Source organism: Nematostella vectensis, chromosome 2 (genome assembly GCF_932526225.1).
Source record: "Nematostella vectensis chromosome 2, jaNemVect1.1, whole genome shotgun sequence".
NCBI lineage: Eukaryota > Metazoa > Cnidaria > Anthozoa > Actiniaria > Edwardsiidae > Nematostella > Nematostella vectensis.
The window spans coordinates 17786628-18295689 of NC_064035.1; the positions used below are offsets into that span (position 1 = coordinate 17786628).

At 41.7% G+C, this 509062-nt stretch overlaps 36 protein-coding genes, 4 long non-coding RNA genes and 1 other non-coding gene across 65 annotated transcripts; 24 read left to right on the plus strand and 17 right to left on the minus strand.

Moving 5' to 3' along the window:
• The first annotated feature begins 4270 nt into the window (after positions 1-4270).
• Positions 4271-9752, plus strand: LOC5514985. Its single transcript, XM_048723365.1, has 9 exons — positions 4271-4904; positions 5063-5116; positions 5686-5980; positions 6143-6383; positions 6618-6810; positions 6956-7314; positions 7542-8517; positions 8697-9162; positions 9211-9752. Exons 1-9 carry the CDS (start codon positions 4446-4448, stop codon positions 9750-9752), a joined length of 3585 nt encoding a protein of 1194 aa, XP_048579322.1. The 5' UTR covers positions 4271-4445.
• Positions 9753-10176: 424 nt separating this feature from the next.
• On the plus strand, positions 10177-25449 carry LOC5508786 (gamma-butyrobetaine dioxygenase). 5 transcript variants are annotated; one of them, XM_048723333.1, is made up of 15 exons: positions 10196-10212; positions 14768-14851; positions 15511-15638; positions 19456-19583; positions 20354-20496; positions 20854-20912; positions 21357-21429; positions 21877-21921; positions 22381-22505; positions 22851-22991; positions 23521-23581; positions 23675-23728; positions 24032-24100; positions 24745-24849; positions 25125-25449. In XM_048723333.1, the coding sequence occupies exons 2-15, from the start codon at positions 14795-14797 to the stop codon at positions 25230-25232; spliced, it is 1296 nt and encodes a 431-aa protein (XP_048579290.1). In that variant the 5' UTR covers positions 10196-10212; positions 14768-14794; the 3' UTR covers positions 25233-25449. The 5 variants fall into 5 exon arrangements, with proteins under 5 accessions (XP_048579292.1, XP_048579290.1, XP_032233485.2 ...); XM_032377594.2 differs by lacking the exon at positions 10196-10212 and adding an exon at positions 13765-13782; XM_048723332.1 differs by lacking the exon at positions 10196-10212 and having other exon boundaries at positions 14126-14851.
• On the plus strand, positions 12326-13822 carry LOC125560926. The gene has a single exon (XM_048723366.1). The coding sequence runs from the start codon at positions 12326-12328 to the stop codon at positions 13820-13822; it is 1497 nt and encodes a 498-aa protein (XP_048579323.1).
• Positions 16390-18728, minus strand: LOC116615711. Its single transcript, XR_004295083.2, has 2 exons — positions 17858-18728; positions 16390-17049 (listed from the first exon to the last, which is right to left on the minus strand). It is a non-coding gene; the product is annotated as an uncharacterized LOC116615711 (long non-coding RNA).
• LOC5508771 (polypeptide N-acetylgalactosaminyltransferase 1) lies at positions 24992-32312 on the minus strand. Its single transcript, XM_032377592.2, has 9 exons — positions 31656-32312; positions 30450-30622; positions 29972-30136; positions 29511-29721; positions 28545-28662; positions 28063-28392; positions 27124-27222; positions 26571-26717; positions 24992-26010 (listed from the first exon to the last, which is right to left on the minus strand). The coding sequence occupies exons 1-9, from the start codon at positions 32048-32050 to the stop codon at positions 25849-25851; spliced, it is 1800 nt and encodes a 599-aa protein (XP_032233483.2). The 5' UTR covers positions 32051-32312; the 3' UTR covers positions 24992-25848.
• Positions 32313-33164: 852 nt separating this feature from the next.
• On the minus strand, positions 33165-41028 carry LOC5508759 (corepressor interacting with RBPJ 1). 3 transcript variants are annotated; one of them, XM_048723328.1, is made up of 11 exons: positions 40842-41028; positions 40501-40595; positions 40239-40315; positions 39916-39982; positions 39211-39262; positions 38628-38687; positions 35708-35762; positions 35302-35405; positions 34667-34755; positions 34054-34402; positions 33165-34011 (listed from the first exon to the last, which is right to left on the minus strand). In XM_048723328.1, exons 1-11 carry the CDS (start codon positions 40905-40907, stop codon positions 33919-33921), a joined length of 1107 nt encoding a protein of 368 aa, XP_048579285.1. In that variant the 5' UTR covers positions 40908-41028; the 3' UTR covers positions 33165-33918. The 3 variants fall into 3 exon arrangements, with proteins under 3 accessions (XP_048579285.1, XP_032233462.2, XP_048579286.1); XM_032377571.2 differs by having other exon boundaries at positions 33165-34402; XM_048723329.1 differs by lacking the exon at positions 33165-34011 and having other exon boundaries at positions 34236-34402; positions 34653-34755.
• Positions 41029-41043: 15 nt separating this feature from the next.
• Positions 41044-49268, plus strand: LOC5508758 (3-oxoacyl-[acyl-carrier-protein] synthase, mitochondrial). Its single transcript, XM_032377569.2, has 14 exons — positions 41044-41262; positions 42474-42563; positions 43040-43066; positions 43744-43808; positions 43928-44035; positions 44230-44301; positions 44408-44494; positions 44576-44727; positions 44850-44964; positions 45164-45230; positions 45488-45625; positions 45805-45888; positions 46094-46164; positions 49038-49268. The coding sequence occupies exons 1-14, from the start codon at positions 41136-41138 to the stop codon at positions 49227-49229; spliced, it is 1395 nt and encodes a 464-aa protein (XP_032233460.2). The 5' UTR covers positions 41044-41135; the 3' UTR covers positions 49230-49268.
• Positions 49269-49395: 127 nt separating this feature from the next.
• LOC5508774 (serine-rich adhesin for platelets) lies at positions 49396-76592 on the plus strand. Its single transcript, XM_048723367.1, has 15 exons — positions 49396-49797; positions 52043-59347; positions 59515-59631; positions 59909-60028; positions 60530-60646; positions 60983-61104; positions 62252-62319; positions 63811-63971; positions 70509-70631; positions 71156-71284; positions 71939-72011; positions 72200-72288; positions 75164-75260; positions 75580-75844; positions 76505-76592. The coding sequence occupies exons 1-15, from the start codon at positions 49767-49769 to the stop codon at positions 76520-76522; spliced, it is 8835 nt and encodes a 2944-aa protein (XP_048579324.1). The 5' UTR covers positions 49396-49766; the 3' UTR covers positions 76523-76592.
• Positions 76593-76617: 25 nt separating this feature from the next.
• LOC116615704 (leucine-rich repeat extensin-like protein 3) lies at positions 76618-79677 on the minus strand. 2 transcript variants are annotated; one of them, XM_032377572.2, is made up of 4 exons: positions 79365-79664; positions 78972-79038; positions 77775-77840; positions 76618-77394 (listed from the first exon to the last, which is right to left on the minus strand). In XM_032377572.2, the coding sequence occupies exons 2-4, from the start codon at positions 79033-79035 to the stop codon at positions 76931-76933; spliced, it is 594 nt and encodes a 197-aa protein (XP_032233463.1). In that variant the 5' UTR covers positions 79036-79038; positions 79365-79664; the 3' UTR covers positions 76618-76930. The 2 variants fall into 2 exon arrangements, with proteins under 2 accessions (XP_032233463.1, XP_032233464.1); XM_032377573.2 differs by lacking the exon at positions 77775-77840 and having other exon boundaries at positions 79365-79677.
• Positions 79678-79747: 70 nt separating this feature from the next.
• On the plus strand, positions 79748-81631 carry LOC5508757 (cuticle collagen 34). Of its 2 annotated transcripts, none has more exons than XM_032377575.2 (3): positions 79748-79893; positions 80794-80857; positions 81086-81631. In XM_032377575.2, exons 2-3 carry the CDS (start codon positions 80794-80796, stop codon positions 81496-81498), a joined length of 477 nt encoding a protein of 158 aa, XP_032233466.1. In that variant the 5' UTR covers positions 79748-79893; the 3' UTR covers positions 81499-81631. The 2 variants fall into 2 exon arrangements, with proteins under 2 accessions (XP_032233466.1, XP_001629350.1); XM_001629300.3 differs by having other exon boundaries at positions 79749-79893; positions 81083-81631.
• Positions 81632-82411: 780 nt separating this feature from the next.
• Positions 82412-86903, plus strand: LOC5508772 (glutamine-rich protein 2). The gene is made up of 5 exons (XM_001629299.3): positions 82412-84120; positions 84436-84629; positions 85258-85428; positions 85673-86091; positions 86218-86903. Exons 1-5 carry the CDS (start codon positions 82473-82475, stop codon positions 86585-86587), a joined length of 2802 nt encoding a protein of 933 aa, XP_001629349.2. The 5' UTR covers positions 82412-82472; the 3' UTR covers positions 86588-86903.
• Positions 86696-88018, minus strand: LOC5508760 (nicotinate-nucleotide pyrophosphorylase [carboxylating]). The gene has a single exon (XM_001629275.3). It carries the CDS (start codon positions 87863-87865, stop codon positions 86945-86947), a length of 921 nt encoding a protein of 306 aa, XP_001629325.3. The 5' UTR covers positions 87866-88018; the 3' UTR covers positions 86696-86944.
• A 95-nt stretch (positions 88019-88113) lies between these two features.
• LOC5508761 (kinesin-related protein 4) lies at positions 88114-101920 on the plus strand. The gene is made up of 14 exons (XM_048723623.1): positions 88114-88298; positions 89746-89916; positions 90136-90199; positions 90852-90928; positions 91016-91120; positions 92020-92218; positions 93014-93183; positions 93805-93956; positions 94175-94584; positions 94978-95680; positions 96637-97048; positions 97913-98075; positions 99352-99476; positions 101354-101920. The coding sequence occupies exons 1-14, from the start codon at positions 88146-88148 to the stop codon at positions 101513-101515; spliced, it is 3066 nt and encodes a 1021-aa protein (XP_048579580.1). The 5' UTR covers positions 88114-88145; the 3' UTR covers positions 101516-101920.
• Positions 101921-101954: 34 nt separating this feature from the next.
• Positions 101955-119310, minus strand: LOC5508767 (NACHT domain- and WD repeat-containing protein 1). The gene is made up of 24 exons (XM_048723368.1): positions 119032-119310; positions 118168-118464; positions 117983-118089; positions 117814-117899; positions 117069-117185; positions 116711-116823; positions 116236-116453; positions 115564-115815; positions 114648-114787; positions 113553-113764; positions 113130-113232; positions 112550-112762; positions 108570-108900; positions 107739-108041; positions 107210-107414; positions 106754-106919; positions 106703-106712; positions 106258-106530; positions 105881-106062; positions 104063-105497; positions 103566-103691; positions 102878-103032; positions 102200-102347; positions 101955-102077 (listed from the first exon to the last, which is right to left on the minus strand). Exons 1-24 carry the CDS (start codon positions 119169-119171, stop codon positions 101983-101985), a joined length of 5427 nt encoding a protein of 1808 aa, XP_048579325.1. The 5' UTR covers positions 119172-119310; the 3' UTR covers positions 101955-101982.
• A 1192-nt stretch (positions 119311-120502) lies between these two features.
• On the minus strand, positions 120503-123140 carry LOC5508769 (fibroblast growth factor 2). The gene is made up of 4 exons (XM_001629273.3): positions 122888-123140; positions 122028-122274; positions 121409-121512; positions 120503-121145 (listed from the first exon to the last, which is right to left on the minus strand). Exons 1-4 carry the CDS (start codon positions 122906-122908, stop codon positions 120951-120953), a joined length of 567 nt encoding a protein of 188 aa, XP_001629323.1. The 5' UTR covers positions 122909-123140; the 3' UTR covers positions 120503-120950.
• Positions 123141-123864: 724 nt separating this feature from the next.
• LOC5508762 (serine/threonine-protein kinase tousled-like 2) lies at positions 123865-164120 on the plus strand. Of its 2 annotated transcripts, XM_048723914.1 has the most exons (28): positions 123865-124106; positions 124671-124766; positions 126364-126473; positions 127695-127760; positions 128512-128587; positions 128983-129050; positions 129363-129425; positions 130769-130885; positions 148521-148547; positions 148874-148948; positions 149403-149441; positions 149662-149733; positions 151153-151289; positions 151493-151581; positions 152230-152287; positions 152858-152924; positions 153012-153109; positions 153205-153286; positions 153368-153459; positions 154362-154407; positions 159746-159789; positions 160060-160141; positions 160819-160839; positions 161016-161082; positions 161836-162026; positions 162431-162484; positions 162586-162693; positions 163433-164120. In XM_048723914.1, the coding sequence occupies exons 2-28, from the start codon at positions 124763-124765 to the stop codon at positions 163553-163555; spliced, it is 2076 nt and encodes a 691-aa protein (XP_048579871.1). In that variant the 5' UTR covers positions 123865-124106; positions 124671-124762; the 3' UTR covers positions 163556-164120. The 2 variants fall into 2 exon arrangements, with proteins under 2 accessions (XP_048579871.1, XP_032233489.2); XM_032377598.2 differs by lacking the exons at positions 123865-124106; positions 124671-124766 and adding an exon at positions 126003-126217.
• Positions 124521-125947, minus strand: LOC116615715. Its single transcript, XR_004295086.2, has 2 exons — positions 125834-125947; positions 124521-125446 (listed from the first exon to the last, which is right to left on the minus strand). It is a non-coding gene; the product is annotated as an uncharacterized LOC116615715 (long non-coding RNA).
• Positions 164121-168087: 3967 nt separating the features above from the next.
• LOC116615717 lies at positions 168088-196611 on the plus strand. 4 transcript variants are annotated; one of them, XM_048724157.1, is made up of 28 exons: positions 168088-168600; positions 171000-171061; positions 172869-172935; positions 173200-173399; positions 175009-175135; positions 175404-175550; positions 175892-176007; positions 177855-177929; positions 178459-178522; positions 180157-180189; positions 181121-181256; positions 183841-183928; positions 185518-185574; positions 186067-186124; positions 186358-186483; positions 186652-186889; positions 187277-187527; positions 187641-187825; positions 189357-189521; positions 190065-190208; positions 190646-190868; positions 192087-192223; positions 192795-192997; positions 193524-193564; positions 194633-194729; positions 195291-195445; positions 195635-195774; positions 196077-196611. In XM_048724157.1, the coding sequence occupies exons 3-28, from the start codon at positions 172902-172904 to the stop codon at positions 196293-196295; spliced, it is 3459 nt and encodes a 1152-aa protein (XP_048580114.1). In that variant the 5' UTR covers positions 168088-168600; positions 171000-171061; positions 172869-172901; the 3' UTR covers positions 196296-196611. The 4 variants fall into 4 exon arrangements, with proteins under 4 accessions (XP_048580114.1, XP_048580113.1, XP_048580115.1 ...); XM_048724156.1 differs by lacking the exon at positions 168088-168600 and having other exon boundaries at positions 170923-171061; XM_048724158.1 differs by lacking the exons at positions 168088-168600; positions 190065-190208 and having other exon boundaries at positions 170923-171061.
• On the minus strand, positions 182849-183841 carry LOC125561065. Its single transcript, XR_007307078.1, has 2 exons — positions 183444-183841; positions 182849-183324 (listed from the first exon to the last, which is right to left on the minus strand). It is a non-coding gene; the product is annotated as an uncharacterized LOC125561065 (long non-coding RNA).
• Positions 196612-197593: 982 nt separating the features above from the next.
• LOC116615720 (BMP and activin membrane-bound inhibitor homolog) lies at positions 197594-204560 on the plus strand. The gene is made up of 4 exons (XM_048723215.1): positions 197594-198739; positions 198895-199018; positions 203564-203803; positions 203903-204560. Exons 2-4 carry the CDS (start codon positions 198955-198957, stop codon positions 204160-204162), a joined length of 564 nt encoding a protein of 187 aa, XP_048579172.1. The 5' UTR covers positions 197594-198739; positions 198895-198954; the 3' UTR covers positions 204163-204560.
• Positions 204561-205450: 890 nt separating this feature from the next.
• LOC116615713 (tyrosine-protein phosphatase non-receptor type 23) lies at positions 205451-231141 on the minus strand. Of its 3 annotated transcripts, none has more exons than XM_048723211.1 (40): positions 230996-231141; positions 230819-230893; positions 229442-229569; positions 227155-227231; positions 226775-226824; positions 226067-226126; positions 225295-225345; positions 224607-224678; positions 223522-223602; positions 223368-223445; positions 223234-223287; positions 222826-222873; positions 222672-222728; positions 222228-222286; positions 221980-222059; positions 220752-220866; positions 220210-220415; positions 219359-219450; positions 218889-218975; positions 218664-218781; positions 218099-218142; positions 217948-218007; positions 217544-217600; positions 217377-217462; positions 216160-216225; positions 216003-216071; positions 215701-215828; positions 213829-215589; positions 211748-213588; positions 211561-211657; positions 211273-211340; positions 211057-211194; positions 210707-210838; positions 210181-210233; positions 209974-210081; positions 209671-209747; positions 209381-209442; positions 208993-209053; positions 208446-208752; positions 205451-207570 (listed from the first exon to the last, which is right to left on the minus strand). In XM_048723211.1, the coding sequence occupies exons 1-40, from the start codon at positions 231077-231079 to the stop codon at positions 205944-205946; spliced, it is 8514 nt and encodes a 2837-aa protein (XP_048579168.1). In that variant the 5' UTR covers positions 231080-231141; the 3' UTR covers positions 205451-205943. The 3 variants fall into 3 exon arrangements, with proteins under 3 accessions (XP_048579168.1, XP_048579167.1, XP_048579166.1); XM_048723210.1 differs by having other exon boundaries at positions 205451-206434; positions 206624-207570; positions 211748-215589; XM_048723209.1 differs by having other exon boundaries at positions 211748-215589.
• A 6-nt stretch (positions 231142-231147) lies between these two features.
• LOC5508756 (2-oxoglutarate and iron-dependent oxygenase JMJD4) lies at positions 231148-238161 on the plus strand. Of its 4 annotated transcripts, XR_007306937.1 has the most exons (10): positions 231159-231548; positions 232487-232544; positions 232626-232757; positions 233234-233260; positions 233375-233587; positions 234361-234388; positions 234692-234778; positions 235183-235239; positions 235764-236554; positions 237501-238161. XR_007306937.1 is itself a non-coding variant. In XM_048723212.1 (9 exons), exons 1-9 carry the CDS (start codon positions 231245-231247, stop codon positions 236154-236156), a joined length of 1299 nt encoding a protein of 432 aa, XP_048579169.1. In that variant the 5' UTR covers positions 231159-231244; the 3' UTR covers positions 236157-238161. The 4 variants fall into 4 exon arrangements, 3 of the variants coding, with proteins under 3 accessions (XP_048579170.1, XP_048579169.1, XP_048579171.1); XM_048723212.1 differs by having other exon boundaries at positions 235764-238161; XM_048723214.1 differs by having other exon boundaries at positions 231419-231548; positions 232456-232544; positions 235764-238161.
• A 3394-nt stretch (positions 238162-241555) lies between these two features.
• On the plus strand, positions 241556-244636 carry LOC5508770 (heat shock cognate 71 kDa protein). Its single transcript, XM_001629293.3, has 5 exons — positions 241556-241869; positions 242038-242111; positions 242220-242294; positions 242364-242493; positions 242883-244636. Exons 1-5 carry the CDS (start codon positions 241665-241667, stop codon positions 244364-244366), a joined length of 1968 nt encoding a protein of 655 aa, XP_001629343.2. The 5' UTR covers positions 241556-241664; the 3' UTR covers positions 244367-244636.
• An 845-nt stretch (positions 244637-245481) lies between these two features.
• On the plus strand, positions 245482-267379 carry LOC5508768 (F-box only protein 11). Of its 2 annotated transcripts, XM_032377567.2 has the most exons (24): positions 245484-245667; positions 245788-245881; positions 246072-246178; positions 246940-247072; positions 249032-249227; positions 249661-249885; positions 250006-250111; positions 255192-255298; positions 255373-255510; positions 255778-255909; positions 256317-256402; positions 256483-256514; positions 256589-256642; positions 256716-256810; positions 256889-256964; positions 257055-257101; positions 258112-258197; positions 258340-258416; positions 258553-258696; positions 259120-259254; positions 259339-259422; positions 260595-260703; positions 265299-265397; positions 265782-266070. In XM_032377567.2, exons 1-24 carry the CDS (start codon positions 245499-245501, stop codon positions 265915-265917), a joined length of 2667 nt encoding a protein of 888 aa, XP_032233458.2. In that variant the 5' UTR covers positions 245484-245498; the 3' UTR covers positions 265918-266070. The 2 variants fall into 2 exon arrangements, with proteins under 2 accessions (XP_048580327.1, XP_032233458.2); XM_048724370.1 differs by lacking the exons at positions 265299-265397; positions 265782-266070 and adding an exon at positions 267101-267379 and having other exon boundaries at positions 245482-245667.
• A 2557-nt stretch (positions 267380-269936) lies between these two features.
• LOC125560927 (synaptotagmin-5-like) lies at positions 269937-276934 on the plus strand. Its single transcript, XM_048723369.1, has 12 exons — positions 269937-269991; positions 270308-270542; positions 271335-271466; positions 273344-273450; positions 273525-273599; positions 273693-273746; positions 273920-274041; positions 275008-275111; positions 275453-275616; positions 275982-276088; positions 276486-276569; positions 276848-276934. The coding sequence occupies exons 1-12, from the start codon at positions 269937-269939 to the stop codon at positions 276932-276934; spliced, it is 1326 nt and encodes a 441-aa protein (XP_048579326.1).
• Positions 276935-277151: 217 nt separating this feature from the next.
• On the plus strand, positions 277152-285212 carry LOC5508764 (uncharacterized protein C962.01). The gene is made up of 12 exons (XM_048724371.1): positions 277152-277171; positions 277930-278056; positions 278432-278481; positions 279233-279281; positions 279792-279854; positions 280105-280244; positions 281543-281626; positions 282212-282295; positions 282930-282981; positions 283049-283111; positions 283623-283995; positions 284214-285212. Exons 4-12 carry the CDS (start codon positions 279260-279262, stop codon positions 284614-284616), a joined length of 1284 nt encoding a protein of 427 aa, XP_048580328.1. The 5' UTR covers positions 277152-277171; positions 277930-278056; positions 278432-278481; positions 279233-279259; the 3' UTR covers positions 284617-285212.
• A 535-nt stretch (positions 285213-285747) lies between these two features.
• On the minus strand, positions 285748-286850 carry LOC5508773 (myosin-2 essential light chain). Its single transcript, XM_001629272.3, has one exon. The coding sequence runs from the start codon at positions 286756-286758 to the stop codon at positions 286306-286308; it is 453 nt and encodes a 150-aa protein (XP_001629322.1). The 5' UTR covers positions 286759-286850; the 3' UTR covers positions 285748-286305.
• LOC5508775 (tricalbin-1) lies at positions 286839-304314 on the plus strand. The gene is made up of 29 exons (XM_048724369.1): positions 286839-287873; positions 288403-288488; positions 288584-288729; positions 289331-289425; positions 289973-290101; positions 290263-290369; positions 290958-291044; positions 291482-291535; positions 291811-291935; positions 292536-292639; positions 292935-293083; positions 293447-293553; positions 293672-293755; positions 294242-294334; positions 294920-295061; positions 295350-295405; positions 295472-295547; positions 297246-297308; positions 297535-297674; positions 298065-298148; positions 298222-298305; positions 299264-299384; positions 299463-299537; positions 300019-300055; positions 300387-300495; positions 300873-300984; positions 301467-301511; positions 301752-301790; positions 303484-304314. Exons 1-29 carry the CDS (start codon positions 287575-287577, stop codon positions 303609-303611), a joined length of 2976 nt encoding a protein of 991 aa, XP_048580326.1. The 5' UTR covers positions 286839-287574; the 3' UTR covers positions 303612-304314.
• A 146-nt stretch (positions 304315-304460) lies between these two features.
• Positions 304461-308981, plus strand: LOC116616085. The gene is made up of 2 exons (XM_032377916.2): positions 304461-307629; positions 308176-308981. Exons 1-2 carry the CDS (start codon positions 306688-306690, stop codon positions 308431-308433), a joined length of 1200 nt encoding a protein of 399 aa, XP_032233807.1. The 5' UTR covers positions 304461-306687; the 3' UTR covers positions 308434-308981.
• Positions 308982-310160: 1179 nt separating this feature from the next.
• LOC5509055 (threonine synthase-like 2) lies at positions 310161-314686 on the plus strand. Its single transcript, XM_001629549.3, has 6 exons — positions 310161-310486; positions 311297-311869; positions 312304-312452; positions 312724-312852; positions 313108-313241; positions 314001-314686. The coding sequence occupies exons 1-6, from the start codon at positions 310264-310266 to the stop codon at positions 314206-314208; spliced, it is 1416 nt and encodes a 471-aa protein (XP_001629599.2). The 5' UTR covers positions 310161-310263; the 3' UTR covers positions 314209-314686.
• Positions 314687-319777: 5091 nt separating this feature from the next.
• LOC5509057 lies at positions 319778-339487 on the plus strand. Of its 3 annotated transcripts, none has more exons than XM_048723520.1 (24): positions 319778-320046; positions 320220-320352; positions 320974-321183; positions 321749-322006; positions 322256-322486; positions 322591-322719; positions 323148-323407; positions 323677-323764; positions 324292-324582; positions 324746-325003; positions 325248-325563; positions 325676-325839; positions 330723-330772; positions 331098-331217; positions 331396-331586; positions 331812-331848; positions 332040-332195; positions 332699-332766; positions 333427-333538; positions 333709-333756; positions 333846-333938; positions 334201-334314; positions 334488-334573; positions 335228-339487. In XM_048723520.1, the coding sequence occupies exons 2-24, from the start codon at positions 320283-320285 to the stop codon at positions 335448-335450; spliced, it is 3573 nt and encodes a 1190-aa protein (XP_048579477.1). In that variant the 5' UTR covers positions 319778-320046; positions 320220-320282; the 3' UTR covers positions 335451-339487. The 3 variants fall into 3 exon arrangements, with proteins under 3 accessions (XP_048579477.1, XP_032233800.2, XP_001629600.3); XM_032377909.2 differs by having other exon boundaries at positions 319779-320046; positions 325652-325839; positions 331110-331217; XM_001629550.3 differs by having other exon boundaries at positions 319780-320046; positions 325652-325839.
• Positions 339138-346725, minus strand: LOC5509056 (myotubularin-related protein 10-A). The gene is made up of 4 exons (XM_032377910.2): positions 346418-346725; positions 344205-345049; positions 342575-342808; positions 339138-341278 (listed from the first exon to the last, which is right to left on the minus strand). Exons 2-4 carry the CDS (start codon positions 345035-345037, stop codon positions 340273-340275), a joined length of 2073 nt encoding a protein of 690 aa, XP_032233801.2. The 5' UTR covers positions 345038-345049; positions 346418-346725; the 3' UTR covers positions 339138-340272.
• A 241-nt stretch (positions 346726-346966) lies between these two features.
• Positions 346967-357781, plus strand: LOC5509066 (protein PALS2). 2 transcript variants are annotated; one of them, XM_001629551.3, is made up of 15 exons: positions 346967-347121; positions 349130-349398; positions 350702-350845; positions 350929-351004; positions 351463-351545; positions 352026-352094; positions 352388-352519; positions 353046-353107; positions 354008-354051; positions 354563-354616; positions 354907-354987; positions 355418-355498; positions 356043-356245; positions 356487-356615; positions 356757-357781. In XM_001629551.3, the coding sequence occupies exons 1-15, from the start codon at positions 347079-347081 to the stop codon at positions 356931-356933; spliced, it is 1647 nt and encodes a 548-aa protein (XP_001629601.2). In that variant the 5' UTR covers positions 346967-347078; the 3' UTR covers positions 356934-357781. The 2 variants fall into 2 exon arrangements, with proteins under 2 accessions (XP_001629601.2, XP_032233802.1); XM_032377911.2 differs by having other exon boundaries at positions 346973-347121; positions 349127-349398.
• Positions 357782-357784: 3 nt separating this feature from the next.
• LOC116616082 lies at positions 357785-434474 on the minus strand. 2 transcript variants are annotated; one of them, XM_048723516.1, is made up of 43 exons: positions 434106-434462; positions 433694-433748; positions 432963-433181; positions 431947-432180; positions 429768-430067; positions 429371-429412; positions 428859-429011; positions 423826-424137; positions 420956-421188; positions 420517-420691; positions 420131-420199; positions 419700-419953; positions 418226-418346; positions 417257-417499; positions 415662-415847; positions 406671-406775; positions 395762-396141; positions 395196-395469; positions 390618-390736; positions 389865-390060; positions 388372-388680; positions 386953-387252; positions 386133-386414; positions 384587-384886; positions 383624-383905; positions 382204-382497; positions 380238-380537; positions 379716-379997; positions 379231-379506; positions 377791-378099; positions 376044-376349; positions 375436-375765; positions 373648-373904; positions 373443-373509; positions 372477-372782; positions 370403-370705; positions 369717-370171; positions 369513-369607; positions 368808-368964; positions 365417-365483; positions 364928-365205; positions 359819-359987; positions 357785-359240 (listed from the first exon to the last, which is right to left on the minus strand). In XM_048723516.1, the coding sequence occupies exons 1-43, from the start codon at positions 434139-434141 to the stop codon at positions 358933-358935; spliced, it is 9738 nt and encodes a 3245-aa protein (XP_048579473.1). In that variant the 5' UTR covers positions 434142-434462; the 3' UTR covers positions 357785-358932. The 2 variants fall into 2 exon arrangements, with proteins under 2 accessions (XP_048579473.1, XP_048579474.1); XM_048723517.1 differs by having other exon boundaries at positions 359086-359240; positions 359805-359987; positions 434106-434474.
• Positions 391693-393394, minus strand: LOC125560956. Its single transcript, XR_007306969.1, has 2 exons — positions 392385-393394; positions 391693-392199 (listed from the first exon to the last, which is right to left on the minus strand). It is a non-coding gene; the product is annotated as an uncharacterized LOC125560956 (long non-coding RNA).
• Positions 434475-439201: 4727 nt separating the features above from the next.
• On the plus strand, positions 439202-441821 carry LOC5509065. Its single transcript, XR_004295186.2, has 2 exons — positions 439202-439536; positions 440539-441821. It is a non-coding gene; the product is annotated as an uncharacterized LOC5509065 (transcript).
• Positions 441822-443801: 1980 nt separating this feature from the next.
• LOC116616094 (YLP motif-containing protein 1-like) lies at positions 443802-454175 on the minus strand. Of its 2 annotated transcripts, none has more exons than XM_048723519.1 (16): positions 451345-454175; positions 450953-451160; positions 450763-450844; positions 450081-450693; positions 449510-449784; positions 449139-449201; positions 447828-447947; positions 447447-447572; positions 447110-447160; positions 446941-447024; positions 446556-446639; positions 446333-446425; positions 445686-445752; positions 445277-445401; positions 444679-444828; positions 443802-444079 (listed from the first exon to the last, which is right to left on the minus strand). In XM_048723519.1, the coding sequence occupies exons 1-15, from the start codon at positions 453911-453913 to the stop codon at positions 444709-444711; spliced, it is 4680 nt and encodes a 1559-aa protein (XP_048579476.1). In that variant the 5' UTR covers positions 453914-454175; the 3' UTR covers positions 443802-444079; positions 444679-444708. The 2 variants fall into 2 exon arrangements, with proteins under 2 accessions (XP_048579476.1, XP_032233841.2); XM_032377950.2 differs by having other exon boundaries at positions 444670-444828.
• A 48-nt stretch (positions 454176-454223) lies between these two features.
• On the plus strand, positions 454224-461401 carry LOC5509051 (ATP-binding cassette sub-family F member 2). The gene is made up of 11 exons (XM_032377948.2): positions 454224-454651; positions 454988-455186; positions 456491-456745; positions 457420-457522; positions 457677-457772; positions 458063-458182; positions 458275-458364; positions 458586-458759; positions 459043-459171; positions 459341-459544; positions 460697-461401. The coding sequence occupies exons 1-11, from the start codon at positions 454375-454377 to the stop codon at positions 460805-460807; spliced, it is 1758 nt and encodes a 585-aa protein (XP_032233839.1). The 5' UTR covers positions 454224-454374; the 3' UTR covers positions 460808-461401.
• A 363-nt stretch (positions 461402-461764) lies between these two features.
• On the minus strand, positions 461765-463994 carry LOC116616096. The gene is made up of 2 exons (XM_048723522.1): positions 463348-463994; positions 461765-462216 (listed from the first exon to the last, which is right to left on the minus strand). Exons 1-2 carry the CDS (start codon positions 463627-463629, stop codon positions 461836-461838), a joined length of 663 nt encoding a protein of 220 aa, XP_048579479.1. The 5' UTR covers positions 463630-463994; the 3' UTR covers positions 461765-461835.
• Positions 463995-464113: 119 nt separating this feature from the next.
• Positions 464114-472193, plus strand: LOC116616095 (THUMP domain-containing protein 1). 2 transcript variants are annotated; one of them, XM_032377953.2, is made up of 6 exons: positions 464114-464225; positions 464303-464407; positions 465328-465575; positions 466205-466325; positions 466771-466920; positions 470486-472193. In XM_032377953.2, the coding sequence occupies exons 1-6, from the start codon at positions 464163-464165 to the stop codon at positions 470726-470728; spliced, it is 930 nt and encodes a 309-aa protein (XP_032233844.2). In that variant the 5' UTR covers positions 464114-464162; the 3' UTR covers positions 470729-472193. The 2 variants fall into 2 exon arrangements, with proteins under 2 accessions (XP_032233844.2, XP_032233846.2); XM_032377955.2 differs by having other exon boundaries at positions 464119-464221; positions 464298-464407.
• On the minus strand, positions 471012-476360 carry LOC5509062 (cyclin-dependent kinase 6). Its single transcript, XM_032377951.2, has 7 exons — positions 476220-476360; positions 475719-476055; positions 473775-473913; positions 473475-473642; positions 472967-473127; positions 472707-472842; positions 471012-472294 (listed from the first exon to the last, which is right to left on the minus strand). The coding sequence occupies exons 2-7, from the start codon at positions 475925-475927 to the stop codon at positions 472148-472150; spliced, it is 960 nt and encodes a 319-aa protein (XP_032233842.1). The 5' UTR covers positions 475928-476055; positions 476220-476360; the 3' UTR covers positions 471012-472147.
• Between the last annotated feature and the right edge of the window lie 32702 nt (positions 476361-509062).

Consider the following 509062-nt stretch of genomic DNA (forward strand, 5'->3'; position numbering starts at 1 on the left):
CCCGAAAGAACAAAAAGGTTTTTTTATGCCTTTGCAGTATCTACACAGGACTTTTATTGTCGGATGTCGTTTTGTCTACGAATAGCACGTCTATTGAGAACCGAAAGTAGATTTTCGGCCGTTGTGGGGGGGGGGGGGGGGGTGCCCCCTGCTACCCCCCCCCCCCCCCCGGGTATGGGCCTGATATCAGCTTTGTTAAGTGACATAGATTATAAGAATAAAATTTGCATACTAAATAATAAAAAGACTCGGTTTACTGAACAAAAAAATTCTACCCCACGGACCGGTTTAACAGTCTTATCGTAAGCCAAAGTAATATATAAGTTTGTTCGCGATCTCATCTTTTTACGGAAGAGGGTATTAGAAACGGAAAAAAACCGCGTTACCATTTAGTTTCTTGCGTGACTAAGCATGCATGGAATGTTATAAGCTGGTGGTTTTCCCTATTCAGCCGCTAAACACGAGTGAGCACACTTAGAATAATTTCCGGCGAAAGCAACCAAACAACGTGGGTTTGAATTTCGTGTCTCGTTTGGCGAAGGGCAACCCGACCAAGTTTCTACTTTATATAAATAGATAAGTAACTAAAGAACAATTAGCGATACATGATCTCTTATTTGCTGGCTTATGACATAGTGCACAAAAAATATTTTTATACGCGAGCACAAACTTACGCAACCATAGGACATGTTTAGCACTTTCGAACATTACTTTATTCTGCCGAGACCTCCTGACATACTGACGTTAGGCACATATTGAAGTATTACTTTGCAAATGCCTCACACAAACTTCTTAATAATATTCTATCGTTTCCTGGATATTCGAGCTTAAAGTCGTAAGTTAACAGGTGCTCGGAGCTACTGAATACAGCTTGGGTCAAATATTCATTTGTTGTATCTAGGTATTGCGTTCTTTTGTCTCCAAAATTTCCTGACTTCGAGGGGAATGATTGTAGAGGCGTCAGGGAAAGTTTTATTTCGTTACTTGACTTATGACATAGTTGCCCAAAAATTCGAAAGTTTAGAAAATCGCCAGAAACGTACCAAGAAACATAGCTTCGTAAAAACGGTAGAATGCATCACTTTAATGCTATTTCTACAAATTCTAATTACTAGCACATTATTGTAAGACTCTTTCTTGAAGCAGCAACAAAATTTTTTGCTTTTCAAAGTGCCCTGCCAAACGTCTAGGTACTAATATTCTGAAGAGTTATTTGTCTCAAATTTCCCGCCGTTGTTATTAGGTGAAAGCGTCGGCCCGTTGCCTAGCAAAACAACACCTCATTAAATGCATGGCCCGGGTGTGAAAACTCATTAATTCACACTCAGTCCGTAGATTGTATGTCACTAAACAAAGCTGATATCAGGCCCACCCACACCCAGGGGCAACAAAGGCCGAAAGCGGAGGGTACAAAATGCAGGTTGCAGGTAAGATGCAGGTTGCAGGTCAGATGCAGGTCGGGTGATTTTGCGTTTTTTTTTTTTTTGTTTGGCCTTAAAACTTAGAACTTAATTTTATTGACAACATTCTACAAAAAACGCTTTACTCGTCCCCTCTCAGATCAGCCGAGTTCCGAGCTACGAACAAGCAACCATTGCCTGGGCCACCTGTGCTCCTTCCCAGCGCGGTCAAGCGTAACTAATCGTACAACGGCGTCGGTCAAGGATGCTTGTGGCTACGGTCTCGTTTTAAAATACGGCTAGCGGCCAGGGAAAATAGTTTAGCTCGGATGTTTTGCCACATATCGAATGTAAGTGTACCATGGCATAGGTCTGCGAGATAAAAATATTTTGTTTGTTGTTTTTTCCTCCCGAATTTCGACGGTATTTGAGTGCTAATTAATAACAGAGATAAGTTAAAGCGCAAAGCAATGGTGAGTAAATTACGTAATGACTGGGATGATTTTAAGGCATCCCGAAATAAAGTAAACATTGCCTTGCGCCAAGCCAAATCCAACTATTATCGTAATAAGATTGCAAATCAAAAGAATAATCCCAAAGAGGCTTGGAAAACGATAAATAGTCTACTTGGTCGCACCAAAGAAAATACAACTGTAAATGAACTTAAATTTGACGACCAAAGCCTTTTTTCACAAGAACATATTGCCGAAGCATTTAATGATTATTTTTCTAATGTTGGTCCAAAATTGGCAAGTTCAATGGCAAACCCTAGTAAATCATTTGAGCATTTTATTAAGCCATGTAGTGCTCAAATGTCACGTTTTAAGTTAGTATCCAATACAAAAGTACTAAAGCTTTTGGGTTGCCTTTCTAATGCCAAAGCGACTGGTATTGACAAAATCTCTGGAAAAATACTCAAGTGTGCAGCCCATGCCATTTCTCCATCTCTCACTTACATTTTTAACAACTCTATAATTTCCAACTGTTTTCCAGATGAGTGGAAAATGGCTAGGGTTTTGCCCCTCTTTAAAAAAGGCTCTAAGACTATTCCCGACAACTATAGACCAATAAGTATATTACCAGTGATTAGCAAACTAATGGAAAAAATAATGTATGAACAGTTATACGATCATTTTACAGCAAACCAAATTTTATCCGAACAACAATTTGGCTTTCGAAGACTACACTCTACTGTTTCTGCTCTCCTTGATAGCACTAATAGCTGGTATATTAACATGGACAGACAAAAGTTTAATTTAGTTGTATTTTTGGATCTAAAAAAGGCATTTGATACCGTTAATCATGACATTTTGCTTCGAAAACTAGAATTGAATGGTATCACTGGAAATGCCCTTTTATTAATTCAATCTTATTTGTCCAACCGTAAACAGAAATGCCAGCTAAACAGTACAGTGTCCTCTGAAAGTAAAATCACATGTGGCATTCCTCAGGGTTCAATTCTTGGCCCACTTTTCTTCCTCTTATATATTAATGATCTACCAGAGTGTCTATTGCACACTACTCCTAGATTATTTGCTGACGATACAAACTTGACAGCGTCTGGTAGTACAGTAGGGGAAGTTGAGTTGGCCATGAATTCGGACCTTGAGCAAGTGAAAGAATGGCTCTTGGCTAATAAATTAAGTCTCAATGTAGCAAAAACAGAATTCTTATTAATAGGATCCCACCACAAGCTAAGAACCCTTCCTTGCAAACCTTCTATTTCTATTGATAACAAGGAACTAAAACAAGTTCAGCAAAGTAGGGTTCTTGGTGTGGAAATTGACGAACACCTAAATTGGGATCAGCACATTGATTCTCTTGCTAAAAAAAGTCAGTTCTGGTATAGGAGCCATGAAACGAATTTCTGAATTTGCTAATCAAAATACATTAGTCTCTATTTATAATGCAATCATCCAACCACACCTTAACTACTGTAGCGAGGTGTGGGATACTCTTGGGCAATGTAACACAATCCGTCTTCAAAAATTGCAAAATAGGGCGGCAAGGGTGATCACAAACAGGTCAAATGACACCCCTGCCACAGAGGCTCTAGCTGAATTGGGCTGGCAAAATTTAGAGACCCAGCGAGCAAAGACAAAAGCCAAACAAATGTTTAAAGTTTTGCATGATATGGCTCCAAACTGTCTCACGGACCTTTTCAGCTTAAAGAAAAATATTACAAATTACAATCTCAGAGGCTCCTCCACCTCGCTACAGCTGCCACTCCCAAAAACTGAATTTATGAAAAAAAGTTTCAGCTATGATGGAGCTAAATTATGGAATTCCCTCCCAGAGGCTAGTCGAGATTGTACAAGTTTATCATCATTTGTCAGAGAATTAGAGGCTCACACTTTTATCTAAACAAATAATTAGTTTAGCGTATTTATAGTATTATATATCCACATAGATCAAGTTTTTTTTTCTTTCGTTATTTATTTAAATACTTTTACTTATAGTTATATTTCTAATTATTATAGATATATATATATATATTTTTTTTTCCACACGCCCCTTGTGGAAATCAGCTGTTGTTGACGGGGCAAGCGTGTCTTAAATAAAGTCTATCTATCTATCTATCTACCGAAAATGGCGCCACCAACCTTGTTTCTTTCCTTAGTAGGGGGAGAGAAGTCATAAATTCCGTTAAGAAAACCCCCCCAAATCGTGTATTACACGTGAATTTGACAACCACAAGGCATGTTTTAAGTTCTAAGGCAATTTTATTGACAACATTTCACACAAAAAAACGCTTTACTCGTCCCCTCTCAGAACAGCCGAATTCCGAGCTACGAACTACACCGCTGCAGAACGTAGTGCGCACGCGCAGCCTCTTATTTCCGGCGGGGAAATTGCCGGGCGCCCGCCCCTATTAAAATTGTTTAGCAAAACAAAACAAACCAGTTTCCGGCCGCGAAATTTAAAAAAAATAAGAAGTACACAAAAAAAATAACCCTGAAAAATTTACATCACCAAGATATTGAAATTTTCTATCTCTGAAATTTTGCACCACCTACTTTACGGCCTGCACCAAAGGCGAAAATAATGGATAAGCATCGGATGTCGTACCGGCAGACCTTCGTGGTCGCCATTATAGTTGTTTTAGTTGTAGCCTCGCTGGGTTTTGTTCATGCAAACGACGATGCACAACACTGTATGATGAGTTGCAAAACTAGAAACGGAAAAGGATGCATTGGTCGACTTTACCAGCTTTCCGAGGAGCTTAGTCGTGTCGCTAAGTTGCCGGTAGGTTCGCATGTTTGCCGGCGACATTGGGATATGTTACGAAGAAGCAACTTGCGCTGCTCATGTCCCATGCACGATAAACAACAGCCCTCACGTCTGAACAAGCAACCTATTCCAAGTCGTTTTTATCCGGTATTTGACGAGATTGGGCTAACAGTGGCAGAATACCAGCCTGGTACTCGGTGGTGTTACCGGTGCAAGTTGCTCGCCTATAAGAAATTTGAAAGCCGTCCTCAAACAAGTAGAAAACCAGTCGAGGTAAGTGTATATTTTTATTCGGGAAAACAACCACTCCTCTGCAGTGCCTCTTCGCTGTAAATTGCTATGTATTTCTTCCTGTATTTTCAATCTGTTTAACAAAATATAAAAACGAGTACATAGAAAAGGCTTGAACATTCTTTCGTTCTTTTTATTAGGAAAAAGCAAATAGTAGTACATCCGCCATCAGCACAGAACAACAACTACAAAAGGTTTGTTTATTTGTACATTCTGAAGAAACACACAAATTATCTATAAAATTCAGCCTTTTTTTTGTTTTTGTGGGAAAAAATACTTTATCAATTATTGAGAAGTAGTAGTGCAAACAATATTTTTGCATTTGTTGAAAAAGAAATATTTTTTTTTTACAATTTGTAAAAATTCTGACAAATAAGCTTTTTGACAAGTTTTTTTCCACCAAGCCAATTCATATAAAATTATTAATTTTCTATGAGAGAATGAAAGGAACTCCTTAATTTAGAATAGGTGGAATAGAATAAGACAAGAAACATTTTATTATTGAGGAGCTAGGGTGGGCTGGGATATTTAAGGCAATTTTTCAGAAATATCTTTGGACCCTCCCCTAATATCTAATAGAAAACCTTTGACTCCCCCTTAACAATAATTTAGAAAACAGGTATGACCCCTCCCCATTTGACCCACCCACAACAGAAAACCTGCACCCCAAAAGATGATACATTTTGCTAATTATTGTTATTTATTTTAGATAGTTTGTTTATTCTTATTTTGTTTTCCATTTTGACTGTTTTGTAAATTTCAGATATTTCAGTTTACGGGATCCCCTATTCTACACCTCAATGAAAGTATGCAAGATATATCTATGTCAGCACCTACCATATCCCAACTGGATCAAACAAAGCAACAATTTGGAAGGCTGTTTTCAAGACTTGAAGCTCTAGCAGACATATGTGACATTCATCTCCTGGAAACATGGAAAGAGCTGCAAACTCCCCTAGGTACCATCAAAATTGCCCCAAATGGCAACGTGTTAATGGATAGTCAAGTATGGGACCAAATAAAGACAACAATCAAAGAATTGGATGAATTGGATGAAGGTACAGCTGTATGATCGAATATATCTGCATGCTCTAATATTTATAATAGCTTTATCGATCAGCACCGATGTGGCTGATCAGTGTTCAACCCCAGTGATGGATCAAGCCCAACTAAAACTGCAAATAATTTTTTCAATAATTTATTGTCATTGCTATCAACAGGTAATTCACTGGGCCAACTAGTGCAACAATTTCAGATGGCTCTATACCATCATGCCCTCAGTAGTGAAGCTCCATTATATGAGCCAGCAGCAATGAAAGCGTTCACACAAAAACACTCTCCAGGTCAGTTTGAAATGCTTTTAAGTTCAATAACAAGGGAGGACTCCAGACTCTCAGATGAACATCAAGCTGTACAGGAGCAAAGAACTGTTGTTCTCCTTCACACACTGGCATATTTCAGGTACCCTAAATGCTCCATTAAGACCCACCTCCCTAACCTCCAATTACTTTCCTTTCTAAAAACCCTCTAGAGGCTAAATTTTGTAATAAGCTCCCCCTTTCTATCTGCTCCAATTTCATAATTGGGCCTAGGTATGTTCAATATCATGCTTTATACTATAATTCAATGTATACAAGCTGCACCAGAACACTAGTGTTTTGTTCTTTTTTAAATGACAGAAATTTATTTTACCAGGTCTCAGAAAACTTCCACCCTACAAAAGGATGAAGGGCTATTCCTACAACATCATGGTGCTTCTAGGACAGCAATCAATTCAGGAAGGATACTTGGTTTCAGTACAAGTCCTAGAAATATTGATTCTCACAAGAAAGCACTAATAACAAAATATCCAGACATACTGATGAGAAAGGTTATCCTGGCAACAGAGGTGAGATTAGTGTGGTACAAATTTTTATTTTAGTAAATAGTGAATAAGAGAATAATAAAAACAATACTTGAGAATAAGCAAGAACCATTTCAATTTAAACAAGCCAGTGGGATAACTGATGCTTAACTTTCTTTAAAATTTTCAGAAAGGATTCCTAATTGTACAACTGTTGGATGACTTCCATAATATTTTGACTGTTAGACTACCAACAAATCTGAAGCTATCATTAGCTACGCACATGGCTAGTGGCCTACTGGACATCTATCCTTCAATTCCTGCTGTTCCTATTCCTACAAGAGATACAAGACACAGCCGAGTGATTGTGAAGATAGGGAATGAAAATAAAATTTGCAGAGGAGGAATTGTTCTAGACTACATAAAAGAGTTGTTTCAAAGACCAGTGTTATCAAAAATGTACTTGGAAACAAATCACCAATGCATTTCACCAAAATACATCCAACAACAACTAAAGGAATTGAGGTATTCTATGGATTTTAATGTAGTTATCTAAAGGTCAGCAATCCATATAAGAAAAATACTGTTTTCTCTTTTTAAAAAATGTTTTAATATTGACACTTCCTAAATATTTTTCCAGGCACAATACTTTATTCCCCTATATGGACCTACCACCCAATAAATATGTACCTCTTACATTAGTAGAGTAAAATAAAAACAAAAACAAATATGGAACATTAAATATGCCAAATTATCATTTTTTTCTTTTTTTGTAGGGTCTTTTCTGGGTTGTCGCACGATGAGCTCTGTACCCTTGAGTCTACTAATTTAATAGATGAGTTTGAGCAATCTTTGAAAAGTATGGAGGACTATAAATCAGCCATTGATCACATATTCCTGTGCTGTCCACAACTGGAACATTACTTGAAAAAATTTGTAGTACCAGCACCCGGGGACTGGCCAACTTGGTTTTATCAAAAGAAACTCATTGCTCAAGAAGTCAATGCAGATGCCAGTTTCCTATCAGTCATCCCAGAGCAGGGCCCATTTCATGTTTTCCTGAATCTACAAGATGTTGTAAAAATTTATGACTTCTTATTTAAAAAAGTGTACAAAGAGACATTTGGATCTGACTTACCCAACAAGCCAAAGCCTTTTCGCGTCAGCCTGGTAATAACTGCTGTTTTTCTGGCGTGGGGCAAATTACGTGATAAAGTTCTCCTAAAATTCAAGCTCTGCAAAGACATAGAGTATGCTTCCATTCTGTTTCTTTTAGATGAGGTGGTTCCCATATCATTCTTCCACTATCCTGTTACATTCAGGTCTGGAGACATGGAATCATATATAACAATGATGTTAAAGTTATCTCTACTGTTTATAATCTGGAAAAGGCATCATTATGACAGATCAACACTCTTGATGCTTAGTGACTTTTCTTTTCACAAACAACATTTTTCACAGTACCATGAACTTAAAAAGAAATGGATGGCTCTAATAACAGAAAAGAAAGTTGAAATCTGGCATAGTGTGCTACGCAGCTTCATTTCAAGTTATGACAGTGCTAGTCAAATTAGGGACAAAGCCCTGTCATTTGCTGCATCAAAGACAGAACAGCTCTTTCATAACTATTTAACAACACCATACAGTAGAGGTTATTCTGAAAAAGACCTAAGTTTGGTGACTGGTACAGCTGCTGATGCATTACTGAAAATCATCAAGCAAGTTGGTCAAAATCTGGGAAAAGCAAAGCAGGTATAGTAGACATCCATCCATCCATAAGTAATTTTTTATTACCTTGGTGCAGTGCAGTGCCTGAACAATGTTTTTTTATGCAGGGAAGTAATAATAATGATTAGTCGAGCACTTGATCATAGCCTCAACTTATTTTCTTTTTCATGACTAACAATTGTGTCTATTTTTTTACATTTAAGGTTCCACAAGAAACAAATGCAAGAGGGCAGCCTAAAGGAGACATGAAATTTTTTCTTCCTACCTTTGACACCGCCATTACTTCAAAAGCAATGCCCCTTGGCTACTCATTTGTAAAAGAAGACCCTTCCACAATGCCTGATCCTAAATTAATCTGTGACTACAAAAACTGCACGCAATTATCAACAACCAATGTCAATCGCCTTAACTGTTTTCACACATTTCACAATTTTTGTTTAGAAAAGGCTGGATACCAGTGTCCAATCTGTTCCCCTCACCTTGCTGAAAAAATTGCAGAAATCTGTTCAGCATTTAATGAAAGCTTGTTGAAACCAACAGCAAAATCTACTAGAACCCCACAAAGCAATCAAGAACCTGGTAGTAATGATGAGAATGACAGCATTAATGTCAAAAGAAATTGTGACCCTGAATACTATGACTCTGCACAATGGGAATCCCACATTGACAGCGAGTTAAATTCATTTGTTGTTGCACAGCCACAACTGTGACACAATGTTCCTAATCACCAGGCTGCACCTTCACAGGCAATTGACATCCAAGTTACAACTCATCCAGTTGGTTCATCTACATTTTGGTTCTTTCCTCCTTACATATCTCAGTCAACTCTACTTGGAAGAAATGGATCTAATGCATGTACTTTTATCTCACAAATTTTGGCCCATTCATATATCACTTCTGCAAACCGAACCAGTATACAGCTCAGCCGTGGTCCTCCCACAAACCCTCATTGGCTTTCAATGATGTTATCTGCAACTGTTCGTGGCAACAGCATATATGACACTGTGACAAATGGTTGCGGGTCTCCATTCTTTAGTGTTGTTGAGGCAAAACCACATCTAGATTCAGTCATTGGGACTGTTTCTCTTGAAGACACTCTCGATCTGTCAATTACATCAGCTAATCCACAGGTTCCTCAAAGTTCACTTGCATTTTATCTGCAAAGGCTTGATCGCGAACAGAACTTAGCAGCAATAGTCATAGCTAATGGAATGACAATATCTCTCGTCGGACACGATTCAAAGATCTGTTCTAGATAGCCATCTACACTATGCACACGGCCATAACTTTGGAGCGATGATCGGAATGAGTCCCAAGGCTGACTTGGAAGAATTCCTCAGGAATATAAAGAAACTAATCTCGCCAAAATTTGATATTTGCACCCTGACATTTGTCTCGTTTTCACGGCAGCAGTAGAACTTTTGAGTTTAGAGTGCCAGCAAATCCCACAAACGCCGTCAAAGTTGAGGATTTTACCCTCGATCCAGCAAAAAATCTTCCTGGAACCTTAACACGAGTACATTTTCTTGGTGTATGTGTAAATTTTTGCTCCTGTTAAATCCATTTTGAGCCAAACGTTTGTGTTTATTATAACAGCTTTGGGAAACTCGTGTTTCGTTCGCCATTTTGAATGACTCTTGTCTCGCGCATGCGCAGTCGTTCTGCCGCGGTGTCAACACTGACTGTTAGCGCGAGGTGGAGAGTTGTGGAGCCTTCAAGGTATTTCGCCAGACATCAAACCATTACAACATTCATTCTCATTTACTGACTATATAGAAGCAATAGCAATATTAGTTTATTTTAAGGCAGAAATTCGCGTATTTAAAATTGAAATTTTTTGGATTTCTTGAATGCAGCGTTGCATCATTGAAGTCGCATGAGTATCACAAATATCACAGGCGAAGGGTCATAAGGTAATACAAGAGGGTTTTCTTTTGCCATAAGGTTTCTCCTGTAGCCTTTCTTGACTAAACTGGTTGCACTTCGTGAGTCTTTCCCGCCATTTCTATATTTTTACTGTTGTGACTGTCACACTGTTTTGTCCGCCGTTTTGTCCTACGACAAAAACTGACTTCCCACGTTGTCTCCTGTTTTTCCGGCTTAGTTTTCTTTTGTTTGAAACTGTACTTTGTGTTTTCACCATAAGCTTAAGTGATATTTTGGATAATTCTTCACTTACAAACAATAATTTATTCAGCTCCGAAATCAGTCGCCTGTAAATTCTGCGAAGGATTTGCATATTTCTCTGAGCCCTGATTGCGATGATAGATAGATAATGTGTTTATTAACCCTATTGCAGCGAAAGCTGAATTACAGGGCAGCCAGTATATATATAATACATCCTTACATTTACATAACTTGTTGATAACGATAAGTACAGAAATTGTTGAGTCTATTCGTACGGCCGCAGATGGGGACAACAGACGCCGTACCGGACCGTAAACCATACCCATGGTGCGTTGCTACAGGAATAGGAATTAAGCGTTTAAGGGGGCCTCCGCGTTTGGCCTTTGCCACGAGAGCGATGCATGCCGTTTCTCTACGCTGGCATAGTGTTTCCAATCTAGCGTGTGATAATGCCTCATGGTAAGAGAGGTTTGGAAACACTATGCGCAGCACTTTTTTTTGGACCGATTCCACTAACTCTACCAAGTACTCTGGCAATGCCGACCAGACAGGCGAGGCATATTCAAGCACAGGTCTCATTGTGCTACAGTATACTTGAATAAGGTCGTTTGATGATAGACCGCTTTTCTTGAGCGCACGGATTGCATACAAACGCTTGGTGGCCTTCTTCACGATAGCATCACAGTGAGCGCTGTTGTTGTGTCAGTCTCACGGTAGGCCAGTCACAGTTGGGCTGATGACAAAGAGTTAGTGATTGCGGTCGGATTGCGTTGTTGTGTAATACTGCTTGGAGTTTTTCTACCAGTGGGTTCTAAGTGCATTGTTGATTGAGCGCGTTGGTACAGTTTACGGGCGACTCGAGTCCAACTTGTTTTTGCCACCCTGCATTTTCATTGTAGTCTTTTAACTATTTTATTCTACTTAATTTTACCTTGATTATTGATTATTAATAATTAATTGATCTAGTTAAATAAAAGAAAGGGAAACTAATCAAATAATTATATACAATCAAACAATTATTTAACCGGAATAACCGGAAAATAATCTACAATACTATTTCTGTAATTCTTTTTCAAAAAAATATATATATATAATAATTATATCTGGCATAATGGCAGGCCACCTCATGGCCCCCTTGATAGTACTCCTATTTGCTCTACATCTCCAGAATTTCTTATTACGGTGGCAGAGCCCACTAATTGAGTCTAAGGCCGGACCCTTCATTTCACCAGCACTTTTTGAAATGAGCCTGGACAAAGTTAAAATTTTCATGAACAATATTCATCCCAATCGTGGAAAATTGATCGCTCCAAGGAGTAACCCAAGCTCACTCGCCTTTCGCCTACTCATTCTTAGTGGGGACATCCCTCTCAATCCCGGTCCCACCTACCGGTATCCCTGTGGAGCATGCTCAAAACCAGTTAAATGCAACCAGAAGGGTATTCAGTGCGACTACTGCGATGCATGGTATCACACAATATGCTGCTCAATAAGCAATGAAAGTTACAATACACTTGCTAACAGTTCTTGTTCTTGGATCTACTGTGCCTGTGATGTGGCCAATTTCTCAAAGTCATCAAGTGGTCCTGACATTCCTGATGACAATTATTATTTATCTTTATCAACATCAGTACAATCATCCGGCTCAGAATCACCCTAGCCACTAACATCCTCCCCCAGGCAAAGATCTCCTGCATCAAATAAAATGAAAGACCCCCACAAATTGAGAGTGTTAACACTGAATGCTTGTAGCTTAAAGGGTAAAGATAAACACCTTGAATTTCAAAGCCTGATTGACAACTACAAACCTGATATTGTTAATGTAAATGAGACCCACATTAATGACACTGTCTTTTCGGCTGAAATTCTGGAGAAAGGTTACACCGTTTTTCATAAGGATAGAAACGAATTTGGTGGAGGGGTACTGTCTGCTTTCTCCAACCATCTTGTGGTGACTCACGAGGAGCAAATGGATGGTAATTATGAAGGCATCTGGTCAAAGATAAATATTGCAGGAAGCAAATCACTTTTTGTTGGCTCAGTCTATAGGACCCCAGACTCAAATGTTGACCCCCTTGTAGCTCTCGATGGTGCATTATGCAAGCTGGTTAAAAATCCAATTCCAAACATCCTCATTACCGGTGACCTGAACCTGCCTAGTATATCATGGGAAGATGATAACTACGCTGTAAGACCTAATCCTACTTATGGGCTTGAAGTAAACCACAAGTTTTTGGACATTGTGAACGACCACTCACTGACTCAACATGTTATGGAGCCAACTAGAGGGGAGAACACCCTCGATCTTGTTCTCACCACTTGCCCAGAGATGGTATTAGACCTAGTGGTTGAGCCCGGCATGAGTGATCATGATCTGGTGTTATTTGATCTAAACTTGAAGCCCTCCTTCAACAAGAAAAAGCCTCGTAAAGTCTTTGTATTTAAGAAAGGTAATATGGGTGCAGTGAAAACTGACCTTAAAAAACATCTTGATAATTACTTCAACAATGAGGCCTATCATAAATTGATCAATAAAAACTATGATTTCTTTAAAACCACAATCACTGAGATCATGAAAAAACATATCCCACAAAAAAACATCAGTGGTAGATGGAACTTGCCATGGATCACTAGTTCCATTAAAAGGTTAATCCGAAAAAAGCAACGTCTATATAACCATGCCAAACACTGTAACAACCATGCTGCCTGGAAAAAATTTAAAGACTTGCGTAAACTCGTAAAGAAAAATCTCGCTAAGGCACACAGCGAGTATGTGTCCCAGCTCTTAACAGTCCCAGAGGGTAGTGAAACAGCGAACCATACCATAACCAAACGGTTCTGGACATACATCAAGTCCAAAAAGACCCATGATGTTGGTGTTGCTCCCCTACGCGATGATAAGGGTGAATTAGTCAGTGACAGTCTTGGTAAGGCACGTGCTCTGAGTTCACAGTTCCAGTCCGTTTTTACTCATGAAAATAATAGTTCTATACCTACACTTGGACCAAGTCCTTATCCGACTATACCGTCTACTTTAATGTCTATAGACGGTGTTATCAAACTACTTCAAAATGTTAACCCGAAGAAAGCTAATGGCCCTGATTTAATCCCCTGTAACGCACGGCTGCGTTGCTGTATTCAAGGCTGTCACATAAATATCCGGTTCGCTTCGCAAAAATTAAATATAAAATCGAAATATTGAACATCTGAATTGTGAAAAATCGTTTCTTAAGGAACAGTAAAAAATATAAACACAGCAATAAATTTCCAAGGCCCAATAGTCAACTTCTCGGTGACCCAGGGCGTATTGAGAGTTAACAAGCTTAACGCCAGACGCCCTGGGTCCCCGAGGATAAAACAGCCAAACAAAACAAGATGATGGACAAAACTTTGGGGGAGGGGGGGGGGGTGGCGAATGCAATTGAACACGTTATTTCTTACTTTTTTGTCTTTGTTCTTATTCTTGCCTTTTCGAAATAATCTATTTAATTATTCATTTATTTACTTATCCACAATTTTTAACCTAAATTTACATAATTATACTCATATTACCTATTATAATAATTTATTATTCATTTTGTTTATGATATTTTATTTATTTGTCTGTTAATTTATATTACTTTTGTTTTTTATCTATTTTGTTTGTCTGTTTGTTTATCTATTTATAAAAACTTTGGCCCCCATATGATCTCACTTCCCATCCAGGAGCGTTGCGTGACCGACACAAAGAACGGCTGTGTAGGAGACTAGAAAAGCTTGCCTGTTCTAAATAATTATGGAAGATTATTAAAGCCAGAAACTTGTTATTTAGGCTCAAAATCATAAAAATGGGAGACAGCCGTGCAGCTATTTTTTTTTTCTCCTTTACCGTTACTTAAGCTTAAGTATTTTTATTGTTAAGCGTTACTTAAGCTTGAAGCATGAAGGTGGGTGTGATCAATTATTTTGATATCTTGTTTGTGTCAATGTTTAGTTCTTTTTCACTCAGGTTTTGTATTTTGCCCATGCCGCTTGCTAAATTTCACTGCTTTCGTGTTTTTACAGAACCCGGGTGGTATTTTTAAACCACCAGATTAAACCTTTTATCAGTCAAAGTTTATGTTTTGTTATTTTTTATCAATCATACAGTACTTTACTTCTTCTACAGGTTATCTTGTGAGAGGTGATTATCAAAATGTTTACCAAGCACTTGTCATTTTTATCCAGAGCTGTAAAACCAGCTTTTGATAAGGTAATTTGTTTGTTCTTTTGAGAAAGTTTGTTACAGGTTTGGAAAGAAAAGCATATGATACAGTAAGCAGACGCATCCACAGGGAGGGTGCGCAGGGTACATGCACACCCTCCTTGGCGGCCAAAAAATGGGTCATTGGCTTTAAGGAATCTTCAAACACTATGCTTTTTCCATCTATGATCAATCACCCCCCTCAGCCAATCCTGGATACGCACCTGGTAAATGATAGATTATTGGTTGTTGAAAAATTGGAGAAGGTTAAATTATTTAATTATTACATTAAATTTAGATATAAAGACTTCTCCTGTAAAATGTAAAACAAAGGGAAGAATATGGTGTATGAGGGACCGACCGACCATGATATCTGACAGGTTGGAAACAAGATTTTATAAAATTAGGAAGCAGACAAAAACGTGTTACCTCAAATGTTCAGTTGGTTGGTTCCTTTAGGAGCACATATCTGTTCACAGATCCGTAGCGGGCCATGTAAGATTGGGGGGGAGGGGGGGGGGGGGGACAATACAGAAACATTAAGAAAATATTGGGGGCACAACCACAACCCTACTGGTTATTCCCTTATAATTTTTGAAAATATTGGAGGGGCACGCATGCCCCCAGTCTAGTGCCCACAATTTCACTCCCCAAAAATGCTTTTTCAGGCTATAAAAGCTGGTTATGTCCGAAGTTTGAGTAAGCTAGCTGCCAAGCCCCCAAGCATCAGTTCTGTGACACCACTTAAGGCTGGTAGAGGAGTGGAAGTTGTCTGGGATGATGGGGAGAGAAGCATGTATGTAGCCTATTAACATATCTGTATATTCTCTCTCTGACATAAAAATCCTAAGGTATGACTAATTAAAGCAATGGTTCTCTGAGAATCATTAGACAAAAGCTGCCTCAGCTGCGGGAACAGTAATGATCGCCATGTTTACAACACCATATTTCTTCAGTAAAAACTCTCAGAGATATTCGTGTATGCTTTACGATAAAAACGTTTTGCCTCATTGTGATAAAATGTGGATCCTTTTCTCTGATATCTGAAGAAATACTGTTCATAAAAACATGGAATGAGCCCTGCCATATACAGTACAGCAAAATAACTGTGTTGTGGTCATATCACTTGGTCAATGGCAAGCCCAAGTTCTTGGTTTATCGTTGCTGGCTGCTTAAGGTAATAAGGTAATTCCCTTGAAAAAGTTCTACAACCCAGAATTTTTTAAAACTTGGCATAAACAATATTGAAGTTAAGGGCTTTCAAAAAATGAAATAAAAAAATGGGGGTACAGACCTCATTTTCACAACAGAGGGGCATAGAGATGACGCGTTTTTACTGAAAAATATATTTGTAGCATGAAAAAATGAAGCAAGCGACAACCCGTGCGAAATGGACTAGCAAAATCTACCTAGGAATATGCTATGATTTCATTCCTTGGAATTCCTCAGAAGAAAATTGCTTGTAAAGGCTAAGAATTCCTAGGATTTTCCTAGGATTGCAATATAGAAAATGAGAAAATGATAAACACTGAATCACATACAATGAAAACATTAAAGATTCTTTTTATTCAAAGTTTAGGTGCATCACAAACATACAGTAGCACATACACAGCCTGTGATTATTGTCTATTTGTGCAAAATCCTGGACTTTAAAAATCAGTCCCATGTATGCCAGCATAACTAATATATTAAGTATATGGAGTCCCGTTAAGAAGAGTTCTACTGTTTAAAAGGACTAAATTTCCGATTCAAGCAGTGCCAGTGCCTCGGTTACAGTACCAGCTACAGTAGAATAAGTAAAATATCTTTAGCATTATCAGATAAGAAGCTAGAAGCCTTTATTCTCGATAGGCAACATTTAAATTCGAACCTAGCACGATAGCTTGAAAAGATGAACTAGTTTCTGCATATGCAGGGTTTTACTGTGATCAGAATATAAAAAATATCTGGACAAACTTTAGGTGCAAGATTAGATTTTACTAAGCAAAATTAGGCAAGTGTGTGCTTTTAGCAACAGTTTATAAAGATATAGGCGCTTCATCATAATGTACTTCAAGAACTTAAGTATGTCAGTGAATCAATTTACAAAGTTTTAAGCTTAAAATTCGATTCTAGCGATTTACCTATTGATACATTCCTTGTACCTCAAATTTCTTTATTTCCTGGCTTTGCAACTCGAGCACATTTAGCTTTCTCTATCATATAGCCTGCAAACATAATAAAAGAAACACATTAGAAGGTGGTGAAGTCCGCTCACGAACGATGATTATAAATAGATAGATAGATAGAAACTTTATTAAAGTGTCATAAACAACCTCTAGCCGGGGATAAGACCCCTACTAATTGGGGGACACAAAAAAAAAGATAAAATTATAAAAATTATACTGATTATTAAAAATTTAAAATTGTAGATTCTTACTGATAAAGCTAAATAAATATATATATATATATATATAAATACATGTAAATTGATTGTAATCTATATGAAATTATGAAAAAAAAAAAAAAAATTTGACTAGATTTAAAAATTATCATGCGGAACATAGGGCACAGCCCTTGCAATTTTCTATAAATTCGAAATCCTTTTTTCTCATAGTCACTTTAAAACTTTTTAAACTGTCAATTGATCTTTCTGCCCTAGGTAGGCTATTCCATAGTTTAGCCCCCATATATCTTAGGGAATGTTTCCCGTAAGTGACTGTGTTAAATCTTGGAATAACAAAATCGGACAATCTTAAATTATAGTTCGTGTTTTTTTTAGAAAACAAATCACTAATCCCAGATGGACAAAGGCCATTTTTAACTTTGTACATTAAGATGCAAATGTCTTGCAGTCTACGATTACGTAGAGTAGATAAATTAGCCTTTATTAATAGTTCGTGGTAAGTGCAATTCCAGTCTTTAAAAACAGCTCTTAAGGCACGTTCCTGTAAACGCTCAAGCTTCCTACAGTTGGTCGCAAAAATCACATGAATTATTGATCGTATCACATTATAAAGCTCAGTGCACACTAACCTTTAACTTCAATCAATATTCTGCACATCAAATCCTTGAAATAGGTAGATTACGCGTAGAAGAGACGGGCATAAACGGCTATCTGTTTGGAGACTATTATAATGGCGTTCGTTTGACCGTTATGGCTTTGCGCCTTGGGCCCAAACTCCTCTCGGCCACTAAAGCAAAGGAGGCCCGGCACATTTTGGTTTTACGGCGGGCCCTGCTGAGCCGCCTTCTATCGTATCTGCAAAGCTGGACTTCTTTTTTTTATTATCTCAAGTAGCATTAAAACTTCTAAAAATTCTTATCAATTATCACCCTCTTCAAATCCTTCTTTTCAATGCAGTACTAATTCTGAAAAAAGCACACCACATTATATATCACGTTTCTTATTGTTGTAGTATAGCTCACAATAGATGGTGTGGTAGTATGGTGAGGCCTGTTCTGGTGATGAAAATGTTCTATTATTATTTCGTAAGAAATAGTTACTAAATTACAGAATGCTTCAAATCTTCTTCTTTAGGATTCCTAAGATTTCCAATCCAAATTCTTCCGATTTTCTGGTTTCGCTTATGCTAGGAAATCCTTGGAATTTTTAGGGCTTTTACATACCTGTCAACTCTCCCGCATAAGGCGGGAGTCTCAAGATTTTAGACCCCTTCTCCCGCTCTCCCGCGTTGAGCACCAAATCTCCTGCCTTTAGCAATTTTTATCGCTTCCGAAAAATTATTCTATAGAAAATTGTCATTTTGCCTATTTTCTATTATTGAAAATATTTGAAACAATAATTCCTTCGCGTAGCACAGTTAATATAACACCCTCGTGAGATCAAGTGGATTTGTTCGTGAGAACTTTCTATAATGACTTGCTATAACACCTGCAAGGCTAAACCCACCCCTTTCCCCCCCAAAAAATATACCCCACCCCTCCCCCCCAGAATATTCTCAAGCCTTGAGATTTTCAGAGGTTGACAGGTATGCTTTTAGGAAGTTTGATTATTCTGTTCACACCTTTAGAGATCGAACTTAGGAAATCTAAGGCAATTCCTAGGAAAAAATAGGAATTCCTAAAAACCTTAGGAATCTATCTTGCATGGGAATGTAAATAAAAGGGAACACCATTTATGTAAGGTCAAACGTCGAACATATTTCAGTAGAAAAAAGAGAACGTAAATAGGTGAATGGTAATAAGCTTGATGAACACCACCACATTTTTATAAACGGGGAACCTCACTCCCATACTGTTAATCAAACTTTAATCACATATAAAACAATTATCACTTAAAAAGTGGTAATTACAAAATATGATTTTTTTCACACCAATTTTGCACTATACTCAATCAACTGATTTTGTTTCACATGTATTTCACACTATGCAATCAAGTGGTTTGAGTTTTACACCAATTTCACACTGGTGTGAAATAGTTGGGAAAAAATTTCACACTAACAAAAATTTCACACCTTTTTTTCACACACAACTTCACACCATCTCTCCTTTCATACAAACTTCACACTATTTTTCACATCCTATCACCCAGTAGTGCAGTGGATTTTGGTCTGATGGGTAAGACTTGACCCGTTTATTGTTTTGAATTGTTAAGTTTCTTGTCTTCTTAGATTCCACAGTAGCTGGCTACGAATGAACTGCTCCTGTGGTAAATGCATGCAGGCCGCCAGTGGACAAAGGACCATCTCACTAAAATACATCCCAGAGCATATTTTACTGGAAGCATTGGACATTTCTGGTAATGTATTTCTCAGCATACCAAAATCACAACAACAACAACAACAATTTTTGTCATCAGGTGGCAAAGAGGATAGGTATCATATGGAAAAGGATATAAATAGTATTTACCATACAGAGACATGCTTCCTAAAAGGGTATGGTTTTTACCTTCTCTGTCCTAAACAGGTACATGCCATTTTATTATCATATTTTATTGTATCGTATTGTATCATAAGACAAGGTAGGACATATGTAGTTTTTGTCTAAGGGACACTTTTACAGTAAAGAGTGTTTTAGTGTTAATTTGGCAATCCCAAAACAGTCAAAATCTAGCAGAAAATTAAAACTATCCAAGTTTATTAAATTACCTTCGATCTTTCAGATGAATACAATGCTGTGGTTTGAACAACTCACAACAAGCGAAAAGGATCGGAAATAGTACATTTTTGGAACAGGCTGTACTTTTACTTAAACCTTGAAATTTCATAAATAAACTCACTAGATCCTTTGCATAAAATCCCTTTTATAGATAATTGGCTCATTTCTATTTATTGTACAAAGTAGTCAGGAAGATTTTACAATGTTTTTTTTCACCCTTTTTATATTTTATTAAACTTTCTTGGGAGAAGGGTGTCGGCCACACAGGTGTTTGGTCTGCAGGGGATGAATACTTCCCCCTCCCCTCCCCCCTCGGGGTATCAAAGAGTCTTTGTCAACTGCCAGTTTTGTTATCGTAGCATTCTTACCATAATAGTCGATTAAACATCATAATAAATTCTATTGTTTCAGCTGATTCCAAGGAGATTTCTATTAGATGGAAGGATGAGAACCACAACAGCACATTCCCATTACGATGGCTTAAAGAGCACTCGTACTCCGACAAAGATATTGCTATGCAAGGACTAGAAAGGAAACCCTTGCCATACCAAGGGGTCAGTAGCTGTTATCTTGTGTCTGTGTAATACATAAAAAAACTTTTAAGTGAATCAAGAGTGAGAGTTTGCTCTTACACCTCTGCTTACATATTTAACATGTATTAGTGACAAACTCATGAGAGATGGATGGATGGGGGGGAGTACTCGTGATGGCTGGCATCAATCTTGGCATACATGCATTCCTTGCCCTTTTGGAAAAGATAATAGATTAAAAACCGTTTATATTTCACATTGTATCTGCACACATCCTACCCAGTGAAACCTCTCTAGGGAACGGTTAAACAATATCGGTTGATATTTCAGTGAACTTGTTGTAAATGATCTTTTAACTCATGATACCTGAATTTGTTTTAGGAGGGATCTCCTAGCATGGAGTACAGAGAAATGTCAGATTCTGATGAAGGCTTGCTGAAGTAAGACATCTTCTTTTTCCAGTGTCTGTTTTAACTTTGGGGCTCTCCATAAAAGTAGATGCGGGTGATCGTCCTATCCTTTAGGGTATTAAATTCTTCTAATTATACTTCTATTCCTTACAGGATGTTCAAAACCCTTAGTTATCCTAATTACAACTGATCATGAAAGTACTCAGAAAAAGATGTGATTGATGGTGGCGTCATATTTGTTTTTAGTGCTTAGAGTTAAAAATTGCTTGGGCCACACCTAAGTGTGCTATTTTTAGTGGTAAGAATTGCTGTTGACCACACCTAAAGTTTACCCTTGGGATTCAAATTTATTTGAGTAGCTATGACGGCACCTCCATCCCTCCCCCTGTGCTGTACTAATAGAGGCTTTTAATAATGCTCACTGGTCTTAACTTATTCTACTATCCTATTAATTGAATTCCTTGTTTGTGCCAGATATTTGAGGCATTTAAATGAGTATGGCATTTCAGTGCTGACAGGTGTACCTAAAAATGTCCATGTTACACAGGCAAGTTTACCAGAGCCAGCATTGTAGGGAAAAGCAGGAGCCTCTGGATCCAGCAATGTTGTGTTGTCAGGCCCGTAGCCAGTTGTTGTGTGTGTGTGTATGGGGGGGGGGGGGGGAGCTTGCAGTTGTACTCAATTTTCCTTCATTAAAGCGGACCTTCCAGTGGAGTGGGGGGTTCTCCCACTGGCTACAGGCCTGGTTCTATTTTTTTTACAACACATGCAAGCTGTATAAATTATGCATTAGATATTAAGTGTTACCCCAAATAAAAGTCTATCTATCTAAAAGTCTATCTATGATGCTTTGAATTGGATTTTTTAGAAATAATATGTTTCTTAGCTGTGATCTCTCAGATAATTTTTTTTCAACAATGCTGCTGTTTTTTTTTTTTTTTTTTTTTTGCACAGTGCTTTAACTCACTCTTAATCAAAGTTGTTCTCTGTTTAGGTGGCGAGAAAATTTGGACCTGTATTAGAAACCATCTATGGAAGGGTAAAGTATAGAATATCAAACTTGAAGTTTTTTTTATATTTCGATAAGATTGTCCCAAATTGTGATTGAACCTTACCTTTTTTTAAAAATAACCCAGGTCACCTAAGCCTGATTCTGATCAATAATGGGCAAATGATGGTCCATTTAAATCTTGAACATTTGATGCAAAGTATATGTTTTTGATAATTAACAGTTTTGTGGACACAATAAGTTTGTGAAGGGATCAAGGTTTTTGGTCCCTTTTTATAATAACAATAGGACAACATAAAACAAGCAAGTATTTGGAAGAAACAGACCCACCTAATGGCTACTTGTGAAGTTAGACATATATATGAGCCCATAACACAATGCATTGAAATATGTAGGGCTTTTTGTTAAACACCCCTAGAAAAGAAAATTGTGACTATACAGTTCCTTGCTCCTAGGCGAACTTAAACTTCTACCCTGTTTCTATTTAAGGATTTTCAAGTTATCAGCCAGCCAAATCCAATCAACATTGCCTATTCAGACGTGAATCTCCCTTTCCATGTTGATCTGGCATACTATCAATCTCCTCCCGGCCTGCAGCTTTTACATTGTGTCAGGTCTGTCTTTTCAGTATCTGTTATTTTTATGTTATGCAGTGGTGTGGCAAGGTGGAGGGGGCCCCAAAGGCCCTTTCAAGCCATTTTCTCCTGTGTTTTAGATAATGCCTCATACATTTACTGTATTTTTGGCTCCTAGAAGGTAGACGGGCCCTGGGCCACCCTGTGGGTACGCCCCTGTCATGGGCCATGTCGCTAGTACATTATGTTAGTTTATTTCAAGTGACCATCATGGTCTCTTGTTTGTGTACATTATGTTAGTTTATAATGACAAACAGTCGGGATAGGAGTTCTAGAATATGGTAATTGATGTGATAGATTAAATTGTGTGTTGTTTTGCAAAAGGTTTGACAAGCAAGTAGTTGGCGGTGAAAGCATATTTTTGGATCTGTTTGCTGTGGCTGAAGAATTCAGGAAAACAAACCCCCAGGAGTTCAATACATTCTTAAGAGTTCCTGCTACTTTTCAAAAGATACATTTTGAGCGGTATGTATTTGGTCAACGCCCAACATCAGTTTATGTACTTTCCTCACTTTACGATGTGATTCTAAATTTTGCAAATTAAAGACAGTGGCGCGTAATAAGATTTTTTTACACGCTTTTAATTAACATAGTTTACGAAATAGATCACGCTTGTAAAGACAAAATATCACTGCTTTTGTTTTTCGAAATTGAGCCCCCGAAACTCAGGGTCGGAAATAGGATAGGTGTATCTCAAAATCGCAAAACGATCAGTCGCAAAAATTGATGGCCATCGTTATCATAGCAGTTCTTAAACATATAAAAATGCTGGGGAAAATAAATCGAAGAAAAAAAAATTTAAGGGAAAAAAACTAACGTGAACATTCTGGTAAGAAAAACGTTAAAAGAAAAAAAAACATATTTATAGCGAAAAAGTGGAGATTGATGCGGTCTGATAAACAAAGCTGCATTCCCATAACATACTGTGTAAGCAATCTTCTTGTGAACAGCATTTGTCATTGCTATATCACTGTGCGTTTTCCTATTATTCAAGGGAGTATCCGGTTTACATGAAGTACCAGCGGCCACATATCGTCCTCAACCATCGCGATGAAGTAAGAACGAATGTATACTTTCCAAAGGCCAACAAAATGTACTGTAAGCGTGCTCTTATACTAATACGTTTTTTCTACCATTCTCTTCTTTAGATTGTAGCAGTGACATGGTCTCCTGCATTTGAAGGCCCGCTGTTTGCTCGCGAGGTATATTTACTAAATATAGACCCTCGAGGCCGAAGGCCGAACCCCGAAAGGTCTGTTTATGGTCTATTTATGGTCTATTCATAAATCATAGTCCACGAGGCCGTTTTAGAATTCACCAACTAGATGGTCAAACTAATAATAGCGACGATTGAAAATAGTATGTATATCGGCGGTTGTTTCGACTTTTCTGTTACCTAAAAGTATCTGAAGATTAGGCAGGTTTTAGGGTAATTGTTGTCTTTGTATCGGCCTCATGTGTTTCCTAAGTTTCTTTTATGTAAAAGTTGATCTTTGATTTTGCAGGAGGATGTTGAGCCTTACTATGAAGCGTACAGGAAATTTGACAAGGCCGTGAACAAGTCTCCGCTCAAGGTATTGACAAGGGCATCGACCAGGGTATTGACAATGGCATCGACCAGGGTATTGACAAGGGCATCGACCAGGGTATTGACAGGGCATCAACCAGGGTATTGACAAGGGCATCGACCATGGTATTGACAATGGCATCGACCAGGGTACTGACAATGGCATCGACCAGGGTACTGACAATAGCATCGACCAGGGTGGTGACAAGGGCATCGACCAGGGTGGTGACAAGGGCATCGACCAGGGTGGTGACAAGGGCATCGACCAGGGTGGTGACAAGGGCATCGACCAGGGTGGTGACAAGGGCATCGACCAGGGTGGTGACAAGGGCATCGACCAGGGTGGTGACAAGGGCATCGACCAGGGTGGTGACAAGGGCATCGACCAGGGTGGTGACAAGGGCATCGACCAGGGTGGTGACAAGGGCATCGACCAGGGTGGTGACAAGGGCATCGACCAGGGTGGTGACAAGGGCATCGACCAGGGTAGTGACAAGGGCATCGACCAGGGTAGTGACAAGGGCATCGACCAGGGTAGTGACAGCTTTAGATCAGGTTGACATCTGCTTGTAAACTAATGGTGTGTATAACTGGTACCGGCAGGTTATTTTAGGGTTTTCCTGATATTTCGTTCCCATTTCTTTCTTTTAGCTTAAGTTAAAACTCAACGAGGGTGATCTGGTGACGTTTAATAATATCCGTATGCTGCACGGCAGAAAGGCTTTTCAGCTAAATGATGGAGTTCGACAACTTGATGTATGTATTTTTAAGTAAAACCTTATGGAAAAACCAAAAGCTACCCGTTTTGTTTGAATAATTAGAAAACAAGTCCAGTGACCATCTATTTAACTTCCTTTCCAAATATTAGTACGACATTTATATTGAAAACAAAGTAATCTGAGGTGTTGAGAATTCCATCTTTTAATACTATGGAGCATGTACAATACATTTGATGAAATCTCCCGGTCATTGGAGCTCGATACTTCTCCCAGAAGATCAAAATCTTACATTTAGTTTGATTTCTTTCACAGGGCTGCTACGTAAATATTGACGAGTTCCGCAACAAACTTGATGTACTGTCACAAACCGTTGGGGATGGAAGACTCTCCAAACGTGTTGGCAACGGCTGCTTCTTTTAGAACATGAAATAATAACATTTTATCATATGTACGTTTATCGTATGTGTGTATGTTTAGAACATAAAATAATAATATTTTATCATATGTAGATATATGATAATTTATAATAATAACTAATTCTGGCATACCTAATATATTTTTTGTATGTAGGTAAGTTGGTTTTGACAAGGGGACATTCGTTTCCTAATAAAATAGTGTATGTCAGTCAGACAGAGAAGTTCTTCGTTTTGTGTTGTTTCCTTTCATGCATGTGAACGGTGATGGTGATAAATTTTATCGATTATCATTTGAATAACGCCGTAGCTCTGTTCACAATAGCCATGGCGTAGAGAAAGCTCTGTTCACAATAGCCATGGCGTAGAGAAAGCTCTGTTCACAATAGCCATGGCGTAGAAAAAGCTCTGTTCACAATAGCCATGGCGTAGAGAAAGCTCTGTTCACAATAACCATGGCGTAGAGAAAGCTCTGTTCACAATAGCCATGGCTTAGATAAAGCTCTGTTCACAATAGCCATGGCGTAAAGAAATCTCTGTTCACAATAGCCATGGCGTAGAGAAAGTGCTTTTCCGGAAAAAAAGATGCGCTCATTACTATTTTTTTCGAAGTTTTGAAGTTTCTATGCTTGGTAGTCAGCCGTACTTGGCGCAGATGACTTGGATTGATATCGCGAGAACTTCCATCTCTGTGTAGAGCTTCCATCGCACGGGTTGACTATAATAAACTGTCCATCTTGGGAGATATCTAGACAGTTTTCGGTCCAAACATGTACTATGGTACCCTGGAAACAATCGGTCATATAAGTGTGAGTCTCCCTGTGTTTATATTCCTTGCGTCTGTTGTGTTCCTATGTATATGGATGTGGCCCAGGGGTTTTCACGTCATCTGTATGTCGCATTCCCTTGTACATGTGGTCTCACCCTTCTCTTGTATTTCCATGTAGAAGTGCTCTTACCCTGTAGTTGTTGTTTCCATGTTAACGTGTATCTTGTTGTGTTTCAACTTGAACGTAGTGTTACCCTATACTTGTATTTCCATGTGAGTGTGGTTTTTCTCTCTACTTGTGTATTCCCATGTGAACGTGGTTTTACCCTTTATTTGTCTAATTGATGGTTTTACCCTCTGTGCTTGTGTTTCCACTTGGGTGTTAGATTTGGGTGTTAGATTGTGTGTGGCCTTACCCTTTGTCTGTTTCCTTATGGTGTGGTCCTACCCTTTGTCTGTTTCCTTATAGAGGGTTGTCTTACCCCTTTTTACTTGTGGGCGTGGTCTTACCCTTTGTCTGTTTTCTTATAGGCGTGGTCTTACCCTTTGTCTGTTTTCTTATGGGTGTGGTCTTACCATTCGCTTGTTGTGTTTCCACTCTTGGTTTCCCTTCAGCCCGTGGCAAGTTATCATCTCAACGTAACTTCCAGGGTCGCCATTTGGGGAATCCAAGCATTTGTCGTCATTAAACAGAATCTCGTTGCTTTTTGTCAAAGTGAAGAACTACGGGGAAATATTACTAGCATCACTCTTTAAAAGAGTTCCATCAACAAAGGAACAGTTGTTTACAATTATTTCAAAATATTATTTTCACGGTTATTGGAGTGCCGCGGAAGTAGGACTAGCGTTTGTGAGGAGGTTAGTAAGTGGTGACCACGTGGTATTATCGCGTGACTTAGGTGACAATTATCACATGGCTTGTGTGACCTGGTTTCCCTCCCATTCCGTAACACGTGTGGTACTAGCGCCTGACTGGTGTGATATTATCACGTGACATGTGTGGTCTTATCACGTGATATGTGTGATCTTATCACGTGGCTTGTGTGGTCTTATCACGTTACATGTGTGGTATCACGTGGATTGTGGTCTTATCACGTGACATGTGTGATATTATCACTTGGCTCGTCACCTGGTTGCCTCCCATGCCATGACACGTGTACAGGCCCACACGCTTGATGTTCTTCTCGCCCAGCGTGTCCAGACACAGACTTGATTCTTTGTTGCGGATCTGGTGAGAATAAAGGTAGGATTTTGGGGGCAATTTCTACGGCTGGTTGTTGTTAGATGTACTCTTTCTGACCTTTTCTAGCGGTCACCCCTACCTTTGTAACTTGCAGAATCAGACCAGAATTAGGGACAAGGTCAAAACAATTCTCCAAACTAGGGATCCGACTTTTAAAAAAAAGGTTGATGGGTGGCGGGCGGTACCCCCCCCCCCCCACACACACACACACAACACGCACACACCACCACCACCAAGTAATGGTAGGAACACCTCCCCCCCCCCCCCCCCACATGGTGACGAGGAACCATCCAATCTAGCGACCCGACTTTTTAAATAGGTTGCTAGTGGCGGGTGATATCCCCCACCCCCCAACTACAGTGGTGGCGGGTTGTATACCCCCCCCCCCCCCTCCCACACACACACAGTTGTATCAACATACACTGGGTACACTGTCTACTAATAGTGAGGGGTTTCTTAAATCGCCTACGATAAGTGGGCGATGTTCGAAAATCCTTTTCCAGTTCCAGTGGGCGAGTAAAGGCCTCCGTTTTGATCATGTCTGAGTAGATATCATTTTAATACTTACAAGGACACAATTTATCATTTCTTGGTAGATGTCGTTTAGTGGACCCTTGCCTGGTGTGATTGGGACCTCATTTAAATTCATGTCTGGGTAGATATTGACATTATTCAAATACCACTTACCTCGTCCTGGGAGGGTGGGTAAGGGTCAACATTGGTCATGCCGGGGTAGATGATATCCAAATACCACTTACCTCGCCCTGGGCAGGTGGGTTGGGTCATCAATTGTCATGTCAGGGAAGATATTCAAATACCACTTACCTCGCCCTGGGCGGGTGGGTTGGGGTCAACATTCGTCATGTCAGGGTAGATGTTATCCAAATACCACTTGAAGCTCTTGCAGCCCAATCTCTTCCTTAGTGCGACTCTATCGCTGATGTCGCCGATGTCGACGTTTCGTTCCTCCTCGGTCTTCTTTCTGTAGTAGTGGTCCTTGTATTCATCCATCCAGACCTCGGCCAACCGGTTGAAGTTGCGGGCCAGGGTAGTGGTCGTACCTTTAGGAAACTTGTACGGCGACGTATATTTCCTGAACACGTGGCCTACCCTAGAGCAAGGGACTATCTCAAGCTGCCCGCCACACATCCAAATCTGCATCGGAACATGTCGATAAATCTATGGCCAAAAAATATCCCTGACCCAAAAAAATTTACCCACAAAATGTCCCCCGCCACCTCCCTTCCACAACACTCAAGGAGTAAGCCCCCCTCCCCCCCCCGCTTTCTGGCGAGGAATCTACTTACCCTAAAGGACATTTCCAGGTTCTCTCCTCCCCAGATCTCCATCTTACTGTCATACGAGCCAAGATCGTAAAAGTATTTCTTGTGGATGGCAAATAGTCCACCTGCCATCGTGGGGCTCCTGTGGATGAATGATGAAAAAGAAGTGTACTTTTACGAATAATTTTACGTAGAGTCCATTCTGGGCCTTGTTCCGGTTCGTGCGTGGCATAAATATTCTACGGTGCCAGAGCTGGAGTAGGCCTTGAAATATTTGGGGAGGGGGGGGGGGGGTCACGATACAGAAACAATAAAATATTTGGGGAGGGGGGGGGGGGTCACGATACAGAAACAATAAAATATTTGGGGACACAGCCACGCCCCTACTGGTCATTTCCTGTATAAATATTTTATAATATTGTCCTGGATGTTCTAGAAATCACATGGCATTGCTACGTCCACTACTATGATAGACGTGTTTGAAGTTCAAATACAGTAATAACAATTTTAACTTTTACCTTATTACACTTAATTTTCGCGTCACTTCAATTTCGCGATTTTGAAAGATTCGCGAAAATAAAGTGACGCGAAAATATATTTAGTCATAGTAATGTACATATTGTAAAGGGTTGAGTTGGACTTTTGATTTTTTTGAAACTAAATTTAGCCCTCGCATTTTTTTTTTGTGTTACATATTTTTTCAGTTTCGATGATTACTGCACATTTTAATTCCACTTCTTTTGCTTGATTTTGTTATCCCAAAATCGCGAAAATAAAGTGATCTGGTTTTGACGAAAATAGGAAAATCGCCAGAATAAGGTGTCGCGCAAAATATCGTTATCTCAAAATCGCGAAATTTTGAAAATTCATTGTAATAATGTAGTATTTAGTTTCTATATTTCAGTAAATGTGTTAGGTATTCGTTAATTTACTGGCCGTGCCAAAAAAAAGGAGAAAATGTTTCGGATTTAACAAGTTTATCATATTCACCTTATGTAATCAGTTTCGTCTTTTCGTCGTTTTTTCTCTGCCTCGGGGATCGCTTTCCAGGTGAAAAAAAGATCCCAGGTGAAACCGCCACGCTCGTGTATCACGTCCGAGGCCTGGTAACGAAAATCGTCAGCATTGATGACCTCTATGACGGGGCAAACGACATTTCTGCGATCCTCGGCAATACGAACAAGAAGAGGCTCCAGCCAACCTGAAACGCGATCACGTCACGTACTGTTGACTTGCAATGTTACACGCGCACTTCACAGCACGTTAGTCAGTTAATTGGGTGGAACAACGCACTTATCACGACACGATATTTGGTAAAACGCGTAATGATACACTCACATTACAAAACAGCAAATCAAACAGTAAGACACATAAAATCACGCAACATACCATGCACATAACAAACCCCAGTGTTATTTCTTCGGTACTTCTCACCGTAATGTATCAATTACCTGGTGTCGCCTCGCAGTGAGAATCCAAAAATGTCAGCACCTCGCCACGTGCCTCCTCTGCCCCTCGCAGCCGAGCAGGGACTAGACCCTGACGGCTAGGCATACGAATAAGCTTGACCTTGTTCAGCATGCTGATGTGGTCAATGAGAGGTTGTTTTAAATCATCTGTTACAATGAGAAAATAAAGATGTTTACCGCATGAATATACTCGAGGCATCTAAGTTAAGTTAAGTTACAGTCACTAACGCAGTCCTGTAGATCATGTAATCGATGACTAGCTTTCTTATCTCACGTGATCCGCTATTCTACCCTGACGGTGATCAATCACGTGCTTGTGACATGTTGGTGGTGAGCAATTCACGTGCTCGAACCATCTTAGCGGTGGCCAGTCACGTGCTCCTACCACCCTGGCACTAAGCAAGTCACGTGCTCCCAGCATCCCGGGACCAATCTAGCTGTATTTACGTGATGGCCGTACCGTATTCGCTGTAATCGTCTACTAGTATGATGTCGGCGATAAGGCGGGGCGGAGACTCGTTGAGCACGCTGTGAACGGTGCGTAGCAGCACGGAGAGAGCCTCGTTATGGAAGCAGATAATCACGCTAGTGGTTGGTAAGGCCCTTGGGTAGAGCTTGTGCTTGCGTTTACACCTAAATATAACGGAAAAAGTATTTGCTAGCGTTAGTACCTAAATATCATGGCACAAGTATTTGCTTGCGTTTGCACCTTAATATCACGGAAAAAGTATTTGCTAGCGTTTGTACCTAAATATCATGGAAAAAGTATTTGCTAGCGTTAGTACTAAATATCATGGTAAAAGTATTTGCTCGCGTTTGTACCTAAATATCATGGTACAAGTATTTGCTTGCGTTTGCACCTAAATATCACGGAAAAAGTATTTGCTATCGTTTGTACCTAAATATCATGGAAAAAGTATTTGCTAGCGTTAGTACTAAATATCATGGTAAAAGCATTTGCTCGCGTTTGTACCTAAATATCATGGTAAAAGTATTTGCTAGCGTTTGCACCTAAATATCATAGTAAAAGTATTTGCTAGCGTTAGTACTAAATATCATAGTAAAAGTATTTGCTAGCGTTAGTACTAAATATCATGGTAAAAGCATTTGCTCGCGTTTGTACCTAAATATCATGGTAAAAGTATTTGCTAGCGTTTGCACCTAAATATCATGCTAAAAGTATTTGCTAGCGTTTGCACCTAAATATCATAGTAAAAGTATTTGCTAGCGTTAGTACTAAATATCATAGTAAAAGTATTTGCTAGCGTTAGTACTAAATATCATGGTAAAAGCATTTGCTCGCGTTTGTACCTAAATATCATGGTAAAAGTATTTGCTAGCGTTTGCACCTAAATATCATAGTAAAAGTATTTGCTAGCGTTAGTACCAAATATCAAGTATTTGTTTGCGCTTGCAATCCAATGAAAGAATGTTTTTGCCTTGGTGGTGTCGCCTTGCTGGGATCATCACGAGGCAAAAGAGTAAAAAAAAAAGGAACTACTATCGAATTACGTTATAGCACCAATCTAACATGGTACAATCTGCCAACATTCTAACAGTGCGGGCCATCAGTTTCTATTTCGGCGATTTTAGAATTTTCGGAATGTTTTAATTTCCGCGAAAATGTCAATATACGCACACGTTAACGCTCGTTAACGATACTCACTTGGGTCCCCGTACATCCTTGAGTCGGCGATCAAGAGAGATGCGGTCACTGAGCATGACATTGAAAGAGTGGTTATCAAACGCATGGGCAGCATGCTCCTTGAAGCGTGTAGGAAGGGTCGCTGCTTCGCCCAAGTCACCTAGTCCCGGGATGACAACGTCGTGGAAGGGATACGCAGGGTCACGCTGTACTCGCTTGGCTACCTCTGGTGGGCGTTGAGCCAAGTACTGGACATCTATTGTACTAGGAATGATGGTCTCTTTAGAGAAAAAGTTGTACTGGTGATTTAGGAAGGTCAAGAAAAATAGAAAGTCCACAGATAGCCAGAATATCGAGGTGAGCAAAAACACTTTGACCAGCAAGTTTTGCTGGCGGATGTATCGCGAGTACGACATCGGGCCGTATTTCAATCCAGGGAGATAGCGTATTCCAGTTCAAACATGGCGACTATTTCCTCGGGCCACTCTCCATTAAAGGATGCACAGATACTCAGAATTTCCCTTTTCATGTACAAATCTCCGACATTTCGTCAATTTAGGATATTTTAACACTATCCTCTGAAAATGTTAATAGCATCAAAGACTGGATTTCTAATAAATATTCGATTTGCCCAAGACCAGAACGGCGAAACGTGACCACTAACAATAGACGGGTACCAGTACGGCCGAAAGGATTCATGGGAAATAAATTGATCGATACAATAAACCGTTCGGTGGTCTAGTATATGCAAACAACTTGTTCTTTTTGCGTCTTTAAGACCTCCATCTTCTATGCTTTTTTCACGTGTACTAGAATTTAAGCTAATAATTAAAGTAATTCATGTGGAGGTCAAATTATGTTGGTACAAATCACTGTTTAGTGGCGAATACATGTGGATGGGTTGGGTTGATATCTCCCCTTTTTGAGTAAATAAGGTAAAAGTCATGTCTCTTTGTTTATATAAAATAACGAGAAAGTATCAAATTGATGTTAGGACGCTCTAATCCATCATGTTTATAAAAGTCTGGATCCGATTCTGGATATCTGGAAATCTGATTTATGTCACTGTCTAAAATTCTGGATCCTTGACGCCCCCCCCCCCCCCCCCCCCCCATCCTGTTGCAAATACAGATAGCTCAAGGATTAGCTAAGAAAGACGGGCACGACACCTCAGTGGTGCGAACTTCGCTTTGTCAAATCATAGGCCCGGTTTTAAATCCAAGGTCAGGTCAGGCTTTTCAGGGGACGCTGGCCACTCATGAATTTAAAACGCCTGGAGCAGTCCGTGTCTATACTGACATCAGTAACTGTTGATCAGGTCTCGCGATGTTGATTTGCGCTATACTAAGGTCCCTTTCAAATAAAGGTTGGGTGTTGGGTGTCTTTACACCTAGTCTTGATGCGCTCACATGGGCGAAGGAGAAGTAGGGAAACCTCACCCCTCCCCCCCCCCCCCACCACAACCCCCCCCCCCCCCCCTAGGGACACCCTACATCGCATGTGAACAAAACCGTGTAGAAGAACACAGGAAAAGGTGACTTATTTTATTTTTAAGAAAACACCTAAAGTAATAACTATTTTCGAGATGTCCTTTTTCTGTGAAATGCCGTAGTCATGATTTTCACGTGAATTCGTAGTTGTTTGTGTTGCAACAGAGTTTATAGTCGTGAGAGTTCTGGTTGGTCTAGCTTGCGTTTTTGGCGATGGCATCGTTGAAGTGACTGGGTCTGGCTACCTTGCTCACGTCAGTGGCGTTAACGTCATTATACAGTTTATGTAAAGGTTGGTTCTCACTTGGAAGCAAGAGCAACACAAGTGAGTCGGTCAAACACAAGCGCAAGAAAATCAAGCAGTTGCGTTCTCTTGCGTTTGCTATTGCGTACCAGTGAGAATCGGAAAATAACGTGTAGTGTTTTTGGTCCTGCGCAGTAATTACATTGCGCAGTGTCTTATGCTTATATATCTATAAAAATTTCTTGATACACTTGGTTGTATCAGCACATGAAGGCAGCATTGCCGAAACGTCGAAAAAATACAATCCAGTGATTCAAGAAATTCTGATTGGTCCAGCTCTTGTCAGTAGCAATGACGTCATTGGCAGGACTGGTTCTGATTGGTCCAGCTCTTGTCAGTAGCAATGACGTCATTGGCGGGACTGGTTCTGATTGGTCCAGCTCTTGTCAGTAGCAATGACGTCCTTGGCGGGACTGGTTCTGATTGGTCCAGCTCTCGTCAGTGGCGATGACGTCATTGGCGGGACTGGTTCTGATTGGTTTAGCTCTCGTCAGTGGCGATGACGTCGCTCATCTCCACTTCCCTCCCCACTCTCACTATCAGAGTGCCTTTTATATCTTTTCTTTGACTGCCTCCTGCCCGCCTTGTTATGATCTCTCGAGTCTTCCCTGTGTCTTTTGCCCGCCTTGTTATGATCTCTCGAGTCTTCCCTGTGTCTTTTCGCCTCAGAGTGGTCTAATTTAGACTTTCCGTGGGAAGAATGTTCTTTCGTTCCTTTGCGGCCGGATTCCGTTTTATGCTTATGCATATCGTCATCAGAAAGGCATGAATCGCTAGACGCAGGAATCCGTTCTTTTTTTTCTTTTCTGTGTTTTCTCCGCCTTTTGTGGTCTCTCTTACGCTGTCTCTCGTCGTCTGAGACGTCGTCACTCGAATCCGAAGCTCGTTCCCGTTGTTTTTTCTTTTTCTTTTCCTTCTTTAGCAGCCTTGTCTCCTCCCCGTCTTGTTCTTGTTTTTCCAGTTTATCGAGCTTCCTGAAAACAGTGAAAATACCTGCGACATCACGCAAGAGGGCAAAAGAAGCACGAGAACAACAGAACCATTAGAAAAATACTGGATCTTTCGTATCTGACAATCAATTTGAACCCCGCTAAAATTCAATCCAGACCACTATACATTAAAGACATCAGATTACAGAAGTAAAAAAAGGGTGTCACGCTATCGTTTTGCACCTCCCTGTGACAAAGGCAGTCAACATGTGGCAAATGATACACTGACACGTACAAGACAATACTCGCCTGAGAAGTTTTCTTTTCTGTTTGTCCGTGAGGGAGGCTAGAAACTCGGCCTCTGGGTCCTCCTCCTCGTTATCAGATGCGAGGATTTGCTGGCAACACAAAGATAACCGGTCAGTTTAGCGGCGAACCCAGGGGGCCGATCCACCCCCATCCCCCCTCTCCCCATCCACCCCCCCACTAGCCCCCCCACTAGCCCCCACCCCCCTTCCCTCACTTGCCCCCACCCCCTTTCCCCCATTTGCCCCCACCCACCCCCCACTTGCCCCCACCCACCCCCCACTAGCCCCCACCCCCCCTCCCCCACTAGCCCCCACCCCCTCTTCCCCCACTTAATTTACCTTCAGCCATATGTTTTGTATGTTGGTGCCCCCCTTTTTTGTTCGGTGCACCCCCACCCCTCCCCCTTCGGGAAGTCCTGGATCCACCCCTGCAGTTTACTAACAGAAGAACAAAAAGGCGAAAGCCTCCGGAACGGGGATTTTACAGGGGCTTTTTGGTGCTCCATATCTTCCCGAGACACTATTCCAGGATCGAAAACCCCCCAAAAAAACAATGCAATGAAAGATTTAATAAAAATAGAACAAAATGTTCTTCTAGCTACGACCCTGGGATGATTTCTGCGAAGCATAGCCTACTTGGTTAGGGTCCTTTGGGTTGAATGTTCGGCCAAGAACAGACTGCTTTAGGGCCAGTCCATCGCTTCGCATATCTTCCATCAGTTGAGCCGGATCCGCCACATCTACAAATACCCATGATAAGACATTAGAGGGGAGTAATAACAATAAGATACATAACAAAATAACAACAAGACATTAGAGGGGTGTGATAACAATAAGATATTAGATGGAAAAATGCCATTTAGATGGGTAAATGCTGTTCAGATAATTAGATGCCCTTTAGATGGGTAAAGGCCGTTTAGATGAGTAATAGATGGGTAAATGTTGTTTAAGATAGGTTAATGTCATTTAGAGTGGTTAATGCTGTTCAGATAATTAGATGGTAAACGGCAAATTGGTAAATGCTTTTTAGACATCCACCTACCTGCAAATGTTGTTGGGTCATAGTTTGCTACAGACACCTTGTTCAGCATTGGACACTAAAAAATGAAATGAGACGAAAGTTTTCAGCTTTTCTTTGAGGTTCATGGCCAACTGCAATCTCAAATACATGTGATAGCCTTCTATTGCAGAAAATTCATTCAAAAGCTACTATGGTATTGGGTTCAGAGAAACTGTGGTGTACATGTGGTCCCAACGGCTTTTTTGAATAAAATTTCTATCCTGCTTCCTGACAAATTCTGATTTACAGAATTCTCATAACGAGTAAAAAATGTTTCATAAATATTCCTTGCATTGCATATGGTAGTTAAATACAACATGGGCTTATATGTTGTGTTCAGCAGTGATTGTTAAATTGTTGAAGTGACTGTTTGTTAGGCTATGAAAAAATAAGAACCAATTACAAACCTTAACAGCCTTAGTGGGTACCCCAATTTACAGTATAACAACCTTTTTAGCCTTGAAAATTCTAGGTCCTTCTAGGTTTGCTGGTGTGTACTGTATTTTACATCAAACAAACAAGTTATTTTACCTCAACAGGAAACAAAATATTAAGGCAGCTTTCTGTAAAATCACAGGTTGCCCTGTTATTTAGCGCAAAAGCTTATAGGGCCTCTCACCTCTACTGAAACGGGTTCAATTCCTAAGAGTATTTTTTTGTTGATCAGTCCTGAATTTGTGAACTTAATGTTTGTCTCTTAGTTCCAGGATGGACCTAGAGTAAATGTGAAGCACCTGGAACATGGTTGATACTGTTTAGGTGCCATATAAATATGAATTTGTGGCTTTCAATGCTGCTCTATGCAGTGCACATTCTCAAGATGTTTATGTTTTGTCAGCTTGACCACATAAAAGTAAACCCAAGATGGCACTACAGTTTTGGTGGATCAGTGGTATACTGTACCTCAGTACAGTTTTGGTGGATCAGTGGTATACTGTACCTCAGTACAGTTTTGGTGGATCAGTGGTATACTGTACCTCAGTACAGTTTTGGTGGATCAGTGGTATACTGCACCTCAGTACAGTTTTGGTGAATCAGTGGTATACTGTACCTCAGTACAGTTTTGGTGGATCAGTGGTATACTGTACCTCAGTACAGTTTTGGTGGATCAGTGGTATACTGTACCTCAGTACAGTTTTGGTGGATCAGTGATATACTGTACCTCAGTACAGTTTTGGTGGATCAGTGATATACTGTACCTCAGTACAGTTTTGGTGGATCAGTGGTATACTGTACCTCAGTACAGTTTTGGTGGATCAGTGATATACTGTACCTCAGTACAGTTTTGGTGGATCAGTGGTATACTGTACCTCAGTACAGTTTTGGTGGATCAGTGATATACTGTACCTCAGTACAGTTTTGGTGGATCAGTGATATACTGTACCTCAGTACAGTTTTGGTGGATCAGTGATATACTGTACCTCAGTACAGTTTTGGTGGATCAGTGATATACTGTACCTCAGTACAGTTTTGGTGGATCAGTGGTATACTGTACCTCAGTACAGTTTTGGTGGATCAGTGGTATACTGTACCTCAGTACAGTTTTGGTGGATCAGTGATATACTGTACCTCAGTACAGTTTTGGTGGATCAGTGATATACTGTACCTCAGTACAGTTTTGGTGGATCAGTGATATACTGTACCTCAGTACAGTTTTGGTGGATCAGTGGTATACTGTACCTCAGTACAGTTTTGGTGGATCAGTGGTATACTGTACCTCAGTACAGTTTTAGTGGATCAGTGGTATACTGTACCTAAGTACAGTTTTGGTGGATCAGTGGTATACTGTACCTCAGTACAGTTTTGGTGGATCAGTGGTATACTGTACCTCAGTACAGTTTAGGTGGATCAGTGGTATACTGTACCTCAGTACAGTTTTGGTGGATCAGTGGTATACTGTACCTCAGTACAGTTTTGGTGGATCAGTAGTATACTGTACCTCAGTACAGTTTTGGTGGATCAGTGGTGTACTGTACCTCAGTACAGTTTTGGTGGATCAGTGATATACTGTACCTCAGTACAGTTTTGGTGGATCAGTGATATACTGTACCTCAGTACAGTTTTGGTGGATCAGTGGTATACTGTACCTCAGTACAGTTTTGGTGGATCAGTGGTAAACTGTACCTCAGTACAGTTTTGGTGGATCAGTGATATACTGTACCTCAGTACAGTTTTGGTGGATCAGTACAGTTTTGGTGGATCAGTGGTATACTGTTCCTCAGTACAGTTTTGGTGGATCAGTGGTATACTGTTCCTCAGTACAGTTTTGGTGGATCAGTGATATACTGTTCCTCAGTACAGTTTTGGTGGATCAGTACAGTTTTGGTGGATCAGTGGTATACTGTACCTCAGTACAGTTTTTATGGATCAGTGGTGTACTGTTCCTCAATACAGTTTTGGTGGATCAGTGGTATACTGTACCTCAGTACAGTTTTGGTGGATCAGTGGTATACTGTACCTCAGTACAGTTTTGGTGGATCAGTGGTATACTGTACCTCAGTACAGTTTTGGTGGATCAGTGGTATACTGTACCTCAGTACAGTTTTGGTGGATCAGTGGTATACTGTACCTCAGTACAGTTTTGGTGGATCAGTGGTATACTGTACCTAAGTACAGTTTTGGTGGATCAGTGATATACTGTACCTCAGTACAGTTTTGGTGGATCAGTGGTATACTGTACCTCAGTACAGTTTTGGTGGATCAGTGATATACTGTACCTCAGTACAGTTTTGGTGGATCAGTGATATACTGTACCTCAGTACAGTTTTGGTGGATCAGTGATATATTGTACCTCAGTACAGTTTTGGTGGATCAGTGGTATACTGTACCTCAGTACAGTTTTGGTGGATCAGTGGTATACTGTACCTCAGTACAGTTTTGGTGGATCAGTGGTATACTGTACCTCTCTATCAGTGTTGACATGTCCCCATTTCCCACAACGTATACACTTGACATTACGGACCTTCAAACAAAGATAAAGCAAAGATATTTAAAAAGATAAAAAAAAAACTATGAACATACAGCTCTAAACACAAGGCCTAGCCAAAGCAGACCTCAATATTTTAGGAGAGGTATAATACACATTAAAAATACTAGAGGGGAAGGGACATAATAGACATTAAAAATACTAGAGGGGAAGGGAAAGTACCTACTGGTCATTTTCTTATAGGGAAGAGGGCAACACCTAAAAAGGCACTTACAAGCCATACCCAGGATTTTTCTCCGGGGGGAAGGAGGGGGAGGGGGAGTTTTCTGATAAAAATCAGGCCACCCCAAAAAAAATGGGATTTTTATGCCATTGCAGTATCTCCACGGGAGACCCTGGGTACGGGCCTGCACCAATACATGTATTGAGGTTATAGTATTAAGTATGTAATCACGATGGATACTGGTTTCACCAAAAAAGCACAATAAAGACAATTAACAATGGTGAACAACTTTTTTAAGCATTGTAATAGAAGTAGGCACAAAAGTGCTTCACTTACAGGAATTCCAAAAGGCTGGTCTCTTATAGCTAGGTTAAGGTCCTTCGCATACCTGTAAGTACCAGGTAAACATTATGTGATTAATCATTTTAGTTTTCAGATGAGATAAAGGTTGTCCACCTTAAAAGACATTTCCATTAGAAAAGTCAGTATACCCATTTCTTGTATATTCTATCGTAGTCAGCATTCCATCATAACAATATGTAACACACCCTTTCTAATATTAGAAACATGCTTTTTAGGTGGACTTCATTTTTAGGATCATCTGTATTATACACGTTGAGAGAAATCTCCAGACATAAAATTATAGAGATTCAAATAATTCAAATTGTTGTGATGACAAAGATCTTGAACTCTGTGTATGTTTTTTGGCAATTAAACATATACTGTACATATACTGTACATATACTGTACATATACTGTACATATACTGTACATATACTGTACATATACTGTACATATACTGTACATATACTGTACATATACTGTACAATCGTCACAACAACAACTTCTTCTCTTATCAATTTCTTGCTGTGTTTTATACATTTGCTTAGATTAGGATGACATAGTACATTTTAGGGGTAAACATTGTGGCAGCCATCAGGGACTAGCCACCAGCAGCTGGATTCTTGAGTACACTTATTACAGTAAGTAAAACTCCATACAGTAACTAATTTAATATCGATTATCATTTGTGTCCCTCACGCTTCTCTTGGAGCTCCCTTCTGCCATTCAAATCTTGGTTCCTCTTCTTTCTCCTTTGGCAGTTTATCTGGAATAAAATCAACCCCCGAAACATCAATAAACCAACTCCTCGCTTGATTTGGCTATTTGCCTAAATCTCTGTAATGATGATTAAAATAAATCAATATAAGATTGAAATGGTATATTTTCCGCCCCTGTGAAACAGAGTATTTCACTGATGTTTCCAAAAGAGCTTTGATAGTTCATTAGCACAGATTTTCTTCCCCAAAGATTACTGCCATTATAATTGTAATTATTTGTTTGCTCTAATTATTCGTTGTTACCTTTCTCGTAGCCTGGTGGGGCCTCATACATAAAGCCAAGACCAGCTTTTAACTTCTCATCCTTGGTAATCATTGTTCTAAGAAAATATTCAAAATAATGTAATAAGTCAGTGCACTGTTTAAATTTTACAACAAATGAAGTTACTGGAAATCACTAAATAATTTCCTATACAATGAATTCTTTTCAAATGACTTTTTTTCTAAATTCTTTACCAACAATATTTAATGATGTTCATTGACTGCTCCGATAGACAAATCGTACCTGTTTTGATATCTCTCCTGTTCCTTTTTGTACTGATAGGCCATATCCTGCTCTTTAGTTTTCTCAGAGAGAGCTTTTTGCTCTGCCATCCAAACCTGCAGAAAAAAACATTCACACTCAAAATTGCTGCCACAGAACTCTGTCTAAAAAACCTCTCATTTAAGCAGACATCTATAATTACGGTCTCCATTTATGTATCAGGTTTTAACTTTAACAAAATGGCTCTATATTATGGCAATGATCTTTGGGGTAGAAAATCTATGCTAAGGAACTATCTTAGTTCAAAGAAATTTTCTTTATGACACTAATCTTATAATTTACAAAGTTCTTTCACGTCTTACCTTTTTTATGTTCCATTTAGAACCAGGATGAAAATCCTTCTTGTTCATAAACTTTGCGAACGCCATTTTAGATGTCCTGTAGGTTTTTTATTGCGTTTTACCCTGTCCAAACTCTGCCACAACGCAACACAACCCCAAAACACAAGTCCAAAACAGTACTCGCTATGTAACCTGGCATTCTCTTCTCTAGACGACTTGGGCTACCTGTGGAGGCGCGTAATTTCGAACCGCCATATTGTTTTGGGCTTGTGTAAGAAATGCTGAAAACCTTCATCTTCTTTCTCTCTTTTTTTCATGGCTCTAGCTATAAAGCAATGCAGTAGATTACCAAGCAATACATGGAATCTCACTGTATTTATTTGTCGCCGTGTTTCCACGCGCGATTCACCGTGTCGCCGCCGAGTGGTTGTTACAGGTGTAGGTAAGAGCAGGGAAGTATAGAGTAAGTCAGGCCCGTACCCGGGGGGGGGGGGGGGGGGGGGGGAAGGGAGGGGGGGGTGCGAACAGCCGAAGGTCCCCTTTCGGTTCTCAATAGACGTGCTATTTGTAGACAAAACTATAAAGGATGAGCTATATTACTCTGGTATGTAGTCAAATCCGAATATAAAAGTCCCGTGGAGATACTGCAAAGGCATAAAAGTATCATTTTTTGTTGTTTTTTAACGGGTGGTCATATTTTTATGATGATGATGATGATGTTTTATTGGTACCATATAACTTTACATAACGTTTCATAGGTTGTTTCAACCAATAAATTTCTATATTTCCTATCAGAGAACTTCAGGGCCCAATGGGACTTTACCTTAACGAGCTAGTAGACACAATGAAAATGCAAATTAGTTTGGATGCGGTTCTGAATTATGTAAAAGGCCAACCAAAGGGTGACCAATTATTTACTTAAGCTTAATAAAATCGAACATTCATTTTCCAGTCTATAATTAATAGATAACATTTGATAACTCAATGAATGAGGTGTGTGCTGCAGAGAACTTCAGAAGCAGTAGAAACAGAATTTGTTAGGCCAAATTCTGAAGATACAGTAAACCATGAAATTCTCTCTAATTTGGTTAAAATGTGCCTCGTTTTGCCACACACTCTCTTGTCAGTTTTTGTTACATAATCTTAGCTTCTACCTCGAGGCGTTTGCGAAAAGTCTTCCACACAGCCTAAAATTTACATGGGTCTTCCCTCATTAGATACCCATTAACTGTGAAATTTATAGATATAGATTTATAGATTTCAAAAATTGATCATTGCTTTCATCGATTGGTTACCTCAGTCTCAAAAGCGATTGTCCAGGGAAGCACCAACTTGCTTGGTGTTTTGTAGTTTGATCCTAAATAGAGATGATTGTTAACTGGAGTGGTTAGTTTTTTGCTTGTGCTGCGATCCTACCCTAGGGGACGGATTTAGGGTTAATTACCCTCCCCCCTCCCCATTTTTGGCCAATTTCATATTTTGTATGTTTCTCCACTGTACTAAAATATCTGCCCTGAACAGGTTAACATGAAATGATGTTATAGGAAGGCCATGTGTGTTTGTTTTTACTGCAATCCTCCAACTTGTGGCTGGTTCATCATGGATTTAATTAGTGTATTTAATTAGTTTATGAACACTCATTAATTGTTTCAGGTCTTGTTACACCTCTTGGGTCTGGCACAGAGTATGTTTGGCGGAGGCTGATAAATGGGGCATGTGGACTTGCTTGCATTTCTGATAAAGGTAGTCAACAAAACATGGAAAATATGGCATGGCATGCAAGTCATTAAACTAGGCCCTTACCAAGGGGGGGTACGGGGGGTGCGAACAATGGGCGAAGGTCCACTTTCGGTTCCCAATGGACATGCTATTGGTAGACAAAACTATAAAGCATAAGCTAGATCACTCTGTTACGTAGCCAAATCCGACAATAAACGTCCCGTGGAGATACTGTAAAGGCAAAAAAAAAATTCCCTTTTTGTTCTTTCAGGGATGGTCAGATTTTTATCAGAGAACCCATTCCCTCCCCCCTCCCCCCAGAAAAATTAGGTCCACTTTTTCAGATTCCACACCCCCCAAGAAAAGTCCAAGGTACAGGCCTGTAAACACATCCTTTTATGTATCCATGTTTTTTATCCAGATATTCTTGATGATCTGTCTAATACTAGTCCTTGGAAATAGAAGATTAACATCATAATGTTTGATTTTTTTTATTATAGATTACAATGGAATCCCTTCAAGAATAGGTAAAAAAGCTTATTTACAAACTACTTTTTTTTTATTCCATCATGCATTCTGCACCATACCTGTCAACTCTCCCGCATTAGCAGTCTCAAGATTTTGGACCCCTTCTCCCACACTCCCATGTGGAGCAACAAATTTCTCGCTTTTTTTTTTAGAAAAATCCTTCTATTGAAAAACAACATTTTGCCTATTTTCTATCAGTTAAAAATAATAATTTCTTGTGTAGCGCCATTGTGCACGAGAGCTGTCTGACTGGCAAATGTTTGCTGGGTGCTGATTGACTTAATAATAGCATAAAAGCCATTTAGCTGCTTTAGCTTTTGAGCCCCTTGTAAGGGTATTCCCACCTCTCCCCCCAAAATAAATATACCCCCCATTCTCAAGCCTTGAGATTTTCTGGTGTTGAAAGGTACAGTGTGCTGCACTGAAGACATAAACAGTGCAAGCTTTATTGGAAAGGTTCATAAACACCAGCAGGTCACAAAAATATCCACAAATCTTTGCATTGTTTTACATAAGCTCCAGGGAATTTTTGCTGGTTTGCACATGAAATTTACCTCAGACCAACTGTTATACTGTATAAGGTGTTTATAGTCCATCTATTCAGTGGGCATGTGGAATTAAAAACTAGACTATCGTTTTAAACTATAATTTTTTGTCATTTTGTTTTCTTTCCTAGCTGGATTTGTACCAGCAGGAACTGGAGAAGGAGAATTTGATCAAACTAGCTGGCACAAATCTGTGGTATTGTAATTGTTTGGTGTTTGACTTTCAGACACTGCATTTATATTTCTCAGATGACCCTATAAAACATGTTTTGCGAATGTTAAGAACAATTTTAAGAACAATCTTTTATTCCTTAGGACAAGAGGAGTACATCTGATGAAGCATACTTCGCAGTTGCAGCTGCACAAGAGGCTTTTGATAGTTGTGGGTGGACTCCAGCAACACAGGAGGAAAAAGAGAAAACAGTAAGTTTAGTCTGATATAAGGTAAATCAACACTGAATATAAATGTACATATTTTTTTGCTTATTCCATTCCCCATTCACATGTGCAGTGTGTATTGTATTATAGTGTATTGTATTATAGTGTATTGTATTATAACTCACTAGCTGAGGTACTGTATTATATTATCAACACTACGTACCACTCGTCTGTTGCAGGGTGTGTCAATTGGTACTGGAATAGGAGACACTAAGGGTCTTCCTGAAATGGGGGCAATACTGAAAAATCAGGTTAAAGTTGTTCTGTATTATTGTTGAATAAGTTCCTTTAGTGTATTTTTTAAGTTTTGCCTGATTTTCTGTTACTCAAATTCTTGTTTCCCATTTTGTTGACTAGGGTTACAAGAAAGTTGGCCCGTTTTTTGTGACTAGAAGTCTTCTGAGCATGTCTTCTGGGATAGTTAGCATGTATTTCAATTTGCAAGTAAGTTTTCTAGGAGACCGAGAGACAAGAGTCCAGAGTAGTGAAAGATTAATAAAATGCTACTGTATACTATGCTTTTAGGGACCAAACCATGCTGTAGCCACGGCTTGTGCGGCAGGAGCCCATGCTATTGGAGATGCATATCGTATGATTGCTCATGGTGATGCCAATGTCATGCTTGCTGGAGGAACAGAATCTGCTATCACCCCACTGTGTATGGCAAGCCTTTGCAAGTGAGTTCACTGCTCCAATGAGAGAGGATGGAGAGAAGAACTTATATCAATTTTGGCCAGACAAAATGTGCTTTGTTGGTCTGCTTATGCACATATGAGAATTATGGAATGTAATTGTTCAGGGCCCGAGCACTGACCACCAAGTACAATGACTCCCCGCATGAGGCCTCCCGTCCATTTGACAGGGATCGCTCTGGTTTTGTCATTGCTGAAGGAGCAGGCATACTTGTTCTTGAGGTTAGTGTGTTTGTGTGGGATATGCAACCTCACATTGAATGTGAAGTGAACCTCACATTGAATGAAAAACATGTACTGCAAATAGGCTTGCAGGTTCTGCTACTCTTAAAACATGAACACAATATTTATGTAGTTTTATTCAAGCAAGTACATACACAAAGATATGTTAAACCTTTAATCTCTTTTCTTTTATTACTAGGAGCATCAGCACGCAGTTAGTCGAGGTGCACATATCTACGCTGAGATGCTGGGTTATGGGCTTTCAGGTAGGAGTGTTAGTGGGCACAATATATAGTGATTCTCTACGTATCTGAGAGTGTTTATTCATCCAATTACTCCTGAATTCGGTAGCAATACAATATTCATGCTCCTTAAGAACTAATGTTTGTACAAACAGCGTTTCATGAAACAATTGTATGAAGGACAATCATTAGCTCTAATCGGGACTCTCTTGGGAAAACGGAGTCCAACATGGGATTTATCTGAGGTAAACTCTCCCTTACTTATCAACTCCATTTCATAGGAGATGCTCACCATATAACAGCACCTAGTCAGGACGGTCGTGGTGCTTACCTTGCTATGAGCAATGCCCTTAGAGATGCTGGACTTAGCCCATCTGACATACATTACATCAATGCACATGCTACCTCAACCCCACTAGGTATGTCTTCTACCCGATCAATGCTAGGTATGTCTTTTACCAGCATCACTAGGTAAGTCTTCTACCTCAACACTACTAGGTATGTCTCCTACATCAACATCGCTAGGTGCAAATAATGGGCATGTCTCTATACCAAAACCGCACCATTTTTAAAAATATATGTTGTTACATGTCGTCAGGTGATGCTGTGGAAAACAGAGCTATTGTCCGGTTGTTTGCCAATGATAACAGACAACATGAGTTAAAAATTTCGTCAACAAAAGGTACGAGAAAAAGTAACACAGAACAAGAAAAAATAGAAATAGAGAAAAACTATGGACTTATATTATTGTTGCCTCTTAGTAGAGCTGTCTGTGTCCATTTATGGGAGTGATGTCTGGGAGTGGAGCTGTCAATGTCCATTAGTAGAGTGTTGTCTCTGTCGTGTTGAGTATTTAATCATTCGTCACGCTCTGGTTTGCCATCCAGGAGCTGTTGGGCACTTGCTGGGGGCTGCTGGCGCCGTGGAAGCCATATTTACTATCTTAGCCCTAAAAAAGGTAACAACAACGCAACTTTAGGGATTAGTATAAGTTAATCATATGGTTCGAGTACAATTTGGGAATAATTTGCACGAGTAAGTTTTTTTAAAAGCCCAAATTGCATCTCAAATTTAACAAGAAATCGCATGATTACAGTTTTATAATGTACATGGAAAAGTTTATAATAACAGACCCATTATCTGTGCCAAAATATGTTCGTGATTTGGAGGAAATATGCCAGATAGAGTGCGTTAATCGTCTGGCTTTTTGAGTTTTCCATTGTTCATTTTTCATAGAAACGATTCAGATTTCATTGAAACAGACACATTTGTGTCTAAAAAAATGTTCGTAGTTTTGAGGAAAACGGTTGAAATATACCAGACAGAGTCCATTTCAGAGTGCGTTTTACGTCTGGCTATTTAAGTTTTCCATTGTTCAATTCTTTGTAAACCAATCAGCGTCCACACTGAATTTTCTATTATAAGAACCTTTTTTATAAGAACGTCCAAGAACGTACCAAGAACATGTAGAGTCTCAAGTCTCAGATAGTAGAAAAATATTATTTTATTTAGTTTGCGTTCTAGAATGCAGGAATTACCTGTTTTCTGCATTGAATTACCTGTAAACTGCAATGCTCTCAGTCAATCAGAATCGAGTAATAATTTTCCCATGTTTTTTTTTTTTTTCCCATGTATGTGATTTTATGTCGTTTCTTTTATCTGCGTTTTACAGCGCTGGAACCAAAAGTTTAGAGAGGCAGTTCTAATGCATTCCGAATACCTGGCAACTCTACCGGTTTTCGCGGGAGACTCCCGGTTTTTAGCCTTCATCCCTCGGCAAAAAAGTCGAAACTTCCTCAACATTTACTGTAATCTCCCGGGAAAAATTCAGCGAGAATTTCTTACATAGTTCTTGCATTTGAAGCACAATCTCCCGGGTTTTGAGCTTTCAAGGTTGGCAAGTATGCGATTCTCATACTTTCAAGGCCCTCCATCAATGACCGACGAGTATCGGTTCACTAGTGAGAGACTCTTCCAGGATTTTGCTTGAACAAGATGCGAAGTATCAATAAACGAAGGAGTGTTCAAGCGATTTCCATTTTGTGATGCTTTTATTTCATACAACGCCCCCCCCCCCCCCCCCCCCCCTTATAGAAGACTCATTTTCAGGGCGATTTTCGTAGTTTATTAAAAATCTCGAAATCTGCGTTATTATTATTTTTTCTAAATTCAGAGTAACACCTACCGACCTACCGATACCCCAGCTTGAAGCACACGAATTGTTGGCTTAAGACTAACCTGTCAAACTTAACGATTGACGAATCTTTATTTTACGCCAAAAATGTCCTTACAATCTTAGAAAAATAAATGCTACAAAGATTCCCGAATTTACGCACCCTAAGGCAACTTGTGTGAGAGGGGCAAGAGGACCAGTTTTGAACAACAATAAATTCCAGATAGTCAATTAGAGAGTATTTTTAAAGATAATTTGAAAACAGAAGAATTTATTCTTTTTCAACATTTGAGCGCAAGCCGCGCATATTCTAAACTTTTACCCGGCGCTATGGCTAAAATGGGCCTAACCAAAAGTACTTGCTTAATGTAGTTGCATGTCGAACCTGCGTTTATGAGAAATTAGAATCAAAAGTTGAGCATCTGAAAGCGCTTCAAACGAAGCCCACACCAGCTGCCTTGTTTGTTTCACATGTGACAAAGTCGCTCGAGCGGAACTGAGATCCCACATACAAATACAAAAACGAAAAGCGTTTAAATTGAACCAGTACGGTGACATCATCTTTTTTTCCTCTCTCTTCTTTACTATTATATTATTTGTATTTCAAAACAATGTACAGTAATAATGCACTCGTTTTCCAAATAAAACATGTTTATGTCTGTGTCTATAATAGCCTGCGTAGCAAGCGTTTAGCTAAGAATGGACGAGCGCAAAAAATAGAAGTGGGAGGGTTTTGTTCTTTATTTCCGTTGAAACTCTATAAAAACGCTTGCTATGCAGGCTACTCTAATGAAGGAAGATAGAGTACCACTTCGTGCTTGGATGAGCTACCTAAGAGAAAAAGTTCTGCTAAATGGCTTAATAAACCTCCCCACCCTCCCCTACCCCGCTTAAAATCCTGTCTACGGGCTTGTCGTGCATGAGATTTTTCTTCCCGGATCCGGATTAAGATAGCTCTGCATCAAGTTTGCTGAGACAGACAGAAACTTACATTGAAATGATTCTGTCTCGCTAGTGTCACGCACGTGACTAGGTTATCCAATGTTTGCTTTTTTTTCGGAGAAAAAACTGCTGTTGGTGTGGTTAAAATTTTGCTTGTACGGAATTTATCCACAAGAATCGTTTAATATTCTACTCTTCACGGCGATTGCCGGAGGACCTCTAAACCATGCAATTGGTTAGAATTGTCCATACTTTAGGTTCCAAAGCTAACTCAGGAATAAATGCCCTTTTTATATAATCAAATGTCAAGATAGCCCTATTTATCCCTGGGTTAGCGCTAACCTACTTTCTAGGAACCGGCCTCAAAGATCGTGCAAATAACAATCTTATAGCTGGACCTTTTTCAAAAATTGTTGGATGAGGTTTTATATTTGAGATTTTATTTATCGATTCTGATTGGCTAGGAGAGCGTATTTTGAAAAACACGCAATCTGAGGGTCTTCACTAATCAGCTAGCTAAGCTGGGTATCCAGAGTTCGAGTTTACCGAGTAAAAATTACTGAAAATTGGCGTATCAAACAAAGTTTCAATATGTGGGGTTTGCTGTATTTTGAAAATGTATTTTTCAGGAGGAAGTAAGGATCCTTTCTGAAATCACACATTCATATAAATTGTCAATATCATTCTCTTTTTTTTTTTGTTTATTGTGTACATAGGGCCTATGTCCACCAACACTGAATCTACAAAACTTTGATCCCGAAGAGGATTTCCAACGCTTCAACTATGTTGCTAACAACGCTCAACCACTGACTACGGATCCAAGTACCACACGACTTGTTGCTCTGACGAACTCTTTCGGCTTTGGCGGCACTAATGCTTGTTTGTGCATAGGCCAATATGTGGAATGAACAATTACCGAAAACCTATTAAATTGTGGATTTTGATAATGATCTGTTATGCTGTGTTAATTATTTCTTCGGACCGGTGCAAAGTTCTCTTTTCTTTATCTTTTTTTCAGTTAATTAGCCAATCAGGGGTTACCAGCTGTGAGTTTGCGTCTAAAATTCGACAACAAAGCGAAGTTCTCGTTATACTTAAGCTCCAAGGAACGAACCAAATAAAAGAAGATAGCATGAAAAAATATCTGGAGCGTGAAGAAAATTATGTTATTTTAGTGCTAAGAACACATTTTTTTTATTAGGGTAATCAGTCACGCTTGCTTGCTAGAGATGCTATTGATGAAATTCCTAACTAACATTCCCTCGTGGACCTCGTTCTTGGAAAGAAAATATTCAAATTCCCTCTGCACGGCACATGACGAAATACAACTTCAAACCTGAAAAGTATGGTCTGAGTCGCGTTAACTGGCCAAGGACCGGAAGGAAGAAAGGCCTAAGTGTGTTCTACTATCTGTGGCCTTAAATCAGAGCAGTGGATATTCCAAGATGGGATTTATTTTCCTATCACAGGAACACCGTGAGTAGTTGGATGAGTATTTTCAATTGTATTTATTTTCGCGCGCAAACTCTACATGTGTCAACTGCTAAAAAAATACATTTGCTAATGTGTCCTTTGCTCGATATAATTCATGTAGAAACGTTCTGAATTTATTCAATATGTTTATAATACTAAGAGACCACATTCGTTGCATATATGATTGGTTCAAGGATCATACAATACATCTTATAGAATTAAAGTTTTGAAAACGTTTTATTTTGAATATTTTAAGAACTTCAGTTGCTATAGGTCTAGACTTAAAGGTTTTACAGACTTTGCTAACCACTGTTATATTATTTATAATTATATTATGATTATATACAGTCAAGAATTGGTAATTAGGAACAGTACCTTTGTCGTACTTTGAGTTTGTAGAATACGTCCTCGCCTTCTCTCCCTCGCTCGATTTGGTTCTTTTTTAAATTGCTTATGATAAGGTTTGTCCGTGTGTCCTTTATAAGCGGGTTTGTCCGTGTGTCCTTTATAAGCAGGTGTGTATGTATGTACGACATGACGGAAAAACCTGGAAAATGCGCAATTCTAGATAGAGAAAGAAGACACCATTTTACACTGGCCATCGTTTCCTTGTATTACGGACTGATTTTCAAAACACAATTAGTGTAAGGCCGCAACTCACCTGCTCACATACCCAGATTTTGGCTTTTTAAGATAATCATCCTTACGCTATGAATAAGCTCAGGGACGAAAAGCTCAAATTTCAATGACACTTTACAAAAAGTCGCATCCATCTAAAAAAGCCGCACTTGATATTTTGTTTGCTATTAATCACTATTACTCAAGTACTAAGGGAAATTTCCCCCCTTAAAATATTTGAAATGGGCTTATTTGAAGCGTCATGTAATGTTTTTCCGTTATGTCCGTATGTCCTGATTACGCAGGCTTGTCCGTGTGTTCTTTTTAAGTGGTTTTAGTCCTTGTGTTCTTTATAAGCGGGTTTGTGATTTATTTCACTGACTGCAACTTGATTCAGTTAATTGTTGGAAGATTTGTCCCTCTAAAATATTTACTTTTAGGGTTATACTATTGCAACAAAACGACTATGACCCACTCTGACCACTTGGCTGGGGGAGGTTCGGGTTTTTACTTGTTTGCTGTTACAAGATTTAGAAGATCTGTATAAGATGTGTTTCTCTGTCTGTTTCTAATTCTGGGTGTCTCTGTGTTTCTCATTCTATGTGTTCACATATGTTTGTTCTTCATTTTACAAGTGTGTTCTACAAGTGTCTCGTCTGCCTCTATGTTCACATATGTGGTTATCATTCTATGTGTTCACATATGTGTTTCACAAGTGTGTTGGGGCTTCGGTACGCACCCCTTTTTATATTTTACTAAGACGGCATGTCCTTTAGGATAACCGACCCTGACATCCCGAAGGGCTTTTAGCACTGTTTGGATAAGGGTTTAACCAATGGGTGTAAGAGGGACGGCCTTCCTGCGTCGGTGTGCCAGTCTGTTACCCTTGGACTGCCGTGACTTACGTAATGTTTACAATGTTGCTACTGACTACGGATGTCACACACTAACTTGTTACACTGCTAGTGCGCATGGCAAGATACACACGTGATTAATATGATTGACAGAATTCCAATCATTTTTGCAGTTAAAGTGTTAAAATGTACTAAAACCTAATTCTACCGACGGCTAGGTCTGAAGTTTACTTAGTGTAAGCCTTGTTTGAACTCAGACCTAACTTTCCTTCCTTCGTTAAGAAGTACGAAACGAGAATTGGTGGCCAAATCCCGATTGTCAAATACCACTCGAAAAGGGACGCGGCACGCCTATATGTTCCCCGAGCAAAAGGTCAATTGCTAGAAATAGGAAATGCTTTTAGTTGTCATGTGGACTTCAATATGTTGAGAGCCGATCAGTATATAATTTCTAGCTGCTAAGTATGTCTTAACTACATTAGTGACTTATTCCTGCGTAACACTATACATTCAAAAGGAAAATCGATTTTCTGAATGAAAAATAACATTACAAATCATTATCAAATTATGCAAAGACCCCCATCTATTTAGCATGAAAAGGTATGTATCTTATATGGTCGCAAAGCATCAAAGCTTTAGTGTTTTGTTGTTAAGTTGTTTTAATTTCCTATACACAGCATTTACAACTTACTGTAATAAAAGTAGGCTATTTCTAAACTACTAAAATAATGAATAAAAACAAAATTCATAACATCGTTGGTTCTACTTCTCTACAGGGCCATTTCTTTGGTCTGTCTACATGCTCTTAACAGTTCTCATCATTGCCGCAAATAGTACTGCTACGACACTCGCTGAAGCAGTCGCTATATCGTCTCCTGTGTTACCCACAACAACTAGTGTACTGACGTCATCTATGGAATCCTCTATGGCAACAACCAGTACAACTTCGACACCATCATTGGAATCGTCTATGACAACAAATAGTACGACTTCGACACTCGCTGAAGCAGTCGCTATATCGTCTCCTGTGTTACCCACAACAACTAGTGTACTGACGTCATCTATGGAATCCCCCTTTATGGCAATGACCAGTACAACTTTCACACCATCACTGGAATCGTCTATGACAACAAATAGTACGACTTCGACACTCGCTGAAGCAGTCGCTATATCGTCTCTTGTGTTACCCACAACAACTAGTGTACTGACGTCATCTATGGAATCCTCCTCTATGGCAACAACCAGTACAACTTCGACACCATCATTAGAATCGTCTATGACAACAAATAGTACGACTTCGACACTCGCTGAAGCAGTCGCTTTATCATCTTCTGTGTTACCCACAACAACTAGTGTACTGACGTCATCTATGGAATCCTCCTCTATGGCAACAACCAGTACAAGTTCGACACCATCATTGGAATCGTCTATGACATCAAATAATACGACTTCGACACTTGCTGAAGCAGTCGCTACATCGTCTCCTGTGTTACCCAAAACAACTAGTGTACTGACGTCCTCTATGGAACCATCCTCTATGGCAACGACCAGTACAACTTCGACGCCATCATTGGAATCGTCTATGACAACAAATAGTACGACTTCGACACTTTCTGAAGCAGTCGCTACATCGTCTCCTGTGTTACGCACAACAACTAGTGTACTGACGTCCTCTATGGAATCCTCCTCTATGGCAACGACCAGTACAACTTGGACGCCATCATTGGAATCGTCTATGACAACAAATAGTACGACTTCGACACTCGCTGAAGCAGCCGCTATATCGTCTCTTGTGTTATCCACAACAACTAGTGTACTGACGTCCTCTATGGAATCCCCCTTTATGGCAATGACCAGTACAACTTTCACACCATCACTGGAATCGTCTATGACAACAAATAGTACGACTTCGACACTCGCTGAAGCAGTCGCTATATCGTCTCTTGTGTTACCCACAACAACTAGTGTACTGACGTCATCTATGGAATCCTCCTCTATGGCAACAACCAGTACAACTTCGGCAGTTTCATTGGAATCGTCTATGACAACAAATAGTACGACTTCGACACTCGCTAAAGCAGTCGCTATATCGTCTTCTGTGTCACCCACAACAACTAGTGTACTGACGTCATCTATGGAATCCTCCTCTATGGCAACGACCAGTACAACTTTGACACCATCATTGGAATCGTCTATGACAATAAATAGTACGACTTCGACACTCGCTAAAGCAGTCGCTATATCGTCTCCTGTGTTACCCACAACAACTAGTGTACTGTCGTCATCTATGGAATCCTCCTCTATGGCAACAACCAGTACAAGTTCGACACCATCATTGGAATCGTCTATGACAACAAATAGTACGACTTCGACACTCGCTGAAGCAGTCGCTATATCGTCTCCTGTGTTACCCACAACAACTAGTGTACTGTCGTCATCTATGGAATCCTCCTCTATGGCAACGACAAGTACAACTTCGACACCATCATTAGAATCGTCTATGACAACAAATAGTACTACTTCGACACCCTCTGAAGCAGTCCCTATATCTTCTGATTCACCCACAACAACTAGTGTCCTGACGTCATCTATGGAATCCTCTTCTATGGCAACAACCAGTACAACTTCGACACCATCATTGGAATCGTCTATGACAACAAATAGTACGACTTCGACACTCGCTGAAGCAGTCGCTATATCGTCTCCTGTGTTACCCACAACAACTAGTGTACTGACGTCATCTATGGAATCCTCCTCTATGGCAACGACCAGTACAACTTTGACACCATCATTGGAATCGTCTATGACAATAAATAGTACGACTTCGACACTCGCTAAAGCAGTCGCTATATCGTCTCCTGTGTTACCCACAACAACTAGTGTACTGACTTCATCTATGGAATCCTCCTCTATGGCAACGACCAGTACAAGTTCGACACCATCATTGGAATCGTCTATGACAACAAATAGTACGACTTCGACACTTGCAGAAGTAGTCGCTATATCGTCTCTTGTGTTACCCACAACAACTAGTGTACTGACGTCATCTATGGAATCCTCCTCTATGGCAACAACCAGTACAACTACGACACCATCATTGGAATCGTCTATGACAACAAATAGTACAACTTCGACACTCGCTGAAGCAGTCGCTATATCGTCTCCTGTGTTACCCACAACAACTAGTGTACTGACGTCCTCTATGGAATCCTCCTCTATGGCAACAACCAGTACAACTACGACACCATCATTGAAATCGTCTATGACAACAAATAGTACAACTTCGACACTCGCTGAAGCAGTCGCTATATCGTCTCCTGTGTTACCCACAACAACTAGTGTACTGACGTCATCTATGGAATCCTCCTCTATGGCAACAACCAGTACAAGTTCGACACCATCATTGGAATCGTCTATGACAACAAATAGTACGACTTCGACCCTCGCTGAAGCAGTCGCTATATCGTCTCCTGTGTTACCCACAACAACTAGTGTACTGACGTCATCTATGGAATCGTCCTCTATGGCAACAACCAGTACAACTTCGGCACCTTCATTGGAATCGTCTATGACAACAAATAGTACGACTTCGACACTTACTGAAGCAGTCGCTATATCGTCTCTTGTGTTACCCACAACAACAAGTGTTCTGACGTCATCTATGGAATCCTCCTCTATGGCAACAACCAGTACAAGTTCGACACCATCATTGGAATCGTCTATGACAACAAATAGTACGACTTCGACACTCGCTGAAGCAGTCGCTATATCGTCTCCTGTGTTACCCACAACAACTAGTGTACTGACGTCATCTATGGAATCCTCCTCTATGGCAACAACCAGTACAAGTTCGACACCATCATTGGAATCGTCTATGACAACAAATAGTACGACTTCGACACTTGCTGAAGCAGTCGCTATATCGTCTCCTGTGTTACCCACAACAACTAGTGTACTGACGTCATCTATGGAATTCTCCTCTATGGCAGCAACCAGTACAACTTCGACACCATCATTGGAATCGTCTATGACAACAAATAGTACGACTTCGACACTTGCTGAAGCAGTCGCTATATCGTCTCTTGTGTTACCCACAACAACTAGTGTACTGACGTCATCTATGGAATCCTCCTCTATGGCAACAACCAGTACAAGTTCGACACCATCATTGGAATCGTCTATGACAACAAATAGTACTACTTCGACACCCGCTGAAGCAGTCCCTATATCATCTTCTGTGTCATCCACAACAACAAGTGTTCTGACGTCATCTATGGAATCCTTCTCTATGGCAACAACCAGTACAACTACGACACCATTATTTAAATCGTCTATGACAACAAATAGTACGACTTCGACACTTGCTGAAGTAGTCGCTATATCGTCTCCTGTGTTACCCGCAACAACTAGTGTACTGACGTCATCTAAGGAACCCTTCTCTATGAAAACAACCAGTACAACTTCGAAACCATCATTGGAATCGTCTATGACAACAAATAAAACGACTTCGACACTCGCTGAAGCAGTCATTATATCGTCTCCTGTGTTACCCACAACAACTAGTGTACTGACGTCATCTATGGAATCCTCTATAGCAACAACCAGTACAAGTTCGACACCATCATTGGAATCGTCTATGACAACAAATAGTACGACTTCGACCCTCGCTGAAGCAGTCGCTATATCGTCTTCTGTGTTACCCACAACAACTAGTGTACTGACGTCCTCTATGGAATCCTCCTCTATGGCAACAACCAGTACAACTACGACACCATCATTGAAATCTTCTATGACAACAAATAGTACAACTTCGAGACTCGCTGAAGCAGTCGCTATATCGTCTCTTGTGTTACCCACAACAACTAGTGTACTGACGTCGTCTATGGAATCCTCCTCTATGGCAACAACCAGTACAACTTCGGCACCATCATTAGAATCGTCTATGACAACAAATAGTACTACTTCGACACTCGCTAAAGCAGTCGCTATATCGTCTTCTGTGTCACCCACAACAACTAGTGTCCTGACGTCAACAATGAACTTCTCCAAGGCAACAAACAGGTCAACATCGACTTCTTTTGATGCAGTGGCTGTGACGTCTTCTGTGTCACCCACAGCAATAAGTGTCCTGACATCAACAATGAACTCCTCCATCGCAACAAACAGGTCAACATCGACATCCATTGATGCAGTGGCTGTGACGTCTTCTGTGTCACCCACAGCAACAAGTGTCCTGACGTCATCAATGAACTCCTCCATAGCAACAAACAGGTCAACATCGACTTCCATTGATGCAGTGGCTGTGACGTCTTCTGTGTCACCCACCCCAACAAGTGTCCTGACGTCATCAATGAACTCCTCCATAGCAACAAACAGGTCAACATCGACTTCCATTGATGCAGTGGCTGTGACGTCTTTTGTGTCACCCACAAGAACAAGTGTCCTGACGTCAACAATGAACTCCTCCATTGCAACAAACGGGTCAACAACAACATCCATTGATGCAGTGGCTGTGACGTCTTCAGTGTCACCCACCCCAACAAGTGTCCTGACGTCATCAGTGAACTTCTCCATAGCAACAAACAGGTCAGCATCGACATCCATTGATGCCATGGCTGTGACGTCTTCTGTGTCACCAACCCCAACAAGTGTCCTGACGTCATCAGTGAACTCCTCCATAGCAACAAACAGGTCAACAACAACATCCATTGATGCAGTGGCTGTGAGGTCTTCAGTGTCACCCACCCCAACAAGTGTCCTGACGTCATCAGTGAACTTCTCCATAGCAACAAACAGGTCAGCATCGACATCCATTGATGCCATGGCTCTGACGTCTTCAGTGTCACCCACCCCAACAAGTGTCCTGACGTCATCAGTGAACTTTTCCATAGCAACAAACAGGTCAGCATCGACATCCATTGATGCCATGGCTGTGACGTCTTCAGTGTCACCCACAGCAACAAGTGTCCTGACGTCAACAATGAACTTCTCCATAGCAACAAACAGGTCAATATCGACATCCATTGATGCAGTGGCTGTGACGTCTTCTGTGTCACCCACAGCAACAAGTGTCCTGACGTCATCAATGAACTCCTCCATAGCAACAAACAGGTCAACATCGACTTCCATTGATGCAGTGGCTGTGACGTCTTTTGTGTCACCCACAAGAACAAGTGTCCTGACGTCAACAATGAACTCCTCCATTGCAACAAACGGGTCAACATCGACATACATTGATGCAGTGGCTGTGACGTCTTCTGTGTCACCCACAAGAACAAGTGTCCTGACGTCAACAATGGACTCCTCCATTGCAACAAACGGGTCAACAACAACATCCATTGATGCAGTGGCTGTGACGTCTTCTGTGTCACCCACCCCAACAAGTGTCCTGACGTCATCAGTGAACTCCTCCATAGCAACAAACAGGTCAGCATCGACATCCATTGATGCAGTGGCTGTGACGTCTTCTGTGTCACCCACAAGAACAAGTGTCCTGACGTCAACAATGGACTCCTCCATTGAAACAAACAGGTCAACAACAACATCCATTGATGCAGTGGCTGTGACGTCTTCTGTGTCACCCACCCCAACAAGTGTCCTGACGTCATCAGTGAACTCCTCCATAGCAACAAACAGGTCAGCATCGACATCCATTGATGCAGTGGCTGTGACGTCTTCTGTGTCACCCACAGCAATAAGTGTTCTGACATCAACAATGAACTCCTCCATAGCAACAAACAGGTCAACATCGACATCCATTGATGCAGTGGCTGTGACGTCTTCAGTTTCACTCACAGTAACAAGTGTCGTGATGTCATCAATGAACTCCTCCATAGCAACAAACAGGTCAACATCGACATACATTGATGCAGTGGCTGTTACGTCTTCAGTTTCACTCACAGTAACAAGTGTCCTGATGTCATCAATGAACTCCTCCATAGCAACAAACAGGTCAGCATCGACATCCATTGAAGCAGTGGCTGTGACGTCTTCTGTGTCACCCACCCCAACAAGTGTCCTGACGTCATCAATAAACTCCTCCATAGCAACAAACAGGTCAACATCAACATCCATTGATGCAGTGGCTGTGACGTCTTCTGTGTCACCCACCCCAACAAGTGTCCTGACGTCATCAGTGAACTCCTCCATCGCAACAAACAGGTCAACATCGGCATCCATTGATGCAGTGGCTGTGACGTCTTCTGTGTCACCCACAGCAATAAGTGTTCTGACATCAACAATGAACTCCTCCATAGCAACAAACAGGTCAACATCGACATCCATTGATGCAGTGGCTGTGACGTCTTCTGTGTCACCCTCAACAACAAGTTTCCAGACGTCATCAATGAACTCCTCCATAGCAACAAACAGGTCAACAACAACATCTATTGGTGCAGTGGCTGTGACGTCTTCAGTTTCACCCACAGCAACAAGTGTCCAGACGTCATCAAGGAACGTCTCCATGGCAACAAACAGGTCAACATCGACATACATTGATGCAGTGGCTGTTACGTCTTCAGTTTCACTCACAGTAACAAGTGTCCTGATGTCATCAATGAACTCCTCCATAGCAACAAACAGGTCAACATCGACATCCATTGAAGCAGTGGCTGTGACGTCTTCTGTGTCACCCACAAGAACAAGTGTCCTGATGTCATCAATGAACTCCTCCATAGCAACAAACAGGTCAACATCGACATCCATTGAAGCAGTGGCTGTGACGTCTTCTGTGTCACCCTCAACAACAAGTGTCCTGACGTCATCAATAAACTCCTCCATAGCAACAAACAGGTCAACACCAACATCCATTGATGCAGTGGCTGTGACACCTTATGTGTCAACAACTTTATCTGTCAAGGCAGTCACTGTGACGTCTTCGCTGTCACTCACAGCAACTGGTGCCCAAACGTCTTTATTGCATTCCTCCACGGCAACTCCCAGAACAACTTCAACATCCATTGATAAATTCGCTTCTGTTCCATTAACATCAACCATGTCAACCACTCAAGTGTATTTGATTGACACCAGTGAATTATCGTCGCTAGGGCTGGCTGTTGTGTCTTCCTCAATCGCTTCTTACAGTAAGTGCTCTTTTTATACATGTAACCGTAAGCTGTCCTTTAGTGTGGATAAGGTTTTCGTCTGTTGTTTTGTTTGTAGCTATTGTAATCGAGTTCCTCTCGACTTGTTACATGCTACTGCGAGTTAAGTGGATGTGACTTGCTTTGGTTCTTGGTTTGTGTTGTAGGAAATGATTGCCTCGCAGTGAACAATTGCAGTACTCATGCGTCGTGTACAGATCTCCCTGTTGGATACCGCTGCTCGTGTTATCGAGGATTCACCGGCGATGGCGTCAATTGCACGGGTGAGGCGTCACTTTTATGGCGCCAACCATAGATACACGCAGAACCAACAAAGTGCCTCTAAATCTAAAGCTCCAGATATGTTCCAGAGAACTCGTTCCATTCACATCTATTTGTAATTTATACTACTTTTACTAAGATAAAACCAACTTGTTACCCCGATGGCATTACTTCTGATCTCTGTAAAGAAGCAAAAAGTAGCAACTTTATTTTGTTTTCCAAATCACTATGGGGTCATTCTGTTCGAATCTTTGATACTAAAACAAGACTGTACTGCAGATATCGACGAGTGTTTAAGCCCCAGTCCATGTCACGTTCATGCCACGTGCAACAACACACAGGGATCCTATAACTGCCACTGCTCTTCCGGTTTCACCGGAAACGGTCACGAGTGCCAAGGTACGTAGTTAATTTACAAGTCGCTGCCTAAAAAAGCTTGCGAGGGAGGCTAGCATTGGTATAAACGAATGAGGTAATTTGACGATTCTCCCAAGGAGGAGAAGGGAGAAAGCTAGAATTCTGAAGCTTACTTTCACATTAAATATTTCTCTAGTCAATTTTTAGCGTAATGTATACCCCCGGGGGGGGGGAGGGGCGTTTTTTCCCATGTCGAGATACTCGTCCTATTTTTTAGGGGTCAAAATTGGGCCTTAGGTAATATTTAGGGGGTATCCGAGAAATTGAAATAGGCTTTTCTCTTAGAAATGGTATTTTTTAATGGGGTAGCAATTTTTGGTGTGCAGGTTTTTTAGGGGTATTTTTCAAATTTCCCGACGAGCATTCCTATCACTTTTACACGGAAGAACCCCCCCCCCCTTCTCCCGGGTAATTTACCACGTGTCATGTATGTAACATATTCTCTTTTATGTGTTTTTCTTATGTTTTGTTGTAACTATTCAGATATAGACGAGTGTTCAGGAAGCGTGTGCCTGGCTGATCAAGTGTGTAATAACATCATTGGCTCCTACACGTGCGCGTGCCCTGCTGGTTTTTTCGAGAATAATGGCACTTGTACAGGTACGGAAGTAGTCCGGGTCACTCAGTTGGCGGGCGAGGCTTAATCTGAAGAAAGGGTTTCAATGATTTCAATAATTCACAACCAGCACATTTTAATGGTATAGCTAATAACATTGACAATGCATGTCTTCCGTCTTTTCATTTCTCTGCTCTATTTGTGGCAAACTTGAGGCCAAAGGGCCCCCTCCCCCCCCCCCCCCCCCCTTATGGTCGGAGAATCTTGTGGTAGGGCATATTTGTTCTTGCTGAACGGGAATTACTCATTAGCTCACCTTTAAAAATGGTTGTAATAGCCGTAAATCATGGTCATTTGTTAGTTGTTTCTTTTTTTATTAGAAATTGTTGCGTTTACGGCGTCGTTCAAGATTAAAGCTGGAAATGAATCTGTGTTTACCGATGATCTAAAGGACCCGAAGTCTCAAACCTACAAGACGCTAGAGGCTAAAGTCGTCTCTACGGTAAGGCGCAGATATCCTCTAAACCTTATTTTACGTTTGTTTTCGATCAAACCACGAACAGTCTGGCACTTCAATATTTCAATCATTATCGCTAAACTCACTTTCCATGAGGGAACTGGCTAGCATTGTTTTCATTGGACTTAATTCTCGCATTTAAAAATTGCGTAGTCTGTAGACATACAGACATAAATGTGTGCTAAGCAAAGAAATATTTCATATTTCTTAGCTGTATCGACGCAGTCTTGTTGTCTAAAAGTACACTCTAATCTATGCCTTATTGGACATAAGTCCAATGCAGTGATGCAGATTCGTATGCTTGCTGTTTAAGATTACTCTCTATACAAGGCCTGGTAGGGTATTCGCGGGACACGGGATTTGGCCTTACTTCGGTGCAGGATGCGGACGCAAAATAGTGTTGCGGGATGCGGGATTTGCCGGGCCCTCGAGAAGCGGGATGTTATAAAATCAACCGGGCGGGAATTAATTTCTCTGACAGGGAATCGAAAGCCTATGCTACTAAAAAGTTCAATTTGTAACGACTCTCTGTTGTGAGGCCTGGTTTAGGCAGGGGCTGACTGGAAATCATCAAAATAACGTGGTGTTCGTGTAAAAGTGCTTATGGCTTGCTGTCACAAGAGCCAATGGCAAGAACTGAATCAGGTTTAGGACCCAAATCCCGCGGGATTCGGGAATTTAAGGGGAAAAGGTGCGGGAAGGGATTGGGCGTAATCAAGCGCCCCCTTCCTGTCTATAGAATGTTAACCCCGCGCGACAATTCTACAAAATATGCATGGCTGTATGAAAAGAATTTTCCAGGGCTGCATAGCTCAGGATATAATGGCAGGTGTAATCAGGACTTAAAACATAAATCTCGGTCTTATTCTTGCATGTGCGGTACGCTTGGTTTGTGCAACATCAGAGAGCGCCTATTGGTTAAGGCCTTTGAGGCTCGCCGAGTTTAGTAACCAGTTCCCTCATATAACTATGGTGTTACGGATATGAACTGATGCATTTTATGGTGTGTGCGAGAGTTGACAAGTTACTCAAAATAGCAAGGGCTTTTTTGTTAGCCGCCTTACATTTGCTGGCATTTGATTTCCTCATTCTAAGAGCAGGAATATCTAATACATTGCTATGTACCCTTCAGTACGATGACATCTACAAGAATTCATCTCTGAGATATAGCTACACTGGTTGTGAAGTTCTGCGGTTTCGGTAAGTGAAAGTTGTGGGTGTGACCAAGGAAAGTGATAGGATGTAATCCTAATTTTTGTGGACAAATACGACAATATATTTTTGTTTTTGTTTTCAAGAACTGAAAATAAATAAGATTTCTTATAAGTACAACTTTTATCCAATATTTAGATACATATTTGTCCAGGAAGGTCTGACACCACATCTCTAATTCTCCACCCCTTTCCCAGGCCAGACAGTGTTGTACTGTCTGATACCACATCTCTAATTCTCTACCCTTTCCCACCAGAAAGTGTTGTACTGTTTAACACCACATCTCTAATTCTCCACCCCTTTCCCAGGCCAGACAGTGTTGTACTGTCTGATACCACATCTCTAATTCTCTACCCTTTCCCACCAGAAAGTGTTGTACTGTTTAACACCACATCCTTAATTCTCCACCCTTTTCCCAGGCCAGACAGTGTTGTACTGTCTGATACCACATCTCTAATTCTCCAGCCCTTTCCAACCAGAAAGTGTTGTACTGTTTAACACCACATCCTTAATTCTCCACCCTTTTCCCAGGCCAGACAGTGTTGTACTGTTTAACACCACATCTCTAATCCTCTACCCTTTCCCAGGCCAAACAGTGCTGTACCATCTGATACCACATCTCTAATTCTCCACCCCTTTCCCAGGCCAGACAGTGCTGTACCATCTGATACCACATCCTTAATTCTCCACCCTTTTCCCAGGCCAGACAGTGTTGTACTGTTTAACACCACATCTCTAATTCTCCACCCCTTTCCCAGGCCAAACAGTGCTGTACCATCTGATACCACATCTCTAATTCTCCACCCCTTTTCCCAAGCCAGACAGTGTTGTACCATCTGACACCACATCTCTAATTCTCCACCCCTTTTCCCTGGCAAGACAGTGTTGTACCATCTGATACCACATCTCTAATCCTCTACCCTTTCCCAGGCCAAACAGTGTTGTACTGTCTGATACCACATCTCTAATTCTCCACCCCTTTCCCAGGCCAGGCAGTGTTGTATCATCTGATATACCACATCTCTAATTCTCCACCCCTTTCCCAGGCCAGGCAGTGTTGTATCATCTGATATACCACATCTCTAATTCTCCACCCCTTTCCCAGGCCAGGCAGTGTTGTATCATCTGATATACCACATCTCTAATTCTCCACTCCTTTCTCGGGCCAGGCAGTGTTTTATTTGATACCAAATCTCTTATTCTCCACCCCTTTCCCAGGCCAGACAGTGTTGTACCATCTGACACCACATCTCTTATTCTCCACCCTTTTCCCAAGCCAGACAGTGTTGTACCATCTGACACCACATCTCTTATTCTCCACCCCTTTCCCAGGACAGGCAGTGTTGTACCATCTGACACCACATCTCTAATTCTCCACCCCTTTCCCAGGCCAGACAGTGTTGTACTGTCTGACACAACATCTCCCTATTTTTCCTCCAAAACCAGACATTTTTGTGTTTCCCGATTTGTTTTTCCCAGGCCAGGCAGTGTGGTTGTCGATGCTATAGTGTACTTCGATAAAGTCGCGAACGTCTCCTTAGAACAAGTAAATCAAGCGGTGAACGAAAGCATCAATACTCAGAATATGACTTCGACCCTCGGGATCTTCATTATCGACTCAAGTTCAGTGAGTGTTACCGGTAAGCTCACTGGACGTACTTCTTTTTTTTGTACCTCGTAGTTTCAGTATTGAGCCCTATGCAAACTGCGCCACCAATAAACTTCTCTCTTTGTGCTGTTTGCAAGAGAATGGACGATGCAAAGGGGTTTTAGTCTCCACTTGAGGCAGCCAGCCTGCAAATTACTTCACAAGTTTACGATATTGTATGTACGAGTGATACTTTACTTCATACACAGGCTGACATTTTTAACGTGTACCCTTGTTCATTGTTTAGCGGGTACAGTTTTAGGTTTGGGGACGTTTTAGAAAGGAGACTAACTAAGCTGCTCGTCAAAGGAATTGCAAACTACAAGATGTACATGGTAGAAGGCTTGAACTGATCCCTATTCGTATGCTCTGCCCTTTTGCGGCTTGCCTTTTTGCCGACCATCATATTGGAGATTTAATTTTTAATCAAAGGAAGAGTAAAACAATTTTTTTTTTAGGAAATTTGGACAATTTAGACACGTCCCTTGGCTAGTGAATATGATTACTTGTTTTTGGCACGCAACTCATCACTTTTTTATGGATCGGGGGCTGACGTTTGCACGCGCTCATGGATAATACGATGGTTGAACTTAGCCTTAGTCACCTCCTAACAATAGCAATTCCAAACTGGTCTCCGTTCCGTACTCTCAGTTGATTCTCACTTCCTCGAGGGTCATGAGGTCCTAGTGAGAGCCTTTAGTACGTCAGAATCTTTCTTTCCTATGCTAAGATTTGCGATAGCAAACCACAGGCTTACCATCCTAATGTTGTTATTCGCACGCCGGGGTAGTTAACATAACGGATCTCAGGAAAGCCTATGTTATCGACTGTTTTTACTCAAAGTCAACGTAATAAGTGTTTATTTGACCTTTATTCTATGACAAAAAGATTCCGTTCTGTGAACTATCGCGGCGTGCGAATAACAACATTAGGATGGTAAGCCTGTGGTATGCAGTAATATCTAATGTAACATGACCAATTGTCTAAGATGGTAACAATTTCTTTGGGTTGTCCCAGACGGTAACAATCTCTTTGGGTTGTCCCAGACGGTAACAATCTCTTATGATTGTCCCAGACGGTAACAATCTCTTATGATTGTCCCAGACGGTAACAATCTCTTATGATTGTCCCAGAAGGTAACAATCTCTTATGATTGTCCCAGAAGGTAACAATCTCTTATGATTGTCCCAGACGGTAACAATCTCTTATGATTGTCCCAGACGGTAACAATCTCTTATAATTGTCCCAGACGGTAACAATCTCTTATAATTGTCCCAGACGGTAACAATCCCTTATGATTGTCTCAGACGGTAACAATCTCTTATGATTGTCCCAGACGGTAACAATCTCTTATGATTGTCCCAGACGGTAACAATCTCTTATGATTGTCCCAGACGGTAACAATCTCTTATGATTGTCCCAGAAGGTAACAATCTGTTATGATTGTCCCAGACGGTAACAATCTCTTATGATTGTCCCAGACGGTAACAATCTCTTATGATTGTCCCAGACGGTAACAATCTCTTATGATTGTCCCAGACGGTAACAATCTCTTATGATTGTCCCAGACGGTAACAATATCTTATGATTGTCCCAGACGGTAACAATATCTTATGATTGTCCCAGACGGTAACAATCTCTTGTGATTGTCCCAGACGGTAACAATCTCCAATGATTGTCCCAGACGGTAACAATCTATTATGATTGTCCCAGACGGTAACAATCTATTATGATTGTCCCAGACGGTAACAATCTATTATGATTGTCCCAGACGGTAACAATCTCTTATGATTGTCCCAGACGGTAACAATCTCTTTGGATTGTCCCAGACGGTAACAATCTCTTATAATTGTCCCAGACGGTAACAATCCCTTATGATTGTCTCAGACGGTAACAATCTCTTATGATTGTCCCAGACGGTAACAATCTCTTATGATTGTCCCAGACGGTAACAATCTCTTATGATTGTCCCAGACGGTAACAATCTCTTATGATTGTCCCAGAAGGTAACAATCTGTTATGATTGTCCCAGACGGTAACAATCTCTTATGATTGTCCCAGACGGTAACAATCTCTTATGATTGTCCCAGACGGTAACAATCTCTTATGATTGTCCCAGACGGTAACAATCTCTTATGATTGTCCCAGACGGTAACAATATCTTATGATTGTCCCAGACGGTAACAATATCTTATGATTGTCCCAGACGGTAACAATCTCTTGTGATTGTCCCAGACGGTAACAATCTCCAATGATTGTCCCAGACGGTAACAATCTATTATGATTGTCCCAGACGGTAACAATCTATTATGATTGTCCCAGACGGTAACAATCTCTTATGATTGTCCCAGAGGGTAACAATCTCTTATGATTGTCCCAGACGGTAACAATCTCTTTGGATTGTCCCAGACGGTAACAATCTCTTTGGATTGTCCCAGACGGTAACAATCTCTTATGATTGTTCCAGACGGTAACAATATCTTATGATTGTCCCAGACGGTAACAATATCTTATGATTGTCCCAGAAGGTAACAATCTCTTATGATTGTCCCAGACGGTAACAATCTCTTATGATTGTCCCAGACGGTAACAATATCTTATGATTGTCTAAGACGGTAACAATCTCTTATGATTGTCTAAGACGGTAACAATCTCTTTGGGTTATCCCAGACGGTAACAATCTCTTATGATTGTCCCAGACGGTAACAATCTCTTATGATTGTCCCAGACGGTAACAATCTCTTATGATTGTCTCAGACGGTAACAATCTCTTATGATTGTCCCAGACGGTAACAATCTCTTATGATTGTCCCAGACGGTAACAATCTCTTATGATTGTCCCAGACGGTAACAATATCTTATGATTGTTTAAGACGGTAACAATCTCTTTGGGTTATCCCAGACGGTAACAATCTCTTATGATTGTCCAAGACGGTAACAATCTCTTATGATTGTCTAAGACGGTAACAATCTCTTATGATTGTCCCAGACGGTAACAATCTCTTATGATTGTCCCAGACGGAAACAATCTCTTATGATTGTCCCAGACGGTAACAATCTCTTATGATTGTCCCAGACGGTAACAATCTCTTATGATTGTCCCAGACGGTAACAATCTCTTATGATTGTCCCAGACGGTAACAATCTCTTATGATTGTCCCAGACGGTAACAATATCTTTGGGTTGTCCCAGACGGTAACAATCTCTTATGATTGTCCCAGACGGTAACAATCTCTTATGATTGTCCCAGACGGTAACAATATCTTTGGGTTGTCCCAGACGGTAACAATCTCTTATGATTGTCCCAGACGGTAACAATCTCTTATGATTGTCCCAGACGGTAACAATCTCTTATGATTGTCCCAGACGGTAACAATATCTTATGATTGTCTAAGACGGTAACAATCTCTTTGGGTTATCCCAGACGGTAACAATCTCTTATGATTGTCCAAGACGGTAACAATCTCTTATGATTGTCCAAGACGGTAACAATCTCTTATGATTGTCTAAGACGGTAACAATCTCTTATGATTGTCCCCGACGGTAACAATCTCTTATGATTGTCCCAGATGGTAACAATCTCTTATGATTGTCCCCGACGGTAACAATCTCTTATGATTGTCCCAGACGGTAACAATCTCTTATGATTGTCCCAGACGGTAACAATATCTTATGATTGTCCCAGACGGTAACAATCTTTTGTGATTGTCCCAGACGGTAACAATCTCTAATGATTGTCCCAGACGGTAACAATCTATTACGATTGTCCCAGACGGTAACAATCTATTATGATTGTCCCAGACGGTAACAATCTATTATGATTGTCCCAGAGGGTAACAATCTCTTATGATTGTCCCAGACGGTAACAATCTCTTTGGATTGTCCCAGACGGTAACAATCTCTTTGGATTGTCCCAGACGGTAACAATCTCTTATGATTGTTCCAGACGGTAACAATATCTTATGATTGTCCCAGAAGGTAACAATATCTTATGATTGTCCCAGAAGGTAACAATCTCTTATGATTGTCCCAGACGGTAACAATCTCTTATGATTGTCCCAGACGGTAACAATATCTTATGATTGTTCCAGACGGTAACAATCTCTTATGATTGTCCCAGAAGGTAACAATATCTTTGGGTTATCCCAGACGGTAACAATCTCTTATGATTGTCCCAGACGGTAACAATCTCTTATGATTGTCCCAGACGGTAACAATCTCTTATGATTGTCTCAGACGGTAACAATCTCTTATGATTGTCTCAGACGGTAACAATCTCTTATGATTGTCCCAGACGGTAACAATCTCTTATGATTGTCCCAGACGGTAACAATCTCTTATGATTGTCCCAGACGGTAACAATATCTTATGATTGTCTAAGACGGTAACAATCTCTTTGGGTTATCCCAGACGGTAACAATCTCTTATGATTGTCCAAGACGGTAACAATCTCTTATGATTGTCTAAGACGGTAACAATCTCTTATGATTGTCCCAGACGGTAACAATCTCTTATGATTGTCCCAGACGGTAACAATCTCTTATGATTGTCCCAGACGGTAACAATATCTTTGGGTTGTCCCAGACGGTAACAATCTCTTATGATTGTCCCAGACGGTAACAATCTCTTATGATTGTCCCAGACGGTAACAATATCTTTGGGTTGTCCCAGACGGTAACAATCTCTTATGATTGTCCCAGACGGTAACAATCTCTTTGGGTTGTCCCAGACGGTAACAATCTCTTATGATTGTCTCAGACAGTAATAATCTCTTATGATTGTCTCAGACGGTAACAGTCTCTTGTGATTGTCTCAGACGGTAACAATCTCTTTGGATTGTCCCAGACGGTAACAATATCTTATGATTGTCTAAGACGGTAACAATCTCTTATGATTGTCCCAGACGGTAACAATCTCTTATGATTGTCTCAGACGGTAACAATCTCTTATGATTGTCTCAGACGGTAACAATCTCTTATGATTGTCCCAGACGGTAACAATATCTTATGATTGTCCCAGACGGTAACAATCTCTTATGATTGTCTCAGACAGTAACAATCTCTTATGATTGTCCCAGAAGGTAACAATCTCTTTGGGTTGTCCCAGACGGTAACAATCTCTTATGATTGTCTAAGACGGTAACAATCTCTTATGATTGTCCCAGAAGGTAACAATCTCTTTGGGTTGTCCCAGACGGTAACAATCTCTTATGATTGTCCCAGACGGTAACAATCTCTTATGATTGTCCCAGACGGTAACAATATCTTATGATTGTCTAAGACGGTAACAATCTCTTTGGGTTATCCCAGACGGTAACAATCTCTTATGATTGTCCAAGACGGTAACAATCTCTTATGATTGTCCCAGACGGTAACAATCTCTTATGATTGTCCAAGACGGTAACAATCTCTTATGATTGTCTAAGACGGTAACAATCTCTTATGATTGTCCCCGACGGTAACAATCTCTTATGATTGTCCCAGACGGTAACAATCTCTTATGATTGTCCCCGACGGTAACAATCTCTTATGATTGTCCCAGACGGTAACAATCTCTTATGATTGTCCCAGACGGTAACAATCTCTTATGATTGTCCCAGACGGTAACAATCTCTTTGGGTTGTCCCAGACGGTAACAATCTCTTATGATTGTCCCAGACGGTAACAATCTCTTTGGGTTGTCCCAGACGGTAACAATCTCTTATGATTGTCCCAGACGGTAACAATCTCTTATGATTGTCTCAGACAGTAACAATCTCTTATGATTGTCCCAGAAGGTAACAATCTCTTTGGGTTGTCCCAGACGGTAACAATCTCTTATGATTGTCCCAGACGGTAACAATCTCTTATGATTGTCCCAGAAGGTAACAATCTCTTTGGGTTGTCCCAGACGGTAACAATCTCTTATGATTGTCCAAGACGGTAACAATCTCTTATGATTGTCCCAGACGGCAACAATCTCTTATGATTGTCCCAGACAGTAATAATCTCTTTGGGTTGTCCCAGACGGTAACAATCTCTTATGATTGTCCCAGACGGTAACAATCTCTTATGATTGTCTCAGACGGTAACAATCTCTTATGATTGTCCCAGACGGTAACAATATCTTATGATTGTCTCAGACGGTAACAATCTCTTATGATTGTCCCAGACGGTAACAATATCTTATGACTGTCTCAGACGGTAACAATCTCTTATGATTGTCCCAGACGGTAACAATATCTTATGATTGTCTCAGACGGTAACAATCTCTTATGATTGTCCTAGACGGTAACAATCTCTTATGATTGTCCCAGACGGTAACAATCTCTTATGATTGTCCCAGACGGTAACAATCTCTTATGATTGTCCCAGACGGTAACAATCTCTTATGATTGTCCAAGACGGTAACAATCTCTTATGATTGTCTCAGACGGTAACAATCTCTTATGATTGTCCAAGACGGTAACAATCTCTTATGATTGTCCAGGACGGTAACAATCTCTTTGGGTTGTCTCAGACGGTAACAATCTCTTTGGATTACGTTTCAGATCGTAACGAGTGCGAGGACGGAGCTCACGATTGCCATAGCAACGCCACATGTAACAATACTGTTGGCTCCTTCAAGTGTTACTGCAAGAGCGGTTTCCATGGCAATGGAAAGCAATGCAATGGTTAGTTTGACGCAATAAAGCGGGTGGTACACGGCGATCCCTCTCCATCAAAATGCAGAAAGCAGCCAAGTTCCCTCTGTGCCTAAATCCTCACGTGTCCTAGGCCAGTATTTCCACCTTTATCGTCACAAATAAGCACCATTCCTTGACTAAAATATTGATGTTTCTAATGTTCACCTTAGATACATACTTCATTTTTTATCATGACAAGTGCTCTTTCCGATTTGCCTTGTTGACTTAAATATGCGATTCATAAGGATCATTACTTCCCCCTTCCCCACATTGATTACTCCCAAGATGAGGGTTGTGACATACAAATAATCGGCCCGGCTAGGAAAACGTTCTGATGTTTTAACCCAACTTGTATTTGCATCTTTAATGAAAAAATGAACTTAACGCTGGAACGATTTAACCTAGCCCCTTAGTATTTAATGGCCATTAAAGCTTGCTCGGCCACGCCTTTTCTGGCGTTCTCAAAACAATGGTTATGCTGCGCGGTAAAGTGCTATGTTCTGTTTTCCTAGTAACTGATCATTGCGCCGCGGGAGTCCATAACTGTCACGTGAACGCAACGTGCGCATCAGCCAATGGGACATTTACATGCACGTGCAATGCAACATCGGGTTACTATGGCAACGGAACACACTGCTTTGGTAGGTACAAATGACAATGTGTATTAGGAACATTCTGTGGTGTTTCGCGCAGCTATCATTCGCACATATTTTAACTTCTACCTGTAAAGCAACTTTCACAGACCATTCGCACTACCTGTAAAGCAGCTTTACACATATCATTCGCACATATTTTATCTTCTACCTGTAGATCAGCTTTACAAAGATCATTCGCACATATATTATCTCTAAACTGTAAAGCAGCTTTACACAGATCATTCGCACATATTTTATCTTCTACCTGTAAAGCAGCTTTACACAGATCATTCGCACATATATTATCTTCTACCTGTAGATCAGCTTTACAAAGATCATTCGCACATATATTATCTCTAAACTGTAAAGCAGCTTTACACAGATCATTCGCACATATTTTATCTTCTACCTGTAAAGCAGCTTTACACAGATCATTCGCACATATTTTATCTTCTACCTGTAAAGCAGCTTTACACAGATCATTCGCACATATATTATCTCTTACCTGTAAAGCAGCTTTACATATATCATTCGCACATACTTTATCTTCTACCTGTAAAGCAGCTTTACACAGATCACTCGCACATATATTATCTCTTACCTGTAAATCAGCTTTACATATATCATTCGCACATATTTTATCTTCTGCCTGTATTGCAGCTGCCTGCACCACAAAGGACTTCTGCCAAAATGGCGGAACCTGTCATTATACTGCTCGATCCGTCTACTGTAGGTATGTGAGCCGTTTACTCTCTTCTTGTCTGTCGTCTCTGTATCTGGTGATTTCACGTCTGGACGTTGTAATATGGTGGCATTTTTAGCTGCGAATAATGTCTGCTAAGGATGTTTTTTGTTGTTGTTGTTGTTGACCCCCCTCCCCCATACAGTTTTGATGACCGCTGAGCCGTTTCTCTAATTTAGCTGCCCTGAAGGCTTCGACGGAGACCGTTGTCAAACTTCAGCCATTCTAACTAAAGCTCCCCCTGTTAGTGCTTCCACACAGGACAAAGGTCGGTACCATGGCAACTAGTGTCCCCACCCTCCCAGGGGTGGACATGTCATGTCTCTTTCTTTTAAAAGATAACTAATAAAGTACCAAACTGCCCCTCTAATCCACCCTCCCACCCCCGCCCCCCCGCCGCCCATTTATACTTCTGGATCCGCCCCTGCTGTCCAATATGTCGCTTTCACACTAGCAAAACACATCACCGAAATCAAAATAGTTGTCTTGACTTTATTCTTGGTGTGATAGTTTATTACCACTCGTATATGAATGTCAATTATTCTCAATTCTTCTTCCCTTAGCATCCCCTAAGGCCCTTGCCACTTCATGTTTCCTTAACGTCCTTCTCCCTTCAGGTTCCCTTAACGCCCTTCTCCCTTCAGGTTCCCTTAACGCCCTTCCCCCTTCAGGTTCCCTTAACGCCCTTCTCCCTTCAGGTTTCCTTAACGCCCTTCTCCCTTCAGGTTTCCTTAACGCCCTTCTCCCTTCAGGTCCTCCTAACGCCCTTCTCCCTTCAGGTCCTCCTAACGCCCTTCTCCCTTCAGGTCCTCCTAACGCCCTTCTCCCTTCAGGTCCTCCTAACGCCCTTCTCCCTTCAGGTCCTCCTAACGCCCTTCTCCCTTCAGGTTCCCTTAACGCCCTTCTCCCTTCAGGTTCCCTTAACTCCCTTCTCCCTTCAGGTTCCCTTAACGCCCTTCTCCCTTCATGTTTCCCTAACGTCCTTCTCCCTTCAGGTTACCCTAACGCCCTTCTCCCTTCAGGTTCCCTTAACTCCCTTCTCCCTTCATGTTTCCCTAACGTCCTTCTCCCTTCAGGTTACCCTAGCGCCCTTCTCCCTTCAGGTTACCTAAGCGCCCTTCTACCTTCAGGTTTCCCTAGCGCCCTTCTCCCTTCAGGTTTCCCTAGCGCCCTTCTCCCTTCAGGTTTCCCTAGCGCCCTTCTCCCTTCATGTTTCCCTAACGTCCTTCTCCCTTCAGGTTTCCCTAGCGCCCTTCTCCATTCAGGTTACCCTAGCGCCCTTCTCCCTTCAGGTTACCCTAGCGCCCTTCTCCCTTCATGTTTCCCTAACGTCCTTCTCCCTTCAGGTTTCCCTAGCGCCCTTCTCCATTCAGGTTACCCTAGCGCCCTTCTCCCTTCAGGTTTCCCTAGCGCCCTTCTCCATTCAGGTTACCCTAGCGCCCTTCTCCCTTCAGGTTCCCCTGACGCCCTTCTCCCTTCATGTTTCCCTAACGTCCTTCTCCCTTCATGTTTCCCTAACGTCCTTCTCCCTTCAGGTTTCCCTAGCGCCCTTCTCCATTCATGTTTCCCTAGCGCCCTTCTCCCTTCAGGTTACCCTAACGCCCTTCTCCCTTCAGGTTCCCTTAACGCCCTTCTCCCTTCAGGTTACCCTAGCGCCCTTCTCCCTTCAGGTTTCCCTAGCGCCCTTCTCCCTTCAGGTTACCCTAGCGCCCTTCTCCCTTCAGGTTACCCTAGCGCCCTTCTCCCTTCAGGTTACCCTAGCGCCCTTCTCCCTTCAGGTTACCTAAGCGCCCTTCTACCTTCAGGTTTCCCTAGCGCCCTTCTCCCTTCAGGTTTCCCTAGCGCCCTTCTCCCTTCAGGTTTCCCTAGCGCCCTTCTCCCTTCATGTTTCCCTAACGTCCTTCTCCCTTCAGGTTTCCCTAGCGCCCTTCTCCATTCAGGTTACCCTAGCGCCCTTCTCCCTTCAGGTTACCCTAGCGCCCTTCTCCCTTCATGTTTCCCTAACGTCCTTCTCCCTTCAGGTTTCCCTAGCGCCCTTCTCCATTCAGGTTACCCTAGCGCCCTTCTCCCTTCAGGTTTCCCTAGCGCCCTTCTCCATTCAGGTTACCCTAGCGCCCTTCTCCCTTCAGGTTCCCCTGACGCCCTTCTCCCTTCATGTTTCCCTAACGTCCTTCTCCCTTCATGTTTCCCTAACGTCCTTCTCCCTTCAGGTTTCCCTAGCGCCCTTCTCCATTCATGTTTCCCTAGCGCCCTTCTCCCTTCAGGTTACCCTAACGCCCTTCTCCCTTCAGGTTCCCTTAACGCCCTTCTCCCTTCAGGTTACCCTAGCGCCCTTCTCCCTTCAGGTTTCCCTAGCGCCCTTCTCCCTTCAGGTTACCCTAGCGCCCTTCTCCCTTCAGGTTACCCTAGCGCCCTTCTCCCTTCAGGTTACCCTAGCGCCCTTCTCCCTTCAGGTTACCCTAGCGCCCTTCTCCCTTCAGGTTACCCTAGCGCCCTTCTCCCTTCAGGTTACCCTAGCGCCCTTCTCCCTTCAGGTTCCCCTGACGCCCTTCTCCCTTCAGGTTACCCTAGCGCCCTTCTCCCTTCAGGTTCCCCTGACGCCCTTCTCCCTTCAGGTTCCCCTAACATTCTTGCCCTGCCCTTCTCCCTTCAGGTCCCCCTAACGCCTTATTCCCTTCAGGTCCCCTAACGCCTTATTCCCTTCAGGTCCCCCTAACGCCTTAATTCCCTTCAGGTCCCCCTAACGCCGCTGCCCCTTAAGGTCCCCCTTACGCCCTTCTCTCTTCATGTCCCCCTAACGCCCTTGCCCCTTTAGGTGGTCCCCCTAACGCCGTTGCCCCTTAAAGTCCCTCTAACGCCCTTGCCCCTTAAGGTCCCTCTAACGCCCTATTTCCTTAAGGTCCCCCTAACGCCCTATTCCTTTTAGGTCCCCCTAATGCCCTCCCCCGTATGTTCTCCGTTGCCCTTCTTTTGCTGGTTACTAATTGTAATGTCACAGAGATGCTGTACAGGCATAAACTTAATGCGTTTCCTTAGGCTTAGGTCCCCTACTCGTCCATAGATGTATATAAACTTCTTGCTGTATATGGTCCAATTACTCGTCTGTTGTCCCACTTTTGCTGATAATGGTGTTATTGTCTCAGAGATGCTGTATATCATAATCATTCTCGCGGTAATCGCTGGCATGTTGCTGATTGTCGCCATCATTGGGATTTTTTGTATCAGAAGACGTCGCACAACGTATGCTATACATATTTGTTTATATTTATAATTTTCTATTCACTTTTATTGTATGAGTTTGTTGATGACATTGTTAGCCAAGCCTAGGCTGCGATTGTTTTTAATATCGAAATATCCTTATTTTGGAAAGTATTATTATTCAAAGCCTATAGTATGCTTTAGCTAGAGGCCCGTTCCCAGTCGTTAAAATAAGTATTTGCCGAAGAAGTTGTTGATCTCTTAAAGTGTACACAGTTCATTAGCATTTTTTGCATTAAGATACCTCACAGTTTGTCACACATTTTTGTATTTTATATATATTGATATTTTTCTCTTCCAGTTTGAAGTTTGCTGGTGATTACGAGGATGGCAACAGGGTTGAATCCCGCAAAGTGAAAGTGCTGCCGCCGTCGCAAGAGGCTTTCCTTCGCGCCATCGAGGAGGGCAGCAGAGGACTGCGAGCATCGCCACTAGTCGAACCTGCAGAAGCCGCCGCCAAGGAGCTCGAGAAAGTCGAGATAGAGATGAAGGGGCGTGGCGTCCGACACAACCCAGAATTTGGCCATTACAACGTGGCGGCTTTCGATGACATCGAACGGAGGAGGGTAATGTATTCAAAGGGTAGTAGTCAGGGGGGGTGGGGAATGGGCGCAATTACGGGTGTGGGGGTGGGGGGCATCCCCTGCTCCACGAAATTCGCTTTCGCGCTTGACGTACAAACAGTGCCAGCAGAAGAATACTAGAATGATGCCGGAGACATCTTTATGGGCTGCTTTTGCACTCGAAGTGTTGTTCGGTCTAACATTTCTGCGTGTTTCCCAACAATGCTGACACTGCTTGAACGAGTCGTTTTGTTGTTAACATTCTTGTTGCACCTTCTCGCTGGAATCGCGCGCGTCCATCGTGCATCCGTGTTTACAGTCAGTAGTCCCAATATACCGTACCGTGTCATGACCCTGCCCTGACCGTGCCTATATGCAGATCTTGTGATTAAGGTTATTTTGTAAACAATTTAGGTTGTATAGGTATATATTGGTAGATATATGTGAATCTCCTTGATCATATATAGAACTTTACTTTCATCTAGTGCATCCTTGATCATATATAGAACTTTACTTTCATCTAGTGCAATCACAATTCGTACATTTTTCTACTTCGCGTGTTTTCGCGAGGATTTGGTAACTCTTCATCGGGTTATTCTTTAGCAGTTTATTGGGTAGCTTTTCACCGGGTAGCTTTTCATCAACTTGCTTTTGATCAACTAGGATCCGACCCTCGGATAACTCTTGGACAAGACCCCGCAGAATTCAGCAGGACAAAGTTCCCACTACCCAGGCAACTACAGCAACTAACGAAATCGAGAGATAAGAAGACAAAGTAAAGAAATCATGTTATTTATTTTTGTAATTGGTATATAAGAGGTCAGTGTCGGTATTAGAGGTATCTGTTTTGAACAGGTGTCTAGACTGTCTTGGTGGACTTGGTAAATGTGTAATACAATCATGACTGTAGCATAAGAATCAGTATCACACTAACTTTATTAATAATTGAGTGATAAATACGTTTATTATAAACGACTAATTCGTCTATTGTAGTCACGTGATTATCTCTATGTTATGGATATGTTATGGAATAGACGCCATCCCTTTATTCCTCCGTCCGTGTTCCCATGCGCTCTTCGCGCTAATTGTCTATTTGCAACACGCTGGGGCACAAGAAGGCATGCATACTGGCATTGGTGGTGGGGGTGGTGGAGGGTAGTAGACAACCGGTGGGGGTGGTGGTGGGGAGCAGCATGGCATGGGGCAGATCTTCATACAGTGATGGATACAGATCGGTGGGCATTGAGGAGCGGGTGGAGCTGGTGCTCCGGGTGATCCGGGGCAGCCAGGAGATCCGGGGGGTCCCATCGGGCCCATAGGGCCCATACATCCGGGAAGTCCACGGCATCCAGGAGATCCGGGTGGTCCCATGCATCCTGGGGGTCCTGGTGGTCCGGGGATCATTGCTGGTGGGGGTGGTGGTGGAGCACAGCACATCACTGGTGGGGGTGGGGGTGGGGGTGGTGGTGCCATGCAGCACATAGGAGTGCACGCTGGTGCGCATGACATCGGGCAGCTCATCCCGCATGGATTAGCGTCACGTTTTTGCATAACTGAAAAGAAAGGGTAGCATGGAATATGGGTGCGTTCACTGACCCTGGAATGAATCCCAGAAAGCACAAGAGATGTATATTTAGAGCACAAGCGATAAAATACTCAGAGAACAATCAAGAGGGGGTGGTAGGCGCGGGGCGTAGCTAAGGGGGGGGGGGGGGGGTAGGCACGCGGTAATTTAAATAGCCATACTGAATTTTTCAAAAGTCTCTATTTTTATCTGCTCTACGCGCCTAACAGTACGTCAAAACCATTTTTATTAACTGTACTAAAAGGAGAGAGTCGGGGGGTCGTCCTGGGACCAGGGAAAACTCGGTAGCGAGATCGTGTCTTTTGTCAAACGAATCTAGAGCTTGTTTTATAGCGGTGGTTATGTTACCTGCGTCGTCTTCTACTTCTCGTTGTACTTTTACTACTTTGCCGTGATACATGTACGCCTCTGTTACTGTCGTCAGTCCATGCAGTACAAGAGACAAACAATCAGTACTTTTGTAATTAATTCTGGTCACTAGCTCTACGCTGGTTGGCTGCATTAGTTGTGTTCGACCGAGACACGAATTTTAGCAGTCTAGAATCGACGAGATTGGCTCTGAGGTCCTTTTTCTTGTTTTGAGGAGTGTTGGTTCATCTTCAGAAATGTTTTTAATCAAAATTAGTTTGGCTGGCCTTTCAAGGTTCCCGAAATTGTATGATTAAAGTGCTGCTGGAGGGAAAGAAATCACCGTCTTGGCCAAAATATATAGTATTGGAGAATTACTTTCCGGAGAGGGGCGTAAGGGGTAGTGGGGGGGGGGGGGGGGGGGTGCGAAAACCGTAAAGAAAAACGCACAGAAAATAGACAAAAACCGTCAAAATAAGTGAATAATCGTAAACCGCGCAGTCTAGAGAAACCGCAATACCGCGGAATAAAATAAGAATAACCGCGGCAGATTTTTAAGGCAAAACCGCATCAGCGCAAACCCTTCCAGCCCCCTCTTTACGGAAAAACAATTTTAATCCCTTGAAACCAGAAATTAAGGACCTGTTTTCGCTACTTTCTTGAAACATCAAACTCCCTAGACCCCTCGCTTAAATGTTTAGACGAGATATGGAGCTATGCAGGGGATACTCTTAGTCACACTTCGAGCATCCCTGAAATAACAGAAATTGTCGTCTTTCAAGAGTACTTCTTCTTCCATCAACCCCCTCCCAATATTAAAAAAATATATAAGGAAATGATCGGTAGGGGCTCGATTAAAGATTAAAATTTGAATGTCATCTCAAATAGCCGAGAAAATAGACCTAGGTTTCGACAAACGCCATGGGCCCGCGATACCCTTCACAGGTCAGCGACGTAGGTGTTTGACGGCCGCGATTAGTTTTTTTTTTATCTGTAATAAAAGATCTTTATTTTTTTCCGAAAAGTAAGCCTCCGGTAATATATATTTGACTCAAAACAGTGATCTTCAGCAATACTTTAATCTAATTAAAAAACACTGGCGTATAAAATTGTTCTTAAAAGGACCTCGCGATAAAAAGGAAATGACAAATTGCGTGATGCGACTTGCTTGATACACTATATGACATATTTGCATACCTTTTTTGGCCTGGGTCGTGGCTAGATAGAGAGCTACACACAACAGTGTGATCTTGAACGCCATTTTCTGAAGAGTTAATAAACCAACGAAATCATTCATTACCCTTTTAGTTTTGACTAAGCTCTTTTCGTTATTGTGTTTTTGTTTTTTGTTTTTTTGTTATGCATTTTTTAGACTATCATATATCATAGATTGAATATTTCAATTCCATCCTTGCCCTATTTTCATTGACAACAATAAGACTACTCTTGTTTAAAATAATCAATTAAGATAAATAGCTGATTAAGTGCCGCACTACTGAGTTAGGCTACCATACAAAAGATTCTGATGTATCAAAACGTTTAGAATGAATTCGTTATCCAAGCGACTTGTTTAGTAAAAATTCACATTACCTGGTAGAGTTGTCCGAGGTCTTGCTTTGTCTAGAACATTAGCAAAGTCTCAACTGGTCCAATACAAGCAGATGATAAATTATTCAAGACATCGACCAAGATGTGATCCGGAAACTCTGACAATAGCTGTCTTGCGTTAAGTTTGACGTAGGAATTCATTATATTCTTCAAGACGATTGGCTAAAAAAAACACCAAACCAAACCTAGCACATCTAGCATCTTATTTCTTAGTTACATCTCTTTTTCTTATTTTGTGCGCTTTAAATTGGAGGATATTTGATACTGGTTTAATTTTGGTGTTAGGGTAAAGAAAGGTAAAGAAATGTTTCGAACATTAACAGGGGGGCGCCCCTACCTGTTCGACCGAATGAACCAAAAGGCAGCCCGTCCAATCGGAGAGCTCTATTTCTTTTAGCTTCTTTGATGATATAATGCAGGAAAGGGCGTGTTAATAATTCATCGACTCACTAGGACTATCACTGCCAACCATCACTGCCAACACGTTTTCGACCGGACAATCTTCATAAAGGTAAGTGTTGTATTTATGTACTTTTAAAACAAGGAAATAATAGCAGGGCTGGCTTATATAATAAATGTTGACGTTCAAAATGTGGATTCATAATTAATACTGGGTGAAAAAGTTGTCGTTTAGTCACAGGTCGACATGTCAAAAATTCTTCCATGTAAGAATAACTGAAAAAAAAAAAACATCTTTCACGTGAGTCTTCAAGTAGTTTTTACTCATCCGTGGAATTACTTGTCACTTCTAGAGAGGGCAAAGCTTACCCAGTAACAAAAAATACGCACTACGAAATGCGAATGGTCTCTTTGTAAAGCAAAAGTTTAAAAAAATGGTTCAAGATATTCATATTTTTGCAATCAAAGTTTTTTTTCTGAAAGTTTATTATTTATTCTTTTTATGTCCACTATTTTCTAAATAAAAGAGCATGTTTGTTTTCATTTTAATGAATACAATGAAAAAGAAACCACTTTCGCGGTGTATTTTTGAGAGCGCTTATGAAAACGGTGTCTCTTATGATTCTATTATTATCATTTTTATTGGACAACACGCTTGTCTTCAGCGTGTTGTGTTAAGAGTTGGTGTATTAAACGCAATTTTCATGTTTTTTTCTATTTTAAAGCATAGAGCAGGTCAGAGCAGTGATCGCTGGTGTTATAGTGAAAAGTCCTCTTATCATTATTTATTGAAAGATTCACATATTGGGTCTGTCCCTTAACGTGTGAACTAGTGAACTTCTGACATGTCAAAGTTCGATGGTTGACGACGATTGTATCCTATGACTGAAAATATTCCAGTAGAATAGCAACATTGATTGGCAAACTTGTTCACATGATCCATCAGGATTATTCCATATACCCATATTAATTTATAGCGTATTTTGTAGGTCATGGCATTCTTTATTTTCAGATGGATTTTAGAATTCTGCTTGCAAGCTGCATTATAGCAGTGGCATACGCCACACCGAAGACAGGTGAGTAAAAAAGTCTGGTTTCGTCTTCGTTTTACTATTTGAACATCATACCTAGTTAGACGATAAGCGTCTTAACTCCGGGGCAACAATTTTTCTTCATATTTGGGATCTTTTTGCTCTTAAAATTCCAACAGATTTTGTGTTATAAAAAATGTAGTTAGATCTTTGTATATCTCAAACGGGTTGTTATAAAATATATGTTGTAACCGTGTTTTTTTTTTCTAGAAGAAAAGAGGAGCGCTAATCCATGTGGGATGAGCTGTCCTATGTCATGCGCACCAACCTGCTCACCGTCATGTTGTATGGCCTCACCACCCCCACCAGCAATGATCCCCGGACCTCCCGGACCCCCAGGGTGCATGGGACCCCCCGGATCTCCCGGATGTATGGGACTTCCCGGATGTATGGGCCCTATGGGCCCGATGGGACCCCCCGGATCTCCTGGCTGCCCCGGATTACCCGGAGCACCTGCTCCACCCGCTCCTCAATGCCCACCGATCTGTATCCATCACTGTATGAAGATCTGCCCCATGCCATGCTGCTCCCCACCACCACCCCCACCGGTTATCTACTACCCTCCACCACCCCCACCGATGCCTGTATGCATGCCGTCTTGTGCACCTGCGTGCTGTGGAAAGTAGGGAGGTCCCTGTGTGATACGCTGAATATTCGACTAGAGCCCTACCTTTAGCGACTCAATACCTATGAAAGATATCGGTTGAGATCTCATCTTCTTATGTACAGTAAATGTAATAAAAGAATATGCAAAACTGACGTTGTACCATTGTATCATACGAGCCGCACGGAAGGTCCGATTCCAACCATGTAACTAGCTTTTTGCTTCATTATTTTGGAAAAGATTAACAATCGGTATTTTTGGAAGATAAAATTATATGTGACATTTAAACCGACCGCGCTATAAAATAAATAGGGACGCCCCCCTTTCACACCTCGAGAAGTTTGACATCAGAACCAACATGGCGGACTAACCGTTAGGCAGAACGATAGAAACAAAATTGCATAATAAAACTCTGAATGCGTCTTTTAAAACCCAAATAACTTCCTTATCTTTCTCAACTTAATGTTTCTTTCTACCTTTGCTAGTTTATATGGAACCAAATATTCGATTTCGATAAAAAAATCTGATACGTCTTGACAGCTCGACGGCTGAGCGACAACTGAAAAGCACGCTCCTTTTATAGCTCGGTTTCGCGTTTAAGCTAGATTATTCTTCTAAAGACAACATAAGATATCAATAGCCTCTCGGAGTTAGATAAATGTATTTTTATACAGCTAACAGTGCTTCGCGCCCCCTCATTGGTTGATGCATTGATTGGTGCTAAGAAACAACGCAACAGACCCCTATCTGCCTTCCGCCGTACGATAACTTATGGAGCCTCGCTTTTAGGCCATAAAGCGATAGGAAGTTATTGGCTCTATAATTTCCCAGGTTCCCGTAAGGCCTGCAAATTTGGCAATCAGATAATCAGAAGTCGCGCGCACGTTTAGAATGACGTCAAGCCCGGCGCGCGAGAGAGGCAATCCATTATGACACAAATCGAGTGTTCCATTTACATTTCTAATTTACAGCATCTTGGCTAATCTTAAAGCCAAGATGTCCGTTCGAGTAGAACTTCAGCAATTAGTTGACATTGCTTTAGCGACTCCCGAAATCGGAAATGTGAATTTTAACATCCTTCGTGGATTTCTGCATGAGATCTTAAAGCATCTTGGCATCCGTAAGAAAGTTGTCTACATTTCTGATGAGGGCGATTTTAAGACCGCTTACGACTTCATAAAAGATGGGATATTACTTGCTCGAAGCACCACCCCTAGCGAACTCGACCTTATCGATGAAGATGAAAATGACGCAAGGGAAGCAAACAAAAGGAGCATATCTCCAGTACGACGAAAATCTTATGAATGCCAAATATCCGGAAAAAATTCTCTACAGAAGCGAAGTCGCTCAGCAAGCCCTCGATTAAGTGAAAGGTCAGCGACCATCTCATCTGAACCAGTTCATGAAGGGACCAAGGAGACAAGCGATGTGGGGGATCGAAAAGAGAAAGAGACGCCTCAAGAAGGAAGCGTTAAATCGACACCAGCTGACATCGTCGTCCATGAATCATCTCCAAAGCCACCGAATACTGGAATAAGATCACACAACAAGTCACCATTGCGATCACCAAAAGCTTCTAGAGCATTACTGGAGCCTGGAAGATCATCAATTGAAACCCGCAGGTCTGTTGAAGTATTGCTTGGACGAGGTGAGGCCATCAAGAACCTTACGCATAAGGTTTCAGAACTGCAAGCGCGCATTGATGCACTGGAGAACGCTGAGACCAAAGAAGAAGTTTCTATTATCCCATCTGCAGCATCTATCATCCGCAAGGAAAGCAAGACGCCAGCGCATGACATGATGCAAATAATCTCCGTCAGTAAAAGGCTGGAAGAGACTGAAAATTCAATCGAGGGACTAACAGAACTGGTAGATGTCCTCTCTGCCGAGCTTACTGAAGTCAAGGAAGCCATGCCTTCTAAAAAAGAGATCCCCGACATGCGCAATAATCTTAAGGACCTGAAAAGTTCCATCAATGAGGTTAAAAAGCAAACGGATGATAGTCAAAATAGCCATGCCTCCCAGTTGTCCGCTCTAGAGAAAACCGTTGATGAGATGAAGAAAGCATTGAATCAGCAGCTGAAAGATGTGAGCAATAGACCAGCCGCCACTGTTGACATGGCCGAAGTAGAGAAGTTCGTCGGCAAAAAGATTGATCAAGAAATGGATCATATAACAAAGTCACTTGCTCGCCAGCAAACCCACGACAGTCCAGCCATTGTTGTATCGAGTGAGCTGCCTTCGGAAGTAACAGATCTTTTAGAGAAATTTGACGTAATGAGAGAAAAACAAACAAGTTTGGAAGAAGAAGTGAAAGCCATCCGAGAGCTTGCCGAAGCAATGGAAACAAAAGATGATGATGAAGAGACAGATTCGAAGAGCGGAAGCGTCAATGAGCAATCAACGGAGTCCCAAGCTGTTCATATTCCACATGAGATCGTCCATGACATGAAGCTCTTGAAGAAAAAGCTCGATAGTTGCAGCAAAGATTCCGCGTCGACCCACTCATCGCTGCGTAGACTCGATGTTGAGAACAAGAAGCTTGTCGCGTCGATTGATGACAACAAGGCACTAATTGATCAGCTCAAGAACAACATCGCTCTGCTGCAGCGCGAGGCGGCTGAGGCTGCGACTTCCACTCCAGGTAGAGAGATCATACCATATTACTACTTTTCTAGACCAAGAGAGCGTTTGGCACCGTGGTAACCGTGGTAACAGTATCCATAGTAACCTGACAGTGCCTTGTCATTAAAATAATTGTGTTATTAACATTCAACAAAGATCATTTTTAATCAACAATTTTATAAAACGTGTTCATGGAACACTGATTTTCTATCATGATTGTGGGTTAATTTAGTAGTAAGGATTATTAGAGAAAAATATTGAGGAACGCGCACTTTAAAAGTACGCTAAGACTATAAAACTTGTACTGTAATCCCGATGATTTCTTTTTGGGTAGTGCGACAGGATGACACACTCCCGCCCACTCCATCCAGATCCAAAGCGCACACCATTGACGATAAGGATCTCAGCTTGATCCGCACTATGATATTTGACCTGCAAGAGGAGAAAGACAAGTTGAAGCAGGCGAACAGAAGCATTTGGGATGAAATCTATCAGCAGAAGAAAGTCATCGATGATATTGATGATCAGGTATGGGTTTTACCATTTCAACGATCAATTGAATTTAAGCCTTCAATGATAGAGTGGTTTTCAAAATCCCGTGCAAAAAATGTAATTGTTAAAGTTTAATAGTCAAGCCAGAATAAAAGAGAACAAATACATTATAGTGTATTGGTACTAAATAAACTAAATAGTATTTCACGGGTTTTTGAAAACCACTCTAGACGATTTTCAGTATTCCCGGCTGGTGGCAGGCTGTCATCGGTTGGTAGTTTAATTGTTAACTACAATTAGTTCCTGTTTCGTTGCAAAATCTGTCATGCAATTTTTTTACCGTAAATCCTCGTTTTAGGGGCCCTAGGCGCTTCCGCTTATTATTTTGGGTCGCGAGGGGGGCGGGGGCTAATTTGAAGCGGGACGCTAATTGAAATAGGCGCTAGTCTCAAAATTCAGACGCTCAATATAAATGTCATGCTTTCTTATTCAAAATGAGGCGCTTATTTTGAAGCTAGTTGCTAAACGAGCATTGACGGTATTTGATTCATCGAGAGATCTGAATAACCTAATCCAAGGACTTATGTTTAAAAACATCTCGTTTCAAACATTTCTACTGAATTCAGCGATAACCTTGTATCTCAAATACCAACGGTTGTTCCAGGTGACAACACTTCATGATGTTAAGGCGGACAAATCTCAGCTTTCATCGGAGGTGGAGGTGAAAGCAGATAAGGCCGATATGCTACTGAAGGTTGGACGCGACGACTTTGATCACTACATCGGGCTGGTAGATCAGTCACTGCGAGACCTCCTACAGAGACTTGAAGGACATGTAAGTGACTCCTTGGCTAATGTCTTGAGAATTACATTATTTGCTACCACTACCGAGTCAGACATTTCCAATTACAACAACAATATTGAATTTATTCTAACTTTTTTCTTATTCGAGAAAGGATTATAATATGAACAAGAAGCAAGCCATCCTCCTATCTCCCTACTCTGCCTTAACGTTAACTAGCTCCCACTTCTTTCACGGGCTAATCCCGAGGAGACTCTAAACTGACGATTACTTGTAGGAAACTGCATTGAAGCAAGCCATTGAAAGTATCTCATCCAACGTTCGAACCAAACTAGACAAGGATGAGGTGGAGCCGCTGAAGCACTACCTAGAGGAACGTATAAAAGCCCTCAAGCCTAAGCCAGTAGAGGCGGCCCCGCCAGAGGAGTTTGCAGCTGGCTTCCGCAAAGTTCTTATCAAGAATTTCCACTGCATCTCATGTGATAAGCCGGTAGAGTTTGCACGAGATGGCATGTTCCCACCTTTGCCTTCTGCACAACCCATGCCAGGCAAAAAGTCAAACCGACCTTACACTACTTTCGAGCTGGAACAGATAAGACAACATATGCTACGTGGAGGGATGGCTTTAGAACAGGAAAGGTTTGAGGTCATTGACAAACAGAGACAGAAAATACAGAAGGAGCTGCTTATGCTAAGGTAGGTAAAAAAACAGAAGATAAAAAAAATAAGAAACGTAGTCAAGTTGATTCATGTGTAATATACAAAAAATGACAAAGATATTCTTAAAAAAATAATGTGTAATTCATATTTCTATTATCACAGCGGAGTTCCCAACATCCAGGGATTAGCAGAGGTGATTGATCGTCCTTGCGGAGGGACCCACACCTTATCATTTCCTCACAGCCGACAGGTGGTACGTGGCCTCCACATGAACAAGGAAGATGTTACCTTGGAGACGATTTGCAAGATGAAGAACTACACGTCTGTCAACATTATGGGTCAGGATGGACACATCTATAAGGGGCTAGTTGATGACTTATCCACCCTTCCCCACCTACCCCACAAGCCGCAAACACCACGCAAGCCGAGCAGCCAGCAAGAAGGGGCGGGGCAAGCCAATCACCGTAGCAGCACACCTGCTTCTGCTCAATATGGTCACGTGGAACCTGCCAATCACTCTGATAGCTTATGAACCTTCTAGAATAGCTTTTGAATACTTATCTTTAAGCCTTGTGAATGACTATATACCCAGGATTTTTTGTACCTTCATTGAATAACTTATACACCATGGCCAAAAACCTTTTGCAAAAAGTAATCTTTTATTGAGAGATTTTTGCCTGCCCTAAGTTTTAATCTTTGAGAAAGGGATTTTGTGTTTAGCACTGTCATGTTTAAAGCATTGGCTACTTATCTACAATGTTTTTTTCATCTCTATACAAGTTTAGTTTTAATATTAAATGCTGATTTTTGCCTGTTTGATCTGAAAATTAAACATATTTGAACAAACTCTATTATATGTCCAGATTTTCAGTGTTTAAAATCACTTTTGCTATGACACTATTTGCTTGACAGGAAGATTTCTAGGATCATGGCCATCTTTCTTGATTTTAAGTGAGAAATTGACTGGCTTATAACCCTGTGTTAGACACCCCAGAGAGATGACATCAACATGGGGCCCAAAGTACTGAGCGATGCTTGAATCATTGATACCACCACTAGCTTCAATTATCACACCAGCACACTTTCCTTTCAGTGTTTTTGCAGTTGTGTGCAAAGCTTGAGGTTCAAAATTATCCAGCATGACAATCTCAGCACCTGCATGTGCTGCTTCTAGGGCCTCCTCTAGGGATCGACATTCTACTTCGATCTTCATGCTGAAGCCCCCCACCCTTCTTGCATTCTTCACTGCTCGTGTAATATTACCGGTGCTCCATATATGGTTATCCTTTAACATTATCATGGTGGATAAATCATAGCGATGCGTCGACACTCCTCCCACCTCTAGCGCATACTTTTCAACAACACGAAACCCCGGGGTAGTTTTCCTTGTACCAGCGATTTCGCCGTGCCATTGGTACTGCTCTTTTAGATTGGTGAGGGATCTGGATTTCGTAGCGATTCCACTTGCCCTGGAAATACAGTTCAGCGCTACTCGCTCGCCGAGGAGTATCTTGTTTACCGGGCCTGTGACAGTTCCTATCACAGAGACAGCTTTTATAGGATCTCCTTCGTTGTTTTGCCATTCCACTTTGCAATCCAGTTTCTCAAATATGGCGTTGAAAAAAGGGACACCGGCCAAGACCCCGTCTGATTTGCACAGTAAAACAGCCTTCTCTACGCTAGACCCCACGACAAAGCCTCCGTAGTCAAAGCTTGGAGTATCTTCCTTTAGCCATGTCTCCACGTGTTTCTCGATTGCTACTTTAGGTATAAGCAGAGAAAAGTTTCGAAAAGCACTTTCGTCCGCCATATTTGTCTTGACACAGCGCCTTGTACGCGGTCACCCTGTTACACAGGCATCCCGCCTCTTTCGATTCCCATCCTTTTACCAAATATAAATTTGTTTTTTTGGTTTCTTATCAAGCTTTTCTATTAACTTTCTCTATTTTTTCCGTCTACGTCTACAGTAGGCTATGTGGAGACTAAAAAAACTTGCATTTTAATTCCACTCCACAGGTTGACCAACGTAAAAAAATACATCTCCCATAATCCCTTGCGGGCTTAGTCATAACAAATAAGTAGTCAAAGAGATGGCCGTCAAAGTGAAAGGCATCAGAGTTTGCTTTGCTATTTCCATATGTAGTAACATCATCGCTGTAGCTATATCTTTGTTAAACCTAGAGGAACTTGAAGATATAAAGTATGGCATGGAAATATCTGGAACGCCAGTGTTACTGAGAGAGGTAAGTTACTGAGAGAGGTAAGTTACTGAGAGATGGTAGGAGTTTATTGCGCCAATGAGGGCTATACGCGTACCCAACACCTGCAAGCTATGTTAACATGAATCGGGCAAACTCGCCACGACTTCTAACTTTCACGAACTGATTATTAGTTTTTGGTGCATCGATCTTTGCAATCTCAATTTAAAAAATATATATTTTTTAATATATTGACTATATGAATAAAGTAGTGATAAGTCAAGTATATACTTACATTAATTGTGATGCTCCTGGCAGTTGTTCGAACAAAACACGTTGTTACATAACTTTTTAACATGCGATGTCTGTGGTATTTAATTCTAAGCTCAGACTATACCATCGCATTACTATTATTGGATCGCTGCTTATTAAACTGTAACTATGACCAAAATTAAACAAACTTACATCCAAAAGTCATAACCATAAACATGTCATCTATTAAACCTAGGTGTTAGCATATTCTTGCAATCTTTTTCAAGTGATATTAAACAATTGTTGGATGAGGTTTTAGTGATATCCTGAATAATCAATTTTGAGTGGCCAAGTGCCCTGGGGCTTGGCTGATCCCACTTAGCAAGACATTTGAGTTTATTCCAGATATAACAAAAGCCAAAACACACTTTTGTGAAAACAAAGTTGATTTAATTTCACCACAAATCCACCACTTCTTATAATAAAATCTTAGCGCCCTAGGCCCAAGATGCATTGCGCAGGTAGAATCACTAATCTTCCAGCTGATCAGTGAAGGCCCTCAGATTGTATGATTCTCAAAATAAAGCGCACACTTTTGGCCAATCAGAATGGATATAGAGAGTACAATCTATAATAAGTAAACTTATGCACTAGTCAATTGAGAACCCCACCCCCATGGTCCCCCTTGGGGCAAAACTGCAGTCAAATGCCCCTACCCCTTGGGATGCAAACTTGGCAACTACCCGACAACAAGTCATCTGAAATAAGCCTCTCTTTCAAAGCCAGTACACCTCAGTGAATTTACCCCCACACTTCCCTGGGACCTTAGGGGTGGGGGTTTCAAAGAACTATTACCATCACCCTGTTATCAATGGAAAAACAAAAGGCTTTAGTCTATCACAAAAAATATTCCAGAAGATTGTGGAATACACATTATCTGATTCTAGGAAATTTAAACATTTAACATTTCCCATACAAAATACACTGTGTTACAAATGAAGTAATACACCCTGTTAGCAGAGCTATCTGGAGAAACAATCAATTTGATATACTGGGGGATTACATTGCATTTACTGTAATTCTTATATCCTGTTTTATTCTGTTAGTGGTGGCATTTAATGGTAGTGGCTAGTATTAGTTATTTAGGCACCCACAGATGATAATGTGTTCAACGATTAATTTTTAAAATTGAATTTTGAAAAATTGTTTTTGCTGACTTTGTTTTATTTTTATTTTGTAGAACCCTTTGTTGTCTAACACACTCCTACTATCATCCAAGCATGGCCAACAATATCAGTGCACTCTTCCTCTAATTGAGAAAGATGAATTCATCAAACAAGAAAATGAAAATTATACAACAGAAGAAATTACAAGCTTACTACAGCCACTAGAGAACAAATGTTTATATCATGTAAGTATAGTCTAGTATTCATGCAATGTGTGCAGTAGAGACTATTAATATGAATTTACATAATACATTATAATTATAATTATAATTTTTATAATTTACATAATAATTATAATTTATATAATAATTATAATTATATAAAATGCATTTTTAATTTTTTGTTTTCACTTTTTATGAAAATTTTCATTCTTAACGTTGTGTTTGGTGTATTTTATGCTGTAGAATAATGGATGGTGGACGTATGAAGTTTGTTTTGGTAAAAACATATCTCAGTACCATGAGGAGGGTAGGTTCCTAAAAATTACAACTTGTTGTACAAGTTTGATACTTTTAACTCCCATTTATCCCTTTTGTACTGTAATGCCCTTTTGTACATACTGTATCATTTTCACAATTCATTGGCTTAGAAAACTCGGCTTGAAGCAGATGTAGTAATCTTCGAACGCTGAAGCTGTTTCTCTCTCTTGCAAGCAAGCAATCCTCATATCATGTTTGGCTCTTCTTAATTAATTTTCAAAATGTGCTTTTCACTATGGTAAATTGAAAATAACTCCTCTTTCTTTGGTGTTTAGGAACACTTGAATGCTTGTTCTAAGAAAGTTTAGTAAAGAATAATACAGTGTGTAACAAAACAACTTAAAATCTTCCTAATTACTCCCAAGTGTAAAAAATAAAAACCTATTTCCGTAAGAGGGTTTTCATGCAAAGGATCTATATAGTGTATTGAAGGTTTGAATTATCTGTAAATACTGCACAGTTACTTCATTTCCCCAGATGTTTTACAAGAATGTTGACTGTAGTGGTATAAACTAGGACACCATATTCAGTTTTTTTTTTTCAAATAAATAAAAATACACTCAGTTGTAATAATCCAATCCCACGAAAAAAAATGTATAAATTCTGTACCAGCAGATATTTGAGATACTTCTTTTGTTTAGGAAATTCTCTTAAAGGAGACAGAATATCATTGGGTTTGTACAGTTCACAGACAGATTGGTCAAAGGAAAAAGTAGAGGTACAGTACACAAGTTCAATTTGCACAGGCGTGTTGAATAAAATTGTGTTTTACTGTATTTATAAAGAATTCTGCACTTTTCAACAGAAAAGTAAATCCAAGACAACTGTGGTTCAAAGGTACCACTCACAATATTATGTCAATGGAACTGTGTGTGATTTAAGTCAAAATCCGCGAAACACTCAAGTCAAGGTATGTATGGATTGTACAATATGTTTGAAATCTGATAATGTATACCTATAACCTATTTTAAATAAGGTTGAATCTGGGAATCCATGTAACCTTCCCCCAATGGCATATAAATGTCTGAATCCTGGTCTTTGAAAATCATAATGTTTACAGACTCATAAACAGGAATGCTACAACTTTCACTATCTGGATTTGTTTTAATTTATGCTTATACTTGATACCCATAAGGCACTGCAGGTTGCAACATGTGGAATCTAGAAGGTGATTAAAATACAAAGTACACCATGAGATTAAAAGGTTTCATTTCATTAGCCTGCATACAGGCTCTCCAGTTTGTTATTTTGGAAATAGGGATTTGGGGTTATTAGGATTCCTGTGATGTGTGGAAAAATATAAGAAGGCTAGGTTTAGCCTTGCAAGCTTGGCTCCCAAATCTGCTTACTTTTGCCTTTGCTCCATTCGCCTCCCTTCCAGTTTGGCTAACTTAGCTTGCTTTTCTGTTTTTCATGCAGGGGGAGGGGGGTGAAGTGGGCGGCAGCCTCTCCTTTCCTCAGAGAAAAAATCCAGGAAACAACAATAAATCTAGCCCCCCTTTTGAAAACCTTCCTTCGGTCTCCCCTAATTGGAAGTCCTGGATCCTGCATTTAGTGTACACTACTACCTAAGGACCTTGTAAGGCTTTCTTACACCACCACCTCCCCTATCATTCTTATAGCCATTGGACAACCCCTCTAGGAGGGTAGACATACTCTACTCTACTCTTGTGATCTTTTATATATAAACAGTGGAAGCATAATTTGTATTGACAGTATTAATAAATTTTTTCTCATATAATAAAAACATAATGATTATATGACATGACCCTATGATGATAAGCAATTTTATTTGTTATTATGTTTCAGTTTTCTTGTGAGGTCGACAAGAATGATTATATCTACAGGGTGGATGAGCCATCATCATGCTCATATGTTGTTGATATCCACACAAGTCGACTTTGCAAGCATCCACTGTTTAGACCACCTCCTGTATCAAAGCCCAAATCAATCAAATGTTCCCCAGCACTCTCAAAAGAAAGATATGACACCTACCTAGCAACAATTGGTAAGAATATACAAACAGGTTAATAAAAGATTATTTTATTGTTCAAGTTGGAACCTCTGATTTTAAGCATTCTGACAAAAGAAAAAATGCCTGAATCCTCTCAAAATGGGCAACTACCAGAAACACTTGTAATAGAGTAAGAAGAGGTTTAATCAACCCTAACCCTAATACCTATGATGTACATGCTGCCATGATTTTCTTTCAGTACCACAGAAATCTGGATACTAAGATCATTAGAAAATCGGATGACTCACATGAAAACATACCATAGAGCCTCCCAACTGCGCGAGTTTACCCATGAAATTGGAACAAGCATTCCCTGTGATAAGGAAGAATTTTTTTTTATTGTTGGGAGTCAATGTTTTTTTTCCAGGTTTTCAATTTTTAGTAGATTGAAGTATATATTATTCTTATCTATTTTTTCTGGAGATGTACAGTATACTGTATGTATTATATATTTTTTATTGCTGCAACTCACCATTAAATTTTTAATAGTTCATCCCCAATCAAATGAATGATAGTTCTTGATCTCACAGTTTATGCATGGGGGCGCTTATTTTAACTTTGAAGCTTGTTTTTTATTTTCCAACTTCTATCAAATAAAACAATATTTTAATTTATTAACTTGGAGCTAATGCATGACAGCAACAAGGAAAGGTAACATCAGTTTTTAGCCTGGAAATTGTTTGATCAAGATTGAAATAGATCCTACATTTGGACATTTTAGCCTCATTTTGATGAAGGGGGCTTGCTTTCAGCTTGCTGCTTACATCAGCCATTTGCTGTCCTTATTAGAGATTCAGAAGAAGGCTTTGGAGGCAAAGCAAAGAGCAAGAGCTAAGAGATTGGAGGAGGCTTCTGAAGAAGATGACATTGAGCTTGGATACAGAGCTCTGCCTAAACATAAACCCCTACGAAGCCAGCTGTGGCCATGGGAGTCGCCTGGAGTGGAAGATGATGATGAGGTAAAAGGCCATACTATATATGGACAGGGGCAGGGGAAGGCAGAGAGGGGATACGTACATGGGAGTTGCCTGTGATGGAAAAAGATGATGATGACCGTGCTCTTCCTAGACAGGGGCAGGGGGGGGGGGGGGTACAAACACTTCAGTCTCCTGGGGTGTAAGATGAGGGTAACGTGAGGACTAAACTCTTCAGTGGTGGTAGGGCAGGAAGGTGGCGATGGTAGGTGACTTAGGTGGAAAAATGCGGATAACGACCATACTGTACCTCGACCGAGAGGGGGTGCAGGGAGGGGGTATATGGGAGTCACTTTAGGTAGAAGATGAGTTGACGGCCATACTGTAAATAGACAAAGGGGAAGAGAGATTGGTAAGGGCTCGGTACAAATAGATATACCACAAAAGACCTGATCCGAATGCCTATGACTATGTTGTCTTGTCATGCTGTTATCTCGTCATGCTGTTTTGTCATGATGTTTCATCTTGTCATGTTGTTATCTCGTAATGCTGTTATCTTGTCACACTGTTATCTCGTCTTTTTTTTATCCCGTCATGATGTTATCTCGTCATGCCGTTATCTCATCTTGCTGTTATCTCGTCATTTTCGTATTATGACTGTTTCAGATGTGGATCAGTGGCAAGATAGACAAGGAGCAGATTGATGTAAACAGGATGGACCTCTTCAAAGGCCGTAAGAAGTTAAACGATAAGGATAGTGATGAAAGCATACTCACCATGAGAAACATATTCACGAAGAAAGATCGCACTACTAAACCGTAAGTACCATACTGTAAGCAAGATCACCCCTTTAAACCGTAATTACCATAAGCAAGATCACCCCAATAGATTGTAAGTACCTCAAGCAAGATCACCACACTAGATTGTAAGTACCTTGAGGAAGATTACTGTATATTTAAAAAAAAAAAATCGCAAGCAGCATCGCTATATTAAATATAAATTACTTCATGTTGTCTTGTTGTCTTATGTTTAACAGGAAGCCTAGTCCATCTGTTGGTAGTGCAGATAAAGAGAAATCGGAGAAATCGTCATCACCGGGAGATACCACAGTGAAAAAACCTGAAGAATCTCAAGCTAGTCCTGATAAACAATCAGAGAAGCCTCCACAATCACCGGGAGATACAACAGTGAACAAACCTGAAGAATCTCAAGCTAGGCCTGATAAAACATCAGAGGAGTCAGATGATCAGCTGCAGTCAGACGACCCCAAATCTGATGAAACAAAGGACGACCCTAGCAATGAATCCAGTAAGGATGAATCTAAAGACAATATACATGAGAAGAAAACGCTGGAGCAGGAATGGAGAGATGCTCTTGCCAAGGCGCGACAGAATCTACGCACTGTAGTCCGCAAGCAGTTACAAGACATGGGCGTGGACCCTGATGGTAAGGGCTGCGATAGCGCTTTGTTTGAGTGCGGTCATCTTGTGATCGTAAACGGGACAAGTCCACTCGTCTGTTCGGGTACCCAAGATGTCCACTTAGGCGAGATTAAATGTATTGTATGGTGATGTTGCTTAGAATGCCAGTCCGTTACTTCAATTTGTATTGAAAACAACAACAACACTTTCCAGACATTGTTTTTTAGAAATATAATACAGCCGCTTTTATTATACATAGGATAAAATTAGCAGTGATAAGCTCTGAAATGAATATCTAATTTGCGTAGGGTTTCACTGAAACCAATGATTGGTTATTGTGGAGTAGCTTACCCCAGTATGTTCGTAACGGTCGTTGTTGCCGATTGTCGGAAGTAAATTTTTTGTTGTTGTTTTTCAGACTTGGAGAAGAAGTTTAAAACCATGATGAGTAAGCACGGCCTTGGAGCGCAGAAAAACCCTAACGAGGAGTCAAACGGACCTTCAACAGTGAACCAAGAAACTTCCGAAGCCGATCTTGTCAAGGAAAGTAATCAGAACATCCCTGAGACCCAAGAGGCTAGGGGTGCTGAAGGGAACGAGAAAGATGACCCCATTATCTCTAAAGCTAGCCTTACAAAGGAGGCCGAGAAAGCAGAAGCCAAACCCGAACCCAAATCCAAATTGCACGTCGATCACCCAGATGGCCCAGCTATAGCTAGCACGAATTCTCCAGCTGATAAAAGCGACTCAAATCCAGATATGGTCGGTCTGAAGGCGGCGTTGAACAACAAGCTAGAAAAGCTTGCGAGAGAGGTAGATGACATGGAGAAGGACGGTAGGCTGAAGAAAGATAGTCGCGAGCGTAAGATGCTGCTGAACATCAAGAAGCTGATCACTGGCATGGACCGGCAGAACATGCTTCTCATGAAAAAGGAGGAGACTTTAAGGCGCGCCCTCGAGAAGCATCTGGATGAGCTAAGCGATCGGTTCAACATGGAGGCCACGATGATGAAGAGGTTTATGGACGATATCGACGATGGCTTGGAAGGCGACGACGACTACCTAAAGGACGTGGTCGAGCGGCTAAAGAGGGCTATGCACAGCTTTGACGAAGCATCAAGGTAAACAAACACACGTAATACGCAAACAGTATCCAGGTTACAGTAATGTTAGGAGGGCTATGCACAGCTTTGACGAAGCATCAAGGTAAACACACGTTATTACGCAAACAGTATCCAGGTTACAGTAATGTTACTGAGAATGTATAATTTTACAGAGGGACAATAAACCGGTTTGAAAAAAGGTTTAAGGTTTAAACTCACTCTTATGTAAACAGTATCTATGTTAAGGGGGCATTGTAAATTACTTAGGGAATCAGTTTACTCCGAAGGACACGCATTGACACGCATATAACATACACACGTGCAGAAAAAAAAGTATTATATTTCCTTTTCAATTGTCGCGAATGTGTTTTTTATATGGACAAAAACGCACGGACCAATGGTATTGTGAGAATATGACGTGCGTAGCATTTCATTGCCGTATTTTTGCATGTACATAGGCTGAATAATTGCGCATAATACCTGATCAGCTCGTGTATAATCTTGGTCTTGCGGGCTCTTTTTTTCGCCTTTCTCTGCTGACTCTCATAAATGCAAATCCTTGTTTACCATACAAAGAACTTAACTAGCAACCAGGATTTACAAGGGCAGCGAACAATAACTTGGTTCATCCCAAGTAGGTTTAGTATTGTCATTTTAAAAGGTTCTTCCAAAACCTTTAGGCAAGGAGACGTTTTAACTCATTAAGGAAAATATATTTCAAAACCAAAAGAAGAAAAAAACAACTTCAGATGATTCTATACAATGTTAATTTGTTTCAAGTAATATTAGAGCAAAATTGACAGCCGAAATTGCTTTTTGGTGAACTCTGAGATTTCAAAATCCTTGTCCCATTTGGGAATAGCGCGTCGTTAATTAAACTTTTTGATTGTTTGGTTAAATTGACTAAGCTATTCCCCAACGAGACAAGATATTTGGGTAGGCTGCTCGACAACAGTCAATCTTCTGTCTACTAGGAGTCTGTCGACAGACATGGCAGCCGTGAAGAATCTGAACCAGGAGATACACAGCAAACTGGATAACATCATCAGGAAGACCGAGCCTACAGGGGATCAGGGCAGGAAGTTCTTCCGTCTGGCCGCCAAGGCCAACCTCCTTCTCCGCCGTCTACTCCAGCGAAGCGCCCAACTCGACAAGGAAATGCGCATCATCCGTGAGATCAGCAAAGAAGCGGACACCAGGCGACAGGAGTACCTCGACAACGAAGTGGCTGATGACTTCACACCTGGCAAAGAGCTAGAGGGCGAGGCTAAGGTCAAGATGAATAATATAGTGGAGCGACTGAAGAACATGATCAAGGATATAGACACGGGGAGGCAAGGCAAGATGGGAGACCCGCTCGACCCTCTCGGCATGGAGAACATCAAGGTACAGTAGTGTAACGATTAGTGCCCTTGTCAGCCGTTCCCTCTCAATACTGGAAGATATATTATCGGATAAAGTACATCGAAATAGCAATAGCTTTGTAAAAAATGACAGTACTCCATTTACCTAATTAAACCGAATATATACACCTATTTCAAATATAGTTGCACTTGTAAATAAGTAAATAAGCTAATAAGCGCAAATAAAATACAAATTCAGGTTTCAAAAACTGTAGAATTCTTGTGTATGTTCTCATGATCATTACATAGCGTTCAGATACAAGATTCAGCCGTTTACTCGCTAACCATGAACCACCGCGGGTTACGACACATGGATTCTCGGCTGCAACCTTTTTGAAATAGGTGTATGTGTTTACGGGCAGAAAGTCATGCGCACTGGGCTCTGAATAAATATTTAAAGTCGCCGGCTAAACGCTAACATAATATGTATGTCTAACAATCGATTCAAGAGACTTGTGAGGCCGATAGGAATAGTTGCTATAGTCAAATCACACTAGTGTATAGGTCAACCAATCAGAATGTAGTATAGATGATAGTGTGGTTTGACTGATATCGGACAGATGCACATCAAAATGAGACATATGGAATTGCTCATAGACACGAAAGTGAAGGAAGGCAGAGCCTTTATTTTCCATAAGCTGTCTTTCAGCATTGCGCCATACTAAGTTTGTTGCTGACTCAGATGACGAGGTTCAGGAAGACATTTGACTGTTAGACCGGTCGTTTATTTACTATAAGCTAAGTATTTGTGAAAATATCTTAAATATATATTGAAAGCTTTCATTGTCTAGTGCAAACACTTTTGATTGCTTTTAAGTTACGTCGTTTCAAATCTGTTTATCTTCAGGTTCGTGTCACTAAAATCAAAGGTGAGAACGGTCAACCTGTGTGGTCTGAAAACGACGAGGACGCGGACGAGACTGCCATTGAATCGAGGCTTAGAATGGCGACGAAGCGGATGGAGAGGATCGTCAAGGAACAGCTGAGAGACGCTGGCGTCGCCCCCGCAGGTACCATAGCAACCGACAGCGTGTCTGCTAGATTTCAGATAATTTTGTTTGAAGGATTGAGGGGAAAGTAACCATTGATAACGTACCCGATTACGAGAGACTACGATTTTGCCTCCATCCTATAACACTTTACAACAAACACAGTTCAGGAGAACTCCTGTTTATTTTGGAAATGAAGCCAGCGCCCAGCAAGCAGTAATCACTGCTGAACGAACATTACAATGAAAAACAATCTGACAAGCAGTAAACACTGCTGAATGTCCAATACAATTACAATCTGAAAAGGTGAAATATTATAATCACCTAATTTATATTTACAAGAAGATCATACTGAGCCGGACACGTAAACGAGACTTAAAAACCGTGTGGGAAAAACTCTGGGCCGTGTTCCCCGAAACAATGCTCAGCATTGTGTGCTCTCGGGGCTTAAGAGCCGAAGAAAGTTAAAACAAACAAAAAAATACACACAAAAAAATTAGCAAAAGTCAATATGGCTTAAACAGAGGAGCTGGCTAGAGTGACACTAGCACGCTATGTCTCCCCTTATATACTCATACCCATACTGCACTCTCTTCACATTCCCACGTGTTATTCACATGCCGTCAAAATAAGCATTTTTGCCTCTATCATTACATTCCATCGGCAGAAATGTATTAGAGCTAGTGCCACTGGGCTTATCATTGCTTGGTTGGGATAGTGCGACTGGGGCTTATCATTGCTTGGTTGGGATAGTGCGACTGGGGCTTATGATTGCTTGGTTGGGATAGTGCGACTGGGGCTTATCATTGCTTGGTTGAGATAGTGCGACTGGGGCTTATCATTGCTTGGTTGGGATAGTGTGACTGGGGCTTATGATTGCTTGGTTGGGATAGTGCGACTGGGGCTTATCATTGCTTGGTTGGGATAGTGCGACTGGGGCTTATGATTGCTTGGTTGGGATAGTGCGACTGGGGCTTATCATTGCTTGGTTGGGATAGTGCGACTGGGGCTTATGATTGCTTGGTTGGGATATTGCACAGGACAGTCACGCGTTTCTACACGTTACTATGGTAAAAAAAAATAATCGTCACCTTGGTATTGGGAATAGCATATTGCGTTTTAAATGGTCTTTTGCATGCAAAATTCACTGTTTTAGGATTAGGATATCGTGTAGGAAAGTCACACGTTTCAGGGTCCTTTCCTGGGAAAATCCGCGTCATCTTGGCTTGATATAGGTTTGTGATAGTTGAGATATAGCGGGGGAAAGTCACACGTTTCATATCATGGTCTCTTGCAGGGAAAATCCGCGTCAAGATCATCACGTCCAAGGAAGCGCTGGAGAACATGGGCGGTGACAAGGGCATGCAGATATTGAGCGACGTGGAGACTTCGGAGTTTAAAAAGATGGTGCTTAACCTACTGGTAAGTCCCATTAAAGAGCCTTTTAACCGCCACTTTGTCGTCTTAGCCGAACACCAAGGGTAGGGAAGCTTCTCCATCGCTGATTTTGGGAAGCTACCGAACATGTTGACTCTGTCGGTGATGGTTCAGTTCTTTCTTCTTTTCTCAAAGTTAGCTAGTGAAATCTTAACAATTTTGGAATTTCTAAATTGTTGAGATTGGCGGGCTAGCTTAAGGGTGTACTGACATCTGTTGCTAAGGAAAATTGAATATAGCATAAAAGCCTTGAAGAAAGTCATAAGGATCTGATATTTGCCAAGTTGACCAACAAAAGTGTGCTGACTATTATGATGACGTTACCCCGTGACGTCATAATGTGACATCATAGATACAGATAAAAGCAAACATTTCAAGTAAAATTGCTCGAAAACAAAAATTGAATAAGTTTTATAAATCTTGAGGGAGCTTGACTATATGAAGGAGATTTTAATAAAAAGTAATACAGAAAAAATATTGCGTTTTGAAATGATTTGGCGACAAAAAAAAAGCTTTTTTTTAGAAAACGCAGAACTGGGAGTGAAACAAAGCCCGCACGTACACATTTGGCCTGCTCAGACACACTGATATCTCACATGATGAAATTGAAATGAAGTTTAAGTCTTTCATTGCCATAACGCCCTGAGACGCCTCAGGGCGTTGAACACAGATCAAGTCACAAATAGATACCTTTATTGCGCTCTTTCAGGTCCCATTTTACAGCAATCAGTCACAATAATCAATGATAAAACCTCCATTAGAAGCGTGTCACCATGTTTAGCCTATTTTGCATGCCTGCACTGCATCATGGGAGTCTTGGAAACACCTTGACAGACAGGCGGCCAATCTCCTCCCCCAGAATCATAACAGTTTTTTTTAAGTCTCTTTGCCCCGAAGCCAAACAAAACATTTCCAGGTCCAAGGAACCCAGAATAAGCCTGAAAACAATTTTTGAATAAGGTTGGGTAGCAAAGATGGTCCACATTGGAGAGTATGAGGCCGTTCACCAGAAAATTCCTTTCTTACTTGGTGAAGCCCAGACAAGGAATTATCCCATTGAATCAACCTCAGCGTGCAAACATCCATAAGCACAGCATTAATTATGCCCCAAAAGACTTCATGATGTCCTAAGGCACTCTCCAGATGTGAAAAAGCTGTAATTTTTAAGCAAATTACAAGCAAAACTGTTGTAAGCAACAGGCTGTAGCAGTGCCGTCGCTAGAAAGAAAAGGCACCGCAGTGCATTGTTGGAAACTTCAGGGCATACCGTCTTGGGTCAGCGGTTGCTTAGCTGCACTGGTAGTGCTGGACTTTAAATAGGGGGGGGAGGTTTCTGTTTTCAGTCTGTTTTTCTTACAATGTTGCTCAAAAGTACCCAGTAGTGAAAGGGTTAAAAACAAATTCCAATTGTGTTTCTTGGTATTTACACTTCAAAGGAACGATATCCGCCATGTCATGATGGAAATTGAAAAAGTATTTTAAAAATTCTGATACAGCGCGTGCTACTTTGAAATAAGATTTTCAGTGCGTCTGCAGCCCGCGCAGGTAGTGAAAATTGAAAACTTTGGCTTCAAAAAGGTTGGCTTAACTAAATCTTCGCTGAATCTTCTTTTTTACAAAATATGGGAAATAACATAACCCGAAAAGGCTGAGATTAACTTCAAAGTCAATCTTAGGTTACTTGAAACGCATATTTTTTGTTTCTTTTACTTCAGAAAAGCTTGTGAATGACGAATTCCGTGTTATGTATGTGCGCGCGCTCAACGCCACCAGCGTAGTAACGTCGTTACTGAGCAACACTAATGTCAGTTCACCCTTAAGGGGCCTTGACCTTATCTTTCCTTGTCAATCTTTTATGTAAGGGCGGGAATCAAGACGCGGTGGAGGAGAGAAAAAATCACATGGCACTGGAGAATAACTACAATCTTGTATGGGACGAGAATCATCTGAGCAAAGCGCCATCTGAAGACGACGACGAGAAGGAATCGGAGGCAGAACTCACATTTGACGACACGCCGTTCTAGATAGCCTAGCCTTCTCCGCCACACTACAGACAGTAGCTTAACGGATGTGAGTTCTTGGGCGGCCTGCACAAGCTATATTATTTCTCCAAGTGCTCATAGATAACACATCACCAGTGCACTAACTTAGATGGGCTATCAGAAGTTCCACGGTCTATATCCATTGATAGCAGAACACAGGAAGGGAAAGGATGCCGATTTGTGACTAGAAAAAGTGATACTGGAGCCATATCATTGGCTGTGCCTCCCCTTACCCCAACTAGAATGTGCTCCGGTTTAGTTAGATTTGAGTTAAATTTGATTGGAAGACTACTTGGGCGCTTAGAAAGCGTTACCACAAATATTTATAAGGTATAATAATGATTTGTTCCTTAAATAGCTGTTTAAATATAAATATTTATGAAAATAGTAAGGGTTTGATGAAATGTCAAGAATGGCCATATTGTGGTCTATTCACCGTAGTATGATCTTTATTTATATATGACATCTTTCTCCTCGACAACGCATGCTCGTTCATCCACACCTAAGTTTTGTTTTTCAGGTTCCTCAAACACGATATCCAGCTCTGAAATGATAGATTTATGGCAAATTAATAGATTTATGGCAAGTTAATTTTATGGTACAGCCTTAGCAATTAAGAACGTTTAAAGAACAGAAATTTCAGATGAGTTCATTAACGGCACTTACTAGGATTCCCCCAAGAGGTGATATCCCCCGTATCACTCATAACTGCGTTCATATGACGTGCTTGAAGACGAAGGGCTACTAATGACAAGGGCTGTTCACATCCTAGAGCAATAAGGTCCCCTTCGCCTACTGGCAGGATCGCCGTGATCTGAAAGATGAGGACAAAAGAGAAATGATGCAGGGTCGAAGTGTGGGGCAAGATGAGGACAAAAGAGAAATGATGCAGGGTCGAAGGGTGGGGCAAGATGAGGACAAAAGAGAAATGATGCAGGGTCGAAGGGTGGGGCAAAATGAGGACAAAAGAGAAATGATGCAGGGTCGAAGGGTGGGGCAAGATGAGGACAAAAGAGAAATGATGCAGGGTCGAAGGGTGGGGATAAGGTGAGGACAGAAGAGAAATTATATAGGGTGTGGTTAGTATGGGGTAAAAAAAGAGAAATGGGCAGGGTTGGGACCCAGGAATTACTCGACACCTAGACTTGACGGTCTATCGAGGACAGCTCTAGCTTGAAAGCGCCCTTTTTGTCCTGTCTTTCTAGCCGTCGCCGGCTTCCTTGCTAAACCCCATAATAGAGTATTTAACCAGGCCACGTCTCGTACATAGCTAAATGATAGGATCTGACCAGCTACATAAGTCTTTCAAAATCACTATCGTTAAATACTGATTAGTAACAGTACCCTTTCCGCGGTAAAAGTGCAGACTTGACGACCATCGACAACATCCCACAGCACAATGGTTTTATCGTCATGGGACAGGGCGTAGCGTCCACCGGAGCTCAACACGTCCACGCGGCAGCCATAGTGTGTGCTGGGCAAGACGTACTGTGCTGTGCCTAAAGTAACAACGTCGGGATTATTTTATTGGGGGAGACGATATATAGAAACATTAAGAACACATTGGGGAAAGGGGGGGGGATGACCCACCACATGCTACGGCCCTGTTTGAGGGGGTGGATGATACAGCCAACACTTTTTCATCGTTACTCGAACTGTGCAAGATTCAACGACTGTGTATGATTTAGTTGAAAAAAAAAAGAAATCAGAAAACTAAAAATATGGTGAACAAGCTATAAATCAGCACAACGTCGAAAAGATATGCTGGACGCCTCTGTGAAACAGAGTGCGCTGACTTTTTGAGCGTTAGCCCTTCGTTGGAGCAAAAGAAAATATATATAGATGCCCGTCATTGCTCGTGCGTATCCTCGTCTGTGCGTGGAAGAAGGCGCGCTCTTGTTTTTAATACGGTTAAAAAAATACCTTTATTACTAAAATCATGAATCATCAGTCATTAATTTTGAAGCAATTTCGACTATTGGGTAAACCAGTATTGTTTATGATGGTAAGTATTCAAATGTTGGTAAAATACCGTTGCTATGGTCCCAGATGACGATGCGCATATCCTTATGAGATGTGATACACCTTGTCTTGCTGATGACGGCCAGCGAGTGCGAGTCAGTATCCCCTTCATAACGAAGGTCGTGGAGCAATTTCTCTAGAAATACGATCCGATAAAATTACTATAAACCAACAGGCACATGACAGCAATTCCCATGATATATAATTAATGGAACTTAATACGAACTCTCGCGCTGATTGGACACACTACAGCAACAACCAATTACACTTAAAAAGAGGAGAAGGGGGAGAGTATTTTTTTTGCGAGCAACAGGAGGCACGCCGTGTTTTAGTCAAACACCTCCATATCAAAATTCGCTGTTTTTTTTTTCTATTTTTATGCTTTATTTAAACTATCCAGTAAACGTTTCGTAAATGTGTACTTAATCAAGTTTATGTGGAATGTTCGCAAAGTGGCGCGATGTTGTAACAATACTATAGCTGAAACCTCCCCCACATACTACTTACTAGTATGCACATGCCAGACGCTTGGGTGGCGGATGTAGTCGTTCTTGTCATCGCGGCGAATGCTAAGAATAAACTCATTTCCGTCTGGAGTGAAGCTGGCGAGCGTCAGTACGAAGCGGGCGTAACCTGTGCGGTCTACTTTGAATAGCATCTGGCGTCTAACCACGTCCCAGATGAAGATCACATCTAGTGGCTCGTCGTTACTCGCCATGAAATGCCCTGAAGCGTCCACGATAAAGGCCTGGATCTTGTACCCCGACCGAGGGTTCTTCATCTGACCTGAGAGCTCGCCTGTACCGAGGGAGTAAGTGCACACGCTTTTCTGGTCGAGTGAGTAGGTCAGGAGTTCATGGCAATTCTTATATTTCACTAAACACAGATCGGGTGTGCCGGCGTAAGTAAAATCCGGTAACTTACAGTCCCGCAACACATGAAGCACACGAAAGGTTTTCAAAGCTACAACAACCACCCTATCAACCACCCTCAGCACCACACTCTCAGAGTCGACTACCTTCAAGTAACTAGCCGCCACATTCGTCACTCTACGTACAGGAAGTGACGTTGCTAAATTCCAAACTGTGACCACATGATCGTCCATACCGAGTCGCCCTACTGTTATCACGTGATACGGGTCGTCAGGTATGGGGTTCACGGAGACTACCGTCTCGGGTCTACCAACTCGGTGGTTAACGTCCTCGCGTGACAAATCCCATATACGAATCACGCAATCCCCTCCCGACGTCACGACGACGTCATTGGATGCGACAAGCACCCTCGATACGTAGTTGGCATGACGAAGGACTTCGCGTCTCTCATCCCGCTCGAGGTCCAGAATCACGACTTTCTCTCTCTTTGGGAATACAAGCAGGTCGTCATTCGGCGAGAGAGACATATTGCTTATCCAGTCATCAAGCTTACCACGCATGCTCTTTAGTTTGCATCCGCTGAGTATGTCGTACACGTCAATGCGCATCTTCTTGGCAACTAGCACTTGCATGTCGCCTTTCAGGGTGATGTCCGTGAGGTGTAGAAAGCTGTCTTCATCGTCCTGATCAAACACTTCGAAAGAGTGCGTCTCCGTAAGGGTGTCGACATCTATGACATGTAAGGAGTTTTCAAGTTTGGCCGAGTTACAAAGAATGAAGAGCTCCCCAGCACTCAGCACTGTGTTCTGTCCCGACTTCCCCACGGGGAGGAGCTCAGTGAACCGGGCTTTCTGCTTTCCAGTTGGCACGTCCACTATTTCAAGGCTTTCTTCTGTGAAGAATGCGATGATGCCGCTGTTTTCGCCCGCCAAACAGAAAAGCGGAGAGGAATTAAAGAACTTAGTTCTGAAGCTAGATGAGGAAAAAAAGAATAAGGACACATTTTGATCATTCTTCTTTCGAAAATGTCTGTATACCATACACCACCATTTCATACCCCTAACACAATCTCAGGGGACACGGCAATGCTTATACAGGACTTGATGATCTTGCAATAGCTGAGCGATGAAGTTGATGATGTATTGGTGATGGTGTTGGTGATGATAATAATGATCATGATACAGTCGATAGACAAAAGGTTGTTGTCAACCGGCTTCGCGACTACGCGACAAGCCCGCATGTAAGGATACGTAAAAAACACTGAAGCACCTAGCTGCATATATTAGCCACCGTGTCTGAAGTTATGCGGTGGCTAATATATGCAGCTAGGTGCTTCAGTGGTTCTTACCTATGCTTACATGCGGGCTTGTCGCGTAGTCGCGAAGCCGGTTGACGACAACCTTTTGTCAATCGACTGTATACTGTTATTAGAGACGTAAGCCTATGTTACCTACCTTGCCAAGACCTCTCCTGTGCTAATATCAAAGACAGTGATTCCTTTTGTTGACGAAACCACAGCACACCTGTCAGAATCTGCGCATTGGATAGCGCCAATACCCTCACCAATGTCCTCAATGGTAACCAGGATTGATCCGTCGTTTGCCGACCATACCTTAACTGATCCATCCTCACTCCCTGTCATTAGAATCAACGAGGGTAAACATGCGAACACCTATCCAATCACGAGAATCAATATGTGAACACTAAATAACATGACATTCTTGCTTAAGGCCACAAGGGGTTTTGTTGCTTAAGTACGCCAGTGTAAATAGTGTGAGGGGTCACGTTTAGGGTTAGAGAACGTTAAGGGGTTATAGGGGTAGGGTTTACCTGACACCACGCATGAGCCATCTGCGGTGACCGCTAGCCCATAGACGCCTTTGCTGTGACCGACTAACGTCTGGGTCAGTTGACCTCCAGGTGGCGTCAGAAACGCTCGCGAGGGCACAAGGGAAGGCACACAGGGTTGCAGAGCATCACGGAGTAGGCCTGCAAGACTCTGAGACGACAGGCGACATAAAAGTACGTACAAGCTACTCTCTAGGTAAGTAAAAGTTAAAAAGTATAAATAGTTCTTTTTTTCGAACCAGTTAAATTTCATACCTCATATAAAATAACATACCTTTGATAATTGTGATTTTTCTGTGGAAAACCCATTCTCTTTGTGCTGTACACCAAAAATAAAAGTGACATTGTAATATACAAATTTGTCAGTGGCACGTATATCATACACATGACGAACAAGCTACGTAAATGGAACGTACATCATACAAACGTCTGGCGACCTACGTAAAGGGTTCATACATCATACAAACGACTGGCAAACCACGTAAAGAGAACGTAAATCATACAAACGACTGGCAATTTGTGAAGAGAGTTGGCATGGATCCAAAACGATAGCGTCCTGGCCAAGTTGTAAAATATCCTCAATAGCCATTACATCCGAGTCTCGACAGGTCTGTCTTGCAAGGACAAAGTCATCCAGGAGAGCCCTGTAAATATAGTTGATAGTTGAAGTGGTGATGACGATATCCTGACACAGAATCTATAAGAATTCTTTTCCCTGAAATTTCTTGTGTTTCTTGAAAGCAATATGAAACACCATGATGGATATGGCCGGGTTGTTTTGTTTGGCATGGGAATTAGGTAAAAGCTAGTCGCAAAAAAGCAATCGGGAAAACTCGCAGATGCAAGATTTTGTTAACATTCCTTTGAAATTTTCGCTCTAATGCAAACGGATGGAGTTAGTGGTGGTGGTGATTGCGATGGTGACGCCAATTACCTGATTGATCTCGCTCGTAGTTTTGCATCAAGCCATTCGAAGTTACAAAGCACATGTCTCTTCAGATCTAGAAGCCTTCCACTATGAATTAAATGGTACGGAAGCTCGTGCAGCTTCCGGAGATTGTACAGATGTCGAGATAGCATTAAAGGTTGCGGCGGGACGCGGCTCGAACGCACCAAGTGTCCAAGGGAATTCTCAACTTCTAAAGGTATAAACACATCGGCCAATTTAGATATTTGCACTGTTATTAATCATATCTGATATTTAACCTGTTTCTATTTCGATTAGTCACCAAGATGCAATATCATATGTGAAATGCAATGAGGGTAACATGAAAATGTTCAAGAAAATTATATGCCTTTCTGGACAAGTATTAGTATAATTCATAGATGACTGTGTACCCCCTCCTCGACGCTTTATTCTTATTGAAGAATCGCCTAATCTTAGGCACATTCGCATATACTATCTATGCCTGTGTATCCATGCCCCCCCCCCGTGCCTGTCCACCTGCCTAAACTTTACGTACCATAAGGTCGCGCGCCAATAAAGTAGTCCGCCATGTTGGAATGTAGCTTGGCCTTGGTGTCAGAGTCTGCTAGGTATCGATCTCTTGCGGCCTCTATGAACTGGCGATGGTACCAGTAGGTAACGCGCGCACCCTCCGACCCCCTGTCTACGAGATAGGAGTCGAGGTCTGCTCGTATCCGTACCCATAGCAAGGGGGGCAGTCGGCGGATGGGTGGTGTCCAGTATTGGAACACATCATCAAGAACTTCATCATCACTAGACAGGATATCGTCCAGTTCCGTCTCCGTCAGGCCACTGCGGGCTGATGCAAAGGTCAATATTTGGGTAAGAATTTGATTTGATTTCGCTGCTTGGTAGTCTTGAATGAATCGAGTATTTGTACAGTGTGTATTATATTTAGCCACACCGGTCAAAGGTGTGATTTAGCCTGCACTAAAGAGTAAGTACGCAGCTGCTTAGTCTCCTATTATCCTTTTTCTACAAAGGAGTTCTTTTGTCTCTATTCTTCTCGTTCTTTTTGAATTTTATTTTATTTTATTTTATTTTATATTTAGCCACACCGGTCAAAGGTGTGATTTAGCCTGCACTAAAGAGTAAGTACGCAGCTGCTTTGTCTCCTATTATCTTTGTTCTACAAAGGAGTTCTTTTGTCTCTATTCTTCTCGTTCTTTGTGTCGAGGTGCGGATATTGTTCACTTGCCCAATCAAATTGCAGCTTGTAAGAGCTGCGTACTGACCCGCACTAAACAGGCGTGTGGATTAAACCTACCGTGTTGTAGCTTTGTACATATAACCCGATATTTTCACTAAACACACATGTGGATTATACCTGCGGTGAGGTAGCCTAGTGCATGCTGGACCAGTATCCTCCCATGTTTGGCCTCTATGCGCTCTAACAGTCCATTAATAGCATCCCTCACACTGCCATAGAGTCTCGTCTGCCCTGGATCCGTGTACGAGTGCCAACGACAAGCCTCGTCAAACGAGATCTTGAGGAAGAGCGGCAGTGGGCACTGACTAAACGCGCTCATCACCAGGTCACGCTGCGCCGGCTGCAAGGTTCGTCCTGACTGCTGGAGCCACATGGAGAGAATGTCAGATACGTCACTATGAGGCAGCGACGGCACGGAGATAAAGAGCTTGTCATTCTTGAACATCGCCTGTTGGACGGAAATCAGAAGATTTACACCGGACGGGCGTCTGTAGTGTGATGTTGAGGGCAGCGGCGGGCACATTTTGCGGGACTATTAAACCATAGGGCTGTACTACTGAGCTATCGTGGGCAGTATCACTGAGCTATCGTGGGCCGTATCACTGAGCTATCGTGGGCCGTATCACTGAGCTATCGTGGTCCGTATCACTGAGCTATCGTGGGCCGTATCACTGAGCTATCGTGGGCCGTATCACTGAGCTATCGTGGGCCGTATCACTGAGCTATCGTGGGCCGTATTACTGAGCTATCGTGGGCCGTATCACTAAGCTATCGTGGGCCGTATCACTGAGCTATCGTGGGCCGTATCACTAAGCTATCGTGGGCCGTATCACTGAGCTATCGTGGGCCGTATCACTGAGCTATCGTGGGCCGTATTACTGAGCTATCGTGGGCCGTATTACTGAGCTATCGTGGGCCGTATCACTGAGCTATCGTGGGCCGTATCACTAAGCTATCGTGGGCCGTATCACTGAGCTATCGTGGTCCGTATTACTGAGCTATCGTGGGCCGTATCACTGAGCTATCGTGGGCCGTATCACTAAGCTATCGTGGGCCGTATCACTGAGCTATCGTGGGCCGTATCACTAAGCTATCGTGGGCCGTATCACTAAGCTATCGTGGGCCGTATCACTGAGCTATCGTGGGCCGTATCACTAAGCTATCGTGGGCCGTATCACTGAGCTATCGTGGGCCGTATTACTGAGCTATCGTGGGCCGTATCACTAAGCTATCGTGGGCCGTATCACTGAGCTATCGTGGGCCGTATCACTAAGCTATCGTGGGCCGTATCACTGAGCTATCGTGGGCCGTATCACTGAGCTATCGTGGGCCGTATTACTGAGCTATCGTGGGCCGTATCACTGAGTTATCGTGGGCCGTATCACTGAGCTATCGTGGGCCGTATCACTGAGCTATCGTGGGCCGTATCACTGAGCTATCGTGGGCCGTATCACTGGGTTATCGTGGGCCGTATCACTGAGCTATCGTGGGCCGTATCACTGAGCTATCGTGGGCCGTATCACTGAGCTATCGTGGGCCGTATCACTGAGTTATCGTGGGCCGTATCACTGAGCTATCGTGGGCCGTATTACTGAGCTATCGTGGGCCGTATCACTGAGCTATCGTGGGCCGTATCACTGAGCTATCGTGGGCCGTATCACTGAGCTATCGTGGGCCGTATCACTGAGTTATCGTGGGCCGTATCACTGAGCTATCGTGGGCCGTATCACTGAGCTATCGTGGGCCGTATTACTGTGTTATCGTGGGCCGTATCACTGAGCTATCGTGGGCCGTATCACTGAGTTATCGTGGGCCGTATCACTGAGCTATCGTGGGCCGTATTACTGAGCTATCGTGGGCCGTATCACTGAGCTATCGTGGGCCGTATCACTGAGCTATCGTGGGCCGTATCACTAAGCTATCGTGGGCCGTATCACTAAGCTATCGTGGGCCGTATCACTGAGCTATCGTGGGCCGTATCACTAAGCTATCGTGGGCCGTATCACTGAGCTATCGTGGTCCGTATTACTGAGCTATCGTGGGCCGTATCACTGAGCTATCGTGGGCCGTTCTACTGAGCTATCGTGGGCCGTATCACTGAGCTATCGTGGGCCGTATCACTGAGCTATCGTGGGCCGTATCACTGAGCTATCGTGGGCCGTATCACTGAGCTATCGTGGGCCGTATTACTGAGCTATCGTGGGCAGTATCACTGAGCTATCGTGGGCCGTATCACTGGGTTATCGTGGGCCGTATCACTGCGCTATCGTGGGCCGTATCACTGAGCTATCGTGGGCCGTATCACTGAGCTATCGTGGGCCGTATCACTGAGCTATCGTGGGCCGTATCACTAAGCTATCGTGGGCCGTATCACTGAGCTATCGTGGGCCGTATCACTAAGCTATCGTGGGCCGTATCACTGAGCTATCGTGGGCCGTATCACTGGGTTATCGTGGGCCGTATCACTGAGCTATCGTGGGCCGTATCACTGGGTTATCGTGGGCCGTATCACTGAGCTATCGTGGGCCGTATCACTGAGCTATCGTGGGCCGTATCACTGAGCTATCGTGGGCCGTATTACTGAGCTATCGTGGGCCGTATCACTAAGCTATCGTGGGCCGTATCACTGAGCTATCGTGGGCCGTATCACTGAGCTATCGTGGGCCGTATCACTGAGCTATCGTGGGCCGTACTACTGAGCTATCGTGGGCCGTATCACTGAGCTATCGTGGGCCGTATTACTGAGCTATCGTGGGCAGTATCACTGAGCTATCGTGGGCCGTATCACTGGGTTATCGTGGGCCGTATCACTGAGCTATCGTGGGCCGTATCACTGAGCTATCGTGGGCCGTATCACTGAGCTATCGTGGGCCGTATGACTGAGCTATCGTGGGCCGTATCACTGAGCTATCGTGGGCCGTATTACTGAGCTATCGTGGGCAGTATCACTGAGCTATCGTGGGCCGTATCACTGAGCTATCGTGGGCCGTATCACTCAGCTATCGTGGGCCGTATCACTGAGCTATCGTGGGCCGTATCACTAAGCTATCGTGGGCCGTATCACTGAGCCATCGTGGGCCGTATCACTAAGCTATCGTGGGCAGTATCACTGAGCTATCGTGGGCCGTACTACTGAGCTATCGTGGGCCGTATCACTGAGCTATCGTGGGCCGTATCACTGAGCTATCGTGGGCCGTATCACTGAGCTATCGTGGGCCGTTCTACTGAGCTATCGTGGGCCGTATCACTGAGCTATCGTGGGCCGTATCACTGAGCTATCGTGGGCCGTATTACTGAGCTATCGTGGGCCGTATCACTGAGCTATCGTGGGCCGTATCACTGGGTTATCGTGGGCCGTATCACTGAGCTATCGTGGGCCGTATCACTGGGTTATCGTGGGCCGTATCACTGGGTTATCGTGGGCCGTATCACTGAGCTATCGTGGGCCGTATCACTGAGCTATCGTGGGCCGTATGACTGAGCTATCGTGGGCCGTACTACTGAGCTATCGTGGGCCGTACTACTGAGCTATCGTGGGCCGTATCACTGAGCTATCGTGGGCCGTATCACTGAGCTATCGTGGGCCGTATCACTGAGCTATCGTGGGCCGTATCACTGAGCTATCGTGGGCTGTACTACTGAGCTATCGTGGGCCGTATCACTGAGCTATCGTGGGCCGTATCACTGAGCTATCGTGGGCCGTATCACTGAGCTATCGTGGGCCGTATCACTGAGCTATCGTGGGCCTATCACTGAGCTATCGTGGGCCGTATCACTGAGCTATCGTGGGCCGTATCACTGAGTTATCGTGGGCCGTATCACTGAGCTATCGAGGTCCGTTACACTGAGCTGTCGTGTCGAACATCCCTAAGCTATCAAGGCCATCATCCCTGAGCTATCGTGGTCCGTACCAATCAGCTATCGTGGCCCTTACCATTGAACTATCGTGGCCCACATCGTACGTTGAATTTTTTTCAAAATTGATTCAGCTACAAACGAAATTCAAGCAGGCCTTTCATGTTACTGTCTCACTGAATCTCACAATTGATCACGCGACCAAGTTCCCAATGCCTTCTTTTCACTATGCGTGGCCTCACCTTCAATTTAGGAAAGCATCTATACTGAGCTCCGGGAAGGGTTGACACGATCATCTTGCAGTGACCAGGGAGATGTTTTGGTAACCAGTCGAGTAGCCTTGCTCCATCCTCAGGTGATAACTGATCCAGTGAGTCCAGTAGCACAAGGAGTGGCCTTTTGGCCGTCGCTGACGCCAGCAATGACGGAAACAACTCGACCATGTCTTTCAAACCCTAAAATTAGAAGGATGAAGGGAACGACTCGACCATGTCTATCAAACTCTGAAATAAGCAAGGGACGAATTTTATTTAAAAGGTACGGATCAGATACAAGTTGATATTTTCTTGTAGAAAAGCTTGACTAAAGTACCTAAGTGTTTCCCAAATCAATAAGAATTCGATTGTATCGAGTGACTATGTTGTGTCCGTTTGCCATTCCCATATATTCGGTTGAATGGTGTTGAAGGCGTTTAAAATGCATATAACACTTTAAGGAATGGCTTGTTTGCCAGAGATTTGTCCTAAAAATCCAAAGCTTTTCCGTGTACATATCCTTGGGAGTTACTCGGTCGTGAAGAGTAAAATAATAATTAATCTTTACCTGCGGAATAGAAGTAGTAAGGCGATAGACACACTTGATCTGTTCGCAAATAGACTTCATCAGGCGACGAATCGTAGAGCTCTTTGGGGTGGTACCCAGAAACCTGATAGTTAAAAAACATTACATTGCACCAAATACTCTAAGCCGAAAAGTTAGGGAATCCTTTCCTCACGTACTCGGCGTAGTCGGCATGCGACGCGCGCTATCGTGGCCACCTTTTTGTGAAGTACGCCAATACGGATGCGAGAATTGTGCTACGTCACTACCAGAAGAAAATTATGCGCATCCAAGAACAAGAGGGAATCATCCTAGTTGTGAACTTTTGTCACAACCAAAACTGCATGCTATTCTTAAAGCTAATCTTGCCGTACAGTCGCTGTTATTTACCTTTATTCGTACTTGAAGCGGGGGTACGCATTTTACCTGAGAACGACACACGCCTCCGGATGAATCCAGTCTCTCGCGCATTTTGCCGCCATCGCCATTATTGACGTCTTGCCGCAGCCAGAACAGCCATGGAGAACTAAAGGCTGTCTAAGCCCATCTCGGAGATAATCCCCGATGGAATTTAACACGGCCTGCCTACCGTGGAACATGTCCAGCTTGGACTGACAGAACATCATGTGCTGAACAACCTGGAAGTTTTTAAACAGGGCTTGGATGGGGTTAACCGACTACCGACAAACGGCTTATAAATTAACTGACTACCGACAAAACATGAAAAAGACTAGTGACTAGCGACAAAAGATATTTGCCGACTACCGACATTTTATTATTTCCGGTTTTTTTAGTCTTTACTTCCACCGTCAATCTACTTAAATTCGGCCATTTCCGAATCTGCACTATGTATTTCCTGTTGCATCAACTTTTCAGTCAATATTGATCGATAATTAATTTATTATCAATAATTTATTCATTACTCATCAATCCTAAATAAAGTTGTTTATACGTGAAATCTGGTACAAAAGCGAACACTAGCTTATATTCACTGACTACCGACAAAGACATAATTCTTACCGACTACCGACAAATTATGGACAATTTAACGGACTACCAACATGCAGACCCCCACTCCATTCAGACCCTGTTTAAAGCCGCATTATCACTAGTTTACTACCGGTCGGTTAGGTAATAATATCCGATGATTTTTCACGGAAAACGCGAAAAAATATTTCAAAATATTGAAAGTGTGTGATGTGATTGATAATTTAGAGCGGATGGCCTGTTAAATATCTCGGATTCTAATAGATTTGTTGTCTTTTAACGGTTGAGGTTTCCGTCGGACCTCCGGAAGTAAACTGGTGACAATGCGGCTTTAAAGGGTATGAGAGCACGATTAAGCAAAGTGCCTTTTTTGAAGATTAAACAATACATGAATAACTATCATAATAGTTTACGTTTTTGTCTTTCAGTTTGATTTTTTGTTTAATAAAAAGTAAAAGAAATTCCATATAATTTCTTCATGATCAATTCTCGGACGTTGACGATGTGCAAAAAAGTGCTGCCCTCTTCTCCTACCTCCTCGTATATCGGACTCTCGATCTCGCTGCTCGTGTTCTCTGAGATACTCTGGGTTATCTTAGTCTCTAGCACTCGCTGGAAGTCCCGGCAAAAGGTATTCAGGTACTGTCTATGCTCGTCATTGGTAGGGTCAATGCCTGGAGAGAACAGAATATTCTTATTCGTGTTTACTCTAAAGAAAAAGGGCTTGAATCAGATGCTTGTACGGCGCTGGCTTTATCAAAAATAAGGTCTCCTGAAGAAAACAAAATCTTCAAACAAGCTCTTACATTGCAAGGCGATTATAGGAATGTGGATAATTGCTAGGAGCTAAATTGACGAGGTACCCAAAATTCGCTCAAAGTTTACGTCCGGTGAATTTGTAGAGTGCTCCCTTCCGTAACGCATCCCTGGTTTTAGCATTTGAGATTTCAAGCAGGGAACAAGCTATGCTGCCGAGGTAGGATTTTAGTGTGTATGTTGCTTTTGAGGGTAAAATCTATCTCTTTTGAAGAATTCACCTTTTCAAGCGAAACTGATTTATTGCTCGTGCAGAAAATTGCAAGAACCGGATAAAGTCCAAAACAATACTCCTAAAAAAATTACTAAAATTAGCTAGAGGGTGAAGAAAATAAATACAGCATTTTTTCAATAACACGCTTGTAGATTGAAAAGTTCAAACAATCTTGAGGATTTAAAAGACTCTTTCAAAGCAACAATATCTTAGCAACATGCTTTGCCAAAATTAGGGGTTATCGCCTTCTTGATGAATGTTGTTGGTGACAAGTTATATAACGAGCGAGATCCACCTTACATGCCTTCTCAGTCAAGTTTGCTTTAACAAGAATGCGGTTTTCTCTGTATCCAATGCCGACAATGCTACAACAAATAGTCTTCCTGCAAATTTGGGCCATTGCGGGTGTTCCTCAGATACCTTTCTTGGTCCACTTGATTTTGTATACTAGCATGTTGTTTATTCCCAAGATTTGCTTCATTGACGATTTCAGCTGTTGTAACATGCTCATCCGGTCCGTGATCTCGTCCCCAATAGTCGTGTCCATATATCTTGACAAAGCACTGCCTCCAGAAGCCGGGTCGAGGTCTGTGAACTCACGCTGGAACCAGTGGCACTTTGATTTATCCACAGAAGGTTTAAGAAGTCCCTCTTCTAATTCCATCTCACAAACTGAAAGAGTAAGAACAATTTGTTGCTAGAAAACGGTAGCTATGCAGGATTGTGTTAGAGTATGCTATCCCCTTTCGATACAATAAAGCGCCCTGGAAACTGTTATCTACGAAATCCACTTTGAAAGTAAAAGAGATGATAAATAAGCGCACAAACATAAAGAATTTCGGGTGTTCAAATCAAAATAACATGAGTGGGCTCTCCATTATGGTAAAGTTAATATTCATGCCCTAACTACATTAAAAAAAATGCAATCAAGCATAACTCTGGTTAATCCGAAAACGCAAAGCGTCTTTTCTTATTTTTATGTACAGTTTATAGGTGTTTAGATACGATATTACTCAGTGACATATCGACATTGCTTATATAGATATCATGAATGTATTATTTTGTGAGATGGTTGCAAAAAAAAACAATTACCTGAGCGAGTGTACTTATGCACCGTTGCTTGATCGCTATGCGCCTTATGAATCGCTGTGACAATGGCGTTTTTGAGAGCTGTACAGTCTCTAGCCCAATCATCTTGTGCCTGTTTTCTCACTTTCTTATCGCCTTCAGTAAAAAAACCGTGAATCCATGTGGAGACGGGTTGCAAAATATATGATGCCGGAATGCAGTTGGTATCAAGTCTGTACCACCTTAAAAGAAAGGATTAAGAACCAAGGGTCAGAGCCATAGCAGGGGGTGGGGCACGTGCCCCAATATTTTCAAAAATTATAAGGAAATGACCAGTAGAGGTAAAACGACCAGTGGCTGCAAAGTTTCTGTATTGTGCCCCCCCCCCCCCAATATTTCAAGGCCTGCTACGGCCCTGGATATCAAATATTAGGCAAATACTATAGGGTAAAACAAAAAAAATTCAAGTGTCAATTCAATTTTTTTAAAGGAGGCTTACTTGTCCAGTAAATCTTTACCAGTACTGTTGCAATTGGCATGTATCATCTGGAGCTCATCAGAGGGCATCACAGGCGCCAGAGGGCAGTAGCCATATTTCTCTGATAACAGGGTCTAAAGGACATGTGGGATTATAGTATATTGTAATAGCATTTGAACATCACAAGCACAAACATGTTGAACCATTTGAAATCAAAACATACTGTAAACTACAACAGAATAAATTCATCTGACATCTGGTATACAGCATGAAGAAAACAAAGTGCTTGACAAAAGGTGTTTTTGAATGTTAATTGAATATTGCAATAAATTCATCACAATGGCAGAAATATCATTTTCCTCAAAGTTCTCAAACTCACAATGAAATTCGGACCAGCAGAGATTTTCTGGCAAGCTCTAATCTCACGGATACAGAGGTCAGTGGTCTCATGCAGATCCGTGGCAACATCCCTCACTCCCCAGCGCATATCCACTACCTGCACCAAACATTTCATTAGAAGCTTGTCAATAAGTATCATTAGAAGCTTGTCCATGTGTACAGTCATATACACTCAATTATGTCATACCTACCTCTATAAATAAATACCACCAATGAATGCCTTCATCTCTAGGAATGGTTATTGCATTGTATTTCATCTATTTTTGAGTCGTTTTATTTCAAAATGTGCAAATTTTGCAACTCCTAGCATTTTCAATGTGCATTTTGGATAACCCGACTAGCAGGTGCAGCAGTGTTCCCAATTGACCGTCTAAAAATAGGGGGAGGTATCTGTTTTATGGTGTGTTTTATCTGAATACACCTATTTCAAATAAGGTGCTCAATGGGTACCAAGTAAATTAGCAAATAAGTATAAATAAAATACAAATCCAGATATCAAAAGCTGTAGAATTCTTGTTTACATTCTTATGAACATTCAGATAACATTTAGATACAAGGGTTCAGCCATTTATACGCTACCCATTAGTCACCATTATGACACATTGATTCTCGAGTGCAACCTTATTTGAAATAGGTGTATTTGGGTTAAAAAATAGCAAGTGGTCAATGGGTTAAAATACCTTGGAAATTTACCTGGAATGTGTTAAAATATCTTGGAAATTTACCTGGAATTCATAGCCTTTTTGTTTGCAGAATTCTTTGAGCTTAGGATACACTTTCTCCATTAAGGCATTTCTCTCTTCCTCTGTGTCTAATAATGCGAATAACATAAAATCTGTATATATTCTACATGTTATAATTGTTTCAAAAGTAAAACTAGATGCTTTTTTTTACCTGTGAACGTTGAGCTCATAAAGATTCTGATTATCTTTGTGTTGATTGGACATTTAAAGTCTATCTCTCCTCTAATAACTCTACTAACTCGCCCAGAAACCTCAAGGCTGTCAAAAAATCAGTAAATAAAAAAGGTTGTTACAGGTAACAATTATGAGGTAACTTAAAACTGCCATTTCACTCACTTTGGTGTTTTATTTGATCTTGAGATTGTCTCACTCTTTTTTTTCTTCTTGAATCCTGCCATTTTAGTATCAGGAATTGTCCCATTCTTAAGGACCAGCTTAGTGCTAGTGGAATTGGATTTACCAGATTTCTTAGAAGTATTCCCTGGTACCCTGGTCTGTGGATTTCTTGGTGCAGATGTTTTTTCCCTTGTTTTGGATTGAGTTTGTTGACAATGAAGCCCTGATGAAGATTTCTTCCCTGACTTGTTTGTCACAGTTGACACAGTTTTTCCTTGTACTGTTAGCTGTGGTGATCTGCATTGTATATTTAACATAAAAAAGAAATAACTATGGATAAACCTAAATTCCAGTAGCCAATAATGCTCAAATGAAAAGAGCCCGCAAGCTTAAGAGGCTCAAATACATAGATATAGATACCCCCTCTACTCTTCCCTTCAGAACACCCATATACTTATTTACATTTTCCTTGTTTTTACTGGCTCGTTCTATAGAAATCAAGGGTGAAGTCCCATTGTGGACTCTGTGGAAAGAGGTATCTGAAGTTGCTCCAGAATCTCTGTTAGAATTTTTATATCAGAAGCGGCAGAGCTGGTCGAAAAGAACGGGAGAATTAGACTAGATGCCTAGTGTCAAGACGATGACTTAGAATCCACTCTTTTTAGGGACATATACAAGCTTCTGAATTGCTGCGAAAGTTTTCAAGCTTCATAACAAACAGCGTCATATTTTTAGTCCCCCTAATTCTTATCACCTACTTATTTTCATAAAACCGAACTAAATTGTGCGGAAAGCACCATGTGCGGCGCCTATGCCTACGTCTCTTTCGGCATACATATAGATTAATCGATTATCTTTGCTTACCGTGTGCTCATAGATCCATGTTGTTCATCGTGAGAGTGGTTGTTCATGCCCTTCATCCTAGCACCAGCGACGACAACATGCATAACACGCGACCCCCTCTCTCGTGTCGAGGAGGACTTCGCACTCACTCCGTTACCCATTACTTTAAAACTTGGTAAACATAGCAGAAAAAGAAGACAAATGGAATGGATGATAACTCATGAATGTGTCGATATCACCACCAACTTTGTATACAACAGTAGAGTAGCAACGATACCAGCTCACTCCGCACTACTTGTAACACAGGCATCCGGAAAATGACAGGACAGAATACGAAAAAAAACAAAACAAAGGGACCCATCATAAATGAACCCCTGCAAAAAAAATCAAATATGCTCTGAGGTTGAACGTTGTACAGTAAGTGTAGATATCGGACAAATGCAAATGCTGAAGGTGATTATCCAAACAAAAAAAGCAACGAAAACTTTGGTGACTTGGATCAGTTTTAGTCAAGTCAATCTGTGTCAATTCCATGGACAACTTGCTTTATTTCGATACTCAAATTGTGTCTTTAATCATTTTTGGTCAATGACTTTTGAAATTTTCTGATTCAAACTTGTATTTTTAATTTTTTTAGAGTTTTTGACGCGGATACCCTGTCGTTTTTGGAATACAGAAATATTGGATAAATTGGGCAATTTGCTTTGTTTAGATGTCCAAACTGTGTCTTTAATCAAGTTTCACATATTTCAGGAGGTTCCACCAAAGTGATTTTTGGGGACTTTTAGTATGTTAACTAGGCTGTACCACTTGTTCAAAATCCGCTGAGAGAAATTCTATTGCAATTAGTTCCACCTGGGCCATAAAAATTTCATAGATTGACTGGACTAGTAGAATTTCATGCAGTTATACCACAATTTTTGTTGGCGTGTCCTGCCGATACCAACACAAAATTTAAGGAAAACTAGTACTAGCATACCAGGATCACACATTTGGTTGACAAGAACATCATGAAAAAAGGAAGATTCCATCGTCGTCTTATGTGTACTGAAGCATATCTTTATGGAGGCTGGCTTCTTTAGGTGGCCGCTTAATAGAGATACCACTGTACCTTCTATTGTAGTTCTAACAGCGAGGAAAAGGCCGACCACGATTTAACCCGCCCTATGATACCAGTGCACAGGACATCAAATCTATATATACATATATTTTCCTTTTGGCCTACAACATAGCCCGGGCTCTTTCGATCGTCAACTTGTTTTTAAAATTATGATCTTTTTTGGTATTTTTTGGACTAATAACCTGTAGGTTTGAATATAGGCGAGAAAAACACTGAAAACTACATTTATAATACTCCGGGTACTTTCAATACGTCTTCAGGCTCTTATAGCCGTTACGATAACAAATTGTCCATTACTGTATACTGTATACGATTATATTTTTGCGTACTTCATGCAATCGGTCACGTGTTTCTTGGATTATGAAATATACATTTTTTTATTATTCAAACATTTTATTGTTCAAACATAATTCCACAGAAATGTACTTATTCTATCTGATCCAGATATACTTAGCCTATCACAACAGCGTGACATAACAGACTTATGAAAACATTTTTTGAGAATGAAATTGAGATTTGAGAATTTCTCATAGTTACTTAGCGATCTGATATGAAAGAATTAACTAAAATTATATATTTTAAAGGAAACCTACTTTGCATAGAGTTATTTATTTAAACCAAATCTATGTATAATGCTCTAACTCTCTTTAATATAAATAAACTTTAGAATTGCTTAAATTTACTTAATTTGGTATTTCAAAATCTCATATATATCATAACAGCCAGTCAAATAATCTGAAACAGTTATGTCAGCCAGAACATTTGCTGCTACAGCTGAATGAGGGACAAGATGTTGACAACGACAGAAATATTCTACTAATCAAATCACCGCAAGGACCTGGAACTGCGCTGAGCGATGAGATCCTCTCGTCTTTGATCCTTTCTTTGGCTTGCCATTCTCTCGCAGCCCTAGATACATCGGCCTTCCTTTGTGATTGTTGTTAGCAGAGGAGAACGTGTGATAATCTGTTGACCCCAGAATATTACGGAACACGGTCTCGCTTGTTGCTTTCGCCTATAAATAGAGTAAATTAGTCAAACGGGAAATAGCGAGATATTGACGCATCTCGTTTGCACGCCTAGATGCACATGTGAATAATATAGCAAAACATACTTCCGGTTGTTCGTAGCTTTTATATATATTGGGCAAAAAAATCTCTAAAAACTGATTCTTATTTCTGGTAAATAAGTTATATCTTTTTGACATTGTTATATTAAATATATTGTTTCACTTAGCTATAGGCTGTTTTACAAGTAGGACTAGTTTAACAAACTTACCGTGGTATATAGATTTCCATTTTTGTCCATAGCCAGATATTTCCGAGCCCTAATACCAAAGAAGCGGACTAAACTTTGTCCAACTGACTGAAGTTGTAGTTTAACTGCAATAGAACACAACAATACGTTAGAGTTACGCTACATGATAGATAGAGATGGATAGATGCGATATGCACCTTTAGGCTTTATTGTTTAATGACACCGTATGGGGTTTCTATATTCCCAGATGCGCCGGGCTAGCCTAAACTTGCCATCAATTATACATTGTGTTCTCATTCCGTCATGGATATATTTTAAGGTAATCAGCAATCCAATCATCCAATACATTATTTGATTTCAATTGGCTAGCCTCACACGCACACAATACTCAAAACATCATGGCAAAAAAAAAACCTAAAACAACCAGCCTATCACGAGAAATGCAAAGAAATAGAATAACTGGTATGCGCACATAACTAGCGCTGAATTTTGCAATTTTTAAGAATATATATAGAGACATGAGGTATGAGACCAACTTGTGTCTTTAACATTTTTTTCTTTTCCCATAAAGACCTCTAATAGTTTTTATCATAAGCCCGCATTTTCTTGTCATTTGGGCAACTTGGCGCAGGCAACTCACCATTTGGATTGTTGATATTCGTAGTTCCTCCAACCGATCCGTCCAATCGGATCTCAAAAATCCACAAGGACTTTGTCTGCAAAATCACTGTCTTTCGAGTCGAAACTGCATGGAGATTTCTCCTTGATCTCGCAAGCAAGTGTGCAGGCATGTCTCGGTGACTTTCAGTCTTAGAAAAATGTTTCGGTCGCACTGGAAGTGAATAGCTAACGCTGACAAATACAAGTAGGCAGAGAAATCTCATCACCTAGAAAAGAAAAGAAGAGCACGTTTTAGTAGTTATCTGAGGATATTTTTGAATGCAATCAGCTTTCGAGCCTTTTAAAAATGCACATCATATTTGATGATCTATTTTATTTTGGTAGTCACTGGGTAAATGATGTAAATGCGTCTAATTGTGTTGGAAAAATACAGACTTTTACGGCAAATATACAAGAAGACTTATCGAAGGCAGACGTAAGCAGGGGAAACCCCGCATTGCAGTCTTATTATGCCGTATCTCTGGCGCAATTATCATCCACGTGTACCCGCTTGTAGATCTGCTTGTATCGTACCCGCGCATCCCCAAATATAGATAGTTATTTATAGTTGATTTATTGTACGTAGAATAATGCTTTTTGGACGACTTGAGCATAAATTTGTAGTTCGTTGAAACGATCCCCTTGGATGAAGACTCGTGCGTACTCCCAAGCAACACCCCTCTGTAATATTGAGCTGTCAAAACAGCTTACATGTTTATCACTACAACAGATCCTGGTCTATAACAAACTATCGACTCCAGTTTAAAGCTAAAATCGAATTTAAACTCTCTTCAGAAAATTTCTTAACATAATATTTTTTTATAAATAATTTTAACTTACTGTGTTAAGGTGGAGGTCCATCTATGAGCGTGATCTGCGTTATTAAATTCTTCTTTTCTTTTTTACCCTCTTGTCGACCGTTCTAAACCCTGCACAGAGCGAGGCAGCAAATAATGCGCTTGTCGCTCGGGTTGAGTGGTGAGCCGGGGGGGTTTGCAGGGTCGTTGGAGGTCTTGTAGTGGCATTTTGAGAACTCAGCTCTTTTATACATTCGCAAAGAACTTGTTGCCAGGAGACCACAAATACCTGGGGTATGACGTAATTATATCCACTCCAAGATATTTGTCTCAGAAGCCTTCGACGGGGGTGGGGGAATGGAAAAACCAGCTAAAGGGAAACTAAAAACAACTTCCGCAAAAAAAAAACTTAAACTCTTATTACCCTGGACGGGGGAGGAGAATTAAAAAAGTAAACAGTTAAAGGAAAAACAACAACAACAATAACGAACTTCCGCAAAATCAAATTTTAATAGCTAATGCATAGAAAAATCATAATATAAAATTTCTACAACCTTAAAATGTTGCTGTCTCATGCAATCACATACAGGTTTCCCACTAGGATTCCAAAGTGTATCGCTAACCGTTTCCTCGTCGTTCAGCCGAGCAGAGCGTGTCATTAGAATTGTAGATAACAATGCGAGGACCTTTGTTTTTGTTACGGCTTTTGACACACAATACGCGCAAATGACTTTCAAAAATTTTCAACAATCGACAAGCATGGACACAAGCCACACCTCTAGGAGGGTCTCAAGTTCCTAGGGCATACCGTAATCTAGCGGTAATGCGGTAAAGTAGAAGCCCAAGAGCTAGACATTTATGAAACAATCAATTGACTTATAAATAAAACACTTTTGATTTACAAAGAATGTCAAAAAGTGCATTACAATGAAAGGCGATTTGGTCTATTTGTTACGCAGAATTTTACGGCTTAACATATTTGTGCATTTTAATTCTCGACATTGTTCATTAGTTTACAGAATAGCATACCACGTCGTAGCAGGAATCCTACATGTTTGCAAGCCACGTGGAACTCATGTACAACTCGAGCTCGCTCAAGATAATCCATGACTGTCTGGACGCGAATTAGGCAGACATCATGTGTCCTAGTCCAAACTTAAAGCTTATTAACACGTATAATATAAAGCAAAATATAGGGAGAATTGAAAAAGCTCGGCTACATGTTCCAATCTTTCAACGAATCCTAGCAAAGAAAATATAAGGTAAGCGTAAGGAATATGACATAAGAAAACAGGTTTACTATAACATTTGATAAATAATACCTTATGCATGATATTAGGTTTTCTGCAGTTCAACGTCTATATTGGACGTTTCATAATATAACGGCAACTGTAGTGTCCGGGCTACCTGTGTTAAGACCGGGCTACCTGTGTAAGGAGTATATTATAGGATGTTCGTTCGTTCGTTCGTTCGTTCGTTGTAAAGCAGATGGTCGAGACGTACAATAAACAGTTGTGTTTACGAATGCTATAGCAACCATCACTAATTGCGCGTCGCGCGCGCCTATATATTTGCGTGCAACATTTGCAACAGTTCAACACGAAAAGATGTAACGGGAACGTTTCTATGTCTACAATAAAAAGTAATCTGACAAAGAACAAATGCTAGGCATATACAACAATATTACTTATTTATTGATGAATTTAGTCAATTTACAACACAAAATATCTACATATCTTTTTCACAAAATATCTACATCCAATCTTAAATATTTCGAAAATGTGAAAATAGCATTTTTGGAATGCCATCCATTCATTTCATTTCAGGTCCCATGCAAGAACACAGGAAACGCCTCCATTGATCATTATTTGATTCTTGAGCTAGGAAGTCGACCCAAGATACACATGCATAGCGACACATGGGTGAGTGTGGGTGCGCAAGTGTTACTAAAATGTGTAGTATGTGCGCACATTCGTGTTTCTAAAAAAAAAAAAGTGCACAAGACTAACCTAGCTAAGTATAATTATTCTGTAAAGTTAAAAAAAGACTCTTTCTTATCATACATTATAGTATTCGTCACACAAATCTCAAAAACTCCAACTGTGGCTTTGGCTCCCTGTGGCTCCCCATTTATATTACTTCTTCTCGACCATTGTATTACTGAGCTCTCGTTATATTCAGCATTATTCCATTCTGAAAGGAGGGAAACTAGTAGCTTTCAATATATTATTTTTTTTATTTATCCATTGAACTTACACAACCTAACTTAAGAAACTTAACTTAACTTTTTGTGCTACTGGAGAAATTGCACAGCGGGTTTACGATATTTCACCTCTTTGACTGAGTCCAAAGCTGCACCCTTCAGCTGATATAGGTAGGCGGTAAAAGTTACGAGTCTTGGTAGTAACACGCATTGACTTGCACTTGCTTCAAGCAAAGTCCATCAGCCATAAGGCAGCCCATAGGGGCAGTTGGTCTTGTCATACTTGAGCACCTTACAGTCTTTGGGGGAGTATACTCCCGGGGCTGTACTCCCTTTATCCATCAGACGGGGATCATCGTTGTATCTTTTAGGGTGTAAATTCGGCCGAGCCTTGGGTATCTTTTAGGGGTGAAACTGAGAATACTCAGAATTTTTAACCTTGGTATCTTTTAGGGTGCTATTATAGCCATCACACATCTAATTTGTAGCTAATGAAAAAGCGTTAAAACGTGTCAATCTTCCATTCGATTACGAATTATTTACGTTTGTTTGAGGTATCTTTTATGGGTTAATGTCATGCCTAACCACGCCCACTTTAGTATCTTTTAGGGTTAAAATATAACCAGACCACGCCCAATTTAGTATCTTTTAGGGTTGTTTTAAAAAACTCCCGACGATGATCCCCGTCCGTTTGATATCGGAGTACCCACACCCCCAACCTCCCCCCCTTCCCCCCGGAAGCGTATTGTCCTGTTAGCATATGCAGTCGTCTGCAAATAGACGTACCTCTGATTCCGGAATAACGACATCGACAATGTCACTGATGTTAAACAAATTCGGGCCAAGAACTGTGCCTTCAGGAACGCCAGAAAGGATACGAGACCAGTCCTAACGATGAACACAACCCAATATCCTTCCCATCAGACACCTCTCCCTTAGCTCAAGAAAAAGTACACGACGCGGTTACCAAGCCGTCCCGCGTTCGCTTTTCTCGTGTAAAATATGGTTTCATTTCCCTTCTTCGCGAAATGTCTCGCTTAAACAAAATCATTCACAACTGTTAAGGAATGGCTGAGCCCCAATGCTCTGTAGAACAAATTCAGAACGGCTTTCGGTTGCAACTGGAGAAAAGCAGTAGCCAATCCTCAGATATGAAGCGTTCCGCTACACGTGAGTAGAAATTCGTCTTTCCTTTCTTTTTATTAGTTTATTCTTCCATCTTTTTCGCATTTGCCGTCATCTATTCGACGATCAAAGATCCCCTTTAGAGCGAACAGGTTTTTTACGATTCATCCTATTTGTTGTTTTGTTTCTAGCTGAAAACAAAACCCCCGAATCGTCCGTCTCGTTCAGCCATTTTGCCGGTCTCGAAGCCCTGGATCCCACCAAACGGGAGCTGTTGGAAGCCCGCTTTTCAGCACCAAGGGTAAGAGTGATTTAGGTAGATGTGCACAGTGCAAATGATAAGCTTTACAATTGAACATAACATTGATAAATTCGTAGGTTATTATTTTGTTGCATGTCATTATGATGTTGCGTGGCACTTTACAATATGTACTGAAGCTAACATACAGTTATAAGCGACATGGGGGATGTACTTTTGATAAATCTCCCGTTTTTACTTTTTAACTGTAACTGTTGTCTGTTGGATATTTCAGGCCAATAGGATGGAATTGTATTGGGGGTACCCTTTTTAAAGCCTCCCATCAAATGTCCAATATATATTCTGTAGTAAATGGAAGCTACGTTTCTACTTAGCTATGAAGGATATTCTCAAGAAATATAGGGTGTTGGTGATGCGTCCACACCCCGTAATTTACCCTGTATTTGGGGAATTTACAATTACAATTGTGGCCGGGTGGATTTAAAGTCGATTCTTAGGAATGTTTTGGAGGCAGGGAGAGCGAACTCAGGACGTCGTCTAACAATGGACAGAACTGATTTATTACAACATAACAACTATGACATACACAGGCTGTGTGTATCCAAACAAGGACATGATGCCTTTAAATAGAATATAACAGGCAAACAGTGTAATTGTTAAACTGTTGATAGATAAATGCCAGATATTACACAAGTATGAAACATGCACTGCGAAGGCTAACCTCTGCCCTCAATCACACTCTGCAGCTTCGCTATTGAAAACTGTTTACAACTTGATATAAGATGTATCTAAAATCTAACAATAAATCACAACAGAATCCTGTTCAATTTCAGCATCACATTACATGGCACATGGTCTTGAAACACAACCACGGTAGCTAAAAGACAAACAATTACACAGCTAAAGAATTCCTAAAATTTACTTGGTCACACACTGATAATGTTTTTGACAAGCAGATCATTACTTGGATTCCCTGCTTGCATTATTATTGTAGTTGATCAAACAGCCATGTTACAAAAGTCTAGTTGTAAATAACTGATGACTATGTACCACAAAGGGAGCATGCCTCAAAGGGGGCGAGCTATCCCTTTTATAGCAAGCATTCATGTTCAACTGAGGATGAAAATGCAAAAACCATCATATATGTGAACAGATTAGTAACACAAATATTTCAAGAGGAGAGTGTAATTGTATTTCAGTCTATAGAACATACAGGCAAAATTATGTGGATGTCTTTAGAGCATTTTATTACTTTTTTTTCAGCCATTTAGCCAAGACTCACAAACAAGCAATGCCTCTTCTACTGGGAGTGACAGAGAGTATGACCAGGTACAATACAAATATACTTAACAGGGTATGACCAGGTACATTATACATAAAAAACACTTTACAGGGTATGACCGGATACATTACAAAAGCACTTTACAGGGTATGACCAGGTATATTACAACAATACTTTACAGGGAATGACAAGGTACATTACAAATATACTTTACAGGGTATGACCAGGTACATTACAAAAATACTGCGCAGGGTTTGACCAGGTACATTACAAATTTTACATATGACAAGGTACAGTACATTACAAATATACTTTACAAGGTATGACCAGGTACATTACAAATATACTGTGCAGGGTTTGACCAGGAATATAATACAAACATTTTGTACAGGGTATTACCAGGTGTAATACAAATATACTGCACAGGAATGACCAATTTCCATGGTTGAGGGGGAGGGGGTGGTTCTCAGCCATACATTTATCTATTCAATTTCCACCAGTTATACTGGTGTGGAAGGTACAACAGAGCTAGGCTCCAAATCAAGTACCCCCTTGAGTGTATTTTTAGTGAGCATTGTAAGCACTGTCACTGGGGGTGGTCATTGCCAGAGGGTTAATTGCATCCCCAGTGGTTCTTTTATGTTCCTTCCGTTCAGGTTAGGGTAGTGCAACTTGAAGAGACAGGACCTCTGCCTTATTTTCCTCATCCGAGAAGACTTGAAACATACAGTAGGAGAATAACTTTAACTCATTTGCGACACATTATGGAGTTATTTTTATGTAATAATTTATACACAGTCGACGCCAGGAAACAGAGGAGAGAAACATGCAGGCCGTAAGAGAAAGGCAGCTCCTACTGACGGGGATTCACCAAGTAAATAAGAACAATTATTTTTTAAATATTCACAAAACAAGCTTTTACAGATCTTTTATAAAAATGGTAAGTTTATCCAGCTCATTTCAGCAAAAGCTGGATAATGGAGTGTGTACACAATACATTTATAGCTTTAGATAGCTGTAGACAATTAAAGCATTTTCAAATCTAAGCCATTTTTTGCAGAGTGTGTGATCTGAGTCTCGAGCCTGTTATTTTAAATCTTACAATTTTATTGTTAACAATTGATGGTTAACTTGGATTATTTATAGATACACCAAGCTGTAGCCAAGAGATCATGCATTTGTTTTCCCCTTAGCTAGTTACTAAGGACACAAATGAATTAATAAAACCAAAAATCCTAGTAATAACAATTATTTTCTCTTTTTCTGTAGGTTTGTTGGCTTCTAAGTCAGGAAGAGGCGATTCAATGGCAAGCAACAAGATAACCGAGTACTTCAAGGTACTGTATCTTTTTTTGTTATGTTTTGGAGCTTATTTTACATGTTTCAACTCTGTATTTATTTGGATGGCAGAATGTCTGCAAAGCATGCGCTATGTTTCTTTATTTTGATAATGACAGTTTCTTTGAAATGTTGTCAACTGATCAGGGCAAGAAGGGTTTTGTGAAATTTTATAATTCGTTAGCTGGCTCTTGAACTCTTCATGCAGAATCCCCCTTAAGAGCTAGTGTAAAATGGTTACATGGATATAACCTTTAGGCACAATTAAATTGATTTTATTCTCCTCCAACAAATGACTTTGTTATTATTAGAATGACTCACCAGCAAGAACCAGTAGTCCTTCTCAGAATCTTCTCCCATCATTCACAGCTCAGGTGTGTAGTGTTAAACATTTCAAAAGGTATCATTACTACAGTACAGGGATAACTCTAATGTAGTATTCTAAAGTATACAGTATGTTTTCTATAATACGTTTGATAATATGTATGAAGTCGGATTTATAGGATGTGGATGTATGTACACTACTCTTTGGTACAGTAATAGCCTCCGCCAATTTTTTGTCTTTAATTAACCCATTGACTCCTGGCTATTTTTTAGCTGAATTTACAAAAAAACAGACTGAAAACAGATACCTCCCCCCCTATTCTGAGTTTTATACAGCCCTTCTAAGTCAAACACAGCTGCCCCTAGTCAGCGGTATCCTAGCTTTCCAACAGTGCTTTGCAGCCCCCCACTTTTAATCCCTCGTCATTGTGCTGAAGCGAGCACAAGTTGATGGTTGCTTGTATTTTTCATAAAAAAAATACAGCTATGAGCATATAAGGAGAGTGTCTCAGGACATGAAGTTTATTGGGGCATAATTGAGTGCTTTGCTTATGAATATTTGCAAGCAAAGGTGGATTCATGATGATTTTTTCTTGTTTGGCTTTGCCTGGATGAGAAAATAATTTTCTAATGAATCACCACAGCTCTCCTAAATGCTGTCTTTTCTGAAACCAAATTGATTCCAAAATTGTTTACACTGTTATTTTGGGTCTGTATGACCTGGAATTGATTTGTTTGGCTTCGGGGTGAAAAGACTTATAAATAAACCATCTGACTTTGGGGAGAGGAATGTTGACTGGCCCTCCCCTCGTAAATTTTTTCCCTGGATCTCCCAGAATGCTTTGCAATCTGTAAAGGCATCCAAGTGGTTTTACAGGCCTTCAAGGAGTGGACATTTTGTTTTGAGGCCATGGAAATGAACCTGGAGGATCAGAATAAAGGTATCTATTTGTGTCTTGAGCTGTGTTTGCTGATCTCTCTCCCTTGTGTGGTATTTTGAGCGTTTAATTGAGAGGGGTGATTCTGCTTTTCTTTCCTTGTTCGATTTGAGATTTGTCAAAGAACCTGTGCTATTATTTGGCTTAAGAGTAGATGCCAACACCTTGGTTGGATGCATATCTGCAAGACCATTTATCCCTTAGACTGATGCCTGAGTATCTTCATCTTGTTGTATTTATTTTGCATTTATGAATTTTTTGGGTTGTGGGTACTTCCCAAAGCCGGTACAGGCTGGTTGAGGGGTCAATGTGCCAATTAAAGACGAAAATTTGGCAGAGTCTACTTCCAGGTTTTGGTGTATTGTATTTATTCTTGTGGTACATGAACATGTCAATTTGGGATTTTTGTATTTACACTACTCTATAGGTACACTTAATATATTGTTGTTTTGCAGTGTCATATTGAAAGCTCGCTATCTAATCCTGTCCCTGTCAGGGGGCGGAACAACAGTTCCTCGCGGCAAGACTGGAATGACGATTTGATGTGTATTAGCATCCATGAGGCATGCCAGGTGGGTACTCTAATACCAAGCACTACTGGAATAAGTGACTCTACTTCATGTTTAACAACATCGCACACTAGAGGCTACTGGAATGAGTGAATCTACTTCATGTTTTACAACATTGCACACTAAAGGCTACTGGAATAAGTGAATCTACTTCATGTTTTACAACATTGCACACTAAAGGCTACTGGAATAAGTGAATCTACTTCATGTTTTACAACATTGCACACTAGAGGCTACTGGAATAAGTGACTCTACTTCATGTCTTACAACATCGCACACAAGAGGCTACTGGAATAAGTGAATCTACTTCATGTTTTACAACATTGCACACTAGAGGCTACTGGAATAAGTAACTCTACTTCATGTTTCACAACATTGCACACAAGAGGCTACTGGAATGAGTGACTCTACTTCATGTCTTCCAACATTGCACACTAGAGGCTACTGGAATAAGTGACTCTACTTCATGTTTTACAACATTGCACACTAGAGGCTACTGGAATAAGTGAATCTACTTCATGTTTCACAACATTGCACACAAGAGGCTACTGGAATAAGTAATTCTACTTCATGTTTCACAACATTGCACACAAGAGGCTACTGGAATAAGTGACTCTACTTCATGTTTCACAACATTGCACACAAGAGGCTACTGGAATAAGTAATTCTACTTCATGTTTCACAACATTGCACACAAGAGGCTACTGGAATAAGTGACTCTACTTCATGTTTCACAACATTGCACACAAGAGGCTACTGGAATAAGTAATTCTACTTCATGTTTCACAACATTTCACACAAGAGGCTACTGGAATAAGTAATTCTACTTCATGTTTCACAACATTGCACACTAAAGGCTACTGGAATAAGTGAATCTACTTCATGTTTCACAACATTGCACACAAGAGGCTACTGGAATAAGTGACTCTACTTCATGTTTCACAACATTGCACACTAGAGGCTACTGGAATAAGTGAATCTACTTCATGTTTCACAACATTGCACACAAGAGGCTACTGGAATAAGTAATTCTACTTCATGTTTCACAACATTGCACACAAGAGGCTACTGGAATAAGTGACTCTACTTCATGTTTCACAACATTGCACACAAGAGGCTACTGGAATGAGCGACTCTACTTCATGTTTCACAACATTGCACACAAGAGGCTACTGGAATAAGTGACTCTACTTCATGTTTTACAACATTGCACACTAAAGGCTACTGGAATAAGTAACTCTACACTTAATGTTTTACAACATTGCACATAGAGGCTACTGGAATGAGTGACTACTTCATGTTTTACAACATTGCACACTAAAGGCTACTGGAATAAGTGAATCTACTTCATGTTTCACAACATTGCACACAAGAGGCTACTGGAATAAGTGACTCTACTTCATGTTTTACAACATTGCACACTAAAGGCTACTGGAATGAGTGACTCTACTTCATGTTTTACAACATTGCACATAGAGGCTACTGGAATAAGTGACTCTACTTCATGTCTTACAACATCGCACACTAAAGGCTACTGGAATAAGTGACTCTACTTCATGTCTTACAACATTGCACACTAAAGGCTACTGGAATAAGTGACTCTACTTCATGTTTTACAACATTGCACACAAGAGGCTACTTGAATAAGTGACTCAACTTCATGTTTTACAACATCGCACATAGAGGCTACTGGAATAAGTGACTCTACTTTATGTTTTACAACATTGCACACTAGAGGCTACTGGAATAAGTGACTCTACTTCATGTTTCACAACATTGCACACAAGAGGCTACTGGAATAAGTGACTCTACTTCATGTTTCACAACATTGCACACAAGAGGCTACTGGAATAAGTGACTCTACTTCATGTCTTACAACATTGCACACTAAAGGCTACTGGAATAAGTGACTCTACTTCATGTTTTACAACATTGCACACAAGAGGCTACTTGAATAAGTGACTCAACTTCATGTTTTACAACATCGCACATAGAGGCTACTGGAATAAGTGACTCTACTTTATGTTTTACAACATTGCACACTAGAGGCTACTGGAATAAGTGACTCTACTTCATGTTTCACAACATTGCACACAAGAGGCTACTGGAATAAGCGACTCTACTTCATGTTTCACAACATTGCACACAAGAGGCTACTGGAATAAGTGACTCTACTTTATGTTTCACAACATTGCACATAGAGGCTACTGGAATAAGTGACTCTACTTCATGTCTTACAACATTGCACACTAAAGGCTACTGGAATAAGTAACTCTACTTCATGTTTTACAACATTGCACATAGAGGCTACTGGAATAAGTGACTCTACTTCATGTTTCACAACATTGCAGATAGAGGCTACTGGAATAAGTAACTCTACTTCATGTTTTACAACATTGCACACAAGAGGCTACTGGAATAAGTAACTCTACTTCATGTTTCACAACATTGCACACTAAAGGCTACTGGAATAAGTGACTCTACTTCATGTTTTACAACATTGCACACAAGAGGCTACTGGAATAAGTAACTCTACACTTCATGTTTTACAACATTGCACACTAAAGGCTACTGGAGTGAGTGACTCTACACTTCATGTTTTACAACATTGCACACTCAAGGCTACTGAAATGAGTGACTCTACACTTCATGTTTTACAACAATGCACATAGAGGCTACTGGAATAAGTAACTCTACTTCATGTTTTACAACATTGCACACAAGAGGCTACTGGAATAAGTAACCCTACACTTCATGTTTTACAACATTGCACATAGAGGCTACTGGAATAAGTGACTCTACTTCATGTCTTACAACATTGCACACTAAAGGCTACTGGAATGAGTGACTCTACTTCATGTTTCACAACGTTGCACACAAGAGGCTACTGGAATAAGTAACCCTACACTTCATGTTTTACAACATTGCACACAAGAGGCTACTGGAATAAGTGACTCTACTTCATGTTTTACAACATTGCACATAGAGGCTACTGGAATAAGTGACTCTACTTCATGTTTCACAATATTGCACACAAGAGGCTACTGGAATAAGTGACTCTACTTCATGTTTCACAATATTGCACACAAGAGGCTACTGGAATAAGTGACTCTACTTCATGTTTTACAACATTGCACACTAGAAGCTACTGGAATAAGTGACTCTACTTCATGTCTTACAACATTGCACACAAGAGGCTACTGGAATAAGTGACTCTACTTCATGTCTTACAACATTGCACACAAGAGGCTACTGGAATAAGTGACTCTACTTCATGTTTCACAACATTGCACACTAGAGGCTACTGGAATGAGTGACTCTACTTCATGTCTTACAACATTGCACACTAAAGGCTACTGGAATAAGTGACTCTACTTCATGTTTTACAACATTGCACACTAAAGGCTACTGGAATAAGTGACTCTACTTTATGTTTCACAACATTGCACATAGAGGCTACTGGAATAAGTGACTCTACTTCATGTCTTACAACATTGCACACAAGAGGCTACTGGAATAAGTGACCCTACTTCATGTTTTACAACATTGCACACTAGAGGCTACTGGAATAAGTGACTCTACTTCATGTCTTACAACATTGCACACTAGAGGCTACTGGAATAAGTGACTACTTCATGTCTTAACAACATTGCACACTAGAGGCTACTGGAATAAGTGACTCTACTTTATGTTTCACAACATTGCACACAAGAGGCTACTGGAATGAGTGACTCTACTTCATGTCTTACAACATTGCACACTAGAGGCTACTGGAATAAGTGACTCTACTTCATGTTTCACAACATTGCACATAGAGGCTACTGGAATAAGTGACTCTACTTCATGTTTTACAACATTGTACACTAAAGGCTACTGGAATAAGTGACTCTACTTCATGTCTTACAACATTGCACACTATAGGCTACTGGAATAAGTGACTCTACTTCATGTTTTACAACATTGCACACTAAAGGCTACTGGAATAAGTGACTCTACTTCATGTCTTACAACATTGCACACTAAAGGCTACTGGAATAAGTGACTCTACTTCATGTCTTACAACATTGCACACTAAAGGCTACTGGAATAAGTGACTCTACTTCATGTCTTACAACATTGCACACTAAAGGCTACTGGAATAAGTGACTCTACGTCATGTCTTACAACATTGCACACAAGAGGCTACTGGAATAAGTGACTCTACTTCATGTTTCACAACATTGCACACTATAGGCTACTGGAATGAGTGACTCTACTTCATGTCTTACAACATTGCACACTAGAGGCTACTGGAATAAGTGACTCTACTTCATGTCTTACAACATTGCACACAAGAGGCTACTGGAATAAGTGACTCTACTTCATGTTTTACAACATTGCACACTAGAGGCTACTGGAATAAGTGACTCTACTTCATGTTTTACAACATTGCACACTAGAGGCTACTGGAATAAGTGACTCTACTTCATGTTTCACAACATTGCACACAAGAGGCTACTGGAATAAGCGACTCTACTTCATGTTTCACAACATTGCACACAAGAGGCTACTGGAATAAGTGACTCTACTTTATGTTTCACAACATTGCACATAGAGGCTACTGGAATAAGTGACTCTACTTCATGTTTTACAACATTGCACACTAAAGGCTACTGGAATAAGTAACTCTACACTTAATGTTTTACAACATTGCACATAGAGGCTACTGGAATGAGTGACTACTTCATGTTTTACAACATTGCACACTAAAGGCTACTGGAATAAGTGAATCTACTTCATGTTTCACAACATTGCACACAAGAGGCTACTGGAATAAGTGACTCTACTTCATGTTTTACAACATTGCACACTAAAGGCTACTGGAATGAGTGACTCTACTTCATGTTTTACAACATTGCACATAGAGGCTACTGGAATAAGTGACTCTACTTCATGTCTTACAACATCGCACACTAAAGGCTACTGGAATAAGTGACTCTACTTCATGTCTTACAACATTGCACACTAAAGGCTACTGGAATAAGTGACTCTACTTCATGTTTTACAACATTGCACACAAGAGGCTACTTGAATAAGTGACTCAACTTCATGTTTTACAACATCGCACATAGAGGCTACTGGAATAAGTGACTCTACTTTATGTTTTACAACATTGCACACTAGAGGCTACTGGAATAAGTGACTCTACTTCATGTTTCACAACATTGCACACAAGAGGCTACTGGAATAAGTGACTCTACTTCATGTTTCACAACATTGCACACAAGAGGCTACTGGAATAAGTGACTCTACTTCATGTCTTACAACATTGCACACTAAAGGCTACTGGAATAAGTGACTCTACTTCATGTTTTACAACATTGCACACAAGAGGCTACTTGAATAAGTGACTCAACTTCATGTTTTACAACATCGCACATAGAGGCTACTGGAATAAGTGACTCTACTTTATGTTTTACAACATTGCACACTAGAGGCTACTGGAATAAGTGACTCTACTTCATGTTTCACAACATTGCACACAAGAGGCTACTGGAATAAGCGACTCTACTTCATGTTTCACAACATTGCACACAAGAGGCTACTGGAATAAGTGACTCTACTTTATGTTTCACAACATTGCACATAGAGGCTACTGGAATAAGTGACTCTACTTCATGTCTTACAACATTGCACACTAAAGGCTACTGGAATAAGTAACTCTACTTCATGTTTTACAACATTGCACATAGAGGCTACTGGAATAAGTGACTCTACTTCATGTTTCACAACATTGCAGATAGAGGCTACTGGAATAAGTAACTCTACTTCATGTTTTACAACATTGCACACAAGAGGCTACTGGAATAAGTAACTCTACTTCATGTTTCACAACATTGCACACTAAAGGCTACTGGAATAAGTGACTCTACTTCATGTTTTACAACATTGCACACAAGAGGCTACTGGAATAAGTAACTCTACACTTCATGTTTTACAACATTGCACACTAAAGGCTACTGGAGTGAGTGACTCTACACTTCATGTTTTACAACATTGCACACTCAAGGCTACTGAAATGAGTGACTCTACACTTCATGTTTTACAACAATGCACATAGAGGCTACTGGAATAAGTAACTCTACTTCATGTTTTACAACATTGCACACAAGAGGCTACTGGAATAAGTAACCCTACACTTCATGTTTTACAACATTGCACATAGAGGCTACTGGAATAAGTGACTCTACTTCATGTCTTACAACATTGCACACTAAAGGCTACTGGAATGAGTGACTCTACTTCATGTTTCACAACGTTGCACACAAGAGGCTACTGGAATAAGTAACCCTACACTTCATGTTTTACAACATTGCACACAAGAGGCTACTGGAATAAGTGACTCTACTTCATGTTTTACAACATTGCACATAGAGGCTACTGGAATAAGTGACTCTACTTCATGTTTCACAATATTGCACACAAGAGGCTACTGGAATAAGTGACTCTACTTCATGTTTCACAATATTGCACACAAGAGGCTACTGGAATAAGTGACTCTACTTCATGTTTTACAACATTGCACACTAGAAGCTACTGGAATAAGTGACTCTACTTCATGTCTTACAACATTGCACACAAGAGGCTACTGGAATAAGTGACTCTACTTCATGTCTTACAACATTGCACACAAGAGGCTACTGGAATAAGTGACTCTACTTCATGTTTCACAACATTGCACACTAGAGGCTACTGGAATGAGTGACTCTACTTCATGTCTTACAACATTGCACACTAAAGGCTACTGGAATAAGTGACTCTACTTCATGTTTTACAACATTGCACACTAAAGGCTACTGGAATAAGTGACTCTACTTTATGTTTCACAACATTGCACATAGAGGCTACTGGAATAAGTGACTCTACTTCATGTCTTACAACATTGCACACAAGAGGCTACTGGAATAAGTGACCCTACTTCATGTTTTACAACATTGCACACTAGAGGCTACTGGAATAAGTGACTCTACTTCATGTCTTACAACATTGCACACTAGAGGCTACTGGAATAAGTGACTACTTCATGTCTTAACAACATTGCACACTAGAGGCTACTGGAATAAGTGACTCTACTTTATGTTTCACAACATTGCACACAAGAGGCTACTGGAATGAGTGACTCTACTTCATGTCTTACAACATTGCACACTAGAGGCTACTGGAATAAGTGACTCTACTTCATGTTTCACAACATTGCACATAGAGGCTACTGGAATAAGTGACTCTACTTCATGTTTTACAACATTGTACACTAAAGGCTACTGGAATAAGTGACTCTACTTCATGTCTTACAACATTGCACACTATAGGCTACTGGAATAAGTGACTCTACTTCATGTTTTACAACATTGCACACTAAAGGCTACTGGAATAAGTGACTCTACTTCATGTCTTACAACATTGCACACTAAAGGCTACTGGAATAAGTGACTCTACTTCATGTCTTACAACATTGCACACTAAAGGCTACTGGAATAAGTGACTCTACTTCATGTCTTACAACATTGCACACTAAAGGCTACTGGAATAAGTGACTCTACGTCATGTCTTACAACATTGCACACAAGAGGCTACTGGAATAAGTGACTCTACTTCATGTTTCACAACATTGCACACTATAGGCTACTGGAATGAGTGACTCTACTTCATGTCTTACAACATTGCACACTAGAGGCTACTGGAATAAGTGACTCTACTTCATGTCTTACAACATTGCACACAAGAGGCTACTGGAATAAGTGACTCTACTTCATGTTTTACAACATTGCACACTAGAGGCTACTGGAATAAGTGACTCTACTTCATGTTTTACAACATTGCACACTAGAGGCTACTGGAATAAGTGACTCTACTTCATGTTTCACAACATTGCACACAAGAGGCTACTGGAATAAGCGACTCTACTTCATGTTTCACAACATTGCACACAAGAGGCTACTGGAATAAGTGACTCTACTTTATGTTTCACAACATTGCACATAGAGGCTACTGGAATAAGTGACTCTACTTCATGTTTTACAACATTGCACACTAAAGGCTACTGGAATAAGTAACTCTACACTTAATGTTTTACAACATTGCACATAGAGGCTACTGGAATGAGTGACTACTTCATGTTTTACAACATTGCACACTAAAGGCTACTGGAATAAGTGAATCTACTTCATGTTTCACAACATTGCACACAAGAGGCTACTGGAATAAGTGACTCTACTTCATGTTTTACAACATTGCACACTAAAGGCTACTGGAATGAGTGACTCTACTTCATGTTTTACAACATTGCACATAGAGGCTACTGGAATAAGTGACTCTACTTCATGTCTTACAACATCGCACACTAAAGGCTACTGGAATAAGTGACTCTACTTCATGTCTTACAACATTGCACACTAAAGGCTACTGGAATAAGTGACTCTACTTCATGTTTTACAACATTGCACACAAGAGGCTACTTGAATAAGTGACTCAACTTCATGTTTTACAACATCGCACATAGAGGCTACTGGAATAAGTGACTCTACTTTATGTTTTACAACATTGCACACTAGAGGCTACTGGAATAAGTGACTCTACTTCATGTTTCACAACATTGCACACAAGAGGCTACTGGAATAAGTGACTCTACTTCATGTTTCACAACATTGCACACAAGAGGCTACTGGAATAAGTGACTCTACTTCATGTCTTACAACATTGCACACTAAAGGCTACTGGAATAAGTGACTCTACTTCATGTTTTACAACATTGCACACAAGAGGCTACTTGAATAAGTGACTCAACTTCATGTTTTACAACATCGCACATAGAGGCTACTGGAATAAGTGACTCTACTTTATGTTTTACAACATTGCACACTAGAGGCTACTGGAATAAGTGACTCTACTTCATGTTTCACAACATTGCACACAAGAGGCTACTGGAATAAGCGACTCTACTTCATGTTTCACAACATTGCACACAAGAGGCTACTGGAATAAGTGACTCTACTTTATGTTTCACAACATTGCACATAGAGGCTACTGGAATAAGTGACTCTACTTCATGTCTTACAACATTGCACACTAAAGGCTACTGGAATAAGTAACTCTACTTCATGTTTTACAACATTGCACATAGAGGCTACTGGAATAAGTGACTCTACTTCATGTTTCACAACATTGCAGATAGAGGCTACTGGAATAAGTAACTCTACTTCATGTTTTACAACATTGCACACAAGAGGCTACTGGAATAAGTAACTCTACTTCATGTTTCACAACATTGCACACTAAAGGCTACTGGAATAAGTGACTCTACTTCATGTTTTACAACATTGCACACAAGAGGCTACTGGAATAAGTAACTCTACACTTCATGTTTTACAACATTGCACACTAAAGGCTACTGGAGTGAGTGACTCTACACTTCATGTTTTACAACATTGCACACTCAAGGCTACTGAAATGAGTGACTCTACACTTCATGTTTTACAACAATGCACATAGAGGCTACTGGAATAAGTAACTCTACTTCATGTTTTACAACATTGCACACAAGAGGCTACTGGAATAAGTAACCCTACACTTCATGTTTTACAACATTGCACATAGAGGCTACTGGAATAAGTGACTCTACTTCATGTCTTACAACATTGCACACTAAAGGCTACTGGAATGAGTGACTCTACTTCATGTTTCACAACGTTGCACACAAGAGGCTACTGGAATAAGTAACCCTACACTTCATGTTTTACAACATTGCACACAAGAGGCTACTGGAATAAGTGACTCTACTTCATGTTTTACAACATTGCACATAGAGGCTACTGGAATAAGTGACTCTACTTCATGTTTCACAATATTGCACACAAGAGGCTACTGGAATAAGTGACTCTACTTCATGTTTCACAATATTGCACACAAGAGGCTACTGGAATAAGTGACTCTACTTCATGTTTTACAACATTGCACACTAGAAGCTACTGGAATAAGTGACTCTACTTCATGTCTTACAACATTGCACACAAGAGGCTACTGGAATAAGTGACTCTACTTCATGTCTTACAACATTGCACACAAGAGGCTACTGGAATAAGTGACTCTACTTCATGTTTCACAACATTGCACACTAGAGGCTACTGGAATGAGTGACTCTACTTCATGTCTTACAACATTGCACACTAAAGGCTACTGGAATAAGTGACTCTACTTCATGTTTTACAACATTGCACACTAAAGGCTACTGGAATAAGTGACTCTACTTTATGTTTCACAACATTGCACATAGAGGCTACTGGAATAAGTGACTCTACTTCATGTCTTACAACATTGCACACAAGAGGCTACTGGAATAAGTGACCCTACTTCATGTTTTACAACATTGCACACTAGAGGCTACTGGAATAAGTGACTCTACTTCATGTCTTACAACATTGCACACTAGAGGCTACTGGAATAAGTGACTACTTCATGTCTTAACAACATTGCACACTAGAGGCTACTGGAATAAGTGACTCTACTTTATGTTTCACAACATTGCACACAAGAGGCTACTGGAATGAGTGACTCTACTTCATGTCTTACAACATTGCACACTAGAGGCTACTGGAATAAGTGACTCTACTTCATGTTTCACAACATTGCACATAGAGGCTACTGGAATAAGTGACTCTACTTCATGTTTTACAACATTGTACACTAAAGGCTACTGGAATAAGTGACTCTACTTCATGTCTTACAACATTGCACACTATAGGCTACTGGAATAAGTGACTCTACTTCATGTTTTACAACATTGCACACTAAAGGCTACTGGAATAAGTGACTCTACTTCATGTCTTACAACATTGCACACTAAAGGCTACTGGAATAAGTGACTCTACTTCATGTCTTACAACATTGCACACTAAAGGCTACTGGAATAAGTGACTCTACTTCATGTCTTACAACATTGCACACTAAAGGCTACTGGAATAAGTGACTCTACGTCATGTCTTACAACATTGCACACAAGAGGCTACTGGAATAAGTGACTCTACTTCATGTTTCACAACATTGCACACTATAGGCTACTGGAATGAGTGACTCTACTTCATGTCTTACAACATTGCACACTAGAGGCTACTGGAATAAGTGACTCTACTTCATGTCTTACAACATTGCACACAAGAGGCTACTGGAATAAGTGACTCTACTTCATGTTTTACAACATTGCACACTAGAGGCTACTGGAATAAGTGACTCTACTTCATGTCTTACAACATTGCACACAAGAGGCTACTGGAATGAGTGACTCTACTTCATGTCTTAACAACATTGCACACAAGAGGCTACTGGAATGAGTGACTCTACTTCATGTTTCACAACATCGCACATAGAGGCTACTGGAATAAGTGTCTCTACTTCATGTCTTACAACATTGCACACTAGAGGCTACTGGAATAAGTGACTCTACTTCATGTCTTAACAACATTGCACACTAGAGGCTACTGGAATAAGTGACTCTACTTCATGTTTCACAACATTGCACACAAGAGGCTACTGGAAAAAGTGACTCTACTTCATGTTTTACAACATTGCACACTAAAGGCTACTGGAATGAGTGACTCTACTTCATGTTTTACAACATTGCACACTAGAGGCTACTGGAATAAGTGACTCTACTTCATGTCTTACAACATTGCACACTAGAGGCTACTGGAATAAGTGACTCTACTTCATGTTTTACACCATTGCACACAAGAGGCTACTGGAATAAGTGACTCTACTTCATGTTTTACAACATTGCACACTAAAGGCTACTGGAATGAGTGACTCTACTTCATGTTTCACAACATTGCACACAAGAGGCTACTGGAATAAGTAACTCTACTTCATGTCTTACAACATTGCACACTAGAGGCTACTGGAATAAGTGACTCTACTTCATGTTTTACAACATTGCACACTAGAGGCTACTGGAATAAGTAACTCTACTTCATGTTTCACAACATTGCACACTAAAGGCTACTGGAATAAGTGACTCTACTTCATGTTTCACAACATTGCACACTAAAGGCTACTGGAATAAGTGACTCTACTTCATGTCTCACAACATTGCACACAAGAGGCTACTGGAATAAGTGACTCTATTTCATGTTTCACAACATTGCACACTAGAGGCTACTGGAATAAGTGACTCTACTTTATGTTTTACAACATTGCACACTAAAGGCTACTGGAATAAGTGACTCTACTTTATGTTTTACAACATTGCACACTAGAGGCTACTGGAATAAGTAACTCTACTTCATGTTTCACAACATTGCACACTAGAGGCTACTGGAATAAGTGACTCTACTTTATGTTTTACAACATTGCACACTAGAGGCTACTGGAATAAGTGACTCTACTTCATGTTTTACAACATTGCACATAGAGGCTACTGGAATAAGTGACTCTACTTCATGTTTCACAACAGTGCACACTAAAGGCTACCGGAATAAGTGACTCTACTTCATGTTTTAAAACATTGCACATAGAGGCTACTGGAATAAGTGACTCTACTTCATGTTTCACAACATTGCACACTAGAGGCTACTGGAATAAGTGACTCTACTTCATGTTTTACAACATTGCACACTAAAGGCTACTGGAATAAGTGACTCTACTTTATGTTTTAACAACATTGCACACTAGAGGCTACTGGAATAAGTGACTCTACTTCATGTCTTAACAACATTGCACACTAGAGGCTACTGGAATAAGTAACTCTACTTCATGTTTCACGACATTGCACACTAGAGGCTACTGGAATAAGTGACTCTACTTCATGTCATAACAACATTGCACACTAGAGGCTACTGGAATAAGTGACCCTACTTCATGTTTTACAACATTGCACACTAGAGGCTACTAGAATAAGTGACTCTACTTCATGTTTTACAACATTGCACATAGAGGCTACTGGAATGAGTGACTCTACTTCATGTTTCACAACATTGCACACTAGAGGCTACTGGAATAAGTGACTCTACTTCATGTTTTACAACATTGCACACTAGAGGCTACTGGAATAAGTAACTCTACTTCATGTTTCACAACATTGCACACTAGAGGATACTGGAATAAGTGACCCTACTTCATGTTTTACAACATTGCACACTAAAGGCTACTGGAATAAGTAACTCTACACTTCATGTTTTACAACATAGCACACAAGAGGCTACTGGAATAAGTGACTCTACTTCATGTCTTACAACATTGCACACTAGAGGCTACTGGAATAAGTGACTCTACTTCATGCTTCACAACATCGCACACTAGAGGCTACTGGAATAAGTGACTCTACTTCATGTCTTACAACATTGCACACAAGAGGCTACTGGAATAAGTGACTCTACTTCATGTTTTACAACATTGCACACAAGAGGCTACTGGAATAAGTAACTCTACTTCATGTTTCACCACATTGCACACTAGAGGCTACTGGAATAAGTGACTCTACTTCATGTTTCACAACATTGCACACTAGAGGCTACTGGAATAAGTGACTCTACTTCATGTTTCACAACATTGCACACTAGAAGCTACTGGAATAAGTGACTCTACTTCATGTTTTACAACATTGCACACTAAAGGCTACTGGAATAAGTAACTCTACACTTCATGTTTTACAACATTGCACACTAGAGGCTACTGGAATAAGTGACTCTACTTCATGTTTCACAACATTGCACACTAAAGGCTACTGGAATGAGTGACTCTACTTCATGTTTCACAACATTGCACACTAGAGGCTACTGGAATAAGTGACTCTACTTCATGTTTCACAACATTGCACACTAGAGGCTACTGGAATAAGTGACTCTACTTCATGTTTTACAACATTGCACACTAAAGGCTACTGGAATAAGTAACTCTACACTTCATGTTTTACAACATCGCACACAAGAGGCTACTGGAATAAGTGACTCTACTTCATGTCTTAACAACATTGCACACAAGAGGCTACTGGAATAAGTAATTCTACTTCATGTTTCACAACATTGCACACAAGAGGCTACTGGAATAAGTAACTCTACTTCATGTCTTACAACATTGCACACTAGAGGCTACTGGAATAAGTGACTCTACTTCATGTTTCACAACATTGCACACTAAAGGCTACTGGAATGAGTGACTCTACTTCATGTTTTACAACATTGCACATAGAGGCTACTGGAATAAGTGACTCTACTTCATGTCTTACAACATTGCACACTAAAGGCTACTGGAATAAGTGACTCTACTTCATGTCTTACAACATTGCACACTAAAGGCTACTGGAATAAGTAACTCTACTTCATGTCTCACAACATTGCACACAAGAGGCTACTGGAATAAGTGACTCTACTTCATGTTTTACAACATTGCACACTAGAGGCTACTGGAATAAGTGACTCTACTTCATGTCTTACAACATTGCACACTAGAGGCTACTGGAATAAGTGACTCTACTTCATGTTTCACAACATTGCACACTAAAGGCTACTGGAGTAAGTAACTCTACTTCATGTTTCACAACATTGCACACTAGAGGCTACTGGAATAAGTGACTCTACTTCATGTTTCACAACATTGCACACAAGAGGCTACTGGAATAAGTGACTCTACTTCATGTTTCACAACATTGCACACTCAAGGCTACTGGAATAAGTAACTCTACTTCATGTTTACGACATTGCACACTAAAGGCTACTGGAATAAGTGACTCTACTTCATGTTTCACAACATTGCACACTAGAGGCTACTGGAATAAGTAACTCTACACTTCATGTTTTACAACATTGCACACTAAAGGCTACTGGAATGAGTAACTCTACTTCATGTTTACAACATTGCACACTAAAGGCTACTGGAATAAGTGACTCTACTTCATGTTTTACAACATTGCACACAAGAGGCTACTGGAATAAGTGACTCTACTTCATGTTTCACAACATTGCACACTCAAGGCTACTGGAATAAGTAACTCTACTTCATGTTTCACAACATTGCACACAAGAGGCTACTGGAATAAGTGACTCTACTTCATGTTTCACAACATTGCACACTAAAGGCCACTGGAATGAGCGACTCTACTTCATGTTTTACAACATTGCACATAGAGGCTACTGGAATAAGTGACTCTACTTCATGTTTTACAACATTGCACACTAAAGGCTACTGGAATAAGTAACTCTACTTCATGTTTTACAACATTGCACACTAGAGGCTACTGGAATAAGTGACTCTACTTTATGTTTTACAACATTGCACACAAGAGGCTACTGGAATAAGTGGTCCTACTTCATGTTTCACAACATTGCACACTAGAGGCTACTGGAATAAGTAACTCTACTTCATGTCTTACAACATTGCACACTAGAGGCTACTGGAATAAGTGATTCTACTTCATGTTTCACAACATTGCACACAAGAGGCTACTGGAATAAGTAACTCTACTTCATGTCTTACAACATTGCACACTAGAGGCTACTGGAATAAGTGACTCTACTTCATGTTTCACAACATTGCACACTAAAGGCTACTGGAATGAGTGACTCTACTTCATGTTTTACAACATTGCACATAGAGGCTACTGGAATAAGTGACTCTACTTCATGTCTTACAACATCGCACACTAAAGGCTACTGGAATAAGTGACTCTACTTCATGTCTTACAACATTGCACACTAAAGGCTACTGGAATAAGTAACTCTACTTCATGTCTCACAACATTGCACACAAGAGGCTACTGGAATAAGTGACTCTACTTCATGTTTTACAACATTGCACACTAGAGGCTACTGGAATAAGTGACTCTACTTCATGTCTTACAACATTGCACACTAGAGGCTACTGGAATAAGTGACTCTACTTCATGTTTCACAACATTGCACACTAAAGGCTACTGGAGTAAGTAACTCTACTTCATGTTTCACAACATTGCACACTAGAGGCTACTGGAATAAGTGACTCTACTTCATGTTTCACAACATTGCACACAAGAGGCTACTGGAATAAGTGACTCTACTTCATGTTTTACAACATTGCACACTCAAGGCTACTGGAATAAGTAACTCTACTTCATGTTTCACAACATTGCACACTAGAGGCTACTGGAATAAGTAACTCTACACTTCATGTTTTACAACATTGCACACTAAAGGCTACTGGAATGAGTAACTCTACTTCATGTTTACAACATTGCACACTAAAGGCTACTGGAATGAGTGACTCTACTTCATTTTTTACAACATTGCACACAAGAGGCTACTGGAATAAGTGACTCTACTTCATGTTTCACAACATTGCACACTCAAGGCTACTGGAATAAGTAACTCTACTTCATGTTTCACAACATTGCACACAAGAGGCTACTGGAATAAGTGACTCTACTTCATGTTTCACAACATTGCACACTAAAGGCTACTGGAATGAGCGACTCTACTTCATGTTTTACAACATTGCACATAGAGGCTACTGGAATAAGTGACTCTACTTCATGTTTTACAACATTGCACACTAAAGGCTACTGGAATAAGTAACTCTACTTCATGTTTTACAACATTGCACACTAGAGGCTACTGGAATAAGTGACTCTACTTTATGTTTTACAACATTGCACACAAGAGGCTACTGGAATAAGTGACTCTACTTCATGTTTCACAACATTGCACACTAGAGGCTACTGGAATAAGTAACTCTACTTCATGTCTTACAACATTGCACACTAGAGGCTACTGGAATAAGTGACTCTACTTCATGTTTTACAACATAACACATTGTTTTTTTTCCACAGTATTAAACCCCACAACCCTATACAATCTAGTATCCAACATTGGCCATTTACTAACAAACTTATTGTTTTGACAACACTGAAAGACACAAAAAAATATGTGAGGAATTTCTCTTGTCTTCTTAAGTGAGAATTTATTCTCTGGGTTGTTGACTGATTGAATATCTTGTATGTGATTTGTTGGAACAAACATTTTATACATAATTTCTACTGTTCAGGATTTATAAGAGATCTCACTTTGGCATGCTTCCGTCCTCTAATAGATTCACAGATTTCCCTAATAGATTCACAGTTTTGAGAGCCATGTCCACGAGATGCAGTCAAGTTGTGTGACTGTAGTTTATTAGAGGACAAAGGCACAAAAAATGAGATCTGTTTGTTTTATACAACATTAAATATGTTTTCTTGCGTTACAATCTAGTTTTGGGGATGCTGATGCCAAGCGTGTGTGTGTCTCTCCTCTAATAACACCTGGACCCTTGACCATTCAGAGTGCACAATTTATAAGTGTTGTTGTATAATCACTGTTCTACTGTAAGTTCCTGAGCAATCAGCAAAGACAACCATGTTAAAGCCCTTTCGCATGGCTTGAATTGCATTTGAGGTTTTATTTATACCTCTTAAGCCCAGACACCATGCAAGATCAAACTCCTGCTATGTACATTTTTAGCAAAACTTGTCCCCCGACAGTGGATTTGTTTACTGTACACTAGCGGATAGTGCTGTATGTACGCAATTAACTCATCAGAGACTGTATATGGTTCCTTGTTTTTACTTTGTTTAATACCCTTCTTATGTTGATTTTTTGTCCTATAGACATCACTGACAATGTCAACTATTAAGGTAGGATTACAGAATCCCAAACAATTCCTCGAATGTGTGCATTAATAGAAAAAGCAGTGATAATTTAGAGATAATTTAGATTCTAATAGATTCTTTTGTAGGTTGAGGTCTCCGTCAACTGCCAAAAATAAATGGGTGTGATTTCCATCGTAATAAAGAACAAAAACATTCTACAACATGTCATTTTGTTCCTTGTGTGAGCATTTTTCTTGCTCACATACAATAGTGATCAGTACCTATTTTTTTTGCCTTGTTCTTCAGAAACATTGCATTTTAGCAGGCTTAAATTGGACAGGATGCAATAAAAGTTACTTTTTTGCTCACAGGATATGGAAAACCATATGTCTTACGGTGTAGAGAAATCTCAAAAAAAGGATGACACTATTCAGGATCTTAAGAGAGTAAGTAAATATCCTGTGCTTATTATAATATTTGCTTGTTATACCTCAACATTATAGATATAAGACTTGAGATACTGTATAAACTGTATGAGAAGGGAGGATCATAGATTAAAAAAAACGTTTTCCTTCTTTTGACACTAGATAGGAATTTTTGTTTTACAAAAGTATAAAAAAAATCGAATGGGGGCTCGAAAAAGATGGGATGGGGCTTATGTAAAAAAGCTTTTGGTATGATTGGGATGTAGTTTTTGTTTCTTTCCTTGCTCTTCTTTAGACATACACTTTACCAAGACAGTTTTGCTGCAATACTTACTTCAATTCCATTCTATATCTATCAATATGTTTTTTATTTCCCTTTGTCTGGTATGCTTTTGTACTTGATACACAGTAGCATTTCAGGGACTATTACATTGATAGAAAATGGATAATAAAGATAATTGTTGTTTGCTTTCAGCTTTTGGACAGTTATAAAGAAGAGATATCAAAACATGAGGTGAGTCAGTTTCATACCTACTGATCACCGCCTATGTAATATTTTGACACATTAAACAAGTGTATTGATGTGTCATTTCATAATGAGAGGATAGTTGAGTAGTTCTGCTGATTCAGACTGACTAAAGACACTGTCTTTTCTGTAATGTATCTTTATTATAGCATGTTTATTACTATGTAATATTATAACATATTATCTTTATTATATTTGTTTATTACAGAAAAAGGAAGATGAGTTAAAGCAACGCTTACAAAAATGTACAGAAGTCAATGAACATCTCCTACTTGAAGCAGTAAGAAGAACATTAATTTATCTTGTATAATTCATTTGGATTTGATTTCAGGCTAAGCATCTTTGGTGACGTTAGCATAGATGTGTCCTCTGTTTTCTTACTCACTTTTTTAAGCATTATTTATCACTTTAAGGTACTTTACACAAATTACCTTTGATACTACCCTGGTTCCAGAGCCTCAAACTTCTCTCTATTTACTGGCCAGCATGGTTGAGACGAGGCATTGGCCTTTTGAAGCGCTATTTCAACTTAAGCCTTACATCCATGTTAACATTTTGTGATTAGCATGTGTCAGTTTCACGTGGTGCTACCTTGGATGCAAACATCTCTTCGCTCAGGAATTGAGTTCACGAGTATGAAACGCGCATGAAAACTGGAGTTAAAAACAACAAAATTAATCTGAAAACCCATGGGATCATTACTCTAGAGTTAGTGACAAGAATCTGCACAAAGAAGGAGGTGTGAAATGTGAAACATTTTCTCGAGAAAGCGCTCAAAGGAGGAGGAAATCACAGATAAGCTTGCAGTTATCCTCGGAACGAGTCTATAAAAAAACTCAGGGGAAAGGGGGTAAATGACCTGTACAATCGCTTGCTTGAGAAAGTTGAATCCACTATTGCTGAGTCGAGAGCAAATGCCTGGAATAAGCTGGAAAATTACTGATTTCCTGTTGTAGCCAGTTGACAGCACAGATAAGACATCTCGCCGTTTGATGAACTGGTAAAGAGATTCCTCTTGAACAGGGGAATATGGACTAATACAGAATACGGACTAATATGAACTGCAAAGCACTTTGAATATTGCAATTAAGATTTAATATATCGCTCCTGTTTCGTTCGCTTCGATGTTTGTTATTGCTGTATTAAGAAAAAGGTTTTAACCTTTTTAACTTAAAATACAATATAAAAATGTCAGAGTTTTTTGGTTTTCATGACCACTCGTCAATTAGCCAATCAGCGACCAAGTTCAGATTCTGAACCTAGCATAAATCGAAATAGCACTTCGAGATGCCAGAGCCTTGTCGCAAGGTCGCTGACCACCAAAGAGAGAGACTTTCGAGGCTCTGGAACCAGGGCATTTTTATACCAAAGGATGATACATAATTGCTCATTTGACAACTTCACTTAATCCTTATGCAGGGGTTTCATTAAGTTTTTGAAAAGGTGGTGGAAATTGATAAGTAGGGAGTGAAAGTCATTTTATTTCATTAGTTCAAATCAACTTTTTAAAAAGAGTAGCCGGCGCTCTATGGAAAATATATAGCTGGTGGCTTCACCGGTTGCCGGGACCTAATGAAACCCGTCATTAACGTCATTAAACCTCCGGAAACTAATATTGGCCAGTTCATAATAAGGCCTGAGGAATGGGTTTGTACCTTTTTGAGGACACTGTTCTGATTTTTATATTTTTTTATCACAGGCACGGCTTGAAAAAAAAAGGGTGAGAGAGAACTGTAGCGAAAATCGTCTCCGACTTGGACAGTTTGTTCCTGTACGACAAGGTGCCCAGTTTGTGGACTCATGGTCAGAGGGTTATGCATTCAAGGAGCTTAACAAGTAGGATTATTTTGCCAAATCCTGTTATTGATGCACTAGGGCTTTTATTTATAACACTTGCACATAGTCACTAATGTGTGATTATCTGTGTTATGCAAGTGTAATAAATAAAAGGCGGTATTTCCCCCATATTATGAGGGCTATTGTGAGGGATGTAACTGGCAAATATATTATATAAATATATGGATTCTTATCTCTTAAAGACAACAAGAGAAAATCAACCAAAAACGAGAAGAACTTGAAAAACAGAAGAAATTATTAGTTAAGAAGAAACCATCAAGTGGAGCAACAGGTAACAAAAAATTGAGATTTATTTGTTTACCAAATTATTTACCAGTTACCAAATTGCTTTATGCCATGTACAATATACACCTATCTCAATAAAGGTTGTCAGTGCAAATGGCGATTGGCAAATGGTAGTTCTTTGAAAGTAACCATGCGTTTCGAAAAATATGGATAAATCAAAACAACTATCCATTAAAAGGTTACCAGTGCTTGGCTCTGACATTGCTGGACTCTATTAATTAGTACCCAAAAGCCATTTGCCATTCACCTTTTGCACTGACAACCTTTTGTGAAATAGGTGTAATGCTAAATGTAAATTTCCTTTTCACAGCAATGTTTGGCATATTTGCATCATTTCCATAGTGAAAAAAGCACTGACCAAATATTGCTCTCATTTTAATGAGAAGGGAAAATCACAAATTATTAATGAAGGCAATATTTTTAATCAAGAGACAGGTACTGTATACTGAGATTCAAATGCAATTCCATGTGATGATCCATGTGAAGACGGATTGCTCATGTGCTGGTGCTGTTTGCACGTACCCAACTTCCCCTGAACATTCTACCAGCAATACTGTGTCGACAAAGCGGGTCGATAAAAGACTGATCACAAGAGAAATCCAGCATCTTTAACTGCTTTTGTTTTGTTCCTTAGTCAAAGATAAAAAAGGAAAGTCTAGTGATGGAGAATTCACCAGACCCCTTTCGCCTGTGTAAGTAAGCAAGCTATAGTATATTAGTATAAATCCAATCACATACTATCAGGAATCTTGCAGTTTGATTGGCTCCCGTACTCACTATCTATGGAACCATAGATAGTGAATAGCAAAAAAGCGTTGACAAAAGCAGTTATTTATTACTGAGATTTATTAAAATCGTCATTTATTTGAAGGTAGTATTTGAATATTTGAATTTTCTATGAGACAAATAGTCAACTTGGCGCTATGCGCCTCAAACTCGTAGTCTAATTGTTAAGTAGTGATCCACTTTTGAATGAGATGAACTGTTGATAAAAATGTTTAATTTGCCTTTTTGAGCTTCAAACCTTTTACCTTGGGAATAATTTCAATAGAATTAGTTGGAAATAATTTAACACCAAGATGGAATGAAATGATGTCTAGCACACGGGTGTATTTTTATTTTTTGTACACATGTTCTGTAATTGCAGTACTACAGTGCAATCCAATACTTATAGTTTCAGCATCCTTATACATAGCATGTTTAGCATGCTTATACACAGGACATTTGAAAGCTATGTTGTTGATGATTATGTTTTATTTCAGTTTGTCACCGATGGAGTACTATGAAAAAGAGGAAATACTCAAACTTAGAGCTGCAGCCCTAAAAAAGGTAGGGCTTCTGTACACATACACTTCGCAGGTGAATTAGTTTCACATATGTATCAAACTCTTAGCTGTTGACTGTTGTGGTTTATAGGAGGAAACAGAACTGCAACTTGAGCTGGACAAACTAGACAGAGAACGAAGTTTACATATTCGAGAGATTAAACGCTTACAGCATGAAGATAATTCCAGGTAAGATGAACTATTGCTTCTGTGTTGCCTTGCATTGATTGTGTGCATCCTTGCATAGAACTATTGTTAAACTATTGTCGTTGTTTTCGTTCCAGGTTTAAAAACCATCCAAAGTTAAATAATCAGTATCTGCTGCTCAGTTTGCTTGGCAAGGGTGGCTTTAGTGAAGTATATAAGGTATGGTTGCTCATGGTGCCTCAAATATGCATGCTCTTTGTTTGTATCCAACTGACTATATTGTTTTGTATTTTTTTACAGGGCTACGATCTGGTAAATCATAGATATGTTGCATGTAAAATACACCAGCTAATAAAAGAGTGGAAAGAAGACAAGAAAGCGAACTATATCAAGTATGTACAGTATATAAACTTTAAATCATGTGTCCGCTTAAGGTAATTCCCTTGAATTATTCTACAACCAAGAATTTTTTTAAACTTGGCATAAACAATATTGAAGTTAAGGGCTTTCAAAAATGTAATTAAAAAATGGGGGTACCGAACTCGTTTTCACAACAGGGGGGCGTAAAGTTTACGCCTTTTTACTGATCATGCAAGGAAAAATCCCAACTTCAAAAAAGAGTGCGTATAGTTTTTAGAAAATTAAGTTCTGTTTGTCGAGCTGCCAAAATCCGATCTCCTAAACAATAACCTGTAGTAGTTAATGTTCAAAACAAATCACATTTTAATAGATCGCACTAAAAGACATTGTTTTTGCCACTATTCATACAGTAAAAAGCGCCATTTTGAAGTATTTTTACGGCTTTAAGAGAAATTACAAAACTTCTACAACCCAACTTTTTTTCTTTTTTCAGTATATCATTTTTCCGTATATATTTAACTATTTGAGTAAATAAAAAATGGGGGTAACCGACTTCGTTTTTCTGTCAAAGCGATTTTAAGTAAAAAACGTGCGCCTTTTGCTGTGTTTTCTTGTACAACTGTGGCGCGCGCACACTTAATACCGGAAAATTCGAACAAACAGGGTGCGCCACTATGCGCAGAAGGGGTGTGCATTGCAATTCAAGGGAATTACCTTAATAAAGAATGTATTATGTAACAGGCAGCATTGTAATAATATTTTATGTTGGTTTTGCTGTAAAAGCATAGTTATATTCTAGTATTATAGTAGGTATAGAAAATGAATTTACAAATAACAAAGCTGATGCAGCATTTACTCCAATAATCATTTTATTTCTCACGACACTTTGTATTATGTGTTGCAATTCCTCTTTATTAATGTCTGTTTTTTCCAGACATGCCCTGAGAGAATACAACATTCACAAATCACTGAACCATCCTGTAAGTTCCTATTTCACAGTTGATGTTGATCTTCATATTGTACAGTACATTTTTTAAGTACTGTACTTTATGTACTTTTTTACTTGTGTACTTTATTTACCTTGTTTTATTGCTTATAATTATTAACCATAGTATGGCCTACATCCCCCTGTTAAAATATATTTTGTTCCTTTATCATGGCAGTAAGGGGGTTTCCTGCATGTTTCTCAAGTTTCTAAAATTGGAAATCACGTTTCATTATAAACTGACAACAAGGATCAATATTAACTCATAAAATCCCCTGCATGTTTCACAAGTTTCAAAAATTGGAAATCACGTTTCATTATAAACTGACAACAAGGATCAATCTTAACTCATAAAATCCCCTGCATGTTTCACAAGTTTCAAACATTGGAAATCACGTTTCATTATAAACTGGCAACAAGGATCAATCTTAACTCATAAAATCCCTTGCATGTTTCACAAGTTTCAAACATTGGAAATCACGTTTTATTATAAACTGACAACAAGGATCAATCTTAACTCATAAAATCTCCTGCATGTTTCACAAGTTTCAAAAATTGGAAATCACGTTTCATTATAAAATGACATCAAGGATCAATCTTAACTCATAAAATCCCCTGCATGTTTCACAAGTTTTAAAAAATTGGAAATCACGTTTCATTATAAACTGACAACAAGGATCAATCTTAACTCATAAAATCCCCTGCATGTTTCACGAGTTTCAAAAATTGGAAATCACGTTTCATTATAAACTGACACCAAGGATCAATCTTAACTCATAAAATCCCCTTCATGTTTCACAAGTTTCAAAAATTGGAAATCACGTTTCATTATAAACTGACAACAAGGATCCATCTTAACTCATAAAATCCCCTGCATGTTTCACAAGTTTCAAACATTGGAAATCACGTTTCATTATAAACTGACAACAAGGATCAATCTTAACTCATAAAATCCCCTGCATGTTTCACAAGTTTCAAACATTGGAAATCACGTTTCATTATAAACTGACAACAAGGATCAATCTTAACTCAAAATATCCCCTGCATGTTTCACAAGTTTCAAACATTGGAAATCACGTTTCATTATAAACTGACATCAAGGATCAATCTTAACTCATAAAATCCCCTGCATGTTTCACAAGTTTCAAAAATTGGAAATCACGTTTCATTATAAACTGACAACAAGGATCAATCTTAACTCATAAAATCCCCTGCACGTTTCACGAGTTTCAAAAATTGGAAATCACGTTTTATTATAAACTGACAACAAGGATCAATCTTAACTCATAAAATCCCCTGCACGTTTCACAAGTTTCAAACATTGGAAATCACGTTTCATTATAAACTGACAACAAGGATCAATCTTAACTCATAAAATCCCCTGCATGTTTCACAAGTTTCAAACATTGGAAATCACGTTTCATTATAAACTGACAACAAGGATCAATCTTAACTCGTAAAATCCCCTGCATGTTTCACAAGTTTCAAACATTGGAAATCACGTTTCATTATAAACTGACAACAAGGATCCATCTTAACTCATAAAATCCCCTGCATGTTTCACAAGTTTCAAAAATTGGAAACCACGTTTCATTATAAACTGACAACAAGGATCAATCTTAACTCATAAAATCCCCTGCATGTTTCACAAGTTTCAAAAATTGGAAACCACGTTTCATTATAAAATGACATCAAGGATCAATCTTAACTCATAAAATCCCCTGCATGTTTCACAAGTTTTAAAAAATTGGAAATCACGTTTCATTATAAACTGACAACAAGGATCTATCTCAACTCATAAAATCCCCTGCATGTTTCACAAGTTTCAAACATTGGAAATCACGTTTCATTATAAACTGACATCAAGGATCAATCTTAACTCATAAAATCCCCTGCATGTTTCACAAGTTTCAAAAATTGGAAATCACGTTTCATTATAAACTGACAACAAGGATCAATCATAACTCATAAAATCCCCTGCATGTTTCACAAGTTTCCAAAATTGAAAATCACGTTTCATTATAAACTGACAACAAGGATCAATCTTAACTCATAAAATCCCCTGCATGTTTCACGAGTTTCAAAAATTGGAAATCACGTTTCATTATAAACTGACAACAAGGATCAATCTTAACTCATAAAATCCCCTGCATGTTTCACAAGTTTCAAACATTGGAAATCACGTTTCATTATAAACTGACAACAAGGATCAATCTTAACTCATAAAATCCCCTGCACGTTTCACAAGTTTCAACATTGGAAATCACGTTTCATTATAAACTGACAACAAGGATCAATCTTAACTCATAAAATCCCCTGCATGTTTCACAAGTTTCAAACATTGGAAATCACGTTTCATTATAAACTGACAACAAGGATCAATCTTAACTCATAAAATCCCCTGCATGTTTCACAAGTTTCAAACATTGGACATCACGTTTCATTATAAACTGACAACAAGGATCAATCTTAACTCATAAAATCCCCTGCATGTTTCACAAGTTTCAAACATTGGAAATCACGTTTCATTATAAACTGACAACAAGGATCAATCTTAACTCATAAAATCCCCTGTATGTTTCACAAGTTTCAAACATTGGAAATCACGTTTCATTATAAACTGACAACAAGGATCCATCTTAACTCATAAAATCCCCTGCACGTTTCACAAGTTTCAACATTGGAAATCACGTTTCATTATAAACTGACAACAAGGATCAATCTTAACTCATAAAATCCCCTGCATGTTTCACAAGTTTCAAACATTGGAAATCACGTTTCATTATAAACTGACAACAAGGATCAATCTTAACTCATAAAATCCCCTGCATGTTTCACAAGTTTTAAAAATTGGAAATCACTTTTCATTATAAACTGACAACAAGGATCAATCTTAACTCATAAAATCCCCTGCATGTTTCACAAGTTTCAAAAATTGGAAATCACGTTTCATTATAAACTGACAACAAGGATCCATCTTAACTCATAAAATCCCCTGTATGTTTCACAAGTTTCAAACATTGGAAATCACGTTTCATTATAAACTGACAACAAGGATCAATCTTAACTCATAAAATCCCCTGCATGTTTCACAAGTTTCAAAAATTGGAAATCACGTTTCATTATAAACTGACAACAAGGATCCATCTTAACTCATAAAATCCCCTGCATGTTTCACAAGTTTCAAACATTGGAAATCACGTTTCATTATAAACTGACAACAAGGATCAATCTTAACTCATAAAATCCCCTGCATGTTTCACAAGTTTCAAACATTGGAAATCACGTTTCATTATAAACTGACAACAAGGATCAATCTTAACTCATAAAATCCCCTGCATGTTTCACAAGTTTCAAACATTGGAAATCACGTTTCATTATAAACTGACAACAAGGATCAATCTTAACTCATAAAATCCCCTGCATGTTTCACAAGTTTTAAAAATTGGAAATCACTTTTCATTATAAACTGACAACAAGGATCAATCTTAACTCATAAAATCCCCTGCATGTTTCACAAGTTTCAAAAATTGGAAATCACGTTTCATTATAAACTGACAACAAGGATCCATCTTAACTCATAAAATCCCCTGTATGTTTCACAAGTTTCAAACATTGGAAATCACGTTTCATTATAAACTGACAACAAGGATCAATCTTAACTCATAAAATCCCCTGCATGTTTTACAAGTTTCAAAAATTGGAAATCACGTTTCATTATAAACTGACAACAAGGATCCATCTTAACTCATAAAATCCCCTGCATGTTTCACAAGTTTCAAACATTGGAAATCACGTTTCATTATAAACTGACAACAAGGATCAATCTTAACTCATAAAATCCCCTGCATGTTTCACAAGTTTCAAACATTGGAAATCACGTTTCATTATAAACTGACAACAAGGATCAATCTTAACTCATAAAATCCCCTGCATGTTTCACAAGTTTCAAACATTGGAAATCACGTTTCATTATTCACTGACAACAAGGATCAATCTTAACTCATAAAATCCCCTGCATGTTTCACAAGTTTCAAACATTGGAAATCACGTTTCATTATAAACTGACAACAAGGATCAATCTTAACTCATAAAATCCCCTGCATGTTTCACAAGTTTCAAACATTGGAAATCACGTTTCATTATAAACTGACAACAAGGATCAATCATAACTCATAAAATCCCCTGCATTTTTCACAAGTTTCAAACATTGGAAATCACGTTTCATTATAAACTGACAACAAGGATCAATCTTAACTCATAAAATCCCCTGCATGTTTCACAAGTTTCAAACATTGGAAATCACGTTTCATTATAAACTGACAACAAGGATCCATCTTAACTCATAAAATCCCCTGCATGTTTCACAAGTTTCAAACATTGGAAATCACGTTTCATTATAAACTGACAACAAGGATCAATCTTAACTCATAAAATCCCCTGCATGTTTCACAAGTTTCAAACATTGGAAATCACGTTTCATTATAAACTGACAACAAGGATCAATCTTAACTCATAAAATCCCCTGCACGTTTCACAAGTTTCAAACATTGGAAATCACGTTTCATTATAAACTGACAACAAGGATCAATCAAAACTCATAAAATCCCCTGCATTTTTCACAAGTTTCAAACATTGGAAATCACGTTTCATTATAAACTGACAACAAGGATCAATCTTAACTCATAAAATCCCCTGCATGTTTTACAAGTTTCAAACATTGGAAATCACGTTTCATTATAAACTGACAACAAGGATCAATCTTAACTCATAAAATCCCCTGCATGTTTCACAAGTTTCAAACATTGGAAATCACGTTTCATTATAAACTGACAACAAGGATCAATCAAAACTCATAAAATCCCCTGCATTTTTCACAAGTTTCAAACATTGGAAATCACGTTTCATTATAAACTGACAACAAGGATCAATCTTAACTCATAAAATCCCCTGCATGTTTCACAAGTTTCAAAAATTGGAAATCACGTTTCATTATAAACTGACAACAATGATCAATCATAACTCATAAAATCCCCTGCATGTTTCACAAGTTTCCAAAATTGGAAATCACGTTTCATTATAAACTGACAACAAGAATCAATCTTAACTCATAAAATCCCCTGCACGTTTCACAAGTTTCAACATTGGAAATCACGTTTCATTATAAACTGACAACAAGGATCAATCTTAACTCATAAAATCCCCTGCACGTTTCACAAGTTGCAACATTGGAAATCACGTTTCATTATAAACTGACAACAAGGATCAATCTTAACTCATAAAATCCCCTTACTACCCATGATTTAATGATTGGAACCCTTTTTTTTTTTCAGAGAATAGTCCAACTCTATGATGTTTTCGAGATCGATGTTGAATCGTAAGTTTATGTTTTACTTTCATCTATTGCAAAAAACATGCATTAAAGTACTGAAAGATGATTAAAATAAAATATATATTATATGCAGTTACTTCAACAGATCCAGCTTTTTGTTAATCCTTGATTGTCTGAGAACTTGACAGAAAATTGGTTCTTTGTTTCAGTGTAGTGCTTGGCAAAAGCAGAACATAATGAAGGGATATTTCACTAAGCATTACAACTTGAAGTTGTTACTTTTTAAGATCTCAAATGGTATTATTTATGTCATAGGTTCTGTACTGTGCTGGAATACTGTGATGGGAATGACTTAGACTTCCTTCTCAAGCAACACAAAACTGTCCCTGAAAGAGAGGTAAGCAACAAAAAACTGTCCTTGAAAGAGAGGTAAGCAACACAAGACTGTCCGTGAAAGAGAGGTAAGCAACACAAGACTGTCCTTGAAAGAGAGGTAAGCAACACAAGACTGTCCCTGAAAGAGAGGTAAGCAACACAAGACTAGGTAAGCAACACAAGACTGTCCCTGAAAGAGAGGTAAGCAACACAAGACTAGGTAAGCAACACAAGACTGTCCCTGAAAGAGAGGTAAGCAACAAAAAAACTGTTCCTGAAAGAAAGGTAAGCAACACATAACTGTTCCTGAAAGAGAGGTAAGCAACACATGACTGTTCCTGAAAGAGAGGTAAGCGACACAAAACTGTCCTTGAAAGAGTGGCAAGCAATACTTGACTGTCCCTGAAAGAGAGGTAAGCAACACAAGACTAGGTAAGCAACACAAGACTGTCCCTGAAAGAGAGGTATGCAACACAAGACTGTCCCTGAAAGAGAGGTAAGCAACACAAGACTGTCCCTGAAAGAGAGGTAAGCAACACTTGACTGTTTCTGAAAGAGGGAATAGCTACTGTATATGGTACTGTTCCTAAAATTAAGGTAAGCAACACAAAAAAATATTCTGCAATATTTCTATTGTTTGTTGGATGTGAGTCCATGTATTACTCACCATAGCCCTGAGTTTTACTTTTTTTCTTTCAGGCAAAGTGCATTGTTATGCAGGTAGGCAAATGCTTTCTGGGTTATAAAATGTTTTAAGAAGTAGGCATTATTCATTGTTTTATACTGTAATTCACCAAAATTTCTTAAATGCTTGGTTTGATACTTGAACCCCTTTTTAACCTGTAGCCTTTAGTACCAAATCCGATTTCTTATTGTACTTATGCTGTTCCTTTTAGACTGTTCGCGCATTGAAGTATCTAAATGAAATCAAGCCCCCTGTTATCCATTACGATTTAAAACCAGGTGGGTTAGTTAGACGTGTTGGACAAGCTCTAAGTAAACTACCCAAAGCTTAAGACCAAATCACTCAGAGAAACACAAGATAGATTGTACTAGGCACCTTCAGGGTAGACAATAGACTAGGTGTACCATTGGTTGGGTATAACATAGACTGGGTATGCCATGGGATGGGTGCACCACTGACTGGGTGTACCATGGCCTTGGTGTACAATGGGTCGCGCACACCTTGAATTGTTTGTACCACAGACTAGGTATGCTACTTGTGTGCTGTGACCTGGGTATGCTACTTTACTGTTCTCAGACAAAAACAATCATGATTATACATAATGCGCTAGCTAGATTTATGCCTGTAAACGTTCACTGTTATGTCTACCTATCTAGCCTGAATGGCGTCCATTGTTGTCCAATGTTGTGACTTCACATGCAGGGCTTGAATTGCGTTTGAGGATCATGTTCCTCTTGGGCCCAGACACCATGCTAGATCAAATCCCTTCCAAGTGCTTATCTAAATTGATTTGTACTCCTTGCATCAATTCACTGTTTGGTGCAGGGTTTGTCTTGGGAAACAGTTTCTTAAAACGTATACTTATCTGTTTTTCATAGTTCTTTGATCATAAACTCTGCTCTCCTAATTTGATGTTGAGACATAGGCTATAAAGTCTTTTAATGGAATGTTCCCTAATGTAACGCCCTCTTAAGGTGAGATGGTCGGGGCTGATGAGTCGCCCCATTTAACGCCGAACTTATACTCCACAGGCAATATATTGCTTGTTGGAACCGGAGCATTCAGCGGTGAGACAAAAATCACCGACTTCGGATTGAGCAAGATTTTCGAGTCTGACGAGGATGACAGCATGGAGCTGACCTCACAAGGTGCTGGCACCTACTGGTACCTCCCCCCTGAATGCTTTGTGGTCGGCAAAGAACCCCCCAAGATATCTTCAAAGGTATGTCTGTTATTTCCCCGTGCTTGTGTGTATTTGAGTAATATGCAGCAGTTTGACAATCGGGGGTTCTTCAGTTCTCCCAGATATTCTCAAAGGTACATAATTCTACTGTAACTTTTAGGGTGGAGATTATTTTCGTGCTTTGTTACTTTCTCACATTTTTGCGATTTTTATTCCTCGCAATACAAATTCAGTGTGGATACTATATTGCTTGTACCAAGGTTAATAAGTGACTAGTGCGTGCTTAGTTCAACAATCAATGTTTTATGCATATGGCATATGTATTTGCATTTTACTGTGATATTCAATTCAGTCAGAAAGTGTGACTGGGTTTAACACGTGACCAACACTCATGGCCTCGACGTGTCTCCTAACATCTGAACGCTCTCATTCTATTATTCTAGGTGGATGTTTGGTCGGTCGGAGTTATATTTTACCAGATGTTGTATGGGCGAAAGGTACGGTCAATATGTCTGACCTCACGAGAAGATCCTGATGTTCATTAAATTATTTAGACAATTCCTTTGTGTATTGAGGTGTTTTTTTTTCGTTTTGATAGCCGTTTGGCCACGATCAAACCCAAGCGTCCATTTTGGAGAACCGGACTATTCTCAAGGCCCGCGAGGTAGAGTTCCCTGCTAAGCCAGTGGTCAGCTCAGAGGCCAAGGTAGGAACAGAAATTTATTCCAATTCCAATGCGTGTACAGTTAGGGTAGTCACAAATAGAGACAGGTTATTCCATAGTTGTCTGACGTAGTCTATGCTGGGTTACCAGTTGTGAGGTTTCCACATTGCCTACAATCATTGGAAGGATCCACACAACAGGGGTACCCAGCCTCGGGGGTGGGAAGTCTTAGTGTTGACTCAACCTTTTGTAGGGGAATCAAAACTACCAATTGCTGATTCCGATAGATTTTGGTTAGGGGATAATAACAACAAATTAATGGTCGTGCCTTTTGTCGGGGATCGGGGATTCTAAACTAACCATTAGTGATAGCACGTTTGGTCATTGAAGTATTATGAGTTATGTGGCTCGTTTTGCAATTTGGACTAGTATTTAGACAACTACACAACAGTCAATCTTGGGCATTAATTGTATCGGCAATAATGGCTTGTGTACGATTGCAGTCATGGATTCTCGATTAAGGTGTGTGTTGCATCTTTACTTGCATGGCTTGAATTGCGTTTGAGAATTGCGTTTCTCTTGGGCCCAGACACCATGCTAGATTAAATCACACCCAAGTGCAAGTCGTTATTTGACTGGTACTCTATGTTCTTCTCCAAACTTTTGTTTGATTTCGGACGGTGTGGGACACGGCTTCGTCTTATTCTTGTTGCCTTGTTATAGCTTGCCTCGAAGAGTTGACTGACTTTGAAGACTGACCTGACCTTTGTTGTTCTTTAAGAATTTTATCAGACGTTGCTTGGCTTATCGCAAAGATGACCGTGCAGACGTACTCACATTGTGCGATGATGTTTACCTGAAGCCTACGAGCAAGAAAACCAGCACAGCTGCGTCGTCTTCGTGACAACAACTCCATGACACACTTTGATCACTACCTTCCTTCCTTGGCTAGCACGTGCTATCCGTGTCATGGTCACGTGCTCATGGTCACGTGCAGCAGACAGCATTGGTCTATGATGGATTGAATGTTGGTTGAGTTGAGGCTGGTAATGCTTTAACATTATATATCTCAACAGACTCAGGTAGAAATATTTCCTACTGATGTGATCCTTGTGCGAACATTTCACGTTTTGTTCTCTAGTCCCCTCCACGGGAATTTATAGCGAGTCCTGGCTTTGATGATAGCTTCGCTGTTTGATTAAAATGCTGTTTTCCTATAGAGCAGAAAAAGATTTATGATACTTTGGGGATTTAACTTGGAAATCAATTAATTCATCTTACAATGAATTGTAAAAATTTAACCCCTTCTTCAAAACCAAGTTATTAATGTACTACTAAGTCAGATACTTTTCATATGGAAACCACAGACAAGCGATAGAAGAATATTATGGACACTACGCTATTTGTAGATTGACAGCATTGCTTCTTTGTATTATATCGACACAAAAATAAAAACAAGTGAATATGTATATAACCGTTGATGACCTTGTTGTCCACCATGTTGTATTCATTTGTAGATGGCCATGATTTCCACCTTATTGACTTCAGGTGTAGATGCCATGTTGTCCACCATGTTAACTTTAGGTGTAGATGCCATTTTGTCCACATTATTGATATCAGGTGAAGATGACCATGTTGTCCACCATATTGACTTCAGGTGTAGATGCCATTTTGTCCACATTATTGACTTAAGGTGCAGATGCCATTTTGGTCCACATTATTGACTTCAGGTGAAGATTTTGTCCACCATATTGACTTCAGGTGAAGATGACCATGTTGTCAACCATATTGACTTCAGGTGTAGATGCCATGTTCTCCACCGTATTGACTTCAAGTGTAGATGGCCATGTTTTCCACCATATTGACTTCAGGTGAAGATGACCATGTTGTCCACCATATTGACTTCAGGTGTAGATGACCATGTTGTCCACCGTATTGCCTTCAGGTGTAGATGACCATGTTGTCCACCATATTGACTTCAGGTGAAGATGACCATGTTGTCAACCATATTGACTTCAGGTGAAGATGACCATGTTGTCCAGTATATTGACTTAAGGTGTAGATGACCATTTTGTCCATCATATTGACTTCAGGTGTAGATGACCATTTTGTCCACCATATTTACTTCAGGTGTAGATGACCATGTTTTCCTCCATATTGACTTCAGATGTAGATGACCATTTTGTCCACCATATTGACTTCAGATGTAGATGACCATTTTGTCCACCATATTGACTTCAGGTGAAGATGACCATGTTGTCAACCATATTGACTTCAGGTGTAGATGCCATGTTGTCCACCATATTGACTTCAGGTGAAGATGACCATGTTGTCCACCATATTGACTTCAGGTGAAGATGACCATGTTGTCCACCATATTGTCTTCAGGTGAAGATGACCATGTTGTCCACCATATTGACTTCAGGTGTAGATGCCATGTTGTCCACCATATTGACTTCAGGTGAAGATGACCATGTTGTCCACCATATTGACTTCAGGTGTAGATGACCATGTTGTCCACCATATTGACTTCAGGTGAAGATGACCATGTTGTCAACCATATTGACTTCAGGTGAAGATGACCATGTTGTCCACCATATTGACTTCAGGTGAAGATGACCATGTTGTCCACCATATTGACTTCAGGTGTAGATGCCATTTTGTCCACATTATTGACTTCAGGTGTAGATGCCATTTTGGTCCACATTATTGACTTCAGGTGAAGATTTTGTCCACCATATTGACTTCAGGTGAAGATGACCATGTTGTCAACCATATTGACTTAGGGTGTAGATGACCATTTTGTCCACCATATTTACTTCAGGTGTAGATGACCATTTTGTCCACCATATTGACTTCAGATGTAGATGACCATGTTGTCCACCATATTGACTTCAGGTGAAGACGACCATGTTGTCCACCATATCGACTTAAGGTGAAGATGACCATTTTGTCCACCATATTGACTTCAGGTGTAGATGACCATGTTGTCCACCATATTGACTTAGCCTGTTTTCTACCAGATTTATTTTAAGTGTGCATTATTTTTTAGACTTCAGGTGTAGAAGACCCTAGAGACAGCCATATTTACTTATGTTGTAATTTTGCGTATTTTAAAAGTTTTGATTGACACTTTCGATAAACTTTGGCGGATTCAGGTGTTTGTTATGTATTAAAATAATCCAGTCGTGCCTTATGTCTTTCTAAGGCTCTAAAGGCTCTAGAGGCAAATGGACCGCTTGTGCGAAAGGTTATTAAGTCTTCCATTACTATAACGCCCCCAGACGTCCGTAAAATATAGGCCCAACTCCAAAACGTCAGAAATGCAAACTAAACATTACCAGACCCGGATACTCATGAATTCATCCAAGGCATAGACGACCTTCAAAAGCACATCTAAGCAATTTAGTAGAATTGACTTGTCAAAATATCAACCTTGATTTCTGACCAATTTGTAAACAAATGCTTAAACTCAGAAACACTTCTACCAAAAAAGACACAAAATTCCAAACTACAAATAAAGACAAGCAAACACAGATCAAGTCACAAATTTATACCTTTTAGTGTGCTCCATCAGGTCCCATTTTACAGCCATCAGCCACAATAATCAATGATAAAACCTCCATTAAAAGCGAGTCGCCATCTTTAGGCTATATTGCATGCCTGCACCGCATCATGGGAGTCTTGAAAACATCTTCACAGACAGGCGGGCAATCTCCCCCATAATCATAACAGTTTTTTTAAGTCTCTTTGCCCCAAAGCCAAACAAAACATTCCGAGGTCCAAGGAACCCAGAATAAGCCTGAATTGTTTTTAATGAGGTTGGGTAGCAAAGCTGTTCCACATTGGAGAGTATGAGGCCATTCACTAGAAAATTCATTTCTCGGTGAAACTCAAACAAGGAACTACCCCATTGAATCAACCTCAGCGTGCAAACATCCAAAAGCACAACATTAATTATGCCCAAATAGACTTCATGATGTCCTAAGGCACTCTTTAAGCAAATTACAAGAAGCAAAACTGTTGTAAGCAACAGGCTGTAGCAGTGCCGTCGCTAGAAAGAAAAGACACCGCAGTGCATTGTTGGAAACTTCAAGGCATACCGTCTTGGGTCAGCGATAGCTTAACATAACTTGTAGTGTTGGACTTAAAATAGGGGGAGGTTTCTGTTTTCAGTCTGTCAAAATCTACAATTTTGCTCAAAAGTACCCAGGAGTGAAAGGGTTAAGCCTCGAATGTTAACCCCGACTTAAAGCTGGTGAACGTAATTACTTTTTCGTCCCTTCTTCTTTTATTCAACTATAATATAATAGTTGGTTTTGTTGTTGATAAGTGCAGATAAAACCTAAACCTGTTTGATTAAGCTGGATGCCGGTCCTTTTGACGAGTGTTCTTGCAGGGTTGCCTTTAGCCGAAGGCTGCTTGTTTTGATCTTTCCTTGAGACTTTAAGCAGGTGCGCAGCATTCGGCCTTGGCCTTAACTCTTTTCCTTTAACTTTAAAAAATCCGGTTTAGTAATTGGTAAGTGTGTTAGCATATAAACACCTTTTTAGGCCTAGAGTAGCTGGGGCGCGATCTATATGATTATCGTGCTTGGAGAATTGCCTCGCTTTTGGTGCATTTATTGAATGTTTCTATATTCATGCAGTGACTGTTTTTCGAATTCAAGTAGCGCTTACTTTGAGTGGCCAATACATTTTGGTTAGAAATACTTTCTCATTCCCGTCAATACCAGACATACTAAAATGCTTGAATTGCAAGCTTGCATTATTACAATAATAAGGATGACGATCTTAACTAATTTTAAATGTAATTTTTTACCCGTGGAAGAAAAGGGCCGGCTTTTGATTTCCAGTAACGCTTTCGAGTAATCGTGAATAATATACTATGTGGAAATTCTCACCGCCTATGTTTCCCTGCATTTGATGAGCTTTTTTGTTAGGTTTGTTTAGAAATAGATGTACCTGTTTATTTATAATAATGAGAGTAATTGCTTATCCAAAGATAAGAATTGTGATCTCATACAAGTTCGATTGCTATGCTTTCCTTCCGCTTTCATTGCGACATCGACTAACATTTATCGTGACAACAAAATTCTAAAAAAAAATCATGGAGAATTTGTATCCTGTTATCGCAAAAATAATACAGAATGGTCCAACAAGCTCTTGAGCCTGTGTTGACTGTCACCTTCTTAGTCCTTGCTGTGGTTTTCTTACAAGTCTTGCGAGATCGGTTAATGTTTCTTAGCTTTCTGCTCTTATCTAGTGAGCGTGTTTGCTCTTTTAATGAACTAAGATTCTACACTTGTCGCATACTGGTATATTTCTTGACATCGCACCGTGCGTTTATTAAGAAACTAAATTAAACGTGCATTTCTTCTTCAATCTTATCACCTCATAGAAAAACGGTTATTAAGAAATCACGAAAACTTTGCTTTATAAAGGAATTGTTAAGTTTAAGTTAGTTTTTTTAGAGGGGAAAGCATTGTTGATTAACAGGGAAATTCGGTTGTTTACCGGAAGTCATCATAACCACAGTGGGTTAATTAATTTCAGGTATTTACTAGAATAATATGGGATCTCAATGTGACATAATGAATTAGTAGAGAGCAATACAATAGTTATTAAACCAGCCCCAAGATTGCATCTCTCCACGATTCCTTTTCAATCCAGGAGCGCTCGATTAATATTAGGAAAAGGAAATAGATATAATTGGGCTTATTAAAAACAAGTTGAAAACGTAAACCTCAGGATGCGAAATTAGATTAGTGGGATATTAATGTGAAATTGCGCTCGTTCGCGAATTATGTTTAGCAGCTTGCTCGTGGATTGGGCTGAATGTGATATATTTAGAGCGTATCAGGATTGTGATAATATCACGCTTGCGAGTTATTGCAAGGATTATCACCTTCACGTTGACAACTGCTTTCTCGGAATTAAGGCGATCCAGGTAAGTGTTTTATTGAAGGATGAATAAGCTAAGGATTGAAGTGATCTGTTTTGAAATGATGTACGTGTAGATCAGAAGACCTGCGTTTCGTTATAACAAGGGGAAGCAAGTGTTTGTCATTTAGTCGAATCTAGCACAAGTAAAATCTTTGATCTCTTTTACTTGTATACTTTTCGACTGATATCTAGATATGACGGTTTGGGCCTCGTTCTTCACTTCCCCTCAGTTTTTAGTCGATAAAAACCTTTCTCTTCCCTTTTTTTATATATATGTTATATTTTCTAATATGTCATTTAAACTCTATTTCGCAAAACTTCAACTCCTTTTTTATCTGATGTCAAATCTTATCATTTATTCTTTCCACATTGTTTTCAGCTTTAAACTTTTTGCTTCGATGAAATGAATTTGCGATCTACCTTCGAATTCGATTACTCTTTTTTAAATTTTCTTAGACATAAATCTTTATTAAGTTAAATAATAATTGAAATGAGGAATTTCAATGAATCCTTGTTATCGTCCAAATCTGGAAAGCAAAGTTACTTTCACATGTTTGTGATTGGTGCTTTTAAGTGGGGAAGCGCATGATATTGACCCGCTGCGCTTGTTTGTGATTGGTGCTTTTGGGTGGTGAAGCGCATGATATTAAACCGCTGCGCTTGTTTATGATTGGTGTTTTTGGGTGGTGAAGCGCATGATATTAACCCGCTGCGCTTATTTGTGATTGGTGCTTTTGGGTGATGAAGCGCATGATATTAAACCCCTGCGCTCGCTTATGATTGGTGCTTTTGGGTGGTGAAGCGCATTATATTAAACCGCTGCGCTTGTTTATGATTGGTGCTATTTTGTTGGTGAAGCGCATGATATTGACCCGCTGCGCTTGTTCGTGATTGGTGCTTTTGGGTGGTGAAGCGCATGATATTAAACCGCTGCGCTTGTTTATGATTGGTGCTTTTGTGTGGTGAAGCGCATGATATTAAAACCGCTGCGCTCGTTTATGATTGGTGCTTTTGGGTGGTGAAGCGCATGATATTAAACCGCTGCGCTTGTTTATGATTGGTGCTTTTCGGTGGTGAAGCGCATGATATTAAACCGCTGCGCGTGTTTGTGATTGGTGCTTTTCGGTGATAACGATCAGCTTCGTTATCCCATGCCCGCTCAATATTACTAATTCACGGATAAGTAGGAATTTAAAAAAAGGTTGTTTTTTTTCTCTGAAGTCTCAAATTAAATTGGTGTAAACTGGTATTTTTGTAGGATTACATTACATTACTCGATACATGGTCCTTCGATGATTGCGAGCAAATGTGTGCTCAACAAAACAACCTCTTTATAATGGAGACGGACACTCTAGCCTAGCTGTCTTTCGTTTGTCTGGGATTTCCCCTTCATGTTGGCATGCCTTGAGTGGTACGTCTATTCATTAACCACACTCGCTAATTCGGGACTTTTGAAAGTGGTCGCCTTTTAGAGGTATCAATCCCTTTGGTATTTCTTTCGTCTCTTTGGTATTTCTTCGATTTCTTTGGTATTTCATCTGCCCGCCCGCCATTTCCTACTTGGCTGGTGGGCTGTAGGCTGGTTGAATAGTAGAGAGAGATATGCTTGGTTACATGTCATGAATGGGATGCTCCATCGTTTGAGGTGCATTACGTACTGACGTTACAATTTGACGTCATTTAGACATGACGCCACTGGCGTACCAGGCTAACTCGCTGACAGAATTAATTACTCTCCCATATCAGGAGGAATGATTAATCGCTTGTATCCTTCCTGTCCTTTAGAGGGGGCACATTATCGTGCTATCGCATATCTGTGAGACAGCCAGCCCTTCGCTACACTTTGTCTCTCTGTTTGCTTTCTCTGACACAAAAACGGGAAATGCATAAAATACATTATCGCAAACAGTAGAAACTCGCGCGCGCGACAAGACGTAACGACTGCCAAAACAAGGCTGTTTTTATCATGGACTGTGGCGGATTGGGTTTTTGCCATCTTTTTATTTCGTTTGGTATTGTGTGTTGATATTTGTTTAGGTTCCTATGGCATGCCGGGGTCATTCTGTCTACCCATCAAATCGAGTGAGTTCTTCTTCGCTTTGACATTTGAAATTGAATGTTTCCCTATTAACCTCCCTTTTATTTTCAGAATACTTTTTATAATTTCTTTTTCGCCTGTGAGACTTGCTGCAACAAGATCGTCATCTGATATTGTAAGAATTGCGCAGTTTTAACAAACAAACGATTTGATTTTTTTAGATTCTTAATGTCTTTTTTCATCGTTTTGAGGATGTCTTTGTGTGGAGTTAGAGTAGCTATATTATTGATTAATTCCGCTTGTTTTATTTCTAGCGTCGATGATGACAGTGGTGTGTTTCGCTTTTGTCTTGTTCATCCTCTTAGCTGCCCTGTTTTCGCCGACTGCCAGTCATTTTCCATGGTGCTCTCGCCGGTGTCTGCTAAAGGTGGGATTAGAAGCGTTGTCTATAGCAATAATGCGGATAAACACATTACCTCGACTTTACTGAAAATCTGCCACTCGGCGCGCGCGCGCTCTGAAAAGCTTAATTTACATCCAGTATTCGAGACGTCAGGAAATCTACGACTTTTATCCCCGTTTTTTCTAGCTATGCTAATTCTTGACATTGTGTTTTCATGTAATAGACGTATTATCAGAGCTGGTGACAAAGAAAATACCTAGTATTGATTCACCCCCTGATCTTTCATTTGATTTCACGCCATACCTATTTGCAATATACGATAGCAAATTCAATGATAATCCAAATTTGGGGAAATATCAGGCGCTTACCCTGGATTAACTTTCTAAAAACAATTTTCCCGAATCGTCCAATATTGATTTTTTTCTATCTGAAATCTGTCCTAAGAAATAAATCTATCGTTTAGATTGTTCTGATTTTTCTTAGCCTACAGCCCTTTACTCATCTTATTACTATAGATGTCATTATTAAGAACAAATCCATTTCGCCTCAAGCTATGCCCAGTCATAAAACCAAAGCAAATGCATGTCATTTTTTTTGCCCAAAATGACTTTTTTCCTGACGCGTTTGTTTGGCGCAATAGCCCACCCACTATCTACTACTAGTCTAAGTAATGTTGGCACCAGCAGGGATTGCATCGCGAGGGCTATCTTATGTTTAAGGCTATAGACATATAGTAATATTGTGATTGCGTATTGATTGTGGTTCGTCAGATGGCCTGTGTTCCCAGCTCCCTATTGCCGTAATCCTCTGTCGACTATTAGCCTTTCACATCTCTCGAATTCTGCTATTTTGCCATCTGTTACTTGTCAAAGACCCGTTAGCTATTGCTTTCCATTTACTAAATTGCAATTTGCTCCCTCTGTCAAAACAGTAGTTAAAAGTTCACGCTTCCAATATTAATTATATCACACATATTCAATACCCTTTTAGGCGGTTGGATTGCCATATTCGATTCCTTTTAGCCAGCCTTACATTTTCATTTAGTTAAAAATTGTTCCAAATTTAGCTCTTTTCTATATCACTTAAAAAACATACTTGTCGAAACTCGTTTTACTTAGCCCTTGGGTTTTCATAACCACATTGCAAATTAGTTATTATATATTCGTTTTCTTACACCGCTTTACCCACATGATATTGTACTGTGTGTTAGCTTTTACAGTACAGTGTATAATCACTTTGTTGTCCTTAACAAGTTTTTGTTGTAAGATAAGTTCGTTTAGTTGAATTACCTCTTGAATATAAACAATGTTTAAAATGTCTTTTGTGAGCAATTTAATAGATGTCTTAAACAATGGATACGAAGTACAAACCTCGGAGAACCTTTTATACCGAGATTTCTGCTTTTTGTAGTGATGTTAAGATCATATAATCATGATTAAGCTCAAAAGAGGCCCTTTGGAGCAAAATCTGAATCGGTAAAACTATAATAAAATTGTAATTTCCTTTTCTTAACAGTCACGCGCGCAGGTGGCATGCATTCAAAGCAAAGTAACGCTTATTGTACATGCAGCTCTTACGAGATTTGAAAAAAGCTTAAACTGACTCGTGTGTAAACAAAGCCCAAGCAAAGGGACAGTTTTCTTTACAAGGAGTTTCTCTTAGAGGTTTAGAAGAGTAGAGGAAGAAGGAAAAAGGAGAATCATTTTGCAATGTCAACAACTCGTGCCAGTATGTTTGTATTGTCAATCCTTTCCCGTGTGCGCCCATAAAAAAGTGTCAATATTTACCAACGACTCAGCAGTAATCATTTTTTTTACGTTGAATTGATCAGATTCCCGATGAAGAAGTGTGTGGGGCAGCGTGCATGGACCTTACCCAAGCCATGGCTAATCGCACTGGTAAATAGCCGTCTCCGTAAATCATTTTCCTGTCAAGCAAACGTGTATGTGGGTACGCGTACCCAGGGGGGGGGGGGGGGGGGTGGAAGGGGAGGGGAGGGGAGGGGGCGAAGTCATAAATATCATATAGAAAAAGAATCATATTTGACGATACTCCATACCACTATTTACGCTCACCATGCGTACCATTTATTTAAGGGGGATGCACACTGCGCATTTGTATTCTCAATACATGTACATCTTTTTATTGTGATCATTTTGCAGAGGTTAATACAAGCGTGGCAATACCACCTCGACCTAGTCCCCCACGTTTTATCTCACATACTTACCGTACGCTGACGGTCGGATGGACTGCTGGAATATGGAATGCCTCGACGCCAGTGCGCTATGTTTTAGAGGTCATACGGCACATGAATGCAAGCGATCCTTTGGTTATTCTACCAGTGGTACAGCGATACCATATGGTGAGACATAAGAGGACGTTATACGGCATAAGAACTGAAATAATTCTTCTTATCATATGCTTAGACCATAAACAGCATCAGACGTCACGACTGATGTTTAGTTTTCCTACAGTCTTGCGTAGTCAGCTTGTACATCAGGTACGTAGGCAATATGTGCTACTTAGAGACTTGCGCATTCGTAGATATCATAATTGATCCTATGACAAGGAATGACGCGTCCTCACTTTTTAACAGCTAAAGCCTAGCTGCGTGCATATGTACAATTAGTGACGGTTCTCGAATCCTCACTAGCACCAGACCGCAGGCACCATGTCCAACAAAAATACTCGTGATTTAGCGAGGATGGTCAAGATGTACATCAATATCTTATATTCCAAAAACGTTGCGCAAAAATGGAGAATGCCAATTGTCATATGTCAATTTTACTTTCGAAAGATACCATGACTCTCGTCATATTTACTGAATACAGGAAAATAAATGGATAACCCATGCGATTTGTTTACTTTATCGTTTTTTACCCTGACAAGTAATCAATGCTCATAAGCAGCGGTGAGTGGTGGGTTGGCATTTGACATTAGCCATTCGACTGACATGTTTTTTTGCTAGTTGTACCTATAATACCGCATATCATAGTACAAACTTGTTCTTTGCAATTTAGTCGTAGAAATTTGACATTTATTGGCTTAGATCGCATATGTTTCGAGGCACAAAATCACGGGGCACGGAGCTAGCGCATTTAATAGCGAAGTATTGCGTGACAGATTTAAAACTGTACGAAGGATGTGACGAAGAGTGTTTTTTTATGAGTTTATAAAAAGACTCCAAAAAGTCCACTTTTCCTTGATCTGTAACATTTATAGCATCATTTGTTAGTTCACTCCGGTTTACTTGAATCAAGTCGATTGTTCCATCATCATTTGCAGGCATTTGCATTGAATACGGCTCATGGATAATACACCGTTTGAACTTAGCTTTACATGACTTGTAAGATACCAACACATAAAATTAGATGGTTAAGGTGGTAGTTGTAGTTGTATATTAGTGTGGTGACTTCGTGCCATTATTCTATATAAGCTTAACTCACTCGCACCCCTTTCACATTTTTCTTGTTTCAATGTGTTATCTTTTTTGTGTGTTTTATTCAACGCCTTTCAAATACCAAGTGCAGGTGACGGTTTTGCTTAAAAGATAAGTCCCTTCCTCTTTGTCTCGGAAACTCGGCGGCTTTTTATAGACATACCATAGAGCTGGCTCAGTCAGTGTATCACGTTCTTCTTAAATTAGTCGACGTAAATACTTGATTTGGCACTTCGTATTTATATATGTGTTCGGTTTACCGTGCGCTACTTATTTCATTTGTTCGGTTTACCGTGCGCTACTTATTTTATTTTTTCGGTTTACCGTGCGCTACTTATTTCATTTGTTAAGTGTTCCGTACGTTGTTTATTTAATTTCTTCGGTTTACAGTGCGTTATTTATTTCATTTCTTCGGTTTGCCGTGCGCTATTTATTTCATTTGTTCAGTTTACCGTGGGTTGCTTGTTCTAGTTTCCCTATTTTGCATCATTTGTTTTATTTGTCCTTTTAACCGTGCCTTCTTTTGTTTCAGTTGTCCGGTGTCCGGTTTACAAGTCCACTGCTTGAAGCCCAGACCAACTATTCTATGAGAGTTGCCGCTGTCTCTTTGAACGGCACGCTAGGCTTTTCTGCATTCAGCGACCTATATGAAACCAACAGTGCGTAGTTTATTAAAAAAATACTGTATTGCGTTATAGGGGGCGTGTTTGTATGGGAGGAGGGAGAAGTTCGGAGTAAACGCTTTTATTTGTAAATTATTCCATAAAATAAAGTTTCCAGAAAACATTTCATTAAGCGGGTCGTGCCTGTGTGTATGGGAGATGGGGGAAGTTCGGAAGAGAACGTTGAAAAATGCGAGGAAATGACAAAACACAAACTCATGCGTCACATACTCTCACGGCCCTTTTTTTGTGTTCAAATGACCAGGCACGTGTGATGACACTATTCAACACGGATCCAACCTGTCGTTCCCTTGTCCTGTCACTCACGTGCGCGTGCACGTCAGGGCGAGTCTAGCACCAGAACGCAGGCACCAGCTCATCACGGCAGCTATTCATTGGACGCTTCCTGAAGGTACTTTTACCATCACCAGTAGCGGATCTACCGGGGGGGTAGGGTAGCGATGTTAACTCCCCTCCCCGTTGGGCTGCCTTTTTTATTGTTTTCATTGTCTGTTCATTCCAAAATCATTACGAAGGTTAAATAATGACGAAAGTTTGGGGTCGATTTTGGTGGAGTTCCCTTGGCAAAAATCTAGTTGCGCCCCTGATGACGCCATATCCTTGGATCTCTCATGTGAACTGACAGTAAATCCCAAAATAGCTTTTAAAAGAATCATTTTCAAAAATATGTTCATAGAGAGACTTATTCATTAGACGTGTTTATTTAGTATTCAAATTATTATTTTCTTACAGACATTCACACTCTCCTAAAGGAGAGTTTCAAGGTCTATGTTCTTGTCGACAATGACAACCCCGTAATATGTTCCCAACTGGGACGTCCTGCTGACTTCTACTGGACCGTCCACAAGGTTTGCAAACCCATCAACCCTTCATGCCCCCGACACCCACCAGCCTACCTGCCTCCCCTACCCACCACCCCGACACCCACTTTGTGTCTGCCTCCCATATTTACCAACCTGCCTGCCTCCTGTACCCATCAACCCGCCTGTCTATCCTACCAACCAATGTCCCTACCTATCCTACCCACCAATGTCCCCACCTATCCTACCCACCAATGTCCCCACCTATCCTACCCACCAATGTCCCCACCTATCCTACCCACCAATGTCCCCACCTATCCTACCCACCAATGTCCCCACCTATCCTACCCACCAACGTCCCTACCTATCCTACCCACTAATGTCCCCACCTATCCTACCCACCAATGTCCCTACCTATCCTACCCACCAACGTCCCTACCTATCCTACCCACCAACTTCCCTACCTATCCTACCTACCAATGTCCCTACCTATCCTACCCACCAATGTCCCTACCTATCCTACCCACCAACGTCCCTACCTATCCTACCCACCAACGTCCCTACCTATCCTACCCACCAACGTCCCTACCTATCCTACCCACCAACGTCCCCACCTATCCTACCCACCAACGTCCCTACCTATCCTACCCACCAACGTCCCTACCTATCCTACCCACCAACGTCCCTACCTATCCTACCCACCAACGTCCCTACCTATCCTACCCACCAATGTCCACACCTATCCTACCCACCAATGTCCACACCTATCCTACCCACCAATGTCCCCACCTATCCTACCCACCAATGTCCCCACCTATCCTACCCACCAATGTCCCACCTATCCTACCCACCAATGTCCCTACCTATCCTACCCACCAATGTCCCCACCTATCCTACCCACCAATGTCCCCACCTATCCTACCCACCAATGTCCCCACCTATCCTACCCACCAATGTCCCCACCTATCCTACCCACCAATGTCCCTACCTATCCTACCCACCAATGTCCCTACCTATCCTACCCACCAACCTCCCTACCTATCCTACCCACCAACGTCCCTACCTATCCTACCCACCAACGACATACCTATCCTACCCACCAATGTCCCCAACTATCCTACCCACCAATGTCCCCACCTATCCTACCCACCAATGTCCCTACCTATCCTACCCACCAATGTCCCCACCTATCCTACCCACCAATGTCCCCACCTATCCTACCCACCAATGTCCCCACCTACCCTACCCACCAATGTCCCCACCTATCCTACCCACCAACGTCCCTACCTATCCTACCCACCAATGTCCCCTCCTATCCTACCCACCAATGTCCCCAACTATCCTACCCACCAATGTCCCCACCTATCCTACCCACCAATGTCCCCTCCTATCCTACCCACCAATGTCCCCACCTATCCTACCCACCAACGTCCCTACCTATCCTACCCACCAATGTCCCCACCTATCCTACCCACCAATGTCCCCACCTATCCTACCCACCAATGTCCCCACCTATCCTACCCACCAATGTCCCTACCTATCCTACCCACCAACGTCCCTACCTATCATACCCACCAACGTCCCTACCTATCATAGCCACCAACGTGCCTACCTATCCTACCCACCAATGTCCCCACCTATCCTACCCGACAATGTCCCCACCTATCCTACCCACCAATGTCCCCACCTATCCTACCCACCAACGTGCCTACCTATCCTACCCACCAATGTCCCCACCTATCCTACCCGACAATGTCCCTACCTATCCTACCCACCAATGTACATACCTATCCTACCCACCAACGTGCCTACCTATCTTACAACCTCCCAGCTTCTGTACTACTCTGCCTGACTGACTTGCTTATGTCATCTCATCATGTTGCCTTCTTCACCAGTTTGCTAATCACACAGATGTACCTAGAGATCAGTTTGAGCGCTCGTTGTACCTGGGATGTAAATATACCATAAAGGTACATCTCATTGCATGTTATGTAGACCCTGAACACTCGTATTTGTCAACAATAATGTTTGTCTTGTACTTTGGATGTAAATATACCATAAAGGTACATCTCCTTGCATGTTATGTAGACCCTGAACACTCGTTTTTGTCAACAATATTTTCGTATCTTACTTGGGATGTAAATATTCCATATAGGTACATCTCCCTGAATGTTATGTAGACCCTGGGCACTCGTATTCGACAACAATATTTTTTGGCGAAATGCTTTAAATAGCCTGAAGCAAGCGCACGGAAAATTTGTGACGTTAGTAGTAAACACAAATAGCCCAAATACCATTTAAAGTAACATGGTCATGTATGATAATTCCCTTTCCCGATCAGACTTCTCTACTGGGCAACTACCTGGTATTTGGTCGTCTCGATTTCTAGGCCTTAAATCGTGTTATCCTCTTGTTATTTATTTATTTATTTATTTATTCATTTATTTATATGATTCCTTGTTTGGTAAGGTTTCTTGATTTCAATGTTTTTGTGGTCAGTTTTCAGCTCTTCGTCTGATTGAAGAAATGTACTTTCGTACATCTGCTGAATTCAGGATTCCAGGTACTGAACAGGAAAACAAAAGTGGATTGTTCTTGGGTAGGGCAAACGGATTATTAAGCTTATTAAATTCGTTATGGTCAGAAATAAAAAAAGAAAAAAGAAAATGTAGATAAAGCCTTAACATCGTGAGATATGATGAAATGCCCATGGTTTATTTTTTCAACTTAGAGAGAAAATGCTGGGAAATTTGAAACTGATGCTTTGGCGTAACCGCCGAGGCTTACGGCATTTTTATATGCCATTTTTGACATGAAAAGTTTTCGTAGGTCAATACGCAATTCCTAATGCCCTCTGAGGCAATACAGAAAAAGTCATGACTATCAATTAGCCAATCACAGCGCGCGTACAGTCGTTGTCTAATAAGCATGTATCATATGTATATGCGTGTCAGTGTGTACGCACTGTCACCGATGTTTTGTATTTTCATAATACAGGTTTACGTTAGTGAGAGAGTTCGGTCCCTCCCGTCTCTACGACCTAACCAGAGAATACGGAAGGACCACAGTCCCAAATGTGTCATGTACACTGCATGCTTACTTGACTACCCAGGTCCCAAATGTGTCATGTACACTGCATGCTGACTTGGCTACCCAGGTCCCAAATGTGTCATGTACACTGCATGCTTACTTGACTACCCAGGTCCCAAATGTGTCATGTACACTGCATGCTGACTTGACTACCCAGGTCCCAAATGTGCCATGTACACTGCATGCTTACTTGACTACCCAGGTCCCAAATGTGTCATGTACACTGCATGCTGACTTGGCTACCCAGGTCCCAAATGTGTCATGTACACTGCATGCTTACTTGACTACCCAGGTCCCAAATGTGTCATGTACACTGCATGCTTACTTGACTACCCAGGTCCCAAATGTGTCATGTACACTGCATGCTTACTTGACTACCCAGGTCCCAAATGTGTCATGTACACTGCATGCTGACTTGGCTACCCAGGTCCCAAATGTGTCATGTACACTGCATGCTTACTTGACTACCCAGGTCCCAAATGTGTCATGTACACTGCATGCTGACTTGACTACCCAGGTCCCAAATGTGTCATGTACACTGCATGCTGACTTGACTACCCAGGTCTCAAATGTGTCATGTACACTGCATGCTGACTTGACTACCCAGGTCCCAAATGTGTCATGTACACTGCATGCTGACTTGACTACCCAGGTCCCAAATGTGTCATGTACACTGCATGCTGACTTGACTACCCAGGTCCCAAATGTGTCATGTACACTGCATGCTGACTTGACTACCCAGGTCCCAAATGTGTCATGTACACTGCATGCTGACTTGACTACCCAGGTCCCAAATGTGTCATGTACACTGCATGCTGACTTGACTACCCAGGTCCCTGTGTCATGTACACTGCATGCTGACTTGACTACCCAGGTCCCAAATGTGTCATGTACACTGCATGCTGACTTGACTACCCAGGTCCCAAGTGGCATTCTTAGCCACACCTTGTTTTGCTATTTTTTATAAATAAATTATGTAAAGAAATCTCGAAATGATAATCCAAAAACAGAGCTTAATACTTCATTTACCAAATTCAATAAAATCCAAAGATTTCGCCAATCAGCCAATGGAAAAAGATCTGACAGCTTTTTCATTTTCTTTGTCAGAGTGTGTCCAAGGTTTCTGTGCATGTGAATCAGGTAGGTGGCCCCCTTGATGGTCAGTAGGCAATTCTCGGCTAGTATACGCATAGCAGTGAGCTAGGGCCGGTGTATAAACTAAAGCAAAAGCGGAAGTAGAAAAAATAAAAGATTTGATTTCCTTGATCATTTTGTATGTTGAAAACTTCAGCGTGTGAACCGGCAAAGCTACACAAACATGGAACCTGCTAATTTACTTCTACTTATATCGCGCTGGTTTACCAACAAAATTTTCTTTTTGTCTCTGTTTATATCATAGTGTGAGGCGGGGCGGAGGGGTGTGAGGCGGGGAGGAGGGGTGTGAGGCGGGGAGGAGGAGTGTGAGGCGGGGAGGAGAGGAGGAGAGGTGTGAGGAGGGCATGAGGCGGGGAGGAGGGGTGTGAGGCGGGGGGAGGGGTGTGAGGCGGGGAGGAGGGGTGTGAGGCGGAGAGGAGGGGTGTGAGGCGGGGGGAGGGGTGTGAGGCGGGAAGGAGGGGAGGAGAGGTGGGAGAAGGGTTATGAGGCGGGGAGGAGGGGTGTGAGGCGGGGAGGAGGGGTGTGATGCGGGGGGAGGGGTGTGATGCGGGGGGGAGGGGTGTGATGCGGGGAGGAGGGGTGAGATGCGGGGGGAGGGGTGTGATGCGGGGGAGAAGAGGTGTGATGCGGGGGGAGGGGTGCGAGGTGGGGGGAGGGGTGCGAGGCGGGGGGAGGGGTGTGAGGCGGGAAGGAGGGGAGGAGAGGTGTGAGAAGGGTTATGAGGCGGGGAGGAGGGGTGTGAGGTGGGGGGAGGGGTGTAAGGCGGGGAGGAGGGGTGTGGTTGTCTTAATCGTTCCGGATCTATGACGCTCGTTTTCGGGAGCGGGGAATAGATATTGCGTGAAAATTCGAGCTAAGGGGAAAAAGGTTTTAAGTCAACAACTATCTTATCGTCGGGATTTTTCGGATATTTCAGGAAGTGATCTTCCCAACATCCAGCACCCACCTATCGGCACTTTCGTCCACGAGCGCAGCCATGCGAATGCCACTGCGGTAAATGTGACCGTCACGTTTAACAGCTCGGCTTGGAGTCACCAGCTGATGTATTACATGTAAGTCGTGCCTGTCGCAACAATGGCATTCCTAAGGCCCGTGCAATCAGCGGCAGCCAGCAGTATGCCATAGTTAATCCTATTTATAACCAAAGCTAAATAAAGCTATACTCCTTGCTCACCACTGTTCGTTGTTGTTCGGCCAAAAAGTTACTCCTTGCTCACCACTGTTCGTTGTTGTTCGACCAAAAAGTTATTCCTTGCTCACCCCTGTTCGTTGTTGTTCGGTCAAAAAGTTACTCCTTGCTCAGCACTGTTCGTTGTTGTTCGGCCAAAAAGTTATTCCTTGCTCAGCACTGTTCGTTGTTGTTTGACCAAAAAGTTATTCCTTGCTCAGCACTGTTCGTTGTTGTTTGACCAAAAAGTTATTCCTTGCAACCCTGTTCGTTTATGTTCGGCCGGAAAGTTATTCCTTGCTCACCCCTGTTCGTTGATGTTCGGCCAAAAAGTTGTTCCTTGCTCACCCCTGTTCGTTGATGTTTGGCCAAAAAGTTATTCCTTGCTCACCCCTGTTCGTTGTTGTTCGGCCAAAAAGTTATTCCTTGCACCCCTGTTCGTTGATGTTCGGCCAAAAAGTTATTCCTTGCTCACCCCTGTTCGTTGATGTTTGGCCAAAAAGTTATTCCTTGCTCACCCCTGTTCGTTGTTGTTCGGCCAAAAAGTTATTCCTTGCTCAGCACTGTTCGTTGTTGTTTGACCAAAAAATTATTCCTAGCTCAGCACTGTTTGTTGTTGTTTGGCCAAAAAGTTATTCCTTGCTCAGCACTGTTCGTTGTTGTTCGGCCAAAAAGTTATTCCTTGCACCCCTGTTCGTTGATGTTCGGCCAAAAAGTTATTCCTTGCTCACCCCTGTTCGTTGTTGTTCGGCCAAAAAGTTATTCCTTGCTCAGCACTGTTCGTTGTTGTTTGACCAAAAAATTATTCCTAGCTCAGCACTGTTTGTTGTTGTTTGGCCAAAAAGTTATTCCTTGCTCAGCACTGTTCGTTGTTGTTTGACCAAAAAATTATTCCTAGCTCAGCACTGTTTGTTGTTGTTTGGCCAAAAAATTATTCCTAGCTCAGCACTGTTTGTTGTTGTTCGGCCAAAAAGTTATTCCTTGCACCCCTGTTCGTTGATGTTCGGCCAAAAAGTTATTCCTTGCTCACCCCTGTTCGTTGATGTTCGGCCAAAAAGTTATTACTTGCTCACCCCTGTTCGTTGTTGTTCGGCCAAAAAGTTATTCCTTGCTCAGCACTGTTCGTTGTTGTTTGACCAAAAAATTATTCCTAGCTCAGCACTGTTTGTTGTTGTTTGGCCAAAAAGTTATTCCTTGCTCAGCACTGTTCGTTGTTGTTTGACCAAAAAGTTATTCCTTGACCCCTGTTCGTTTATGTTCGGCCGGAAAGTTATTCCTTGCTCACCCCTGTTCGTTGATGTTCGGCCAAAAAGTTATTCCTTGCTCACACCTGTTCGTTGATGTTTGGCCAAAAAGTTATTCCTTGCTCACCCCTGTTCGTTGTTGTTCGGCCAAAAAGTTATTCCTTGCTCAGCACTGTTCGTTGTTGTTTGACCAAAAAGTTATTCCTTGCTCACCACTGTTCGTTGTTGTTCGGCCAAAAAGTTATTCCTTGCTCACCCCTGTTCGTTGATGTTTGGCCAAAAAGTTATTCCTTGCTCACCCCTGTTCGTTGATGTTCGGCCAAAAAGTTATTACTTGCTCACCCCTGTTCGTTGATGTTTGGCCAAAAAGTTATTACTAGCTCACCCCTGTTCGTTGATGTTTGGCCAAAAAGTTATTCCTTGCTCACCCCTGTTCGTTGATGTTCGGCCAAAAAGTTATTACTTGCTCACCCCTGTTCGTTGATGTTTGGCCAAAAAGTTATTCCCTGCTCACCCCTGTTCGTTGATGTTTGACCAAAAAGTTATTCCTTTCTCACCCCTGTTCGTTGATGTTCGGCCAAAAAGTTATTCCTTGCTCAACCCTGTTCGTTGTTGTTCGGCCAAAAAGTTATTTCTTGCTCCTCTCTGCTTACATCTGTTCTCCGTTGTTCGCCCAAAGCTTTATTTCTTGCTCACTCTTGCTCATCTCTGTGAAACAGATCAGTTTATTCTTATTTTTATACGATATTCGTGATTTATAATATAATAAAATATCTCCCGAGAACAACGAAGAATACTGAAGGAATTAAAAGCAAGTACGAGCTCACCGTTAAACAACAAAGAAGAAGACCAGAACGCTTGCTCACACCTGCTTCTGGGAGAAAGAGTGAAAATAGCAAATCCCCATTCCTATCCCCGGCAGCATATTGCCAGTAAAGCTGCCGTCGCCGCAGCTGACAAGATGAATGAATGTTAACAAACTACTTTGCGGCTCTCATCAGTATGATGTACAAGCGGTTTCAGCATCGCTGCGCCAAGAAGACGACTGTTGACTGCAATATGCTTACGCTGATTGCACGGGCCTACAATGTCCCCTGCCTTTCTTGGTTTCTTGGGACCGTGGGGGACCTTCGAATCGACTAACATTGTGTCGTTACTGTGCACTGACAGCGAGGGGGCAAATACAAAAGCACTTTTAATACGTGCCTGTTTGATTTGTTCCAGTCTCTCTGATCGAACGGCTTTCCTCTACCCAACTTCCTGTATCCAACTGCCACAAACAGTCGAAGTGTTCTTACCAGAGAATGTCACGGTATGAACGAATAAAAAATAAACATGCAGTAAGACCTATAGCGAATATCCAATGTCCTTCTATTCATTGCCTTTGCCACAGGTAAAACAAGCGCATTTTTTTTTTGTTATGTTCAGTTGAGAATGTTATTGGGGGGATCCCAGGGGAAAAACCGCCCATTCGAAAATGAGTATTAACAAGAGACCATGATATAAGAGAACGAATCCCCGTGGCCCATGATGTCGTCCATGAAAGCTATTTTTAGATTGCGCGAGCTTGTCAATCATAGCATCTATATATGGTTCGTCGCGCCATATTTGGTTATGGGCACCTCGCGAGCTATAGTACATTTTCACAACAAACTTTTTTCCCTCTGCACCTTTTACTTCGTTCGCTGCCTGTTTTTATCCTTTTAGCTGCTCCTTATAGCTCATGATCACAATGCTACTCGTAGGGTGGTGTACTGGTATCTGTTAAGTTATCTGATGTTAAGTTATCTAGATGTTATTTATATAATTGAACGAGAAGACGTCGAGGAGACGGCGAATTTGGAGTTCATTCAAGATGCATCGGGCTGACTCATAAAAAGTTCTTTATCTTTGCAATTCGGTGGGATGTAGAATACTAGGCATTATCAGAATCTATGTTATGTATTTTAATACAAGAAGGCTCTTTGATCTTCAATATTTTTAGATGAATGAACTACAATTTTTCACGCAAATGTTCAAAAATCATGTCACTCAAGCAACCCTTGTCACTGGAATAAAGATTTACTTCATTATAAAGACTTGAAATCTTTTATTTGTGAGATACATGTCTTAATAACCACAATATCGGTGTGAATATAATAGTATTAAGTTATGGATGTATCTTTTTCATTAAAATAGAATGGGAAGAGAATTGTGTGTTGTAAACACAGATTCCTGATTGATTTTTGTTTTATATTGCGAATCAGCTGTGGAAAGTTTACTGGGGAAGTTGTTCCCCACGCCTAAAATCACGCACTCTATGCATTTAAATGTCCCAGAAACGGTTGATTTAATCCAGCGTACTCTCTGAAAAATCATTTTCACAGCGTTCGTGAAAAAGGAAGGTATGTTCGGTCAAAAAGATTTCCTAACAGCCTTTGCCGGTTCACATGCTTAAGATGTGATCGCGCGTAAGACTCATGTTGCTAGGAAACGTGAGCGCTGACCAATCAGAGGCCTATCTAAAAATAACTGTTTGTTCTAAAAATAGCTTTCACGGACGTCATCATTGGAACATACCCTAATACGGGGGATTCGTTCTCTTACATCATGGTCTCTTGGTATTAAGCGGGTGTCCGTAGAGCGGGGTTCCACTGTACTTCAAACGATCATTTGCACTTATGAGCGTAACGGTAAAACAAGTTGAGACGATAATGACTAACAAAAATATTAGGACTGATAATTATTCTGTCTGTGGCAATTTTATGATCCTAAAAGCCAGCTACATTTTACGAGAAAAGAAAGCGCTTCAAGTGGGTACCCATCTTATATTTTACGCCGGGGTTCGCTGACACGAGCACTTATCCTACCATTGCTGAGCTAATTAGCTACTTGGGCGTGTTTGTATCTTCCCTTTCTCAGACACATATCCATCAGCATCACCTCGCGCTGCCCTATGACTGCAAGTACATTATAAAGGTATGTAGTTTGGCAAGTTAAATTATGGAACAATATTAGTCCCAGGCCGTAGACCCGTAGGGGGGAGTGGGGTGGGGTTCGTTTACCCATTTAGGGGACTCTTAGGTAGCTCGTCCTAGCTCGCAGTGGTACTTTATTTCCCTTTATAAGAGCGGCCCTTCCAGTCAAGTGGGGGTCCTTCTGACCCCCGAACCTTCCCTTGGCTACCGGCCTGAGTCTCTAGTGTTCTGAACTTGTTCCCTGCGGGTGATCTCGTCTCAGATCCAAGGCTTCCACGTGGTTCATCCATGAGCCCAGGTAAGAAAGCAAGGGATAGGCTAGCTAGGATCGAACTCAGCCAAAACCAAGCTGATTTTAACACCTCCACTTTAGGTGATGCCTATTAATGGCATGCTTTGTTGCCGGGCGGCTATTCTTGTTCCTTGCACGTTTTTGCATGTTCTTTTAGACCAGCACCCCCTATCTAACGCCCTTCCAATGTTTTCTTTATAGGTAAAGCTGGTAGATTATCAAGCATGTACTATTGGATTTTTAGAATCTATTATAAAGAGTAAGTTTTTAATTTTTTGAACGATTTTACGTTCTGCAAGTAACCGTTTACTATCACTATTATTGTGTTTTACATTTTTCTCTGAAAACGTTTTATTCTTTTATTTATTTTGTATTGTGATTATTTCTGAACGTCTTTTCTTGTGTTTTAAATTGTCCTTTTTTTTCTGAGAACCCTTAATTGTGTATTAGCATTATCACCTGGTTTTTAAATGACTTTTATTGTGATATCAGCGGTGTACATCCCACCGACACTACTACCGACTACCAACAGACTACGCACCGACCCCCCGACGATAACGGCGATGACGTCACCAAGGATGCCGCCATTCACTGATGTGACCGCCAGGGCTACCCAAGGTAAGAAGGACTCTCTTTTCCATATTACTCAAATGTCTGAACCTGTTAATTTGAGTCGTGGAAACATAACGTAGCAATTTGGAGGAGGGGGCAGCCTAAAAGAAGAGTCGAAATTTGATCTGTTTTATCATAATTGTGTTTCTTCAAGTCCGATGTGATTGATTTCAGGGTCCGACGGTGACAGTGATGCATTGATTGCAGTGGCTGTGATGATGCCTCCGATTACCATCGCTGTCATAGTAGCTATCTTGTTCTTTTGGTACAAGCGACGACACAAACACGCTGAAGATTTAGAACACTCGCCATCGGGTCTTCGTAGACTAGCAGACTTCACGTCTGATATAGAAAACCACGTGTATCATCGGAATTTGGACCAGACGTCGAACTCTATCTTCTGCGACGAAAAGTATGTATATATAAGCAAAGTGGCTTCTTATCATCATAATCATATTCATCACAGTAAATGTCATGGCTCAACCGTCCCCATCATTGTTATTATTGTCATCATCATCACCATCGTCATCATCATCACCATATGTATAGTTATTGTTATCACCACAACCATCATTGTCATCACCATCTATCAACTGTCGTAATCATCATCATTATCATCATAACGTCCTTCGTCATCAGCACAACCGTCATCATTATGATCGCTATCACCATCACCGTCGTCCTAATCATCTCATACAATCATAAACCGTTGTCATCGTCGTCATCCACATTTGCGGTATTTTATCTAGAAAAGAATGTCTCCCCTTGTGTTCAGTCCGGTCTTGTTCCCTTGCAATAGCTCTCGCCTGGTGGTTAGTCTCCCCACTAAAGGGACTGGCTCAGGCCTGGAGCTGAACCCTGCCTACCTGGAGCAACGTATCCAGGAGGCCATTGTAATCGGAGAGGCAGATCAATACGAATTCGGATTTCATCGGCTGGATATCGGTGGCCAAATCGGAACAGGCGCATTCGGGACAGTGTTCGTCGCCGATGCTTACGATATCCATGGTAACGAAGGGCCAACAACAGTAGCAGTTAAGATTCTTAAAGGTAAAGTGATATTTTAGGCATGCACTTTTGAAAGCATTCATTTTAATGTGGTTGTCAAGGCGTATCTTTTTTTGGCTGACTTAACACACTAAGTAAGTGTTAATCCTTTTCAGATAACGCGAGAGAAGATGAGAAGGAGGATTTCAAAGCAGAGATAAACTTTATGAAGTCATTTGGAGAACATGAAAACGTGATTCGTATCATGGGATGCTGTACTTTGTACGAACCTCTATGCTTGATTGTCGAGTATGTCCCGCATGGAGATCTGCTTCACTATCTCAGAGACCTTAGAAAAAAGGTATTGTTATCTCAGAGACCTTAGAAAAAAGGTATTGTTATCTAAGAGACCTTGGATTAAAGGTATTGTTATCTCAGAGACCTTAGAAAAAAGGTATTGTTATCTCAGAGACCTTAGAAAAAAGATATTGTTATCTAAGAGACCTTGGATTAAAGGTATTGTTATCTCAGAGACCTTAGAAAAAAAGGTATTGTTATCTCAGAGGCCTTAGGAAAAAGGTATTGTTATCTCAGAGACCTTAGGAAAAAGGTATTGTAATCTCAGAGACCTTAGGAAAAAGGTATTGTTATCTCAGAGACCTTAGAAAAAAGGTATTGTTATCTAATTGACCTTAGGAAAAAGGAATTGTTATCTCAAAGACCTTAGAAAAAAGGTACTGTTATCTAAGGGACCTCTAGTAAAAAGTAATGTTATTTCAGGGACCTTAGGAAAAAGGTACAATTTTCTCAGGGAACTTAGGAAAAAGGAATTGTTATTTCAGAGACCTTGGGTTAAAGGTATTTTTATCTCAGGGACCTTAGGAAAAAGGGACAGAAGAAAAAATGGCATGAAATTTTCCAATTCTTGATATATAAGCTCAAGATTCCGCATACAAGGAGTTTCTCTGACCAAAAGCTTAATTACAAATTTTAAAGAAATTTAGAAGATATGAAATTTAGATATTAGCTAGCAAAATTGGCATAATTTCTGATCAGAGCCCGACTTCTCCCTATAAACAAGGAGAATTCATACTTTAAACATTTGAAAATTGCACTTCAAGACTCATATCTCGAAGACGAATTCATTAGATTGATATGTTGGTTTCCATAACATAAGGAACCGCTATGCAAAAATTCAACCTTACCGAAGTTATCTCAGGGACCTCCAGTAAAAAGTATTGTTATCTCAGAGACTTAAGGAAAAAGGAATTGTTATCTCAGAGACCTTAGGAAAAAGGAATTGTTATCTCAGAGACCTTGGGTTAAAGGTATTGTTATCTCAGAGACTTACGGAAAAAGGAATTGTTATCTCAGAGACCTTAGGAAAAAGGAATTGTTATCTCAGAGACCTTGGGTTAAAGGTATTGTTATCTCAGAGACTTGAGGAAAAAGTAATTGTTGTCTCAGAGAATTAAGGAAAAAGGTATTGTTATCTCAGAGATTTAAGGAAAAAGGGATTGTTATCTCAGAGAATTAAGGAAAAAGGTATTGTTATCTCAGAGAATTAAGGAAAAAGGTATTGTTATCTCGGAGACTTAAGGAAAAAGGAATTGTTATCTCAGAGACTTAAGGAAAAAGGAATTGTTATCTCAGAGACCTTGGGTTAAAGGTATTTTTATCTCAGAGACCTTAGGAAAAAGGTATTGTTATATCAGACACCTTAGGAAAACGGTGTTGTTATCTCAGTGGCCTTAGGAAAAAGGTGTTGTTATCTCAGAGACCTTAGGAAAAAGGTATTGTTATCTCAGAAACTTGGGTCACAGCAAAGAACATGTAGCCAGAGACCAACCATTCTCCTACGGGCTGCTTTGACGGCCGTTTATTTGTTTCAGTTCGAGTACGAGCTTCGAAAGCGACGCCAAGAGTGTGATGGCCTACAGATTGAGCCGGCATCTTGTGAGCCGCCCACTCAGAGCAGCCAGTATAATGAATCATTAGTAGGATGCAAATCTCCAGTGGGAGGGCATCGCCGCCTCGCTCCTTCCCTTAGTGATACGGTAAACATCTAGTGTAGATGTGTAGATATTGTAATTGTTTAGTTTACATTTGGTGTTTGTATAGTGAGGGGGGGGGGGGGGGTATAGGATACCTTTCTTTACGGCAAATACACCTCTTTCATCGCCGCCATTAAAATGTTAAAGTTTTGGGGCGAAAAATTCCTATATAATATCTGAGTACTAATTTAGCTTAACATCATTCTTGAATCACAGTTCGTTGGACACAAATATAGGTAGAAGAATTCTGTTGGGTTCTGGTTTCCACTGAAGAAGTTTTTTTCCACACTAGTGTGCTAGTGAAATTCATTCTTTTTTAAATATTTCTTTGGTCTTCTTCACAAAATTGTAAAGAACAGGGACGTGCCATAAACACCCTGTGAAGGGACGATTACGAAATTCCCACAAATTCCAACTGGCCGCGAAAGGAAATAAGACGTAAGAAGATGTAAGAAAATCCTTGCCCTCTTACGATTTCCCTTTTCCTTGCAAAGCTGTATCTCATGGTCAGGCTTTTACCTCCATGTACCGTCTTTTGTCCACTAGGAGATCATGTCCTCTCATCTCAAAGAAACCGTCAAAAGGAGACGGACTACTCCGTTTTCCTCTCTTTTGAGTGTTGGCAGAGACGCGTCACGTGCTCGAAGGAGTGCTACAAAAATAGAGCACCAGGGGAACGGAGAGACTGATGTACGGTTTGGTGGCCTATCCACGCTCATGTGTGACACGTGTGACAGCAATAGATGACGATGTAGTGCTACCCCGAGCTAATAAAGCTCTGCTTTAAGGTTGCAAGTCATTTACAACATCAGGGGCGGATACAGGGGAAGGTGGATTGGGTGGATATCCACCCCCCTTTTTAAGTGAAAGATCTCAGATCTATGTGCTTCCAAGAACCACTGGATCAGTTATAAGCTGTCTATCTGGCCATTATCCACCCCCCCATTTTGAAATCCTGGATCCGCCCCTGAACATGATTGCCATGCATGTCGAATAGTCACCAATTGTCACGTGGTGTTTTAATGAAGTCATGATGTGTAAGTGGATGATAGTCAAGCGCTGCTAACTATCCACAACTTTACATCATCGTTCATGGTTGTCTTCTTTTCTCCCTCTCTTCCTTGTAGAAAAAATATGAAAAGTTTTTCGAGCCTGGCGAGCTTGAGAAAATGCGACTGAAGAACAGACGGTCTCTATCGGCGACGAGCCTGACCATACGTAGGGGCTTGTCCTCACTCCTCCCCAGGTCCCGGAAGGGCTCCAACGCCAGCAAATCAGAGTTCCCGTATGTGGGCCGCGGAGACGCTAATAGCTGCTCAAACGTCAACAGTCACACGTGCTTATCCACAGGTAACCCAACAGCCATACATGAAAGGTAGCCTAAAATCGGTACGCGCAAAGCCACAGGTAGCCCAACAGCCATACATGCTACGCGTAACCCAACAGCTATAAAATCTTTGCGTGCATGAAAATAAACGCGCTAAGCCACAGGTAGCCCAACAGTAATACGTTTTTAGTCAAAGGTAGCCCAACAACCATACGTTCTAAGCCACAGGTAGCCCAACAGCCGTACGTTCTAAGCCACAGGTAGCCCAACAGTAATACGTTTTTAGTCAAAGGTAGCCCAACAGCCATACGTTCTAAGCCACAGGTAGCCCAACAGCCGTACGTTCTAAGCCACCGGTAGCCCAACAGTAATACGTTTTTAGTCAAAGGTAGCCCAACAGCCATACGTTCTAAGCCAAAGGTAGCCCAACAACCATACGTTCTAAGCCAAAGGTAGCCCAACAGCCATACGTTCTAAGCCAAAGGTAGCCCAACAACCATACGTTCTAAGCCACAGGTAGCCCAACAGCTGTACGTCCTAAGCCACAGGTAGCCCAACAGCCATACGTTCTAAGCCAAAGGTAGCCCAACAACCATACGTTCTAAGCCACAGGTAGCCCAACAGCCGTACGTCCTAAGCCACAGGTAGCCCAACAGCCGTACGTTCTAAGCCACCGGTAGCCTAACAGTAATACGTTTTTAGTCAAAGGTAGCCCAACAACCATACGTTCTAAGCCAAAGGTAGCCCAACAGCCATACGTTCTAAGCCAAAGGTAGCCCAACAATCATACGTTCTAAGCCAAAGGTAGCCCAACAGCCATACGTTCTAAGCCACAGGTAGCCCAACAGCCATACGTTCTAAGCCACAGGTAGCCCAACAGCCGTACGTTCTAAGCCAAAGGTAGCCCAACAACCATACGTTCTAAGCCAAAGGTAGCCCAACAACCATACGTTCTAAGCCAAAGGTAGCCCAAAAGCCGTACGTTCTAAGCCAAAGGTAGCCCAACAGCCATACGTTCTAAGCCAAAGGTAGCCCAACAGCCCTACGTTCTAAGCCAAAGGTAGCCAAACAGCCATACGTTCTAAGCCAAAGGTAGCCCAACAGCCATACGTTCTAAGCCAAAGGTAGCCCAACAGCCATGCGTTCTAAGCCAAAGGAAGCCCAACAGCCATACGTGCTAACATTACGTAGCCTAGCATCGTGGTCAACCTCAACTTGATTCTCGGTTCTACGTGTTTCAGTCGAGAGCTGTTCCGATTCTTGGAATACCCAGCGCCAGCAGATAACCCGCGAGTTACAAGACCAGGCTGTGAATCTGGACGGCGCCCTAGATTCCGCGGACTTACAGTCATTCGCATTCCAAATCGCAAACGGAATGGTGAGTCTACAGAACTCTTTCAACTCTTTGAGTGGTTTCTTGGGTAGCCTTATCGGACGCCAACTCCTGCAAAAGTGATAAGTGATATTTACGTTAGCAAACTTGAGATACCGCCCCCCGGGGGTGGGGGGTGGGGTTACTCCCTATATCCATCGGACGGGGATCATCGTCGTATCTTTTAGGGTGTAAATTTGGAGCCTTGGGTATCTTTTAGTGGTGAAAATGAGAATGCCCATATTTATTTTTACCTTAGTATCTTAGCGTACAATTATACCCATCACCCATCTAACTTGTAGCTCATGAAAGAGCGTTAAAACGTGTCAATTTTGCATTAGAGTCAGTTTTAAATAAACGTTTTTATTAGAAATTATTGACGTTTGTTTGAGGTATCTTTTAGGGGGTAAATTCATGCTTAACCACGCCTACCTAGTATCTTTTAGGGTTGTTTTAAAATATCCCGACGATGATCCCCGTCCGTTTGATATCGGAATACCCCCCCCCCCCCCCCCCCCCCCCCCGGGATAACGCCTTTTTGTGCAATGAGTCAATATAACTTTGTCTATCATTCCAGGAATACCTTGCCGGGCAAGGAGTGGTGCACCGAGATCTAGCAGCGCGGAACATTCTAGTAGGAGAGGAAAAAGTGCTGAAAATCTCCGACTTCGGTCTATCTAGGGAGGGGGTGTATGTGAAGCGAAGTACGGGCAAGATCCCCTTGCGATGGTTATCCATAGAAGCGATGCGGGACAGGACATACTCCACGGCTAGCGATATGTAAGTTATTGGGAAGATGCTCGGCTGAAAGAGAGGAAAGGAGGATGTGCATGTTAAGGGAAGATGTATGTTTTCATCGTGTGGATAGCCTTTGTATAACAAACCATAGTTAATAGAAGGGACTGTGGTTAATAAGAAAGCCGCAGAGCTTCAAAGAGATAGCAGAGATATATTTACATTCAGTGCACTAATCGAGCGTAATGTTACTAGAAAATGATATGTGGCTAACACGAAGAATCGTTTCTATTTGCGTCATTGCTGTACAAATGCTCTTATGCTTAAACCAGTAATATTGAAAATTTTTCTATAGAGTCCCAGTTGATAGCATTTTACGTCAGATTATATACTGTAGAGAATATAGGGTGCAAAAACTCGCTGTAGAGCTCAGGATGTAGGGCAATTAAACATGCAAAGCGAGGAAGATTCCCTATCTTGCTTGTTTGGCTTCATCCCACATAGTGCGACCTTTTGATGGCTTCTTGTTTGCGCCTTACGTGACGTTTCGCTTCCTTTTTTCGTTCTCTAGCTGGGCGTTCGGGATTGTTTTATGGGAGATCTGCACCCTCGGTAAGTCGAACTTATAAATCATGGGCTCTCGGAGCTCTGACGACATGGAAACTAACTCACGATGTTTAATCAGTTATTTTATTATACTGTATACATACTGAGAAATACTCACTGAAAACAATATATTCAGTACATTTTCGTTCGTTCACTGGTCTCAGCAAATCAGAGGCGCGAACGATGTTTTTTTTTCACCGTAAAGAAAAGTCGTTCGCGGTTCTGATTGGACGAACGGTATTTTTTCACTGCACTTGAATGGCTTGAATCCCAACGCGAGGAGACAGGTAGCTTTGCATGTCACTTTTGTTATTGAGCTCCATTGAGCGAGAGAATGAAAACGCTATCTAACATTTCAGTCTCGTGCGTGACATTAGCGAGACAGATTCATTTCAATGTAAGTTTCTGTCTTCAACTGAACCGTCGAACAGCACAAACCTCGGAGCAGCCAAGTCTAATAAAATGTTATGTAATAAGCTTATTATAAATTTCTCAGTATGTATATAATAAACAAAATACAGCATGGAAAGTGCTTTGTACCGTTTTTATTCACTTTCCATGTAGTATTCTCTATGTATTGTATTATTGTATTGTATGTCGCTTTTGATAGCCCCGATCGAATAATCCATTTATAGTAATTTGTATAGGAATTAGTGTAAGGCTCAGAAAGATGGAAAGTGCGTGTAGTCAACTCGCTACCAGCACAAGATTGTCGCCACCACCGGGCCGGGGGGGGGGGGGGGAGGGTGGGGGTGGGGTTCGTTTACCCATTTAGCGGACCTTTTCTCTTAGGAAGCTCGCCCTAGCTCGCAGTTGGTACTCAATTTTCCTTCATCACAGCGGACCTTCCAGTCGAGTGGGGTGGTTCTTCCGAACCCCCCCTGGCTACGGGCCTGCAGGCGCGTACACAGGGATGGGGGGGGGTGCGCAGGGTACGTGAGAACCCTCTCCCGCTTCCCCCTTGCCTGCAAGGGTCTGCACGCACCTTCCCCCAGAAATCCTATGGGTGCCCGCCTGGTTAACACCATACATGTCAGCGCTTACTCTTCTTTCGCTTATTTTCTTTGCGTACAGGCGGCTTCCCATACCCTACGGTGAACGACAGGGATTTGCTTCGGTTCCTGCATGAGGGAAAAAGGATGGAAAAACCGTCTAATTGTACCGACGAAATGTGAGTCACATATAAATACGCATGAGGAAATTCAGGATTCCTGGAAGGGGGGATATATAAATCATATGACATATGGCGGAATTATAGCTCCCATCGCTCTCACACATTTCTACATCTCTTCTAAATTTCCTCCCATCCTGGATCTGTCACGTATAACCCTTACACAAAAAGGCATCTAGCAGAAAGAAGGCATTTCAAGCCTTTTAGTATATTTTGTTCTGTGATGTGGATAGACTAAAGCGTGAAAGAAAGACTATGAAAAGAAAATCATGGCTACCATTTCGGGTCCCCTGTGGTGACGTAGATCCAGGGTATTGTTTTTTTTCCCTTGATTTCGGGAAGATGCAAGCGATAAAAAGTTATTTATCAAAAAGAGGGGGGGGGGAACAGTCCATCGAATTACGTCATCAATCTATTTCCTTTTTTCGCACGACCTTAAACTTCGTCGTCCGTTCTTTTTCGGACTGTTGTTAATGAAAGGTTATTTCGACTTTACGACTGTTATTGATAGTGTTGCAGTTAAGACTGAGCAAACAACATTGATGGCCTTATTCTTGGCAGATACCAAATAATGTTGGCCTGTTGGTCACGCGAGCCTGCGGACCGACCTTCCTTCAAAGAGCTGCGTGACATATTATGGGATATGCAAAAGGAGGAAAGTCCGTATGTTAACGTGGATCCCAGTCAGGACTTTGTGCTTCCACCAGTAACAGAAGGTGAAGGGCATTATTCCGGGTCAAGGAAATGAAAACATTTGAGCAGTTGCTTTTTGGCCATTTGTTTTAGAAAATACGAATTAATTTCTTGGGCCTGTCAATAGTATCTGGGTATTCCCATTTATAGTAGGAGGCTTGTATTACCCAAGACTCTTTACACTCTTTGAATATTCTCTTTTGCGGCCACAGACTCTATGGAAAACCTCATGATGTTCAGCAATGGCTCATCTCAAGTGTCCATTGAGAAGGAGCCGTCGTCGAGTGGCACAACGGACGACTCTGGTCCCAATGACGCCAACGGTTTCTGTTCGTCAAGTGATGGTTTAGAGGTATGTCTACATCCGTTACTGCTGTGTCTTTTAATAGCTTGTCGTTTGTTAACTTTTAAACCCGTCTGCTTCCTTGTATGGATGGTTGTTGTCTAACGAATCGATAGCCTACACCGCCTAATTGCCAATAGGTAGCAAGCACATGATAGAATACTAGCAACCTTTTATAGTTTGGATGTGATGGAAGAAAGGCAATAATCCTTTTTAGAGTCAGTTTGATATTATTTGACAACACTTGGTACAATACTGACTAGCACTAGTAAGTTTGGATGCTTACTATCCCTATTTCTATCGTTTCTTAGATTCTCAATCAGTGCTATGATGGCCAGACTTTATCGAAAGACCATCTCGAGTTGGATTCAGAGAACCCAGGCTACGAGAGCTCCAATGCCTCTGATACAGATATGCACCTTGGCACCAGGCTACGCAACCTACGCGGCCACAGCAAGACCATGTTGCTTGCCAAACACATGCCGTTATCATCGGATATCGAGAACGATTTAGCCGAGTCCGCTGTGTGATAATATCAATGGCCTTATACAACAGATATTATCGTAGGGCATTATAGTTCATTAAAGAGTGGGATGTTATCTACCTCTTGGTCGGTACGCGATTACACGCTTTCAAACACGAGAAAACATTCAGAGGCTTACTATGGTCTATCCTTTGTCTGAGCTACCAAAAAATTCAATCACAGATGATTTGTGCTCCTCACAAATGCTATTCCAAGTAGAATAGTATTTTGACTCTTGAATGGAGACTTGAATTTGGATAATGAACTCTTTTTTAACCGTATCTGTACCAAATCAAGAAAGAAAATCGTTGATTACTACCGTAGTGCCTTTGACCACAAGGTTTTCTGTCCCCAGACGGTGTTATGGGATGGAGCGTGATACGCGCTAGGAGTTGTGGGATGGTGTGTTACACGCGCTAGGGATTGTGGGATGATAGATGATAGATGGTACGTGATACGTGCTTGGTGTTATGGGATGGTGCGTGATACGCGCTAGGGGTTGCGGGATAGAGCGTGATGCGCGCTAGGGGTTGTGGAAAGGTGCGTGATACGAGCTAGCGGTTGTGGGATGGTGCGTGATACGCGCTAGGGGTTGGATCGAGCGTGATACGCGCTAGGGATTGTGGGATGGAGCGTGATACGCGCTAGGGGTTGTGGAATGGTGCGTGATACGAGCTAACGGTTGTGGGATGGTGCGTGATACGCGCTAGGGGTTGTGGGATGGAGCGTGATACGCGCTAGGGCTTGTGGGATGGTGCGTGATACGCGCTAGGGGTTGTGGGATGGTGCGTGATACGCGCTAGCGGTTGTGGGATGGAGCGTGATACGCGCTAGGGGTTGTGGGATGGTGCGTGATACGCGCTAGGGGTTGTGGGATGGAGCGTGATACGCGCTAGCGGTTGTGGGATGGTGCGTGATACGCGCTAGGGGTTGTGGGATGGAGCGTGATACGCGCTAGGGCTTGTGGGATGGTGCGTGATACGCGCTAGGGGTTGTGGGATGGAGCGTGATACGCGCTAGGGGTTGTGGGAAGGTGCGTGATACGCGCTAGGGGTTGTGGGATGGAGCGTGATACGCGCTAGGGGTTGTGGGATGGAGCGTGATACGCGCTAGGGGTTGTGGGATGGTGCGTGATACGCGCTAGGGGTTGTGGGATGGTGCGTGATACGCGCTAGGGGTTGTGGGATGGAGCGTGATACGCGCTAGCGGTTGTGGGATGGTGCGTGATACGCGCTAGGGGTTGTGGGATGGAGCGTGATACGCGCTAGGGCTTGTGGGATGGTGCGTGATACGCGCTAGGGCTTGTGGGATGGTGCGTGATACGCGCTAGGGGTTGTTTGATGTTGCGCGTTTTATGTATTATGTGTGATGCGCGCTAGGGGTTGTGGGATAGAGATATGAGGCGCGCGATGCATGACTGGATGGGGGAGCTTATCAAGCACCTGTGCAGGGGGGATTAGCGCAGTGGTCAAGATGTCTCGATGAACTAACGATCCAAATCCCAACATGATAATACTTGCTCAATCTCCAAGCAAACATTTGTGACTAAACGACGACTTGGTTTTTTTAAGTCTGTGTGAAAGTGCATAGTAGGGGGAGAGTGTTTTGCTATACACTGTTGCTAACAGAACCACTTACCTGCCTACAACGATGACTTCATTCTTCATATTCTAGCCCATTTTTGTATTTTGCTGCGTGTTATTTAAACATAAAAATCTTTTCAAGGTATTCCGCCGGGTATAAGCACAAGCTTTGTTTTAATCTGACAGAAATAACACTCGGCATTCCCCACTTGTTTTTCTTTAACTTTGAAAAGCAGGAGACATTCAAAGTGGGCAAATATGTGCCATATCTCCTTCCTTTTCATCCGTCATGCTGACTCCGAAGTAATTGGTGGTGATCTAATGAGGAGGTGGTCAGACTGGCGCTACTGCGGACCTGGCCCAACATCGACACTTTACTGAGCACTTTAATCCCACATTAGGTTTGTAAAACACATATACCTGGTGCTACAAGATGAGTATTTGCTGATAAAACATGAATCATGTAATACTTAGATACAGCAAGCAAGTCATCTGAAATGCGGGTGAAATACTATAACACATTAAAAAGGCAACCATGTGATACAAGTCTTTGTATATATTTATTTATAAGCCACCGGCTCGCCGAGCCCAGAACTATCCGTGTGACGGCAGCTAAGCCCAATAAAAATCGAGGTACAATTAATACAAAATATCCTGCCCAGCACAAGCGATAACAGCCGATACAAGTCAATGATAAGATGGCTTACTGTCTACGCTACTTAGGGTGATTCTACTGGGGGTGAGGCGAGTGCACGCCATAGAGGCGCCCTTTACAGACCTCTTCCCACTCAAGCGAATATACACAAGAGCAGAAGAAACGCCTGACGCACGCTTACAAAATTAGTCGTGTATCAACTTTTGAACTGAGGTGCGTATATATGGCTGTTTTACCATCAAACTTGTTCATATTTCACAAAGGCGGATGAAACACCTAGTAAAAAGATCACTAATTAAACACTTTCGATTCTAGTAAAAAGGAATTTTACTCGTGAAGAAAATTAATACTTATTTCGCTTCCCCTAGTCTTATAGTTTCGGGGAATGAGCGCTGTTGGTGGCATATGACACGGACGTCTGTAATCATATGGAGATTTCTGCACTGTTCTCGTTGATGTTGATGGTTGGAGCATTATTGAGCAGATCCAAAGGTGAGTATTTTATCAATCCAACGTGCCTTAAAGAGTGAAAAAAATTCTAGCTAGTTGTCTGGTACATCTAAACTTAGTATACCTCATCCTTCTTTTCCGTTTCGATCTACTTTGCGGTTAATTGACGTTGTTCTCTCGTGATTGAACGTTAGAACTAAGTTTTAATACTGTGGTCTATTAAGCGAGTTCCTGTGAAAACAAAAACGGTGCTATCAATCATGTTTGCGTTCGTATGTCAATATATTACGAAATTAGTTTACTTTTCATTGTACAGAATTCAGCCTTTTTGTCTGTCATTTCCACCCAAAACCTTTTTTTCTAAATAATCGGTGTTTCTCTAGAACCCCAAAGACAAACAAACAAGGGTCATTGAATTTTTCTAACAGTAAACAAACAAAGACATGACCAGTAAGAACTGACCCCTAACTCTTATTGTGTGAAATGCGAATGTGTTCGACTCCTGACTGACTTGCTTGCTCTCAAGTGGTCTTTTGAATTCCGAGTTCAACAATAAGCACTTGATATCTCACCGTGCATGAGCGATAAGAACTTTTATTGTTTTTAAATCGCAGAACGATCTTGATTTTAATAGGTAACAAATATTGACCGCTATTTGCTATTTTTAGAAAACTTTTGACGAGAAGGCATCAGGTACAGTGTAAACCCATTGGCTCTAAGGAAGACAATATCGAATAAAATATGAATAAGCAAATTTTTATAAAATACCTCAAATTTCCATTCAAGAGAAATTTGTGCGATAACTAACAAAGGTACACTATAGTGTAGCTACTTGAAAATGATACCCAAAAAACATTTGCGCTCGATTTTATAAATCCTATTCTTGTTGTAATTAAATTGAGCATTTAGTATGAATAGCAGAGAGCGAGCGTAAGAAGGAACTAACTTTTCGTTACTCCCTCAACCCTCTGTCTCTTCATAACTAACAATAACCAAACAGTACGGGCTACAAAGAATTATTTTTCACTTCCTTCTACTGTGATTATTCATAGTAACATGGTATAAAGGATGAAACAAATCAAAGGCTCCACATTTCTCATTTCTCTTCCCTTGCCATTTTAGAGCAAATAGCGTTCTAGATGTTTTCCCGTGTTCTAGATGTTTTACCATGTTCTAGATGCTTGCCCATTTTCTAGATGTTCTCCCATGTTCTAGATGTTTTCCCTAGATGTTTGCTCGTGTGCTAGATATTTGCCTATGTTTTAGATGTTTGCTCGTATATGCTTGAGCTGAGAGGTGGGGAATTATGTACTGTGGATGTGAGCACAGTGGTGCATTTGTTAGCATGTTTCGTGTACGGTTGGTCGCGCTTGTTGGCGTTCAGTGAACATGTGGCAGTGAGACCACGTTTGAGGGCGCCGTGAAGTCTGAGTACAAGAATGCGCTCATGCATTGAAAAGTCTATGTTAGATTTGGCCTTTAGAGATTATATTATAAAGTTGAACCCAGTTAACTCGAATTCTCATTAAAAAAGGAAAAACGGTGCGAGTTATTTCAGTTCGACACCTTTCAAATATAACCGACACTTTCCAAAACCCAGATTTCCTTGTATAGCAAGTCAAGCTCTTTAAATTGTGCCTCCCTAAACCGAGGACCTTCATTTAGCGGACGCAGATTTCTATTTCTCAGTCCCGCCTTTGACAATCTCTGAATATTTCACCTCAAATACAGACATCTGTATTGAAACTTGTGATGTTTCCTGGCACGAATATAAGACCACGTCCCCACGTACCCGTTTTCGTTTGAAAACGCAACCTTTTTGTTACGAATACGGGTATCCCCCATAGGTAAACGTTAAAACGATTGTTGAAAACGGAACGATTTGAAACGATATCCAGAGTGGAGCAATTTAAAAACGATACCCTTTCGGTGCCGTGGGGACGGACAAGAACGGAGGGAGTTACTTGAACACGATCGTCGAAGTACAGTCGGTATCGCTTCGCAAAACCACAGCTATCCCAACGTGTTAATAAAGCAATATTCGCACATGGCCAGCAGTCATGGCTGCTTGCGATAGCAAGTACTGAATGCGATAAATCAATTTAGCTAGATAATTGACAAGAAGACCTCATGGGAATGTACCCTTGGCCTTGCGTTGAGCCACAGCATCAAAGGCAAACCGACCACTTTAACTGTGGTGTTTTCACTTGTTCGGTGAGTAGTGGTCCGGGATCAAGATATTTCTAAACTGCTTATGTATTAAATGAATACCCGATGTAACTATTTGATAAGAATTGATAATTGTTATCAATTTTTATCAATCGGTTGTATTCAATTTCATCAATTGCTTATGTCCTATATATTTGAGAATAATTCACTTTCTACCCTCCAGACTGAGAAATCGCGAAGACGCTAAAGATAGTAGTTTTAAATACTACTAAAATTTATATTCCATAGCTCTATAGTTTGCCAAGAATCTGCGTGAGAGCAGGGCCTTAAACGTTGTTGACATCACTGAAGAACGAACAAACATGATGAGGTTAATATTTGGCCATGCTACAACGATATCCACCGGTAAGTATGTACGCCTAAACTGTAATCTTGCTTCCAGACCGCAAGCCTAAGAAAGTGCGACTGAAATGTTATATTTGAACGACTGTGTATTTTACAATTGCAGGTGAAACGTCAATATTTGCAAAGTGTGCAAGGATGACAATGGAGAAGACTGGCTGGGTTGTGACGCCTGTGGCCAGTACCTCCACTGCGGCTGTTTACTGGGCGTCAATTTCGCCGAGGCTGTAACCGGCGTTTTCTTCTGCCCTTGTTAATATTATATGTTAATCGTGAAGTATTCCGCATATCTGCTAGATATTTCTAGCATCCCCCAATAGTCACGCAGAGGTATCGAGGGATCAATTTCCTCCGATGTGAGAGAGAAACTAGAGAAAGCCATATTAGTCGGAGCAGATTATCTTTGACAGTTTCACCGAGGATGTGTAATTAGAGGGACAATAGGAGAGCCGGAAGCTATAGACAAAGCTAGTATGGGTATTGTATATGGTCCTATGACAGTAGGTTAGATAGTGATTGTGTTGTGTAACACGAGCATTGTATTTAGTTAGAGTTAGACTAGTGAATAAAGGCAAGCCATCAAGGCTAAAAAGTCCACTTCAGAGGCTTTATCCTATTGAAGTGAGATGCGCAGACTTGTGGCGCGCGCGCGAACGGCAATGTGCAGCCCGCCCAGAGCTAGGACAGCACGAGCAGCAGCATTACAAGCGCAATATTTACTTACTTGTTTTTATAACAGTAATTGGTAATCAAGGTTGTCCTCAATTTTCGTGCACGAGAGCTCAACAAAGAGCCGTTTTTATTTACAAGAACAAAATGTGAATGCACGGCCGCCAACCGCCAGTTTTCGTACTTTTAAGAGTTCTGCAATAACAATCCCATATTCATTTTTAAGTTGGCCAGCTAATGATTTAACTATGGTTAATTTTTTAACTATGGTTAGTTAATGGTTAGTTTATTTAATCATCATAGTCAGTTTGCTGTTGCAGTAAACGCGGCTCATTTTAGTAACAATTAAGAAAATCGCTTCAGAATAACGATACTTTCTGAACAAACCATTGGATGAAATAAGCGGTATTTATACCTCAGGAAAGGTTTAATAGTTCTGTATCATTTAGGTAGTTTTGGATTGTGCAAATCTACAATATTCAAGGCAAAAATATGAAACCAAATTCTGAGTGATACTGGTTATCGTACTGTACGGTAAGACCGAAGTTATGCGTTGGCTAATATATGCAGCTAGGCGCTTGAGTGGTTTTTACCCATGCTTACATGCGGGCTTGTCGCGTAGTCGTGCAGCCGGTTGAGGACAACCTTTTGTCAATCGACTGTATACTCGAAGTCTTTGCCGACGGCCATGCTGCTGGCCTTATGCACCCGAATATAGGCTTTCTTTATAGATTTAGGCACTGTCTAAAAGCTCCTAATTAGATATCGGGATCCCTGTGGTGGCTGCACCCCCTGGCCACCACATGGTTGAACCCCCCCTTGCCTCCTAGACAACTTTGTCTAGACTGGTGATGTAACGTTCTGGGGATAGCTGCGGTTTTGAGAAGCGATACCGCTGATCATTATATACCACGGGCCCGACTGTACTTCGACGCCCGTGTTCGTAACTCCCGAGAACGGAGCCTTTCGAAAACGATGGCGTGACAACTCGGGTCCAGTCCACTTGGCGCGCGAGTACGCATGCGTTGTACAGCTTGTTATCTTTCTTATCGTTTTTACGTTTTCGTGGGGATGGGTCGTATCAAAATGAAAACGCTTTGTGTGGACGCGGGTCCTTTTGAAAACGGAACAAAGAGGTTGCGTTTTCGAACAAAAACTGATACGTGGGGACAGGGTCTAAGGGTTTTTCCAAGTCTGGCGACATATGCACCGCGCGCTTTCTTTAGCCTCCCCATAATGCATCGCTCTGGGTACGAGACTGGGTGAGAGCTAAAATAGCCTATACCTTTGAATGGATTGTGATGAGGGGGCGCTTATTTGAGACTATGTTATGTTTCTCTTTTGTAGCTCTCGAGTGTTTTTGTGACTCGGCGAAATGCAGGTTTAACGAGACTGTCACGTGTAAAGCTGGCTTCGCGTGTTATACAGAAATCCGAGAGAGTTTCACCTCACATGGCTGCCTCAAGCGCCCTGGGATCACTGCCGTGTGCATAAAGCAAGGCCGAGCGGCCAGCGAGATCCGCGGAAAGCCTTATCTACTACTCTGCTGCTTTGAGGACCTCTGCAACGTGCCTGACGAATACAAAGGTATCTTAACTAGTAGGGAGGGGTCGCTATAACACTGATAAATTCAGCATCAATTTTGTCGACGCTTGAAAAAAAAAGAACTTTGTTTGTTATTGACAGGCATGCTACATAGTCCTTCCCCGATCCAGGACAAAAAAGGCGTGCGCGCGCAGATCGAGCCGACCTCCGGGCTCTCCCCGCTACAGATGGTTTCGGTGAAGGTCTTGTCGATCGTCGCCGCTGCTGGTCTGTTCATGTTAATGCTGATCGTAGCTTGTGGTGTGCATCTTCTTTGCAATAGCAATGGAAAGTCTATAGTGAAGAGCGTGCTCAGGCAGAACTCCGCTCTCATCACCCTTAAACCCAGCTCCCAAGTCTAGGGGAAGCCACCATGAACATTCCCATGGGACAGTATTCATACTGCGATCAATTTGTGATGAAAAAGGAGCTATTACAGGAGTATGGTACGACTCGATTTTTCTTGAAAATGATTCTTGGAGCAGATAGGGAATCACTTGTCTTATTTAGGAACTAATGCCTGGTGCACAATTATGCCTAGTACACACTAGTGACATAACTTTTAAACCCGACATAACGACATGGACATAATGACATAAAAGAAAAAAAACATGATTTTTCTCTTATGTCGTTATGTTCATGTCGAACTATTCACACCTGAACATAAGGGTGCGCGCGCCCATGTCGTTATGTCACTAGTGTGCACCAGGCATAATGACATAACGACATCGGCGCGCGCAATCTGTTTAGCCCGGCATCATAATGACATAAGAGAAAAAAAAATGTCGTTCTGTCCATGTCGTTATGTCGGGCTTATGTGAAAATGTCGAACCATACACACTTGAACATAAGAAGATAAGAGTGCGCGCGCCCATGTCGTCGTCACAAGTGTGCACCAGGTAGAGTGATTTTCAAAAACCCGTGAAATACTATTTAGTTTATTTAGTACTAATACACTGTAATGTTCTCTTTTGTTATGGCTTGACTATTACACAACCACATTGTGTTGCACGGTATTTTAAAAACCACTCTAAGGACTGGTTATTTAAGTTCTCAGTAGATTAGTAATGAAAGTTCTTAGTAGTGGGTTTATGGGACGGCTTCTAAATATCAGAAAGGATTTCGAACAATGTTATTAGTATTCTCAAAGGCCGTTGTGGATCTAAGCACGTGAACACAAGACGACGTTAATTTAACTCCGCTAACGAGTTTTACAACGTGTTTTTACAGCAGAAATCGTGTTTAAACATGGAAAACTTGAATTGCTTAATGCTCCAGAGCTTTGTCTATCTGCTATCTAGAGGTTTTCCTTGGACCTATTAATAAATCATCGCAAGTGAGCAAGTTCTCTTGATTACCACAAATATCCAAGTTCCCCATGGAAAATTTCAAACAGATCAGCTATTTCGCTTATACGAGAAATCTCATAGACCAATTTCTTCTACCTTTCCCAACCTTCCAATGTGTTCGTTATCTTCCTCTCTCTACCTTTCCCAACCTCCCAATGTGTTCGTTATCTTCCTCTCTCTACCTTTCCCCACCTCCCAATGTGTTCGTTATCTTCCTCTCTCTACCTTTCCCCACCTCCCAATGTGTTCGTTATCTTCCTCTCTCTAACCCTCGCACTCAGAAAAAAACGATCACAACTCGTTTAAATACTGCGGAATTTATTCGGGAATTATTCTTAACTTACTTTAATTCATAGCAAAAATTGCAACCAGAAATAAACGTGATGTTCTAGGGTTTGAAGTATTTTTCTGGGGGTGTTGTTCCGATATACCGTTCAAATTGTGCCCTGGTGGCTTAAGTACTAAGACACGCCCCCGATGAGTTCATGCACCAGTCAAGGAAGGGTAGTTTGGTCGTGCTTAACTGTACAGCGTACTATTCCAAATATGTTTTTTAAGCAAGATCACATATTCCTGTGAATATGCATTACTTTGTTCTAATAATTTGTACTGTAATATTTTGTACTCCTTTTAGAGTGTTTATAATCTACAAGCTAGGCGGATTGCCTTTATGTGATAATTTGAGATCCATCAGGCAAAATTCTTGGACAATTGGTCAATCTGCCGGATTCTTGTCCGTTACATCGTTTTTTTCACTGCTTTGGACTGGTGGCACACCCTCTTGGTTTTTGTCGTCATCGGCCATCATCGGCCATCGCTGACTTCTGAGATGAATTATTTTCACTCTCTCTAGAATCGACGTTTAGATCAGAACTCGTCATCACTGCCTCGGAAGGAACCTTTAATTCAATGTTAGCACCTAAAACGGCCTGATCACACTGCTCAACGGGTTTGGGACTTGAATAGTCAGGAGTCGATATTGGTTCGTCGGCTGGTGCAGGCTCGGTTGGGATAGGCGTATCCCCAGATATGGGTTCGGAAGATGTATTGCTTAAATGGCGTGAAATCGATGGTGGTTCGTCAGCAGGTAGAGACTCGAGCGATGAGGGTTCGGATAACGGTTTATACGAAACACCAGACGTCGATAATGGTTCGCCAGCCGTTAGAGACTCGTGCCTAGTCGTCGCATCTGTAGTTGAGGGTTCGGGTAAAGTACTTGAACGGTCGGAAGTCGAAAATGGTTCGGCAGCCGGTAGAGACTCGTGCGAAGTCGTCACATCTGTAGTTGAGGGTTCGGGTAAGGTACTTGAACGGTCGGTAGTCGATAATGGTTCGGCAGCCGGTAGAGACTCGTGATGCGAAGTCGTCGCATCTGTAGTTGAAGGTTCAGGTAAGATACTACTTGAACGGTCGGAAGTCGATAATGGTTCGGCAGCCGGTAGAGACTCGTGACGCGAAGTCGTCGCATCTGTATTTGAGGGTTCGGGTAAGGTACTTGAACGGTCGGTAGTCGATAATGGTTCGGCAGCCGGTAGAGACTCGTGATGCGAAGTCGTCGCATCTGTAGTTGAAGGTTCAGGTAAGATACTACTTGAACGGTCGGAAGTCGATAATGGTTCGGCAGCCGGTAGAGACTCGTGATGCGAAGTCGTCGCATCTGTAGTTGAAGGTTCAGGTAAGGTACTACTTGAACGGTCGGAAGTCGATAATGATTCGCCAGCTGGTAGAGACTCAGGCGAAGTATTTTTAATTGTCGATAAGGGTTCGGGTAATGTGCTACGGTCAGAGGTCGATGGTTGTTCTTGTTGTAGACAGTCTGGAGAAGTAATCGAATCTGCCGATGAAGGCTCGGCTTGGGTGGCAACTGCCTGATGCGATGTCCTGCTTAGCTGCGATATTGCTTCTGACGATATCTCATCACATGAAGGTGACTCAATCTCCTTCTGATTTTCTGTTGTATTTAGCGGCGTCTTTTTTTCCACTTGCAAAGCACCGGCCACTTGTGACGGCGGCTCCTCGGGCGCCTGTACGATATCCTGTGATTCGTCACATTTCGAGGAAGGCACCGATACATCGGGTAATTCAGCCTGAGAAGATTCAGCACGGGCTTTGTCATCTAGTCGAGGCTTTTCTGAGGTAGATAACGGTGATGAAATGACACCTGTTACGGGGGAAGTACTCATTATCGCAGTTGATGCCACTGTCGGTTGTGATGAATCCTCGCTAACTGAAGCTTGCGGTGTGTAATGGGAAGGAACCAACCCCTCATTCAATCCTCCCTTTGTCTCCGTCTGTGCGTTTTGGCGCGGCGTGGTAGCGGATGGTTCACGACGTTCACTCTCGTCTGTTTTAGGGGGCTGTGGATCCAGACTGCTTGTTCGAGGGAGGGCTGCGTCTGTATCAAGTGTTCCCTCGCAATACCTGCCGGGGTGAGCATCACATAAACGTTTGGGACCAAAAACATTCCATAAGTGACCTTCTATTAATGTCATACATTATTACATACATTATACATTAATATTTTTCAAATGTTGTTGACATAAAAGTGTGGCCACCTTGACAGTTTTGTGAAGTAAGCCAATAAGGATGCGAGAAACATGTTACCTGATACGACGCGCGCTACCGTGGTCACCTTGACAGTTTTGTGAAGTAAGCCAATAAGGATGCGAGAAACATGTTACCTGATACGACGCGCGCTACCGTGGTCACCTTGACAGTTTTGTGAAGTAAACGGCCAACTAAACCAACTAGGATGCGATAAAATACTATGTGATCGAAATGAACTTCACTAGCCACACAGTGAGGCAAGAGGAATGGTTGAGTGCAAATCAGAGTACGACGAACGCAATTGGCTAACTTTGTATTGCTGCCCACGGTAGCGCGAGTCGCACTTCATACGACACTCGTAAATCGCGCCCTCTGATTGGTCAAGAGTTCATGTGATGTTAGACATGCTAGCTTGGCGTTAAATGCGCGCCCGCTCCCCAAAACTAGATTGTAGCATAAGAAAACATTTTAAATGTATATAAGTATAAGTATAAAAGTATAAGTATAAGTATAAAAGAAATAGTTCTCATTTTTGTGTGCGTCTACCCTCTACAAGTTGCAGAGATGACGTCACAGCATGGCATGAACAAAAAGTTCCCAACGTGACGTTGTCAAGTTGCGTGACTGTTGTTCATGACGCGCTGTGACGCCTTTGTCGTTGATGCTGAATGATGCTGACCTGATAATGTTGAATGTTGTTGGTCAAATAGTTATAATGACCGAAATATTATGGAAATATATGACGCTACCTATGCGAGATGGTCTCCGTGCTACATGAATCAGGAAGGTCCGGCCCCTTTTTATCGCTGCTCGCATCATCATCAAGTGAGTCATCGGACTGAAGTTCTCCGATAAAGCGGATCTTCTTTGATTTCAAGTCGATAGATACGGCTTGTTCACTTGGCGCCTGGGACCTTCCCGGCGGCCCGGGCCTGGCGACCTCTTGTTCCCTGTGTGTGGTCGGAACCTCGACGACCTCTTCTGAAAACGCGCTGGTGGGTTTAGTGGACGTAGCGGTCGTTGATAAACTTTCTTTTGGGAATTCGGATATCCGTTCTGTCGAAGCAAAAAGCGTGTGTCGGTCAAATAGGTTTACATTGAAAGCATAAAGACGGGGTTTTATGGCTGGCTATCGTGGTTTGCACTTAAATAGCGCGGGATTCCCCACACTAGAGCTGAGCTTCGCTGGCTATGTGTGCTTGTTCTGTGTCTTGAAGTGATAAATGGAGGAAAAAAGCTCGGATAAATGCTTTTTTTTCTTTAAGTCCTGAGTAATGTTAATTTATTTTTACTTACCGAAGTCAACATACTGTCGAGCAAAGAACGCGATTGTTCGATAACACATTTCATATTGTTCCTGAAAAACAGGAAAAACGGGTTAACCACATCTCCTACTTTATGTTTATCGTGAAAATACTTTAACTCATATTTGGCGGCACTCGACAAAAGCGAACCTGGCAAAGTGGTTGTATTTAACAATGTTTTGCTGACTCTAGCCTTGCGAACACCATACTTAACCTTGCTATTACAGATTAAATCTCTAGGGTCTTACTCATCAGAAAACAGCAACGGCAAAGACTGCCAACAATTCAAAGAGCCTGTTGTGTCTGATAAAGATAATCCATCCGTCTTTCTCCAAAGCACGAGGTGGTAACTCAAAGCTGTATAACTTTTGCAAAATTACCTTTTTCTGTACCATGTATTTTCGTTGTTGCCGTAGTGTGCGGACCATTCTAGGGATGTTGACTACGGAACAGAACAGTGAATGGTAAACCATGAAAGCACAACAGCAGAACGAATACTCTTCATTAATGGTGTTTAGGTTCCTTTGTATAGGAGAAGTAAGGTGGTGAATAACAACTGGGCAACAATCACCCGGTAGGATGAGTATTTATTACATTCGCAAACTTTCGTTGTGGACAAAGCTGAAATCTATGGTATGTATATTGGTAGCTATCAAGTGCTTTTACTTACTTATTCCATTGTGAGCGGTGAATTCCCTAATTGCGGAGAATATGACACAGAACGTTCCCGTGCGACCCACACCAGCACTAGCAATGAGTAAAAATAAGCAAGCCGTTGAGCTCCATGACATGGAACGGAGTAGAGGTATGCAGATATTTTAAGAAAATAAAAAGGAATAAATCTTTAGAACACCCCAAAGACAAATTTAAAAGTTTAAAAGTTAAAACGACGGTAAAACAAAACTAGATGGTAAAACAAAACTAGAGTTGATTGCAAGTAAACTCCCTGATAATGTCCAATGTGTTTGCATACCTGCAGTGCAGGATTATAGGCTTGCCACCTTCGCCTTCTGTTTCGGTGTAGCATGTTTCCACCTCGCCCATGAAGGCTATCAGGTCTTCAGGTGACTTGGGCACACCACTGTAAATATACCAAGATTGTGACATGGTCAAATCTCCTTATTACGAGATGTCACGGGAAAGTATAAGTGTCTGATTAATTGCATGGTTGAGTACTCACTAGTCAGGCCACAGTATGAACTGCAACATTGTTACCAGAAGCGTCTCCTGGCTCTGAACAGATAATAGAGTTAGACGTTCCAAAAAATTCCAGACCAAGTAAACTGTACTTACATCGTTATGCATGACCATGCGTATGTTATATCACATGACAGACCAAGTAAAAGTATGATTTATCACATGACATACCAAGTAAAAGTATGACTTATCACATGACATACCAAGTAAAAGTATGACTTATCACATGACAGACCAAGTAAAAGTATGATTTATCACATGACATACCAAGTAAAAGTATGACTTATCACATGACATACCAAGTAAAAGTATGACTTATCACATGAAAGACCAAGTAAAAGTATGACTTATCACATGACAGACCAAGTAAAAGTATGATTTATCACATAACAGACCACGTAAAAGTATGATTTATCACATAACAGACCAAGTAAAAGTATGATTTATCACATGGCAGACCAAGTAAAAGTATGATTTATCACATGGCAGACCAAGTAAACTGTACTTACATCATTATGCTGGATATGCATGACCCTGCGGATCCAGCCGGGTGAGGACGTGAGGCTCTTGAGGGAAACCCTCATAGGACCAAACAGATTCGTGTGGCCTTCGTCAATTGGCCAATACTGGTGACATTTGAGCTGAAGAAACAGACAACTTTTCTTCAGTCTCAAAATGACATAGCAAATTCATACGAGACGTAGAGATAGCATGTGAACAACCCAGACATATCAAGGGCTTATCATAAGAATGTACGCAGGAATGGAGAAGGGATTTAGAAAGGCAAGTTCTGGGGAGGCCGTTGCCTACTAGAAAGGCAGGATTTGAAAGGTTTTGACAGCAGCTAAGGATAACCGACCTTGTTGCCTTCCACCTCTTTTGTCAACATGACGATGACGGGAGACTGCTGCTCCCAAACCATCAGCCAAAAGTCGGCTAGTGTGGATGCAATTGGTCCTTGAGTGGCGATGAAAGGCGGAGACATAGGTGTTGTTTCCTTTTGGGAAAAAAAATAGGTAGGTAACTTTTTCTGCGGCTTTGACACAGAGGACGGATTAAGGACTTTCAAAATTACCTTTATGTAGCTAGCATTAATGTAGTCTCCGTTTTCCTTGGTAGTTAGTAAAACTCGCGTGTGATCCCCTAAGAAAAGAATAAATAAAATAGTAGTTATCTTTGTGATAACAATACAGTATTTTCAAGGTAACTTGATGAACCATGTATTAGACACGCCTGAATTGACCAACACAAATTTGAAAAGGAAAGCCATCAAAACATATATTGCACTTGGTTGCAGTCATGCAGTAAAATACTTAAAATAAAGTAAAGTCTTTAAAATCTTAGATAATAAGATTTTACTTACATGGGTGTATGTCTCGATATCGGTTCTTGGTGTTATTCATTTTAGCTGCATGTGTAGTCAATTTTGAAGAATCGTACTCTTGCAAACGTTCGAGTTCCTAAACAAAATCACCAGATTATTGTTACTTATCATAGATATCAAACAAGCAATAGTTTATTACTTTCACCACAGCCATCATTTATCTTACCTTCCACTCGGCAGTGAAACCGTCCATAATGGTGCCGGGTTTCCTGTCGGCAAGCGAGTCCACAACTCCCTCGAATCCCTCAATAGCAGACACCAGCCCTTGCAGTACCTCCTCCTTGCTAATATATTTATTGTTGGCCTCTTGGCCAATCCTGGACATTTGTGTGTAATAGTAATGACCCCACTGTCGGTGAAGGGGTGGCTTGTCACCATCTTCATCAGTCGGGTAATCTGCTGGTGGTGTTGGTGGCGGTTCACTAGAGTGATATCCGGGGCTAGGTAGACTGCCAGGCTCGTAGTGATATTCAACGTGTTGAGGTTGGTTTTGTGGCTCTTTGGTTTCGTTGTTTACATCTAGAGTTTCTTTTTCATCGGCCTTCTCATCATTCGAGGCTGTAGGGGTGTCAATCTTTGGGGACAAATCTTCTTTCGATGCATTGTCTGCGTTGTCGTCGTTACCTTTTAGGTAGCTATCATCACCATCATCACTTCCTGTAGGGTCGATAGGGTGTTCCCCTACCCCATCATCTTCAACACCATGGTCTTCACATAAGCAATCTTCAAGGTCGTCATAACTATGTTTCTTGTCTGCAGAGTATGCCGTTTCTGACTCATGAGGTACCAATCTTGCGGCAAATTCCGAGAACAGCGAGCTGTCATAATTAGGAACCACAGGCTTGCTTGGTCCTTCAGTTGGAATACTTTGTGGATTGCTTTCTGGATCACTTGGAATACCTATGGTGTTACTTGGAGTTTCTTCTTGGCTATTTGTATCAGATCTAGGTACTGCTTGATTCTCCATCTTCTTGCCCTCTGTTGTTTCGCCAGTTATCAGCATCGAATTAGTCGAACCAATACTTTCTTGTCTTTCCTCTGGAGTTGCTTCCTCGTGTGTCTTTTCCTTGATTTTCTGCTCCAAATCTGCAAGCTTCTTCTGCTGCTCGAGTATTTGTTGCATCAGCAGACTGACCTGGCCATGATCTGTCACCTCGTGCGCATGCTGTACGGTCTGCTGCACTCTCAACATCTCCTGGAGCTGGAACATCATACTCTGTTGTTGCATCATCATTTCCCGCTGGAATTCCTGGAACTGTTGTTGCTGCTGTTGCTGAGCATTAGCATAGTTATATTGATTGAGCTGGGCCTGGGCCAAGTTTACAGAGTAGCTTGTCTGATAGTCGGATACTGGTGATGACCTAGGGTCTTGCTGTGCCGGTGCTGTGGGTGCCAAGGGCCACACCTGTTCATTACTGTGGCTGACACGTGCTCCTGTTTCAGGATAGCTAGGGGGTCTTGAATCTTGGCTTGTTGTCGTTACCGCCGGTGTACAGGTGAGTGATCTGTTGATAGAACCACCTAGGTAGTCTTGATATGTCACTTGCGGGGGGTCTATTGGCTGTCTTACTGAATGGGAGTCCGCCCTAGTTGGTCGACTTTGGAGGGGATTCATTGCAGTCGGAGTGTATTGCTCTACTCTGGAAAGCTGAGATGTTGGTGCAACGAGGGGTTTAAGCATTCGTTCTTGTTGTTGTTGATCTGATTCTTGTTGTTGTTGCCGCTGTGTTAACTGGATTGCTCTGTAGGGCTGTAATGGTTGTTGATCTGGTAGAAATTGGGGTTGACATTGCTGCCCTGGCCGAGATGACTGCTGGGATTGTTGTTCTGGCCGAAATGGCTGCTGGGGCTGCTGACCTGGCCGAAATGCCTGTTGGGGTTGTTGACCTGGCTGGAAGGGTTGCTGTGTCTGTTGGTCTGCTCGAAATGGCTGTTGGGGCGGCTGAACTGACCGAAATGGCTGCTGGGGTTGTTGCTCTGGCCGAAATGGCTGCTGGGGTTGTTGCCCTGGTCGAGAAGGCTGCTGGGGCTGCTGACCTGGCCGAAATGCCTGCTGGGGTTGTTGACCTGATTGGAAGGGTTGCCGATTCTGTTGGTCTGCCCGAAATGGCTGCTGGGGCTGCTGAACTGACCGAAATGGCTGATGGGGCTGTTGACCTGATTGGAAGGGTTGCTGAGTCTGTTGGTCTGCTCGAAATGGCTGCTGGGGCGGCTGAACTGACCGAAATGGCTGTTGGGGTTGCTGACCTGGCCGAAATGGCTGCTGGGGCTGTTGCTCTGGCCGAAATGGCTTCTGGGATTGTTGGTCTGGCAGAAATGGTTGTTGGGGTGACTGACCTGGTTGAAATGGTAGTTGGGGCTGTTGCTCTGGCCGAAAGGCCTGCTGGGATTGCTGGTCTGGCCGAAATGGCTGACGAGGTTGCAGACCTGGTTGAAATGGCTGCTCTGGCCGAAACGGCTGTTGGTGTTTGTGTCCTGGTTGAAATGTCGACTGCGTCTGTTGGTCAGATCTAGTTGAGTACTGGCATTGTTGGCCAGGCCGAAATGGCTGCTGGGGTTGATGTTCTGTTGGAAATGGCTGCTGGAATTGCTGTGGTGCTTGTCCTGATTGGAATGGTTGCTGGGAATGCTGGCTAGTTGGAAATTGTGGTTGGAATTGCTTGGGTTGCTGCTGACTGGAAAAAAAGTTGGATTGCTGTCCAGGCTGAGTGGATTGTTGTGGGGGTATCACATTTGGAGCATGTCGTGAATCAGGTGTCCCTTGTTGTTGACCGCTTCCTTCAGTTTGTAAATGTCTTGGTTGTGGCACTGCCGTAATTGTGGTTGGTTGCAGAGGAGGTGGCATGGTAAATTGTGGCTGGGAAACCTGAGGTGAAGTCCCTGATGGAGGAAATTGAGGTCTTTGAGGAAACTGCTGAGGTGACATGGGTCGCTGATTGCTTTGAACTTGATTAGGCAGCTCTGGTCTCAAAGGACTTTGAGGAGGTCTGGGCTGTGGTGGTCCAAGAGGTGGTTGGAATCTCTGCGGCTGCGCATATCCCAGAGAATTAGGGTGTTGCCATGACTGTGGTTGCATCACTAGTTGCCCACTTGAGCTTTGGACATTTTGAGGAGGAAATGGCTGAACAGACCGCGGGCCTTGAGAAAAGGGAGGTTGGGCCTGCAGTATGGGTGGACCAGGTTGTCGCACCTGTTGGTCGGGGTTTTGGGGTCTGCCTAGCACCTGTGATGGTGGTGGGGCATGGTACGGATATAGCTGGGGGTTAAATTGTTGAGACATAGGTTGTGACTGATGTCCCACTGGTGTCCCGGCTCTTGGTCCATCTAAACGAGGTCCGGCTGGACGAAGTTGTTGTTGAGGTGGCATGTTGTAATGAGGTCCTTGTTGCTGGCTTAGGCCTACTTGATGAGGCGGCGTTAGCGGAAAATTCTGGTTATTAGGTTGAGAGGGTTCAACAATTTGAGAGCCGGGCCTTATAGGTATTGTATTTGACATCCTTGGAGCAGAGTGGATGCTCTGATCAGCTGGGATGTGTTGTTGTCCTTGATAACTAGGAACATGTGATGGTAGTGTCCCAGGAATAGAGGCCGAAATATTGCTTGATGGTGGCTGGCCATGATAGCCTGTTGGTGGACCAGGAGATGGTATACTTGCTTGGAAATAAGGTCCAGGAACCTGGAACGGGACTGCTTGTGATGATGAGTAAAGACTACGTGCTGGAGCAGTGGTAGGCAGGCTTGATGGGAGACTAGGGACATGAGGTTGGACCTGGCTAATAGCAGTAGTATTAGGTAGAGAGCCAGGTAGGATTCCAGGATTGCCTGGTTGTTGAGGCAACCCTTGAGGCACATTAGGTAAAGAAGGTCGAGGAGGCATAGCGCCAGTCAAGCCTGGAGGTACAGAGACAGGCCACATGGTCGGAACTGGACCTTGAGGGTTGATTTCAGGGGGGCGAGTCAGATACTCTGGTTTAGATGCGGTGGGTCGTGATGGTGGCCTGGAGGATTCTGGAAAATAAATACAAAAAATACATACATTATTGATGTAAACGCTTTGTCTTTTCATCAATTACTGAAAATAAACTGGGTGTTATTTTTCATGTGCCGCAATTACGCTACCTGTCGCTTTCTTTTTGGATTCTAGTTTTCTTTGTAATTCCTGTCCATGTTGATCGAAGAAGTTTTTGCACTTTTCCTCTAGTTTGTCAACCTTGGCCTCAAGATTCTGAAAGAACTGTAGACCGCGGCTGAAAAAAAAAAAAAAAAAACACTGTAATGTAGAGAAAAAGGCTCAGGACAAGTTATACCCTACCACGTTTGCCTTCTAGCAATGTTTTAACAAATTAATGCTTCATTAATGCTTCAGCCCTGTGGCGGCTATACTCAACTGATTTTTTTACCAACCACAACATATATCTTACCTTACTTTCCCTTTTAGCTCACAAAGTACATTGTACGAAAGAATAAGGCCTTTGGCGACATCTTCTCGTCTGAAAATTACGATCGACAGAAAATTTAGGCAAAAATCTAGCGAGTTCTTGCATCCGGTAGAGGACTTATCAACGTTTGAGAACTTACTTCTGTGAGTTTTCTTTCACTGCTTGACGCATAGGAGCATACTTTGCGTTGGCTTCAGTCAGTGCACTGAGGAAGACAATTATTGTGATGAGGACCTCACTAGTAAATACTCCTCATTTGTTAGACCTTAACACATTGACCCCTCAACCGGCCTGTACCGGCTTTGGGAAGTACCCACAACCCAAAAAATTCATAAATTCAAAATAAACACAACAAGATGAAGATACTCAGGCATCAGTCTAAGGGATAAATGGTCTTGCAGATATGCATCCAACCAAGGTGTTGGCATCTACTCTTAAGCCAAATAATAGCACAGGTTCTTTGACAAATCTCAAATCGAACAAGGAGAGAAAAGCAGAATCACCCCTCTCAATAAAACGCTCAAAATACCACACAAGGGAGAGAAATCAGCAAACACAGCTCAAGACACAAATAGATACCTTTATTCTGATCCTCCAGGTACATTTCCTTGGCCTCGAAACACAATGTTCATTCCTTGAAGGATTGTACAACCACGAAAATATCTTTACGTATTGCAAAGCATTCTGGGAGATCCAGGGGAAAATTCACGAGGGGAGGGCCAGTCAATACTCCTCTCCCCAAAGTCAGATGATTTTTTATAAGTCTTTTCACCCCGAAGCCAAACGAATCAATTCCAGGCCATACAGACCCAGAATAGCAGTGTAAACAATTTTGGAATCAATTTGGTTTCAGAAAAGACAGCATTCAGGAGAGCTGTGGTGATTCATTAGAAAATTATTTTCTCATCCGGGCAAAGCCAAACAAGAAAAAATCATCATGAATCCACCTTTGCTTGCAAATATCCATAAGCAAAGCACTCAATTATGCCCCAAAAGACTTCATGATGTCCTGAGACACTCTCCTAATATGCTCATAGCTGTATTTTTGATGAAAAATACAAGCAACCATCAACTTGTGCTGGCTTCAGCACATCGACGAGGGATTAAAAGTGGGGACCGCAAAGCACTGTTGGAAAGCTTGGATACCGCTGACTAGGTGCAGCTGTGTTTGACTTTGACGGGCTGTATAAAACTCAGAATAGGGGGGGAGGTATCTGTTTTCAGTCTGTTTTTTGTAAATTCAGCTCCAAAAAAGCCAGGAGTCAATGGGTTAAAACTATCATTGTTTTTTTATCAATTTATGAAGTTTCGACAGAAATCTATCATAATGCCTGTTACTGAACACATTACCCCTACCTTAGAATCCTGTCTTGCGCATCAAGATTGGCTTGTATGAGGCTACAAGTGTGGCTATGCTTCTTTAGCTGCTCATCGAAAAACGCCTACAAACCGAAGAAACACTCAACATTAACACAATATAATATGGGTATCACATTTTAAAATGTTACAATATCGTTTCTCACTTGTTTGCTGCCTTCTTCTCTGGTTACTAAAAGTCCAGTGATGTCATCTGCATTTATCTAGAATACAAGATGAAATTGAATATATGTGAAACGTGATTTCAACATAGATTGGAATCATATCTTTATCAAACCATCTCTTTTAGTCTCGAGTAGTCCTTTATAAATGTTTTCAGTCCTGCATGTTGGACTTGTTGCCAGTCAGTACAAATTAGCGCTTGAATTGGAAAAAGTCTCTCCCTGATACAATGGAATCTCAATAAAACGAACACCCTCGGGAGCAAAATAGGGGCTGATGTATTGAGGTGTATGCTTAACGGAGGTCTTATTTATAGAATTTGAGTGAGGATGGCATTTTCATAAATATGGAGAAAAAGCGGAAATTAAAGTTAATGGTTACTGTATACCTCTCGACGCAGATCTTCCTCTAGTTGTTTCCTTTGAGACTTCATGTGATCAACTTTCGCCTAAAAAGGGAGAATCGACTTATTTCATTCTTGTACCTTGTAATCTTTGAATCAAAGAAATGTGTGAAAAATTTCTCTGACTTGTACTCACAATCAAGTCCCGTAACCTCTGCACCGCCCCATCATCAACTGGTGCTATAATATAAACCATGAAAAAATAAATAAAAAGAAAACTGAAATCTGATCACTCTCCTTGCAGCTAAAATGCTGGATTACAAGGGCACAGATATACAACATGGCTAAGTCCAAGATATAGGAAAGTGCCTCGGGCAGCCACCAGAAGACTCATGTCTGACCACGAAACACGAGCTTTGAAGGAAGTTGTTTTTGTGTAGGGAGGAACTAACGGCCCTAGAAGTCCTTGGAACAAAGGCAAGAACCAACAAAGTCAACTCAGGCTATAAAAGGGAATGATACTAGTTTAATATTTTTGTACACTCCCATTTTTTTTACCTCGTTGTATAAGGATTGCAATACCATGTATATATTTAATATTGTATTGGACAGCACTTTCGGGAAATGAACTTGGGACCCACGAAGAGTATGAAATGGTCAATTGGTACACTTTTGGCTGACTTCTATCAGCGAAGAACTGTAACACTGATCTACTTGTTCGGAGACATTGTTGCCACTTTGTGCTCTCTCCTGCTACTTACAATCTATGATGTTTGGAGAAGGGAGTGAGGCAAGAAGCACTTCTTGAGGTCCAGCAAGTAGCTCCAAGTTTGCCAAATGCGATTTGTAGGCACGCATCAGCTCGTTGTTTGTTTTGCACTGCAAGATAGTTACAGACTATAAACAACTCAAGTCTATTAAAATACTGTCATGAAGCAGAAGCACGAAACATGAATTTGCCAGAACCAAGTCAACCATGTACTTACCGCTATTGCGTGGGTTTTGAGGTTTTTGTCAAGCTCACTCTTGATTTCTTCTCGTTCTTTTGGGGCCTGCATTGGACCAAATAATGCCTGTAAATAACAAAAAACACGTATACAATGAGTGTGAACGAGGACTGAATGCGGTACATGAGTGTCCATATGAAAGGCAGGCCACCCCGGGGGGGGGGGGAGGGGGGCAGAAGGTCCACTTTCGGTTCTCATTAGGCGTGCTAATTGTAGACAAAACTATAAAGCATAAGCTAGATCCCTCTGGTATGTAGCCAAATAAGACAATAAAATTCCTGTGGAGATACTGCAAAGGCATAAAAAATCCCTTTTTGTTCTTTCGGGGGTGGTCCGCTCACTCCCCCAGGGGAAAACTAGGTCCATTTTTTTTTTTTGATTTTGCACCCCCCAAGAAAAATCCTGGGTAAGGGCCTGAAAGGCAACAAATTCCACAATTATTATTTCACCTTGGCCTCATTCTCTTTTTCTTCATCTTCATCAATTAAATAGGAAACCGACTTCAAAGTACTCTCGATGTTGTCACTCAACTTTTGGAGATCTGAAATAAGAATAAGTGAGACTCAAAACCACAAGCGTTTTATTATCCTTTAAGCCCGATGCAAAGTTTGCAAATGGAGATAAATAAATCAACTCGATAAAATAGGCCATTCTAGCTATGAGCATGCTTGCGCACTCACCATGGGAACCTACCTCAACTACCATCATGCAGCGCGCACTTCGTTTGGTGCAATCTTAAAAAGAGATGCGTTGCATTATGGTATAGTTGAGGTAGGTTTCTGTGGTAATGGGCGCACAAGCTTATACAGTCGATGGAATGTCCTATTGCATTCATTTTCATTGAATACAAATAGACATAAATAACACTATGTGGGTTGACATCTTTCACAGGAATCAGCCATTGAAAAACGAATTCCTAATATAACCAATTAATACGTTTTTTTGTTTAATGTCAGTAGTTCATCAGGGTTACATCTGATCTGAATTTCTAATGTACATTTTGGTGTTTTAGCCAGTTTATGAGGGTCATCAGATCTGAATTCCTAATAAACCTTTAATATTTTGTTGTTTTAGGCAGTTTATGAGGGTCAGTAGATCTGAATTCCTAATGTACCTTTAATATTTTGTTAATTTAGGCAGTTTATGAGGGTCAGTAGATCTGAATTCCTAATGTACCTTTAATATTTTGTTGTTTAAGCCAGTTTATGAGGGTCAGTAGATCTGAATTCCTAATGTTCCTTTAGTATTTTGGTGTCTTAACCAGTCTATGAGGGTCAGTAGATTTGAATTCCTAATGTACCTTTAATATTTTGATCTATTTTAACCAGTTCTTCAGGGTCACATCTCAAAATTTCATTCTTTTCCTTCAGCATTGGAGGCAGTGTATCAATCTGATCTGGCTGAAGCAGGTCATCAATATGAAGGTTTGCAAGAGCTTGACCCAAGGCTTTGTTCTTTGCATCAATAGAGGCTCCATATCGCCTCAGAAGTTTGGCCTTTTCTTCACTGAAAAAAAAGAGAAAAGAGTATTACTATAAGAAGCTAGTACATAGTTTATGAACAGTCCATCTTAAATATTATTTTGTTATATGAAAATAGCAGTATTATGTAAAGATAGACTTAAGTTGTCGCTAAATTGCAAAAGAATCTGCTAGAAAAGATGTATCATAAGGGTAATAGCTGTATGGTGCTTATGTACATTTACTAAGAATAGCCATAGCTATAGAACATTGCAGTCTGGCATTTGCACAGCATGTTTTTAATACAGCAAAACAAGATAATAAAATCAATTTTGACTATGTGAACGGAATGGGATTAAAATCCTGTACTGTAGTACAGTACCTGTAGAGTGAGGCATCAGTGTGGGCCTCCATCGGTATAAGACGCTTGAAGATGTCTGGGCCAGCCAAACTAGGGTCATTTGGCTGGAAGGGGATTGGCTTGACAAGAGAAGCACCTGAAATAAAATAATGCTTAGAATTGATGAAGGAATGCTTGAACTTTTTTACGAATTTGTATTTTTTGATGGAGAAAATTTTAATTTTTATTTGTCAAACTTAAAAGTTTGACAAATACAATAGTTTAATTTTTGTGACATAAATGTGACGACATTAGTGGATATTGAGATCTAATCACAAAATTTTTTTAAACAGTCAGCGTGTTTTACTGCTGAATAATAAAAAAACTAGCCAGGAGATGTTTTCTACATTTAGACAAGAAACGATTAATCAATAGGGGAATTGAGATCATGTGACCTTTTGGGTGGCCAATTTCAAGACAAAATACACACAGAAATGACAGTGTCTGCCACGCCAAGTACAAAAGAAAAAACAAATATAATCTTTCAATGAAAATAAATGCTTTTAGAAAAAAAACTTTGCTGTTTACCTGTAAGCACTAAAAAATTGTGTTTTGTTGTTGTAAGAATAAGCGCATGCTAGTTTGTCGGGTCATGTAGAAGCTATCAGAAGTTTTCACCAAATTGAATGGGTGCACCACAGACAAAGAAAGATAATACAATAGAACAATGAGATAATCTAGCTTATTCTGGCCTTATGAGCTACCTTCTACACTTATCAGTTTGTCACCCAAAAAGCCCTGTGATCTCTTAGGACAAGTCCCCTATTATGTTGATGACCGATAGTAAATAGATGTTGATGGGGATGATGATGAATTGCAGTTTTGCTATAATGTGTAATTCTAGAAAACATCCCTCCCCCCAAAAAAAAATTGAAATAGAAATGCAAGCAAGGCTTTTTTTCTGCCTTTTTTTAAGTTACTGTACAAGCCAAAAACATTTTTTTCGAAGGTGAAGGCTCATTTGGAAAAGGTGGAAATGGAAAAAGGCCCAATACCCCCCAATTTCCTGGGCTTTTGACCCTCTAACCCACCCACCCTCCCTCCGGCCCCTGGAATTTTCAGGTTAATTAAAGCAGTTAAAATGGATATAAATGAGACAATTATTTTATGTAGGAATGCATAAGTGATTATAATAAAAAAAAAGAGATTGATAATAAGGTGCAACACTGTAGTGATGGTGCATAATTGTTTTGCAAGAAGAACAATGTACCTTTAATTTCAGGTAGGGCAGATAATTCTGGAACAACCTCATGGTATATGAAGTCATTGTCCTTAACAGCACCTTCTAGCCTGTGGAATATACAATGTTTAAAATGGGCCAGCTAAGACACTCAAGCGACACTGGTATAGCTACCGGTACATATAAAGTATTTTTTCATTATGCATTTGATCATACTCTCCATAATTATAAGTATCAAAATAATATTATCATTAACTTCTCGGCTTGGCAGAACTCACTTGTTACTGACAACATCTACCATGAACTGTAGGATTTCTTGGGTTCGCTCAGGCTGACCCTGTGTCACAAAAATGAAGGGAATTAACTGTATTCATTTTATTATAATTAAAGCCGCATTGTCACCAGTTTACTTCCGGAGGTCCGTCAGAAACCTCAATCATCAAAAGAGAAAAGAAGCTATTAGAACCAGCGCTATAAAACGGGCCATCCGCTCTACATTATCAGTCAAATCTTCAAAAAGAAACTTCCAAAAGACACACTGCTTTTAAAATTTTGAAATATTTTCCGTAGTTTCCGTTAAAAATCATTAGGGGTTGTTACGTTATCGACCGGAAGTACAGTAAACTGGTGACAATGCGGCTTTAAGTATGTGAGTACAGTATCTTACCCTAAGATAAATATCACTTAGGTAAAAAATATATATTTATAATACAAGACTGTACCTTCACAAGCTTTTGAGCTTCCCCAAGTTTTTTTGAAGCTGCTTTTAAATAAGTGACCTTGAAGCAAAGAGACAAAACATTGACAAAATTCTGAACAGAAATAGATATAAATTTTAGATAAAAACAGAGTAAAGACAATTAAGCAAGAATTTACCTTTTCACCAAACTTCTGGTTTTCATTGGCATTATTCGACATAAATATCTGATCATAAAAAAACAACACCAGTGAATTGACGAGAATAATAAAACAATAAAATGAACAAGCTTTTCAGACTAGTGTTGCAGTCCAAAAGCATGGGGGTTCAGGGGGTCAACTGGAAGGTCTGCTCTAATAAAGGAAAATTAATTACCACTTCAAGCCAGGATGAGCAACATAAGAGAAAATAGTCTGCTAAATGGAAACGAAACCTCCCATTCAAAATCCTGGCTTGGGCCTGTGTTGAGAGCCCCAATAACATTGATAATCTAATATGCTGTGCATTATTATCAGATATACATAGTGAATCAGATTGTTAGATGTGATGTCACAACCATAAACCCAAAATGCTGAGGGCAAACTTACATATGCCACAGCCATATAATGACAAGCCTTGATTTTCAATGCCTTTGTCCAGATCTGTGGAAATATTTTACTGTGAACACTAGTTTAAAATGGAAAATGGGAAACTAGCAAACATTTCTTCTACATAAATTAACCTTTGCTTTCTTGGAACCCATATATGATGACCCTAGCGACTCAAGAAAAGCAAGACCTTCCTGGTAAAAGTCATGGACCTGAAAAATCAAAAGTTTTTTTTTAAATAGGATAACAGTATCATAATTAAATTATAAAGTGATCTTGACAACCTACTTGGACACTTATTCTTGCTATTAGGGAATCTTTCCGTCCATCTAGAATTGATTTCTCTAAAAGGCATTCTTGGGCTTGACCCTACAAACAAAATTTAATGATCAATGTACCTCAAAGACCTACAGTACCCTGAGTACCAGAGCCACCAGACTTCTCTCATCCAGTGACGCTCAGCCAAAATGTCGCGACAAGCAAAGCGAGAAGGCTCTGGGCGGGCGAATAGCTTTTTTCAGTTCAAGAAATACAGATTTTTTATCCTGCAGCTGATTGGTCAATGAGATTGTCATAGTAACAAAAGCATTTGGTCAATATTCCCATATTTGGGATTAGCTTGGAAAAAACGGTTGTCGTTGTTTTGCCAAGGTTGAAAGTTCAGCTGTTTGATCCCGTGTAGTTGGTTTGCTTACACAAAGTACACATAGATTTCAAAGCTAGTTTCGACAACGGTCCTTGATTCTCCTTATTGTTTTCGGGCTGGGAGCTGCAGGGATCTTGCAGTTTGTACCGAAGGTGAAGTTGAAGATGGAGCTAAGCCTGCCCGCATCGGGCGTGAACTGTGGCTTTCTGAGGCTTCCAACCTATCGCACTCGGTTGCTCAAATGTGTTTTGCATTTGTTGATTTGATTTTTTGCAGTTCTCTATCAATAATTCCTTTACATTCTCTAGCTTTCCAAGCTGCCTTACGCAGGTGGTTTCTTATTGTAACGTTTGCTGGTAAAGAATAATAAACAGACGTTCTACGAATAACTCCTTCTTTGTCTTAGAGCCAGTAAACAAATTAAACTTGCCTAAACAAGTGCTGTTGCAGATATGACAGAAATAAGTGCAGGAAAATTTCTGCATGGGCCATGGAGAATACTTTTAATCGCTTAAGAATGAAAATAACAACAAAACTTTGAAAGCTTACATCTCTCGTGTTGCGTGGCCGATGTCATACCCGCAAGACCGGTTTAGGCATGTAATTCCAGACTGGAACCGAAAAAAGCTACTTGCCCGCGGCGACATTTTGTCTGAGTGTCACTGGGCGAGAGAAGTTTGGAGGCTCTGGTACCCAAAGACCTGGATCTTGACAAAAAATACCATACCAACATAACACTTATGTACAGCTGTAGAAGACAGGACGCCATGTCGAAAAAGGCTTCTGTTGCAAAATGATCCTAAAGAGCAAAAAAAAAAAAATCAAGGATTATTACTTATACATTAAAAGCCATCTATGTAAGATGATTAAGCTCTTATTTGTCTTTGATTCTAAAAAGACATCGTTATTATTCACAAATGTTGATGAATTGTTTCTTAATAGAAGTTTTTAGCTGTCCAAATTATAATAGCCTTTTCCCGAAAATCTTTGAAAATACAACTGAGATTTTCAAAAAACATTCTAGATTAGTAAGTTTGCTTTTTCTTCAATATCCAGCACTGCATTCATATTCAATGAATGTCAAACAAAGAAGGGATCACAGGCACTCTGAGACCCCAAAAGCTGTGTAACTCCTGAGTCTAGAATGAGAATAAACTACACTGCATCTCTTGTTCTCCACAGGCCATTTTCCAGATATAGGTGTCCTTTGAAAGCTTTTTTTGATGGTAAACATCCTGGTACAAAGTGATAATTTGGTAAAAAAAGATGGCTGTAAACAAATGGTGCCAAAAGTGTATTTTCACATTATTTCCACTGAACCACATCTTTACTGAGGCCAGCTTTCTGTTTTTACATGATCTGTCATTCATCATTTTGTTTAGTTCTTGCTTGAGAATGTACAGTACAGAACATACCTCTGAAATCCAGGGCAGTTTAAGAGCAGATAGTGGGACCATGGTTGTATTCTTTAAAGGGAAAATAGAAAATTACTAGAATCATTAAAATTTGTGTCAATTCTTGTTTCCCCTTTCTCTTTAAAATGAGCAAACATAGTAGTAGCACTTGTCTTTCTTACAGTTTCTGCATTAACATTTAAAATCGTGAGCTGTTGTGTGAAATGTAACTTGTAAAGCTAAGAGGAGTACCAGAGCTGACTTTCAACACTTGCGACCTGTTAATCAGGAAGAGGGATGGAAAAGGACAAGAGAGGTCTACAGTAGGGTAGTATGGGGCTACTGTATGCTGCCTATGCAAATAACATTCCAAGGATGCCATTTGACCAGCTGCCATGACCGATTATTGAAGGAAAGCTAAAATTTCAAAAAATCCTTTCTTGATGGTTTCTGAGTGGATTGCTTAAAAACAGGGATAGTTTAATCCATCTCCCATCATGTACCAGTGTCACATAGTGCTGAAGCTGAGGTAGTCAGATTGCCAGCCTTGTCTCATTAACAGACTTAGTATCAACTCAAAATCCGAGACAAACTTACTGTATATCGCTCTAAACTGGTAAAATTTAGCTTCTAGGCAAGAAAAAACACCACAGATGGATAAATTTACATCCCAACTAAGTTTAGTTCATGAATTAGAGCATGAAGAAATAACTCATAGAAAACTATTTGTATGAGTTTGTATTCCTTAGAAATCCTTCACTGATGCGGGTGGGAAACCTGTGGCACTACAAACCTTAAGATATTGAAAAACACCGGCAGCCGCCTGGAAATGTGTGCATGCCACTTTCATACCCTAAAATGAAATAGGGAATAAAAGTTTTGCATACAAAATGTTTGTAAAAAAATATGCCTTTTTTATCTTACAGAGTAAAGTAGGAACATACACAAAGGGCTTGAGATTGAAATCATTCTAATTACTTTTTATATTAAACACAAACACATTTATAAAATAATTGAGAGATAGTACAGGTGCTCTGATTGGTGGGATTGGTAACTTTCATTACGTGATGCAATGACCCAGCAAAAAATCGTGTAAGGGGAATTTGTGCATCATCAGTCAACAACCTTGTGAATTCCCACAAACTTTTACCTATTAACACTAAAAAATATTATTCTTTAGGAGAAAAATGTGTCCCATGTAAATAGGAAATTGCAAAATAAGTCCAAATAGATGAACCACCAAACGATGAAGTTGACGTCATGAGCACACGCTGTAGTGAAGTTTTTTCTTTTTTTCTAGGATTAGAAATCGTCTCGTGCTCCACTGATCTGATCTTGGATTCTCCCAAACAAAAACAGCTCGGTTTTAAAATTCAATGAAAGCACGCAAAGAATAATATTTTATTTTTTAAGCCAAAACCAAATACAAAGAGTCAGATGCACACAATTCATGGGAATACAGTAATACAACACCAACAAGTGATAAGAATGTTATGCTCACCTCCTCTCCAGTTCTGTCTTCATTTTTGCCAAGCAAAGAATGTAATGCGCCTGAAAGAAAAAGCAATAGTTGAGGTTTGAAAATATGTACAGTAAACTTGGTCCTAACCAATTAAAGCTGGAGGTCCAACAGGAAACCTTAGCCGTTAAAAGACAGTAGAATCTATCTAGATTTAACAGGCCATTTGCTCTAAATTATCAATAACATCCTCAAGGAAACTCACAACAGACACATTGCTTTCACAATTTTGAAATATTTGTCATGTTTTCCATTAAAAAACATTGGAGATTGTTACGTAATCAACTGTTAGTAAACTGGTGACAATGTGGCTTAAAATTTTGGTGTTTTCTTGTGTTTCTTATAAATAAATGTTAGCTTACCTAAGTTGTGCAATATTGAAGCTTGTTCAAACCTTACATCAGCAAGTGATATTGGTTCCTCTGAATATAGGTCAGTCCTACAAGTCAAGAATGGAATGACAATATAGGTCAGTCCTACAAGTCAAGAATGGAATGACAATATAGGTCAGTCCTACAAGTCAAGAATGGGATGACAATATAGGTCAGTCCTACAAGTCAAGAATGGAATGACAATATAGGTCAGTCCTACAAGTCAAGAATGGAATGACAATATAGGTCAGTCCTACAAGTCAAGAATGGAATGACAATATAGGTCAGTCCTACAAGTCAAGAATGGAATGACAATATAGGTCAGTCCTACAAGTCAAGAATGGAATGACAATATAGGTCAGTCCTACAAGTCAAGAATGGAATGACAATATAGGTCAGTCCTGCAAGTCAAGAATGGAATGACAATATAGGTCAGTCCTGCAAGTCAAGAATGGAATGACAATATAGGTCAGTCCTACAAGTCAAGAATGGAATGACAATATAGGTCAGTCCTACAAGTCAAGAATGGAATGACAATATAGGTCAGTCCTACAAGTCAAGAATGGAATGACAATATAGGTCAGTCCTACAAGTCAAGAATGGAATGACAATATAGGTCAGTCCTACAAGTCAAGAATGGAATGACAATATAGGTCAGTCCTACAAGTCAAGAATGGAATGACAATATAGGTCAGTCCTACAAGTCAAGAATGGAATGACAATATAGGTCAGTCCTACAAGTCAAGAATGGAATGACAATATAGGTCAGTCCTACAAGTCAAGAATGGAATGACAATATAGGTCAGTCCTACAAGTCAAGAATGGAATGACAATATAGGTCAGTCCTACAAGTCAAGAATGGAATGACAATATAGGTCAGTCCTACAAGTCAAGAATGGAATGACAATATAGGTCAGTCCTACAAGTCAAGAATGGAATGACAATATAGGTCAGTCCTACAAGTCAAGAATGGAATGACAATATAGGTCAGTCCTACAAGTCAAGAATGGAATGACAATATAGGTCAGTCCTACAAGTCAAGAATGGAATGACAATATAGGTCAGTCCTACAAGTCAAGAATGGGATGACAATATAGGTCAGTCCTACAAGTCAAGAATGGAATGACAATATAGGTCAGTCCTACAAGTCAAGAATGGAATGACAATATAGGTCAGTCCTGCAAGTCAAGAATGGAATGACAATATAGGTCAGTCCTACAAGTCAAGAATGGAATGACAATATAGGTCAGTCCTACAAGTCAAGAATGGAATGACAATATAGGTCAGTCCTACAAGTCAAGAATGGAATGACAATATAGGTCAGTCCTACAAGTCAAGAATGGAATGACAATATAGGTCAGTCCTGCAAGTCAAGAATGGAATGACAATATAGGTCAGTCCTACAAGTCAAGAATGGAATGACAATATAGGTCAGTCCTACAAGTCAAGAATGGAATGACAATATAGGTCAGTCCTACAAGTCAAGAATGGAATGACAATATAGGTCAGTCCTACAAGTCAAGAATGGAATGACAATATAGGTCAGTCCTACAAGTCAAGAATGGAATGACAATATAGGTCAGTCCTACAAGTCAAGAATGGAATGACAATATAGGTCAGTCCTACAAGTCAAGAATGGAATGACAATATAGGTCAGTCCTACAAGTCAAGAATGGAATGACAATATAGGTCAGTCCTACAAGTCAAGAATGGAATGACAATATAGGTCAGTCCTACAAGTCAAGAATGGAATGACAATATAGGTCAGTCCTACAAGTCAAGAATGGAATGACAATATAGGTCAGTCCTACAAGTCAAGAATGGAATGACAATATAGGTCAGTCCTACAAGTCAAGAATGGAATGACAATATAGGTCAGTCCTACAAGTCAAGAATGGAATGACAATATAGGTCAGTCCTACAAGTCAAGAATGGAATGACAATATAGGTCAGTCCTACAAGTCAAGAATGGAATGACAATATAGGTCAGTCCTGCAAGTCAAGAATGGAATGACAATAGCCAAAATAATTAATCAACAGCCAGGATTAAAATAATTATCATACTTATTATTATCACTATTTATGTTGATGGATACAATTACAGTTTTGATAAGAAGATGTGTCAGATTACAATGCTAATCTAGGCTCGATTCCCAGCAGTTTCTGTGTGCGAAGATTTTATGACTGCAACACCTTATGTTGGCTGGAAACAGAGCCTAGATAATAATGGTGGCAATAAACAGGATGATAAAATTGTGAGGAAAACTGGAGTACTTACCAGGTAAACTGGACAGGAATAGCACCACCCTCTGCCATAGGGAACCTGGACTGTAAAAATTGCAATTGTGCAAAGTACCGACGCAGTATGCTGCAGCCAGAATGGTCTTTGCTTGGATGAAGGCATGCCTATAAATGTGAGTGTAACTTTCAACATTCAGAAAAAAGAAAAAAACTTATTTGAAAAGGACACACAGGGTAGAATTATTTGTTCCCCATAAAACACCCAATAAAGATCAATGTATTTTTTGCTGTCAACAATGGGAGCTACTTCCAATGAAAAATCACCAAATTATTTTTTACTTGCACACCCCCCTCAGCTATTTATCTGGTATCTGCGTCTTGAGGCAAATGAGAGTTTTTTTTTGTGTGTGTTAGCACCTTCATCTTGTTTTGGCCTAAAAAAGTTAATCTATCTTTCAAAATAAAAATAAATATTGTGAAAACGTTTAAAAATTTTAGCAGGTTGTCTATATCAAGAGAATTGCTGAGAAATACAGTATTAACTTTAAACAATTCTAGTCTAGACAATGAGGTCATTACCTCATCCCTAAAAACTCAGATTTTTTAAAAAAATACCAAATCTCAATAGAGGAGGGAGAGTAAGGGGGGTGCGAAAACTGCAAAAACGCACAGAAAAACACCAAAAACCACAAAATCGTCAAAGTAAGTCAATAACCCTAAACCCTGTAGTCTAGAAAACCACAATGCCATGGAATATGAAAAACCAAAAATCTGCACCAGGTTTAAGACAAAACAGCATCACTGCAAACCCTTACGCCTCCCTTCTAGAGACGGATGCTTGAAGGTGAAAGATGGTCAACCCACATCAAAAGGGAACCTTGAAAGATCTTGTAACATGGGTCACGCCCCCTATTCCACAACAGTGTAAGACCAATATTTTCCTCAAAAAGGTTTAGTACAACTGTAAACAATTGTTATTACCATTTATACCAAACTATAAGTGATATTTTTTTTATTTATTGTTGTGAGAACACTTGGACCATTTTTTTAAAAACTACAATCAAATGTGTTCTCAATCAACATATTGCCAATTCATATCAACTATGTAACCTAAAGCTGAGACCAAAATAAACAATCGTGATAGATTATTGTTAGTGATAATGTAACGTTCTACTGACAGATCAAGCATAGAAATCAAATCAAATATGCCATTGAGAAAAAAAACACTTGTAACCGAGGTAAAATGTGTGTCGGATAGACTTATTTTCTAATTTTAGCCTGTGACGTAAATGACAGCGCACTTTCAACTTCGATTGTGTCACGACAAAATCTATATCCATTTCAGCAGCGCTTATGGCATATAACATAGACAAACTAGTGCTGTTATTAAGCTAGAATGTGGGATCTCCCTTACTGCTCGTAGTTGCTCGATTTGAGAGCATTCTTGTTTGTAGCTATCCGGATCTTCTTGGTAATGTTCGCTGATGTACTGAAAACAGACCACAAAATCTATCATTAGGGCATGATCAAGCAAACGCGACCTCAGAATATTAGTTTTGTAGAAAAATGATCGTTCTTAAAATATACATACCTTTTTTAAAGGAGTCGATAGATCTGTGGCTAAGGATTCTTTGAAATCAATAGAAAGCATAGAAGATCGAGGGCAGCCCTCCATTTTTTTAGACCAACATTACGTATCCGTACAGCGGAGAAAGACGAAATGCAAGCGCAATTTTGGTCATTTTTTTGTCTCTCGCGCATAGCTGAAACAGTGATAGTTTTTCAGCGGCAATAGGTTTGCCCTCATGCGCACCATGTAAAATAGATATGCGCAAGCAAAATGGCGGACGATGTGGGTGAATTTCCACGAGTTGGAAAAATCAGTTATGAAGCTTTTCTTACTGATTACCTGCAGCCAAATAAGCTTTGCGTATTTTCTTGTGAATTGACTCAAGAATGGAAGTGCAGAAAGGAGTGGGTTGTGAATGGGGAACCAAATTTTGAATTTCTGCACCAGAACTTTGGTAATGCCATCGCTCCAGTAGCTGATTGCAACCAAGAGTGTAATGGAAACCATTCGAAGGACACTATGTCCATAGCAGCCTTCCTCGAGTACTGGAGAAAGCGGCGAGACGTCGATGCAGGTATTATGGAAAGATAATGTTAATATTTGAAAAAAAAAACGGATTTTTGTTGTTGATACCTATATACTTAAGTATTCAATTCTGATTTGGGCTTCATTCAAAACTAGCATTACACGCACATGTCATGCTTTTGCACAGCAAAACTCACAATCACAGTAGTTTGCAGGCCTCCTCTCATGCTTGTGGACTATTGAATATACAGCAATTGCTGCCTGTTGCTGCCGTGGTCTGTCTCTTTCTCAGATGCCGCATTTTTTAATGGCAAGCTTTGTTATTTTTTTGTATTGCCACAGTCTAACCGGCTCATCACACAGAAAACTTGTCAAGTAAAAGTCGCTCGTGTGGACAGCATGTCTACACAAATGACTTGAGCTGTCAAGTGAAACTTGTCAAGTAAAAATTGCTTGTGTAGACGCCCCTTAATACACACCCTGATTTTTTGGGTCATTTGCAAAAAAAGAAAAAGCTACATTTTACAAAAATCCTAGATGAGAAGTATGTTGTAAAATTATATTCAAAACCAGTGAAAGTCAATAAAAACAAGCACCCTAGAGGCATAAATAAACACAAGATATCTGGCATTATTTTAAAGTAAACTAGTATTCTTCAAAATTTAGTTACTTTTTATTCCTCAAACTGCTGTTACTCTTGGCGAACGCTAACAAGAGCTTAAAAAAATGGGAATTTTCTGTTGGTTATCTCCAAATGTGGTAGCTAATGGAGCTGGTTGTATGAATGAGGCAGTCGCGAAGAAGAGCCTTTAGATTACAGAACTTATTTGGGAGTTACTGTAGAATCGGATAAGCATATCTCTTATGAATGCAGCCGCTCACATCTCGCGGCTCATAGAACATTTACCGTTCATGTAGATGCAAAATTTTACATTAAACTTCTTTGTATCCATTAGCCCTCAGCTCCAAGTTTTTTATCTAACACAGATAAACCTATTGGCTCAAGTGAAAGAATCTTGTATTTAAAGGACTGGCATTTTTGTAAGTAAGTCTAAGCCATGGAAATTTTGTTAACTGATTTGTACAAGGTTTGATACATAATATTATTGAATGTTGCTTTTAAAAGGTCATTTCCAGGCCACAAGGCTTATACCACTCCAGAATGCTTCAGCTCTGACTGGCTAAATGAGTTTTGGGATCAACGTGAGGATGAATGCGACGACTATAGATTTGTGTACATGGGCCCTAAAGGAACCTGGTCAGTGTATACAGAGGGGATTTATTGTTTATTGTACCAACTTCTGCAATTTTCTTGTCTTTTAGTCATATCTCTACATATGGTCAAATAGTCTCCTGTACAGCACCTCTTTATTTTAGACATTGCCCTTCTTATATTCTAGGGATCTTTACAGGCAATCTTACATATGATTTTTATCTATCTTACAGTATACACAAAATATTATATAGAATATTTGACAAGAAGACCATAATTAATATGATGAGGTTGTGGTTTTGCAGGATTGTGTAATTCCAGAAAAGATCAATACTGGAAATTCTAGGGGTTGGGGAGGGGGTCAAAGCACCAGGAAATTCCAGGGGGTGGTGGGGTATCAGGCATTTCATCTCAGGATTTCAAACAGTTACAAACAAGCCCTCACCTTCAACAAAAATGTTTTTAGTTCGTAACTTAAAAAATGTTTCAAAGCTATGACATGCTGTTTTTGTATATTGCAGGACTCCATTTCATGCAGATGTGTTCAGGTTTGTGCAGCTGTAATGTTTCAACTGGATAAAATTCCTTCTTCCCTTGTGAAATGTGAGAGAGGAGATTAGAATGGGAATGTAAAATGTTGTTTTATTTTTTACACTTTACAGGTCATACAGCTGGTCTGCAAATATTTGTGGCTCTAAAAAGTGGATAATATTTCCTCCAGCAGAGGAGAGGTATTTTTATGACAAACTTGGAAATCTTGCATATGATATTACATCTGAAGACTTGAGGAATCCAGAAAAATTCCCAAATGCAGCCAAGGCTAAACAGCCAATTGTCATCTTACAGAAAGAAGGAGAAGTGATATTCATACCAAGGTACATATTACAAAAGATTTGGGTTCATGAAGATGTGCTTTCTTATTACTCTTCTTTTTTGTGTCACATCAAATTTTCTGAAATGTATACAAGTCGAAGGCATAAAGAATTGGGAAGCCTTGTTTAAAAGGCTACTCAATAGATGAAGTATGATTTTAGGTGATCACTAATTATTTGGTAATCTGTTTTGGGTGATCCTGAAATTCCTCAAAACACAATAAAAAACAGTGTTTTCATCAATGATAGGAGACTTGCATTAAGAAATCATGTGACTTTTTGAACAGCAAACTCATGCATGTTCCAGCTTTTTTTGCAGCAAAATAACAACAACTAAGGCTAAGTTTAAACTTCTTATTATCCATGAGGCATATTCAATGCAAATGCCTATGAATTTGCCAATGCAAATTCCTAGATTACTCGACTTGAGCCATTTGCATGCATTTTCCTTGAATATGGCTCATGGATAAAACAACGTTTGAACTTAGCCTAAGAGCAATTTATTGAGCACCGATGAATAAGCCAGAAAGTTTCTTTGTCAAGAAAAGTCTTAATTTTTTCATCACTCTCTAGCATCACGGCCGCAACCATTTCTGTGTTTATTTTGGCTGAATTGTCCACACAAAAGGTCACATGACTTCTTAATTGCAGCCAATAGTTCAAGTCCAGTAAAGGGAGAGCATATCAAACTAACATATCAACTATCCGTCTTACATAAGTATGAATTGGATGGTGGACCTTGAATGTGTTTACTGATTTTATTTACTTTCCTATAGCGGATGGTTTCACCAGGTTCACAACATGGTTAGTAACCTTCCCCTCATTTGGGGATCAGCTTTAAGTTTCCACTTCAAAAGTTCTATAGGTTATCATTGTTGTTCTGTATAGTATGATACTGTCTGTATTAGGATTTATCTTCCGATAACCCTTACTTGGGTGTACTTTCCTTAAAACCCACGAGTAAGAACCTGAAAATTAAGAACCTCTTAGCATAAAAATTGCCATTACCCCCACTAAAAACAAGAAAACATTAATCATTTGTACACCTTTGCTTGCCCAAAACTATTTTAAAGCTAGTAAATATCATGCTTGTTCTATCAATTTCAGGAGGATACCATTTCAATAAACCACAATTGGACAAATGCATATGGTCTGATGTACATGTGGAAACATATTCAAGATGAACTTTTTAAGGTGTGCTGACCTGAAGCCTGCCGGCAAGTGGAGTGCCTGAACTGAACCACCTCCACCACAACACCCCCACCCCACCCCCCCAAGGCCGCCTTGGTTCAGTAATAAGACTGTAAGGCCAAGGCTTACACCAAACATAACAAAATAAATATGTGTGATTGTGAATTATTGTCTGATATCCAATGTCTAGTGATAGCGAGGGCCTAGGACAGTATACAGTATGCATAAGTGAGGATCCAAAGATGGGATGGAAACAACAATGGTCTGTTATGATAGCAAATTGGATCTTTTAATGTCAACCACCTCTTTGGCCCAGACACCTAAGGGAAGCTTCTTTTGTAAGCAAAAGAATTCCTATTTCCTGAATGAGTGAAACTCTCATGCAATACCATGCTTCCTCTGTCCAGGTCAAGCAGAGTATAGAAGATTGCAAAGACATGCCTGAGTGGCACCTCCATTGTCAAGTAAGCCAAATGCTCAAATATCTTGCTCAACTCACCTTTTTTTTAGGTGCTCTTCTTATAAACATTGCCTACAAAGGCTTCGTAACAAATGAATTAAAAAAACTTGCAGGAGATCCATGAAGGAAGGATGCTTCGTATGCGGAGGGGAGAAGGTTTTGAAAGAGTATGCTTTGATGTTCTACTAACAGAACCAGCTACTCCTAGAAACAACTCTTTTTGGGCTATATTAGCTGGATAATATTTTTGGTCAGAATATCACTCAGTATCATGCACACATTCAGATATTAAAAAGCATTGTAACACAGCATCTTGCTTTGTCTTATGTTTTATATCCTTCAGGCTATGAAATATGTTAGAGACATATCCATTCCAGTTCCTTTTTAGTTTTCTTTAGTTTTGCTTTGGATTTAATTTTTTTTTTACACTGCAACTCTAAAGTATTTTACATTTTCCCCATTGGTATTATTAGATATATTCTAGGTATATTAGATATTTTCTAGCTTATAACCAGTTTCACTCCACAGGTAATGCTCAGGGCAATTTCTGGAATACACTACCATGACTTTGTGCAGTTCTTAGCTCATATTGCCAAGCCAAGAATGGCCTGTATCAAGGTGTTAACACAAATAGCTACAATGAGCAATGAGAAAGTGAAGGAAACAGTTATGGGAAGACTCTTGGCAAAAAACCCTGTTTTCCTGGAATGGGTGGATTGTATTCTAAACCAAGAGAAAAAGAGAACTTTTCTTTATAAGTACTGTTTGTATGATATTTTACAGATTTCAAAATGTCTTTCAGAGGTAAAAGAAGATACTAGCTTTATGGAACTAGATGATAATACGTTGCTGGGCCAAGTGCTTGATATTTTGACAGACATTGAGGGTGTTCTATGTCAATCAGGTTTTGGTAACAAATAGATGAATCCAGCCCTGTTGTATGCTGTTTTTTCACATGTCAGCGGCTACACGTAGTCTATGCCAGCTGTTGCAGCTGTCCCAACTCTTCAGTTGAAATAAGGCTTGTTAGAAATGATGTGTTAATATGATTTTTAAGGTCGGGTATGGATAGTTTAAATAAGCATATTCTATTTACTTGACTCAGCCTTGGCTGCATTCACCTTCCATACCGCTAGATTGGGATAGTTTAGGGAAAGGGTTTAAAAAAAAACAATGAGAATCTAACATGTCAACTAATTAGGTAGAACTATGCTAACTTGAATTAAAATAACTTTTTCCTATTCCCTCTTTAACAACACAAAGTGATTGGGTCCCATTTCAAGTCATTTTACTTCAATTTTGCTTGGAGTGAACACCAGGTAAATGCCTTATCTTTTCCTGCATGCTTAAGCGTGCCAGAGTTCCAGTATCTGATATCCTTGGATTTTATAATACCTGTGTAAGACCTATTTTAGACAATCACGCACTCCCGGCATACTAGTCCAGTCAATCTGTGGTTTCAGGTGGAACTAATTGCAATAGAATTTCTCTCAACGGATTTCGAGCAAGTGATACAACCTTGTTAACATAGTCCCCCCAAATACTTTTGGTGGAACATCCTGGAATATGTGATTTTTACATTTTTGAGCAAAACCACAGGGTACCCGAATCGCTAAAACAAAAAAAATGTAATAAAGTAAAAGTCTCAATTAGTACATTTAAAAGACCATTGGTCAAAGTTAATTAAAGACCTAGTTTGTATATCAAAACAAAAGCAAATGTATCTTTCCAATATTTTTTACTTTACAAAAACCACAGGGTACCCGCGTCGAGAATACGAAATAAATTTGAAAATATGTCTGAATCAGAAAATTTCAATGGTCATTGGACAAAAATGATTAAAGACACAATTTGAGTATCGAAATAAAGCAACTTGTCCGTGTTTCATGTCTATTTCAAATATTTTCTCCCACAAACATATTTGTGCATTCTCAGCGTCAGTGACTGAAATTTGTAAAAACAAACTTACATGTGACAGCAACTCAGTAGCTAGGGTTGTTATAGAAGGCGTGCCCTCTCGTCACCTCCCAGTGACTTCCGGGGTCTATCTAGGAAGACTAGTAGGCCCCTTCTACTTAGGACCTACATCATCGATCTACCAGACGCCACAGACAAAGGCACTAACACGCAGACGACACAATGCTATACCGAAGAATCTCTTCGATGAAGGACTGTGAAGCTCTTCAGGATGACCTAATAAGTCTAAACAAGTGAAGCGACGAAACAGATATCAACTTTGGCGCTAACAAGTGTTAATCTTGACAGTCTCACGAAAGAAATCGCCCACAATGGGGGACTTTCAGCTTGGCGCCACAAGTCTTCAGCGCATCAACAGTGAAAAAGGTCTCGGGGGCACAATATCGAGCAATCTCACATACACCCACATTCTATTTGTGTTGTCCAAGGCCAACAGAATGCTTTGTCTGCTCAAGAGGACATGTGTCCTAATTACAGATACAGGGTCAGGCGTACTCTATACCTGTCCCTTGTCAAGTCGCAGCTGTTTCGCCACTGAAGTCTGGTCCCCCGGCAGCGTAAGACTTAAAATGTCCTCCTAGAAATGTTAAAAGGCGAGCCACCCGTTGAATTCTAAGATCCAAGATCGGAGACTTGAGCTATAGAGCGACTTCTGAAAATCGATCTACTACCGTTGGTCTGAAACTTAACTCAGCTCAATAAGTTCTCTCGGGCTTGAATATTTCCTAAAGAATCACTATCAGGTCAACGTATTCAACGTAGACTTACCCTGTGCACATGGTCCATCACACGGAACTATGGCTGCCACCACAATTAGTTTTTAAATTCATTTTATCTCCAATTTGTTTATTTGGGGGTACGTCGTGCATGGGCATGGGAAAACTATTCTAGTAATAATCTATAAAGTTATAAATAAGTTTAATCTAGTAATAAATGAGTTTTGTGTTTTCTTGAGGTTTTACACTAGCCTTGCGTGCATTTGCACCGCACCATTTCTGCAAGGCAAGTCTGTTCGCACTGGCCCATCCTCAATTCTCAGGGAGGAGACTTGGTAGAATGTTCGCATGCTATGAAAAGAGACTGCTGCATGCGTCGGGGATAGAGAGTGGCCTCGGGTTCTATTTATGCCTACGAACATGCTGCAGCTTTCGCTTTTCATAGCTTACGAACATTCTACCGACTTCAACAGTGGAGAGGAGACTGTGATCTCCTAACTGAGAATAGGGGATGGGAACTTTCACATGGAAAGCTGGTGCCAATGCGAATAGACTTGCATCCAGCACAAGGATCGCTTATAGATACAATGCGGTGCAATTGCAAATCGGGTTGCGGCACTAGAAGATGAACCTGCAAGAAGAATGGTCTAGACTGTAGTGCGGCGTATAAAGTCAGACTTGTCACAATTCTGGACTAATCGAGCTAGTGCTAGACTTTCAATTTCATTAGAAGTGTAACTAGCTAAAGGACAGAGTTTTAGAGGCTTTTCCTAAGGCGCAGGATCAGTGATCGGTGGATCGTTATTGTCTCCTCAGGGATTTCTTTTCCAAACAGAGGATTTTTTCCTTTCTCAGGGACGTTTTCTTCGAGGTGCCGAAGAAACGAAGGTGTTATAAACAAGTGTACAAAAACTCTTGTGTCGACGATACTAGAGTCAACCTTAGGAGAGGACACGTTTAGCCCCAAACCTACCGTAAGCCAGAATTATTCTATGTAACTCACAAACGATCAGAAGGTTTTGAGCGCCATATCCGTAAACACCAGCCAAACTGCCGATCTATATTAGTTTGATATTCATTCTTTTACAAAATAAAAACATTAATCATGGAACTCTATCAGCTAGGGTTCGTCTGCTTCATACGATTGAGTGGTTAGAATTCAAGGTTGTCTCCCGGCGCCCCCTCTTGGGATAGAGCGAGGCTCTCGCCTCGGAAACATTTGTGATAATTTGATTTTAGAAATATCAAAGGGCCGTAATGAAAAGATAAACAAATGATCCGAGTTGTCAACAGGCAATGAAAAATCTCCCTCATCGGTAGCGGATTTTTTCTTGCTGACGGGCAAGGTTGAATTAAAGCTCTGTAACCCTTAATATAATACTTAAAGAACTGATTGAATGAAAATTTCTGTGAAAATTCATGTGCATCACCTATTTGTGCTTATTTGATGAGCGAAAATCAGTCATATTTGCATGTTAGCAAGAGGGAAATAAATAAAAAAAAGCCGCGTGGGGCCTGGGTTCCAGAAGGTTTTCCTTCGTCTGAAAATGTAGCTTTTTGTAGCTATTTATACGTTTTCTGATTCGAAATTCGATAAAGTACAGCTTAAATGATAGAAATCGTTTTCAAATATGTGCATTTTGATCTTTTTTGTCTCATGAAAATGTATGAAAATCTCACCACAGGGTACCCACAAAAAAAGGAATTGCTCTTATGGATCCGCTAATGGTACCGGTGGGCACCGGTCTCAATATTGATTACCATCCTCTAGGCTATATTTATACCAAGTTTGGTGCTTTTGTCCGCTGTGTATAGATTGAGCTCTTTTTGTGCGCTAAGCAACCTGACTAAAAGAAGACCTAGAACGCATTCAGAAACGCGCTCTCTCTATTGCATCGCCAGCGATGCCCTACCGCGACATATGCGTTAATTATGGTATATGCTAACTATATGACAGGCGCAAGGTTTTGTGTGACTAGCTCTTTATAGACAAATTCGTTGTTGCGCGACCTCCCAAAATCCAAAATTCCTTTCTTCGTTTGGGAATTGCGCATGGTCTGACTACGCGCTTTGGATTCGCCGTGGTCGCGCAACAACGAATTTGGCTGTAATTCTGTCCACTCTGATGTAGACCACAAACTACTGAAACTACAATCCTTTTTGTCACCTAGACAATTTCATCATTTCCCTGCTAGCAGAGGCCTCTTTTCTCTGTATTTCGCTGGGCTGGAGTTCGCGAGGAAAAGATACCTCTGCCATGGGTCGCAAGTTCGTTTGATCAAACCGCCGTCCACGATCGTGGACGAGATCCAGAGCGCATGCTCCGTTCATTAATTACTGGACACTATTTGAGCCCACAATGACTAGCGCATGCATAAAACGTATATCCGCTGCGGGATAATAAGCCCGCATTCGAAACGGCGTCCTCCGTAGAAATATCACGCGACGAATTATAAAAGAAGCCATTCAATGCCTTATCTTTATTCAGAATTTTCTCTCTTTTGACTAACGAGTCAATCTTCCGTTTACAGGTTTTGCATATTCTTCTGGGAATAGCTGATCTAAGTTTACCAAAAAGTTTTGTAACATTTTTTTCGAATCCAACTGTGCGATATTTACATTAAAGAAACTCGCCTGCCCAGATGTCTTGAAATTAATCCCACAAACAAGACAAAACTCGTCTTTGCTATGTTTGTTGTTCAATCTTTTTAGTGACGTTGTAGGTGATTGAAATTGAACAGTTGTTTTCTTTTTTCGGAGAGGAGAACTAACCGGAGTTTGATTCATGATTTCCGACTAAACCAATGCAAAGCATATTGACAGCTTTCGCGCGATGGTACGGGTTTTGGCACGTCGGTCGCTTATTAACGCTCACGCATGCGCAACAGAAACAGTTTCGACCCATGGCAGAGGTATCTTTTCCTCGCGAACTCCAGCCCAGCGAAATACAGAGAAAAGAGGCCTCTGCTAGCAGGGAATTTCATCATTACAACATTAGAAACAAACAACCTTTAAATCATCCAGCCATTAAAAACAAGAGTTTCAGCAGCACTTTTATCCCTTCAATGTCAAATAAATAAGTAGCTTTTAAACCTTTTATCTATTCTCTATATTTGTAAATAAGTTTTTTTTATAATTGTACACTTACGCAATTCAGCCTTAGCAGGCTGCAATGTAAACATTTTAATAAATCTATCTACGCCACATTTCCAAAATTAGTAATTGGCCACACGTTTTGTACCCTGGTTCCAGAGAGACGTTCGAGGCTCTGGAACCACGGTACACGTTTTGCAAAAAAAAATGGTGGCTATTATGAAGAATTTTTTTTTTTTTGTAAACTCTACATTAATCCCCATTATGTTTGTAAAACATTACAAAAGGATCTTCTAGAATGCTTTAGGACGCTATAAGTGATCGGTAGAAGACCCAAATTACAACAGTCAGCAAAAAAAATACCATGGAAGCATCTAGAAAACTTGCGCTATTCGTATGTCCTGAGAAATAGAAGCTTCTAGAATGCTCTACTCGGTTCGGAGCCATAAATAGCTTTTGCGCAACAAGTCACATGATTCAGTTTTATCCAATCACTGAGGAGACACGGGGATGACGCAATACCGGCAAGCGAGGGATTTATAACGACCGGCGTTTTCGCTTTCGCACAAGGTTTAGCGTGATTTCTTCTTGTAGGCTCTTTCGTACTTTACTCTGTGAAATAGCGTCACAAATTTAGTTCGAAATGGCCAAAACTCCAGCCGTTGGAATCGATCTTGGTACTACCTATTCCTGTGTAGGTGTTTTCCAACACGGAAAGGTCGAAATTATTGCGAACGATCAAGGAAATCGCACTACTCCAAGCTATGTAGCTTTCTCTGACACAGAGCGACTCATCGGCGATGCCGCTAAAAATCAGGTCGCAATGAACCCCGAGAACACAGTTTTTGGTAAGATCTGATTACAAAATCAATGTATAATGTAGTTGATGCCTTTTAAGATAATTTTACCTTTATTCTTACCTTTAATTTTAGAGAGTACAAGTCAGCTTACGCCGCTTTGTTACATAACCGCCCCAAATCAAATAGACTAAAAATCTTTTATTCTCTTTCACACAGATGCCAAGAGGCTGATCGGCCGAAAATTCGATGACCCCGTTGTTGCTCGTGATATGACCCATTGGCCGTTCCATGTAAGTTGATTTAATACTTGTAAAAGAGAGACTTATTCCCTCGGATCGTCAGTCCACGTGTAAAACCGCGTGCTTTTCGCCCTGACATTTCGCAATTTCCGATTGTAGGTCATTAGGGAAGGCGATCGACCTAAAATTCAAGTCGAATTCAAAGGAGAAAAGAAAAGCTTCTTTCCCGAAGAGGTAGGCATTGTACCATCTTTTAATATCTCCAAGTTTTTATTTTCTAAATTTTTATCCTCTTTGCCGCAGATTTCGTCCATGGTTTTGACCAAAATGAAGGAAACGGCAGAAGCTTATTTAGGAGCAAAAGTAACAGATGCCGTAGTCACAGTTCCGGCCTACTTCAACGATTCACAGCGTCAGGCTACCAAAGATGCAGGTTTGTACTATTGGATAAGGGATATTTTTGGCATGAATAAGGGTGCAGTGTCTTTCGTGACGCTACATAAGCGACTGACAAAGGCCCCCTACGGTAGTGCGAACTTTGAGACGCACACGAATTTCAGAATAATTCCATCTTTCTACAAGGACTTGAAAAATAAAAGCTTTGTAAGCTTCGTAATTTTTATTTTTGTTTTAATTTATTTGTAAACAATTCTTTTTGAAATGATAATTTTGCACCTGCCCATTCGGTTCAAAGCTTTTTGCGAACTTCATTGACAAAAGCATTTCTTTTTTCGTTTGAACTGAATTCGGTATATTTATTATGTTTTTTTTTTTACTATCTAATCAAGATACGGTTAATTTTTTGTGCTTGTTTGTTATTAGGAACCATTGCTGGTCTCAATGTCCTCCGCATCATTAACGAGCCTACAGCAGCCGCTATCGCATACGGATTGGACAAGAAGGTTGGTGTAGAGAGAAACGTCCTTATCTACGATCTCGGTGGTGGCACCTTTGATGTGTCTGTCCTGACAATTGAAGATGGCATCTTCGAAGTCAAGTCCACTGCTGGTGACACTCACTTGGGAGGAGAGGACTTTGATAATAAAATGGTTGACCACTTTGTCAAGCAGTTCAAGCAGAAATACAAGAAAGACATTACCCCTAACAAGCGTGCAATGCGTCGCTTGAGAACCGCATGTGAACGTGCCAAGAGAACGCTGTCTTCCAGCACACAGGCTAGCATCGAAATTGATTCCTTGTTTGAGGGCATCGATTTCTACACATCTATCACACGTGCACGATTTGAAGAGCTTAATCAGGATCTGTTCAAAAAGACCACCGAACCTGTTGAACAGGCAATCCGCGACAGCAAGATCCCAGGTGGCAAAGAGTCCATCCACGACATTGTGCTTGTAGGAGGGTCAACCCGTATCCCCAAGATCCAGAAGATGCTTCAGGAGCTGTTTGGTGGCAAAGAACTAAACAAGTCCATCAACCCTGACGAGGCTGTCGCATATGGTGCAGCTGTGCAGGCGGCTATCCTTCATGGTGACAAGGACGATACTGTTAAGGACCTGTTGCTCCTTGATGTGGCTCCCTTGTCCATGGGTATTGAGACTGCTGGTGGTGTCATGTCTGTTCTCATCAAGCGCAACAGCACCATTCCCACGAAGCAGACCCAAACCTTCACCACCTACTCCGACAACCAGCCTGGTGTGCTTATCCAAGTGTTTGAGGGGGAGCGTTCCATGACGGCTCATAACAACTTGCTTGGAAAGTTTGAGCTGACTGGTATTCCTCCAGCGCCACGTGGAGTACCTCAGATTGAGGTTACTTTTGACATTGATGCGAACGGAATCTTAAATGTGTCTGCTGTAGACAAGAGCACTGGCAAAGAAAACAAGATCACCATCACCAATGACAAGGGGAGATTGTCCAAGGAGGACATTGAACGCATGGTGAATGAAGCCAGCAAGTACAAAGAAGAGGATGAGAAACAACGTGACCGCATCCAGACCAAGAACAGTCTTGAGAGCTATGCCTATAGCATGAAGAGCACTGTGGAGGATGACAAAGTAAAGGACAAGATCAGTGAAGAGGACAAGAAAGCTATCCTTGACAAGTGCACGGAAGTTCTGAAGTGGTTGGACACTAACCAGACAGCAGAGAAAGATGAGTTTGAATATCACCAGAAAGAACTTGAGAAAGTTTGTAACCCAATCATCACTAAGCTGTACCAGCAGGCTGGCGGTGCCCCACCTGGTGCGGGAGGCATGCCTGGGGGTATGCCTGGAGGATTCCCTGGAGGAGCCCCTCCTGCTGAAGGCCAAGAATCCAGTGGCCCTACCATCGAGGAGGTCGACTAAACAAATCCTGTTCCATTCATTTAAAAGGCGAAAGCAAAACAGACGATATCAAATCAATTTCTATTACCTCAATTTTGTTCTAGAATCCGGAATATATAGTATTCATGTATATTTGTTACGCATTCACATGAACTAGACTAATTGCATTGACTAATAAGTATTTGCTTCTCTATTTGTTTTGATTTCTCATGCCGGTAGAAGCTGGCTATTTATTCTCTATTACCTGTTATATGGGTGGTACAGTGTCAATAAACATGCTGGTCATTTTCAGAACTGTATGGTGTTTTATTATGCTCTAAAACCCTGCTAGTGTAACTACCAAATTTTGGCTCCCTTGACCTATGGGCTCTGCTTTATTTTACTCCAAAGTGATGTCTTATGTCTTGATAGTGTTTAATAAACCATCTATTATAGTGGGAAGTGATTAAATGTCCCTGCAGGGGTCAACTTACTCATTTACCCACATATACATAGTGTCATTACAGGTAGAGCTCACTGAAAGGGGCAAAAACAACCAGTTGAAGAAGGATTGTTATCCCAGAGATTTTTGTCCATTATGATTGTAATTACCAATGCAAATAGATATCTATACTTGAATATTTTACTGTGTGCTCAAACAGATTTGATTCACTTGAGAACTTCAGTTGGCAAGGTTCCACTGCCCAGGCATCTGTATGCTAGGCACCAAAGCCCCTTTATTCAAATATTTATCTGGCTAAAGAACCACGAAGTGCTGAAATCTTTTTTAAGGTATCAACCACAAAACCACTAACTGTGAGCTTGGACTCCCTGTGGTATTTGATGTATTTTGTACAGAGTAGAACACACCATATTAAACATTCTAGCAGATATCCTGAACCAAGCCGACTCTGGCAATGGTACACATCTACCAATTCAAGTAACGATAATTCTATTCGATTTGTAAGTTAAAAGTTCACCTCCTTGAAAATAGTTACTAGGATCTTCTTTGAGTTATCATAGATGTTAGAGCACTCCATCCAATCGAGTCTTTCCAAACTTTGCGGCTGTAGTTCGAAATCGTCCCATCTTCTGATTGGATGGTTTAAACTATCTTTGTTTAGTTCTGCGCTCTAATTGGCTAAAGTCGCAGAGAAAGGCCCTCGTCAGTTTCATGTCGAATCAAAACAATCGGCCGAGTTTAGACAAAGCAAACAGCTGTACCTTGATTCTTTCTTTAGTTTTCAAGATGTCTACGCCAAAAAGAGCTAGAATATGTACTGATTTCTACCGATGCAAAAAAACAAGAACCTCTTCAAGAGAAAATATAAAATACGGCTGTGGTAAGTGCGATTCAAGACTAAATTAATTACACAATCACTTCGAAAAAAATGCCCGTGAATGTATGAGTCGTTTGCCTTCAATGGTTGCTCAAGGATTTCTTTCCGTTGTTAATATTTTAGGCACTGAAGCTAGGAAAGGTTTGCAAAACACTTTAGATCTTAGAGTCTCAAGGCCCCGAAGGACTACAAGGCAAACCAGAAGTATAGCTGATTGGTAAGTTAAAAGGAGTTTTTTTTGGCGCGAGACTTTGTTTTGGGTGGATTAATTTACCGGTCAAAGGTTTTTTTTTTTTTTTTTTTAAACGATGGAATGTATGAATCAATGTAATTTTAATTGGTTGATCTACAACGTGCTTAAATACAAAATATGAAACTGAGTTTTAGTCTATTTCTTCGATTGTTAGGCCGACTCCAAGTTCCCAGTTCATCGCCTCTACAAAAAAGACAATTCACAAGTCTTGCGCAAAAACACGAAAGACTTGTCTATTTGGCGGGTTGGAACTTTTAATTGGTGAGTATTATTTCTTCTCATAATAGTATAGATACCTTTTAAAGTTTATAAGTAATAACATTTTATTGAAGAAATTGAAGGTTTTGCTCTCCCTCTGGTCCTTTGTTGTCAAACGTGAATGGACCACGTGCCCCCGTCACGAGTTGATGATTTCTTTCAAAAGAAGTTCTATTGATTTAACGTGTCGCACATGCATTACCAAAAAGCTGAGTAATTCGTTAGCGTTATCTATTAAGCGACATCGAGTCCCTAAATTTGCATGTGTAACTAATCTAATCTAGAGTGAGATAATTATAGATAAAAAAAAAACATATGATTATATCTTTGAGGCCATGCATAACTGTGAACTGGTCATGTTGTATATGTTGTTTTACTCCCTAGACTTTTTCTCTTATAAATGTCTCAGTCCAGTTTGAAAATAATCGCTGCCTATACTATTGATCTAGAGGGTACATTTAAAAGAATTTTAATCAATCATTTATTTATTTTTTCTCTTGAAATTCTTAATGTAAAAAAAAACTTATTGGGGTATATATCTTAATGTGTGAAAAAAAAAACACGCAAACTACTTCACTCTTTTATAAATGCCAAAAATCAAGCATCATTACTAGAGTATATAGATATATATATATATATATATACATATATATATGTTGTAAAATCGTTAGGACAAGTTATGCTGTATTTTGTTATATTTGTTACCAAGGCAACAAAGTTCATTATTTTCATAGTACAAATCATTTTTTACACATTTTTTCCAGATCAATGCCACATCAAGTGCATCCCAAATGAGCTCCTTCTTCAGATTTTTTCCTATTTGGCTGCAGAAGACCTCTGCTCTGTTGCCCAGGCCTGTTCAAGATTTTCAACTATTTGTCAAGATGAGCTTTTATGGTAATTTGCTAGAGTGATTTTCATTAACTTGTGAACTACACTTTAGCATATTACACTTTATTGCCATCTAGTTCCATTGTTCTCTTTTGTGTTTTCCTGACTATTACACTTTGACTATCCATAGTTAATAGAGGAAGATGGTTAAGAAACCCAGGAAGCTTCAAAGGGCATAATTAATAGGCACTCTCTGATGTTGAACAACCCTGTCATGTGATCATGAACATGCACAATCAAGCGTATTAGTACAAGAAAATATATGGACCAGATTAATAGATCTGCCTATTAAGTCAAAAAACATTTATTGATTTATTTGAAACTTTGCTATTTTTATTCCCTTTTTTCAATCTGCGTCTTATAACTTTGCATGTTTTATCGCCATTATATGCTGAGCTCTACAGCCCTAGAAAATTAGTTTTATGCAGCCATATATATTCTGTACAAGTACCAAGCAGGGCTTAAATTTTTTAGAGAGTAGAGCTTTATTGAACAATCTCAGTGAGCTTTCACATCGAGTATGATGGCCTTGGTTTGAATCTGCATCAACACTGTGGAGGTTTGAAAAGATTGAGAAGAGGTATTTATGCACAGAGCAACGATTCTTCGTGTACTCCCTATATTCTCTTGTACTGAACGCTCGACTTGTGCACCTACGCAACCACATGACAGGGCTAAAATCCAAACAAAGACTTCGGCCTGGGTTTCGTAACCTCTATTAACTATTGATTATCACACTTTGTTTCACGGGTTAATGAAAACCACTCAATCTCCTTTTTTGTAGAGGCTGGCTTGTTGGCCCCATATTGTTTTCCAGAACATTTACAAGCTTTTTTCAGACCCTCAGTTTCATTAAAAGAAAACTTTCTCCTCATGAGTACTAAAAAAAATGATAACTTATAGTTTATCTCCCTCGCCCTCTCCCAGACAAAATCTGCTTACTAGCTCTGCTAAGCACTGGACATACAATACAATACAATACTGCAGTACAATACAGTCTCCTAAGCTCTGGGAGCTTATGATACATACATCTTTATTCATGAATGCTTGCTTTTGTTTTAACCATCCAGTCAAACGAGTATTTTATTCTCTCTTTTAGCCACTTTGCCTTTATTCTATGTGGACTTGTTTAACCATCAAGTCAAAGTCAAACCAGTATTTTTCTCTCATAGCCACATAGTCAGGGGCGTATGCAGCCTATAGGCCAGCAGTCACTGGACTGCAATAAAAATTTAGCAATCTTATTTGCATAATGCAGGGACAAAATAAAATGTTTACTCGTTCATTCTATATACGTAGTTTTTATATATATGATGAGGTTAAAAACTATAATTTTCTTAATCATGGTAGTCTACAGATGATTTCCAAACATATTGTTATGTTGTTCAGTGCCACGTGACGACTGAAGTACTTTTTCAGATCAAGATGACAGAGGATCATGTAATATTCTCAAAAGTCTGACGCACTGACGCCAATTTCAAACCCAAAAGCGGGAGCTATGAAATCTTCACGGGGATGCAGGATGAGGGTCCACACCCTCGTTCAGCTTCTGAATGCTTTGACTGCGACTTGTTAAAATCCTGCGTAGGCCCGTGATAGTCTTTTCTTTGTGGACACAGGCAACTTTAAAGTTGCCTGTGTCCACAAAGAAAAGACAAAGTGGCTATGAGAGAACAATACTGGTTTGACTTGATGGTTGAACAAGTCCACATAGAATAAAGACAAAGTGGCTAAAAGAGAGAATAAGACACTCGTTTGTTGAGCCTCACACATTTGATTTTTCTTTTATTTATAATGTTGTTTTAAATACAAGTAGATAAATGTTTTCTGAAGAAATTTGCTTACGCCTTTAAAATGTGTAACAGCAAAAAGCTGTTACACAAAGGAAAGAAGGGAAGTGTTTGTGGGTGATGGGGGGGGGGGGGGTGTACACTAAAAATTAAAAAAAAATTCCTTCATTTTCAGGAAACAGCTCTATGTTGAGGTTTTTGATCTAAGGAAGCCACTTATAAGAAGTGAAGATGGGGTAGCTAAGATAATGGAGCCCACATCAGCGGCATGCTGGAAAGAGAGCTTTAGGATATTCCATGGTGCTCACCATGTATTAGGACCTAAGCATGCAAACTGTACCGTTAAGCAAAGACTATATGGTGATGATAAGGTAGGATATTCCACGGCACACACCATGTATTAGGCCCCAAGCTGGCAAATTTTGATGTGAAGCAAAAGCTACAGTATGAGGGATGATTTAATTTAGTATTTTTGATACTATACATAGTGGAAATGCTTGCAACCTCTAGTTGGTATTAACAATTTTCTATTGAAGAAATTACCAATTTAGTAACTTCTCACATAGCTATAACATTTGGGTGCATGTAGCCTGATGCTAGGAAAGTAAGGCAACATAAAATGATTTAGTTCCATGACATCAGTTGGAGGATAATATGGATAACATGGTCATGAAAAAAAGATATCCTAAAGAAAGAACATAACAGTACGCATGAGATCTAACATATCAATAGTTTCCAGTAATAACCTTTATAAAGTGCAATTAAAATGTGTATGATTTGTATTCACATCCTTCTCTATCACAGTGGCACAGGTCTATAGAGGATGCGATTAAGGCTGTGCCGAAGCATGGTACCATTTTTGTTCACACGGGTTTATACCAGGAATCGCTGGTCATCAACAAACCCCTCTCTCTTATTGGTGTGGCATTTGGTGACCCTACGGCAGTCACACTGCAGAGCTGTGTAAACACCACAGTCAAGTTTGAGGCTGGCTGTAGTAAAGCTTTTCTAGGACACCTCTCAATTAAGGTAACAGAGCAGCCTCAGGTTGCATCAAAAAATGCCTGATTTCTTTGTAAGCCAACCATGCCACTTATTAGTCCTGTTGTATAAACAGCAATCTAATCTGATCTGTATCTGCTTTACCAGCACACCGTTAGTCAATCATCACAGTTCAGCAAGCACGGATGTGTCGAAGTGCAGGGAGAATGCTCACCTACAGTCTTTAATTGCAAGTTAACTAGCTTATCACATGGTAAGTGTTATGTTTCCTTTTTTCCACTCCAACCCATTTTCCCCTATGTGCAATCTACTTCAACTTGTCTTTTGCCGTCTGAAAGACTTGTCTTTGCACAGTCTGCACGTTGTTCTCCTTACTCTCTCATTGCTCATGCTCATCATTGTTATAATATTATTTGTTTTGGGCCCCCTGTGGCCCCTTATTTATCTTATGGGCCCCCCGAGGACGGGGCTCCTCGTTGTCTTATGTTGTAGTTTTTCACTCGGTAGATTTGATTTTTGTAGAGCGTTATTGTACAAAAAACAACCGAATTTTGAAGTAAACACCTTTTATTACATGGTGTCAGAAGTGGTTAACCACTGGAGAATATTAATCGTTAAAGAAAAGTCGACAAAACAAGGAAACGATGGCCGAAAGTGGGGAAATGTATCATCGAGCTCCGGGACCTTTGGTGTTGGATGCGAATGCATCAGAAAATTGGAGAAAGTTCCTAATGCAAGGAAGCACGGGTGGCCTAGTGTGTTAGCGCGTCGGCCTCTCACCGCTGTGGCCCAGGTTCGAATCCTGGCTCAAACTGGGGATTTTTTCCTGGTTCCTGCCTTGAATCGAATTTGTCACAAGTGAGTTGAAGTTATTCTCCCGTGTTTCCAGTCTTCTCGGATAAGGACACTAAACCGGAGGTCCCGTCTCTTCAAGCTTCACTACATTAACCTGAACCGAAGGGACGTAAAAGAACCACTGGGGGACGCAATAAACCCTCTGGCAGTGACCACCTCCAGTGACAGTGCTTAAAAAAAAAAAAAAACCCAGCCAACAATCCTCAAATGTGAGGGGCAGGCTGTAATTGGTAAATAAATAAATAAATAAATAATGCAGTTCGAAATTTACTTGGTTGCAAAAGGAAAGGACGACAAGGGAGATAAGTTAAAAGTTAATTTGTTACTTAACTGTGCTGGACCGAGTGCAATTGAAGAGTATAGCCACTTTGTGTATACTGCAGGCGAGAGTAATGAATCTTATGGTGATGTGTGCCGAAAGTTCCATGAACTTTGTCGAGGAGCTAAGAATGTCATTTATGAGCGACTGCTCTTCAATCTTAGAAACCAAAAGGAGGGTGAACGAATTGACAACTTTGTTAGTGAGCTAAAACGGCTTTCATTAAACTGTGACTTTGGAGCACTTAGAGATTCATTGATACGAGACCGTATTGTGGGGGGAGTAACCAGCGATGAATTGCGAGGGGAGTTGTTGAAAAAGCCAGACCGTACCCTACAAACCGCGCATGATTACTGCAGAACTTATGAGGCGACTGAGCTGCAGAAGTATAAGTTTGTTCCACAGACAGTAGTCCCAAGTAAAACAGTGTCTGTGCAACCAGTCCAAGTTAAGAAAGAACAGCCGTCTTGTAAGTTCTGTGGATATCGCCATTCATTTGCACACCCAACACGATGCCCAGCTTTTAAAAGGAATTGCAAGATTTGTAGCAAAACAGGCCATTTTGCAAAGATGTGTAAAAACAAACAGAAAAAAGATCCAGAAGTGCATGTGGTGGAACAGGAGTATGACTCAAGTGACAGCAACGAAACCCACACATACTTTGGATCCATTGAAGTCGGAAGCGTGTTACAGAACCAGCAACCCAAAAAGAGCCTGATAAAAGTCATGATAGCAGGAAAAGAGGTCAAACTGAAAGCAGACACGGGTGCGGAGGCTACTGTCATCCCCTACAACTTGTACAAGAGCATCACCAACAAGCCGTTGAAACGTTTACACCAGCCTTTGAAGGGCTGGCTTGCGACTAAGCCCATCTACCCTAAAGGATGTGTCCGCCTTCCAACACAGTACAAAGATCGAAAGATAGATCTGTTATATCTTGTAGTTGATGGAGAGTTCACCCCACTACTAAGTTGTGAGGCTTGCCTTGATCTTGAAGTCCTACAGTTCATGGATCTCACATTGCTAGATTCACCATCAGCACAAACATCAAACATCGACTTGTCCAGAGAACAAAGCAAAAGTACCACAACCCTCACAAGTGACCCTGTTCTGAAAGATTACCTTGATTGCTTCAGTAACAAACCAGGAATGTTACCCAACAAAGTACACCTAGAGGTAGACTCTGCAGTAACTCCAGTTATACACGCACCCAGAAAGATCCCAGTATCCATGTTAGACCCAACTCAACAGAAGCTGAGAGAGATGGAAGAAGATGGGATCATTGTTAAAGAAGAAGAACATACCCCTTGGGTCTCTTCGATGTTAGTAATCGATAAACGAAAAGGCAAAGAAAAGAAAAGCCCACCAACCAAAGACAACATCAGAATATGTATAGACCCACGTGACCTCAATAGAGCCCTCAAGAGACCCCATTATCCGATGGCCACAGTGGAACAGGTTGCCAACAAACTCACCGGTGCTGAAATATTCTCAACGTTGGATGCATGCAGCGGTTTTTGGCAACTACCAGTAGACGAAGAAAGCTCGAAGCTCCTGACTTTCAATACCCCCTGGGGTCGATACAGATTCCTGCGGCTCCCATTCGGCATAAGTTCCGCGCCCGAGATTTACCAACGAGAGATGGACCGACTCTTCGCAGGAATACCAGTAGAAATAATCGTTGACGACTTTTTGATACATGGTGGAAATCAATGTGAGCTAGATGACAAGATGATTGCAGTATTGAAGAGGAGCCGTGAGATAGGTCTAAAGTTCAATCCACGTAAAGCCAAACTTCGAGTTCCTGAAGTCAGCTACGTTGGACACCTATTTACTGCAGACGGTTTAAAGCCTGATCCTGAAAAGGTAAGAGCTATCAACGAGATGCCTGCCCCGACCGATAAAGATGGCATACTACGTTTCCTAGGAACTGTAAACTATCTGGATAAATTTATTGAACATAAAGCTGATCTCCAGGGCCCTATCTCGCAGCTAACAAGGAATGATACCGCATTCGTATGGGAGACACCTCAACAGCATGCATTTGACAAGCTCAAAGCAGTCATTACCTCAGCGCCAGTTTTAGCCTATTTTGACAACACCAAAGAGACAGTGCTTAATGTTGATGCAAGTGGCACGGGATTAGGTGCTGTGATTCTGCAGGACGAAAGACCTGTAGCATTTGGCTCAAAAACACTATCACCTGCTGAGACAAGGTATGCCAACATCGAGCGAGAGCTTCTGGCAATTGTCTGGGGAACTGAAAAGTTCCATACTTATGTTTATGGACGTCGTGTTGTAGTTGAAACCGACCACAAACCACTAGAAGCCATCTTCAAAAAGCCCTTGAATGAAGCACCACCGAGATTGCAGAGGATGTTGTTAAAGCTGACAAAGTATGACCTTGATGTTCGTTATGTGCCAGGAAAGAAACAATTCATCTCAGATTGCTTAAGCAGAGCTCCAGTTAGTGACACTAAACCAGTTAGTTAACCAGAAGAGATGATTGGAATCAACTTAATTGACAGTCTTGGTGTAGATTCAAGCACTTTGCAAAAATTCAAGGAAGCATCAAACTGCGATGTTACCTCTCAAGTGGTCATGGAATATGTCGTTAAAGGTTGGCCAGCAGAAAAACATCAACTTGATGAGCTAGCGAGAGAATACTGGAGTTTTAGAGAGGAACTTAGCGTAGAAGATGGTTTGTTATTCAAAGCAGACAGAATCATTGTCCCGAGATCGTTGAGGGCAGAGGTGCTAGAAGAAATTCATGGCGCACACATGGGTGAGAACAAAAGTCTCAGTTTTGCAAGAGAATATGTTTTCTGGCCCTCAATGACTGCACAGATCAAAGACAAGATTAGTTCCTGCTCCATATGTAATGCCTTCCGAAACCAACAGCCAAGAGAGACCCTACTACCACGTGAGGTTCCTGGATTGCCTTGGCAAGTGATCAGTACTGACATCTTTGAATATGCCGGACATTCCTATTTGCTTGTTACCGATTTGTATTCAAAGTACTTTGAGATTGAGTTGTTACGCCAAACCACTGCTAATTGTGTTATCAATAACTTAAAGAAGATTTTTGCAAGGTTTGGGATCCCGGTGGAAGTTCTGAGCGACAATGGCTCCCAGTACAGTAACACTAGAAACCTTTTTAATAGTTCACATGAGTTCAAAAAGTTTGCAGATGAGTGGGGTTTCCGTCACACCACAAGCTCTCCAGAGTATCCACAATCAAATGGAGCTGCCGAGAAAGCAGTTCAGACCGCAAAACGGATTTTAAAGAAAGCGGCTGCTGACAACAAAGATCCTTTTGAAGGATTACTCAAATACAGGAATACACCCTTTGATGACTTAGGTGTGTCTCCAGCTCAGCTGCTAATGAGTAGGAGAACACGTACCCAACTACCGACTCATCGACGTTTGCTACTGCCTCAGCCTGTTGACCCAAATCAAGTTGTGAAGACATTGAAACATCGTCAGAGTGTTTCAAAAAAGTATTATGATAGTCATAGTCATGATCTCCCTCCTTTACAAGTTGGAGATAAGGTGCGTATCCGTCCAAACCGGGAGGCTGAGTGGAGGAAAGCAGAAGTATTGCCCCGATCGTACTTATTAGGAGATGAGCGTGGGCGTGTCTTCAGGAGAAATCGACGACAAATCATTTCAACACCTAATGATCAATCGATGAGCACAAGTCCTTTTGTTATACCAGCCATTCCTCAACTACCACCAGAAAGTACCAACAACCCCACACAGTTAAGCAATAATGTGACAGCATCGCCTACACCACCAAAGTCTTCTGAGAGGCAACACGAGACGACACCGATGAGCACAGCATCTGGCAGGGTTATCAAAAAACCACAAAGACTTATTGAACATTGTTAAGAACATTTATTGAACACTTAACCTAACACTTTGTTGAGAAGGGAGATGTTATAATATTATTTGTTTTGGGCCCCCTGTGGCCCCTTATTTATCTTATGGGCCCCCCGAGGACGGGGCTCCTCGTTGTCTTATGTTGTAGTTTTTCACTCGGTAGATTTGATTTTTGTAGAGCGTTATTGTACAAAAAACAACCGAATTTTGAAGTAAACACCTTTTATTACAATCATGTTTTTTGTTTCTTTGCTGAGCTTAGTTTTCGTATTTTCAGCTGGAGCCACTGTGTATGTGCACGGCAGAGGGGCCAGGCCTGTGGTCTCACATTGCGTCATTAGTGACTCGGAGAATGTCGGAGTGTTTGTAACAGACGCAGCGCAGGTTGGTTTGTGACGTCATGGCTGTCACTTTATCTTGAGTGGTGCCAAGTACTGATTGTACCTTCCGTTTTCTAGGGTCTGTATGAAGACTGTGAAATCACCAACACAAAGCTTGCCGGGGTCTGGGTCCGAAGTCAGGCGAATCCCGTGATGCGCCGTAACACCGTCCACCACGGCCGAGACGTGGGCTTTTTTATATTCGACCAAGGAATGGTATGTAGTAAAAGAAGTAAAGAATTTCCCAACACCACGACGCAGGGGCGGATGCTGGACTTCCCAAGGGGGTGGGGGTACATTAAAGATATGGCGTAAGTTAAATTTATGAATTTATCTCCCATACATTTATTCAAAAATGCCTAGATCCGCCTTTAATTATATTGACCGTTTTCTTTACTTGCGCGCATAACTTGTCCCGTGCGCACTGTGTTCGTATTCCTGTTACACACACATGTAGCTGATGACTTTCTGTGTGTTTTTCAGGGATTCTACGAAAAGAATAACGTACATAATAACCGGATTGCAGGGTTTGAAGTGCGTTCATGGGCGAACCCTACGGTAGTGGGCTGTGACATCCATCATGGCATGACTGGTGGCATCTACTGTCATGACGATGTGAGTTCTGCTACACACACTCTCTTATATCATCATCAACCCTCCTCCAGTCAGGGCGTCGGAGCACGCACACATTATTACTAGCGCTTACAATACTACAATAGTTTTAGAAACACTAAGTAAAAAATTAATAGCGTCCCAAACATTGTGCATATCAAGTTGCACGTGCGCACATCGTCTTCCCAATATTTTAGATCAAAATAACAATTTTTTGTTTGTTTTGTCCTGTCGCTTATGTGTTCTCCTATAGTGGTATTCACAAGGTGATTTTTTTTGGGTGATTCGCTTCCAGGACGCGCGCATTGCACGCTGGTATTGTATTTGTCGGATGGCGTCCCCAAGAGGGGATTGGAGTAGGATTATACAAGAAATCTGGGCAAAAACCCGTTGACTTTGATTTTCTTCAGGCGCGCGGAGAGTTTTTGGAAAACAAGATTTACTCCAACACCTATGCAGGGATTTGGATAACGTCACAGAGCAACCCTACGATAAAGTAAGAGACAATTGCTGGATTACTTTAGGGGAATAGTAAGAAATTTTCTCTAAATTCTACTTTTTTTTCTTTATGTTCAGAAACAACGAAATATTCGATGGACAGCAAGGAGGTAAGTTAATTTTTTAATAAGGTTTTCTTAACAAGTGTTTCAGTACAGTAATTAAATGTTATGCTCATTTCTAGGAGTGTACGTTTTTGGAGATGGCAGAGGGCTTATTGAAGGAAATAATATACACGGTACGTAAGAAAAAGCATTGTTTATTTCTATATCTATCACTTTTGGTGATAACTTTGATGTGTCTTCTTTTAGATAATGCGCTGGCCGGGATCCAGATTCGCACAAAAAGCAATCCGATCGTTCGATGTAATAAGATTCATAGCGGCCTACACGGTGGTATTTATATTGTAAGTTCAGCGACTTGATCCAATACATTCATTAAAGGAGTACCTTGGTTATTCTATCTGATTGCACTTTTTTCATAGCACGAGGGCGGACAAGGGCTGATCGAAGAAAATGAGGTTTATTGCAACACTCTAGCTGGAGTCTGGGTGACAACAGGTACGAAACACACTACTTCTGCGATGCACGATAGAGAGAAACATAGTTTTCTAGGACGAGATACTCAGTTTGGCCTTCTTTATCTTACAGGTAGTACGCCGACGCTACGTTACAACAGGATCCATAGCGGAAAGCAGGTGGGTATCGCGAGAGTAGATTACAAAGGGCGTGGTTTAAAGGGTCTAATTTATAGTAGCACTATATTAGTCTAACGATAGAAGTGTATAAATAACTCCCTAAACAAATATATGAAGTTGAAAGTGAGAAATAAATGCCATTGCGAAGAGTATTATCAAATCTCTTGCTAAAGCATCTCCTTTCTCATAAAAAAGCAATCATAGATGATTCCTTTTCTCTAAAACAATGTTAAAATTCTCAAAAAACATAACTTCAGCCTAAATAACATTTAATTCGACGGGTAGAATTTAACCGGTGACTCTTAACCCTTTCCTTTCAGACTTAAAGACCGAAGTCGCAACTTCGCCATAAACCATAAATGTTAGTGACAGTCCATTTTTAACCAAATAAATATAACTCGCCTGACTTCAATTTCTACAGTCATAAATTCGTTACTACATAAGGCATTGTTTGAGGGAGGGTAAGAGCGGGAATGGGAAAGGACTCTTATCACATAACATCATGACATCTAGAGACTAATAATAAAACAGATAATATCAATGAGAGATTTATAGTTCCTATAATATGTGGAGATCGCAGACCCACAAACATTTAAATAGGGCAATCACTTCTGGAAAAGCCTTTTTCGTTCTGCCCGTCTTTGAAGTTACTGCAACGGTCTAAAACACCTTCTAAAGTACGTTCGCAGCACTTTGTTCTGGTACTTTTTCGTTCAAGTGAGGTAGCTTTGATTCGTCAGTCACATAACTGTATGTGACGGTCACATGACATGACCATGCTCAACGATCACATGGCGTTACGACAGTCAAATGACCATGCGAGGGTCACACGAGAGTCCGTGTCGAGTGACTGTAAGTTTTGATCTTTTGGGAATGGGAAGGGACGATCTCTCCTCTCAAAGCTTCTCACTTATACGAAAACTACGACCGGAATAAAGACTGATGTTGTATAGAGAGTTGTCGAATTCTAGAGCGCATTGTATTCTGTCGCTCACAATGTTTGATTTTAGGTTGGCGTGTATTTCTATGACGGTGGTTGTGGTACGCTGGAAGATAACGAGATTTTTAACCATAAATACTCCGGAATACAAATAAGGTTTGTTGCACCAGTTATTGATTTTATCTAAGATCTGAAAAAAATAATGTTTCGAGCTTGTTCAAAGCTAGCCTTTTCTTTATGCGCCAACCATTGTCCGCGTGTAATGAGCATACTGTCTAAACCTACTGCTTGAACCCAGATCAAACAGTAACCCGACTATCAGACGGAACAAGATTTGGGGAGGGCAGAATGGCGGCGTGCTTGTCTATAACGAAGGTTGGTGGTTATTTTTTCTTTGATATGATCGTGCTGTTGTATATTGTACGCCTCTTGTATTTTCGCTGACGCTTCTGGCATTAGCCGTCCATATGATATGGTCACTGAATGCATCTGTTGTTTTCTCGGTGTTTAGGCCAGGGCGTGCTTGAAGAGAATGAGATTTTTGACAATGCGATGGCGGGTGTGTGGATCAAGACAGAGAGCAACCCTGTCTTGAAGAGAAACAAGATTCATGACGGTCGAGAGGGGGGCGTGTGCATCTTTAACGGAGGACGAGGTTAGCATTCCAAACCCTAAACAAAGGACGCGGACTATTAAATTCTATAGTGGGAGGTGCACATAACTTACACAAAAATCGACCAGGCTCTGAACTGAATAGGCCATTCCAGCCATAAGCATGCGCGCGCACTCACCATAGGAACGTGCCTCAACTACCGGCATGCAGCGCGCGCTTCGTTTGATGTTAGCTTAAAAAAGCGGACGCTGCATTCTGGTAGTCGAGGTAGGTTTCTATGGTTATGCGCGCGCAAACTTATAGCTGGAATTGCCTATTCAGCGAGGAAAAAAATCGGACTCAACTAAATAAAATGGTGCACCTTACTCCCCCCCCCCCCCCCCGAATGATATTTGATAATGACAAGTTTGTCTCAATCTAAAGGAGCCTAAATGTTCTAATATGTGTTCACCAACGTTTCTGTAGGAATCCTAGAGGAGAATGAAATTTTTCGCAACAAGCTGACTGGTGTCTTGATAAGTACATCGAGTTATCCTGTACTTCGAAACAACCGCATATTTGATGGAGGTGCAGCGGGAATAGAGGTTACTAATAATGCAGGTCTGTCTGTCCGTCTGTCTGTCTCTCTGCTCTGTCTCACTGCCTGTCTCTCTGTCCGTCTTTAAGTATCTTCATTTCTTTCAGGTGGTACCCTTGAAAACAACGAGGTCTTCAACAACAGATTCGACGGGATTTGTTTGGCCACAGGTGTCAAACCCAAACTTAAAAGTAAGCATAAAAGTATATTTTCCCCCACGTCTTAGCCTTCGCATTGGCGTTTTTATTATATTTTTTATCGTTGGTTTCCTGGCGTTAACGTTTTTAAATTACTTTTGTCTTAAATATCACTATTTTCCCGCTTCAATATAACGCCACAAACACCACTTTGCCCCTGAAGCCTGTATTGTAGCAACGTCCACGAAGTCCAAGAAAATAGAACAGAAATCATATTGGGCTCGACAATTGTAGATTTATTACTCTTGATTTAATCCTTTTTGGGGGATAGCACAAAGTTAGGTCGTATTCTTTCTTTTTTTCTTTTCTTTGTAATTGCACGATTTGCTAATGAGTAATAAGCGCATTTATAAAACCATAGTTAGTAGAGGAAACTGGTTAGGAAACACGGCAAACTTTAAAGGTTGAGCTCTTTGTTGTGTTTTGTTTTGTTTTGTTTGGCCCTGTCACGTGGTTGAAAGAGACTATGTGTAGTAAACAAAGAATCTTTCCTCATCGCACCAACTATTTCAAAACTCCCAATACTGGTACAGATTCGTATAAATCCAATTATGCTTGCCGTGTAAGCTTACTGAGATTGTTTGATAGAGCTCTACTCTCCATAGAATTTAAGCCCTGTTCGGCACTTCTAAAAACACACACATGGCTGTATAAATCTCATTTTTAGAGCTCAGTATATAATGGCGATAAAACATTCAAAGTGATGAAAGAAAGTGGATAAAAATGCAGAGATTTTTAAATTAACCAATAAACGATTTGTGACCGAATACGCGTTTTCCCAAATCTCGTCTCCATATGTTTTTTTAATGTCCCTTGTTTTGTGCACCTTCGTGGTCACGTGACAGGGTTGTTCAACATCAGAAATTACTATATTGCTTATGTATTCACCGGGTTTCCTAACTAGTCTTCTCTACTAACTTTGATCAAACAATGAAATAAGAAAACCGAACATGGACCCTGTATTATTTTATTTGTTGTAGTGAGAGTGAGGCACTGACAACCTTTTGTGAAATAGGTATATATGATGATACGCAGTTTTAGTATACTGTATAATTTCCACTAAGCGAACAACCATAGTCCCAAAATAATAGCTTTCTCACTAATGGCCGCTGAATTACTACTGAAATTATTCTATAACACTCGCTTATTTTACTTTTTTTAAATAGATAACTCCGTGTACGGCAACAGAAGCGAAGTGAGCAGTGCTGTCGAGTTCGGCAAATGTCTATTCCAAGTGTCAGGAAACTCCTGTTACCCAATGCACGACTTTTACAAGTAGGTTTCCATGAATACTAGGAAGGGGGGGAGGGGTTTCATGGGGCCACTTTGTGGGAGCGAAAATCCGCAAATATGCCTCCCTCCTTCTCCCGTCCCCCTTTGAGAAATCCCGTACCAGCCCCCCCCCCCCCCCCCCCCCCCCTCTCTTAGATATGATATTAGGGTAATTTAGATCCACGACGCCGGCAAAAAGACGCCGCCTCGCGTACGTTCGATTACGCGCGCACGGTTTTTTTTGCCGGCGTCGCGTCCTGTTCAGGACGTCATTTCATGCTTTTTCACGTCCTCTTGAGGACGGGACGCCGGCAAAAATTAGCGTGCGCGTGCATTCGAACGTGCGCGAGGCGCCATATTTGGTTATGGGCACCACGAGTTAGTACAATTTCACAAATTTTTCCCTCTGCACTTCTTTTCTTCGTTCGCTACCTGTTTTTATCCTTTTAGCTGCTCTTCAAGGCTCATGATCACAATGCTACTCATAGGGTGGTGTCCTGGCATATGTTAAGTTATCTAATGTTCAGTTATCTAAATGTTATATAAATAATTAAACGGGAAGACGTTGAATTTGGAGTTCATTCAAGATGCATCGTGCAGACTCCTAAAAAGTTATTTTTCTCTGCAAGTCGCTGAGATAGAATACCTAGGCATTTTCAGAGTCTATGTTATGTATTTTAATACAAGAAGGCCTTTATTTTTCTTTGATTTACAACATTTTTAGAATTTTTAGATGAAATCGTGTCACTCAAGAAACCCTTGTCACTGGAATAAGATTTACTTCATTATAAAGACTTGAAATCTTTTATTTGTGAAATACCTGTCTTAATAACCACAATATCGGTGTGAATATAATGGTATTAAGTTCTGGATCTATCTTTTTCATTAAAAGGGAATTGGAAGAATTGTGTTTTGTAAACACAGATTTAGGATTGATTGCTGTGTTATTTACGAATCAGCAGTGAAAACTTTTACTGGGGAAGTTGAACCCCTAGCCTAAAAACACGCACTTTATGCATTTCAATGACCCAGAAACGGTTGATTGGATCCAGCGTACTCTATGGAAGATCACTTTCACATCGTTCGTAAAAAAAAGAAAGGTATTTTCGGTCAAAAAGATTTCCAAAACATCCTTTGCCGGTTCACATTGCTCAAGATGTGATCGCGCGTAAGACTAGTGTTGCTGGAAAACGTGAGCGCTAACCAATCAGAGGCGTATCTATAACTGCTTGTTTTAAAAATAACTTTCACGGACGACATCATTGGAACATACCCTAATACGGGGGATTCGTTCTCTTACATCATGGTCTCTTGCTTGCTTTAGCTCTCTATTCATTGAACAACAACCCTTTGGCAAAAACTTCAAAAATGGCCACATGTCAATTGGAAGTTTGGGGGACATTGATCATTTAAGAAATTTGATTACTGGTAAAGCTCAATGAACTTTAATATTTCTGAAATTCTAATAGAGATTCGAATAGAGATTTTTATAAGTTTGGGAGGCAAACTAGCAACCTACATCTGGATCTAATGTTCCGAAAATGCTTTACTTTATTGGATTTGAACATAATGGTAACGATGCACCTGTCAGGGTTTTTTTTAAATAGCAGTGATGCATTGTTTGTGCGATTTCCCCCAACTTTTTAGTCAATGTAGATATAACTTATACATGTCTCTACTTGATTGCATACTTTTCCGGACTGGTCTACGGCTAATGTGACCATCGAAATAATTTAAGACTTTCGAAATCGCGATGATTTGTTGCTTCCTTTTTTTTAATATGAGTTTTAATTAAAGTTTTAATTTAGTCACAATACTATACTATGATGTGCATTTCTATATCCAAATAAGATAAGCGAACATCACTAAAAAATTTTAAGCGAGACACAGGAAACGAGGAAACCCATTTCCCCCATTTTCATTTGTGTATGATAGTTATTTAATGCTAATGTAACGTTTTAGGGGAAAAATATTTCCCCCCTTTTAAGATTTGTTTTACACCTTTTGCTCTTCATTACCGAGAAATACGCATTCGTTTTAGCCAAAATTACAAACATTTACGCCGATGTACTGACATTTAAGCGGAAGTAAAATCATTTGAACTAAAAGGAAAAACATTAACGAACTTCACATAATTGAGTGCACACAATTGCATTTTCTTCACATTCATTTACATTATTCGACAACCAGGAATGAAAACTCTATTTTCATTTGCGCGTTGATACGTAACAATAGCACAAACAAAATATCAATCATTTATTTTGCATGTATGTGCATTATTAGGGAACAAATAAACGAGAAGTAATTGAATAATTATTTTAGCATATTGTTTGTCATAAAGGGCTTATTGTTTGTACGGAGGCGCTAACGTTTGTAAGAAGTGCGCAAATGACTTTCACAAAATACTTTTGTTTGCATGTGCTGTAATAAAAATGTTAATGAATATTTCATTCACTGTATTGATTGCGAGTTCTCGTATTATTGAGTACTGACAAATTAATTATTTACTCCTACTCTGTATGTCGAGGCTTTTGGTAAATTCAAAACTCTACGGAACAAGATATCGAAGCCCTGGACTTTGGTTAAAGAGATGTAGTTTTTCTAAAAACTTGCTGATTACTGTCTTATATAAGACCAGTAAGGTCTTCCTTCTTGGCGCTTAAGGGAGCCCTCGTTTTTGTGGCTCTGTCAACAAGAACTCGTGTTATTTATCGCTTGAGGTACATTGGCGAAAGATGGGTTATACCTCTCACGAAAGTCTACACAGAAAAGCTAACTCTACGGAGTCGGTCGCTCAGATCAGTCTGGCGTCCATGGTTGGCTGGTTGAGCGGCTTTCAGTTGCTGTCACTTATAATCTTCCTGGGGAATCTTGGGACGATCGTCACTTTCAAGATCAACCGACGTCTCCGCCGCCGTAGCATGTACTGCTTGATCAACCTTGCCATAGCGGACTCCTTGCACGGCTTCATCTGCATCTTCTGGTATCTCCTCTTCTTGCCCCACCTGGGGCATGTCGTGATTATCGATGGCGTCTATATCACGGACAGCGGCTTGAATCTCGGGATAGGGCTTGCTAATACAACCACTATGATGATATCTCTGCTCTCGCTACTCTTGGTATCCCTTGACAGAATGTCGGCCACGTGTTTCCCATTCTTCCATCGTAAGATCGCCAGCGCTGTGTACTACCGCGTATTCGTCGCACTGTGGATCGCAGCGTTCGTGATCGCGCTAGTCCCGTGCTTCACCTTCACCTGGGATATCTACGGCCATGACGAATGGTTTAAGCACGGCGGAAAGTACGTTTGCATCATCTCGCAAGTGGTCATCGTTGTTTCTTACGCCGCCGTGTTTTTGAAAATCTGATACCAGAACAAGCAGCATAGGGGTAGCCGTGTGGAGACGGCGAATGCCGTGAGTCAGAAGAAGGAGCGAGACCTTGCAGTGACCCTCTTCATCGTGACGATTCTCTCCCTGGCGACGTGGATGCCATTCGTGTTCCTACACGAGGACATGCATGTGGAGAACCCCACGCTGGCACAGCTATCCAACATGTTCGTGGTTGAGTTCATTCAGCTGACCAACTCCTTCATCAACCCCGTGGTATATATCTTTCGTATGAAAGATTTCCGCCAAACCTTTTTCCGTTGGTTGATCAAGTGTTGGAGAAGAAGTGTTCCAGTGCTGCCTTCGAACGAGCCGTCGCGGCGAACTGGAGACGAGAGCTTGCCCCGATCTGCGGTGCAGTCCCGTTGTCACCTAGCCTCGGTATCAACGAGCGAGTTGCCACCCGTGAATGTCCCTTCCACGAGGATGATTGACCCAAAACCATGGACTGATCAGAAGAACTTATTTAAAACCTTTCGGATTAATTTAAACAACTGCTGCTGATTTGATTTTTACTGCTGATTTGAGCCGAACATTCCCTTAAATCGGAAGCAATCACAGTTGAGCTTCCGTTTTTCGGCGGCTGGTGGCTGTTTTTCACTGTTAAGTGAAAACAATCGTGAAAAAAAAGGTATTGGAGACGATGGCGGACATTTATATCTGAAAGACAAAAATATGTTGTTTAAATTATCTTTTCAAGATACCTAGATCGCAGAACGTTCAATGAGTAGTGATATTATATTATTCAGGACCTGAGTAATTTTAGAGTAACTAAGTATGTTTCCTTCCACTTGTACGCAAACATTTACTTAGTAGCGCTGTACTTAGCCATGCTGTACATAGCCATGATGTTCTAATCATGGCTATGTACAGCATTATAATCTGTAATTAATATGCATATCAATAGGAGTTAATCATCATGAGGTCTGAATAAAGCTAAATTAAGATCCATCGTTTTGTTTTATTCCTGGAAATCATACCCGTGGGATGGGAAAAAAGTATGAAGCATGTTTATCCTAACCTGGTACTTTAGAACTTCCAAGAAACACTACGAGGGATGGGAGTTATCTGATCATTGTGATCTGCGTATATTGATCATATTTTCCTTTTCTTTTATGGTATACCGGTTTTTCCCGGTCTCCAATATTTCCCCGACTCATTGTTGGTTGATTTTTGTTATATTAAACTGCTATTGTATATGTTGTATAGGTGTAACACGTGTGGGACGTCGGATGGTTTTGCGATTTGCGTGAGTTGCGTGAACGCCTGTCATCAGGGCCACGATGTGCGCTTCGTTAGGCACGACAGGTTAGTAGTGTTCGTTAAATAGCATGTTTATTGGATATTGAATGTGCTAAATGAGGCAGGTGGACCGCTTGTTATGTTTTTTTGTTCAGTACAAGGGCGCGAAATATTGTCTATGTTTCTTGCTCATCCAAGATGGCGCTGAAGGCCATATAATCACAGATGATTTTTTTTTAGCTGTAGCATAGTGTGTAGTACCACAAATGTAGATGTTGTACGGATGTCGACGAGTATAAGATTGAAGAAGTGTCCTACACGAAGCTAGATAAAGAAATTCTGAAATAGTTGATTAAATGGGTGAGGCATGATTAAGTTGGTAGAAACCGCATATACAGACGAGAGAATTAACACACATGGCTCACGGTAGTTTATATTTGTTTCCTCAAGGTTCTTTTGTGACTGCGGAGCTGGCTCTACAGGAATTCATTGCAAGTTGACAGCGGACTCCTGCTGTGACCATGCGCAGAAGAGAAAACGCACTAGCTCAGGCGGGGGAAGTTACATGGAACAGACGAAGAGCTAATAACTTGGAAATTAAGCGCATTTCTTATAATGAAAACAAGTCAATCGGTGATTGAATCAAGCACCTCATGGAATATGAGGATCATGGTTCTGCCATACGAAAGAAAAAAGGAATAAGTTGTATAAGTAATTTATTACAAGAGAATAGTTGCTACAAAAAATAAAACAAAATCTCAATATTTATTTATTCGCTTCAAAAATATAAAGCATTTGTAAATAGCTCTTTTTTTACAAACAGTCGTATCATATGTACTTAAAGGATATTTTAAAATCGAAGGGTCTTGGAACAAGGTTCCCTTAAAAAGGTGCCACAAAAAGTATTGCTGTGCCCCATCACAATAACAGAAAAAGCTATTGTAAAAAAAAAGAATTAATAAAATTGCCTTTTAGATATCACAGAATTCGTGCTTGACTTGTATTAGAAGCATCTTTACCACCTAACAGAAGTTATTGAAATGAGTTGCCGAATCCGAATCGATTATGAGATTATGATTATAGCTTGGACAATTTATAAAAATAAAGTTATACTTACTATAGTATGTGCCTTTTGGGAAAACTTTTGTTTCATTGTTGCCCAAGGTCGAAGAACAAGCAATTGATAGGAGTTCTAGTCTTACTTCTCTTATTTGAGTGAAATTGTAAGACCTAAAAAATCGCAAATACTATAATTGTGAAAAACCACTTAGTCCCTCGTTCCTGGTGTTAACACAGGACAAGTCTTTTTGGAAGACTCTGGCAGATTGTTTTTGTAATGTTTGATCTTATCAACCCTGGAAATGCTCCATACGTTTGCTTTGTCGCCGTCGGGTACCTCATATACGCGAGTAACAGTCGTAATGACTGCACAAACATACATCGAAAGTTTGTTCTCTCATGACTTCAAGTATTTAACGGAAGATTCCAACATCCTAAACATCAAAGAATTTGCATAATATTTTGTTGTCTGGATGTGTAGAGAGGACATGAAGTATTCAACACATGAATATAACAGCTTTGAAAAGCAGGCCAATGGCAAGAGGGATCAGTGGTGATGTTTTGATAACAGTGCAGCTAGCAGCTGACCATGCTAAATCTTTATTGGTTTACAATGACTCCTTGAACCGAGCGATAACAACAAACTTTATATTGAAGCTGCTGCACCGCAGCAAAACAGAATTTTATAGAATTATGTGATTTTTTTTTAGCATTTCAATATGTCGAAGGAAGAACACCAAGATGGGAAATCACGCCCTGCAGAGAAAATTGAAGCGAGTGTACTTGATGAAAACAAGCCTTACCGAGAAGGACAATATTCAAGAGTTGTTATTTCCATCGGACTTTTTGTACTGGTCGCATGGATTTTAGGGAAATGTGGCTTCAGTTTTTATTGGCTGTTAGGACTTCTTCTACTTGTTTACACTTGGTGGAGGGGTAAAATTGATCCTTTGTTGGAGCTCGTATGTAGGCAAGCCGATGCAGAGGCCCGGCGAGAGAGAGCTTTCAAGAATGCAGAAACTGTGGAATGGCTGAATTTCATTCTTAATAGATGGTAAGGGAAAATCCAGTTATTTAAGTATAATTAGCTAAAAATACTATTGCAGAATTGAAATTTTAATTAAATCCACATGTGACTAAAACTATATTATGTATAAGACTACTGTGAGATCATTTATTCTAACTCTGATCTTAGTGTTTCTGGTGAAATCATTTTTTCATTATATCCTGCTGTGTTATTTACGACTGCCTGTTACTAACAATTCTTTCTTGTAACTAAAATCATAAATATTAGTTCCAATACAACAAAAGAACAAAAACATTCACTCACAAATCTGAACACTAGATGTCTTATCTTCCGTGTGACATCTTTACATGGTCTGGGATTTTTTTCTAACCCCCGACACATTTCCACTAATAAAAGCAGAAGGGCATTGCTCGACACATACTAAATTAATAATGTGCTGGTCAACAAATTGAATTTTCCTAGCATTCTAGTTAATTTATGTTTTTTGGTGAAGGCCAAAATCGATTTTTATACTGGTTTTGCGATTTCATGATGATTTTATCACATGCTAGGGTTTAGGGATATGATATGATTTTTTTTCTAGAACATTACTCAATTTTGATGACTTTTTCCGTTGTTCAAGAATAAAAAATATGACCAAGTCTTTTAATAAAAAAATAGCATTTTTGTTCACCGTCGTCCGACAGTTTACAGACCGTGCAAGACCAATTCGTGTATATCGTTATGGTACAACGCTATTTACAAACTGTTGCTGCACCTTTGGCGGTAGATTGTCCAACGTCACGGAAAAATGGGAGAGGGCTATGTCCATTCCCCCCTCCCCCCTTACAAAGCGCCCTTAAGCGAGCAAAAGGTCACTCTTATGGGACTAGACAAACCACCTAAAGGCTTTTCTTTCATGTACTTTACTACTAATCTTTTAGTGGACTGGTGGACGTGTTTTCTACATCGAGCACGAGGTTGAGTTATAGATTTCGATTGATTATTAGATTTCGGTACCAAAATAAGTTTACAGACGGGGACAGTTTCCTTTGGACAATGAAGGACCTTTGATAAAATCTTATAGAAGAGCAAGAAAAAAGTCAGACAACAGGGCTAAATGAATAAAGTAATAACGAAGAACTTGGCTTTTTGGTTTTTGGTTTTCAAAATATCAAAATGTTTCTAGGGGAGCATTTTAATACCCTATCCGGACCCTAAGAAATCTGTCAATTTTCGCCTTCACACTTCATCCCATTTTCCATTATGATTGTGGTTTTAGCAAGACTTGTTAATATGAGAAAAGGATGCTTGGAAAATTACCCTTCACTTATTGTTTTACCCTATTAATTATTGCATTATACCCTATTACTTATTGTATTACCCTATAATTATTGTAATACCCTTTTACTTATTGTATTACCTTATAATTATTGTATTACCCTATTACTCATTGTATTACCCTATTACTCATTGTATCACCCTATTACTTATTGTATTACATTTTAATTATTGTATTACCTTATTACTCATTTTATTACCCTATTACTTATTGTATTACCCTATTACTTGTTGTATTACCCTATTACTTATCGTATTACCCTATTACTCATTGTATTACCCTATTACTTATTGTATTACCCTATTACTCATTGTATTACCCTATTACTCATTGCATTACCTTATTACTTATTGTAATACCCTATTATTCATTGTATTACCCTATTACTCAATGTATTACCCTATTACTCATTGTATTACCCTATTACTCATTGTATTACCCTATTACTCATTGTATTACCCTATTACTCATTGTATTACCCTATTACTCATTGTATTACCCTATTACTTATTGTATTACCCTATTACTCATTGTATTACCCTATTACTTATTGTATTACCCTATTACTTATCGTATTACCCTATTACTCATTGTATCACCCTATTACTCATTGTATTATCCTATTACTTTTTGTATTACCCTATTACTTATTGTATTACCCTATTACTCATTGCATTACCTTATTACTTATTGTATTACCCTATTACTCATTGTATTACCCTATTACTTATTGTATTACCCTATTACTCATTGTATTACCCTATTACTCATTGTATTACCCTATTACTTATTGTATTACCCTATTACTCATTGTATTACCCTATTACTCATTGTATTACCCTATTACTTATTGTATTACCCTATTACTCATTGTATTACCCTATTACTTATTGTATTACCCTATTACTCATTGCATTACCTTATTACTTATTGTATTACCCTATTACTCATTGTATTACCCTATTACTTATTGTATTACCCTATTACTTATTGTATTACCCTATTGCTCATTGTTTTACCCTAATACTTATTGTATTACATCATGATTATTGTATTAACCTATTACTTATTGTATTACATTATGATTATTGTATTACCCTGTTACTTGTATTACCCTTTTAATTGTTTTACCCTAATACTTATTGGGGCTTCCGTGTTCTGACGCAGGCTGGTTCTAAGTGACGAGTCTTTGTTACTCATGATCAAAAATAGCTTGGATCCACTTCTTGAGTCCTGTTTACCGCCATTTATCGGTAAGAATGTAGCAATAAAATCGTAGCTCACATATTATACCCCTGCTTTCGCGGTATCAATGTCCAGGGGTGGTTACAAAAGCATGCCTAAAACAGCGCGAATTTCAAGCCTTTTAGAAATGTCAGACAAAAAATCATGCCTGATCCTTCGAGAATGCAGAAGCTTTTCGAAGACAAAGGATAGATCATCATAATTATTCCACCCGTCTTGTAATTCTGACACGATTGCCATTCCGATGTGAGTGAGGGCTCTTCGATGATAAATATCTAAATCCAACATTTATCCTTCCCTACATCTGAACTCGTTCTCGTTTAGCCTCCATAGAAGTGAATGATTTCACTCTTGGTACTCACACTCCATTTATCAAGTATGTCGAGGCGTATGATAATTTTGACGACCTACGAAAGCTTCGAGCTACGGCACTAAGCATGCGATCCCCGCCAGACGACCTTCTCACCCGCCCCAAGTACAAGGCCGTGCTCGACCTGGACATTGGGCTAGCATCACCAGAAGCACGCTTTGTCATTCGCATCAGACTCGGAAATAAGGGGTGAGCTGAAACCAGGATCCCCATTTTGCTTTCTCTAGCATATCAAGAAGATTTAGCCAAAAATTGTCGTTTTTGCCAAATGCGTTCACTTCCATTTAAGGAAACTAATATATTCCTTATTTGGAAAAACTGTATGATTCTTAGCAATTTTAAGATTGCGTGCCGTACCGCAGGTGCTTCGTAAACTTTATGACTTTTATTCAGAAGAGAAAAATAGTGACTGTGATCTTTTTTGGTCAATGGAGAAAGTATCTGAAAACTTGAAAAAACTAAGATTTCTCGGTACCAGTCCCTCAAAACGAGAACGTTTTCGTCATATGTATATACATTGAGAAATATACAGTAGAACCTCCATATACCGGACCCCTAGTGTGCACCCTAGTCATATAGCGGACACATGAGTTTGTCCAATGTTTGGATTGTATTGATTGTTTTTATAGATTCTGTAAAATTTCAAGAATAGGCTGAGGTGTTATATTTCAGGGCTTGTATGAAGTGCCTTAGAGAAACAATGATTGTATTCAGGAGGCTTAATGGTTTTAGGTAATAACTAAAAGAGATGAAAAAGACGATTGACTATTTATTATCAATTACACCATTTTGTAATAATCAATAAAAATGTTAATACACTATTGGGGGGAAGGACATTTTTTAGTGGGTCTTTCCTGGCACCTTCCAAGGTTTTGTGGTATTGTTAAATAGAAATAACATATCCTAAAAGTATCAAAACATGAAGTTTTTGTTAAAAAAATGAAGCCAACTTGTTTATATTTTTTTTTTATATTTTCACAGGATACTTGGCACTGAGACTGATATTGCGATTGAGGATTTCCAGATCAGTGGACGAATGCAGCTGGTGTTCAGCTTTAATCGTAACATCGCTTTCCCACACCTTGCCTCCATATCATTTTGTTTTCTTGAAGAGTAAGTTCATGCCTACACCTTCAACTGACCTCCAATACACCCCATCATTTATTTCAATACCTTCAACTGAACTTCAATTCACTCCCATCCTTTATTTCAATACCTTCAACTGAACTTCAATTCACTCCCATCCTTTATTTCAATACCTTCAACTGACCTCCAATACACCCCATCATTTATTTCAATACCTTCAACTGACCTCCAATACACCCCATCTTTTATTTCAATACCTTCAACGGAACTTCAATTCACGCCCATCCTTTATTTCAATACCTTCAACTGAACTTTAATTCACCCCCATCCTTTATTTCAATACCTTCAACTGAACTTCAATTCACCCCCATCCTTTATTTCAATACCTTCAACTGACATCCAATACACCCCATCCTTTATTTCAATACCTTCAACTGAACTTCAATTCACCCCCATCCTTTATTTCAATACCTTTAACTGAACTTAAATTCACCCCCATCCTTTATTTCAATACCTTCAACTGACATCCAATACACCCCATCATTTATTTCAATACCTTCAACTGAACTTCAATTCACTCCCATCCTTTATTTCAATACCTTCAACTGACTCTCAATTCACCCCCATCCTTTATTTCAATACCTTCAACTGAACTTCAATTCACTCCCATCCTTTATTTCAATACCTTCAACTGAACTTCAATTCACCCACATCCTTTATTTCAATACCTTCAACTGAACTTCAATTCACCCCATCCTTTATTTCAATACCTTCAACTGAACTTCAATTCACCCCCATCGTTTATTTCAATACCTTCAACTGAACTTCAATTCACCCCATCCAGGGACCGCGGAGAGGGGGATTCTTATTTTTCAGGGCTTCAGATTTTTTTCAGGGCTCCAGATACGATTTCAGGGCTCCAGATGATGAAGATATATACTTGTCTGTCTTGGCCAAATTTTTAGCCCTACCACTTTAAAATGGTCTACGCTGTCCCTGCCATCGCCTATATCAATACCTTTTAATGACTTTCAATACACCCCCTTCACTTACTTCAGTACCTTTATCTGACCTTTAATACACTCCAATCACTTATTTTATTTAATATCTTCAACTGACCTTCCATACACCCCCAACACTTATTTCAACTGACCTTCAATACACCCCCATCACTTATTTCAACTGACCTTCAAAACACCCCCAACACTTATTTCAACTGACCTTCAATACACCCCCATCACTTATTTCAACTGACCTTCAATACACCCCCAACACTTATTTCAACTGACCTTCAATACACCCCCAACACTTATTTCAACTGACCTTCAATACACCCCCATCACTTATTTCAACTGACCTTCAATACACCCCCATCACTTATTTCAGCTGACCTTCAATACACCCCCAACACTTATTTCAACTGACCTTCAATACACCCCCATCACTTATTTCAACTGACCTTCAATACACCCCCAACACTTATTTCAACTGACCTTCAATACACCCCATCACTTATTTCAACTGACCTTCAATACACCCCCATCACTTATTTCAACTGACCTTCAATACACCCAAATCACTTACTTCAGTACCTTTTACTGACCTTCAATATACACCCCCTTTCACTTATTTCAGTACCTTCAACTTACCTTCAATATACACCCCCATCACTCATTTCAGTACCTTTAACTGACCTTCAATACATTCCCATCACTTATTTCAGTACCTTCAACTGACCTTCAATATACTCACAATCTGATAAAACATCTAATATTTTTTGTTGCTCAACACAAGATAATGACCTGCCAATCACAGCACTCAAACCTCTCTCTATACATAACTGCTATAAGTTGTGCATTTGGGTTAATTTATACACCCCAGAAAACCTTGTATATTTTCTAAAGGCCACAGGTATCGTTCAACATCAGGATGCTGAAAGCTGTCCAACTTATGGACTTTCCATTGGTTCGGCAGTGGGTAACACAGCTTGTGAATGACACACTCAAACTTTGTAAGTACTAAATGCCTTTAGAGAGAATTACTTCATTGTATTTGAAATAAGTATTAACCTGACTTTGTGCTCAGCTCTAGTCGATCCTGATAGGATATATATCCCACTCTGTGAAGATCCAGATGATGCAGGAAGAGGAGCAGATTGTGGTCAGTGATGGGTACATGTTTACAAAGTTATCAGCTTATATGATATAGTCTTAATGTAAGAAACTGAGGCTTCTTTTCTCGTCTTGTCCTCAGCCTGTGGAGCTCTGACACTGAAAATCACAGGAGGAGTGCAAGGCAGGCCTACAGGTACACTATCTCTGTAATTTGCATATGCTTTATCATACTCATCATCATCATCATCATTTCTATCATAACCATGATCACTGTCGAAACATTGTCCACCATATTGTCACACTCATCTTTAATATCACCTGGAGAATGCTGGGTTTTTTTCACTTTATCTCTAACCCTATATCTAGATGACACCTACTGGTGTGTCGTCTCACTTGGGGATCAAAAGTACAGTACAAAAGAGATAAGTTCAGAGGGACCCTGGAGCGATCATGTCACTATTCTAGTTTACAACTTACATTATGACAAGGTAAGTGTCGTACTTGTGAAGTTACAACGATCACCAAACGTTATAATGGGTTAGAAGTGCGGATAATACGGCTTGATAATTGTGCCATATTGCGCAGAACACAATTTTTTGGTATGACGCAAGATAAGAAAAAACACATGCTCATGAATGAGATTCCCTGCGTCTGGCATGCAAATGCTGCGAAACATCTGAGCTCTTCCTGTAACGGTGTGTGTGGAAAAATAAGCTTTATTATATAAATACTGAGAAATAAATTTTTGTTCGTTCACTGGTCCTCTGGCAAATCAGAGGCACAAACGATGTTTTTTCACCGTGAAGAAAAGTCGTTCGCGGTTCTGATTGGACGAACGATACTTTTTCACTGCACTTGAATAGCTTCAATCCCAACGCGGGGAGACGGGTAGCTTTGCATGTCACTTTTGTTATTGAGCTCCAATGAGCGAGAGAATGAAATTTTACAGTGAAAATTGGATACAAAGCGTTCAAAATGGAAGACAATAAATTTGCTACTCTCAATGACACTGTAGAGGATTATGTAGAAAGTCATGAAAACAAGAATACAAAGGGAAACACCGAGCGAGATGTAAAGCTGTTAAAACGCTATCTAACATCACAGTCTCGTGCGTGAAATTAGCGAGACAGATTCATTTCAATGTAAGTTTCTGTCTGTCTTCAACTGAACTGCGAACAGCACAAGCTTCGGAGCCTCTGCAGCCACGTATAATAAAATGTTATGTAATGAACTTATTTTAAATTTCTCAGTATGAATATAATAAACAAAATACGCTGCGCTTAGCACTAGTTCACAACTCGTGAATAAAAACCGTACGCGCGCACTTTCCATGTAGTATTCTCTATATACTCATGCCATGTACTCCTCGCTTTCTTTTCTTTGCATTTCTGCTGATTAAAGATGACTAAATAAAGTGCTGTACTAATTCCGATGTAAATACATTGTTTCATTAGGTCATTGTCAAAGTCAAAGGCAAAAGAAAACTGGGAACAAAGTATACTGTCTTCCAGGATACCACGGCTCTAGCCAGACTTTACCTTGATTCAAATCCGATTCAGTAAGTTTGTATCGGATTTTCGTGGATCATTGTATTGTGATGACTCGTGAGAGTCTCAATAGATTCGCTTTCCAAGATATGCTCCAAATACAGTCCTAGTCCGGTCACTGCTTTCAAGTATCGTATGAAAATCTGTCGCATTAACCAGGATGGATATGGGACCACAAGAATAAGAACTAGTGCGTTTCATTTAAGTTTTCCAATTGAGAGCTAATTTCAGTTTCTTTTTTGATAATCTAACAATGGCAGCGATAGCGTTGGTTGTATATTTTTGGTTGGATAAGACTCAGACATCTATGGCATGATTTTTATGGCAACTATACCAACACCCTTATTTATAGAGAAAAGTGCTTTGAGAAGGAGGGATTGAGGGGCAGTTCTATGAAGATGGAGATGGAGTACACACCTCTACCCGTGGTGACCATTCCAAGTGAAGAAGATTCTGAACAGTTCGAAGAACTAGCCGTAAGCACTTCACAACGCTTGCGTACTGACCCTGATGAAGGTACATAGCGCCCATGGAACACCCTTACTCCATGTCAGCCAATCGTGAGGAACTAGCGGTTTGCCCTGCGCAACGCCCACGTTCTGAATATGAACACTCCATATCAGGCATTTGTGAATATCATCGACCCATGTCAACCTAGGATAAGTTCCTTTTGAATACTTGATTATAAAGCATCACCCTTCGTCACAAATGTATAAGATCTTATTTGCCGTACCAGCACTACTGTACGGCCTATAACATAGAATTCAACACTTCCATTGTTTCACTCTCAGTTGTTATTGTTTTGCTGTTTTTTATTTTCACTTGGCCCTAACCATAACTCTCTACGTTGTATATGACTCATTCCCGTAGTGGACGTTTAGTTTCAGGAGTGCTTCTGGTATGTATGCATGGTGGAGAAAGTATGATTCCTATGGATAAGAACGGACTGAGTGACCCTTACTGTGTTGTCTATGCCAATCGAAATCTGGTTAGTACAACAGCTTCCTACATCCCAAAAAGCTCTACATTGTCAGAAGTCATTAACAATACAACCAAGACCACAACCACTTTAAAATCAACAGTAACTAGCATACCAGTAGCCTTTGTACTATATATCCCAAAACTACAAGTACCTCGAGATTAGCAGTCAACAACATATCAACAGCTTTTCCGCGAAGTCCCAAACTACACGTAATTAAATTGCAAAAGTTGATAACATGCCAGTAGACCTTCCATTATATTTAAAACCACAACATTACAGAATCAGCTATACTGTCACGTGCAACAAGATCAATCTTTATATAACATCTAAGCCAACATCTATGCAAGATGGATACTGTATTGATATTCCTTCAGAACATTCAATATCTGTTTTCTTTTGTCAGATGAAGAAGACGGAAGTAGCAAAAGAGACGTTAGACCCTGTCTGGAATGCCATGGTAGAGTTCCCAGTAGCTAATTTTACACAGGTAGGCTTTTTTAATAATTGTCTTTTGTTGGTCTCGGAATATGGGATATTGTGTTAAGGATAGAGAGCTGCCTCATTGATACGTTGTGCTTTGCAGTCTTGACTAGATTTAGTAATTGCAAATAACTTATCTCATCAAGGATTTGCAAAAGCCGTCAACATAGGAAGTTATGGGCGGGCTTTCAATCTTTTAATCGGCCCTGTTAATTAAAATAATTGTATAAGCCTTTCCGCTGGAAATAACTTTCGTTCCATTTCCGTCTTCTTGGTTTCCTTCAGGTGACGCTATCGTTCGCGGTGTTCGACAAGGACGACGCCATTGACGACTTCCTTGGATCATGTAACTTTAAGCTTACTAAGGTATAACTTTCTTTGGTTACGCCACTTTAGGCTTACTAAGGTAACACTTTATTGAATAATGTAACTTTTATTTAGCTTACTAAGGTAACGCTTCTTGGATCATGTAACTTTAAACTTACTAAGGTTACGCTTCCTTGGATCTTGTAACTTTAAACTTACTAAGGTAACGCTTCCTTGGATCTTGTAACTTTAAACTTACTAAGGTAACGCTTCCTTGGATCTTGTAACTTTAAGCTTACTAAGGTTACGCTTCCTTGGATCATGTAACTTTAAACTTACTAAGGTTATGCTTCCTTGGATCTTGTAACTTTAAACTTACTAAGGTAACGCTTCCTAGGATCTTGTAACTTTAAACTTACTAAGGTAACCCTTCCTAGGATCTTGTAACTTTAAACTTACTAAGGTAACGCTTTCTTAGATCATGTAACTTTAAACTTACTAAGGTAACGCTTCCTAGGATCTTGTAACTTTAAACAATACTAAGGTTACGCTTCCTAGGATCTTGTAACTTTAAACTTACTAAGGTAACGCTTTCTTAGATCATGTAACTTTAAACTTACTAAGGTAACCCTTTCTAGGATCTTGTAACTTTAAACTTACTAAGGTAACGCTTTCTTAGATCATGTAACTTTAAACTTACTAAGGTAACCCTTCCTAGGATCTTGTAACTTTAAACTTACTAAGGTTACGCTTCCTTAGATCTTGTAACTTTAAACTTACTAAGGTAACGCTTCCTTAGATCTTGTAACTTTAAGCTTTCTAGGGTAACGCTTCTTTGGCGATCACGTTACTTTAGCAATGGCTTCCTTAAGGTCGTACTATCGGAATCGGTCAACCTTAGCGGAGAAAATCCGTTGAGTGGTGATAACGAAAAGGATCTAGTGCACCGGCACGTCCTTTCTTTAAAGAGTGTGGAAAGTCTGATGCTCTAAAATACAAAAAAAGACCTATCCGTTAATGTTTTCTTTTCTTATAAATTCATTTTGTTTTTGTTTGTCTAGGAGACCTGTGTGGTCTTTAGAAAGAATCTTAGCATTTTGTACAAGACAAAAAGCTCGAGTATCAAGAAATCCGGCAAGATCTGCATTTCAGTGGTCTTCCGACCTGTGGTGACAGTGCGCAAGTCTGGTATGTGTGTTGAGCTATCGGTGCTCAATTGTTGTGGGTGGTTTGACTGAAAAATATTGCGCCAGTCACAAAACTTGGCAGGAAACAATCTTTGAATAAGTGGAAATAAGAGAATTGTGAAATTTATGGTCTAGAGTATTATAAAAAAAATTAAGAAATTATGGTCTAGAGTATTATTAAAAATTAAAAAATAATTAATATCTGAGACTATTAACGCGCGCGTTCGTCGTTCATCTGAGAGTCATGCTAAACCTTTGTGTTCACTTTGAAAAGAAGGACACAGTTAATTCCCGTAATTTAGTTATCCTATAAAGAGATTTAGTAGGAAGCTGTATCAACACCATTTATTTCAAAAAAAATCATTATCTTTGGCAGGAAAGCCGGAGTTACCAGGCGGCTTCCCTGAGGGTGAACCCCCAGACGAGGTGAGGTTATCGTTATCCCTTTAACCCCAGACGAGGTGAGGTTTATCTTTATACCGTAACCCCCAGACGAGGTGAGGTTTATCTTTATCCCTTTACCCCCAGACGAGGTAAGGTTTATCTTTATACCTTCACCCCCGACATGGTGAGGTTATAGTTATCCCTTTCACCCCCAGACGAGGTGAAGTTTATCTTTATCCTTTCACCCCCAGACGAGGTGAGGTTTATCTTTATCCCTTTACCCCCAGACGAGGTGAGGTTTATCTTTATCCCTTCACCCCCAGACGAGGTGAGGTTATCGTTATCCCTTTAACCCCCAGACAAGGTGAGGTTTATCTTTATCCTTTCACCCCCAGACGAGATGAGGTTTATCTTTATCCCTTTCACCCCCAGACGAGGTGAGGTTCATCTTTATCCCTTTCACCCCCAGACGAGGTGAGATTATCTTTATCCCTTTCAGCCCCCGACGAGGTGAGTTATAGTTATCCCTTTCACCCCCAGCTATGGTGGAGTTATCTTTATCCCTTTCAACCCCAGACGAGGTGAGGTTATCTTTATCCCTTTTACCCCCAGACGATATGAGGTTATAGTTATCCCCTTTCACTCCAAGACGAGGTGAGGTTATCTTTATCCCTTTCACCCCCGGATATGGTGAGGTTATCTTTATCTTTTTCACCCCCAGACGAGGTTAGGTTATCTTTATCCCTTTCACCGCATTTACAAGAAGAAACCTGATATTCCCTATTTGTTTTAGAAATCTGGAAAAAGTGACGCTCGTGCGATGGAGCTTCTTCTCATGTCAGGTGACACCTTCGGCGTTGTTATATAGCAACGATTGTACGCGCGCTGTGATTGGCTAATTGTATGTCATGACATTCCCGTATTACCTCAGAGAGCTTTACGAAATTGTGTATTGCCATAAGGAAAATTTTCACGACCAAAAATGCCATGTTATAGACAACTTTGGTTCTTGGTTTGTAAGTAGTTATTAGCGCATATTGTCGGTCAATAAAGCAAATTCATTCTCTTAGTTTTGCAAAATTTGGGGCATTGAACGTTTTGGCAATCAATAACGCAATCAGGCATTATAAAGAATAAATAAGGATTCATCTGCAAAAATGTTGATGTTATTTAGGTGAAATAGTAATTCAAGTGTGGGAATCAAAGACGTTAATTTTTATTTATAACACACTGAGTGAAAAACTATTGCTGTTTGTTCTTTTAATAAAATTAAAATCTCTAAAGTTCAAGTGCACTATAATTAGAAATAAATCGTCTTTTTGATACACTTCTTTTACATCTTATATTTGCAGAGAGAGGTGCAATCCAGGTGTCCGTTTTACGTGGAAGAAACCTTGTTGCCATGGATATAACGGGTGAGTAACAGCGCAGTGTTATTATGTGAAATAAGCCTTGTTTTCATGTATAACTGGCGTTTGACTAGCGTTCTCAACACAGTTTGCAAGACAGTTTATAATATATTGTTAATTGATGCATTTATATTTATGCCTTGGAAACTCATCATCGACTTGACAGATTGCTGAACCTCTAACGTTACAAATTTGTATTTGCTATATTAGTCAAAATAGCAAATACGTTATCCTTATCAGAACTCTTATGAAACAGGAAAGAGCGACCCGTTTGTCACTCTTCGTGTCGGAGACCAAGAGAAGTTCCGCAGCCGAGTTCACCAGAAGACACTCAACCCCGTATGGATGGAGTCTGTAGCTCTTTCTCTACCTGCAGACGACGACAAGCTGTACCTGGTGAACTGCTTCAATAAGATTATCCCCCTCCGTTAGAAATGATACAAAAAACTGTCCTAAATAACAGGGTGCTCTTACTCAGCCGCTTGGGGAGATACCGGATTTTATTTATTCACATTCACACATTTAACATCCGAGCCGCCATCTTGGCAGTAGCCTAAGTATCAGGCGATTTTATTTTTCAAAAGTCGGAGAGGAAAAATAAAAGTACGCCTGACACAAATACTAGACGCGACGCCTGCCGCCCCTTTTCAGGCCACTGTCAAAATACGTCGGCTGTCAATTTTCCAATGACTCGCGTGGTGGCACAGTCAAATGCCCAAATCAAATTATAAACACCATTTGTGTAAAACAAAACTACATTGGTGTTATATGCAAGGGTAATAATTTTAGTAACGACGAACCCCGGTTTGCTAAAGGATTGGAACCGCAAAGATAGTTCAAGGCTCAGGAGATTTACGATTTAAGTATATGACTGCAGATCCAGACATCACTCAATTACAACAGCATATTCACATCACCAATTTACTACAGGCTTTTTCGTCTAAATAGACAAACCGCTTCTTGAACACACATGCCATTATTTGATAAGCTCACAAGATCAACAACTCGCGGGAAGTGCCGCAAACAATCCCAAGCATTTTTCATGCTCTCACAGACAAATTTCTCGAATATTCGGCGCCTGGTCTGTCTAAAAATTGATAGCTACTACTAATAATGATCCAGCGCCTTTGATATAACTAATAGATCTTCGCTTCGAAAACGGATACCAATGAGAAACAAACACACGCAATGAACGGCCTGGGCAAAACATTTGAACATCTAACCTGAGTATCAGGCGGAATTTTTCCGAAGAAAATGATGAGAAAATATATATTTTTAAATGTTATGAAAAGGATTTCTCTGATTCTGCTAACGCAAGGTCAAAAGCACTTTTGAAGTCCGTCATTACTCTGAGAACGAGCAGTCGACGGGCTAGGGCACTATATACAGCTGAACCAATCAGCGTGTCCCATTCCAGTACCCTTTGTTTTTTCGACCAATCAGGAGCCATGCCGGAATCCGGCATGAGAACATGCGATTTGAACAGTACTTGTATCAGGCCCTTGTCTCGTTTCTCGCCGGCGCGATAGAAACATAGGAGGGCCTTATACTCAGGTTATCTTGGCAGTGGGTGCGTATACTGGACCCAGGGGTGCGCGGTTATATAGTTGCACAGGTATGCCGGCTACTATGACAATCTCATTTCAGTGTGAGCTTCCAATAATATTTAAAAACGTCATTTTTGTTTTGCTTAGGATGTCTGGGATAAGGACGCTTTATCTCAGGAGAGGATGGGTTCGGTCACCTTCAACCCGAACACGCTAAAAGAGCTTGCAAAGGTAAGCTTGACCATGTAAGTAACTTGAACTGTACTGATTTTCGTAGAGGTTTGCTAGCGCAAAGAAAAGTGACTTATCGTACACTGCACCCATTGTCACATCGTATTACGATTGAAGATAAATTTCGATACCACTGGAAGGAGTACATGAAAAGGAAAAAAAGGCGTGGAACATGGGTTGGCGAGCGGGTGAAAAACGGCGCGCTGGCTGTAATCGCGCCTCGCCCAGCGGGTCCAGTATCAACCAACCATTAGCCTATTACCACACTGCAATTGAGCAATATAAACCAACCATTAGCCTATTACCACACTGCAATTGAGCAATATCAGGCGCGTACCCAGGATTGGCCGAGGGAGTGCGCCGTCATAGGTATCATATGGAAAAAGCATAGTGTTTCAAAAGCATAGTAAGATTCCTTAATAAGAAATGACCCCCTCTTTGGCTTCCAGGGGGGGGGGGGGTGCGCCTAAATATGATGATATATCCGTAATTATTGATCTTATTTACTCTGCCTTCATGTATGCAGTGTGACTAAGGGCTGGTGTGTAATGACCAAGTTCTCATTGCTTTCTCCTGTTTATTCAGGATCCGAGCGCACAGCAGTGGTTTAAGCTGAACAACACCAAGAGTGGGGAAGTGCAGCTGGCATTCCGGTATACCCCACCCGAGGTGCAGTAAACGGCTAATATTTAACAGACACAGAGTCCATTTTAGAGCGTATTTCACGTCTGGCTCTTTGAGTCACGGTACGGTAAACGGCTAGTATTTTTCAGACACAGAGTCCATTTCAGAATGCATTTCACGTCTGGCTTTTTTAGTCTACTATTGTTTTCCGTCGTCGCCATTCTATTTTGTTGAGGCCCTTTTCAGAATTAAGCGCTAAGTATGCATTTCTTGGGGTAACGTTCTCCTCTCATCGCCGTCGTCATGTGTAAGATCCCTAATAACCTCCAACAAGCGGCTACCCATTAAGTGTTATAAAGCTTAAGTGCTGTATTTGGCTCCCTCTATTAGCAAGCGGCCAACTTAGTAAGCCCAATTAATTTTCTACTAAAAAGCTGCATTCGGCCCCTTTTCACGGTCCCGAGAGTGGTCGCTTAATAGAGGTAGTACGTTGCATTCAAGCATAAGTATTGACATCTAATGGACTTATAACTATAAACAGTTACCTGTATTGTGTCACAAAAGATCCATACTTCTGTCACGGAAGGAATTAAAAATTCCTGGGAGCATGTCAAAGGGGGAGGGGGATTTTTTCTTTTGAAAAACAAGTGATTGATGATTCTGTTTGGTATGTTGACAGGAATGTAACATCGACGAGCTGAGTAACAGCTTCTCTGCGGGCGAAGTAGCGGGTATGTTTATTGCCAAAAACTCAGGAAATGTATGCCAGAGCTAACAGAAATCCTGTTCTTTCATTAGAGGAGTTTGTCGGGCAACTGGAAGACCACGAGTTTGCTGAGCTCACCAAATCGCGAAAATCAGGTAAGACATGATGTTAATTTATTATTTGTTGATCTTCACTTTGAGAAGATTGGAAGACACCCCCCCCCCCCCCCCCTTTGAGGACTCCGATAAAAACAGACGGTGGTGATATTCGACAAAATCGATTTTACCCTAAGGGATGGCACTTTGGGCGTGGTCAATAGAAATTCTTACCCATAAGCGATAGCAAATTAGGTGTATTCGAAGGAATTTTTAACCCTAACAGATAGCAGATTCGAAAAAAAAAAACGTTTAACATAGGAATAGCAATTGGTCGAATTTTATGCCCTAATAAGAGATACCAAAATCCGAAAAATCCTTCAACACCCCCCTAAGGGATGGCAGGTGGTCGAAATTTTTTACCCAAAAAGACAAAAAGATAGGTCGATCAGCACCTTCTACTTCTGGAGAGTCTCACCCTCTTCCCCCCCCCCCCCCCACCTCCCCCCCAGGGTCATGGAAGATTATTATTCATAGGTTATTAATTACTGTCGCTATGTCACGTGGGAAGGTTGGAAGACGATGCTGAAAAAGCGCCGTGGAGTGTTTGGAATCTCATCTCGCATCAGCAAGAAGTCGTCACCAAACCCCCAGATCACTCTACAACAACCTACACACGACAGTCTCGAGGACGACGGGACCCAGTCCCCCAAGACCCAGTCCCTCAAGCCCCAGTCCACCAAGCCCCAGTCCCCCAAGCCCCAGTCCCCCAATATCCACAGGAGAGGCTCCCCTGCTAACAAAGGAAAGAGCTCTCGCCCCATTACCCCAAGAAAAGGTTCTCATTTCACTAGTAGCGGGAAGGGCTCTCGCCATTCCAGCCATGACGAGGACGACTCATCCGGGACGCCTCGGAAGAACTCAGGTCGCTCACTACCCGACAGGTATGTACTTGGTGGGTAAGAAGATACTTCCGCCCACGCACGTCTTGAAAATAGACATGAAACATGAGTGATTGAAATCCATAATCTACATCTAAAGAATAAGAGTTTCTTAGGTTTTTGAGTGGTTTATTGCTTGCCTTGGTTTTGGAGTGATTCTTTGTTGTGGTTCTTTTGAATGGCTTTTTGTCTTGTTTTGAGTGGTTGATTTGCCGTGCTAGGGACGACTATTGGTTAGCAGACGACGAGGGACAAGGAGATTCACCCGTGTCAAAAAACCCCAAGACCACCCTAGTGGCAAACGGTAAGTCGCCTTCGAATAAACGCAACCGGAAGGGCTCTCTCAAGTGCATCGGTGGCTTCTCGGACCAGACAGATGCGGACTTCTCCTACCTACCCGTCCAAGATTCCCCGAGTCCCAAACCACGGAAAGAGTCGCGTTGGAAAATGAAAAACTTAAAATCGAAGCCAAAGAGGCAGGGGAGCGTTAGCGAGAGCGAGGTAGATTCTGCCGTGCTAGAGGAGTCACGTGACTTGCTTGATGCATGGTTCGACCAAGAGGAGACAGAGTCCGCTGACCGCGCAAAATCCAAGAAAACATCAGTCAAACACCCGAAATCATAACGGAGGACCACCGAGCGAAGTCCGGAGTGTAGGATATTGATTAAATGCCATGGTTAAAAGTTTTAAACGATAAAAACAAACTCGTTTGTTAATGGATCAATTTTGAATTTATCGCTTGAACTATAGTAAGCTATTTAAAAATCAAATAAAACATTAGTTACAACAGATGTTTTCTCATCTAGTTCGCTTTTATTAGTTTTGAGTTTTGATCTGTAAAGTAAACCCTATGAAATATGAATCCGTCTCAGTCAATACAAAAATTAACCCGCCATTAACAGAAATAAGAGAAAGAAAACAAATGCCCAGTAAAAGTCTAACATGATGACACTTTCACATTTTCAACGGAAATGTAATTCATCAAGTATTAGTCTAGTGTCTTTATTGACGTTCTGTCTTCACCTGTGTAAGTTATATGTTAGATGTGGTCGAATTTCTGACCTCTGTGTCGAACATATGCGATATTAAACGTTTAAAATACCATATTCAACTATTAGTATAAATTCCGATAACTAATTTTCCAGTTTATAGTTTTAACCCTCTTTAAGAAATATAAGAAAAATAATTAAAAGAAAACCAATAAAAGACCATTAAAATAATGAATTTAGATCGGTAGTCTTCATAAACAAAGATGTACAGCGAATGGCATGGTTCACAGTTCCGTGGCCTAGGGAGTATCATAGCTAAACCTTGTTTACTGTCGAATCCGCCGTATCGCGACCCGCGTTTTCAAAACACGATTTGCTTTGGTTTTCTGTTCCGTCAGTAAAACCATTCTGAGCCAATCAGAGTCTCGCTTTGTGCACTTCCCTGGCTATCCTCGGGACGAAAACCAGAGTGTCGCGACAGAAAGCCAGGCAACTGCACTAGGCGAGAGATGGAAAGAATCTGATTGGCTTAGAATAATTTGACTGGCGGAACAGAAAATCCCAAAAGACAAAAACAAATCGATGTTTTGAAAATGCGGCGTCGCGATACAACGGATTCGACAGTAAAGTGCATGCTAGCTGTTTGAACTCTAGGCACGTGGTTCTTTTGTTGTACTAACACGAGTGCGATGCAAATGAGCAGAGATCGCGACAGGTTGCAAAGCAGCCGTTTTCGCGGAGATTTACATATTATTGAAAACACACCTTTTTCGATTCTGTGATTACTCTCTTTCATTTTAGATATGCTAGAACATATTCTGGCGTGTATTCCCATGCATGTATCGACAGATCTTAGCATTGCAGAACATTACGTCGGTCAAAGGCGTATTTTATAACACGATATGATGCGATAACCATCAAAATACGATTTTCTGAAAACTCTGTTTTCAAAATTTGACTTACTTAATACTAAGAACTACCTGTTTCTAGTTCTAAACTTAGCTTCATGTACATCTTTCTTGATTCAAGAATTTTCCATGGGAATCTCGCTGTAAAATCATAGTGAATTTAAAACCATACAAAACAATGAATTGAAAAGAGCGAGAGAAATTGATGAGCTATGACAAAGAATGATTTATCGTTCAAAGCAAGTCTAAAATCTTTCTTCCAGCACAATTTATGTCCAAGCTCTGATGTGAATCCGGTGTGATTATGATTTCCACTCTGCCCATCTGCTTGTAGCTCATCTGACACGACACCATGCTGTGAAACATTCCTATCCTCCGAGGGAGTCGGAGCTCGGTAAAAATAATATAATTCGTTATTAGCCTTGTAAAACGCTTAATATGAACTCTTCACAGTCAATCTGTCCTTGCTTGTCCTCTAAACCCTGAATCAGTGAATCTACTTCACTGTCGGTTAGTTTTTCTCCGAGTGTCGTCAAAATGTGGCGGAGTTCTCCCTCGTTGATCATCCCTGAGCCGTCGTTATCAAATACTCGCAGACTATCTACAAAATCCTCAGTGCTGAACTTGGGTTTCTTACCCATGTACGACTGATACACTGGCAGGAATTCCTCGAACGATATTCTGTTCCCACCTTCTGGGTCCATTTCGGAGACGATTTTCTTTACTTCTGCGTTGGTCGGGTTTTGACCAAGTCCGCGCAGAACCTCTCCGAGTTGCGATGAATCAATCTTTTCATCCCCTTGTTTGTCATACAGTTCGAAGCTTTCTCTGAGTTGGCGAATATCTTTATCTGTTAGGTTTTTCGCCATCTTTTCGCGTGAAGGTAGTGGTTGAGTGAAAGACTTCCCTAGGAAAACACGGTGCGGCCGTTCTTAGCTTCCGGTAATAACTTGAATATCATTTGAAAACCACGCGGAGCAGTGCACCACGGGACTTCTTGTTCCATTTCCGGTGCAAACTTTTACACAGGAAACCCATAGCCGCAAATTATTTTTTTGGCGACAGGAAAGCAAAGGCTGGGAATTGTGAATTTTTGTCTAAATCATTAAATAAAAACAGATGTCTCTGAAGTATTTCTGGTTTCTATAGTTAAAAAATACAGCAACGATTGGCTCTTGAAGTGTTCTTTTTTTCTTTTACAATTTTAATTAAATTTAATTTAAAATACCTCATCAAAACCTCTTTTAGATAAACAAAGGCTCAATTCTCACTGTTGTCGATAGTTCTAGTTCTCAAGCAATGCTTATTGTTTGACGGTATTTTAGTACAAATGTACACAACAAATTACAAGGACTGATTTTTAAATGAGTACACAAATACAACAATTCAAAAAAGTAAATAAGTTAAGACAAGTTTATTTGGACCGGGCCACAAAGCGATTATATAAAGGAACACTAGTATCTATGAGTTAAAGGCATGAAAGGAACTAGTCAATAAGAACTTTCAAGTATCCTTTTCTGTTTTGTTTACAACGTCAAGCTAACAGGTACTAGACGTCCTAAATTATTTATTAAAAATAACAGTCATGGTTGTTGATAGTAGTAAGAGAACCTGCTGTCGCATTGACTTGCAAAACTGGCATCGCTTCCCTCGAAAGGTGCAAACTCTAGCTTTAGCCTTGAAACATGGCGAACGAGACAGCAGACGAGATAGAAGCAAAGGCTCGCAGAGAGAGGGAAGATACCCAACTTCGACTTTCCCTATTTGTCATAGCATTGTTGAGCCTGACTTGGCTGCTAGGAGCCTATGGCTTCTCCTATCTTTGGTGCTTGTTTATCATACCTCTTTTGTTTACTATCTGGTATCGGAAGAATTGCAGAATTCTCGAGGACCGAGTTCGGGAAGCTGAGATAAAAGTTCACCGACGGAAAGCTTTAAGAGACGAGGAGACCACGGAATGGCTCAACTTTATCCTCAACCGATGGTGAGTTCTGAATTTGCAAGATGCTGTTGCCGTTGATAACGCGTAAATAAAACAATTTATCGATTACTATTTGCAAAATAAAAAGTCTCTCGTGAGATCTTCTCATTTTAGCAATGTTACTGGTAATACACACTGTCCAGGCAGCAAACCTGTGCTTACCACTAACAGTGTGCCACCACTAAAATAATGACTTGAGGGTGTATCACCGCTTAATGTAACAACTGCCGCTTAATATGTAACACTAACGCTTAATGTAACAAAAAATCACCGCTTAATGTGTAACACTAACGCTTAATGTAACAAAAAATTGCCGCTTAATGTGTAACACTAACGCTTAATGTAAGAAAAATCGCCGCTTAATGTAATAACAACGCTTAATGTAAGAACAAATCAACGCTTATTGTAATAAAACAGTTAACGCTTAATGTAATAATGAAATTGCGGGAATTATTTATGGGCCTGTTTCTCCTAACCCCTTAATATCCACTCAATTTTGGTAGTTTCAGTATCCAATATGGACTTGTTTCAGGTGGAATTTCAGCGAGACCTCTATATGTCAACTTGTACGGGACAGTCTAAATCCTGTGCTGGACTACAGTAGGCCTTCATTCATTGGTTAGTTGGCGATCAGTTATCATATTGCTTCTCGTGCTATTGGGTATTATTCTTGTGTTTTAGTGCATAAATTGACACTGATTTTTTCCTGCTAGAAAATATGGAGCTTGTGGAATTCTCATTCGGGAAGAAGACGCCGTTTCTGAAATATGTCAAAGTTTTTGAAAATATCGATGAAGGGGATTCAGTGAACGAGCCCGCAACCGATAGCAACGTGTTTGAGCCGCCAGACAAGATCAAGGTTTGTGGCAAATACATAAAAATAATCGCCATCAGTGCCGTAGCAGGCCCGGAAATATTGAGCGGGCACAGTATAGAAACATTTAAAGAAATATTTGGGGGCACAGCCACGCCCCTACTGGTCATTTCCTTATACTTTTTGGCCGGGGTAGTGGGACTGCTCCCAGAGCCCCACCCCCTGCTACGGCCCTAGCCATACATTACTATGGAGGCCTGTGGTTTTATACCAAAGAGAGGTTCAAACAAGCGTTCACGTTTCATCCCACCAAAAGTAAGTAAACAACAGAACACACGAAACAAAAACATTTGGTAAAATTCAATTGATATCTCATAGAATTCCCGCCAAAACATGCCCGTTTGAGCCTCTCTGTCTACCCGCGAAAATGTTTAGTTTACTTAAGGTGATAAAAAAACAGGAATGGTGTTGATAAAGATTGACAAAGAACAAGAATGTTATTCTATTGACGAAAATGATAGTGACATTTATGAAAACTATGATAATATCATATCGAGTTATTTGTTCTGGTGACTATTGCTGATAGTGGTGATGATATTATCGATGTCTTATCATTATCTAACTTTATATAATCATCTTCCCTAAGGAACGTCAACGTCACCTTCTGGTGCTTAACATGGACCTTTGTCTGCATGCTCCGGACACCAACATCATCATCCGGGTCAGACTTGGTGGCAAGATGTTAGTATTCGTGGTCTTATTATCTGTACTTTTCTACCTTTGAGCCTTGTAACTTTGAACACTCGGCGCGTCACTAGACTCGTTGTCTTTGTACCATCAGCTAGTCACTAGACTCGTTGTCCTTGTACCCTTAGCGTGTCACTAGACTCGTTGTCCTTGTACCCTTAGCGTGTCACTAGACTCGTTGTCTTAGTACCCTTAGCGTGTCACTAGACTCGTTGTCCTTGTACCCTTAGCGTGTCACTAGACTCGTTGTCCTAGTACCCTTAGCGTGTCACTAGACTCGTTGTCCTAGTACCCTTAGCGTGTCACTAGACTCGTTGTCTTTGTACCCTTAGCGTGTCACTAGACTCGTTGTCCTAGTACCCTTAGCGTGTCACTAGACTCGTTGTCCTAGTACCCTAAGCGTGTCACTAGACTCGTTGTCCTTGTACCCTTAGCGTGTCACTAGACTCGTTGTCGCTGCACCCTTAGCGTATCACATGTATCTTTGTTCCCGGGGTGTGTCAGTCGACACGATGTCCTTATGCATCCTGATTTTTTTAAGGCTGGGTGCAGACGTTGATGTGGGCCTCGAAGACGTCAGTCTGTCCGGACGAGCGCAGATCGTATTTGAGCTAGACCACATGGTTCCTTTCCCACACATGAAGAGCGTTGCCGTCACTTTCCTCGAGAAGTAAGCTCTTAAAAGGCATAGACAATTAGTCGAAATTCCTTTTATTTTCTTAAATCTCTAGCTTGACATATATTCTACCCTGAAACTTACGGGGAACTCCGAGGTTTCCCGGCTAAACTGCCCGTAAACAAGATAACCTAGTAAGTTGTTATCCTTTGCAGACCTGAAGTCGGGTTTGACGTGCGCATGATGAAAGCAGTTCAGGTTATGGATATCCCAATGCTAAAAGACTTCATCAACGCCCTCGTCATGGACAGCTTGACATATGGTGCGTAAACCAACCGAACTTCAAACTAGTTATGACCTAAGTAGGTGCGCCTAAGATGAATTATCGAAATACTTCAGTTGTAGCAAGGAGACCCGCCCCTGTTATCTTTGTGTTGATCTTGAAGAAAAATGCATGTGAATAAGGTACTCATAGCTTGTAAAAGACATCGGTGACATAGGTATTGTATTTTCGCTAATCGCATTACCAAAGTCCTGTCTCTCTGTGGTTGTGTAATTAGAGTTTTCAGTATTCTAACATGAGTGTCGCAGTGGATAGGGGGCTGGGCACCTGTTAATGTCTTGCAACTGTGTTGTTCAGTGGTCTCATCTGCTTTTACGGCTATTTCTGTGAAGGTTAAAGTGTTTAGCTTTTGCTGCCTGGACCTCTTGCAATGGTCTTCGATGGTCGTGGGCTCTGTTTCGGCTATTTCTGTACAGGTGGAATGGCTCAGCTCCTGCTCGTCTGGAGCATCTAATGATTGAATTGTTATTGAATAGGTCGATCTGCCACATTTAGTGGTGGATGTGCATCGCGTCTGGTCGTCTTTTGTTCTGACCTTTCAAATAAGTACTCTGTTTATAATCCTAGCATTGGTCGACCCTGGACGTATCGAGATACCTCTACACGCGGAAGACCCCAACGAGCTGCTCAACAAGCCTCGCAAGTCTGCTTACGGTAAGAAACTACACAGACCAGGGGGAGGGGGGCTAAGTCTGCTTACGGTAAGAAACTACACAGACCAGGGGGAGGGGGGCTAAGTCTGCTTACGGTAAGAAACTACACAGACCAGGGGGAGGGGGGCTAAGTCTGCTTACGGTAAGAAACTACACAGACCAGGGGGAGGGGGGCTAAGTCTGCTTACGGTAAGAAACTACACAGACCAGGGGGAGGGGGGCTAAGTCTGCTTACGGTAAGAAACTACACAGACCAGGGGGAGGAGGGCTAAGTCTGCTTACGGTAAGAAACTACACAGACCAGGGGGAGGGGGGCTAAGTCTGCTTACTGTAAGAAACTACACAGACCAGGGGGAGGGGGGCTAAGTCTGATTAACAATAGTTGCCGCCTACAAACCTTTCATCGTGGTATCAACACATCTTTATCTATTTCTCCAGCTTCCGGAGTTCTGACGATTTCTGCCAAGGGAGGACTTCCCATTAAATTTACAGGTTTGGTTAAAATGGGCTGACATGGTTAAAACCTTTTGGTTCATTGATTGCCTGGGCCCCTAATCCTGGGCCCCTAATCTAGTATAGAAAGTGGATAAATGAGGATTCGTTTAGATTAGGCAGTTTATTGAGAGTAGAGACAGCACATAATGTGCGATTCTAGAATTAGTGTCTGGTGGGGTCACTCAGTACCGTTTTCCGCTCTATTTTGTCGATCTTCCAGGGCGCAGCATAGATCTTCTTTAGACTGTAGAATCTTTGTTTTAATTTCCCAGACGACCAAGTGTTCGCCTCGTTCAAGGTTGGCGAGCAGGAAGAGAAGTGTTCCGAGAAGACTCAGGGAGGGACCTCTTGGGAAGGGTCCTTTTCCTTCCTCATTTACGACCTAACCGCAGAAAATGTAACTTATCGTTTTGTCATTTCTTATTATATCGTGTCTTGTATTACACTGGGCATACATTTACATTGTAAATTAGATGCATGGATTTTTGCTTCGACAATTTGTCAGTTGAGGAAAACACAAGCAATGACAACTCCAAGAGTGTGATGACAACTCAATCACTTGTGATGACAACCTTCAACATTTGTTATGACAACGCCAACACTTTTGATGACAACTCCAACACTTGTAATGACAACTCCAACACTTGTAATGACAACTCCAACACTTGTAATGACAACTCCATCACTTGTAATGACAACTCCATCACTTGTGATGACAACCTTCAACATTTGTTATGACAACGCCAACACTTTTGACGACAATTCCAACACTTTTAATGACAACTCCAACACATTTAATGACAACTCCATCACTTTTAATGACAACTCCAACACTTTTGATGACAACTACATCACTCGTAATGACAACCTTCAACATTTGTATGTATTGTGTAATTTTTTTCTGAAAATTAATAAACTTTTAATAAAATGTGAAAACAAAGTCAAAAGGCAACAAGTATGCCCGAAGAATGAAGTATATTTTCATCTCTTTTTTTAGCTTATCGTAGAGGTTCGCGGCAAACGAGTGTTTGGTACGAAGTACACCATCGCGAAATACAAACTCTTTCTGAACGCTCTGGGGCTGGAAAAGAAAAAGAAAGTGTAAGTTAAATTCTAATAACGGACATGGTCAAAATGACGAGTACTTTATTTATTTATTGTCATGTTTGCAGCTTTGATAATGTTGTTGTTACTATTTCTAATGATCAAAAATTGTTGTTTTATTTCCACTACTGCTATCTGTTGTAGACCATCGTAGATGAAGATGGTGTCTATGGTGATAATAATAGTTACTATTGTGATGGTAGTTGTGAAACGATAATAATGTTAATAGCTTATACTACCATTGTGATAAAAAATAGCGATGATTAAATGATGATTATGATGTTGATGACAGCGATACTACCCTGGAGAAGGAAGGAATCAAAGGTTCAAGACTCGAGATAACTCTGGAATACGCGCCCCTGAAGACATTTGAAGTCAGCACTCGGACAAACGAGGAAGAATTTCTGAGCAAATACAAGATGGATGAGCCCGTCAACATAAGTATACACTGTCATAATTCCTCCCTTCTTCCTTCCTTCCCTCTTTCCTTCCTTCCCCCTTCCCTCCTTCCCCCTTCCCTCCTTCCCCCTTCCCTCCTTCCCTCCTTCCCTCCTTCCCTCCTTCCCTCCTTCCCTCCTTCCCTCCTTCCCTCCTTCCCTCCTTCCCCCCTTCCCTCCTTCCCTCATCCCCTCCTTCCCTCCTTCTCTCCTTCCTCCCTTCCTTCCTTCCTTCCATCATTCTTTCTATTTATTTATTCATTTATTGATTGCTTGATTTCCCAGAAATGATAATTATAGATAATATTTGGTTGATGAAATACTATACTCTCGGACCAGTGTGCTTGACGTCTTTTTTGTTATGTAGAGTCTGGCGTTCTTCTTGTTGCGCTGCATAGTGGCTCAAAGCTACTCTCCATGGATGCAGACGGCTATAGCGATCCATACTGTATCATAACCTCCAACAGGGAAAAGGTAATATGAAATTGAATGAAATAAAAGTTACATACATAGCTGTTACCATATATTTTTAGAAAAAAATTAAGTGTATTTTTTGTGAAGAGCTGTTGAGTGATTGTGTGTCTTTCTTTAGGTGAAAACTACGTCCGTGGTAGAGGGTACTGTGAACCCTGTATGGGACTCGATCACCGAGATACTCGTCAAGGACATCAACAAGGTAGAATATGGCTAGTGGGTGTGATGGTGTTAGGTATGGTGTAAAGGCTAGGGTAAAGCCACGATCAAACGGAGATGAGAGTACTGATGAGAAGCGATAAGAGGTCCAACTCTCGTTTGACCGTGCACTCTTATCAAATCTCTTCTACACTCATTCATTTTGAACATGTTCAAATTAGACATCAGAGTTTATGAGTTGTCACCATTTTATCGCGTGACTTAGAGTATTTCTGTCAGCTGTTTTAACTAAACTTTAAAAAATAAATGTGTAATTACAGATTCGTCGATAAAGTAATATACTGCACTGATTCTTTGATAAACTCGTGGCCACTCTCATCAACTCTCAAATACCGTTTGATCGCAACCTTGTAAAAGCTAGAAAGAGGGTTGTTTTTCCCCATCTCTGTTCGATCGACGTTTTATATACAGGTCGATAAACTTGCGTCTATATGGGCTACCAGTTTCAATTTGTTTCGTTGTTTTGCAGACCAATTTACACTTCTTTGTGTACGACCGAGATCGCAACTGGCAAGGGCAGGCAGACGACTTTATGGGTTCCTGCGCGCTTTCGCTCAATAGTGTAAGACACGTTATCAAACACGTTTCTTTCTTTTCATACACTTATTTCAGTAAACGTTGTCGGTACAAATGACAAATGGTAGTTGTAAGACAAATCGCGGCTTGAAGGTATAATTACTCAATGGTAGTTGTAAGACAAATCTCGGCTTGAAGGTATAATTACTCAATGGTAGTTGTAAGACAAATCTCGGCTTGAAGATATAATTACCCTTAAGAGTAAAAAGTAAGTAAACTAATCGCATGAGTTATTCACATTTTCCTGTTTTCAGTGAAATATTGGTAATTTTGGATAGTAGTACTGCCATTTGGCAATTGACATTTGCCATTTACCCTGATGTATACATAACAATGTTTGTTTTCAATAGTCTGTCATTTATAAGAAATACTAAGAAAAATGTCAAAGGTTCTTTCTAGTAGTTATAGTTTCTGTCCCTTTGCTGCATTTGTCTTGCAAAAACATATAACCTAAGTACTTTGCTGTACACAAAAAGACAGTATATCAATGGACAAATTATTACGTATATCAGGTGTCAGATGTCGTTTTTTTAGAAAACCCTGTGACGGGAACGTTTATGTTTGTTTCTAGGACAACCCAGCGATGATCAAGAAAAAGCTGGATGTTAAGTACAAAGTGTTCGGAAAAAAGCGCTCGGAAGACTCGTTTTTAGACGCTGGCTCTATCATGGTATCCACTGTCTTTCAGCCTGTGGAGTTTGTCGCCAAGTCAGGTGGGTTTGCACTGACGACGAACCGCCCTAACATATGAACATAGCCTAGCAATAAGCCTTCAAGCATTCACACGTGTTTATTGAGTAAAATACCGTATACGATTGCCTGACAGTTAAACTGTCTTGTATTTTTATTAGGGAGCCTATATTATTTGTAATGAATTGTCGAAACCTGAAAACTAATTTCAAAAGACGGAATAAGGTTGGAGACCGTCAATCAACACATCCGTGCCATAATTGTGTACAAATCTGGTGAAACACAGTTAACTTTTTTAACCAATGATTCAGAAACCGAGGGCGACACCACGCCATTGGAGAACGGGGAACATATTGACGACTTGAATGTAAGTACTGTAGATTGTCAAGTGGCCGTAGGGTAAGGTCCTTATGACGGTCGTTTGATTGAACAGGAACACGCGAAGAAGCACACGATGAAGAGCAGCATGAAGACGAAGCGACAGATCGAAGAGATGATGCTGATTAAAGGTACGCAGTGCCATGGCATCAACATGATGATTTGGCTATGATGTCATGATGATGATGATGATGTTTATGATGATGTTGATGATGATGATGTTTATGATGGTGTTGATGATGATGATGATGATGATGATGATGATGATGATGATGATGGTGATGATGGTGATGATGATGATGATGATGATGATGATGATGATGATGATGATGATGATGATGATAATGCTGGTAGCGGGTGATAGTAATGATGATGATGCTGATGATAATGCTGGTAGCGGGTGATAGTAATGATGTTGATGATGATGATGTTGATGATGTTTATGATGGTGTTGATGATGATGATGATGATGATGATGATGATGGTGATGATGATGATGATGATGATGATGATGATGATGATGATGATGATGATGATGATGATGATGATGACCGTTGATAATTCGACTTCGACAGTTGATAATTCGACTTCGGATGTTGATAATTCGACTTCGGCTGTTGATAACTAAATTTTTGATAATTCGACTTAATTGTTAGAGGAGAAAAGTAGTAAAACATGTGGTAACGATAATAAATCTTCCTGAAATAAGAAACTGATACAATAAGCATTTATATGCTGACCACAAAACTTAAGACCAAGGCTAAACAATATGAAAATTCGACTTCGATAGCTAACTTTATATATAGTATTTAAGTTTAAAAATCCCATTTCTAGCTGTGTAAACAACAACTTACTCTATTGTCACTCAAAGGTTTTGTTGTCTTCGAGAGGCCGCAGTATTTTGATTTTAAAGAAACCCTGGTTCCAGAGGCTCGTCAGTAACTATAAAGATATACCGGGGAAATGTAAAGAGGGCTAGAAAGGTAGATATGACAGACACGTTTGGCACTAAACAACGATGAAGAGGCAAGAGCCTGATAACGCGTCTGTCCGTATATATCTTTTTAATACTCTTTACAGTATCACGTCTATTACCCAGGGCTACACCAGTCAACGTCAACACCTAGTTGAATTTTCTAAAGCAGGGGAGGTCGATTGTGTCATAGGTTGTAGCAGGGTATAAAAAGTTTAAATGAAGGTCTTCCGGCAATTCGTTGACCATAGCTTTCTATTAAATTTAAGAAAAAAATTATCCTTGATTTCTAACGCGGGCACATCAGGCACATAAAGAGCTGCAATGTTGGTCAAACATTATTCTCAGACTACACACCCAAATACATAGAAGGCGCAATTAATCCAACCCCTCAGTACACAATAAAGACATTTATCTGAAAGAAAGATATTTCCCGATAGTTTTTTCTACGATTCTTTGAGCCTAGCACGGAAACATTCTAAAAGCCGCAACCAAAGTCTGTTTAAAGCTGCCACACTCGGGACAAATATAGATTGATTAATCAGGCGCGTACATAGGGGTTGTGCGTAAAGTCCGCTAGTTCCCCAATGACACATGGAGTTATGGCTTGTTAATAAATCGACCATTATGGAGGTTTTTCGGCCATTGTCAGGGGGGGGGGGGGGCACCACCAAATTTCGAAAGTAATGGAACATAACACCTACCAACACTATCTGATCGGTTTCTGCCGTTAAAAAAAGAAAAAAAATTCTCATGGTCGATTTATCAACATAGCAAAGTGATGATGAATGATGATGATGATGATGATGATGAAAATTATGCTGAAACTAATACTTTACGTTTTGATTCTTCCCAGAGCGTGGTGTGTTAGTTGTCTCCATACTCCAAGCTAAAAACTTAGTGTCGATGGACAGCAATGGTACGACCTTTACGCTTTCCCGCTCTTTTCCATCGACTTGACCAGCATACTGCTCTACTTCTCCTGCACACTGGATGGCATTGTTTTCTCACTGATTTTTCTCGTTGCTCAAATTGCTCCAGCAGACTTTATTGTAGACAATGCTGCCCATTCATTTGCATTGATTGACAACCCTTATTGCTAACTCTATTATTAGAGGTCTCAAAAGTCGTGATTTCTGTTTTAGGACTAAGTGACCCCTTCTGTGTTGTTCGAGTGAACAGCTCGAAAAAGTTTAAAACGAACGTGATCTACGAGAGTCTGAACCCGGTGTGGAACCAGTCAGTGTCCATCGCTATGCCCCAAGGCGGCGACAAGCTTATCGTCGTAAGTATCGCGACGCCACACGACAACGACAAAAGTTTTATTGTAAGTATCGCCACAAGATAGCGACAAACGTATCGTCGTAATTATCGCCAAAAGACAGCGATAAACTTATCATCCCAGAGCCATAGCAGGCCACGTAAGATTGGGGGGAAGGGGGGGGGGGAAGGGAAAACAATACAGAAACATCAAGAAAATATTTGGGCCTCAGCCACGCCCCTACTGGTCATTTCCTTACTATTGTTCAAATTATTAGGGGGGAGGGGGACACATGCCCCACCCCTTACTACGATCCTGCATCGGAAGTATTGCCACATAGTGTTAAAACTATTATCTTAGTATCACTGTACTAACAGCCATTGAGAAACGAATTATCCTTATTGCCCGTTTCAGGACATGTTTGATAAAGACGTGTTTCAGAATGACTTTATGGGCTCCGTTACACTCACGGCAGATGACGTACAGGCAGCGGTCAAGGTGGGATAAAACATGCATGCATGCTTTAAATTCTTTGTTTCTGTAGTAACAGTAACCCTGGTGATATCTACAGAAAGGTTCCGAGTGGTACAAGCTGAAGGATGTGGACAGTGGCGAGATTCAGCTGTCACTAAAGAAGTCATCTAAGGGCGAAGAAGTAAGTCATCTTAGGGGGAGGGGGTGAGTCATCTAAGGGGGAGGGGGTGAGTCATCTCAAGGGAAAGAGGTGAGTCATCTAAGAGGGTGGGGATGAGTCATCTAAGGTGGAAGGGGTGAGTCATTTAAGGGGGAGGGGGTGAGACATCTGAGGGGGAGGGGGTGAGTCACCATAAGGGGAAGAGGTGCGTCATCTAAGGGGGAGTAGGTGAGTCATCTAAGAGGGTGGGGATGAGTCATCTAAGGGGGAGGGGGAGAGTCATGCAAAGGGGAGGGGGTGAGTTGATTAAGGGAGGGAGGGAAAGTCATCTAAGGGGGAAGAGGTAAGTCATCTAAGGGGGAAGGGGGAAGTCATCTAAGGGAGAGGGAGTGAGTCATCTGAGGGGGAAGAGGTAAGTCATCTAAGGGGGAGGGGGTGAGTCATTTAAGGGGGAGGAGGTGAGTCATCTAAGGGGTAGGGGGTGAGCCATCTAAGGGGGAAGAGGTAAGTCATCTAAGGGGTAGGGGGTAAGTCATCTAAAGGGGAAGAGGTGAGCCATCTAAGGGGGAAGAGGTGAGTCATCTAAGAGGGTGGGGATGAGTCATCTAAGGTTGAGGGGGTGAGTCATTTAAGGGGGAGGGGGTGAGACATCTGAGGGGGAGGGGGTGAGTCACCATAAGGGGAAGAGGTGCGTCATCTAAGGGGTAGGGGGTGAGCCATCTAAGGGGGAAGAGGTAAGTCATCTAAGGGGTAGGGGGTAAGTCATCTGAGGGGGAAGAGGTGAGTCATCTAAGGGGTAGGGGGTGAGCCATCTAAGGGGGAAGAGGTAAGTCATCTAAGGGGTAGGGGGTGAGCCATCTAAGGGGGAAGAGGTGAGTCATCTAAGGGGGAAGAGGTAAGTCATCTAAGGGGGAGGGAGTGAGTCATCTCACGATGAGATCAGTGGCTAGTCTACGCTCTTTGCCACTTTATATTGTAGGTCCCGGATGTCGGGGATGTCGTAGATGACCCCACCCAGACTGGTGATAATGATGCCGAGTCCCCCGAGACTCCCTCGGACGGCATGGGAGCGCTAGGCCAGGCACTACAGAATCTGCAGGGTAAGGGTTGCTATTAAACCGCAAACTACATTTGCATGTTTACCGCCGGCTCATTGCTGTTTATTTATTTGTCTTCAGAGTATGCGAATAACGAAGGGCCGCCGGTATATTATTGCGTGTCCGGCGAGGTGATCCAAGCGTCCGAGATCAAAGGTTCTATAAAATAAGACGCATTTTGATTGTATCATCCATTTTTAGGTAGTCAAGATTTTATTAGTTAAATGCCTAATGATTAATAACTTAAGTGCTACAATTTAATTTATGAAATCGAGGTTGGCTTCGGCATCTCACCGCTATGATTTAAATTCTGGCTCTAGCTGGGGATTTTACCGATAATTCGAATTTGTTCCCGAGAAGAATGGAAACAAAAAAGAAAAAATTCAACCCAAATGTGACTATCGGATAAGGACACTCAATAAGAGGTCCCGTCTGCACTACACTTAACGTTAATAGAAAGTACTTTAAAGAAGCACTTGGGACGCCCCAAAAAAAAACGTCAGTGTCCACCCTCAGCGACAGTTCTTACTAACAATGCACACATGGAGGCACTTGTTTTCGAGCCTAGCTCTGTTATATTACGACTATACAACTAAGACCTACCACTAACTGTTGATGTGTATTGTTTCGTTTAAAGGTTGGGGAGCTGTAATGGTCAAAGCGCGGTTTGACATGTATGTAAAGCTTTTTTAATTCTTTCATTATTCTTCCTGTATTTTTCTTTTGAGGCGTACGCATCGCAAGGGTCCATCCCTTCATTACACACTAACAAGGGTATGGGTCCAACCCCCTCATAACCCAGTGACAAGGGTATGGGTGAATCTCTCTCATACAAAGTTATGTGAGGAATTGACATTGTCCAATAAGTAACTCCTTGTAGGGTCTAATGTTCTATTTTGGCTTGGCAGTGTTTTATTATGAATGTGTCACTAAGCTCGACAGTTTGTCGTGCTGTTTGCGTTTTGGGGTTTTCATGTGGCATGTTGTTTGTTTGTCTCTGTGTAGACCACGCAAGGGCCGAAAAGGCAGTGTAAAGTACGAACAGATCAGCATGTGCACCACGCCTCCACAGGCTCCCGAGAGTGGACTGGTCAAGTGGAATTACATCTTCCAGGTTGGCCGGAGTTCCTCTAATTCCTAAGACTGTTTTGGTTTTAGTACTACACGCTACGCTTTTTGTTTTCCATTTGTTTTTCTTGTTGTAATTTTTCTCAGTAACGCATCGGTAGTTTAGTAAGTGCTACACGAATTTAGGTTTTTTTAATAAATATCAAAATTTAATAAAATTATTTAGCAAGAAGGAGCTTCATTATGTTATGTTGTACCCATTGACAACGACGGGTACGATGATCATCTAAAGATGGAGATGATGAGAGTGATGATTATGATGTTGATAATACAGGACAATTAGGAGGGAGATTATGATAGTAATCATGATTATGATACATATCATCAAGAGGCTTTTTAACACGCACCCTTTTTCCTTGCTAGACCTCAGGAGGTGCTGCTATTCCCAACGACGCGGTTATTATTTTCGAACTTAAAGACGCGAAGAAGAAAACACAGGGACTCAGCAAAATATCCATCCAAGAGTTTTTCAAAGGTAACCCTTGTTCTGCGTATTCTTTGTCGAAATCATGAGAATAAAATAACTTCAAGGTATAAAGAGCCCAAGCCCTAGCTTCTTCGCCATTTTTTATACTCCTCTAACATCTGATTTCATTGTTTTAGCATTTGTGTGTCTTTCGTCTTTATGGAGCTTCTTCCAGGAAGGGGTTATCGGATTTGTAGGTTCGATTTTAACCTCCTTTAAACGCCATTGGATCTGATCGGGTGTGGTTCTAGAAAACAGGTGTACACGCTGCGCGCATTTTCTGTGTATAAGACTGTGGCAAAATATTAACGTGATTTGTTTGTAATTGTGTTTTTTTTTTCGTATATTGTACCATGTACGGGGGCGTCCTTTGGGACCTCAAGGGGAAAGCCACGACCAACAACTCGTTCTATGCCATTGGTTACATTTGATTGGGGTTTTGTAGAGAGGTAAAGTACGCATGTAACCATATTTGGCCATCTTTGTTACAGGTTGCCATTTCAAGAAAGGGAAGACGAGGGACAATAACAATGACGGTAATGACAGCGACGCACATGCCTCGAGGATAGGCCATTCCAGCTGAAGTTGTAGATTTGTTGAACAAACTATATACAAACGAGCGCGCTGCATTCTGGTAGTTGTGATAGCCGGCCACGGTATTTTTAAATAAAAACGAGCACGCGCACTTAAAGCTGGAATCGCCTATTGCTTGAAATAATTTCTGTTATACAATTTTTGTGATATTACTCCTTTCTTGCTATCTTATATCTTAACAGAGAAGTGTTCAGAGACAAAGTGGATGAATTTGGAATATGGTAAGTTTACTATATATTTAAGACTCTTGGTTAGGACAACTCAATTAACTATTGCCAATGAAGCATAGGATAAGAAAGGGACACTTTGGTATTACCCGCGCGCCATGTCGATTCCGAATCTGGCTATTTTTAGTAACCACCACCCCACCACTGCGCGTGAGCATTTTTACTCACCCTACCCCCGCGCTTTGGCATTTACATCTTGTTGTTTGCCGCTGTTTTGTGACTTGAAACCGAAAAAACCCCACCCTATTTGCACAAATACCGTCTAAAATTGCATTCTAGCATCAAGGATACGGGCAGTTGCGGTTTATTAAGGGGATGAAGTACTTCGAGTATTGCAAGATTTCGAAAACGAGACCGGAAAACCTCGTGCTTCAAACACCGTTTTCGCTCTAACTTGCTGCTTCTTCGTGGTTTCTCAACATTCATTATCTTCCTAATGGTCAAACAAAGTCTGTAAGTTAGATATAATATTGATTTTTGTGAATATTCCGGTGAATTGAGAAGGAATCCAAGAAAAATACATTTCATAAAACTATCCTTGTAGCGAGGAAATGCATTTTTGTTATGATCAAAGCCAGCAAGCTGAAGTATCTGAGCTTTTGTAAAAGCGAGGAAATAAAGAGGGAGATATTACTGTACTTCTTTGATGTTATTATTATATGTTATTTTATTATGTTGTTATTACAGGGCTTCTGGAATTACCCGGAAAAAAACTCAAAATTACGCGGGATTCTTTGCTAAATTAAGCGGAAAATCAATCATTACGCGCTAAATTACGCGTGATTTTGCAATACATTTTTCTTTAAAAATCAAAATTTTGCGGGATTCTTTACTGAATTACGCGCTAAATTACACGGAATATTAATTGTTACGCCCAAACTACATTTTGTACCAAAGGAAAGCACGAAATAACTTGAAAAGGTTAATTTTTTGCGTTAAATATCTTAGGCAAGTTTTCATTGGCTCCTAGCCACCAGCCAATTAAAAAAGGTATTTTATTATTAGTCCTAGGCCGTCGCGGTTTAGCAAAGAACGCCTAGTTCGGAAATTCAGTTCGAAATATCGCACTCTTACGAAGAATATCTCTCTTTTTTACGAGAAATAGAGGTAAGAACCCTAAAGGAACATATCAGCTGTGGAATTAAATGTTTTGCATTTCAAAATTTAGCCAAATTACGCGGGATTACGCGGAAATTTGTGGATTACGCGGAAAAAGCCAAATTACGCGCTTCCGCACAAGCGCCTAATTCCAGAAGCCCTGTTATTATACAAGCTGGAGTCGGGATTTGAATCAAACGCGGTATCACAGCATTTTATCGTTCGAAGGTTTTTTCTTTCTTTTTCACTTCGCCGCTCAGACAAACAAAACAGTCAAACTATTCAGAAATTTAGCTTTCTGTGAGTATATTTGCCAATCTTGCTTACTTAAGTTAGACTTGTTTTCTTCTTCCGAGTTATTTTACATGATCTCTTTTCATTCCTTTCGAGTTGGCAAAACAACAACACGCAACCCGCGGGGGAGTAGGACAAAATAAAAGGAGCAAATTCTCACACGCAGTGGTGGGGGGGGGGGGGGGGGGGTGGTTACTAAAAATAGCCAGATTCGGAATCGACATGGCGCGCGGATAATACCAAAGTGTCTTTCTCTTATCTTATGCTCTCTTGCTATTGATTTTGTCTATCACAGACGGTATGACCGCGGGACGCATCCAGGTCATGTTATCCTACTCTGATGTCCCGGATGCCCCCATCGAACTTTCCACAATGCGGAAACGGTCTCTCCTCAAAAGATTCTCCTCCAACTCCAACTTATAAGAAATAACACATTACCTTGAGATATGTGGCTTATTCGCACACAAGCACCCGATTGAGGAGGTATAATTATAACAATTCCTGGAATATGAATGCGGTCACCCATTCGCACCCAAGCGCCCGATAGAGGAGGCATCAATATAACTCCAGTTTATAAGGATAACACATTACGGCATCGTCCTGGAGATCGGAGGCTCTTCCGCACACACCCATAGAGGAGGTTAAATTATAACACTTTCCTGGAATATTTCCTGGTCACCCATTCGCACCCAAGCGCCCTATAGATTAATATAAATCCAGTCCTTATAGAGTCTATTAGGATAAAAATTGCGGCATCGTCCTGGAGATCGTTGGGTCTTCCGCACACAAGCACCCGATAGAGGTATTATTTTGACATATGGGTATGGTCACCCTTTCGCACTAACCACGTGGTTGACCTTTAAAGTAGTGCGCCTTTTAGAATCAATTTTCACATCGTATGATTTTTTTATCACCATTCTATAAAAGTCAATCGTGTAAATATAAACTAGACGTCGATATAGCATAACGAAAAAAAAAAAGATTGTGGGGCCTTAATTCACTTTCAAAATATGCAAAACCTTTCTTACAAGCACACTACATCAGCAGTATTATGTAAATTTATACGGGTCAATTTATTTTATAAGTTTTAAATATTTGAACGAATGAGAACAACATCACAGGGGCAGTTTGTATGTTTGTCTGAGTTCGCCTCAATGGACCAGCGCCGGGAGTTTCCAAAGGTCTCGGGTTTTTTTTCCTCTGCCTTGATCGCGGAGGCTCAAGTTCGCTCCACTGGGTTTTCCATCATCTAACTAAACTAAGGCCACGAGGTTGAGGAAATTTTCATGTTTATGATCTTGCTATAACATTCTTTGTCCTCCTTGTTGGTTGAACGAGAATTTGTCTTGAATTTCATCCCAAAAAGAGTAGTTACTATTACTGTTGCGCGCATGAGATCGCCTCGGTAACGTTTCCTATGAAACCAGGGCGACTTTTGTTGTGCTCTCAGTCGTATCATATCAGTGCAAAGGGTTTGTGGTAGATGTAAGCCATAAGCTTCCCCCTTCAAATGATGCCTGACGGTTGCCCAAACGCCCTTCCCTTCCCCCAGATTTGTTCTCTTTATTGGGCAAGTGTTGTTTTGGCCTGTTATCCGTTCGACGTATCTGGGATTTTAGTTGCAGCGGGGTTGCAGATCGTCCATCCAGATTCATCGGCCAAAAAGACGAAAAGCCAGGTGACACGCAAGGCTCTTAACCTGCTAATGTGCGCGTTATTTGAAGGTTATGTTCTTGAATAGACCCACAGGTCCATTTTAATCGTGCGTGTTATAGCCTGAGGCCAACTTAGTGTAATCCGTGGGATAAGGTCGTGCTATTGTTAGGGATATGACCAATTTGTATGTCCAAGCCTAGCCATGTAGTGATAGATATCGCATGTTTTTTTATGAATAATCTGACGAAAAAGATAAGTGATGGTGAACCAACTCCGTTTCACCGTGGGTTGCGGTTTAGGGTGTGACTTTCCTTGCTGACTCCTGACAAAGTCACTTATCGCGTATAGGAATTACTATTTGTATACGATACATTATCGAGATTTTTGTAACACGGCTAACACAGAGCCTCCAACAAATGAGCCTGTATTTTCAAGTGAAAAGGCTCCAAAAATGTTTAATGAAACCCATTGTGTGTTTGCCTTTTGATTGCCGCTAAGAAAAATGCATTATATTCTTGAGAAACAAAGCACAAAATACTCTCACACTATACCAAACTAATAAAAAAGGCGACACAGTGCATAGATAACAGTACTAATAAGAAGCGATATCTGATCGGTGGTTGACCTGTGTGTGCGACCGCTTGCGTGATGGTGTTTGACTAGTTGATTGATATACTTCTAGTGCTTGCTACATGTGATGTGGACCCGCCATACATTTATCACACCACTTGTTCTCGGGGTTAATTTTATCACAACGTGAAGAGGGATTGTTAAGTAACTAGCAAGAGTCCATCCATTAGTGTAAGATATCACACAATTTGCGAATGCGGCCCGTTAAAAGTTGCACGGCTCGGTCTTACTAACTCCTGGAATGTCGCATGACCTCTAGGGCAAGATTTGTAGTGCGTTTGCTTTCTGTTTGTCCACAGCCAGCAAATGAAATGCAGGAATGTTTTCACTGTTTACAAAGGTCGCTTTTGCTTTGAACTGCAATAGCCATTTAGGACAGTTTAGTCGTATTTGAATGTCTGAGCTTTTTCATTATTTTCGGATAAGTGTTTTCAGTACCCCTTCCTTACTATAATATAATAAGCTACCTGCACACCTTTAAAAACTATTTCCTCCTAAACTATGATGCACCACGATAGATGGCATTGCCTGCGCCATGAGAGGTTATTTCGATATGGATTTTTCTTGATTTTTTTTCTCGGCATTATCAACGGAAGACAATCGCCAAGCCAGCTTGGGTGTTACCAGGACACCTCGTTGCCACCACCTCACTTTAAAATTATATGGCCATGACAAGATTTCTGGCACCGTTATATCTTTATCGCAGTCATTAGCGGCATCGTTATCATTCAAATAATTAAGTATAATTGAAATTTAACTGTTATTTTCGAGTGCGTCTCGCTGCGCATTCCTAAGATATTTCTTTTCTAAGTAAGGGGATAAAAAGCCGAAAGTGAAATTCTCTTCCTATACATATACTTCATCAATATGCCGACGAAAGATTCCCTGATAACAACGTCCCTATGCCCCGGTCGCGGTCGGTATAACCGGTCCAATACTTGTGACGTCATAGCCTGGATTGCCATGCTCTCATCGGGGCTTTATTATACTGTGATTATATTGTGATTAGCCTCTTACTGAGCCGTTCCATACACGCTTTGCGATCCTCCGTGTAAACACACGAAGGAGCTTCAGACCTATTTAGATTTCTTTAGCAGACGGTTACGGTATGGTAATCTTTGTTTGATTCGGCTAGTCACAGTGTGTCAAAGGGAAGACCATGTGGATTCTGTAGCCCTTTAGCTAATTACAAGTCAAAGAAGGTTTGGAAATAATGGCGCTTACTGACGGAAGGGAAGTGTTTGTATTTGACGATGATGAGGTGATGCAGTTTTGGGATGCGGAGTTCGTAAAGTCGAATTTAATAACACTAGCGTCCTGTGATGGGGCAGGCGAATCAGGATGTCCCGGGAAAGACACACCGTGCACGGATAAAGACACAACAAGCCAGGGAGACAAAAGCCCTAAGCCGCGAAAATTCCGCAAACTTCCACTCCCGCACTGGCTAACCAAGCCGCACCGAAAACCACAAGATTCTGAAAGCAAAGCATCAACCAGTAAGAAGCGCATGACTCGAGCAAACTCAGCGCCGAAGACACTTGGCCATAATCGACTAAGTCTTGAGAAACACCATCAGGAAAAAATTAGCGAGGAGCCTCTGGAGGAACCGCAAAGGAAATCGAGCGCAAACTTACTATCTCCGAAACCTTGGTTAACTAATAAGCGCGGGGATAAAGACGGGTTATTAAGAAGACGCGCGTCTTTGCCGAGTAACGTAGGCCATGCTTATCATGATCTACGGAGATCTCCGAATCCAGACAAACCTCTGACCCCTAAACTAGAGCGCAAGACAGCGGCTGATAATGGCGAAAAGTTAGAGAAGGACGTGGTGAAAGCGTTACTTTTCAGCAAACCGCACACGAAGTACTTGGCTAAACAGGTTCCCAGACAAGATTCCATCACAGAGGAGGTCCCGCAAGAATACAGGCTTCAGCAGCCGGTACCAAAACTGCAGCTCCACTGCCTGGACACGCCCGATATGTTCTTCGTCCCCGTTATTGACGAGGAGGGCCAGGATAATGGTCAGGATAACATGGGTCGTCAGCTATCAGCGTCCGCTGATGAGTTACACGTGGCAACACGTGTCGAGCCCGAAGAGGACGAGAACGAGGCTATACAGGCCATCATTGCACGTGAACTCCAGACATATCTACAGGTAAAACCCCCCCTTTAGGACCATCATTGGTACTTAAGCTACAGGTATAACACATTTCTACCTTCACATGACAAACCGTATGCCTGCAGCCCCACGCGTGGAAAGGTGCGCACGTACACAACTGAACCACGGCGGGGAACCACAAAGACCACTAGCTTCACAGCTCTTCTATTTTTGCCCCCCCAATATGCCTATATCATAACTTTCTCTGCAGGGGCGGATCTAGGAATAGGTCGAGTCCCCCCCCACACACACACACCCCTATTTTTAGATATTTGTCTTAAAAATAACAGAAAGAAACATAAGGAAATCCAGGGAAGAACAATTAATCCCACCCCCTCATTCTTGAACCCCTAGCTTCGCCCCCCTTTTTTTGTAACTCCTGTCGCCCCTGACCTGGAATGCTACATTTTCCTACTCGCTCCATTCGCTCTTATAACCCCCTCTGCATTATGTAACACCATTAAAGGTATGCCATTAAAGGTATCCCCGTCTCATCCACCATTCTAGATTCATTTTTCGGTTGTTTGAACTCTCTGTTGTTAGGAGAAGGAATTCGAAGCTGTGGCATGCCAGCAGTGGTGCTTGGACCTGAGCCAGAATATGAGGACAGCGGTTCAGGGTTACAAGGTGGAGGAGTGCAAGGTCGTGGCCGTGGTGTACATAGGCGCAATGCGAGGAAGCGGCGTACACGCGGCGGTACAATCCATGCTAACTCCATTCGACGATAACCTCGCCTGCGCGGACTACAAGAACCAATCTCTCTACGCCTTCGCCTCGATATTAGTGACTAGGCTTGAGTAGTTAAAGAAAATAGTATCTCCACCCACGTCTCGGTATTAATGACTAGGCTTTAGTAGTTATGTAAGAACAACGCCTTCGACTTGATATAAGAAGCAGTCCCCTGCCTTAGTATTTGTGTCTAAGCTTCAGAAGTAACAAGAACCAGTAGTCCGTCTTTGCTTCGGTATTAGAATCTAGAGCAGAGCCGTAGCAGGCCTCGAAATATTGGGCACCATACGGAAAAATTAAGAAAAAATATTAAATATTACGACCCTACTTGCACTGTAGCTTTGAGAAATTATAAGAACCAGTCCCTCATCACCTACTCATTCGTCGCGGTTTTAATTAAGTATTAGTTTAGTAATATCATCGAGACTACTGGATTTTATGCAGAATTTCGTTCGTGTAATTCGTTTCACTTTCTATTTGTTTGGTGTTCCAGTTGTAATTTCGTCAGTCTTATTACTGATGTGGAGAAAGCGGAGCTGGGGCGAATTATTCGATACTCAGCATCCACCATAGTGTTGGCTCCCTGTTGTTCACAAGCTTATGATAATCAGATCTTCTGATTTGGATGCGTTTTGTTACACCCCCTACCAAGGGGAAACCCGACCTGGTGGGGATTTTTACCCCCCCTTGTGAATTTTATTTTTGCCTCACCGATACCTGCGGAGAGCTTTCGACTCTCCATGGCAAGGGTTTCCCTTTCTTTGCAATTTCGCTCTGACCTGGTAGGGAATTTTCCCCCAAACTATAATAGAGATTTAAATAAAACTTCCAGCTACCTGGGGAAAAAATTTCCAACCTGGTGAGCTTTTAAAGCAAAACCCGCCAGGAAATGATTACTCGCCAGGTGTGTTACGGCGCTATATATATACTAAAACCGCATTCACACCAGCACTTAAACCAGTTTAAAGGTGGTTTAATTAAACTGGTTTAGGGTCTAAATCCCCCAAGAGTGGACAGAACCAAGAAAAACTGAATAGACTGTGCTGTACATGTTACTAAGTGATCATTTAGCTAGTAAGGATTCAACACAATGAGAAACTTGGCAAGGAATCAGGCAAAGAAAACCTTGTTTAATTAAACATGGTTTTGGTGTGAATGCAGCATAAGAGAGAGTGTGTTGTTTACAGGGCTTCTGGAATTACGCGCTTTGTGCGGAAGCGCGTAATTTGGCTTTCTCCGCGTAATCCGCGTAATCCACAAATTTCGTAATCCACAAATTTTGAAAGACAAACATTTAAGTGCACAGCTGATGTGCTCTTTTATGGTTCTTATCTCTATTTCTCGACAGATATTCTTCGTAAGAGTGCGATATTTCGAACTCAATTTCGAAAACTAGGCATTCTTTGCTAAACCGCGAAAATACCTTTCTTAATTGGCTGGTGGCTAAGAGCCAAGGAAAACTCGCCTAAGATATTTTCGCGCAAAAAAAATAACCTTTTCAAGTTATTTCGTGCTTTCCTTCGGTACAAAATGTACTTTGGGCGTAACAGTTGATATTCTGTGTAATTTAGCGCGTAATTCAATAAAGAATCCCGCAAAATTTTGGTTTTTAAAGAAAAATGTATTGCAAAATCCCGCGTAATTTAGCGCGTAATAATTGATTTTCCGCGTAATTGAGCGCGTAATTTAGCATAGAATCCCGCGTAATTTTGAGTTTTTTTTCCGCGTAATTCCAGAAGCCCTATTGTTTAGCTTCTGGGTTCCCTCGTGACGTTGCGTGACCTGACGTCACACCCGAAGTAAACCCAGTGGTCACGTGACGTAGTTTTGCCTGCACGTTTGCTTTGTTGCCTGCTCTTAATACAAAAGTCTAAATGGGCATTTTGCAATAATTATCTTTCAATGAAGTTTAATAGCACAAGGGGTAAAGTGAAAGGCCTTTCATTCGAAGAAGCGATCTTCACTGGATATGCTTTAGATGGCGGCCTACTGTTACCTCAAGCAATACCAAAATTAGAAATCAAAATTCTGAAAGAATGGGCGACTCTTTCGTACAAGGAGCTGTGCTATGAGATCCTCTCATTATTTGTGTCTGAGGAAGAAGTACTGAGGCATGATTTGAAAGGTATGCTCTCTATTTTTTTTTATTCGGGGGTTAGTTTCGTTGTTTCCACTACTCCTCGCAGTTTCCACTACAATCAACCACTTCGTGAATCGTTAATGTAGTTGCAAGTGATCAAACTGAACAGAAAAGGTTACCACCTAGCTGCCTATACTGTACTATATTTTTATCAGTTATCTTTCCTCATAATCAGATAATCTATCCCTCGCTTAACTTGGCCGCCATTTTGAAACACCACAGGTAGCCCAATTTTGAATAAAGTCCACATAAACTTAGAGATCTGGGGCCGGTTCCTATCGTAAAATCCAGGCTACACTGTACTCTGACACAAACCCCTTGACCACTAAAAAGTTGGTCCTTACTGAAGATTGCTCAGCTCTATCCTTTTCACATGATACTGTTGACTGGCCCAACTCCCCCCACAAAATCCTAGGTATGCGCCTGATACTTACCACCCTAGTAATACTGGACTTGTAGAAGGCCAGATAAGAATTGTTTGTAGATAATTGCTTATCCAACGGATCAATCCTGAACAAATCCTATACAACATATAACTTTTGTCTGGGGATAACTTTGTCCAGCCTCTCAGGAACCGGCCTCTGAATTCTAATTCAATTGAACATTTCCTGATATTCTAGGTGTGGCTTTCAAAATCATTTTGGAGGGGGTGCTAGCTTGGGTGTTATATCTTACTTTGAGTTACTTGTATACTCTTACTTTCTCCCAATTTGAATGGAAAAGGTAAAACCAATCGTGTTATTTAAACATGTTTACATGTTACATGTTTGAAACATGTTATTGTTGCTCCTTCAGAAATTATTAGCAAGGCATACTGTGAAAGCAAATTCCCCAACAAGAACATTTGTAATCTAACCAGACTTGATAACAATCTACACATACTGGAGCTCTTCCATGGTAAAACAAAAGCTTTCAAAGATAATGCACTTGTTCTAGTGGCTGCATTTTTGGATTTCTTCCTGGGGAGGAAGAAAAGGCATACCACGATACTGGTGGGGACGTCTGGAGACACGGGTAGTGCTGCTATCGAGAGTATACGAGGACTGGCGCTCATCGACATCGTTGTCTTATTTCCAAAAGGATACTGTAATACCATACAGGAACTACAGATGACAACAGTGATTGAGGATAATGTTCACGTTTTTGAGTGTGAGGGATCCTCTGATGACCTGGACATCCCAGTAAAGAAGTGTCTAACTGATGAAGGCCTAGTGACCAAGTACAATCTTGGTAGCATTAACTCAATTAACATTGGCAGGTTACTAGCTCAGATTGTCTTTTATTTCTATGCATATTTCAAAGTCTGTAAGGAGGTTGGCTCAATTGTGAAGTTTGTTGTTCCTACTGGTGCCATGGGAAACATTACAGGTGTGTTAAGCAGTATGAGAAATCTCAAACAAACTAATAGTAATTATATTAAACAGGCATGTAGCAGGGATTTTAAGTGGGGGAGGGTAGTGGGGAGGGGGGGATTAAGTGCAACATTTTACTGCCCTATTTTGCAGTGGTACTTTATAAGAACAGACCTTCCCAGGGCCGTAGCAGGGGGTGGGGCGCTGGGGGCATGTGCCCCCAATATTTTCGAAAATTCTAAGGAAATGACCAGAAGGGCGTGGCTGTGCCCCCCCAATATTTTCTTAATATTTCTATATTGTACCCCCAAAAATCTTACGTGGCCCGCTACAGCTCTGCTTTTAGTCAAGAGGGGGGGGGGGGGGACTTCCTAACCCCAGGCTACAGGCCTGTTTAGTTGTTGATTCCACCATACTAATTGTTTTTTTTTTACTGCATTGGGACCTCAGCTGGTTATGTGGCGTATAACATGGGTCTACCCCTTAAGCTTCATGCTGCAGTGAATGATAACAATATCGTGCATCGGATGATTAGCCAGGGGGACTTCTCTTTGGCTGAGAGCATAACAAAGACATGGTCTCCAGCTATGGATATCCAGGTAACCCACTCCTCAATTACTAATCATGTCATTTCACCTAATACCCTGCACTAGTTTTTTTTTTAAGGCTTGGTGTTTTCTAGCCTGATTTTTTTGGTTGAAAAATCTCTCACTTTTTAGTCAATCATTTTCGTTACTGTCACTTTTGATAATGAAATTGATAAAAAAAAATGGGGTTAAATGTCAAGAGAGCTTCTTTTTTAAGTAAATCAGTGACTTTCGGGTAGTGGTAATGGGCTACTTTTCGTTATAAAATGAACTTATAATTTAGATGCCGTACAACATGGAAAGGATGTGGCTAATAGCGTCCGACTTCAACTACGACCTGGTCTCATCGTTAACCCAAACGTTTGAAGAGCACAGCGCTGTCACGTCCTTCCCAGAGACCCTGACAAACAAGGTAGACTCCATCTCCCAGTAATTACCTCAAAGAAATGTACTTTCTTCTTTTTTAGGACGCCCTGCATTTCAAAATGCTAACCATTTACTGATTGCACATCAATAAGAAGCATACAGTTTATTGTATTCATTTCACAAGTAGGCCTGCGGTTGGCTATTGTTATTGCTCAAACAGATCAGCCCCATATTTTATCCACTACTTATGAATTTGCCCAACCCCCTTATTTCTCTGTTAATATTTTCTGTGTGCTTGAAGCTTAAAATTGTTGTGTCGTCTGATTGGGTGTCGCGGGAAGCCACCTTGGATACCATGCGAAGAGCCTGGGATAGCTACCACTACCTCGTTTGCCCTCACACGGCCGTGGGACTGAGACTAGCACTTCAGAAACGGTAAGACCAACCTCGTCCCCAGGGTCTCCTGGGTAATTTTCAATATGGTGTCTAGCTGATGAGGACCCTGGGGACGAGGTTGCGGTAAGACAGAAAAACGGTAAGACAGAACAGTGCTGCCGTAAGGCACCGGTGCTCACACAAAAGAGAGTGTCATGCTCTCTTGTGGGCGATTTTTTTTATTCATGAAGAATACTTAACAATTATACCATTTCCATTGAGGTATATTTTTAAAGCCACTATCCGCCAAAATGGAAATGGTATAATTTCAGTATACACCTATTTCACAAATGGTTGTCAGTGCAAATGGCAAATGGTAAGCTGCTTAGGGGTACTGAGTATTCGTAAAATTAAAGGTGTTAAATAAAGCCAAGCAATGTCAGGGCCAAGCATTGGTAACCTTTAATGGATGATTGTTTTGATTTATTTATATACTTCAAGACGCATGGTTACTTTCGGTCATAGAACTGCCATTTCTCAATCGCCATTTGCCATTTGCACTGACACCCTGTATTGAAATAGGTATAAAACGAGCTTTAGAGCAATTTTCTTTTCGTAAACACTTGAAAATCGGCTGTTACACCCGCCATTTTGCTTGATTTCAGGCCACAGGAAAATATCCACCTCTTAGGAGGTGTATATTGCATTTTATCCCGAGTTTCTCAACCAATCAATTCGCTTCTTCTTGCGAGGTTCCCGAGTTTTATATACTAAATGTGTATATTATCCGAAAGCGACAGTATCTTCTCTATATTTCAGTGACGCAGAAGATGACGGTACCCCTGTGGTGTGCGTCGCCACAGCCAGTCCAGACAAATTTCCTGAGGCAGTGAAAGCTGCCGGTATAGATGTGCCACCATCTCCTGATATTCTAAGACTAGCTGAGATGCCGACAAGAAGAGAATTCATGAGACAAGGAGAAGACTGGGAGAAAATTTTACGAGACAAAATCGCAAAGATAGGCTAGTCTCTCTGGACTAGTCTTGAAACAACCGATAATTCTTGGGCCCGGAAACTTTATTATTTTTTATTTATTTATATTTTTTTTTGCGTGTAACGCTTTTTTAACTTATGGGCTATTGGATCGAGCTATTGGGCTGGTGGATCGATATTCTTTATTTTACTGCACAAGGTGGAAAATCGTAACTTTAAAAAATAATGATGTTGATATTATCTCAAATGTTATCAACATTACAGTTAGTTAGCTATGTTAGCGAGCATTTCAAATAATACAAAGGGAGTATTTTGAGCCAGACAATTATCGGGATCGAGAAACCAAGCGCCAGGCGATAGGCTGAATCATCCAATCTGGAATTATTTTATTCGATTTTAGCAGTTTTACTTGTATCAACTGTTTCCATTTTAGCATGTATTATTTGTATTTGCCTAGGCAAAATATGTACACGTATTATAGTTAATGATAATAACAAGAGAGCATAAGATAAGAGAGGGACACTTTGGTATTACCCGCGCGCCATGTCGCGTCCGAATCCGGCTATTTTTAGTAACCACCACCCCACCACTGCGCGTGAGGATTTGCTCCTTTTACTTTGTCCTACTCCCCCGCGGGTTGCGTGTTGTTGTTTTGCCAACTCGATAGGAATGAAAAGAGATCATGTAAAATAACTCGGAAGAAGAAAACAGGTCTAACTTAAGTTACCAAGATTGGCAAATATACTCACAGAAAGCTAAATCCCTGAATAGTTTGACTGTTTTATTTGTCTGAGCGGCGAAGTCAAATTAGAAAGAAAAAAACGACGAGAGATAAAATGGCTGTGATACTGCGTTTAATTAAAAAACCGGCACCAGCTTGTATAATAACAACATAATAATATAACATATAACTAGAAGTTCTCATGGAGAAGTGAAGTGCTCGAGCGTATTGGTACGTACAAGGGAAACTAATGTTAGCTTGAGTTAATCGACAGTTCTTGACCTCCCTTGATAAATTACGAAAAAAATATACCCTCATAACAACTGGGCATCACAGTCACCCAGAAAAGAGAAAAGGACCGCAATAAAATTCAGAAAATTTGAGGAAAAAAGAGCCTCCCCCTCTCTGTTTTGTCCGGCAGGCTGCAGCTCCGAGAAGCGCTGGGGCTGGGGGAACTGAGCAGCTTTGGATAACCCCCAAATCAGTACAGGCATAGTTAAAAATGTCAGTAAATTTAAAATGATAAAAATTGTCTTCAGGGTGGATATATTTTGTTTTCCATATACCATTCTCTTTGTTATTTCGCACAAACCATATCCTTGGGCTACCTGTGGTCAGCTTGAAGTTGTCTTCGGGAAAACCCGAACCCGACCCATCCTCGTTCCCAGGGTCCCACCCTCCCCTACCCCCAGGGGCAAGGGGGATATGAAGGGAAGACCCTGGGCCCGAGGATGAACCCTAAAGTTTTCACTTCTGCCTAAACCATGCAATGTCATATTTTTACAAATCAAATGTTCATAGCTTCCAATAAGGAGTTTTTGTGATTGTTGATTTATATTGTTATGAGTATTGTTCGAGACATTGTGTGTTAAACTAACACCAAGGGACATTTGCACGTGCGCTTACTTCACTGAGTTATGTAAATAGTAAGATGTTCTTTTAAGGTAGTGGTATCCAACCTGGAGTGAGAGTTGTTGAATTCGGTTAGAAGTACTTAGATTGAAAAATACACATCTCTAGTAAAAAGGGGCCGCGTTATTACAATATCTTGTCTATGATTGTCAATAAAAACAGTGTTACATGCTGTACATAATTTTGCAGTTGGCACAGCATTCTAAATAGTAGTTTAGCTTGCAGACTGGAGATGATGCAGAATTTCTAAGATCTAAAGTATCTTTACTATCACTTTGACTGATAATGTAACACCCTTGTTTATCATTGTTTATACATTAAAGACATCATTTCTCAATCTCACTTTTCCAGCAATGTTCCAGCTTGCTGTAGTTAACTTCCACATGGCCACACTCTTGTTTGAAGGACTTTGAAGTTTTTCTCTCATATGATTAGTCTTGTGTTTGATATAATTTATCTCCTAGACCATCACCATGCAATGTCAAATGTTTACAGATCAAATGTTCATAGTTTCCAATCCTGACAAGGAGTTTTTGTGATTACTCATTTCAATGATGTTATGTATGCTGTACATAATCTTGCAGCTTGCTGTAGTTCTCTTCCACATGACCACATGCTTTCAACCCCTTTTTTATTCCAAACTTACTTCTCCGCGTTCTTGAACCCCTCTAGCACAGGAGCGAACTCCGCAATATTTCAAAACATGTTTTAGCCCGTATCCATGACATAGTTGTTTTTGTTTTTGTTTGTTTTTGTTTTTTGCAGATATCATCCCCCCCCCCCCCCCGTCGTTGACGTGCATCTGGCGAACGATTGGATTCCCCGTTGAGCCCCTCTACCCGCTATTTGGTTGCCAGACCCGTACCCAGGGGGTGCAAACTCACCAACTGTGGAGATACTGCAAAGGCATAAAAAATCCCCTTTGTTTTTTCGGGGATGATCAGAGACCCCCCCCGGAAAAATTACGGACCATTCGGATTCCCGCACCACCCCGCCCCCTCCCCCCCCCCCCGACCCCAGGGTCTGGTTGCAGTACTGGTTCGACTTGGTAACACACCATGTCTAGAAGCTCAGCTTGAAGATCTCGTAACTTGTTGAGTCGCTGAATGATCAGGCCTCCAGGCTGACAAACCATTGATGATCTACATATAGCCTGCGTAGCGGCTCAGGGAAAGGGGACTGGGGCCCAGTTCCCTCTCCCTCCCTCCCCCCCCCCCCCCCCTCCCTAAGCCGCTACACAGGCTATGATCTACAGTAAAGTTGCGGCCTATCTTTCTGAGAGTGACTTTAGTTCGAGGGTAAGGGGGGGCATGTTGAGGGTGACTGTATGACCTTTGTATTGTCTGAGCCCAGTCGGTCATCGGTAGTCGCTAGGGTGCAATGGCTAGGCGTTTCCAGATAGTGCTCCCAAAAAGCCAGAAAAGTGCTCCCAAAAACACCCAAAAAGTGCTCAAATAGTGCTCATTGGCGAAAAGAAAATTACCGTATATTTTTAAAACAATTTAGAGATAAGTTATGTTTTAATTTAAATTTGAATAAAAGAAAGAATATTGCTTTTATTAAATACATGCATTAGAGTATCTTATATTGTTGTCCATGAACAGGTAAATCACACTTTAGTGTATAACAACTAACTGTATCACAAATGACTTTGTTTGTGTTTGTTTACCTTTGTTATTTGGATACTACTAAAAACAATGTTCATTTACAAACATCACCAATGTCAATAATGTCAAACCTGATAACAGACCTTAATCATAACAATCTCCTAACGAGAAATAATTAAAATAGATGTAAAACAGGAAAACATGGCAAACAGATCTTCTAGGTAAGGCATTCTAGTATTGTAATGAGCTCCACAGGCTACCCAATATTTGTGGTTACCAAAACACAGCCTACCTAAAATGTCGAAATCACCAGTCTTTTTAGCCTAGTTGAGATAATATTATTTGTAGTTAAAGGAAACTAGAAATGTCTATATAAGACAACAAAACATAGTAACTTGGGTTAAAAAAAAGCTAGAAGTTGACTTGTTTTCCCAAAAAGTGCTCTCTGATCAAAATAGTGTTCCCAAACCCAAATTGCGCTAAAATAGTGCCGAGCACAATCTGGAAAGGCCTACTCAAGTATATTAAGGCCTGGTTAGATTGCTTTTAGCATCGAATATAACTTTTTGCCATAAACTTTGTTAACATCGCCTTAAATTCGTTCTTTTTGGCAAGATGATTAAAGTCGACGGCCTTAACATTTTCGTAATGTTTTCTTGCTGGTGATGACGTCACATAATAGATCACGTGACAAAATAGTTTTTTGCCTTTCCGCCGGTGGGGAAAACAGCTTGGACAAAGATGTTTACTAAATAAGTGTTGACTTTATGTTTGTCATATGATAGCGTTTTAGCATCCAAACTTTTCTCTGCCGTTAACAAGATATTATTTTGTTAAGTCACGTGACCTGCTGCGAATTAAAATGTTGATTTGTGACCAAAAGGTAAAACTTTTCTTGCCGGTTAAGACATCAGTGTGCAGATGTGTTTCAAAGGAACATAAAAACATGCGATGTTTTCTTTTTCATAGCGTATCCACCAGCGCAGAATTTTTGGAAATATTGATTTGCAAAAGTAACGTGATCGGCTGGATGACGTCATTACTCAAAATGAAATATTACCAATCAGCTAACATTGCCGAGTTTGATGTTTTGACCAAAAATGGTGCATTTAAAGCCGCATTGTCACCAGTTTACTTCCTGTCGATTACGTTACAATCTCCGATGATTTTTAACGGAAAACGCGAAAAATATTTCAAAATATTGAAAGCAGTGTGTATATTGCAAGTTTCTTCGAGGATGTGATTGATCATTTAGAGCGGATGGCATGTTAAATATTTCGGATTCTAATAGATTCTTTTGTCTTTTAACGGTTGAGGTTTCCGTCGGACCTCCGGAAGTGAACTGGTGACAATGCGGCTTTAAGGCAATGTTAACTCACTTTAAGGTAACTTTCAAAATTTCAACTGTTTTAGCTTAGGACCCAAGCCTTAATACACTTGAGTAGCAAAGGCCCCTGGGGTTTGTTGTTTCTCTAAAAATCCTTGTGAAAATACCCGGCCTAGAGTATATATTTTCATATGCTTAGTAGAAATAACACCCTATAGATTTCATTCAAATAACCTAGATATTATTTGAGCGGTTGAAAAGAGAATTAAGAACATCCAGACTGCGATTTCACCAGATGCTGATTACATACCGAGGCTCAGAGCAGCAAAATGTTGCTTTATTAGTCTGATCCGCTGATTTGTTGTAAAATGCAGTATCCGAATTGTGTTCATTAATAACAACCTTAAATATTATTGCTATTGATAGTTTGTGTTATTCACTTACGGAAAATTCATGTATTAGCAAAGAATTTAGCAAAGATGAAGGGGATGGACATTTTCAAAGGGGAAAATTCTGCAAGGGCAAATCTGCAGAGAAAAAAGTAATATGCAAAGTCGGTAGAGAGTGGAAACGCTCGACACGGTGCCCGCGCGAAATTCGCACAAATTTTGCGCTTTGTACATAAGCTAAAAGAGGTGGGGGTGGGGTGGTGGGTCTTTCTGGTGCTAACCAGGGCGGTCAAAAATTGTTGTGGTCGACAGTGCTGAATAACGTATGCGCATGCGCGTGCTCTGGCGAAAACAAGCACAATCGTAGTGTTAGCATTAAGACCATACTGTACAAAAGATGACAGATTTGTGTGATAATGAGGGAGTAACAAAGAAAATTATAGCCTCAAGTTTGGTGAAGTTTTCTTAGCATTCGCCAAAATGTGACAGTTCGCCGGTAAAAAGCCGCCATTTCAAAACAAAAAGGCTGGTTTAACCGCGCGGTACTGGAACTAGTCTTGCGTTTTTCAGCACTGGCGTTGTGGTCAGCAGAAGAACTAAAACTACACGGGACGTACGTGTACCCTGGGTACCAGAGGCTCCGAGCTTCGCGGCGACAACGATTTTGAGCGAAATCTTTGTCGCCGCGAAGCTCGAAGCCTTTGGTACCCAAGGTATGACGTTTGATACTTACAAGTAATATAGATAATGCTTTGTGGACGTCTGTCATGTCTGTCTTGCCCTTCGTACGTCAATAGATTATCACGCTTTCAACTAAACAGATGACCCCTATGAAAGCTTTCGCAATAAAGTATATAGGCTGGGACTAGGAAGAAGCTTCTAAAAAAATATTATTCTTACAGTGAATCGTGGGTTTGTAAGTATATACTTGAGTTTATAAGCTATTGTATATTTTTTTCTAGGTCATATAAAACATTCAAAGCCTTTCAAAGCTACAATATGACTTTAATTAGATTTGTTTACTCAAGTCAAACTGGGGTCTGGAATGTCACTGTTATTTGATCGGGTCGAACTATTGTTCAATTGTAGTTTCGTGAGGCACAAGCAATGGTTGAAATCCAGAGCTAAAATGAGCCGATACTGCAATATAGCATGATTTACTCCTCTTTGGCAGCTTGCTTGGCTTTGTTCGCCGCAGTTTTTAGAACATGTACAAGCAAAGGTATGTTATTTGAGATGTTCACCTCGTGCCCTTTAGGGTCCTCTCTCGAGCATCGTGTTTAGGGTTTCGACCGTGTTGTCCTTTTGTGGCGCTTTCGCCGTCCTTTACGTAGTGTTGAAAGCAAAATTGAAATTCCATGCGAACTTACTCTTATGTGGTTATTGTACATATTCACCGCGGTTATTCATTGTTGTGCATAAAAGATAGCACAACCCCTATTTACGTGAGGCCTATGTAAAGTACTTGTATCTTAAACATTTTGGTCTCTTGATTTTTTTATTTCATTTTTTTTTTTAAATTTTAGAGTTCTGTTTTTACTTTTTCCTCAAAGTTTAAAGCCGCATTTTCACCAGTTCACTTCCGGAGGTCCGACGGAAACCTCAACCGTTTAAAGACAAAAGAATCTATTAGAATCCGATATATTTAACCTGCCATCCGCTCTAAATTATCAATCACATCCTCGAAGAAACTTGAAAAAGACACACTGCTTTCAATATTTTGAAATATTTTTCGCGTTTTTTTTGTTAAAAATCATCGCAGATTGTTACGTAATCGACGGGAAGTAAACTGGTGACAATGCGGCTTTAACAGGGTGATTATCTGACCTATTTTGTTCTGCAGACCCAGACACAATATCCAGGAATTGTTCTGGTATAAGTAATGCTCTCCAGGCGTGCTGTGTGTTCCCGTTCCTATACCAGGGCATGCTACACAATGACTGCATTCCAGGATTGCCTGATTCCCAAGCGTGGTGTGCTACCACAAGTAACTTTGACAGGGATGGTAACAAAACTGTCTGCCCCCATCCTCCAGGATTTAAAGGTTTTTATCGTAAGTATTTACAGGAAACATAGGGCCAAAAGAATGTTTCTTGGTGAGGTTGTAATCTAAGGGAAAGTTCATTTATTATCCCGAGGGGGGTGAGCGTGAGGATATTGTGGGGGGCCTCGATAAATTTCGGAAGTCTAAAGGGGGGGCGCGAAAGTGTGTGGTTTTTCAAAGGGGGAGGGGTTACTGATTTCTTTGGGTGTTGTCCCTTCTATATAATTTGAAGTGACAAATCAGACTTCTTGTTCAGTGAGTCTTGGTTTGGGGGCATTTATTTGACATGTGCAATCAAGGAGTCCTACCCTTGGTACCAGAGCCTCAAGAATTATCTCGCCCAGTGACGCTTGGCCAAACTGCCTAGACGAGCGAAGCGAGTGGAATGGCATGGAAAATTTTGTTCCTCCTGAAGGGGGGGGCACCTAATTTTTCCCTTACTTTTATCAAAATCCTTATGCTCCCCCACCTCAGGACATTCCTTTGGTTAACAAATAAGTATGTCAACAACATCAACAACACTTATTTCCGTTTCTTTTATTTATAACTTTATAAAATGTAATTGTGCTTTCAGATGAGAGTTGCAGACATGGTAGTGCACTAAGTATTGACCCTCCTTCAGCAAGAACTTCACGGCTCTTGCAGTGCCCAAGTGGAAATGCAATTGCAATGTTGATGTTTGCAGAACCTGCCCCTGGAAGTAAAACCTCTAGACTTGTTGATGCCATATGTTGCTCTTCTCCAGTTTTCCAGAACATTTCACATGTGATCAGTACTACTGAGCCAAAAAGAATGTGGGAGTTGAAATGCCCAAGCAGTTATATACTCACAGGTAACAGTCCTAACCACCACCCACCCTCTTTAAGGCCCCCTCTCAATTGAATTGTGATTAAAGGAATGATATCCTCAAAAGCAGTTATTCAATAATATTTAATAACTTCAATGTTAGTCTAACTACTATCATCAATCTGTCTATCACTCTCTCCCCTGTCTGTTTTCCTTTCTATCTATTTGTTTGAATCAACTTGCTTAATATCTTCATCTCATTCCTCCAAAAATTGATCTCCAATTACTTCCTTAGGAATACATTTTTCAAGAAAGACTTCTGAGGTTGTTGTTGATGAAGCACTTGATGCCATCAAATGTAGCCTTTTGATTGGCTATACTGTTGTTTATGATGGCTGTGTTGTCATGACGACAAACCCTAAGAAAACAACTGCCAATTGCGCATGCTGTAAGCCTGATCATTCCATAGTAGCTCTACAGAGCCAAACTGATGGCAGTATCAAGGCAAAATGCTGTTCGATCAAAAGTATGTATAGAATTTATTTACTTGTTTGTTTATTTGTGTGTTTTTTTATCAATTTTGCATGATACATAGGGAAATAAAAATATCTACATTTTTATGTAATGTAGGTGTAAGAAGACCTTACAACATGTGTACATTTGAAGATGGAATGTGTCCAACCTGGGAAGTACTCCCAGGAAATGTAACCTGGACTATAGCAAATGGTACACAGGATCACACTACAGGAACTACTTCAGGTGAATTGCTTTGGACCCAGAGTACTTTAAAGATTAGAAATGATAGCTTCCAACTCTTATTGACCAATTGCAAAGAAAATCTCCAAATTGATGCATTTAATCATCTTTGCTTATTGGGCAAAACTAATTTTACAAACTGATTGAACCTCCATCACAGATAGACTACTTGGTCATTTCTTATTAAAGGAATAACCAATAGACTACTTGGTCATTCCTTTTTGAAGGAGAAACCAATCTCAGACTTATGATGAGATCTCATCTATGACTCCCATCTATAACTCCCTCATAGCAAATTGGTAACTGTATCCATGCATGTAAATGCTAAGCTGTTTATCTCATTACAGCCCTTGTTTATTGGAGAGATATAGAAACAGCAAGAAATATGTTGTGTATGCTTGAAAGGTGACGTCTTTGTCTTTAAACTGTAGGCCATTCGCTGCAGCTGAGTAGCGCTTGTGAAGGCGTGGCCATGCTTAGCAGTATGGGGTTCCCTCCAATTGAACAGTACTGCCTGTCCATGTGGTACCGGGCAAGTCATGGCTCACTACCCAAGATCGCTGTGCATGTACTTAAGTATGACAGTGAGCAAATGATGTTGGTGACAAGCACCCTGATATCTACTGAGACTGTAGCTACAGGGTACTGGACAGAACTACAAGCTTATTTACCTATGGGTGATCATTTCCAGGTAAAAAACAAATTCTACACTGTGGGTGATCCTCTGTCAGTTGGTTTTGCAGTTGACCTTAGTTTACCTCCCCATTTCATATGACTCATTCTTAAGAATTGCATGTAAGAATAAAAAAAATCCTGTTGTAATAGCCTGGTATGTTGTCAGGGATTAGACTATTTAGGATCTCTACTGGCTTTGGCAGTTTAAACAATATGTTGCATGCTTGAAATAGACCACTGCTCAAGGTTGATGAGATGAATTTTATTGATTACATTTTGTTTTAGATTGCCATTACTGGTGATATTTCAAAGTTAGGAATAAGCTGGTTCATCATTGATGATTTTCAGCTCAAGCCAAAACGCTTTTGCACAGGTGGGCTTTCATCTTCACCACTCTTATACTCTAAGAGGGGAAGGGGAGGAATCTGGGTGCCATATATCCAGCTCTCACCAGGGTCCTTCCCCTTCGTGCCACTAGAGTGTGAGAGGGCTGGATCCTTGTGAATGAGGATCACTAGTATAGGAAAAACAGGGGCGTGTCTAGAAAAAAATGCAGGGTGGGTCCAGAGTAGTTATTTCACTGACCATCACTAGATCCATCAAAAATTTTTTTTTGTCCAAATATATCTAAAATAAACCGTCTTCTTAACTAGCAAAAAAGGGGCTTAACTCATCTCATCATATTAGCAGGGAGTGGTCCAGACCCTAGGAACCTCCCTCTGAGCATGCACCTAAATCATAACCAATACATTTTTGGCTTTATGCAAAATGGAAACTTGTCAAAATTTACTGTAAATGCTTGTTTTAGCACACCTATAATTAACCTCTTTAATGAACACCCTCTCCCAATTGAGATCTGCAAATTAAGCACATTTAAAACTGTTTCCATTTTCTTTTTAGGGTCATGTCATTCCATTGGTCCACTTGGTTCATCAAGCATTCATGATGGCCATGTAGTTTTGTGGCAAGCTACATGCTTAGGTCCCATACACAATTATACTTCTGCTCTGTCTGGAATATGGGAGAAAAAGGGAAGCCACTTCAGTGTTATTGAGTATTTGAGGTGCTGTAGTCTGCCACTGACTGGTAACCATGATGACTATAAGCTCCCACTGGCTGGGAAAGTTGGTGGGCCCATTACTGCAGAGGAGGTCTGGAGTGCTCAGTGTCAAAAAGACTTTGTAGTTACTGGTATGCCATGAGTAGATATGAAGAAGAAGAAGAAGTAAAAAAAACAAATCAGATTATTTAAATGCATGCACGTTATATACCTCATAATTTATACCAAAAGGTCCAAGCCCAAAATTACTTTGACTAAAACATCTCATCTGTCTCTCTTATCACTCTATCGTAGGAGTCTCAAGTCTTAACAAGTTCCAAGGCTTGTATGAGCTGCATTGCAGCCATCTATCAGATGCTGTTGTCAACTACTCCACATGCAGAGTGATCTGGGCTGAGGTCCGTGATCATAAGGGTATCTCTATCCACAGTAAAATGGAGTGCCCTTCTGGGATGGCTGTGGTGGGTCTATTCGATCACCCAGAGGACAACATCAACCACTCCAGGCTGGGATTCCCAGATGTAGATGCCATTAAGTGTTGTAGTGTAACAGGCAAGTACTTTTTTATCACTTGCCTTTACATTATCGTTACCTATTCAAAGCAGCAACAACAACATCATGATAAGCTTGTGCTGGAAACATACAGCGAAACCTACTTTACTCAAACCATCAAGGATAATTTTTTAAAAATGGAGTTATTGCAATTGCTTGAATAAGCACAGGAGTTCTGTTCTGAGAATGCATTTTCACAAAGGCTCAATGCACTGAAAGAGCTCACATTTTTTTCCTTCTCTAGTTTCCAACTGCAGGGACTCTGAGGATTGCCACAGCAATGGTGAATGCATAGCGACAGGTGCCATTCAGCAGTGTATCTGTCAATCAGGCTACGATGGAAATGGAGATTATTGTTTTCCAACCAATCAAGTCTTACCACCGACATCATTGCCTGTAAGAACAGGAGTTCCAACACCCACCGAAAATGAACATGTAACAACCATCACTGAAGGCTCACATAGCAAGACTGGATTTATGAACAAAACTTCCACACCTGTTGTCATAGCAACAGCAGCTTTAAATATTGATATGTCAACAGACAACGCCAAAGTACACAGGTAACAAGAGTAATACAGGGAATTTTTCAATATTTAACAGTCAGATTGTTTGAAATGGGGTTTAGTTTTTTTATACTTTTTTCCGTAGCTCAATTGTCATGGTTGCTCTTAGCGTGACTGCTGCTGGGCTTGTGGTCCTGATCTTGATTGTGGTCATCCTGTGGATTGCACACCAGCGCCGTAAAAGGAGCCTGGACGAAAGCCCAGAAGTGGTAGTGCCAATGAACGAGATTATGTCATCAGAGCATCCTCATTCCTATGACAATAACTGCACAGGTACGTGGAATAACTAGAAAAACTTATTTCGCCCATCTTATTCGAGCTCCACTACACTGAACGCGTCCATTTTTACCATGGTCCACTACACTGAACTCATCCATCTTTTCCATGTTCCACTACACTAAACTCATCCATCTTTTCCATTGTCCACTACACTGAACTCACCCATCTTTTCCATGGTCCATTACACTGAACTCAACCATCTTTTCCATGGTCCACTACACTGAACTCACCCATCTTTTCCATGGTCCATTACACTGAACTCACCCATCTTTTTCATGGTCCACAACACTAAACCCGCGCCCATCTTTTCCATGGTCCACTACAATGAACTCAACCATCTTTTCCATGGCCCACTACAATGAACTCAACCATCTTTTCCATGGTCCACTACAATGAACTCAACCATCTTTACCATTGTCCACTACACTGAACTCAACCATCTTTTCCATTGTCCACAACACTGAACTCACCCATCTTTTCCATGGTCCACAACAATGAACTCACCCATCTTTTCTATGGTCCACTACACTGAACTCACCAATCTTTTCCATGGTCCACTACAATGAACTCAACCATCTTTTCCATGGTCAACTACACTGAACGCGCCCATCTTTTCCATGGTCCACTACAATGAACTCACCCATCTTTTCCATGGTCCACTACACTGAACCCGCCCATCTTTTCCATGGTCCACTACACTTAACTCACCCATCTTTTCCATGGTCCACTACACTGAACTCACCCATCTTTTCCATGGTCCACTACACTGAACGCGCCCATCTTTTCCATGGTCCACTACAATCAACTCGACCATCTTTTCCATGGTCCACTACAATGAACTCAACCATCTTTTCCATGGTCCACTACAATGAACTCACCCATCTTTTCCATGGTCCACTACATTGAACTCGCCCATCTTTTCCATGGTCCACTACAATGAACTCACCCATCTTTTCCATGGCCCACTACACTGAAGTCACCCATCTTTTCCATGGTCCACTACAATGAACTCACCCATCCTTTCCATGGTCCACTACACTGAACTCACCCATTTTTTCCATGGTCCACTTCACTGAACTCGCCCATCTTTTCCATGGTCCAGTACAGTGAACTCACCCATCTTTTCCATGGTCCACTACACTGAACTCAACCATCTTTTCCATGGTCCACTACAATGAACTCAACCATCTTTTCCATGGTCCACTACAATGAACTCAACCATCTTTTCCATGGTCCACTACACTGAACTCGCCCATCTTTTCCATGGTCCACTACAATGAACTCACCCATCTTTTCTATGGTCCACTACACTGAACTCACCCATCTTTTCCATGGTCCACTACACTGAACTCACCCATCTTTTCCATGGTCCACTACAATGAACGCGCCCATCTTTTCCATGGTCCACTACAATGAACTCGACCATCTTTTCCATGGTCCACTACAATGAACTCAACCATCTTTTCCATGGTCCACTACAATGAACTCAACCATCTTTTCCAGGGTCCACTACAGTGAACTCACCCATCTTTTCCATGGTCCACTCCAATGAACTCGACCATCTTTTCCATGGTCCACTACAATGAACTCGACCATCTTTTCCATGGTTCACTACAATGAACCCAACCATCTTTTCCATGGTCCACTACAATGAACCCAACCATCTTTTCCATGGTCCACTACATTGAACTCGCCCATCTTTTTCATGGTCCACTACAATGAACTCACCCATCTTTTCACTGGCCCACTACACTGAACTCACCCATCTTTTCCATGGTCCACTACAATGAACTCACCCATCTTTTCTATGGTCCACTACACTGAACTTGCCCATCTTTTCCATGGTCCACTACAATGAACTCACCCATCTTTTCCATGATCCACTACACTGAACTCACCCATCTTTTCCATGGTCCATTACACTGAACTCACCCATTTTTTTCATGGTCCACAACACTAAACCCGCGCCCATCTTTTCCATGGTCCACTACAATGAACTCAACCATCTTTTCCATGGCCCACTACAATGAACTCAACCATCTTTTCCATGGTCCACTACAATGAACTCAACCATCTTTTCCATTGTCCACTACACTGAACTCAACCATCTTTTCCATTGTCCACAACACTGAACTCACCCATCTTTTCCATGGTCCATTACACTGAACTCACCCATCTTTTCCATGGTCCACTACACTGAACTCACCCATCTTTTCTATGGTCCACTACACTGAACTCACCAATCTTTTCCATGGTCCACTACAATGAACTCAACCATCTTTTCCATGGTCAACTACACTGAACGCGCCCATCTTTTCCATGGTCCACTACAATGAACTCACCCATCTTTTCCATGGTCCACTACACTGAACCCGCCCATCTTTTCCATGGTCCACTACACTTAACTCACCCATCTTTTCCATGGTCCACTACACTGAACTCACCCATCTTTTCCATGGTCCACTACACTGAACGCGCCCATCTTTTCCATGGTCCACTACAATCAACTCGACCATCTTTTCCATGGTCCACTACAATGAACTCAACCATCTTTTCCATGGTCCACTACAATGAACTCACCCATCTTTTCCATGGTCCACTACACTGAACTCAACCATCTTTTCCATGGTCCACTACAATGAACTCACCCATCTTTTCCATGGCCTACTACACTGAAGTCACCCATCTTTTCCATGGTCCACTACAATGAACTCACCCATCTTTTCCATGGTCCACTACACTGAACTCACCCATTTTTTCCATGGTCCACTTCACTGAACTCGCCCATCTTTTCCATGGTCCAGTACAGTGAACTCACCCATCTTTTCCATGGTCCACTACACTGAACTCAACCATCTTTTCCATGGTCCACTACAATGAACTCAACCATCTTTTCCATGGTCCACTACAATGAACTCAACCATCTTTTCCATGGTCCACTACACTGAACTCGCCCATCTTTTCCATGGTCCACTACAATGAACTCACCCATCTTTTCTATGGTCCACTACACTGAACTCACCCATCTTTTCCATGGTCCACTACACTGAACTCACCCATCTTTTCCATGGTCCACTACAATGAACGCGCCCATCTTTTCCATGGTCCACTACAATGAACTCGACCATCTTTTCCATGGTCCACTACAATGAACTCAACCATCTTTTCCATGGTCCACTACAATGAACTCAACCATCTTTTCCAGGGTCCACTACAGTGAACTCACCCATCTTTTCCATGGTCCACTCCAATGAACTCGACCATCTTTTCCATGGTCCACTACAATGAACTCGACCATCTTTTCCATGGTTCACTACAATGAACCCAACCATCTTTTCCATGGTCCACTACAATGAACCCAACCATCTTTTCCATGGTCCACTACATTGAACTCGCCCATCTTTTTCATGGTCCACTACAATGAACTCACCCATCTTTTCACTGGCCCACTACACTGAACTCACCCATCTTTTCCATGGTCCACTACAATGAACTCACCCATCTTTTCCATGGTCCACTACACTGAACTCGGCCATTTTTTCCATGGTCCACTTCACTGAACTCGCCCATCTTTTCCATGGTCCACTACAATGATCTCACCAATCTTTTCCATGGTCCACTACACTGAACTCAACCATCTTTTCCATGGTCCACTACAGTGAACTCACCCATCTTTTCCATGGTCCACTACACTGAACTCACCCATCTTTACCATGGTCCACTACACTGAACTCGCCCATTTTTTCCATGGTCCACTACATTGAACTCGCCCATCTTTTCCATGGTCCACTACATTGAACTCGCCCATCTTTTCCATGGTCCACCACAATGAACTCGCCCATCTTTTCCATGGCCCACTACAATGAACTCAACCATATTTTCCATGGTCAACTACAATGAACTCACCCATCTTTTCCATGGTCCACTACACTGAACTCACCCATTTTTTCCATGGTCCACTACACCGAACTCGCCCATCTTTTCCATGGTCCACTACAATGAACTCAACCATCTTTTCCATGGTCCACTACACTGAACTCACCCATATTTTCCATGGTCCACTACACTGAACTCACCCATCTTTTCCATGGTCCACTACACTGAACTCACCCATCTTTTCCATTGTCCACTACACTGAAGTCACCCATCTTTTCCATGTTCCACTACAATGAACTCGCCCATCTTTTCCATGGTCCACTTTACTGAACTCGCCTATCTTTTCCATTGTCCACTTCACTGAACTCGCCAATCTTTTGCAAGCTTCACTACACTGAACTCGCCCCTTTTTCGCAAGGTCTGCTACTACCATGGAGCAAAGGTAGTTGCTAGGTATTAGATTGAATCCATGAGGGTTTAAGATTATTGGAAAGTGCTCAGTGGCACTGGCCTCTTCGCTCCTCAGGTTGTTTCCCAGTGGTCACTCTGTTTACATCTCCAATACAAACTTTAAACATGGTCTCTCTCTAACCCACCACCCCACCCCTCCCTTGTTAAAGTTGCAAAGGCAACCTGAGATGAATTCCAAACCTACTATTTATCACAGATATAAAAATCTCTTTAAACCAGTCTGAGATAAGGAAGATAAGCTATAGATCCCGTTTCTTATTGCGATTTGTATTGGGGATAAAAATAACTTCGTCCTTCCTGTGGTATCAGCTTTATAGTAATAGTGCCAACATACCAGCCAACACTCATGAATGTGAACGGCCTGAAGTTGTCACATGGATAAAATAAAAAAGATTGTGTTGCTTACACTCGAACTAACGCTCACGAAAGTGAACGACGTGAAGCTGTCATACGTATGAAATAAGGTAAATGGTGCTTGGTCAGGTCAAGCTTGTACCTTTTTCATTCTAATGTTCTGTGGTTATTTTAAGGTGAACCAGAAGATCTAAGTGTCGTGTGCAGGCTTACAGATGAAAAGAAGGTTAGTGACTCAATATCCTAAGTATGGATAAAGCTTTGTTGGGCATCTGCTGGTAGCTAGATAAAGTATTGTTTTTTATTCTTTATTTGAATTTCTTTGATTAAGAAAAACCCGTTAATGCTAAAAAGTATCAAGATACATACGCAGTGGTATCTCTATTTTAATACAGATAAAAGCTTATTAAAAGCGACCTACCCTCGGGAACGTGCTGCTTGAGAAAAATAAACCCTTTCTTCTTGTGTTTTCCTTCCCGTCCCCCAAGTGTTATTCAGATCCTATAATGTGATTTTCTGGTCCCTTAACAGAGATAAAAAAATAATTGCAGATTTTCCCTAAGCCTCGATCTAGGACAGTACTTTCTGTAGAACATGCATATGTTGCCGAGGAGGATCTGGACACCACTGAATGTGAGCCCTTCTACTTCGTCCTGGACGCCAAGAGAAAGGTGTGATCATTGGAACTTGTGGTAACTGTCACAGTAGCAAAATTTGAATCTGTTTGGCACTGAACAGTACTGGGCCATTTTGATGATGCCAAATAAGTTTTTTTTTCAATCTTGTATTTGGTTGTTTGATAATTCTACTGGACATTTAAAGAAAACGTTATGTCAAAATGACTTTCAGCGGTCATACTCGTTATGCGTATCGCTGGCGCTGCCTGATCCCATGTATGGCGTGGTGGAGCAAGACTTTCCCCAGGAAGGTGGGGCGCGGTTCTGTCAGCCCGCCTCCAACGAACAGGAGCTTTACCATCAGTTGTCAAGTGAGATACCATGTGACAGCATAAAGGTTGGCGAAGAGCGTCTAGGATCAGGGTAGGTTATCACGTTATTGTCTCATTGAAACACCCCATTTTAACGTTGAGATTGAACCAGACTGATCGTTCTGATCATGTCTCATACTTGATGAAGTACAGGCTCAATTGTATCGTGATAAAGATTACACTACCAATCGTGCTTGTTTTGCCCTTTTACTATGCGTGTAGCTGTATTGAGGGTTGTTGTGCTATCTTGTAATGGCTTGTTTTCTTTATTTTGTAGTGCCTTCGGACACGTAATGCTTGGTGTTTGGCTCAAGGTGATTTTTAACTTTTTGTCGAAACCTTTCGGAGTAAAGTCATAACGGATTATGTGTTATTGTATGTTTTAAATTGTTTACATATTACAAACCTTTCATGGTGGCTGTGATTTGTTTAGTCATGTCGTATAAAAATCGTTGGCTAGAGAGAGTCGAGGGGTGTGATTATACATCTCGTGTCTCGTATCCAGTCCCCAGGAAACCCTGTTCAGGTCGCGGTCAAGATGCTTCGTGATTCCTCAGACTCGGAGGACCGGGTCAAGTTTCTCCAGGAGGCGGCCATTATGAGGCAATTCACACACAGGAATGTAGTCTATATGTACGGCGTAGTTACCAATTCAAACCCTGTAAGTAGATTGGCTGTTAGAGATCACTTGAGTCAGCCCTATTCTTGTCATAAGGCACCCCCTATTCTAGCCCTATTCTAGGCATGTGGCACCCCCTATTCTAGCCCTATTCTAGGCATGTGGCACCTCAAAGGGTGGAACTCTCCATAACCCAAGAAAAGAGTCCAACACTTCACCCACGTATGGCAAAGCATTGTTATAAAGATGTCGAAAAGTTGAAGGGCTTTCGCCACCACCCCCACGCCCTTCCTCTCTGCGACCTCTTTAACGTATGGGAGAAAGGAAGAAATGATAGCTTGATCAGCATGGCTTAAGAGCAGTGGGATTGGTATGCGGTTTATATTTAGACATTCGCCGAAGGGTCTAGTTTACGCTTATTTTAGGGTGGGCGCGATCAAGGGAAGGGGGTATTGATTGTTTGTTCTTGAAAACATAGTTAATAGAGTCTCTATTAACTATGTTGATAACAACGAACTTATTCTAGTGTTTTTTCTTTGGCGCAGATTATGATAGTGCTGGAGCACATGAGTCTGGGAAATCTCAGGAATTACCTACTTAACCTGAGACTTAAGTAAGAAAGCATAAAATATTATTCTTTATGTATTGAACACTCATTTGCCCTTTCATCAGCTGTTGTAATTCTGGTTTCGCTGAAGTCACTCTTTTTTGTATAAGAACCTTTTTTATAAGAACGTCCAGGCTGAAATTTCACCAAATTTTAAAAACATGCCGAGGCTCAAATAGCAGCTACATATTGCTTTTTTAGTCTTATGTGTTGTAAAATGCAGTGTTAAATTGTGTTCATTAATAACAACCTTAAATATTATATTGCTATTGATCATTTATATGTAATCGTTAAGAACATCTTCAATGCTCCAAAAATAAGAACGGCCCAGCCTTAACTGAAAATTAGACGGTCTTTTTAAAAAAGAGATGATTGCAGTTGTAGTTAGGGTCCGTAGCCTGTCAATTGCCCTGACTGTGAAAGCTTTTGTTCGTGTTATTTTAGGGCAAGGTGGACTCTACATAACAACTACCCTAAAGATAACTAAAAATAAACCCAACACCATCTATGTTTTAGGTGGTTGTTATATAGTATGTTCGGACTTTCTGACCACTTTTCAAGAGGCGCCTGGCTTCGATCACTCCTATGTAATAAAAATAAAACTTTGTCGAGCTCCTACACAGTATTCAAGGTTTTGATTGGCATCTGTTGTAATTATTGTTTTAGATATGGTAAAGAAGTCGTACTTTGTCTCGATACTCGATCGCAGCTCTTGGGCATGATCCGTGATATAGCCGCTGGAATGCAGTATCTGCATAGCCTTGGTTTTGTACACCGAGTAAGTAGACTCTAGATAACTAGAGATAAAATATGTTTTCGACTTGAGCTTAGAAAAGATAGTGAAGTTCAGTGTGTGGACCTTGGAAAAGATGAGCTCACAGAAACTTCCCTCGCGTATTTTTGTGTAGGAGAAAATTACAGTATTCTCGATATGTCATTTATTTTCAGGATTTAGCAGCGAGGAACATTCTTCTTGACTCTGATATGATTTGCAAGGTTAGATTTATGAGGCCTTCACACGTAGTCCATAGCAACACTGTGAATGCGTTACTAGTTCATGTTTTCACAACATCTGTGTTTTTAAGATTGGTGACTTTGGCATGTCACGTGACCTGATGATTTGTGATTACTACACTAGTCGGGGCGGTCGTATCCCCGTCAAGTGGACCGCTCCGGAGGTAAGCAGCCCCCTTCCTAATCCCCTCCCTCTATTTCCATCCCCATCGGGTGTACCCCTCCTGAGGTAAAGTACCTCTCCCTTTAATTCCCACCAAACACAAAGTGACTTTTTATCAAATGTTTGGCTTCTTACCTATTGTATATGTATGGGCGTTACGACATGTTTACATATACGTTATGTATATATTCTCGAAAAAAGCTTTCTCATAAGTATTGATTTTCGGCTTCCATGATTTACCCATCTTTTTTTCTTGTTTGTAGGCGATTAACTATGGTAGATACTCGAGCGCTAGTGATGTTTGGAGTTATGGCGTTCTCCTCTTTGAGATCTGGTCTCTCGGAGACAAACCCTACGCCAATCTTGACAACAATGAGGTCAGCTTTTCCGTAATCAATTAGTTCTATTGTTGATTCTAAATTATCGTTTTCATTGTCATGTACTGTTAACGAAACTTTTGTGCGCAATTACTTTCTCATGTCATGCACTTCGCATCAATGTGGATTTATTCGAGTGTCCCAGTGAGCTAAAATACTCGATGCTGTTCCAGGTGGTTGAAGCTGTCTCTAGAGGATACAGATTACCTCCTCCAGACCACTGCCCTACCATGATCTATCGCTTGATGGTCGACTGCTGGTATGTTTGGTTTGTCTTGTTACCTTAACCCTAACCGTAACATTGATCGCCTAACGAACGACTGCTGATCGATTTGATTCGTGTTATTGCTCTTACCCTAACCATTTCCCTACCATGAATCCATGAATCCATGAGTCCATAAGTGCTGGACAGCTGGTATGTTCGGTTCATCTTATTGCCTTTAGCCTAACAAATGCCTACATAGATTACATTTATTACATAGATAACATTTATTGCTGTTTGTTATCGTCCACATCGTCACAAAATGGGAAACAGTTCAGTAGTTTAATAACCTAAATCATGACTAAACACCTGTGCTTACAGAGCCAGAGTTGCTAGCTTAGCAGTCCCAGCAATATTGGCGCTGTTTGTACAATAAGCGAGGTGCTGCCATGTAGTTTCTCAACATTTCCTTCGTCATGTAGTAAGCTTAGCGGGGCTGTGCCAGCAATGCTGGCCGATGTTGGCGCTGTTTGTACGTGACTAAATCACCCCTCCCACCTCTGGCGGGAATCATTCAGGGGTGCGAGGAGGGATGAACGCTGTTCTCTGGGATATTCACTAATACCGTTTGTTGTTTTCAAGGACCTGTGCATCGAATCATCATTTTGTTATTGATGCTATTTACAGTGCTTTGATCATTTTTCTCTGCAGGCACCCTGAGGGCCGGGGACGCCCCAGATCAGGCCAGATTCATCATTGTCTCTGCTTCACTGATAACGCAATCTTTCTGGACAGACCTTTGCAGAATTTAAATCTAGAAAACACTGGGAGAGAAGCGAAAGAGAGCACTCATGAGTCAAGTGTTATGCCCTCTACTGAACACAACTATTCCACTCTGAAACATGTGTATGCAATCATGGAAGGTCCCACTTGAGTTGTGTACGTCGTAATGGAAGAGCCCACGTGACTTGTATACGTCGTAATGGAAGAGACCACGTTACATGTGTACGTCGTAATGGAACATGTGTACGTCGTAATGGAAGAGACCACGTTACATGTGTTCGTCGTAATGGAAGGTCCCACGTGACATGTGTACGTCGTAATGGAAGAGCCCACGTGACCTGTGTACGTCGTAGTGGGAGAGCCCACGTGACCTGTGTACGTCGTAATGGAAGAGCCCACGTGACATGTGTAGGTCGTAATGGAATAGACCACGTTACATGTGTACGTTGTAATGGAAGGTCCCACGTGACATGTGTACGTCGTAATGGAAGAGCCCACGTAACATGTGTACGTCGTAATGGAAGAGCCCACGTGACCTGTGTACGTCGTAGTGGAAGAGCCCACGTGACCTGTGTACGTCGTAATGGAAAAGCCCACGTGACCTGTGTACGTCGTAGTGGAAGAGCCCACGTGACCTGTGTACGTCGTAGTGGAAGAGCCCAAGTGACCTGACAGGGTTCGTACAATTTTCCACAAATGAAATTCAAGGACTTTTAAGGACTTTTTCAATGACTTTTTGTAGAAATTCAAGGACTAGTGAAACGATAAATCCATAGAGACAATAGAGGGCAAATATACTTTTCCAAGTCTTACCAAAGCTTTTATCAATTGTACATTGTTTATTTTCAATACGAAAATAGACTGTTATTAAACAGTGATTTCAAGCAAACGTTCGCCTACAGATTTTCAACTTTGGGTGAGATCCTCAAATTTTCAAAACTTTCTTTTTTCAAAGCCTTTTGCTTTTCCTTAGCACAGATTCGCAGTGCAATTGACTGAGTGAGGAGGCCTAGTTGTGTCCTTTGAACAGTTTCACTTGTTCTCTAGCTCTTCTTGGCATTTTCGCTTACAGCTTACAACAAACTTCTCTTGGCCCTTCTCTAGTCTTCATGACATTGGATCTAATGTTTCCTCCCTTGACTTGCCGCACCAACAGCGCCTTACTTATATCTAGATCAGCAAGCCTACGATTGTGAACAACTTTATAAGTTTCTTTATTAAGGTTTTCAACTGACATTTACAGAGAAGTCTCTTTCGACTCTTGCCTGACCATGAGAGAGTATCAACAGATACAAATACAACTCTTCCAGGCTAGATGCTGTAAGAAGAATCCAGTCAGAATCAAGGAAAGAATATTGGGCACACATATAACAACAATTCATAATTCAGAAGTTGAATGCTAGGGGATGAAGCGTTTCTGGTCCTTTATAAAGCACTGTAGGAGAGACAGCAGCATGGATTTAGAGCACTACGATCATGTGAAACACAGCTTCTGGTTTTATAAACACGTTGGTGGACAATATGCATGAAGGTAATCAGATCGACGTTTTGGTGATGGATTTCAGTAAAGCATTTGACAAGGGAAATCACCGACTCCTCTTATCAAAGTTAAAGCAATATGGCGTTTGTGTTAAAACCAATCAGTGGATTAAGTCCTTCCTATCTGCTAGGAAGCAGAAGGTGGTGTTTGACGGGTAATAATCTGAAGTTGTAGACGTCCTGTCTGGGGTACCCGGAGTCTCTGTATTGGGCCCAGGTCCTCTATTACATTAGCGATCTCCCAGACAATCTGACCTCCTCCGTGAGACTCTTTGCAGATGATACCATCGTATATTTAACCATCAAGTCTAACGAGGATGCCTTCACTTTGCAACAGGACCTAGACAAATCAGCCATGTGGGAGAAACAATGGAGCATGAAGTTTCATCCAGCTAAATGTAAGATCTTAAGGGTTGGACGCAAGCAAAAACCTACACACAATACTTTTTACGTTAAAACCATGTGTGCTGTCGAATCGGCAAAATATCTTGGGGTCACCCAAACATCAGACTAGAGGTGGATAAGCATATAAACAACATCTGCAACAAAGCAAGCAGCACCCTCGGTTTCCTTCGGCTTAACCTGAGAATAGGCTCCCCCAAGCTAAAGACGTCTGCTTACTTCGCTGTAGTGCGTCCATACCTTGAGTATGTGTGTACTGTATGGGACCCATTCACAAAGACAAACATCATCAGAATAGAGATCGCGCAGCAAGGTTTGCGCTTCATCGCTACGACAGAACAGCAAGTGTGAGTGAGATGCTCAATTATCTGGATTGGTCCTCACTAGAAATCCGAAGAGAGCAAGGCTCCTGATGTTCTACAAGATACACCATGGCCTTGTTTTCAATGATGGCCTGCCAACAGTCCCGCCGATGTATAGAAAAAGCAGGCATATGAATAGCCAAAGCTACAAAGTGCCACCTTCAAGAACCAACTATCACAAAAAATCGTTCTTCCCGCGGACCATCAGGGATTGGAATTGTCTACCGGAACTAACTGCAAGGGCAGCCAGTCTTGTAGCTTTTGAGAAAGCAAGCGAGCTATTATTGCATTGACTAATGTAACTTTACTTATTATATTTTTGTTATTATCGTTTTTGTTGAAATTATGACACCTCATAAGAATCTTCGCATAGAAGATGGGGTTATATGGAAGAAGAAGTACGCACCCAGCCTGTCCAGCTTGTGGCGAATGGTCAATCCGAGAAATAGTTCCGAGAGGACAAGAAGGCTTTTTTCTTTAAAATCAGAGAAAACGAGATCTTGCTTTTCTTAAGAACCAGAACGAGAAGTCGAATCTCTAAAATTCGAGAAATCGAGATGCCTTAAAATTTGGAGAGAAAATCAATATATCCAAGGAACCACCTCTCTTGTAGTTAAATTCCAAGAAGATCGTCTTCTGGGCTTGCTCAGCTTTCTCCACAAATTCTGTGTACAGGAGCACCAGGAGATCACAATCTTCTATCTTCACATGCTTGTAGCCCACCATCGTCATCAGCAAGAGCTAGAACTTGGCGAAGCACACTTCCTTTCACTGTACAATCTGCGTATGATCTATGCTGATCCTGTTTCTGGGCATGGATTTTACATACTTTATCTTGTACATAATTATACAAAGAAACAGCTCGCAAACCATATATTTGCCTACAATTTGCTATTAATCTTCACTCCAATAATATTTACTTTTGTTTCTTAAATCAAATATTTTTCAAGGACTTTCAAGGACTGATAATAAGAATTCAAGCACTTTCCAGATCTTTAATTTCAAATTTTAAAATTCAAGCACTTTCCAGACCTTGAATTTCAAGTTTTAAAATTCAAGCAATTTCAAGGTTTTCAAGGACTTGTACGAACCCTGCCTGAGTACGTCGTAATGGAAGAGCCCACGTGACATGTGTACGTCGTAATGGAAGGTCCCACGTGACATGTGTACGTCGTAATGGAAGAGCCCACGTGGCATGTGTACGTCGTAATGGAAGAGCCCACGTGACATAGGTCGTCGTAATGGAAGAGCCCACGTGACATGTCTACTTCGTAATGCGCATCCCCTGATTCTCCAGCTAACAGACAAGAGAGCCGGCTAGCAGGCTCGGAGGGGAATGCCTAGGCATCATGCAGGATGACAGCAAATGTAAATAGGTGTTACTTTCGTGCCATCTTCAAAGGTTGCTTAAACTAGCCAAAGGCATCACGAGAAGGAAAAAAATCTTCAATGGGGAAATAAACGAACATGGTGATTCCTATATTTAGCTATTATTTTTGTACAATGATAAAAGGAAGTCTGCCGACAAATAACGCTCTAGTTGTATCTACTTTATTAATCAATTATGAAACTATTTATAATATTTAAAAATTTGATGTCTAAATATTTTTAATGAACGCAGTCAAGAACCATTGGTAGTAAAAAGAATCGTTACTTCCAACTCTTTAAACCAAACAACTACAGTTTCCGTCTATATTGATATATGGAAAATTACCAATAAAGGCAAAGATGTACAGTGTCCAGTAACCAAATAGATATGGTTGAGAGAATAGAGGCTCTGGTAAAAAGTCAGATGAGGATTCTAATATCCATTGGTAGTTCTGTTGAGCTTGTTAACGATGATGGTATCTGATACTCAAATGAATTAAAAACTTTAAAATATCTATCTACTGTGTCCTATGTATATCATGGGTCGATGAACTGCCAACAAGATTTCCACGTCGTTGAGCTCGTTATTGCGTCGGTGATGAGTCCTGAGCCTCCGCCTCTGTATGTTGCGTCTGTATGTTTGATGCGCAGGAGAGGAACGCAGAAAAAGAACGTTCACATCCCTCAGGCACCGAACCACAGTTGACAAATCTCATCAAGCTTCGTAGTTTTATCTCTGTCCAACATTATTTTCTCGCTATAGTTAACACTAAAATAACCCAGTATCCACAGACTCGTCGTAATTGATAAGAATAACTGAGCAACATCGACAGACTTGTATCGCCATAGTTAAGACTATAACTGACCAACATCGACAGACTTGTATCGCCTTTAAGACTACAGCTGGCCAACATCAACAGACTTGTATCGCCTTTGTTAAGACTAGAACTGCCCAACATCGACAGGCTTGTATCGCCATTGTTAAGACTAGAACTGCCCAACATCGACAGACTTGTATCGCCATTGTTAAGACTAGAACTGCCCAACATCGACAGACTTGTATCACCATTGTTAAGACTAGAACTGCCCAACATCGACAGACTTGTATCGCCATTGTTAAGACTGGAACTGCCCAACATCGACAGACTTGTATCGCCATTGTTAAGACTAGAACTGCCCAACATCGACAGACTTGTATCGCCTTTGTTAAGACTAGAACTGCCCAACATCGACAGACTTGTATCGCCATTGTTAAGACTGGAACTGCCCAACATCGACAGACTTGTATCGCCATTGTTAAGACTAGAACTGCCCAACATCGACAGACTTGTCCAAATCCGGCTGGGGAATCTGTCCAGAGTAGTAATTGCTCAGAGCAAGATCCCCGATGAACGGCATACTTGGCGTCAAAAGTTTACTTGTCTCGAGATCTAAACTAAAGTTGAACTCTAAGCCCCAGTCTGTAGTATCGGATGTCTCTCCGTGTCCCTGCTCTCTGGATCCGAGCTTTTCGCTATTCAGGACCGCGACCTTGTGAGTGAGGAACTTGACCTCGTTCATAACGATCATTTGCTGCATGTGCAAGGACGAGTTCTCGCCCATTCCTATACTTAGGTGAACCGTCGGTAGCCATCGGAGATAGCATCCCGACCAGAACTTCATGGCAGGAGCTGTGGGATTAACCCTGCTGTATATCTCCTCGATTTCGTTGTCGCCATTCATCGGATTTTTACTAGAAAGCCTCTTGAACTCATTCAAGGGGTTAATAAAAGCGGCCGTGTTTTGGGAATCTGATAACTGTTCAGCTAAGAAGTCCCACAAGGATGCCATGGGCGCACCCCCAAATTCAGAATTTATGTACTTCTGTCTCTGATGCTCGCAGTCGAATAGAAATTCATCAAATAAGCAGGCGTGCATGCTGTCCAACATCCCTAAAAGGTAGGTTTCCGAGAACTCAAACTCAGAGGGGAACTGAGTGATCAGCTGGTACACGCAGTCCAGAAAATGGAGGAACACAGGTGATTCCTCATTTTCCTGCTTATCCGCATCCGACTTCTCGTTTGGCTTGATGTGGCCGCAACGCTTCATGAAAGGGTGGCCTCCCAGGACCCACATCTTCTGGATCAGAGTTTGGAATCCGCGGATGTTGCGGTAGTACTGGTCGAGCATCAGCTGAGCAAGCGAGCAAACCACCAGCACGAAGTCACGACCGCTTGCTTCTTTCACGATGACAGGTCGACCTTCCTCGCAAACTGCCTTGCAGACATCTACAGCGGTTGATATGGAGGTGCGAACTGAAGCCAGCCATCTGAAATAACACGAGAACCATGAGCCAATATAAAATAGGAAGTTACACTTCATCCAAGTTTAATGTTTAGAAAGGAACCACTTTGCCGCCAAATGAGTTATACCAAGTTTGATTATTCTATGAAATTTCAAGGATGAACTAAACCTGTACCAAAACAAAAAAGTACTACTTTTAATCCATTTCCATCCACTTGATGCAAGACGTTCAAAACCACACCACAATGTTGTGTTCATCTGATTTTTTTTTACTCCACGTGATTTTCTAGCAGCCCAAAATAACATTAAAATCATTCTTTATTCTCTTTAGCCCTGCAAGTGCGTCACCTTTCTCTTGCTATGGGAAAGGGTGTGATGTTAGGAAAGTGGAGGATTGGGAAGAACCAGACGCTGACCTGTGGTAATATCTTCATTAACAATGAGTTCACCTTACTACACACTGTTTTTCTACCGACCGATCATGGTTGCATTTGAGGTACAGGGGCCCGTTTCTCGAAACACCCGAGAATTCTCGGGCCTGAAAACGCTTTTTTCCTTAAATTTGAAAAGCTGGCAAATTCTTTTAAAATTTATGGTATCTAAATGTGTTGAAATATCGTCAAACATCGTATTTTACCACAAAGATTCATGTGAAGGATAATCCTCTTTTTGGTTTTATAGATTTTGATCTTTCCCGAACTTCTCGGGCCCAGAATTCACATGGCTAAAATATTAAGAAAGTTCTCGGGACCTCGCAGTCACCCGAGACTTTTCGGGTAACTTTTTGGCTTTAGCAAAACTTCGAAAATAGCGCCATTGAGCGTAATCATTTGGAATACGAACCAAGAGAAAGTTTTAACTGTTTCTAAAACATAAAAGCGGTTCTCCAGAAGGAAAACATGCGAAATTTTGAGCAAAAATGCAAAATAAAGTTTTCGGGCCCGAGAATTCTCGGGTGTTTCGAGAAACGGGCGCCTAGTCAGTAAATCCAGGGGCTGTAGGATAGTTCAGTTGTGATTAAATGATTATGTTTTGTCTTGAGCATTGCAGCTTACTGTACACTAACTTTTGAAGCCATCTCTCTATAGTCCCCGAAGAGAGCGTTGTATATGTTCGCTTCTCTTTGGACTCGATGTTTATTAAACGTCAAAGATATACAGTAACTACATTCAAACCATGCACAACTACAACTTAACTATCCTATTGCCCGTGGTACATCGGAAAACCGTAACTACTTGCGCTACAGAAATGCAACACTTCAGATTTGCGCGGTATGTAGAAATCTTAACGAGGAGGTCCCCTAGTAGCAAAAGCTTTTCACCTGCTATTGTCAAGGCTGGAAAGCCAGTGAGGATCGATACTCCAGAAGTTCTTGGTAGTATCTAGTACACAGAGCTCCCGTACACGTAAATAACTTTGTGAAAGTTGTTGAATGGACGGGCCAATCTTGGAGAGGTCTACCACTTTGACGTCTTTGTGCTCGGGGTTAGCAGGTATGCTAGACAGCGCTCGAAAGAGTGAAGTCTCTTCTTTTTCCAGGAATATACTTTCTGGTCTAAAGACAATAAAAAGATTGAAGACAGATAGTAGTAGATAGACACAAGGAGTACTGAAATGGAAAAGCAAAATAAATGACTGCGAGGTTGAAATCTTTCAAAAAAATACATTTTCTTTACATTTTATCAACTGCGGTGATCCTAGATACTAAAATTTCTTAGATGCTAAACAGATACTAATCAGAAACTAATCAAATACTAAACAGAAACTAATAGCAAGGGGTGTAATTGTTGATAACAAAAAAATATTCCAAATTACATATTTTCTGCATAGAATTAGAGAGTACGGCTGGGAATACGTCAAGATATTTATCTTACAGCGAATTTCACGCTATTTAACGGATTTATGCTAAATTTCAGTCATCACTACCGTGAAAAATTCAAAAGGCGATCCTACACATACACATAGTTTTATACAACCGGATAAAAAATACGGGGGGAGCGAATTTGGATTTGTTCGTATAAATAGCGGCTGGGTAGGAGCATTTTTTTCTTTCTTTCTTTTCTTTTTTGTTTGTTCGTTTGAACAGATCAGAAACTGGTCCAAAAATTATGCAGATCTCAAAACGAAAGAGAATCCCCGTCTGTCGATTCGAGTCCAGTTTATATTTAACTCTTCATTATTGTTGCGATGTAGATGTTGATGTAGTTAATGTAGCGTGACTTCCAAGCGCATGATCCAAGAGTGACTTCCACTTGGGTGGTTTTCAACGTCGACAACATTCAAAATGTCGGCGCCAAAAAGTACAAAAGTAAACTTTTACTGTTTAAAAATTTAGCAATAACTTAGTGCTAAATCGTTATAGAAATGTTTTAGAAATGTATATTATAGCTAATTCCTTGTGTATTGCATAGAAATTTGCAAGCGCCTAAACCATAAACCAGACAAAATATTCTAATCATACATTAGTCTAGGAGCCACACAAGTTGCTGTGAATAATTTAAGAAACCATAATTATAATGCCTTTTCATCGTTTCTAGCTGATTTTACTCGGTAAATGGATATTTTTTATTACTTTTTTACGAAGTCCTCCCCCCTGAACGTTTATAGTATCTGTTTAGTATCTGATCAGTATCTGAGGAATTAGTATCTAGGATCACCGCGGTATTTTATCACTACTGTAAATAGGTCGGTCATATCTTCTTTCGCAACAACAACTTAATATTTGGGCAACAAAATAATGGTGCATGTTGAAGAGTGATGTTAAATGCTATGGTTGGTTTATTCACTTACAGCACAGAGATAGTTGGCCAATATTAATTAGCCCATGCTTTTATTTTTCAAGAACCCTGGCATTGTCCCTCACAACAAAGAGCACAATTCTGTCACCAAGTTGGCCCCTAAGTCACCGCCAATTTGGCCAAATGCACAGGTAGCCCAGCAGAAAGACTTACCTTCCTGAAGCGCTAAGCATGATGGGTACTCGTGTCTTTGGGTGACTCCAACACCAGAGAGGAAACCTAGACTCTTCGTAGTGCAGCGACATGCGGTTAACATCTGAATCTGTTAACGATGCCAGGCAAACAAACCTCTGTGGAAGCGTTGGGCATGTGTGGAACTTCTCGTTTACCAAAGCAACTCTCCAGGTGTCATCCACATTAAGTCTGGACAGCTCGTTTAGCCAATCAGGTAGAGTCCTGAACGTGGGTATGACACCAGACACAGAGCTGTCTCTTTTTTCAGTCTTGAGTGCTAGGCTGTGCTGAAATGCAAACAGCAAAGACACTGATGAAGGAAATGCGTAATGTCCAAGAGCATTTGTGATAAGGGGTAGCTCCTCTTTAGGTGTGAACTTGAAGCCAAATTGCAGCACTCTGAAATCCTTGCACTGAACTTGGATTACTTGAATCCTACTAGACACCTTTTTACCGGCCATCAGTTTTTTCAGTTTGGGGCTTGATTTGGAGGTACTATAACTTAATTCCAGGATGCAAGTCAAAGGAATGTGCAGTTCTTGTTGAATCTCTGCATTCATCCCTCCCTGTGTGAGATCCGGATTAGACTGGAACACTGAGCTCAGTGGAGTATCCACAGCTGAGCTGGCCACGAGGAAAGACACTCGGAAGTTAGTTACGTACAGTGTGCCAGAGACACCAGACTTGGTTCCAGCCATTGCGCTGAAGCGGAGCACGTTCCTTGCCCGTGCCACCATAATCTCCCCGGGAAGATATGATGGCACTGGGATGACTTCCTCTTTAAGTTTCGATAGTGCCATTGAGTTCTCCATTTTATAACCACCCTAGAGAGACAGTGACAGGGTCAGTAAGAAGTAAAAGCTTTACGTCACTGAAGCTTTTCAAAATAGTTGGCATGTATTCATTAATAATAAAAATGGATCAATTGTAACTTTCAGATAGAAATTGGAAAAAAAGTAAAACTAATTTAAAAAAGGCAGAAATACTGTAGTAAATTCCTGCTCTAAGAACACCTCATAAGAATAGCCTTTTGCATTTTAAGGTATAGGATAAGCACAATGTGACTATTTTAGGGGGAGTCAGTTTAGCTCAGGCTAAGTTGTCATAAACTAGAATTTAAAACAGGCCAATGGATGTGGGAAAAAAATATGGAGGGGGCACTCTTCTTCATCCTTGTAGTGGGGGTAGTTCCACCCTCAACACATCTCCTTTATAAATTTGTCAAACTATATACACACTTATTTTACCAGGCATGTATCTGGGATTAGCTGAGGCGGAGGGTGTGCAGGTACTGTATATTTACAGTATCATATACAAGTAGAAGATTTGAAGATTCTTCAGTTGAAAATGACATTTTTGCAGACCCCCTAAGACCATCCTTGAAAGGTATGATAATATGATTTCTAAAGGCCAAAATGAAATTTGTTTATTGTTACAATGTTCACAAACATAGACTCCTGTTCCAGTCATGCCAAATTGTCTGTTTATGTTGACATAAATACATTTGGTTCCATGTTGATTTAGACATTTAACTAAATAAGTTTTGCCCTTTGGTTCGGCACAGCAAAAGTTTGAAGTTTGAATGAGCATTGACTGTGACTAACTTAACTCTGCTTTGCGGAACATAATTGGTTCAGAGGGGGAACTGTTCATGAGACCAATTCAAACAATTAGATTCGCCGTACCCGACAATTATAGCTGTACTTACTAATCGACCATGAATGAACTTCTCAAAAGTAGCAGGTAGTGTTTATCAGCATCTATATGTGAGTTATGTAATGCATCACTAATATATCAGTCGAGCAGTCAAGTCTTAGCTTTGGTACCATTAAGGAAGTGAAGTGCTTTATGCTTCACTGTGTGGTTGAGATTGTGATAAGGAATCGAATATCACTCGTACAGTATATGTACACGTGGAAGCTCAAGCCATCCATTTTACAGATGAAATACGACAGTTAACCCTAATCAACCTCCAGGGCAATGTGGTTAATCAAGTTACATTGATCAAAGACAAATAGTGTCAACAATGTTTAAACTGAAGCTCTACTCTCCCATTTTATTCAAGATATGCTTTACTAGAGCTGAAAACTAACGGGGAGTGGAGATATTTCCTATGTAAACTCGTCTATAAAACACAAACTAAGGCAAATGTACTTTTGACGGGTAATCTTAAATCATCTGTATTTTCTTACCTTCACTAAACCTCAAGGCGCAGTAAGCAGTGTTGATTTAGCAGAATGGCCTTATCTTTTCAGATCGCTGCTCGCTGTATGTACAGGCATGCAAAGCTGGTAACGAACGATTCAGACATTTTGCTCAAGGAATTTGCGATCCACTTCCGCAGGTTATCCCATAATGCTGGATCTACATGACAGGGCGCTTTCTAGTCCGCTTGATTGTATGATCCTTGATCGGCGCGGCAAAAAGCTTTACGTCTGTTTGGCTGAGTAAAGAGAAGAGGGAACATACAGGGAGGTTGACCGGGCACCGAATTGGAGGTTGGGTACTAGCCTCGGCAAAATATCATCCCAAGCACTGGAGTGTAAGATCTGATTTTATCCCTTCCCCTAGAGTTACTGAAATAGTCATGGCATTATAATAGAGCTTGATACATCTAAATAAATATTATCAAATCTTGTTTACATTTTTAATAATAATCAAATAATAATTTATTTTAACTAATTAGGTTCGTGCAACAATAAAGTCTCGTTCCCACCCTCCCCTAGACGAAAATGTACACCACGTGACTTGTGTTCCTAGATGCGCTTGGAGTGAGCTGTAAGCGGCGTCGGAGCTAGGTCTTTACAGCCGGATTTCGTCCTTCATTCATTCTGTTCTAATTCCTTTACTACCATGGTCGTGGGCCCCGAAGAAAGCAAGGGCAATGACTCTGAAGGTACAGTGCTGATTTTCTAGTCGGAGCTAACGACCATCGCAACAGATGCTTGCAAACGTTCTGTTTATTTTGCGCGTTTTAATAGTTTCCTAAAAAATTCTAATTCCTGATGTATAAGCTTACTTACTCAGTAGTTATTTAGTCTTGCTTGCACGAACCATACCACTAGAGAAAAATATTTCACTTTATATGATCAGTTGTCTAAACATGAGCTCCTATTTGCGGTGTTATTTGGTGTATTAAAGCACCCGTAGAAGAATCAACCATTCCGAAGATGAAGGACTCGATATGACCGAACGCCAAAGATCAACAATAAAATGCCAGAAATAGACTCACAAAGAAGAGTATATAAAAAGAGAATATTTAGTCATACGGATAAAGCAAATAGATGCTTTCATCAAATTGATTATTGCAATACGTGTGGATAGACTGAAAATCCTCACAGCCATATGTGAGCGCCCGGTTGCAATGTTTTGTCTCTCGACAGATTTGGGGACGCCTTTTGGTTTGTGTTTGTGATGTGACAGACCAGTACTTTACACTCTTTTTACATCTCATAATATATATATAATGCGTGAGTGCAGGCGTCCATATAACAGTGCTCAATACATAGGTGTAGAGCGGGATATATCTTGGTTTGTAGGAAAAAACACGCGAACTATATATATATATATATATATATATATATATATATATATATATATATATATATATACTGTATAAATTTCTTTATGGTTCTCTATGGTTTTATCCGGCTTTTTATTTGCACCTTACATGAAATAACTTCAAACCATGTAACTTACATCTGTCCTGCTAGGCAAAGATGTCTGGAAATGTATAACCAGATATATAAGTTGCTGTAATCATCTACAATCATCAAACTACCTCCCATACCCTCCCTGCTAGTGACAATTGGTCAGTGAGAACAATGACATTGGGCTTAGCGGGGAGGGAACGGGAGATACTGTAGTTTGTCGTGACCGTTGAAGGCTGTATCAGTCCCAACAAACTACCTCCCATACCCTCCCTGCTAGTGACAATTGGTCAGTGAGAACAATGACATTGGGCTTAGCGGGGAGGGTACGGGAGATACTGTAGTTTGTCGTGACCGTTGAAGGCTGTATCAGTCCCAACAAACTACCTTCTGTACCCTCCCTGCTAGTGACAACCAGTGACAGCCAGTGAGAACAATGGCTTTAAACTTAGAGGGGAGGGTACGGCAGGTAGTTTGCTTATGTGTTTTAGCTAATGTGTGATTACAGAGCAGATAGAATTTAGATATCAAAGTGTGATTGGTCTCAATGGCATCTAGAAAGATCAGACTAGAATGCTGTGGGAGAATTTTGCCAAAATATTGAGTTTCGAGCGAGCCAGGAGCAAATTACTTCAGTTTTTACCACAGCCAGGGGGGCGAAAGTGTGCAACCTTTATCTCTCTTATGTACAAGGGGAAACAGAACAGCGGACAGTAACTCAAAATGCTGGCCCAAATGGCTTGAAACTTCACCCAGACCATATTTAAGACTCCACTGTCAAGTCAGAATACTATTGAGAGTCTTACGATTTTATTTCATAGTAAAGTGAATCCCATATGTTTACTGTAAACCATGACACACACAACATATCGTGAACCTGCTATACTTCATTGATACACACAGTGAGCTTGGGGTACCTGTGATCACACCAGAGAGTATTGAGGTCATTCACTAGAAAACTTATTTCTCATTCGGTGAATCCTGAGCAACAGATTATATCATTGTGTGTCAAGTATTTTTCAAAAGGTGGTTCAAATCTCCGAAATACTTTATGCCCCTAAAATAAGCAACATATTGATTAGGTGGTTTTGTATTGAACAAAATATTTACATTCTATTGTATTTGAGATTCTTTGGAACTTTAGTAATAAAATTTGTACTATACAATGTGTTACATATTAGTGTTGTCTTTGAGATTCTTCATGTCTTTAGTAATGGTATTTGTACCATGTGTTATGGTGTTCTCTTGTAGCAGTCAATACAGTGCTGAAGTCTTTGGATGACCCAAAAACAGCAGGACTCATTCTAGAAGAGCAGGCAAACATCCTGAAGAATATCCTTGGCGACCCATCAGTGCTTAAACTGATTCGCGCCCATGACAGACTGGAGGAAGGTCGTAAGAAGGTGGAGAATGATGATACTAATAAACTGGTCAAGCAAGTCTTGGAGGAACTTGAACCCCAAGTGGGTAGTGATGACAGTGCAGCTGAGCTATGTGGCTTGTTACAAGAACCGCATTTCAGGGTATGCTCTACAGTTTACATTTTATTAGATAACCCAGCATCTGGCAAATCAGCATGTACATATTTGTCTCCAAGGGTGGTCTTTGTCTGGAAATTTGTCAGAAAAATAAACTGTGGGCCAATGAGTGAAACTTCGTTGGCATCTGTATTATTTTGAGAACCATTTTTCCATCTTAGGACTGATTATCAGCTAGCTGACAACTGAAACAAACACGACCAACACGCTCTCCCTTAGCGGCAGCTCAATTTTAATTGTAGCCTTACAGTTACTGTATGTGGATAAGTGTTCTTGTTGTCTAAGCCATAAGCACATATCGTCACATGTCCTCCTTTAGAGATCTCAATAAAACCTTCAATTATTTTTCTGTGTCAATTAGATTTTGCTAGATTAAAGTTTGCAGTCTTTAGGAACAAAAATTTAAGTATGTGCGAAAATTTAACAGAGTAAGGTAGTTAAAATAATTTATATCCCAGAAAGATTGACTGCCAGCTCTGAAATAAGCATGTCTGGTTGGGCTTCATATGTATCTTATCTATTCCCTTAATTTTTATCTGGAGTGGAATGGGTTAACAAACTTTTTGGTGTATCCAGTTTTATGCGATTCCATACTGTACACTTTGGCTTTGAGACTCCAAATAATTATATGTATACAAATTATATTATAATCAGTGCTTCTGGAATAACACACTTGTGCGGAAGCGTGTAATTTGGCTTTCTCCGCATAATCTGTGTAATCCACAACTTCTGGCATAATTTGGCTAAATTTCGAAAGACAAATCATGTGCACAGCTGATGTGTTCTTTTAGGGTTCTTACCTCTATTTCTGGTAAAAAGACAGATACTGTATTCTTCGTTAGAGTGCGATATTTCGAATGGAATATCGAAACATCAAATATAATGACTAGGCGTTCTTTGCTAAACTGCCAAGGCCTAGTACTAATAATAGAATACCATTTTTAATTGGCTGGTGGCTAGTAGCCAATGAAAACTGGCCTAAGATATTTTCAAGCAAAAAATAAACTCTTTCAAGTTATGTATTTCATGCTTCCCTTTGGTACAAAATGAAGTTTGTGCAATCCCGCGTAATTTGGGGCATAATAGTTGATATTCTGTGGAATTAAGTGCGTAATTCAGTAAAGAATCCTGCAAAATTTAGATTAAAAAAGGTATTGCCCAATCCTGCGTAATTATTGATTGCGCATTATTTAGCAAATAATACTGCATCATTTTGAGTTTTTTCCGTGTAATGCCAGAAGCCGTGTATAATTAGATACAATTTATATGTTTGATTGGTTTTATGTAGGCACTGATGCAGACGCATGATGCTGTAGCGTTTAAGACCTACATGCCCACACCTCCATCTCCTGGTGTTGATAGCTTTAATGGGTTTGCAGCAGGGGAGCCCATCCGCATGGTTGGCTTGCACAAACATGCAAATGAACATCTGGTATGTAGGTTGTTCACCATTAAGATCTATGAGTGACATAGTGGAGGTAACAAAGCTTGCTTTTATTTTGCTTTTATTTGAAGGGAGTGACTCTCAAGGTAGAGGACAACCAGCTGATTATTTCTAGGATTATTCATGGCGGGATGATTGATAGACAAGGTACGCATTATTTGGTTATACTGATATTAAATATCAGAGGCAAATTGCACAAAGCTTTTATAAGTTATCAGCTGGATATGCAGGTTGGATGTTTTAATCGACCTCTGTATTTGGGATTTTTGCAACCGAATCACAGACAAGTTTTAGCCAATGAATAAGGTTTAATCTGGTAGATGCTTTGCGCAATCAGCTCCAATAGCAAGATGGATAGTTGTTACCCTATTTACTCAAGGGTCATCTCCAAACGTTCTATAAAAAAACTGTCTTTCAAAAATCTTAATCAAGGTGTTGCAAACAGTATCAATGTCATTTTCACTTGTGCAAAGCTACTGTATTACCTAAAACTATTGTATGTAAAATCATGGAAATTATCTTGGTACACAATTATTGGCCATGGGATTCTCTAAATGAATTGAACGAGTTCTACCAGTGAATCTTAGCTCTGAAATGTATTGTAGGCTTGTTACATGTTGGGGACATCATTAAGGAGGTGAATGGCAAGGATATGAGTGGGAATCCTTCTGAACTTCAAGACTACCTGGTAAGACAGCTTGCCCCCATAGTACCTTGGGCCGATGATTCCTAGCGACAGCTGAAAATAGAGCCTACTTGCCTCCACCCATGCTTGATTTTAATACCTTCCTGTAGTTTCAGGGAATAGGGATTTCTTTATAAACTTTTGTTATGAACATGTCATAAATCTTCTACATGACTGCAAATCAATGAATTTGTTCATTGATTCAATCTTATGTTTAGACTCCTATGAGACAGGGACAATATCTACTTTCATCTAGTCTAGCTGCGCTTTTTGTAATTGGCTCTTTATTTGGAGGAAAAAATAACTACTGTACTCTATGAGACCGGATTCCACAAGACACCAGTGAGAGGAGAGGGATGTAAGACAAACCATGTTGTGTAGGGGAACCTTCATACAAGCGTACCAGCATAAGTCGCAAGAACAACTGCGATAGAAAGCACATAATTTGTTTAGCCTGTGATTTCACCTGTTATTGTGTCCTAGGCCAAGTCCACTGGAAAAATCACCCTTAAAGTTCTGCCTAGTTACTACGAGTCCCCGGCCCTGTGCCAGGTAAGAAATCTTGACTCTCTTTTTCACGATATCTACTTTGATATAGTATCTAGTAAAATTTGAACCCTGTATACTAATTAATATCAGCATTCATTCAGGCATTTTCTCTTCAGAAATAACATTAAACGGCCTCCTGCAAGCTAATATTGTTTACTAGTGGTTCCGATAGAACGCTATTGGTTAGCCTGAGTACTGTTTTCATAGGGTTATCTTACGAAAGACTTCATCTTTGTTGGCCCCCTCTTCCCTTTCGTGACTACAGACACGGTAATGTTTATATTTTATTTCCCAAGGTGTTTGTGAGGGCTCATTTTGACTATGACCCAAGCAAGGATGACCAGATTCCATGCCAAGATGCAGGGCTGGCCTTCAAGCAGGGAGAGGTTTTGCAAATCGTCGACCAGGAGGACGCAAACTGGTGGCAGGTACACTCCTTTGTTTATAAGAATGTTCTATTAGAGTGATGCGCTCTTGATTGTAAACTGAAATTGTGTTTATAATAACGACCTTGCCAGCAATGCATCCTGGCTTTTGTCAAGAATATGATGGCACATATTTTAGATTCTCTGACCTTCGGTTGATAGGCGCCCTGATTGTATACTGACTTTGGCTTTTGTTTGAATAAAGCCAAAATTCAGTTTCGTTGATTCCAAATCCTTTACCATGTGCGGATGAAAAATAGCAATACCGGTAGTTGGGGATTTGAATAATCGAGACAGAGCTGTATTCGGCAATCATTCGCCATGCTTTCGGATAATCGGCCTCGAGAGCCTCTGGAACACATACAGTAGGGTAATTAACGCGCTCCCCTGTGAGATATTGGAATGGCGTTTTAGTCACGTGTTGGGGTTTAGGAGTTTTCTCTTCAATTTTGTTAGCCAACTCTTGAAACAATAACGTCCTTACTCTATTTTTTGCTGAGGTCATTTTGTTTTGTGTTCGGCTTTCCAGGCAAAAAAGGTCGATGACTCTAGAGCCGCGGGGATTATTCCGAGTCAGATTTGCGAAGAAAGGTATTTACTTATAACATTGTGTACGTTATCATTCTCTTGGCGTTATATATAAATACTAAGGTAAAATACTGTACAATGATGTAGTAAAATAATGGCAACGTAGTGTGCTTTTGTAACAAGTTAATCGTAAACCAATTACAAGCCATCCAAATAATAATCCGCAATTTGATCCACTTGTGTCACCACCCCTCATTACCTACGCAATAATTTCCATCGGCACTTTGACCACCCTACACCGCGCATAAGGTAAGTTTTAACCAACCAGTAGATGTGATTCGTTTGTCGTGCTTCCATGCGTTCTACACCGGATCATTAGGTTGATTCGACATTTCTAGTTCTTACAGAGGAACAGAGATATAATTGAAACATTCTCGGTATAATAGCGATAAACTAAGTCCAGTCAAAGTTACAGTGAAGTAAGTACATGTGAAATTAGATTGACCGATATTCTATATATGCAATTTATACAGTGTCATCTGTAAGACGATCCAATCTTCGTGTTCTAGCGCAAGTGACAGAATCTCCGCATTGTTGTATCTATCAAAAAATATATATAAAAAATCATCTATCCGATGATTTTTAACGGAAAAGGCGAAAAATATTTCAAAATATTGAAAGCAGTGTGTTTATTGGAAGTTTCTTTGAGGATGTGATTGATAATTTAGAGCGGATGGCCTGTTTAATATCTCGGATTTTAATAGATTCTTTTGTCCTTTAACGGTTGAGGTTTCCGTCGGACCTCCGGAAGTAAACTGGTGGCAATGCGGCTTTAACCCATTGCCTGTTAGTAAGCAATCTCAAGTTACCAATAGTCGTTATTCTGTTTACAGGAATTATTACATCATTTGAAGATATTTTGCATGCCAGAATTAAGAAAGAAATCCTTGTTATTTTTTTTAGAAGAAGAGCTGGTGTGAAGAAAGACAAACCTGGGAGCAAATTCTGTGAGTGAAACTTGCTACTCCCTTTGCTTGGGGTCCCTGTGGTTTGATAGAGCTCTGCATTGTCATATTTTATAATTAGAGGTTCTTACTGAGAACCGGCTCACAAGCTTAATGAATCGTTTTTGTCTACTCTAAGGACGGTGGCCGGTATTGCTGTACTAAACCCTTACCATCTCTCAAATATGCGTGCTATAAATCTCTGATAAGTTGATTAAGTATGAGTTCTCTGATAAAAATCTGACCACCCCGGAAAGAATAAAGAGGGATTTTTTATGCCTTTGCAGTATCTCCACGGGACGTTTATTGACGGATTTGGCTACCTACCAGAGTGATCTAGCTTATGCTTTATAGTTTTGTCTACAAATAGCACGTCTATTAAGAACCGAAAGTGGCCTTCGGCCGTTGTGTGGGGGGGTGTGTTCGCACCCCTGCACCCCCCCTGGGTACGGGCCTGCCCATCTAATCGTCTATCACTTAACAAAGTCTAATATATCTTGTGTTGTATTTGCAGTGTGTGGAAGCAAAAAGAAACAGAAAGTCATGTACAAATCATCAAAGAACTTTGGTATGTCATACGCCATGGCTTAAAGAGCCGTAGCAGAGGGTGGGGCCCTGGGGGCATGTGCCCCCCCCCCCCCCCCAATTTTTTCAAATTACCAGTGAGGGCGTGGCAGTGCCCTCAATATTAATGTTTCTGTATTTTACCCCACTAGGCCTACTACAGCTCTGTCTTATTCTCGTATCACGCTTGATAAAAGTTCTCTTTAAATTCAAACAACAATTCAACGAGGAAACAGGTTATGATAGCCGGTCGAGATGTGCTTAGTTTTCAAATCTGCTAACTTTGTTGTTTAGATTTTGAGAAGCACGAGCTCCCAATCTATGAAGAAGTCGCCAAGATGCCTCCTTTCCAGAGGAAGACATTAGTCATGATCGGTAAGAATTACTCGATGACTATTATAAATGAGGTCTATAAGCTGTCGTTGGGAGCAAGACAATACAATCCCTATAAGTGGAGAAAACGCCCTTTTGCACTTGTGAGGGCTACCGCTTAAAACACGTTTTAGGCGCTTTACATAGGACTCGAACATAGTGCCGATTTATACAATCCATACAATCCCTATAAGTGAGGAAAAAGTCCTTTTGCACTGGTGAGGAGATAACGCTCAAAACACGTTTTAGGCGCTTTACATAGGACTCGAACATAGTGCCGATTTATTTCCCTGATTTAGCCTCGCCCTACTAGACCACTTGCGGCTTTTCGTTTCGCTAAAGCGTAAATCCGCAGTTTGACTATCTATAAATTCTTAATTGCTTAAAGCAACGAGCCCTTCGGTTGACTGACATTGTGTTAATCTTGGCACAGGTGCTCAGGGCGTCGGTAGACGAACCCTCAAGAACAAGCTCATCATGTCAGACAGAAAGAGATTCGGGACGACCATACCGCGTAAGGACTGGCCCTTTATTTGTCCTGGTCTACGTTCGAAACACTATACAGCACGTGTTTATTTAGCTATTTCTGTACCTCTGTCAGTTTTTATGAGCGCGCTATTGGTGTCGATCACAAGACTGGCGCCATTCTTAAAAAAAACATGGGCTGTTTTCGCTCTATTTTCCTCGCTTTCTTCTCAATTTAATATTTCTCTATTGAAAGGATGCCAAATTGTCTGTAGCTCCGTCTAAGAGATAAACAATTTCATTTTACGTGTCTTGTTCAAAGCAAAATTGTTTGACATTGAGTTCCTTCCCTTGCGGTCTCAAATGCCCTTGTTAATCCCTCTCTGTCGGAAGGCAGCACCCGCCACTTTAAAACGAAGGCCTTGTCATCATGTCATTTGAACTGACAATAAAATGCGTAAAGGACAAGTTTGAGAACTATTGTACCTCACTTTATCGCAAAGTCTTATTAGATGACTAGACATTTTGTAACAATCATCATGCGAAAGAAGTTATTTTTCTCGATTTTGATTCTTTTATTCCACCTTTTCCAGATACGAGTCGGCAGATGCGCGAGGGAGAGCAGAGCGGCAGAGGATACTTCTTTGTGAGCCGCGAGGAAATGGAACGTGACATAAGAGCTGGCAAATACCTGGAGTTCGGCGAGTACGGTGGTAACATGTACGGTACCAAAATCGACACAATCCGAGAAGTGATGCGTTCAGGAAAGATGTGCGTTGTAGATGTCAACCCAACGGTAAGTGCAGCTTTCTACTAGGTTATTTACCTTTCTGATACCTCCTGTATATCCGCCATAGAGTAAGTAACTACCCTCTTCCTGGGTTGAGATCCCTGGAATAACACTTCGCCACATTATGGACATTGGGCTGTTAATGTTTCCAGGATTTGGCCCGATGTGAAACGCGTGTACATCATTCCCCAAGCACAGTCAACAACCATACAACATTGGAATATTGCTTGCATTTCTGTTTTCTTAGGCTCTGAAGGTTTTAAAAACGCCCGAGTTTATGCCGTACATTGTCTGCATCGCTTCACCATCTTTCGAGGAATTGAAGGAGTTTCAAAGCAAAGCGCTTTCAGAGGGAATCGTCAACAAGAAGCGATCGGTATGTTGCGGATATTGTACCCAACCCGATATTCACGAAAAATTGCGTGTCCTTTCCTAGAGCTGTTTTGATATTATTGAAAGACGATAACGGAGTTACAAAAACATTGTCTTAGTGTACACATATATTTCCCCTTGACAGGATGATGAGCTCCGTAAGACGGTCGAAGACTCCGAGCGCCTGTACAACTCGTACGCACATTACTTTGACCTCACTATCGCCAACGACAATGTTGAGGAGGCTTTTAATAAGCTCCAGAACGCCATCGAGTCTCTAAGTACTCATCCCCAGTGGGTACCTGTTAGTTGGGTTTACTAGATACACCCAGCCCTAGTGGGTAGTACCTGTTAGTTGGGTTTACTAGATACACCCAGCCCTAGTGGGTAGTACCTGTTAGCTGGGTTTATTAGGTACACCCAGCCCTAGTAGGTACCTGTTAGCTGGGTTTATTAGGCAAACCAAGCCCCAGTGGGTGCCTGTTGGGTTTATTAGATACACCCAGCCCTAGTGGGTGCCTGTTAGCTAGGTTTATTCTATACGAGACAACGGCGCAAATGTTTTGCCGACCATTCTATGGGTTAAAATGGAACATAGACGGCTCTTCTTATTCAATGAGCATCAGTACAATTTTAGATACTGTATACAGGACTCGGCCTAAGAAAGTGATTTATAGAACTGATAACTTTTCCATGTGCGTCCATGCGAACCGGTATTGATTTTATAGAGGAGTCCTGCTTTCAATATAAAAGTCATGAAACTGTGTAAGTGTAATCTTTATAAAGTTTTTTTTAACGTTTCGATTTGGACACAAAATGTTTGTCATGAACGCGTAAAACTGGTAAGAACTTTTTAAAATGGATTCTCGTGTGCTTTTTGAGAGCCTCGTAAAAAGTGATTGTGTAGTTAAAGACAGCTTTATTATAGGTAAAAGAAAATTTTCGGTTGTGCGCGAAACCCGACAACAAAAAAAGTATAATATTTCTGGCGTAATGATCTTTTATTTCGGGATTTGACTAAGTATATATAGTGTTATGTGATTTTGCATGTCTTTATCGTTCGTATTTGTCAAGCATCCATCATTAGTTTTAGTACTGTTGTGAATGCCTAACACTGTTGTGAATGTATAACATAATAAATTATATTAAAATAAACGTAAATAAACTGAAGACTTTGTGTGATTCGTTTATTAATTTTGCTTTTGCAAAAAGGTGCAACATCTTTCACATGATTTATAGAGATGTACAGCGAAGGCTTCATGTGAGAAGCAGTTTTGTGTACGTTTGCGCGTACGTTTGTTTGGACTTCGAACAGTTCAAAGAGATACCTGAGCTGTTTTTCAGGTTTCAAAACGAAGTTGGTAAGTCTAGTCTTCCCTTTTACTATCTATTGCTTGAAAACTACACTTTCCCATAAACACAAGAAGCACGTATTATTTACTAAAAATGTTTGTTCTTTCCTTGGCATGGGGGTGTTAACACTTACAAACCTTCTAAAGAAGCGTGGCTGCCGTAGGGTTTGTGACGTCTCACCCGGAGCCTACCGACATGGTCAAATTGAGGTGCACTGCGAAATAGGTATAAGTAATCCATAACCTGAGATATACTGGTTACCTGCTGGACCGCGGTCATCCTAGAACCTAATCCCTCAGAACCGAATCAGAACCTAAAAACGGTCAAGGGGGGGGGGGGGGGGGGTACTTAAAAATAATAATAAAAATACCTTTTTAACGAGTAAAATCAGCTAGAATCGATGAAAAGGCATTATATAAATGGTTTCCTTAATTATTTATAGCAACTTCTGTAATTTGTGTGGATCCTAGACTAATGTCTGATTAGAACCCCTTGTCTGGTTTCTGGTTTTAGACGCTCGCAAATTTCTATCCAATCACAAGGAAATAGCAATAATATGCATTTCCTAAACGTTTCTATACCGAATTTCTTCAGATAATGAACGGAAAACGACGCACATCGCTACGGTTGGTTGTGGTACGGCCGCCATATTGAATTTTTTTTAGACCTCCATCCACAGGAAACCCAGTCAAATAAGCTAATTTGTATATGATTAGGTCACGTGTTTGCAAACCAAGAATAAAGCCAGTTTAGATGAAAGAAACTCCAGCACGATTCATTCGCACTTCGAAGTAGTTTGATTATAAAGGATCCTTAAGAGTGAGTGTAGTAAAATGAAATTATGCCTCTAACCGTGACATCAAGTGTGTTTTTTACACTGTTAACAGTCTAGGACTACTTCTTATTGGACTTCTATCAAAAGCTTTCTTAGTTTGCCTTTAAAGTGCGTTGATTATAAAGGGTTCTAACTAATACAGATCCGTATATTCCACCTTCGATGGTAGACCTTTGCCTGGGCGGTATGTTTGCCTGTGGTCATCTTCGCTGTCTTTTCGACTGAAGAGCTTCAGAGGCTGCAAGTAGAATTCTGGGATGACCTGTTTAGGTCTGTTCGTCTTGTACTCCTTGCGTAAAACCGCCAGCATCTCTTCTCGCTGTCGCGCGTGCTTTTCTTTAAGCTCCTGCGTCACCTTCATCGCTTGCTTGTGAAACCCGTCTAAAAACTTTCGAAACTCGAGGATGAGTCTGTTCTTCTTTTCCTTCAATCTCTGTTTATCTAAACATCGGACAGTAAAAAGCGTATTTATTAAAAATATTTATGTCACACCCCTGCAGATTGAAAAGATCCATATCCCATCCCTACAGATTAAAAAGAGCCAAATCCCATCCCTGCAGATTAAAAAGATCCATATCCTACATGACGGAAAAACATGACGTGACGCTTCCAATAAGCCCATTTCACATCGAATAAGGCGGAGAATTTCTCTGAGTACTTAGTAACTTATAGCAAACAAAATATCAAGTGCGACTTTTTTTAAATTGATGCGACTTTTTGTAAAGTGTCATTGAAATTTGAGCTTTTCGTCCCTGAACTGATACACAGGGTAATGATGATCAAGGAAAAATTATATTAAAAAGCCAAAACCTGGTTATGCCACTTCGGCCTCACGTTATTTGTGTATTGAAAATCAGTCCGTAATACAAGGAACCTATAGCCATTGTAATAAAATGTCTCCTCTATCTGGAATTGCGCGTTTTCCAGGTTTTTCCGTCACATCTTCATATCCCATTATTGCAGACATAAAAATCCATATCCCCATTTGTTATGGAGCCGACATACAGAGAGTGGCGCACCTTTTGCGCGGTGTTCTTGTAAGCGAAGGTAGAGTTCCCATAGCAGGCCCAACGCCACAGCTCCCCCAAGGCAGTAGAGACTATACTTTAGCAACGCCCTGAAGACTGGGGACTGCGCATCGAATAGACCGGTGGAGAACTCTTCGGCGTCTGAAACCATAGCTTTACCCTAAAAACAAAGACGCCAGATCAATAACTGCATAGCGTTATCCTAAAATCAAAGACGCGACTAAACGCGTAGAGTTACAATTTATGCCGTTTTTACACTTGAGAGAAATGCGTTTACACTTGAAAACTTAACCTCGGTTGATCATTCAGCTGGAACAGCGCCGGTGTTATCAATTTGAATTCTGAGGTCAAATTGCTGCTGCGATTATTGTGATTTTTCTGGCCGTTCTTTTTATTCTGTGGTGGCTTCTGCTTACAAGACTCGCTATAATTCAAGATGATACTTTAGGGATCACCTTGCCTGATGTTTTCTTTTATGTTTGTCGTTTTCGTTGAATTGTTTGCGCTAGTACGTTAGGGATTCGTAGTCCCTTGACTTGAAAACTAGCTTGTTGTAAAGTATTGTGTAAAATGTCCAGCAAAATGCGCGGATCTCGAAAACATGTGGTAATCTCATGACTAATCGAGAAATGACTGACATCTGAAAGCTGACAAGCTGACGAGAACAGTCAACAGATTTGCCTGTAACCTCGGTTGAGTACGCTTAACCATGCCTCTTGGAATGGTTGAGCTCAACCGAACCCAGGTTGTGGATCCTTTGTAATTGCCGGCACATTAGAGGCTATTTGTAGCGTGTTCACACACACTTCGAATCTAACCTAGGTTGGGTAGATACTCAACCAACCTAGGTTGGGTAGATACTCAACCTAGGTTGGAGCATTAGACGACAACAAACAAACAACAAGCAAGCCGCGACAGATAATGCGGATTTCCTTGAATGGGCACATTAGTTAAGATCTGATGGATGGCTCGCCGCATGTCCCGACCCATGACCTCATTAAGACTTGCCCTACTGCCAAGAGCAACATGTGCAAGTGCATTATTTAAAGGAACCCAATTACCTCAAGTGCAACATACAAAGGAACCCCATTACCTCAAGTGCAACATACAAAGGAACCTCATTACCTCAAGTGCACCATACAAAGGAACCCCATTACCTCAAGTGCACCATACAAAGGAACCCCATTACCTCAAGTGCAACATACAAAGGAACCCCATTACCTCAAGTGCAACATACAAAGGAACCCCATTACCTCAAGTGCAACATACAAAGGAACCCCATTACCTCAAGTGCAACATACAAAGGAACCCCATTACCTCAAGTGCATCATACAAAGGAACCCTATTACCTGAAGTGCATCATACAAAGGAACCCCATTACCTCAAGTGCATAATACAAAGGAACCCCATTACCTCAAGTGCATCCATACAAAGGAACCCCATTACCTGAAGTGCATCATACAAAGGAAGCCCATTACCTCAAGTGCAACATACAAAGGAACCCCATTACCTCAAGTGCAACATACAAAGGAGCCCCATTACCTCAAGTGCATCCATACAAAGGAACCCCATTACCTCAAGTGCATCATACAAAGGAACCCCATTACCTCAAGTGCATCATACAAAGGAACCCCATTACCTCAAGTGCATCATACAAAGGAACCCCATTACCTGAAGTGCATCATACAAAGGAACCCCATTACCTCAAGTGCAACCATACAAAGGAACCCCATTACCTCAAGTGAATCATACAAAAGAACCCTATTACCTCAAGTGAATCATACAAAGGAGCCCCATTACCTCAAGTGCATCCATACAAAGGAACCCCATTACCTCAAGTGCATCATACAAAGGAACCCCATTACCTCAAGTGCATCATACAAAGGAACCCCATTACCTCAAGTGCATCATACAAAGGAACCCCATTACTTGAAGTGCATCATACAAAGGAACCCCATTACCTCAAGTGCAACCATACAAAGGAACCCCATCACCTCAAGTGAATCATACAAAGGAACCCTATTACCTCAAGTGAATCATACAAAGGAACCCCATTACCTCAAGTGCATCATACAAAGGAAGCCCATTACCTGAAGTGCATCATACAAAGGAACCCCATTACCTGAAGTGCATCATACAAAGGAACCCCATTACCTGAAGTGCATCATACAAAGGAACCCCATTACCTCAAGTGCATCATACAAAGGAACCCCATTACCTGAAGTGCAACATACAAAGGAACCCCATTACCTGAAGTGCAACATACAAAGGAACCCTATTACCTCAAGTGCATCATACAAAGGAACCCCATTACCTGAAGTGCATCATACAAAGGAACCCCATTACCTGAAGTGCAACATACAAAGGAACCCTATTACCTCAAGTGCATCATACAAAGGAACCCCATTACCTGAAGTGCATCATACAAAGGAACCCCATTACCTCAAGTGCATCATACAAAGGAACCCCATTACCTGAAGTGCATCATACAAAGGAACCCCATTACCTCAAGTGCATCATACAAAGGAACCCCATTACCTCAAGTGCATCATACAAAGGAACCCCATTACCTCAAGTGCATCATACAGAGGAACACCATTACCTCAAGTGCATCATACAAAGGAACCCCATTACCTCAAGTGCATCATACAAAGGAACCCCATTACCTCAAGTGCATCATACAAAGGAACCTCGTTACCTGAAGTGCATCATACAAAGGAACCCCATTACCTCAAGTGCATCATACAAAGGAACCCCATTACCTCAAGTGCATCATACAAAGGAACCCCATTACCTTAAGTGCATCATACAAAGGAACCCCATTACCTCAAGTGCATAACACAAAGGAACCCCATTACCTCAAGTGCACCATACAAAGGAACCCCATTACCTCAAGTGCAACATACAAAGGAACCCCATTACCTCAAGTGCAACATACAAAGGAACCCCATTACCTCAAGTGCAACATACAAAGGAACCCCATTACCTCAAGTGCAACATACAAAGGAACCCCATTACCTCAAGTGCATCATACAAAGGAACCCTATTACCTGAAGTGCATCATACAAAGGAACCCCATTACCTCAAGTGCATAATACAAAGGAACCCCATTACCTCAAGTGCATCCATACAAAGGAACCCCATTACCTGAAGTGCATCATACAAAGGAAGCCCATTACCTCAAGTGCAACATACAAAGGAACCCCATTACCTCAAGTGCAACATACAAAGGAGCCCCATTACCTCAAGTGCATGAATACAAAGGAACCCCATTACCTCAAGTGCATCATACAAAGGAACCCCATTACCTCAAGTGCATCATACAAAGGAACCCCATTACCTCAAGTGCATCATACAAAGGAACCCCATTACCTGAAGTGCATCATACAAAGGAACCCCATTACCTCAAGTGCAACCATACAAAGGAACCCCATTACCTCAAGTGAATCATACAAAGGAACCCTATTACCTCAAGTGAATCATACAAAGGAACCCCATTACCTCAAGTGCATCATACAAAGGAAGCCCATTACCTGAAGTGCATCATACAAAGGAACCCCATTACCTGAAGTGCATCATACAAAGGAACCCCATTACCTGAAGTGCATCATACAAAGGAACCCCATTACCTCAAGTGCATCATACAAAGGAACCCCATTACCTGAAGTGCAACATACAAAGGAACCCCATTACCTGAAGTGCAACATACAAAGGAACCCTATTACCTCAAGTGCATCATACAAAGGAACCCCATTACCTGAAGTGCATCATACAAAGGAACCCCATTACCTGAAGTGCAACATACAAAGGAACCCTATTACCTCAAGTGCATCATACAAAGGAACCCCATTACCTGAAGTGCATCATACAAAGGAACCCCATTACCTCAAGTGCATCATACAAAGGAACCCCATTACCTGAAGTGCATCATACAAAGGAACCCCATTACCTCAAGTGCATCATACAAAGGAACCCCATTACCTCAAGTGCATCATACAAAGGAACCCCATTACCTCAAGTGCATCATACAGAGGAACACCATTACCTCAAGTGCATCATACAAAGGAACCCCATTACCTCAAGTGCATCATACAAAGGAACCCCATTACCTCAAGTGCATCATACAAAGGAACCTCGTTACCTGAAGTGCATCATACAAAGGAACCCCATTACCTCAAGTGCATCATACAAAGGAACCCCATTACCTCAAGTGCATCATACAAAGGAACCCCATTACCTTAAGTGCATCATACAAAGGAACCCCATTACCTCAAGTGCATAACACAAAGGAACCCCATTACCTCAAGTGCATAACACAAAGGAACCCCATTACCTCAAGTGCATCATACAAAGGAACCCCATAACCTCGAGTGCATCATACAAAGGAACCCCATAACCTCGAGTGCATCATACAAAGGAACCCCATTACCTTAAGTGCATCATACAAAGGAACCTCGTTACCTGAAGTGCATCATACAAAGGAACCCCATTACCTCAAGTGCATCATACAAAGGAACCCCATTACCTGAAGTGCATCATACAAAGGAACCCCATTACCTCAAGTGCATCATACAAAGGAACCCCATTACCTCAACTGCATCATACAAAGGAACCCCATTACCTCAAGTGCATCATACAAAGGAACCCTATTACCTCAAGTGCATCATACAAAGGAACCCCATTACCTCAAGTGCACCATACAAAGGAACTCATTACCTCAAGTGCATCATACAAAGGAACCCCATTACCTCAACTGCATCATACAAAGGAACCCCATTACCTTAAGTGCATCATACAAAGGAACCCCATTACCTCAAGTGCATCATACAAAGGAACCCCATTACCTCAAGTGCATCATACAAAGGAACCCCATTACCTCAAGTGCATCATACAAAGGAAGCCCATTACCTCAAGTGCATCACACAAAGGAACCCCATTACCTCAAGTGCATCATACAAAGGAACCCCATTACCTCAAGTGCATCATACAAAGGAACCCCATTACCTGAAGTGCATCATACAAAGGAACCCCATTACCTCAAGTGCATCATACAAAGGAACCCCATTACCTCAAGTGCATCATACAAAGGAACCCCATTACCTTAAGTGCATCAGTGAGATTCTCGACGCGCGCAAACATAGCGGCTCTATTTTCTTGCATGAAGCCACGCGCACATTGGTATAACCGAGTCGAGTTCCGCGACAACACGATGCCATAAGTTGACTTGTAATCGTAAACTCGCTGCACGCGGATCCTCGGACCTGCCGCCTCTAGTTTTTTTTTACGACTTCCCGCCTCGAATGCGTCCAAAATCATCCCCCTGACTTGACCCGATGTGACCGCCGCCAACACTTGGTCGAAATTAGTGAAGTTGAGATCTAGAAGTAAAAGACTTTGTTACAAAAGGTCGCCTTACTCCGCAGCACCGATGCAGAACAAACAACATTCTTCCAAGATAGAGTAACCAACCTACTTAACCGCGTGATAGACCGACCCGATTCTGACCCAGGCTAGCCAACTATCAACCACTAATGGCCTGTGAATTATTCAAATGTGAGGCGAATGACTTTCTTGTACAGACTCAGATACCTGTTGGGACTTTGGCGTTTTTTCGCAAAGCAAAGCGGAACTCAGGCGTATCCTTGATAACAGCAACCTAAAATGCAAAAAATATATTTATGTATATATTACTAAAATAATAAAAAATTCTGAAGTAATCGGACTTGAATGAGCAGCGCAATAATCAGATAACGATGTGCGGCGGCTGCTTTACCTCGTTCCATATAAGGATATACTGGCTTACGCGCTTGCTTTACGTTGGTTCCATATAAGGATGTAGATTACGCGGCTGCTTTACCTTGGTTCCATATAAGGATATACTGGCTTACGCGGCTGCTTTACCTTGGTTCCATATAAGGATATACTGGCTTACGCGGCTGATTTACCTTGGTTCCATATAAGGATGTACTGACTTACGCGGCTGCTTTACCTTGGTTCCATATAAGGATATACTGGCTTACGCGGCTGCTTTACCTTGGTTCCATATAAGGATATACTGCCTTACGCGGCTGCTTTACCTTATTGGTTCCATATAAGAATTTACTGGCTTAGGCGGCTGCTTTACCTTGGTTCCATATAAGGATAAACTGACTTACGCGGCTGATTTACCTTGGTTCCATATAAGGATGCACTGACTAACGCGGCTGCTTTACCTTAGTTCCATATAAGGATATACTGACTTACACGGCTGATTTACCTTGGTTCCATATAAGGATATACTGACTTACGCGGCTGATTTACCTTGGTTCCATATAAGGATATACTGACTTACGCGGCTGATTTACCTTATAAGGATATACTGGCTTACGCGGCTGATTTACCTTGGTTCCATATAAGGATATACTGGCTAAAGCGGCTGATTGACCTTATTGGTTCCATATAAGGATGTACTGTCTTACGCGGCTGATTTACCTTGGTTCCATATAAGGATGTACTGGCTTACGCGGCTGATTTACCTTGGTTCCATATAAGGATATACTGGCTTACGCGGCTGATTTACCTTATTGGTTCCATATAAGGATATACTGACTTAAGCGGCTGATTGACCTTATTGGTTCCATATAAGGATGTACTGGCTTACGCGGCTGATTTACCTTATTGGTTCCATATAAGGATGTACTGACTTACGCGGCTGATTTACCTTGGTTCCATATAAGGATGTACTGGCTTAGGCGGCTGATTTACCTTGGTTCCATATAAGGATGTACTGACTTACGCGGCTGATTTACCTTGGTTCCATATAAGGATGTACTGGCTTAGGCGGCTGATTTACCTTGGTTCCATATAAGGATGTACTGGCTTACGCGGCTGATTTACCTTGGTTCCATATAAGGATGTACTGGCTTACGCGGCTAATTTACCTTGGTTCCATATAAGGATATACTAGCTTACGCGGCTGCTTTACCTTATTGGTTCCATATAAGGATGTACTGGCTTACGCGGCTGATTTACCTTGGTTCCATATAAGGATGTACTGACTTACGCGGCTAATTTACCTTGGTTCCATATAAGGATGTACTGACTTACGCGGCTAATTTACCTTGGTTCCATATAAGGATATACTAGCTTACGCGGCTGCTTTACCTTATTGGTTCCATATAAGGATGTACTGACTTACGCGGCTGATTTACCTTGGTTCCATATAAGGATGTACTGGCTTACGCGGCTGATTTACCTTATTGGTTCCATATAAGGATGTACTGACTTACGCGGCTGATTTACCTTATTGGTTCCATATAAGGATATAATGACTTACGCGGCTGATTTACCTTGGTTCCATATAAGGATGTACTGTCTTACGCGGCTGATTTACCTTGGTTCCATATAAGGATGTACTGTCTTACGCGGCTGATTTACCTTGGTTCCATATAAGGATGTACTGTCTTACGCGGCTGATTTACCTTGGTTGCATATAAGGATGTACTGTCTTACGCGGCTGATTTACCTTGGTTCCATATAAGGATGTACTGGCTTACGCGGCTGATTTACCTTGGTTCCATATAAGGATGTACTGACTTACGCGGCTGCTTTACCTTGGTTCCATATAAGGATATACTGGCTTACGCGGCTGCTTTACCTTGGTTCCATATAAGGATATACTGGCTTACGCGGCTGCTTTACCTTATTGGTTCCATATAAGGATGTACTGTCTTACGCGGCTGCTTTACCTTGGTTCCATATAAGGATATACTGGCTTACGCGGCTGATTTACCTTGGTTCCATATAAGGATATACTGACTTACGCGGCTGATTTACCTTGGTTCCATATAAGGATGTACTGGCTTACGCGGCTGATTTACCTTATTGGTTCCATATAAGGATATAATGACTTACGCGGCTGCTTTACCTTATTGGTTCCATATAAGGATATAATGACTTACGCGGCTGATTTACCTTGGTTCCATATAAGGATGTACTGTCTTACGCGGCTGATTTACCTTGGTTCCATATAAGGATGTACTGTCTTACGCGGCTGATTTACCTTGGTTCCATATAAGGATGTACTGTCTTACGCGGCTGATTTACCTTGGTTCCATATAAGGATGTACTGTCTTACGCGGCTGATTTACCTTGGTTCCATATAAGGATGTACTGGCTTACGCGGCTGATTTACCTTGGTTCCATATAAGGATGTACTGGCTTACGCGGCTGATTTACCTTGGTTCCATATAAGGATGTACTGACTTACGCGGCTGCTTTACCTTGGTTCCATATAAGGATATACTGGCTTACGCGGCTGCTTTACCTTGGTTCCATATAAGGATATACTGGCTTACGCGGCTGCTTTACCTTATTGGTTCCATATAAGGATGTACTGTCTTACGCGGCTGCTTTACCTTGGTTCCATATAAGGATATACTGGCTTACGCGGCTGATTTACCTTGGTTCCATATAAGGATATACTGACTTACGCGGCTGATTTACCTTGGTTTCATATAAGGATGTACTGGCTTACGCGGCTGATTTACCTTGGTTCCATATAAGGATGTACTGACTTAAGCGGCTGATTTATCTTATTGGTTCCATATAAGGATGTACTGTCTTACGCGGCTGATTTACCTTGGTTCCAAATAAGGATATACTGGCTTAAGCGGCTGCTTTACCTTGGTTCCATATAAGGATGTACTGACTTAAGCGGCTGATTTATCTTATTGGTTCCATATAAGAATATACTGACTTACGCGGCTGATTTACCTTGGTTCCATATAAGGATATACTGGCTTACGCGGCTGATTTACCTTGGTTCCATATAAGGATGTACTGACTTAAGCGGCTGATTTATCTTATTGGTTCCATATAAGGATATACTGATTTACGCGGCTGATTTACCTTGGTTCCATATAAGGATATACTGACTTACGCGGCTGATTGACCTTATTGGTTCCATATAAGGATGTACTGTCTTACGCGGCTGATTTACCTTGGTTCCATATAAGGATGTACTGGCTTCGAAGACCATGACAGTTAGTGCGGTGCACACGGCACCATTCATGATTCCCCAGATTACCAGACCTAACATGACCCACACGATGGAAAAGAGCTTGGCGCGAAAACTACAAGGGACACGGTCACCATACCTAAGAAAAGGAAAACACACGGAAGAAAAATAAGCTGCAGTTGTGTTGAGGAAGTTAAAATAAAATTAAGAAATAATGTCATCCAAAAAACACAGTTACGGTGGGTTCTAATTATTATTTAAGTTATTCTACACACAAAGTACGCGGGGAATGCGTTCTGAAGTTCTCTTACTTTGGTACGTTTTTGAAAGGAGGCGAAAATGTTATGCTAGTAATGTAGTTTCTTTTAGGATGAGAACAAACTTTTAAAAAAAAGGGAGAAATACTGTGTAAAGTTTTAGTCAGAAGTTTGAGTCAATTGTTCGAAGTTGGGGATATTTGGAAATAACGGAACTTGTATACGATAAAAATATAATGTTCAGGTAATGCTTTCCTAAATTAAAACTATTTTCAGATTGATCGGTTTTCGGAATATTATAGAGCTAAACGAAAAAAGCGCCCGAAATTTGAGTAACTTATTGTACACAGGGTATTGCTAGGTTTAGTGTCAGATGGAAACAATGTGGACTTGTCAACCTAATGTTGTCACGACAACAAGGTGGACTCACCCCAACGTCGTCATGGTGACAAACGCCCACCAAAAACCGTTCCCGATGCCACCCACAAAAGAATGAGGAAACTGTTGAGAGTTGCTCGCCGTGTCCTGAAGAGAAAGAGATATCTCCGATGAATACAAGCATATGAATTCTCAACATTTGACCACTTTGTGGGTCACTGATTTAGTGAGGAGAAGGTTGGGGTTGATCACGTACCAGGAACCAGATGAGCATGCCAGCTAGCAGAGTAATGAGCATGGTAATGAGCATGTACGGCCACGTTGCCAGCAAAGAGTTCACAATCCGCTGACCGGTATTTTCGGGCACTGGCTGCAGTACGATGTACGCGAACCCCGGGGAGTCGATGAGCGGGATGTACCGGTACGCGCCACTATAATACGTCTGCCAGTTCCAGCCATATATGGGGAAACTTAAGTCGCTGGCATTCCCTATTAGGGACTTCACGGCCTGGTCACTCGGCTGCATGGCGGGACCGCCGTTGCTATTGGTTACGAAGTCGACTTGGGAGTGGCCGTGTGATTGACAGACATGACAGCATCTGACTGCCAAGTCGTTTAGGATAGGCCGGATGATGCCAGAGAAGTCTTTGTCTACGTAGGGCGGAAACATGCGATAGTTGGTGGTCAAGCGCTGTTCGCAGCGACATGTTTCTGAAAATGATATAATCTTGGTGAGAATATTTTTGGCCTTTCTGATCATCATTGATAGAGCAACGGCGATTGGCAGTTGTTCGAAAATTTTGCCATAATAGTTTGTTTTAGACTTAAAGTCTCTTCCATTCAGTATAGGGACCGTGTAAAAAGTGCATGGCTAGTGTTTCTATGACATCTGGTGGGTTAGCGTATAAACACTCTCCTTTGAACGGAATTAATTGCACGTACCCCCATCAGCAGCTCCTTTAGGCCCGTCCCCGAATCGTGTGAACCCGGACACTTCCACGCGGTACTTGCCAAACATCTCGAGGCCCGTGATGGTCTTACGGAGGGTATCCTTCCTGACGGTGACGTGCCTAGGGACAGCATGCTTTACGGCTTGTTTCCCTATCGTCAGCGGGGTGTAGGTCAGCCTGTAGCCCATCAAGGTGTCAAACTTTGATTTGAGTTGAACAGGGTCCCATGATACTACGATTGAGGAGATAGTAACGAAGCTTTCCACTGTGATGTTGCCAGGTGCTACTTGTAAACCTGAAAGACGAAACAATCCCGTGCTATATAGGCTACCCATATGTACCCACTCCACAGGGGGGTTCTGCTCATGTGGCGAGAGTGGCTCAACTCCGGTTGACATCTTCGTTGGTAGTTAAGGTAATTCACTTGAATTGCACTGCGCACCCCTTCTGCGGATAGTGGCGCGCGCTGTTTGTTCGAATTTTCCGGTATTTAGTGCGCGCGCGCCACAGTTGTACAAGAAAACGAAGCAAAAGGCGCGCGTTTTTTATTTAAAATCGGTTTGACAGAAAAACGAAGTCGGTCACCCCCATATTTATTTGCTTAAATAGTTAAATATATACGGAAAAATGATATACTGAAAGAAGAAAAAAAGTTGGGTTGTAGAAGTTTTGTTATTTCTCTTAAAAGCCGTAAAAATACTTCAAAATGGCGCTTTTTACCGTATGAATAGTGGCGAAAACAATGTCTTTTAGTGCCATCTCTTAAAATGTGATTTGTTTTGAACATTAGCTACTACGGGTTATTGTTTAGGAGATCGGATTTTGACAGCTCGACAAACAGAACTTAATTTTCTAATGACTATAGGCACTCTTTTTGAAAACTAAGAGTTGGGATTTTTCCTTGCGCGATCAGTAAAAACGCGTCAACTCTACGCCCTTTTGTTGTGAAAACGAAGTCGGTACCCCCATTTTTTATTACATTTTTTGAAAGCTTTTAACTTCAATATTGTTTATGCCAAGTTTTAAAAAATTCTGGCTTGTAGAACTATTTAAAGGGAATTACCTTAAAGATGGTTAATTTTGTGTGTTCAATTGGATAGAAAAAGTAGCTTGCTAGTATCTAGTGACCTAATACCAGAGCTATGGATGCCTCCTGGGTAATTTCCAATATGGCGTCTAGCTGACGAAGACCCTGGCGGAGGCTGGCCCATATCCACAGGTAGACCGACACTAGAGTATTTACCGAATCTAATATCGTATCTAATATCTTTGTCAGCTAGACGCCATATTGAAAATTACCCAGAAGACCCTGGGGACGATGTTGATGGATGCCGATTTGAACTTCTTCCGTTTTTTACCATTTCTCTCATATTCATATATACAGACATCGATTTATTTATGTTTTAGCTATACCTTTAGCAGTTATCACGCGCTTTCGGCATGTTTCGAGTCATAATTATACTTAAGTCATACACAACAAACCTGGTTTATATCTAACACACCTTGTTCACCGTTAAAAAAAAATGTCTGAGTTCGGTACTGAGGTATAAAATTTCATCTAGATGTTATATTTGTTATCGTCTGTCCATTTGAAAACTCTTGGCTATACAAACCTGGAAATCGATCTAAAAAAATTATCACGGGTCTTAATTTTAATTGTGTAGATGGTGGAAGAGCAGCTTGTCTGTCCAGCATACCAAGGGGTTTTTGGAGCCTCTTAGGCGACGTCAAGACCCCGATGTAGCTGGCTGTCCAGCATATTGAGGTTTTTTGGGGCCTTCTAGACTACGCCAAGACCCCGATGTAGCTGGCTGTCCAGCATATTGAGGTTTCTTGAGGCCTTCTAGACTACATCAAGACCCCGATGTAGCTGGCTGTCCAGCATATTGAGGTTTCTTGAGGCCTTCTAGACTACATCAAGATCCCGATGTAGCTGGCTGTCCAGCATATTGAGGTTTTTTGGGGCCTTCTAGACTACACCAAGACCCCGATGTAGCTGGCTGTCCAGCATATTGAGGTTTCTTGGGGCCTACCAGACTAATCCAAGACCCTATGTAGCTCCTTACCTATTGTATCTGAGTACATCGTGTCTGAGGACAGCGGACTCTCCCCCTTGCTGTTGAACGCAAGCAACATTACCCGGTATGAGCTGGACACTGCCAAGTTCTTAAGCTCCACTCGCCGTGTATTTGCGTCTGTAGTAATGTTGGGGAGTTGTTGCAGGATCTCGGATCCGTTTAATTGTCCGTGCAAGAGCTTGTAACCTAGGATAATGCCATTCCTGCATTTTTCCGGTACTTGGTCCCATATAACGATCACAGACCAAGGAGAAACGACGTCAAAGCGGATGTCATCGGGAGGCGCACACGGTTCTATGATAGAAATATATGCAGTGACACACAAATTAATATCGGGAGGGAAAGAGAGTTCTATGCCTTCACAAATTTAGAGACCCAAAAATGAATATCGAGAGGCGCTAAAGTATTAAGTGACACCACCATAGTCTTTTAGTGACAAATTAATATCGGGAGGCGCACACATCTATGATAGGTAAGGCTTAATCCATACGTCGCGCTTCTGTCGTGCCGAACCTAATTGTTTGGATTCGGCACATCAACTGTTCGACGTCTTAATCAAATAGGTCGGCACAAAAGAATTAGGTTCGCCGCGGCACCAAGCGCGGCTGCACGGCAAAAGCGCACGACACCGATTCAAACGTCGAGCTTTGATGTGTCGAATCAAATACCATATTTTCTTTATTTTGTGCAACAGAAATACCGCATCAAGTCAACTTTCACTACTCGCAATCTATTGAGCGTGACCTATTTATTGCGACGTCTGAATAAGAATCAACACGGCAAAAGCGCGACGTATGAATCGGGCATAAGATACTCTACCAAGAGGGGGCACAAGGCCCTATGATCGAAGAGGCGCGTAAGACCTTAAAGCCCTATAATCGAAGGCGCACAAGGCACTATGATTGAAGAGGCGCGTAAGACCTTACGCCTTACGCTATGATCGTCAATACTCACGAAACTCATCAGTCCTTGTTACCACCGGAGCATTAAACGGGCCGTCGCCAACTGTGAATGCCAGAATCTGCAATTCCAATCATCATCAGCACAATAAGACAATGGAGTCATTATAAAGACCGCTCGGTCCCCAAGCATGAGTGTGCACTTTATGTACGATAGATTGCCAAGCCGAGAGCAAATAGTTATAGGGGGGGTCACTTACCCGTATAGAATACAGCGTCCATATTTTGAGTCCAGTCAGATCCTTAGTAAAGTACCCTTCTGCTGTGGTTGCTAGGGAGTCTAGGGTCAGTGTTATGTTGCTATGGTTACTCCATGGTAGAGCTGTCTCCCCGTAACTGAAAACGAAATTTTGGATGATACCGTTTCTGTGGGCTTCGGGTACGTTTGACCATAGAACTCTGATGCTCGTAGCGCTGGTGTTGAAGGCGGTGATGTTCACAGGCGGCGCGCTAGGGCCTGGGGACGATAATGATATGGTCTTGACATGGAAATGACTTGTCATGTACTGTATCGTGTAAAGAGTATTTCGCAAAAGTTTAATAGGTTTGTTTAGTAGGTATATTATGGATGTCAATGTACTTGTTTGAGTCATGTTGACATCCATGACTTACTTGTTTGACTTGCATTGACAAACACGACTTACTCGTTTGACTCATGTTTACATACATGACTTACTAGTTTAACTCGTGCTGTCATACATGACTTACTTGTCTGACTCGTGTTGACATACATGACTTACTTGTCTGACTCATGCTGTCATACATGACTTACTTGTCTGACTCGTGTTGACATACATGACTTACTAGTTTGACTCGTGCTGTCATACATGACTTACTTGTCTGACTCGTGTTGACATACATGACTTACTTGTCTGACTCGTGCTGTCATACATGACTTACTAGTTTGACTCGTGCTGTCATACATGACTTACTTGTCTGACTCGTGCTGTCATACATGACTTACTAGTTTGACTCGCGTTGACATACATGACTTACTTGTCTGACTCGTGTTGACATACATGACTTACTAGTTTGACTCGTGTTGACATACATGACTTACTTGTCTGACTCGCGTTGACATACATGACTTACTAGTTTGACTCGTGTTTACATACATGACTTACTAGTTTGACTCGCGTTGACATACATGACTTACTCGTTTGACTCATGTTTACATACATGACTTACTAGTTTGACTCGCGTTGACATACATGACTTACTTGTCTGACTCGTGTTGACATACATGACTTACTTGTCTGACTCGTGTTGACATACATGACTTACTTGTCTGACTCGTGCTGTCATACATAACTTACTAGTTTGACTCGCGTTGACATACATGACTTACTTGTCTGACTCGTGTTGACATACATGACTTACTTGTCTGACTCGTGCTGTCATACATAACTTACTAGTTTGACTCGCGTTGACATACATGACTTACTAGTTTGACTCGCGTTGACATACATGACTTACTTGTCTGACTCGTGTTGACATACATGACTTACTTGTCTGACTCGTGTTGACATACATGACTTACTTGTCTGACTCGCGTTGACATACATGACTTACTAGTTTGACTCGCGTTGACATACATGACTTACTTGTCTGACTCGCGTTGACATACATGACTTACTTGTCTGACTCGCGTTGACATACATGACTTACTTGTCTGACTCGTGTTGACATACATGACTTACTTGTCTGACTCGTGCTGTCATACATGACTTACTTGTCTGACTCGTGTTGACATACATGACTTACTTGTCTGACTCGTGCTGTCATACATGACTTACTTGTCTGACTCGTGCTGTCATACATGACTTACTAGTTTAACTCGTGTTGACATACATGACTTACTAGTTTGACTCGTGTTGACATAGATGACTTACTTGTCTGACTCGTGTTTACATACACGACTTACTCGTTTGACTCATGTTTACATACATGACTTACTAGTTTGACTCGTGCTGTCATACATGACTTACTTGTCTGACTCGTGTTGACATACATGACTGGACTCAAGACGCCGTCTGCCACAGTGTACCCCATCACCTGAACAGCATACTCAGAGAACGCGTCCAGTCCTGTTAACGTGTTGCCCTCCGGGTCATACTGTACTGCACGGCGGGATCTGCTGGGTTCCTTGACGTCTACGTACTTGGCTGTGTCCTCTCCCTCCTTGGTCTTGAAGTACTTGATTTTGTAGCCGTCGACGATGCCATTCCGCCCTTCTTTCGGGATAGGCTCCCAGGCGAGGACAATGGAGTTTTTTGAGACAGCTTTCACGGTTACATTCGCTGGTGGTTCTGAGGGCGCTAATGAGATGTAGAAGATGGTAATCAGCGATAAATTTACGTTCATACATCTTTAGTAACTACTGTACTTTCGTATACTCTTACTTGTCTCAAGATTCGAACAGTATTCACGAAAAGTAACGTCTTTGGCACTAGACATTTTTGGACGAATTTCTTTGGACAAAATGAGCTATGTTTGTATTCCAGGCACTATCAAGTCAAATGAGAGGTTCTACCATCACATTCCATCAAGCAAGTCAAATGAGGATGAAGCAATAGAAACGATTTAAAAAAGTTACCATCCTCCGCCGTCTTGAATTCGTACGCTTGCGTCTTATTTCCCTCCCCAAAGAGATTCACAGCCACTATCCGTACGGAGTAATCACTAAACTTGGCCAGATTCGTTAGTCTTATGCTAGAGGTATCTTGACCACTCGCAAACACGCTCATCTCCTCGTCTGACCCTGCCCGCTTGTAGTAGACTCTGTATCCGGTAATGCTCGCGTCAGGGTCGGGATGGTTGTTAGTAGTTGGGTTCCACTGCACTAAGAGGCCAGTCGATGAGATGTTAGTTGGAACGACAAACTCAGGGATGACGTCTGGAGCTGGAAAAAACAGAAAGAAACACGTTTGTAAGTAACATCGTACGGTGAAATAGGATACGAATGGTATTTGTTACGATGATGATGATTATAAGAATACGGTTGATCGCGCTTTTGCTGATAATGATGATGATTATGATTGTCCAGATAAAAAATAAATATCGAGATTCGATAAAAAATGAATATCGAATATATAGTTTTTCTATAGTCATTATGATGGTGATAATAATGACAGTTATTTGCGGTGTGAACGATGATGAAGATGATGTTGGTGTTTGTTAAGATAATAAAAATGGTGACGATGATGTTGATTGCGGTGGTGGTATGGTTGTGGTGGTGGTGGTATGGTTGTGGTGGTGGTGGTGATGGTGGTGGTGGTGGTGATTGTGATGGTGGTGGTATTGTTGTGGTGGTAGTGGTGATGGTGGTGGTGGTGGTGGTGGTGGTGGTGATGGCGATGGCGATGGCGATGGCGATGGCGATGGCGATGGCGATGGCGATGGCGATGGTGGTGGTGGTGGTATTGTTGTGGTGGTAGTGGTGATGGTGATGGTGGTGGTGGTGGTGGTGGTGATGGTGATGGTGATGGTGATGGTGGTGGTGGTGATGGTGGTGGTGGTGGTGATGGTGATGGCGATGGCGATGGCGATGGCGATGGTGATGGTGATGGTGATGGTGATGGTGATGGTGATGGTGGTGGTGGTGGTGGTGGTGGTGGTGATGGTGATGGTGATGGTGATGGTGGTGGTGATGGTGGTGGTGGTGGTGGTGGTGGTGGTGGTGGTGGTGGTGGTGATGGTGGTGATGGTGGCGATGGCGATGGCGGTGGCGGTGGCGGTGGCGGTGGCGGTGGCGATGGCGATGGCGATGGCGATGGCGATGGCGATGGCGATGGCGATGGTGATGATGATGTTGTTGATGGTGATGCTGATGGTGATGATGATCTTGATGGTCGTGTTGATGATGATGGTGATGGTGATGGTGATGGTGGTGGTGATGGTGATGGTGATGGTGATGGTGATGGTGATGGTGGTGGTGGTGGTGATGGTGGTGGTGGTGGTGGTGGTGGTGGTGGTGGTGGTGGTGGTGGTGGTGGTGATGGTGATGGTGGTGGTGGTGGTGGCGATGGCGATGGCGATGGTGATGGTGATGGCGATGGCGATGGCGATGGTGGTGGTGGTGGTGATGGTGATGGTGATGGTGATGGTGATGGCGATGGCGATGGTGGTGGTGGTGGTGGTGGTGATGGTGATGGTGATGGTGATGGCGATGGCGATGGCGATGGCGATGGCGATGGTGATGGTGATGGTGATGGTGATGGTGATGGTGATGGTGATGGTGGTGGTGGTGGTGATGGTGATGGTGATGGTGGTGGTGGTGAGATGGTGGTGGCGATGGTGATGGTGATGATCAGAACGTAACCATCAAAGTTCTAAGTACTTACGCGGGAGATCTTTGCTTGACGTGAAGACATAGATGGGTTGACTCTTTTCTCCGACGGCAACTGTGACAGCTGCCACCTCGATTTTGTACTTGGAATAGAGCGAAAGACCTTCCAATGTATACTCGGTAGTGCTGCTATCAACCGTCACGTTCTTAGTGCTTGCGTCCGTGATGTTCATATTCTTGTAAAACAAGACGTAACCACGAAGTATACCAGGGACGTCTTTTGCATCCATGGCAGACCAGTTCGCGAATATGCTAAACGAGCTGAGGCTGTACCCACTCAGTCCCTCTGGACCAACGGTAGGAGCTGAATGATAAACAAAATCGTTAAATGAGATAACTTTGATGTAATGTCTCGTGGGGAATTTCCAGTTAGGATGATTAAAGGAAGTCTCCTGCTTAGGCATTGGTTCGAAACAAGCGACTCCTGCGCTTCTTAGACTCAAGTATGTGGAGCCCCGTACTTTCTTGAACCCCGTACTTTATGGAACCAAGTACTTCATGGGAACCCGCACTTCATGGAAACCCGTACTTCATGGGACCCCGTACTTCATGGAATCCCGTACTTCATGGAACCCCGTACTTCATGGGACCCCGTACTTCATGGGACCCCGTACTTCATGGGACCCCGTACTTTATGGAGCCCCATATTTCCTTGAACCCCGTACTTCATGGAACCACGTACTTCATGGGACCCCGTACTTCATGGAACCCCGTACTTCATGGAACCCCGTACTTCATGGAACCCCGTACTTCATGGAACCCCGTACTTCATGGGACACCGTACTTCATGGGACCCCGTACTTTATGGGACTCCGTACTTCATGGAACCTCGTACTTCATGGAACCCCCGTCATTCATGGGACCCCGTACTTCATGGAACCCCGTACTTCATGGAACCCCGTACTTCCTTGAACCCCGTACTTCATGGAACCTGGTACTTCATCAGGACCCCGTACTTCATGGGACCCCGTACTTCATGGAACCCCGTATTTCCTTGAACCCCGTACTTCCTGGAACCCTGTGCTTCATAGAACCCCGTACTTCATGGAACCCTGTACTTCATGGGACCCCGTACTTCATGGGACCCCGTACTTCATGGGACCCCGTACTTCATGGAACCCCGTACTTCATGGAACCCCGTACTTCATGGGACCCCGTACTTCCTGGAACCTCGTACTTCATGGAACACCGTACTTCCTGGAACCTCTTACTTCCTGGAACACCGTGTTTCCTGGACAGACTGACAAAGAAAAAGCATGTCGCAGGAAATTTAAATCTTGTGAAAAAAGAAAGCAGACCTAGAAGGCGTTTAGAGAAATGTCTGAATGGCATCCTGCCTGAAAAACTTTGGTCGTCTGCTTTATTTTTTCAAAATAATAATGTGTGAAGTATTTGGCCGATGATTTAGAAACAAGAAGTTTTTACATCCTCTCACCTCCTTCGCCGGTTTGTGCTGTCACCGGCTCACTGAAGTCACCCTCCTTGTTCGTCTTGGCTAGTACTTTGAATGTATAGTTGGTCCAAGGTGAAAGACCATCAACAGTGACTTGCATCTCAGATGTTCTACCTATAGCCCCGCCATTATGTACTTGGTATATATATTCGGTAACCTCGCCGTTACGGTATTCGAGCGGGACTGGTGACCAGCCAAAGGAAAGAGAAGTGGAGGTCGCCGATATGAATGTGATGTTTTGTGGCGGAAGATCGGGCGCTGCAAGAGTTGTGATCTTTTATCCAGTAATAAGAATAAACCATGCTGTGTTGTGTGTCTTTTGGTTTAGCAACTATTCAAATGGGCGTATAAGAATTATAAAATGTGTCAGTCATCAGCCTGGCACAGGGAAAACTGCGCAAACAATATGCGTAACTGATGTAGCCCATCTAGCAAAGTCGATCAAACTAATTTTTGCTTTAACCTACCGTCCTGAAGAGTTGTACACGTGACGTTGGCACCAGGTCCCTCTCCTTTTGAAGTACTGGCTGAAATGGTTATATTGTAGTCCCTGTATGGCTTCAAACTCTCAATTGTCACCTCTGTCTGATCGTGGACTATTGACGAGTTTTCAGGGAGACTAGCCCCACTGTAGGTTACCGTGTAGTGTGTGACATTGCCATTGGCTTGCATTCCGTCCATCGACCATGACACGACGCATTTTCTCGCGTGAGGTGTTACCGATAGGATGTTTGGCGCGTTTGAAGGGACTAGAAATGGGAAATGAGTGAAGAGATGCTTTGAGATAAATAAGAAGTAAACTCAATATACAAACGGCCAAACAAGTTCGTGTTTTCGGAATTAGAAGAAATGCATACTTGTCAATAAAAAAGACATTTTTACACCCTAATATACACCGCGAGAATAAAAAAATTTAAAGTTGTCTATATATCTATGTACAGGGAACGCTTTTCGTTTTTTTTAACTACACTCTTGATTTTCCTACTAACCGTCTTCATCTGTCTTGCAATAGCCCGCCTTGGGGTCGGTAAAAGGGCCACGCCCTTCCGAGTTGATCGCCTGTACTGCAAAGTAGTAATCCGTCCACTTGTCGAGCCCCTCGACATGAGCCCGAGTCACACCTCCCGTGACATTCCCCCATGTCCGTGGCATTCCTCCATCTAGGTATATGATACTATACATGTGTACTTGACCCCCTCTGTCTAGGAGCGAAAAGTTTCCCCATTCCACGAGACAGCTCGTCGAGCTTGTGTTCCCGGCATTGACGTACTGGGGGACCTCATACGGCACTAGAAACAGACAAAAAAGTATTCAAAGTCCGTATAACCTTTCAGAAATGATAGATTTAGTCAGGGAGTGAGATTTTTAGTCGATTCTTTATATTTTCTTCTACCAAATGGGTCTCATTTTAATCAAAACGTCAAAAAATTTCGCATATGGATTGGAATCTTGTAAAATGCAGTTTATTTTGATGCTAGTTTTACTACGAGATTTATAAAGCGGTTGATATTTGTAAAATTGTTTTCCACAGTTCAGTGGCTTTTAGCAGAAACCACCGAATAGCAAAACAATTCTTAGTGCTAACGCTTACATTTTGTGACGAGTCATTAAAATCATTCTGATCGAAACACACAACGAATTCGCATAAAGAGTGGAAGCTTTAAAAACGCAGTTTCTTTTCAATCTACCTAATACGGGCTTTGAGATTCGGGCGATGTTTGAGAAATTATTCTCTAGTGGCTTTGGTAAGGCGAGTGAAAGCCGCCATTGTGTGAATTCATACATTTGAAATCAGGGACGCGCGCGAAGCCTTAGTAAAGGAGAACGAACAAGAGAGTCGAGTGTGAACTAATTCATGGTGTTCATTCTTCGACCAGAGATAAGATATGGATACATAAATCTCTTGTATTTCGCTAATACAAAACTTTTTTTTTATGGAGATTTTGCTGCTAGTCCGAGTCCAAATGATTATGATTATGCTTTTCTGTCCTTTCTACGCTTTCGAGATCGAGAACAATACCTGCCAATCAACCTGTCAATCAATCTCGTGTGCATTGTTTCTCCTGAAATCCCGAAGTTTTTCCGAGTGCTTCGCAAGGTTCGCGGCTCTCGGGGCCTCCGAGGGTTGAGGGTCCCCAAGGAGTCAGTTACTAATCGGAGACCTTAAAAGCTAATCACCAGACTTAATTGGGTTGAAGTTAATGAGGCTCGCCAATGTCCCAATTTCTATAGCGATTCTGCTTTATGATTCGGAAAAAAAAGGCCGTGAAATGGTAGTCCCGGCTCGAGTCATTTTTTTCGTAGGCCAGTGTTCTAATCTTCCTTTTAACTCCCGCAAAACAGGTGCGAACAGGAACAAGAAGATAAAAGACTACTTTTCCCAAAATATAGGAGGCAATAATTCCCGTCCTCTGAAAAATGGCCCGGCCCGTATTCAACATCTAAGTTCCTACGACTGGGGATCGCAGGTCTAAACAATGTTTGAAAAGATGTCATACATACGTTGAGTAAAAGCGACTAGCTTACCGAGCCCTATATCTTTTCGAGCAAAAAAACATGTGAAGGTAAATGAATGAAAAAGCTTTATATTTGTTCGATTCCTACATTAATTTTCAGAGAACTGTCTGATCAACATTAAGATTTCACTAAATTGAGAAGCATTTACTTCGAAACAAAAACAAACAAGACTACAATCTTTTTTTATAAGAACGTCTTATTTTTAGTTGAGGCTAGGCCGTTCTTATTTTGAGACAATTTATGGCTGAATATGTTCTTAACGATGTTCTTAAATTTTAGTGTATATATGAATATAATACCCAATGAATTATTAGGAAGAAAAGACGTATCTCCGCAGGCACCTAATTTGGTCTTTTTAATCGACTCCTCGTGCATTGAATCCCGCTGCAAAACCAAGGTGCACTAAAACTCTTTCCACAGTTGGTTTAGCTAACCCACCTGAAGCCTGTGTCTGGCACCGCACAGGCGTACTGAAGTTCCCCATCCCCTTGCTGTTAGACCCAGCAATAGCAATAGAGTAGTTCGCATTTGGTTCGAGTTCGCAGAGCGTGGCGTTCGTCGAGGAACCAACAGCAGCCGTTCGGTGGTTGTCACTGTCGCCATCAGGCCAAAACATGACAATATGGGAAATGACACCACGACGTTCTAGGACTGGTATTTCTTCCCAAGACAAGCTACAGTTGTGTTTGCCGACATTGGTAATGTTTAGATTTGATGGGACCCCAGTAGGGACTGCCAAAAGGACAAATGCGTTAATATGTTACAGAGCGGTCAGAAAGACCATAAACAGTAAATGTTTGTATGTAAGCAGGTCAAGCCACACGCGAATCAAGTCGAGGAGTGTGGGGGGGGGATCAAGTCGAGGAGGGGGGGGATCAAGTCGAGGAGGGGGGCGATCAAGTAGAGGAGGGGGGATCAAGTCGAGGAGAGGGGATCAAGTCGAGGAGTCGGGGGGGTATCAAGTCGAGGGGGGGCGATCAAGTCGAGGAGGGGGGATCAAGTCGAGGAGGATCAAGTCGAGGAGTGGGGGGGATCAAGTCGAGGGGGGGGCGATCAAGTCGAGGAGGGGGGATCAAGTCGAGGAGGGGGGGATCAAGTCGAGGAGTGGGGGGGATCAAGTCGAGGGGGGGGATCAAGTCGAGGAGGATGGGATCAAGTCGAGGAGATGGGGATCAAGTCGAGTAGTGGGGGGATCAAGTCGAGGAGGGGGGGATCAAGTCGAGGAGAGGGGATCAAGTCGAGGGGTGGGGGGGATCAAGTCGAGGAGTGGGGGGGATCAAGTCGAGGAGGGGGGGTTAGTATGGAGATATGATAGGGCATGGTAAACAGTATCCGTTATTTGATAGGCAATGTGTGCAACTTGGTCAAGCCACAATAGATATCCAGGCGGGGGAGGGCAAGTTTGAACTTGAGTGTCTCCAGTGCGTGTGATTGGTCGAAACTGTGTAGGGGCTATTTTCACTGTGCATGGTTTACTGGGCGCTTGGAAAAAGAACAACAATTTATGGAGACGAGTGCGTTTCCACTATTACAGACATCATCTCCAAACATTCCTTTATAGGCACGGAAATATCCTTTTATTAGCTTTGTTCCCGATCTTTTTATGTAATTTTGAAATTGTGACAACATCTTCTTATCACGAGACATTCAAAAAGAAAAACGACAGTGGAATTTAAAAAAATTAATAGGCATATTGGACATGTAAAATAGAAGAGCAGAATATAGCCTGCTAGCCGGCTCTCCGGGAGTTTCGGAGTGGGAAAAAGCCTTTTCCCTTTCCCCCTTCCACGGGAATCCCGAAACTCCGGAGAACCGGCTAGCAGGCTAAGCAGAATAAGACCACCCATGAACACCTCACCATCTTCTCCTGTTCGCTGTACGCGCGAGTTTCCAGGCCCGTGTCCCGACGGGGTGAATGCACTAACGGTCACTTCAAACAGCGTGAAGGCGGTGAGATTACACAGCTTCGCTTGTAGACAGCTTACCATCAATACCCTGTTTTCTCCAGGATCCGACACGTTTACCTCGACTATGTAGCCAGCCACGATGCCATACCTCTGCGACTCGGGGACTTCTTGCCAGCTCAGGTAAATGCAGTTCGTGGTGGCATCGACTAGCTCGATTACCGGTGCTTCGGGGACTATTATAGGAGAAAATGTTACACACTGTATGAAAATTTCCTAAAGTTATTAGGGAATTTTAGGGTGGTATGGATTCTTTCCTTGAATCGTTGGAGAGATTAGAAACAAAATAGTAAAATGGCCTTTTATCTTTGCCAAATAGATATCTAAGCTATTCTAATATTGTTGAATTAAACTGACCTAAACACTCGCTTACTTTGCGCACGGACATTGCGGGAAGAGTACTAAAAAAGCAGCGTTTTGTTGCATTGCGGTGCGTTCCATTCTTGACAAACACCAATACCCGGAGAGCGCAATGCGTCCCTCCAAAAGTTGGTTTTATCAAGGGAATTTTGCCCTGGTCATCTTCGAGCTATTGAAAAGGCTAAGACAAAAGCTACAAAACGAGTAAAATGAGCTTATTTGAAGCATTTTCAGTCATGTCGATCCAAACATGAAGTACTCACAGAAAAAAGGATGAAGTACCTGATCCACCAAAACGGGCATTTAAACTTGAAAACCTTTGTAAGGAAGGGTCATTAATGGGTTATTAATCGATGGGGAGGGCTGCTAAGTTGAATTTTAACTTGACTATGAGCTTTTATAAAAAACGGCTTTTAAAATTGACTTGAAGCTATTATTAGAAGCTCTTATATTATGAGAACGGGCTTTTAAACTTAAATAAGAAAATAAAGACTCACAGCCGTGCATTGTGTAGAAATAAGTTGTGTCGCTGTCAGGGCCTGCAATGGTGTTAACACCCCTCACCACCACAGAGTATCTTGTGAAATTGTTCAACCCAGAGATCGTGAAGTTAGTTACATCAGGACGTGTTTTAGCCATGGAAATGAGCTCGGATGAACTTGGATCGGACCATACTACTTCATACTTGGAAAGTGGTGATCCTAAGATATGAACAGGGTCGATTGCGGACCATTCGACTAGTACCACTCCCACGCTGACGTTGGTTACGGAGACACTATTAGGAGCAACTCCAGGAGCTGCGATAAGACACCAAGTATTACGATAACTCATACACTTTAAGTCTTGACGCTATCACAGTAACGGGACGGTCGCGAAGCTATCACGATGCTTTGACGACAGAATCACGATAACGACACGATCACCATAACGACACGATCACGATACTCTTGCACACATATCTTAAAGAACAAGATCACGATATTACCATGACACCATCACGATACTACCACGACACCATCACGATACTACCACGACACAATCACGATACTACCACGACACCATCACGATACTACCACGACACCATCACGATACTACCACGACACCATCACGATACTACCACGACACCATCACGATACAACCACGACACAATAACGATACTACCACGACGCCATCACGATTACACCACGACGCCATCAGGATTACACCACGATACCTTCGAGATACTACCACGACACTATCACGATACTACCACGACACAATAACGACACTACCACGACGCCATCACAATTTCACCACGACGCCATCACGATAGTACCACGACACCTTGGAGATACTACCACGACACTATCACAATACTTCCACGACACCATCGCGATACTACCACGACACCATCACGATACTACCACGACGCCATCACGATACTACCACGACACCATCACGATACTACCACGACACCATCGCGATACTACCACAACACCATCACGATACTACCACGACACCATCACGATACTACCACGACACCATCGCGATACTACCACGACACCATCACGATACTACCACGACACCATCGCGATACTACCACAACACCATCATGATACTACCACGACACCATCACGATATTACCACGATATCATCATGACACTACCACGACACCATCACGATACTACCACGACGCCATCACGATAATATCACGACACAATAACGATACTACCACGACGCCATCACGATATTACCATAACACCATCATGATACTACCATGACACCATCACGATATTACCATAACACCATCATGATACTACCATGACACCATCACGATACTACCATGACACCATCACGATATTACCATAACACCATCACGATATTACCACGACACCATCGCGATACTACTAGAACACTATCACGATACTACCACGACACCATCACGATACTACTATAACACAACCACAAGCCTTTTCCCTTCCCCCCCTTCCACAGGGATCCCGAAACTCCATAGAGCCGGCAAGCAGGCTACGCAGAATAGGCCACCACCCATGAACACCTCACCATCTTCTCCTGTGCGCTGCACGCGCGAGTTTCCAGGCCCGCGTCCCGCCGGCGTGAATGCACTAACGGTCACTTCAAACAGCGTGAAGGCGGTGAGATTACACAGCTCCGCTTGTAGACATCTGACCATTAATACCCTGTTTCCTCCAGGATGCGACACGTTCACCTCGACCATGTACCCAGCCAGGATGCCATACCTCTGCGACTCGGGGATTTCTTGCCAGCTCAGGTAAATGCAGTTCTTGGTGGCATCGACTAGCCCGATAACCGGTGCTTCGGGGACTATTATAGTATTATGGAGGCAATGTTACACACTGTATTTCGTAAAATTTCCTGGGAAAATATTCAGGGGGGAGGTCCAAAATTCCATAGTGGCATGGATTCTTTTCTTGAATCACACAGTGTGTGGAAGAGATCAGAAACAAATATCCAAGCTATTTTCATATCGATGAATTAAACTGACCTAAACACTCGCTTACTTTGCGCACGGACATTGCGGGAAGAGTACTAAAAAAGCCGCGTTTTGTCGCATTGCGGTGCGTTTCATTCTTGACAAACATCAATACGCGAAGAGCGCAATGCGTTTCTAAAAAAATTGGCTTTTTCAAGTGAATTTTGCCCTCATCATCTTCGACCAATTCAAAAATGCTATGACAAAAGCTACAAATTTCAATAGCACTTTATGAAAAGTCGCAATAAAATTTAAAAAGTTGATACTTTGTGTGTATTTTTATAAGAACGGGCTTTTAAACTTGACTAAAAGCTTTTATAAGAACGGGCTTTCAAACTTAAATAACGACTTAAGAGAATAACGCCTCACCGCCGTGCATTGTGTAGAAATACGTTGTGTCGCTGACAGGGCCTGCAATGGTGTTAACACCCCTCACCACCACAGAGTATCTTGTGAAATTTTTCAACCCAGAGATCGTGAAGTTAGTTACATCAGGACGTGTTTTAGCCATGGAAATGAGCTCGGATGAACTTGGATCGGACCATACTACTTCATACTTGGAAAGTGGTGATCCTAAGATATGAACAGGGTCGATCGCGGACCATTCGACTAGTACCACTCCCACGCTGACGTTGGTTACGGAGACACTATTAGGAGCAACTCCAGGAGCTGCGATAAGACACCAAGTATTACGATAACTTGTAAACTTGAAGTCTCGACGCTATCACAGTAACGGGACGGTCGCGAAGCTATCACGATGCTTTGACGACAGAATCACGATAACGATACGATCACGATACTACCACGACACCATCACGATAGTAGCACGACCCCATCGCGATACTACCATGACACCATCACGATACTACCACGACACCATCACGATACTACCACGACACAATCACGATACTACCACGACACCATCACGATACTACCACGACACCATCACGATACTACCACGACACCATCACGATACTACCACGACACCATCACGATACTACCACGACACAATCACGATACAACCACGACACCATCACGATACTAGCACGACACCATCACGATACTACCACGACACCATCACGATACTAGCACGACACCATTACGATACTACCACGACACAATCACGATACAACCACGACACCATCACGATACTACCACGACACCATCACGATACTACCACGACACTATCACGATACTACCACGACACCATCACGATACTACCACGACACCATCACGATATTACCACGACACCATCACGATACTACCACGACAAGATCACGATACTACCACGACACCATCACAATACTACTAGAACACCATCACGATAGTACCACGACACCATCACGATACTACCACGACACCATCATGATAGAACCACGACACCATCACGATACTACCACGACACCAACACTATACTACCACGACACCATCACGATAGTACCACGACACCATCACGATACTACCACGACACGATCGCGATAGTACCACGACACCATCACGATTACGACACCATCGCGATAGAACCACGAAATCATAGCGATACTACCACGACACGATCACGATAGTACCACGCTTTCATCGCGAAAGTACCACGACACGATCGCGAAAGTTAAACGACACGATCAAGGTAGTACCACGACATCATCACGATATTACCACGACACCATCACGATAGCACCACGACACCATGGCTATACTCACAACTATATAATATCGTGACGCGACCACACAATGGCAATTCTCACGGCACCTCATTTCGTGACGTGGTCACGCTATATCTATACTTACGGATATCTGACGTCATGACTGTAACTGTTTCGATCGTTCCCAGGCCTTCTAGCGTCATGGGTCTCACGGTAAAAGAGTAGTTCGTCCCCGGGAGCAGACCGGTAACATTGAAGGAGGTTATCGCTCCTCTCAAAGTTGTGTTTAAAATCGCTAGCTCTTCTCCCTCCAAGAGTACAGGGTAGTATGAGATAAGATATCCCTGGAATATCCCACGGAATCTGGTAGGCTTATTCGTTGGCTGCTCCCACTGAAGGTGGACAGAAATTGAGTTTTTCGAAGGAGAGTGTAGTTTAATAGCGGCAGTGATCACTGCGAAAAAAATAAGCCAGCTTCACGTCTTATCAAATATCTAATCTAAGGCAAAAGTCTGAATCCATATTGTAGTGGGGACAACTTATTATTTATCTAGAGGGAGAAAGAGAAAATGGAAAAAATAACAATTAATTGTTTTAATAACAATTAATTGTTTTAAGAGTTTTTAAAAAAACTCTTAACAATGACTCACCTCACCCACCACAAAAAAGCAGCAACAACAACGGAAACCATTTTTAGCAGACTTTAAATCATGGTTCCCTCCTGTGTTCCCTCATTTTAAGTGCAGCAAAGAGAGGGGGAGGGGGGCAATATCCAGCGGCGTAGCCAGGAGGGGGCCTAAATGGCCCTTTCAAGGCAATTCCTCCCATATTTCCATATTTTAGAGAATGTCTCATATATTCACTGTATTTCTGGCTGCTAGAAGGGGGGGGCTGGTCTACCCCCTGGATAAGCCCCTCTATTAACCTCTTATATATTTTGAACTTGTTTAATATAGATGTTCTACATCTATTTTACGCAGTATGGAGCACTGGGAGTGAAGTACTGTGCACAAGTTTTTTTAGCTTTTCTTCATTTTTCCAGTTTCCATGATGTAGCAGTACTCAATTGGATAGTGACAATAATAATAATAATAATAATAATAATAATAATAATAATAATAATAATAATAATAATAATAATAATAATAATAATAATAAAAATAACAATAACAATAATAATAATAATAATAATAATAATAATAATAATAATAATAATAATAATAATAATCAATAATAATAATTAATAATAATAATAATAATAATTAATAATAATAATTAATAATAATAATAATAATGATGATGATGATGATGATGATGATGATGATGATGATGATGATGATGATGATGATTATGATGATGATGATGATGATGATGATGATAATGATGGTGATGATGGTGATAATGATGATGGTGGTGGTGGTGGTGGTGATGATGGTGATAATGATGATGGTGGTGGTGGTGGTGGTGGTGGTAATAGTGGTGGTGGTGGTGGTGACAATCTCTAAGAATAAAAAAAGCCAGCATTCCGTTATACTAAATCTTCAATTTTTTCTCCGTTCCTTTAACAATAAAAACTTGAGTCATATATGACTAGCCCTACATTGGCACTTACATCAACTAAACCAACGTAAAACTTACCGTCGTTAAAAGAAAGCGTTTCAGTCATGACGTTCAAGGTGTTAAGTTTGGATATATTGGGAATATCCACGAAAGTTTTGGGAATGTCTCTGCCACTGAATCGAAGCTTGAGCGTCACAGAAGTCATACCAGCAGCAGCTGTGATCGCTTCGATTGTCCAGTTTGTCACAGGATTGTCAACGGGGTATCCATCAAGCTGTCAATAAAAACACGAGGCTTTCAATGTTGAATTGAGGTTGCAAGGTCTTTAGATAACTAAAAAATTAACGAAAAATACACCTTCTTCTTCCCCCAATTGTCATTAAGTGACCCCCTTTAGGTAGATCCGTCTTAGTCAACTCTCGGCTCTAGTCTGATTCTCGGATTCGAACAAAAAAGGCCGCCTCTCTTTCCCCCGTCTGATACATTTCATCCAAAACTCTGCGATTGTCGAGAAAAGCCAATTAAAGCGAGGTTTACATTATTTTCAAAAGCACTGAAATGAGGAATGTCGTTGATAGAAAACAAATAAAATGGCGGATGACATAGTGAAGTCTATGTCTTGCACTCTGGGAGCGATGTGTCGAAATCGTAAACTATGTTTCCTAAAAAACTACAAGCACTTGAGGAATGTGTACCTTTTACTTTTACAACCGTTTGAGAATGTGTTTTCGGAATATAGAAGTTTGTTTATTTTTTAATTTCACATTGAGGATAATTTTCTAGCTTCAGTTCGGCGTTGTCTTTTATTAGAAGATGGGAATGTAAACTCACGTTATCGCCTAGAGTTTTTTCAAGCTCCACGGACTCATTGCTTGAAGGCTGGTAATATCTGTCATTCCAGGGAACATCTTTAAGTAACATCATCCACACTGCGGTCAGATCAGGAAGGCCTGCAAGAAAGTGACACGCACTTAAACATGCAGATGACCACGCATAACGATTAAACGTTCCGGTACTATAGTCACTACATGCAACTTGCTCCAATTGACACACAGTATATTCATATATAGTAACTCCCGTAGCAGTCATATAATATAGTGACCCATCCCTTAACTAGTCATATATAGTGACCCATCCATTAGTAGTCATACAGTGTCCCATCCATTAGTAGCCATATAGTTACCCATCCCTGTAGTAGTCATATATACACTGTTAGTTTCAGAGAGTAGTTTTAACTCCAAAAGGGGAGTAAAAAAACGAGGTACAAAATGACTCCCTTTTTGGAGTAATTTTTTACTCCCTTTTTTCAACTCTCTCAAGGGAGTAGATTTTACCCCTGTAGGGGAGTAACTAAAGGGAGTGATTTACTAGGTTGCTTGCTATTACTCCATTAAAGGAGTACAATTTACCCTCAAAATGGAGTTATTTTTTACTCCTTTTTTTCCTACTCTCTCAGGGGAGTAGATTTTACCCACTTTAGGGGGTAGCTAAGTGGAGTAATTTACTAGGTTGCTTGTAGTTACTCCATTAAAAGAGTACAATTCACCCTTAAAAATGGGAGTCAATTTTTACTCCCTATTTTGTTTTTCCCCCTACTAATTGGGTAACTAAAGGGATGATTTCAACCCCCTCCCCCCTGTTTTTACAAAATGGCCGTTTAAACTCCACCTACTTAAGGGGTTAATACTGGAGAAAGTAGAGTAATTTAGAAACACCAAGGAAAAGACGTTATTATGAATTTGACAAATCATTTAATTAAACAATTCAGTTTAAAAAATAACAAAAATATAAGTTGAAAAAATGTTTGAAAAATAATAGTCATTTGACATAAGGTTCCAGGACAAAATTACTAACATGTGTCCCAACATAACAAAGCTGAAACAAACATAACACAATATTATTTTTCTATAACAACTTTAACAGCTTTTGAACATTACCCTTTTTGGCGTCATTACGGTTTTCCAAAAGAACTGCCTCCTCCTCCATCTTTGTATATTCAGATAAGAAGCTAGAAGCCTAATGCCTCTATATGCACCATTTAAATTTGAACCTGGTAGGCTAGCTTGAAAAGATAACTAGGTTCTTCATATGCAGGGTTTACTGTGATCAGAATATACGGACAAAAACCAACTACAGTAACATTAGATATTCAAAATAAATATCTGGACAAATTTTAGGTGCAAGACTGATTACTAGGTTTTTACTAAGCTAAGTTATTCAATTTTGTGCTTCAAGTAACAGTTTATAAAGCATAGGCGCTTTAGATGTAAGTACAGTGATTAGTGAATAACTTAAGTTTACAAAGATTTTATTCGTTTCTTGCGATTTACGATTGATACATTCCTTATACCTCAAACTTCTTTCTTTTCTGGCTTTCAACTCGAGCACATTTTACTATCTCTATCATAATGTCCTGCGAAGATAATAACAGAAACACATAAGAAGGTAGTATTGCTTTGGAAGATAACAAAGAATCACAAAACATATCAGTCTAGTTCGAGAAATCCGCTCACGAACGATGATTTGATGCTGAAGTTGGTCGCAAAAATCACATTTAGTATTGAACCTATCACATTATAAAGCCCATTACACACTAACCTTTAACTTCAATCCATGTTCTGCCATCAAATCCTCAAAAAAGGTGGATTACGCGTAGAAAAGACGGGAATAAACGGCTATCTGTTTGGAGGTTATGATAATGGCTTTCGTTCGACCGTTATGATTTTGCGCCTTGGGCCCAAGCCCCTCTCGGCCACTAAAGCGAGGGACGCCCGGTACATTATGGTTTTACGGGCCCTGGTGAGCCGTCTTCTATCTGCAAAGCGGGACTTCTGTTTTTTTTATAATCTCAAGTAGCATTTCTATTAGAAAAAATATATACTATTTTATAATGTTCAAATCGGATCTAAGAATTTTATACAATTATCACCCTACCTATCTTTCTTTTAAATGCAGTACTAATTATTCTGAGCGAATTTTGAAAGTACACCACATAAAACTCATGTTCGAGTCCAAGCCTGTCTTTGATTACATTTCTTATTGTTGTAGTATAGCTGACAATATATGCAAGTATGGCGAGGCCTGTTCTTGTATTGAAAATGTTCTTTTAGGATTTCCTAAGAATTTCCTAAGAGTTCCTAAATTGTAGAACTTCAAATCTTCTTCCTAAGATTTTCTTATCCAAATTATTTCAATTTTCTGGTCTACTGCTTATACTAGGAAATCCTAGGAATTTTTAGGAAGTTTAATCATATTTTGTTGTTTTGATCGAACTTAGGAAATCTTAGGGAACTCCTAGGCACAGGGTAGAGTTTTTTGTCTCAATACCAATAAATACGATAAATTATTATTTTTATCTTTTGTCTTATATAATAAAGACTATCGTTTGCCTTCTTAAATTCAGCTAATTCAGAGTAAAAAAAAACAACTCCCTTTATTTTATATATTTGGAGTGGGTTGTTACTGCTCTAAAAAGATACAGCTGGAGTAAAAACTACTCTTTCAACACGAGATGGCTGGAGTAGTTTTTACTCTTCAAAACCTACCCCCTAAAAGGAGTACTTTTTTACTCCATTTCTTGACCATCTGGAATAAAAATAACTCTTTTCACTTCAGATAGTTGGAGTAGCTTTTACTCTACTAAAATTACTCCCAGAAAAGAGTACTTTTTACTCCATTATTTGACCAACAAGAGTGACAATTACTCTTTTTCTAATAAACATTCGATACTAATATTCAGCAGAGTAAAACTTACTCCGTTAAGGGAGTAAACAAAAAAATACTCCTCAGTGGAGTAGTTTTTACCCCAATAAAAGAGTTCAAATTACTCCTTTAAAAGTACTCCATCGCAAAGAGTAGTTTTTACTCTCTGAGTGGAGTAAAAATAACTCCCTGAAACTAACAGTGTAGTGACCAATCCCTGTAGTAGTCATATATAGTAACCCATCCATGTAGTAGTCATATATTGACCCATCCCTGTAGTAGTCATATATTGACCCATCCCTGTAGTAGTCATATAGTGACCCATCCCTGTAGTAGTCATATATAGTAACCCATCCCTGTAGTAGTCATATATATTGACCCATCCCTGTAGTAGTCATATATAGTGACCCATCCCTGTAGTAGTCATATAGTGACCCATCCCTGTAGTAGTCATATATAGTAACCCATCCCTATAGTAGTCATATAGTGACCCATCCCTGTAGTAGTCATATAGTGACCCATCCCTGTAGTAGTCATATAGTGACCCATCCCTGTAGTAGTCATATATAGTAACCCATCCCTATAGTAGTCATATAGTGACCCATCCCTGTAGTAGTCATATAGTGACCCATCCCTGTAGTAGTCATATAGTGACCCATCCCTGTAGTAGTCATATAGTGACCCATCCCTGTAGTAGTCATATATAGTCACCCATCCCTGTTGTAGTCATATAGTCACCCATCCCTGTAGTAGTGATATAGTGACCCATCCCTGTAGTAGTCATATATAGTGACCCATCCCTGTAGTAGTCATATATAGTGACCCATCCCTGTTGTAGTCATATATAGTGACCCATCCCTGTAGTAGTCATATAGTGACCCATCCCTGTAGTAGTCATATAGTGACCCATACCTGTAGTAGTCATATAGTGACCCATCCCTGTAGTAGTCATATAGTGACCCATCCCTGTAGTAGTCATATAGTGACCCATCCCTGTAGTAGTCATATAGTGACCCATCCCTGTAGTAGTCATATATATAGTGACCCATCCCTGTAGTAGTCATATATATAGTGACCCATCCCTGTAGTAGTCATATATATAGTGACCCATCCCTGTAGTAGCCATATATAGTGACCCATCCCTGTAGCAGCCATATAGTGACTTACCCTTGTAGTAGTCATATAGTGACTCACCCTTGTAGTAGTCATATAATGACTCACCCTTGTAGTAGTCGTTTAATGACTCACCCTTGTAGTAGTCATATAATGACTCACCCTTGTAGTAGTCATATAGTGATTTACACTTGTAGTAGTCGTATAATGACTCACCCTTGTAGTAGTCGTATAATGACTCACCCTTGTAGTAGTCGTATAATGACTCACCCTTGTAGTAGTCATATAGTGACTCACGCTTGTAGTAGTCGTATAATTACTCACCCTTGTAGTAGTCATATAGTTACTCACCCTTGTAGTAGTCGTTTAATGACTTACCCTTGTAGTAGTCATATAATGACTCACCCTTGTAGTAGTCATATAGTTACTAACCCTTGTAGTAGTCATATAGTTACTCACCCTTGTAGTAGTCATATAGTGACTCACCCTTGTAGTAGTCGTATAATGACTCACCCTTGTAGTAGTCGTATAATGACTCACCCTTGTAGTAGTCATATAGTGAGTTACCCTTGTAGTAGTCATATAGTGACTCACCCTTGTAGTAGTCGTAGAGCTCAATAACCTCTTTAGCATCCAGTCTTCTTTCCCAGACTACCAGTTCGTCTATTGAGTACGAAGAGACGCTGTCCTCAAAAGACGAAGAATAACTCCCCTGGTCAGATCTTGGCTTACAAGGTTTCTGGTCATAACTGCTTTCGATACCATTTAAGAAAAGGGAAATCTTCCCGTAACCTTCCAAAGTGAAAACGATGTGGTTCCATATTGCGGGCAAGAGGAAAAAGACGTATTGGCAAACCAAATTTGAATCCTTAGACAAACAAACAAAATCAATTAATTAATACCTTCTCACTTGTTCACATAACTCTCACATAACTTTCTCGGAAATGTAAGTCTTGTAAAATAAACGTCCCGTTTAGATACTAATTCTCTAATTCTATATAGAAAATAAGCAATTTTGATAGCTTGTTGTTGAAGAATAACCTGCCCCCCCCCCCCCCCCAACCTCCCCCTTGCCCTTAGGAACTGACTAGGACCCAAGAAGCTGTAAGGAACCAGGATCATCACCACCGTTAACCTCAAATGAATGACACCTTACATACATTTTTTATCTCAACTGCAAAATTTTTTCCTTCTTCTGAGAGGTGGAAAATCCTGATGAAGGGGTCGTAGAAAGAGTGTGGTGGATGTGTTATCTCCACATATTTTTGCCCAGAAGGTGAAATACTAGGAAAGTTGAGCCAAAACGATACAGCAAGATTGCATCCCAGCCACATCTGTTTACCACAAGTGTTTATCATCTGCGTTCTAAAAGGATTTTTCATCGATACACAACCCCCTTGGATTGGGTCATAGCATTGACTTGTATCGGTTGGAGTCCGAGCCCACATAGGAGCCCTCAGGTTTTTAAGAGCGTGAGGATCGTCAAGAGGGAAATAGAGCACGGCGTCGGCTGTGATGTTGGATGTAGACAAGTGTTTACCTGACAAATGCCATAAGACATAACATTAATATACATAACACAATACATAAATAGCATTACAATGGAAAAAAGGTCAAACGCGTATTCATTAAAATATAGTTAAAAAAGAGAGTATTATTAAAGATGTCTGAGTCAAGGAATAATGAAACCACCAGAAAAAAGAATTACCATGTTGCGGGACGACTTGTAAGTCAACAAATACATTGTAACTGTGGCAAACAAGCGCTTAAAAACTCCTATTGCCAAAGCCAGTGAATTGCCTCATTACAAGGGCTTATTGCCTATTATTGCCAGGGCTTATTACCTATTATTGCCAGGGCTTATTACCTATTATTGCCAGGGCTTATTACCTATTATTGCCAGGGCTTATTGCCTATTATTGCCAGGGCTTATTACCTATTATTGCCAGGGCTTTTTAACTCTTATTGCCAGGGCTTATTACCTATTATTGCCAGGGCTTAATACCTCTCATTGCCAGGGCTTATTACCTATTATTGCCAGGGCTTGATACCTCTTATTGCCAGGGCTTATAACCTCTTATTGCCAGGGCTTATTACCTATTATTGCAATGGCTTAATACCTCGTATTGCCAGGGCTTAATACCTCTTATTGCCAGGGCTTATTACCTCTTATTGCCAGGGCGTATTACCACTTCTTGCCAGGGCGTATTACCACTTATTGCCAGGGCTTAATACCTCTTATTTCCAAGGCTTATTACCTCTTATTGCCAGGGCTTATTACCTCTTATTGCCAGGGCTAATTACCTCTTATTGCCAGGGCTAATTACCTCTTATTGCCAGGGCGTATTACCACTTATTGCCAGGGCTTAATACCTCTTATTTCCAAGGCTTATTACCTCTTATTGCCAGGGCTTATTACCTCTTATTGCCAGGGCTTATTACCTCTTATTGCCAGGGCTAATTACCTCTTATTGCCAGGGCTTATTACCTCTTATTGCCAGGGCTAATTACCTCTTATTTCCAGGGCTTAATACCTCTTATTGTCAGGGCTTTTTACCTCTTATTGCCAAGGCTAATTACCTCTTATTGCCAGGGCTTATTACCTCTTATTGCCAGGGCTTATTACCTCTTATTGCCAGGGCTTATTAACTCTTATTACCAGGGCTTAATACCTCGTATTGCCAGGGCTTATTAACTCTTATTGCCAGGGCGTATTACCACTTCTTGCCAGGGCGTATTACCACTTATTGCCAGGGCTTAATACCTCTTATTGCCAGGGCTAATTACCTCTTATTGCCAGGGCTTATTATCTCTTATTGCCAGGGCTAATTACCACTTATTGCCAGGGCTTATTACCTCTTATTGCCAGGGCTAATTACCACTTATTGCCAGGGCTTATTACCTCTTATTGCCAGGGCTCATTACCTCTTATTGCCAGGGCTTAATACCTCTTATTACAAGGGCTTATTGCCTCTTATTGCCAGGGCTAATTACCTCTTATTGCCAGGGCTTATTACCTCTTATTGCCAGAGCTTAATACCTCATATTGCCAGGGCTTAATACCTCTTATTGCCAGGGCTTAATACCTCGTATTGCCAGGGCTTAATACCTCTTATTGCCAGGGCGTATTACCACTTATTGCCAGGGCTTATTACCACTTATTGCCAGGGCTTAATACCTCTTATTACAAGGGCTTATTGCCTCTTATTACCAGGGCTTATTGCCTCTTATTACCAGGGCTTAATACCTCTTATTGCCAGGGCTTATTAACTCTTATTGCCAGTGCTTATTACCACTTATTGCCAGGGCTTATTATCTCTTATTACCAGGGCTTAATACCTCTTATTGCCAGGGCTTATTAACTCTTATTGCCAGGGCTTATTACCACTTATTGCCAGGGCTTATTACCTCTTATTGCCAGGGCTTAATACCTTTTATTGCCAGGGCTAATTACCTCTTATTTCCAGGGCTTATTACCTCTTATTTCCAGGGCTTATTACCTCTTATTGCCAGGGCTTATTACCTCTTATTGCCAGGGCTAATTACCTCTTATTTCCAGGGCTTAATACCTCTTATTGCCAGGGCGTTTTACCTCTTATTGCCAGGGCTAATTACCTCTTATTGCCAGGGCTTATTACCTCTTATTGCCAGGGCTTTTTAACTCTTATTGCCAGGGCTTATTACCACTTTTTGCCAGGGCTTATTACCTCTTATTGCCAGGGCTTATTACCTCTTATTGCCAGGGCTTATTACCACTTTTTGCCAGGGCTTAATACCTCTTATTGCCAGGGCTTATTACCTATTATTGCCAAGGCTTAATACCTCTTATTGCCAGGGCTTATTACCTCTTATTGCCAGGGTTTATTACCTATTATTGCCAGGGCTTAATACCTCGTATTGCCAGGGCTTAATACCTCTTATTGCCAGGGCTTATTACCTCTTATTGCCAGGGCTAATTACCTCTTATTGCCAGGGCTTATTACCTCTTATTGCCAGGGCTAATTACCACTTATTGCCAGGGCTTATTACCTCTTATTGCCAGGGCTTATTACCTCTTATTGCCAGGGCTAATTACCACTTATTGCCAGGGCTTATTACCTCTTATTGCCAGGGCTTATTGCCTCTTATTGCCAGGGCTTAATACCTCTTATTACAAGGGCTTATTGCCTCTTATTGCCAGGGCTAATTACCTCTTATTGCCAGGGCTTATTACCTCTTATTGCCAGGGCGTATTACCTCTTATTGCCAGGGCTTATTACCTCTTATCGCCAGGGCTAATTACCTCTTATTGCCAGGGCGTATTACCACTTATTGCCAGGGCTTAATACCTCTTATTTCCAAGGCTTATTACCTCTTATTGCCAGGGCTTATTACCTCTTATTGCCAGGGCTTATTACCTCTTATTGCCAGGGCTAATTACCTCTTATTGCCAGGGCTTATTACCTCTTATTGCCAGGGCTAATTAACTCTTATTTCCAGGGCTTAATACCTCTTATTGTCAGGGCTTTTTACCTCTTATTGCCAGGGCTAATTACCTCTTATTGCCAGGGCTTATTACCTCTTATTGCCAGGGCTTATTACCTCTTATTGCCAGGGCTTATTAACTCTTATTACCAGGGCTTAATACCTCGTATTGCCAGGGCTAATTACCTCTTATTTCCAGGGCTTAATACCTCTTATTGTCAGGGCTTTTTACCTCTTATTGCCAGGGCTAATTACCTCTTATTGCCAGAGCTTATTACCTCTTATTGCCAGGGCTTATTACCTCTTATTGCCAGGGCTTATTAACTCTTATTACCAGGGCTTAATACCTCGTATTGCCAGGGCTTATTAACTCTTATTGCCAGGGCATATTACCACTTCTTGCCAGGGCGTATTACCACTTATTGCCAGGGCTTAATACCTCTTATTGCTAGGGCTAATTACCTCTTATTTCCAGGGCTTAATACCTCTTATTGTCAGGGCTTTTTACCTCTTATTGCCAGGGCTAATTACCTCTTATTGCCAGGGCTTATTACCTCTTATTGCCAGGGCTAATTACCACTTATTGCCAGGGCTTATTACCTCTTATTGCCAGGGCTAATTACCACTTATTGCCAGGGCTTATTACCTCTTATTGCCAGGGCTTATTATCTCTTATTGCCAGGGCTAATTACCACTTATTGCCAGGGCTTATTACCTCTTATTGCCAGGGCTCATTACCTCTTATTGCCAGAGCTTAATACCTCTTATTGCCAGGGCTTATTGCCTCTTATTGCCAGGGCTTAATACCTCTTATTACAAGGGCTTATTGACTCTTATTGCCAGGGCTAATTACCTCTTATTGCCAGGGCTTATTACCTCTTATTGCCAGAGCTTAATACCTCATATTGCCAGGGCTTAATACCTCTTATTGCCAGGGCTTAATACCTCGTATTGCCAGGGCTTAATAACTCTTATTGCCAGGGCGTATTACCACTTATTGCCAGGGCTTATTACCACTTATTGCCAGGGCTTAATACCTCTTATTACAAGGGCTTATTGCCTCTTATTACCAGGGCTTATTGCCTCTTATTACCAGGGCTTAATACCTCTTATTGCCAGGGCTTATTAACTCTTATTGCCAGGGCTTATTACCACTTATTGCCAGGGCTTATTATCTCTTATTACCAGGGCTTAATACCTCTTATTGCCAGGGCTTATTAACTCTTATTGCCAGGGCTTATTACCACTTATTGCCAGGGCTTATTACCTCTTATTGCCAGGGCTTAATACCTCTTATTGCCAGGGCTAATTACCTCTTATTTCCAGGGCTTATTACCTCATATTTCCAGGGCTTATTACCTCTTATTGCCAGGGTTTATTACCTCTTATTGCAAGGGCTAATTACCTCTTATTGCCAGGGCGTATTACCACTTATTGCCAGGGCTTAATACCTCTTATTTCCAAGGCTTATTACCTCTTATTGCCAGGGCTTATTACCTCTTATTGCCAGGGCTTATTACCTCTTATTGCCAGGGCTAATTACCTCTTATTGCCAGGGCTTATTACCTCTTATTGCCAGGGCTAATTACCTCTTATTTTTAGGGCTTAATACCTCTTATCGCCAGGGCTAATTACCTCTTATTGCCACGGCTATTTACCTCTTATTGCCAGGGCATATTACCTCTTATTGCCAGGGCTTATTACCTCTTATTGCCAGGGCTTATTAACTCTTATTACCAGGGCTTAATACCTCGTATTGCCAGGGCTTATTAGCTCCTATTGCCAGGGCGTATTACCACTTCTTGCCAGGGCGTATTACCACTTATTGCCAGGGCTTAATACCTCTTATTGCCAGGGCTAATTACCTCTTATTGCCAGGGCTAATTACCTCTTATTGCCAGGGCTTATTACCTCTTATTGCCAGGGCTAATTACCTCTTATTTCCAGGGCTTAATACCTCTTATTGTCAGGGCTTTTTACCTCTTATTGCCAGGGCTAATTATCTCTTATTGCCAGGGCTTATTACCTCTTATTGCCAGGGCTAATTACCACTTATTGCCAGGGCTTATTACCTCTTATTGCCAGGGCTTATTACCTCTTATTGCCAGGGCTAATTACCACTTATTGCCAGGGCTTATTACCTCTTATGGCCAGGGCTCATTACCTCTTATTGCCAGGGCTTATTATCTCTTATTGCCAGGGCTAATTACCACTTATTGCCAGGGCTTATTACCTCTTATTGCCAGGGCTCATTACCTCTTATTGCCAGAGCTTAATACCTCTTATTGCCAGGGCTTATTGCCTCTTATTGCCAGGGCTTAATACCTCTTATTACAAGGGCTTATTGACTCTTATTGCCAGGGCTAATTACCTCTTATTGCCAGGGCTTATTACCTCTTATTGCCAGAGCTTAATACCTCATATTGCCAGGGCTTAATACCTCTTATTGCCAGGGCTTAATACCTCGTATTGCCAGGGCTTAATAACTCTTATTGCCAGGGCGTATTACCACTTATTGCCAGGGCTTATTACCACTTATTGCCAGGGCTTAATACCTCTTATTACAAGGGCTTATTGCCTCTTATTACCAGGGCTTATTGCCTCTTATTACCAGGGCTTAATACCTCTTATTGCCAGGGCTTATTAACTCTTATTGCCAGGGCTTATTACCACTTATTGCCAGGGCTTATTATCTCTTATTACCAGGGCTTAATACCTCTTATTGCCAGGGCTTATTAACTCTTATTGCCAGGGCTTATTACCACTTATTGCCAGGGCTTATTACCTCTTATTGCCAGGGCTTAATACCTCTTATTGCCAGGGCTAATTACCTCTTATTTCCAGGGCTTATTACCTCATATTTCCAGGGCTTATTACCTCTTATTGCCAGGGTTTATTACCTCTTATTGCAAGGGCTAATTACCTCTTATTGCCAGGGCGTATTACCACTTATTGCCAGGGCTTAATACCTCTTATTTCCAAGGCTTATTACCTCTTATTGCCAGGGCTTATTACCTCTTATTGCCAGGGCTTATTACCTCTTATTGCCAGGGCTAATTACCTCTTATTGCCAGGGCTTATTACCTCTTATTGCCAGGGCTAATTACCTCTTATTTTTAGGGCTTAATACCTCTTATCGCCAGGGCTAATTACCTCTTATTGCCACGGCTAATTACCTCTTATTGCCAGGGCATATTACCTCTTATTGCCAGGGCTTATTACCTCTTATTGCCAGGGCTTATTAACTCTTATTACCAGGGCTTAATACCTCGTATTGCCAGGGCTTATTAGCTCCTATTGCCAGGGCGTATTACCACTTCTTGCCAGGGCGTATTACCACTTATTGCCAGGGCTTAATACCTCTTATTGCCAGGGCTAATTACCTCTTATTGCCAGGGCTAATTACCTCTTATTGCCAGGGCTTATTACCTCTTATTGCCAGGGCTAATTACCTCTTATTTCCAGGGCTTAATACCTCTTATTGTCAGGGCTTTTTACCTCTTATTGCCAGGGCTAATTATCTCTTATTGCCAGGGCTTATTACCTCTTATTGCCAGGGCTAATTACCACTTATTGCCAGGGCTAATTATCTCTTATTGCCAGGGCTTATTACCTCTTATTGCCAGGGCTAATTACCTCTTATTGCCAGGGCTAATTACCTCTTATTTCCAGGGCTTAATACCTCTTATTGTCAGGGCTTTTTACCTCTTATTGCCAGGGCTAATTATCTCTTATTGCCAGGGCTTATTACCTCTTATTGCCAGGGCTAATTACCACTTATTGCCAGGGCTTATTACCTCTTATTGCCAGGGCTTATTACCTCTTATTGCCAGGGCTAATTACCACTTATTGCCAGGGCTTATTACCTCTTATGGCCAGGGCTCATTACCTCTTATTGCCAGGGCTCATTACCTCTTATTGCCAGGGCTTAATACCTCTTATTACAAGGGCTTATTGCCTCTTATTGCCAGGGCTAATTACCTCTTATTGCCAGGGCTTATTACCTCTTATTGCCAGAGCTTAATACCTCATATTGCCAGGGCTTAATACCTCTTATTGCCAGGGCTTAATACCTCGTATTGCCAGGGCTTAATGCCTCTTATTGCCAGGGCGTATTACCACTTATTGCCAGGGCTTATAGCCTCTTATTACCAGGGCTTATTATCTCTTATTACCAGGGCTTATTACCACTTATTGCCAGGGCTTATTATCTCTTATTACCAGGGCTTAATACCTCTTATTGCCAGGGCTTATTAACTCTTATTGCCAGGGCTTATTACCACTTATTGCCAGGGCTTATTACCTCTTATTGCCAGGGCTTAATACCTCTTATTGCCAGGGCTAATTACCTCTTATTTCCAGGGCTTATTACCTCTTATTTCCAGGGCTTATTACCTCTTATTGCCACGGCTTATTACCTCTTATTGCCAGGGCTAATTACCTCTTATTTCCAGGGCTTAATACCTCTTATTGCCAGGGCTTTTTACCTCTTATTGCCAGGGCTAATTACCTCTTATTGCCAGGGCTTATTACCTCTTATTGCCAGGGCTTTTTAACTCTTATTGCCAGGGCTTATTACCACTTTTTGCCAGGGCTTATTACCTCTTATTGCCAGGGCTTATTACCTCTTATTGCCAGGGCTTATTACCAATTATTGCCAGGGCTTAATACCTCTTATTGCCAGGGCTTATTACCTATTATTGCCAGGGCTTAATACCTCTTATTGCCAGGGCTTATTACCTCTTATTGCCAGGGCTTATTACCTATTATTGCCAGGGCTTAATACCTCGTATTGCCAGGGCTTAATACCTCTTATTGCCAGGGCTTATTACCTCTTATTGCCAGGGCTTATTACCTCTTATTGCCAGGGCTTATTACCTCTTATAGCCAGGGCTAATTACCACTTATTGCCAGGGCTTATTACCTCTTATTGCCAGGGCTAATTACCTCTTATTGCCAGGGCTTATTACCTCTTATAGCCAGGGCTAATTACCACTTATTGCCAGGGCTTATTACCTCTTATTGCCAGGGCTAATTACCTCTTATTGCCAGGGCGTATTACCACTTATTGCCAGGGCTTAATACCTCTTATTTCCAAGGCTTATTACCTCTTATTGCCAGGGCTTATTACCTCTTATCGCCAGGGCTTATTACCTCTTATTGCCAGGGCTAATTACCTCTTATTGCCAGGGCTTATTACCTCTTATTGCCAGGGCTAATTACCTCTTATTTCCAGGGCTTAATACCTCTTATTATCAGGGCTTTTTACCTCTTATTGCCAGGGCTAATTACCTCTTATTGCCAGGGCTTATTACCTCTTATTGCCAGGGCTTATTACCTCTTATTGCCAGGGCTTATTAACTCTTATTACCAGGGCTTAATACCTCGTATTGCCAGGGCTTATTAACTCTTATTGCCAGGGCATATTACCACTTCTTGCCAGGGCTTATTACCTATTATTGCAGGGTTTATTACCTCTTATTGCCAGGGCTAATTACCTCTTATTTCCAGGGCTTATAACCTCTTATTGCCAGGGCTTTTTACCTCTTATTGCCAGGGCGTATTACCTCTTATTGCCAGGGCTTATTACCTCTTTATGCCAGGGCTAATTACCTCTTATTGCCAGGGCTTATTACCTCTTATTACAAGGGCTTAGTGCCTCTTATTACCAGGGCTTATTGCCTCTTATTACCAGGGCTTATTACCTCTCATTGCCAGGGCTTATTACCTCTTATTGCCAGAGCTTAATACCTCATATTGCCAGGGCTTAATACCTCTTATTGCCAGGGCTTAATACCTCGTATTGCCAGGGCTTAATACCTCTTATTGCCAGGGCTTATTACCTCTTATTGCCAGGGCGTATTACCACTTCTTGCCAGGGCGTATTACCACTCATTGCCAGGGCTTAATACCTCTTATTAAAGGGCTAATTACCTCTTATTGCCAGGGCTTATTACCTCTTATTGCCAGAGCTTAATACCTCATATTGCCAGGGCTTATTACCTATTATTGCCAGGGCTTATTACCTCTTATTGCCAGGGCTCATTACCTCTTATTGCCAGGGCTTATTACCTCTTATTGCCAGGGCGTATTACCTCTTATTGCCAGGGCTTATTACCTCTTATTGCCAGGGTTTATTACCTCTTATTGCCAGGGCTAATTACCTCTTATTTCCAGGGCTTATAACCTCTTATTGCCAGGGCTTTTTACCTCTTATTGCCAGGGCTAATTACCTCTTATTGCCAGGGCTTATTACCTCTTATTGCCAGGGCTAATTACCACTTATTGCCAGGGCTTATTACCTCTTATTGCCAGGGCTTATTACCTCTTATTGCCAGGGCTTATTACCTCTTATTGCCAGGGCTAATTACCTCTTATTGCCAGGGCTAATTACCTCTTATTGCCAGGGCGTATTACCACTTATTGCCAGGGCTTAATACCTCTTATTTCCAACGCTTATTACCTCTTATTGCCAGGGCTTATTACCTCTTATTGCCAGGGTTTATTGCCAGGGCTAATTACCTCTTATTGCCAGGGCTTATTACCTCTTATTGCCAGGGCTAATTACCTCTTATTTCCAGGGCTTAATACCTCTTATTGTCAGGGCTTTTTACCTCTTATTGCCAGGGCTAATTACCTCTTATTGCCAGGGCTTATTACCTCTTATTGCCAGGGCTTTTTAACTCTTATTGCCAGGGCTTATTACCACTTTTTGCCAGGGCTTATTACCTCTTATTGCCAGGGCTTATTACCTCTTATTGCCAGGGCTTATTACCACTTATTGCCAGGGCTTATTATCACTTATTGCCAGGGCTTTTTAACTCTTATTGCCAGGGCTAATTACCTCTTATTTCCAGGGCTTATTACCACTTATTGCCAGGGCTTATTATCTCTTATTACCAGGGCTTAATACCTCTTATTGCAAGGGCTTATCAACTCTTATTGCCAGGGCTTATTACCACTTATTGCCAGGGCTTATTACCACTTATTGCCAGGGCTTTTTAACTCTTATTGCCAGGGCTAATTACCTCTTATTTCCAGGGCTTATTACCTCTTATTTCCAGGGCTTATTACCTCTTATTGCCAGGGCTTATTACCTCTTATTGCCAGGGCGTATTACCACTTATTGCCAGGGCTTAATACCTCTTATTGCCAGAGCTGATTACCTCTTATTGCCAGGGCGTATTACCCTTATTACCAGGGCTTATTACCTCTTATTTCCAGGGCTTATTACCTCTTATTGCCAGGGCTTTTCAACTCTTATTGCCAGGGCTAATTACCTCTTATTTCCAGGGCTTATTACCACTTATTGCCAGGGCTTATTACCACTTATTGCCAGGGCTTTTTAACTCTTATTGCCAGGGCTAATTACCTCTTATTTCCAGGGCTTATTACCTCTTATTTCCAGGGCTTATCACCTCTTATTGCCAGGGCTTATTACCTCTTATTGCCAGGGCGTATTACCACTTATTGCCAGGGCTTAATACCTCTTATTTCCAAGGCTTATTACCTCTTATTGCCAGGGCTGATTACCTCTTATTGCCAGGGCTTATTACCCTTATTACCAGGGCTTATTACCTTTGATTGCCAGGGCTTATTTATTACCTATTCGGCACCATTCCACGTCACGCTGGCTTGGATCGCACACGATTTTACCGGTAATCTCATCACACTGCTGACCAGAGCGTAAATTTGACGTGCATGCGCTCCCTATAGATAAAGCGGTTAAGATAAATATTAGGGTTATTCAGAAAGTGTAAGGATTAGGTTATGGCTAATAAAAAGTATACACTGCCTGTATATATGAGGGTCGGGGTAGGGATAATAAGATGTATACACTGCCTGTAGATATGAGGGTCGGGGTAGGGATAATAGGAAGTATACACTGCCTGTAAATATGAGGGTCGGGGTGAGGATAATAGGAAGTATACTCTGCCTGTAGATATGAGGGTCGGGGTAGGGATAATAGGAAGTATACTCTGCCTGTAGATATGAGGGTCGGGGTGGGGCTAATAAAAAGTATACACTGCCCGTAAATATGAGGGTCAGGGTAGGGATAATAGGAAGTATACACATCCTGTAAATATGAGGGTCGGGGTAGGGATAATAGGAAGTATACACTGCCTGTAGATATGAGGGTCAGGGCAGGAATAATAGGAAGTATACACTGCCTGTATATATGAAGGCGGGGTAGGGATAATAGGAAGTATACACTGCCTGTAGATATGAGGGCGGGGTAGGGATAATAGGAAGTATTCACTGCCTGCAGATATGAGGGTCGGGGTAGGGATAATAGAAAGTATACACTGCCTGTAAATATGAGGGTCAGGGTAGGGATAATAGGAAGTATTCACTGCCTGTAGATATGAGGGTCAGGGTAGGGATAATAGGAAGTATACACTGCCTGTAGATATGAGGGTCAGGGTAGGGATAATAGGAAGTATACACTGCCTGTAGATATGAGGGTCGGGGTAGGGATAATAGGAAGTATACACTACCTGTAGATATGAGGGTCGGGTAGGGATAATAGGAAGTATACACTGCCTGTAGATTATGAGGGTCGGGGTAGGGATAATAGGAAGTATACACTGCCCGTAGATATGAGGGTCGGGGTAGGGATAATAGGAAGTATACTCTGTCTGTAGATATGAGGGTCAGGGTAGGGATAATAGGAAGTATACACTGCCTGTAAATATGAGGGTCAGGGTAGGGATAATAGGAAGTATACACTGCCTGTAAATATGAGGGTCGGGGTAGGGATAATAGGAAGTATACACTGCCTGTAGCTATGAGGGTCAGGGTAGGGATAATAGGAAGTATACACTGCCTGTAGATATGAGGGTCAGGGTAGGGATAATAAGAAGTATACACTGCCTGTAGATATGAGGGTCGGGGTAGGGATAATAGAAAGTATACACTGCCTGTAGATATGAGGGTCAGGGTAGGGATAATAGGAAGTATACACTGCCTGTAGATATGGGGGTCAGGGTAGGGATAATAGGAAGTATACACTGCCAGTAGATATGAGGGTCGGGGTAGGGATAATAGGAAGTATACACTGCCTGTAGATATGAGGGTCAGGGTAGGGATAATAGGAAGTATACACTGCCTGTAGATATGAGGGTCAGGGTAGGGATAATAAGTAGTATACACTGCCAGTATATATGAGGGTCGGGGTAGGGATAATAGGAAGTATACACTGCTTGTAGATATGAGGGTCAGGGTAGGGATAATAGGAAGTATACACTGCCTGTAGATATGAGGGTCGGGGTAGGGATAATAGGAAGTATACACTGCCTGTAGATATGAGGGTCAGGGTAGGGATAATACGAAGTATACACTGCCAGTAGATATGAGGGTCGGGGTAGGGATAATAGGAAGTATACACTGCCTGTAGATATGAGGGTCAGGGTAGGGATAATAGGAAGTATACACTGCCTGTAGATATGAGGGTCGGGGTAGGGATAATAGGAAGTATACACTGCCTGTAGATATGAGGGTCGGGGTAGGGATAATAGGAAGTATACACTGCCTGTAGATAAAGGGTCGGGGTAGGGATAATAGGAAGTATACACTGCCTGTAAATATGAGGGTCGGGGTAGGGATAATAGGAAGTATACACTGCCTGTAGATATGAGGGTCAGGGTAGTGATAATAGGAAGTATACACTGCCTGTAGATATGAGGGTCAGGGTAGGGATAATACGAAGTATACACTGCCTGTAGATATGAGGGTCAGGGTAGGGATAATAGGAAGTATACACTGCCTGTACATATGAGGGTCAGGGTAGGGATAATAGGAAGTATACACTGCCAGTAGATATGAGGGTCGGGGTAGGGATAATAGGAAGTATACACTGCCTGTAGTTATGAGGGTCAGGGTAGGGATAATAGGAAGTATACACTGCCTGTAGATATGAGGGTCGGGGTAGGGATAATAGGAAGTATACACTGCCTGTAGATAAAGGGTCGGGGTAGGGATAATAGGAAGTATACACTGCCTGTAAATATGAGGGTCGGGGTAGGGATAATAGGAAGTATACACTGCCTGTAGATATGAGGGTCAGGGTAGGGATAATAGGAAGTATACACTGCCTGTAGATATGAGGGTCAGGGTAGGGATAATAGGAAGTATACACTGCCTGTAGATATGAGGGTCGGGGTAGGGATAATAGGAAGTATACACTGCCTGTAGATATGAGGGTCAGGGTAGGGATAATACGAAGTATACACTGCCAGTAGATATGAGGGTCGGGGTAAGGATAATAGGAAGTATACACTGCCTGTAGATATGAGGGTCAGGGTAGGGATAATAGGAAGTATACACTGCCTGTAGATATGAGGGTCGGGGTAGGGATAATAGGAAGTATACACTGCCTGTAGATATGAGGGTCGGGGTAGGGATAATAGGAAGTATACACTGCTTGTAGATATGAGGGTCAGGGTAGGGATAATACGAAGTATACACTGCCTGTAGATATGAGGGTCGGGGTAGGGATAATAGGAAGTATACACTGCCTGTAGATATGAGGGTCAGGGTAGGGATAATAGGATGTATACACTGCCTGTATATATGAGGGTCAGGGTAGGGATAATAGGAAGTATACACTGCCTGTAGATATGAGGGTCAGGGTAGGGATAATAAGTAGTATACACTGCCAGTATATATGAGGGTCGGGGTAGGGATAATAGGAAGTATACACTGCCTGTAGATATGAGGGTCAGGGTAGGGATAATACGAAGTATACACTGCCTGTAGATATGAGGGTCAGGGTAGGGGTAATAGGAAGTATACACTGCCTGTAGATATGAGGGTCAGGGTAGGGATAATAGGAAGTATACACTGCCTGTAGATATGAGGGTCGGGGTAGGGATAATAGGAAGTATACACTGCCTGTAGATATGAGGGTCAAGGTAGGGATAATAGGAAGTATACACTGCCTGTAGATATGAGGGTCGGGGTAGGGATAATAGGAAGTATACACTGCCAGTAAATATGAGGGTCAGGGTAGGGATAATAAGAAGTATACACTGCCTGTAGATATGAGAGTCAGGGTAGGGATAATAGGAAGTATACACTGCCTGTAGATATGAGGGTCAGGGTAGGGATAATAATAAGTATACACTGTCTGTAGATATGAGGGTCGGGGTAGGGATAATAGGAAGTATACACTGCTTGTAGATATGAGGGTCGGGGTAGGGATAATAGGAAGTATACACTGCCTGTAAATATGAGGGTCAGGGTAGGGATAATAAGAAGTATACACTGCCTGTAGATATGAGGGTCAGGGTAGGGATAATAGGAAGTATACACTGCCTGTAGATATGAGGGTCAGGGTAGGGATAATAATAAGTATACACTGTAGATATGAGGGTCAGGGTAGGGATAATACGAAGTATACACTGCCTGTAGATATGAGGGTCGGGGTAGGGATAATAGGAAGTATACACTGCCTGTAAATATGAGGGTCGGGGTAGGGATAATAGGAAGTATACACTGCCTGTAGATATGAGGGTCAGGGTAGGGATAATAGGAAGTATACACTGCCTGTAGCTATGAGGGTCGGGGTAGGGATAATAGGAAGTATACACTGCCTGTAAATATGAGGGTCGGGGTAGGGATAATAGGAAGTATACACTGCCTGTAGCTATGAGGGTCAGGGTAGGGATAATAGGAAGTATACACTGCCTGTAGATATGAGGTTCAGGGTAGGGATAATAGAAAGTATACACTGCCTGTAGATATGAGGGTCAGGGTAGGGATAATAGAAAGTATACACTGCCTGTAGATATGGGGGTCGGGGTAGGGATAATAGGAAGTATACACTGCCTGTAGATATGAGGGTCGGGGTAAGGATAATAGGAAGTATACACTGCCTGTAGATATGAGGGTCAGGGTAGGGATAATAGGAAGTATACACTGCCTGTAGCTATGGGGGTCGGGGTAGGGGTATTAGGAAGTATACACTGCCTGTAGATATGGGGGTCGGGGTAGGGGTATTAGGAAGTATACACTGCCTGTAGCTATGAGGGTCGGGGTAGGGATAATAGGAAGTATACACTGTCTGTAGATATGAGGGTCGGGGTAGGGATAATAGGAAGTATACACTGTCTGTAGATATGAGGGTCGGGGTAGGGATAATAGGAAGTATTCACTGCCTGTAGATATGAGGGTCGGGGTAGGGATAATAGGAAGTATACACTGCCTGTAGCTATGAGGGTCGGGGTAGGGATAATAGGAAGTATACACTGCCTGTAGATATGAGGGTCGGGGTAGGGATAATAGGAAGTATACACTGCCTGTAGATATGAGGGTCGGGGTAGGGATAATAGGAAGTATACACTGCCTGTAGCTATGAGGGTCGGGGTAGGGATAATAGGAAGTATACACTGCCTGTAGATATGAGGGTCGGGGTAGGGATAATAGGAAGTATACACTGCCTGTAGCTATGAGGGTCGGGGTAGGGATGATAGGAAGTATACACTGCCTGTAGCTATGAGGGTCAGGGTAGGGATAATAGGAAGTATACACTGCCTGTAGCTATGAGGGTCGGGGTGGGGATAATAGGAAGTATACACTGCTTGTAGATATGAGGGTCGGGGTAGGGATAATAGGAAGTATACACTGCCTGTAGATATGAGGGTCGGGGTAGGGGTTATAGGAAGTATACACTGCCTGTAGCTATGAGGGTCGGGGTAGGGATAATAGGAAGTATACACTGCCTGTAGATATGAGGGTCGGGGTAGGGATAATAGAAAGTATACACTGCCTGTAGATATGAGGGTCGGGGTAGGGATAATAGGAAGTATACACTGCCTGTAGATAAAGGGTCAGGGTAGGGATAATAGGAAGTATACACTGCCTGTAGATATGAGGGTCGGGGTAGGGATAATAGGAAGTATACACTGCCTGTAGATATGAGGGTCAGGGTAGGGATAATAGGAAGTATACACTGCCGGTAGATATGAGGGTCGGGGTAGAGATAATAGAAAGTATACACTGCCTGTAGATATGGTGGTCGGAGTAGGGATAATAGGAAGTATACACTGCCTGTAGATATGAGGGTCAGGGTAGGGATAATAGGAAGTATACACTGCCTGTAGATATGAGGGTCGGGGTAGGGAAAATAGGAAGTATACACTGCCTGTAGATATGAGGGTCGGGGTAGGGATAATAGGAAGTATACACTGCCTGTAGATATGAGGGTCGGGGTAGGGCTAATAGGAAGTATACACTGCCTGTAGATATGAGGGTCAGGGTAGGGATAATAGGAAGTATACACTGCCTGTAGATATGAGGGTCGGGGTAGGGATAATAGGAAGTATACACTGCCTGTAGATATGAGGGTCGGGGTAGGGCTAATAGGAAGTATACACTGCCTGTAGATATGAGGGTCGGGGTAGGGATAATAGGAAGTATACACTGCCTGTAGATATGAGGGTCGGGGTAGGGATAATAGGAAGTATACACTGCCTGTAGATATGAGGGTCAGGGTAGGGATAATAGGAAGTATACACTGCCTGTAGATATGAGGGTCGGGGTAGGGATAATAGGAAGTATACACTGCCTGTAGATATGAGGGTCGGGGTAGGGATAATAGGAAGTATACACTGCCTGTAGATATGAGGGTCGGGGTAGGGCTAATAGGAAGTATACACTGCCTGTAGATATGAGGGTCAGGGTAGGGGTAATAAGAAGTATACACTGCCTGTAGATATGAGGGTCGGGGTAGTAATAATAGGAAGTATACACTGCCTGTAGATATGAGGGTCGGGGTAGGGATAATAGGAAGTATACACTGCCTGTAAATATGAGGGTCAGGGTAGGGCTAATAGGAAGTATACACTGTCTGTAGATATGAGGGTCAGGGTAGGGGTAATAAGAAGTATACACTGCCTGTAGATATGAGGGTCGGGGTAGGGATAATAGGAAGTATACACTGCCTGTAGATATGAGGGTCGGGGTAGGGCTAATAGGAAGTATACACTGCCTGTAGATATGAGGGTCAGGGTAGGGGTAATAAGAAGTATACACTGCCTGTAGATATGGGGGTCGGGGTAGGGATAATAGGAAGTATACACTGCCTGTAAATATGAGGGTCGGGGTAGGGATAATAGGAAGTATTCACTGCCTGTAGATATGAGGGTCAGGGTAGGGATAATAGGAAGTATACACTGCCTGTATATATGAGGGTCGGGGTAAGGATAATAGGAAGTATACACTGCCTGTAGATATGAGGGTCAGGGTAGGGATAATAGAAAGTATACACTGCCTGTAGATATGAGGGTCGGGGTAGGGATAATAGGAAGTATACACTGCCTGTAGATATGAGGGTCGGGGTAGGGATAATAAGAAGTATACACTGCCTGTAGATATGAGGGTCAGGGTAGGGATAATAGGAAGTATACACTGCCTGTAGATATGAGGGTCGGGGTAGGGATAATAAGAAGTATACACTGCCTGTAGATATGAGGGTCGGGGTAAGGATAATAGGAAGTATACGCTGCCTGTAGATATGGGGGTCGGGGTAGGGATAATAGGAAGTATACACTGCCTGTAGCTATGAGGGCCGGGGTAGGGATAATAGGAAGTATACACTGCCTGTAGATATGGGGGTCGGGGTAGGGATAATAGGAAGTATACACTGCCTGTAGATATGAGGGTCGGGGTAGGGATAATAGGAAGTATACACTGCCTGTAGATATGAGGGTCGGGGTAGGGATAATAAGAAGTATACACTGCCTGTAGATATGAGGGTCAGGGTAGGGATAATAGGAAGTATACACTGCCTGTAGATATGAGGGTCGGGGTAGGGATAATAAGAAGTATACACTGCCTGTAGATATGAGGGTCGGGGTAGGGGTATTAGGAAGTATACACTGCCTGTAGATATGGGGGTCGGGGTAGGGCTAATAGGAAGTATACACTGTCTGTAGATATGAGGGTCAGGGTAGGGGTAATAAGAAGTATACACTGCCTGTAGATATGAGGGTCGGGGTAGGGATAATAGGAAGTATACACTGCCTGTAGATATGAGGGTCGGGGTAGGGATAATAAGAAGTATACACTGCCTGTATATATTAGGGTCAGGGTAGGGGTAATAGGAAGTATACACTGCCTGTAGATATGAGGGTCAGGGTGGGGATAATAGGAAGTATACACTTCCTGTAGCTATGAGGGTCGGGGTAGGGATAATAGGAAGTATACACTGCCTGTAGATATGAGGGTCGGGGTAGGGATAATAAGAAGTATACACTGCCTGTAGATATGAGGGTCGGGGTAAGGATAATAGGAAGTATACGCTGCCTGTAGATATGGGGGTCGGGGTAGGGATAATAGGAAGTATACACTGCCTGTAGCTATGAGGGTCGGGGTAGGGATAATAGGAAGTATACACTGCCTGTAGATATGAGGGTCGGGGTAGGGATAATAAGAAGTATACACTGCCTGTAGATATGAGGGTCGGGGTAGGGATAATAAGAAGTATACACTGCCTGTAGATATGAGGGTCGGGGTAAGGATAATAGGAAGTATACGCTGCCTGTAGATATGGGGGTCGGGGTAGGGATAATAGGAAGTATACACTGCCTGTAGATATGAGGGTCGGGGTGGGGCTAATTGGAAGTATACACTGCCTGTAGATATGAGGGTCAGGGTAGGGATAATAGGAAGTATACACTGCCTGTAGATATGAGGGTCGGGGTAGGGATAATAAGAAGTATACACTGCCTGTAGATATGAGGGTCGGGGTAGGGGTAATAGGAAGTATACACTGCCTGTAGATATGAGGGTCGGGGTAGGGGTAATAGGAAGTATACACTGCCTGTAGATATGAGGGTCAGGGTAGGGCTAATAGGAAGTATACACTGTCTGTAGATATGAGGGTCAGGGTAGGGGTAATAAGAAGTATACACTGCCTGTAGATATGAGGGTCGGGGTAGGGATAATAGGAAGTATACACTGCCTGTAAATATGAGGGTCAGGGTAGGGCTAATAGGAAGTATACACTGCCTGTAGATATGAGGGTCAGGGTAGGGGTAATAAGAAGTATACACTGCTTGTAGATATGAGGGTCGGGGTAGGGATAATACGAAGTATACACTGCCTGTAGATATGAGGGCGGGGTGGGGATAATAGGAAGTATACACTGCCTGTAGATATGAGGGTCAGGGTAGGGATAATAGGAAGTATACACTGCCTGTAGATATGAGGGTCGGGGTAGGGATAATAGAAAGTATACACTGCCTGTAGATATGAGGGTCGGGGTAGGGATAATAGGAAGTATACACTGCCTGTAGATATGAGGGTCAGGGTAGGGATAATAGGAAGTATACACTGCCTGTAGATATGAGGGTCAGGGTAGGGATAATAGGAAGTATACACTGCCTGTAGATATGAGGGTCAGGGTAGGGATAATACGAAGTATACACTGCCTGTAGATATGAGGGTCAGGGTAGGGGTAATAGGAAGTATACACTGCCTGTAGATATGAGGGTCGGGGTTGGGATAATAGGAAGTATACACTGCCTGTATATATGATATACTGTACTTATTAAAATGGAGCAAAATTCAAGATGGGTGAAAATGAATTCTTACCGTTTAAGTAAAGCATTTCAGATTCTGATATCAGCTGGTCTGGTTCTAATGAAAACTGATAATCTTCAAAAGAGATCATTTGGTCCCCGAGACGTAATGCACAGTCAGACTTGATAAGAGTCACATTATCAGGAAATGTGAAATTGAATGCTTTAGTGCTGGTGGAGCAGCTTCTTGACGATGACTCTGGGAAAATAAGGTATTTGGATGAGTCAATTATGCTCGTTATGGCTTGTGGTGCACACCGATTTGCTGCCTTGCTCTATTTCTGGGAACTCCTTTGTAGTCTCAATTCTTGCAGTCGATGTTTGTAATTATTTTGAATCTGCCCCTCTACCATACAGCAAGCCGGATAAAGATTTTATTGTTTATAAGTGGCATGGTTACGGGGCATTCAGGATTATAAAACTCACGTCAAAAGTGAGGCAGGAGCATTACAGAATTTGTTACAATTTCTTGGACAGTGGAACTGAGTGCCCTTACTCTTACGACTGTGTGACTCATTCATGGTGTGACTCAGTCATGGCGTGACTCAATCATGGCGTGACTCAAACATGACGTGACTTAGTCGTGGTATGACTCAGTCGTGGTGTGACTCAGTCATGGCGCGACTCAATCATGGCGTGACTTAGTCATGGTATGACACAGTCGTGGTGTGACTCAGTCATGGCGTGACTCAATCATGGCGTGACTCAAACATGACGTGACTTAGTCGTGGTATGACTCAGTCGTGGTGTGACTCAGTCATGGCGCGACTCAATCATGGCGTGACTTAGTCGTGGTATGACACAGTCGTGGTGTGACTCAGTCATGGCGTGACTCAGTCGTTGTGTGATTCAGCCTTGGGGAGGGCTGTTAAGTTGACTTTTTTTGGTTCCAGGCCCAAAAATGAAAGGAGGTAAGAACAGTCGTTTGACTAGAAAACCCGGTCAAGTTACGTTGCGCAATCTGAGCTCCTAACCCGTGGCACGCGAACGAAAATTCGAACAAAATTAGTCGGGCACGTTTCGGCTTCGCGTCGGGGGCAGTTCGCGCCCCACGGGGTAGTAGCTCGGAATGTGCAACGTGGCACGCGAACGAAAATTCGAACAAAATTAGTCGGGCACGTTTCGGCTTCGCGTCGGGGGCAGTTCGCGCCCCACGGGGTAGTAGCTCGGAATGTGCAACGTAACTTTACCGGTTTTTTTCGTCAAACACGGAGAGCGCGTCGCAGCAGCGGTGCCGTGGCTGTACAAGAAGTAGATTGACCAATTTGTCAAGAAAAATGGTTTATTTTTTGTTAACCGAGACATGGCCTGAATTTCGCTGTTTCTAGCATGTTTCCCGACTGCTCTGAGCACTATTTCGGCAAAAGAAGTGAAAAAACTATGCGGGTACAGTATATCACCTCCGAGCAAAAAATAAGAAAAATAATGTTGCGCGAAACCACATGTTCGGACTATTTGAGCCCTTTTTTTTCATTTCGAGCACTATTTCATGAGATGGAGCACTTCAGCACTGCTCAGCCATGTCATGAGTTAGTTTGATGTGAATCGCTGTGCTGTGCCTTTAAAACTAGGTACTTCTATGCGCTGTGTCCGAATATTCCCACTTACTGGCTTCTCGGAAGAGTTCGTAGTTGTCAAAAAAGGCTCCAGACACTATATCATTGTTTCGTTTCAGCACTATGACGGGCGAGCTCGACATGCATGACATCATGGCGTCACGGTTAGGTGCAGCACTGGATACGGTGTGTTGGCACCGGGACCACACTTTATTCCCAAACCCTTGTTCGGTCAGCCATCCATTTAGATTTTTTGTATATTCTGGAAGGTGAGCTATAATCGCTGAAGGGAAAACTGTAACAGGAATATTAAAAAAAAGTTCAAATGAGAAAAATACACGTGGATGTGTCCATAATGCCTCCCTTACTGCGAGCTCCCTTTGTCGTGCAACAGCCAAACCGCTTTCTGGCTTCCATGATTTAAAATAACATTATTGCTGGGTGCTGTTTGATTGGTCAACGCCTTAAAGCCGCATTGTCACCAGTTTACTTCCGGGTCCGACGGAAATCTCAACCGTCAAAAGACAATAGAATCTATTTGAATCTGCGCTATTTAACAGGCCATCCGCTCTAAATTATAAATCATACCCTCAAAAAAACTTCTAATAGACACACTGCTTTCACTATTTTTGAAATATTTTTCGCTTTTTCCAATAAAAATCATCGGAGACTGTTACGTAATCGACCGGAATTAAACTGGTGACAATGCGGCTTTAACGGAGGTGGAAACCATTTCAGTGCTGGCCGATGGATCTGTTTCAAGGACTTAGAGTGACATAAGTCATCAGAAGGCGAGTTAGGTAAAGGACATTACAGGAGAGAGTTAGCAGAAGATCGAAAACTGCAGTAAATGGACTTCTAAAGTACGACAAATGGGCCAATACATGTTTGCATATCGAATTAAGCTACAAGCTACACATCAAACTAAGTCGTGCAAATTACATATTGTGCAAACAGTTCTCATAAAAAGATGTGTTTCGTATTATTTTCCTATTCAAGTTTCTTGGGGCGAATTTCCCACCTGCATGGGCCATAGGGGGAGTCTGTGGCAAGTCAACACAGCTCGCATTTGTGGAAGCTTTCACTTGCGTTATGGTGATGCTACCATGGAAACTTCCTCCAGAGATCGCTTCAAAGCCGATCTAAAAATAGATCGAAGTTAGGTGGTAAGTGGTAAGTAACAAGGGCGGGGCGGGGGGTGGGGGTGCATGCTACCCCCCTTGGCTACCAAAAATTGATTTCTTATTGAGGGATTTTCAAATGCTATTCTTTTCAACTCGGAGGTGCTTGCGAAGCATTTACGAGTCGTTCTTGGGGCGACTTCTGTGTCACTCGATCGTCTGATCGATCATCCGTAAACTTTTTGTGGTCTTTCTGCGCTTTTGCAACACAGCAACGTTCAATATCCGGTTAAAGCTTACTACTACAAAAGGGCTTTCTCATCGACCTGTGACCGCTACGGTAATTTGATGATTGAGCTGTAAAGTATATATAAGCTAGTATTTTCAGAAAAGTGCGCATGCGCTTTCGTCACCGACGTCAATCGATTTTGTACAGTTCAGTCCAATTCAAATTGTTAGTTTGCAAACAAAGATAGATTTCCACAAATTTATTTTTTCACAATTCTTCCCAATCAACTAATTTAAATATCAAACAAAACTTTTCAAACATATGGCCCCGCTTGTTCATCGAATAACGATTTTGCGCCTTTCTAGAATGTTAACATGCATAAACACATTGTATGGCAGTGGCGTGATCAATTATTGCGGGTATTTTATTTTGTTTTCGGAAAGAATATGCTGAAATTTGACATGCTAGCAATTTGAAATGCTAACTTTTCGATCCGTACGATACCAATAGTAATACAACTATTTTTAGTTAAACATTGACTTAGTAATGCCACGTTAGTCTAGCGTTGCGGACACTTATTTACGACTGCAGCGACCCGGGTTCGATTCCCACTGATAGCGCTATTTTTTATTTATCTATTTTTTTTTTTCTACTGTTCTTAGTGTGTCAAAACATCGAAATGAAAAAAGGTATAAGGACATTTTTATGTAGTCTCAGCATCTTGGATGTGTTCATGCTTTGTTCAGTATTCTGTATATCTTTTATGCACACAAGAAAATAACTAGGAAAATACAGTTGCATTCACGAGTTGGCTCACAGAGCCTTTGATTCAATATGATATCTATGCAGAAAGTATTGTGTAAGTTGAGGTTAAATACCTCAACTTACACAGTGCTTTTTCAATTATATGGTAGTAATGGAGCTTGGACTTTAGACATAGCTGTCAAGGATATAGAGTATGTTACGATGTATTTTGGTATAGATGATAAACAGATGGTGGAAAGCATTATGATGACCGCTGTTGATGGGCTTCTTGTGGTGATGTACTATGTTGGTATAGATGAATAACAGATGCCCTTATATGTGCATGTTAATAACGTAAGTAACAAAGGTTCTTGAGAACTATTGTTAGCAACTACACCAACCTTAAAAGGATGCGAGGAGTTGACATTGAGCTGCACAAAATCACTGTTTCTCCCTTGGTTGCCAGTCTTGAACCATATCATATCAATATGCGCAGTACTGATTTGCGCCTTGTACACATTTAAGCGTCCAATACCCTCTCCGTGTAGGCGATACTTGAAGCTCACACAGTTATAGGTGGGGAGTAATGCAATTGAAATCGACTGGAATTTTGTCCCCTTGGGGTACCCGCCCGGCATTGACATTGACCCGTCATCTGTGGAGGAAAGCGAGTTAAAACAATTTAATGCTCCACAATAGCCTCACCGAGCAACCCATCAAATAAACACAGGGAGGAATATTTGACCTTTTATGCCAAAACAATATTTTTTTTATAACTGCTTTTAAGCAGTGCTTCACACATGTTGTAATTCTACAATATCAAGATATTTACCTTTCGTGTGCCAGCCCGGAGAATCCTTACTGTAATTCGCAATCGTAGCATTCACCGGGGTCAGATAAACTGCAAACGAGCCGTTATTAAGTTTCTTGTTCTAGTTTTGTTATGAGCTTTGTAGCGACCAAAAGGGTGCTTGGCACAACATCACCGATGAGATGTTGCACGGCTAAGGGGCGGGGGTGAGTGGGGGGGGGGGGGGGTGAGGGTGAGTGCTCGGCACCTTATCGTAGACGGAATATTGGACCGACCAGGGGCGTTCTAGGTACATGATTATTGTACCGTCTAGGTGGGAGAGGGAGGGGGGGGGTTCTGATTTTTGTTAAAATGTATACACCTAAGAACTCCCACCAACACACATTGCTTAAGTCCAAGACCCTTACTTGTATTCACATGATCCATGACTTGTTCCGCTGAAAGCTCATTATTGAACAAGGTCAAGCCATACATCGCCATGTTTGTGTTGATAGTCAGGTTATATCCTGCCACACCTCTGCCGATCATGATCTCACCCAGAGGCGAAGATCTGTTGCTTGGTGTATGTTCCTTGATGGTCCCCTGAATACAATTCAAAGTAGTTAACCTACAGCGATGTGTGCAAATTAGCAAGCTGTAATCGTGTTTTCTTTATATTGCGCAAGGGTCATATATCTCCAAATATCCTATCATTAAGGATGAATAACTTTGCATCAGAAATGCGTCTCATTAAATTCTACTTTTATTGTAAGTTAATTGATCCTGAATCCATCCATTGGAAGATTTTAAATTTTTAAGAAATACATCTAAAAACTTAAAAACGTTCCTGCAATATACAATACTAACATCTAATTTGAGCACCCCGTTCTCGTAATAACGCAGACCATTAACTTCGCTCCAAGTCAAAAACACGTGCAACCAGCCCACAGGGATACCGGGCAGCTCCAGGCGAGTGACCTGCGTCTCGCGGGCTAACTGGATTAGCCATCGGGAGGAGTCTGGCCTCGCAGAGACCCGGAACATCGCAATACCAGTTGATTCCATCGAGTCGCCACCGCTACTCAGAACGTACGTGCTTACTAGGTAATGGAACGAAACACAATATCAACAGAGAAGGTAAAGGTATGGTATGGTATTGATAATTTTAGATCAGAAGGAAGGCAGAGAAGGAAGGTATAGATATGATAAATTTAGATCAACAAAGAGGTAAAAGTAGGATATGATAACATTAGATCGAGAGAGAAGGTGAAGGTATGATAACATAAGAACAACAGAGAGGGTGAAGATGTGAATATGATAGCATCAGATCGACAGAGAAGGTGAAGGTATGGATATGATAACATTAGATCAACAGAGAAAAGAAAGGTATGATGGATATGATAACATAGAAAGGTATGATGGATATGGTAACATTAGATCAACAGAGAAAGTGAAGGTATGGATATGATAACATGAGATCGGCAGAAAAAGTGAAGGTATGGATATGATAACATTAGATCAACAGAGAAAAGAAAGGTATGATGGATATGATAACATTAGATCGGCAGAGAAGGTGAAGGTATGGTTATGATAACATTAGATCAGCAGAGAAAGTGAAGGTATGGATATGATAACATTAGATCAAAAGAGAAAGTAAAGGTATGGATATGATAACATTAGATCGGCAGAGAAAGTGAAGGTATGGATATAACATTAGATCGGCAGAGAAAGTGAGGGTATGGATATGGTAACATTAGATCGGCAGAGATAGTGAAGGTATGGATATGTTAACATTAGATCGGCAGAGAAAGTGAAGGTATGGATATGATAACATTAGATCGTCAGAGAAGGTGAAGGTATGGATATGATAACATTAGATCGGCAGAGAAAGTGAAGGTATGGATATGATAACATTAGATCGGCAAGGAAGGTGAAGGTATGGATATGATGACATTAGATCAAAAGAGAAAGTAAAGGTATGGATATGATAACATTAGATCGGCAGAGAAAGTGAAGGTATGGATATAACATTAGATCGGCAGAGAAAGTGAGGGTATGGATATGGTAACATTAGATCGGCAGAGATAGTGAAGGTATGGATATGTTAACATTAGATCGGCAGAGAAAGTGAAGGTATGGATATGATAACATTAGATCGTCAGAGAAGGTGAAGGTATGGATATGATAACATTAGATCGGCAGAGAAAGTGAAGGTATGGATATGATAACATTAGATCGGCAAGGAAGGTGAAGGTATGGATATGATGACATTAGATCGACAGAGAAGGTGAAGGTATGGATATGATAACATTAGATCGGCAGAGAAAGTGAAGGTATGGATATGATAACATTAGATCGGCAGAGAAAGTGAAGGTATGGATATGATAACATTAGATCGACAGAGAAGGTAAAGGTATGGATATGATAACATTAGATCGGCAGAGAAGGTGAAGGTATGGATATGATAACATTAGATCGGCAGAGAAGGTGAAGGTATGGATATGTTAACATTAGATCGGCAGAGAAAGTGAATGTATGGATATGATAACATTAGATCGGCAGAGAAGGTAAAGGTATGGATATGATAACATTAGATCGGCAGAGAAAGTGAAGGTATGGATATGATAACATTAGATCGTCAGAGAAGGTGAAGGTATGGATATGATAACATTAGATCAACAGAGAAAAGAAAGGTATGATGGATATGATAGCTTTAGATCGGCAGAGAAGGTAAAGGTATGGATATGTTAACATTAGATCGACAGAAAAGGTGAAGGTATGGATATGTTAACATTAGATCGACAGAGAAAGTGAAGGTATGGATATGTTATTATTAGATCGGCAGAGAAAGTGAATGTATGGATATGATAACATTAGATCGGCAGAGAAGGTAAAGGTATGGATATGATAACATTAGATCGGCAGAGAAAGTGAAGGTATGGATATGATAACATTAGATCGTCAGAGAAGGTGAAGGTATGGATATGATAACATTAGATCAACAGAGAAAACAAAGGTATGATGGATATGATAACATTAGATCAACAGAGAAGGTGAAGGTATGGGTATGATAACAATAGATCGGCAGAGAAGGTAAAGGTATGGATATGATAACATTCGATCAACAGAGAAGGTGAAGGTATGGGTATGATAACATTAGATCGGCAGAGATAGTGAAGGTATGGATATGATAGCATTAGATCGGCAGAGAAAAGACGGGTATGATGGATATGATAACATTAGACCAACGGAGAAGGTGAAGGTATGGGTATGATAACATTAGATCGGCAGAGAAGATGAAGGTATGGATATGATAACATTAGATCGAGAGAGAAGGTGAACGTATGGATATGATAACATTCGAACAACAGAGAAAAAAAGGTATGATTGATATGGTAACATTAGATCGGCAGAGAAGGTGAAGTTAGGGATATGATAACATTAGATCGGCAGAGAAGGTGGAGGTATGGATATTATAAAATTAGATCAAGAGAGAAAAGAAAGGTATGATGGATATGATAACATAAGATCGGCAGAGAAGGTGAAGGTATGAATATGATAACATTAGATCGCCGGCAGAGAAGGTGAAGGTATGAATATGTTAACATAAGATCCCCACTGTATCAAGCACTGTACTGAATGAATAAATGATAGGGAACTAATTCCTTGATAATTAGTTGGAGAAAGTAGAATAATTCAGAATAAGATTTGATGCAATTTCGCGCTTTGCAACTTACCATCTAGAACAAGCTGCGCCTCTAAAGATGCTATGCCTGTTGTGGACACATTTTTGTAGAAGATAGGTTCTGAATCCGTTTTCTTCGTCGCTATTAACGCATAGGAATATGGCTCATAACCGAACAGTTCCTCATTTGAATTTACATAATCATCTAAACCGAAATTACTAGTATCGAGTGGGCCAAATCCATCTTTCCTGTAATTGTTTTGCCCAACAGCTATAATGACGACGCGAGGAGGAAGTTGATCGATCTGCTGTTTGAATGGAGACTGGATATGATGAACCATGCTTGGAAGTGTGAATATTTCACCTAAAGGGATGAATAAAATATAAACATAACTTAATACCAAGCAGAGTGTCGTCCCCCTCTCTTTCCGTCGATCTATCGCTCCCTCCCTCCCTCGGTCCATTTTTGACCTGCACTTTTTAAACCGCACCTTCTACCCACACTTTTCTACCCACACCTTCTACTCACACCTTCTACCCGCACCTTCTACCCACACCTTCTACCCGCACCATCTACCCGCACCTTCTACCCACACCTTCTACCCACACCTTCTACCCACACCTTCTACCCACACCTTCTACCCACACCTTCTACCCACACCTTCTACTTGCACCTTCTACCCACACCTTCTACCCACACCTTCTACCCGCACCTTCTACCTGCACCTTCTACCCACACCTTCTACCCACACCTTCTACCTGCACCTTTTACCCACACCTTCTACCTGCACCTTCCACCTGCAACTTCTACCCGCACCTTCTACCCACACCTTCTACCCACACCTTCTACTCGCACCTTCTACTTGCACCTTCCACCTGCACCTTCTACCCACACCTTTTACCCACACCTTCTACCCCCACCTTCTACCCGCACCTTCTACCCACACCTTCTACCCGCACCTTCTACCCGCACCTTCTACCCACATCTTCTACCCGCACCTTCTACCCGCACCTTCTACCCGCACCTTCTACCTGCACCTTCTACCCACACCTTCTACCCACACCTTCTACCCGCACCTTCTACCCGCACCTTCTACCCACATCTTCTACCCGCACCTTCTACCCGCACCTTCTACCTGCACCTTCTACCCATACCTTCTACCCATACCTTCTACCCACACCTTCTATCCACACCTTCTACCCGCACCTTCTACCTGCACCTTCTATCCACACCTTTTACCCGCACCTTCTATCCACACCTTCTATCCGCACCTTCTACCTGCACCTTCCATCCACACCTTCTACCTGCACCTTCTACCCGCACCTTCTACCCGCACCTTCTACCCGCACCTTCTACCTGCACCTTCTACCCACACCTTCTACCCACACCTTCAACCCACACCTTCCACCTGCAACTTCTACCTGCACCTTCTACCCACACCTTCTACCTGCACCTTCTACCTGCACCTTCTACCTGCACCTTCTACCCCCACCTTCTACCCGCATCTACTACCTGCACCTGCTACCTGCACCTGCTACCTGCACCTGCTACCCACACCTTTTACCCACACCTTCTACCCACACCTTCTACCCGCACCTTCTACCCACACCTTTTACCCACACATTTTACCCAGACCTTCTACCCACACCTTCTACCTGCACCTTCTACCTGCACCTTCTACCCACACCTTCTACCTGCACCTTCTACCTGCACCTTCTACCCACACCTTCTACCCGCACCTTCTATCCACACCTTCTATCCACACCTTCTACCCATACCTTCTACCCGCACTTTCTACTCACACCTTCTACTCACACCTTCTACCTGCACCTTCTACCCACACCTTCTACCCGCACCTTCTACCCGCACCTTCTACCCGCACCTTCTACCCACACCTTCTACCCGCACCTTCTACCCACACCTTTTACCCACACCTTCTACCCACACCTTCTACCCACACCTTCCACCTGCAACTTCTACCTGCACCTTCTACCCACACCTTCTACCTGCACCTTCTACCTGCACCTTCTACCCACACCTTCTACCCGCACCTTCTATCCACACCTTCTACCCACACCTTCTACCCACACCTTCTACCCGCACCTTCTACCCGCACCTTCTACCCGCAACTTCTACCCGCACCTTCTACCCGCACCTTCTACTCACACCTTCTACTCACACCTTCTACCTGCACCTTCTACCCACACCTTCTACCCACACCTTCTACCCGCACCTTCTGCCCGCACCTTCTACCCGCACCTTCTACCCGCACCTTCTACCTACACCTTTTACCCACACCTTCTACCCACACCTTCTACCCACACCTTCCACCTGCAACTTCTACCTGCACCTTCTACCCACACCTTCTACCCATACCTTCTACCCGCACCTTCTACCTGCACCTTCTACCTGCACCTTCTACCCGCACCTTCTACCCGCACCTTCTACCCGCACCTTCTACCTGCACCTTCTACCCGCACCTTCTACCTGCACCTTCTACCTGCACCTTCTACCTGCACCTTCTACCCACACCTTCTACTCACACCTTCTACCCACACCTTCTACCCGTACCTTCTACCCACACCTTCTACCCGCACCTTCTACCCACACCTTCTACCTGCACCTTCTACCCGCACCTTCTACCCGCACCTTCTACCTGCACCTTCTACCCGCACCTTCTACCCGCACCTTCTACCCCCACCTTCTACCCGCACTTTTCTACCCGCACCTTCTACCCGCACCTTCTACCTGCACCTTCTACCTGCACCTTCTACTCACACCTTCTACCCGCACCTTCTACCTGCACCTGCTACCCACACCTTCTACCCGCACCTTCTACCTGCACCTTCTACCCGCACCTTCTACCCGCACCTTCTACCCGCACCTTCTACCCGCACTTTTCTACCCGCACCTTCTACCCGCACCTTCTACCTGCACCTTCTACCCACACCTTCTACCCGCACCTTCTACCCACACCTTCTACCTGCACCTTCTACCCGCACCTTCTACCCGCACCGTCTTCCTCCACCTTCTACCTGCACCTTCTACACACACCTTCTACACACACCTTCTACCGGCACCTTCTACCCGCACCTTCTACCCACACCTTCTACCCGCACCTTCTACCCGCACCTTCTACCCGCACCTTCTACCCACACATTCTACCCACACCTTCTACCCACACCTTCTACCCACGCCTTCTACCCACACCTTCTACCCGCACCTTCTACCCACACCTTCTACCCGCACCTTCTACCCGCACCTTCTACCCGCACCTTCTACCCACACATTCTACCCACACCTTCTACCCACACCTTCTACCCGGACCTTCTACCTGCACCTTCTACCTGCACCTTCTACCCACACCTTCTACCCACACCTTCTACCCACACCTTCTACCTGCACCTTCTACCTGCACCTTCTACCTGCACTTTCTACCCGCACCTTCTACCTGCACCTTCTACCTGCACCTTCTACACGCACCTTCTACCCACACCTTCTACCCACACCTTCTACTCACACCTTCTACCTGCACCTTCTACCCACACCTTCTATCCACACCTTCTACTCACACCTTCTACCTGCACAATCTACCTGCACCTTCTACCCGCACCTTCTACCCGCACTTTTCTACCCGCACCTTCTACCCACACCTTCTACCTGCACCTTCTACCTACACCTTCTACTCACACCTTCTACCCGCACCTTCTACCCGCACCTTCTACCTGCACCTTCTATCCACACCTTCTACCCACACCTTCTACCTGCACCTTTTACCCACACCTTCTACCTGCACCTTCTACCCGCACCTTCTACCCACACCTTCTATCCACACCTTCTACCCACACCTTCTACCTGCACCTTCTACCCGCACCTTCTACCCACACCTTCTATCCACACCTTCTACCCACACCTTCTACCCGCACCTTTTACCCGCACCTTCTACCCACACCTTCTACCCACACCTTCTACTCACACCTTCTACCCTTGGAAGAAAAACAGACGCTGGTGTTGGAAACAAGAGACTATTATGTATGACCATGCCTGCAGATGCTGAACGACATCCGACGATTGCAGGCTCTCCTAAGGGAAACCACTCACCCATAGCGCGATTAGATGTGCAAAGATGTTCAAAATGTCTAAATGATTAAACTAGTGTGTTTTTTCTTAACAAATAATGAAATTATTAATAGCTGTGCACAACATAGTGGCATCATTTGTGTGGTTTTATTACTCGATTTTCCATAGTAATGAAATATTCAATATTCACGATAAGTGATAACTAAGTGTTTATTTAGGCACAATATCTCTAAAAATATTTGTCCGATTTGTGGTAAAAGAAAGGGTTGTTTAGAGAAGGGTATTATAATTGTATGTTATTCAGAACAACTTGTGTTTGATATGAAAACCGCATACAGTTCTACCAGCAATCATACCCTAGAAAATGGATACCACACACTAAAAAAATAATTTAAAATCTTTCTCCGATTTTCCTATAAATGGCACCCATAAAATCCCGATAAATAAGGGACGATAAAAGTGATCACAATCTGGGAACTGTGGTTTTATTTCCCAGATCCCGAGAAAATCACTGTCAAACCGTGAATCAAGCAAATTACGCCGTAGTTGTAAATAAGTTTATCCTAACGGAAGAGTACGGATTTCTATCATAATATCCAATCAGATAAACTAGATAAGAAAAACTGTCATAGTGCAGGACTCCAGTACAGTCGCCCTCAAATAACGGAGAAATCATTTTCGAAATTCATGTAGAAATCATAACACGCCACGATCAATTTCTGTGAATGGTTAGCTGTTTAGCATCTTTGGTAATATTTAGCACGCAAAACGGTATCCGACAATCGCTGATTTGAGCGAAACTGCATACAAACACGTTTGCCTTCTGTGGGAATTTTCTGGTCAAAGAAAATATCTCTACAGTCCAGAAACAGTGCTTTTGTCATAAAATTCCACATCTTACACATCCGCCATTGTGATCGCCATATCGCTCAATGAAATGCGCATGCGCAACAGAATAGTCCCTTGTTGGTGTTACGGAACAATACACACAGAAATCATCATACCAGTTTCTCGACTGATAGCGATGATGTTCAGGCCTGTTTGTTCGGATGTTCCGTACACGTGCATCTCGTTGTTGATTTTGATGTAGGACGAACCAGATTGTTGATCACTATTTTTCGTCCATGACCTTAGACTTAAGGTCACAGTTCTTCTATCTGAATTATACAAACAAAGCACGTCAACTAGCATCAAAAGTCGTATTTTCGAACCCAGTGACCTGATCAGAGTTCGTCTATCTGCATTTCCACAAGGTATCTGACGGGATAGGGTGGTGGGGTGGGGTGGGGTTTGAAGCAGTGCTGGTATATATGTATCGGGGTCTGTATCATTAAAAGGCGCATACCAAAGATTTACTGGCGTTGGGGGGTTTAGGAGAGTTGCGCAGTCATAGGTATCATATGAAAAAAAGGAGATAAATTCCAAGTATGTAATATCGTGAGTTCAACTGGGATTTCACAAACAGGTTATGAATGACTCTTGAATTTTATGGTTAAATCATTTAAATTTTTTTTACCTCTATTTTGCTTTATGCCCTCACTTTCTTTCGGGTATAGAGCTGAAAAGTAAACATAACCGTTTAGTACCGACGGCGGCTAAGAACAGTGGCTGAAGTAAAAGCTGGTGTTTAAGGTTTCTAGTTTCCTCTGTGACACACCGAAAACCACAGCCTAACGTACCAAACGACTAGGATAAGCCGGGAGTCAGTACTTAATTCTCCCAAGTTATTATCTGGATCAGCACTTAATTCTCCCAAGTTATTATCTGGATCAGTTCTTACTTCTCCCAAGTTATCTCTCTTTACCCTACTGCGCAGATCTCTGTCACTCGCGACAGAGCGACACAAACAACTCTGCGCAGGAAGGTAACTTCTCCCAAGTAATTATCTTGATCATCATCTGGTCGGTACTTACGCTGTCTGTAGAAGATTTCCAAGTCTTGCGGTCTGAAGTAATGTGCACCAGCGAGCACCTTCATCTTATCTTCGTCTGAAATGTCTATGTCATTAACATCGTATGTATTCCCCAAGTTACTTGAGGACGAATTCTCAATTGAAAAGAGACTAATGTCGCCATCACCGAAACTCGGAAAGTGCCCATCATTGCTCCTCACCGCCCATTTATCAGGCCTTACGTTGCACTTGAATGGGGCCAAATCGTTCGCGTTTTTCAAACTGAAGATGAAGGCTGAGGAATCTTTCACATAACCTGAGCCTAGAATTAGAGAGCAAAGACAGTTCACCAGATACTGAAAGTGGGAATATTATTGGCGCAGTTCGCCAGTCTCTTTCACAGAAATATCTTCATCTTCGCGCGAAATTAAATACAATAAATTAAATAATGCAGTAAAGTAGTTCACATTGAGAATTTCCATGATCAATAACTGTTTTAACATTCAAAACTTAAAAGTGGTAGTATGTTTATTTTAAAATAAAACCAATCATGTATCAGCTTTTTGTACTTCATATCTCCCAGACTTTTTATCAAAGAACTTGAACGTTGAACATCATTTGCATCAACTAAGTAAAACAAATTTTCTTAAAATATCACGATTTCGCCTCTGCCAATGAGCTGCTTTCAGCTCATTAGTAACAATGGTCAAAGATGGCGGCCAAACAGAGAGAGAAGGGGAGAATTCAAACGTGAGGATTTCGGAGGGTTGACCAACTAACAGTCTCTACTGCCACCCGGACATGAGCTCACATTGTCTCTCAGGGCCGTTGCTAAGGAAACTTCACGACGTTATAAATCCGACAAACATTTGTGAAATGGAATGAATTTAGGCATGGCATCATTGTTTATGAATCTGAATGACGTCATCAGACTAGGACAGCTATCAAAGAAAGCAAACATGTCACTGGTTCCCAGACTATTTAACAAAAAGAGTTAATTACTTAAAAAAAAATTGAAGTCAATTCAAGAAGTGTTAATTAATTTCATTCCTTCTAGGTATATATTTTTTTGCTTTAATTTCTTTCAGTACTTGTCAATTATTATCAAAATGTGTCATTTCATTTAAAGATTCTTGAAAAATATAAAATATGTCATTTCATTAATCCATTGACTCCTGGCTATTTCTGAGCTGAATTTACAAAAAACAGACTGAAAACAGATACCTCCCCCTATTCTGGGTTTTATACAGCCCGTCAAAGTCAAACACAGCTGCACCTAGTCAGCGGTATCCAAGCTTTCCAACAGTGCTTTGCGGTCCCCACTTTTAATCCCTCGTCGTTGTGCTGAAGCCAGCACAAGTTGATGGTTGCTTGTATTTTTCATCAAAAATACAGCTCTGAGCATATTAGGAGAGTGTCTAAGGACAGCATGATGTCTATTGGGGCATAATTGAGTGCTTTACTTATGGATATTTGCAAGCAAAGGTGGATTCATGATGATTTTTTTCTTGTTTGGCTTTGCCTGGATGAGAAAATAATTTTCTAATGAATCACCACAGCTCTCCTAAATGCTTTCTTTTCTGAAACCAAATTGATTCCAAAATTATTTACACTGCTATTCTGGGTCTGTATGACCTGGGATTGATTTGTTTGGCTTCGGGGTGAAAAGACTTATAAAAAACCATCTGACTTTGGGGAGAAGAGTGTTGACTGGCCCTCCCCTCAACCCCTTGGTTGGATGCATATCTTCAAGACCATTTATCCCTTAGACTGATGCCTGAATATCTTAATCTTGTTGTGTTTAGTTTGCATTTATGAATTTTTTGGGTTGTTGGTACTTCCCAAAGCCGGCACAGGCCGGTTGAGGGGTTAATGTGTTAAAAAGTTTGTAAAAAAATATAATTCGATTACATTGTTTGTCAATGAATGTTTAGGGCAATGAATGTTTGGGGCATTTCATTTCAAGATTTCTCAATTCAACGCAGGACGGGTCGATTCATTACAAGTGCGTCATATCTATAAAAGGTGCGTCATATCTATCAAAGGTGCGTCATATCTATCGAAGATGCGTCATATCTATTAAAAGTGCGTCATACCTATCAAAGGTGCGTCAATTCAGTCGGAGTTACGTCAATTCAAAATCCCTTATTTATTGAAACTGTCACTGAAGTGAAATAAAAACAACATTATTTAGACTTTACCTGTTAAAGATGTGCTGAGGAAGCCTCCAAAAATCAGCTGACCGACTCTGACGATCATCACAATCGGACCTTTGTTATTGCAGTTATTGTTTAGTTTAGATGCGTCCCAGTTCTCTTCAGCGGCCCTGAAGCACCGGGTCCATTTGGAGGAGTTGGACTGGAAGTATGGAGACAGCCACTCATCTAGCTTCTCGTGGTATTTATTTTCGGTTCCGAGGATATGCGAGTGGAAGCCTAACAAGCGATGGAAATATTGCATCAGATCGGAACTCACGGTTTGTTCGGATGACGTAAAAGTATTAAACTAAGTATTTAACTAGGAGAACTCAAAACCAGTTTCTATTACTAGGAATTACTGAGATAGATGTCCATCTCCTTATCATGCAGATCATGAAAGTAATCTAAATATTTGTTTCTATAAACGTTTTCCAAACGTGATTAAATTAAATCATCGCCAAAACAATCGTTTATGTTTTTAGAAGGAATAAAGTAGAGGGGTTGATTCGTCACGCTACAGTCAAAATCCAGCCACAAAATGGTCAAGAAAAATATAAATACCCGCCGAGCCCACCGTGCGGATACTCCCTTGGATCTACGAAATGTGCCAAGAGAGTGCAAGTTCCCAGGCAGCGCTTTTTATGAGGGGCATAAAAGTTAAAATGTTATTAATTTAGGGGAGGGGGTATGCTTTCCTTGGGAATATCGAGATTTTGGAGACTTGAAGAGCTTTTCAGTTTCCATACACTTACTAAAACTCAGTGGTTTATCCAAGCTTTTTTTTATAAGTTCATCTATAAAATGTGACTGGTTCATGACTACTATACGGTCAAGAATTCCAACGTATTCATCTCCATCGAACCTAGTTTCCCAAAGGTGAAAAATGCCACAGGTGTGCAACTATACCGCTTAAAGCTATGGGTTAAGAGTTAGCTTCACACAGAGGAAGTTAACTGTCTAATGACAATCTGCGAGACCAACACCAAAGAATCGAGAACCGCATATGAGAATTGATTCACCTCCATGTTTCATCCAAAATCCGACAGAGGCATTGCTTGGTAGTCCGTGTGGGTCGGGAGCTCTGAGGAAGGTGCCGTCCCCGGGCAGGCTAAGCAGACCCATGTCATCCACAACAGACGGATTACCTCCATGAACCTTGAACGGTCTGCGATTACTATGAACGTTAGGGAATTCGGTTTCGTCGTTTGACAATTTGCTAAACGTCCAGCGATCGATTTCTAAATAGAAAAAGGAAGGAATTAGAGAAAATGATGGACTTCTGTGTGAATATCCTTGAATGCATTTATTGCCCTTTGTGCCGCGAGCTACTCTAGCTTACGTAAGTTCATGGGCTAATCATGGTCTAACAAGTTTAACAGGATAGCAAATAAATTCCTTAAAGGATCTCTTTTTAACTTACACACTCGCCTATTCTCATACTTAAATTCTAGTGCGTCAGATTCTATTTCAAAGTAGGTATTCAGCTTTTTATTAGGAAGTGAGTCAATTGTATTACAAAGTGTATCAAATTTTAGACAAAGACAAACAAAATGTTTCAATGTTTTTAATAGTTGCGTCCAACCAAATATAATCAAAGGGAGAGGGAATAATAACAGCTCTTTTAGGTGATTTCATGTGATAAGTTCTCGTATGTCTATGACAGGTGCACCGTTCAACATGTCGCTGATTAATAACGACTGTAATTAATCTTAATTTTATCTTGGCAATTGAGTCTTTTCGTTTCTCGTACCTTCACTGACTGAAATCTTTACCAGCGCCGCAAGCAGCCCTAATACGAGGAATATCTGAAGAGAAAAAGATAGGAAAATAAGAATCGCTTTGTAGAATCCGGAAAGAAAATAAAAAAAACCCTCACAAGCCGGAACATGAATTTCGAAACTCTGTTCAGAATCTAGGAATATAAATATTTCTGAACGCGATTACGAAACAGTTAAACGATTAGTGTGACGGAGTGAAAATAGAAGCGTTGAGATGACATATTTTTTTGGTTTTGTTAGAGTATGAAATATTTTTTCATGAAGAAACACAAAGACTGCGCACAAAACGGGATCAATCGTTGGTAAAAAGGTTTGTGAACCAGCCTTGATGGCAGAGTGCTGATAAAAATGGTTGATCAGAAAATAATTACTTCACAAACTGACCTGAGAGTACATTTTGAAGTGGTTATGCAATCGCATCCATGGCAGTGATCCTTCGTCTTTCCTCTCTTCGTCCGTACTCGGCAGATGTGAATATCTGATCTACGTTCCTTAACTTCCAGTCCCCCGCTGGGTTGCCTCTTTTAATAATGGCGAAAACACCGAGAATTTCTCACTTGCATTAATTTCGATGCATGGAGGGGTCCAAAAAGTTAAAACAAATACCATACATTCTTTGTTAAATGAAATAAAATCCGTCACAAAAAGCGGTGCTATACAAAGGGCTGTTCACGAAATAATGTAGGCGAACAGGTAGGACAGTTAAAACGACTATCTTTTCCTCTCAAATCTATTGCAGTTCTCGGGAAAAAATAAAACCGGCGCAAAAAAGCGCATTTGGACAAAGGTGAATTGTATTTCTAGGGAATAGTGAAGACACATGTGCCGTTCCAAATACAATAATACAATTACATGCAAATGACTGAGGTCGATTGTTTCTTCTCCATTTACATGTATTTCAATTTGGAACGGCACATGAAAAGAACCGCATCTAAACAAAGCCTCACGGTGTGGGCAAGTGTGCCAGCAAGAGACAATAGACTCTATCGTCAACACAAGACCTCACGGACTGGACAAGGGTGTACCAGCAAGAGACAAGACTCTATCGTCAACACAAGACCTCACGGAATGGACAAGAGTGTACCAGCAAGAGACACTCTATCGTCAACACAAGACCTCACGGACTGGACAAGGGTGTACCAGCAAGAGACACTCTATCGTCAACACAAGACCTCACGGACTGGACAAGAGTGTACCAGCAAGAGACAGACTCTACCGTCAACACAAGACCTCACGGACTGGGCAAGAGTGTACCAACAAGAGACAAAACTCTATCGTCAACACAAGACCTCACGGAATGGACAAGAGTTTACCAGCAAGAGACAAGACTCTATCGTCAACACAAGACCTCACGGACTGGACAAGAGTGTACCAGCAAGAGACAAGACTCTATCGTCAACACAAGACCTCACGGACTGGGCAAGAGTGTACCAACAAGAGACAGACTCTATCGTCAACACAAGACCTCACGGACTGGGCAAGAGTGTACCAACAAGAGACAAAACTCTATCGTCAACACAAGACCTCACGGACTGGGCAAGAGTGTACCAACAAGAGACAATAGACTCTACCGTCAACACAAGACCTCACGGAATGGACAAGAGTTTACCAGCAAGAGACAAGACTCTATCGTCAACACAAGACCTCACGGACTGGACAAGAGTGTACCAGCAAGAGACAGACTACCGTCAACACAAGACCTCACGGACTGGGCAAGAGTGTACCAACAAGAGACAAAACTCTATCGTCAACACAAGACCTCACGGAATGGACAAGAGTTTACCAGCAAGAGACAAGAGTATATCGTCAACACAAGACCTCACGGACTGGACAAGAGTGTACCAGCAAGAGACAAGACTCTATCGTCAACACAAGACCTCACGGAATGGACAAGTGTGTACCAACAAGAGACAGACTCTACCGTCAACACAAGACCTCACGGACTTGACAAGAGTTTACCAGCAAGAGACAGACTCTACCGTCAACACAAGACCTTACGGACTGGACAAGAGTTTACCAGCAAGAGACAGACTCTACCGTCAACACAAGACCTCACGGACTGGGCAAGAGTGTACCAACAAAAGACAATAGACTCTACCGTCAACACAAGACCTTACGTAATGGACAAGAGTTTACCAGCAAGAGACAGACTCTACCGTCAACACAAGACCTTACGGACTGGACAAGAGTTTACCAGCAAGAGACACACTCTACCGTCAACACAAGACCTCACGGACTGGACAAGGGTGTACCAACAAGGGACAATAGACTCTACCGTCAACACAAGACCTCACGGAATGGACAAGAGTTTACAAGCAAGAGACAGACTCTACCGTCAACACAAGACCTCACGGACTGGGCAAGAGTTTACCAGCAAGAGACAGACTCTAACGTCAACACAAGACCTCACGGACTGGGCAAGAGTTTACCAGCCAGAGACAGACTCTACCGTCAACACAAGACCTCACGGAATGGACAAGAGTTTACCAGCAAGAGACAGACTCTACCGTCAACACAATACCTCACGGAATGGACAAGAGTTTACCAGCAAGAGACAGACTCTACCGTCAACACAAGACCTCACGGACTGGACGAGAGTGTACCAACAAGAGACAGACTCTATCGACAACACAAGACCTCACGGACTGGGCAAGAGTGTACCAACAAGAGACAATAGACTCTACCGTCAACACAAGACCTCACGGAATGGACAAGAGTTTACCAGCCAGAGACAATAGACTCTACCGTCAACAAAGACCTCACGGACGAGAGTGTACCAGCAAGAGACAGACTCTATCGTCAACTGATGACACTATAGTACCGATGGTGTCGATCCATCCAGAACTTAGAGCTACAACTGTCAAAACCAGTGAATGAGTGAGTCGATCTAGGCTAGGCCCAAAAACTAGGTGTATGAGTTAACGGGACCTCACAAATCGCACCACAATTTGCCCGATAAATCGGTACGTCAGTATCATAAGGAGTCACTGTGACATCACGCAAAGTAATTTTGTAACGCTTAATAGGTAGCGTAAATGCTATTTTTAACGCCCCTTTCCACTACCTTAAATTTGTAGAATTGATCTCTTAAAAAAAAAAACTACAGGCTATGTTGTAGAATAACTAGGTGGTCTGCATAGGCGTGGTGGATTTCGAAATTTGATTTTTCCCTACATAATTAAATGATCTTAATAAATAGCCAGGGGCCCCTTCCCCCTATCGACGGGAAGGTCCGCTTTAATGAATGAAAATTAAGTACCACTGCGAGTAGTTAGTTATTTAATTGCTAATGCCATACAATAGCCTCAAAAGCGGGATAGCGTTGAGCCTTTTCATAAGCCAACCGAACATTTGATAAATGTCTTCTTTGGAAACCCCAAAGTCGCTCAAAACAATCAAAAAGGGCGTTAAAACAAGCATTTACGGTAATCCATTCCACTTTACCCAGCAACGACTTGCTTTGTGTTGGTTTTGATAGTGAAGCTTTTAAGTTCTGCCAACATACGGAATACTTTTTAAGTACCATCAACAGCCTTCGATAGGTGCAAGTCTCCGAGAACTCTCCGAAGAGGCCACGATAACTTCACGGTAGCACCCGAGAGTACGACGACCATACATTTACATCACGTATTGACGTTACGACATTTCAAGACCTAACAGGAAAACGTCACGCATATATCGCCATAGCCAGCCCCTTGTTGCTGAAAGGTGCACAATTCCTTGACGCTGACCTGTGTGCTAGCGTTTGATGGTGTTTATATCGCGAAAAACCGATTGTAGCCGCCATCTTGGATTTGAAGCAAAACAAGTAACGTTTCTCATTTCGCCGCAAATCCAATGGCGGCTACGATCGTTCGAGGCTGGTTTTTCGCGATAAAAGCACAATTAAACGCCTAGGGTACATTTGACCGATACATAAATAAGATTAAGAGAGTAGATAAGACAAATGTAGAAATCCTGTAAAGTAAGGCATGTTTATTCATCATAATTATAACCATCTGCCTAGAATAGTTTGACTTAATTAAAGGTCTCATTAAAGGTTAATGTATGCGACATTGAAAAAGAAATTTTCATCGTTTTAGCAAGGAATTTGCGATCAAATATCCTCAAAAAGGGTAAATTTCCACCATTTTTGTTTATTTGATAATACTTTTAGGAGGGGGTAGATATTCGACCACGCCTCTGGTAAGACGGCTCAAACTCATAACGCTTATTACTTGAGGCGTCACAAGGGGATGCGGATAAGGAAGGGTGGGGGGGGGGGGGCAGCTGCCTTTTTAATTTTCCACGAAAAATACTTAGACTATTCAACTTGGTACTACAACTGCTAATCAAACGACCAACCTCTTTTAGGATATACAAAGGAAAAAAACATTATCCTGGACGCCAGGCTACACTGGGTAGACTACTACAATCTCTTTCCCAGGCTTTTGCTAAGCTCTGCTAATTTCGTCACCCGCTAACAATCCCAATTTTAAATAAGAATTGAAAAGTAACAAAAATACTGCCCGCGTAAAGACACAAAGAATTCTGAGGTCTGTTAAAGCCGCAGTGTCACCAGTTTACTTCCAGTCGATTACGTTACAATTTCCGATGATTTTTAACGGAAAACGCGAAAAATATTTCAAAATATTGAAAGCAGTGTGTATATTGCAAGTTTCTTCGAGGATGTGATTGATAATTTAGAGCGGATGGCCTGTTAAATATCTCGGATTCTAATAGATTCTTTTGTCTTTTAACGGTTGAGGTTTCCGTCGGACCTCCGGAAGTAAACTGTTGACAATACGGCTTTAATGTAATCATTCTCAAGCAGGTAGTTCACGGTACTTCCGCGCAAAAGGTATTTCTTGTTTTAAGAGTACCCGCGAATTCTCGATGTTATTAAAAAGCACTATATTTTTTTTATGTTTACGATAAAAATGACCTCACCACTCCCTCCTACATCATCTTCCATATCGGCATCACGTATTTTCCCAATTTCCATAGTAAAAACACCTGCAGTTACCCCTACACACATCTCGCAGGCCACCCCCTCCCCCCATTTTTGTAAAGTATGAATTTTTCAGAGGACATATATGGAAGAATGGCCTCTATTCCCAAAGCGTCCGAGGCTTGCCTCCACCCCACATTTCAATATTTTTCACGTTTTACGTTAAAAATAATCGAATTATTTTGTTGTTAATTATTTTTGATTGTTGTGTTATCGACAGAAAGTAAACTGGTGACAATGCGGCTTTATGCCTTTTCTAGCACTGTCGTTGGCTTTTCTTCGTAATAATTGTTTTAGCTCTCAGATACTATTGCGCGCCACTTAATAGTCGACCGATAGAGAATCAACACATCCGCTTGTTTTCTCCTTCTCGAAACAAGCCGCGGGAAAAAGGATAAAAGCGTCACAGCCCGCCCCCTCACAAATTGTTATTGTCAACTATAATTTACATTCAATGGCAAAAAACATATCATCGTATTTTGCAAGAGAGGCGAGAGCACTGATACATATAATAGTCTAGGTACATATACAAATAACCAATATCTATAATGTATACACAGTAATCGATTATCTTGAGGTTTAAGTAAGTTAATACACCTCAGTTTGAAAAATAATGTTTCACACGGGCTCCATGCACCTGTCAAGCCCTTTATGGATTCGAGGCTATTGTTAGAGATGAGGAGATACCACGATTGACTAATGCCCATAAGAGAGACAAGATTATTAAAACAAATCGCATATAGGGTCCTGTTTTGCTTACGGCGACAAATGAAGGAGAGCTGCTATAGATAGCGATCCAATAACCTAGAAAGCGATACATTTAAGGTGAGAAACAAGTACATCACAAGACCAAATATCAATTGAAAATTTTCAATTACAAAGAGGATAAATCTAGCAATAATTTCCATGCTAGGTGAGTTACGGGTTCTTTGAAACATTTATATTCAGTATCTCGTGACACTAAAAGTCCGGTTTTCATTCGTGTAATACAAATTTTCGAAAATGTATAGATTTTGGCAGAGGCACTATAGATATTTATACAAAGTACAATAACATCATTGAATTTTCATCCATCTTCTTGTCCCCGGTTATTATTTTTTTTCGAATTACAAAGAACAAACTTACACTAAATAAATGTGTTTGCAAACATTTGCGTATAAAATTTACGTTACTATTTGAGATGGATAGTATTTAGCTTCTTTTTCAAAAGCGTTAGATAGTATTTAGCTTCTTTTTCAAAAGCGTTTTCCTGATTTAACTTCAATGGCTTGCCTTTGGTCTCCGTCCCCTTCTTTTCCGATTCAGTCAGAGTTGTTTTTTTTTGTTTTTTTAGCTCTACCTCTGTCTGCCTTCATACAGGGTGGTAAAGGGTACTTTCGTGAAACGATATTTGGCCATTTTTCAATGCCGAGAAACGTGAAATCGTCCATTTCGACGTCCGTAAACGTGATTTAACGATTTAAAAGGCCATTTTTCGGACCGTCAGACGTGATCCATACCCCGCTTTACAAGCCTGTTCATACGACAATTACCAGTTCTACGGCTGGAAGATGTCTGGTGCTAGATGTTTAAAGGGGAAGTGTCAGCAGCCATTTTGTCATCCTAGCAAAATACCGCGTGCGAGAAAGCATCCATTTCCATCGGCTGATTTGGGGGAAGTTATTGCAATATTTTCGACCGAATTTAGAAAATCAAATTTAGACTTTGTTTTTAGATGGTCATTTCTAATTCCATCACACAATTTATCGCCAATATGGGATGAAACCGACAAAGGTGTGTCTGACTAGAGCTCTTTGAAAACAATTCCTTAAATCCCTTTACTTGTAGGTAGAGCCACGATGAACAAACTCAGAGCGGAGCAATTAAAACAGACGATGGATCGTATCCACCGTATCGAGGGGCACACAAACGTGTCGGGGGTGCTGGTGATCAACACCAAGGGGCTCATCCTCCACACTTCGCTCGACACCACGCAGACAACGGCTTACACGCAACAGTGCGTGCCTCTCGTGGAGCTCGCGCGTGCCACCATCAGGGACACAGACCCTGAAGATGATCTCCGTTTTTTTAGGGTCAGGACCCTCAAGCACGAGTTAATAATCGCGCCAGAGGACAAGTATACCCTTATCGTGATCCAGAAGACAGACGCACAAGCCAACAGGTTTATTTTATAGTGTATAACAGAGGACGAGTATAGCCTTATCGTGATCCAGAAGACAGACGCACAAGCCACCAGGTTTATTTTATAGTGTATAACAGAGGACGAGTATAGCCTTATCGTGATCCAGAAGACAGACGCACAAGCCACCAGGTTTATTTTATAGTGTATAACAGAGGACGAGTATAGCCTTATCGTGATCCAGAAGACAGACGCACAAGCCACCAGGTTTATTTTATAGTGTATAACAGAGGACGAGTATAGCCTTATCGTGATCCAGAAGACAGACGCACAAGCCACCAGGTTTATTTTATAGTGTATAACAGAGGACGAGTATACCCTTATCGTGATCCAGAAGACAGACGCACAAGCCACCAGGTTTATTTTATAGTGTATAACAGAGGACGAGTATATCCTTATCGTGATCCAGAAGACAGACGCACAAGCCACCAGGTTTATTTTATAGTGTATAACAGAGGACGAGTATACCCTTATCGTGATCCAGAAGACAGACGCACAAGCCACCAGGTTTATTTTATAGTGTATAACAGAGGACGAGTATACCCTTATCGTGATCCAGAAGACAGACGCACAAGCCACCAGGTTTATTTTATAGTGTATAACAGAGGACGAGTATAGCCTTATCGTGATCCAGAAGACAGACGCACAAGCCACCAGGTTTATTTTATAGTGTATAACAGAGGACGAGTATAGCCTTAACCCAAACAGTTGATTTTATAGCGTATCCAGTATATATATTTTTAACACAGGGTGTGCAAGTTTACCTCGAAGTTTAAAAAGAATTTAAGCGATTCTTTTATTCTGTATCCAAGATAAAGAATGCATTTCCTAGCTTGTATGCAAGTTCAGCTGGAAGTTTGTATTGAATTCCAGCGATTTTTATGTGTTTACATGTAGCCATTTTGTACGAATAAAATTTGTTCATACAAAAGAGCTGGTATTTTGTATCCCCATGTAAGATCAAAAGAATTTAAGATGTAAAGAATTTTATTTGCCAATTATAGTCCATCAGCACGAATTATACAAGCCGAATTTTGGTTGCACAACTTTCCAGATGCTTAGATTGCGAACTAGCGGTCTAACCGGCGCATCCACCACAGGTTAACCGTATCATTAGTCTGGCCTATTTCGACACACAGTGTGGGGTGCCTTCAATGCTAGTATTCAAACATAATGTATTTGTATCCTGCGATTCGGAGTGTCGCTACCAGGCTTCTAGGCCGAGCGATGGGTCGCAACACCTGCGCTTGCCGTAGCCTGCCCGTCGGCATTCGTTCGTGGCAAGTTCGGGTTTTTGGCAGTGCAGAAAGCTCCGGAACCCATACGGTACCTAATTTCAGTAGTTTTTTTATTCGTTTGACCCTGGTTGATAAAAGGCCGATTGACATTTCTTCAGCAACATAATGATCAATTGCAATCTACTGCTTTTGCTATATATCACTGTACAATCCGCCATTTTTGTTTTGATTTAAATAGATATATAACCGACTTTTTTCAGAGGAAGGGAACCCGTTCATTGTAGAATATGCCGTAATTTCAAGGCTAGTTCATATTTGCACTTCATTAAAAAATAATTTGGAGAATTCCTTTTATTAATTTTGCTACAATTTGATAAACAAAAACCTTTGCTGTTTAATTTGACCGACTTTGATTTGTCCGGATGATTGCAAATTTGTTCCCTCGAACGCCACAGGTATCCTATCTTTTTTAGGGAAGACCAGTTCACATGCGATCGCTTTGCAATGGAAGTGCCGGCGGATGCGAATACTTCGCTTATTTTCTGTTTTATTAGTCAAATAACATCGATTAGCAACTATAGATCTGGCACGTCGATAGACCAGTTGAACACAAGTACTTTCTCATGTTCAATTTTGGAGATGTTATTCCACTTCGAGACTTAATCGATTATTGTACATACAGGTAACCACTTACCTTTTAAGCTAAGGGGTTGACTTCTCGATACTTAACTGTAAATAAAACAGTTTGGTTAAATTGCTACAGATTGACTATAGCAAGGGGAAATAAAGTGATAGTAGGAGGGGGTTCATAGTATCAGCCGAAAATTTATTTATCTTTCCCCGGTAACAATGTCCAAAAAATTGAACCCTTCTTTACCTCGCCAGATGTTTCAGAGGGAAACGCAGGGTTCGCGGTATTTCGGTAAAATTGCGAAAACGAAACGGTATTTCGATATTCAGATTCTTTCCCGTATCCGAGTTTTGACTTTTTCAATAAATATTTCGTGAAATAAGCTCGAAATGACGGTATTATGTTGATATTTTTAGACTTGTGAATCAGATGCGGTTCAATTTCATGTTTGTATATTGGTCAAATACTGTGATTATTTCACGCGACTTTTTTTTAAAGAGTTTGCAGACGCGATAGTTGTAATCCCCTACGACCCCTCCCCCGTTTAGGAAGGCTCATAGTAAATCAGACAGCAGTAAGAAGCGAAAGTTGGAGCGTATAACAACTTCTGACCTAAAAATTTCCGATTCGTCATCGTCAAAACAACAGGCGCATGCCTAGAGCTGTCCAGACACCATCCAGCTCATGTACCGAGATATAACGTGATCAAATGGAATGATTATACTTAGGTATACTACGTCTTTATCGATAGTATAGGTTTATTGCGTTTCTGTGTCTTGGATGTAGAAAAGATGGTTCTAATGACCTTTTGACCGGGGGCGGGAATGGCTTTCTACACTTTAAGTTCATTTCATTTTACCGCTGCTGCGAGTCCAGTGAATTATTGACGGACCCTACCTGGCGTTTTACTCTTGGCACGCCTTTGAATACCCAGGTCGACTATCTTGATAGTTCATTGTTTTCCTTTTCATTTCCGGACGACAGAAGTGGTTTGCAAGGGAGTAACGTCCCCATTGCACCGAAATCTTTTTTTTTCGCAGGATTGACGTTTAAAAGATTCTTTATTCGTTCAATAATTTACAATGAATATTGGAAGACATTATCTAATCTATCACCTTAGTACTGGTAGTATTTGTATGCGGTAAAAATATGCGCCATCGGTGTGCTATATAACACCCAAGGGTGAACAACATAAAGAACATTAACAAAAATGTCAACCAAAAAATTGCATCGAATGCAAAACCTCCTCTTCACCTCCCTGTCTACATCTTCGTTGTGTAGTGTTACCTCTCTTCCTCTTTTCAGTCTTCTTGTTTTTGTCTGAAAATAGAGAATGCCTAGTCAAAGAAACACTGAATCTTGGATATGAAGGTGTACTTCAGATAAAACACTTTTTGAAACTTGTTTTACAAAAACTGATTATTTTTATCATCTTTTTATCTACACCAAACGGCAACAAAGCCAGAAATACTACCGACCGAACCACAGAATGGGTTTAATGCCATGGCCGAAATACCGGCTAAAAAGGACTAAGTACGAGAGGAGTCTGAGAAGAAGTCGACGTAACAGCAAAAAAAAAAAAAAAAAGCGTTCGGCTAATGAGGGATAAATTGCAAACACAAATAGACGAGACCACTACACCTACGCTACTAGAAGGGGTGGTTTTACAGTATATAAGGCAGATAACAATTACAGCTCAAGTACACCGCCGGTATAAGGGCAGTTTTATAAGGAAATTACAATCACACCGCCGGCTACTAAGGGCAGTTTTATAAGGTACATAATCGCACCGCTGGCTACTAAGGGCAGTTTTATAAGGCACATAACATTCAAGGCCCACGTTCACCTTCACGCAAGTGATCATATGTTTAGTTAGTGACTACACGTTTGGGTACGAATTTCAGACTTACCTTACGGACCTTCAAGATCTTATCTGATAATCTGGTAAATTAGTGTTCGGGAATACGAGCGTTTGGATCTGTCAAGAGACTCCAGTCAGTCCCGATACAAAACCCTATGCGGCGACGGTGCTCCATTTGCTTCTTCTCTTCCTGGTCAGCCCAACGCACCTACACACCCAGAGCCATTAGCAGTAAACCATATAAACACCCCCCCCCCCCCCATCCCGGATCTTTTTCTTTAGCTTTTTGTGAAAGGTTACACATCGATATTAAGCTAATTGGAATAATACTGTGCCACTAATACTATAAAGTTTTCATGAGGTACGTGAAAGTGCAAAGGTGGATACATTTATTTGCCACAAATAACGTATCACAAATTCACAAATGCCAATAATAACTACAAGCTCAGTAAGTGGCAAGGAGCCCTCTAGAAAGTGTAATGCTTTCGAGATACGGCACCTGCATACATCGCCAGCAATGACAACTGAGCACAAGTCAAAAGAACTGTTTGTGAAGTGCTACTTTGCAGCAACTCCCAACATCGTGTTCACCAATTACTGCAGCATGTGGCACAAGGGTTCGAGATATGGTGAACACAAGGGCAAGAAGAACGTACCCTTTTTTTTCCAATCCTCATGTCATCTTCCTTCTCATCGTAAGGGTCGTCATCATCGTCAGGAACGAGCAGAGGCGATTCTTCTCTTGCTCGCTTTCTTAATGGACGGATTCCGTCCAGCTTGTCTATTTAGAATAGAAATCGCATAAGAGATGTTCCAAATTGTATATAGGTAAGGCTCCCTTGCAAATGTTATGTGGTTACTTCACATAGAGCTTTACAAAAAGCTTGGCAGTCATGTGCATTTGTCAATGTACATAAACCACGGCACAAGGATGGCAGCTCTTCCATTGCTTACTGGTTCGGGATAACATACATCCTCACATTTCAGTTTAATTCCAAAGTATAGGTAATTTGTAAGGTGCAGATGAGTTCATTGAGATGCGATGAAGCAGTCATGTGTACTCACTGAGCTGTTGTTCAGCACTCAAGTTAGACTCCTCCCATTTGCTCTTTTTTGGCAGCACTATCGCAGGCTGAAATGGCACGAGACTGTTGAAGGCAAACGCAAGCAAGAACACAGAGACAGACCTTGCACAACCAATAGGACCTTTTGCTGTACAAATGGCCTTTACCTTTTACCTTTCACAGCTCCAAAACATTGATTGACTTTGACGAACTTTTGACGACACTGAGTTCTTTTATTTTATTTTGGAATAATCTTGCAGGGATCCAAACTGTACTTCCCTTTAGAACGAGGGTTGTTCTTTTAAATTTTAGTCAAGCCCAAGTTATGAGTTATTTTCTAGACAATAAACGTTAATTTGACTTTTGCCATTGAAAAATCGTATTGGTTTTTGCGAATTTTTTGGGAATAAAATCAATGCCAAATACATTGTATAAATATTTTTTTCTTTTCTTTTGATAGCATCTCAGACTTTGATAAAGCAGGGTGTTAATATGGTGTGAACTATTTCTCAATTACGGTATGGCTTCTGAATTATGGAATTCAGGAATTAGGATGCGCGTGTCCCTACATACCAATCCGTTAATGTGGCTTCACGTCCACTGCTGAAAAGCAAGGCAATCAATGATAAGTAATCAAACACTCTCTACCTCCTCTTCTTCCTCCTCTTCTTTATTCTCTTCCTTTTTTTCCTTGGATTCATCCTTTGAAGTAGAGGCTTCATCTGCAGCTTCCATCTCAACCTGGAAGCAGTTTAAAACATCTTGTCATTCAATTGAAAAAAAAGCATGATTTGAAAGTATAAAAAAATATCTAGGTACACCAAGCCTGAGCCTGATTACAAAATTCAAAGTATGAAACTAATCAAATCACCTCTCTGATAATAGCATCTTGTAAGAGAGGCCGCACATCTAGTCTAAGCATATATGTAGGGCTTTCTTCCCATTCCTCAACCATCTGAAAAACAGAGAATGGGGTTACAGTATACCATGTGGATACAACTGTATAGCACAAGATTGTTGGCACATGTATGGCAATAATCCTCATAGAGAGGGGTGGCTGTATCTGAAAATAAATAAAAAAAAGTACCAGCAATAAAAACTTAGTGTTGTAAATAAGCCGCTGTGTCTGCTATGATGTCCGGCTACGAAAGTCATGGTGTGTAATTCAGGGCAAAGACATGACGTAGGCAAATATCTTTTTGAATAAATCTTGCAGTCTAAAATAGCCTGAATGACAGTATTATACAATAATGCACCTTGTTGATCTCCTCGAAGCTTCTGTGGTGACTGTTGCGTTTAGCACATGCATGGGCATCAGCGCTGATCTCTACAATATACACCTGATGCAGTAATGGCAACGTGAGATGAATCAGCCAAAAGATATAAACACATCATCAGACAAAAGGAAAAGGTATGAAGGTATACCTCAAATCCCTTCTGCTTGGCAAGACTCCAGTACTTTTCGAAGTGGCTGACCTAGATATGAAGAGGTAATTGCTTATAATTGTATAAAATCCATCATTATGCCATAACAGCGAAATCATGTAAGAGGCCGCTGAGAACACAAAATATAGAATGCAGCATACAAATATACACCTATTTAAATAAACTTGAATGGCAGTTCTACAGCCAAAAATTCATTTCCGCACTGAGTAGAAATGCGTTGAGATCCACCATTAAGCCTGACAACATTTTTTAAATGGGTATGAAAACAGAGGCTAAAATCACACACAGTATAATCTCTGCATTAAAAACAAAATACCTTATCATTGGTGGCATCCATCAGCACCATAGGGAAGAAGCCATCATCCAACGTTTTAGTGAAAGCCTTGAAGAGGCTTGCCATGTACACCTCTTCCATCTCAGGCTCATAGACATACTCAGTCACCTACGGAAACATTCAGGGACAACTTTTATCAGAATGATAAACGATTTTAAATACAAGTTTCTTTGTGAAATAATTTGTTCCTTGTGGTAAAGCTGAGTCATCTATTTGGTGTTTATCAAAATGTGAAATTTATTTTATGTCACATTTGCTTCCTTGAGGTCAACAATCACAATATCGTTTTGTTTAGTAATATCCTTGTATTGGGTGAACTATGGTATAAAAAACACTTCATTCTCAAAAATGCTCACAACTAACCTTTTTCTTGATTCTTTTTCCTGTTTCTGGGTCTTTTTCAGTTTTCTCTACCTCTGTCAGGAAATAGTCATCCAGGCTAAGGATTCGTGGCGCATGAGCACCACTACTGACTTCCTTGTCCTATATTTACAAATAATATATATTTATATATATTATAATCAAAAGTATCATTTGCCTTGATTTCCTTAAAATATTAAAGGGTAAAGCATTTGTATTTATTCTATCAAACTTAAAGTCCATATAACCTCTCAGAGTTGATTGATTTGGCCAATTGGTATATTTTAAACTTCTAAATGGTATGTGGTTCATATGGACCCTATAAAACATGCGATCATGCGAATAACTCAAATCTGCAATATTGAGTTATTTTGGTTAACCTTCCAAAAAAAGGTTGTGAAGTGGAAGGCCCAGGTCCAGTCATTTGTGGGGTAGATCGAGATGTAAATCAAATTACATAAGAAAATACATGTACATGCTAAACTAGTTAATTTCTTCTTAGTTATTGCTGAAGATGGTTGTGTGGTTAAAAGTTGTACCATCATCTTGATATCTTAACCTGGTAATCAACTGATTATTTAACTTCAGAACACAAATATGCCAAATTTAGCAAGCATTTTATAGTCTGTGAGTTGTTTTTGCATTTTGCGCGTGCTGCATGCGCAATCAAGAATGGCAACATTTCCACGAGTGTGCGCTGTTTTTGAAACCTACAACAAATTATTTTTTTTTTCAAACATAATTCTCTTCTCTAAATTATTTGACGCTTCATTGTGGGTAGCATTGCAATAGAAACACTTTGCCAATATTTTGCTGTATTGCTAGGAAAATACTTTGTTTAAATACTTTGTTTTAGATTTTCCCACCAAATCTTGGAATTATCCACTCGATTCAATCTCCTTCTGCGCGGCCAGGAAAATTTTTAAAGTTCTGTAGAAAATTCAAATTACAATCAAATTTAATTCCCTTTTCAGAATTTGAAAGTTTATCAATGCTTTCTTTTGGCAAGATTGATATTATTGAAAGGTTTAAGAACTTCAAAGTAACACTGCTGATTTGGTTTTCTTTAGAATGTCTTTAAGTCTTATCACTCATAATTGAGCTGGTTTTATAGTGGAATGGATTTAAATTTACTAATAAAGCAAGTGGATTCATAGCCTTTTCCATATGAAGTTTTATCTAAATTTCAAATCTGACAAAAAATAGGTTGCAAAAAGGTTTTGAATTGGAATGAAATAAAATCTCTACTCACTAACCCTCACAGGTATATATAAAACCTTTTGAGCAAAAGGCTTTTCAAATTAAACATTGTACCTTGATGAGTTTTGCGACATGAGTTTTCCCACTTCCAGGGGGGCCTCTCAGAATGATGACAATCTGTGGCAGTAATGAAAAAGTTTCAAGCCATACAATTATATGGATTCTGATCTCACACTAACACATGAGATAAGTTAATCTATAAGGTGGACTAAAAGATAGTGCATTTAGTGGAATCCCAGGTGGGTCAGTGTGTTTGATTCACAGTTGCAACATGGAGAGTATCTTTCTGTTTCTCAGCCCTGAAGGTGACTAGTTGAAAAGAGGTGAGCTTTCTAGAAGCTTGTGTTCTTCAGTCCAACATGGATAATTATTTTTATTACATGTACATATCAAGATTTCCAAATATATACATGTACTGTACTTACTCGGTCTGGACGGATATCCCTGCCAGGACAGTCTAAGATTGTCTCTACTGGTACAACTTGGACATTTCTCTGCTGTGTTCTGCTATCCTCTGCATGCTCCCTTGGATAGTGGGGTTCATCTCTTGGGACATAAGGGTCGTGTCTGTCCCATCTGTCATCATGTCTTCTGTCATAATGGCTATCAGCATCGGGGCCCCATTCAGAGGGTGGATATCTGCTTCTACCATGATTATAATCCTCTACAACTCTATCATTAGGTGTGTCCAGCTCTCTGTCTATATAGGAGCAATAAAAAAAACATACACAGTTACATACGGTGTGTATTTATCAGATACAAAGCCAACTTCAGTACAGCACCCAAATCCGGCACATACAACCTGTGACCTATTCTGAAGAAAGAAAACAAGGATCCACAGACCAAGAAATATTGTCCTTCATGTTTACAAGTCTGTTTCTGACTATACTAGTGATAAACTAACAATGTAAATGGCAATAAAACACTTCAGTTGTTATGGTATATAGGTCATAATTATAAGTCATCAAAATAGAAATGCAAAGCTTTGGCCCCTACCATAGCTTTGTCCCCCTCTCTCCCAGTCCAGTGGTGGTGGGGACTTTCGGCGTTCTCTCTCCCACGCTTCCCGCCGCCAATAATCGTCAGGGGGTGGTGGTAGCGGCCTACCATGACGATCATACTCTGCTGGTGGCCGTCTAAGTGGGGACCTGTCCCTGTATTCACGCCCATAAGGGGACCTGGAGCGCCTTTCTCGTCCAGGAGAACGCTCCCTGTCATAAGGCGGCCAGTCATACCTTTCCCGTTCTGCCCTGGGAGAGTAAGGACGGCGCTCCCTGTACCTTTCATCCTCCCACTCATCTCGAGGTGGCCAGGCTTTTCTCTCACTTCTGTAATAGTCATCGTATCTACCATAAGGTTCCCTATCATCTGGAGGTCTCTGGTACCACTCATCCCTTGGAGGATAGCCTCGATCCCACTCATCCTTAGGCGGTCGACCATGCTCATCCCAATAAGGAGGCGGCGGCCCCCTTTCTCCTGTTGACCTATCCCACTCATCCCACCGCTGGCGCCAGTCCTCCTCTTGCCGTTCCCATTCCTCTCTTGTATATCTGCCGTCATCTGGATATCGGTCAGTCGGGTAATCACTTCTTGCTGTTTCTCTGGTATGCTAAAAAAAGTTGTCTAATTATCACAACAACCCATTCTAAGTGTGTATTTTTCTTCAAACCTTACTTACTTCATATTGTTCCTTCTCTCTCTCCTCTCTCGGTTTAAGAGGTGGCCCAGAATGGTCAAGGATACAGTCTGTTTGCTCACACCTTGACATGTAAAAATCATGACTGTTTAGAATACATTTGCAGTGACAGGATATGCATCAAATCTATTAAATGTAAGAAAATATGACATAACCAGTCATCATGACTCACTCATTGCCAGCCTCACAAGGTGGATGCTTGAACCGACACTCTTTGCCATATCGACATGTTGGAAAGAACTTGCAGGGGACTTTTTTGAGGGGTGGGGTGGGTGGTCTGGCTGGTAGTGGTGGTGGTGCAAATTTTGCAAAACCAGTTTCTGAGGTTGGGACAGAAGCACTTCCTGGAGCTGGTTCTGTCTTCGCAGCATTAGCATTAGCTGAGCAAAAAATGGAAGAAAAGCACTATTTTATAATAGAATAATAGATCATACAATAGGATCATTGGTTTACAACAATAACATTCGTGAACCAGTTAGCTACTGTATAATACAGTGAAAACATTTAATTGAAAACACTCAGGTAGCAAGTAATTAGAGAAAGGCATTATTGACCACATATTACCTTCTTTAGCTTTTTTCTCTAACTCAGCAAGTTTCATCAGCTGTACGGACTGCTGATGTAGGAATTCAAGCTCCTTCTTTGGATCCAACTTCTTCGAACTTGCTTCAGTTGCAGATGACAAAGTGGTAGATGGAGCTGCCGTTGAACTTATGCCTGTTGTCGCAGTAGATGATACAGTACTTGCTAATGCCGTCTGCTGCTGAAGCCACTTAGGAAGTGGTTTTGGGTCGTTTTTAACTTGCTCCTCACTAGCTTTTGAATCCTGAGATATAGCGTCGGTAGATTGCCCACTTTGCAGCCATTTTGGTTTGTTTGGCTCATTGGTTTGTGTATTATCTGGTATTGAAGGTGCCTGTGGCCATTTAGAATCTTTTGTTTCTGAAGAAGAATTAGGAGCTTGATTTTTTTGGCTTTGCAACCATTTAGGAAGCTCTTTGGGTTTGTTTTCAACTGACTGTGACTTGTTCTGATCATTATCCATCATTTTGTCAATGGATTCCTTGTCTCTGAGCCAAGTAGGAGTTGGCTCAGATTTTCCCTGCAGCCACTTTGGTTTCTCATTCTGGGGTTTGCTTTGTGCAGCATTTTCAATTCTCTTAGCATAACTTTCAGCAAAGTTTGGCCTACTCTCACTTTGAAAAGTTGTTGATTGATTGCCCATGTCACCTTGTCCATGATTCCACTGTGTTTTGGTATTTTGCAGATTACCTTGGTTATTCTGATTATGCATCCACCTGGGTACATTTTTCTGTTGATTGTTTTGGTTGTATTGCACCTGGCCTCTCGCAGTATCATCTCTTTGCATGGTTGCATTCAAGTCTTTACCCTGAAGCCATGCAGGCTTTGAACCAGTTTGATTTTGCTGCTGATTATCCATAAGACCTGGTGGCTTTCTTGAAGACCCCTGGAATCCCTGCTGGCTCTTGTTTTGCATCCACGATGGCTGATTTTGATTTTGATGTTGGTTCTCATATGCTATGTTTTGAACACCTGATTGTCTGTCCATAGAATTTCTTGGGCCTCCACTCCCAGCCCCCTGGAGCCATGGCTTGTTGCCAACTTGTTGGTTGTTCTGCTGTGATTGAAACCCTTGATTTTTGTAGTTATGGGACTGATTCTCTTGTTCTTGGTGATGGCTCTGATCATCACGTTGGTAATTTTGAAGGTTTTGAGATTGGTAACTCTGGCCTTGATTCCATGGTTGATTTGGCTGAGAGCTTGAATTCTGGCCTTGTTTCCATGGTTGATTTGGTTGAGAGCTTGAATTCTGGCCTTGTTTCCATGGTTGATTTGGCTGAGAGCTTGAATTCTGGCCTTGTTTCCATGGTTGATTCGGTCGAGAGCTTGAATTCTGGTCTTGTTGCCATGGTTGATTTGGCTGAGAGCTTGAATTCTGGTCTTGTTTCCATGGTTTATTTGGTTGGGGGCTTGAATTCTGGCCTTGTTTCCATGGTTGATTTGGCTGAGAGCTTGAATTCTGGCCTTGTTTCCATGGTTGATTTGGTTGAGAGTTTGGATCCTGGTCTTGTTTCCATGTTTGATTTGGCTGAGAGCTTGAATTCTGGTCTTGTTTCCATGGTTGATTTGGTTGGGAGCTTGAACTCTGGCCTTGTTTCCATGGTTGATTTGGCTGAGAGCTTGAATTCTGGCCTTGTTTCCATGGTTGATTTGGTTGGGAGCTTGAATTCTGGCCTTGATTTTTAAATTCTGGTTGTTGTTGCTGTCTATGTAATCCTGTTTGAAAACCTTGATGATTTTGTTGACTCTCCCTGTGTTGAGTATGGTTTGGTTGTTGCTGATGATGTTGTTGCTGCTGCTGCTGCTGGTAAGAAGTTTGTTGCTGCCATTGTTGAGTTTGTTGCTGGTATGGTTGTTGTTGCCATTGATATTGTTGCTGCATGCTTACTCCTTGTTGTGTCACATTACCCTGATACTGTTCATTTGCCGGTAAACCTACTGCACCACCTTGGGCAACAGGAGCAGTACTAGCCCCACCCTGCGACTGTCCTAAAGCGGCTGCCTGTGCTTGTAGAAGCTGCTGTTGTTGTTCATGCCATGTCTGCATCTGTTTCTGGTATTCCTGGAATTGTTTCTGGTCAGGGTGATTTGCGTGCTGTGCTTGCCATTGTGTATACTGCTCTTTCCACTGCTCATATTCTTTCTGGTACTTAGCCTTTGCCTCCTCTATTGATTGCAGTGTAACTGCACCTGTAGCCACAGCTACACCGCTAGTGGCAGCGCTGGCGTCAGGGGGGGCCGGTGGTTGACTCAAAACACCCTGAACTCCGACCCCTGGCTGTTGGTGAGATTGTCCAGTAGCTCCAACAAAAACAGCTTGAGTATTTTGACCGACCAATGCTTGACCGTAAGCCTGGTTAGGGTCTATTTGCCCTTGCTGTACAACCCCAGGCTGATAAGTCGCAAGTGCAGCTTGTGTTTGAGGCTGAATGCCATACGCGGCGCCATATTGGCCGGGTTGGAAGTAAGCGTATTGAACGTATTGCGCTTGTTGACCGTATTGTTGTTGCAAATGAAGTTGGGCTTGCTGTTGGTATTGGTATGGATCCATTATAAAGGCAAATCGGTCGGATTTTTCAAGGCATCTTTCGAACTTTCGAAGACTTCAATGGCACATCACGAAGTCACGAAGTACAAGATGGCGTCTATCGTCCACGCATAAACACTCGGCTCCAGTTTTTCTCGCTTTGTGGTGACATCCGTGACGTCATGACGACATGCAACTAGAAACTGCTTATCAGAAATCTCCTATTACTATCTAATCCACGAATAATTTGCGATGAATTCAATCACTAGGAACCCGCATTTATAGTTTAAAAATTCAGATTTCCTCAAACTACTTGCTTTTAAAGAGTTTAATGGGCCTGTAGTGAGGCCCACCGAGAGAGACTGGGCCGAACACGTGCAAACTATGGCGCAACATCCGTGATTCGATCAGCAAAAAAACCGAACGCGAACAAACGATCAAGTAAAAAACTTTCGTGAGATTTATAGCCACCAAAGAAAACGAACATGCCTTCGGACTCCGCCAAAAAACGTCAAGCTAAGAAGAAAGCTGCAGCACAGTCGAGAGGAAAACCAAAGACAGCCGCCAACTCCACAGAAAATGATGAAACTGTTGAAGTTTCGTCGCGAGCGTGTACCGGCGTTTTGGGTTCGCATCCCATGTCGAAAGACGTTAAGATTGATAACTTTTCTATAACATTTCATGGAGTAGAACTATTAACAGATGCTAAACTTGAATTGAATACTGGTCGAAAGTACGGCTTAATCGGGCTCAACGGTTGTGGTAAGTAAAAAAGTTAATTTATGTTCCTTCGAACCAACTCGTCATTGATTGGGATTTGTTTTGCATTCCTTTTACTACTATTTAGTTCTATGTGAGGTAATATTTTTCTTGTGTATTTTTCTCTTATTCACTCTTTTTGTAAGTAAAAGACAATTTGGATTTGCACTACACTGATTTTCATTGGTTGCTTTACTTATTCTGACCTTCTTGAATTAATTGTCAAAATAAAAATTTCTGTTTTGAAATCGAATTTTTTCTACGTGGTCACCGAAAGCAAAAAGACAAGTCAGATGAAGTTTCTCGAAATAAGAACATGGATGTTGTATTTCCATCCAGGAAAATCTACTATGTTGACTGCCATTGGGAAAAGAGAAATTCCCATTCCTGAGCATTTCGATATATTTCATCTGACGAGTGAGATTGAGGCAAGTGACAAGACTGCACTGCAATGTGTAATGGAAGTGGACAAAGAGAGACACAGACTAGAAGAGGAGGCCGAGGAACTCTCAAAGATGGGAGACGAAGGACATGACAGGTAAAGATTACACTGTGGTGATGTTACATTGCCAGCATTGTGCCACTTCTATACCATGGGAGATATACAGTAAGGGTGGGTCAACAGGTCCATATCTAGGGGGGTTCAGTGGGATCGGAACAACCCCCCCCCCCCCCACCCGGCTTGAAGGTCCACTCAGAGCAAAAAAAGAAATATAACGTTTGGCTGGATATACCATGCACATAAATATGTCTTTAAAATGACTAGAATAATCTTTTTAGAATAATTATCTTTATTATTATTGCTATATGTTAAAAAGCACCCTATTAATAACATTTTAAATACAAGATTGAATTTATTTGAAGTATTGATTGCCTAATGTAATAAGGTGAGGTATACCGGAAATTTGGTCGCTGAAATGGAAAAACAAATCACCCAGCTCAAAATCCTGGCTGCGAGCCTGGTCGAGCAGCCCATTTCTATTTTCTGAGATTTTGCATAAAAATATAAAAAAGTATAAAATAATATGGAAAGAGCAATGCATTGTTCCCCATACCCCTTGTAAAAACCTTTACTTCAGCTCCTCTTGCCTTATGGAACTCCTGTATTCCTCCCTGGATACCCCTTGCCTAACAAGCAGGCACATCTGCATTTGGGGTGTACTGTGGCTTTTAGAAACAGATTAAAATTGAGTCTGGGTCTTTCTATGGCCATTGGCCTGATATTGAAGTCTAGGGGCACGTTTTTTTACTTGTGATTTCGGAATGAGAATTATTAGAATAGCGCACACTCGTTTATCCCGCATTCCCATTCCGGAATGGAATGAAGGCCATTCCACCCATTCTGCTTCCTGTAGCAGAATACCCATTCTGCTACCTGTAGCAGAATGACTCGAATGCAGATCATCACTTATTAGTTGTATGGTCGTTTTGACTGGCCAAAAATGCTGCAAAAACTTTGTTGCATATAAAGTTCTATGGGACAGTGCTAATTCGCGTATGCGCATTCGCGTGTTCTGGCAAAAACAAACATAATGGTAGTGTTGAATCATTCAAGTAAGATACGAAAAGATAGCTTCAGTGGGTATTTTGACTAAGTGTACAGCATTAAAACCATACTATACAAGAGATGACAGATTTGCTTGCTAAGAGGGAGTCATAAAGGAAATTATAGCCTTAGCTTTGCGCTAATTTTCTTAGCATTCGCCAAAATGTGACAGTTCGCCGGTAAAAAGCCTTCATTTCAAAACAAAAAGTCTGGTTTAACTGCTCAGTAGTCTATTCTTGTGTTTTTCAGCACTGGCATTCTATAGTCAATTTATTTCTATTTTTGGTTCATTTAAGGCTGACAGAAGTATTTGAGCGCTTAGAGGAGCTGGATGCTGCCCATGCAGAGGTGAGAGCAGCAGAGATACTCCATGGTCTTGGATTTACAGGTGCCATGCAACAGACCCAAACCAAAGATTTCTCTGGTGGCTGGCGCATGAGGATATCTCTGGCAAGGGCACTCTTTGTTAGACCAACCATTCTTCTTCTCGATGAACCAACCAATCATCTTGATCTGGATGCATGTGTATGGCTGGAACAGGAGCTAAAGGAGTAAGTTATCTATGTTCAGGACTTTTTACAAAACCTCCTACTACCCCACATCACAGTAAAATGACACTAGGGACCTTTGAAGAAAACCCTGTACTTGCACAGACTATAACTATAACTCTTAAAATATTTCTTTAGAGAATCAAGGATCTAGGGCATGAGGAATGATAAAACATAAAGAAATAGGACATGCTTTCCTTGTACAATTTAAGATATGGGACATAACAGCAAAGGATGTTTTAACTGCATAATCAGTAAAATAATGTGTCCTCATTGGCTGCTCTGGATACAGCAATTTGCCTACTTCTTAACATCATCTATGATGCACCAAACCATCTCTTTACATCATTCTGCACCTATCTGTGATTCAATCATTATTGTGGCATTTCATGTCAAGTTAAATCCCAACGACCATCCCCCCAATGAAAACCATATGTCAAAGGGTTTTAGACCAATCATTGTACCATCCAATGTATTTCATAGATCCTTTAACAAAATCAAAACATGCAAGAGGAATGATGACATAAAAGGCCGAGTTTCAGCACTTGCTTATGTCTGTGCGATGAACAGAACCAAGAAAGCGATAATTGTCTGACCTCTTTTTGTGCATTTGAGCATTCATCAAAAGCAGATCATCTTAGCACTTTATTCTAAGATTTTGTTGATTTTTTTCCTAGGTACAAGAGGATATTGGTTATAGTATCTCATTCCCAAGATTTCCTAAATGGGGTCTGCACCAACATTATTCACATGGCTCTGAAAAAGCTCACATATTATGGTGTAAGTAGTCTATGGAGAAACTTCCTTCTGGAGATCTTGCTCTACCCTATGGCAGTCTTCTTATCTGCACTAGGTTCTCAATTCAGTAAAATGCCACACCTCGTTTGGAGTGCAGTACTTTATCAGTTTACTTTGATTCTTTGATCATTCTCAGGGTAATTATGATTCCTATGTAAAGACTAGGGAAGAACTTGAAGAGAACCAAATGAAACAATACAACCGTGAACAAGACCAGATCAAACATATGAAGGTATGATCCTAATCACGATAGTACACTTTGTTCATTGTTCCCAGGCGTGGTCCCAAGATTGGCTGAATGGGGTTGCGCACTCATAGGTATCATATGATAAAAGCATAGTATTTGAGAATACGCTAATAAGAAATGTCCCACTTTTTGGCCGCCAAGGGGGGTTCACGCGCACCTACCCCCTTGTGTATGCGCCTGATTCCGAACTTGAAGTATGTCTGTCTGTCTGCAGGCATGTTCCCACTGCAAGATATTACTCTTTGTTCATATGTATGAATATTATTGTTTTACAGGAATATATTGCTCGGTTTGGCCACGGTAGTGCCAAGCTTGCCAGACAAGCTCAGAGTAAAGAGAAAGTCCTTGCCAAAATGAAGGCAAATGGCCTCACAGATAAAGTTGTCAAAGATAAGGTACATGTACTAACAGATCTCATCCAGATCATTTACAAGAGACCTTATGGTATTTGCTCACAGTATCAATAACCAACATTTCTTTTTGTCAGGTTCTTACTTTCTACTTTAATGATTGTGGGACTTTAGCCCCGCCCGTCGTGCAAGTACAGCATATGAGCTTCCAATATGCCCCAGATAAGGTTTGTGCAGTTTTTTGTCTGATTGCCAGATTGTTTACTGGGGAATGATGACATAAAAGGCCGAGTTTTAACACTTGCTGTACTCTGTCGAGTTAGGCTTGTGTGATGGACAGAACCTTGTAAGCGATATCAGTCTGACCCTTTGGTGTTTTATCGGCACTCTTGCTCTGACGTTATCTAACAAATAAATATGAAAATTTGGGTTGCCTGTCTTATTTCAGCCTCTGATTTATAAAAACGTGGAGTTTGGCCTTGACCTCGAGTCTCGAGTGGCATTAGTGGGACCTAATGGTGCTGGGAAGTCCACTCTACTCAAGTTGATAGAGGGGCTTCTATCTCCAACCGAAGGCATCGTTAGACGTCATAGTCACTTAAAGATTTGCCGTTATCACCAGGTATACAATTGACTTCAGATTGTCAATTATAAACTTTTAAGACATGATGAATTCTTTGTTGAATTTCTTTAAAATACAGTTTAGCCATGATGAAAAATACCTGTGATTGTGATGCACTGATGAAGACACAGTTTTGTTTTTGTCCCCCCCCCCCCCCCCCAGCTTTTAGAAGCATCAAGCCTTAGAAAGTATCATGCATTCCTTTATTCAGCTATTTATTCTTAATTTTTAGGAGCCAATTATACTTTACATGGTTTGATGTGGTAGTATTTTTTTATTCAAGCATTTACAAGACATCCTTGAGCTTGACATGTCAGCAATGAAATTTATGATGAAGTGTTTTCCTGAGATTAAAGAGCAAGAAGACATGAGAAGAATCATCGGAAGATATGGCCTTACAGGAAAGCAGCAGGTGAGACCTGGATCTTGAATAATCCTCTCACTGGCTTTGGCAATGAAATTCACAGTTTTGACAGACGCCCTGACTCGACTTGGTATGCATAATGTATTCTTCTTAGGTACAGGATCGTAGCATAAGGCTGAAGATGTGCTCTACCAGAAATTTGAACCTTAATTTTCAGATCTGTCCGATGCGAAATTTGTCTGATGGACAGCGCTGCCGTGTGGTATTTGCCTGGCTGGCTTTCCAGACGCCTCACATGCTTCTCCTGGACGAACCTACCAATCATTTGGACATGGAGACCATTGATGCTCTGGCAGATGCTATCAATGACTTTGACGGCGGCATGATCTTAGTGAGCCACGACTTCCGGCTTATCAACCAGGTACATGTTGCCCCTTCTCGTCTTAAAGGATCAGCCACTCATTTGTTATTGTTTACAATAGATTTACAGGGGGTGGCCTAGGGAGCCCCCCCCCCCCTTTTAGTAGCCAAAAATACAGTAAATGTATGAGACATTATCTAATATAAAGGAGAAAATGCCTTGAATGTCTCTTTTGGGCCCCCTCCTGTTAAACACCCTGGCTACGCCGCTAAATTATTCAGTCAAGTTGAAAGAAATCTTCTAATAATTCGAAAGAAGTCTTTGGGATAATAATCTTTGATTGAAGTCTTATGCGTTCTTAATTATATTTCATTAAAAGTATCTCACGGTTACTTTCTTGAATTAGGATGGAATTGAAATGACGGGAAAACATGACGTGACGCTTCAAATAAGCCCATTTCACATCGAATAAGGCGGATAATTTCTCTGAGTACTTAGTAACTTATAGCAAACAAAATATCAAGTGCGACTTTTTTTTTAATTGATGCGACTTTCTGTAAAGTGTCATTGAAATTTGAGCTTTTTGTCCCTGAACTGATGCACAGGACAATGATGATCAAGGAAAAATTATCTTAAAAAGCAAAATCTGGTTATGTGCTCTTCGGCCTCACGTTATTTTTGTTTTGAAAATCAGTCCGTAGAACAAGGAACCTATAGCCATTATAAGTAATTGTGTCCTCTCTCTCTATCTGGAATTGCGCGTTTTCCAGGTTTTTCCGTCATGTCGATGGAATTGGATTCTTTTAATGACTCGGGAGTGTCAAATGGCTGCGTCATTGGCCCTCTTTAAAGCCGCATTGTCACCAGTTTACTTCCGGAGGTCCGACGGAAACCTCAACCGTTAAAAGACAAAAGAATCTATTAGAATCCGAGATATTTGACAGGCCATCCGCTCTAAATTATCGATCACATCCTCGAAGAAACTTCCAACAGACACACTGCTTTCAATATTTTGAAATATTTTTCGCGTTTTCCGTTAAAAATCATCGGAGATTGCTACGTAATCAACCGGAAGTAAACTGGTGGCAATGCGGCCTTAATACTGCAAAATTATATAGAACTAACCCCTGTTATGGCCATTTTCATCTGTGCTCTCAAGTAGTGTGTTCCTTTTCTGATGCCTTGTTAATGCTGTTGTATTGCCTAATTCAGGTCGCAAAGGAGATTTGGGTGTGTGAAAGGCAGACGGTGACTCCATGGAAGGGAGACATCTTATCTTACAAGGAAGAACTCAGAAGAAAGATCGCCAAAGCTAACAAGTGAACCAAATGATGACCTTAACCGGAAAAATAAGAAAGTCTGGAAACCGTATCCTTATCTGGGACTGAGGACCTAGGACAGGACTGAATTTAATTCTAGACAAGGAGACATTGTCTAAATACAAGAACTCAAAATTTCTCGATCTCATCTATTTGAAAATTATATTGCTCTATATAAATAAATCCCAATATATTTTATTATAAAATATTTGCTGGCATAGAAACATAACGTTTAACCAATTTATTTTATTTTATCGTTTGCATATTGTTAGCCTAAATTTTAGCTAAATTATCTTTCAAAAAAGCAAACTTTCTGTAGCTTGATTCCTGTAAAAACAGGAATTTGATGAATTCCTACGCTCCTATATTCCAAATCATGGAAATGAAGAGCAAATGTGTCCCAAGAATAAACACTCTCGTGTGTTCTGTTCTGTATATGGTGTAGCGAAATCAAACCTGTCTATGTATAGCTATTTAAAATACAAGTAATCTATATTATCGCCTTAAGAAAAAGGTCGACTGTATATAAAAATGCTTTGTATTTATACTGAATTCTGTTAACCCCTGTAAAATCCATTAAATAAATAATTTTATCTTCGCTTGTCCCTTATTAGCCAATACGAGGCATATAGTTCAAGCATCTCTGACTTGAACAGGGTTCCGATTTTATCATTTTGTTTTACATAAAATGCCGTCAAGCCTTTTTATCACTATCCCGGGTACCAGAGCTTCTAGACTTCTCTCGTCCAGTGACGCTCCGCATGATTGCTGCTTCGCTCGTCACGGCATTTTTGCTGAGCGTCACTGGACGAGAGAAGTCTGATGCCCAGAGTATTTTATCACGAGAATTCTAAGGCAATAGTTTGTCCTTTGTCGTAAACAAGGGGGGGGGGGGGGGATGTGTACATCAGGCAAGAAACTTCGTATGATTGATTTATACCTTTTCAAATAACGACGTATCAAATGTCTAAACAGCAATTTATTAGTTGAAGAATCACTTATTTCCCAATAACAACGGTGTACGAGCAATTCCTATGTGATGTCTTGGGGTGTAAGTTGCATGTCGTCCACGTGTATACTCATATCCCAACTATCAGGGAGTTTCATGTTATCCCGAAATACATCCATTGCCTCATCAGGACTAAACAAATGTGAGTGGAAGTATGCCTCGATTATCCAGCTGTAGAACCAAGGCCTAGTTAGATCTCCCGAGCAGGGGTCTAATCTGTACACACAAAGACTGTCATACCCCGAGATTTCCTGTATTCGGGTCTTGAGCTCTTGCATGTACTCTTTTGCCGGGGTTTCCTTGATGGGTACCATAATGAGGATCTTGTAGGTGTTTTTAGTCTTTCCTGACAATAACTGGTGTTTGATAAGGTCTGAGCACTCTTCGACCTTGAAAATTCCACCCTATAAAACAAAGTTCGTAAAGTTTTTGGATGCATGCAAGGTCAAATTTCACTATTAATGTTTTCTGTGGAGGAGTTTCCGTCTAGTGTTTTAAGTTTACGCATTTTGTGATGAACTATCGTTTGCTGGTACGACCTGAGATACAGTTTTTATAGGTAATGTATTGTATGATGAGCTGATGGATAATCCTACCTGAGAGATATATAGTTATATGTCAGGGGCGGCGGATGGTCCCAAAAATAGGGCCCAATGTGCTCGCATGCTCGCGCAGTTTTTCCGCCTAAAAACGGGGTGCTCGCAAGCTCGCAAAAGACCATTCGGGGGCCTAAAAATGGGGGGGGGGGGGGGGGGTTGGAGGGACGGTAGTTTCGAGTGGACCCCCTGCCGCCGCTCCTGTTTGTCATGAATGATCCTACCTGGCCCTTCCTAAATGTAACGAAAATATCCATTCGCCCACCCCCTCCCTCCCAGAGGGAGTCGGAGGTACGACCCCCACCCCTCTGGAATTTCCAATCCCCTCTATTGTATGGATATTTTCTGGAGCTACACATTGTCTCATGAGCTAGGTGATCTGATCCTACCTGATACAGTTATATGTCTGTTGTCTGATGATCTCATGAAAGATCCAATCCGAGAACATTATATATCCATTATCTGATGAGCTAGGTATTCTAACAACTGATTCTACCCGAAGATACAATACCCATTGTCTTATGAGCTCATTATTGATCCTACCTGAATATGTCGATAGTCTGATCGGCTAGGTAGGCCCGTACCCAGCCCGAAGGTCCACTTTCGGTTTTCAATAGACGTGCTATTTGTGGACAAAGCTATAAAGCATAAGCTAGATCACTCTGGTACGTCATCCATAAGTCAGACTTTTTTTATAGCCGAATCCGACAATTAACGTCCTGTGGAACGTACTGCAAGGCATAAAAAAAACCCTTTTTGTTCTTTTTATCCCCCCCCCCCTCCAGAAAGATCAGTTTTTTTTTATTTCGCCCCCCCCCCCCCCCCCCCAATAAAATCTTCGGTACGGGCCTGACTACGTGACCTAATGAATGATCCTAGTATACTAGTCCTACCTACAGTTATATCTGCATTGACAGGTGAGCTCATAAATAATCCTACCTGAGAGACGTTTATATTTCCCTTCTTTGATGGACCGGGAAGACCTTTGGGGAAAGTTCCCTTTATTGCTGTAACCGAGTCCCACCAATTCTTGCTGACAAATGTGAATTTGCTCAAATCACTCTGGGGTCCTACTCTTGCGCTAAGTATGATATTAGTTATCCCCCGGGCCAGAAAACCCTTCGCTATGGGTATCCAGGATTGTTGGAAAAGCTCAGCCGGAACGTTGCCTGCTGTTTTGAAGAAAACGAACTGCGCGAAACTGTCGTTTGTAGAAATCATTAATATGTCTCTAGAAATAATATACTGTCAAACCTTAGAGCTCGTGTTCAAAAAACTGTGGCACAATAAAGATATTTGTAAACATAGCGAGTCACACCAATTAGAGTTTGTTTCTACGGAGATATAAATGACGTAATTGCAAGATTCCGTATGCGCGCGCTACGTAAATTGTGAAAACAAAAAATTAGCTCTCAACGTAATATCGTCCAAGTAACGATGGTAAGTTTAAGAAGAGAAAATCGTCTTCCAAAACAGCTTAATTCTATCGAACAGTTAATGTAAAAAACTGTTTTAAAATCATCCAAAACAACAAAATACTATAAGCTAATTAACTAAACAAAACGACAACCAGACAACCGTTATCAGCTAGCTGATTGTGGTCACCCTGTCTTTGAGACGCACAAGAAGACTGGGCTAAAGAGTACGTAATATTTTATGCCAGCGGGGTACCCTAGTACACGGAGGTAAGTACTTTAAGTACGCATCCTGAAGTGTATCATATAAGATATCCCACCGGTAGTGCGAATTTCAAAATGGCGGACTCTGGACGACAAAAGCGAAAGAAAGGCTATTATGGGGGAGGGGGCAAAAAACAGGTTTGTTCCAATCAATCACGTAATGGAAACCTTCATGGATACAGAACTCTGATGATCCAATGTTTTCTTCGTAACAGAAACGAGGTCTTGAAGCGCTGAAAGCTGGGATGTGTGGTATTTTGGTGACTTGTAACGAGCGGGAAAACGCATGTGTTAGCGAGGCATACAGCATCCTGAATGAAGTAAGGTGCCGTAAAATATAAGTGCTTTAGATATACGCGACCGTTGCTTATACTCCCAACAAACAAGCAGCTCAATGCAAAATGCAGACAGGTTGTTAGACATAGTGAAGCAGGCCCGTAGCCAGGATTTTGAGCAGGGGGGGGGGGTCGTTTAGCCATTAAGCGGACCATCTTCTTTTAGGTAACCCGCCTAGCTTGCAGTGGTACTCAATTTTCCCTCATTAGAGCGGGCCTTCCAGTCCAGTGGGGTGGTTCTCCCCCCCCCCCCCCCCCCCCCCAAAGTTTTTATCTGCATCTTCCATTTGTTTCAAAGTCAATGTGTAATGCCCGCTTTGTCGTTTCCAGTCTTAAACGAGCTCCATTTCAACACATTTTGTAAGCTCTATCTTGCACAAAGCAATCAGGTGGAGCTCAACTAAAGAGTTTGGATCAAATTCAAATGAATACCCATCTTTGCAGGTTTTTTGTTCTTAACTTGGATTCGATTCTTTTTTCGTCTCAAATGCTTGCTATCTGCCTGAAAAGTAACAGTTGCATAGATAGTCAAGTGAATAGAATAAAGTATTTAGACTTCCAAAATGCTGACATCTTGTCGTGAGGTTTGTAAACTGCTCCACATGCATGATGGGTATTATTTGAACCAACACGATTTGTCACATGAAACTGGATCCCATGTATGTGCCAGCCTTATTTGTTTTTGAGTAATTGAAGTTTTTGTTCACCATTGCTGCAGTAAAGTTGAGACATTTCTGTAGGTTTAGTGGGATTTATTTGATCTAAGGAAATTTTTTATGCAGTAAATAAATAAATAAATAAATAGTAAAAAAATGGTCCCCCTTCTTCTCCAATCCGAAATTCACTGAATTTTCTATGATTGCAGGATGTAATGATGATATAATTAACAAATATTTATTATTTAGTATGCAGACAAGTTGTATGGTCCTGTGGGTCATAGTGGAAAAGAAGATGCAGAGGAAGGGGAGGATGTTGAGGAAGCACTGGCTCGAGAAAAACAAGGCATGAACCAGGACAAGAGATTTCAGTCATTTATGAGTGGAGCGAAAAATGTAGTTTTTATAAGAACCAATCTACCTGATAATGCAAAGCCGTTAGACCTGGTACGGTCAATATTTGAAGACCTTCAGAAAAATGGCAAAATGAAATCAAGGTAAAACACACCGTGGCAGTGATAGTTTATTAGTTATAGCCCTTTCAAATGTAGTTACTGGCATCCATATATCAATTAATGGCCTAGGCTCAATATGCCATAAGAGACCTTTAAAGCAATGCAACATGGACGACGACAGCAAAAAAAACAATTGGATTTGATTCTGAAAGCACATGAAAATACATTCCTCAGGCCCATACCCAGGAAGAGTGAAAGGGGTGCGTTCCCACCCCCGCAATTGCGAAAAGTCCACTTCCAGGTCGCAATAGACGTACAAATAAATTATAAAGCATAACCGCATTAGATAAAAAACAGCATTCTAGATCACACTGGTATATCATAGATTTATATTAGGTAAAACTTTATTTAGCCAAATCTGATAATAAACGCCCTGTGGAGATACTGCAATGCCCATAAAAATCCCTTTTTATTGTTTCAGGGTTGGTCAGATTTTTATCAGAAAACTCATCACCTCCATCCACCTCCAATTTACTTAGCTCTTTCCATATGTCATAAATATGATTAACCACAGCTTGAGGAATTCTGTAGCCACACTGGTTACATTCCCATTCAATCGCATGGTGGCTTAATGCTTTCAGATGTTTTAGTTCTTAATTTTTTATTTCCAGATTATGTCTAAGATTTCTCCCTGTTGATGCGACCTGCCACGCCAAAGAGGAGGATATAAAAAAGACTGCATTATCATTGTTTGAGGATTATTTTCTTGTTGAAAATATCAAGCCATGTAAAGTAAGTTGATGTAGCAATAAGTAAAAAATTACAGTTCATTTTTTAATGGTTCAGGCAATAAATACTTTGTATTTCAAAGTTGATTGATATGATGTTGACTATAATTTTCTGGTTTGTCTCGCGGTGGTAAATGGATGATCATGATCCAACATGGTGTGGCTTTGAGTCCTTTGTATTCATTATTGAAGTCACTTTGAATCCTGTAATTAATGTGGCTTAATTCAAAATAATTCAGGGATAACTCTATTTTTCACAAGGATAAGATAATTGAACATCCAAAACAAAAACACAACAACATTGCATGCAAGTTTTTTTTTAGAAATGTGACAGTAAAACATTGTGAATAATTGCATAGCTAGTTCATTAGACAAACAAATAAGTTTATATCCTTTATACTCCTCACTGTAAATAATTCATTTATGTTCTACATCTTTTCAATTACTAGTTTGCTATAACATTTAAAGCAAGAAATAACAGCAACATGCAGCGTGATGATGTCATTAAGCTTCTGGCAGGGCTTATAGGCGAGGCAGGGAAAGGGCACACTGTTGACCTGGGTAACCCTGATTGGACAATTTGTGTTGAAGTGATCAAGGTACGTAGGGGGTAGTTTCTGCGATTCTACATATTCATAAAACACATACAACCAAGGGGACAGAACCAGATGAGGTTTGTAGAGAGAACACATATGACCAAGGGGACACAGCCAGATGGGGTTTCTATAGAAAACACATAAGACCAAGGGGGCACAGCCAGATAGGGTTTGTAGAGGAAACACATAAGACCAAGGGGACACAGCCAGATGGGGTTTGTAGAGGAAACACATAAGGCCAAGGGGACACAGCCAGATGGGGTTTGTAGAGGAAACACATAAGACCAAGGGGACACAGCCAGATGGGGTTTGTAGAGGAAACACATAAGACCAAGGGGACACAGCCAGATGAGGTTTGTAGACAAAACACATAAGACCAAGGGGACACAGCCAGATGGGGTTTGTAGAGGAAACACATAAGACCAAGGGGGCACAGCCAGATGGGGTTTGTAGAGGAAACACATAAGACCAAGGGGGCACAGCCAGATGGGGTTTGTAGAGGAAACACATAAGACCAAGGGGGCACAGCCAGATGGGGTTTGTAGAGGAAACACATAAGACCAAGGGGGCACAGCCAGATGAGGTTTGTAGAGAAAACACATAAGACCAAGGGGACACAGCCAGATGAGGTTTGTAGAGAAAACACATAAGACCAAGGGGACACAGCCAGATGGGGTTTGTAGAGAAAACACATAAGACTAAGGGGGCACAGCCAGATGGGGTTTGTAGAGAAAACACATAAGACCAAGGGGGCACAGCCAGATGGGGTTTGTAGAGGAAACACATAAGACCAAGGGGACACAGCCAGATGGGGTTTGTAGAGGAAACACATAAGACCAAGGGGGCACAGCCAGATGGGGTTTGTAGAGGAAACACATAAGACCAAGGGGGCACAGCCAGATGAGGTTTGTAGAGAAAACACATAAGACCAAGGGGACACAGCCAGATGGGGTTTGTAGAGAACACATAAGACCAAGGGGGCACAGCCAGATGGGGTTTCTATAGAAAACACATAAGACCAAGGGGACACAGCCAGATGAGGTTTGTAGAGGAAACACATAAGACCAAGGGGACACAGCCAGATGAGGTTTGTAGACAAAACACATAAGACCAAGGGGACACAGCCAGATGGGGTTTGTAGACAAAACACATAAGACCAAGCGGGCACAGCCAGATGGGGTTTGTAGAGAACATATAAGACCAAGGGGGCACAGCCAGATGGGGTTTGTAGAGGAAACACATAAGACCAAGGGGACACAGCCAGATGGGGTTTGTAGAGAACACATAAGACCAAGGGGGCACAGCCAGATGGGGTTTGTAGAGAAAACACATAAGACCAAGGGGACACAGCCAGATGAGGTTTGTAGACAAAACACATAAGACCAAGGGGACACAGCCAGATGAGGTTTGTAGAGGAAACACATAAGACCAAGGGGACACAGCCAGATGAGGTTTGTAGACAAAACACATAAGACCAAGGGGACACAGCCAGATGGGGTTTGTAGAGAAAAAACATAAGACCAAGCGGGCACAGCCAGATGGGGTTTGTAGAGAACATATAAGACCAAGGGGGCACAGCCAGAAGGGGTTTGTAGAGAGAACACATAAGACCAAGGGGACACAGCCAGATGGGGTTTGTAGAGGAAACACATAAGACCAAGGGGGCACAGCCAGATGAGGTTTGTAGAGAAAACACATAAGACCAAGGGGACACAGCCAGATGAGGTTTGTAGAGAAAACACATAAGACCAAGGGGACACAGCCAGATGAGGTTTGTAGAGAAAACACATAAGACCAAGGGGGCACAGCCAGATGGGGTTTGTAGAGAAAACACATAAGACCAAGGGGACACAGCCAGATGGGGTTTGTAGAGAAAACACATAAGACCAAGGGGGCACAACCAGATGGGGTTTGTAGAGGAAACACATAAGACCAAGGGGGTACAGCCAGATGGGGTTTGTAGAGGAAACACATAAGACCAAGAGGGCACAGCCAGAAGGGGTTTGTAGAGAGAACACATAAGACCAAGGGGACACAGCCAGATGGGGTTTGTAGAGAAAACACACAAGACCTAGGGGACACAGCCAGATGGGGTTTTTAGAGAAAACACATAAGACTAAGGGGACACAGCCAGATGGGGTTTGTAGAGAGAACACATAAGACCAAGGGGACACAGCCAGATGGGGTTTGTAGAGAAAACACATAAGACCAAGGGGACACAGCCAGATGGGGTTTGTAGAGGAAACACATAAGACCAAGAGGGCACAGCCAGAAGGGGTTTGTAGAGAAAACACATAAGACCAAGGGGACACAGCCAGATGGGGTTTGTAGAGAAAACACATAAGACCAAGGGGACACAGCCAGATGGGGTTTGTAGAGGAAACACATAAGACCAAGGGGGTACAGCCAGATGGGGTTTGTAGAGAAAACACATAAGACCAAGGGGGCACAGCCAGATGGGGTTTGTAGAGAGAACACATAAGACCAAGGGGGCACAGCCAGATGGGGTTTGTAGAGGAAACACATAAGACCAAGGGGGCACAGCCAGATGGGGTTTGTAGAGAGAACACATAAGACCAAGGGGGCACAGCCAGATGGGGTTTGTAGAGAGAACACATAAGACCAAGGGGGCACAGCCAGATGGGGTTTGTAGAGAGAACACATAAGACCAAGGGGGCACAGCCAGATGGGGTTTGTAGAGAGAACACATAAGACCAAGGGGGCACAGCCAGATGGGGTTTGTAGAGGAAACACATAAGACCAAGGGGACACAGCCAGATGGGGTTTGTAGAGAAAACACATAAGACCAAGGGGGCACAGCCAGATGGGGTTTGTAGAGAAAACACATAAGACCAAGGGGGCACAACCAGATGGGGTTTGTAGAGAGAACACATAAGACCAAGGGGGCACAGCCAGATGGGGTTTGTAGAGGAAACACATAAGACCAAGGGGGCACAGCCAGATGGGGTTTGTAGAGAAAAAACATAAGACCAAGGGGACACAGCCAGATGAGGTTTGTAGAGGAAACACATAAGACCAAGGGGGCACAACCAGATGGGGTTTGTAGAGAGAACACATAAGACCAAGGGGGCACAGCCAGATGGGGTTTGTAGAGGAAACACATAAGACCAAGGGGGCACAGCCAGATGGGGTTTGTAGAGAAAAAACATAAGACCAAGGGGGCACAGCCAGATGGGGTTTGTAGAGAAAACACATAAGACCAGGGGGACACAGCCAGATCGGGTTTGTAGAGGAAACACATAAGACCAAGGGGACACAACCAGATGGGGTTTGTAGAGAGAACACATAAGACCAAGGGGGCACAGCCAGATGGGGTTTGTAGAGGAAACACATAAGACCAAGGGGGCACAGCCAGATGGGGTTTCTATAGAAAACACATAAGACCAAGGGGGCACAGCCAGATGGGGTTTGTAGAGAAAACACATAAGACCAAGGGGACACAGCCAGATGGGGTTTGTAGAGAAAACACATAAGACCAAGGGGGCACAGTTACATAGTGGCCTGGTTTGTAAACCATGTTTACTCACCAAAGATCACTCCTCCACAGAGTGTTTGCTGTTTATCTGTGGTGAACAACTACAAGGCATTTAAAAGGTACAATATCAGCGAGCTACAAAAGAGTTTAAACCCAAGTCAGTCAGGTAATTCTGAAAGTGAGACTTTGAAGCAGTTACAAGAACAGAGTAATGGAGAAAAAGATCACTCAACCATGAATAATTTGCTGAATAATGAAAAGGATTTTTCAGAAAAAACAAAATCTGCAGCTGAAATATCAAATCCTGAGATGTAAATACAGCGAAAAGGTGACCCTGCCAAAACATGAAATTGGTAATTGAGAAAATGTTTAAAAAATAATTTTTATGGGTGGAATGAAAGAAGAACTCTACAGTACTAAAGATGTCTTTAGTGTAGTGGATGCAACTTATTTTGCCAATGTGTCTCATTTTGCTAATGAAACTAGGACCCTAGCTTGTCTAGCTTGTAAATACCAGTTAAAATCAATTTGCCCAAAAGCTGCAACGGAAATTAACTGTGTCCCATTACCCCAAGAAACCACAACTCACTAGAAACAGTTTTGAAACTTGTCAACATGTTTTAATTACAAAAAATGTCAAATGTCATATTATATCACATTAAATAGTATTGTATACACTTTAATTATTAGGTATACCTTTCTAACACTTCAACTGATATGTCACTTGGTCATTACTCATAATTGTATAAAAATGTCTTACACTCTTTAAATAATATAAAAATAATTAAAAACATGTCTTAATCAAAACAAAAACCACACTCTTTTACTTTGCACTCTAAAATATTTCTTTGAAGCTAAACCTGGGATCAAATCAATATATATGGTACGGGGATAGTACCCCAGGTGACATAAGGGGAGGAAAGCCCTACACCCACAGCAAGTTCGTCTAAATAGTGATTAAACGTTTACTGTGAAACATTACTATTTTTTGTAGGGGACAAGTGGTTTTTATAAAAAAAGACAAATATTTGTTTGATCACTTGTCTCATGTTGGTAAATAAATAGTATGTTTCAAAAGTTTACTTAAATCAGTTTGAGAGAACCTCATCCCTCTCTTAGTCCAATGGTAACGTATATATTTTTATATAATTCAATTGATCCCAGGCTTTGGGTATCACACATTTCTTCTAGTGGCAGTTTAGTCATGGGCAAAGTGTTGTAAAAGAGGTCAAGTAAGAGTCTTTTTTTTTTTTTCAGCTAAAATTGTTCACAAAAAAGAATTATACTGACTTGGGTTCAGTTACTTAAAACTCTTGGCTTCCAAGAATCAACATATACTTTTAGTCTACTGGGATAAAAAAGACCTGAACTTTGAGGCTCTCTTTCCTGTCATAAGTTTTTTTTTTAAATAATACATCAACTCATTTAGAATCTAATTAGAACTAGTCAACTCATAAAAAATCATAGATAACGATGCTTTTTACAACACAGCTGTCCTAATTGTTGTAACCAGTGAAACTAATATGTAATCACACATGCAAATAACCCACAATGTTTCACTTTCTAAATTCTTGCCTGTTATATATCAGAAGGCAGTTTTAATGGTTTTGCTGTAAGGTTATTCACGGCAAAACTCAAATAGGTGTAACTATCTGTATACATTTCCTTGGACTTGTATAACAAGTGTCATGTACAGAGCTGGAAGCATTACTGCTTCGTTAATAATTCTGGTTACTAACACACTGTCAGATTCTTCTCATTAATATTGTTAGAAACCGTGTTTGAGTTCTCCTTGTTGTTATCATGGAGTTCTTTGAAAAATGGATGGTTCATGGCCTCTGATGCAGACGGTCTACTTCGAGGAAGGAATTGCAGCATTTCCTAAAAGGCAAAGTAGAACTTGAGAATGCAATATATAGATTTACCTACTATATATTCATTCCACTCACATCCACAACTCCCTGTGCTATTCAAAAGAAAAAGGTATTTCATTGAAAAGCAAAGGCATGTATCTTTGTTCTAAGGCCAGAATCACTAAATATTAAGCAGGAAGTAAAATTGCAATAACTGAATGGTGAACAAAGACCCCAAGAACATAAGCTGTTACACACACTGCTATTTTGTGTATACACATGTCTTACTGTATCTCCCATATGTAAACTAATCTTTTGACTAAAGGGGTAGAAGGGGGGGGGGGAGGAGCCTTATTCCCTCCCCCCTTGCTACACTCAGGACAGACTTTTCTTAAATATCAGTTAGTAACTACATAAGTAAACATGATCTGTTGTGACACCTTTAGTAGTGTTGTCCCTTCTGTACACATCTCTGGTACAAGAGCTTGAAAACTCCCAGTAGTATACCGACTGAATGATGTCCAGGGAAGAGAGACATTCTGGGGCCATTCATCTTGCGAAGGTGAACCAATAATGCTACAATAGAGAGTAAGAAAAATTCAGGGCAAGTTATCAGTGCTCTGTTATAGTGTAAATCGTAACTTCCATGACTAAATGACGCATGACATCTAATGTGATCAACCAATGTAATGCTCACTACCTGAATATCTTGTCAAGTTGGTCAACATCATTTTTTCCCTCAAACAAAGGTCTTCTGTTGAAAAGCTCAGCAAGAATACATGCAACACTCCAGATATCTACTGATGTTGCATAGCTTGACTGAAGCAGAACTTCTGGTGCACGGTACCACAACGTGACAACCTAAAAGAAATAGCATAATCAAAGAAATCAATCCTGTGGGGAAGTTTGCACCACACAGAAAGGAAGATGTGCACCTAGTATTTTCCTAAGAGGGTCAAGGCTTACAGATGTTCTGAGATATTATACTTAAGCTAAAAATGAGAACACAAATACTAATAAAAAAAGTATGATATCACTAAGGGATTTCCATGAAATCCTTGCTTCAGATGCTTTTAATTTATGTTTTGTGGAAGTGGTGATGAAAAAATATACATAGCAGGACAAAAATTTGGTTGATGTTGCTAATATAAGATCATTACAAGCTCCATTTTTTTGAACAATCACAAGGCAGGGCTACACAAACTTACCACTGATGTAAGAGCCATGGCATCCTTGTAGACTCTAGCCAATCCAAAGTCAGCAATCTTTACCTGTCCATCTTTTGTTACAAGAATATTTTGTGGCTTTATATCACGATGGACTATACGGTGAGTGTGAAGAAAGTCAACACCATTCAAAATTTGGTATGTTAAATCCTACAAAAAATAAATAAATAAATAGAAAGAGATTAACATATTGTCAATGGTTCTCCTTTCTTGTTATTCAATGACAATCCAAAAGAGTCGCTTTTTGTTTTAGGATATGACTATATGTAGCTCCAATCTCACCTTAATTTTCCATTCTCCAAGTCCTGGCTGTGGACAATACTCAAGGTAGGCTGCAAGATCTTGGTCAACATGTTCAAACACAAGGTTTAGATGGGTTTCCCTTGCTGTCAGCATGGGGATGTGGAAAATGTCCAAAAGTCTGAAAGTCAAAGTCATGATTTCTCACAAATGTTCTCTGCTAGTTTCTACATAAAGTGTTAATTGGCATAAATAAAAGAACGAAAACCTGGAATTTGCATACCTGTCAACTCACCCACATTAAGCGGGTTTAACAAGAGTTTGGACCACATCAAAAGCCTAATTTTTGTTAGAATGTTTATACATTCTCTGTATTAACCCGCATTTGTTTTTTTGACATATTTACTGTATTTCACCCGATTTACTTTCGGGTTGACAGCTATGAATTTGGCATTTTCCCATACTTCATTTAACCTAAGTGTGAATGTGCCATGTGGAATATTCTTCAGAAACTAACTTTGAATTTCCTAAGTGTCAACCATCAATAAAATCTTGTAATAAAGTATTCCAACGAATTGGGTTTTTCAGACTAGGTCAAGATAGAATTGGGATTTTTAGTATCAAGTAAACTGATGTGAGTTAAACATTAAAAAAAATATATCAGGACTTGGAATGCTGGCTAAATTTGACATGCCTCCACTTAATTGGGGCTTAGTTTTGTAATCCAGGGAGTTAAGAGCACTTTGAGTAATTAATACAACTCAAACAAACCCCTTGGAATGAATATTTACCAATCTATTTTTAGAACATTTACATATTATCTTACAGGCAAACCTTTTGTAAATTTCATAGCTGTGAGTAAAAAACAACGAAAGAAAATTGAGTAAAATTCTCATTCAAACTAATTAATTAGATTACTCTTTGTGAACATTGCATGATAGTTAACACTTTTAACATTAAATTTTGTCAACACATACACCAAGCTTTCACAGTTTCTTTTTCTCATTTTGTATCAATGAATATAATTTCAAAATCATTATCCATCAATGTTAACACAAAGTTTGAAAAGCCTTCTGAATGCATGACATGCCAATGACAAAAAAGTGTGGCGTTTTTAGAGCATAAGTTTCAAGTTATGTTATACTTTGAAGTATATTCAACAAATGTCTATTTGCCAGTGATTTCTGTGCCATCTTTCGAACCCTTTGTCTCGTACTTTGGCCTTTAGCTTCTATTAGAGGACATCTAAATTCCCCGCCATAACGCGCCAAAACACAACCAATCATCATTCAGGAAATTGTGTTGCTCCATTTCCGGTTAAGCCGAAAGCTGAGAAAGCTCTAGGTCCAATATACATGGGAAACAAAAACCATTCAAAAATAATAATAACATCAAATAAATGCACCAACTTAAATTATTAATTTAATTTTGATGTATGCCTGAATTATAATAAAAATACGGCAAAAATATAATTGGAATGCAATGCAAGTAAATATTAGACAATTGCAGGCACGCTACCTACAAAACTAATAGTAGTCTGGTAGTGGCACTTATTAATAGAAGAACGAGTTAGGAAATCTGTTAAGTCTATGGTAAAAATACCGAGTGTATCAGTTTATTAAAACGCTTTTAGAGCTACAAATAAACCCACAGTTTCTAAACAATAGTTCAAAGGAATGTGAAATAATCTACATAAACACTTGCCCAAAAATCTTTAAATTCACACAGCGGTCAGTTCTGAACCTTTATGAAAGATTATGGAAGTTTTATAGGCCATTACCTTAAATATTTTGCGATCCACATTATTAGAATCTGACACGAAACTATCAAGTTGCGGTAGCCAAATTTTAAGCGAGCTCTGGCTTATTTCGCAAGTTCCAAAGTTGTTTAGCACGACATTCAGAAACCATGATTTGATAGTTTGTGGAGTCAAACTAGTAAATACGGAAGCCGGAATGGATAAGCTATCGTAGTTTTCTTGCTTACCTGACAACATTGGGGTGAGCAAAATTGTCGATCTGCTTTAGGAGTGCTATTTCTCTTATAGTTGACAAAGGCATGCCTTCCTCACTGTTTTGTATTCGAACCCTCTTCAAGGCGACGAATTTGCCATCATTCAGAAGGTCTTTAGCCTTATAGACAGTGCCGTACGCTCCTGTCCCAATTTCAGCCACTTCTTCGTACTTAGTAGCCATTGCTACAAGGCGTGTTAGACTTCAAGGATTCTCAGCTATTCCATGATTGTGATTTTGACAGAAACATAAACATTGATTTCTCTAGTTCACCCGACCAGTATTGACATGTAAACCAGCGGAGATTAAATCTAAAAGCACAAATAACGGCAAGATAGTGCAAAGTTAGTAAAATGAAACCAAGTTCAAAGTCACCTTATATATTCTATTGTATCCCCCGAGTTAATTCAAAAGATCAATTTACTTTTACAGGAATACTAAAAATGTAAAAAAAAAAGTTAAACTGTTTTCGTACTTTTAAAGTTGTCACCAAAACAAATAGTGCCTATCTCAGTGTATCAGGAATACCAAATAAAATAAAATCATTCTGCGGATGTCCGAATGAATCTAAGGGGCCTTTGGGTCATTCTGAGGCTACAAGGAATAGCCCACGTGCTAAATCTCTTGTTTTGGATTTCCGGTTGGTTATTTGGAAAGCCATGATTGGTTGCCGAGGCGAGTGCACAAGAGTGTATCGGAATGCGGGGCTGTGATTGGTGGAGGAGCGTCCGCGGTTAAGGCTATGCCACGGACCTCCTACAGCAAGAAAAAGAATGATTGAAAGAATGATGATTTTAACACCATCGTAAATTCACGAGTTCTTATTTTGGAGGAAACCGGGCAGAGATTGATTTTGGTATTGGCATTTTATGGAGTTTTTGGTACTCTGTGAATAAGGGTTTTATTAAGACTTTTTGTGTTACCATAGTGCTTGTAAATGTAGGGGTAGATTTTTCCACGGTCGAGTGCGCGCTTTTAGGAGAATGCTGATTGTTATCATAATGCTGTAATACAGCAGCTGATGCGTAATGAACCATGAAGAGCAACGTGTTATAAGAGAGCATCGTTAAGTGTTTACATGGTGTCACGCTTTGCAGAAAATACCCCCCCCCCCCCCCTTACCCAACAAGCTTAAGCTCCTTTTCGCATATGACTCCCAAGCGGTTTGCACCCATTGCATACCGATCCACGCCCAACTCCGATGTTAATTACAAACCAAGCCAAAACAAAGGTTTCAACATTGATCGACCCCGCGCTACGGGTCGCTGCTTGGATAAACAGGTGTGAGGTTGCGTTTGTCTTTGTTCTAATCGAGCCGTACACAAACATGTGATACCTTAACGCCGACCTGGAGTGATGCGTCAATCGCGAACATGCGACACCTTATAACAACGAGCCTAAGTGAAGAGATGCGATCTCAACCGTCACTCGCTAACATGCGACACCTTGTAACAACGAGCCGAAGTAAAGAGATGCGATTTCTATCGGCATTCGTTAACATGCGATTCGTTAACATGCGACACCTTGCCACCTACTTGAAGTGACGGGATGCGATCCCGACCATCGACTTAAATTGACGAGATGCGATCTCAACCGTCATTCGTTAACATGCGACACCTTACCACCGACTTGACGTGAGATATGATCTCTACCGTCACTCTTGAACATGCGACACCTTACCACCGACCTAAGTGATTAAATGCCGGTGGTAAGGGGGTTAAGTCACCAGACCTGAATTCGGCATGACTTAAAATAACAGCAGAAATATTTGCTTCTATCATGTGAACCTAATTGTTAAAAAGAATTCGTGCCTATTATACAATTTTTGTCTTTTAGTCGCATTAATTTAAAAAATCAACTGTTCCTGATTGAAATGAATGTCACCAAAGTTCTCATGCCCAGACCTCAATCGAGAACGAAAGCTCTCGTGCCAATAGTGTAACTCGTTTATTTTAAAAGATGTCAGAAAACTATGAAGATACACGAATGTGGTTTACGGTCCTGAGCATACCCGGTCAGTCCTAAGTGCCGACGAAATGGCACATGCGAAGTGAACCCAATAACAGCTCATTCCACGGATGCCAATTTATCTAGATTGCCATGCCGCATTGCCATGGCACGAGTATTGTCCGGAGGATGTCATGTCAGCGGTGACGGCTGTCGAACATTTTTTTTTTTTTGCATTTGTCCTTCAACGTCCTTACGGTAATACTGAAGTTATTGAACTTTGCATACGCTAGTCGTATAAGGATTTCGTTCTGAATCTTTAATATATAACATACATAACAGAACATTATACACGTCGGTGTGCCACAACTAGGATTATAGTCGTAGAACTGATTACTGACCTAAACTAGGGCTATGCACTTTGTTGCTCCGTTATACTGCAACTGAGCTTGACTGTAGTTGCGCACTTAGTATAATCGAGTTACGCACTCATTGACTGGTCTATACTCGAGTTACGCACTTATTGACTGGGATATACTCGGGTTGCGCACTTAGTGACTGGGCTATACTCGGGTTGTGCTCTTAGTGTCTGGGCTATACTCGGGTTGCGCACTTAGTGAATGGGCTATACTCGAGTTGCGCACTTATTGACTGGGTTATACGCGAGTTGTGCACTTAGTGACTGGGCTATACTTGGGTTGTCCACTTAGTGACTTGGCTATACTCGGGTTGCACACTAAGTAACTGGGCTATACTCGGGTTGCCCACTTAGTGACTGGGCTATACTTGGGTTGCGGTCTTAGTGTCTGGGCTATACTCGTGTTGCCCACTTAGTGACTGGGCTATACTCGGGTTGCGCACTTAGTGACTAGGCTATAATCGAGTTGTGCACTTAGTGAATGGGCTATACTCGCGTTGCGCTCTTAGTGTCGGGGCTATACTCGGGTTGTGCTCTTAGTGTCTGGGCTATACTTGGGTTGCGCACTTAGTGACCGGGCTATACTCGGGTTGCCCACTTAGTAACTGGGCTATACTCGGGTTGCCTACTTAGTGACTGGGCTATACCCGGGTTGCGTACTAAGTGACTGGGCTATACTCGGGTTGTGCACTTAGTGACCGGGCTATACTCGGGTTGCGCACTTAGTGACTGGGCTATACTCGGGTTGCGCACTTAGTGACCGGGCTATACTCGGGTTGCCCACTTAGTGACTGGGCTATACTCGGGTTGCCCACTTAGTGTCTCGGCTATACTCGGGTTGTGCACTTAGTGACTGGGCTATACTCGGGTTGTGCACTTAGTGACTGGGCTATACTCGGGTTGTGCACTTAGTGACTGGGCTATACTCGGGTTGTGCACTTAGTGACTGTGCTATACTCGGGTTGAGAACTTAGTGACCGAGCTATACTTGGGTTGCGCACTTAGTGACTGGGCTATACTTGGGTTGCGCTCTTAGTGACTGAGCTATACTTGGGTTGCGCACTTAGCGACTGGTGTATACTCAGGTTGCACACTAAGTGACCGGGTTATACTCAGGTTGCCCACTTATTGACTGGGCTATACTCGGGTTGCGCACTTAGTGACTGGGCTATACTCGGGTTGTGCACTTAGTGACTGGGCTATACTCGGGTTGCGCACTTAGTGACTGAGCTATACTCGGGTTGCGCACTTAGTGTCTCGGCTATACTCGGGTTGCGCTCTTAGTGACTGGGCTATACTCGGGTTGTCCACTTAGTGACTGGTTTATACTTGGGTTGTGCACTTAGTGACTGGGCTATACTCGGGTTGAGCACTTAGTGACTGGGCTATACTTGGGTTGCGCACTAAGTGACTTGGCTATACTCGGGTTGTCCACTTAGTGACTGGTTTATACTTGGGTTGTGCACTAAGTGACTGGGCTATACTCGGGTTGCGCACTTAGTGACTGAGTTATACTTGGGTTGCGCTCTCAGTGTCACGGTTATACTCGGATTGCGCACTAAGTATCTTGGCTATACTCGGGTTGTGCACTTAGTTACTGGGCTATACTTGGGTTGCGCACTTAGTGACTGGTCTATACTCGGGTTGCGCACTTAGTGACTAGCCTATACTCGGGTTGCACACTAAGTGACTGGGCTATACTCGGGTTGCGCACTTAGTTACTGGGCTATACTCGTGTTGCACACTTAGTGACTGGGCTATACTCGGGTTGCGCACTTACTGACTGGGATATACTCGAATTGCGCACTTAATGGCTGGGCTATACTCGTGTTGCGCGCTTAGTGACTGAGATATACTCGAATTGCGCCCTTATTGACTGCGATATTCTCGAATTGCCCACTTAGTGACAGGGCTCTACTCGGGTTGCCAACTTAGTGGCTGGGCTATACTCGGGTTGCGCTATTAGTGGCTGCGATATACTCGACGGGGGTCGCGCACTTAGTGACTAAGTGGAGGATATGGCATGGTTGCTTACTCAGCATCTTAGATAATATGAGCCAATTGGATTCTTTGCAGACTGTGTATATTTGTTTTCGGAAGATAGCTGCTTTTTCATTATTAAACTTGCTGGAAGTCAACAAGAGCTTTTTAAGTTGTTTTACTACACTGTTATTGAATTTTACATACGCTAGTAGTATCAGGATTTCGGGCTATACTCGGGTTGTGCTCTTAGGGTCTGGGCTATACTCGGGTTGCGCACTTAGTGACTGGGCTATACTCGGGTTGCGCACTTAGTGACTGGGCTATACTCGGGTTGCGCACTACCTGACTGGGCTTTACTCGGGTTTTGCACTTAGTGACTGGGCTATACACGTGTTGCGCACTTAGTGACTGGGCTATACTCGGGTTGCGCACTAAGTGACTGGGCTATACTTGGGTTGCGCTCTTAGTGTCTGGGTTATACTCGGGTTGCGCTCTAAGTAACTGGGCTATACTCGGGTTGCCCATTAAGTGACTGGGCTATACTTGGGTTGCGCACTTAGTGACTGGGCTATACTTGGGTTGCGCTCTTAGTGACTGAGCTATACTTGGGTTGCGCACTTAGTGACTGGTCTATACTCGGGTTGCGCACTTAGTGACTGGGCTATACTCGGGTTGCGCACTACCTGACTGGGCTATATTCGGGTTGTGCACTTAGTGACTGGGCTATACTCGGGTTGCGCACTACCTGACTGGGCTATACTCGGGTTGCGCACTTAGTGACTGGGCTATACTCGGGTTGCTCACTAACTGACTGGGCTATATTCGGGTTGTGCACTTAGTGACTGGGCTATACTCGGGTTGCGCACTACCTGACTGGGCTATACTCGGGTTGCGCACTTAGTGACTGCTGGACTATACTCGGGTTGCGCACTTAGTGACTGGGCTATACTCGGGTTGCGCATTACCTGACTGGGCTATACTCGGGTTGCGCACTTAGTGACTGCTGGACTATACTCAGGTTGCGCACTTAGTGACTGGGCTATACTCGGGTTGCGCACTAAGTGATTGGGCTATACTTGGGTTGCGCACTTAGTGACTGGGCTATACTCGGGTTGCGCACTTAGTGACTGAGCTATACTTGGGTTGTGCACTTAGTGTCTCGGCTATACTCGGGTTGCGCTCTTAGTGACTGGGCTATACTCGGGTTGCACACTAAGTGACTGGGCTATACTCGGGTTGCGCTCTTAGTGACTGGGCTATACTCAGGTTGCGCACTAAGTGACTGGGCTATACTCGGGTTGCGCACTTAGTGACTGGGCTATACTCGGGTTGCGCACTTAGTGACTGGGCTATACTTGGCTTGTGCACTTAGTGTCTCGGCTATACTCGGGTTGTGCACTTAGTGACTGGGCTATACTCGGGTTGCACACTAAGTGACTGGGCTAAACTCGGGTTGCGCACTTAGTGACTGGGCTATACTCGGGTTGAGCACTAAGTGACTGTGCTATACTCGGGTTGCTCACTTAGTGACTGGGCTATACTCGGGTTGAGTACTTAGTGAATGGGCTATACTCGAGTTGCGCACTTATTGACTGCGTTATACTCGGGTTGTGCACTTAGTGACTGGGCTATACTCGGGTTGCACACTAAGTGACTGGGCTAAACTCGGGTTGCGCACTTAGTGACTGGGCTATACTCGGGTTGAGCACTAAGTGACTGTGCTATACTCGGGTTGCTCACTTAGTGACTGGGCTATACTCGGGTTGAGTACTTAGTGAATGGGCTATACTCGAGTTGCGCACTTATTGACTGGGTTATACGCGAGTTGTGCACTTAGTGACTGGGCTATACTTGGGTTGTCCACTTAGTGACTTGGTTATACTCGGGTTGCACACTAAGTAACTGGGCTATACTCGGGTTGCCCACTTAGTGACTGGGCTATACTTGGGTTGCGGTCTTAGTGTCTGGGCTATACTCGGGTTGCCCACTTAGTGACTGGGCTATACTCGGGTTGCGCACTTAGTGACTAGGCTATAATCGAGTTGTGCACTTAGTGAATGGGCTATACTCGCGTTGCGCTCTTAGTGTCGGGGCTATACTCGGGTTGTGCTCTTAGTGTCTGGGCTATACTTGGGTTGCACACTTAGTAACTGGGCTATACTCGGGTTGCCTACTTAGTGACTGGGCTATACCCGGGTTGCGTACTAAGTGACTGGGCTATACTCGGGTTGTGCACTTAGTGACCGGGCTATACTCGGGTTGCCCACTTAGTGACTGGGCTATACTCGGGTTGCCCACTTAGTGTCTCGGCTATACTCGGGTTGTGCACTTAGTGACTGGGCTATACTCGGGTTGTGCACTTAGTGACTGGGCTATACTCGGGTTGTGCACTTAGTGACTGGGCTATACTCGGGTTGTGCACTTAGTGACTGTGCTATACTCGGGTTGAGAACTTAGTGACCGAGCTATACTTGGGTTGCGCACTTAGTGACTGGGCTATACTTGGGTTGCGCTCTTAGTGACTGAGCTATACTTGGGTTGCGCACTTAGCGACTGGTGTATACTCAGGTTGCACACTAAGTGACCGGGTTATACTCAGGTTGCCCACTTAGTGACTGGGCTATACTCGGGTTGCGCACTTAGTGACTGGGCTATACTCGGGTTGTGCACTTAGTGACTGGGCTATACTCGGGTTGCGCACTTAGTGACTGAGCTATACTCGGGTTGCGCACTTAGTGTCTCGGCTATACTCGGGTTGCGCTCTTAGTGACTGGGCTATACTCGGGTTGTCCACTTAGTGACTGGTTTATACTTGGGTTGTGCACTAAGTGACTGGGCTATACTCGGGTTGCGCACTTAGTGACTGAGTTATACTTGGGTTGCGCTCTCAGTGTCACGGTTATACTCGGATTGCGCACTAAGTATCTTGGCTATACTCGGGTTGTGCACTTAGTTACTGGGCTATACTCGGGTTGAGCACTTAGTGACTGAGCTATACTTGGGTTGCGCACTTAGTGACTGGTCTATACTCGGGTTGCGCACTTAGTGACTAGCCTATACTCGGGTTGCACACTAAGTGACTGGGCTATACTCGGGTTGCGCACTTAGTTACTGGGCTATACTCGTGTTGCACACTTAGTGACTGGGCTATACTCGGGTTGCGCACTTACTGACTGGGATATACTCGAATTGCGCACTTAATGGCTGGGCTATACTCGTGTTGCGCGCTTAGTGACTGAGATATACTCGAATTGCGCCCTTATTGACTGCGATATTTTCGAATTGCCCACTTAGTGACAGGGCTCTACTCGGGTTGCCAACTTAGTGGCTGGGCTATACTCGGGTTGCGCTATTAGTGGCTGCGATATACTCGACGGGGGTCGCGCACTTAGTGACTAAGTGGAGGATATGGCATGGTTGCTTACTCAGCATCTTAGATAATATGAGCCAATTGGATTCTTTGCAGACTGTGTATATTTGTTTTCGGAAGATAGCTGCTTTTTCATTATTAAACTTGCTGGAAGTCAACAAGAGCTTTTTAAGTTGTTTTACTACACTGTTATTGAATTTTACATACGCTAGTAGTATCAGGATTTCGGGCTATACTCGGGTTGTGCTCTTAGGGTCTGGGCTATACTCGGGTTGCGCACTTAGTGACTGGGCTATACTCGGGTTGCGCACTTAGTGACTGGGCTATACTCGGGTTGCGCACTACCTGACTGGGCTTTACTCGGGTTTTGCACTTACTGACTGGGCTATACTCGTGTTGCGCACTTAGTGACTGGGCTATACTCGGGTTGCGCACTAAGTGACTGGGCTATACTTGGGTTGCGCTCTTAGTGTCTGGGTTATACTCGGGTTGCGCTCTAAGTAACTGGGCTATACTCGGGTTGCCCACTAAGTGACTGGGCTATACTTGGGTTGCGCACTTAGTGACTGGGCTATACTTGGGTTGCGCTCTTAGTGACTGAGCTATACTTGGGTTGCGCACTTAGTGACTGGTCTATACTCGGGTTGCGCACTTAGTGACTGGGCTATACTCGGGTTGCGCACTACCTGACTGGGCTATATTCGGGTTGTGCACTTAGTGACTGGGCTATACTCGGGTTGCGCACTACCTGACTGGGCTATACTCGGGTTGCGCACTTAGTGACTGGGCTATACTCGGGTTGTGCACTAACTGACTGGGCTATATTCGGGTTGTGCACTTAGTGACTGGGCTATACTCGGGTTGCGCACTACCTGACTGGGCTATACTAGGGTTGCGCACTTAGTGACTGCTGGACTATACTCGGGTTGCGCACTTAGTGACTGGGCTATAATCGGGTTGCGCATTACCTGACTGGGCTATACTCGGGTTGCGCACTTAGTGACTGCTGGACTATACTCAGGTTGCGCACTTAGTGACTGGGCTATACTCGGGTTGCGCACTAAGTGATTGGGCTATACTTGGGTTGCGCACTTAGTAACTGGGCTATACTCGGGTTGCGCACTTAGTGTCTGAGCTATACTTGGGTTGTGCACTTAGTGTCTCGGCTATACTCGGGTTGCGCTCTTAGTGACTGGGCTATACTCGGGTTGCACACTAAGTGACTGGGCTATACTCGGGTTGCGCTCTTAGTGACTGGGCTATACTCAGGTTGCGCACTAAGTGACTGGGCTATACTCGGGTTGCGCACTTAGTGACTGGGCTATACTCGGGTTGCGCACTTAGTGACTGGGCTATACTTGGCTTGTGCACTTAGTGTCTCGGCTATACTCGGGTTGTGCACTTAGTGACTGGGCTATACTTGGGTTGCACACTAAGTGACTGGGCTAAACTCGGGTTGCGCACTTAGTGACTGGGCTATACTCGGGTTGAGCACTAAGTGACTGTGCTATACTCGGGTTGCTCACTTAGTGACTGGGCTATACTCGGGTTGAGTACTTAGTGACCGGGCTATACTTGTGTTGCGCACTAAGTGACTGGGCTATACTCGGTTTGAGCACTTAGTGAATGGGCTATACTCGAGTTGCACACTTATTGACTGGGTTATACCCGAGTTGTGCACTTAGTGACTGGGCTATACTTGGGTTGTGCACTTAGTGACTGGGCTATACTCGGGTTGCGCACTAAGTGACTGGGCTATACTCGGGTTGCGCACTTAGTGACTGGGCTATACTCAGGTTGCGCACTTAGTGACTGGGCTATACTCGGGTTGCGCACTTAGTGACTGGGCTATACTCGGGTTGTGCACTTAGTGACTGGGCTATACTTGGGTTGTGCACTTAGTGACTGGGCTATACTCGGGTTGCGCACTTAGTGACTGGGCTATACTTGGGTTGTGCACTTAGTGACTGGGCTATACTCGGGTTGCGCACTAAGTGACTGGGCTATACTCTGGTTGAGCACTTAGTGAATGGGCTATACTCGGGTTGCCCACTTAGTGACCGGGCTATACTCGAGTTGCACACTTATTGACTGGGTTATACCCGAGTTGCGCACTTAGTGACTGGGCTATACTCGGGTTGCGGACTTAGTGACTGCTGGACTATACTCGGGTTGCCTACTTTGTGACTGGGCTATACTCGTGTTGCGCACTACCTGACTGGGCTATACTAGGGTTGCGGACTTAGTGACTGCTGGGCTATACTCGGGTTGCGCACTTAGTGACTGGGCTATACTCGGGTTGCGCATTACCTGACTGGGCTATACTCGGGTTGCGCACTTAGTGACTGCTGGACTATACTCAGGTTGCGCACTTAGTGACTGGGCTATACTCGGGTTGCGCACTAAGTGATTGGGCTATACTTGGGTTGCGCACTTAGTAACTGGGCTATACTCGGGTTGCGCACTTAGTGTCTGAGCTATACTTGGGTTGTGCACTTAGTGTCTCGGCTATACTCGGGTTGCGCTCTTAGTGACTGGGCTATACTCGGGTTGCACACTAAGTGACTGGGCTAAACTCGGGTTGCGCACTTAGTGACTGGGCTATACTCGGGTTGAGCACTAAGTGACTGTGCTATACTCGGGTTGCTCACTTAGTGACTGGGCTATACTCGGGTTGAGTACTTAGTGACCGGGCTATACTTGTGTTGCGCACTAAGTGACTGGGCTATACTCGGTTTGAGCACTTAGTGAATGGGCTATACTCGAGTTGCACACTTATTGACTGGGTTATACCCGAGTTGTGCACTTAGTGACTGGGCTATACTTGGGTTGTGCACTTAGTGACTGGGCTATACTCGGGTTGCGCACTAAGTGACTGGGCTATACTCGGGTTGCGCACTTAGTGACTGGGCTATACTCAGGTTGCGCACTTAGTGACTGGGCTATACTCGGGTTGCGCACTTAGTGACTGGGCTATACTCGGGTTGTGCACTTAGTGACTGGGCTATACTTGGGTTGTGCACTTAGTGACTGGGCTATACTCGGGTTGCGCACTTAGTGACTGGGCTATACTTGGGTTGTGCACTTAGTGACTGGGCTATACTCGGGTTGCGCACTAAGTGACTGGGCTATACTCTGGTTGAGCACTTAGTGAATGGGCTATACTCGGGTTGCCCACTTAGTGACCGGGCTATACTCGAGTTGCACACTTATTGACTGGGTTATACCCGAGTTGCGCACTTAGTGACTGGGCTATACTCGGGTTGCGGACTTAGTGACTGCTGGACTATACTCGGGTTGCCTACTTTGTGACTGGGCTATACTCGTGTTGCGCACTACCTGACTGGGCTATACTAGGGTTGCGGACTTAGTGACTGCTGGGCTATACTCGGGTTGCGCACTTAGTGACTGGGCTATACTCGGGTTGCGCATTACCTGACTGGGCTATACTCGGGTTGCGCACTTAGTGACTGCTGGACTATACTCAGGTTGCGCACTTAGTGACTGGGCTATACTCGGGTTGCGCACTAAGTGATTGGGCTATACTTGGGTTGCGCACTTAGTAACTGGGCTATACTCGGGTTGCGCACTTAGTGTCTGAGCTATACTTGGGTTGTGCACTTAGTGTCTCGGCTATACTCGGGTTGCGCTCTTAGTGACTGGGCTATACTCGGGTTGCACACTAAGTGACTGGGCTATACTCGGGTTGCGCTCTTAGTGACTGGGCTATACTCAGGTTGCGCACTAAGTGACTGGGCTATACTCGGGTTGCTCACTTAGTGACTGGGCTATACTCGGGTTGCGCACTTAGTGACTGGGCTATACTTGGCTTGTGCACTTAGTGTCTCGGCTATACTCGGGTTGTGCACTTAGTGACTGGGCTATACTCGGGTTGCACACTAAGTGACTGGGCTAAACTCGGGTTGCGCACTTAGTGACTGGGCTATACTCGGGTTGAGCACTAAGTGACTGTGCTATACTCGGGTTGCTCACTTAGTGACTGGGCTATACTCGGGTTGAGTACTTAGTGACCGGGCTATACTTGTGTTGCGCACTAAGTGACTGGGCTATACTCGGTTTGAGCACTTAGTGAATGGGCTATACTCGAGTTGCACACTTATTGACTGGGTTATACCCGAGTTGTGCACTTAGTGACTGGGCTATACTTGGGTTGTGCACTTAGTGACTGGGCTATACTCGGGTTGCGCACTAAGTGACTGGGCTATACTCGGGTTGCGCACTTAGTGACTGGGCTATACTCAGGTTGCGCACTTAGTGACTGGGCTATACTCGGGTTGCGCACTTAGTGACTGGGCTATACTCGGGTTGTGCACTTAGTGACTGGGCTATACTTGGGTTGTGCACTTAGTGACTGGGCTATACTCGGGTTGCGCACTTAGTGACTGGGCTATACTTGGGTTGTGCACTTAGTGACTGGGCTATACTCGGGTTGCGCACTAAGTGACTGGGCTATACTCTGGTTGAGCACTTAGTGAATGGGCTATACTCGGGTTGCCCACTTAGTGACCGGGCTATACTCGAGTTGCACACTTATTGACTGGGTTATACCCGAGTTGCGCACTTAGTGACTGGGCTATACTCGGGTTGCAGACTTAGTGACTGCTGGACTATACTCGGGTTGCCTACTTTGTGACTGGGCTATACTCGTGTTGTGCACTTAGTGACTGGGCTATACTCGGGTTGCGGACTTAGTGATTGCTGGGCTATACTCGGGTTGCGCACTTAGTGACTGAGCTATACTTGGGTTGTGCACTTAGTGACTGGTCTATACTCGGGTTGCGCACTTAGTGACTGGTCTATACTCGGGTTGCGCACTTAGTGACTGGTCTATACTTGGGTTGCGCACTTAGTGACTGGGCTATACTCGGGTTGCACACTTAGTGACTGGGCTATACTCAGGTTGCGCACTTACTGACTGGGATATACTCGAGTTGCGCACTTAGTGACTGGGCTATACTCGAATTGCGCACCTATTGACTGCGATATACTCGAATTGCCCACTTAGTGACAGGGCTATACTCGGGTTGCGTATTAAGTGACTGGGCTATACTCGGGTTGCGCACTTAGTGACTGAGCTATACTTGGGTTGCGCACTTAGTGACTGGGCTATACTTGGGTTGCGCTCTTAGTGACTAAGCTATACTTGGGATTCGCACTTAGTGACTGGTCTATACTCGGGTTGCGTTCTTAGTGTCTGGGCTATACTCGGGTTGCGCACTTATTGACTGGGCTATACTCGGGTTGCACACTTAGTGACTGGGCTATACTCGGGTTGCGCACTTAGTGACTGGGCTATACTCGGGTTGCGCACTTAGTGACTGGGCTATACTCGGGTTGCGCACTTAGTGACTAGGCTATACTCGGGTTGCGCACTTAGTGACTGGGCTATACTCGGGTTGCGCACTTAGTGACTGGGCTATACTCGGGTTGCGCACTTAGTGACTGAGCTATACTTGGGTTGTGCACTTATTGTCTCAACTATACTCGGGTTGGGCTCTTAGTGACTGGGCTATACTCGGGTTGTCCACTTAGTGACTGGTCTATACTTGGGTTGCGCTCTTAGTGACTGGGCTATACTCGGGCTGCCCACTTAGTGACTGGGCTATACTTTGGTTGCACTCTTAGTGACTGGGCTATACTCGTGTTGCGCACTAAGTGACTGGGCTATACTCGGGTTGCCCACTTAGTGACTGGGCTATACTCGGGTTGCGCACTTAGTGACTGGGCTATACTCGGGTTGCACACTTAGTGACTGGGCTATACTCGGGTTGCGCACTTACTGACTGGGATATACTCGAGTTGCGCACTTAATGGCTGGGCTATACTCGGGTTGCGCGCTTAGTGACTGAGATATACTCGAATTGCGCCCTTATTGACTGCGATATTTTCGAATTGCCCACTTAGTGACAGGGCTCTACTCGGGTTGCCAACTTAGTGGCTGGGCTATACTCGGGTTGCGCTATTAGTGGCTGCGATATACTCGACGGGGGTCGCGCACTTAGTGACTAAGTGGAGGATATGGCATGGTTGCTTACTCAGCATCTTAGATAATATGAGCCAATTGGATTCTTTGCAGACTGTGTATATTTGTTTTCGGAAGATAGCTGCTTTTTCATTATTAAACTTGCTGGAAGTCAACAAGAGCTTTTTAAGTTGTTTTACTACACTGTTATTGAATTTTACATACGCTAGTAGTATCAGGATTTCGGGCTATACTCGGGTTGTGCTCTTAGGGTCTGGGCTATACTCGGGTTGCGCACTTAGTGACTGGGCTATACTCGGGTTGCGCACTTAGTGACCGGGCTATACTCGGGTTGCGCACTACCTGACTTGGCTTTACTCGGGTTGTGCACTCAGTGACTGGGCTATACTCGTGTTGCGCACTTAGTGACTGGGCTATACTCGGGTTGCGCACTAAGTGACTGGGCTATACTCGGGTTGCGCACTTAGTGACTGGGCTATACTCGGGTTGTGCACTTAGTGACTGGGCTATACTTGGGTTGTGCACTTAGTGACTGGGCTATACTCGGGTTGCGCACTTAGTGACTGGGCTATACTCGGGTTGCGCACTACCTGACTGGGCTATACTCGGGTTGCGCACTTAGTGACTGCTGGACTATACTCGGGTTGCGCACTTAGTGACTGGGCTATACTCGGGTTGCGCATTACCTGACTGGGCTATACTCGGGTTGCGCACTTAGTGACTGCTGGACTATACTCAGGTTGCGCACTTAGTGACTGGGCTATACTCGGGTTGCGCACTAAGTGATTGGGCTATACTCGGGTTGCGCACTTAGTGACTGGGCTATACTCGGGTTGCGCACTTAGTGACTGAGCTATACTTGGGTTGTGCACTTAGTGTCTCGGCTATACTCGGGTTGCGCTCTTAGTGACTGGGCTATACTCGGGTTGCACACTAAGTGACTGGGCTATACTCGGGTTGCGCTCTTAGTGACTGGGCTATACTCAGGTTGCGCACTAAGTGACTGGGCTATACTCGGGTTGCGCACTTAGTGACTGGGCTATACTCGGGTTGCGCACTTAGTGACTGGGCTATACTTGGGTTGTGCACTTAGTGTCTCGGCTATACTCGGGTTGTGCACTTAGTGTCTCAACTATACTCGGGTTGGGCTCTTAGTGACTGGGCTATACTCGGGTTGTCCACTTAGTGACTGGGCTATACTCGGGCTGCACACTTAGTGACTGGGCTATACTCGGGTTGCGCACTTAGTGACTGGGCTATACTCGGGTTGCGCACTAAGTGACTGTGCTATACTCGGGTTGCTCACTTAGTGACTGGGCTATACTCGGGTTGAGTACTTAGTGAATGGGCTATACTCGAGTTGCGCACTTATTGACTGGGTTATACGCGAGTTGTGCACTTAGTGACTGGGCTATACTTGGGTTGTCCACTTAGTGACTTGGTTATACTCGGGTTGCACACTAAGTAACTGGGCTATACTCGGGTTGCCCACTTAGTGACTGGGCTATACTTGGGTTGCGGTCTTAGTGTCTGGGCTATACTCGGGTTGCCCACTTAGTGACTGGGCTATACTCGGGTTGCGCACTTAGTGACTAGGCTACAATCGAGTTGTGCACTTAGTGAATGGGCTATACTCGCGTTGCGCTCTTAGTGTCGGGGCTATACTCGGGTTGTGCTCTTAGTGTCTGGGCTATACTTGGGTTGCACACTTAGTAACTGGGCTATACTCGGGTTGCCTACTTAGTGACTGGGCTATACCCGGGTTGCGTACTAAGTGACTGGGCTATACTCGGGTTGTGCACTTAGTGACCGGGCTATACTCGGGTTGCGCACTTAGTGACTGGGCTATACTCGGGTTGCGCACTTAGTGACCGGGCTATACTCGGGTTGCCCACTTAGTGACTGGGCTATACTCGGGTTGCCCACTTAGTGTCTCGGCTATACTCGGGTTGTGCACTTAGTGACTGGGCTATACTCGGGTTGTGCACTTAGTGACTGGTCTATACTCGGGTTGTGCACTTAGTGACTGGGCTATACTCGGGTTGTGCACTTAGTGACTGTGCTATACTCGGGTTGAGAACTTAGTGACCGAGCTATACTTGGGTTGCGCACTTAGTGACTGGGCTATACTTGGGTTGCGCTCTTAGTGACTGAGCTATACTTGGGTTGCGCACTTAGCGACTGGTGTATACTCAGGTTGCACACTAAGTGACCGGGTTATACTCAGGTTGCCCACTTAGTGACTGGGCTATACTCGGGTTGCGCACTTAGTGACTGGGCTATACTCGGGTTGTGCACTTAGTGACTGGGCTATACTCGGGTTGCGCACTTAGTGACTGAGCTATACTCGGGTTGCGCACTTAGTGTCTCGGCTATACTCGGGTTGCGCTCTTAGTGACTGGGCTATACTCGGGTTGTCCACTTAGTGACTGGTTTATACTTGGGTTGTGCACTTAGTGACTGGGCTATACTCGGGTTGAGCACTTAGTGACTGGGCTATACTTGGGTTGCGCACTAAGTGACTTGGCTATACTCGGGTTGTCCACTTAGTGACTGGTTTATACTTGGGTTGTGCACTAAGTGACTGGGCTATACTCGGGTTGCGCACTTAGTGACTGAGTTATACTTGGGTTGCGCTCTCAGTGTCACGGTTATACTCGGATTGCGCACTAAGTATCTTGGCTATACTCGGGTTGTGCACTTAGTTACTGGGCTATACTCGGGTTGAGCACTTAGTGACTGAGCTATACTTGGGTTGCGCACTTAGTGACTGGTCTATACTCGGGTTGCGCACTTAGTGACTAGCCTATACTCGGGTTGCACACTAAGTGACTGGGCTATACTCGGGTTGCGCACTTAGTTACTGGGCTATACTCGTGTTGCACACTTAGTGACTGGGCTATACTCGGGTTGCGCACTTACTGACTGGGATATACTCGAATTGCGCACTTAATGGCTGGGCTATACTCGTGTTGCGCGCTTAGTGACTGAGATATACTCGAATTGCGCCCTTATTGACTGCGATATTCTCGAATTGCCCACTTAGTGACAGGGCTCTACTCGGGTTGCCAACTTAGTGGCTGGGCTATACTCGGGTTGCGCTATTAGTGGCTGCGATATACTCGACGGGGGTCGCGCACTTAGTGACTAAGTGGAGGATATGGCATGGTTGCTTACTCAGCATCTTAGATAATATGAGCCAATTGGATTCTTTGCAGACTGTGTATATTTGTTTTCGGAAGATAGCTGCTTTTTCATTATTAAACTTGCTGGAAGTCAACAAGAGCTTTTTAAGTTGTTTTACTACACTGTTATTGAATTTTACATACGCTAGTAGTATCAGGATTTCGGGCTATACTCGGGTTGTGCTCTTAGGGTCTGGGCTATACTCGGGTTGCGCACTTAGTGACTGGGCTATACTCGGGTTGCGCACTTAGTGACTGGGCTATACTCGGGTTGCGCACTACCTGACTGGGCTTTACTCGGGTTTTGCACTTACTGACTGGGCTATACTCGTGTTGCGCACTTAGTGACTGGGCTATACTCGGGTTGCGCACTAAGTGACTGGGCTATACTTGGGTTGCGCTCTTAGTGTCTGGGTTATACTCGGGTTGCGCTCTAAGTAACTGGGCTATACTCGGGTTGCCCACTAAGTGACTGGGCTATACTTGGGTTGCGCACTTAGTGACTGGGCTATACTTGGGTTGCGCTCTTAGTGACTGAGCTATACTTGGGTTGCGAACTTAGTGACTGGTCTATACTCGGGTTGCGCACTTAGTGACTGGGCTATACTCGGGTTGCGCACTACCTGACTGGGCTATATTCGGGTTGTGCACTTAGTGACTGGGCTATACTCGGGTTGCGCACTACCTGACTGGGCTATACTCGGGTTGCGCACTTAGTGACTGGGCTATACTCGGGTTGTGCACTAACTGACTGGGCTATATTCGGGTTGTGCACTTAGTGACTGGGCTATACTCGGGTTGCGCACTACCTGACTGGGCTATACTAGGGTTGCGCACTTAGTGACTGCTGGACTATACTCGGGTTGCGCACTTAGTGACTGGGCTATACTCGGGTTGCGCATTACCTGACTGGGCTATACTCGGGTTGCGCACTTAGTGACTGCTGGACTATACTCAGGTTGCGCACTTAGTGACTGGGCTATACTCGGGTTGCGCACTAAGTGATTGGGCTATACTTGGGTTGCGCACTTAGTAACTGGGCTATACTCGGGTTGCGCACTTAGTGTCTGAGCTATACTTGGGTTGTGCACTTAGTGTCTCGGCTATACTCGGGTTGCGCTCTTAGTGACTGGGCTATACTCGGGTTGCGCACTACCTGACTGGGCTATACTCGGGTTGCGCACTTAGTGACTGCTGGACTATACTCGGGTTGCGCACTTAGTGACTGGGCTATACTCGGGTTGCGCATTACCTGACTGGGCTATACTCGGGTTGCGCACTTAGTGACTGCTGGACTATACTCAGGTTGCGCACTTAGTGACTGGGCTATACTCGGGTTGCGCACTAAGTGATTGGGCTATACTCGGGTTGCGCACTTAGTGACTGGGCTATACTCGGGTTGCGCACTTAGTGACTGAGCTATACTTGGGTTGTGCACTTAGTGTCTCGGCTATACTCGGGTTGCGCTCTTAGTGACTGGGCTATACTCGGGTTGCACACTAAGTGACTGGGCTATACTCGGGTTGCGCTCTTAGTGACTGGGCTATACTCAGGTTGCGCACTAAGTGACTGGGCTATACTCGGGTTGCGCACTTAGTGACTGGGCTATACTCGGGTTGCGCACTTAGTGACTGGGCTATACTTGGGTTGTGCACTTAGTGTCTCGGCTATACTCGGGTTGTGCACTTAGTGTCTCAACTATACTCGGGTTGGGCTCTTAGTGACTGGGCTATACTCGGGTTGTCCACTTAGTGACTGGGCTATACTCGGGTTGCACACTTAGTGACTGGGCTATACTCGGGTTGCGCACTTAGTGACTGGGCTATACTCGGGTTGCGCACTAAGTGACTGTGCTATACTCGGGTTGCTCACTTAGTGACTGGGCTATACTCGGGTTGAGTACTTAGTGAATGGGCTATACTCGAGTTGCGCACTTATTGACTGGGTTATACGCGAGTTGTGCACTTAGTGACTGGGCTATACTTGGGTTGTCCACTTAGTGACTTGGTTATACTCGGGTTGCACACTAAGTAACTGGGCTATACTCGGGTTGCCCACTTAGTGACTGGGCTATACTTGGGTTGCGGTCTTAGTGTCTGGGCTATACTCGGGTTGCCCACTTAGTGACTGGGCTATACTCGGGTTGCGCACTTAGTAACGAGGCTATAATCGAGTTGTGCACTTAGTGAATGGGCTATACTCGCGTTGCGCTCTTAGTGTCGGGGCTATACTCGGGTTGTGCTCTTAGTGTCTGGGCTATACTTGGGTTTGCACACTTAGTAACTGGGCTATACTCGGGTTGCCTACTTAGTGACTGGGCTATACCCGGGTTGCGTACTAAGTGACTGGGCTATACTCGGGTTGTGCACTTAGTGACCGGGCTATACTCGGGTTGCGCACTTAGTGACTGGGCTATACTCGGGTTGCGCACTTAGTGACCGGGCTATACTCGGGTTGCCCACTTAGTGACTGGGCTATACTCGGGTTGCCCACTTAGTGTCTCGGCTATACTCGGGTTGTGCACTTAGTGACTGGGCTATACTCGGGTTGTGCACTTAGTGACTGGGCTATACTCGGGTTGTGCACTTAGTGACTGGGCTATACTCGGGTTGTGCACTTAGTGATTGTGCTATACTCGGGTTGAGAACTTAGTGACCGAGCTATACTTGGGTAGCGCACTTAGTGACTGGGCTATACTTGGGTTGCGCACTTAGCGACTGGTGTATACTCAGGTTGCACACTAAGTGACCGGGTTATACTCAGGTTGCCCACTTAGTGACTGGGCTATACTCGGGTTGCGCACTTAGTGACTGGGCTATACTCGGGTTGTGCACTTAGTGACTGGGCTATACTCGGGTTGCGCACTTAGTGACTGAGCTATACTCGGGTTGCGCACTTAGTGTCTCGGCTATACTCGGGTTGCGCTCTTAGTGACTGGGCTATACTCGGGTTGTCCACTTAGTGACTGGTTTATACTTGGGTTGTGCACTTAGTGACTGGGCTATACTCGGGTTGAGCACTTAGTGACTGGGCTATACTTGGGTTGCGCACTAAGTGACTTGGCTATACTCGGGTTGTCCACTTAGTGACTGGTTTATACTTGGGTTGTGCACTAAGTGACTGGGCTATACTCGGGTTGCGCACTTAGTGACTGAGTTATACTTGGGTTGCGCTCTCAGTGTCACGGTTATACTCGGATTGCGCACTAAGTATCTTGGCTATACTCGGGTTGTGCACTTAGTTACTGGGCTATACTCGGGTTGAGCACTTAGTGACTGAGCTATACTTGGGTTGCGCACTTAGTGACTGGTCTATACTCGGGTTGCGCACTTAGTGACTAGCCTATACTCGGGTTGCACACTAAGTGACTGGGCTATACTCGGGTTGCGCACTTAGTTACTGGGCTATACTCGTGTTGCACACTTAGTGACTGGGCTATACTCGGGTTGCGCACTTACTGACTGGGATATACTCGAATTGCGCACTTAATGGCTGGGCTATACTCGTGTTGCGCGCTTAGTGACTGAGATATACTCGAATTGCGCCCTTATTGACTGCGATATTCTCGAATTGCCCACTTAGTGACAGGGCTCTACTCGGGTTGCCAACTTAGTGGCTGGGCTATACTCGGGTTGCGCTATTAGTGGCTGCGATATACTCGACGGGGGTCGCGCACTTAGTGACTAAGTGGAGGATATGGCATGGTTGCTTACTCAGCATCTTAGATAATATGAGCCAATTGGATTCTTTGCAGACTGTGTATATTTGTTTTCGGAAGATAGCTGCTTTTTCATTATTAAACTTGCTGGAAGTCAACAAGAGCTTTTTAAGTTGTTTTACTACACTGTTATTGAATTTTACATACGCTAGTAGTATCAGGATTTCGGGCTATACTCGGGTTGTGCTCTTAGGGTCTGGGCTATACTCGGGTTGCGCACTTAGTGACTGGGCTATACTCGGGTTGCGCACTTAGTGACTGGGCTATACTCGGGTTGCGCACTACCTGACTGGGCTTTACTCGGGTTTTGCACTTACTGACTGGGCTATACTCGTGTTGCGCACTTAGTGACTGGGCTATACTCGGGTTGCGCACTAAGTGACTGGGCTATACTTGGGTTGCGCTCTTAGTGTCTGGGTTATACTCGGGTTGCGCTCTAAGTAACTGGGCTATACTCGGGTTGCCCACTAAGTGACTGGGCTATACTTGGGTTGCGCACTTAGTGACTGGGCTATACTTGGGTTGCGCTCTTAGTGACTGAGCTATACTTGGGTTGCGCACTTAGTGACTGGTCTATACTCGGGTTGCGCACTTAGTGACTGGGCTATACTCGGGTTGCGCACTACCTGACTGGGCTATATTCGGGTTGTGCACTTAGTGACTGGGCTATACTCGGGTTGCGCACTACCTGACTGGGCTATACTCGGGTTGCGCACTTAGTGACTGGGCTATACTCGGGTTGTGCACTAACTGACTGGGCTATATTCGGGTTGTGCACTTAGTGACTGGGCTATACTCGGGTTGCGCACTACCTGACTGGGCTATACTAGGGTTGCGCACTTAGTGACTGCTGGACTATACTCGGGTTGCGCACTTAGTGACTGGGCTATACTCGGGTTGCGCATTACCTGACTGGGCTATACTCGGGTTGCGCACTTAGTGACTGCTGGACTATACTCAGGTTGCGCACTTAGTGACTGGGCTATACTCGGGTTGCGCACTAAGTGATTGGGCTATACTTGGGTTGCGCACTTAGTAACTGGGCTATACTCGGGTTGCGCACTTAGTGTCTGAGCTATACTTGGGTTGTGCACTTAGTGTCTCGGCTATACTCGGGTTGCGCTCTTAGTGACTGGGCTATACTCGGGTTGCACACTAAGTGACTGGGCTATACTCGGGTTGCGCTCTTAGTGACTGGGCTATACTCAGGTTGCGCACTAAGTGACTGGGCTATACTCGGGTTGCGCACTTAGTGACTGGGCTATACTCGGGTTGCGCACTTAGTGACTGGGCTATACTTGGCTTGTGCACTTAGTGTCTCGGCTATACTCGGGTTGTGCACTTAGTGACTGGGCTATACTCGGGTTGCACACTAAGTGACTGGGCTAAACTCGGGTTGCGCACTTAGTGACTGGGCTATACTCGGGTTGAGCACTAAGTGACTGTGCTATACTCGGGTTGCTCACTTAGTGACTGGGCTATACTCGGGTTGAGTACTTAGTGACCGGGCTATACTTGTGTTGCGCACTAAGTGACTGGGCTATACTCGGTTTGAGCACTTAGTGAATGGGCTATACTCGAGTTGCACACTTATTGACTGGGTTATACCCGAGTTGTGCACTTAGTGACTGGGCTATACTTGGGTTGTGCACTTAGTGACTGGGCTATACTCGGGTTGCGCACTAAGTGACTGGGCTATACTCGGGTTGCGCACTTAGTGACTGGGCTATACTCAGGTTGCGCACTTAGTGACTGGGCTATACTCGGGTTGCGCACTTAGTGACTGGGCTATACTCGGGTTGTGCACTTAGTGACTGGGCTATACTTGGGTTGTGCACTTAGTGACTGGGCTATACTCGGGTTGCGCACTTAGTGACTGGGCTATACTTGGGTTGTGCACTTAGTGACTGGGCTATACTCGGGTTGCGCACTAAGTGACTGGGCTATACTCTGGTTGAGCACTTAGTGAATGGGCTATACTCGGGTTGCCCACTTAGTGACCGGGCTATACTCGAGTTGCACACTTATTGACTGGGTTATACCCGAGTTGCGCACTTAGTGACTGGGCTATACTCGGGTTGCGGACTTAGTGACTGCTGGACTATACTCGGGTTGCCTACTTTGTGACTGGGCTATACTCGTGTTGCGCACTACCTGACTGGGCTATACTAGGGTTGCGGACTTAGTGACTGCTGGGCTATACTCGGGTTGCGCACTTAGTGACTGGGCTATACTCGGGTTGCGCATTACCTGACTGGGCTATACTCGGGTTGCGCACTTAGTGACTGCTGGACTATACTCAGGTTGCGCACTTAGTGACTGGGCTATACTCGGGTTGCGCACTAAGTGATTGGGCTATACTTGGGTTGCGCACTTAGTAACTGGGCTATACTCGGGTTGCGCACTTAGTGTCTGAGCTATACTTGGGTTGTGCACTTAGTGTCTCGGCTATACTCGGGTTGCGCTCTTAGTGACTGGGCTATACTCGGGTTGCACACTAAGTGACTGGGCTAAACTCGGGTTGCGCACTTAGTGACTGGGCTATACTCGGGTTGAGCACTAAGTGACTGTGCTATACTCGGGTTGCTCACTTAGTGACTGGGCTATACTCGGGTTGAGTACTTAGTGACCGGGCTATACTTGTGTTGCGCACTAAGTGACTGGGCTATACTCGGTTTGAGCACTTAGTGAATGGGCTATACTCGAGTTGCACACTTATTGACTGGGTTATACCCGAGTTGTGCACTTAGTGACTGGGCTATACTTGGGTTGTGCACTTAGTGACTGGGCTATACTCGGGTTGCGCACTAAGTGACTGGGCTATACTCGGGTTGCGCACTTAGTGACTGGGCTATACTCAGGTTGCGCACTTAGTGACTGGGCTATACTCGGGTTGCGCACTTAGTGACTGGGCTATACTCGGGTTGTGCACTTAGTGACTGGGCTATACTTGGGTTGTGCACTTAGTGACTGGGCTATACTCGGGTTGCGCACTTAGTGACTGGGCTATACTTGGGTTGTGCACTTAGTGACTGGGCTATACTCGGGTTGCGCACTAAGTGACTGGGCTATACTCTGGTTGAGCACTTAGTGAATGGGCTATACTCGGGTTGCCCACTTAGTGACCGGGCTATACTCGAGTTGCACACTTATTGACTGGGTTATACCCGAGTTGCGCACTTAGTGACTGGGCTATACTCGGGTTGCGGACTTAGTGACTGCTGGACTATACTCGGGTTGCCTACTTTGTGACTGGGCTATACTCGTGTTGCGCACTACCTGACTGGGCTATACTAGGGTTGCGGACTTAGTGACTGCTGGGCTATACTCGGGTTGCGCACTTAGTGACTGGGCTATACTCGGGTTGCGCATTACCTGACTGGGCTATACTCGGGTTGCGCACTTAGTGACTGCTGGACTATACTCAGGTTGCGCACTTAGTGACTGGGCTATACTCGGGTTGCGCACTAAGTGATTGGGCTATACTTGGGTTGCGCACTTAGTAACTGGGCTATACTCGGGTTGCGCACTTAGTGTCTGAGCTATACTTGGGTTGTGCACTTAGTGTCTCGGCTATACTCGGGTTGCGCTCTTAGTGACTGGGCTATACTCGGGTTGCACACTAAGTGACTGGGCTATACTCGGGTTGCGCTCTTAGTGACTGGGCTATACTCAGGTTGCGCACTAAGTGACTGGGCTATACTCGGGTTGCTCACTTAGTGACTGGGCTATACTCGGGTTGCGCACTTAGTGACTGGGCTATACTTGGCTTGTGCACTTAGTGTCTCGGCTATACTCGGGTTGTGCACTTAGTGACTGGGCTATACTCGGGTTGCACACTAAGTGACTGGGCTAAACTCGGGTTGCGCACTTAGTGACTGGGCTATACTCGGGTTGAGCACTAAGTGACTGTGCTATACTCGGGTTGCTCACTTAGTGACTGGGCTATACTCGGGTTGAGTACTTAGTGACCGGGCTATACTTGTGTTGCGCACTAAGTGACTGGGCTATACTCGGTTTGAGCACTTAGTGAATGGGTTATACTCGAGTTGCACACTTATTGACTGGGTTATACCCGAGTTGTGCACTTAGTGACTGGGCTATACTTGGGTTGTGCACTTAGTGACTGGGCTATACTCGGGTTGCGCACTAAGTGACTGGGCTATACTCGGGTTGCGCACTTAGTGACTGGGCTATACTCAGGTTGCGCACTTAGTGACTGGGCTATACTCGGGTTGCGCACTTAGTGACTGGGCTATACTCGGGTTGTGCACTTAGTGACTGGGCTATACTTGGGTTGTGCACTTAGTGACTGGGCTATACTCGGGTTGCGCACTTAGTGACTGGGCTATACTTGGGTTGTGCACTTAGTGACTGGGCTATACTCGGGTTGCGCACTAAGTGACTGGGCTATACTCTGGTTGAGCACTTAGTGAATGGGCTATACTCGGGTTGCCCACTTAGTGACCGGGCTATACTCGAGTTGCACACTTATTGACTGGGTTATACCCGAGTTGCGCACTTAGTGACTGGGCTATACTCGGGTTGCGGACTTAGTGACTGCTGGACTATACTCGGGTTGCCTACTTTGTGACTGGGCTATACTCGTGTTGTGCACTTAGTGACTGGGCTATACTCGGGTTGCGGACTTAGTGACTGCTGGGCTATACTCGGGTTGCGCACTTAGTGACTGAGCTATACTTGGGTTGTGCACTTAGTGACTGGTCTATACTCGGGTTGCGCACTTAGTGACTGGTCTATACTCGGGTTGCGCACTTAGTGACTGGTCTATACTTGGGTTGCGCACTTAGTGACTGGGCTATACTCGGGTTGCACACTTAGTGACTGGGCTATACTCAGGTTGCGCACTTACTGACTGGGATATACTCGAGTTGCGCACTTAGTGACTGGGCTATACTCGAATTGCGCACCTATTGACTGCGATATACTCGAATTGCCCACTTAGTGACAGGGCTATACTCGGGTTGCGTATTAAGTGACTGGGCTATACTCGGGTTGCGCACTTAGTGACTGAGCTATACTTGGGTTGCGCACTTAGTGACTGGGCTATACTTGGGTTGCGCTCTTAGTGACTAAGCTATACTTGGGATTCGCACTTAGTGACTGGTCTATACTCGGGTTGCGTTCTTAGTGTCTGGGCTATACTCGGGTTGCGCACTTATTGACTGGGCTATACTCGGGTTGCACACTTAGTGACTGGGCTATACTCGGGTTGCGCACTTAGTGACTGGGCTATACTCGGGTTGCGCACTTAGTGACTGGGCTATACTCGGGTTGCGCACTTAGTGACTAGGCTATACTCGGGTTGCGCACTTAGTGACTGGGCTATACTCGGGTTGCGCACTTAGTGACTGGGCTATACTCGGGTTGCGCACTTAGTGACTGAGCTATACTTGGGTTGTGCACTTATTGTCTCAACTATACTCGGGTTGGGCTCTTAGTGACTGGGCTATACTCGGGTTGTCCACTTAGTGACTGGTCTATACTTGGGTTGCGCTCTTAGTGACTGGGCTATACTCGGGCTGCCCACTTAGTGACTGGGCTATACTTTGGTTGCACTCTTAGTGACTGGGCTATACTCGTGTTGCGCACTAAGTGACTGGGCTATACTCGGGTTGCCCACTTAGTGACTGGGCTATACTCGGGTTGCGCACTTAGTGACTGGGCTATACTCGGGTTGCACACTTAGTGACTGGGCTATACTCGGGTTGCGCACTTACTGACTGGGATATACTCGAGTTGCGCACTTAATGGCTGGGCTATACTCGGGTTGCGCGCTTAGTGACTGAGATATACTCGAATTGCGCCCTTATTGACTGCGATATTTTCGAATTGCCCACTTAGTGACAGGGCTCTACTCGGGTTGCCAACTTAGTGGCTGGGCTATACTCGGGTTGCGCTATTAGTGGCTGCGATATACTCGACGGGGGTCGCGCACTTAGTGACTAAGTGGAGGATATGGCATGGTTACTTACTCAGCATCTTAGATAATATGAGCCAATTGGATTCTTTGCAGACTGTGTATATTTGTTTTCGGAAGATAGCTGCTTTTTCATTATTAAACTTGCTGGAAGTCAACAAGAGCTTTTTAAGTTGTTTTACTACACTGTTATTGAATTTTACATACGCTAGTAGTATCAGGATTTCGGGCTATACTCGGGTTGTGCTCTTAGGGTCTGGGCTATACTCGGGTTGCGCACTTAGTGACTGGGCTATACTCGGGTTGCGCACTTAGTGACCGGGCTATACTCGGGTTGCGCACTACCTGACTTGGCTTTACTCGGGTTGTGCACTCAGTGACTGGGCTATACTCGTGTTGCGCACTTAGTGACTGGGCTATACTCGGGTTGCGCACTAAGTGACTGGGCTATACTCGGGTTGCGCACTTAGTGACTGGGCTATACTCGGGTTGTGCACTTAGTGACTGGGCTATACTTGGGTTGTGCACTTAGTGACTGGGCTATACTCGGGTTGCGCACTTAGTGACTGGGCTATACTCGGGTTGCGCACTACCTGACTGGGCTATACTCGGGTTGCGCACTTAGTGACTGCTGGACTATACTCGGGTTGCGCACTTAGTGACTGGGCTATACTCGGGTTGCGCATTACCTGACTGGGCTATACTCGGGTTGCGCACTTAGTGACTGCTGGACTATACTCAGGTTGCGCACTTAGTGACTGGGCTATACTCGGGTTGCGCACTAAGTGATTGGGCTATACTCGGGTTGCGCACTTAGTGACTGGGCTATACTCGGGTTGCGCACTTAGTGACTGAGCTATACTTGGGTTGTGCACTTAGTGTCTCGGCTATACTCGGGTTGCGCTCTTAGTGACTGGGCTATACTCGGGTTGCACACTAAGTGACTGGGCTATACTCGGGTTGCGCTCTTAGTGACTGGGCTATACTCAGGTTGCGCACTAAGTGACTGGGCTATACTCGGGTTGTGCACTTAGTGACTGGGCTATACTCGGGTTGCGCACTTAGTGACTGGGCTATACTTGGGTTGTGCACTTAGTGTCTCGGCTATACTCGGGTTGTGCACTTAGTGTCTCAACTATACTCGGGTTGGGCTCTTAGTGACTGGGCTATACTCGGGTTGTCCACTTAGTGACTGGGCTATACTCGGGTTGCACACTTAGTGACTGGGCTATACTCGGGTTGCGCACTTAGTGACTGGGCTATACTCGGGTTGCGCACTAAGTGACTGTGCTATACTCGGGTTGCTCACTTAGTGACTGGGCTATACTCGGGTTGAGTACTTAGTGAATGGGCTATACTCGAGTTGCGCACTTATTGACTGGGTTATACGCGAGTTGTGCACTTAGTGACTGGGCTATACTTGGGTTGTCCACTTAGTGACTTGGTTATACTCGGGTTGCACACTAAGTAACTGGGCTATACTCGGGTTGCCCACTTAGTGACTGGGCTATACTTGGGTTGCGGTCTTAGTGTCTGGGCTATACTCGGGTTGCCCACTTAGTGACTGGGCTATACTCGGGTTGCGCACTTAGTGACTAGGCTATAATCGAGTTGTGCACTTAGTGAATGGGCTATACTCGCGTTGCGCTCTTAGTGTCGGGGCTATACACGGGTTGTGCTCTTAGTGTCTGGGCTATACTTGGGTTGCACACTTAGTAACTGGGCTATACTCGGGTTGCCTACTTAGTGACTGGGCTATACCCGGGTTGCGTACTAAGTGACTGGGCTATACTCGGGTTGTGCACTTAGTGACCGGGCTATACTCGGGTTGCGCACTTAGTGACTGGGCTATACTCGGGTTGCGCACTTAGTGACCGGGCTATACTCGGGTTGCCCACTTAGTGACTGGGCTATACTCGGGTTGCCCACTTAGTGTCTCGGCTATACTCGGGTTGTGCACTTAGTGACTGGGCTATACTCGGGTTGTGCACTTAGTGACTGGTCTATACTCGGGTTGTGCACTTAGTGACTGGGCTATACTCGGGTTGTGCACTTAGTGACTGTGCTATACTCGGGTTGAGAACTTAGTGACCGAGCTATACTTGGGTTGCGCACTTAGTGACTGGGCTATACTTGGGTTGCGCTCTTAGTGACTGAGCTATACTTGGGTTGCGCACTTAGCGACTGGTGTATACTCAGGTTGCACACTAAGTGACCGGGTTATACTCAGGTTGCCCATTTAGTGACTGGGCTATACTCGGGTTGCGCACTTAGTGACTGGGCTATACTCGGGTTGTGCACTTAGTGACTGGGCTATACTCGGGTTGCGCACTTAGTGACTGAGCTATACTCGGGTTGCGCACTTAGTGTCTCGGCTATACTCGGGTTGCGCTCTTAGTGACTGGGCTATACTCGGGTTGTCCACTTAGTGACTGGTTTATACTTGGGTTGTGCACTTAGTGACTGGGCTATACTCGGGTTGAGCACTTAGTGACTGGGCTATACTTGGGTTGCGCACTAAGTGACTTGGCTATACTCGGGTTGTCCACTTAGTGACTGGTTTATACTTGGGTTGTGCACTAAGTGACTGGGCTATACTCGGGTTGCGCACTTAGTGACTGAGTTATACTTGGGTTGCGCTCTCAGTGTCACGGTTATACTCGGATTGCGCACTAAGTATCTTGGCTATACTCGGGTTGTGCACTTAGTTACTGGGCTATACTCGGGTTGAGCACTTAGTGACTGAGCTATACTTGGGTTGCGCACTTAGTGACTGGTCTATACTCGGGTTGCGCACTTAGTGACTAGCCTATACTCGGGTTGCACACTAAGTGACTGGGCTATACTCGGGTTGCGCACTTAGTTACTGGGCTATACTCGTGTTGCACACTTAGTGACTGGGCTATACTCGGGTTGCGCACTTACTGACTGGGATATACTCGAATTGCGCACTTAATGGCTGGACTATACTCGTGTTGCGCGCTTAGTGACTGAGATATACTCGAATTGCGCCCTTATTGACTGCGATATTCTCGAATTGCCCACTTAGTGACAGGGCTCTACTCGGGTTGCCAACTTAGTGGCTGGGCTATACTCGGGTTGCGCTATTAGTGGCTGCGATATACTCGACGGGGGTCGCGCACTTAGTGACTAAGTGGAGGATATGGCATGGTTGCTTACTCAGCATCTTAGATAATATGAGCCAATTGGATTCTTTGCAGACTGTGTATATTTGTTTTCGGAAGATAGCTGCTTTTTCATTATTAAACTTGCTGGAAGTCAACAAGAGCTTTTTAAGTTGTTTTACTACACTGTTATTGAATTTTACATACGCTAGTAGTATCAGGATTTCGGGCTATACTCGGGTTGTGCTCTTAGGGTCTGGGCTATACTCGGGTTGCGCACTTAGTGACTGGGCTATACTCGGGTTGCGCACTTAGTGACTGGGCTATACTCGGGTTGCGCACTACCTGACTGGGCTTTACTCGGGTTTTGCACTTACTGACTGGGCTATACTCGTGTTGCGCACTTAGTGACTGGGCTATACTCGGGTTGCGCACTAAGTGACTGGGCTATACTTGGGTTGCGCTCTTAGTGTCTGGGTTATACTCGGGTTGCGCTCTAAGTAACTGGGCTATACTCGGGTTGCCCACTAAGTGACTGGGCTATACTTGGGTTGCGCACTTAGTGACTGGGCTATACTTGGGTTGCGCTCTTAGTGACTGAGCTATACTTGGGTTGCGCACTTAGTGACTGGTCTATACTCGGGTTGCGCACTTAGTGACTGGGCTATACTCGGGTTGCGCACTACCTGACTGGGCTATATTCGGGTTGTGCACTTAGTGACTGGGCTATACTCGGGTTGCGCACTACCTGACTGGGCTATACTCGGGTTGCGCACTTAGTGACTGGGCTATACTCGGGTTGTGCACTAACTGACTGGGCTATATTCGGGTTGTGCACTTAGTGACTGGGCTATACTCGGGTTGCGCACTACCTGACTGGGCTATACTAGGGTTGCGCACTTAGTGACTGCTGGACTATACTCGGGTTGCGCACTTAGTGACTGGGCTATACTCGGGTTGCGCATTACCTGACTGGGCTATACTCGGGTTGCGCACTTAGTGACTGCTGGACTATACTCAGGTTGCGCACTTAGTGACTGGGCTATACTCGGGTTGCGCACTAAGTGATTGGGCTATACTTGGGTTGCGCACTTAGTAACTGGGCTATACTCGGGTTGCGCACTTAGTGTCTGAGCTATACTTGGGTTGTGCACTTAGTGTCTCGGCTATACTCGGGTTGCGCTCTTAGTGACTGGGCTATACTCGGGTTGCACACTAAGTGACTGGGCTAAACTCGGGTTGCGCTCTTAGTGACTGGGCTATACTCAGGTTGCGCACTAAGTGACTGGGCTATACTCGGGTTGCGCACTTAGTGACTGGGCTATACTCGGGTTGCGCACTTAGTGACTGGGCTATACTTGGCTTGTGCACTTAGTGTCTCGGCTATACTCGGGTTGTGCACTTAGTGACTGGGCTATACTCGGGTTGCACACTAAGTGACTGGGCTAAACTCGGGTTGCGCACTTAGTGACTGGGCTATACTCGGGTTGTCCACTTAGTGACTGGTTTATACTTGGGTTGTGCACTTAGTGACTGGGCTATACTCGGGTTGAGCACTTAGTGACTGGGCTATACTTGGGTTGCGCACTAAGTGACTTGGCTATACTCGGGTTGTCCACTTAGTGACTGGTTTATACTTGGGTTGTGCACTAAGTGACTGGGCTATACTCGGGTTGCGCACTTAGTGACTGAGTTATACTTGGGTTGCGCTCTCAGTGTCACGGTTATACTCGGATTGCGCACTAAGTATCTTGGCTATACTCGGGTTGTGCACTTAGTTACTGGGCTATACTCGGGTTGAGCACTTAGTGACTGAGCTATACTTGGGTTGCGCACTTAGTGACTGGTCTATACTCGGGTTGCGCACTTAGTGACTAGCCTATACTCGGGTTGCACACTAAGTGACTGGGCTATACTCGGGTTGCGCACTTAGTTACTGGGCTATACTCGTGTTGCACACTTAGTGACTGGGCTATACTCGGGTTGCGCACTTACTGACTGGGATATACTCGAATTGCGCACTTAATGGCTGGACTATACTCGTGTTGCGCGCTTAGTGACTGAGATATACTCGAATTGCGCCCTTATTGACTGCGATATTCTCGAATTGCCCACTTAGTGACAGGGCTCTACTCGGGTTGCCAACTTAGTGGCTGGGCTATACTCGGGTTGCGCTATTAGTGGCTGCGATATACTCGACGGGGGTCGCGCACTTAGTGACTAAGTGGAGGATATGGCATGGTTGCTTACTCAGCATCTTAGATAATATGAGCCAATTGGATTCTTTGCAGACTGTGTATATTTGTTTTCGGAAGATAGCTGCTTTTTCATTATTAAACTTGCTGGAAGTCAACAAGAGCTTTTTAAGTTGTTTTACTACACTGTTATTGAATTTTACATACGCTAGTAGTATCAGGATTTCGGGCTATACTCGGGTTGTGCTCTTAGGGTCTGGGCTATACTCGGGTTGCGCACTTAGTGACTGGGCTATACTCGGGTTGCGCACTTAGTGACTGGGCTATACTCGGGTTGCGCACTACCTGACTGGGCTTTACTCGGGTTTTGCACTTACTGACTGGGCTATACTCGTGTTGCGCACTTAGTGACTGGGCTATACTCGGGTTGCGCACTAAGTGACTGGGCTATACTTGGGTTGCGCTCTTAGTGTCTGGGTTATACTCGGGTTGCGCTCTAAGTAACTGGGCTATACTCGGGTTGCCCACTAAGTGACTGGGCTATACTTGGGTTGCGCACTTAGTGACTGGGCTATACTTGGGTTGCGCTCTTAGTGACTGAGCTATACTTGGGTTGCGCACTTAGTGACTGGTCTATACTCGGGTTGCGCACTTAGTGACTGGGCTATACTCGGGTTGCGCACTACCTGACTGGGCTATATTCGGGTTGTGCACTTAGTGACTGGGCTATACTCGGGTTGCGCACTACCTGACTGGGCTATACTCGGGTTGCGCACTTAGTGACTGGGCTATACTCGGGTTGTGCACTAACTGACTGGGCTATATTCGGGTTGTGCACTTAGTGACTGGGCTATACTCGGGTTGCGCACTACCTGACTGGGCTATACTAGGGTTGCGCACTTAGTGACTGCTGGACTATACTCGGGTTGCGCACTTAGTGACTGGGCTATACTCGGGTTGCGCATTACCTGACTGGGCTATACTCGGGTTGCGCACTTAGTGACTGCTGGACTATACTCAGGTTGCGCACTTAGTGACTGGGCTATACTCGGGTTGCGCACTAAGTGATTGGGCTATACTTGGGTTGCGCACTTAGTAACTGGGCTATACTCGGGTTGCGCACTTAGTGTCTGAGCTATACTTGGGTTGTGCACTTAGTGTCTCGGCTATACTCGGGTTGCGCTCTTAGTGACTGGGCTATACTCGGGTTGCACACTAAGTGACTGGGCTATACTCGGGTTGCGCTCTTAGTGACTGGGCTATACTCAGGTTGCGCACTAAGTGACTGGGCTATACTCGGGTTGCGCACTTAGTGACTGGGCTATACTCGGGTTGCGCACTTAGTGACTGGGCTATACTTGGCTTGTGCACTTAGTGTCTCGGCTATACTCGGGTTGTGCACTTAGTGACTGGGCTATACTCGGGTTGCACA

Coding starts and splice junctions, on each gene's coding strand:
- LOC5508761 (XM_048723623.1), top strand. CDS start 88,146: ATGGCCGTCAAAGTGAAAGGCATCAGAGTTTGCTTTGCTATTTCCATA. Junction 90,200..90,851: donor ATCTCAGTACCATGAGGAGG/GTAGGTTCCTAA, acceptor TCTTTTGTTTAG/GAAATTCTCTTAAAGGAGAC. Junction 93,957..94,174: donor AAAGATCGCACTACTAAACC/GTAAGTACCATA, acceptor TATGTTTAACAG/GAAGCCTAGTCCATCTGTTG.
- LOC5508768 (XM_032377567.2), top strand. CDS start 245,499: ATGTCGAATCAAAACAATCGGCCGAGTTTAGACAAAGCAAACAGCTGT. Junction 257,102..258,111: donor GGATCCATAGCGGAAAGCAG/GTGGGTATCGCG, acceptor GTTTGATTTTAG/GTTGGCGTGTATTTCTATGA. Junction 265,398..265,781: donor CGCTTCGTTAGGCACGACAG/GTTAGTAGTGTT, acceptor TGTTTCCTCAAG/GTTCTTTTGTGACTGCGGAG.
- LOC116616095 (XM_032377953.2), top strand. CDS start 464,163: ATGGCGGACTCTGGACGACAAAAGCGAAAGAAAGGCTATTATGGGGGA. Junction 464,408..465,327: donor CATACAGCATCCTGAATGAA/GTAAGGTGCCGT, acceptor TTTATTATTTAG/TATGCAGACAAGTTGTATGG. Junction 465,576..466,204: donor AATGGCAAAATGAAATCAAG/GTAAAACACACC, acceptor TTTTATTTCCAG/ATTATGTCTAAGATTTCTCC.
- LOC5508759 (XM_032377571.2), bottom strand. CDS start 40,907: ATGGCGTTCGCAAAGTTTATGAACAAGAAGGATTTTCATCCTGGTTCT. Junction 39,983..40,238: donor CCCACCAGGCTACGAGAAAG/GTAACAACGAAT, acceptor ATTTTATTCCAG/ATAAACTGCCAAAGGAGAAA. Junction 38,688..39,210: donor ACCAGCCTTTTGGAATTCCT/GTAAGTGAAGCA, acceptor CTTTGTTTGAAG/GTCCGTAATGTCAAGTGTAT.
- LOC5508767 (XM_048723368.1), bottom strand. CDS start 119,171: ATGGGTAACGGAGTGAGTGCGAAGTCCTCCTCGACACGAGAGAGGGGG. Junction 108,042..108,569: donor ACTAGGCTACCTCACCGCAG/GTATAATCCACA, acceptor CCTTTGCATCAG/CCCGCAGTGGCCTGACGGAG. Junction 103,033..103,565: donor CATCTGGGACCATAGCAACG/GTATTTTACCAA, acceptor TTGTTACTTTAG/GCACAGCACAGTACGTCTTG.
- LOC5509066 (XM_032377911.2), top strand. CDS start 347,079: ATGGTCGTGGGCCCCGAAGAAAGCAAGGGCAATGACTCTGAAG. Junction 355,499..356,042: donor ATTCGGGACGACCATACCGC/GTAAGGACTGGC, acceptor CACCTTTTCCAG/ATACGAGTCGGCAGATGCGC. Junction 356,246..356,486: donor TTGTAGATGTCAACCCAACG/GTAAGTGCAGCT, acceptor CTGTTTTCTTAG/GCTCTGAAGGTTTTAAAAAC.
- LOC5509057 (XM_001629550.3), top strand. CDS start 320,283: ATGATTTACTCCTCTTTGGCAGCTTGCTTGGCTTTGTTCGCCGCAGTT. Junction 325,840..330,722: donor CTATGACAATAACTGCACAG/GTACGTGGAATA, acceptor GGTTATTTTAAG/GTGAACCAGAAGATCTAAGT. Junction 333,539..333,708: donor GCCTTGGTTTTGTACACCGA/GTAAGTAGACTC, acceptor ATTTATTTTCAG/GATTTAGCAGCGAGGAACAT.
- LOC116616082 (XM_048723516.1), bottom strand. CDS start 434,141: ATGCGATTGCATAACCACTTCAAAATGTACTCTCAG. Junction 430,068..431,946: donor CCTCAGCACATCTTTAACAG/GTAAAGTCTAAA, acceptor CTCTAATTCTAG/GCTCAGGTTATGTGAAAGAT. Junction 375,766..376,043: donor ATTCAAGACGGCGGAGGATG/GTAACTTTTTTA, acceptor ACATCTCATTAG/CGCCCTCAGAACCACCAGCG.
- LOC116616094 (XM_048723519.1), bottom strand. CDS start 453,913: ATGGATCCATACCAATACCAACAGCAAGCCCAACTTCATTTGCAACAA. Junction 451,161..451,344: donor AGAGAAAAAAGCTAAAGAAG/GTAATATGTGGT, acceptor TTTTTTGCTCAG/CTAATGCTAATGCTGCGAAG. Junction 450,694..450,762: donor GAGAGAAGGAACAATATGAA/GTAAGTAAGGTT, acceptor AACTTTTTTTAG/CATACCAGAGAAACAGCAAG.
- LOC116615720 (XM_048723215.1), top strand. CDS start 198,955: ATGGAGATTTCTGCACTGTTCTCGTTGATGTTGATGGTTGGAGCATTA. Junction 199,019..203,563: donor ATTATTGAGCAGATCCAAAG/GTGAGTATTTTA, acceptor TCTCTTTTGTAG/CTCTCGAGTGTTTTTGTGAC. Junction 203,804..203,902: donor CGTGCCTGACGAATACAAAG/GTATCTTAACTA, acceptor TGTTATTGACAG/GCATGCTACATAGTCCTTCC.
- LOC5509051 (XM_032377948.2), top strand. CDS start 454,375: ATGCCTTCGGACTCCGCCAAAAAACGTCAAGCTAAGAAGAAAGCTGCA. Junction 458,183..458,274: donor ATAAAGTTGTCAAAGATAAG/GTACATGTACTA, acceptor TCTTTTTGTCAG/GTTCTTACTTTCTACTTTAA. Junction 459,172..459,340: donor GCCTTACAGGAAAGCAGCAG/GTGAGACCTGGA, acceptor CTTAATTTTCAG/ATCTGTCCGATGCGAAATTT.
- LOC5509062 (XM_032377951.2), bottom strand. CDS start 475,927: ATGGCTACTAAGTACGAAGAAGTGGCTGAAATTGGGACAGGAGCGTAC. Junction 473,643..473,774: donor TTGGAGAATGGAAAATTAAG/GTGAGATTGGAG, acceptor TATTTTTTGTAG/GATTTAACATACCAAATTTT. Junction 473,128..473,474: donor CCATGGCTCTTACATCAGTG/GTAAGTTTGTGT, acceptor TATTTCTTTTAG/GTTGTCACGTTGTGGTACCG.
- LOC5509056 (XM_032377910.2), bottom strand. CDS start 345,037: ATGGAGAACTCAATGGCACTATCGAAACTTAAAGAGGAAGTCATCCCA. Junction 342,809..344,204: donor ATGCTTAGCGCTTCAGGAAG/GTAAGTCTTTCT, acceptor TATTGTCTTTAG/ACCAGAAAGTATATTCCTGG. Junction 341,279..342,574: donor TCCAGCCTTGACAATAGCAG/GTGAAAAGCTTT, acceptor GTGTTATTTCAG/ATGGCTGGCTTCAGTTCGCA.
- LOC116615717 (XM_048724156.1), top strand. CDS start 170,954: ATGATGACAGTGGTGTGTTTCGCTTTTGTCTTGTTCATCCTCTTAGCT. Junction 175,551..175,891: donor TCATTGGACGCTTCCTGAAG/GTACTTTTACCA, acceptor ATTTTCTTACAG/ACATTCACACTCTCCTAAAG. Junction 190,209..190,645: donor AGGGGAACGGAGAGACTGAT/GTACGGTTTGGT, acceptor TCTTCCTTGTAG/AAAAAATATGAAAAGTTTTT.
- LOC5508772 (XM_001629299.3), top strand. CDS start 82,473: ATGTCCGTTCGAGTAGAACTTCAGCAATTAGTTGACATTGCTTTAGCG. Junction 84,121..84,435: donor GGCTGCGACTTCCACTCCAG/GTAGAGAGATCA, acceptor CTTTTTGGGTAG/TGCGACAGGATGACACACTC. Junction 85,429..85,672: donor TACAGAGACTTGAAGGACAT/GTAAGTGACTCC, acceptor GATTACTTGTAG/GAAACTGCATTGAAGCAAGC.
- LOC116615713 (XM_048723209.1), bottom strand. CDS start 231,079: ATGGAGGGCTGCCCTCGATCTTCTATGCTTTCTATTGATTTCAAAGAA. Junction 222,729..222,825: donor ACCAGAAGTTTGGTGAAAAG/GTAAATTCTTGC, acceptor CTTTGCTTCAAG/GTCACTTATTTAAAAGCAGC. Junction 220,867..221,979: donor TGCCCTACCTGAAATTAAAG/GTACATTGTTCT, acceptor ATTTTATTTCAG/GTGCTTCTCTTGTCAAGCCA.
- LOC125560926 (XM_048723366.1), top strand. CDS start 12,326: ATGAAAGACCCCCACAAATTGAGAGTGTTAACACTGAATGCTTGTAGC.
- LOC5508764 (XM_048724371.1), top strand. CDS start 279,260: ATGGAGCTTCTTCTCATGTCAG. Junction 280,245..281,542: donor ACGACGACAAGCTGTACCTG/GTGAACTGCTTC, acceptor TGTTTTGCTTAG/GATGTCTGGGATAAGGACGC. Junction 282,982..283,048: donor CTCTGCGGGCGAAGTAGCGG/GTATGTTTATTG, acceptor TTCTTTCATTAG/AGGAGTTTGTCGGGCAACTG.
- LOC5508773 (XM_001629272.3), bottom strand. CDS start 286,758: ATGGCGAAAAACCTAACAGATAAAGATATTCGCCAACTCAGAGAAAGC.
- LOC5508771 (XM_032377592.2), bottom strand. CDS start 32,050: ATGTCGTACTCGCGATACATCCGCCAGCAAAACTTGCTGGTCAAAGTG. Junction 30,623..31,655: donor AAGGATGTACGGGGACCCAA/GTGAGTATCGTT, acceptor CGTTATATTTAG/GTGTAAACGCAAGCACAAGC. Junction 29,722..29,971: donor TCACTGCGAGGCGACACCAG/GTAATTGATACA, acceptor ATCGCGTTTCAG/GTTGGCTGGAGCCTCTTCTT.
- LOC125560927 (XM_048723369.1), top strand. CDS start 269,937: ATGATCAAAAATAGCTTGGATCCACTTCTTGAGTCCTGTTTACCGCCA. Junction 276,089..276,485: donor TCTATGCCAATCGAAATCTG/GTTAGTACAACA, acceptor TTCTTTTGTCAG/ATGAAGAAGACGGAAGTAGC. Junction 276,570..276,847: donor CAGTAGCTAATTTTACACAG/GTAGGCTTTTTT, acceptor GGTTTCCTTCAG/GTGACGCTATCGTTCGCGGT.
- LOC5508756 (XM_048723212.1), top strand. CDS start 231,245: ATGGCGGACGATGTGGGTGAATTTCCACGAGTTGGAAAAATCAGTTAT. Junction 233,588..234,360: donor GAAGTGATATTCATACCAAG/GTACATATTACA, acceptor ACTTTCCTATAG/CGGATGGTTTCACCAGGTTC. Junction 234,389..234,691: donor TTCACCAGGTTCACAACATG/GTTAGTAACCTT, acceptor TATCAATTTCAG/GAGGATACCATTTCAATAAA.
- LOC5514985 (XM_048723365.1), top strand. CDS start 4,446: ATGGATAAGCATCGGATGTCGTACCGGCAGACCTTCGTGGTCGCCATT. Junction 5,117..5,685: donor CAGAACAACAACTACAAAAG/GTTTGTTTATTT, acceptor TGTAAATTTCAG/ATATTTCAGTTTACGGGATC. Junction 8,518..8,696: donor ATCTGGGAAAAGCAAAGCAG/GTATAGTAGACA, acceptor TTTACATTTAAG/GTTCCACAAGAAACAAATGC.
- LOC5509055 (XM_001629549.3), top strand. CDS start 310,264: ATGAAGTTTAATAGCACAAGGGGTAAAGTGAAAGGCCTTTCATTCGAA. Junction 311,870..312,303: donor TGCCATGGGAAACATTACAG/GTGTGTTAAGCA, acceptor TTGGGACCTCAG/CTGGTTATGTGGCGTATAAC. Junction 312,453..312,723: donor CTCCAGCTATGGATATCCAG/GTAACCCACTCC, acceptor CTTATAATTTAG/ATGCCGTACAACATGGAAAG.
- LOC5508762 (XM_032377598.2), top strand. CDS start 126,115: ATGGCTGAGCCCCAATGCTCTGTAGAACAAATTCAGAACGGCTTTCGG. Junction 127,761..128,511: donor GTGACAGAGAGTATGACCAG/GTACAATACAAA, acceptor ATTTATACACAG/TCGACGCCAGGAAACAGAGG. Junction 129,426..130,768: donor TCCCATCATTCACAGCTCAG/GTGTGTAGTGTT, acceptor GTTGTTTTGCAG/TGTCATATTGAAAGCTCGCT.
- LOC5508775 (XM_048724369.1), top strand. CDS start 287,575: ATGGCGAACGAGACAGCAGACGAGATAGAAGCAAAGGCTCGCAGAGAG. Junction 291,936..292,535: donor ACGACCTAACCGCAGAAAAT/GTAACTTATCGT, acceptor CTCTTTTTTTAG/CTTATCGTAGAGGTTCGCGG. Junction 295,062..295,349: donor GGAGTTTGTCGCCAAGTCAG/GTGGGTTTGCAC, acceptor CCAATGATTCAG/AAACCGAGGGCGACACCACG.
- LOC116615704 (XM_032377572.2), bottom strand. CDS start 79,035: ATGGCGTTCAAGATCACACTGTTGTGTGTAGCTCTCTATCTAGCCACG. Junction 77,841..78,971: donor CACGACCCAGGCCAAAAAAG/GTATGCAAATAT, acceptor GACTGACGACAG/TAACAGAGGCGTACATGTAT. Junction 77,395..77,774: donor AGAAGTAGAAGACGACGCAG/GTAACATAACCA, acceptor CTTTCTTTTCAG/TTATGCAAAAACGTGACGCT.
- LOC5508758 (XM_032377569.2), top strand. CDS start 41,136: ATGGCTCTAGCTATAAAGCAATGCAGTAGATTACCAAGCAATACATGG. Junction 44,302..44,407: donor GGGCAATACTGAAAAATCAG/GTTAAAGTTGTT, acceptor TTTGTTGACTAG/GGTTACAAGAAAGTTGGCCC. Junction 44,965..45,163: donor CAGGCATACTTGTTCTTGAG/GTTAGTGTGTTT, acceptor TTTTATTACTAG/GAGCATCAGCACGCAGTTAG.
- LOC5508769 (XM_001629273.3), bottom strand. CDS start 122,908: ATGGACCTCCACCTTAACACA. Junction 122,275..122,887: donor TGGACCTCCACCTTAACACA/GTAAGTTAAAAT, acceptor TTTCTTTTCTAG/GTGATGAGATTTCTCTGCCT. Junction 121,513..122,027: donor GAATATCAACAATCCAAATG/GTGAGTTGCCTG, acceptor GTTCTATTGCAG/TTAAACTACAACTTCAGTCA.
- LOC5508760 (XM_001629275.3), bottom strand. CDS start 87,865: ATGGCGGACGAAAGTGCTTTTCGAAACTTTTCTCTGCTTATACCTAAA.
- LOC116616096 (XM_048723522.1), bottom strand. CDS start 463,629: ATGATTTCTACAAACGACAGTTTCGCGCAGTTCGTTTTCTTCAAAACA. Junction 462,217..463,347: donor GAAATATAAACGTCTCTCAG/GTAGGATTATTT, acceptor TTTGTTTTATAG/GGTGGAATTTTCAAGGTCGA.
- LOC5508786 (XM_048723333.1), top strand. CDS start 14,795: ATGTTTACCAAGCACTTGTCATTTTTATCCAGAGCTGTAAAACCAGCT. Junction 20,913..21,356: donor TCTGATGAAGGCTTGCTGAA/GTAAGACATCTT, acceptor TGTTTGTGCCAG/ATATTTGAGGCATTTAAATG. Junction 22,992..23,520: donor CAAAAGATACATTTTGAGCG/GTATGTATTTGG, acceptor CTATTATTCAAG/GGAGTATCCGGTTTACATGA.
- LOC5508757 (XM_001629300.3), top strand. CDS start 80,794: ATGGATTTTAGAATTCTGCTTGCAAGCTGCATTATAGCAGTGGCATAC. Junction 80,858..81,082: donor ATACGCCACACCGAAGACAG/GTGAGTAAAAAA, acceptor TTTTTTTTCTAG/AAGAAAAGAGGAGCGCTAAT.
- LOC116616085 (XM_032377916.2), top strand. CDS start 306,688: ATGGCGCTTACTGACGGAAGGGAAGTGTTTGTATTTGACGATGATGAG. Junction 307,630..308,175: donor AACTCCAGACATATCTACAG/GTAAAACCCCCC, acceptor CTCTGTTGTTAG/GAGAAGGAATTCGAAGCTGT.
- LOC5508770 (XM_001629293.3), top strand. CDS start 241,665: ATGGCCAAAACTCCAGCCGTTGGAATCGATCTTGGTACTACCTATTCC. Junction 241,870..242,037: donor CCCCGAGAACACAGTTTTTG/GTAAGATCTGAT, acceptor TCTTTCACACAG/ATGCCAAGAGGCTGATCGGC. Junction 242,112..242,219: donor TGACCCATTGGCCGTTCCAT/GTAAGTTGATTT, acceptor TTCCGATTGTAG/GTCATTAGGGAAGGCGATCG.
- LOC5508774 (XM_048723367.1), top strand. CDS start 49,767: ATGGGATTTATTTTCCTATCACAGGAACACC. Junction 59,632..59,908: donor CGATGGCGTCAATTGCACGG/GTGAGGCGTCAC, acceptor ACTGTACTGCAG/ATATCGACGAGTGTTTAAGC. Junction 63,972..70,508: donor AAGTTCAGTGAGTGTTACCG/GTAAGCTCACTG, acceptor ATTACGTTTCAG/ATCGTAACGAGTGCGAGGAC.